General features: G+C 37.3%; 12 protein-coding genes across 20 annotated transcripts; 3 read left to right on the top strand and 9 right to left on the bottom strand.

Moving 5' to 3' along the window:
• Positions 1-2,154: 2,154 nt before the first annotated feature.
• Positions 2,155-16,798, bottom strand: LOC306856361 (ER degradation-enhancing alpha-mannosidase-like protein 3). Its single transcript, XM_079395606.1, has 20 exons — positions 16,183-16,798; positions 14,822-14,867; positions 14,491-14,591; positions 14,214-14,253; positions 13,938-14,050; positions 13,578-13,731; positions 12,457-12,591; positions 12,267-12,372; positions 12,050-12,147; positions 11,816-11,941; positions 8,879-8,962; positions 8,658-8,741; positions 8,394-8,518; positions 8,122-8,287; positions 7,599-7,750; positions 7,062-7,182; positions 5,827-6,003; positions 5,568-5,733; positions 5,282-5,473; positions 2,155-3,879 (listed from the first exon to the last, which is right to left on the bottom strand). Exons 1-20 carry the CDS (start codon positions 16,326-16,328, stop codon positions 3,677-3,679), a joined length of 2,535 nt encoding a protein of 844 aa, XP_079251732.1. The 5' UTR covers positions 16,329-16,798; the 3' UTR covers positions 2,155-3,676.
• Positions 16,799-17,137: 339 nt separating this feature from the next.
• LOC306856360 (protein SLC31A2-like) lies at positions 17,138-22,652 on the top strand. Of its 3 annotated transcripts, none has more exons than XM_079395603.1 (4): positions 17,138-17,353; positions 18,767-18,833; positions 20,836-21,100; positions 21,254-22,652. In XM_079395603.1, exons 1-4 carry the CDS (start codon positions 17,348-17,350, stop codon positions 21,417-21,419), a joined length of 504 nt encoding a protein of 167 aa, XP_079251729.1. In that variant the 5' UTR covers positions 17,138-17,347; the 3' UTR covers positions 21,420-22,652. The 3 variants fall into 3 exon arrangements, with proteins under 3 accessions (XP_079251729.1, XP_079251731.1, XP_079251730.1); XM_079395605.1 differs by having other exon boundaries at positions 18,767-18,889; positions 21,254-22,646; XM_079395604.1 differs by lacking the exon at positions 17,138-17,353 and adding an exon at positions 18,304-18,638 and having other exon boundaries at positions 21,254-22,646.
• A 4,946-nt stretch (positions 22,653-27,598) lies between these two features.
• Positions 27,599-58,362, bottom strand: LOC306855767 (protein Niban 2-like). The gene is made up of 14 exons (XM_079394628.1): positions 58,122-58,362; positions 52,046-52,176; positions 48,494-48,622; positions 48,207-48,312; positions 47,054-47,221; positions 39,688-39,803; positions 35,040-35,144; positions 34,285-34,447; positions 33,116-33,303; positions 32,882-33,037; positions 32,159-32,272; positions 31,458-31,565; positions 30,727-30,838; positions 27,599-30,616 (listed from the first exon to the last, which is right to left on the bottom strand). The coding sequence occupies exons 1-14, from the start codon at positions 58,174-58,176 to the stop codon at positions 29,709-29,711; spliced, it is 2,559 nt and encodes an 852-aa protein (XP_079250754.1). The 5' UTR covers positions 58,177-58,362; the 3' UTR covers positions 27,599-29,708.
• Positions 58,363-60,256: 1,894 nt separating this feature from the next.
• LOC306855928 (syntaxin-binding protein 1-like) lies at positions 60,257-88,803 on the top strand. The gene is made up of 20 exons (XM_079394899.1): positions 60,257-60,351; positions 70,952-71,001; positions 71,306-71,387; positions 72,258-72,334; positions 72,583-72,661; positions 73,251-73,354; positions 74,498-74,646; positions 76,033-76,117; positions 76,459-76,589; positions 78,978-79,085; positions 79,300-79,363; positions 79,774-79,839; positions 79,945-80,025; positions 81,303-81,441; positions 81,537-81,646; positions 81,742-81,843; positions 81,935-82,020; positions 83,539-83,693; positions 85,393-85,554; positions 88,605-88,803. Exons 1-19 carry the CDS (start codon positions 60,315-60,317, stop codon positions 85,500-85,502), a joined length of 1,815 nt encoding a protein of 604 aa, XP_079251025.1. The 5' UTR covers positions 60,257-60,314; the 3' UTR covers positions 85,503-85,554; positions 88,605-88,803.
• Positions 88,804-90,740: 1,937 nt separating this feature from the next.
• LOC306856438 (uncharacterized protein) lies at positions 90,741-113,846 on the bottom strand. The gene is made up of 23 exons (XM_079395732.1): positions 113,477-113,846; positions 113,076-113,244; positions 108,287-109,136; positions 107,693-107,996; positions 106,305-106,379; positions 103,932-104,088; positions 103,381-103,508; positions 103,212-103,271; positions 103,023-103,138; positions 102,374-102,539; positions 102,123-102,286; positions 101,875-102,042; positions 100,406-100,652; positions 100,171-100,274; positions 99,558-99,850; positions 99,131-99,272; positions 98,383-98,532; positions 96,195-96,322; positions 95,912-96,040; positions 95,728-95,823; positions 95,530-95,631; positions 95,260-95,410; positions 90,741-93,623 (listed from the first exon to the last, which is right to left on the bottom strand). The coding sequence occupies exons 1-23, from the start codon at positions 113,660-113,662 to the stop codon at positions 93,389-93,391; spliced, it is 4,320 nt and encodes a 1,439-aa protein (XP_079251858.1). The 5' UTR covers positions 113,663-113,846; the 3' UTR covers positions 90,741-93,388.
• Positions 113,847-124,830: 10,984 nt separating this feature from the next.
• LOC306856446 (uncharacterized protein) lies at positions 124,831-127,091 on the top strand. Its single transcript, XM_079395741.1, has 2 exons — positions 124,831-124,989; positions 125,179-127,091. The coding sequence occupies exon 2, from the start codon at positions 125,960-125,962 to the stop codon at positions 126,995-126,997; it is 1,038 nt and encodes a 345-aa protein (XP_079251867.1). The 5' UTR covers positions 124,831-124,989; positions 125,179-125,959; the 3' UTR covers positions 126,998-127,091.
• Positions 127,092-136,102: 9,011 nt separating this feature from the next.
• Positions 136,103-219,649, bottom strand: LOC306856080 (whirlin-like). Its single transcript, XM_079395088.1, has 13 exons — positions 219,078-219,649; positions 217,534-218,439; positions 183,273-183,494; positions 175,316-175,441; positions 165,382-165,590; positions 162,771-162,807; positions 154,103-154,315; positions 152,738-152,950; positions 149,394-149,465; positions 147,576-148,098; positions 145,556-145,719; positions 144,804-144,926; positions 136,103-137,272 (listed from the first exon to the last, which is right to left on the bottom strand). Exons 2-13 carry the CDS (start codon positions 218,266-218,268, stop codon positions 137,090-137,092), a joined length of 2,820 nt encoding a protein of 939 aa, XP_079251214.1. The 5' UTR covers positions 218,269-218,439; positions 219,078-219,649; the 3' UTR covers positions 136,103-137,089.
• A 15,019-nt stretch (positions 219,650-234,668) lies between these two features.
• Positions 234,669-252,146, bottom strand: LOC306855667 (endoplasmic reticulum mannosyl-oligosaccharide 1,2-alpha-mannosidase-like). Of its 2 annotated transcripts, XM_079394465.1 has the most exons (15): positions 251,803-252,146; positions 250,205-250,333; positions 248,950-249,058; positions 248,578-248,765; positions 247,735-247,871; positions 247,056-247,165; positions 246,754-246,945; positions 244,497-244,645; positions 244,149-244,337; positions 243,765-243,955; positions 241,001-241,121; positions 239,425-239,619; positions 238,966-239,097; positions 237,919-238,070; positions 234,669-237,414 (listed from the first exon to the last, which is right to left on the bottom strand). In XM_079394465.1, the coding sequence occupies exons 2-15, from the start codon at positions 250,304-250,306 to the stop codon at positions 237,396-237,398; spliced, it is 1,986 nt and encodes a 661-aa protein (XP_079250591.1). In that variant the 5' UTR covers positions 250,307-250,333; positions 251,803-252,146; the 3' UTR covers positions 234,669-237,395. The 2 variants fall into 2 exon arrangements, with proteins under 2 accessions (XP_079250591.1, XP_079250590.1); XM_079394464.1 differs by lacking the exon at positions 234,669-237,414 and having other exon boundaries at positions 237,441-238,070; positions 251,803-252,118.
• A 3,418-nt stretch (positions 252,147-255,564) lies between these two features.
• LOC306855503 (uncharacterized protein) lies at positions 255,565-327,397 on the bottom strand (the record flags this gene model as incomplete). Its single annotated transcript, XM_079394260.1, has 68 exons — positions 255,565-256,854; positions 259,081-259,263; positions 259,801-259,881; positions 259,969-260,078; positions 266,851-267,016; positions 269,371-269,433; positions 269,506-269,559; positions 269,709-269,726; positions 272,188-272,241; positions 272,483-272,536; positions 272,622-272,675; positions 272,769-272,822; positions 272,977-273,030; positions 273,161-273,214; positions 273,436-273,489; positions 273,672-273,725; positions 273,852-273,905; positions 274,039-274,092; positions 274,197-274,304; positions 274,455-274,508; positions 274,634-274,687; positions 274,770-274,823; positions 274,912-274,965; positions 275,860-275,967; positions 276,042-276,095; positions 276,210-276,317; positions 276,425-276,478; positions 276,693-276,746; positions 276,830-276,883; positions 276,949-277,056; positions 277,151-277,195; positions 277,327-277,371; positions 277,552-277,605; positions 277,953-278,006; positions 278,120-278,173; positions 278,279-278,332; positions 279,776-279,829; positions 280,346-280,390; positions 280,882-280,935; positions 281,022-281,066; positions 281,198-281,251; positions 281,350-281,403; positions 281,487-281,594; positions 281,722-281,775; positions 281,856-281,900; positions 282,091-282,144; positions 282,675-282,719; positions 282,912-282,965; positions 283,041-283,085; positions 283,165-283,218; positions 283,388-283,432; positions 283,561-283,614; positions 283,757-283,801; positions 284,040-284,093; positions 284,223-284,276; positions 284,417-284,524; positions 285,836-285,889; positions 286,026-286,079; positions 286,164-286,202; positions 288,052-288,171; positions 289,371-289,415; positions 291,333-291,986; positions 300,682-300,762; positions 301,063-301,194; positions 304,852-305,047; positions 306,128-306,286; positions 306,823-306,967; positions 327,280-327,397. 68 exons carry the CDS (start codon positions 327,395-327,397, stop codon positions 256,711-256,713), a joined length of 5,451 nt encoding a protein of 1,816 aa, XP_079250386.1. The 3' UTR covers positions 255,565-256,710.
• A 4,545-nt stretch (positions 327,398-331,942) lies between these two features.
• LOC306855888 (putative voltage-dependent N-type calcium channel subunit alpha-1B) lies at positions 331,943-486,280 on the bottom strand (the record flags this gene model as incomplete). The annotated part of the gene is made up of 50 exons (XM_079394825.1): positions 331,943-332,491; positions 332,580-332,797; positions 336,172-336,427; positions 339,421-339,459; positions 340,914-341,024; positions 341,139-341,268; positions 341,347-341,504; positions 341,636-341,745; positions 342,005-342,112; positions 342,688-342,793; positions 345,691-345,787; positions 346,895-347,022; positions 348,139-348,289; positions 348,403-348,494; positions 350,021-350,086; positions 350,187-350,303; positions 352,343-352,426; positions 354,657-354,767; positions 355,201-355,365; positions 356,154-356,355; positions 357,625-357,765; positions 358,142-358,302; positions 361,608-361,704; positions 366,899-367,005; positions 367,323-367,382; positions 368,719-368,848; positions 369,000-369,126; positions 370,397-370,566; positions 370,909-371,574; positions 375,284-375,346; positions 377,229-377,335; positions 377,482-377,549; positions 377,940-378,057; positions 378,160-378,232; positions 381,851-381,982; positions 387,269-387,381; positions 387,685-387,797; positions 389,886-390,104; positions 392,437-392,526; positions 394,405-394,494; positions 394,692-394,807; positions 397,066-397,169; positions 411,193-411,380; positions 412,806-412,958; positions 413,407-413,498; positions 476,635-476,774; positions 479,028-479,133; positions 481,954-482,208; positions 484,754-485,039; positions 486,220-486,280. 50 exons carry the CDS (start codon positions 486,278-486,280, stop codon positions 331,943-331,945), a joined length of 7,344 nt encoding a protein of 2,447 aa, XP_079250951.1.
• Positions 485,517-523,591, bottom strand: LOC306855889 (histone-lysine N-methyltransferase EHMT1-like). Of its 4 annotated transcripts, none has more exons than XM_079394826.1 (27): positions 523,523-523,591; positions 504,040-504,127; positions 501,484-501,974; positions 501,146-501,308; positions 498,893-499,056; positions 498,514-498,675; positions 498,251-498,325; positions 498,028-498,145; positions 497,775-497,912; positions 496,863-497,008; positions 496,248-496,391; positions 495,844-496,070; positions 495,565-495,759; positions 495,371-495,453; positions 495,187-495,293; positions 494,827-494,949; positions 494,598-494,699; positions 493,742-493,846; positions 493,403-493,557; positions 492,064-492,231; positions 491,805-491,949; positions 491,636-491,713; positions 490,922-491,037; positions 490,220-490,306; positions 489,973-490,051; positions 488,682-488,857; positions 485,517-488,528 (listed from the first exon to the last, which is right to left on the bottom strand). In XM_079394826.1, exons 1-27 carry the CDS (start codon positions 523,541-523,543, stop codon positions 488,345-488,347), a joined length of 3,840 nt encoding a protein of 1,279 aa, XP_079250952.1. In that variant the 5' UTR covers positions 523,544-523,591; the 3' UTR covers positions 485,517-488,344. The 4 variants fall into 4 exon arrangements, with proteins under 4 accessions (XP_079250952.1, XP_079250953.1, XP_079250954.1 ...); XM_079394827.1 differs by having other exon boundaries at positions 498,893-499,029; positions 523,523-523,574; XM_079394828.1 differs by lacking the exon at positions 496,248-496,391.
• A 3,025-nt stretch (positions 523,592-526,616) lies between these two features.
• LOC306856238 (arrestin domain-containing protein 1-like) lies at positions 526,617-565,484 on the bottom strand. Of its 3 annotated transcripts, XM_079395386.1 has the most exons (10): positions 564,980-565,195; positions 553,055-553,208; positions 551,934-551,970; positions 539,354-539,464; positions 534,660-534,710; positions 533,726-533,880; positions 533,429-533,611; positions 533,099-533,275; positions 530,565-531,018; positions 526,617-529,466 (listed from the first exon to the last, which is right to left on the bottom strand). In XM_079395386.1, the coding sequence occupies exons 4-10, from the start codon at positions 539,400-539,402 to the stop codon at positions 529,399-529,401; spliced, it is 1,137 nt and encodes a 378-aa protein (XP_079251512.1). In that variant the 5' UTR covers positions 539,403-539,464; positions 551,934-551,970; positions 553,055-553,208; positions 564,980-565,195; the 3' UTR covers positions 526,617-529,398. The 3 variants fall into 3 exon arrangements, with proteins under 3 accessions (XP_079251512.1, XP_079251513.1, XP_079251511.1); XM_079395387.1 differs by lacking the exon at positions 551,934-551,970 and having other exon boundaries at positions 564,980-565,484; XM_079395385.1 differs by lacking the exons at positions 551,934-551,970; positions 553,055-553,208 and having other exon boundaries at positions 564,980-565,484.
• Positions 565,485-565,749: the final 265 nt, after the last annotated feature.

Here is a 565,749-nt window from a genome sequence, read left to right as displayed (position 1 = left end):
CTGTTTTAAACACACAGCCACTGCTAGAAAAAAAACACTTTTGTCTAATCGGATGTTTCAGTTAAGCATTAGTAAAATATGACATAACATATTGCAAATAAAGTGCAACCTGAGGCATATACATTTATTTGAGTAATTTACTGTATTAGACTCATTATAAATAAAGAGTAGGAAAATGAACAGATAAAATAACATGGAAATTCAGATGTCATGGTTATGAAATTTAGAATTCATGCTTACTGATAGTGGCACCTAGTGGCCAAAGTTACCACATGCAAACTGTTTTCTTCCTCATGCATTGCTTCTTGAGGACATTTTTTAAGGATAAATAAACAAATACATACATAGATGTATACATAAATGTACAGACACAAATACATTTTTCCTGCATTATTTATTGAGCATTATTATTTTGCTCCTAATCTAGGGTGTCCAGGGCTGTTGCCATCAGATAGGTCGAGGTGCTTGCCTGCGTATAGAGATAATAAATGAGTATTAAATGCTGTTAAAGTTTTTTTTTTATATTTTATCAACATCATATTCAGAGACTTCAAGACTCAAATGTAACACTAATAGTGAGACTTGCAATTGTTTTTAGAAGTAGATACGTCAGTTCTGAGGGACCTCTTCAGATTACATAGGTTCATGGTACGTGGCCTGGATGGTGGGAATTTATACATAGGACGAGACACTGCAAACCAAAGAGATTCAAAACAAAACAGACATGAAAACTTACAAGTTCCATTAACTTATTTTGAAACCTCAGTGAGGTTAAAACTGAATGTTAAAGTGCTGAGATTTGTGCCACTTGCTTACCTGTGGATGGATCGAGTCCTGGAACGGAAAACCAGGCAGGATGTGCGTAGGAGGCAAGAGACTTTTCTACATGGCTTTCTATGGTTAGTTTTGGTAGTGTCAACTGCAAAAGCATGATGCCAGAAACAAAATCAATGCTACAATACAGGTATTAAACACTGTAACATTCAATGTTAAACCAATAAGATTTTTTACTACCAAAGTGGGACCTGCAAGTGTTTCAAGATACTGTACCTCTGTTTTGCATGAGCAAGATGTTAGATGTCTGGATGGTCGGAATTTGGCCAAAAAAGGAAGAGCCACTACAAACCATATGGGTTGAAGACAAAAAGGAAATGAATTGTTAGCACCAGTGCAACTCTAAATTCTGAGGAGGCATACAAAATAAACAAACAGAGTGATGTTAAAATTAAACGTTATAGTGCTGAGATATATATGTAAGGAGATATGGATCACGCTCACCTCTGGGTTGATCCACACTCAGGAAAGGGGGCGCAGTGGAGGCCTGTGGCCCTCTGTTGACAGTTTTTGGTGGCGTCAACTGCAAAAGCACAATGCTATTGATTCGCTCAAAACTTATTTCAGTATATAAACGATATACATTTTACTAAATACTTTTCATGTTCAACTTTTAGACTAAGAGCGTTAAAACCATCTTTGAACAATTAATTATCCCCTGACTAATATATGAGAGGCGTGATTTGTTTGTTCAAACACGCAAACATTTTCTTACCTTTTCCTTGTGACAACTCTCCACATCAGACCTTTTGTAAGCTAAAACAATAAAAAAAAAAAAATACGTTTAAAATGTAATATACGGCCCTTAAAAAAAACAGGAATACGAAAAAAAAAAAAAAAACTTACCGGGAGTTCTGATACTAACTCCTTGGCAAATCATTCCTCTGAGAGCAAAATTTGACAAATATTTAAAGAAGCTATGCTTTTGATGACAAAATTATCAACATACCGTATATGATAAATAGATAGATAGATTTTGATATCTTTCTCATCAACTCAATTTTAAGAAGACACTTACCTGAATTTATGACTTTCTCTTTAAGCAAATGTATTGATGCTGTTGGCGTATTTGAGTAAAAGATGTATTCGGACTCGTTTGTAAGAAAGACAAAATCTTCCAAATAAGAATCTTCAGATTAAGCAAAAGACACTCTGTGCAAATGAGTTCTGTATGACGCCACAATAACTGAATAGGCATAAATCACCTCAGTGCAAAAAAAATCAATTCGAAATCACCAAGGAAAAGAAATCCGTGAGAAAAAACGGTAAAAGGGCAATATATAATTTATAATTATATCACAGCAAAAAAGGAGACAATTTAGGGTCAAACTTGATTTTAATGGCAAGTACTAACATCTCATCAGTCGATACAAAACAGCTATTAAAAAGATGTTATAAAAATCTGTCACAGCAACAGATTATTACATCACTTTGGCCCTCAAGAAATGCTTCAGCTGACCCTTATGACAAGCATCTTCATCTCAAGTTAATGTATAGAAAATATTTTAAGAAATAAATATAATCCCATCTAATCTATATTATGCCCACACATTTAAGTGAATCAGTCGTAAACCCTTTGTGAAACAAGAGGTACACAGGTTGACATCCTTTTGAGGCCGTCAGCAATCAGTGACAAAATACAAGGTGTACATTATAATTAAGACCTGAAATGGAAAGGTCTGGGGCGGATATAACCGTTCTCAGCACGCTATAAAGCAACAGATTGTATTAAACTCTTGAGCTACATTATGGCTGTGACACTCGATGCAAAAGCTAGTCTAATAACATTGATGCATTTGAAATATTCTCAGATGATATGTAGAAAGCGATGAATCTAGTGTAAGCAGCACCTCTAGTGTGATGGTGAAGCTGTGTGAGTGACAAAGGAGGGAGTCAAAAATAGCAAAATTAGACAAATCTAAATATATACAACTCATTTTCATCATCACCCTGACTGCAGAAATGGTTTTGTCATTGCACAAAAACAATTGTCACTATATAATCTGCCTGTGTCCTGGGCCTTCAGGACAGACGCATCTCTCAAAAACATCCCTTGACCAGCCACTGTATGAAAGCGAGATGAATGCATTGGCTGCGAATATGCACACACATACACAAATATTTAGTATTGGCACATGGTGAAATGCACAGAGTCTGTGACATATGATAAAGGCCTCCGTACATGCCTTCCACACACACAACATGCAAACATGTTCAAGTCAGATCATTGATTTCCCTGATGTTTCTGTATCGAAAACATTTTAAACTATGTTTTACTGGTCCATTCTCCCTCATTTAAACACTGTTTTTTGGGTTTGTTCATAGAAGCCCTGTGTTAAGGATGTCATGAAGACGTCAAGCCACTTACACTTTAAGAATGCATTATATACATGTAAAAAAAAAGAAAAGAAAATTGCACAGGACTGAGAACCAATGATCCGCAGTGAAAGAAAAAGAAAGAAAAACATTCAAATAAAGTCTGATCCACATAAAGTGGCATGAGAGAATCTTGGACACCTCTTTAATACCCCAAACCGATGCTTTTCAATTGTAGACAATTGAGAAGAATCTATTGCAACTACCACAATATCAGAGAGACAGGAGCTTCACGTGTCGTACCATCTCACTCTGTGCAGATCAATATAGTTCCACCTATGCAAGATAAGACCATCTTAACATGAAAGGACTTGTGATCCTCCTGTGAGGAGCTCAGATGGTACAGTCCAGGCTTAGCCGAAACATTTTCCATAGCACAGCCTGCATTTTCTGATCTGAGATCGGTGACAGGGAGCAACAGCCCTGCATTCTATGAAGAGGGCCGTGGTCACAGCTGATCCTGCTGTCATGGGCTGCTCTCAGGGTCTTTCTGCGGAGAGCTGCAGGTCTCCTGGTTTTCCTTCATCAACGATGTGGCCTCTTTGTTTGTCTCTGTGTCAGTCTCGCTTTGCTCCAGCACCAGCTGGATGGTAGTGCTTTCAGTCTCACCCTCGGCAAGCTCTTCTTCCTTAGCTAAACGGAACTTAATATTTAACTTCTCAGGTTTTTCTAAAAGAATAAAATAAAGAAATTCAACATTGTATTCCATCTCAAAAAGGGGCTTGTATCGTTAATCTATAAATTGTACTATATATATATATATATATATATATATATATATATATATATATATATATATATATATATATACACACACACACATACATACATACAGTCATGGCCAAAAATACCGGCACCCTTGGTAAATATGATCAAAGAAGGCTGTGAAAATGAATCTGCATTGTTAATCCTTTTGATCTTTTATTTTAAAAAAAATTCACAAAAATCTAACCTTTCATTGGATAATAAGAATTTAAAATGGGGGAAATATTATTATGAAATAAATGTTTCTCTCAAATATACGTTGGACACAATTATTGGCACCCCTAGACATTTTTATGAGTAAAATATCTCTGAAGTATATTCCCAATTCACACTCCAGGCCCAGGGTGATTATGAACATAAAATTATCCAACCATGGCTTCCTGTTTCACAGAAATATAAATAGGAGGGAAAACAAAGCCCAAATTCCCTTAATCATCCATCACAATGAGAAAAACCAAAGAATATATTTCTGATGTGCAGCAAAAGATAATTGAGCTTCACAAATTAGTGAAGTGGCTTTAAGAAAAGAGCTAGAGCGGTAAAAATGCCCATTTCCACCATCAGGACAATAATTAAGAATTTCCAATCAACATAAAATGTAAAACTGCCTGGAAGAGGATGTGTGTCTATATAGTTCTAATGCACGGTGAGAAGGAGAGTTTGAGTGGCTAAAGACTCTCCAAGGACCACAGCTGGAGAATTGTAGAGAAAGGTTGAGTTTCGGGGTCAGAAAACCTTAAAAAAAAAAATAGTCAAACAGCACCTACATCACCACATGTTGTTTGGGAGGGTTTCAAGAAAAATTCTCCTCGCTCATCCAAAAACTATTAGAGAAAAACATTTATTTCATAATGATATTTCCCACCATTTAAAATTCTTATTATCCAATGAAAGGTTAGATTTTTGTGAATTTTTTAAATACAAGATCAAAAGGATTAACAATGCAGATTAATTTTCACAGCCTTCTTTGTTCATATTTACCAAAGGTAATATAAATAATAATAAAGTAATTTACACTAAAAATAGGAATCCACCTCAAAACTACTTAACTAGTTACTTTGGTAGGTAAAATGTACAAGATCTATATACTTGAATTTAGAAATAAAATAAAAAAAATTGTAAAATGCTATCCAAGTTTCTAAAAGCAATATATAAAGTAAAATGCCAGCAAAAAAAAAAAAAAAAAAACTAGCAAATTTGTCACTTAAAATTTTTTATATGCTGACCAATTTGACTATTTGCTGAAGTCAACAAACTAAGAGTACAGACGTAATCTATATTCAGTAGTTTTGGTCTAGTCAAATACCTTTTCCTAGTTGTTTTTCTTTGGGTAGCAGGAGGATATCCACATTGTGATGTTCTTGCAGAGCAGCAGTGAGTGTAGCTCCTTCTTTGCTGAATAGGAACACCAGGGGAACTGTGATGTCATTTGTAGGCTCTCCATCTCCAACCATCTGGAAGAGTGGAGTCTCAGCACTGCTGCTGCCCTCTCTGTGATCTATGAGAACATTCGAAACCGAAGGGTCCAGATTCTAAGACAATGCAGAGAAATCAGGTGCATAGTCTACAAGTAATTTTGCACTAGATCTCACCAATGAAGATGACTCCAGTGGCTCCTGCTTCCTGCAGTCGCCGAGCTTTGGCAGCAAACATGCAGTCTCCTCTCAATGCCAGTGCTATGTGTCCCTGCAGCTCTGCTGCGTTTTCAATCGGGCCACATGCCGTATAGGGAACACTCTTCACAATGCTGCCTTTCACCTTACAGAGAGACACAGAAGAGACAATAATTAATTGTGGTATATATATGACATACCTGCAGTCAAGTCAAGAAATTTCCATACAGTTCCTCACCCCATGCTCTTGTTTGGTAAGATCCATTCCAAACTTTGCTGGACCAGCCATAAGGACTGTTTGACCCAAAAACGGAGGGGAAATGAGCTGCACAATTAGTGGCATCACTTCCTCATGCTCAGGTGTTTGGCTGACCTCAGCAACCAGCTTTAACTTGTACACACCCTTCTGAGAGTCCTATGGAAAAGAGAGAGATAGATGAATGAACTGACATACAAAAGAAGAGATAAATCACTGACATCCAACAGTTGGTCCCAGTGTTATTTTTAACTAAAACTTAAAACTATTATTATTTTTATTTTTTAGCTGAAAATAAAAACAAAACATTAAAAAACTAAAAAGTTTGTTGAATCTTAAAAATTACTAAAACAAAACCAAATTAAAGCTCAAAGAACAAAAAGCACATAAAATTACTAAAACAAAAATTAAAAACAAAATGAAAATGAAAATATTTTTAAAAAATTCAAGCTATTAATAATTATTAAAATTAGTATAGAAATAATACTAAAATAACTGGTTGATCCACTGAACTGAACTAAAATATGTTTTAGTTTAAGTAGTAAAATGGCCAAGACTAAAACAAAAATAATTTAAAAGCTAACTAGAAAAAAAGCACATAGCAGCAAAACTACTAAAAATAAAATGAAAATATACAATATACAAATAAAAGCTGATTCAAAATTCAAACAATAAAAAAAATTCAAAACAATAGTATAATATTAAAACAATTGGCTGGTCCACTGAACTAAAATAAAATAAGATTTATTTTAAGTACTACAATTATTATAACTACAACCAAAATAAATTAAAAGGTAAATCTAAATATGAAAAGGCAAATTTACTACAAATTTACTAAAACAAACAAAAATGGAAAGGCTACACATTTATTATAAGGTGTCCTCCTGTTATTATGAAATTATGTAATTAAGTAGTGTGTAATATTAATTAATAATGTACTTGTATGGTTAGAGTTAGGATTAGGGTTTGGTTAAGGGTTAGTTACATGTAATTATGCATAAAAATACCATTATTACTATAATAATATGTACATGTGTAACAAGGACAATGTAAGTGTCACCAAACTTAAAATATAAAAATAAAAGTTCATTTAAAATATTAATAAATACAAGAACAGTGTAATATATATATATATATATATATATATATATATATAAATAAAAATACTAAAATAACACTTGTTGGTCCAATGAAAGGAATAAGTCTCTCTGATTCACCTGAAATGCTGAGCCTTGGCTGGCGGAGACCAGCTCAGTAAGGGGTGTCAGAGAGATGCCCATGCTTTTCAGAAACTCGATTGGCTCCAGGCCCGTGTCATGAAGAGGCAGTTCAATCCCCCTGTATTGAACAAAAAAAAAAATAGGAGTTAGGCCGTTTTTTTTCTTTAAGTGAAGTGACATTCAGCCAAGTATGGTGAACCATACTCGGAATTCGTGCTCTGCATTTAACCCATCCAACGTGCACACACACAGCAGTGAACACACACACACCGTGAACACACACCCGGAGCAGTGGGCAGCCATTTATGCTGCAGCGCCCGGGGAGCAGTTGGGGGTTCGGTGCCTTGCTCAAGGGCACCTCAGTCATGGTATTGAGGGTGGAGAGAGCGCTGGGCATTCACTCCCCCCACCTACAATTCCTGCCGGCCCGAGACTCGAACCCGCAACCTTTGGATTACGAGTCCGACTCTCTAACCATTAGGCCACGACTTCCCCCGATGCTGCTCTATGATAAACCTGTAACATGTGACCCACCTGATAGGTGAAGCCTGCTGGGATCTTCCCACACCGGTGAGGTATTTATAGCTGTCCCTGATTGTCTTGGCAAAGGTGGGGTTGTTAGGGAACAGAGTTTGAGCACTGGGGCACGAGTATGAAAATAAATCGTCTTCATGAGCTTGAGGTTCCTGAAAGATATACAATGATGTTGAACCCCAAACTGTTTCCAGCCACATATTTGTAAGCTAATTTTGGGCTATTGCATTAAAAAAAGGAAGTGACAATTTTGTTCTCTTGAACACACAGAAATTAAACTGTTTTATTTGCAAATGTTTTATGCAATATTCCATTTTTGGATGGAAACATTGTTATTGTAGACAATTGCAGACAAAAAAGGCAAAAGTTGCAGAGATTATCACTTTGTGGGGATTTAAATCTTTAAAACCAAAGTCTTGAGAAACATTCAGCCATAGAAACAAACTTCTTATGGATCCAAAAGGTCCCATACTAGATGGAACAACATTTTGGAATCCTGTTTGAGAATAAGGTGATCTCTTACTGTGTTGTTGGTATGGCAGGGGGGTTGGGTTGTAGACAGAGATACTGGGAGCAAATGAGCCTCAGTAGTGAAAATATAATCATCAATGTTTATAGGCAACTGGCTCTTCTCTGAGAAAATCAGGTAGAGGTACTTAAACATCTCAGCCAGGAAGAAGGAATCCATCCTTGAAATAAACAAACATAAAAATAATTTTACTACTACAGCCTTTTAAATGTAATCTAGATATACAATGATGCAAACAATGTGGAAGAATTACTAATAGGACTCGCCTGTCCTCATGTGTTCCTGTCCTCACATCCTGTACGGCGGCGAAGCCACAAGGGACCCGAGCATGAGTGTTCAGCTTCTCCACTATAGACTGGCCTACTTTCAAATAGTAAGGATCACCTGTGGCCTAGAAATGAGGCGGAAGATGTTATTTCAAATCAATGAAGACAGACAAAATAACTCGTCTCACAACTGTGACCTTAAGCTCTGTTCACACCGACAGTGAATAAATCTCTGTATTCAGCTTTATCAGGTGGTATACCTACTTTGTAAAGGAAATATGTGCTTTCAGCAAACTCCGGTCTCAACGGGTGCTGGCCCCAGTGAACTCTGAACTCAGTGGTGAAGGCCTGTTAGATAACATAAAGTGTAGGCAAAGACAACTGGAGGATTAATATAGAAAAAAAATTAATATTAGGCTGTGATCTTTGTAGACAGAGGATGTTTAGGTTTAAGGTGACTTATGCAAATGTAGCCCATTAATTACCTCAGGGAGGAAATTGTGCTGTTTAGTCACTTGGTACAGCATCTCATGTGTCTCTATGGCAGGTTTCAAGTCTCCTCTCAGAACCTGAAGGATATTTAGGTATATTTATTCATTTGTAACCCTGGACCACAAAACCAGTCATAAGGGTAAATTTTTTTAAATTGAGATTTATACAGTTGTGGTCAGAATTATTGGAACCCTTGGTAAATATGATCAAAGAAGACTGTGAAAATTAACCTGCTTTGTTAATCCTTTTGATCTTTTATTTAAAAAAATCACAAAAAGCTAACCTTTCATTGGATAATAAGAATTTAAAATGGGAGGAAATATGATTATGAAATAAATGTTTTTCTCTGATACACATTGGTCACAATTAACGGCACCTTTTTATTCAATACTTTTTGAAACCTCCATTTGTCAGTTTAACAGCTCTAAATCTTCTCCTATAATGCCTGATGAGGTTAGAGAACACCTGACAAGAGATCAGAGACCATTCCTTCATCCAGAATCACTCCAGATCCTTTAGATTCACAGCTCCATGACGGTGCTTCTTCTCTTCAGTTCACCTCACTCATTTTCTACAGGGTTCAGATCAGAGGACTGGAATGGCCAGCAGAAGCTTGGTTTTGTGCTCAGTGACCCATTTTTGTGTTGTTTTTGAGGTTTGTGTTTGGATTATTGTACGGTTGGAAGATCCAAACATGGCCCATAATAAGATTTCTAACAGAGTCAGTCACTTATTGATTTTTTATCTGTTGGTATTTGATAGAATCCATGATGCCATGTGTCTAAACAAGATGTCCAGGACCTCCAGCAGAAATATAGGCCCACAACATCACAAATACAGCAGTATATTGCATTGTACACATGGGGTACTTTTTATCCCTGTGTTCACCAAACCCATCTTGAGTGTTTGCTGCTAAAAAGCTAATTTTTTAATTTCATCTGACCATAGAAGCCAGTCCCATTTGAAGTGCCATTCCTGTCTGATAACTGAATATGCTGGAGTTTGTTTTTGGATGAGCTAGGAGAATTTTTCTTGAAATCCTCCCAAACAACATGTGGTGATGTAGGGGCTGTTTGACAATTTTTTTTAAGGTTTTCTGACCCCGAGACTCAACTATTTTCTGCAATTCTCCAGCTGTGGTCCTTGGAGAGTCTTTAGCACTCAAACTCTCCTTCTCACCGTGCATTAGGACGATATAGACACACGTCCTCTTCCAGGCAGTTTCATTACATTTTCTGTTGATTGGAAATTCTTAATTATTGCCCTGATGGTGGAAATGGGGATTTTCACTGCTCTAGCTCTTTTCTTAAAGCCACTTCACTAATTTGTGAAGCTCAATTATCTTTTGCTGCACATCAGAAATATATTCTTTGTTTTTTCTCATTGTGATGGATGATTAAGGGAATTTGGGCTTTGTTTTCCCTCCTATTTATATTTCTGTGAAACAGGAAGCCATGGCTGGATAATTTCATGTTCATAATCACCCTAGAGTGCTCAAAATTGTGAATATGAATGGGAGTATACTTCAGAGACATTTTACTCTTAAGAATTTCTAGGGGTGCCAATAATTGTGTCCAACGTGTGTTTTTTTAAATTCTTATTATCCAATGAAAGGTTAGCTTTTTGTGAATTTTTTAAATAAAAGATCAAAAGGATTAACAAAGCAGGTTAATTTTCACAGTCTTCTTTGATCATATTTACCAAGGGTTCCAATAATTCTGACCACAACTGTATATCATTTGAAAGCTGAATAAATAAGGATTGGATTGTTAGGATTGGACAATATTTGGCTGAGATATAACTATATGAAAATCTGGAATCTGAGGGTGCAAAAAAAATCTAAATATTGAGAAAATCATCTTTAAAGTTGTCCAAATTAAGTTCTTAGCAATGCATATTACCAATCAAAAATTAAGTTTTGATATATTTGCGGTAGGAAATTTACAAAATGATCTTTACTTAATATCCTAATGATTTTTGGTATTAAAAATATCGGTCATTTTGACCCATACAATGTATTGCTGGCTATTGCAACAAATATACCCGTGCTACTTATGACTGGTTTTGTGGTCCATGGTCACATTTATTTTTTTCAATATTGAACATTTTACTTTAAAAATTGCTTTTTTGTGAGTTGAATCTAAACTTGAATCTAAATTTAACATGCCATCCAGTGGCGTCGTACTGAGAACGTAAAAATATGCTTAATGAAATAAATTTTCATGGTCATTAATAAATATTTACATTTAACTGCGGAATTATTTTGCACTGAATATTTAACTACTGTGTCATTTTCAAAATTAAATGCCATTCAATCGCTTGGTAAATTGGCACTTCTCACTAATTATTTTAGTATTATTTATATACTATTGTAGTATTTATTAATGTTTTGAATTCAATTTTTATTTTAATATTTTCAGTATTCATTTTAACTTTAGTTTATGTTTTAGTCATTTTGTTATGCGTTTTTTTTATTTCAGTTTTTGTAATTTCAGTACTTCCACTTAAATTTATTTCATTTTCAGAAATGAAAACATTTTTAAATATGTTTTAGGTTTTAGTTAACAGTAACAACATTGGCTGTGACCTATCATTATTTTGTTACACATATTTTCATCTTGTTGTCTTAACTAAAAAAGGAAAAACAAACATTTGCCTTTCTAGCTAAACACCTGGCCTTCCACTGATGTAAAAATTGCCATTTACCAATCTTGTTTTTTAGTGTCTGTATATTTGAATACATCACAGAAAACCAAAAAGGTGGCTACCGTTCTTTCATTCAGTTTCAACAATGTTGTAATTCTCAAAAACATAGTAGCCAACTGGCCAATAAAGTAAATGTTTATTCAATAAACAAACATCTTGGACCCCCATTCCAGCTTAAACTGATCTATGAGTCAACTTGGAATACAAAGGATAAAGAAGTGAACCTGTAGCCCAGGGAAGAAGGCAAGCAAGGAATCCATCCAGCTTCGCACATTTACGGTGGGGTTGTGCATGTGCACGTTGAGCAGCAGAGGAGGCTGGCTGATGTACTTCATAATGGCACTATAGTGCTGTCACAACAGACAAAGACAAAGTCACATGTGCAGATAATAGATGTAAAACAAGCTCTGTTTGACTAATAGAGGCTTGATTATTCCTGGAGAACAAAGAGCCCTTACTGTGTTGAATCTGTTAAGGTACACCTTGTCCCCAAGAAGAATATAAGCTTTCATCAAGTATTCATAATAAGAGTCGATTCCAGCGCCAACACCACTATCTGTCATGAGAAACAGAGAAGGTACTGATGTGAATACTGTCTCTATAAGAGTCAAACTGGGATTAGATGTGGTAAAGTGGCTGTGTGGGACATTTTTTACAGTGCAAATGAAACCACACCTCTGCGAACCCAGTCTCCGTTGTGGATGTTGATCACAGTGCCGACAAGGTCACTTCCTCTTTGCCTTTTCTCCCAGAGGACATCCATAGCTTTCCTAGCATGTTCCTAGGTTGAACAACTTCTTAGCACACACTTCTCACTGTCTGAGTCTTGATCTGTTATTAGTAAGAAAACATGCTGGATGTTTACCTCAAATATTGGGACCCCGGACAGTCGGCTGAGAGCTGCAAATTCCAGAATCATGGTGCCTGCACAAGCAGTGCAAGTGTCCGACTCCGTTCCTGTCCGAGAAAGGGGGTTGACGACCCCATAGCGCAAATTCACCTGAAGAGGAAAACGCTTTAAATATGAATAAAAAAAATTAAAGTCCCCATGAAATCAAAATTGACTATTTATTTTGTTAGCGCACATTGCTATTTTTGTGGTGAACAATTCATCCATGCAAGTCAATCCACCAAAAAAATTTGTTTGCCTTCATAATCTTTAATCCAAATTTGAAAATGCTCCTCCCTTCTCTGATGACATCAGTTTGACGGCTTGTGCATAAGCATGCCATCCTTAACTACGCCTCTCCAACTGTCAGTGTTCTTTTCTGAATGAAACGCCTACTTTACTACATCCAATCAATTCGCAGTAGAAAAAACAAGCCATGCCCTTTATTTCCCTAATTCAATATTCTGTTTCTCTCGGAAGTACGTCACAATGCGTGGGGCTCTCTCCACCCTCAATACCACGACTGAGGTGCCCTTGAGCAAGGCACCGAACCCCCAACTGCTCCCAGGCGCCGCAACATAAATGGCTGCCCACTTCTCCAGGTGTGTGTTCATGGTGTGTGTGTGTTCACTGCTGTGTGTGTGCACGTTGGATGGGTTAAATGCAGAGCACGAATTCCGAGTATGGGTCACCACATACTTGGCCGTATGTCACTTCACTTTCATATTTTGTCAATTTGCCAGCGTTGTATTGTTACAATGTCAGTAGTATATGTAAATTAACAACGTGTACTCTTGCCTGCACAGATATTTATTTGTCAGCAAAATTCTGCCAGTTGACTTTTGGCAGCTCCAGGGCTTTTGTTAAAACTACAAATCATACTTTTGCATTTTTGTATTCCCACTAAAATCGACAGTTGGATTGATAGACGATCAGTGCCAAAATGAAAAGTGCATAATGTGCATTGAAATTTTTGGCACAATGGAACAACACAAGCCCATCTTGCCAGCAGTGAATTACACACCTTTATGTCACTCTGCTGCCAATAGAAGGACAGATAAAATTATTGAAGTATCAGTCAATAGTAGTGGAGTTACCCGAGGATAAGGAAGGCCACTGGTGGTGTTAAAGGCAGGCAGGAGGCGGTAGCCCAGTTCTTTGGCCATGTGTAGCAGTTCATCTCTGTACCACTGCATCCTCTCACCACGCTGCTTTAGAACATCTGCCATCACATGTGCACCCAACAAGCCACTGGAAGAAAACGGAGAAGTTTCATCAATAATGCATTTCATGGAGGAAGTCTATAAGAACAGTGACCTTAGACAATAAGGCCTGTAAATCTAATTATATCAAACACCTGCTTTAAAATCTACTGTATTCCTGATCAGTTTTTTTTTTACCCAGTGTTTTTAAAAAAACATAAACATCCAAAGCTAAAGAAACATCATGATCCTTACCCCAGCACACGGATATTGGTCTCAAAGACAGAGACGACTATGTCATTATCAAATCTGACGTCTTGCACTGTCTTCTTCACAGCCTCCTCAAATTCATCCAGTTTGTTTAACAACTGCTCAAAACACACAAAACAAGAGTTTAGAAGCATCTATTATTATGTCCTTAGTATTGATTTGAAAAGCTTGCTTAACATGTCTGGCTGATTAAATAAACATCATTAGTGTTCTTGATCAAGTCAATATTATTTCCATCAAATCAGAAAAGATTTAACTCACCACAAGAGTATCTAAAGTGTCTATTAATGTTAAAGAGAACCTGTAAAGAGAGGCTGCCATTAATATCCCAAAGAATCAACACAGAAATCTTTACTAAAAAACTGATCGAAGACATTTCAAATGTCCCATCAATGTTTATATCAATCTTTGAAACTAAATCTGGTTATATTTCCAGAATCTAAAGTAACATGTCATTACAAAGGTCATGTGCAGCAAAACGTTTAATAAAAATAGTAAATGTATCCCTTTATACAGAATCATTATGAGCTTGACTCACTTTCCCAGAGAGTCATCAATGTCTCCTCGATTGGGTTCCAGCCCCCTCACCCTTCCTCTGCAGCTGAGGGGCATCAACTCATCTGCTGGGTAGGCATAGTCCTAAAAGAGAACAGAAGGAGAAACAATGCATCTCAAATAGTCTTATTAACAGATGCATTCATTTTCACAATTTCACACTTTAGAATTACTTTGATACAACAATCACTTTGAATGCCAGTCATTTAGGTCCAATAAATACAAATGATTCAGAAAACCAATGTTCTTGTTCGTGAACACTAATTCAAATGTATTCCTGAATTATAAACAGTAAATTATGGGTATTTACTCACCATATAACTGTTATAGGCATGATCAAACATCTCTAGAATTTGGTCCCTAAAAAAATTCATAAAGAAGTGTGAGCAGAAGTTACTCTTTCATATCGCACCAGAAAAAAAACATGGAAATGTTCATGTAAACTCAATTAAACTGCAATAGTCACCAACTTCAACAAGTCACCAATAAGGCTACCTTTTATTGTACACCTTCCAGATCCACATTAGAACAAAAATACATAATCTCACTGCTGTAGGCAGTCTGTGTATGTATATGGATGTATGTGCATATACAGTTTAATTTTCATTTTGGGGTCAGGAAGGTTTTTTAAAAAATACACAATTTGACATTTATATTTTTCCAAAAGATTTTTATATATATTTTTTAAATGCTGTTTTTTCAACTTTCTATTCATAAAAGAATTCTGCAAAAAAATGTATCACAGTTTCCACAAAAATATTAAGCAGCGCAACTGTTTTCAACATTGATAATAATAATGTTTCTTAAGCACCAAATCAGCATATTAGAACTATTTCTGAAGGACCACGTGGAACTGCAGAGTAAAGTAGTAATGGCTGCTTTGCCATTACAGAAATGAATGTAATTTATAAACTTGTTGAAATAGAAAACACTCACTTTAAACTGTAATAATATTTCACAATATCACTGTTTTACTGTATTTTTTGAGCAAATAAATGCAGCCTTAGAGATGTCAAAAATATTACAAAAAAAACCTAGCTGACACCAAACTATGTGTGTATACATATATATATAAATGAAGATATATGGTAGACCCAAAGACCAAACATTTCAAATGTCTGCTAACGTTACTGCATGTCCACACTCTGATGCTGTACCTCTTAGTTAAAGACAGACCACACCTCAACGGTTTAAAACAGGAATTAGAATGTCAGCAAACTGAATCATTAAGTTAAATTGAGTAATTGTTTTCGTCAACGTCGTGTTCTGAAGCAACCCTCTCCCAGTATACAAGACTCAACCACTGAAGCAATGAGGTCATGTATGGATTTACAGTCCAAGAACACATAAATGGTGTACTAACATAATTAATGTCAGACAAAACCAAAATGACATGGAATTAAAGTGCATGGATAATGTTTACCATTACAAAAAGCATTACAGCCTGTCATCATCTAGGCATCTCTATGAGTATAGGGTAACAGAAATGTTTGTCTAGTCAAATATTGTCACCAAATACAAACTTAACATACAATCTTAAATGTACACATGAACATAGTAAACGTTTTGTTTGACAACAAGTTAACAATCATACGACCTACCATCAATCATCAAAATAATCATGCCAAATCACATCAGTCAAGAACATGCAAGTGTCTACTGCAGTTAAACTCACCTGATTTGGGACTTTTCCTCTGCAGTCATTGCCTGTCCATCTTGACCAGTGACTCCAGTCAAAAGGTAAGAGAAGATCACAGCTGCCAGAGCCATGACAAACCCACCACAACTATTTGTTTCTTTTCTGATCCAGTTTCCCCCCATTTAAAGAGGTAATGTATTTTTTTCGAAACCTGTACTCTTTATGTAGAGTAACAACAGGCCTGTCAATGTTTAATCACGTCTTATCTTGTCCTATGCAGTTCGTTGACATTAGTTGAATTAATTTTCCTACCTTAATGGTCGTGTTTAATAATCATCAGAAAAACGGACAACAAGTGAATATGTACTTTGGATAAAAGCTCCTGACAATTTCTTTACTTACAACACTGCCTCTACTTAGCAACGGCTAACAACTAACGTTAGCAAACTTGTCCACGAATGTATTTCCCAGCACTAACGTTACTTTTGATCTCATTAGACCCTCTTGACATTTCTGGACATATATCCTGTCGAACTGACTGCGTCCACCTCCCAATAATCTCCATTTTATCTAGATTTAGCCCCTCATTTCGCGGAGTTTGGTTTAGCCGACTGACCAGCCTCAGCGCGCGCGAGCTGATGACAACATCAACAAGAGCCGTCAGGCACAGAATTCATTAAAGCTGTATTTATTTATTGCTTTATTCATTCAGTATTGTTGTATTATACCAGAATTGTATTTAAATACACCATCTACGTCTGTGAATTGGTTATAAAGCTTGTATCGGATTATTTACCTTGTATGATTAAAAAAAAATTACTATACGTATACAGACCTGTTGTATTTGTAAACTCCGTATTTGAAATGTCTTCATACACGTTAAATTGCATTTATAAAAGTAATTTAGAATGGTATGTAGTTCTAATCGAGTTTTTGGTCATTTCCGCATCGGACATCAGAGGACTTCAACTCCCATAATCCTTTTCGGCGCATAAAAATAAAGCCTCGTGATGTAACGGCACTCTTTTTGTTTGAGCCGAACACTATTTAGCTGTTCGGCTTTACGGGCACAGAAAAATGTGGCGAATTTGGCTCTTGAGCTGCAGGGGGTAATGAAAAGTTGTGTTTTTGAGGTAAGGGTCGTGTCATCTGTCTTAAATTTTCCTGAACTCCTCTTTAGAAGACCGCACGCGACTTCATCATGAATGTAAGTTGTACTCTATGTAATTTCATTAATTTTACGCATGCAAATTTTAGCCAGTTTAACACTACAGTTCAAAATAACGTATGAACTTATTTAGGTAACAGCCTTTTTAATTTCTATTGTATTTCTATGCTGTCATTTTCATGTAAATAAATGCATCTGTAATCCAAGACCTTGTTAGTGGGTTAAAAAAAAGGATACAATTGTTGCTGTTTCTTACTACATGGACATATGGTGGTGGATGAGGAGATACCCCCCTTACTATGTAAAGCGCTTTGAGTGCCTTGAAAAGCGCTATATAAATGTAACAAATTATTATTATTATTATTATATTTCATTTTAATACACCAATGGCGTGTTATATTAATAGTTACTTAAAAAGAGAGTTCCTTCTAAACATGGACAATTCATTTAACCTCAATATTGGGAGCTGACAGCCTTATTCAGCATTTACTTATGTTGCATCTATATTCCTTTAATAAAAGTGAAGATGACTAAGGCTATCATTCTATCACATCTTCTTTTATGTTGCACGGACAAAAGTAGCAGGTTTTGCAAAATGGTCCAAATGATTCTTTTGACTAATTTTTACACTGAAGTTGACCAGGCCACAGCATTTCACAGAGCAAATAAAAGATGTATTCATGTGAGAGCTTACACAGCTGCTCCGAGATAACGCTGGGAAGTTCTTGATAGGGCACAAATGTATCAAAAGCCATTTGTCTCCACTTGGCTAATGCAAAACTATCTCCAGAACAGAAGATATGCGGTGCAGGACACTGGAATTCTCCAGTGCTTGCAATGGATTGGATGGAATTCCTAAATTTTGCTTCTGAAGACAGGACAGCAGATTTACTCATGATTATAGCAAGTCATGGAATGTTGTTGATTTGGAGCGTAACAGGGACCTCCTTGTCTACTTTTCTTCGATACATAGTTCCTGAAGCACACTTGTTAGTGCAAGTTTTAATGTGTCAGTCCTCAAGGTGCTGTTTCCTTAAATGTGACTGTCACGAGTAAATGGTAAGGCTTCCTCTACTACCCTTTTATGATGTTTTTTAACATTAACACCTGCAGAAGTACTGAGAAAAGCCAAGGCCACAAAGTCTGCTCAGGTCTAGCTTTGAGATATTGTGTCTTCTGACAGTTGCTAGGGTAATTTAAGCAAGTCAAGCAAAAAGCAAAGCTTGATGGCCTTGAATGATTGTAAAATGGATAATAGCAGTTAATCAGACGTCCAGGATTGAACATCATAGACTGGCAGGATTGTATTACGTGTTTTGACAAGGTAATGGAAGCTTCATTAACTTCTGTTTATAGACTCTTCCCACGGGATGGGTTGACCGTCAACCCTCAATGGAAACATGTCAGTAATTACAACCTGCTTATTATGTTCTTGTGTTCTGTCTTTTGCAGATGCACTTTGAAGGATCCAGCAATGTCACGCTGTTGTTTGACTTCTGGGATGTGCGTGGGCCTGCAGGTAGATGGGATTTACAAACAAGACTGAACATAATCATATAATATGCTTACTTGACAGTTGAGTTTTTACCAAACCATCTTGCTTTCTTTTATCAGTTACATGTAAAAGTGCTTTCTTGTACACGTTACTCCAAATTAAAGTTATAGTTCTTCTTTATTTCTTCTGTGTATCACAAAAACAGAATTGGTGGTTGCACTTTTCACTTGCAGTTGCTTTGCAAGTTTGCAAATGGGTGCAAAAGCACCGTAAAATGACACTACTCTTCTAAATCTCAAAACAAATCACAATAGAACAACACTCTTGCTCTTTTGATAGTGTTTAAACATCAGGTACACAATATAAACACTGAATTGCATTTTCAAGATGCACTTTGACTGGTGGTGTGGCATAGTGGTTAATCTGGGGTAGAAGACAAAAATGTGCCGATTCAAAGCCTGCAAGGTGTTATGGCTTCACAAAAGCGTCACTGTTATCTTGAACTGACAATGGTGAGCTTGAAATATACTAGAAAATTGGGTCAGCTGTTTCCCAGTTTTGACTTCAGGCTCTTTGTTGCCTCACCTTCATAGAGTATATTATTATATTGTAGTGTAGAGCTTAAATGTCCTGTGGTTGTATGTGTATTCGGTCATACTGGGAATCACGTAAACAACAGCTTCCTGATTTGGTTTGTTCCCTGTTGGTTTCAGTTCATTGAAAGGAATGATATTATATGTATATTGGGGTTAGTAAGATTTTAAAAATGTTTCTGAAGTCTCTTATGATCACTATTTGTTTGATAAAAAATCTATTAAAAGTAGTAGTTTTGTGAAATATTACAATTTAAAATAACTGTTTTCCATTTTAACTGTAAATTATTCATGTGACGTCCAAGCTGTATTTTCAGCATCATTGCTCCAGTCTTCAGAGTCACATGATCCTTCAGAAGTCATTCTAATATGCTGATTTGCTGCTCAAGAAACAGTTCTTATCAATATTTTTTGTGGAAACAGTGAAACATATTTTTTTGATGAATAGAAAGTATGAAAGAACAGTATTTATTTCAAATATTTTGTAACATTATAAATGTTTTTACTGTTACTTTTCTGTCAAACTATAACATTCTGTAATGCATCTTTGCTGAAAAAAGTATGAATTTGAGTGCTGTCAAACGATTAATCGCGATTAATCACAATGTATACTATGTATATTTATTATGCACACACATGCAGTATATATTTTGAAAATATTTCCATGTATATATTTATATTAATAATTGATATATGTAAATATTTTAAATGTATACATAACATTTTTCCTAAATGTATACATGCATGTGTGTTTATTTATATATACCTACTAAATATACACAATACACACACATATATATTATGTAAACAAAAACTTTTAATTTGGATGCAATTAATCATTTGACAGCACTAATTAATTAAAAAAAAATTATGCTATATATAACAATTAGATTAAATAAATAATTTGCTTTTATTTTTATTTGTTTAAACATTTTATCTTAACATTATTTACTACCTTTTTAACAACTCATTTTAGGTATATAAACCTGAAGGGTTTACATTTAAATATTGTCATATTAACATTTTGATCTTCAGAACCTAGAGTTAAAAAGCATTTTTATACAAATACATTTAGTCATTTAGCAGACGCTTTTATCCAAAGCGACTTCCAAATGAAGACAATGAAGCAATAAAAATCAACAAAAGAGCAATGATATGCAAGTGCTATAATAAGTGTCAGTTAGCTTAACGCAGTACACGTAGCAAGTTTTCTTTTTAATTATATAATAAAAAGAAAATAGAATATAGCAAGCTAGTGTTAGAGGCTTTTTTTTATGCTTTTGTTAATTGTATAATAAATAAAAGGAACACAGAATACAAAAAGATTAAAGATGCTAGTGTTTTTATTTTTATTAATTTACCTTTTAAATTTTAAAAGTTAGATTAGCAATTTATAGTGTGGAAAGCCAATGTCTTGATTTCTCTCTCTACAGGCATGGTGTTGTCTGTCTTTGCCGTTCTACTGCTCACCGTGATCTACGAGTTTTTGAAGGTGTGGAAGATCACTATTGGAAAACAGAAGCAATCCTTCATTACACATTCATCCACTCCGGTGTCATTCTCACCTGAAGCGTCCTGTGTCGCCCCTGTCATGAAGTGTCAAGAGGGAAGCTCTACTCTGACCAACAGCCCCTCTGAGATCTCATTAGCTCCCAACGAGAATACGCCCATCACTGCTGACACCACTGCTGAGAAGAGGTAATGCTCACAAGACAACTGGGAAATGTTTTCCAAGAACTGGTATGACATCAAAATTAGTCAGTTGGAAAGATAAACAACGAGTTGATGATTATTTATACCTCTTGCATTGCGGCTTAATGCATCTCTGCCCCCAACTCTTTCTGTCTTCAGCTGGGTTCTGCACTGCCTCCAGACTGCCATACACATCCTGCAGGTGACGCTAGGCTACATGCTCATGCTCTGCGTCATGTCCTACAACGTGTGGATCTTCCTGGGGGTCATCATGGGATCCGTCTTGGGATACTTTCTGGCTTTTCCCCTACTGAATCACATTTGAGAAGACATGAAAGAACAAAAACACGAGACTGCATCTCGAAATGTTCATCTGAGTTGACTGTGGACTCTAGATTAAGAGCAACAGGAAACATTTTATGATACCAGGTTTGTGTGGCCATGATCACTAAGATGTGCAAGACGTTGCGGTATGTAGACTGAACAGGGATGATTCTCATTTTGAACATTTTTTAGGGGTGCAAGATAATGCATGAAATTTTATTTAACTGAAGTTTGGTGATAACCAATTCTAAAATTGGTTAAAAACCAACTTTCAAAAGTGTTGGTTAGATTTTAAACCTCGTTGGAAACACAATATTTCAAGTGTTAAACGCATGTGATTTTACCTTTGAGGTTGTATGACGTGACCTCTTGTTCAAACAGTCAGCACTGTACTAAATGGAGATGTGCCTCATTGACCGGTTTTATACTTTCTACAACTACTGAAGTAATTAATAAGCTAATTTTCTGTTACACAGATGAATGTTTAAATTCTCTTCTCTGAGATTTGCTTTACTGTAGCTGGTGGTTTTCTGTTATTTTGGTTATCATTAGTTTTAAACCTCATAGTAAACTTCCTACATGAGTCAAGATCAGGCATTTTTGTGTCATGCTGGAAATTTCTGCTGAATAGCAGAACAAACAATGGTTTGTTAAAAAGAGAAATGCAAATCATGTGGCCTTAGTTAATGTTCACCAGCAATACAGATGCATGGAAACTGACTGAGAGCAGAAATTAGAAACTGCAATCCTCACCGCAATGATTCAAATGCACTATTAGTAATCTTCCTCCTGGCAATCTTTTAATTTTTCTCCATTGCTTAATGGTTTTTAAATGAAATTTGTTTTATTGCAGAATGTATTAAAGGTTTTGATTACAAGTCTATTACGGCCTTTGCATTTTAATAAGAAAAATACCAAGTTGAATCACATAAATTGGAGTTTACATTTTAGCCAAAGGCTTTAACACACACACACACACACACAAGTCCTCTGTAGAGGACATTATTTGGTAACACTTTACAATAATGTGTAATTTGTTAACATTAATGTATTAACTAACGTGAACAAACAATGAATGCATTTATTAATCTTTGTTAATGTTAATGAAAATATAGTTGTTCATTGTTTGTTCACAGTGCATTAATGTTAACAAACACAACTTGTGATTTTAATAATGCCTTTGTAAATGCTGAAATTAACATTAAGATGAATAAATGCTGTAGAAGTATTGTTCATTCTTAGTTCATGTTCATCGATTACTGCAACGCTTTGCTTGCAGGTATACACCTGCAAAAACCACCCTAAATAAACTGCAGTATGTCCAAAATTCAGCTGCTAGAATCCTGACAGGGACCAGAACTAGGGAATCTCTACACTGGCTCCCTGTTAGGTTTCGTATTGACTTCAAAATTCTCATGCTTATGTATAAGGCCTTGCATGGTTTGGCACTGAATTATCTATCTGAACTTCTAACGGTTTATTCGCCTAGGAGGAATCTCCGTTCCTCTGATTCTGGCCTTTTGACTGTTCCCTCAACTCGTCTACACTCTATGGGTGACCGGGCATTTTCCTCCCTTGCTCCAAAACTCTGGAACTCTCTCTCCTATAATATTAGACATGCAAAATATTTGAATGTGTTTAAATCTTCTCTGAAAACTCACTTTTTTAGACTTGCTTATCTGTGGTTTGTAAGGTGCTGGGGGGAAGGGTATTGTTTTTCCCTTCATTCTTTTTGATGTTTTTGTTACCTCTCTATTTTTTTTTTTAGACTTAGTATTTTTTTTTTGACTTAGTACTCTTTTAAGTGTAAAACGCTTTTGAGAATTAACTTTTAAAGGCACTATATAAAAATAAATGTATTGTATTATTATTATGTTTACTAATGTTGTTAACTAATGAACCGTTTTGTAAAGCGTTACCCATTCTTTTTTTAGGGATGTCTCTGAGACCTTACATGCCACAGTTTTAAATCTCGATGTCCTGTACAGAACACATTCTGGGCTTTTCAGAGATACCATATGATTGGATGTTTCACCATGACCACTCCCTCTGCTTGGTCTTTAAAAATCATGTAAATTAATTAAATTATAAAATTTAACACCGTTATGGAAATATGCTAATATTTTAATATCACATAAAATGTGACTAATTTTCAAATTGTCATAAATCAACATCTCAGAAAAATGTAATGGGGTTTTAAATCAAAATTTGACTTTCTGTTATGAAACAGGACATCGATTTCATACATGTTCGCAGTAGAGGACATTTTGGGGGACACCACAAATGAATAGAGAGCAATTATATATAAATATTCATATGAAATATTAGATATTATGAAAATCTTGCGAAATATTACTCCCATTATTTTTTCATTCTATGTCGCCCCAAAAACACATTAACATGCAAATTAGATAGTATATAGATACATTGTATATAATGGGAAAACCCATTTATGCTATTTTACACACATTTTTCATTAAGTAATATTTATTTCTATAGCACCTTTCAAGCTCAAGTGTCACAAAGTGCTTTACAACAAAAAAGTAAACATTTGAAGAATAAAAATGGATATGACAATTAAAAAAAACAAAGTAGACGACAGCAAGTTTGAACAAGTGAGTTTTCAGCTGCTTTTTAAAAAGGCAGCGGCTATTTGCACTGTGTAAATAGCATATTTTTTTTGGAGTGTCTATTTACATTAAGTGCAAATAGCATATTTTTTTTGGAGAGTCTATTTACATTAAGTGCAAATAGCATATTTTTTTTGGAGTGTCTATTTACATTAAGTGCAAATAGCATATTTTTTTTGGAGTGTCTATTTACATTAAGTGCAAATAGCCCGCCTTGTTGGCAGAGGCCATTTACGCTAACTCCACCCACCAATGCGTGATTGGGTTAGTCGACACTAAAAAAAAGAGGCTCAATTTGAATCAGTTTCAGTGGCATAGATGGTAAGGCGCGTGCTTTTTGACGCAAGTTTAATTTGAATTAAAACTATAATTTAGGCCTACACTCAATGCGTTATTATTGCGTACTGTTTTATAATGTACTACAATACTGAGGTGCAGATAATTGCCACTATGTGCAATAAGTAGTACAAATAGCAGAAAATATTGCTATTTTAACAGTGTACATTTTTAAAACGGAGTGTCTATTTACACCAGGGGTCTCCAACATGTCCAGCTCGCAGCCTGATTGGAGGTAGCTCGCCAAGATATATCGGCCGTGAGGTTATTTTAATGATCCCGTTACGTATTTTAATTATCATTAAACCCGTATTTGATTATCGTGATTTGAAAAACTCATAGTAAATACAGTTCAGCTTTAATGAAAGTTATTAAGAGTCTCACGCAGGCGCAACAAGTAGTTTCGTTTTGTGTGAAAACACGACTGAAGGCAGACTGCTGAGGGAAATTATTTAACACTATAAACACTATATGATTTCATTATTTGTGTGGATGCATAATAGGAAAAGTTTTGATGGCATTTGCTTTCCACCTTCCCTCCTTGTAATGCATAATAAAGCAACGTTTAGAAGTGCAGCGCAGGGCAGCTTTGGTTACTTATTGGTCTCAAACTCAATTCCTGGAGGGCCGCAGCTCTGCACAGTTTAGCTCTAACCAGCTCCAAGAAGAGACCAATGCACCGTTGAAACAGCTCTGCAGTTCATAAGCGCCCTCTGTGGATTTACAAATTCATTCAGTCTGTCTGCCATATTTTTGTTCAGACCAATGTGAAAATCAGACCAAGATTTTAAATCTTAACCGGTCAATGGAAAATAGCCTACCTTGTTAGTGTTGAGATTGTTGGAATGCACATTAGCTCATGTAGAACCGTTTATGGACCAGATAAAATGCATTTTATTTTATTAAAAAAAAGCTGATGTTATAATTTTATTTTTAAAAATGGTCAAAGCTTTATTTGAACATTTAGTACATGTCAGTAGATAGCATGTTATGAATGTTTTTAGTTAGTTTAAAATCTGCCGTGATTTTTTTTTTTTATGTTTTATTTCACTATTTATACAAATAAAAAGTGCATAGTGCTGCTAATTTTATTTGTTGGCTTTTGTGATAATACTTTTTTTAATATTTCCAGCAAATTTTAATAACGCCATATATAACAGTTTGGATTTATACATTAAGAGATTTAAGTACTGTATAAAATTGGTAGCTCTCAGCCGCTTTCATTTTTAAAAAAGTAGCTCCCGAATGAAATAAGGTTTGGAGACCCCTGATTTACACTAAGTGCAAATAGCCCTCCTTATTCATAGTTTTCAGTCATGTGACCGGCTCGAAGACTTGGAGGGCAAAACATAAAACTGCAGCACAAGCCAAGCGTGTCAACTTTTCATCTGTTTCCCAGCCGCAAATATTTAGATCACCTCTCAAAAGAATAAAACAAAGGTATTTCTGAACAAAATGCAAGTTTTGGCCATTTGCAATCCATATTAAGCACCCGTGACAATATTCAATCATTAAACAGTGCGACAAGACCTTGTAAAAACACTTAAAGTGCCGTGATATATTTAAAATTTTATTGAAATTAAAATTGTATTAATATTAAAAGATCAAATTCAGTATTCACCATATTAACGATGCATAGTTTACATAGGCAAGCAGATGAGGCCGGAATATGAACGCAATCCGCTCAGTGTTTTCCTTCTAATGGTTTTCTATGGGAAACCATTTAATGTAAAACTTTGCACATTGTGTTTATATTCTGCCTGTACAAAATGTACATCATCAATAAGGTGTTTATATAATTAAAAAAGTTATTAAAATCTACCTAAAACACTGAAAATATAGCATTTGTACATGTCCCCAGTGTCTAACGCTACATTTTAACTTGAAATATAATGTTTAAAATCCTTCAGAAAACATTTTTATTTTGTGTACCTTCATATCCCATCTGTGCTTTAAATACCTTTATTTCAAAATAAATGTATAATATTTAGGATAAAACAGGTTTTCACTCAGTCCTGTTACCCTAACACCTAACACAAATTTTTGGTGAATCACTATAATTTGCGGAGTATTCTCATAATTTGATCATGTACTCCATGTGGCTAGATTGTATGTATTTGCTAATTTTATCCTAAAATCTCAATCCTGTTACTCGCATATAATCATTTCCATCCCGCTGTCGACACAACTGGCCTCAATTTTGCCATGTTTCTCAACTGATGACCCAAATAATTTACATGTTGATCAAGACTGAAGGCTTGTCCCATATGAACACCTAAATTACGAAGGGTAGATTTAACAGAATGTGATAATCAAGACTTTCCACCACGTTTGGATGAACAACACCAACAGGAACCGAGATAAGTACTTCTGTTTTTTTTTCAGGATTTAACTGCAAGCAATTATTTGCCATTCAGACTTTATATGAATAAAATATTTTTCCAAAATTCTATTTCTATAAAATAGTTGTGCTACTTTAATGTATTTTTTCATGATTATCTGATGAATCAAAGGTTCAAACAGAAAAGCATTTGAAATAGATTCTTTTTGTAACCGTGTAAGTCTTAGATGTCATATCATTTTAATGTGTATTACATTCTTTAAGAAAATTACTCCAAATTTTTGAAAGCCAGTGTAACATCTTAAAATTAATTTACACAGCATACACATTTCAAAATAATAGTCATTTATCCATTGCTGCCTTACAAAAGAACAGAAGATGTAGAAAATATCACAACACTTTAAAAATAAATAACCAGTGAAATATGTGTGGAGCTAAACTGTTAGATAAATGAGCAGAAAACATTAAAATATAAATATGACCAGTAATGAATTAACGGTTTAATAATTCTAGCAAAAAGAAAAAAAGTAAATCCCACAGCTACATCCCGAGCAAACCTTTGCCCACCAGTTCTGTATGATGTCTCAGAACTGCTCACGTTTACATATGAACTGAGCTCCCCAAAGTTTCCACAAAGCTACTAAACTAAGATGTGAACTGATTCTGAGGATTTTTGTACACCTACTTCAATCCTTTGCCGTGAAGCTCTATCTGCTACTCAGTAATGGGATTTCCATCTTCCATAACACACACAAACAGGTGGAGGATGTGAATCTGGGTCACAGCACGTCTGTGAGCACTAAACACAGTACAGAGTGTTAATGCATTCTATAGGAATTAGCTCACTTTAAAACCACAAAAGGAAGTCAACAAGCATTAAAAAGCAAGCTTTAATTTATCTGAATGCATTTGCACAGTTATTGTTTAAGTGCTTAATTACGTTGCATTAATACATGTACAATTAGTGTTTGAATATATTCCACAATTAACAGAAGGCAAAAAAAAAAAAAAAAGTTTCAGATGGCCCCTATGAAATATCACTGTACTTTTGAGATCCTGTCAAATGCACCAAGTCACAGATTCTGATAGGAGTACATTCAGGTGAAGTCCATACATTTGCATTAGTTTAGGGCTGCAACAACTAATCGATAAAATCGATTATTATCGATTATGAAAATCATCGACAACGATTCTCATTATCGATTAATCGGGTCTGCCCACAGTGCACGTCCAACTTCAGCTGGTTAGTCAAATTACGGCACTGAATAATGCATTTCTATGGACAAAATGCATCTAAAAATAGTGGAGGAAACAGAATGAGATTCTGCCGGAGAAGCACGTGATCCAAGCTGCCCAAAACATGATAATTCTTTATTTTAAGCTTTAAGTTAATGCATAAGAGTAATGGCTTGCCCTGTCAGGCGCTTTGACAGATGCGTGTGCGTCCTCAGCGCAAAAACGTTCAGTTTACGGTCATATCCTTATCTATAAATGCCACAAATTCACGCGAGCATATCCATTTTTGCATAAAGGTCCGTCCTGACAGTCTGTGTTAAGTTTAAAATACCGAATGAGCGCCGGCGCGGCGGGCGCGCGCACGCGCGTCAGACGGACAGAACACAGTAGAGAGGGAGACAATTAATAGGCTTTTCAGCGCAAACATATCCATTGTGCTGAATTATCTGTTGTTGAAAGTTAATTTAAGGTTTAAAATAAATTAAAATATTTTATGAGAGTAGGAACTTTAAAGGGATAACAGCGTGTAATTGTCTGTCTGAATATAAACATGAGACGCTCCATAACGGCCTTTTACAGGATAAAGAAATGACGAGGTGACTGTGATCAAAGTAGTTCCTGCAGAACATTACTCTTACCTGTTGGTTAACACTGAGTTTGTGTTTTTATTCGTCTTTATTATTATCTTTATTATTTTAATTTTTAATAGAGGTTTAAACTATATTCAATTTTTACAATGCTTAACAAATTGATGTAAGTTTAACAATGTGTTTATGTAAGGTTTGTGCCACTGCTGCTCTAAAGTAACAGTATTGGTGATAACCAAAATCATTTTTCGGCTTTCTGTACTGGTTAGTACTCCAATATGTGTAAGCTCTTTAGTAACAGTAGTAGGCTATTTTTAATGCTATAATATCATTATTGCTGTTATCTATGAAAGAAAACCAGAGCACTTATTTTTTCTTGTATTTTTTATTTGAGTATTTTTTTTTCACGATACCCAATTGCAGTCAAAAAGTACATAAACAATACCAGCAAGAATGCAAGCTGTTATGAGGCCATTTTTTATTATTATGTCTAATAAATGACAATAACATTTTTAAATTTAAACAAATTTTTGACAAATTTCTAAAATATGTTTTCTCTTTATTATGCTAAGTGGTCTAATTAAGCACTGTATGTTTTCATAGCATTCAGTTGTCACGTTTGTTTGAAGGACATTGGGCAGAATGTGGAATAGTGTTTTTTTTGGTCAATATTTTTTAATCCGATTAATCGAAAGAATAATCGGCCAACTAATCGATTATCAAAATAATCGTTAGTTGCAGCCCTACATTAGTTAACCTCCTGATGTCAAGAGGTGAAAGCATGCTGGTTTACGCCACCCGCAACCAAACCGCAGTCTAACAAGTGAGCACAGGAACAGGAAATGGAACTGTCCAAGATAAATGACAGTTTATGAAACCTCTGCCACATAATTAGTGTGGGAGTCGTGAATTACATAAAATAAAAAAAGGCACAGAAGGTCATATAAATCTGTGTGTATATAGCCTAAGAGAATATTCTATATACAAAAATTTCTCATTGACAAACATCCACAAAATTAACTGGAAAAACAGAAAATAAAACTGTAATTAAAATTAAATTAACAACAAATTGGCTGAAATATTAACCATACAGTGTTGCTGATGGAAAGCAAAAAAAAGTGTCAGCAAACACTGTTTATAAAATGTTTTATATCTCACTTTCAACTTTCAATTTTAAATTCTGATTTCTTTTCTGAAGCATCACAAGGAGCTTTGGCGTCTAAATCAATGCTACTCTTCACTCCCTCCACCAGAGTTAACATCACTTGTTCTGTGTCCACCACCTCGTCTGTGATTGGCTGAGGCTCCATTTCTTCTACATTATCATTGGCTGGAGACTGAAATCCACTATCATCGTGATGAAGAGGGCTGGAGTTGGTAGAGGTTTGAGCAAATTCCCCATCAGAGTCAATGGCGCCTTCGCTCAGGTTCTCACTGGGGTCTTCCTGGATGGCAATCTCGATCTGTTGAATGGCGCTTTCAATCGCAGATATGCACTGCTCCTTTTCTAAAGACTGTTCGATCTGGGCGGTATCTAATTCTTCATCAACCTTTTTTGGCGACTCCCTTGGCACGATCTCAGTAACCGTTGTGATGTGCTTCACCTCATCGCCTTCTTCCAAAGGCAACATTCCATTGGTCAACTGTGAGCAGTCTTTTTCGACAACTTCCAGCACGGGGTTTATGAGGTCTCGGATCTCATTGATGCGGTCAGGAGAACTTGGTTCTTTCTCGATTGGTACGTGCTGTATTAGGTTCACAGGTCTTTCTGTTTCAGGATCTTGTTCGGTCTGCCCTTCGTTCTCCTCTGGAATGCCGTCTACTCCTGGTACTTCCTGGATGGACTCGTATGGTAGAGGCATCCCATCCAGGTGGATCATGGAGACAATCTGTTTGCGTTTCCTGTTGGCCACTTCGCCGCCTTGCCTCTCTCCTTTTACTCCTCCGAACTGTCCAGCCCAGTCGATGGCGTCCTCTCCCAGCAGGTGCAGGTTGGGGTCACTGTTGGTCAGGACCATGCTGTCTCTGTACAGGTTGTGCCTTCGCTGGACCGCAGCTTCCTTCACAGCTGCAGAATGAAAAGGAATGATTGAAAACACATTGCAACACTACTTTTAAGCAGTAAAAAATGGGGGCCGTGCTATATTGTGCTAAAGGGGCTGCTGTGCAAACACTCACCCATCATGATGTCCTTGCTGACTGACTGCAGGACCACCTCCTCAAAGATGTTCTCTACCAGTATGAATCTAGAGAAGTCCTCAAAGATGAGCTCCTTGAACTTGGGCAGATCCTAGATGTCAAAGACAAAAAAGTTTTTTTCCCCATATAACACCATGTTTCCTAATTTTGTGTAAAATATGTATATTTATCATTTACAAATAAAATCAAACTCATCGTATGGAATTAATTATCTGGTTACAAATAATAATAATAATAATAAACTATTATTATCAGCGACAACATATAATAAATGTATAAATTATAATAATGAATGATCTGGTTACAAATAATAATGATGATGTTAGTATTTGTAACCAGATAATTTAATTTAAATACAATAATTTATATTATATTTTTATATTATCTGGTTACAAATACTACTACCACCATCAACAGCATCAATATTATTATTATTAGCAACAAGTCAATAAATCTGAATAAATTATATATAATATATATATTTATTTTTTGTCACCAGTTTAATTTCTGGGTCATTTTCTCTCTTTTGGTGACATTTTTGACCTGAGCTCCCATTAATATCTGAGAAATATTAAAAGAGCGACACAGTAGGAAAAATTACCTGTTTTTTCTTACAAGGGGATGTGTAGCATAAAATTCATTTTAAAAAAATTACACGGAACAACAGCACTTCCAAATGTCACAGACAGAGGCGGATTCATTTTACCCACCGGTGAACAGGATGGGGAGAGCTGTTTCAGCATGTACGGAATGATGATTTGAAGCAAAGCCTCCCTGAAGAACTTCTTCCTCACTGTGCTGCTGTCATAGTCATATTTCTGCAGGTCATAAACAAATACAATTAAAATGAAAAAATGAAGGTGATATTCACAAATGTTCTAATACAGCTATGACCCAAGAGCTGAGTAACAAAACCGGTTTCAGCTTTGTGAGTTAAGACCCAACTAATGCTGGGTACACACCACAAGATAATCGGGCTGATTTTGGGCTGATTTCTCCCCTTCCGACAATCCTAGGTAATGTCCCGATTATCTTGGTGGTTCTAAAGATTATCTTATCAGATTTTCCTGTGGTGTGAGGCGTGTTAAGAGTGACTGAATCTGCTCAGAAGGGGGACCCCGAGGACAAACGCGCATACGATGTTGAGCTTATCACGTGAAACGAAACAATATCCAATCAGATAGCGAGCTGACAGAAGACGGAAGCATAACAAATGGCGCATATTTGATATAATTTATATTTTATTGCCCTTGCATGTTCTTTGTTCTAGTCTCCAGAGATTTTGCGAGATTTCCCGTGTTCACAGTCAGGACTCTTGGTTGAAAAGCAAAACGGTTAAATCTAGGATTTTTGTGGTCTCTCACATTTTGAAGATCTTTCTTTTAGTGTGTACCCAGCATAACACACTTACTTTGAGTACTCGGTCCTGACAGCGCTGGATGGTCTTGCAGAGATCCTCCCCACTGTGGCCGTCTAGACTCTGACGGACCAGCTGCTCAAAAGTGTGCACTGCGTTGTCCATTTGCTACATACATCAAGAGAGGAATTTTAGGAAGGATTCTCATCAACTTTGATGGTTTATTTGTAAATATGATATAATTCTAAAGGACAAAGACTACTTTGGAATAACATATCACAAAGTAAAAGTATTCAGTATGCACATTTTCTGCAAGTATATAATACTAGGATGACCATGGGATATTATATACCAAAATAGATTAGACAGACAGATGTGATCTGTTTCACTTGCTATTTTTGACACTTTTTAATTAGCTGTCAGACAACAGTGTATCCTTTGATTTTGTAAAATCTCAGTAGGAGTCTGAACTGCCAACATACCTGCAATAAGAGATATTACCTCAGGGTGGCGCTCATTAACAACAAACTGCTTTCCCTTTAATATGCTTTAGCCATTTTTCTCATTGATTCATGCTCTTGGCCTCACTGCTAAATCGATGTGAATGCTTGTTTTTTTTATTTTGTTGGTAGACACCAGAAAAATGAATGCAGGCTATGTATAATCAAATCAATTTGAAGTGCTAGTGCCAATTACTGCAAAACTTCAAGAAGTTTTAGATATTCAAATCTTCAAATCTGGTATATTAAAAAAAAAAAAAAAAAAAAGAGGAAATACCTGTCTCATGAGGATCTGAGCTCTCTGGATGAACACAGAGGGACTGGACACATCACATCTCTGCTGGAGGCCTTCAAGGTTCAATGCCTCCATCTTCTCATAACAGCTCTGCATCTTCACCGGATGGAAGGCCAACATGGAAATCTTGTCCATATGCTACGAAGAGAGGATTTTGAGTTAGCTAATCGCTTTAAAAAGGCTCTGCTAACATTGTTAATCAAAGTCCTGCCTCACCTCTCCCAGTTTCTCACTGCTGCTATCGTTCATGGTGTTCTTGCTGACCTCCACCAGCTCACGGAAGAGGATGTCCCTCACTTCAGAGAATCCTCTGCTGGTGGGCTCCATGAGGGCCTCCAGGATGGAGTGGATGTAGGGCTGAACCTTGCTTCTCACAAGCTGTTCGACACGGGGCAACACCAACGCTTCAAGAAGAGGATTAGACAAATATTAGTGCACTAGAAGAACGCCCCTTAAAGAGGAAAAAAATGTAAATTACAGTTGATTGCATGAAAACTGAAACTTTAAATTCATGTGAAATGTTCGGCACACATGTGAAATTCCACATGTGTTTGTTTTCAGGTTGTGAGAGACATCCTGACCTACAAGGGACTTTTATGTTTAAATCATGTTGTCTCACTCCTCAAATTGCATCAAAACAAAGAACGCTTTAGAAAAGACTCAATTATGAAAGCTTAAGACTGATCACAATGACTCTAGGCCACATAATGGGCCCTGGTATTTGTGAACGGCTGATTGTAGGAAAGCACCTGTCCTGTGTGTCAAAACAACCACTATTATTCCGTAAGAATAATAGAATAAAACAAGTACACAGATGGACTAATAATTCAGAGATCTGTACAAATACTCAAAAACATGCTGTCAAGATAATTTCGCTCGTGTTATTTGAAATGTGCTATGGGTGGAACACAGTCCTAGCCACAAATGACAAGAAAAATGTAGTACTCTTGCCAAACCTACATTATATGGCAGGACAGTCAGAGCATTTTAGGTTAAAGCCAAACTATGTTGACTGAGACTGAATTCCAATGAAAGAAGGATCATGTGGAAGAATGTGAGACTGAAGTAGTGCAGCTAAGAATAGGGCAAGTTAAAATAAATTGTGGCATAAACTGTGTATTAAATGAAGTCACAATCATTAAGTGTAGATTCAAAAGTATCTGTAATCCTGAATCATCAGAACACAGCAAAAAGACTGATGATAAAACACTAAACTTATTATACACATACAATTATAGCATCTTAAGGTCTTGTCAAATCAGGCAATGTGTTTTTGCTCTTGCATTTTTTGAGTGTGTTTTTTTTTTAAGCAACATCAGAAGTGTGTGGACATGTATGACACATTAGTAAGCTCCACAGAGAAGGTTGATTGGTTTTTCTCTTACCACGGATCTTTCCAGAAACGTGCTCTTTGGACGTAATGATCTGATCCATATCTGTGCGCAGAGCAGAGTCCAGACAGGGGCGCTCCAACTCACATACTTGAGCCAGAGCTTCGTGTTGAGTTTTTGTCTGTGACAGCACCTGTCTGTATACTGCATCAGAGATCTAACAAGGCAAACAAACAGATGATAAGCAAACCTCAAAGAAAAATCGCAGCAGATATACATACATGTATAAATTAATTCCTTAATCCAGTAACAAACGTAATTCAATAAGGGCTCAACTAGAAAGTGGGTCAGTGGGGAATGTCTGCACATGTTCAGTACATTTGCTGATGACGTGCATTTGTTTTTTTATGCCTTACAAACCTAAATGATTTGTTTGTGTAATGTATTACAACATTACGAGATAGTAAACTTGTCGCCAAGGTAACAATCTAGCTGGCTTACACAGATAAGGACGTCAAAATTGTGAGAGTTGTGAGCCATGGAAGCCTCAAAAAGAGTTAAACCAATTGGTAATGTTATATATTATATTTTATTTTAATAGTGATATTTATTCCAATAGTAATATTTTTATTATTTTTATTCCAAATGATACTTCTCGTTAGCTTGAAAATGTGGAATCGATTAAAAAAAAAAAAATCTATTATAAAATCAATATTGCATTATGCAATTATGAAAATGGTTCGCAAATACTTGTGTAAACGAACAGAAGATTCTTTTAACAGCTTTAGAATTTACATATGAGAACCAACCAGCATCCAGTCCCTCTGTCTCTGTTGTAGTTTTCCTTTCAGCCGAGGCACGATCAGATTCTTCAGTTCAGGGTGCAAAGTCTCCATCACCAGGTTAGCAAGAATCTAGACACACAAACACACAGATGTAGATGAAAAAAGCCAGTGGTTACACAGCAACTGGAAGTACCATTTAAATAATGATGACAGAATTTGAATAGTGCTTAAGAAACTGATAAGAACGTTTCGAGAGCATCATGAAAGTGAAAGAAAAGTGAAAGTGACATACAGCCAAGTATGGTGACCCATACTCGGAATTCGTGCTCTGCATTTAACCCATCCAACGTGTACACACACAGCAGTGAACACACACACACCGTGAACACACATCCGGAGCAGTGGGCAGCCATTTATGCTGCGGCGCCCAGGGAGCAGTTGGGGGTTCGGTGCCTTGCTCAAGAGCACCTCAGGTGTGGGATTGAAGGTGGAGAGAGCACTGTACATTCACTCCCCCCACCTACAATCCCTGCCGGCCTGAGACTCGAACCCGCAACCTTTGTGGTTGCTCTGCACGTTTAATAAACAAACTCCAGCTGGTTCAAAATGCAGCAGCTAGAGTTCTTACTAGAACCAAGAAGTATGACCATATTAACCTGGTTCTCTCAACACTGCACTGGCTCCCTATTAAACATCGTATACATTAAGATCTTGCTAATTACCTATAAAGCCCTGAATGGTTTGGCACCTCAGTATTTGAGTGAGCTCTTATCGCATTATAGTCCTTCACGTCCGCTGCGATCTCAAAACTCTGGCCATTTGATAATACCTAGAATATCAAAATCAACTGCGGGCGGGAAATCGTTTTCCTATTTAGCGCCCAAACCCTGGAATAATCTACCTAACACTGTTCGGGAAGGAAACACACTCGGTCAGTTTAAATCTAGAATAAACACCCATCTCTTTAACCTGGCTTACACATAATACACCATCGCATTTCTATAATTCAAATCCATCAAAGGATTGTTAGGCTGCATTAATTAGGTCCACCGGAACCGGGAACACTTCCCAAAACACCTGATGTACTTTTATACATTGTTAGAAGAATGGCATCTACGCTAATATTAGTCTGTTTCTTTCTTACTCCGAGGTCACCGTAGCCACCCAGATCCAGACTGTATCCAGATCAGATGGTGGATCAGCACCTAGAGATGACCTCTACAGCCACGACACCTAGATGAGCCCCAGAGACTGATCCCCAAAAACTGCTGATTTTGTCTGGCCAGAGGAGAATGACACTATTTCGACAAACTATTTCCCCGTCTAAATACTGTAAAGCTGATATAAAGCCACCCAGCTTTATATTAAGCCGATGTAAAGCTGCTTTGACACAATTTGCATTGTTAAAAGCGCTATACAAATAATATTGACTTGACTACGAGTCTAACTCTCTAACCATTAGGCCACGACTTCCCCTATCATTAACTTCATGCTAACAGCTCAGTGGTTTTGCATGCATATCTTCAGTAACTAGACTGCAGACTGTACAATGTCAAACTATCAATTCCTGAAACAATGCTTGATCTTTCAAATCCACAACTTAGACGCCCATCACAGATGGCTGCTTTGTTCATTCTCACTGTATTTCATGCGATGACAGCCAAATCAGAAACAACCTTTGATGACGACAAGCATGTCAGCAAAAATAAGTCCGCTCTTTTCATGTGTGTTTTTAGGGATGGGACAATTGGTTTATCGTAGATAACACACCAAGCATGACACGTTCACTGTCTAAATATTAGGATTAGCTCACACTTTAATATTGCCCGATATCAAATAATGTGTTTGTGTGAGAGAGTGAGAGTGAGAGTGAGAGTGAGGTGGTTGGGGGTAATGAAGTCAGCGAAAGGGGCTTCTTTATGACCTGACAGTGATTGATTGTCATTTATTTGAGGTGTATTAGCTGGTCACCTGTAAGGCATCCGGCCACACCATGCACATAAAATGGAGCAATGAGCAATAGCTAACTGAACTCAAATTACTGCTATAGGCTTGGCTGAACAAACTGGTATCAGTAACTCTACGATGAACTTCATGTAAAGATGTTTGGATGAGCGGCTTGATTTCAAGTTCCTCTTAAATCCATGAGCTTCTGACAATTTCATCCGACAGTAAATAGTACAGAATCGCTCTCACCCCCGTCCCTCGCCCAGTTTCCATAGCAATGCAGGGGCCAGGTGGGCAATAACACCACGCAGACCCCCTGACAGAAAAACAAAAAACAGACGGCCCACACCCAGCAGTAATAACAGCCCACGCAGCCGTTTCCAGTGTGGTGTCACATCCAGGCTGACCGTGACTCTCTGTAACACTGCGGAGGGCGGGATGAAGAGGAATGACCATGTTTCTCACACATGGACAATGTCAATACCTTCTTTATATACAACTCATAGTACTTTTCCTTGGTTAAAGTGTAAGAACAGAGGCATTAATTGGCTTTATACACACAAAAAGCTCATTCATAAGGAACATTTCCTGGGTGTGTTCTGGAAGGAAGAAAAAAAAAACAAAAAAAAAAAAAAAAAACATTTAAAGTCCAAAACAAACAAATTTCTTAGGAAGGTGCGAGTGTGCTTTTGAAGGAATATTGCAGGTACAACCAAATACAACTTGAGATATAAAACTTAGGCTGTTGACTACCCATACATTTAATGTCATCTCTCATTTGGTAAAAACAAACTAACAATAATGCACAAGAAGTGACGTCTTGACTAACAGTTCAGACTTGAATGTGCACAAAATAAAAGGGATTTTACAGCTATAGTAGAAGATATTCAAATGGCATTTTAACTTAAATTCTGGACAGTCTGTGTCACTGAAAGCTATCAAAAGGTTATTGAATTGAAATAAAAAAAAAACTAAACATTGTATGTAGGGATGCCCAAAAACCTTAAATACAGTTTAACTGATACCAAACATCACATGCAGTGCAAAAAGGCTTTTCATTTTAAGAATATTCATTTAACTAATGAGATTTTTTTTTAAAATATATTTATACTTTTGATACTCCAAATTTCAACAGAAGAACTATGGGACAAAAAAAAAAAAAAAAAAAAAATCTAAATTTCAACCTTCATTTAAATATTTTTCTTGGTGTATATGGAAGATAACATGAGATTAAAAAAAACAACAACTGCATTTTGCATTATAGGTCCCCTTTAAGGGCACTGTATGGTTATGTGTGTGTGTGTGTGTGTGTGTGGTGTGAGGACAACCAGCACCCAATAATTTTAATGATTGCCTATTTGCATTGTATTCAAATCTGTGCGTGTACGTGAGAAAGCAGGCAAGATAGACATTCCTAAACCTATTAGAAAGGTTATTTCTAGCACATTATGACTAAAATGAGACAGCAGTATAAACCAGAGACCTGACCATAACTCACCCCTCTAATGACACATTCCCAGCTGTCTCTCTGCTCTGCGGTTTAGACATTATTGAGGGTTTGTGCTGCTCCAGCACAGTAGAGAGCTTAAATACAGAGTGATCAGTCTGATTTATCAAGATAAAGCTTAAAAAGATCTAGTCTTTTAGAAATGGGTTTCAGGTCAGATGGAATGATGTAAAACGTTGTTTTTGGTGTGTTTATGTGTTTAAATGAGTTTGGGAGGGATACATGGGTCATTCAAAAATATTATGATATCACAAATATTAGCACATTCAGATATGACCGCGCACATTAAATACTTAAAAAAAAAACTCATGGAGGTTAGCCAGCCATAAAGGATCATTTACATACAGAAGTCCTAAAGGAACAGTACAACATGAGTTTAAGTCAGAGTTTCTAAGGGTCATACAGCGTGGAAAATATCAATCTAAAAGTAAATACATTTTTTTGGTGCATAAAACCATGACTAACATTACATACTGTATAAGAGAAAAATAAAAAGCTACAATATGGTCTCTTGCCCCCGTCTTTACCTTCTATAAACACTGCTTAAATCAACACCTGATGGAAGTTGGTTTGGCATGGTTTTCTAGCTGGTCTAAGATGGATCATTTATGGTCATTAGTTGGTCTAGATGGTCAGTTGTCAATTCACCAGGTCTAAAGGCAATTACAAGTTGGTGGGTCAAGTTTAACTTTGTAAACCATCTTGGTCAGGCTGGTAGACCACCTTAAGCGTGTAGACCTCATTTTTTCAACCTAGATTCTCTCAAATTCTCCACTGCTGAAGTTCTCAGTGAAATTAATAGTTCATTTAAGAGTGTTAGCCACACCTGAGCCAAAGTTTGGGTGCCCTCCCACCTGTCTGGGACAGAGGATAAATCCTGGATTGAGGACATGTAGAGGAAACTCTATCTGAATGATCCAAGGAAAACAGAAGAGCACAGGGATAAATGCTGTCTGAACTGTTCTTTCCTCCTCTCTGTCTCGTTCTTTTTCAGGTAAGCTTTGATTTCGTCTACATTCTTATTCACATGAGTCCAAGACATTGTCTAAGGCCCATTAGATAGCACCAGGAGCACCTTAAACTAACTAAACGTACTGTATGAAATGCAACAATCAATGGAACGATGCATTTTATATGCAAAACATCCTGTTGTATAAAATGATTTATTTCTGACATCTGCCAGATGTTCCAAAACGAATATGAATGATCTTCACCAACCTGTGCTTGGTTTCCACACATCATGTCCCAGGTGCCATAGTGACCCTTGGCCTGCCTGAAGAGCCGCAGGGCATCCGTGAAAGCTGGTGTCGCAACCTTACACTCTTCTGACAGTCCTAGAGAGAGAGGGAGAGATCAAGAAACATGACATTATAGAAGCTTGTCATATGATTACCTATGGCCAAATACTCTTGTGCTATTGCTCATATATTCAACAAGGTTGTCAACATCCTTCTAGACATTTACTTCATTTTTTACAAAACCATCTAAGATTTGCACTAACAATATTAATTTAAACATTTAGTTTGATTGGCCTCAAGAGTTTTGAATTCAAGTCTGCACAATCCTAACCAGCTTTGATTTTGTTTTGTTTTTTGCTGGTCCAAACTGGTGACGGCTGGTAGACCAACTTGGACCAGTTATAAATCGTGTTAAGCTGGTACAGCCTGGTTTTCCAGCAAGGAAAAGGAATAGATTACCATTTCAACAAGTTGTTGTGCTCAAGAAAAGGACCTGCACTAAAAAGACCTCATCTTCACTTGGGAGTCTATGGATGGAAACTACAGCTACCACCACTCAAGCAGACAATCCACAAGACCTAACGTGACAAGACTTATTGGAAAAACACTTAAAATGGAGAATTATACAGTACTGTAGTGAAGATGGATAATGTGCTCGATGTAGGACTTTTTGTATAAAAGCGGCACATCAGAGGTGATGAAAGAATTCCAATTTGCCATGTAGACAATGATCAAACAACACCAAACATTCATGCTCTCGCCACTACTAAAAAAAAAAGTGTATCTGAACAGCTGTTATTTAGGGAGATTTGAGTCTTTTGGGATAAAGAATCTTTTAGAGTTGCTTTCCTGTTGGCAGCGGGAAGTGAGTGTGACCCATAAAGTTACACATATGGGCAAAGAAAGACAAACACAGATGGACATGAGCACTGGCAAACTGCACAAACACTCATAAGACTAGAGCTAATCATTGGGGGGGTATATATCTGCGTGCTGCAATAAGTTTCAGATTGGCTGACACAAAGACAGGAAGCCAGCTGTGAGACATGGAGGGATGGATTGTATAACAGTTTGTCAGGAACAGGAAATCCACTCAGCGTCCATTTTCCAGGACTCAGAGAAAGAGAGAGGGAGGCCGAGACAGAGAGACACACACACACAGAATGGAGGAAAGTTGAAAATAACTAGCTTTTCTTGGCATGAGCCCCATGAGAAAACACTAGATGCGTTTGTCAGCAGTCTGCTTGGAAAAAGTCCCTAGAGTTCTGTGCTCGATAAAACACAATAACTCCAAATCAGTATTAAACCCCCTCATCCCAAACATGTCCACCAGTAATACAACTAGCAGTCCTAACGAACTAGAGACACCTTACATTAAAAGTTCATTTGAATGTGGCTCACTGTGTGTCAGGTGAAAGAAAAAAAAAAAAAAGCTGCACTTTTTCTCTGGCAAGCTGGCAGGCCTGAGAAACTCAACACGAGAGTCTTGAGCAAAAAAATAAAAATAGTACATATGGTAGAGTTTAGTGTGGGCCGCCTCTGGTATGGGGCTGCACGGTGGTTAGCCGAGACTCCTGGGATGGCCGGTTCCCAGGGTTCCTATGCCACCGCATGTGTGCACTCTTACGATTACTGTTCCATTCACTGGAGCATTTCCCATTTGGGCTAAAAGCACAGAAACTAGATGAGTTTCAACAAAAACGTCTTATCACTAAATCAATAATGAGAACCAAGATAAACATTTCAGCTTTAAATTGACATTTCTTTCCAAATCTCGAGGAAAGCTATGTCTAGACTCTAGAGCAAACAAACATAAATCTACCATGGACTGACTTTTACAAGTAGATGCTAATTATATTAACAATATTTACATGTTTAGTTTCGGTATAAACAAAAACAAGTGAATGTACACACAATAGAATGTTTCTTTTTAATTTAAAGGGGCCATAAAATGTATAATTCAAATTTTCTAAACCTTTAGAATTTCAGTGAAGAAAATTCAATGCACTTGTACTTTCAAAAATTCAAAACATAGTACTTGTAGAATGTAAAATTTCCACCCCAGTAAAAGAAACTATTAAATCTAAAATTGTGATTAACACACCAAGAGCTATTTAAATTAATAAAAACTAATCAAAATTAAATCGTAAAATAAGCAAACAAAGATTTTTTTCCTAGTCTTATTTATTTATTTATTATATATATATATATATATATATATATATATATATATATATATATATATATATATATATATATATATATATATATATATGAATGAGAGTGAGAGTGAGAGAGAGAGTATATAGTAATAACTAAAAAAAAAAAAAAACAGTTCTTGAACCTTTTTGAATTACAAAATTAATCAGTTAATTCATTTCATATTTGTACACTATTTAAAAATAAATTTCACTAATTAAAATAATGGTGTCATAATTACAATAAAAGAAAAAAGGAAATATATTAGCCTTTATGGGAAGGTGGGGTTAGTGGTCGACCGATATTGGTTTTCTGACAGCCAATGCCAATGCCGATATCTTGGAATGCAGGGTGGCCGATAGCTGATATAATTTTATTTATTTTAATTCATATTTAAGAAATTTGAAATCATTTGAAAATGGATTTAAAAAATATGTAAGATAAACAATTATACTTTAGATCAGTGGTTCTCAAACCTGTCCTGGGGACCCCCAGCCACCACAAATTTTGTATGTCTCTCTCATAGGCCACACCCATTTCAAGTCTTGCAGACTCTACTAATGAGCTGATGAGTTGAATCAGGTGTGTTAAATGAGGGAAGACGTACAAAATATGCAGTGGTTTGGGGTCCCCAGGACAGGTTTGAGAACCACTGCTTTAGATGACAATGTATTTTTCACAAATAAATATATAATTTAATAAAAAATACAATTAAAAAGAAAGTAAACACCGTAACCAACAGGGCACTCAGTATTCTGGAAGTTTGTGTGCATTGGGAATCATATTTTTTCAAATAAAGCCAAGGTAACAGTCATTTTACACACAGCACACAGTGAAAATGACATGAATATGACAGTGGGCAAATGCATAAAGGGCAGCATAATCTGTAATCACGAGTTTAAAGTTTGTCGATCGCGTCTCCAGTGAAGCTGAACTTTCCTCCTCTCCGCATTAATTTTTTCACATTTCACAAGATCTCACAACTGGATTCGACTAGGTTTGCAAAGTTTGTGAAATTAAGTGTTCATTCAAAGATTTGTTTAAATGCGTATTTGCTGAATGCTGGACAGCAAACGCGAAGGTATTACTAATAATATAAGCAATCATTATAATACTTTTGTATACATTTTAATTCCTTTGTTTAACTGTTCTGTCTGATAATTAGACTTCAATCCGTATTAGACAGAACTGTCTAACAGAACGACGACAGCGAACAAGAGGGAGAATGTAAACACCAGGTACTTCAAAATAAAGTCCCACCTCGAACGCGTCGGCCAAACAGTCCAGTCGATATAAGAGTCGACCACTAGTTGGGGTGATTAAAAAAATAAATGCATAATCTATTTAAAAGACACATCTGAGATACATAAAGAAAAAAACAACTCTGGCATCACATCTAAGTCACTGCTCTTTAGGTTCACATGTGGGCTTTACCCAAATAGACAGTCACAGTGTGCCTATTACTTGGCGCAAAGGGCTGTTATTAAGTTTCAGCTGAATTCAAAGCATTGTGTTTGATTGTGTATTGTTACTGTCAACAGTGTCTACGATTCTATATATGAAACTGACATCCACCTCTACTTTAATTTTAAAACCTGTTTGTTTTCTTTCTGCCATTGGTCTCCACACTATGATGTCATAATGGGTGTGATGATGTGATTGATTACCAACTGTCCCAGTTGCCAATGAGACAGGTACGACTACAACAAAATAAATGACTAACCACCACCACAGGCTGTTCGAACAATGACTAGAATACAATTACTAGATGAAAAAAAATGTTCAGAATGCAATATTTGCATTGAATCCTCAATGTTTGAAACTCTCCACTGGTTTAGTCCCATACCCGAAGGCTAGACAGATCAATAAAAACATGCATTGAGTTTATACACAGCCAGAGTTCAAATTAAAACAACTTAAAATAGAGTGCATCTGTGGTTTGCTTTATCTTAGGCTCTTTGAAAGGCGTTTGTGTATAATTCATCTTGATTTCTTTCCAGTGCTGTAATAAAACCCAAGCACTTTGAGCACCTGCTGTAATACCCCAGCTTTGCATATGGTTGATCTTCTCTGCCCTCTGGTAACCCTCTAGCAAAAACATAGAGCTGTGTTCTCACGTATGCAAGTCATTCAGCCCTAGGCTTCAGGCAGGTCTCAGGGATTTTGCAGAGCCCTTCCCTGATGCCTCAAAGGCAAATGATATTCCCTATGTAGGGCCCTATGAAATGAGTGTTATTTTTTCCCAAATTCCATCTTAGGTTTTTCCAAATACCATTTTTTTCCATTTGAATTTTTCTGGATTAAATTTTTTCTTCAATTCAATTTTTTTTTAGACTGTTTTAAATGGTTAAATTAAATGTTATTAAACAAAAAGCATGTCAAATTATTTGAAATCATGAAACTTATTTAATAGCATTATAGCAATTCATTAAAAGTTTAACAAAAATGACGTTAAGGCAATATAAAATGTTTGTTTTTCTCAAATTCAGCTTTATTTTTTACAAAATTCAATGTTCCATTAATTTCATGGATTCCATTTTAATGGTTTCATAAAATTTTTATAATCAAAGCAATGTCTAATTAATTGATTTTATATTTAAAAATGTATATATTTATTCAGAAATAGTTGTGAATTTATATTTTTCTTTTAAATTAATTCTGGTAAATTTAATTTTTAGTAGTAGTACTACCATTACATTAAGCAATATATTTCGGTCAGTTTCTTTAAGTTAAACCAAACTTTTATTTTGACTGGTTGCTGTGAAGTTTTTGATTGTATGAGATACGAGTTCTCAAAAGAAATGGCAAAAGGCTAATGAAGTGACTCTCAGAGCAGTTCTAGAGATTGTGTTCATAAATTCTGAAGCATGCGTGAGTACATATGAACATGTAGTAAACGAAGCTGTGCTTCAGCGCCATTCATTCACAAAGAGAAACGCAGAACGTGCAAAATTCATATTTAAATAGTATTTCGCAACATAGTATTCACAGACACTATATCGCGTTTTGATTTAAGTGTACTAAAATCTACTTTTGATTTATCCATCCAAAATTTGGAAAATTCTGTGACATTCCGCGTTATACAGTAAATTCCATTTTTATCAGAATCAGAATGAGCTTTATTGGCCAAGTATGTTTACACATACAAGGAATTTGTTGTAGTGACAGAAGCTCCACAGTGCAACAGAAAGACAGCAACAGGACATGAGATAATAAAAGAATAACAACAATTAACCAAAAGGCAATGTACAAAGCAGCAAAAACACAATATATAATATTGACAACTATGTATGTACAGGTCAAGTATGTGCAAATTAGAAATGAGAAAATAAAGATAAAATAAGTGAGTGTGGTGAATGGATAGTGTATTATAGTTGTGTGTTCCACGTTTATTGTTGAGTGTTCATGAGATGGATTGCCTGAGGGAAGAAACTGTTCCTGTGTCTGGTCGTTCTGGTGCTCAGAGCTCTATAGCGTCGACCAGACGGTAACAGTTCAAAGAGGGAGTGTGCTGGATGTGAGGGGTCCAGAGTGATTTTACCAGCCCTTTTGCTCACTCTGGATAAGTACAGCTCTTGGAGAGTGGGGAGGGTTGTACCAATGATACGCTCAGCAGTCCGGACTACCCTCCGTAGTCTTCTGAGGTCAGATTTGGTAGCTGAGCTGAACCAGACAGTTACTGAAGTCCAGAGGATGGATTCAATGATGGCACAGTAGAACTGCATGATTGAATCCACAATTCTATCCGCGTTTTCTGCATTACGGAACTCATGGGGCCCTACCCATGCAACTACTAGCACTTGTAACTTTTTTGGGCTGTTACCAAGCCAGGCCCTGTACTTAACCTTCAGGATCTTAGAAAGCCTGGAGGCAAGCTAGAGATTTCACAATGTTTGCTGTACATATTAATCTGGCATGAAGTCCCATGCTACATGTTATTTTTAAATCAATATACGAAACGGGCTGAGGAACAATACTTCTTCTTTAAGACGCCTTGTGAAAGTCAACATTTACCTTAATTAAAACATTACTCATCTTATTGTTCATGAGTTATAGTCAAAGTTATTCAAAATAAAATAAATGGCTTAATAATCTTTTATCAAAATGCACTCGATTCACCTCTGCTATGGTTTTTGGTGATGTCAAAACGATTGGTTAACATGAAACAACAGTGAAACTGCCATTTATGCTTTTATACACCGTTGAGTTTTCGTTTCAAATCTTGTTTACACCACACACTAATTATAAGACTGCAAAATAACAACAGAAGCATAACCATTTGAAAAAAAAAAAAAAAAAAAAAAAAAAAGAAAATCAGTAAAAGGTCCTCAAGCCGGGATTCAAACTCGGGACGCCCATAATGCAACTGCGTCACATGTTGGCGCACTGCCCACTAGGCTATTGGTGCAGACTGCAGTGATTATTTTTAATAATCCTTTTTTATTTTTAATAATCCACTGTTCTTGCATGGGATATTTAGCATCAGTTAAAATGACAAAAGGAACATCCTCCACACCTTAAAGTAATTTCAAAAGCATTCAACATTTCAAGCTGTGACAAACACTTCTTCCCCTCAAAAACACAGGCATAGACACACACCCTGCTGTGTGATTTGAAATATGACGATAAGCCAGAAGACAGGTGATTTGTGAGGGTGGAGTTGAAGGTAATGTAATACTATGAATTTTTACAAAGGCATGCACATATTTCTGAGCATATTTAGCTAGAAATGCTCTATAGACTATGTTTGAATGACGGGGAGGAAAGATAAATGTCACCGTTCAAATTTCTCTGTTAATTCATCTCTCACTGTGACGCAAGTCAGAGAGAAACGATTATTCAGCAAATGCTCTGGTATGGAGATGCATTTTAAGGTTATTTTGGATAGTAGTTGACATGGCAAAATCGATTACTTTATGCCGACAAACTACAACTTTCTCATGACAATGTGCGTTTTTTGTGCACAGAAAACAACAAAAGAACATTAACATGTGAACTACTGTTTCCCGTAATTGTGATATAGATGAAGCAGATAAGACAGGTCTTTTTAAAACTCAGCAAAGCAGATATACTTAAGAGAGAAGCCCACATGGCATCAATCTAAAAACAGAACGAACGCTTTGCCTTTGTTTGTGACGGTGACTCACCGTTGTTGCTGTGTCTCACACAGTCCTGGAAGACGGCGTGCCACTTCTTCTGTTCTTTCTCTGTCATGACACAGAAGTAGTGATGGCGGGCGTATGGATGCCACAGGATGAGGGGAAACTGTGTGGCACATTTCAAAACCGGGGCACCGGCAGCTTTGGCCTTTGCATCTAAAACAACAGAGCACACAATACAAGAACATGATTTTAAATGATTTAGATTGTATACAGTGCTATATCTATGAATCTAGAGTATTAAAAGAACTCATCCTGCATGCATGCCGTCTATAATAATTATTTATATTTATTCATTTAGCTGACGCTTTTATCCAAAGCAACTTACAATTGCTAATTATGTCAGAGGTCGCACGCCTCTGGAGCAACTAGGGGGTTAAGTGTCTTGCTCAGGGACATTGGTGTCTCACAGTGGATTCGAACCCGGGTCTCTCACACCAAAGGCATGTGTCTTATCCACTGCGCCATCACCACCCATAACGCCCTACTTCATAAATTGAAATTTGAACGTTTAAAAATTACTATACAGTATGTGACCCCGGACCACAAAACCAGTCATAAGGGTACTTTTTTTTTTTTAAATTAAGATTTATACATAATCTGAAAGCTGAATAAATAAGCTTTGTATGGTTTGTTAGGATAGGACAATATTTGGCTGAGATGCAACTATTTGAAAATCTGGAATCTGAGGGTGAAACAAATCTAAATATTGAGAAAATCGCCTTTAAAGTTGTCCAAATGAAGTTCTTAGCAATGCATATTACTAATCAAAAATTAAGTTGATATATTTACAGTAGGAAATTTACAAAATATCTTCATGGAACATGTTTACTTAATATCCTAATGATTTTTGGCATAAAAGAAAAATTTATAATTTTGACCCATACCATTTATTGTTGGCTATTGCTACATATCCCCGAGCTACTTATGACTGGTTTTGTGGTCCAGGGTCACATATTACTATTAAAATATTATCTTTTTAAATTACTATTGGATATAGTGTGTCCATACTTCGAATTTATTAAAATAATATATTGTGCTACATGTCCAATAGGATCTTTTAGAATTCTCATAGTATTTTCTGACAATGCTACTTTTCTATCTGTTTATTTAATTATTATTGTATTAATTCATTTCTCACCACTCAGGCTATTGTTGAGAAGCCCCAGGTATTCCTCCATCGAGGTCAGGGCTCTGTACCCGGCACAGTTAATGACCCCTTTGGAGTGGATACCTCGATCATGTGCCTGTAGAGGAAAACGATAGCTCAGAATCACTATGCAGCTGGTGAAATGACAAACATGTCCACTAACAGCAGTACACTTGAGAGAAGATTAAAATTCATATTTTTCTTTTGTTTATCTGAGCTGGGCATGTTTGTAGTGAAAGTTAGGGGGAAAAAAACCATGCTCATCGGTTTACACTCACCGCTTTGCTCTCATACAAGCTGATGTTGTAGGAGTCGCCTACATACAAAAAGCGGCTCCTCCATTTCTTGCTCTCTTCCAGATACTGAAACAAACCTCCAGAGAAGATGGACTTGTTCTTCAGAGGGTCCTGTGGTGGGAACAAATGCAATTTTAAATGAATGCAAATCAAAGATGAAAGCATGACTAAACAAAACAATGAATGGCGTTTAGAAGACCAACGTGAAACACTCCCAGCAGTCTGAATTAACAATAGGCCAGCTCCAGACGTGTTTATATAACATAGATCTGAGTTATTCAGCCAAAAATAAGAAATGGGCGGAGCAACTGGTACATAAAAGACAGTCAAGCTTGTGTGATGTCTACAATCAAAACCACTGCTTTCTGTTAATGGATGCTGAATTTACCACTGGTGGGTGCACATGCCTTTGAACACGGTTAATCGGTTAATCTTTGAAACTAAATACAAATAAATGCAGACAGATATTTTCCAAGTCCAGCTGTCCTGGCTCATAACATCTGGAGGGACTTCAAATATGAGAGCACACAAGCGTTTTTCTTGGCCATGGTCTAGATTTCGGTGTTGAGTAGAGATCAAATTACTTCATGGACAATTGATAATTGGGGAGGCCAGGAGAGTTTGGAGACCAATAAGAAAGGAGGTGTGTTCACAATTGAAGGCGGATGAGTTTTTATCTTTCTGCACATTTTTCGAGATAAAGATCTCAGAACATCCCTCAAACCTAATGCAATCAAACCATTCAGCCAACAATGTGTTAGTGACTGATCTTGAACTGTTTAATAGATTTTTCTACTATAGAAAAGCTGGTTTCAACTCCTTTGATGTGCTCGTCTCAACCCAGAAACAATTAAAGGCAGGGTAAGTAATTTCCGAATGTTAATATTTGAAATCACCAAAACAAACACGCCCCTACCCCAAAAGGGTCTCGCCCCTATTTTGATAGATCCGCCCCACATATGTAGCCTACGCAACCCAGGCAACGATTAGTTCTGTGAAACATAAGCCGCTTTTCCACAGAAATTACCTGGAACAATGTCCCTCCTAGGAACTTTTCTTCCCCCAGACCTGTTGCTGTCCACGTTTCCATCGCGGTCTAAAGTACCGAGAAGATTAGGCAAATAGTCTGGTGACGTAACGTTAGGTCTGCGTGCGTTTCTTAATACCAAGTAAGAAAATTTCGGACTTGCATCCTCAGTAGTTCGGACTTCGAGTTAAGACTCAGGAGTGTGAACTCCCACGGATGGAACACGCAAGTCCGGTAATTCTGCAAAGAGCAGCATACTTGATAACATCAGTCAGCTCGCCTTGGCTGCTGCAATCTTCCTCACTGTATTTACAGACGAAATCTCAAACATTGCCTCTTTTAGTTTTCATTTAAACATACAGGTGCATCTCAAAAAATGAATATTGTGAAAGTTCATTTTTTCTTGTAACATTTCAAAAAGTGAAACTTTCATATATTTTACATGCATTACATGTAAAGTAAAACATTTTAAAAGTTGTTTTAATTTTGATGATTAGAGCTTTCCGCTCATGAACGTCAAAAATCCAGTATCTCAAAATATTTGAATATTTCCTAAGATCAATAAAAAAAATAAAAAAAAAATTAAAAAAAAAGGATTTGTAAAACAGAAAAGTTCAAGTTATGTAAAGGTATGTTTAAAAGTATGTTCATTTATGCACTCAGTACTTGGTTTTGGCACTGTGGGAAGGTGTTAAAGTCCTGCTGGAAAAGCAAATCAGCATCTCCATAAGCTTGTCAGCAGATGGAAGCATAAAGTGCTCAAATCTCCTGGTGGACGGCTGCACTGACTTGATAAAACACAATGGACCAACACCACGTCACGGCACCCAAATCATCATTGATTTCAGAAACTTCAAGCAGCTTGGATTCTGTGCCTCTCCAGTCTTCCTCCAGACCTTGATTTCCAAATTAAATGCAAAATTTACTTTTATCTGAAAAGAGGACTTTGGACCACTGAGCAACAGTCCAGTTCTTTTTCTCCGTAGCTCAGGTAAGATGCTTCTGACGTTGTTTCTGTTTCAGAAGTGGCTTGGTAGCCCTTTTCCTGAAGACATTCTAAAATAGATATTCTAATATTTTGAGATTTTACTTTCATGAGCTGTAAGCACTAATCATCAAAATTAAAACAAAAAAACTTTTGAAATGTTTTACTTTATGTAATGAATCTAGAATATATTAAATTGTTTTTTTTTTTTATAAATAAACCGCAGATTTGAGTTTTAAACAACTACATTCTCGGCTGAAATACACGCATCCAGTGTAGGCAGACATTAGCTGTTGCGTCGCGTCCGGTGTAGATACAGTGTTACTCACTTATCGAGAAGAAACAAAGCAACCTCGGCGTCCGATCGCAGGCCTTCCGCTCCTTGAGTTCTCTCCAGCGCTGATCCGATATTTGCACGGGTCCTACTTCTTGCCTTAACGTTCCGCAGTCGTTTTCCTCTTTTTTGCTTTTTATCCGCCATCTCTATCTTTCTGTCGCTCGGCTTGGCTGTTCACTGAATAGATATTCTCCTCCATATCATGAGTAGACACACCCCTTAATGCTGATTGGCTACACGTTTATTTTGGTACTCGGCCCAGACTCAGTTTTCTAAAACGTTTTTGAAAAATGACATACTCTGCCTTTAATATCAGAGGTCTGGGGTGGGAAGTTTTCAAAACAACAACTTAAGCCCGGAACACACCAAGGGCAGTTTTTGTTCGTCAGCCGACTAAGTTTTCTCAGTGTGTTCAGCACCATCAGCTGAAGTTTGTCCTCGTCGGCTTTTTTTTTTTTTAAGCAAAAATTCTTCTTACGCAAGCGCAGAACAGACATGCTACTTGGCCGTCAGGTGTCGAGGTGCGCCGACCCTGCATTCTGCTTTTGTCGCCACTAGTTCGTCTCTGTCGGCTTGGTGTGTTCCGTACATTAGTCTGGCAAACCAGAGTAGATCATTCCCATTATAATCAAAGTCTTCTAAACTGGGAAGGCCCGGTGCAAAGCGCATTCAGTTAATGGATGCAAAGTTCCCGTGCACTGGACAGCAGCTCCAGCCACTTCATGTTTTCAGCTCCATGGGTGTCAGCTCAAGCCACTTTTTATGTTTATCTAAACATTATTATGGTTATATGAATTGTTTGCTATGAATTGTATGCGTTAAAAACTTTTGGCAGTTGCATCAACACAAATTCCATAAGTAATTGTAACTTGTAAAACAAGACAGTACTGCTTCAAGTTCATTTGCGGGCAGGTCATGTTGTCAGTTACATCATCCTTAGACTCAGTGGAAATGTGGACTGGCACCAGTACCAGCATAATTTTGGTGAAAAATGGCATTAGAAAGCAAGGTCTACCCAATATAGGGGGGGGGGGGACTGAAGCTGGAAGGCTTACTTCTGATCTCATTTCAATCTGGAGTGGGCAATATTCTTTGCCATTATTTTTCCATTCTTTGATAATATTTCCCCATTCCTCTGGGATCTACATGACTAGACAGAAAGAGGTGAACTATAGGGGGCTTTACCTTTCTATGTAGCAGTTGTGTCTGGGTATTCCCTCCTCCTTCCATCTCATAGCGGACACTGTTGAACAAAGCCACAGAGTACTGCTGCTCATAAAACCTCCCAAACTCTGCCATCACAGCGCTGGTGCGGGCTAAATTGGAACAGAGATGCAGGAATGTTAGATTTAAAGAAGGACCGCAGCACAGGAAATAAATTATTACTTTACAGCTGCAGAGTGCACTGCAAATTGCAGGTTACATTTGCTAGAGGTTACTTTAGGTCAAATGGCAGTATAAACATTTAATCACGATCACAAAACATTATAAACCTGTTTAGTTAGTTTTAGTCTTTTAGTTCAGAATTGTTCCCAAAAGCAATTAGGAAAGATAACAAAGATGCAAACACAGAGAAAAACCCAGACTAGAACTAGTGTGAAAAACAACAAGAGAGACTCCACTGTCAAACGCACATCATTAGCCCATTTCTGCAAGTGTGGGTTTGAAAGTGTTCAAATGGGAATCATCATTATATTGCCATGTCCGATTATTAAACCACAAAATACTGAGTCTGCATGCTTCAAAGTCTAATATAGTACTAAATATTGTTATTATAAAATGTATAATAATTATTATTATTATTATTATTATTATTATTATGAATCATATTAAATGCACATTATTTTCATAAAATAGTAATTTAATAATTTAAATAAATTAATAAAATAATAAAATAATTTTTAAAATACATTACCATGTTAGTTGCAAAGGGAAAAATAATATTAATTATGATTTTTGGGCCATTTTGTGTATTCTATTACAACATTATAAAAGTTATAATCAAATATCTTATCTGTGAAAATGCTGATCCTAAAGTTCAATAGGGTTACAACACAAAAGGTGATCAACAATAAACAGGAATTCCTGATAAAGAGAGAAACAGTTGCAAAAACAGTCAAGTGTGGAAACACATGGACACAGTATGAAAATAAACATTAAAAATGAAAAGACCCGAGCCTGCAGGCTTATCGAAGCTTTATGAAAAGAAGATGGTGCTATTAAGATGAATTTGCTTACATAAAGAGGCCAATAAAAGGAAAAAGTGATGCATGATAAAAGGCGATCACATTTGAATGCCATATTCAAAGCATAGTGGTCTAGTTTTAAAGCAAACAATATCGGTGGCATTTAATATTAACAGGACGAGAGCCTTAGCGTTTGGATGCTGATGAAAGTTGACACGTGTTTGAATGTATGTGAAAGGACATACTTCCATGAAAAACAGGAAGGAACAACCTGACAGGAACGGAAAAGGAAGAAGGGCCACATCTGATGTCAACTGAAGTTACAGTACAACACTAAATACACATGGCCTTGTTCTGGGTATTCCGGTTTACTGTACCATGGTCTACAGTAGGTCTCCACAGGAAGGAATCTCTTCACTTTACTTACTTTACTTTTACTTTTGTCATTTAGCAGACGCTTTTGTCCAAAGCGACTTACAAATAAGAAAAAGTAACTAAAACTAAAAAGTTACAACTCTATAAATACTATCTACCCACATATTTAAGAAAATAAAGAAATTAAATAAAATTAACACATGCATATAACAACAACATTTCAATAATAAACATATCAATGAAACAATTAAATAAAAAGCTACTACTATCCCTTGCCGGTGTCCCTGCCCGGTGGAGTCGCACGGTAGAGTCGATGGTCTTTACACTCTTTACTTTTTTACTTTTGTCATTTAGCAGACGCTTTTGTCCAAAGCGACTTACAAATAAGAAAAAGTAACTAAAACTAAACACTCAAAATTAAAAAATTTAGTTCAAAAACTAAAACTTACACCTCAAATCTCAAGCACTCCATTAGATTAGAAGCTTCTTGTTACAGGACATTTGAATGAAAAGCATGTTGTTATGTTTGCATGAATGCAGCAGCCGGTGTGTCTGTGAGGGAAGACCATTCTCTAGCAGACCCACTATTGTATTAAACTAGAATAACTTGTAGACTCAGTTTGCTTTGGCTTATTTGCATTTGTATATTTACAGAGAGTGCTTCTAGACGCTCAGTTGGCACTGGCGGAACAGGTGCTGGCGATGATTCGCTAGAAAACTTGTTATCAACATAAACCTTGAAATGTAATGCTGTTGTGAACACTGCACATCACGTCACTCGTCGGATCTTAAGATGGGTTTCACTCTAAGCGTGTTAAAGCGCATTAGAGCAGGGGTTTTCAATCTTGGAACCCCAGGTGGCTGCAAGAGAATGCTAGGAGGTCCATGGAAAAACTAAGAAAAATACTGTTAAAAATATTAACTGAGAGGAAACTAAATAAAATTGATTAAAATAACTAAATATTAATAAACAATAAAATAAATCAGCACTTAACCCTAACAGCACAGTACTACAAGTAGACAAAAATTGTAATGTAACATAACAGAAACTAAATATTTCCCAAATAATATTTAAATTTTAAAAATATTCATGTTATTGTATAAATTGGGTCTATGTACATAAAAAAATAAACAGCTGTCTTTGAAAATGTTAAATATTAGGATGTAAAACAAAGCATTAACAAGTGAAGTGAGTGAAGTGTGAAGTGACATTCAGCCAAGTATGGTGACCCATACTCGGAATTCGTGCTCTGCATTTAACCCATCCAACGTGCACACACACAGCAGTGAACACACACACACACACAGCAGTGAACACACACACACACCGTGAACACACACCCAGAGCAGTGGGCAGCCATTTTATGCTGCAGCGCCCGGGGAGCAGTTGGGGGTTCGGTGCCTTGCTCAAGGGCACCTCAGTCGTGGTATTGAGGGTGGAGAGAGCGCTGTACATTCACTCCCCCCACCTACAATTCCTGCCGGCCGGAGAATCGAACCCGCAACCTTCGGATTACAAGTCCGACTCTCTAACCATTAGGCCACGACTTATATGTAATTTATATTACATATAACACCACACATATATACACACACACACACACACACTATATATGTGACTGTCTGTGAAATCCAGGCTAAAGTCTCAATCTGATTTTAAGATCAGCTTCAAAGTTTGATTTCCACCATTAATTTCACTATAATTTCAATCTTTGATATTATGAAGATATCATTATGAAGATATCAAGGTTACATTTTCACAGAATGTTCTTCACCTTATGAAGGATGATTTTATGTAGAAAACACACACACACACATTAATGCTATATTTTATATCATTTAATTCAATCTTTAAAATTTGAAAATTGTATTTACCGTATTGACCCGAATATAAGACTTTTTTTTTCTTGGAAATACATCTGAAAAAACGTGGTCGTCTTATATTCAGGGTCTAGACTTCACATGTCAATAATACACCCACAATAATAGGTAGCACCAAACACGCATACAACGAGTGTGCCATGAAATATGTAATGTAATGTGTGTTGTAAAGATCACGAGTGAAAACAAAAGAAAATGCTTACAGTGGCACGAGTCGTGACGGTCATGTTAGCCTGATGGGAACAAATTTCCTCTGTAAGTGATTTTAAAACATAAGACAAGAGCTAGGCTACTATGAGATGGATAGCCTAAATGTTATAGGCATATAATTCAGATGGGCTACCTGTTATTTTTATGGTCTATCAAAAAGTGTATATTTTTAAATGTCATTGTTGGTACATTTTACCAGTATTTACCATACTTTCAAGACAAAAATTTTAATGGGAATAATATGCAATATGAAAATAATTTAAGAAAAAAAAATGTTTTACAGAGAAAAAACCCCAACAAGATTTGGTTTTCAAAAAGCCTTTTTCCAAAAGGTACATCTGGAAAAAGGGGGGTCGTCCTATAATCAGGGTCGTCTTATATTCGAGTCAATACGGTATGTTTTTTTAAACATTTTTTAAATTTATATATTTTTATTCATTTATTTTTCTTTACAAAGAACATTTGCAATAATGTATAAATAACTGTTTTTAGACAAGACACCAAGAAAGTCATTATCATACTTCAGACACTTTTAATAAAAAATAAAATCAATCATACCAACACTTCCCTAAAACATTCTTGCAATTTCAACAAAACCTTAAGTGCCAGTTAGATTATTTTACCTTAGTGACAAGTTAAAAAAAGTTGAATTCCACAAGTCAAAGCTATCTATCCGTTGACCATAGAGACTGTAAAAGACCAAAAGCTGACAAACATCCCCTCCCACATGCAGTCAGCAGATGAACCCTTCACCGTCTATAAAACTGAGGAAGGGAGGGAAAGATATGGGGGAGACATAAAACAAGTCTGAGAGCATGATGACACCTCCCTATCACTCCAAGACATGTTCATACTTGCTCTCACTCTCTCAGAAAACATCCAGGCCTATTAGTCAAATATTTCACAAGGGAGGTCTAGAGATCCCTAGAAGAATTTCCTCTGTTCAAACCTCCCTTCAACCTCCTGACCTTCTGTCCATCTACCACAAATATCTTCATAACTGCTTCAGGCTTCATAAAGGGAGAGTCTATGAGGGTGGCCTTCTCTTGCGAAGACCAAACATCTTCTCACAGTTCATTATTAAACAGTGGTGGAATTTCAAAAGGGCTGACTCAGCAGACACACTCAGCATTTTATGACATCAGCACACACGTCTGCATTCATCTCACATTCTCTGAAATGAGCTCAGAACAAGACGATCACTTTATCAAGTGCCAGTTCAACAAGTGACTCAAGCCTATCATCAGTGAAAGATCCAGACTGGTACTTCAAACACACACAATGAAACCTATACTTCTTAACCAGTCCTGACTTGTTCTTAGTGTGTGTGTGTGTGTGTGTGTGTGTGAACATACAAAGTAGCAGTGATCCAAAATTTCCAGTCACAGCCAAAAGAGCTTTTGTTTTCCAACGTTAGGAAGTTCTCTCACACAATGTTCGTTTCACTCAAACTGGTTTTTCAACAGTTTTCCACAACTGAAGATTGCTCTAAATGAACACTTAGGTTACATGTAATCAAGTTGGTTTTCATCCAGAGATACTTTCTATGATTGACATGAGGGAAAAAGACGAGAAGCAGATCCAAAACACAGTAACCACTACTCACTTCACAACTTATGGACTGGTAACATTTCATTTCCCACGTGTCAGGTTGGTCACACTGGATAGCTATGAAATGTTCCTGTTAGATTCTAGGAAAATGTTGTAAACAATTGCAGTATTCCACACCTTAAAGCGCTTTAATTGCAAAAGCATGTTTCTTTAAAGGAATATGATTATTTCTCATGTTTTTGGAGAGGAACTAATATATGGTTATGAAGGGTGTCTACAGGTAGAGGATATAATCAGTTCTCCAAACAAACTAGACTAGAGGAAGCATAATACAGCAAAAATACTTAGTAGAAGCTTCATGGGCACACAATGGAAGGGCATTTATAGCAGAAAATATTATTTGTGGACAAAAAAAAAAAAAAAAAAATAGTAGGCCTACTATTAAACATGAAAAGGATAGGCTACTCAAAAAAACTAGAGTTGGCAAAACGTTAAACGCCTAAAAAGTTTATATAGTGGAAAAACAACAATTGAAAAAAGGATTAGCAATGTCAAAAATGTTTTAATGCATATACGTATTACTCAATGTTGCCTGCCTCAAATGGTCTTTTAACTAAAGGCTTTAGGGGGCGTTTAAACGCGACGTGTTCTTAGATTCAGTCCGAGGTACTTTTTATTAACACGTGCGAACGTCTATGTTGCGTCGCGTTTTTTAGGACGCCGCGTCAAATAAATTTGTTGTGATTTACTCAACCTCATGAACTTGTATGATTTTCTTTATTCTTTCCGTGGAACATAAAAAGCAGTTATGAAGAAAATTACGAAATGACAGTCTGGGTAAATGACATTTCGATTTTTTGGGGGTGAAAAACACATCTCGACTCCTGCGTTGTTTTGAGCGCGTGAACGCGTCCAGGTTTCTTCGGTCTGCTAAAAATCTCTTAAAGATTTGTGGCTGGTGTATCCAGGTTAACTAAACCCATCTCAGCCCTCGTTTAAAGCTCTATAGTACTGATAATGACTTTTTCCCTTTTAAAAGGAAGACAAACGCGTTTTACCTGTAATCATCTCCCGTTTGCCTTCGTCCAGGTGGGTAGAAATCACATCACCCATGGTGCAGTCACAGATATTGAAGAAAGTTCCTTTGGATCTGAAACACTACAGAAATGTGTCTTTTGAGTCTTCCAAATAAAGCATCCCCGGTTACTTCAGAGACTTGTGTTCATTCTGCATTGACGTGCCTTCACTGTGTGAATACCTGACGCCCTTCTGTGAGAGAAACAAAACTCATTTAAACTCCAGTCAAATGAGTGACAGTCAGAGGGTGTGGTTTACACCGCATGACACACCCAACTTCACAACAAACCTTCTGTTGATTTTTACTCACAGAGTCTGATGTGATCAGGGATTTGCTTTTGTTAGATGATGGGCTTAATTTGATATATTTATTTATTTAATAGAAAATGAACACGTTTTGGTCTCGAAATCTTTAAGAAATTATTATTTCTTGAAGTTATGAATTAATTAATTTTTATTTTTCAGTCTTACAAGCATTATAGAGTTTGCAAATTCCGTTCCATCTTTGAAACTGAATAACAAAACTGATATTTTCTCCGGAAATGCAAACAAATTTTAGGAACCTGAATGAAGCCTTTGAGGGAAAAAAAGGCACAATTGTATTTTAGAAAAATATAATAGTTTTAATAAAAAAATAAATAATAGTAATTAGACAGATATATATATAGAGAGAGAGAGATTAAATATTGTAATTTTCTAAAAATAACAGTTTAAAATGCTATTATTAAAAAGACACTTTTAGTAAAAAATGAATAATATTGATATGTTATTGATAATATCATTTTATAGTCTGGCAGATAGATCAAATAATATATCATTTCCTAAAGCATTTTAAATTATTATTAATAAAAGTGTTTTCCTAAAATATTGTTTTAATATGAATAAATTATATAAAAAATATTTTTAATAATGATTTTCTAAAGATTTTCTAAAAACAAAGTTTAAAAATATAATCATATTTTATAAAAACACAAACTGGATGAAATAATGTAATTTATAAATTAAACAATTGTTATATAATAGGCCTATGTACGGTAAAATTATATAATTTTCTAAATATGAGTGTTTAAATGATCATATTTTTTTATTATTGAAAAAAATATAAAGGGTTTACGTTAAGTAGACGTCTATCGCCCTCATGCGGTCAAAATGACTAATGCTGCACTAGAGCCAGGAATATTATCAAATGATCACACATATTGTACATGACAACAGTAAAATGTAAAATATTACAGTATATCTTTATTTTATTTTAATTCGTATTTTAACAAATTATGTTGTTAATTTGACGAATTAAACTAAAAGCTTTATTTGGTAGACAGTGAAATGAAAATTTAGTGTAAAATATTACACCTTTAGTTGCTTCTCTAATTGAGTGGCCAGGGCCGGATTAATGCATACGCATTCTAGGCACGTGCTCGCTCATCCAGGGGGGGCCAAGCACAATAAAGAGATGAGGGGTGAGAACCAGAAGAGCGTAAGTGACATTTCCCCAACTTTACAGGAGAGCCAAAACAAAAATTTTACCATAGTTTGATCTGACTTTGTGTATGGATTTCAATAGTTTATAACACAAATTTGTACACTCGTGGATGACAGTACTTTAGCCAGTAGAAAGAGCTCATTAGGAGCTTTCATTTGATGTACATATCTCCATTTCACCAAAAATGTCACTTACGCCCTTCTGGTTCTCAACCCTAAATATAATAATTTTGCTGTAGGCCTACTATGGGCTATCTAAAACAGCAAAAGAAGACATTAAGCAAATACATATAACAAACAATAGGATAAAAATGACAAACTATTTCCATGTTTTCCACCTTTTTTATGCACAGAAATCCCGCTCTCTCTCCCACATTTTGCCTATGTCACAATAAGAGTTTTTTTGTCACGTAGCGGTCAATGAACAGTGGAAAAAGTTGCAAGGGTATTTTACAACCTCCACTGATCATGGCATGAACAATCAGCGTGAAATCAAGGATGGATTCACTTGTGAGTCTGTGTCTGCGCCCTCAGCGTTTGGCAAACCCGCATCATATTTGAGGGAGGGGCGGTTACGCAGTGACGAATCTCCGCAGTCAGCTGCTGTGAGTGCGCAGCACTGCTCTGCCAGAGACAGCAAGAGGAGCAGAGGAGGAGAAGATACAGCACACGGCCGAACACTCAGGAGCATCATGGCACCAATTGGATTAAAGGCGGTCGTTGGCGAAAGTAAGACCATAATGTTAATCCTCGGCTACTGAGGTTTAGTATTCAACCATATGTGTGTGCTATTTTATGGTACCTTCCCGTTGCATGTGCTAATATTGTTCCTCAGCGTTCGGTTCCCCCGGATGCGGCTGGTTGTTTCCCTGCCATTGTGCTGAACGGGGAGGACATTACTCAAGGGATGTTGCGGATGCGCATTGTGCATCATGACATGAATAGGTTTTACTCTCATTGTATGTTTTTTTTAATTATTAATATGTGGCACGAGAACCAGACTAGCACCAAAAACCTTTGACGCACAACTGTAAAGATGGTCTAACACACAGGAACGCCCTTATTCTGCACGGACGTTTGAGGAATTATGCAGGGTTCTGTCGACAGACCTCTGCGTTTTTGTTTTATTTTGCTCGGTTTGTTATTTATAGGCGTAATGAGGATAGAATTTAGGGGATGTTTGCATTGCTCTATCTTCTATGAGCTTAATATATGCGTTTTGGCAAAGCCTCACCCCTGTGATTGATCACCAGTGCATTATATTCCATTGCGTAAAACTCCAGCTGGTGAACTGATCTGCCCAGGAAGTGCCCGTGCTTTTAACATGAATGCAGCTGCTTCTCATCTCCAGATGGATCGTTAAATGGCGGAGTGGTTCATGTTCGGTTGAATAAGGGAAAATTAGAGCACCAAATGCGCATCCTTCAGAGCTGTAGCTGTTTCTGTCATGTGTAGAGCATACTAGCTGAGAGAGCGTGCAGGAACAGAATGGCGTTTAGTATAGACAGATTGATAATTTTTTTTACAAAGTACATATGAACTTTGCCATGATCAAACGCCTATTTATTTATTAATTTGAAATGCTTTTTTGAAACATTTAATGTATTTTATTTGTAGCTTGATACAGTTAAATAAAATTGGCACTTTTATATTTTACATTTGGTGCTATTTAACACAAATATCTTTTTAAGTAATGTGTATAGGAATAATTTTTAAACCTATTCATAAATTATGAAAATACATAAAAATGCAATTCATAAGAAATGTATGGTTGGGGGGAAATAATGCTGGTAGAAGTAGTTTGGCATATTTTATTTGATAATTATTATAAAATTACATATAATATTGCTGTTAAAATATTAATATTTCAAAATCTTTTTTGTCCACCATATCAAAGTCAGTTTGGATGCAGTCATTTTGTAGTCACGTGAAAATTTTAAACTGAAATATTTTTAATATTTCGAAAAACATTTAACCTTTCCATCATCTTAGACATCCTTGTTTGTCATTGATTCATATTATGCCCACATCATTCACCACAAACTCATTAAACATTTTGAGTTTGTTTTGTTTGTAATATATCAGTTAATGTTGCTGAAGCACCTTATGCTAACTTCAAACTGAAAGCACAGAAAATACGATATAATAGTGAAAATGCAATTGCATTGTCCAGTCCAATTGAAAGGCTCACGCACATAATCAATATTGACTGAAACCTGATCATTAAAAGCCATAAACACTTCGGACACCTGCGCTGGATTCTGTCACGGGATGATGGATTGGTTTTCCTGTGGTTTGATGTGCCGTGAGTGTCTGTGTGTGTGTTGGTTTCACTGTCTTCTCCAGGGACATCAGATCCAGTACACATAATAAATAGCAGACACAAGGGTCAGATAGAGAGCAAAGCCATGAGCGGAAGACTGACCAAATGCACTTGCTTAGATTGTCATTGTCTGTTTTGATTAGTTTTTTACCTTTAAAATATGCAATATTGACAGGGATGTAATGTAAGGGACAGCAGGAGTACACATGGACAGCATCTGTGTGAATGACTCACAGTATTAAAGTGTCTTTCATCGGCATTAGTCTAGCTCTGAATGAACCAGTTCTTTTGTTAGCCTGCCTATTTGTTGATCCATTTTCATGAATTGAGCTTATACTATGCCCTCTTTACCAGATTTAGCCAAATTACACATTCAGCATTCAGGGAAACATACGATATTAGTGCTGTCAAATGATTAATCGCGATTAATTGCATCCAAAATAAAAGTTTTTGTTTACACAATATAGGCCTATATGTGTGTACTGTGTATATTTATTATGTATAAATACACATACAATATATATTTTGAAAATATTAACATGGATTTACATGCATATATTTATATAATTTATATTATTAAGAAACACATTCAACATATAAACAAAATATTTTTCTTAAATATATACATGCATGCGTGTGTATTTATATAGACATAATAAATACACACAGTACACATATATATTATGTAAACAAAAATGTTTATTTCGGATGCGATTAATCACGATTAGTCGTTTGACAGCACTAGATTTCTTATATACACCCATTAATATGTATACTACGAGTCATAAAGACCACCTAGAGGGAATCTCAGATTTATATCCACAAACACAAGCCTATATGAGGGGTATATGACACCCCTTTAGATGACAATGTTTTAACATAACAACAAGCTGAACTGAAATGATAGTCCTAGATCACAGTGTGCATATTTGTGTATGGCAAGTGAAGAGAGGACAGTCAATGTGCCTTGCGGCAAACTGTAAGTGTGTGATTCATGCTTCACTTGAACAGAGGACATTTATAACTCCTTTAAAGCGCAAAGAGAAATCCATGCCTTTCACATCAGCATATATAACGTGGTATGAATTAAGAAGCATTTGTGACAATGGACATTGTTTATTGTTTTCCATTACCAGAGCTGGGGAGTATGGATCCAGTATGTGGCTCTTTATTGTTTCAGAATTGCATTCAATAGCTACTCATCAAGGTTTCTCCTCCAATCCAATACACAAGCAAACCATTTCTTCACACAGTGTATAAAGAACACATCGACCAGATACACACCAGGATAAAAATAGCAGTTAATAATGATTAATTCTAGTGTGGATGAAAAAAGAATGAGGGGTTAAATGAAGGGCAGAATGAAATTAAAAAGGGAGTAGCAATACAAACTAGATTTGACATATTCTGAGAACAGTGTGAGCGGTACCAAAAACACAGCTTAAACCAGCTCAAGGTTGATTTTAGAGGAGTTTTGAGCAATTTTCAGGAAGTCAAGACCATCTTAAACCAACTTGGACTGGCAAACCATCTTAGGTTTGTTAGGTTGTTTAAAAATACTCTTCAGATGCTCTATTCGGAGACAATAAAATTGTTTTTTTTTCTCCCATTTTATCATCTGTCTTGGAATAACTGCATCTTCTCCCTTAAAAAAGTATTAAAATCCATTGCTTGCATTATTAAGCACTATTAGCAACAAACCAACCGGAGAGAAGGAAATTTACATGAAAAAAGTATTCTAGATATTTTAGATGTGTGCTGACAACAGCTCATATTTTTAATCCCAAAGACCAATTCTGGCAAGCCGTGAACTGTGTTAAAGGCGCTGCTGAATAAATCACGCTGTCTATTAGTCTACTGTACGCCGGCATGGCTGTCTCCATGTCTGAAATGCACCACTAACCTGTCATTATCCATGATTGCACTTGCCCTGACATTTGGGTGTTGCATTAGCTTTGTGCAAGGATGCACAGACCAGTGTAACATCTCCAGTCTCTGCAGGTGGGTGCACAGTGTACAAACAGTCGAAATGAATTATAGATTTCTGTTTAGATCAGCCATGAGCCTGCAATTGTTCGTGCAGTTTTATATAATTTCTCCCTGGTGGTTACTAATGACATGATCTGGTTTAGGATGCTTTTTATATTTAAGTTAATGGTAAAGAATAAAGATAATGTTTAGTTCAAACTCTCTGCTGAGTCCCCTGGAATACATCATCCAGAATTCCTCCCGTTGAGACCCGGTTTATGGCTTTCCTATGAAAATGAGCCCGACTGGAGAGCTCTGGGAAAATTAAATCAGACCTCAGGATAAAATATGTTGTCCCACTGAGACAAACAAGAGAGCTAAAATGGACTATACTACAGTATAGTACAAAACATACTGTAAAATACAAAACACGCAGATATCTATGAGGTACGGAAATTTGAAATGAAAACATTTTCAGTTTGAAACTGTAACATGTTCAAATTTCCAAAGAAAAAGCAGTGTAGGTTTTTGAGATTATATACAATGTATATTTCTTAAGATATATGTGAATATATCATGTTGTATCAAATGACTTACAGTTAGAGATGCACATTATATTAGTACCATATACATTATTAGTTGATATTAGAGATTTTTAGTATCGGTGGATTATGGTATCTATGTGCATGTTGATTTTCCTATATTTACATTTATATTACCGTCATCAAAAATCATATAATCTAAAACGTTATTTATTTTTTAACAATCAATAAAATGAATAACAAAAATAAATAAATACAAATAAAATGTATAACTAACAACTACAATCATTTATACAATATAATTTAAAATAATTGTAATAACACATCTTTATCAAATCACAAAATTAATCTGAATTCTTTCTTGACAAAATTTTATTTTTAATTTATTCAGACAAAAGTATAGAATTGTAATACTGGCCTTTTATCCTTTATTTGCCATAATGAAAATTTGTATTTACAGTTATAATTGATCAACCATAATTTTATATTCCTTATATATTTTATATGTATGTTTAAAATATTATTATATTATATTATCTACATAATAATATTCATTTGTGTATATTATATAAATAATCATAATTATAGTTTACAATATGTAAAAATATATATTTTTATTTTAACTTTATTGGTGTTGTTAAATGACTTTAAGTACATTTTTAGATAACATATAGGGGAAATGAGCATGCACAATTAAATATTCAAGATCATCCACTACAAAAATACGAAATAAATTAAACCAATTACTGGCCCGACATGAATGATCGTTTCATTTACAATTATAATTATTGGCGTATCTGGATCAGCCTGAATTATAATATTATGTCTGGTATGAAGTATTTTCAGCATCACTTGTCCTTCCTCAGAAAGCTCTTCTGTGCATTCATTGAGCGGCTGTGTTGCGTAGTGACTCAGCATGCTGAAATTCTATACCAGCAGGACAGCATACGAATCAATGTGTGTGTGTGTGTGTTTGTGCTCTGTCCTTGGACTCTGTGACGTTGGTTGGGGTTTAGCAGAGCATCTTTATGTCTGTTACACAAGGACAATATTGGATAGTCACCTTCTCAGGGGCATTATCTGACACTATGCGCATAGACTGCACTGCAGTATGGATGAGATGCTCCGACAACACCAGCTCTCTTCAAAAAGCCTCTATATATTAATATAAAACTCCTCTATAAGAAATACATGATTCCGTTCCTGTTTGCAATCCTACGCAGCAGATATTAATAGTAAACCTTGGCTTAAAAATAAGAGAAAAACACCAAGGTCTCTGATGCAACCAAGTAATGCAACATAAATAGAAAACATAAAACTTGAATAGTTTAGTTTTCATACCAGAAAATCAAAGCAGATCCACAAAGATAAGGAAAACCACAGACTGTCTCTTTAAGGTAAATGGTCATAAAATCCCGAGAGACTGAGCATAAAAGTGGGTCATGAAATGAGAGTGCCCTGAGGGAGCCTGGGAATATGGAGTATGGCTATACAGTTTTTTTTGTTTTTGCACTGACCAGAAGTACAGCTGGGTGATATTGCATTTTGACGGCAATATTTATCTTATAATGTATTTGCTCTAAAAAAGCAAATTCTTGAAACACATTAATAGAAAGTCTTCCGTGAACATTTTTGAGTGATTAGACAAACTTATTATTAATTGAAATAGTTAATAATCATGCATGCAATCACTAAAGCACATTAACATCATTTACAATCTTGCTTTTGAATATCGTCTGCAAAGTCATCAAGAATATAGTATATTGCCTAGACATAACCAGCAGTCAAACACAGTGATTGTATCAGATCAAAACGTCCTTCCTTGCTAAAGCCATCTTTGATTACAGCTGCAAGATTAACCAAACATCTACTTTTATCACAAACTACAGCTTGTGCTTAATTAAGACATCTACATTAAGGTTAAATATGAAGAGTGAAGAGCTGAAGTGAGACTCCAGTTATGTACTCAGGAGAGAGGTTCAGTTTTTTAAGTGAAAGAGCATGAGACAGAAACAGTGTGGTACCATATACTGCTCTTGATGAGGGCATCTTTACCTTCTTTGTGACGTGATGGAGAAGTCAGCCTGACATGAACCAGGAGAACATGTTTATCTGCTTCAGTTTTAAAACCAAACTGAAATGTTGTCATTAATTAATGATCATCATTAATGATACTATTGTAAACCCTATAATGCTGTTGGCCAACAGCATATAGGGGCAACAGAATGTGCTTATTGCACATTCACAGTTCTGTTTAGACTGCTGTAAATCCCATTGTTATGAAATTTAGCCTTACATTACTTGTTCACCAGCAGATCCTCTGCAGTGAATGGGTGCCATCAGAATGAGATTCTAAACAACTGATAAATACATCACGATATTCCAGAAGTAATCAATTTGTCTCCAGAAGCTGCATGTTTGTAAGAAACACATTCATCAAGATGTTTGTAACTTAAAATCGTTGAAATACGAGTCCTTTATCTTTAATATTGCATTCTCCAGTGAAAAAGTTGTCTTGTCTGAATCAGTAGAGAAATACACTCTTAAAAATAAAGGTGGTTCACGATGCCATACAAGAACCTTTTTTTGTCTAAATGGTTCCATAAAGAACCTTTAACATCTAAAGAAGCTTTCTGTTTCACAAAAGGTTCTTTGAGGCGAAAGAAGGTTCTTCAGATTATAAAAAGGTAAGAAAGAGATGGTTCTTTAAAAAACTTCTTATATAGCGTCGCTGTGAAGAACCTTTTAAGCACCTTTATTTTAAGAGTGTATGCACAATTTTTTCGCTTCACAAAAAGTTAAATGATGGACTGGAGTTGTGTGGATTATTGTGATGTTTTTATCAGCTGTTTGGACTCATTTTGACGGTACCCATTCACTGCAGAGGATTCTTTGGGGAGCTAGTGATGTGATGCTAAATTTCTCAAAATCTTTTCTGATGAAGAAAAAACTAATCTACATCTTGGATGACCTGTGGCCTTGGGTGATTACATTTTCAGCAAATTTAGATTTTTGGGTAAATTATACGTAACTGTAAATGTTTGACTCCAATTTAACTGCAGTGTGCACATTATCATATGTGGAAACACCCTATTTGGACCTTTAATTTATTGCACATAAATGGAATTTACTGTTTGATTGAATTATAATTATCTTGCATTAGTGTCACTTTACAAAATCAGTTAAACCCAAACACATTATCAGCACCTTTCTGAGAAAATCAGCATTCGGGCGATCCAGCCTGCAGTGACAAATAGCTGATAGACTGCGGTACATTTTATTACCAAATATGAGGAGGAAAATAAATAAATGGAGTTCATTAACTGAGACCTGACCTGCAGTCTGTGTGTACAGTATGATTTAATCCAGTTTATTTCTACTGCACCGCAGGAATTCATCTCTTGAAAAGGTTACACATCAGCGAGGAAGCTAAATCAATACATTGAGAAGTCTCTGTAAAAGAATGTCTAAAATGCATGATGATGTTTTTTTTAAATGCATACTGATTAGGATTTTGAACATATTGCAGAAGCCTTGGATGAGGCTGTTTGACATTCATTTTGTCCTTCCCTGCATTTTCCCCCCTCATTCGCATCAGTAACCCCCATTTGTACAGTAAAATGGTTTTTACCTCAGTCCTGGAGGCTGAACATGGGCAGAAGTGAACTCAGGCCAATGGGGGTTGTGCTGATGTCACATGACTGGATGAAGTGTCCTCTGGAGACAGCGGAGAACGACGTGACCCAGCGTATACCACTGAAAGCGTGTGCCCTTTGGTGTTATTTTCAGCAAAAGTAGTAGTAGAAGAACACAAAGCATAGATATTTAGTGAACTCATTCAAGGAAATAATGGATAAGAATAAAAGACATTTAAATCTTTGTTTAAATTTATTTTATATATGAATCAGTGTATATCAAACGCAAATTAATCACACAATGTGTCACCTCTTAATTTTTCTTTTCAATCTTTTGACAGTCTTGTCAATGGCAGTGTCATTTTAGTATAATTTATATACTCTTTTAAGATTTAGTACCTGGTATTTTATATACCACATAGTATTTTGTAATATTTTGAATGAACTTATTTTTGAAAATATATTTACAGTTTTTATTTAATTTTAGTTTAGATTTAGTTTTGCACTTTTTCTTATTTATATACTATTTATATAATATATAAGATTTAGTACTTGGTATTTTATATACCATACAGTATTTTTGTAGTATTTTGAATGAGCCTTTTTTATATTTTCAGTTTTAATTTTAATTTCAGTCATTTTCTTTTGTTTTGTTTTTAAATAATTCTAATTAGCTTTATTTTTATTTTAGTTTTAGCTTTAGTAATTTTAGTACTTCAATTTAAACTTATTTTATTTCAGTTAATTGCTTTGTTAGCTAAACTGCCTGCTAATCTCTTCACATTCACTAAAACATGCTTCGTGTTTAAACACCCATAATCTATCTGGATTCGGCCAGGATTCAGTGTTTTCATCCGCAGAGGAGCTTAACTGTATCACTGCTCCGGCACAAATGTCAAAACCTCAAAATCACCCTGAGCGCCTTTATTCTGACACTACAACCAGATGGCTAGCATTGCAATCATGCTAATATTGGCCCCAACACACAAACACGGTCGCCTAAGCCCAAACCCTACATGATGGGATTACTTACATCAGAGTAAGAGAGATCAGCCATAGAGCAGAAAAAGTAGTTACAGAAAGAGACTCTATATAGATTCAATTCTCAACGATCGGCTATATTCATTTAACATTGTCTGTAAGCAGCTCAATCATGGCGTCTGAACACAGGGAGATTCTGAAGATAAACAGATTCAATTTGCTGCCATAGCAAACGCTGTCTCTGTCTCACATCCCAATCTGCGACAAATGCACTTTACAGTGAATGGTGCACGCTGAATAAGTTTCCTTTTTGTAAATACAGAGCATTATGGCTTTAATTTTTATGTGGAGCATCAGCATAACACTTCATTAGCATTAGATTATGGGGAAAGAAAGCAAACAAACACAATAGGACTAATAAAAATAAATAAACAAACAAAAAAAAACACAATTGTGACTTTTACTAGAAATTAAGACTTCACAATTGCCCGTTTTGCCCTCATAATTGCCACTTTTATATCTGACAGTTGGCTTTTTTATCCATATAATTTTGACTTTATATCTCACAATTGGTCTTTTTTCTTGTAATTGTGACTTTTTATATCTTACGATACCTGCTTTTTCTCATAATTGTCATTTTATGTCACAATCAACACTTTTTCACAGAATTGCAACTATATCTCACATTTGGCACTTTTGTTTTTTGGAATTATGACTCATAATATCTGCTTTTTACTCACAATTTTACATATTTTATATACCACACCTGACGTTTGTTTTTTCTAGAAATTGCGACTCATAGTGTGACTAACTTACTATTGACGCTTTTTATCTCGCAATCTGATTTTATTTCACAACTGTCTTTTTTTTTCTCATAATTGAGATTTTATATCACAAAATCTGACTTTATATTTCACAAACTGCATAATTGCGACTTTATATCTCACAATTGCTGCTTTTTCTCATAATTGTCACATTATATTTCATAATCAATGTTTTTTCACATAATTGTGACTATTTCACAATTGTTTTTTTTCCTAGTATTGACCATTTCATAATTGCTGCTTATTTTCTTCTTCACATAACTGCCATTTGATTTCTGGCAATCTAACTTTATATCTCACATTTGACTTTTTTCTTGTATTTGTGACTTTATACTGTGTATCACAACTGCTACTTTTTTCTCATAGTAGTTACTATATATCTCACAATCAACATTTGTTTCACATATTTGTGACTATATCTCACAATTGTCCTTTTCCCCCTCATACTTGGGATTTTATATCCCACAATCGTGACTTTATATCTGAGAATTTGACTTTTACATCTCTTTACATACAATTTTTTGCCCTTTTCTTATAATTGTGACTTTATATCTCCCCGATGTGGCACATATGCAGCCCTTAACTGTATAATCATTTTATGTCCTGTGATGAATCTAGAGCTTAAATCAAGGCAGCAGCTATTTACACTAAATCTAAAGTACATACAGTACCTTTTTGTTTTTTTGCAAGGATGATTAAGTTGATCAAAAAGGACAAAAACAGCATTTAAAAATGTTACAAAATATGTCCATTTCAAATAAATGCCATTCTATTGACCAAAGAATCCTGTATCAGTTTCCATAAAAATATTAAGCAGCACAACTGTTTTAAACATTGATAATAACAAGAAATGTTTCTTGAGCAGAACATTAAGCAGACTGCTGAACATTAAGCTTTACCATCACAGGAATAAATTACACTTTAAAATAGAAAAAAAAAGTTATTTTAATCCAGAATAATATTTATCACTAATACAGCATGTGGATATGACTAGTCAAAAATGTGTATGAACCACTAATATCAGATGTTTGGTAAACTCTTCTCTTCTTCCTGCAGAGATTATGAATGATGTCATCAAGAAGGTGAAGAAGAAGGGAGAATGGAAGGTAAGACAAACTCAATAACTCCATCACCATAGCGACCACTCTATCCTTATGTCACCACACCACCGTTTTAATCTTTCATTGAGTCCCTGAGCTGCAGACAGGAAATCAGAGTGAATAATTAAGCTCAAACTATTTCATCCATCCTGTTCTGCCTGTATTACACCACATGCATATTTATTTTGGTGCCCATATTAATAAATACGTTTTCACACTGCCTGCATTAGCATAAGCAACGGATCTTTCTGTTGCAGTAATGTGTGTTTCTGAGACTCTCATTATTTCTGCTCTCTGTTTTTCTCTGTAGGCTTTGATTGTGGACCAGCTCAGCATGAGGATGCTGTCCTCTTGCTGCAAAATGACTGATATCATGACAGAGGGTATCACTAGTAAGTCAATCCTCAGTTTCTGACCTCAAATTAAGTAAAAAGTTCACCTTTGCTGCTAAAAACAAGTCTATGGCTCATGGGACACAACAATAATAAATATATAATCTCACATACGTCTATGAGATGTCTGCAAATGAACAGATCTGGAAAGCATTAAATTTAATTTATCAATACTTAAAAATAAAGGTGCTTCACGATGCCATAGTAGAAGAACCTTTTTGTCTAAATGGTTCCATAAAGAACCTTTAACAATTCTTCAGATTATAAAAAGGTAAGGAAGAGATGGTTCTTTAAAGCTTTTAACCGCTTGAAGAACCTTTTGAAGCACCTTTATTTTTAAAAGTGTAGGTTACAACATGTTTTGCTGTATAGTTGCATAATATATAGTTGCAACTCCCGCCCCTTCAGCTCTGAGTATATTTACAATAGGTGTACAAATATCTGATTAAATTATAATCAATCACAAAATCATCTAATGAGCATTGTTCTAAAAGGAAACTGTTTAGCTAACTAGCATATGTGATTTTAATTTTTTTTATTATGTGCTTTTTTATATTAGATTTTTTTAATATTACTATTTAAGTTTAATTTAGTTTTATTTTATTTTTTTATTTTTACGTTTTAATTGTTTAATAAATGTTGTTGTTTTTTTCTTTTTCAGTTAATTATTTTGGTGTGTCGACGCAAATTGATTTCAGTTAGCTGCCAAGGCAACATTTCAAATATTTCAAGTTAACGATTTTCATCTAATATTTATATTTGATTTAATTTCAGCTTTATTTCAATTAACCAAAAGGTTAATGAATATAACCCTGTATCAGAGAAGCTGCTTCTGTGACCGACTTGCTGTTTCTGCTTTTATCTCTGCAGTTGTTGAAGACATTAATAAGCGAAGAGAGCCTCTCCCTTCATTGGAGGCCATTTACCTGATCACCCCAACTGAGAAGGTACTCAAACACACTCATTTTAGAAGATGCTTATAAAGCAAAATAACAACTGCAGCGTGGAGGTGGAACCTTCACACTGTACACACTAAACATATGTCACTCACTAACACATATATATACACACACACACACACATCCTACACAGACAGCCTGCAACTCTTGTTATTTCTACAGGCCATTTTGATTACTATAACAGCACAAAACACAGACACAGTCTTATCTAAAGCTTGTTGTATTTCTCTTACCAGTCTGTGCAGACTCTCGTCAATGACTTCAAAGATCCCCATTCAGCGAAATATAAAGGGGCTCATGTGTTCTTCACTGACTGTGAGTATCTGAGGGTACTCCACTGTACTTCAAGTGCTCTGGAAGCATAATATACACTGCAGTATTAATGGGACCTCACTCAAAACTAGACTACTACACAAACAATCAGCAAGACAATGTTTTGAATGAATTTTACTTAAACACAATGCTATGTAAAGGTGATATAAAGGTGAATCAGCTGTTTTGTGATCCAGTCAATTAAATGACATATGAAAGAATAAGCTTTCCTACTAATATAAATGAACTGAATTATTTTGTAGTTAATCAAAAATTTATGTGCTGTGGGAAATATGTAAAATAAAAAAATCATAAATGAACTTAATATAATAAATGAATACATAAATTAAAACCGCATCCATGAGAAGAAAAGAAAATAAATCTAAAAGTGTAAATATGCAATAAATTTTGCAGCTGATAAATTTTGGATATATTTTTGACATTAAATTGTGTGTGTGTTTATATATTATTTTATATAAATTTAAAAAATGTTGTATATAAAATGTAAATATGCAATAAATATTACATCTGATTTTATTGGCGATTTGATTGCAGAAATCAACTACCCATGTGTTTTTTTTTTTTTTTTTAGCTTGCCCGGACCCCCTGTTTAATGATGTGGTGAAGAGCCGTGCCTCCAAAACCATTAAAACCCTAACTGAGATCAACATCGCCTTCCTGCCCTATGAATCCCAGGTGAGCCATTTCAGGAGGGGAGAGGAGAGAGATAAAAATATATAGGAATAATGACTATCCGTATAGAGAACTATCCAGAAACAACTCAGTGAAAGCAGAAATAGAGTGTTCCAGAACAGCTCTGAGGCTGGGGGGATGCAGTCTGGCCCATAATGCCTTGCTGCTTCGGCTGTCTGCTTTGATTAATTCAGAGGAGTCAGAGGAGCGGTGCGTTTCTGCTGGCGTGATGCTGCAGCTCAGTGCTTCGCAGGCCCGCCTCGTTCAGCATCACGTAACTGGCCAACGCAGCATCCACAGAGAGCCTCGGCCAATCAGAGGAGGTTATGAGAGGGAACGAGCATCAAGGGGAACCCATCTGCTGAACAGAATGATGGTCATGTGACTCTGTGTGTGCCGATAGGGGGTGGGGAGGGGTGGTTGTGAAGTCAGAGATTAGGCCACAGGAAACACAAAGGCAGGAAGGAAAGGAATGAAAGCACAGACTGGAGACAACTCACCAACTCCAAGCTCATCCCTCAGACTAGATTAGAAACAGGAAAAGATGGCATTCTGTCACAGGTGTTTAGCATGTGACATGCATACAAATTCTTCAAAAATATTTTTATTTATAGAATAAAATTAATTTAGACCATTATTACTTTTATTTAGCAAGGATGCATTATATTCATCAAAAGTGACAGTAAAGGCATTTATAATGTTACAAAAGATTTCTATTTTAAAAATATATGCTATTCTTTTGGACTTTCTAGCATGGTCTATCATAGTGATATACTACTATTTTAGATCGGTGTTATTTTTGTATAATTGAAATAAAATTGTAGTTATATATATATATATATTCCATTTTAATTTTAATTGTAAACTTTTAGTCATTTTGTGTTTTGTCATGTTAGTAGTTTTTGTTTTGCATCTATGTTGTCTATGTAGTTTTCATTCAGTTTTATTTCCAGTATTAGTGAAATGAGAGATATTATTGAAATAAAAAGGTTTTGTTTTATTTTCTTTCACTTAATGTTTATTTCAAGTAACTTTTTTTTATGGTTTTAAATTTAGGCCCGATCTCAATTCTATTTTATACCCCTCTGATCACATTCCCTGTCCACATAATCGCTTTATCAGTAACGAGTATGAATGTGTGTTTAGGTGTTCTCCTTGGACAACCCTGATGCCTTCCAGAGTTTCTACAGCCCTCATAAGACACAGCTGAAGAACTCTGTGATGGAACGGTTGGCAGACCAGCTAGCAACACTGTGTGCCACACTGAAGGAATACCCTGCCGTCCGATACCGAGGGTAAGGCACGAAGAGCCACAATGCAACTGTGTCTGTCTCTTATTAAACATGTCTTTATTGAGAAAGCATATAAGACAACAGAAAAATCTTCAAAGAAGACCATTTTTTAACTATCTTCCCACCCTCCCACCTTCAGCATCCACATGTTCAATTACACAGGGCAAAATTAAATAAATAAAACAAAAGGGAAATTTTAAGACAGACAAATATTACCACATCAAATAAAGTACATCACATTTACATCAATCATTGGATTGAGAGGAATCTAACATTTCTTGTATTACTGTTTCGTTGTTTTCAAGGAATTGTATAAAAAGGTCCCATATTTTATTTTAATCTTTCAGTTTACCCTTAGTACTGTATGTCAGTTTTTCCAAAACAATACATGTGATAAATCTTTTAACCAATGACCAACTGATGGACCTTCTTCCAATAAAATGCTATTGACCGTCTTGCGAGAACTAAACAGATGTCTATCATTTTAATTTGATGTGTTGATACTGATATACCAACAGGAACTAGACCTAACACACATATTTCAGGAGTCACTGGAATTGGTTTTAAAATAATTGAAGATATTAATGCCATCACTTTTTGCCAAAATGTCTGAATAACATCACATTCCCAAACACTGTGAAAAACGTTCCCTTATATTTTTGCCATTTAAAACAAATATCTGGAATATTAGGGTTAAATTTGTTCAACTTTTCAGGTGTAATATAAGTGCGCATTATCCAATTGTATTGGAGCAGTTTAAATCTAGTATTGATTGACCAATTCTGGGCTCTGACACATTTCACTCCATTCTGAATCTGAAAAATCATACTGTAAATATGTACCCCAAGCAACTCTCTTATTCAGATGATTCTTTAGAGCTATTAACAAATTTACAATAAAACAATGTAATTTTGTTTGTTCCAAGTTCCTCATTAAACATAACTTGTTCTAGTTCTGTTAACAATGGTCTGGACATTGAATAATGTTGCTTGACTCTGATGTAACTGCAAACTTGTAAATATTTGAAGAAGTGGGGTGGAGGTGGCACAGTGGATAAGACACATGCCTGTGGTGTGAGAGACCCGGGTTCGAATCCACTGTGAGACACCAATGTGTCCCTGAGCAAGACACTTAACCCCTAGTTGCTCCAGAGGCGTGCGACCTCTGACATATATAGCAATTGTAAGTCGCTTTGGATAACAACTGTGCCGTTTCACATTATGCAATCATATTTATCCATGGTACACACACTTACAGCAGCAACTAGTGTAGAAGACAGATGCCCAGTCATCTCTGGATCAGATTGCAGAAAGTGGCTGCTCGTCAGGATCAACAGAGCTGTCTCACGTTCTGTCTCTCTGCTCTAATACTCTGATTTTCTGTGCACAGGGAATATAAAGATAACGCCACCCTGGCTCAGTTGCTTCAGGACAAACTGGACGCCTACAAGGCAGATGATCCCACAATGGGGGAGGTGAGAGGCACATCTGAGTTACTGCACTGCAGGGAGAGCGAGGAGTTCATACATGTACATATGAATATGCTAAAAGAAGGGCTACATGTACCTCAGGGGGAGCATAAGCAGCTTTCAGCGGGTTCTTGGAAAGATTTAGATTTTGTTAAACCCATAAAACAGCAATTATACTTCAGAATATCAGGGCTATCAAAGAAATCATGCATGAAACCAATATTGAATCTTCACTGTCCTGGTCTTACTGTGGACAAACCATTGCATTGGATTCATGTTAATCAGAAAATGGCTTGTGCTAATCATGGAGCAATAGTAGAATTATTTATTTATTTTTTTGTCTGCAGGGTCCAGACAAGGCTCGATCTCAACTCATAATTCTGGACCGAGCTTTCGACCCCGTCTCTCCTGTCCTGCACGAGCTCACCTTCCAGGCTATGGCCTATGACCTGCTACCCATCGAGAATGATGTCTACAAGTGAGTGAATATATTTAAACTTATTTTATAATAATATTAACTGGATTAAATGTTTATATTATTATATAAATATTATATCATATAATATAATACAATATAAAAGGATAATTATAATACATATAATATGTAAAATATTTCATAATACAATATAAAATAATAATTATACATATGTAAAATATTTCAGATGTATATAAATAAACATTTATTTTTAAATAATATTTACTAAAAGTGAGCTTATTTCATTATTATATGATATGATATTATATAAATAGAATATAATATTATAAAATAATAAAAAAACATATATATAAAATATTTAAAAACAGAAAATGTGCGTTATGCATATGAATTATTTCAAAGGGACCATTATTAACAAATGCTTTAATTTGACCAAGGAATTTGATCAATTGGCCAAGGATGGTTTAAGCTTATTTTTAAATAATATTTACTTATATATTTAAATATTTACAATATTTACTTGAAAATTATTCAATTGTTTTGTTTTATATAAATATACACTGAACAAAATTATAAACACAACACTTTTGTTTTTGCCCCCATTTTTCATGAGCTGAACTCAAAGATCTAAGACTTTTTCTATGTATCTATTTCGCTCAAATATTGTTCACAAATCTGTGTTAGTGAGCACTTCTCCTTTGCCGAGGTAATCCATGCACCTCACAGGTGTGGCATATCAAGATGCTGATTAGACAGCATGATTATTGCACAGGTGTGCCTTAGGCTGGCCACAATAAAAAAAAAAAAGGGGGGGGGGGGGGGGGGGGGGTCCGAAAACTAGTCAGTATCTGGTGTGACTACCATTTGCCTCACACAGCGCAACACATCTCCTTCGCATAGAGTTGATCAGGTTGTCCACTCCTCTTCAATGGCTGTGCGAAGTTGCTGGATATTGGCAGGAACTGGAACACGCTGTCGTATACGCCGATCCAGAGCATCCCAAACATGCTCAAGGGGTGACATGTCTGGTGAGTATGCTGGGCATGCAAGAACTGGGATGTTTTCAGCTTCCAGGAATTGTGTACAGATCCTTGCAACATGGGGCCGTGCATTATCATGCTGCAACATGAGGTGATGGTCGTGGATGAATGGCACAACAATAGGCCTCAGGATCTCGTCACAGTATCATCAATAAAATGCACCTGTGTTCGTTGTCCATAACATACGCCTGCCCATACCATAACCCCACCGCCACCATGGGCCACTCGATCCACAACGTTGACATCAGCAAACCGCTCACCCACATGACCCCATACATGCTGTCTGCCATCTGCCCTGTACAGTGAAAACCGGGATTCATCCGTGAAGAGAACACCTCTCCAAAGTGCCAGACGCCATCGAATGTGAGCATTTTCCCACTCAAGTCAGTTACGACGATGAACTGCAGAGTCAGGTTGAAACCCCGATGAGGACGACGAGCATGCAGATGAGCTTCCCTGAGACGGTTTCTGACAGTTTGTGCAGAAATTCTTTTGTTATGCAAACCGATTGTTGCAGCAAGCTGTCCGGGTGGTTGGTCTCAGACAATCTTGGAGGTGAAGATGCTGGATGTGGAGGTCCTGGGCTGGTGTGGTTACACGTGGTCTGCGGTTGTGAGGCCGGTTGGATGTACTGCCAAATTCTCTGAAACGCCTTTGGAGATGGCTTATGGTAGAGAAATAAACATTCAATTCACAGGCAACAGCTCTGGTGGACATTCCTGCAGTCAGCATGCCAATTGCACGCTCCCTCAAAACTTGCAACATCTGTAGCATTGTGCTGTGTGATAAAACCGCACATTTTGGAGTGGCCTTTTATTGTGGCCAGCCTAAGGCACACCTGTGCAATAATCATGCTGTCTAATCAGCATCTTGATATGCCACACCTGTGAGGTGGATGGATTATCTCGGCAAAAGAGAAGTGCTCACTAACACAGATTTAGACAGATTTGTGAACAATATTTGAGAGAAATAGGCCTTTTGTGTACATAGAAAAAATCTTAGATCTTTGAGTTCAGCTCATGAAAAATGGGGGCAAAAACAAAAGTGTTGGGTTTATCATTTTGTTCAGTATAATATCATATAATACAATAATACAAAAATACATATATGTAAATTATTTAAAATATTTATAATAAACATTTATTTTATGATAAATATGATAAATTATTTATTTTATATGATAAATATATGATCATATAATAAGATATTAAATAACAATTAAAATACACATATTTAAAATATTTAAAAACAGAAAATGTGCATTATGCATATGAATTATTACAAAAGGATCATTAACAAATACTTTCATTAATTCACCAAGGACGGTTATATAGATTATACCATACATAATAAATATAATAGAAACATTTGTTTGATTTGTATTTGGTAGGTACGAGACCAGTGGTATAGGAGACTCCCGTGAGAAGGAAGTGCTACTGCATGAAGACGATGACCTCTGGGTGGCGCTACGGCACAAACATATTGCTGAGGTCTCACAGTGAGTATAACCTTACATTTTTGGCCTTAAAAGGATAGTTTACCTTCAGTTGCTTGTCCCATTTATGTGTTTTTTTAATACTATGGAAGTCAATGGGGACCAGCAACTGAAGATGAACTATCCCTCTCAGCTCTGGTTTTCCTGTGATATTCTCTGTCTGTAAATGGTGACATCCCTGTTCTCTCCCCTCTTTTCTCATTTCCCTTGCTCACAGGGAGGTGACACGCTCCCTGAAGGAGTTTTCGGCTAGTAAACGGATGAATACTGCTGGAGAGAAGGTACGCTGGAGTCTGGCTGAGGGGGAGGGGCCTGGAGGAGAGAATAAATGAGGAGTAGAACAGAGAGAATAGTGTAGCGTGGGCGAAGGAGGATAGCCTGGCAGATGAGATTGCACTGGCAGCCGAATCTAAACCGTGATGGCTGACTCATGTGAAAGCACTCTGAGGCTACAGCAGGATTTGTATTGATTGACTTAACACAACACAAGCCAATACACATAAATACACATTTCTGCTGTGACATACTATACTATATATGCAATAGTGCATAGTTTCACAAACCATAACAGCTTTTATATTGCACCGTATCTTTGTCCCTAATTTGGCCTACTGGATCTGAGACATGTCTTGAGGCAGTGTCTGACCTCTGGTTTGCTTTCCTTTCTGAGAAAGTCCTGTGTTTCTTCCAGACCACCATGAGGGACCTGTCTCAAATGCTGAAGAAGATGCCGCAGTACCAGAAAGAGCTCAGCAAGGTGAGAGAGGTCCAAACACATGTGCAGTCAGCCAAACGAGACTCCTCATGGGAATTGCAGTTCCAATATTTACCTCATTGACCCTTAAAATCTCTGCCCCTTTAGTACTCGACCCATCTGCAGCTGGCCGAGGACTGCATGAAGCACTACCAGGGAACCGTGGACAAGCTATGCCGTGTAGAGCAGGTACAATATCACCACAGACATCACTGCTAAATTTGAGAGAAAAACCGTTGCGTATTCACCAAAGTTTCATTAATTATGTTTCATACAATTATTTTAACATTCACAAAATGTGATATTATTATTTATAATATGAGGTTGATTACAATACAATATTTATTCTCTTCAAAACAAGTACAAATTCTTTTTTAAATATTTGCATTAAAATTCTGATATATATATAAATAAAATTACAAGTAAAAGCCTATTATTGAAACAATTTAATTTTATTGTCTTAATATCACACTTAGTGTTGTTGATTGTTGCCATGGGTGACAAAAATCAGGATTTCAAATGTACTTTGTTTTAATAAATCAATCAAAAAGATTTAATAATTGTGAATGAAAAAAGTTTTGGTAAAAAATATTGAATAAAAATGTACTTACATTTACATATGAAAACAGAAAATGTACATTATCCACATGCATTATTACTAAAAGAGGAGTTAATACTTCTGTTAATCAGCCAAAATATTTATAAAGAATAAAATGGCAAAACTTAATCATATATATATATATACACATCATATATATATATACATACACAGTACAATACAATATTTATTCTATTCAAAACAAGTGCTAATTGTTTTTTAAATATTTGCATTAAAATTATATATTTGCATTAGATATATATATGAATAAAATACACACACACACATAAGTATATATATATATATATATATATATATATATATATTACATAAAATATTGTTAATTGTTGCCATAAAGATTCTGATTTCATTTTCTGATTTGATTAATTAATTTGACTGTAATAGGACTAAACAGTGCTATAATAATCATCCATCCCTCCTCCAATTTTGATGTCTAGCGGATAAAAAAAAGAAGAAATTTTTCATTGGCTGTTCATTCTATTTCTATGGTGTAGGTTGAAAGCAACCAAAGTAAGCGGTGGTGGGGAGGGAAGTGTAACACAGGAGCTGCTCGATTACCCACTAGGTCACGATTTATTTTCAATGAGGGGGTGAGCAGAGCAGAGAGCAGGTGCAATGAAACTGCCAAAATGAGCGATAGAGTATGGAGTGCGTGTTTAAAAGCTGTGTGCCGAGAATGCTACAAACTTGTCTATATCACCTTTACCAGGATCCACCTCTGATTAAATTAATTTAACTGTGATAATGAAGGACAAGCCATGGTCTCTGAAAGCATCATATCATTTTAGGTTTTATTGCTTCCAGTGTGCTAAGCATAATTTATGAAGCACGCTCTGTCACCCGGCAGGATCTCGCTATGGGAACAGACGCAGAGGGCGAAAAGATTAAAGACCCCATGAGAGCCATCGTGCCAATCTTGCTGGATGCCAACGTCAGCACCTACGACAAGATCCGTATCATCCTCCTCTACATTTTCCTGAAGAACGGTTGGAGAGTCTTTGGCAGCCATTTTATACCTCAGTTTATTTCTCAATGCCCAGATCAGCCATTTTGTAATGTGTGTTCCTGTGTTGCAAAACAGGGATCACAGAGGAGAACCTTAACAAGTTGATTCAACACGCCCAGATCCCTCCTGAGGACAGTGAGATCATCACCAATATGGCTCATCTGGGTGTCCCAATCATCACGGATGTACGCTGTCTGATTTGCTTCCCAAGCAAACATCAAGTCTCCTTGGCTGTTAAAGCAGTTTCTCTGATCTGCCGTTTTGTTTCTGTATGCTGCAGTCTACTCTCCGCAGAGGCAAGAAGCTCGATCGTAAAGAGCGTGTGAGCGAGCAGACCTACCAGCTTTCTCGTTGGACCCCACTCGTCAAGGACATCATGGAGGTCAGTCCTGATTTACATAATTTGACTGAGCAACTGTGTGTAGATTGTGTGTAAATGTGTGGTCTTACTTCGTTTGTGAATGTTGTTGCAGGATGCTATCGAAGAGAAGCTGGATACCAAACATTATCCGTACATCTCAACACGCTCGTCCTCTTCCTTCAGCACTTCTGCAGTCAGGTACGCACACTCACCGATTCTGATTGTTAGGCTCCCTTTCAAATAATGAGGAATTTGAATTGGTCACTCCTACAGGATGTTCAAATGGAATGACAGGAAGAGGAATTTACTAAACTGCTAAAAAATTAAGCAAATTATGAATAAAATGAGCAAGAAATTATTTTCAGGTGCTTTGTTGCTTGGGTCTATATTAAAGACTTAATGAATTAGAGCTATATAAGAGCATTCTGGGTTCTTTTACCATGTTCCATAAAATTAGTTTTAATTTAATTGGTTAATTTATTATTAACAAATACCTAAATAAAATACAAATGTATAATAAAACATTATAATAAAAATACATTATATACATGCTTAATATAATCTAATGTTTCTGGTAATACCTTATATGATGTATATATTGTTTATGATGTTTATAGATAATTCAATTTGAAATTTTCTAATTCAGTTTCTAATAAAATATATTGCTCATTGTTAGTTAATACACTAACTAATGTAATTAATGGGACCCTATTGTAAAATATAACTTTTTTTATCATCAATTTAAAATTTAATTAACAATTTTAAATGACTAAAACTACACAGAAGTTATTGTATTTCATTTCCTTTAAATATCCAATACACTTCCTTAAATTCAAATTTATTAGAATTTCAAAAGGCAACGCTATCATACACACACACACTAAAACATCAATATACAGATATATACATGCATTTTTGTACTGAACAATTCAAAAGATAGAGGCAACTTGGATCAATAATCATTTGTGCACTGAGGGGTGGGGAGAACACTGAAATCAATACCTTGATTGGTGGGTGGTGTGATGTGAGGTGGGGGTGAACACCAAGTCTCTTTCAGAAGCGGTGGAAACTGGGATATTTCCTCAGGGTCAGCAGTAATGATCCCGGCGCACTGTTCTGCTTTCAGGACAAACAAACCAGCACAGCTGCTGTAAACAGTAGCAGAGGCAAAGCAGACAACCCTGACTCCCACAGAGGGAGAACTGGGAGCTGATGGGTCCCATTGTGTAGCTATAGATTAGACTCGAGATCACCAGTGTTCACGCCGATTTCCCCTCTCATTATGCTGGCAAATAACTTGGTCGTCCCTTAAAGGGAAAGATCTTCCAAAAATGAAAGTTCTGCCATCATTTACTCACCCTAAAGTTGTTCCAAACCTGTATGAATTTCTTTCTTCTGTTGAACACAAAAGAAGATATTTTGAAGAATGTTGGTAGCTACAGTAAGAAGTTGCTGGTAGCCATTGATTTTCATAGTATTTTTTCCATACTATGGAAGTTAATGGCTACCAGAGTAAATTGTGATAAAAATCTATATTTTTTTGCCTGTAGTGTCTAGTCTTCAGTTACAAAGTGAGTAAAGATATTGAGTAAAACAGTGCAGTCTCTTACAAATACCTTCAAATGACAGCAGTGATGCTTCAGTCTTTCGGTTTGAAAAAGAAAAAGAAACTGTACCTTGAAGTTGACATGTATTCATGTGTTCTTTCCATTGCAGTGCTCGATATGGCCACTGGCACAAGAACAAAACCCCTGGAGAGTACCGTACGGGCCCTCGCATCATGGTCTTCATTATTGGGGGTGCGTCCTTTAGCGAGATGCGCTGTGCCTATGAGGTCACACAGGCTAATGGCAAATGGGAGGCCATCGTTGGTGAGTCTGCAGAGGATACTGCTAAAAGTCACTGTAAATTAAGCAACCACCCTTTAAAGCTTTAGATTGATATCTTTATATTATCTATACATGTGTTTTTGTCATATAATATGTGTAAAGAGACTGGCAAATCTGTCTTGTATATTTTTCCTGTGCTCTTGTCTTGTACGGTATTTTGTGCCTGTCATGTTTTAACTGCTTTTAAATTGCAGTCGTGAGCCTCTGATGTGTTCATAAGTCTATGTTCGTAAGTTCTTCTTTGTGTGTCTTTTGTGTGCGTGTGATAAGGTTTATGTTTAAGATGTGCACTTGTGTTTAGAATTGTCTTTTAAACTTACTTTTATGGCCTATGGCAGCCAAAACGAGTCGGTGTTCACACTGCTCTTAAAGGAATAGTTCACCCAAAAATGAAAATTTGCTTAAAATGTACCTATCCTCAGACCATCCATGATGTAGATGAGTTTGTTTTTACATCTGAAAAGATTTGGAGAAATTTAGCATTAGTGAAGTGAGTGAAGTGACATACTGCCAAGTATGGTGACCCATACTCGGAATTCGTGCTCTGCATTTAACCCATCCAACGTGCACACACACAGCAGTGAACACACACACACCGTGAACACACACCCGGAGCAGTGGGCAGCCATTTATGCTGCGGCGCCCGGGGAGCAGTTGGGGGTTCAGTGCCTTGCTCAAGGGCACCTCAGTCGTGGTATTGAGGGTGGAGAGAGCGCTGGACATTCACTCTCCCCACCTACAATCCCTGCCGGCCCGAGACTCGAACCCGCAACCTTTGGATTACAAGTCCGACTCTCTAACCATTAGGCCACGACTTCCCCACTTGCTCACTAATTGATCCTCTGTAGTGAAAGGGTGCCGTCAGAATGAGAGTCCAAACAGCTGATAAAGACATCACAATAGTCCAGTCAAACAATTAATGTCTCATGAAGTGAAAGCTGCATGTTTGTAAGAAACAAATCCATCATTAAGAGGTTTTCAAAACGTCTTGAAGATTGTGATGCTTTTATCAGCCGTTTGGACTCTCATTCTGACGGCACCCATTCACTGCAGAGGACCCATTGGTGAGCGAGTGATGTAATGCTAATGCTATCTTGGATGGCCTGAAGGTGAGCAAATTGTCATTTTTTGTGAACTATTCCTTTAAAGGAATTGAGAGTTCTCTTTAAAAATACTAAATTTTGGTCACTCTTTTGTTGCAAATTACTGTCAGTGAGAACGCCCCTTTAGAAGTGAATTTTAAAGTACAGTATCAGTCTGTTGTTTTCCAGAAGAAATTTGAGCATTGAAGACTTTACATTAACACTGAATTAGTAATTGGTGGAATTGGGCTACTTACACAATTTTCTATTAGAGATGAACAATGCATCTGAAGGGCCTCAATGGGACAATTGGCTGTACTTCTAATTGTGAACATTCATGGAATTAATATTTTTAGTTGATTGAAGGAGGTCTAACACAGTCTTCCATCACTGATACGTCCACCCAGAGCTTCCAAAAATCTTTTTTTTTTTTGTCGGGGTTCTAGGATGATATTTCTGAAACATCAAAATCTACAGATGGTGGAAATGGTATTTAACCCTCTTTTGTCCCCATAAAGATTAACGGTGGTGAAAGAACGTGAGGTGCGGTGCGGTGTGAGATTCATTCTGAGCGTGAAGCCACCTTTGTTCCTCCGCAGGTTCTACTCACACGCTCACCCCAACCAAATTTCTAATGGACCTGCGGCACCCCGACTTCCGAGAATCCACTAGGGTGTCCTTTGAGGACCCTGACCCCTCAGACGAGTGAGAGAGAGAGAGAAAGAGGGAAGGGTGGGAGAGAGAAATCACACTCTGACAAAGTAAAGGCAGCCGAACAAAGAAACCCTTTCTGAACCCCCACAGCACAAGGGCTTTCTTTTCTTGCTCCTGTTACCACATTCTACCGTTTTACTACGCCACCACGCCTCAGGGATGGGTGTCCGGCTCCAGTCTCCGATCTGCAAGTCTCACTCAGGCTCCGCCTTCTACTGGGACCAGCCAATATAGATCTGCTGAATGCTTCATTACAGAACTGCAGTGGGCGGAGCCTTTTTTTGAGTGACAGATGCAGTAGGAGTCCTGACCCCATCCCTGTTGACCGCATCCTCTCAGTTGGGTGGATTAAACTGCATTCTCCTCACTATGCGCCTTTTAATTCAATGGAGTCTCCTCTTCCGACGAGGAAGGGCTTCCTCTATTTGCCCTCCCAAATATCATTAATTTTTAAAGCTTCATTTTCCCGCAGATTTAATCTACCCTTAAGACTCACCATATTCTGATTATTTCTGAATAACAATCCAAGACAATCACTCATATTAACTTTATTTCCCCCCCTCTGGAGAGGTAATTGATGCCAATTGCAGGATAATTTGGTTTAGTTCCTCAAACTACCTCACATTACGTCTACATGACCAAGTGGCCATCTGCAAAGAATATATGTTAAAATGACTTCCGCCAGACAGTGGCTGGCTCATTTCCTTCTTTATAATTCTTCTGCAGATGCCAAAGCTTGACATGTAGCCGTGTTCTTTAGATATGCTTTAGCACTAACGCTTTCCCCAAACACTAACATTTTTTAAACTAACTAGTTTGGGCCCTGGCTATGTCATGTTTCAGAAACTTTCATGTTATGCCTCAGATGCTGTTTTTTGCATTAAAAATAACTTACTATACTATTAAACAGTTCATGGTAATCAATCAATGCAATTTCATGACTGGTACTTAAAAATAGAGGATGTTTTGAACAAGCTTAGTAACACTTTATATTACAACACTAATTCCTGTGCATGCTTGTGGTTACATTAAATGTAATTAATTACTCATTGCAATTTGTTTAAAACTTACTATTAGTTGTCTTTGCTCTTAAAGGAATGTTCTGGGTTAAATACAAGTTTATGACATGCTCTCAATTACCACAGGAAATAATTTTAACTCATTTGGAAGCACTTGCTAAACTCGCGTTTGCAGAAATGCTCTTAAAATGGAAGTATGGGGGGCATTCCATTGTAATAATAATCGAATACAGTAAGCACAGTTCTGAAAGTACAGCCATAAGACATTATATGTATACCTCGTTTGTGTAAGATTATATACAATATTTTAGTTCCTTTGAAACCCTTTGGAACACCTTGCCCCATAGACGTCCATTGTAAGAGCATTACAGCACAATTTTGTCAAGGTTTTTGACAAACAAATGAACGAGTCAAATTGTTTTCTGTGGTATCATAGATGCTGTTGATAGAGATGAGCTTGTATTGGATCCGGAATATTCCTGTAATCCAGCTATGAGCTTCTCCGAAGCATTACAAAGAGTAGATAACATTAATAAACCAACAAATGCACACAAATGAGGTTCTGTAACACAAAGTGTCCTTTCAAATACCTTTACTGAGTAAACCATTGTACAGAATGATCATTGCTTAACCCTATCAAGTATCCATCACTCAAGTGTCAGGCTGCTAAAGCTATATCCCTTTTGATTTCCCCTTTTTCTGTTGGTTATTTGTGTTCGTAAATGATCACACCATATGCAGTATGCCAGTCCTAACCCATACTGCAACATGAAACACTTCTTGACTGTTCCAGCCATTACTGAACAATAATATGGTTTGTTTTCATGGATCTTTAGTTTAGACCCGCTCATCTAGTTGAAGAGCTACAAATCACATTGTGAATCTGATTAGCGATTAGCAAAACTGCGTGTTTGCATTTACTTGGCCCAGAAGACTATATCAGTTGTGGTCAGAACCAGGCAGTTTAGTTGTATGTTCAAAGCGGAGCATGCAACTACACATTCAGTTCTACTCGTTCAGCAATGTAACAACCCTCATTGGTTGTTAAATGAATGTGACACTCATTATCAAGCGTTTTTAAAATCTTTTTATTGCATTACAAGTAGTGGGAACATGCAGCTTTGCTAAAAATATTGTAGAATAGGCATTTGTTCCACAGGGCACCAAAAATCTAAAATTATTTCAGTGCATAGCCATGTTTTTTTTTTTTTTTAGATGACCCTGTGGCACAAATGTTTTTGGATAGTTTGAATGTACAGTATTTGTGATGTGTTAGAATTGTGTCTTCAGCTAAATATCTAATCAAATTTAAATATTTCCTTATTTTGCAATTTTAATAATTTCAGATTCAAAACAAAACCTTGATAAATAAATATATGTGCATATACTACCATTCAAAAGGGTTGGTAAGATTTTTTTATGTTTTTGAAAATATCTTATGCTCACCAGTGGCTGCATTTATTGGATTAAAACTAAAGTAAAAAAGTAATATTGTGAAATATTACTATTTTAAATAATGGTTTTCTATTTTAATATATTTTAAAATGTAATTTATTCCTGTGATGGTAAAGCGGAATTTATTACTCCAGTCTTCAGTGTCCCATGATCTTTCAGAAATCATTCTAATATGCTAATTTGCATGTGCAAGAAACATTTCTTATTACCATCACATTGGAAATGGTTGTGCTGCATAACATTTTTTGTGGAAACCATGACATATATATATTTTTTTCAGTATTCTTGAATAAATAGACATTTTTAAAGACAGACATTATTTGTAACATTATAAATGTCTTTACTCTCACTTTAGATCAATTTAATGTGTCCTTGCTGAATAAAATTCTTAAAAAAAAAAAAAATCTTTCTGGCCCTTTCGACTTTTGAACAGTAATGTATATGTGTGTGTGTGTGTGTGTGTGTGTGTGTGTGTGTATATATATATATTCATTACATTAATAGCAATATATATTTTCTATAATATTCTAGATAGATACACAGCTGAAAACACATTTTTATAGTATATGTATAAATTTAATTAGTTTTCTCTTCGTTTCTCTCCTCGGTGCTCATTTACGCAGGTTCGACCCATATCACCGGCCCCACCCAGCTTCTGGAATCTCTCAAGGCCATGAACAAACCCGATGAGGAGCAGACAAGCTAAAATCACAACTTCCTTCCCCACAACCCCATCGCCCAGTTACCCTCTCCCTCCCTTCATCCGTTGCCCTGTAAATCGCACCTGCTCCATATAAATTGTGTATGCATCTTGCTTGAGAGAAAAAGAAAAAATATATATAGATGATTGGTGACAAGTTAAAAAGAATATTCTATAAATTTATATATATTTAAATATATATATAATGTTGAAATAAAAGAATCATTGCAAGTATTCTTCTGTTTTCCAATGGTTGCAAATGATCGGACTGTCAAACTGAGTTTTCGTTTTGCCATTTAAAAACCTGAAAGTACCAAATGTAATATTGTATGTTATGGAACCTGCTAGAATGCATAAATGGTAGATCACTTTTTGCATTTGTTCCTTTTTTAACTTGGTGTGTTTTTTCTTTTCTTTATTTTTTTAAATGGTTTAAAAGTGGTTGGGGGAGGGACTGGTTTGTATGCAAATTGACCAGTGAGGCAAAATGATGCATATCACTTCCTACACTGAAGGCTAAACTGCTGCCCAGTTTAGATGCTTGGGTGTAATTGTTGTCTCATTTTAGGTGTGCATGCCATGGACGCTACTATGTGGCCCTTTTGACATGTTTTAAAACGCTGGGAAAAAAAGTAAAAAAAAATATAAAAAACATGTTAAGATGTGTAAAAATGAAACAATGAGCATCTTCTGGGACTCCAGTGATGAAGAGGAAGGAGGCCAAAGGAGTAACAGATCAAAGCCTCAAGCTGTAAAAGTGAAAGAGACACTGTACATAGATAGCGGACGTCACCCCTCCGATTCCAGGAGCGTTTACTCTCCCTCTCCTTTTCTTTTCACGTCTCCTTCAACAGAGACCTCATGATTTAGTGTGAAGAAGGCCGTTGCTTGCAGATGTTTAAGGAATTCAAAAAAAGGGCCAGTTGTATTTCAGTATTGTATCTCGTTCGATTAAGTCTTATCATTGGTTAGTAAACAATGTTTAACCGGGACATGCACTGAGTAGCGTGTTGTTGTATGCCATATGTTACTGTTTTTTCGTCTCACTGTTGACTGGTGAAAATTTCTGACTGTGAAGTAGTAAAACTTTCTTTTACCAAAGTGAAGCCACTGTGTTTGTGACGTATTAGCTGTAGCTGTAGTGATAAACTGGGAACAAATAGGTAACATCTATCTTTTTGTTTGTCCGTCTGATAGTTTCTTTCTGGTGCAATGTTATATCTTCCACTGGTGAATGGCTTTGCAACGAAACGCAACCCCTCTTTTTAATGTTTGGGTTTCAGTTTCCTCTTTACTCTGTTCTGGCAGAAAGGTTGTATATTGCACTACGCGTTTTCTGTGATGCAAACGCTTCTATGGTTCTCTCTCTTCTTTTAAATTATTACCTTCATTTGGGTTTGCTGTTGTATAGCTGTGTCGACCGGATTGATTTCTATTCAATTTATTTTTCAGAGAATATCAATAAATAAGAACGTAGTCCATCCTAAACCTGTTGATCTTACTGGGATTCTATGTTTGCGAGTGTTGAAGCACAAACTAAAGTATACTTCATGTGTACCGATGTACTAAGGCTGTCTAATAAATTGGCTTCCATTACAAATATGCAATCAGTACATTTTTGTGACGTGCTCTGTACATGATATCCTCTGGACTGCAATAGTGTCCTTTTTTGTTATATGAACAAAATTACATTGATTTATAAGGAAATGTATGATTTATAACAGGGTTCCAAAACAGGTTGAACACTGACTGAATTGATCATTTTTTTTATTATTATGCAGATGACTAAATACATATTTAATAATTCCAGGAAATGGCTGCCTGTTATTCACAGCTTTTCCATGATCATGTTATATCAAATTAATATTGTTGTGGACTGTTTGATTAGCCACTAACCTTGATCACTGGTTTCTGAATACATGATATACTAGCTGGCTCTCAACACAGATTTGCAGCTACAGGAAGGTCAAGAGAAGGTCCAGTCCTTCATCTTGAGAAAAATAAATCTTGGTGAAATAGCTGTAAGGAAATATAGCAACATCCCAGACCATGTCAAATATTATAGAAACATTTATAGTAGTAAATATAGTATAAAAGTACAGCTCTATAAATACAAAACACATGACAGAAACATTATTATTCATTAAATTACTAGTTTATGCCCAAAATAATTAATTTGTTCATTTAAATTAACAAGGCAGCAATAAAAAGACATTTACCTCAAAATGCTATATTTAAATATTAAGTAACAATATTGCATGACCTATAAAAACTATTATATTCCAACTATTCCAAAGTGAAATGCACACTGGTCTTTTCACACTGACCTCAATGCTGCTACAAACTCTTGTAGGACTTACTCCGCTCAATCAAACTGCTTTTTTTGACTGTGGGGTAGAAAACCATGTAACACAGGCATTTACATTAAAAAAAGGTTATGCCGTTTAGAAATTCTAGGTAAACAAATACAGCACAAAAGTATGGTAATATAAATAAAACTCTAGAGTAGTACTATACATATTTTCTCCCTATTAGAAAAATCACTGACAGATTTATAAACAATACAGGTTCACCTTCACACTGTGAAAGTACATATAAACCTGTTACATTATTGGGACTTTACAGAAAAAGGTGTACTACAGTGGACCCAAAAGTATTTGGACGTTTAAACCACACTTAAGCATGCATTAATGTCTTGGCATTATATAACAAAAAATAAAGCCAACCGACTCTCCAAAACAAATTATTTTGGTCAATATATGAAGTCCTCAAAGTGTCCAAATATGTTTTAACTCCATTTTGAACAGTTTATTTATTGTTTTTAACCATAAAAAACTTTTTACCTACAATATTATAAACAACAATATTTCTTATATTTTTTGCTTTATAATGCAATTCCATGCATACAGCTTTAAGTGTGGCCTAAGATTGGCCTAGTATATTTAGGGGTCACTGTATGTACGAACTTGGAATGTTAAAGCTGCCATAATGCAGATATCAGTCTCTAAGGCTGTTTACACTGGCACAAAAAATCCGATCTTTTGCTCACAGATCGGAATGTGTTGCACACGTGTAAACACAAAAACCCACGTGAGATCTGATTTTTCCACATCCGATTTGAGCCACTTCCAAATGTGTATTTTAATTGGATACACATCCGATATCTGGACATCCGACCTACACTGTAAAAAATGATCGTGATTTTAACGGTAAAAAACTGAAAATGCTACGGTAAAAACCTGTTACATGGTTAACGGAAAGTTCCTGTAAAATTTACAGGGAAAAACCGTAAACTGACGTTCCCAGAATTCCCTGCTTTCCATTTCAAATTCTGTTTGAATTTGACGTTTTTTTCTTTGAAATAACTGTTTCTTCTTAGTTTTTTCTTATCAGTTATGTTTATTAGGGTTGTATGTTACATCTAATGTTGTTAAATTAATGTTTATAGCATATTTCAGTTTAATGAGTCTCACCATGATGGTGTTTAGTGCTTGTGTGAATGACACTGTGCACCTTCTGTATATTCTATTGTTTAAAAGTTGCTTGTGATGGGCTTTGACTCATCATGTGACTTTCTCATCATCACCTGCATTTGGTGGATATCAGTGTATTTCAAAGGAACAAAACAGATTTCAGTACTTTAATAGGTTGGTATATTAAGATTATATCAGTTAAAGAAATTACGGTATTTAACTGTAAATTTAAGTTAAAACCTAAAACGTTGCTACCGTATTTTTTACGGTAGAATTCTGGTAAACACAGCTGCCAGTTTTTTACCGTAAATTTTACGGAATTTTTTTTACAGTGTACGTCTAAACACACATATCCGATTCTTCAAAGAACTCCCAATGCGAGGGTGACACGTTTGCTCAAAAGATTTTTAATGGTGTTTTAATGCCGGCGTGCTGTATGCGCTCTCATTTTATTGAGATGGAAACTTTATATAGAAATTGCACATTCAGGAGCTGGTTTTCAACCCCTGCCCCGTGAATTTTGAAAATACAACAGCTAAAAGCTACATTATATTTCTCAGCAATGAGGTGATAACTTTTTTTGTAATTAAACCGACAAGCTGGTTGGCAATGCTTCATAATTGCTCGCTCGCACGTGGGTGCATGCATTCGTTTGTTCGCTCGCTCTCGTTAATTCCTTCAAATTAATTTAAATAAATATCATCTTTATTTCTTTAAAGAATTCAACCTCAGCAGTAGATACAATAGTCACGAACCTTTATCTGTTCAGTCAGATTTTGTGCTGCAAAACATCCATGACATCCGTCGTGCTGGCACATAATTATGGCCATTCGACGTGAATTATTTAAATAATTTTGATAGCACGGCCATTTAAAACCCGAGGGTCTACCATGTGCATAGTAAAGCAATCACTGCAGACAATCCTTTTGGGCGGGAATTAATGTAAACACAGATATGGATACCAGTCGTGTCTAAAATGAATGTAAACAGATGGGCCCAAAAAAAAATCGGATACGGTCAAAAGATCGGATCTGTGCATTAAGACTTGCAGTGTAAACGCAGCCCTAAAAGTAGCTGTACACCTGAGACATTTCACATTTTCCATTGCAGTGTTGCATGTCTGCATCAGTCACACCACTACAAGAAAAACAGTTGTTTTTGTAAACTAATAAAAATGAATAAATGTCACTTTGAATAAAAGCATCTGCTAAATGAAAAGATGTAAACGCTGATGTCAGTAGGTGCAGGAAGAGGCCAGAGAGTGAGCCATGCGATGTGAGACCTCTCTCATGTTTTTAGCTGCCATGATGGCGCGGGTCAGAGAGCTGTTCAGTGTGTGCTGCTGATGGTCCAAAGAGAGAGAGCATCTGTGATGACCTCTGACCCCTGGCCTCTCATCTCTGACGGGACTGACTGAGATGTTAAAGGGTTGTGAGTAGGCCTGTGTCGTCACAGGACCAGAGAAGTAACTGCAGGAAAAGGACAGAGAATGCTCAGTCTGTTGTGGACAGTGACACCAGAGGAGTTAGTTGTATGCTACTTAAAACTAATTGGGTTCCACTTTATATTAGGTAGCCTTAACTACTATGTACTTACATTTAAATTAATAATTCGATACAATGCACTTACATGTTTTTACATAGTACTTATATTTTTTTAAAATACCTATATGTAATTACATCTGTAATTACATTTATAATTACACTGCTGACACATCCCTTACATCTTAACTCACCCTTAAACCTACCAATACCACCAAACCTGTCTCTAACCTTTCCCGTTTCCCACCTCAATAGCAGCAAAATGTGTTTTGTTATACAATATGAATACAGTACATTTTACTTATTTTTTGATGCAAGTACATAGTAGTTAAGGCCACCTAATATAAAGTGTGACCACTAATTGATAGAAAAATTGTTCAATCAGTGTAAATTATACAAATATATAATAATTATATAAATAATATTATGTAATATAAATATGATAGAAATATATAATATTTATACTACCGTTCAAAAGATCACAGTAAGATATATGTATATATATATATATATATATATATATATATATATATATATATATTAAAGAAATTAATACTTTTAATTAACAAGAAAGTAAAGTGATAGTTAAAAAAAATATTTTACAAAAATCTTCCATTTTAAATACATGCTTCTATTAAATTGAATAACACTAAATTATTCAATAAAATAATAATATACAGTAGGGTTCAAATGTAGGGGACATTGTAGAAAATACTTATGTTTTACTTTTTTATTCTAGAAACTTCATTCCATCAACAAATTACTGTATATTATCAACACAAGTGAAAAATCTATTTAAAGCTTGAATTTCAGAATTATTTGTATCATGAATCAGAATTATTTCAAATCTAACATTTTATTTTAATTTGTCACCTAGAAATAGTTCATTATCTTCTAATTATTTGTGACCCTGGACCACAAAACCAGTCATAAGTAGCATGGGTCAAAATTATAGATTTTTCTTTTATGCCAAAAATCATCAGGATATTAAGTAAAGATCATGTTCCATGAAGATATTTTGTAAATTTCCTACTGTAAATATATCAAAACTTAATTTTTGATTAGTAATATGCATTGCTAAGAACATAACTTGGACAGCTTTAAAGGTGATTTTCTCAATATTTAGATTTTTTTGCACCCTCAGATTCCAGATTTTCAAATAGTTGTTTCTCAGCCAAATATTATCCTATCCTAACATACCACACATCAATGGAAAGCTTATTTATTCAGCTTTCAGATGATGTATAAATCTCAATTTCAAATAATTTACCCTTTATGACTGGTTTTGTGGTCCAGGGTCACATTTCTTCATTTTGAGTCATATTGATCCTTGTTTTGAATTTTCCTAAATCCTAAAACTTTGTTTCCCTCCATGGTTAAATTAGATTTTGAATCCCAGATTTCCACAGCGGTCTCAGACAAGTTTTAATCAAGCCTGCAAAACTCATCGACTGAGAGGAAGTTGTTTTCATACATTTTTAGAGCCTGATTCATTGATCAAAGCAGCTGGAGAGGAAACAGCAAGTAAATTAAGCTAATGGCCACTTTATCTCGAGGTACTCACAGAGTTGAAGGATAGATGGGCACATATGGGATAACTGGAACACCTCCCATAACTGTGGGGGGAGGAGCCACATTCACACCTCCTCTATCCTTCTGTAAGGAGGATCTCATTGGCTGACTCCCTCTGGGGGTGAAAACTGGCTCCTGATTGGCTAAATAAACACGTTTGAGAGTCAACATGATTCTTGGTGATACAAGTTGTATTTGGTGAATATTTTACATTTTCAGGACAAACTGTAAAAAAAAGTTTATAGATAATGACGTGTCAAACCTGGTCGAGAGGCTCTTTGATTGGCTTGTAATGCACCACACAATGAGCAATGGCTGCAGGAAGGTTGTGAGAGATGCGGAGAGCTCCTACTCCTCACTGGACCTTTAATTAATAATGTAAAGGACAGGAGGATAATTTATTAAATGTAAGCTCAGTAAATTTTAAACCCGATTATCATGATGGGGGTAAGATGCTTACGTGTCAAGGAACCAGTGCGGTCTGATATGCAATGTGGGCAAGCAGGTTCTGGTCCTCGGCTTAATTCGGTTTCATCACTATTGTTGGATCTGCCTGCTGATGTTTAATTAAAATGACCACATGTGTACCTTGATCATCATACGAAAACTGGTAATTTATGTTGAATTATGAGGTCTTTTCTTACATGTACTGTCCTCTTTGTGACGTACAAATCCTCTGGTTTGTCTTCTTCCCCGTGATGTCATAGGGGACATCAGGACATGTCTTAAAGTTGATGGTCTTGGCTCAGATTGGACAAGCTCAGAATCGATCGCTAAAGGGTTAATAAGACACATGGTGAAATAGTAATTACAGATTCAGACAACCAATATTGCATCCAAGTGTCATTTAGGACCGTTAATAAAATCTATTTGCATCCTTATGTATTCTACTGTAACTTTGAAAGATTAACATGGAGCTAAACGTACTCAGATGAGTTTGAGGCCGATGTCGAGGTAAAGATGCAGATCTTTGGCTCAAGGTGGGTCTTGACGAGTTTGCTCTCTCTTTTTCTCCATTCCTCCCTCTCTCTGTCTGCCGCCTTCTGTCTGAAGACCTAACAAATAAGGAACATCATAAAATCACTTTATGAATTAAAAGTTTCAGGTAAGATCAGAGCCATGGCAGATCGTGGAGCCGCTCAACAGTTCCCGGAAGTTAGCACTCATTCTATCAGCGCTGTAGAGATGCAGCAGAAGAGACCGCTGTGATAAACTTTTAAAAGGTAAGACATTTATAGAACAAAATTGTATATTAACAACACAGCTAATCAAATTACCTTGTGCATTAAAACAGATTATTATTAAATTATTCCTCACTTAATTAGTAGATTTACAGGATGTTATTCATTCTCTTCATGCAGTTTCATTCGTTGTTGTGTAATTAAGGCTTTTAAACGTGTTTTCTGCTGGTGGGGAGTTATTTAATAGACTTCGAATTATTGCAAAGGATGCTGATGGACCTGAGTGAGAATAAAAAAAGTTTAAAATAGGCGAGCAGTTTTCATTTCAGATTCATGCTAGGGTAAATTTCCAAAAATTTAGTATATACCACTACTATATTATAGACGCAATCACAACAAACCTGTACTATATTACTGAATTTTATACTTAAATGTCTTTGCTACTTGTAGAAACACTGTGTTGAAGGAGCAGATGCCACAGGACTGAAATGAGATGGAGCATCACTTAACCATTTCTCCTGTGTTTTTCTCCTTCTCTATCTGGCTCAGAACCACCTGAAGACTCCCTGTATTGAGACATCACCCTCACAATGAGTCTCTTCGCTGGGTTTGGCAAGTCTTTCCCTGCTCTTTGTGAAAAAGTGCCAGTTCCCAAGTATAATTAGATCACATTTTGTTGGTGTAATCTATAGATTGCTCCTGCTGACTGTATCCAGCCTCTCATGAAGACTTCAGATGACCCAGCACCTGTGAAGAGATGACGCCAGCCCTTGAGAGGACTTCATATAAAGCTGACTCTGAATAAACATCCAAAACTGCTAAATTTTCCTTGCATTGTAATCAACATGATCACCTCATGTAACCATTACTTTATTTTGTTCATTGTTTCTGAATATTACTTAACTGCATGATTTGTATAGCCTAATTTTAGAACATTTATGTCATATGAACATTACTTTGATACAGTTACACCTGTTAACAGAACTCTTATTTGCAATGTAGAAACATTCATTATCTTTAAAGCTGCTTTGAAACAATGTGTATAATAAAAAGTGCGATACAAATAAATGTGAATTGAACAAAACTTGATGCATCATTTTTTCTCCTATCCATGTCAGTGGGGAAACATTCACACTCCTTCTGTGAGTGACTGGAGCACTCCCATGTAGCACAGCAAACTATAGTGGAGACTGTTCAAGGACAACATGCTTTATAGTATGTAAATAAGTGCATAACAAAAGTCAAAATACATACACATTTAATCATATATTTTAAGTTGTTTTAAATTTTGAATATACTACAAATATATATTTATATATTAATAATTGAGGGGTGCACAAGAATCAAAAACATTAAACGAGATTAATTTCCACTTAATCTTAAAATATCTTCACTTATTTGGAATTAATTTTCAAAGACAACAAACTTAACATTTACCATGACTAACATACAAGTTGTTAGAACACACACATTATATTTATACAGAGAGGCTGAAGTTACCTTGGTAAAAGACCACAATGTTGTTTATATAGCAAACATGGACTTTTACCATGGTAACGTCAGGCTAAATTGTGTTAACATGACAGGTCAACAATAGCTGACCACATCAATCCCCAAATATTAGCGAATTTTATCTTTTAAAAACAACAGTGATACAACTACATGAGTACACTACACATACATGTATATATTATTTATATAAATAATGTAAATAAATTACTTTATAGTCTACTAATTACCAAAAATCGCAGTTTTGTCTCACTAACTTAATGTATTCCAATTGCCCGCTATGAACTTCCTGGAACTATTTGAAGACTATGTGAATCACGACATGATCGAGCATTTCCGAACTTCCGTTGTCGCAACTCTGTCTCTCTATGGCTCTGGGTAAGATATACCATTTTGGACAGTCTAAGATCTTAGATTTCCAGTACCTTGCGGTCTGTGGGGAAGCCTGATCCCTGATATCTTCTGTGGCAGAAGTGGGCACTCTAACAGGACTGGCAGGTTTGGAGAGCCTCAGATTTCCCTCTAGTCTCTGCTTTAGTCGGTTCACTTCTTGCTGTAGAGATAGAAGAGCCTCTCTGAAAAACATAAACAACATATAAAAAGCATTTTTGGAGTCTGAAGAAAGAACAAAACAGATGAAATTAAAATCTGTTGCAGTTTCATGCAATGCGTTGTTTATACATCAGGTGTTGCAACAAAGTTAAAACAACAGGGTATTTTAAGTGTGGGTTTATGGGTACACTACTGTTTTTAAAGTAACTGACTATTTTTTTAAACAACACTGAACTGATCAAGCAGGGTGTGTGGATGTGGATAGGTGAACATTTTAATCATCAAATACACACAGAGGGTTACTGTTTTATTAATAGCTAATACGTGATTAATGCTGGTCTCTCGATGCGGAGCTGAATACATACCAGCGCACTCTTCAGCTAGTCTATTTGAGAGACAAACTCCTGCTGAATCATAGAAAGGAAAGAATGAAAATTAAATCTAATTATCCAGATGGAACTCTGGTTGCCGTGACGTGAAAAATTATTTCATAGAGACCACTTAATACCACTAGAGTTTTTCCCAGAACTCCTTTACTATAGAGCCCTGGCTCAAAAAGAGCAGTCATAAATCTCTGGTTGTTTGTGCTGCAGTGGCCATGTCAGCCTTTCGGAAACTCACTGCTGATTTGTTAGCTGAACAGAACTTTGGGCTTCGAGGTGGTCACCGTGGTGATATGGCACATGGAGGGACGGGCTTCTGTGAGAGCGGAGCTGCTGATTGGCTGGTTGTGGGTACTGGCCATCCTGTGTTTTCTCATCCCCTGGAGAAAGGATGAAAAAAGAAATTCAGGGCCAGTATTAATGATGTGTTCAAACATCAGCATTATTCAAGACGAGATATATTTTTATGGTCGGTTGGATTACATTTACAGTTAGTCATATAGACAATAGGACATTAGTTAACATTAACCTCAATTAACCTGGATTAATGTTGTAAAAAATATAGATATATTACAAATTGAATCTTATTGTAAGGTTTTACCGGTTATTATTGTTTTTTCTTTTTTATACATGTTTTTCATTTGAAATGTCAAACCTACACCCACCCTGATCACTCCCATGCTCTGATTGGCTGGTCAGGCTGCTCGGCCAGGGCAGGAGGGTGCTATTGGGCCAGTGAATGGGGGATACTGAGGGAGTAAGGCTGGAAGAAGAACACATTTCCTCCCCTCTTCTCCTCCTAACAGGACCCATGCGTCCTTCAGACTTGGTGAGGTGTTCTGCTTGGGTATTTGGAGAGGGTTGTGATTGAGAGGGGGAGATGGCAAAAGGCTGTCTAGCAGGAGGAGCAGACTCTGGTCTTTCTGTGTTCGTACGTGGGCCAGACGGCATGATGGAACTGGAGAAGACATCAGAAAGAGGAACATATAAAGGTGTATAAATGCCCTAAGACAGCAAAGTCAAACAAATGTTTATATTTTCTAAAATAATTTAGTTTTTTGTTGGTCTTGTCTCCCATTTTATCATTGTGTGGAAAATTGTAAGTTTAATATTTAAAGCACATCTCTTCTCAATGATCCACAGGCTGTGTGGTATCATGCACTAACCCCAAGTATGAGCAGAAGCATCTCGAACACATTATATTTCAGTGGTTTCTTATCTAATTACGGGTCACAGAATCAAATTCGAAGTGCTTTATACAGTGGAGGTGATTCATACCTCGCCACTGCCCTCTGCTGGAAAGGACTATGTACTGCAGGAGTGAGCTGACTGCTCTCAGAGCCCATAAAGCCACTGTCTGTCTCTGGAGACTTAACCCCGTCCTACAGTGTTAAAAATAAACATAAGAACTCTACTAAAATAATATTAAAACTCTACTATTCATGCACATAAAGAAATAATCCTTTAGATAAGATATATAGTGTTGTTCATCACAAATAAAGCAGTCACTGACCAGAGGGGATGCTCTGACAGTCTTAGCCTTTGCTTTTAAGCCCATAGTTCTGGGTTCTGCGCTCTCTGCCAGGCTGGTCAGGCTACAACTTTGAGTTTTCCTGCTTCCTGCCGCTTTCCTTTCCCTGCCCAGTGGCCCTGGCAACACTGAGGAGTGGCAAAGAGTCTCTGGGTGAGTTTCCATAGAGTCACACACCTGTGACCTGACAGATGGCCTGGAGGGAGGGACACAATCTGCTGCTGCCTGCCTAAAGAAAGAGTGAATGGAGAGATGAATGAGAGAGCAAACAGCCAGGTGTTGATAATGGTGGAGCGGACTGAACTGCCGTTACCCTCAATTACCTGATAACAACATATAGCTGATGTTTAGATCACAAACACAGAAATATCATTATTATGTCTGTGACAACCTTATAATCACAGAATTAGAATAAGGTAGAATGTTAATAGGAAGAGGAGTTTCTAGACAGTGTTATCATTAACTAAAACTGATGCATTGACTTAAAATAATAATTATAATAAAAATATTGAAGTTCATTTAAATAAAATAAATGTAAACTAAAATGAAATTTAGCTTTATTTATTTCAGTTAGCTGCCAAAGGAACATTTATACAATTTTAGTTTAAGTTGGTCCTAAAAAAACTGAAAATAACTACACTAAATCTAAAAAAAAAACCTGAATAAAAAACTAAAACAATTATAATAAAATTGAATGAAAAATATAACTTTTATTTTATGAAAAAAAATCTGTTAATATTAAAATAAATTAAAACAATAAATAAATAAATACTATATTAACGATAACAAAATAACACAGTTTTAAAAGAACACTCTTTTTTTGGAAATAGGCTCATTTTCCAAGTCCCCTAGAGTTAAACCGTGGAGTTTCACCAATTTTTAATCCATTCAGCCGATCTCCGGGTCTGGCGGTTGCACTTTTAGCTTAGTTTAGCATAGATCATTGAATTGGATTAGACTGTTAACATCTCGCTCAAAAATGACCAAAGAGTTTTGATATTTTTCCTATTAAAAACTTGACTCTTCTGTAGTTACATCATGCACTAAGACTGACGTAAAATGAAAAGTTGCGATTTCCTAGGTCGATATGGCTAGGAACTATACTCTCATTCCGGTGTAATAATCAAGGAATTTTGCTGCCGTACCATGGGTGCAGCAGGCGCAATGATATTACGCAGCCCCTGAAAGTAGTCCGCACTCCGCAGCTAGGTAACTACTTATGATATAGCTGGGGACTACTTTCAGGTGCTGCGTAATATCATTCTGATATTCTGCAAACATGAACAGAAGAGTCAAGTTTTAAGTAGGAAAAATATCGAAACTCTTTGGTCATTTTTGAGCGAGATGCTAATGGTCTAATCCGATTCAATGATCTATGCTAAACTAAGCTAAAAGTGCTACCGCCAGACCTGGAGATCGGCATTGATACACATTTGTAAAGCAGGACTCACTGCTGAGCAGATTTTGTCATCTCCTTCTCATTAACAATCCTGTGTTGTTTTCTGTCTGTTACGCTTGTATTCCCAAGAGAAGTAGAGTCTCCAAAATCCAGCAAGTCATGGCTCTTTAAAGTCACAGTTGGGTCCAGCATCCCAGGTAGCTCCTTAAAACTCTGATAGCTGAGTATGAAACCAACAAGAGATCAAGCTTGACTTGTAAAGGTGTTTGTTCCTACATATGCTGGTCAAAGGTCACTCACCAGTTCATGAGCTTACTGAAGTCTTTCTCCACACGCTGGTGTTTGTCATGAAGGGGATGAAGAAGAAATGGGAGGATCTCCTCTTCCTCTCCATCACTCTCTCCGCTAACTGAACTAACCTCCACACCAACACAAGCCTCGGGATGGACCGCAGACAGTGGGCTCTTGAGAAAGAAAGAAGGGGAAATATTCGGTTCTATAGATCTGTGAGGTCAGAGGTTAGTGAGGTTCGGAGGTTAAGTCTGAGGCACCTCAGGTAGAGGTTCGGTCTCCAGCATGGACACAGAGAGCACATCTGAAGGAGGCAGAGGGTTTAAAGTCGGTTCAGAAATGGGTTTGTTCTGTTCTGCTTGCTCCAGCCGCTCCTTCAGCTCCTCCAATCGCATCCCTGACCTGAAGATCTGACCTTCTAGGTCCCTGTGTCACACACAAACACACAGTATGAATACTACAAGTACTACAAACCAGCAGCACAGGAAGTAGACAGGAAACACAGCTCTGTCAATATCTGCATCAGCAACAAAAGACAATGACATGTTTATGTGCAAATACATTATTACATTTTTAAAACACCTATTTTCTATTTTGATATATTTTCAACTGTAATTTATTCCTGAGAGGCAAAACTTAATTTTTAGCAGCTATTACTCCAGTTTTCAGTCTAACGTGATCCTGCAGAAATTATTCTAATATGCTGGTGATATGTTGAAAAGAATTGTTATGATTAATATTTTTGTTCTTGTATAGAAATTTCAAATTTATTTCCAAGTTGATTAAATTATATTGCTTGATCATTTATGTACAAATACAAATGCTTTTGACACTTTTGATAAATTTCATGCATTCTTGCTTAATAAAAATAAAAATTTTGGAACGGTAGTGCTCATAAAAAGAGTCTACCTGTCTGGGTCAAAGGTGACATGCCTGCCTTTTCGCTGCTGCATCTGATACTGGGCTCGTGCATCTAGGTAAGCATGTTCGAGAGACTCCTGCCCCTGTGCCAGTGTGGAGAGACCCTGTAGATGATTCAGAGTCAGTCTGACTTCACGTCTTTAAAAAATTCTATGTTTTAGAAAAGCATCAGCATACCTTTATTTGTTCACATGGCTTGAGCTTCCCATTCTTTAGAAGTGCCTCAAAAGCATCAACCTGACCAAAAAAAATAAATAAAAAAAAGATTTAGTGTTCAAAGCACTGCTGTTAAAGTAAAATGCCTGTTAATCTGAATTTTGACAATAATGTTCATTGTTTAAAGTACCTGTAGCTGAAATCTATGAGTTTGTTTGGTAAGAGTCTCCGTTATATGGTCTGCATTGAGAGATCCAGACCTCCTCGAGCTGACAGAGTTCACAGAGGAAGGTCGAGTTGGTGTTTTTCTGGAGTTTTCTACAATGTGAACAAAGCAATTTTGAGATGATTTAACAAAATTGTTCAGTTTGACTGCGAAGTAAATTTAGAAGACATAAGACAGCTGTGAAATTAAGTTATTATTTAAAATTTGATGCAAGGCATCAAATTCAAGCATAAATGTAGTTTTGGCGCTTTTTAATATGATGTCACAGACTGCTTGTAGACGTCTCTCTCTCTCTCTCTCTCTCTCTCTATATATATATATATATATATATATATATATATAATTTTGTTGAATTACTACAAAAAGGAAACCACCCAAAAGAAAAAAAAAAGTGTTTTGAACTATTTCCAGAATATATGTATGAGCATGATAACACTTCTGTTTGAGTATGATAATAGTGTGATTTTTAAATGCACAATACAAGCACACAGTTTTAAAGCGTCAGTGTGATGTACCTGAGAGATCCCTCTGATGGATCAGGTGAGCAGAGCCTGCGCCGAACTCTGCCCTCTGCGCTTGAGGAAAACTGAGCGTTACAACCTTTGATGCTTCCTGAATAACACCTGACAGGATAGCTGTACTGGGTTTTGGTGGTTCAGAACAGAGACCAACCTGAAAACACACAGCACATACACAACAATCATGAGTTGATGGTTAAAGGCCTCCTTTAGGGCAAAAATGACAAAGAAATCAGCAACCATCACTCTGAAAAATCTACTTTGTCAATAATCCACAGGCCCATTGCTATGCATAATGTCTTGTAATGCTAGAAAATCAATAAGAGTCCTGAGTAAACACATTCAAGTCAACACTGTGCTCTATATAAAATCTATTTAAATGCATGTTTACATGGTAGACTGTACCTTTAGGACTAAATAGTTAAATGTGAAAAAAAGTATGTTTATGTTATACTCTTTGATGATACAATAATTGGTGACATCTGATCTTAAGTATCTCATACAATTTCTGTTTCCCAATTTAGAGTGGGAAGAACATAAGGACTGTGTCGCCATTCATTGTGTAGATGCTGAGACCATCAGAGAAATACAGCCCTGTCTTGCCCGCCCATGTGACAGACCCTCAGATTTACTGCAGACTAGTGACTTGAACCACAAAGGAGCACAGAGGAGACTCTGGTACAATAAAGGGCTCATAAAACAGCCCATTTAATGGTGTTTTCCACTGCTGGACTTACCGATAAGACAATGGTTAGAGAAAAACTGAAAACACAATGTCAATATGCTGATATCCATACACTTCACCACACACACACACACACACACAATTTAGATGCGAGGTAATGGGTTTTGTGTGCTGAAATCTAATGGAGGTCGAATGACTGTCTCCTCTTGATAAGTCTCTGAGACACTAAATCATACTGAACACAACCTCAACATGACCTCTGAGTTTTTTGAATAAAATCCATTTTCGACCACAATCAATATTATTACAGGATCAATAGTAGAAGCAGATCATCAGATCTCAATTAGCAGTTTTACCAGCCTATGCTTACAATTTTCACATGGGGTAGGTGAAATAAATATTTTATTTATTATTTTTCCATAATCTGCTGTACTTACATTAATATATATAACGATGATAATATTGTAATTTATGAAAAATGTTTGACTCGCTGATCACTACCCTGCATAAAATAAATGTTATACATTTCAAGTGATTGGAAAGGCCATTTCCATTTCTACAGTTTTATAATTTAATCACCCACACCTATTCCCACATACATAAGAAACTACATCTAAGTCAATAAGGGATTAAAGTGAATGAACCCTCTCTATCTCTGTCTGACTGTTAAAGCAGAGGCAGATGGCCAGGGCATGTGGGGGAAGAACTTAATGAGCATTAGAGAAAATGCAGCTGGAGATGCAAAACCGAACAGAGAAATAGCCTAAAATTAGCTACATTAAATAATTACCAACGTTGCTCTGTAAAATCAGTGAAAATGTATGCATCACCAGTAATTTCGCACCGTGTAAGGCTGACCTCTTATGTAACAGCGAAGGTAGACATGACATCACATCCTTTTTTTAATCCTGTTGATGGCTCTGGGCCAGATTTGTTTCAGGTCACTTTGTCTTTTGACACTGTTCTGTGTTTACTAAGTGTTTTCTACACTGAGGCAATGTATGACCTTCTCAGACAAATAAACAGAGCTCATTTCATCAAAATAAATGATAATGCCAATTAGGCTGTGAATCGATATAAATATTTAATCAGTTTAAATATATAATTCCATGTTTTTTATAGATAATGTGCTGCATTTAATTCCTTTTAAAGGAAATTATTTAAAAAAATGCGGAATTTTAGCAACAATTTCTGCATAAATTGTGTAAAACAACAGTACTTATCAGCGTACATTTGCGTTCATATACTAGTTTGCAAATAATATAATGATTTGTACAAGTAATGCTTTTGTATATACACTGCTTATTGTCTCAGTTTGTATGTATGTTTGCTAGTGTTTCTCTAAAATGGTTTGTCGTCTGAGGTAAGCCCTTTCTACAGGCCTTTCATTTGAGGAAAAACATCACAATTAGAGAGAGCTCTCAGTTTGAAAATGAGTTTGTGCTTGAATACGGTGACGCTGCTAAACTGAGGGCTGTGATTATGGCGGTCACAAAAGAGATTCTGCATTTATATTGTGTTGACTCAGGCTGAGGAGTCTAAAAATAGCTCTCGCCGACATCAGAGCACACGCAGAAAGGAGACAGGCCTGCTGATACGAGGGAGAGTATAGCACTGAATTCACGTCAACCTTCAGATGAAGGGGAAAAAAAAGCATAAAACCATAAACAGTCTGTGAAGCCAACCTTTGCTTCAAGGCGAAGTCGATCGATAGTATTTTCAGCTTCTGCATACTTCGTAAGCAGCCTGTTATAGTCCTCCTGTGAGAAAGAGAGAGAGAGAGAGAGAGAGAGAGAGAAGAAAAAATAAGAGACATAGATAAAGAAACATAATAGATGGCTTCATCTCAGCCTCTTGGATAAATCAGCATCATTTTGAGTGTCAATATGTTTGTAATGCTACACTCCCTACACTAAAATAAATAAATAAAATTTGTCAAAACATAGTGCACACTGCAAAGGGAAACTGCATCCCACAATGCAATTCAATTCAAACTTCCCTCTCGAATATCAACCAACATTTTAACATCTCATACTACTTTTGCAAATATGTAGAATATTACTGTTTAAAATGTTTGTTGCTGCGTACTGCACATGGTTTGATTTACTTTCACAGTATACGCTCTGTTCAAAAGTTTGGGGTTAGTGTATATATATATATATATATATATATATATATATATATATTTTTTTTTTACGAAACTAATATTTAACATTAAAGAAATGAAGAAATATTAATATTTAAGAAAATTATATTTTTTATTCAGCAAAGATGCATTAAATTGATCAAAATTGAGAGTAAAGTAATTTATCATGTTACAAATGATTTCTATTTCAAATAAATTCTCTATTCATCAAAGAATCCTGAAAAACCCTCACATCCAGCACACTCCCTCTTTGAACTGTTACCGTCTGGTCAACGCTACAGAGCTCTGAGCACCAGAACGACCAGACACAGGAACAGTTTCTTCCCTCAGGCAATACATCTCATGAACACTTGACACTAAACGTGGAACACACAACTCTATTATACATTATTTATGCACCACACATACTTATTTTTTCATTTCAAATGTGCACATATCAGACCTGTACACACATAATTGTCTATATTATATATTGTGTTTTTGCTGTTTTGTACATTGCCTATTTGTATATTTGTATATTATTATTTTTTTATCTGTGTCCTGTCCTGTTGCTGTCTTTCTGTTGCACTGTGGAGCTTCTGTCACTAAAACAAATTCCTCGTATGTGTAAACATACCTGGCCAATAAAGCTCATTCTGATTCCGATTCAGAAAAATAACAGTTTTCACATACATATTAAGCAGAAACAACTCATGTTAGAATGAATTCTAAAGAATCATGTGACAGTTAAGACTGGAGCAACGACTGCTGAAAATTCAACTTTTATATCACAAAAATAAATGACATTAAAAAAAGTGTTTAAATAGAAAACAGTTATTATAAAATAAATTGTAATAATATTCCACAATGTGTTTTCTGTATTTCCTGTGAGCATAAGAGACATTTTTATAGTATATTCAGCATGTTCATGATTCACTCCTTATTTACCTGCAGCTGCTGCATCAGTATGCTGGCCTGCTGGGGGCAGCGGAACTCCTCTGGTACTGTGCTGTGCAGACGCTTGTGGGCCCCACTGGTGGAGGGGCTTCCTAGAGACCCATCAGAGCTGCTCAAAAGGACCTCTCTCACAATCTCAGCAGGGGACTTGAACACTACAGGAAGATCTTGGTGTAAAGTTCTATCATGAGGTGGTTGACGACTTTTAGGAGGTTTGTATCCACTCTTTTTCGGGAAACGTACCCTCGGCTCCACTTTGGAGAAATCAGGTAAAGGGTGACTCAGCTGTACTTTCCTAAGAATACATATAAAGCAATAATCAGATCAAAAATAATGCAAAATTGGACTAAATGCTCAGTATGGACTAATCACATTATAAGTTTACTATATTTTATATAAATATATAATATTTCATTATGTACATGAATTTTTTATGACCATTTTTAAAAAATATATATATTTACAGAGAGATAAGTTTACTTGTCTATATTGTATACCGATTAGTAAAAAAAATATTTTAATTAGGGGTCTAAAAAATCAAGGGTCACAATCACATTATGAATTTGTGTCTATTTTTCCTCTCACCTTACGTCATCTGGATCAGTGTGAGAGGTTTTGGAGGTTCTGTGGTTCTTTATTACTGAAGACTGGTGAGGTGTAGGAGGTGGCGAACGCTCTGAGAGGGAGACGCTTGCTTTAGAAATGCACTGCGCTGGAATGGAAACCTGATTGTCACAGGAAGCTGGGTTTGTTTTTCTGGGAGAGGGGGTTGGAGGCTGTAGATTGTGGTTAGGACTGTGTAGCCCTAATTTTTCTCCACTCGTACCATCTTGGGGTGTTTTTCCAAGCCACATTTTTTTTACAGGGCTTTGAGTTTGAGGTGTGAACTTGTGTTTAATCTCCTCCTCTTTTGATCTAACCGTGTGGTATGTTTTAGGGGTGCTAAGAGACGACTCTGCCCTAATGTCTGCCTCTGGAAAAGTCTCAGCTTCAATTCCACAGTTATTCATCAGTTTCTCTGAGGACAAATGGGGAAAACTGATGGGATTAGAAATGTTTCTAGAGACATGATGCGAGACTGGCAGAAACTGCCCATTGGTTTCCTCAAGCTCCTCAGAATCACTTTGCTCAGAATGCTCTGGGATTCCTGAAATTGGAATATTTTGAGAGATCTTACTGTAATCACAGCTCTTCACCCTTTCAAACATAGATGCTATCTCTTCTGTGACAGGAAATGTTTGATCCATGAATCTCTGAGCATCTTCACATGTTTCCTTCTCTTCCGTTTCCTCATCAGTCATGTCTAGCACTGTGTCTCTCTGCGGGAAAGAGTTTAATTTGTGACTGTGGATTGTTGGGCTCCCTGTACTGTCCTCATCGTCAGTCCAATCTTCCAACAAAACACTTCGGTCATCATCTGTTTTGTGTTCTTCCTCTAAAAAAAACAGAGAAAGTGAATGAAAACCTTTTAGACCATATGGAATATTTTTACTTATACTATACTACCATTTAAAAGTTTGGGGTCGTTAAAATGTTTTTGTCTCTTATACTCACCAAGCCTGCATTTACAGTATTTGATCAAAAATACAGTAAAAACAGGAACATTGTGAAATAGTATTGCAATTACTTGTCCATATATTTTACATGTAATGTATTCCTGTGATGCCAAAACTGAATTTTCAGCAGCCATTACTCCAGTCTTCAGTGTCACATGATCCAGAAATCATTCTAATTTACTGAATTGGTGGTCTAGAAATTTATAATAATTCTTATTATTATCAATGTTTCAAACAATTGTGCTGCTTTATATCTTTGTGGAAACCGTGGTATATATTTTTTTTCTCTGATGAACAAAGTTTTTTTTTTTTTTATTCAGTGGCGGAAACGGGCATAGAACTGTGATATTTCAAACATACTGAAATACTTTAGACGAAGAGCGGTGTTTCTGATATCAGTAGCCGGGTTTCCACCCAAAGTTGCGAATTTAACTTATACACAAAATTGGAATATCGCATAAAATATTTGCGAACGAGCACCGCTTCCATCCAACGAGTCAAAGAGAACAAAATCGTCACTTCCTGGTAAACTGGCACTAAATAGCCTATAGAAAACTAGGATAAGCTACTGAATATAATCATTTTCATATATGAAATATTAACTGCGCCTCAGAGCGAGCAGACGAAACACAATAAATGCTGTCATTGCTTTCGGAGGTGAATGCTGCTGTTTGGGAACACAGTCATGTAAGACAATTATACAGAAATACTTTGATGACAGACTACTCAGGCATTTCAGAACGAGCATAACATTTCAGATGCTGTGGAACGAGATCAGTCCGCTGCTAGTCAAGTTATCCTGTCTCATAGCACAAGTCACATGACTTTTTTGATGCGCTTGGAAGTTATTTGCAAAATGCGTTTCCATCTCCCTTTTTCGCACAAGTCAAAAACCACCTCAAGCGAGCGTAAAAACTTTTTTGCGAATCAAGGGTTTTGTATTAGAAATTTGGCGTCACTCGTTTCTCATGCGATACTTCAAAATGCTCATTAAAACAGGGTGATGGAAACCCAGCTAGTGAGCTCGGAGTGGAGTGATTATTAAATGCTCGGAGCGCGGAGGGGAAATTGTTGATGCTCCACTCCGCTCACATACTCTGTTCGGACACCGCCACACAAATGTGGCTTTTTGTTAATGACTGTCGCAGGATTTTACACAGAGTAACAGCTCACTACCAGTTACAAAATACACTGTAACAGTCAGTCACAAGCAATTCTGGTTGCATTTTTCATCCATTAATATCTTAAATTATCCTTTGACTATATTCTGGCCCACCATCTAGTGGTGAAAATTTTTTTTTGGCCTGATGCCAAACTTACTTGCCGACCCCTGGAATACTGTTTTCGAACACCCCCGTGCTGCTGGAGGCAGGATGTAGATTAATGTAAACGTGTGTCGGTACACTCGCGCGTCTGCCCTAAACACAACAATAATGCAATGATGCTGTTTCTAGGTCTTTTATTAAACTGGATAAATTATTACACGTTTTTATATTTTATGTGTTGTTATAATTTGATAAAAACAAAGGCTTATTATTGTATGTTATGGCATTTCATTTACTGTAATTCGCTTATTGAAAGAACAACAACAAAAGCAGCAGCAGCATGGTATAACATTAATTTGAAACATGTATTTGGTACTTGCTACCTTATATCTTTACTCTTTCGTTTCATTCTTTTCATGGCTTTGGAAAACTTGCATCTGATGTTACTCTATGTTGCTTTTTGCATAACACCGGGTCGTCGACACCAAGCTTCGTTGCGATTTCTTTCTGGGAATTAAATGCTTTATCTGAATCTTTAAAGTCTCCCTGCGAGTGATTGTACAGGTGCGGCATATATTTGTGGCAGCTCAGATACTCCACACAGTGCATTTATGTTGCTAGTGACTTGGAGATGTTGTTGTCCTGCCTGACCTCCGTTGAATGAGAAACAAACCGGGGGAAAAAAAAATGTGCCATGGACCAGCTCAAAGGTGTTTAGGAGCCCAAACAAACTCCCCAGAAAGTTTGCTTTGGTGAGCTGTATCGAACTGCCGAAACTAACTTAAAACGAACTTCGTTTCGGCTTGATTTTGTTCGAAATGACGTCAGTTTGTTATTCGATTTCGTTTGAAGTATATCGAGGCCTTTACACGATCAAGGCTCAGAAACGTAGCAAGGAGATGTTAAAATAATCCATGTGACACCAGTGGTTCAACCGTAACTTTACAAAGCTACGAGAATAATTTTTGTGTGATTTTTTGCGACTTTTTGTGCCATTTTGGAGAGTATCACATACGTAAACAACATATGCTGTTCTGTGTCAGCAGCACTGTAACATACGTCGCATACGTTGTTTACGTACAGGGGCAGACTGGCCATCTGGACGTTCTGGAGAAGACGGCCGTCGGCCTGGCTGGTTCATAATCCAAGAAAAAGTGTGAGATTTAGTGACGTTGACGGCTGACAAAAGGGGGCACTAATACAATCTATTTTTGCTTATAAGAAACGAAACCGAAATTGAGGCGAAAGAGAGTGGGCTCAAAAAAAAAATTAAGATAAAGGCAGTTGGGAGAAGTTAAAAAAAGCGAACAGTTACTATAGTAAAATCCCCCTAGTCCAAACGTTCACTGCTATTTATTACTCCGCATTGTCTGACATAAATATTCCATTAATTCGTAAAGAGACAGCAGCGATTCTACAACAGTTAACACTTCAGAGATATTGAGTTAGAAAATACAGTAAATGAAGCAGCCTATAAGGTGATTAGTCTGATTGACACAAACACACACACATACATACATATGAATACTCAAATTGAAGAATTCTGTTGTTTCTAGGTCTACGTTTATCATTGTCATATTATAGGCTACGCGTTCTGCTCTTTTTTATGTAGATTTCAAGTATTTTAGTTTATATGATAATACATTTATTTCAATCCCCTGCTAAAAAAATAAATAAATAAATAGAAACCATCACATAATTTGTAATGGTTTTACTGGTTATAATGAAAATTCTATTGGTTTTAATGGAAATTGTAATAGTGCATGTGGGTCTCTACTGGTAACCAGTTGCCTTCTATTGGTGGCTTTTGTTAAAACCACTAAATCCTAATGTAATATGTCCCAAAACACACTACAGGAAACCATTATATGGTTTTAATGGTTAAAAGTTGATGGTTTGTAATGGTCTTTGTAGTGGAAATCATTAGAATTTCTGTGATGGTTTCTATTGGTTTTGTCAGCAGGGTCACAATGGGTTTTGTCAGCAGGGTCACAATGGGTTTTGTGATGTTACTTGCCATAAACGCGATAGGATTGCTGTAATATAGTGAGATAGTAGCGACTGTTTGTAGTTGTGGTGGGCCCATTTGGGAGAAAATCCAGGGCCGTTTTTACTCCTAGTCTGTCCCCGTTATATATGTGATACTCTCCAAAATGGCACTATAGGGTGATGCGGAGGAGATGAATAGTTGAATAAAGTCGTTATTTTTGTATTCTTTGCGCACAAAAAGTATTCTAGTAGCTTCGTAAAATTACAGTTTAACCACTGATGTCACATGGATTATTTTAACGATGTCCTTGCTGTTTCTGAGCCTTGATTTTGTACGAATCCTTGCAGTCTATGGAGGGTCAGAGAGCTCTCAGATTCAGAATGCATCAAAAATATCTTAATTTGTGTTCCGAAGATGAACGAAGGTCTTATGCGTTTGGAACGACATGAGGGTGAGTAACTAATGACAATTTTCATTTTTGGGTGAACTATCCCTTTAAAGAACGGTAGTTTATCTATGGATAAATTATCCCTTAACACAAAATTTAAATTGTGAGCCCTTACGCAGAGATGGAGAGCGGCAGTCATCTCCAGTGGCCTGAGAGAGCGGCTCAGAGTCCAGCAGCTCACTCAGATGACAGCTTATCTCCTCTAGTGCAGGTGGTGGCCCATGCTCAGGCTCAGGGGTCTTCACATCCCACAACAGGTCTTCTGCAATCTCCTCCTCTGCTTCCTGATTGACACAATCATGAGATGGTTATTAAACAGTTGCAAGTTTTAAAAAAAACATCATTAATCTAGAACCAGGGCATATAAATTGATTAAATGTTTCTAATTAAATACAGTTGAACTCTGGAAAGTGTTTTTAAGTGTAATGAGATTCTTCTGATGAAAAGCCCTGGTGAGACCGCTCTAAATGACCAATAAATGGGCAGATATCAATCAAACCTCTCTGATGTACTCACCTCCTGCTGCCCTTGACTCTCTGCCAGACCAATGATGCCATTCTCATCCATCTGGATTTGAAAGTCCTCATCTGGTTCTTCATCCCAGCTGAAGTCCGATCTGTCTGGGCTTGAAGGAGAGGAGTACACTGGGGCTGGTGTCCAAACCAGAACCCCTGCGGTGGTACCACCTCTGCTCCGCTCCATTACCTGGCTCTTTATTGCTCTCTTTTATTCCACCTTGAGCTCCTATACCACCTGCAGCTCAACATTGATATTGATGTCATTTCTAGTAGCTGACCATTTATGAATGTTTTATGAACAGCCTGCGTAATGTCCACTCAAGGGTCATCAAGATGATTTAACATGAACTGAAAAACACAGAAATATCATATTTTATGATTGTCATTGATTAATTTATGCATTACAAATAACCTGAGATATAAAAAAGAAAACATTTCACAAAACTAATTACATCAAAGATGACTAATTATCAATTGTTTACAGAACCATTAACAGATAATAAATCAATTCAAGCTGAAGGAGGAGATGGTGAATAAAAAGATTCTGTGTAACTCTTTACAATATTCTAATTAATGCTGTCATTCATGTACCATAGCTCAGTGCTAATTGAGCAATGATGAAAGGCAACGCAAAGTCTGTAAACAGATGCTCTCAAGTGAAACCACAAAACATCTGAATAAATAATGCAGTTCTTCACCTGCTTCATGAGCCCTGAGAGAAAGCAACAGAGCGTAAAAAACAGCAGATATATTTCTTGATGGATTGTTTTTTTTTTTTTTGATGTACTAAATTCTTAGTCACCACAAATGGACATCAAGATTTTTATTAAGAACTAATATATACACTCTAGTTCCAAAGTCTGGAGTTACTAAGGTTTATTAAGCAAGGATGTATTAAATTGATTAAAAAATACACTAAAGACATTTATAATATTACTAAATATTATAAGTTACAGAACTTCAGTCTGGATCTAACATGATCTGAGATGACCGAACACCTGAGATGGAGGATCAGCGCCGGGAGATGACGTATGTGTCCCTGATCGTAGGCAGAGACCAAACACCTGGATGAACGCCAGAGACAGATCCCCATTGAGGACCCCGCCACTTAGACAGCCATCGGAAAAGACCACTGGAACCAGCTGAGCCCATTCAATCTGACTTGCTGCAGTTTGGAACTGAACTGCTGGTTTGTTTGGCCAGAGGAGAACTGCCCCCCGACTGAGCCTGGTTTCTCCCAAGGTTTTTTCTCCATTCTGTCACCGATGGAGTTTTGGTTCCTTGACGCTGTCGCCTCTGGCTTGCTTTGGGGACGCTTCATTTCCAGCGATATCGCCGACCTTATTGCAAAGACACTATTCAAACTTATTGACACTTTATTTTCCTTTTTTTTGATATTGTGCAGTGCTTTGACACAATTTGCATTGTAAAAAGCGCTATATAAGTAAAGGTGACTTGACTTGACTTGACTACTAAATGTGTTTATTTTAAATTAATGCTTTTAGTTTCCACACCAAAATCAGCTTATTAGAATGATTTCCGTAGGATCATGTAATAATTACATTTACATTTACATTTAGCAGACGCTTTTATCCAAAGCGATTTACAATTGGGGAATACAAAAAGCGATTCATCTTGAAGAGGCAATCAGACAGAGGAAGTGCTCGTAACACCAAGTCTCAGTCTTTGTTCAAATAAGTACAAGCTCGTAGGTGGAGAGAAAGATAGAGGGAAAGGTTTTTTTTTTTTTTTTTTTTTTTAAGTTAAGGATGAAGTCAAGTACTGCCGAAAGAGATGAGTTTTCAGTTGTTGCTTGAAGGTTGCCAGAGATCCGGCGTTCCGGATAGGGGTGGGAAGATTATTCCACCAGCCAGGAATGGTGAACGAGAATGTTCTGGAGAGTGATTTTGAGCCTCTCTGTGATGGAACCACAAGGCGTCGCTCACTAGCAGATCTCAAACTTCTGAAGGGGATGTAGGTTCGTAATAGTGAGTGGAAGTAGGAGGGTGCAGAGCCTGTGGTAGATCTGTACGCAAGCATCAGTGACTTGAACTGGATGCGAGCTGCCACTGGTAGCCAGTGCAAGGAGATGAAGAGAGGTGTAACATGCGCTCTTTTGGGCTCGTTGAAGATCAGTCGTGCCGCTGCATTCTGAATCATTTGTAGAGGTTTGATTGCATTTGATGGCAGACCAGCCAGAAGAGCATTGCAGTAGTCCAGTCTAGAAACAGCCAGGGCCTGGACAAGAAGTTGCGCAGCATGCTCTGTCAGAAAGGGCCTGATCTTTCTGATGTAGTGTAGTGCAAACCTGTAGGAACGAGCAGTCTTTGCAATGTGCTCTTTGAAGGTCAGCTGGTCATCAAAGATTACACCAAGATTTCTGACCGAAGTTGATGGGGTAATCACTGATGAGCCGAACTGAATCGTGAAGTCATGCCGTAGAGTCGGGGTGGCAGGGAAGACCAGAAGTTCCGTCTTTGCCAGGTTGAGCTGTAGGTGATGTTCTTTCATTCATGCCGAGATGTCCGCCAGGCAGCCTGAGATCTGTGCAGCTACCGTTGGGTCATCTGGTTGAAAAGAGAGATAGAGCTGCGTGTCATCGGCGTAGCAGTGATAGGAGAAGCCATGTGCATGTATGATGGGACCCAGCGATGTAGTGTACGTGGAGAAGAGGAGGGGTCCAAGAACCGATCCCTGAGGAACTCCAGTGATCAGTTGATGTGGTTTGGATACCTCCCCTCCCCAGGTCACCCTGAAGGATCTACCGGTGAGATAGGATTCAAACCAGCAAAGTGGAATTCCAGTGATGCCCAGTGAAGAGAGTGTAGACAGGAGAATCTGATGATTGACAGTGTCAAAAGCAGCAGAGAGATCCAGCAGAATGAGGACTGACGATTTGGAATCAGCCTTTGCAGTTCGCAGGGCTTCAGTGACTGAGAGTAGCGCAGTCTCTGTTGAATGGCCACTCCTGAAACCTGACTGTTTAGCATCCAGCTTGTTGTTCTGTGAAAGAAACCGCGAGAGCTGGTTGAAGACAGCTCGTTCGAGTGTTTTCCCTATGAATGGAAGGAGAGAGACAGGTCTGTAGTTATCTAAAAGAGAAGCATAATGAAGACTGGAGTAAAAACAATGCTTCGCCTTCACAGGAATAAATCGTATTTTAAAATAGATATTGAAATAGAAACAAGCTATTTTAAATTGTAATAAGTTGCAGCCATGCTAAAATCTAACTGACTTTAAACTTTTGAAAAGTAGTGCGTTTACACACAAACACACACACACACACGTCCCATTTGCTATCCTTGTGGGAATCTCCATACACTGTAAAAAATGATTGTGATTTAACAGTAAAAAACTGTGAAAATGCTACGGTAAAAACCTGTTACATGGTTAACGGAAACTTCCTGTAAAATTTACAGGGAAAACCCGTAAACTGATGTTCCCAGAATTCCCTGCGTTCCATTTCAAATTCTGTTTGAATTTGACGTTTTTTCTTTGAAATAACTATGTTTCTTCTTAGTTTTTTCTTATCAGTTATGTTTATTAGGGTTGTATGTTACATCTAATGTTGTTAAATTAATGTTTATAGCATATTTCATTTTAAGGAGTCTCACCATGATGGTGTTTAGTGCTTGTATGAATGACACTGCATCTGCACCTTCTGTAAATGCTATTGTTTAAAAGTTGCTTGTGATGGACTTTGGCTCATCATGTGACTTTCTCATCATCACCTGCATTTGGTGGTTATCAGTGTATTTCAAAAGAACAAAACAGATTTCAGTACTTTAATAGGTTGGTATATTAAGATTATATCAGTTAAAGAAATTACGGTATTTAACTGTAAATTTAAGTTAAAACCGTAAAACCTAAAACGTTGCTACTGTATTTTATACGGTAGAATTCTGGCAACCACAGCTGCCAGTATTTTACCGTGAATTTGACAGATTTTTTTTTTACAGTGTAGGCATAAATGGTTTTTCTACTGTACAAACTGTATTTTCTATTGCCCTGGCCTACACCAACACCACAGGAACCTTTCTGCATGTTTACTCTCTCAAAACTCACTCTGTATGATTTATAAGCTTGTTTCCCCATGGGGACCTCAATTTAGGTCCTCACGTCTGTGTGCATTCAGGTTTAAGTCCCCACTGGGATAGAAAAACAGGTATTTATGGGTAGTTGACAAATAAAAATTGGACTGTGTCCTATGGTGTGACATAGCAAAAAAATGTAGGAAAAAAAAAACTTAACATACAAATTACATGAGAAAAATGTAACTTAATTCTTAGAGTTACAAATAGCATGAGAGAGGTTCATCTTTTTTTTTTTTTTACATTTTCCCGTCACATCATAGGACACATTGATATGTCAACTACCCATATATATTTTCAAGTTTTACACAATATAAAAGTAAACAATGAATAAAATAAACAAGCTAAAAAATTGCACTTGACCTGAAGGGCATTGCTAGTTGCATAATCAAAACAAGAACTTCACTTTTGTCAATACGTTTTTTTTTTTTTTTTTCATATTAAACAATAAGTAAACGGCAGTATAGGAGGAGAATCGTATGTAGTAGACGTTTCATCTAGAAAACAAACCACAACCTTCACAGGGCCCTTGGTCCCCATGGTGACCAAACAACAACAATCTCAGCCGTGCACTGCCGGTCTTTAGGCATCAAAGCACCATTCTAAGAACAGCCAATCAGCATGCAGAACACTGCTTCAAGGCAAAGATGAATAGCTGGGAAAGAACTTTCATATGAACTATAACAAAAACCCCTTATATAAGAAAAACAATGTTCCATTTTAAACCAAACTAAATTTGGTTTACGAGCCTTAAATTGTGTTGCTGCCACATGTAGAGCATAGCTGTGCATACTTGTCATATTTAAAATCAAAACAAGTGCTTTGGGTCTAAGATATGAGCTAGTCATATTCTGAAAAATTACAAGTGACCCTGAAAAGACAAGCACACACATTCTTTTAATTTCTTAATAAACTACAAGAATGTTTATCTCATGTCGTCACATCCTGTGTAACTTGTATTAGGGTTGGGCCGATAGCCGATGGCTGATAGACATCACGATGTTGTGATTCCACGCGCTTTTTAGTTTCACTTTCACTTTCGAGATTCACGATCGCATGAACTCTGTTTATACTATGGAGCGGCAGTACTTACCACACATTTTACAAGATCAGATGCTTGTCAGTTGTGCTCGGGATCTGCAAATCATTCGCCATCGTCTCAAGCTGGTCGCACTCTTGATCAGAAGAACAGATGCTGAATAGCGCCGCTGGTGTGCGAACGCTCATAGAAAATGTTTTTGAATTTTAAAGATGTGGCGCGACGCGGTGCGATGCTGCTCTTCTCGTCCAGTGTGCGAACAGCTTCAGTCATCTCTCCTTACTCTGTCTGTTTCACTGCAGACATCGTCCGATGCCAATTTTGTAGACATCGCTCAACCCTAGTGTATAGCAGACCTATTTGTGTGGATGTAACTTTTGTTTGTTGTGACTAACTATTCCACAGAGACACACAACCCGTAGCAATCTGTCAGCATCCTCCGCCAGCGTGAACACAAATGTAGTCGCTGAGGGAGTCTGCTAATCTCTTGAGTGCAGTGTGTTCTGCAGCAAACCTTAATTAAACGCTTGTCTAAATCTCCGCCATCCATTCAGCGATCCTGTGGTGAGCTCAGCCAAAAGCAATACGTATCCTATATATAGATCGTTCACTGTTACTGTACTTAATAGCCTACATTACAGTGCCCACACACACAGATAGAGCTGAACAGGATTAATAAAACGAACAGTGAGCCCTAAAGCTCCTTAAGGGCCAAGAAGATCCACAGGGTCTGAGGGAGAATATCTGTGTTGTGATCAGACAGGCCACATGATTAACTCTATATATAAAAAAAAACAAACAAACAAAAAAACCAAATGAAATGGCATGTTTGGGATTATTTGATCATCATATGAAAAATGCTCTGTTGTGTAGTATCTTACATTTTTTCTAGTTAATTTTTTTTTCAGTAAGAAATGTACTTTAGATCTATAATCACTGATTCTAGTTCATATCCCATGTGAAATAAACATGCAGATTCAAGCATGTAAAGTCCTTGATTAAAAATATAAAATACTCAAAGATTATGCTTTCCTCTCTTTCATTTATGTATAATTATAACAAATGCAAAACATTTAAATAAACAACAAGTGGGTAGTTGATAAACAACACTGATTTGAATATTTCTTTTTAGCTTTTTGCATATTATATTAATATAATAAATTATACACGCATAATAATTAATTATAAAATATCATATAAGGCTGCAATGAATTCTAATAATTAAACAATAAAATTTGATATTACATCACATAATATATGTTGCATTTCATTACATACAACAATAAATGATACTATAAACTGCATTAAATGTTAATATATCATGTCAACTACACATTTACGGTTTCATAACTAACCACTGTTTTTACTTAATCTGCTTTATTTTACATATGTCAGTTACTAAAGTTAATAAAAAAGCATATCCAAAGGCATTTTATATACTACATAAAATCCCTTTGGATATGCTTTATTATTATATTTTGTGTATACTATAATATATAGTATATACATGGTTCTGATATATAAATATAAAATGTATAATTCCTTTATTAGTATTATGTTTTTATATGTTATATAGGAAGCTCTTGTTTCTAAGTTATAGGTAGAACACACTTGTACAACTTGACTAACGAGCAGAAGGAGGTTTAACCTGTTGATCAGGAGCAAGGAAAGTTGCGAATATGCACGCTATTCAGCAGTGAAACACAAACACTGTTTGAGACATGCAATCTGTCATGAGGAACTTTAACATGCAAAGCTCCCCTGACTGTAGTGTTTTAGCATTGCTTACCTTGAACATTATCAAACTGTCTTCGAGTGCAAAGTGCTCTTCGTGTGAATGCATGAACTTCAGACTGTTGCCCTGAGAACAGCCCATAAACTAATACCACCAGCCCGTGCTTCCATCACCAAGCGACGAGGCAAACATGGACTTCTCACCTGCTTTTTGTCAAATGCATGTAAGTTAACTCTAGGGTCCAAGCTGCTTTTACTTTTACTTTTGTTGCTGTCCCAACCGCTCGCGTCTGCCAAAATCTCTGGAACTCACACCACGCGATTAGTTTTATTTCACTTCACACTTAAATATTCAAGTACAAAGCGAAATGTGCCAGGTTTTGTGTTCTAGGGTGGAAATCTTTTACTTTTCTTGCAGTAAAACCCCTAACACGCGACAACAAAGACGAAGGATTAATTAATTATGCAGTATTAAATCTAGAAGAGCGAGACCTTGATTTGAAGGCGGGGCTTCGTTGACAAAGTAAACAGAACGCGGGATTGAGCATTTGATTGGCTCCTCGACGAAGAAGGCGGGGTTTACAAAAATACAAGACCACTATTGTCCACATAATGAAACCATGTAATCTTAATCTCTAAATAAATAAGGATGTCCTCATATAGCTGGACACAGAGCAACATGCGTATTTATAGTCATAAATCGACATAATTCATAAATTGTGATATCACTGTCAGCCACATGATGGCGCCATAAAACAGCTATTTAAACTAGGTAGCTGTCAGTAGTGGAAATATTGCCACAAATTTCTTCCATGTGTCATGCACAGTATCCGTGGTCCACATAAATCAAAGTACCGTAGTATTAGTTCGTTCATATGGCAGTAGCCTAATCTAGTGCTTTTAGTTATTTATACACGATGCTGTGCATTTTACTTCTTTCAATTCATTTTTAATACAAACACAAACTAGACAAAAATAGCTATATGCAAAATGAAGCCTGCAATCAATTATCCCCTCATATCCAGTGTTTTCCTCTTCCAGCCGAGAGCTAGCCTATATGGTTAATGAGGCTTTCTATTTGCATTGTACACATCTAATGGTTTTCTCTGTGCTTTGACACCTAATGAATGAAAAACCACAAAATGCTTGCTGTTAGCAGATAACTAACCAGTCAAGATAATCGTGTTTGTTTGTGTATGAATTGGTTTGATCAAATGGGTTTCAAGGCATGCTACTAGGGAATTACTTCATATTTTAGTGAGACGTGAGGGGCTATTAATTTTACATTATCTAGCTGATTATAGTTAATGAGATTTGTACCTGCCACAAGCACCAGAAACTGGTGTGAGATGAAGAATGGAAAGACAAAAGGAGGATTTTTCTCTTTTTCTGCACTTTGTCTTTATTGGAAAATAAATACACACTTTCTGTATAAATACCATGGCTGTGATGTCTTTTCTTTAAACTGTACAAGAGGCAGGCAGACAGAGGAACAAAGGCAGCGGGTTGTTGAGGTAAAACAATTGTAAAGGGAATAAACTAAGATAATACAATGGAATAAAAGTACAGCTGTGCAGTGATGTTTCAGCATACTGTGTTGATGTTAAAACACGAGTGCTTCTGAGGGAATTATTTTGAATGCAGGTCAAGTAGGAGAGCTCAAGCTGAAATTTTGACTGTCTTTCAATATCTGCTGTCAGTCACAACACCAGCAGATATCAGCAGGATGAAGGGTCTCAATCTTTATCTTCTTTACTAGGACTGCCTATGACATGTCACTTATGAAGTCATAAATGCTGTTTTGAAAGGTCATATAGACCTGCATTTGGCACTCTCCAAAAATACACTCCACTGCAGTGTCTCATGGTGTATTTAAAGCAGTACCATTAGATTTGTAACCTTCACCAAATGGTAATTTGGCCTGTCCCACATCAGAGGTCATGACCTTAATGGTATCCAACATAAATCATAATATTATCATGTTCAATAAATGTCACATTTTTAATCGTCAAATATTTCTAACAAATTTAAATGACCAAAACATTTAGCTGTATATTTTGCTCCCAACCCTGCTACCACATGATTTTCCTGCCATTACAAAACAATTTAACATGTAAATAATTTCTAAATTTGTTATAAGTATTGTTGTGTTCACTGCATGTGTCAAGCCCAACACTGTTGTAGTTAAGCTTGACTGTCATGACTGCTTAATTCTATTATTTTTTTAACTTGATAAATTTTGTTGGTTAATAAATGTAGAAAATTACTACATTACTAAACTGTACCGCTGTGATTTTTGTGTTTATATACCACTATAGTATTATTAATATTTTGTATGGACTTTTATCTTTATATTTTATAAAATATATATATTTCTTTTTATTTTGTGCTTTTTTCCCCCCAATTTTTATTTTTTTTTTCTCTTAAGTTCTTTCATTATTTGTTTTAGTCATTTTAGCACTTCAGGTTAAACTTATTTCAGTTAATTGCCAAGGCAACATTTCTAATTTCTAAAGTTGAAGATTTGTTTTATTTGCATTTTCCAAATTTTGTTAAGATTACAGACACTGCAAACCTCATTGAAATTGAAAATGAGCAGAAAATAAAACCATTACTTTGACCTTCTGAGGTCGGTAATCGACAATAAGAGCAATAAATTTAAGACTTTCAGGACAAATCCTGAACATGCAATCATGATTCTGCCAATGTGTTTGGGGACTTGTGAGTAACCATATGTTTATGCATATTTGAAGGTCGGTACGGTCAGAAATGCTTTGTTCTTTGATCTGTATTCCTGTCCAACCATTTGAAAACACAACAGCTCCGTGGCTCCACACGTGTGCTACAGAGAACTGATCTCCATTTGAAGAGCTGCATCATTGGGATGAGATGCTGGTGGAAAGACCCCTCTCTCTCTCCTCGGAAGCCTTTCATACTGATACCTTTGTGCATTCAGGACTTTGCCATGAACGTTCTGCAACCGTGGGATGAACAATGAAACAAAGCTTTGACAAAAGAGTACATATTCCTAATGCTGTCAGACAGGTGCGTGCAGAACTGAGTTTTCATGGGATAAATTCGACTGGATAAATGCTTTACTGCATTCAGATGACTGATGAAAGCACAAATATATCCAACTGCAGGAAGTAAAAGAGACAAGGATAAAACAAATAAGCAACAAAACAAACAGGTGATAAAAACATGGATTTGGAGCAGCAAATCCATTACATTCACAGCAAAAAATGATTTTCTTACACAGTGTTTTTGTCTTGTTTTCTAGTACAAATATTTAAACATTCCTAAAACAAGACACACTTACTTGAGAAGCAAAATGACTTAAGATATAAAGTCTTGTTTTCTAAAATGCTATTATATTCCAGTGGGCTAAGAAAAATAATCTTCTTGTCCCTTTGTATTATTATTATTATAATTTATTTTTTTTACAAACATACAACTTTTCACTTCACAAGATATTAATTGATGGACTGGAGTCGTTTGGATTATTATGATGTTTTTATTAGCTTTTTGGACTCTAATTCCGACGGCACCCATTCACTGCAGTGGATCCACTGGTGAGCAAATGATGTAATGATTAATTTATCCAAATCTGTTCTGATGAAAAACAAACTCATTTACATATTAGATGGCCTGAGGGTGAGTAAATGGTCAGCAAACGTTCATTTTAGGATTTGAGGATTTTTTTATATTTGTTCTACAAAACAAGACAAATGCGAAGCAAAGTAGGAAAAGTAGGAAAATAATTTTTTGCATTCTATAAAACTTGTTCATTCAGTCAAAGGAAAAGATTTCAGAATGATATTATCAACTTTTTACAAATAATTTACTTAAAATATATAGATATACCATATACACTGATAAAATGTCTGAGTCTAACAAGCAACACACTGTAGCGGAGTGAAAATGGTGGCATAGGATCTACGTGGACTGAAGATGGCTGTCATATTTGAGAGGGTGGGCAGGTGGAAATGAGCAGTCCTGTGCTTGCACTAGTCAATATTTCAAAGCTTCAGGTAGTTTTCACTCCCCTTCTCACACACACATATCTTGGCTCTGTGGGACTTTTTCACACTCTGCCTCTGCATTCAAAGACAGACAGACTCGCACACATTACAAAGACACCATTTCTCATTTCCCTCTCCCACTTGTTCCCACTTATATAACATGACTGACACATTGTTGCTTTGTGTTGCCACCTCTTCCCAGTCTGAATGCTTTTTTTTGTCAATGCATCAATCATGTAGCTGTCGTCAAAGGCAACTCATATATTTCACTTAAATATGGTTCACAGTTAAAATATAAATATATAAGCTTAAAAATCATATGATTAAAATAAATGATGTCTCATGGCCAATAAATAATAATTTCATGTTTATTTCTTTTTGTTTAAAAACTTTGTGTAAAGGAGGGAACTTATTTTTTGTTCCGTGTGGAAAATATAGTTTGTTGCTATGGGGACGCTACATAGGTGCACTCGCTAAGATTATAGAGAGGGATATGTGCTGCGGCTTGCGAAGCCTGCTGTTTGAAAGCCCAGAAAGATTTTCAAGTTATCCATAAGTTTTGTCGGTGAAGTGTGAAGATGAATACCCCCTAAGTTTACCCTCTCGGGTTCATGCGGCCAATGAGGTATATTTTCTGCCTTTGTCATTTATTTGTGTTACGCGACTGTGTTTGTAACAAACAAATTAAGATATTATTTTACATGGCATAAATTTATGTTTTATTTATTTGTTTTCTATGTAATTTCGTTTATTGTCTGCAAGTATGTCACGAATTTAAGGTTAATTTATGCTTTCTGTGCTTTGTTTATACCAGTTCTGACGGCAATATGGTAATATATGGCAATAAAGGAACATGTTAAGACACGTTTGAAGATTCTGTCACCAAATAAATGCCCGTTAAAACCCAGGAATGACTTGAGCCTTTATTAAACCTCGAGGGGAGTAACAGTCAGAACTCAGCCTGCTTCGTGCTGGAGGAGAAGAGAGCGGTGCCTGTTGCAACGGAGCCATTAACGAGCAGCTCGTTACATCGTTAACTATACGCTCACGAGCATTAACGACAACACGAACTGCGTGCACGGAAAACCGACAAGTGGCAACCGGAGTCCAGAAGTGTCGTGAGGTCAAGCTACAAAGAAGTAACACATTTAAACAAGTTAAATGTTAAGAAGTAGTTTAATCCTGCTAACTTTAAAGGGACTCTAAAGTGCTAAAAGAGGTTAAGTGTATGTTTATTCAGTTCAAGTTTAAGTTTAAGTGTATGTTTATTTCTTTGTAAGGTGATTATTACAAACTAATTGCAAATCTTCACAAGTTATTTGCTAAGTCAAAGGTACACTAAGGTATTTTAAAGGGCAAGTTATATTGGTTTTCTTTCACACTGAAGGCCATTTCTTTATTTTCATACAAGGTGAAAACAGTTCATAATTTGCATTAAGACGTTTATTACACATTTTAAATTAATTCTAACAGAGTTCATATTTACAGTTAAAAGGTATTATATCCCATAGTTCATTACAATAATTTAGGTAACCTTACAACACACAAGTAATTTGACCTTAAGTAAATACACATACATCAGCTCAAGTAGTGAGATGTCTGAGCCTGAAGTCCAAGGAAGCGAAGCTGTGAAGTTGCAGGAGCAAGCAAACCCTGATGAAGAAACTGTAGTCTCAAGTCCACAGCAAGAGGCAAATACAAGTCAAGCAGCTGAAGAAGATGCTTTGAGAAAAAGCCAAAGAACCAGAAAGCTTACTGAAAAGGGCCAAGCTCTACATGAAGAAAGAATGAATAAGCTTCAGTGTCGCTTTAAGACCAATTATGACAAATGGAAAGTGATTGCCAAACAAGCTAAGAGAGCACTCGATGCACCTAATACTGTAAGCTTACAGGATCATATCGTAAGGGTCCAAAATGTTTCAGGAGAAGTAAAGCAAACCTATCACGAGTTGCGCAGTTATGACACTCCTGACAGTGATACCCGTCGCCGAGTAGACACATGTCATGCTGTTTCTGTAAGGATAATAGAACAAGCAACAGAAATTCTTAAAGAAGAGGAATGTGGTAAATACCCAGCTAAAAGGTCAACTCACTGGAGTGAGGTTGGCTCGGTGTTCCAATCAGCAGCATCTCACAGGTCCAAACGTGTGGGTACTGCAATCACACGTTCAAGTCATTCAAGTAAGTCATCTGCGAAGAGACAAGAAGCAGCAGCAGAGCTGGCTGCAATTGAAGCCACCTTGAAAGTGATGCAAGAAATGCAGCGTGAGCAAAGGGAACTTGAAAATCTTGAAGCTGAAAACAGAAAAAGACATGCACAACAAGAAGCAGAAAATGTTGAAAAACAAAAGACATTAGAAGAAAAGCGAAGGCAGATAGAGCGCTTTGAAACTGTCAAGAAAATGGAAGCCGCCAAAGCACGTCTGAAAGTTTACGAACAAGAAGCAACTTCAGATGAAGAAATATCAGACCTTCTACACAGTAAGTCTAAGCCGCATCTTACCTGGTTAGTTTGCCTGAATTTCACCTTTCACAACCCACTGCTAACCTGCAACAACGCACTGTGCCACAAGAGGCCACAAGCCGGCAACATGCAACCAATGCTACACAAGAAGATAGCACTACCGCATTAGCCAGAGCGTTAGCAGAGTCAATCAACATAAGCCGTTTACCAGTACCAGAACCTTCAGTCTTCATTGGAGACCCACTCAAATACAAAGATTGGAAAATGTCCTTTCAAACCCTGATAGAAAGGAAGAACATCCCAGTAAATGAAAAGCTCTACTACCTCCGCAAGTACATTGGTGGGTCAGCAAGAAAAGCAATTGAGAGCTATTTTCTGTTGGGGACGGACACAGCGTATCTTGCAGCATGGGACATTCTGGAGGAAAGGTATGGAAGCTCATTTGTAATCGCCAAAGCCTTCAGGGATAAGCTCACATCGTGGCCAAGGATAGGACCAAAGGACTGTGATGAACTACGAGAGTTCTCAGACTTTCTCAGAGGCTGTGAAGCAGCAATGTTCCAGATTAAAAATCTTGAAGTTCTCAGCGATTGCACCGAAAACCAGAAAATGCTCAGCAAGCTTCCTGATTGGTTAACAGCAAGATGGAATAGAAAAGTAATTGAGATTCAAGAGGTAAGCGGATCATTTCCAACATTCAGCAACTTTGTCGACTTCGTCACAAGAGAGGCCAAGATAGCGTGCAATCCAGTAACGTCGCTTCATGCATTAAAGGCAAGTGACTCTGAAAAAACAAAGACCCCAAAGACCAGAAGTGTTGGTGCAAAGGTGCTAGCAAGCAGCTCAGAAGAGAAACCAGACATTAAGATGTGTATCTTCTGTGAAAGGCCAAACCATGTAATTCATGTTTGTCGAAAGTTCATGGACAAGTCAATTACTGAACGAGTCAAGTTTGTACAGACAAGGGGCTTGTGTTTTGGATGTCTCAGCCCTGGACACCATTCAAAGAAATGTGAAAAGAGAAGTATTTGTAACGCATGCAAAGGAAACCATCCAACATGCTTACATCAGGAACGTGACAAGGAAGTCAAAAGGACAAAGGATTCTGACAAGGAACAAAAGGACACAAGGGAAACCAAACAACGAAGTACAGAAACACCAAACCAGGCAATATCCAACCGTGTTGTACAAAACACTAACAGTGATCTCACATCCACAATCATTCCAGTTTGGTTATCCACAACAAGTGATCCAGAACACGAGGTTCTTGTCTATGCCCTTCTGGACAGTCAGAGCGACACCACATTCGTTCTTCAAGAAAAAGCGGACGCTCTAGTCACAGAAAAGAAACAAGTGCAGTTGAAACTTTCTACCCTGTCATCCAGGAACACAATCATTCCAAGTCAAAAGTTATTTGGGATACAAGTCAGAGGCTTCTATACATCCAAGAGAATCCCTCTCCCAACTACATACACAAGAGACTTTATCCCTGCCAATCTAAGTCACATTCCCACACCTAAGATAGCAAGAGCATGGCCTCACCTAGAGCATCTTGCTGAAGAGATCGCTCCCATGATAGAGTGTGATGTCGGCCTGCTTATAGGGTACAACTGTTCGCAAGCTCTGATACCCAGAGAAGTGGTGTCAGGGAAGGACAATGAACCATTCGCTCAAAGAACGGACCTTGGTTGGACTATAGTCGGCGGTACTGATCCCTGTGTGGACTATGGTGACGCTATAGGAAGCAGCCACAGAGTCATAGTCAAAGAAGTGACACCTTCTGTTCAGTCACCAACCTCCTTACCAAATTAAGTCATGTACGTCTGTCGTACACAAGTCAAAGAGCTAGTCACACCACTAGATGTGATCAAAGTACTAGAGTCCGATTTCAATGAACGCCGTGTGGAGGACTCTCACTTATCCCAAGAGGATCTGTGTTTCATTTCCATGATGGAGGAAGGAGTAAAAATGAAAGCAAATGGTCACTGCGAGTTGCCCTTGCCCTTTAAGAAGAACAGACCAAATCTGTCAGACAATAAAATCTGTGCCGAACACAGACTCAAATGTCTAAAGAAAAGATTTGAGAAAGACACGCAATACCACAAAGACTACACAACATTCATGAATGAAACAATAACACGTGGAGATGCGGAAAAGGTTCCATTTGATGAACTGGACAAAAGCCCCTCCTGGAACATCCCTCACCATGGGGTCTACCACCCCCAGAAACCTGGAAAGATAAGAGTTGTGTTCGACTGCTCGGCAAAGTACAAAGGTGTGTCATTAAATGACTTTCTGCTTACTGGGCCAGAGTTGACCAACAGCTTGGTAGGTGTTCTATGTCGGTTTCGTAAGGGTCAAGTAGCGGTGATGTGTGACATAGAACGCATGTTTCATCAATTCCATGTCAAGCCAGAAGATCAAGACTACCTCCGATTTCTGTGGTGGGATAATGGAAGCTTCTACTCCAACCCCTCCGTCTACCGTATGCGTGTTCATCTTTTTGGAGCCGCTTCGTCACCCGGCTGCGCAAACTACGGCCTCAAGTACATTGCAGCTCAAGGGCAAGGTCATTTCAGTGATGCCACAATTCGTTTCATTGAGAGAAACTTCTATGTGGATGATGGTCTAATAAGTGTCCACTCAGAAGAAGAGGCTATTCAGTTGGTAAATGAAGTAAGACAACTCTGCAATACAGGCAAGTTGCGACTTCATAAGTTCATATCAAACAGCCAACAAGTATTGGCATCCCTCCCAAAGGAAGACTGTGCAGAGACAGTAATGAAACAAGATTTAGCTCTTGGCGAACAACAGATTGAGAGAGCTCTAGGCGTCAAATGGTGTGTCGCCTCAGACCATTTCCAGTTTCGAGTAGTCGTGAATGAGCGCCCTCTCTCCAGAAGAGGAGTTTTGTCCACAGTTGCCTCTATCTTCGATCCACTTGGCTTTGTGGCGCCTTTCGTCCTACTCGGGAAACAAGTACTTCAACAAATGTGCAGTGAGAAGATCGACTGGGATGAGCCACTGTCAAATGAACTAAGGCCACGGTGGGAGTCCTGGCTTCTGGATCTACAGAACTTAGCCAATGTCAAGATTGAGCGATGCTACCTACCAGTTGATTTCAAAACAGTTCACAAGTATGAAGTTCACCATTTTTCAGACGCAAGCGTCACGGGGTATGGAGTCTGTACTTATCTAAGAGCAACCAGCACAACAGGACAGATACACTGCGTCCTAGTCATGGCCAAGGCCAGAGTATCCCCCACAAAGGTAACCACTGTACCAAGACTCGAGCTGTCCGCAGCAGTTGTAGCAGTACGCACAAGTGACATGCTCAGAGGAGAATTGGAGCTTGAAGACGCCCAAGAGTTCTTCTGGACAGATTCAAACGTCGTCTTAGGATACATCAACAATGACGCAAAACGGTTTCATATCTACGTAGCTAACCGCATACAGCGCATCAAGGAAAGTACAAATCCAGCCCAGTGGAAATACGTGATGTCAGAAGACAATCCCGCTGACCATGCTTCACGAGGGCTTAAGGTAAAAGAGCTCATTGCTTCCAATTGGTTTAGTGGTCCAGAATTTCTCTGGCAGGAAGAGCTTCCAAGCGGTGAGGTTAAGGTGAGCGAACTTGATACCAAAGATTCAGAAGTGCGCAAGGTCATTGTGCACCAGACCTCAACCACAATAGATTCTTTCACTAATCGCTTCCTTAAGTTTTCAAGCTGGACAAGACTAGTGAAAGCAATCGCCAGACTCCAAAGATTTCTCAAGGAGTTTAAGGGTACAATACAGAGAACCAATGAAGCCACAAGTCTCGAGGAAAGACAGGATGCCGAGCTTACCATCATGCTCATTGTACAAAGGGAAGTCTTCTCCAAAGAGATCGATGTTCTTGAGTCACAAAGGGAGATGACCAAAGACAAAACCAGTAGGCTGTACCGACTCAATCCCTTCTTGGACCACAGGGGCATTCTTAGAGTGGGAGGTCGATTAGAGCATGCTGCCATGCATCCACACATCAAACATCCAGTCATTGTACCTAAAAACAGTCACATAACAAGGTTACTGATCGATCACTATCACAGACAAGTGCAACATCAAGGGCGTGGTATGACCATGAATGAGTTGAGATCAAATGGTATCTGGATTCTTGGATGTAGTCAAGCTGTGTCATCAGTCATCTACCACTGCGTCAAGTGCAGAAGGTTTAGACGTCACACAGAAGAGCAGAGAATGGCAGACCTGCCGCGTGAGAGAATGGAGACAACTCCTCCCTTCACGTATTGTGGGATGGATTGTTTTGGTCCATTTTACATCAAAGAAGTTCGGAAGGAACTGAAACGTTATGGACTGTTGTTCACATGCTTGTGTTCTCGTGCAGTGCACATAGAGTTATTTGATGATCTATCAACCGATGCATTCATCAACTCACTTCGTGCCTTCATTGCCCTACGTGGAAACGTTCGTCAACTCCAATCAGATCAGGGCACCAATTTTGTTGGAGCGAGGTGTGAATTCCTGAAAGCAGTAAAGGAAATGGATCAAGAATGCCTTAAACAACTAGGCTGCGAGTTTGTCATGAACCCTCCCTCTGCTAGCCATATGGGCGGAGTTTGGGAAAGGCAAATCCGGACAATCAGAAATGTGTTAACATCTATACTGGATCAGTCATCCCGAACACTCGACAGTTCATCCTTACGGACCTATCTTTATGAAGTGATGGCAATCATAAACAGCCGACCTATGACAGCACATTTACTCAGTGACCCAACAGGTCCCCAGCCTCTTACGCCCAATATGCTTCTGACAATGAAGTCCTCAATAATCCTGCCTCCACCCGGAAACTTTGTAAAGGAAGACCTTTACCTCCGCAAGAGATGGCGTAGAGTCCAGTACCTTGCCAATGAGTTTTGGCACAGATGGAGAAGGGAGTACCTACTGAGTCTACAACAAAGACAGAAATGGCACAAGACAAAAAGAAATGCGAAAGTCAATGATATAGTAATTGTACAAGATGATACCGCACCCAGAAATGAATGGAAGCTGGCTAAAGTCGCCACGGTGTATCCAGCTGAAGATGGATGTGTGCGGAAAGTCCAGTTGCTGATCAGCAACTCAGCATTAGATGACCAAGGAAAGAGACTCAGCAAACCAGTCTATCTGGAGAGACCTATCCACAAGACAGTCACATTACTTGAAGCTGACTAACATAACTTTAACTTACAGTAATCACTCACACATAGTTAATTGGTTAAAATCACAAGTGATTTGGTGGGAGTGTAGCTGTCGTCAAAGGCAACTCATATATTTCACTTAAATATGGTTCACAGTTAAAATATAAATATATAAGGTTAAAAATCATATGATTAAAATAAATGATGTCTCATGGCCAATAAATAATAATTTCATGTTTATTTCTTTTTGTTTAAAAACTTTGTGTAAAGGAGGGAACTTATTTTTTGTTCCGTGTGGAAAATATAGTTTGTTGTTATGGGGACGCTACATAGGTGCACTCGCTAAGATTATAGAGAGGGATATGTGCTGCGGCTTGCGAAGCCTGCTGTTTGAAAGCCCAGAAAGATTTTCAAGTTATCCATAAGTTTTGTCGGTGAAGTGTGAAGATGAATACCCCCTAAGTTTACCCTCTCGGGTTCATGCGGCCAATGAGGTATATTTTCTGCCTTTGTCATTTATTTGTGTTACGCGACTGTGTTTGTAACAAGCAAATTAAGATATTATTTTACATGGCATAAATTTATGTTTTATTTATTTGTTTTCTATGTAATTTCGTTTATTGTCTGCAAGTATGTCACGAATTTAAGGTTAATTTATGCTTTCTGTGCTTTGTTTATACCAGTTCTGACGGCAATATGGTAATATATGGCAATAAAGGAACATGTTAAGACATGTTTGAAGATTCTGTCACCAAATAAATGCCCGTTAAAACCCAGGAATGACTTGAGCCTTTATTAAACCTCGAGGGGAGTAACAAATCAGATCCCTCGCTTAAGATCTAAACTTTTCATTAGTTTCGATGGCTGCTCGTCTGATTGCAATGTCAAGTTCCCGCTTTGCCACTCATAACTGGATAAAGGGTCTTCTCATTTTTTCACTCCATCTAAATATATTGGAGAATGATTTTTCTTTTCCGAGAATCTTCACAATGCCAGCATGTCTTCAAAGACTTTTCCCAAAACCTAGTGAGCTGCCTTGCTGTCTAAGGCCAATATAGGAAGCATCCTAGCCATCTATGTAGTAAGTGAACAGGAGAATCGACTCGCAACTTATTTTAATAGTTGGGTATTAGCCTGCTGCTATGCTACTGTTTTTAGCAGTACTGAATTTTAAAAATCAATATTTTCTTGCTTTGTCCACTAGATTACCCTCAAGGAAAAAAGATAAATTGCTGCTCAACAGTAAGGATTTTTTCTGCAGTATATAAAGTCATGGTCAAAAATATTGCCACCCTTGGTAAATATGATCAAAGGCGGCTGTGAAAATTAATCTGCATTGTTAATCCTTTTGACCTTTTATTTAAAAAATTCACAAAATTCTAACCTTTCACTAGATAAGAATTTAAAATGGGGGGGAAATATCATTATTAAATAAATGTTTTTCTCTAATACACATTGGCCACAATTAACGGCACCCTTTTATTCAATACTTTTTGAAACCTTTATTTGCCAGTTTAACAGCTCTAAATGTTATCCTATAATGCCTGATGAGGTTAGAGAACACCTGACAAGAAATCAGAGACCATTCCTTCATCCAGAATCACTCCAGAAGCTTGGTTTTGTGCTCAGTGATCCATTTTTGTGTTGTTTTTGAGGTTTGTGTTTGGATTATTGTACGGAGTCAGTCACTTATTGATTTTTTTATCTGTTGGTATTTGATAGAATCCATGATGCCATGTGTCTAAACAAGATGTCCAGGACCTCCAGCAGAAATATAGGCCCACAACATCAAAAATACAGCAGTATATTTAATTGTACACACGGGGTACTTTTTATTCCTGTGTGCACCAAACCCATCTTGAGTGTTTGCTGCTAAAAAGCTCTTTTTTCAGTTTCATCTGACCATAGAAGCCAGTCCCATTTGAAGTGCCAGTCGTGTCTGATAACTGAATATGCTGGAGTTTGTTTTTGGATGAGCTAGGAGAATTTTTCTTGAAACCATCTCAAACAACATGTGGTGATGTAGGTGCTGTTTGACTATTTTTTTAAAGGTTTTCTGACCCTGAGACTGAACTATTTTTTGCAATTCTCCAGCTGTGGTCCTTGGAGAGTCTTTAGCCACTCAAACTCTCCTTCTCATCATTTTATACTTCAGAGATATTTTACTCATAAAAATTTCTAGGGGTGCCAATAATTGTGTCTTTATATTTGAGAAAAACATTTATTTCATAATGATATTTCTCCCCATTTTAAAATTCTTATTATCCAATGAAACATTAGATTTTAAAATAAAAGATCAAAAGGATTTATCAATGCAGGTTAATTTTCACAGCCGCCTTTGATCATATTTACCAAGGGTACCGATATTTTTGGCCATGACTGTATGTGTGTGTGTGTGTGTGTGTGTGTGTGTTAATAAACACACACACATATATATATATATATATATATATATATAATGTTTACACAGTATATTTAGCATGCATTTAAAAGTATTAAAATATATTATTATTATTATTATTATATATGAAGTTATTCTTATATAAGAAGCTCCTAAGTGCCGTCTGAAATATTCTTCTAAATGAGCATTTACATTTATGTTCAGTTATTTCACTTTAATTGTACAGAAAAGGACCTATACATTGCGATTAGAGTAAAATTACTGAACCTAAACATAGGAGCCTGATAAAAATGCTCATTTTAGATGAAAATTTCAGACGGCACTTAGAGGCTTTTGCATCTGAACTATTCATATTTTTATTATTATTATTGTATTGTGGTTTCCATAAAAAACAGTGTTTAACACTGATAATAAGAAATGTTTCTTGAATGATTTCTGATGGATCATGTGACGCTCATGTGACTGGAGTAATGGCTGCTGATAATTCAGTTTTGCATCACAGGGATTACATGTAATAAATTACACATTAAATCTTATTAAATAAAAAAATATTATTTTAAATGGTAGTCCTTATTTGTGTATAAATTGTAAATATTTTCACTATATTATGTTTTTACTATATTTTTGGTCTAATAGATGCAGTTTTTGTGAGTATAAGAGACTTCTTTGAAAAATGTATCGACCCCAAACTTCTGAACGATATGTCTTAACTTCATGGTCAATTAGTTATCCTTATTGTTGAGCCCTGATGCATATGTTTCTGCCGTAAAATGTGGCCAAAACATGGTATATTAAAATTGTAAGTGCCTATGCTGTCTACGTAGGCAGCTCACTAAATATTTGAACACAGTAGCTGTCTCTCTGGACTCCAGCATTTCTGTCCTAATGACTGATTGCCATGGTTTAGTAATTACCATATGATGTGAAAAAACCCCCCCTGCAAAACAGCACAAACAATAATCAAAAACTGAAACCGGCTGACTGGTTAAAAAAAGGCAGATGACAGATGTTCAGCAGTTCTGCTCACAGAAATCTGTAGTGAGAAGCACTTCAGTTCGAATCTCTATGGGGTTAATCACCATTTACTATAGTCAGTAGTTATGTGCACCTCTTAAACTTTAAATATATATTTTAAGAACATTTCATCCATTTTTACATATTTCTTATAAAATAGCTATGACTTAATGAGACCGTCTACGGAAAAAAAAAGTCTCAGAAAAGCGGAATATAGATTATTTGAATTTGGCGCTCCCTCCTGCCGGCAGTGACGCTTCTGTGACGCACGCTGTCATCTGAGCGGGGCATAACTTAGCGATCTGCTTTATCCATAAAAAACTGTTTTTTTTTTCTTCTACATTTTTTATATGTGTGTGTGTGTATTGTGTGGGGAATGTGGCCGTGTCTGCATGATTATAATCTGTATGGACGCACATCAGCGTGTTTATTAGCGACTCTATGACGGCTATCATTGTGATTCATTGATCAGCTATTATTGATTATATGGCCCATCTGTTTGATTATAATCTGAATGGAAGCACATCAGCGTGTGTTTACTGACTCTATGACCATGTCTGGCAATATCACTTCACGTCTGGCAGTGATATTTATCATTGTAATAACGAATAACGAAGAATACTTCAGTATACATACTATATACAAAGCATTTTTTTTCTATTTTTTTTCCTTTTTTATTACTCAAATAATTATTTTTGTATTTTTTAGTGCTCAAATAAATCTGTCTATTATTTTATAATTGAAAAACTATGCAGGAACATGTATAATGACTAAAATAGCTTGTATAATTCTGCAATCCATTTGGTGGTTATTTTTCCTCAAACAGGGGGGTGGGGGGACTATAAATAGTTTCAGAAAAAATATTGCAGGAATCTCATTTTTCATGGTATCTTCTTCAAATTTGAAATATGAACTGATGAGACACATGGCTTTCGATCCATTACTTTTCTGGATTGCTCCAGGACTTATTTCATGTATTTGTATATGAAATAAAAAAACATTCAGTGTGGAAAAATATTTTTCAAGGCACGTCAGTGTCTATAACTTTTTATCTTTTTGAGCATTATCAACTCTGGATGATAGATAGTAAAGCCCAGAGTCTCTTCTTTCCAAAGATACCTAATTTGTTTGTGTAAGCACACTTTGTCACAAACTGTTACCATTTTAATTCAGGTAGGTTATTTTCACCTGCGAGGCCCTAAATGGGGTTGAAGGTTAAAGTGTTAAAAAACAACAACAATGAATTCCATGACACGTTCACACAAACTCTCACACCAGGACAAGATGCTGGGCCTAGACTCCATGACGGTATCGTATATCAAAAACACGACACACATCCAAGCTCGACGGAGAGTCTCTTGCGGTATTGCAGTCAGATGACCAAATTTGATTATAGAAACTCATAAAGAATAAGCCAACTGAAAAGATGGTCCCATCTTCTAAAACAAATCGGCCAGAACAGACTGAAATTTTGCTCTATCCTGGCATTTGCCGCCGGAAAGGTCAATGCGGGGTTGGTCCACACAGGATGGCCTTTCAAACAGTGACTGGTTTCAAAACATCACAGAGGAGGATGAGCTGAAGTCTACCATGTAACAGGATTCTGGGGGTTAATCATGGCAAGACATGTCGTGGTACGTCCCTGTGTCATGTGACTCGCACGGTCCTATAGAGCCACATTGAACTCTGTGATCAAGAAGTCAATGTAGTCCTTCTCTTTGGTTTTAAAGGCCTCTGCGATGAGACGTGCGGCTTCCCGATGTTCCTTTCCTCTGAGAGACACTCCATTCACCTCTAGGATTACCTGACCCACCTTCAGCTGTCCACAGTTATGAGCCGAACCGCCTCTCTGGGGAAAGAGAATGAGAGATAGTTTGAGAAAATGACGATGAATTAATTTAATGTTTGAATCAGACCGGCTGCGTTCACATAGAAGCAGAATATGCTTGTCAGTCCATCTTTGGTGCTAAATACAGTTGCAGGTACACAGGTTGGTAGATTTGGCTCGGAGTAGAAAGTTATATGTGTGCATTTCAACTGGGAAATCAAAGGAGGATGTATTCAGCAAATTTGAAAAATTAAAATACAATCAATTCATCCTCTGAGTGATCCCAGGTGGAGAACTGATTGATAGTTTGCTGAAAACCCAGATTAAATCACATTAGAGAGATTTGGGACATTGTTTGAATCTGAAAGTGTAGTTTTCGTCAATTTAAATAGCACTGAAATAAAAATAAAGCTAAACAGAAATAAAAAAAAAACTAATAAAATTGACAAAAGCACATAAAAGTAGAAAAATTTAAACTTTAAATTGAAATAAAAAATAAAAATATAAAAAATGAAACTAATTAAAAAATATGGTAACACTTTACAATGAGTTTCCATTTGTTAACATTTGTTGACTAACGTTAACAAAGAATAATACATTTACATTTAGTCATTTAGCAGATGCTTTTATCCAAAGTGACTTACAAATGAGGACAATGGAAGAAATCAAAATCAACAAAAGAGCAATGATGTGCAAGTTTTTTTTATTATATAATAAATAAAAATAAAACCGATAGAATAGAAAAATAATAGCACAAGCTAGTGTTAGAGGGCTTTTTTTTTTTAATATGTTAAATTTATTAATTTATAGACCTCCAGTGTTAGTGTTAACACTATGTTAGTTAATGCATAAAATATAAAATGGAACCTTGTAAAGTGTTACCATAAACACTAATAAATAAATAGTAAATATATAAATATACTAAAGTAACAATGAAAGTGATATTTTAAGCAACAATTAAAATTCGATCATAATTTAATTGGAACACAGAAGATATTCTGAAGAATGTTTATGGTATAAACAACACTGGACTCCACTGACTTACATATGGACACAAAAAAGTAATTTTTCAAAATGTATTCTTTTGTGTTCCACAGAAGAAAGAAAATCTTAGGTTTGGAACAACATGAGGGAGGGTGAGTAAACGATGAGAGGATTTTAATTTTTGGGTGCACTGTCCCTTTAAGTGATAGTGCCAGCTCATTCAAATAATCCTGCAGCAGTCTCTGTGAACACTTGATTACACCAAAGAAATGTGTGTCGTCTTTGCAGTCAGAATTTCTGTACATCCATAAAGTGTCTACAGACAATATACAATAAAATACAGACGAAATATAATGAGGTGGTACATTTTAACCACCTTTGTTTCTCAGGATAAAATAAAATCAAAATTGAAAGCTATAAGAACCTTATTTGGAATTTATGTAAACCCAACCAGTCAGATTACAGATCTGAATTCTAGAAATATATTGCCATTTTTGTGTGCAATATTCATCTGGCAGTTCACATCATAACATTTTTTTTATTTATCTTTTACCATTTTATTTTTACATTTTTGGGGGGATAATTGTTTAGAGCAACAGATTTTAGGGTCCCCCAGTTTCCAAAATCCCAATTTAACCCTTTTAATCTTTGGCTTTAAACTACTGATCATACATCAGTCTGCTTTAGAGAATGACAGCACCTATGCAACAGGAAGTAGTAAACTAATGGAGGCTAAAATGCAAGAGTCACCCACTTAGATCTCACCAGCACCTTCTTTCATTCACCGCCTAAAAATGATCGAAACAAAAGAGCTCCACATTATCTAATCTACAGCCACTTTTGTTGGTGGATTTTCATTATGACGCTGATGAACCAACTGCAGCCGGGGAATTAAAACCCACTCATGCCTGTCCATTTCTCTCCTCCTCAGACGCACTTTCTACGTCTCTCAATCACTTTCATTTACTTCCTTTCTTCTAGCTTACTTTCACTGTTATGATCACAGATAATAATTTTGATGTACTCTGCTTGACTGACACCTGGCTTAAACCAAATTAATATTTTGGTCTAAATGAGTCTACTCCACCAAGCTATTATAAACATGAGCCCCGTCAGACTGGTCGTGGCGGTGGTGTGGCAACAATATATAGTGATATACTCAATGTTACTCAGAAAACAGGATACAGGAGGTTTAACACATTCAAAATTCTTCTGCCTAATGTTACACTGTTAGATATGCAAAAGAAATCTCTCCTATCTCTTGCTCTGGCTATTGTGTATAGACCGCCAGGGCCATATACAGATTTCCTAAAAGAATTTGTAGATTTCCTCTCAGATCTATTAATTAATGTTGATAAAGTGCTAATTGTCTGAGATTTTAACATTCACGTTGATAATACAAATGATGCGTTAGGACTTGCATTTACTGACCTAATAAACTCTTTTGGAGTCAAGCAAAACATAGTTTTAATCATACGCTATAGATTTAATTATATCGCATGGAATTGATCTTACCGATATAGATATCGTACCTCAAAGTGATGATGTTACTGATCATTTCCTTGTATCGTGCATGCTGCGTATTACTGATATTAATTATATGGCTCCGCGTTATCGTCCGGGGAGAACTATTGTTCCAGCCACCAAAGACAGATTCACAAATAACCTGCCTGATTTATCTCAACTGCTCTGTGTACCCATAAATACACATGAACTAGACGAAATGACTAGCAACATGGGCACTATCTTCTCTAATAGAAAGCTAGAAGCTCTCTAGAAGCTGTTGCCCCCCTCAAATTGAAAAAGGTTAAGAGAAAAACGTACTGTGCCATGGTACAACATACCCATTCTCTCAAGAAAGAAACTCGTAATCTTGAGCGCAAATGGAGAAAAACTAACTTGGAAGTTTTTAGAATTGCGTGGAAAAACAGTATGTCCAGCTATAGACAGGCTCTAAAAGCTGCCAGGGCAGAGCATATCCGCAAACTCATTTAACAAATAAAAAGACACCACCCGATCTAAATATTCCCTCACAGTTTAATAGTAATGACTTTATGAATTTCTTTACTGATAAAATAGATAACATCAGAAATACAATAACAAAAACTGCAGTGCTTTACAACTATAGGACAGGAAGAGCCAAATAAACTTATCAGTGCATCTAAACCAACAACATGTTTATTAGATCCTGTACCCACTAAACTACTGAAAGAGTTGTTACCTGTAGCAGAAGAACTGCTTCTCAATATTATTAACTCATTGTTATCTTTAGGTCACGTCCCAAAACCATTCAAGCTGGCGGTTATTAAGCCTCTTATTAAGAAACCACAACTAGATTCTAATGACCTGGCAAATTCCAGACCCATTTCAAATCTTCCGTTTATGTCTAAAATTTTAGAAAAAGATGTGTCTGCTCAATTGTGCTCCTTCTTCCAAAAAAAATTATCTCTATGAAGAATTTCAGTCAGGTTTCAGGCCTCACCATAGTACAGAAACTGCACTTGTTAAAATTACAAATGACTTGCTTCTTGCTTCAGACCAAGGCTGCATCTCATTGCTAGTATTACTTGATCTTAGTGCTGCGTTCAACACTATTGACCATGACATACTCATAGATCGATTAAAAAACTATACTGGTATTCAAGGGCAGGCTTTAAGATGGTTTAGATCCTACCTGTCCGATCCACTTTGTTCATTTAAATGGGGAGTCATCTCAATTATCACCAGTAAAGTATGGAGTACCACAAGGATCTGTCCTAAGTCCTCTGCTATTTTCAATATACATGTTGCCCCTTGGTAATATTATTAGAAAATACAGGATTAGTTTTCATTGTTATGCTGATGATACTCAACTATATATCTCAACAAGACCAGATTAAACTTCTAAACTATCTAAGATAATAGATTGTGTAAAAATTTTTAAAGATTGGATGACCAATAATTTCCTCCTATTAAATTCAGATAAGACAGAGATATTTCTTATTGGACCAAAAAACAGTACACAGAATCTCTTGGATTACAATTTGCAACTAGACGGATGCACTGTTACGTCCTCTAAAGTAAAAAATCTGGGTGTTATATTAGACAGCAACTTGTCCTTTGAAAATTATATTTCCCATGTTACAAAAACAGCATTCTTCTATCTTAGAAACATTGCCAAGCTTCGAAACATGCTACCTGTTTCTGATGCAGAAAAGCTAGTTCATGCATTCATGACCTCTAGACTGGACTATTGTAATGCACTGCTAGGTGGTTGTCCTGCATCTTCAATAAACAAGCTACAGATAGTCCAAAATGCAGCGGCTAGAGTTCTTACCAGGTCAAGAAAAAATATTCATATTATCCAAATTTTACAGTCTCTGCACTGGCTACCTATTCCGTATCACTTACAAAATATTATTACTTGCCTATAAGGCCCTAAATGGTTTAGCTCCTGCGTACCTAACTTGTCTTCTACCACGCTATTATCCAACCCGCTCCCTAAGGTCGCAAAACTCTGGACTTTTGGTAGTACCTAGGATGGCAAAGTCCACTAAAGGAGGTAGAGCTTTTTCACATTTGGCTCCCAAACTCTGGAATAGCCTTCCTGATAACGTTCGGTGTTCAGACACACTCTCTCTGTTTAAATCTAGATTAAAGACACATCTCTTTAGCCAAGCATTCACATAATGCATCTTATAATCTTGTACTGCAGTTATATCTGATCAAGTGTACATTATTATTATTCTTTAACTTGGGTTGAACAAATCATTTTTGCTTAGATGGAACAGCAGCTACGCTAATTATGTCTAATTATGCTAATTATTAACATCCCCTGGTAAGTAGGAATTACAGAAGCTTCAGTCTGGATTCAACCCTTAAATGATCTGAGATGACCGAACACCTGAGAAAAGATAATGCCAACCCCTCAGAGGACCTCAGAGGATGCCAACGCTCAGACAACATACAGAATTACCAAATTTTGCCATAAGTTAAATACATTAAGGTTCTGCAATATATAAATATATTGTGGAAACATAATTTCCTGTAGAGCTGCTTTGCAACGATTTGTATCATAAAAAGTGCTATACAAAAAAACTTGAACGTGTCTCTTATATTCTTATTTTTGCTCTCCTGTTCCTGTCTCTCAATCCTTTATTAAGAAGCTGCTGATTTGCTGTTAAATCAACGGTAATCAGCAGCACTGTAATTTCAGATTCATCTTTCACAGCCGTAGCCGTCCTCTCCTTAAAACGCACATCATTTCCTCTCCAGCATGGTCGGACTTAAAAACACAGAAAGCCTTTCACATATAAACTTGCTCTACAAATTGCACACCGAGCCAGCAGCATTACCACAAGCCTGTTCAACAGAGTGCTTGAGATTTTAAGTACTAGAAAAGACAGAACCAGGAATAATCCACTGCCACAATGGCGTCAAACATCAACACTTGCTTTCTGTGCTACAGCTGCCCACAGCTGGAGGTCTATAATGTGCTCCTGCACTCATTATTTAATTCAGCAAAGCTTATAGACCTATATATGACTGACGGCAGGGAGTTCATGATTGGGACTCATTTTGTGTCTGTCTGTGTCTCAGGACACACTTTTGTCTCACCTGACAGACGGTTTTTGAAATTGTATAATCAGCTGTAAAACCTGGCAATATGATGAACCACAGGGTACTATTGTGATTCATACTTCAGTATTGTTAGATGAACTACAACAGGAGAAAATGTGTGGCGCTTGCCTGTACAAAAATCAAGCCATGTTGCTAGGACTTTGGTAAAGGTGCTGCTAATTGGAATTTAAAAGTTGCGATGTGGATGCTAGGGTTTTCTAGGTGGTTGCTTAGCTTACTAAACCAAGTCAAAAGAGCCTGCTAACAGGTCTCCATGACATTCTAGATGAGACTACCATCTTCCAGGTGACAATCAAATAATAGAACAGTAATAGAACTCCTCTCCTCAAACTGTCTGTGCACAAACAGTGTGAGATTAGTTAAATATAATACTTAAACGTATATTTAGTAATTTTTTGTAGTTTTACGTCTAAAGAAATTAAGAAAAATGTTGTTAAAAATCATATTTATCAGCATATACAGTGGGGAAAAAAGTTATTTGATCCCCTGCTGATTCTGTACATTTCCTCCAAACACGGCGAGTTGAGTTGATGCCAAAGAGCAGGATTTTGGTCTCATCTGACCACAATGCTTTCACCCAGTTCTCCTCTGAATCTTTGGAAAACTTCAGAAGGGCCTGTACATCTCGGCGTGATGTGTTACCAATTGTTTTCTTGGTGACTATGGTCCCAGCTGCCTTGAGATCATTGGCAAGATCCTCCCGTGTAGTTCTGGGCTGATTACTCACCGTTCTCAAAATCATTGAAACTCCACGAGGTAAGATCTTGCATGGAGCCCCAGAACGAGGGAGATTGACAGTTATTTTGTGTTTCTTATTTGCGAATAATCGCTCCAACTGTTGTCACCTTCTCACCAAGCTGCTTGGCGATGGTCTTGTAGCCAATTCCAGCCTTGTGTAGGTCTACAATCCCTTTAAGAGAGTGCTCCTAATCTCAGCTCATTACCTGTATAAAAGACACCTGGGAGCCAGAACTCTTGCTGATTGATAGGGGATCAAATACTTATTTGAGTCATTAAAATGCAAATCAATTTATAACTTTTTTGAAATGCGTTTTTCTGGATTTTTGTTGTTATTCTGTCTCTCACTGTTCAAATAAACCTACCATTAAAATTATAGACTGATCATTTCTTTGTCAGTGGGCAAACGTACAAAATCAGCAAGGGATCAAAAAAATTTTCCCCACTGTAGTGGCCTAATAATAATATTTAAAAATATCGCCTCATGGGAGCTGCCATGTTGAGATCACATGACCAGTAGAATATGACTTATTTTATCTTGGTAAACTTTATCTTTTGCTCATGAAATAAATTAAATGGAATAAATTAAGACAAATAAATCAGAATAAGTTAAGACAAAAAGCTAATTTCTTTAATGCCTTTATAGTAACATTTATCACAGTTTCCACAAAAATAATAAAAGAACTGTTTTCAATGTAATAAATAATAAGAAGAAATGCTTCTAGAGCAACAAATCAGCGTATTAGAATACTTTTTAAAGAATCACATGACACTGAAGACTGAAGTAATGGCTGCTGAAAATTCAGCTTTGCCATCATAGGAATAAATAACGTTTTAAAATATTTTAAAACAGAACAGTTATTTTAAATTGCGATATTTCACAATATTAGCATTTTTACTGTATTTCTATCAGTATTTTTTATCCTTTTTTACATAAAACACACATACATGTATTGTATATTTGTATAAGTACATATAAACAAAATATATAAAAAATATGTATTATTTTCTATAATAATATAAATATACAATACATATACATATATGTATTGTATATTTGTATATGTATATTTTTATATAAATTTTTATTAAATATTCCTATTATAATAGATGTTCAAAATATAAATATAAACAAAATATTTTAAAATAGATATTTTTATTTTTTGTAAAATAACCCTGTATATAATAGAACCCAGTATGGGCTACTCACCTGTATGGTAACGATGCGTGGGAGGGGCTGACGTGTGTTTGCCCCGCCTTCTATTGCGATGCCCAGAGTACTGGCGCTTTTTGCCATTCTCACTAGAGTGGACATGGGTTCCAACAGACCCGGCTGCAAGGTAGATTTACAGACAGTTTAGAGACAGAATGGGAAAGATGTGAAGAAGAGGAGAGAGAAAAGAAAGACAGGAGAGTAGCAAATCAAAGAGAGGGAGAGAGAATGAAAGGGAACAGAGATAGGAAGCAAAAACACGCTTGGCTTTGATGATGCACACTGCTTTGTGTCTGACGGCCTAAAATAGGGCCACAGGAAGTGGCTTATGCCCAACCACAGTGTCCTCAGATAGCCCTATTAGTTTACTCTGTGAGATCAACAACACAGCTCATGCGAATAAGAAAGCCGGGAAGCAAATAGCTAAAGGACAGCCAAAAAGAAGACAGACGTGTCTTGATTCAGCACACTGAGACTGGTTTTTCAGAGAACTGTTGGATCAGTGATATGAGATGAGATGGACGAGTCAACAAAGAAAAAACAGAAAAACTTAAGGAGATGTATGTACCAAAAGAAGAAAAGTGAAAATAAATTGTTAAAATTCAAGCACGCTCAGTCACAGGGAGGAAACAGATTTATGCGACTGCACTCTTCTGTCAACACTTTTTCACTCTTATCCACACTTTTAACACCAAGCCTCTGTCGCTGTCATTAACTCTCACACATCCACCTCTCTCTCTCGGTCTCACCGGTTTGGCAGATGTTTCTCCTCCTCCGTGCCCATCCCGTGGGGCTCTTGTGCGGGCAGGACGTGGGCTGCTATCTTTACTGAGACGTCCAGATTCAGCAATGTCCACACCGCTGTCCTCGCTAAGGGTCTGTCCGCTGTCTGACAGCTGGGATAATGTCCCTCCTACAAGAAGACAGTGACAATAAGTGCATTCAGATGCAATTAGAATAGAGTGTAGTGGGGTTTTGTGTAGTCGAGCTACAGTCTACATCTGTTTTTCCAAGAATACTTGACAACACGTAATGGAATATTTAAAGGATTAAATTACAAACTGTGTGTCAGCTCTGTCTTTCAGAGCATGTACACAGTGCCAAGGCCTGATAAACTTATGCTGGACAAAGTTGAATCACAATTGCATTATCAAACTCTGTTAGTCGTACTTGGCAAATACTAGACTTAATTCGGGAATACACCACTTTTGCTAGATTTTTGGCCCATTTACTGTCTGGAGGGTCAGCTCTAGTTGCCAAAAGCCACTGCCAGTCTACAGATTTTGGGCAGGTTTAATTTTTTTGCTCCAGGCTATCATTTCATCCCATCAGAGGATATGAAACATGTTTAATATTTTCTGCTGAATTAAAAACACATACTCTTTACCCAAATATGCCTCCTTCCATACTATATAATAGGTGAAAAACATTATATGAGCCTGGTATGTCCAAATTTATAGTGTTTATAAAACAGTAGACAAACAGCTTCCTGATGACCCACTACTTGTGAGATTCTGAAGTGTGCATTTTATGGACACTTTACTATCCCATGAGGCCATGGGAGAGGATTCATGAATGGCAGTGAAGCAATGCAACTGCAGGTCCCATGATAGTAGCTGCGTTTCCATTACCCTTCAAATTGCACAAACTGAAATTGAGAATTGAGAAAACGCCCTATGGAAACACATAATTTTTGCAAAAACTCCCATATATCACAAAAAAAAAATTATGTTCAGGTGGTTTTCAAGCAATTCGAAAAGGAATATTTTGCTAAACTTTTCTCATTTACATACTCTAAAAACAATCTGTAAAAATAGGGCACAATATGCTGTATAATTTTAAAAAATATTTATTTTTTACAGGTGTTTTACCAGTATTTAGAATACACAAAAGTTTTGCGCAACTCTGTAATGGAAACCCAGCTAGTGGTAACATGGCGGATGCAGTACGTCTGAATTTCATTCATACAAATATTCTACTATAATGGTCACAAAGCAAGTTTCAAATCAAATGTACTACCTATTATACAGTATGCCATTTTGTACGCAGTGATAATATTTTTATTTGCGACTAATGCAACCATTAACCAGGTTTTAAAAGTTGTGTAGCGCATTCCAGTATTTATATGATTTCAATTGGACTAAAATGCTTCAAATGACATTTCAAAAGGACAAACTATTGCTTTAATCAGACTGAAATTAAAGTGTTACATTGTTTCTAACAACCATAAAAATTGTTTGATTTCTAAGAACCAAATGTAATAAACTTTTTAACGTGGTCATTTTGGCAAATTCAGGTATTATGTTATCTTGTGGATTATATGTAAACATCTGTTATATAAAATTGCTTATTCAAGACAGCACTAAAAACAAGTATTTAATTATCATTATTTATTGTTTTCATCTTATTTTGTTCAAATTAACATTTCGCAGATTCTACAAGGTGTATTCAAAATTATGACCGCAATTGGGATTACTTTCCAAAGTTTTTCTCCCAAAAATAATAATTCATGTATTTTTTTCCAATAACTCATATGTGGTTATTTTATCCATGGAACACAAATAGAAAGTGAGTAAAATGATTGAATTTTAATATCTGGCTTAACTAATTCTTTTAAAATTAACATTTCTCCTTTTGAACACTGAGGATAATACATTTTTAGCCATTAAACGGGTGAAAATAACCAGACTGGATAGAAATCGACAGCTGGTTAATGATACATTAAATATCTGCAGCTGCCCACAATGCATCAAATCCGGCCAGTCTCACCTCGCGCCTGTGGCAGCGGCCGCACCTCGTTCACATCAGGCTCTGCATTGTGCCTGTGCACCTCCACCATGACAAAATGCTGATTGGATGCTGGGGAAGAAGGGGCGGGCTTATCTGGGCAAGGGGGCAGCGGAGGAGGTGGAGGCGGCGGCCCAGGTGGCGCAGGTACATTAGGGGCGGGTGGAGGAATCGGAGATGAGGATTGGACAGCAGGCTTCACCTTACTAGGAGACTGGACCCTGGGGAATGGCCCGATAGGATGCTGACTCACTATTGAGAGCTGAGGTGCTAGGACGTCTATCTTGAGGGTGTCAGGATGAGATGTGTGAGGTTTGGGTGCTTTTGGGTGTTTGGGTTCTTTGGTCTGGGAACGAGAAGGGGCAGTAAAGTACAAGCCCGATTGGGAGGAGCTGGAAGAGGGACGTTTGCTAAGCGTGGCTTTTCGACTGGGCCGGCGCTGAAGCCCTGGGGGAGGAGGAGGTTTAAAGGAAGGAGGGGAGTCTGAGGTGGAATGAACCTCATCCTAGGATGAAAGAGGAGAACGTTAGCCATATTTCAGGTTATATTTCAAAGGAGATCAATAAAACATTCTGCAGTCAATAACACAATCTTCGCAGCTTATAATGCACCATACACACCCATACATTAAAACATACAACAATTACCCACAAATCACTGCTTTGAGGACAAGAACAATCTGTTCATTCAGACCAAGTGGCAAAGCAAAAAACAAAACAGGAAATGAACAAACTAAAGCTGAACGGGGTGAGCAGAAGCCAGATGAATGAAGTGTCAGTGCCGTCAGAAAGCAATCGAACTGAAATGCGAGTCGTCTGCATGTTTTTTTTTCTTCCATCTGGGCCTGAACATTCTCTGGAAACTTTACTTTCACATGCTCCTAACTTGCGCCTGTGGAAGCACCTGATAGAGCTGTGCTGGTGCTTGATGGGGTTTCATCAGATTACCAACAGAAAACTCTCTGAGAAAGACCCAAATCTTCCTCTGCCATCTCTCTCACAACGGGCAGCCGTCAGCAAAAGTGTCATCATCTTGTCTATTTCTCTCTTTCACTCTTTCCGTCAAACAACCATCGGTTGTCTGAGTAACCAAGCCTTTACAACCATTTGAGATAGAGCTGGGCGGCATGACAGTATAAAATATGTCAACAGTAGAGATCTTGCTATACTGTGGTACTATAGATATATTCTCATCAATGTGCAGGACTGCTCTGCGTACGTTATCTTCACATGACAGCGACAAGAAACATGGAGTAAATAAAGATTAGGACTGAAGGATTAATCATTCTGGGGCATATGAGGCACAGTTTAGCAACATCAACTTGCCGCATTAATACAAAATGTGTGGTCAAAAGTGTGTATTGGCTGTTTTAAAAATGTACAATCAGAATACAGAGTAATGTTAGTTTTGAAAGTCTTCTCTTTTGAAATCACATATCTGTTCATAATCTATTTTTGTACTGAGGCCAGATTTATCATTTGTCTATTATGAATCTTATATTTTGGTTTTCTAAAAAACTACATATGAAATATATTGCTATTTTGATACAAAAATCACATTTCCTGTGACATAACACTTTGTCATACCGCCTACCCCTATGTTGAGAGTTTTAAATTTCGGGTTTCATTCAAAAGCCATCATCTAACCGGTCATAATCTGCCCCTGGTAATTTTCAAGGTGTTCACTGCCAGTTCTCATAATGTGCTCTATTCCACACCTCAGCAGATTCCAGCACTCCCCTTCCTCTCTCTGTTCCCCCTCTTTTATCTTTCCTGTTTTTCCTCAAACTGAAGGGCTTACCAGAGAAATGTCTGGCAGGGCATTGCTACGCTCCAGAGACTGTTCCCCGTTGTTCTCTGCAACACCATCGTTCTGGGAAAGAGAAAAACAAAAGAGAGAAAACGAGAACAAGAGACTATGAAACAAATGAAAAACACAGCTGTGTGTTTATCCCCTAAACAAAAGTTCAATCCAAATTGCATTTTGTTGAGGGCCCATTTCACAGAGGGGCATCAAAACACAATTGCACTTACAGTCCTACATTTCAATCTCGCATCCAGTCTCATTTTCAGTCCAACACATATCGCATAGAGAGCAAGTGAAGCCCTGATTCGTATGCTTGGGTGGAATAAGAGGGAGGTGATTTTGTGACGTTGATGGCTGATTGCATTCAGACCTGTGATTCACCTCATTAAATCTCCCCTCCTTCAAAACAAAAGACTCATCATTATAATTCACTTTATTTGCTTGCTCACCACTTACAAAGGAGGCACTTATGGACTAATTTGTTTTATGTGTTTTGGCTGTCATTCCTGTAATAACTGTGCTTTTTTTGCTGTCTAATTGTACAATTTAGAATTCACATATACCACATTTATATTTCATGATACATGTTAAACTGAATTCATAAGCAAATGAGTCTGATGAGTCAGTTCCTTTAATGAATAGTTACAAATAACTTATGAGTCTGTTCTTTTAAAGAATAGTTTAATTTACCAGATTGAATCAGTCTAATGAATCCTTAACTGAACTTTTAACCGTTAACTTTTACTGAACTTTCTCAGTAAAGTGATTTTCAGTGATTTTTGTATCACAATTTTTGTAACAGTTTCATAACCGTATATAAGTATATACGCTACATATTTAAAAATTATTTTGAGTTTGAAGGATTTTTGTTTAATATTTTGAACGGAATGTCTTACACACACGAAGGCTCACCAATTTATTTGAACAAATCTACAAAAACCGTAATATTGTGAAATATTATTACAATTTAAAATGGTAATATTTTGAAACATTTGAAAATGTCATTATTCCTGTAATGTCAAAGCTGAATTTTTAGCAGCCATTATCTTCAGTGTCACATGATTCTTCAGAAATCATTCTAATATTCCGATTTGCTCATATTATGTAAACATAATATTACATATTATGTAATAATAATATTACATAAAATGTAATATTATTATAATCAAAACAAATTCTAACTCCAATCTTTTAAATGCAAAAATTTGCCAATGACATCAAATCACTGGCTGGACACAATGTTCCGTTCCCTTCCTTCAAACTAAAACAGACAGAACAGCAGACTCGGAAAGACACTGCACTGTGCTGGCTCAGGTCCTCCACCTTCCCACAATCCCCTGCTGTGCTCCACTGGAGCATAAATCAGGAAGCTCTCTGCGAGACTTTTTTTTTTTTGTCTGGGGGGTCTTATCTGCGGTGACAGCTCTGCGTATGGCTGATGAGGTGCGGTACCAGGATGAGAGTCCCAGTGCGAGCGCTTCGTCTGCGGAGCTCCGTGGGGCTGCGGTGTGGGCCACTGCTGCTGCTTCTTGTAATTACCAGGGCCAGAGCTGGCAAGCTTACAACAACACCAATCCACAGAGGAGGGCCACGAACAAAGCTTGCATACAAATATGTTTGCTCATTTCCAAAGTGCACGCACGCACACACACACACACACGCACAGAGGTACATATATACAGACAAATGACCCATGACGAAGAGGTACAAAGTCACAGCAGACACATTTTTGATTTGCGACATGCATGCATGTACTTATGTCAGATCACTGCAACCCACACATACACACAGACAGATATGACATCAGACATTTGTGACTTTGAGAGGGATCAATTCATGCAGAGAATGTAGACTGTGCTGTATTATGTTCCTGTATGTGTGAGTGTTAAAAACAAACCCATCATAGCAAACTCATTCTTTAACGTGTATGTTTGAGAGACACACCCAAACCGAATACCATAGTAACCATATTTTCCACCAAAATATCATAGTTATAGTCGCTGGTTATGGAAGCTAAAAAAAGATAACCGAGTTTTCATCTCACAATTCTGACTCTTCTGAGTTATAACGTCAGAGTTGCAAGAAATAAAGTCAAAATTCTGAGATACTGTATAAATATATATCCTCGCAATTGCAAGTTTATGTCTTGCAATTCTGACTTTTTCTTCTAATTCCGATTTTATATCTCAAATTCTTATATATTCTCCAAATTTTTTCCCCCAAATGTGAGTTTATATATAGACACACGTCATAATCTGAAAACCACGCCAACCGGACAATCCAGCCCTCTCATTGACTTTGTATGTTATGCAGTTGCTAAGGTTTTCTGATTCTATTTTTTTGCGTTGCTATGCAGTTGCTAAGGTGTTCTGAGTGGATTTGCGTTGCTATGCAGCTGCTAGGGTGTTCTGGGTTATTGGTTACTGGCCAAAAAGATCCCCATCATAAGTCTCTATGATATTCCAGTCGCTAGATATCGTTCAAGTACCTCCTTCAATGTTAATGTAAGTGATTTTTTTCAGCCATTTCATCGCTCGCTGGGCAAAAATCATAAGTCTAATCGCTCTGAAAAGTAATAGCACACCACTCCTCAATAATCTGCATCATTTGAGGTATCATTCATATCAGCAGTAGAAATGGTGCGGGACAAACTGCGCTGAACATTACTACTGTACTTAAGGTCAGTAATGTATTTTTATGGTAATATAGTGGGAACTATGGTTACTATGGTACATTTTGTAAAGGTAAGCGAAAAATTGTTTAACCTACCTCCATCATATCTATCAGCCAGAGGAGTCTTTCCTGTTTTATTGAGAGGGATAGGGAATGGGGTGTTAAACTGTTCTTGCAATTTACACTGGGAGTCAGCAGGCTTAAAAATCTGTCAGAAAACACTTCTCCATCTGTCACAGCAACATCACACCCCTGAGACGGCTCCGAATCTAAACAGCTGTGCTTTCACAATGAGACGCAGATGAGCTGAGGTGAGACATGCCTGGACAGAGCGAGACAGGAGGACAGACGGGTTTCGAGTGATGGACGTAAAAGCCTCCAACAGAAAGGACAAAAGTTGTTTCCCACAGCCCTTCATCTTGTATCCTAGTAATCTGCACAGGCCCTCTTTGTGCCCAAATTGCCCACCAATTTTGTGAATGGCTTTTTATGTCACACACAACAACAATGCCATCCACTCATCCCACACCAATCCAGATGCACAGCCATAAACCCTTCCTGTCTGAAATTATAGATACAGACACTGTATAGATTCAATAATAATTGCACACAAGTGTTCAATAGAGATTCATAAACTCATTCTGAATACGGATGTTCTTTCTTACCCGTGCGGAGCTGAGGGTGGTGTTGGTCATGAAGCTGGCTGAGGAAGAGGCCAGCGTATCAGGGTACGAGATCATGGAGAAGGAGTCTTGAAATCCAGCTCCGCCACCTTGCCTCGCCTTCAGGGCCTCAATCTCTCGTCTCAGAACAAGGCCGTCAAATCTCTCTACATCCTGAGGGGTCACGAGCCCCCTCACCTCTGACAGCAGAGAGAGCTGCAAATACACACACGTACAGAGCCGTGAATGTGACCGGGCTCATGCTGATTGTTTTAATCTCAGGAGTTTTAACATGTTCATAAATGGGACTGTATTATGAGGTTATACTTGCTGTAAATCACCAGACAATGATGGCCCAATATACTGAGGACACTTTTGGATAATGTCAGTATTATGTATATTATTAGTAATAATTCATCCAGCCAGTAAAAGTCTTTAATAAAAAAAAGATTTGAGCATAAATAAAAAATAAAAAATTGTTACACTATCACTCAAACTAATTTTAAGAAATATTTATTATTATTATTTAATAAAATAATTTTATTATAATTATTATTATTATTAAAACAGTTGTGCTGCTTAATATTATTATGGAAACGGTGAAATATATTAAGAGTCTAGTGCAAAAGCCTCTAAGTGCCATTTGAAATTTTCTTCTAAAATGAGCATTTTTCTCAGGCTCTCTTGTGTAGGTTCAGTAATTTCACTTTAATGGCAATGAATAGGTTCTTTTCATTGCCATTAAAATGAAATAATTGAACATAAACATAGGAACCTGAGAATAATGCTCATTTAGAAGAAAATTTCAGGTGGCAGTCATGGCACTTAGAGGCTTTTGCATCGGAACTCTTCATATATATATATATATACACACACACACAGTGTATGTATATATATGTATATATGTATATGGTTCTTATTCTGATGAATAGAAAGTTAAAAAAAACAGCATATATTTGAAATTGACATTTTTGTATCATTATACAGTCTTTTCTTTCACTTTTCAATCAATTTAATGCATCCTTAATAAATAAATGTATTAATTTGTGCAAAAAAATTAGTGTTTCCTTAAAAAATGTACCGTCATATACTAGCATCATCATCATAAGAAAATAAATAAAATGACAAAGATTCAAAAAACTTACACAGTTTAAAAGAAATACCATATTAATATAACATTTTAAATCTTAAAATAAAAATGAAATCTTAAAAAAAAATTTTTTATAGTAATAACGCTAACACTTTTTTTAAAACTCTTTGTAACAGTAAATATAAAAAGGTATATAAAAATCAAGAAATACACAAGTGACATGTGTAACATGCATATTTTCTGAAGAGATATATAAAGAGTAATGTAAAAGCCTCCACCTTGGCATGTGTATTGAACAGCTCAAAGAGGGCCATGACCAGCTGCTCAACACCGATGTGACTATCGCGGTACTCCTGGATGTAGTAGCCCATGGTCTGCCTCTCCGGTTCAGTCAGCAGATGTCTGGCCTGTTCCTCCAGCATGGCTCTACTCTGGTTCACCAAACTGGATAGAGTCACCTGAGATCCCGCCACACCTTTATAAAAGCCACCCTGAGGAGAATATATTTCAAGAGAAGAAATGCAATATTAATACTAATATTCAGACACCTGTGGCTCATTGAGCCTCAAAGCACACATTTGAAATCTCTCTCCTCGAGTGCAGCTTTTCCTTTAATTAGTCTCCTAATCAAAAACCACTGCTCCAGAATCAACATGATAATCGATCAGTGTTACACTCAGCCTAGAAATGGCATGCTCTCCAAGCAAAGGATGATACCAAAACACTCCAACAAACCAATATGGAAAACTAGCTAGATAACTAACTTGCTTGCTACATACCAACCTATTAGGTGGGTTTGATGTACACTTTAGATCGATCAGTGGTGTATTCCATGCCTTAAATTCATTTCATCTACTTAAGTCTGCTTGAACACCCTATTGACTGTCGCTGGGTGGAGATGCATGTTTGTCAGCCGTCTGGTTTGCAGGTGCAGTCGAGCAGCACTAGTGTCTATGTTATCAAACCGTCAAAAGGCTTTGAACTGAGCTCGATCAATACAGACAGAGACAGTGGTTGAGGTGAGTGAATGCTGATCATGCCTGAACTATTCTTGCCCTTATTCTTTTCTGTCTCTTTAGAACAAAGTGGGTTTTGTGTTTAAATGCTGCAAGTTAGATATAAGCTCTATCATACAGCACTCCCACAGGAACTAATGCATTTCCGTTGCATCAAATGACAGACCATTTATTTTCACAGTATTTTGGAAGAAAATTCCCTGACCGGTTTGACCCATGAGGCCAATGTCCTTTCCTGGACATTGAAGAATATCTAGTCGAGAAAGTTGCTGTTCTTGCAAACCCAAGGTAGATACTAAAATAATGCAATTAAGAACAAAACTGGCACAGTAAACAAATACCAAGGAAATTATTCAATTTAATACAATCCGATTTGTGTAAGTTAAAAGAAATGCTGTCCTGACCTAATACATTACTCTCACCAGGGCCAGAGTCCATAGACTATAATTTATGCCATCCATTTACTTTAATTCCGCATTCTCTTTGTTTTATTCTGAAAACCCTTAGTTAGAAACTTGTGAGGTCGCTGTGCTGTTGAACTCAAATTCATCCTCACCCAGGGCCAATATTGTATTCATGGTGTGGTATCTCCTCTTCTTTTCAAAACAGTTTGAAGACATCTGGGCATCAAGGTTATGAGTTTCTGGAGTTTTGATGTTGGAATTTGGTCTCATTCTTGCCTGATATAGGTTTCCAGCTGCTGAAGAGTTTGTGGTCATCTTTGACATGTTTTTCGTTTAATTATGTGCTCTATAGGTGAAAGATCTGGACTGCAGGCAGGCCAATTCAGCACCCAGACTCTTCTACTACAAAGCCATGCTGCAGTATGTGAGTCCTGCTGAAATACACAAGGCCTTCCCTGAAACAGACGTCATCTGGAGGAGAGCATATGTTGCTCTAAAACCTTTATATATACTCTCAGCAGTCATAGCGTCTTCCAAATCACGCAAGCTGCCCATACCGTATGCACTTATGTACCCCCATACCATCAGAGATGCTGACTTTTGACCTGAACCCTGATGACACGCTGGAAGATCTCCCTCCTCTTTAGCACGGAGGACACGGCGTCTGTGATTTCCAACAAGATTCCGTCAAATTTGGACTCGTCTGACCAAGAACACTTTTGCACTTTGAAACAGTCCATTTTAAAGGAGCCTTGGCCCACAGGACAGGACGGCGCTTCTGGACCATGTTCACATATGGCTTCCTTTTTGCATGATAGAGATTTACCGACAGTGGTTTCTGGAAGTATTCCTGGGCCCATTAAGTTATGTCAATGACAGAATCATGCAGATAAGTGATGCAGTGTCATCTGAGGGCCCGATGACCACGGGCATCCAACAAAGGTCTTCGGCCTTGTCCCTTATGCACAGAGATTTCTCCAGTTTCTCTGAATCTTTTGATGATGTTATGCACTGTAGATGATGTGATTTGCAAAGCCTTTGCAATTTGACGTTGAGGAACATTGTTTTTAAAGTATTCCACAATCTTTTTACTCACTCTTTCACAGAATTGAGAGCCTCTGCCCATCTTTACTTCTGACAGACTCTGCCACTCTAAGACATCCCTTTTATAGCTAATAAACAGACCTGATGTCAATTAACTTAATTAGTTGCTAGATGTTCTCCCAGCTGAATATTTTCAAAATTTCTTGCTTTTTCAGCCCTTTGCTGCCCCCGTGCCAACATTTTTGAGACCTGTAGCAGGCATCAAATTTGAAATGAGCTCATTAAGTGGATGTGTAAAATTTCTCCATTTAAACATGTTATGTTCTCTATGTTCTATTGTGAATAAAATATTGGCTCATGTGATTTGAAAGTCTTTTTAGTTTTCATTTCATTCAAATTTAAAAAATGTCCCAACATTTCCAGAATTCGGGTTGTAGTACTGTGAAATATTACACTTTCAAATAACTGTTTTCTATTTGAGTATATTTTATAACAATTTATTCTTGTGATGCAAAGCTGAATTTTTAGCAGCCATTACTCCAGTCTTCAGTGTCACATGATCTTTGAGAAATCATTCTCATATGCTGATTTGGTGCTTAAGAAACATTTCTTATTATTTTCAATGCAGAAACTTCTTCATATTTTTTGTGGAAACAAATTCTTTGACGAATAGAAAGTTCAAAAGAACAGCGTTTATTTGAAATAGATTTCTTTGTGGTAAAATCTTACTGTCACTTTTGATAAACCTAAAGCATCCTTGCTGGATAAAATTATTTCTTCTTACTGACCTCCAAACTTTTGAACGGTAGTATATATATATATATATATATATATATATATATATATATATATATATATATATATATATATATATATATATATATATATATATATATATATATATATATATATATATATATATATATATATATATATATATATATATATATATATAGCAGCTATAAGACTTCTTCAGATGAGAACACAAGTGTCTCTGTATAGTTTGATGTTGAGAGGTTTAAAAGCCCTGCCCTCCACAGCACTCTGGGACATCAGCTCCACTGCTCAATTACAAAAAGCAAAGCTTGAGCAGAATCTCTCCAACAAAAGATGATCAATAAAACTAGCAAGAAAAATGTAAGGTTTTATAATTCCATAAGAATTATAGCGGCCAAGATGGGATCGATCATGCGCCATCTGTAGTGTTACAACCTTTATGGTTACCCATTATGACATCACTCGACTGACAGCCTCTTTAATCACAGGAACACATAATTGCTGATCAATATCATAACTTTAGGACAGCACAATCAGAACAAGTGTTTTGTCTGCCAGAACCACATTGTGAGACGTGCAGAAACTCCAGCCATGTCCCCACATCACACCCCAGTGAATTTGAATAGGGCTTGAATGAGACAATTTATCCTTAGATTGAGCTTTATCTAAAAGGAACTTGAGATAACTCACCTCTAAAGAGAGCGGAAAGGCATTTTCTCTCAAATAAAATAGAATGCAAATAAAGTGTCCTATAGGGGATATGCTTCTGGACTGAAAGAAGGCTTGTCCTTGGAAGACGTTAAGCAAAGTGAAGGTCAGGAAAGTGCAGAGAAGTTAATCCTGAAGTGGGACTTCCAGTAATATAATTATAATATCAAATAATAAAATATAATAATAATATAAATAATATAATAAATATAATCCACAAATATAATCAGCAACACTCAGACAGATAGACAGACAGACAGATAGACAGATCTCCTTATTGTTATATTCATTACACAAAGAATGGCTAAACTGCTTTCTAAAACTTGACTATTTTAAAGCCATTCTGTTCCATCAAAATGATGTAAAAACAAATGAATCTCACTCCTGCTGTCACATTGCCTCTAACTGCTAAAACATAAGGCCACTGAGCAATAAATTAAATAATTAGATGATCAAGATCAGTGTCACCTTGGTTAGATGTTAATTAAAATGACAAATGTTTGGGTTCGGGAGCTGCTGTCGGTTACAGCTCTATCGGTCTCATTATCAGAGTTTTAATATGCTAACCGACGACATGGGGAGAATGACTAAGCTTTTCAACAAGGCACACCATCTCGATTCTCAGACAGTATTACCGTCCTGGCCTGACTATGGCCCATGTCGAAATTGGAGCTTCATTTCCTCCCTCTTGAGCTACATTAAGTCCTGTGCTTCGAAGAGCACGTCTCTCCCGAAGAGACGATAGATTTTTACACCTCTCTTTAGAACAGTGGCACAGCGGAGCAGTCAATAGATGTCCTAAAGGCACACCGGAGATAAGCTCTCACAGATAAGCAAGCTTTCTTGTATATAGACCAAACCAAACATAAAAACAGCCTGTCAAACCATGTGTCAGTAGAAGTTCACACAAATCTTAAAACAAACTCATTTGGATAAAAGAAAAATGCACTTTACAGCCCCTTGAAGAATTATCTTGACCTTGAAGTGCAATCATTTTAAAAATCATGTTAAAAACTTTACAATACCAGTTTAATGTGTAGACACAACTATAATACTATAATATTTGAAATATATATAATATTTATTAATAAAGTTATAAAAACGTTACATAAAATCAAGTCTGAAGCAGGATTTTCCATTTGGATAAACAATGGGAACCAAAAAAGGAAAAAACAAACAATAGTGGTGTATAAATTATATATCACCTTTCACCTTTAAGTGTAATATTGCAGAAGGGACTGGAGGGATTTGTCAAGTGACCCTCCAGGCGCATTTTCAGAACATTTTTAGAAATGTTCAATCTTTTTATGTTTTATTGTGCTTTGTTTACCTTGCTAATGCCATTGTTCTAGACCCCTGAGGGTCACCGTAGTTCTTGTCTTAAAAGGGCAATGTCAATTTGGAGAATTCAATTAGCTTCAAAATGAAGGCAGCTGAAATGGGTTTAAGCTGCAATGAGTTGGCAAAGAGGGGGTTGGCGTCAAACAACGTGAGTCTCGCTTGGGATATAGAGAGATTTCACATCAGCCAATGGAAATAAGTGCCTTACTCAGCAAAGACTCGACAAGGTCACACAGCGAGGAATTCTGGCCTGCAAATAAGCAAAAAACTTCACACAACTACAGAAAACTTCTAAAGCAGAGTAATTGTAATATTGCAGAAGTTCTCCTATATGACTGAGACAGATCCATTGTGACTCTGTTTTTGTATTTAGTGAGCGCTGCGTGTGTTAAACAAGGCGGAAAGCGGAAAATACAACCAGACGTGAACCCACTCTCAAATATCTGAATCAGAAATGAGTTCCAGCTGCAGTAAATACAACAGATATGAACTGGTTTCTGTCTGTTGAATGTGTGATACAGTTTAGAATGTTTCTGAAAAGTAATAAACCAAAACATCATTTTATGTGTTTGCCCCCATACAAGTTCAACTTGCTCCTACCTGACCTACAATTAATCAAAGCACCCCTCACTGAGCTTCGCACAATTACTTTTCCAATTATTAATTGTCTGCAGGGAGCTTTAAATGTATACTGATGAAAACATAATGAAGCATTTATGTGATTATCAATTTATACGCCTGGATCGTTCTCCAGGCAAACGCTGGAAAATCTTCTTGGGGAACTGAAAGACTAAAGAAGTATTTGCTATATAACCACAAAAATATTGCTCCTGTTAAGCAATGCATGTTTGTTGCGACATGCATTTTTACTGCAGCTACTGTGATGATTTTATGAGTTAAAATATTTAAATGTTATTTCATAGGAATTATTTACACGCTTATGTCTACATATAAGGAGTGATTTATGACTGACTGTTCCTTTCTCACACAAACTGATGTATGTAACTTATCAATGTCCTTCGAAGCATCGTAGAGCTGCGAGTCTTTGGAATACAAAGTGAGTACTGCAAAAGCTCATAGCCCACAGACATGAGCCCAGACACTTCATCTAACCGTGTCCTTTAGCCTGTCATTCCCACTGTATGCAATAATCAGCCCCGTCGTAATAAGTTAGAGCTCCCGCACTGCCCAGGCTTTATTGGAATCCGTTGTTTTGTGCATAAACCTCGGCTTACAGAGGAGGACCTTGTAAAACCCTGATCATCGGGTGGGTCACCTTGGGTCTTTTTATGTCTTCTATTCTTAGACTCTCTTCTATCCATATTTTTTCATTTTTCATAAGAGTTATTCCTGTTATGAAGGCCATTTTTGTGTCTCTAACATATATCTTGAAGCAATTTTATCTTTCAATATACTTTCTGCATTAATTCAATATTAGTATTGCTAAGCAGAAAAGTCAATAAGCTTCAACTCAACTCAGCTCTTTTGGGTAAACTATTCTTTTAATATACTTCATAAATATTACACTCATAATTTTTATAGATGAAAATTCTATTATTTTGTTTCCACTTATCCAAACAAAGTGATCATTTTAAATAAATTCACTAATATTTTTTGCTGCGCCCCCAGATGCTGCTCTAATTAAACTGGCAATTTACTAAAATCTATTTCAGGTGTTTCTGTTTACACAAAACATGTTTTATTAAGAATATTGATTTTACTGATAAACAATTTATATGTGTCCCCAATTTATATGGTTCTTTTGTATTACTTTTTTTTTTTGCCCTTAACTAACAAAAACAGTTCACTATTGACTTTGTCCTCCTGAAAGTATAAATTTTTGATTCAAAAGCAACAGAAAAAAAAATATAGAAATCAGTATAATATAATTTTAAAAGATGGTTAAATGTCAAAGTACTGTAACATTCTCAATCTGCAATTGCCAATGACTAACTTTAATCAAGTTAATTAATCATATGTACCTGATTTTATCAAAACATGTCTGAAAGTGTGGTGGTATATGCTTTTATAGAAATATGTTCTTATATTGCACAAGCATATTCATTTTCTAAAAGTCACAGTTCAAAAGGTACCACATAAGAGACTGACCCTTGTATTATTTCCTGTTCTCTCATATATATTACAATATAGCTCAACTACACCAGTCACACACACACACACACACACACACACGTTGGTTTTTGTGGTTTATGGGGACTCTCCATAGGCGTAATGGTTTTTATACTGAACAAACTGTGTGCTATTGCCCTACACCAACCCTACACCTAAACTTAGCCCTCACAGGAGACTTTGTGCAATTTTAGATTTTCAAAAAAACACCATTTAGTATGTTTTTTAAGCCTTTTGAATTACGGGGACATAGGCAGTGTCCTCATAAACCACCTTCATATTGTAATACCTCTGTCATACCCATGTCATTATACAAATTTGTGTCCTCATAAACCACATAAACATGCACACACACACACACACACAGTGAGATGAATGTTAAGTGCATGTGTCTTTTGCGGAAACCAGTCTGAATATAGATCACCTTGGATACCATATGCCCGGGGGATCAAAGCCTCTTGGCAGTGTCTACCTGACACTCTCTTTATCCAGACCAAGACGATAATTTATAGCGATACCACTTTCCTCTTTCATCCCATTCTCTTCCATCTCTTGCCCTTCCCATGTCTTTTGGTTCTTATGTTCTCCTCATTATTGCCGCAAACGTCCTCTTTCTTTCTAGCCACAGTACAGGAACAGGTGTGTGATTGCCTGCCTAGTGTCATAGCCACAATCCCCCTGTTCCCATACCAACCAATAATGATATGTGACCAAATAAGAAATAACCTGTGAATCTGACTCCTTTCCTCTTGCGATTAGTCTGGCTAAGGTAAGTTCTTTAGTTCACATTCTTTAGGTTATCAAAGCAATGCAAATACATGAGTCTGATCTATTATGCAGCTTAATCACTGACTATGGCTCATTTGCATGACAACAATATATCCTCACTACGGAGGACAAAAAAGAGGCTCTTTGAACATAAATAGACCTGCAAAAAATATCCTGGAGGCATTTGATTAGGCTGCATTCCTGTTATTCCGTAGATTTAAAAAATTAATATATCTTTCATGCTTTGTAGAGAAGTGTTCAAAAAGTATACAGTACTTTCAGAAGTATGCTCCGGTCAAACTCTGGCACTTACAAAGAGTCTTGGGATAAGTGAGCAAAAAGACCTCTCTATAATTAATGTTTATGTACTGTAACTAATTATCTTAATTTAGAGGCACAGCAAATCATTTTAAGTACTTTAATTACACTTCATTTGAGTATTTTTTACATTAAAATCTTTAAATATTAATATAATGCATTAACATTAATTTGTTTACATTTAAATTGAATTTGGAATCATTTGACAGCTCTAATTAAGATAAATGTACCGCATAGTGCAAATGACCATTATAGGTTCTTGTTAGCAACTCTGTAATGACAATAAATAGGGTACAACTATCCTAAATGGTCTAGAGCTCACCAGGATTTGTAGAGCGCTCTTCAAAAATCACCTTAACTATCTTGCTTACTTTTTTAATGCTGCTGAAACCAAACTGTGAAGAACATTCTGTTCAAATATAGAAACACGGTATACTCACCTTTGTTGATGCTGATGCTCCCTGGTCCAGAGAGAGGCTATGAGAGAGAGGTAAACATGGAGAAATCAATACCATATACATGCTCTACAACCTCCTCAAACATCCACAAATAAACACAGAATCATACAGAGACACTGACACACTGCCATGTATGAAAGTGATCTAATTTCTGGTTTTAGATTTAGGCATTTGATCAGGTCTAGATGCTTTTCTCAGGTCTAAGGGGAAATTATGGTCCATCGCATTACAGACATTACAATGATTAAAAACATTACACTGACAATAAAACTTTTAAACATCTCTATTTTAAATGCTGTTCTTTTGAATGTTCTATTAATCAAAGAATCCTGAAAGAAAAAATGTATTACAGTTTCCACAAAAATATTAAGCAGCACAACTATTTTCAACATTGACAATAATAAAAAATGTTTCTTAAGCACCAAATAAGCATATTAGAATGATTTATTTTCTTATGTTTTAAAATACATTCAAAATTTAAATTTGTTTTTACTGTATTTTTTTCAAATAAATGCAGCCTTGGTGAGTATACAAGACTTCTTTCAAAAACATTAAACTTTTGAAATGTGTAGTTAAATTCTTATATTACATTATCACAGCCGAATGGCCAATCGCTACATTCTTATTCTCTGTACAAAAACATTTGTATAATGATCACTAAACTGTATAACTGAACATTGTTGACAAGAGCTTTCCATCATAGCTGTGCTTCTCGTCTCTCGTATTACTCCGCAACCATTTTGCAGTTATATCAAGAACAGCTATGTATCAAATTGTCAATTTGGTCAGTAACAATGATAGGTCCAAACAGTTCCCTGTGCCAGTTCTGTCCTTGGCTTTGGCTTGAGCTTGTACCCCAGACCACCAGGAGCTTGATAATCATCATTGTTTTTTATTTATTTTTTTTATAAAATGCCACCTTGCATTTTTCCCCTGGCATGACAGCAGATCACCCAGCTCACCTCATCAGCTGACCTCCATTAAAGAGAAGGTCCAGAGAACTGGCACAAGACACACCTGAGCTGCTTTAGGATCCCATTAGTGTGCTGTGCACACACTCACAGGTTCATATTCTCCAAAAACAGGCCGTGAAAGACCAGCAGTGTCTGGAATAATCCCATGAACAGACTCCTTAATTTACAGTTCTCCAAGTGCGAGCAGCCCGGGGGTTAGGAAAGAAGCTGATATTCAGAATTAAAAAATTTAAATTCAGCTATTGTATAATCTGCTCTTAACACAGTAAATTAAACTAAGCCTGGAAGCTTCACCTCAGTCCTAATTAAATTACTGTGTCTGAACTGTACAGTACATTTTTAATTTATTAAACAAGAACATTAAGTCGCAGCACCAAGGCATGGCTTGGGCTGTATTTAAGAACAAATTAACAAATCAGCATACTATTTGTCTTAGGTGAAATATTACAATAGAAGGTGCTAGAATTTTAGATACTTCTAGAAATGTATAATAGGCAAAAGTTTACTTAAAATATGTACGGATATTTTTGTGTTTTCATACTTCTTCCCTGCTGGATGTTGGAGACCAACAAAACTGTCAGTAAATGACATGGCAAGAGCTGGTTAATCTAGTTGGTAGCCTTGGATGTATTTTTTTTTTACACTGCACCATTAAAGGAATAGTTTACTCAAAAATGAAAATTTGCTGAAAATGTATTCATCTGTAGGTCATCCAAGATATCGAAGAGTTTGTTTCTTCATCGGAAAAGGTTTGGAGAAATTTAGAATTACGTCGTTTGCTCACTGAAGAATCCTCTGCAGTGAATGGGTGCCGTCAGAATGAGAGATCAAACAGCTAATAAAACCATCACAATAATCCACAAGTAATCCACACCACTCCAGTCCATCAATTAACATCTTGTATGTAATAAACATTTCCATCATAAAGACATTTTTAACTTCAAACCGTTACTTCTGGCCAGAAAAATTTGTTGTCTATCCAAAATAGTTATCTCATTTGAATCAGGAGAGAAATCAAGTACTTTCTACAAGCAAAAACAGTTCTAAACAAACATGTTGGTGGATTTTAATGTGGGAGACTAACAGGTATGGACTTTTTCACTGGAAAAAGCATTATTACGGATTATAGACTCTATTTTGGCCAGAAGTTAAGTTCAAAGATAAAATGCCATAATGATGCATTTGTTTCTTACAAATATACAACTTTCAGTACACAAGATGTTAATTGATGGACTGGAATGGTGTGGATTTATTGTGTATTATTGTGATGTTTTTTTATCAGTTGTTTGGACTCTCATTCTGACGGCACCCATTCACTGCAGAAGATCCACTGGTGAACAAGTGATGTAATGCTAAAATTCTTTAAATCTGTTCTGATGAAAGAAAACTACTTATCAACATCTTGGATCGCCTGAGGGTAAGCAATGCAGTCTGACAAATCAGATTTAGCAAAGCAAAAATGATCTTGCAACATTTTTCAGCCTTTTGGCTGATATATATTCAAAAACACTGATTCATCCAGGAACGAAACCAGTTATAGCTTTCCCATCTATGCACATGACTCCTTTATCTCTCTCACTTTCCTTGTTTCTTCACATTCCCATCACCGCGTCACTCACCCCGTGACACTGCTGCTGGCCGAGCTGTCCGTAATCTGCGAGCTTGCGATCCACTTTGTCTCGCCCACTACGGTGCGGGCATGTGGCAGTCGCCCGACATCCTTCACCGTCATCATCAGGTGGTGTGAAGACTTCAGCACTCGTACGGCCTCATCGTGTGGGATGCTGAGGAAACTCCGGCCATTAACCTCCAGGATCTGATCGCCGACCTGTGGAGATGATGGAGCAGAGACAGGAGAAGGTGGGTGGGTTGGTGCTGGCAGAGCAGGGCAGGAGGTAAAGGGGGGTTGTGATGAGGCCGGAGACGGGGCAGTCTGGACATCCAGAGGACGAACATGGTAGAGAGGTGTTGCCAGGTTAAATTTTTGGAACAGCAGAGAAGATAAACAGAAAGTCAAAATTATGATGACTTATTGAGATGAACACACCAATAGACAAACGCATTTAAAATATTCATGCCCACCTTATAAATAGAATTTAAAAAGAGCACATGTAAACTACACTATGAAGAACTTGCACAAAATATGCCTCCTCCAAAATAATAGCTGATTCTGAAATGCACATTTAGCCTAAATGTCCAAATGTTTTTCCAAATTCCATTTTTTTTGATAACTAAAACTGTTAAAATCATTTTCATTGACTGAAATGAAGCTAAAATAGTATTTGATCGAATATTATTTTATATTAAATATAATTTTGAAAGAATATTATTAAAACATTAGATGACAAAATAACAAAACAACTAAATTACAGAAATTTACATGAAAATGAAAACTGTTAAAAATATTAATAAATAATATAATAGCATATAAATAATACTAAAATATTGTTTTTGTTCCCCAAGGACCCCAAACATCATGATCCTTGCAAGGGCCCCTTCCTAAAATATAGAGTAGCTAAATATTTTCATGTCAAATAAATAAATAAACAAACAAACAAATGAATAAATAATATGAAAAAGAAAATATTTGGCTTCAGCAAAAACATCTGATTTATAAAGGACAGAACGATTACAAAATATCAGCAAAAAAAACCTCATGATATCTCATGGTATACTGTACCAGCCTCTAGAGAGCAAAATGAAAAATGAAATGGTAACAATGTAAAAAAAAAGTTTAACATTGCATTAAATATTTACTCAATATCTCATTTAACCTGCAAACTGTATAAAAACATTTTTTTTTTTGAACATTTTGCCTCATTTCAGTCCAACCACATGCCACTGAAAAAGATTCAATTTAGATGGCAAGGCATGTAGTCCTGCTTTTACTGTAAATGTAATACGTCTTAAATCAATCACTTCCTTTCTCAGTATTGGATGAGAAACTGAAGAGATGCCAAAAAAGAGACATGCCGCAGCTTTATTGCTACAAACATGGTACATTTCTTCTGGATGGTTCTGACAGTCTCCTCATCTCATCCATTCATCCTCCCACTCGTTGATCTGCTCTTTTTCTTTTCCCCATGCTCCTTCTGCTTGTCACTCATTTATCTCACTCATTGTTTCTTCTTTTGTCAGTCTGCCTCAGAGTAAAATATTTCTATTTCGAAGCCCTTACTCTGGGATTAACTCGTCACAACAGCAAACTGGCTCCATTTCTCTTTATCTTGCTCTCGTTCTGTTTTCATCAATATCTCTCAGTTTCATCCCAGCTCTCTTTATGGATCAATACCGGCCTGCCCCTCTGCCCGCCCAAAGATGCTTGAGGGTAATTAAAGAGGCTTTGCAGTAATCATGATATTAATAAATTACGGTGTTAAACAATTTGGATGCAATACAGCTTTGTTTTCCCAAAGAACACAAGAGAGGTATTTGAAATCGATGTGGCAGATACGATCTCCCTAGTGAAACAGCCGATCATTAGCTCAGGTTTATCTCCCGGCATTTCTTTTCAGTGTATCACCCCAGAGTGTTCAAACTCTGTGAGATACCAGATACGGTTATTACAGGAAACACATCAAACCACTGAGGAATGTGAGAGAACTCTTGAAAGGAATAGATCACCAAAAAATGTAAGTCTTTCTAAACTTCTATGACTTCAAATCAGTCAAAAAGAGGAATTCTCAAAAATGTCCAAGCTGCTTTTTGTTTTTTTTTAAAGTGCTATAAATGGCTATAAAACTTTTTTCTGTAAAAGTCAATACGAGAAATTCTCAAAAATGTCATCGCTGCTTTAAAAAAACAAACAAACAAAACAAAAACAAAACACTGTGCTATAAATGGCCATAAAATGGCAAAAAATAGCATCATAAAAATAGCCCACATGAATTTAATATTTAAACTTGACTTTAGAAGACCTGAAATATAGTGCACAAGTACTATAGACCATTGTTGCTAACTAAACCTAAACTTAAAACTATTAAAAACTGTTGCCAGTAATTGAAATAAAGCTGAAATGAAGTTAAATATAAATATCAGAAAAAAAAGAAAAAGAAAACTTAGAAATGCTGGCTGGCCAACTAACTCAAATAAAAAGTTGAAGTTGAAATACTAAAACGACTAAAGCCCTATAAATCTCAAATAAAAATAAAATAAAGCTATTAAAATACTAAATACCTAATAAAAAAAGAAATGCATAAAAATATATAGCTATATATGTTTTTAAAAACTAATAAAACTAAAAAAAGCAACCTAAACCTCAAACAAAAATTTAAATGAAAAATAACAACTAAAGTTATTGCATGATCAGGAACTGTAATCTAGATGTAATCCAAGTTGTTTGATTTAGATTTAGCATCTAAAAAGCAAAGTTTGGCAAAAAAAAGAAAACGGATATGCACTTTATTTAAAGGGTTACTCCACCCCAAAATGAAAATTTTGTCATCAATCACTTACCCTCATGTCGTTCCAAACCCGTAAAAGCTTCGTTCGTCTTCGGAACACAATTTAAAATATTTTGGATAAAAACAGGGAGGTTTGTGACTGTCCCATTGACTGCCAAGTAAATAACACTGTCAAGGTCCAGAAAAGTATGAAAGACATCTCCAAAATAGTCCATCTGCTTTTACAGGTTTGGAACGACATGGGGGAAAGAGATTGATGACAATTTTCATTTTGTGGTGGAGTAACCCTTTAAATGCAAATCAAAAAGACCTAGAAATATGAAATCTGAATTGTAAGAGAAAGGAATATATAAATGTTTGTGTGTATGTAAAGCCATCTGCCATCATTTAATCTCCTATGAACTCCTCCACATCATCTGTCCTGACCTCTCATGATTTGGAATCATGTGGGGAGTATAATCATGACAGGATGATGATGAATAATTCTGATGTTAACATTGCAGTTCAGCCCCCCTCTCTCTCTCTCTCTCTCTCTCCTTTTCTTTCACATCACTCCATAATTTTTTCCCTTTAACTGCACTTAGCACTGCCTGTCAGTGAAGGAACGACAGGATTCTGTGGCTGCAAACCAACCGGCAGTCATTCGTTTTCTTAATGCAAATGAGCAGCACTGTGATGCCGCGACTACCAATGGGAGTGCAGACAGCCGACTAAAAAGTTGAGCGGTCGACAAGAAACCAACAGCGAAGACTGGGAGGTCTCCAGAGATTTCAATTCTGTCAGTGCAAAGGCCCTTGAGAGTGAATGAGGAACATGCTTGGCATTTGGAAAGAACGCCTGCCCCGACCACGGCATCCCTCTTTCCTGATGGAGGAGGAAGAAAATGATGGAAGAGAAGACGGATGAGAAATCGTCTTGGCTGCTTCTTTTTCCCAAATGGCTCCAATATCCGGACAGAAATCAGAAACAGTGGCTAATGCACACAGCAATCATGCATTTGTTACAACTCCAGGTCTGTGAGAGGAACATCTGCTGTACCGTTACGTCAAATGTCAGAGCATAGTGCATCACTCATTCTTCATTTAGCAAAGTAGTTTAGAGGTTGCAGCTGTAAGCCAAATACAAGACTATAAATTTCTATCTTTAGACACTCACTTTGTCACCTGCAAGGTTGCTGCTGTGCATTTAAGTTTGTTATTTTAATACTAGCTTCAAAAGAACTTTAAATTGCTTTAGATAGACGTGGAGAAAGCTATCTGATAGCATTCCCATTCATCTCAATGGCAGTTGTTTTGTTTCTCGTGTTTCATGGGAACCCTGAAACATTTTTTGAGCCATTTACTTGAATCATAAACCCCATTCACATCAATCTAGAAATGCAGAGGAAAGAATCCATAAAACAAGTATATTAGCTACGACACCGAATTCAGCAGGAAGGTAAAAATATAACTGTAAAAAGCTGTTATAAAATAGTTAACTGCTATAAAATACTGCATATACTGTTAAAATAGTATATGCTGTTATGAGCATTCCAACAAACTCGGTCAAAATATATATATATATATATTACTAACATGTACCCTTTGAAGAGATTTTTCTATAGTTTTTTCAACCACAGTTGAAATTTAGTTTCTTTTATTATTAGTTTTCTTTTATTATTTCGCATTAGGTTATAAAAACATTTGTTTTATATATAATTTCTTTTGTCTTATCTTCTTGTAGCATCCAGTGATAAGTATGTTCACTTGGATAAGAGATTTTACCTTTTTGTCTTCCAATCCGTCTTGTCATCATTCTTTTATACTGGTTTCAATCATTGTTTCGGTCCTTCTTACTCTCCAGCTTTCTTTCTGCCATTCTCTAATGAACGGTCATGCTCTGAATACAGACAAAGTGGTGCTTACCCCATCCCTTCATTCATTCATCATTGTACTTAATGGCTTTTAAGACTTATGGCTACACCAAGAGTACTTAAAGTTTGAGTAATAGTAACTCACAGTGACAGGAGCAGCCATACAGATAGACCCACCCAGAGTCCAGACACTTCTTCCGTGAAACTACCACATTTGTCAATCACACAGAGGCGTGACCATTTGAAAAGGGATTACAAATGTGCAAAAGTAGTCACGTTCACAGTCTAAAAGTCTTTTATTAGGCCGGAGGGATTTTTCTTATGATGAACAGCCTCCTCTTCTGAAAAACTGCCTATGGGTATCAGTCTGTGCATATGGCTATGTGCTTTCTGGTTAAGGTAGAAAGAGATCAAAAGAGCTTGCAACTGAAAATGTCCCCAAATACCACAGTGAAAGTGTATGACTCCCCTGAGCAAAAGTTTCCGCAGCAAATTACTTTCTTCTCAGCTCCTCAAGGACCAAAGTGAATTGGCTTTATGTGACGCAGGGTGGACAGCTGAATAGAGAGGGAAGCGGCGCTCAATATGACTGATAACAATCATGACAGCTTCAAACAGGATGAGCTATAGAATATTATTAAGGTGAAAAGCACGTTGGGCAAAGGTGAAGGGACATCTGACTGCAGATCACAGACATTCAAGCAATTCTGTGTGTCATTAGCAAGTACAAGAAAGCACTACTTTATAAGAGTCTCTGTGATTATTTTCAAAAAATCTGGTAGGGCAATCTTATATGATTTTCACTTAAAGATCAGCTTCCAGCATTTTTAGCATTTAGACCTACCTTTAACAAAATGTTCCGATCTTGGCAGGTTTCAATTTACATCTTGTAAAAACATCTTGTCAATTTACATGACAGTTAAAAAAAGAAAAGAAAAAATTATTTATCTAATAGATTCTAATAGACTGCTTTTGATAAAAAATTTAATAAAATAAAATAAAACTTACTGTTTAATAATGCAGCTTATCAGGAAGGGAATGTTGGATTTATTCTTAAAAAAAATAATAAAAAAATAAATAAATATAAAATAATCTCAAATAAAATTAAATTAAATTTAGTCAGAGAATGATGTATTTCTTCTTTTGAAAATAAACTAAAATAAACTAACAAAATAAAAAAAATAATAGGCGAAAAGAGAAATAGGCAGAGAATGAAAGAGTTTAACAGGTCCAATTTATTGAATGAAAAAGACTTCAAAGTAACTGTGTGTGAACCTTAGGCCTCAGGTTGACAATATCAGTTAATGGAGCAGCCGAGTTTCACTAAAAACTCAGTTAATTGAACGAAGCCCTAAAAAGCCTTTATACTTTTGTGGGTTTTAGTAATTTGACCGTTACAAACTACAACACTGCTCCAAGTAAGTCTCTTACCATCCTGCAGCCAAGAAGTGCCTTAATTGTATTGCTCATTATCCATTTAGTACAGTTATAGAAGAGCAGCCCAAATTGAGACTGCACTAAAGCAAGCACAGACAGAAAAACACAAGCATACAAATAAAAGAATAACACTGCAGAAAAGCACTTCTAAGATAGGAGGAAGACAAAAACAGAAACAGAGGCTGAGGCTTGAGTGAATGCACACTGATTAATTCCAGCTCTTCAGGGGTCAGTAGGGGTTTTGTGCTCTGTAACACTGAAGCTGAGAGACTGCTCAATGCGCAAGCACCTTATTCCATCCAATTAAAACTCTACGAGCCGCATCTGCCTCGAAGACCTCTAACATTTTACACCTCCGTTCAACCTCCTAAACCCCAGGGTTGGAGATAAAGATAAAGGCAGGAAGTGAGATAAGACAACAGATATTGTTTGCAAACAAGTTCTGGTGTTGCCTGTGGAAGAAAGTGCTACTGCGGTCATAATCATTTCAGAGATAGGACTAAATTCATCCATCACGACTGTCCTGAGTGTGATAAGCACATTTCTCTATGGCAGCGTGGAATAAAGAAAGACATTCCGAAGAAAGTTGGAGCCCAAACAACATTGGACCCCACTGACTTATATTGTTCAGTATTGACAAAAATCACTTTTCAAAGACTTTTTCTTTTTTACAAAGTCTTATTTTGCGTTCCACAGAAAAAAGAAATGAATGCAGGTTTGGACATTTTTCAGTAGCTCTTTTCAAAATGTAACAAGCTACTTCTTTCAATAAGAATGTGCATCTCAAAATATATGGGTGTTGTTAATGTCAGACTGTATTGTAAAACACAGTTTTACAGTCAAGTGAGCTGAAGCAATAATCAAACATACTCTCCAAGACTATTCTCATACATAAGGGTGTATGATTCACTTCAGTGAATCAGTTTATTTGGACATATAAATGATTAATTTTATGTCTTTATATTGCAAAATATTATGTTAAATGCTGCTGTGCATTACTATGTTTTGTAAAATATAGGGTGTGTCTACTTTAAAGGGATAGTTCACCCAAAAATAAAAAATTGTCATCATTTACTCATCCTCCACTTGTTCCAAACCTGTAAGAGTTTCTTTCTTCTGTTGAATGCAAAAGAATGGATAGAGAGTCAGACTTGTAACCCAAAGGTCGTGGGTTCGAGTCTCAGGTCCGGCAGGGATTGTAGGTGGGGGAGTGAATAACCAACACTCTCTCCACCCTCAATACCACGACTGAGGTGAGACCCTTGAGCAAGGCACACTTGGATGCGTTAAATGCAGAGCACAAATTCCAAGTATGGGTCACCATACTTGGCCACACACCACTTCCATTTCCCTTTCCCCCTTTAACGATGTCCTTACTATGGCCTTGAACGTGTCAGTTGCATTGCTGACTATGCAGGGTCAGAAAGCTCTCGAATTTCATCAAAAATATCTAAATTTCTGTTCTGAAGATGAACGAAAATCTTACAGGTTTGTAATGACATGTGAGTAATTAATGACAGAATTTTAATTTTTGGGTGAACTATCCCTTTAAACCCTGCATAACAAAGCATTTTAACATACAAGTCTGTCTCTGCTATCAAACGCTACATACTGGCAGTCACTTTGTGATTTCTGATTTGAAAGTCTCCAAGTTATAAATTCTGGCTTTCTCAATTGAATGAAACACAGCATTAATATTTATGAAGTCTGGTAATTCCAAGATGGATCACTTCTGCTTTGAACAAAATGGGATTTGTTGCCAATACCAATTTATGCCTTTTTTCACACAGGTTAGAATATATGGGGCTGCCTATATTGAAGGCAACCTCTCTACAGACCCCTTGGCCTTACATCCATCTCACGGGACCTGTTAGGAAATAGATGTTTCATCCAGTTGGGTTCATTGATCCGTGCATTTGTGTTTTTCTGCTTGTGTGTGTCTACATTGGGGTGTGGGGTCAGGGGTTCATCTGCTGCTAACACTATAATAACACAATCACTCTGAGTGCCGGGCTATTTGGATGAAAGCTATTTTTCGCTCTGGAGTGCTAGCTCACACTCATCGAGGCTTACCTGCTCATTTTACAAAGACAGTTCATAGCAACCATGACAGTCAAGCTACAAAAAGGACAAAAATATACCATTAAAGTAAAATACATTGCACACACATTGCTATAATATTTCACGTTGATATATTAGCTGTCTAGAAATACTTTCAAAGAAAGAAATAAAGAAAGATTTTTTTTTGGTGAACTATACCTTTAAAGTACTGTTCAAAAGTTTGGGGACAGTTAATGTTTTTGAAACAGTTTAATGTTTTTGAAAGAAGTCTCAAAAAGTAAAACCGTGAATTAATATTACAAATTAAAGTAACTGTTTACTATTTTAATATATGTTAAAATGCAATTTATTCCTAAACTGAATTTACGTCGTTATACCTGTCTTCAGTGTCACATGATATTTCAGAAATCATTCTAATATGATGATATGGTACTCAATTTTTGTTTTTCAAAAAAAATGTATTTGTTGAAAACAGTTTTGTAGCTAGTTTTGATAAATTTTAAAGCTATTATTTGATAAATAGAAAGCTCAAAAGGACAGCATTTATTTTAGAATTAATTAAAAAAATTATTTTAGACTTAATTCAAAAATTTCAAAAGTATTTTTTTTTTAATTATACAGTAAATGTATTTTCTGTTACAATTGACCAAAATGTATCAGATAAATAAAAGTATTACATTTCTTTCAAAATAAAATACTGACCCCAAACTTCTAAATGTTAATGTAGAGTATATGTTATATTTCATACAGCATATGTGCCATGATAAACGCGTGTGAATCTGCTTCCATGTTTGTGGATTCCCACAGCAGCAGTGAGGCATTGTAAACACAGCCTCCTGCCAAACCGCTGCCCAGAAATCCATCTCACATCTCTCTTCTGAACAGACATATGGCCTAAAGATAAAACATCCAGCACTCTCTCCAACTCTCTCTCTCTCCATGAGTGTATCTGGATCGCCCTCCTTTTAAACTGCCATCTTCTCTCAATCCCATCATGAATCTAAAGGCTGGCCACAAAGCGAACTGCCAGCTCGAAAAGAGCTTAAAACTTTCCCAGTCACCACATAATAATGATATTCACCTCAAATTGTGGCAAAAAAACGAACAATGGAATAAACGCATAATGTCTGGGCATATTATTCAACAGAAGAATAGCTAGAGGAAAAAAAAAAAAAAAATCACAGGCACTTCACAGTGGACTCCAATATTTCTTTCTCCTTCTTTCATGCACAAACACACTTGAGGGAAGCACTAAAAGCAAAGTGGGCAGAGGTAAAACCAGCTGGACTCTTTGGACAGAATATGCAAACATGTTTTCTCAGTCAAAAAATCAGCAGATTTGTGGGATGCCGGTCAGACAGTGGGCAAAGAACAGTGCATCTTGGTAGAGACTCTGCATTGACTTCTTTTGTTTTTACACCGAGATAATGATTATTAGATATTCTAACCCCTAACCTCACCCAACCAACACAAAAACCTTTTTGCATTTTCATGAAGACATTATGAAGTCTGTTTACTAAGCTATTTTCCTCACAGACCACATTGGCTGCTGCTCACAGTATAGGCAAAACCTGATACAAAAGACTGAAAGCAACAAAGAAAACCTTAAATATTTGGAAAGAGAAAATCAAAATTAACATGTCAAAGAGCTGTGGAACAATTAATGCATAAAATGAGAGAGAAAGACAGACTAAGCAACAATACTCGCAACAATGGGACAGTTAGAGGTCAAGGTAAGACAAAAAAGCAATAAAAATAGATCAAATGAAAGGATGTGGGTAAAACAGGCATAAATTGTACCTTTAGTCCTCCACACTCTGCTGCAGAGCCTCTGTCCACACCTGTGACGTAGATACCTAAAGAGTATTCAGCCCCTCCACGAATCATGAGACCCAGAGAACGGCCGTCATCCAGAACCAAATTTACCTGCGAAGAGGAAGAGATTGTCTGATTAAGAGCTAAATCAAATAAACAACTTACACAATTGAAAATGCATTTAATATTATCTCTGTTTTTAAGAATATAAACTGTTCAACAGTCTGGTGTGTCTTTCATTTAGCAAGGAAGTGACACTAAAAATGTTTATGTTAAAAAAGATTTATATGCACAAGAGACCATGATCCGCACTCATAAAAAAAAAAAAAAAATTTTTTTTTAAACATTTATTTTACATTCATCATCAATGTCGAAACAAAGGTTTCGGCTCAAGGCCTTCTTCAGTGTGTAAAAAGGTTTCTATAAAAAAGTATAATGGATTCAACAAAAATATTAAGCAGCACAATGTTTTTTAACATTGAAAATAATAAATGTTTCTTTAGTACTAAATCAGCATATTAGAATGATTTCTTAAGGATCACGTGGCATTGAAGATTGTTAAAAATTCAGCTTTGTCATCACAGGAATAAATTACATTCTAAAACACAAAAGATAGAAATCAGTTATTTTAAAATTGTAACAATTTTATTACAGTTTTTACTGTATTTTGGATTAAGTAAATGCAGGCGAGCATAAGAGACTTGTGAACGTTTTAACAGTAGTGTATCTTGTTTCATCATTTAAAATAGTGTTTGTGCTCAATTTATTTCTCATAAATACACTTGGATTGACATTTTATCTAATGCATTTGCAATCAGACATTTTGAATAGTGGCTTAAGCATCCGAATACTTAACACAGGCTGCTCTACACACACAAGCACGCTGAAATGTAGCGCTGACATAACAGCGACAAGGAAATTAAAATACTTCCCAATCACAATGTGTTGTTCAACTCTCAAATATAGAGCAGCCATTACTGTGCCTTACAACTATAATTCTCGACTCTAACAACCTATGCGACAGTTCTGCTGAACCAGCAGAAGGACTAATGTGACTCCCACGACCTCTTCAATGTGCAGCACACAAAAGCAACAATAGTGCTGTGATTAGAATGGATCATAGAATCCCCGCAGAGTCAATCAGACGGGGTCACCAGAGCACTCTGGGAGATCAATGCGGCAGTGCGCCGTCTCGTCCAAATACCAGCACCCACCAAAAGCGTCTGTCGCCCACTAGCACGCTGCTTAAAGGTTAGTACTAGCCATCTCTGAAAGGTCAAGGTGGTGTAGGGCCATACTCCGTTTTGTGTGTGTCATTGTTCATAATGCCACACATTTATAAACGTCTCTCTCATGAACGGCTTCTTATATTTATTTTTTATTCTCCTTTAGAAGCGTGCTAGAGGCTAAATAGACTTCGGCTTTCAAATGAGCTTTCTACGCAACTTTTGTTTCGGTACCCAGGAATTTGTCAGAATTACCCTGCAAATTGCTTCACCACGTTGTGAGACTGAACAAGAGGGTAGTAAATCAGGGCGGACCGAGGGAGATTTCTGCTGCGCTGTGCAGTACTGATGAAGTCGGCGTGCTGCGCGAGTGCGCTGGCTTCCAACGGCCGCGGGGCCTGAGAAAGAGCGCGCTCTCTCCAATGGCCTTGGCAGATTTACACCTGACTGAACAGCTCATAAAACTCTCCCTATAATCACATTTAACAAATTCTGCCACACAGGTGAGAACAGAAGAAATTACGGAGGTGTGAGTAATAGTGCTAGGACAAATTTGAGGAGCCATAAAAATAGGTTAATATTAATTGTTTTCAACATTGATACTAATTAAAAATGTTTTCTGAGCACTCAAATCAATTAGAATGGCTCATGCGATACAGAAGACTGGAGTAATGGCTGCTGATAATTCAGTTTTGTCATCACAGGAATAAATTACATTTTAAAATATATTCAAATAGTAGATCATCAAAGATGTCATTTGAAGCTAAACGCAGACGTTCAAACGGACATACTATGTAAGAAAACTGCTATGATTACTCTAATTTTAAAGCATAAATTTGATTTAAACAATAGGGCTACATAATATTCACATATGCTGTTTACAGGGGACGCATTGTATTAGTCCTACAGTTACAGCAAGACCTATTACTATTAGTACTATTACTATTATTTAAACCTATTACTATTAATATTTTACATAACATTTATTTATTTTATCTCACAATTGTGACTTTTTTTCTCGCAAATGCAAGTTTATATCTCCTAGTTTGGACTTTATTACTCGATTTAACTCAACAATAGTGAGTGTGACAATTATGAGGGAAAAAAAGCCAGAAGTGTGGGATATCTCTCTCATATTCTGAGCTGAGGGGAAAAGAGAGAATTTTCTGCCACCAGATAGGCTCCACCCACAAAAACGTCATCACAACACCAAATTGGTCTATAGAAAACAGTTACTTTAAACTGTACAAATATTTCACAATATTATAGCTTTACTGCATTTTTAATCAAATAAATGCCGCCAAAGTGAACACAAGAGACTTGTGAATTAACACAGTAGTGTATCTTTTTTTATATAATTTAAAAGCAAGTATTTGTGCTCTATTTATTTTTAAAAGCAAGTATTTGTGCTCTATTTATAAGAAAATGTGGCTTAAGCATCCAAATACTTCACACAGGCTGCTTTCCACACACAAACACATGCAAGCCGCTGTGTAAGGGACAGTGCTATTTGGCAAGCAGACGGAAAAAGGTTCTCACATTTAAAAGGAGCCAAAATGGACAATGAACAGTGATTGATTGCTTAATTTGTCCGACTAACCGTGTGCGCTCACAGTTCCTTAGGCAAATAATGACGTGCAAACAAAACGATTTTTTTTCCTCACCCTTCACTGATTTATATATATATATATATAATTCATAGTGCTTAAAATTCATAACAGGGCACCTGCGTACAACTGCAGACGTCTTAGTGTTGTTCAGGTCTGATGGCGACTGAGTAACTGTGGAACAGACTCTTGTATTTGCTGCTTCTTAATGTTTCATACATATTCAAGAATTTGCTGATAAAAAGACACCTAACCCAAAACACTAATCCTGGCTTGGATTTGTTCCTAATAGACGGTATTGTTCTAAATGGAAATGCATCGCCGTCAAGGGTTTATCAGCCGAGTACACATTGTGTATGTTTACTAGAAAGATTTCTGTAAAATGCAAATCAAACACACACACACCCCTGCTGTTTTTTAACTAATCAAATGAAATGAGCACAAAAAGCTTATCAGAAGTAACAGAAAAAATCCCAAGTAAACCAAATCAGGCTTAGCTTTAAAGCGCTACTGCCCATTAGCTAGCGGAGATGATCACAGATAGTTTAGCTCAGAGATATGCATGTGTGACAGAGGATAAATGATGACTTATAGAAAAGGGCAGCGGTCCACTGGCACTTCCACAGCATTGAGGTTGTCATCAGCTGGCACAAATAAGATAAAGAGCTTTGGTTTATGGAAATAATAGCATAGACGGCTTTCATGAAAGACAAGGCAAATTCTTCACCCGAACCTCTCTTACGCACCAGTGGAAACTCATTTCCACACTCAATCTAAGGTATACAGGAGCACTTAAAACGACATCCATTTATTGAAGCTGGTGAGCTGTAAACAACGCAGCTTTAACATCGAGTGTTTGAAGACTCTTGCACATGCAAATTATCAGAAGTTCTCTATCTATACTGTCTCTCAATAACTATGTAATTGTCTCCCACTTGGAGTGAATGGAGGTTTTATTCATCTGTTTGTTCATTATTTTCAAGGGACAAAACTGCTTTATTAACATGCTTTATGAAGAAACTATTTTAGGAAAATTCTGTTATATGTTAATGGATAAATACACTACTGTTTGGGTTCTGTAAAATTTTTGTTGTTGTTTTTTGAAAGAAATAAATGCTTTTATTCATCAAGGATACAATAAAATAATCAAAAGTAAAAATAAAGTAAACATCTGTTATATTTTCATGGACAAATACACTATTGACAAGTTTGGGGCCAGTCATTTTTTTAAAGAAATAAATACTTTTATTCAGCTATTTATTCAGCAACAGAGGATGCATTAAGTTGATCAAAATTGAAAGACTTTCACATTGTTACAAAAGATTTCTATTTCAAATAGATTTTCTTTACGCACACACACACACATAAAATACTAAGTAATAATGAAAGCAATAATTTCTTGAGTAGCAAATGAGCATTAGACACTGAAGACTGGAGTACAAATGCTGAAAATTTTGCTTTGCCATCAATAGTTCTGTCAAATATAATAGTTCTGTTATGCATTTCACAATATTATAGAGCGCTATGAAATCTATAATATACTGTATATATCTTTTTCCCAAATTCTGTTTTTTCTCCATTGTTATTTGGTTTGGAATCAGTTTTTTTTTCTAGACTCTGTTTTAATGGTTAAATTAAATTTTATTAAATCAAAAAGCATGTCTAATTAATAGAATGTTTAACAAAAATTACATTTTAAAACATTTTTTAAACAAATTTATTTTTATTTTGACCTAATTCTGTGTTTTCCATTAATTTTCTGGATTACATTGTAATGGTTTCATTAAATTTTAATAACCAAAAGCATTTCTAAATAATTGATTTTATAAAAAATATATACCCCCCCCCCCCCCATTAAAAATAGGGATGTACCGATTCACTCAACTCACGATTAGATTCGATTCACGATTTTGATTTCACAATTCGATTTTCTCATGATTTTTTTTAACAAAATGAGATTGGCGCTTATGAACAGCAATGATACCGTGTTTCCTGAGTTACTGCTGTAAACAAAGCAGAGCTGTGCTTATGAACACTTGCCTACTTTAATATGCATCGTTCAGAGGCAAGATGAAAAGAAAATGCCATCTAAACTTTTCTAAAGACAGTCAGTTCACCTTTATACATTCATATAAACTCCTACCGCAATTGTATTGCGATTTGTTTAGCATCTCAACCGATTTGAATCGTCACATTTTTTAATCGATTATCAACCGGCTTGCAGTTCATTGTTACAGGTGCATCTCAGAAAATTTGAATATTGTGAAAAAGTTAATTTTTTCTTGTAACTTATTTCAAAAAGTGAAACTTTCATATATTTTAGATTCATTACATGTAAAGTAAAACACTTCAAAAGTTTTTTGGTTTTAATTTTGATGATTAGAGCTTACAGCTCATGAAAGTCAAAAATCAGTATCTCAAAATATTAAAATATTTACATTTGAGTTTCAATTAATGACCATCCCTACAGTATAAATTCCGGGTATCTCTTGTTCTTTGAAACCACAATAATGGGGAAGACTGCTGACTTGGCAATGGTCCAGAAGACGATCATTGACACCCTCCACAAAGAGGGTAAATCACAGAGGGTCATTACTGAAAGGGGTGGCTGTTCAAGGAGTGCTGTATCAAAGCATATTAAATGCAAAGTTGACTGGAAGGAAGAAATGTAGGAAAGAGTAAGAGAAAGAGAAAAGGTAGGAAGATGTGCACAAGCAACAGGGATGACCGCAAGCTTGAGAATACTGTCAAGCAAAGCTGATTCAAACACTTGGGAGAGCTTCACAAGGAGTGGACTGAAGCTGGAGTCAGTGCATCAAGAGTCACCACACTCAGACGTCTTCAGGAAAAGGGCTACCAAGCCAATTCTGAAACAGAAACATCGTCAGAAGCATCTTATCTGGGCTGTGGAGAAAAAGAACTGGACTTTTGCTCAGTGGTCCTCTTTTCAGGTAAAAGTAAATGTTGCTTTTCATTTGGAAATCAAGGTCTGGAGTCTGGAGGAAGACTGGAGAGGCACAGAATCCAAGCTGCTTGAAGTCCAGTGTGAAGTTTCTGAAGTCGATGATTTTGGGTGCTGTGACGTCTGCTGGTGTCGGTCCATTGTGTTTTAACAAGTCCAAAGTCAATGCAACTGTCTACCAGGAGATTTTTGAGCACTTTATGCTTCCATCTGCTGACAAGCTTTATGGAGATGCTGATTTGCTTTTCCAGCAGGACTTTAGCACCTGCCCACAGTGCCAAAACCACTTCCAAGTGGTTTGCTAACCATGATATTACTGTGCTTGATTGGCCAGCCAACATGCCTGACCTGAACCCCATATGGAATCTATGGGATATTTTCAAGAGAAAGATGAGAAACAGACGATCCAACAATACAGACGAGCTGAAGGTTCAATAGTGCCTCAGCAGAGCCACAGGCTGATCGCTTCCATGCCATTCCTCACTGATGCTGGAGTTTGTGCTAAAGGAGCCCCGACCAAGTATTGAGAGCATAAATGAACATACTTTAAAGAACTTTAACTTTTATGTTTTGCAAATCCTTTTTTTGATTGATCTTAGGAAATATTCTAATATTTTGAGATACTGATTTTTGACTTTCATGAGCTGTAAGCTCTAATCATCAAAATTAAAACCAAAAAACTTTTGAAGTGTTTTACTTTACATGTAATGAATCTAAAATATATGAAAGTTTCACTTTTTGAAATAAGTTACAAGAAAAAAATGAACTTTTTCACCATATTCTAATTTTCTGAGATGCACCTGTATATGATATGATGATTGTTTTTTTGTTTTTTTTTCAAAAGAAATTGTAAAATGCTAATGAAGTGACCCAGGGCAACTCTGAAGATTTTGGTCATGTGTTCATGTGTTCATGCACTCATATTGAGTAGACTGAAATCACTGCGAGTGTCACATGCACTTCAGCATATTCACATACACTACTCCATGCCATGTTGTGATTTAAGTGTACTGACCCTACTTTTGATTTATTAGTCTAAAATTTGGCAAATTCTGTGACATTCTGTGTTATACAATAAATTCTATTTTTTTATGACTGGATTTCGCAATTCTGCATCGCGGAAATCACAGGGCCCTAATGTTACTGTTTTTACTCTATTTTTAATCGAATACATGCACCATAGGTGAGCATAAGAGACTTCTTTCAAAAACGAAAAAAATCTTACCAATCAAGTACTTAAATGTAATTTGGTCATATCCTTATTACATAAGCGTCATGTACAGTAAACACATTAAAGGGATCATTGGATGCGAAAAGCACTTTTACAAGTTGTTTGAACATAAATGTGTGTTGGCAGTGTGTGTACACAACCACCCTATAATGATAAAAATCCACCCAGTTTGTTTTTTTAATCTACTAAAATCATTACCCCTTTCCCAAATCAAGCCGTTCTCAGCTTCTTGTCTGTTTGACGTTACGCAGACCAAGGCCCCTCCCATGATTGTTGACTGACACGGCCGTCTTACCTTAGACCCGCCCTGAGTGAGTTGTCTTCAGTCTGCCACTGTTTCGACACCGGAGTGGTTGTAGACAAGAATGTCTCCGTAGCGATTCAGGTGCTTTGTTGTTGGATGTAAAAATTAACATAGCAGTCGTCATTTACTTCCGACATCTGAGCCGCTGAAGACGCAGAGCATTAAAGTTACTTTCATTTTTGAAGGAAATGCACCCGGTGATCTACATAAATGCGCCTATGTTCACGCGAATCATTCATGATCCAGCTTCACCTACAGAAGAAGTGAGTATAAGGTTTTTTATGAATCTTTGCAAATCGCCTTTCCAAATAATATGCTAGTTAGCAAGTACCGCGGCTGAAGTTTACAGTCTCTCAGAAGAGAGGGGCGGGGTGAGCAGAGCTCATTAGCATTTAAAGAGGCATGCAACAAAATGACTTGCTCTGAAAAGAGCTGTTTTTGGCAAGGTAAAAAGTGTGGTTTTTACACTACCATTGAGAAATTTTAACCAATGTTATAGACTTTTCATTAAGACCGTAAAGAATAATATCAACTTGGAAAATGGGCATCCGATGACCCCTTTAAATCAGCTGCTATAATTTAATAAGTATGCATTTAGATGTAAACTTTCACCTTCTTCTCATCGCCGTCCTGCAGAAGCTGCATGTGGCTGCGGCCCTGACTGTTGGACTTGCGCAGGGTGGCACTGCGATGCTCTGTCAGCAGGTCAGGGGGTGGGGACACGCTGCGCCCCTCCGGATCCACCCAGGTGTAGACATGATTTGTGACATAACCGCCCGGTATCCGTCCCACAGAACGCACTGACATGGAGAGCTTTTTGCTGCCCTTCAGCACCTGTTAAAGAGAGACACAGTGACAGAGAGAAATAGCGGTACAATCAGTCTAGCGTGTCGGCTAAGCGATAAAAGGCAGAGACAGTTATGGGAATGTCAAGATATTCATGCGAAAATGCTAACATTTCCACTCCATAAGATAAAAAGCTTAATCAACACACATGCAGCACACAAACAAAGTAGCATACAGTGTCGACAAAGCTATCTGGATCAGCTCAAACTCAAGCTACAAGTTCCACAATTTAAAGCACAACAAAAAAAGCTAAATACACTAAAGCTATTTATGGAAGCAATATTTTAAAAAAATATAATTAATAAATAGCTAAATAAATAGAGAAAATAAATAAATAAAAAGTTAAAATAAATAGAGAAAAATAAATAAGCAGATAAACAAATCATTTAAAATGTTAAAAAATATTTAGAAGTTAAATTTTGAAACCATTTAAGTAGGCAATAACTTTAAAATTGTAACTAATAAATAGATAAAAAAACATTAATAAAAAGAAAAATAAATAAAAAGTTACAAATAAGTAAAAAGATAAAAAACAAATTACTTAAAATGTATAAAATATAAAAAGAGTATTATATAAATAAATAAAATTACATATATTTAAAAATATATGGAAAAGTGGTTCAAATCAATTAAAATATTTAAGATTTTTAACACTTGGTCAGATTGCGCAAGCGCAAACCATCTTTTGGCGTTAAAGTAGTACTGTCAGGATTTACTAAAGACGTGCATTAAAGAATTAGCGCTGACATGGCGTGGACAGTTATTTTTGCGCCTGACCTTATTGAATATGCATTTGTAGGAGTTTCCCTTTCAAACGCAAAATTTATGGGAGGAGAGTATTCAAATGAATCACGCAATGCAATTTACTAACGTTTGTGCTCGTCAAATTATTGGTATTTATGCCATCATTTAACGCTAAAAAAAGCATGTCTTAAAGCAGGTGGTAATTTGCGCTGCTCTTGGTAGATTACGCTGGTCATTATGGAAATTTTTTGTTCTTTAATGTGCGCATTGTCAGTAAATCACACATAGAATTTTCCCCTCCCGTAAGCGCTTTCATGGAATTGTGCTCTAATGCTAATTTGCCCTGTTTAGCAAATCTGGCACATCATTTTAAGCATATTTTTATTCATCCCAGTAAATTGAATCTTTTGATTTAGTTCACCAATAGCATTCAAATAGGATTCAGATTAACTTAATAATATACACTAAATACAACTCTAAACACTCTAATTATTCAAAAACATAGCAACAGCTAGGAGAATTTAACTAAATATTCATATAAATATATTCATATAATATTTATATAAACTAAATATTCATAAAATGAAGTCTAGACAATTCTGTGCAAGAATTTAAATGAATTGGTGGGTCATTTTAGAAGCAGTTTACTTACCTGAATTGTTTGAACAAACCAATTCAATTAAACAGATCAGTTTTTACAAAGCTACACATTGCTACTGGTTAGAAATGTTATTTTGAAAAGAGCTGAACACCTGAAATAAAAGTAAGTTAGCAGAGTTGCTCATGCTCAGATCTCTGCTCAGACACATACGATACAGGGGGAACATGGAAGTCCCTGTGGTGTTTGCCTCATTGGTCTCTGATGGCCTAGTATGCTCACTATCACCCCACAGATCAAACTGGCACTGCGGGACGCCACAAATTCAGCTGAGTGTGAAATTACACTGTTCTCTCTTCTACAACACACACATACACAGATACACTAAGCTGCCATTAAACACACACCTCCCAATGCAACCCCAGAAAGTATTATTGGCTTGAACTCCGAGAACTTCCTGTTCTCAGGGTGGCTTCACAGCATCTACTTCCCATGCAGTTCTGACTCCCTCGCAATGCACTTCAGAAACGGTTAGGGAGTTTGCGTCTGCATGCACGCTCTGTTGCGTATCTCTGACCTAGTTCTGCTGAATGTTTACTGAGTTATTTAAGTGGCAAAATACAGTGGGCCAGATTTGAAGTGTAACAAAATAAAGCTGTTTATTCGTGAGTCACTCCCTCAGTTGAAAATAAACACCAATGGTGCTTCGTTAATCCCCAAACATTTTTCAAAGCCCAAAGTTTGGATTTATTTAGTAGTTAATCTGGTCCGTAAGCATTTCAGTTCGTTTCTTGCCTGGTACAGGATTTGCCTGGGTTGTTTAAGTGGGAGACAAGTTGTTTTTTGGGGATATGGGAATGCAGAGAAAGACAAATAAAATTCAGATACATCAGAATGAACAAGGAAAAAGAGAAAGGGAAAAAATTAAAGACATCATAAAAATTTCTTAAAGGTATAGTTCAACCAGAAATTACATTCTGATGTTTTTCGCACCCTTATGTAGTTCCACATATGTTTGTGTTTTACAGAAAAATAAAATTTTAAATAACTGTACTGGTTGTTCTTTGAAATTATAATGAATTCAGACTAAAACTTGACATGAAAGAAAAAATACCATACAAGTATCAAAACAGTAGTCCATATCATATTATACTACCAGTCAGATGTTTAAATGTTTTTAAAAGTATCTTATGCTCACTATACGGCTACATTTATTTGAATTAAAAATACAGTAAAACTTTTTACTGTAAACACAGTAAAAAAAAAAATTGTGTTTTGTTTTAAGACGCACATTTTCAGCAGCCATTACTTCAGTTTCAAGTGTCACGTGATCCTTCAGAAATCATTCTAATATATTGATTTGGAGCTCATTTCTTTTTATTATCAATATTGAAAACAGTCGTGGTGCATATTATCTTTTTTCAGGATTCTTTGATGATCATTCAAAAGAACAGCATTCATTTTAAATTCATTTAAAATTATTTTTAAAATAAATATAAAAGTATTTGCTGTCACTTTATCAATTTATTATGTTCTTGGTGTATAAAAGTATTAATTTCTTTTAAAAAATTACCAGTCTTTTTGAATGGTAGTGTTTATTATTATATTATATTTATAATATATCTTGATGCTTTTATGATTCTTTTGTTTCTAAGTCCTATTCACTGTAATTGCATGAAAAAAAAACCTAGTACATTATTCAAAATTCTTCCTTTTATATTCCACAGAAGAAATAAAGTCATTCAAGTTTGGAACAACATGAGGGTGAGTAAATGGTATTCCTTTTTCAGTGAACTACTGCTTTAAGAGACTAGAGGAGAAGATAAAAAACAGCTTTGTCCCTGCTGTGAATACTAACAAATAAAAGAGCGCCTGGCAGCGAGATTCTTAATGCACCATCGCTGCTCTAAAGTGCTGACTGTGACACTGTCTGATGGAGTGTGTCAACAAATGAGTGGAGTAACCGAATACTGTTGGATGAGAGAGAGAGAGATGTAGGGATGGAGAAGGAGAGAAAGCAGGCAGCTTATCAAATGCCTCCTGCATATGATATGCCACAATGTCACTTTAGGAAAGCCAATAATGCCAATAATGTGGGAAAATGTATTAATAGCCCCAAGCAAGAATGGAAGGACATAATGAAAGAAAGTTTCATGCCACTGAGAAAGAAGGAAAATGTTGGGTTTAGCTCATCTAGAAAACTTAAACTCAACTACTTCCATAAATGTGACGTTACAGAGGTGAAACAACACCTTAAGATTAGATATGCACATTAGGAAGGAAAATAGTAATTTTTGATTTCAAATTTACTTTAAAGGCCATGAACACTTAAAGCTAATTGCTCCAAGTCATTTCAGATCTGAGCCTGATGACCTTACCAATTCACATGAACACCAGCACACACACACACAGAGCTGCCAGGCATTCTATTTATTTACTGCCATTTCCAATGGGACCGATAAAGCATGCGAGGGCAGAATGAGAAATCAAGTCGTAAATGCTGAATGTTTGAGCGTGTGACGTTCATGTGCAATGACCAGCTGGCACGGATACTGAAGCAAACAGAAAACACATACATAAACAGACAATCTGTGATTGTTGCTTTGAATTATCATAACAAAAAGGGGCCAATTAGATGATCACAAAGGGTAATTGGGTCTGGTTAGCAGTGCCGTGTGCTCAGAATGCGTTTATGAGATTACGCAGACGAGCTAGGAAGGGGCGCAGGAGACATTTGCATGTGATTGAGCGATTCTGGATGAAAACCAGGAGGATAATGAATATAAAATATTTAATAATCAATCTAGGACAATTAGATGGATAGGAGACAGTTTCTGTGCTCACATATGGTGCTTTTTGTGTAGATGTGATTACATTATCCCAACAGATATACAGTTCTTTCATATAGTACTGAGTTATGATTTTTGAACACCATAATACAGTGAAAAAGTAATATTGTGAAACATTTCAATTTAAAATAACTTTTTTCTATTTGAGTATATTTTAATATCTGATTAGCTCCTGTGATGGCAAAACCAAATTTTCAGCAGCCATTTATCCTCAGTGTCACATGATCCATCAGAAATCATTCTTAACATGTTGATTTGGTGCTCAAAAACATTTCACATCAATGTTGAAAATTTTATGCGAATCCTGATATGTACAGTACGTTTCTTTTTTTTCTTTTTTTGAGCATTTAATATTTTTATTCAGCAAGGATGAAAAGTATTAATTTCTCAAAAAAGAAAAGGAAAGAAAGAAAGGTACTGTATCTTTGTATCAAAGATTCATCTAAACTGTCAGATGTTTCTCCTAAAACTCTTTACAAGAAAAAGTAGATCCATATAAGACTGTGATTGCGAATATACAGATATAAATCTAATATGAATAACATTGCTGAGAATATTTGGTCTCAGAAGAATCTGATGAGAAACGTCTGAGTTCAAATTGAAATTTGATTGCAGACTTGGCACAGCTGAGATTACTAGGATGATTCTAAAGAAGCAGCAAGTCTTTCCATTAAAAGTTTCCATTAGATCTCGATTTAATCTCGTTTTTCACACTTTTCTTATCCCAGGATTAACCTTTTTTAATCCAGAGTTAAGGCCACTTTCAACCCTGGGTTAGCGTTGGCACCAGCAGCAGATAATGAATGATAAACTAAACAACACAGCCTCATTAGATACTCAAGCACTTTGTACAGCCGCATAAGCATTCGCATTGTAGTGTCTAAGTGGAATCCATTTAAAAAATGATGACAACCATATTAACTGAAGCATCTAAACCAGGCTGCACGCTTGCTGCAAGCTGTACGCTGGGCTAATGTTTTGAGCCTCGTAAATATACAACTAAGCTAGGGAAAGTAAAATTTTAAATTAACAAGTAACAATATTGTGATTCGAAACTCATTTTAACTTGTATTGTAACTGATTACAATACAACATTTCAAGTAAAAGTAATGCACCAAGTAACTTTAAAGCACTATGCTCGATTTCCAAGCATTAAAATTGCTTCTTTTTTTTCTTTTGCTTTAAAAAGTGTTCAATCCCCAACACAGTTAACATGCTATGACAAGCAGGCTGACCGTCCACCTGTGACTGCCATGAGTCATGTATTCCCCTTAGGCATTACTGCATAAGCAAAATCTCATCTGCCAAAGCAAAAATGAAACAATTTCTCATTTATTCCTTATAATGAGAGACCAGGCACAACAAAGTGCAATTTTAACAATAGTTCCTCACAAAAGGATAATGAATTATGCTCAAAGTTAAGTAGTAAAATGGCAGAACTTGTCAGAAATGTCATTGGAGAACAACATGTGTTGCCGGCAGTGAGGTCTGATATAGTTCGACAGCTCTAGACAGCACTGACATCTTTCAACAGTTCTGTCCAGAGCTGTGGCATCTTATGCTGGATGTATCGATCGGACTACGCCGAGCTGTTACAGCAAACATTTCTCGCTCTCTCTAAGTATCCTTCTTTCCATCCATCACCCTTCGCTGTTTTCCAACTTCTTGTCTCATCTCTCATTCTTATTTATGAGTTATTTAGCAGGGGGACAAGCAGGATAGAAAAGACAGGAGTGTGAGAGAGAGCGCTTGACTTAAGGGCAGATTTTGTGCTTGAATCAGGGGGAAGATTAAGGGAGATTTTTCACTCTGACTGAAACATGAGAGAATAGTTTAAGAGGTTTTGCAAACAACAAAAACAGACAAAGCATGGTGGGACATACAAATATAGTACCGACAAACAACAAGATCATCTCTACGGGCTTGTTGAAGACGTCTATGTCAGGGAGAATTGTTTCAGCTAAATCAAAGCTGACAGGAGACAGGATAAACACACTAATGCTCTCCTCAAAATGCAAAAACAGCTCGAATCAGACTCTCAAATGTATGCAAATACCGTATGAACCCTGTCAAAGCACAACACTGCAAAAAATCCATTACTTAATCAGTATTTTTGTCTCGTTTTGCATTGAAAACCATCTAAACATCCTTAAAACAAGATCAATTTACTGGCGAAGAAAAATTTCAAAAGATATTAAGACTTGACAAACCTGATGAGAAATAATATTTGAATGAGATCGGAGAATTAGTTTATATGCTGAAGAACCAGTGCTCTATGTTACAGTTGCATCATGTCCTATAATCAGCTTCACCCAGATACCACCAGTGCTGTCACGCTAAAGGAGATCTGCTTTTCCCAATGGGCCGTAGCATGGATACTTGGTCCTACATGTCCGAGCAAATGCTTTTAGAGACCCACAAACCAATGCGTTCACAAGCATACGGACTCACAGCAAAGAAAACATAAACGTATGACCTTTATATAACAGATAAAAGCACTTAGAACAGCACAAATTCACATGAACATTTATATTGCGTGAGATACACAATCTGTTTTCCACTGGCTAAGTGTGAGAGATTGGAAATGTGTAACAAGAAAAGACTGTAATTACAACAGGGGATGTAGTCCTGTTGGGCAAACTCAAATAAGATTTATTCTGTGAGATCTTATTATTGTGTTGTCAAATGGTGCCACCGGCAGCACTCGCCAGTGCTGTATTCTACATTTGGTTATGGAATGATATCTCATTTTCTCTCTGCCTGGAAGTGAGGGAAAGATGAATAAATTGAGAATGATTCATTGAGAAATGGGAAAAAATATCTACTATTCGTGTCCATGACCTGTTCTACATTTGCTCCCGGACCTCTTGTATTTGCTTCTGAGGTGAAAGGTGGCAGAAAATTAACAGAATTTAAATTTTTGTGTGAATTATTCCTGTGAAGTCTGTAATTTCTTGATTTTAAGAATTTGGACAGAAATTTACAAGTGAAAACAGTCCAAAGCAGTTCTAAACAAATATGGATTTTGATGTGAGGGGACAACAGGAGATGGACTTTTTCACTGGAGGAAGTGCGATTATGAATTATGGATGGTATTTAAGCCAGAGTCAAAGGTTTTAAGGTATTTTTTTTATTATAAACATGCTGATTTTCACTTCACAAGACATTAATTGATGGACTGGAGTCATGTGGATTATTGGGATGTTTTTATCAGCTATTTGGACTCTCATTCTGACGGCACCCATTCACTGCAGAAGATTCATTGGTGAGGGAGTGATGTAATGCTAAATTCCCCCAAAATCAGTTCTGATGAAGAAACAAGCACATCTACATCCTGGATGGTCCGAGGGCGAGTACATTTTTAGCAAATATTAATTGTCAGGTGAACTATACCTTTAAAAGCTAAATGTTCTTAAAGATTCCCACTCTTTTTAACATATACTTGAATTTTACAGTCATTTGTGATTTTTTTTTTTAATTTTCACAATTTCAACAAGATAAAAACTGAATTAATTAGATTTTATTATTTTAATTTTAACATAGATTTTATACATTACTAAAAATCACACTTTTAAAATCATGCTACCTCATATGTGACCCTGGACCACAAAACCAGTCATAAAGGTCAATGTTTTTTTAATTGAGATTTATACATTATCTGAAAGCTGAATAAATAAGCTTTCCAATGATGTATGGTTTGTTAGGATAGGACAATATGTGGCCGAGACACAACTATTTGAAATTCTGGAATCTGCAAAAAAAAAAAATCTAAATATTGAGAAAATCGCCTTTAAAGTTGTCCAAATTAAGTTCTTAGCAATGCATACTAATCAAAAAATAATTGTTGATATATTTATGGTAAGAAATTTACTAAATATCTTCATGGAACATGATCTTAATTTCCTAATGATTTTTGGCATAAAAGAAAAATCGTTAATTTTGACCAATACAATGAATTGTTGGCTATTGCTACAGATATACCTGAGCGACTTATGACTGGTTTTGTGATCCAGAGTCACATATATCAAGGTTTTCCAAGGTTGTGGGAACTCTGGTTCTTCAATGAAAATAATAAAAATACAATAAATAAAAAACAAATCATTAAGTCATCTTTAAAGTTTTCTGAGGCCCCCTAGTGTGCCCTGACCCCCTGGTTGAGAACCACTGGTGTACAGACTATAAGAAAGCCTCTTGTAGGTTGATTTCCCTAAAAAGTGTAAATACTGTGATTCTGTGTTGCTACCAATAAGAATTTCAACCAGGCCAACACAACACCTATGGCTCAACCAATGGTGTGAATTTAGGGCAGGACAGTGTTTAATCATTATCATTTTATATTCAATCTCACAAAAATGTAGCTCACAATATATACCTCTTTTCAGTCTGGAACAGTCATGACAGCTTTCCACAGTTCAGTTCACCTCTCTGTTCTCCAGCTCTCGCTGCACAGGTTACCTCAGTTCATTATTTGTGCTCTGCTTGTGCTGGCAAGATAGAGAGTGACCCTGGGACCATACCACAAGCGTGTGTGAATGGCTAGCTGGGAAGAGCTGTTGACCCTGGGCTCAAAACCATCCATCTCCTCTGCTGGGACTGGAGAGCGAACACAGAGGCATGGAACTCTCTCTTTATTATGAAAAAGCGTTAATCACTTGTCCTAGTAATAAGATGAGGAGCAGACGAAAAGAGAGAAGCACTGATTTTGATAACACTTAAATCAAAGAAATAGCACGAATCAGGACGAGTGTTTATCATTGCTTGCAACCCTGCCAAACACTGCAGCAAGTTCAAAATGAGCTTCTCAAGGGCCCAGACTAGAGTTTTAACTCTTTAACTGGCCTCCCAAGCATGTGATAGAGCATGTTTTAAGTCACAATGCATATTTCTATTTCCAGAGGTGGAAAGTAACAAATTACATTTACTCACGTTACTGTAATTGAGTAGCTTTTTTGTGCACTTCTACTTTTTTAAAGTGATTTTTAAAATCTGTCATTTTACTTTTACTTAAGTATATTTTGATTGAAGTATTGTAGCTACTACGCTACATTTTAAAACGCATTAATTACAGAGTAAAAAAATAAAAATAAATCTAATTCTGCTGAAGATGAACTCGAAGGAAATGAAGTGAACCCCTGGCCATGTTTATGCTCTATTATGCAGTGTAAGCTGTGTTTGCCTATGGAGACCAAACTAGCAGCTTATAAAATCTCGACATCACCCCTTCGCAAGCATGTAACTTAGAGGTAAGGTAAATACTTACATCGTTGCATTGGTGGTTAAAATGAAGCTTTGGCAGTTTAGCAAAAGGTTTTGCACAAATTAGCCAAAAAGACAGTGGTGCAGGGTATGCGATATTCTCTGCGACAATATCATAATTGCTGTTTTAACGATGTGCGATTTGTTATCATCAGTATTTAGCCAAAAACCAATCAAAATACCCTACCCTGTGTGAAGTCTAGTAGATTAGACTAGTGCACACGTGCATTTAGAGTGTGTTCTTTCACTGCGTGATTCAGTCTGTTAAAATACATTTAAAATTATCACAAAATTGAAGATATAGGTGCAGAAAATGTATATTTATATAATTTCATATAGTAAATCAATAGCACATGAAGTGTGCCGTTTTTCTCCAAAAATCAGCATGATTGCATATAGATGTTTGTTTTACAACGGTTCAATAAACAAGAAATTAATGAAAATATGCATTTTAGACACCATATTGCCTGTTTTTGTTCTGTTTCGACAACAAAAATAATCCCAAACACAGCCACAGCACTGCTTTGCATCTCTGAGCAACATGACGGTGTTTCGTTCGGTTGATTCGGTTGTTGCAATCGCTCACTTATTAACAGTGACTTACACCTACTGGCGGTTTCAATTTCACATTTAAAGTATCTTTTGATTTTTTTTTTTATTATTATTTCAAACGAGTATTCAACATTTTATGTCTTATATATCAAAACATTATTTCTGCATTTGTAACTGCAGACTAAATGCATTCATGTCCTGCATTAAACTGTGTAAATATGTCTAAATGCCACTTCAGTTGAAGCTTCTGTGTTTCCTCTGCATTGCAAAGATGAATTTTGTTGATACTGATTTAATTTGCCTGGTAACAGCCCAAATGTCTTATTATTCTAAATAACTGATTCATTTAATTAAAAACAACTAGTTTGAGATTTATAGGCCTATCCCAGTAGTGTCAAACTCATTTCCTGGAGGGCCGCAGACCTGCCGAGTTTAGTTCCAACCCTGCTCCAACACACATGCCCTGTAGTTTTCAAATAAGCCTAAATGATTAGATTAGAATAGATAACACCCTAATTAAACACATCTGATCCAGCTGGATCAGATGTGTTTAATTAGGATTATATCTATACTTTTGTAGGGCTGTGGCTCTCCAGGAACTGAGTTTGACACCCTTGGCCTATCCCATTTTTGCGTCCCACTGTTAAAAAGTAATTTTTATTCTGAGTAAATTTTTAAACGAGCTACTTTTTTACTTTTACTTGAGTAGATTTTTAGACTGGTACTTTTAATTGTACTCAAGTAAAATTTCATTAAGGTAATGGTACTTTTAATTGAGTAAAATATTTTTGTACTCTTTCCACCTCTGTCTATTTCCAACATCACACACATGCTGTATATATAAACTATAGTAAAGTTTGAAGAACAAAACAAAAGTTAAAAAAGCATACTTTTGTCCCTGTCAATTTCTATTTTCTTATATTTCTTGAATTGTGATGCTATTCTTCAATGCATTGAATGGTGATCTGATTTTCAGAATCCTCTGGGAGGCGTATGAATTCAGAGTTTGTTTTTATGTGTTTGTGTATCAGGAGAAAGATGAAGTGTTGCCTCTGGATCTACTCGATCTGGATCTAGCTTTCTCTGGTACGTTCAGTGGTCACCTGTGCGTAAAATTAACTCCACCACCTGGGTCACTGCCAAAAGGATGCTTGCCTACAAAACACACACACACACACATAAACTAACATGACCCGACACAATGATTCAAACAGAGGCCAGTGGTGCCAGCCATGTAATAGCAGAGTATTTAATGTTGGTTGTTTTATCAAACATCAAAGTCTCATTCAGAAGGTGAAAAAAGTGGATTTCAAATGCAAATGCAATCAAGTTCAGTCACAGGCCTGCTTGATTTAAAAACCTGTATGTTTGTATTAGTAGAATATGTATGTATCATCAAATTATGTTTACCACAGACCTTTATAAACTGAAAAAACATTGTAAAACACCATATGAATATCTAGAGGAAACCCATAGCAAACTAGTTTAACATTTAAACATTAAAATAACAAAATTAAGTTGCAGCAGATGTTTATCACTGAGTGATTCTTTTTAATGCTCTTAAAAGTATAAAACAGGCTTGTGTGCAGCTTGTGTATTAAAATAAATAGACAGCTTTGTCCAGAAATTACGGACCTTCTCAATTAAATCATATTTTTGAATCATAAAAAAAAAAATCAAACATGAAAAAAAACATCATTACGCATTGTCTTAACCACAATTAGCCTGGCTTCTCTTATAGGGTTTCTTGGATATCTACATGGGTCTATTTTAAAAAAGCAGCCTTATTAAAGTAGCTTTTTCTAGCAACTTCCAAGAAAAGACTAGGAGGTTGAATATGTTGAATCCAGCAGCGTTGACTTCTGAAAAACCCTTATTTCATTTTTGAGCACACTGTGCTTTGTGGGATGTGTTTATGTGAGAAATCAGGCTGTAATTGTGTTTCTAGCCCTGATTTCTGTCTCCTGGAGTGTTATTTCCTTTTCTGTGGGATCAGCCAGTTAGGTTGAGCACATAAAGATGGTCTGACTGTCCGGATCACTTCATTAGTGGCTTGTCAGTGTCACTTGTGGCCTTTTCAACCGGGTCCAATTATGGTCCACCCACCGGCTCGAGAGAGGAAGGAGCAGACGTGCTTGAGTCATGCGCGGCCGTGTTAGCACAGGGAATCAAATCACACATGGCAAACGGCAGCCAAATTTAATTATACAAAAGATAATCTGCTAGATATCTGCCTGCCGTTCAGACACACTTCGATACATATGTCCACCTACAGATGCAGACAGGATGCAACAATGAAAACTGAAGCGGACTAATTCAACTGTGTAAGAGGCAATTTAGTCAAATTCAATCTACATACACATATACATTCTTAATCTGTAGTTTTGTCTTGTATTCCATCCTTATTGATAAAACATGACAAGCTGTAGAAGGTATAATTGCTTTCAGAAATTATATACCAGATTATTTTATGAAAGAAATCACTACTTGTATTCAATACGGATGCAATAAATTGATCAAGTAAAAGACATTTATGATGATTGATATATTGATAATAATAAAATTATATTAATAATTTTATTTTATTTATTATTTTCTATTAAATGCTGTTCTTGTGAACTTTCGTTTTATTGAAAAAAAAATTCAACATTGATAAGAAATGTTTATTGAACCGCAATATTAGACACTAAAGAGAGCAGTAATGGCTGCCATTACAGGAATAAATAAATTATATTTTAAAATATATTCATAGAAAATGTTTAGTTTAAATTGTAATAGTATTTCACAATATTCCTCTTGTTTTTAGTGTATTTTTGATCAATTAATGCACTGTAAAAAAAAAAAAAAGTTAAGCCAACTTAAAATTCTTAAGGCAACCAGCTTCAACAGATTTTTGAGTTCTCAACTTTTTGTTGTATAAACTTAAAACAAGAAGTTGAGAAAACTCAAAAATCTCTAAATTTTTTTACAGTGTGCAGCCTTGGTGAGACTTTTCAAAAATATAAATCTTACCGACTCAAAACGTTTGAACGATAGTGAATGTCAAGATTACATAAAATTATTTACAATTTATACTTTTTTTATACCTGAAGAAATATTTATTTATTTATTTATAAGTAATTTAGTCTTACGGCATTATACACATGCCTGAATTTCGTAAAATATAGCAGTATGTGGGAGTAAGAGTTGTTTATTTGTTGTTTTCAATAAAACTAGAATCCTGTGGAACACACAAACTTAAAAACATACTAAGAGACAATGGATAGATAATAGAAAAGGGGAAGCGAGATATCTTCCACATGATATCTTCTCACCCGGCAACACAAACTGAAGCAAAAATATTTCAAAAACAGCTGTGGGCTTGTTTCTGACCGACCACCGATCAATTTCCTTCACATCAAGCTCCTCGCAAAGATGAAAAAGAAAATGAGAGTTAGAAAGACAAAAAAGGGAAAGAGATGGACTAGCTTGTTGACTTAGCTCTTCAATTACATGCTCCCTTCCCTAGTGGTGCTTTAATTTTACGTTCAATCCTGTGGCGTTTCACCGCAGGTCTCATTGGGTCTGTCTGGGTGATAAGACAGAGTCCCGCTTATCATTTCAGCCATCATCACTCTCACATACTCACACACACTCTCTCTCTCTCTCTCTCACACACACACACACACACACAATCAACCTCACTGATTTCACTGCCAAGAGCTTAAGCTCTCCGCAAACAAAGATACGGCAGGGTTTACTGGATAATTTCCACTCTCCGCTTAGTCTCTAACTCTCTGCTTACCTTATCTTAACCCTCACCCACAGGGTTGTGACTAGTACTCAACAAACTGGAAAACACTGTACAGAAGGCTATAGTGGGTTTGTATTTGGTCAACAGATGTTAAATTAATGAGACTGCGCTAGGCTAATTTCGAAACACTATGATGAGGTCACGGACCACTCGTAGAAAAATGAAAAGGAGAAATTTCAAAGCTCAATCCGGCAGCTGCAAGAAAGGGAATTCAGCCTTACAGTTAAGAGAGCAAATTAACTTTTATTCTAGAACATACACCAGCTGCACCAGCATGAACAATGCATATTTTTAAAAGTCATTTAAACCCAATTAAGCTAAATTTATGATTTATGACAATTTCTTATTCAAGTAGATAGGAGCTGCTCTAAAAGGAGCACCAAAAGAACTAATTCAGATTAGTTCAATTTATACAACGAAAACAAATAGATTGAGCTATATCAGCATTGAACAGAGCAGTATAATAGTTCTTAAGCTGAACACACTCGAATATGAACTGCACTAAATATGAAAATAAAGATAGTTTATGAAAGTGTGCGCACTGCAACAATCCACTGGGCTGTATTTCTGCATGTGCAATTTATGTGACATTAAAAACAGCAATGTAGCTTTATTACGGTACTGTTGCAGCGTTAATGCAAAAGTTTTTTAGTATTTTTTTACGCTGAAAGACATACAGAAATGAAGATCTTACAATTTACTAATGGAGCCAAACTGAGATCTCCATTTCCCTGGAACTGAATCATAAAATGCCTTAGAAATGAAGATACCAAAAGAAAAGTTTGTTAAGAACTCAGATATTAACATATCTTTAATACTTCTGGAGTTACAGACATTTTTGAATGGTCACCTTTGGCATATTGCTAAAGTTAACTAATTTTACCAACAGACCTGCCAATCACTGTGTAAAAATGAAATAATTATACTGGTAAAAGTTTTTTTCTGAAGTTTTCTTAAGTTAATTTGGCTCCAAATCTCAGGTGAAAATTGTCACTTTGACCCCCTCTACAAAATAGTGGATTACTTGGTAATTATTCACACATGGCATTTTTATATTTTGGCTTTCATCGCCATTTATCCATATCTTTCTTCAGAATTAAAATATTAACAAATTAAATTTTTTTTAGGAAGTTTCTGAAATATGGTTGATATGACATGGAATGACCCAGCTTGATTTTTCAGGAACTTCACATTATAAAACAGCTGAGCTACTGTCACGTTACTGAAAAATGTAGTTACAGTAACTTGCTTTCTTTACAACTTTTAGTTAGTTAATCCTTAGCATCAGTGCACATACCTGCACAGTCCAATCAAAATTATCCATATGGAGGGAAATGCATATCATGAAAGTGAAATTATTTCAATATATAAACAATGGAAATCTCCAGCATGACAAGTTGGTCACATGGCACTTAAATGACCGATTGCATTGTAGTGGGAAAGCATTCTCATGAAAAACACAGCTCTCCTCAGCAGCATACAATATTGTAACCGCAGGAAAGCAGTCACTGGCCTCTACAACAAAATTAATCAATATCCATTTAGGGGCCATTTTTTAGTTGTTGTTTCGGCTACACTAATGCAAGCCACTATCCAAGGCAGAAGGCCGGGTCAATATTTCCAACCCCACATTTTCACTCGTCCAAGAAAAATAAAAGGAAATTCACTACAAAGGCCAATTTCCTAATTCCTAATTACAAATACTGAAACCACAAACACATCAGCATTGATTAACATCATATCAGCCAACTGCACCTAAAAGTGACATGACAGGCCACGCATACAGCCAGTGAGTTTTCTTGTTCCTCTCTGTTCAGCACGGAGCTAAATTACATGAGGCTTGCTCATTAAGCATAAAGACTATGAGGAAGTCATTAAGTAATGGCTGGACTATGAGAGACCAATAAACAAGGCTTGCACAATAAGCCCCTGCAGAGACAGACTTAACAGCCATTTATGTTGAGGACATCAGGGGACCGATAATAATTTTATAGCATCCGTTCTTTCATCTTAATCCATTACTAAATACACTGGTGGCTTGCAACACACACAAGAGGAGGGGGAAAAAGGGAAGTGTTCTTTCACACTCTCTCAGGTATTGGTCATACAAAATTAGGATTACTAGGATTGCTATAGAGTACATTACAGTTTATACAACAGTGATGTTTGGTCCTGTAATCTGACTGGGAAAGTGGTAATACAATATTTTGCCAATTAATTTAATAAAAATACAGATTTTCTTTTTTATTAGCAGACACTCATAATTACTGGAGAAAGATTATTTTGCAAATCCAAAGCAAATCAACTTTTTGAATTTGAAGGCATTCCAACTGGGTTACTGTAACTTTTACTATCCAAATTTTCATTTCTCTGATCGCAAATGGAATTTAAGAAGTAGCTATACAGTATGTGCTTTTGTATGTCAAAGGCTGCTTACAGCTGAATTACAGTGTATGAAAACAGGTTTCATATATGCTAGACTGATGTCTGCTGTATTCCATTAAAGGAGGATGCTTTTGCTAATGCATGATATTAGAAGTCACTTCCACCCTGCACTGTTCTCGCCCACTCCATCCTATAGAGAGGCTGAGAATGCATAATTACAAAGGAGCAGAGGCATAAAATAAGCACTCCTGGATTGACAGACACAGGAACATGGGTGGATGGATGGACTGACAGAAGGAGGAATGGATGGATGTAGAAGTGAGATAGATAAAACTGCAGATAGACAGACAAATAAAAAGGGAAAGGGAAGTGGTGTGTGAACATACACCCGGAGCAGTAGGCAGCCAATGCTTCGTCGCCCGGGGAGCAGTTGGGCGTTCGGTGCCTTGCTCAAGGGTCTCACCTCAGTCGTGGTATTGAGGGTGAATGTTGGTTATTCACTCCCCCACCTACAATCCCTGCCGGACCTGAGTCTCGAACCCACGACCTTCGGGTTACAAGTCCAACTCTCTATCAATTAGGCCATGACTGCCCCATAGATGAATAAAAATAATGACTAAAAAGACAGACAGGCAGAATAGTTAGATCACATAGATAAAAGAGAGATACAGAATGATAGATAGAACGACTGACAGAAAGATAAATAAAACAACTGAAAGAATGAAAAACACATCAACAGATACAGTAGAACAATACAACACTAGAAAGAATGACAGAAACACAGATATTAAGACAAATGGATAGACCGACAGAACAACAGACAGACAGTGACTCAAATCGACAGAGAGAGAGATAGATAGATCAATATAGAGAGAGGTAGAGACAGAGGATAGATAAAATAATTTAAAGAATGATAGACAGACAGATAGATGATCTATAGACAGAATGATAGATACGGATGGACAGACAGAAGGATAAAACAATTGACTGATAGAGAACGACAGAGACATATACAGACAAAAAGAGAAAGATAGAAGGATAGATGAGAGAATGAGCGATGAAATGACAGGTAGAATGATGAATTATAGACAAACAGACAGGCAGACGGATAGACAGATGGATGGATAGACAGACAGATGGATGATGGGCAGACGGATGGATGGATAGACAGAGAAATTATGCTATGAACACAGAGGTGTGTGAAGTGATGTGAAGGAGTGCCATGTGTGTTATTCCCTCTACACAGTACTTCCAGGAAGAGAAGGCAAGCTATTTTTGACAGGCATGGCCTGTCACACAGCTGCCCAATAACAGCTTCTTTGCCCCATGCAATGCCTGCACTGTTTTCTGTTTTTTCCTGTTTGCTCTCATTCCACTGTATCTTTAAATTCTGAAGCCCTTCCTGGTCTCAATGTTTAACACACTTCAACGACCAAACAGATAACAACCCAGGAATCATATAATCAATATGAATATTGATCTCTGAATATTTCAGTTAGCCTAATCCAGGGCTCTCAAACTACCGGCCCCAAGATATTTTCATAAGGCCGCATAAGTGTTAATAATTTATCTTTAAAATTCAGCCTGTGAAATAAATTTCGCTTTCTGCATTTTGGTTTGACCTTTTGTTAAAGGGATAGTTCACGCAAAAATGAGAATTCTCTTTCTTCTGCTGAAAATAAAAGATGATATTTTAAAGAATGGTCCTCATTGTCTTTCATAGTATTTTTTCCTACAAAGAGAACGAGTGGGAGCAAAAGAGCGAGGTTGTACAAAAAAAAAAAAAAAACAGAGGAGGATAATTGAACCACCTGATCCCTAGGTTATACCTAATCCTGTTTAATTAACTAAAAATCCTCCAGCGTTTCATCAAAGACAGCCATAAAAGGAGGAGGAATGACAAATCGTGTGGTATGTCCTTTTAAAAGCTCTGTCTACCCTCTCCTTTCCTCCGTGTTCTCCTTTGGTTTGGAGGGTGCACCTGCTGTGAGTATTTCTATTGTAGCTCAGAGCTCTTCACGCAGGCAGCCGTGTGGCTCAAAGTACCTCTTAACCCCTCCGCTGCACCTTTCTTCCCAGCATGCACCACTCTGCCTGTCCATGTGACAATGAGCGGTATTCGGGGATCAGCAGACCTGGGCTCCGCAGCGCAGGGATTTCAATTTCAATGAGCAGCACTGAACATTCTTTACAGAGAAAAGATAATGTTTTAGTGTCTCACCCTCTCTGCTTGTGGAAAAAAATAACTATAGACTACAGAAATAGCCTTTGGCGGTTAAGTCTATAACCACACACGTACATATAAAAAAGCAGGTTTGAAAATTGTAATGGGGGCGTACAGAGATCACACAATTCATCTGTGCTACTTTTAAATGACTGGTCTAAATGCACATTGTGTTAGACCTGGGGTGTCAAGCTCTAAAACAGCTATTTATATGCCTTGGTGTACCAGTGGAAAACACACAATGCATACTTTTCTGGAGCTAACAAAATCATGTTTTGCTGATTTAAAGGGGTGGCTGATTGCGATTCCACTTTTTTAACGTTAGTGTGTAATGTTGCTGTTTGAGCATAAACAATACCTGCAAAGTTACAATGCTGAAAGTTCAATGCAAACGGAGATATCACATTTTCTCATTTTAAAATGTAATTTATTTCTGTGATGTTAAAGCTGAATTTTCAGCACCATTACTCCAGTCTTCAGTAGTTCAGGCAGTGTATACACACACACACACACACACACACACAAACTGTGTGTGTATAAACGGAACTAAACCAGCTGACTGAACTACTACAGGCTGTTGACATCCCTGCAATGTATAAAGGTGGTTAACTGCTGTGCAAACATTCCCTCTCTTGTGGAGTGCCACTGTTTTATTCTCAAGTTTTGACTAAGAGGGAGAGAGATGATTACGCTTACTCAGCACGTCTCCTACTTCAGGCCCAAGCAGGTGGGTTAATGTGGGTCAGAACCAAGGGCAAGATCTACTTTAACATCAATGGTCCTCCTGCCCAGCAGAATGTCGAATACAGCAAGAAAACAGCATGAAGTGGTCTAGATGAATTTCAAGTACACAATGCATTGTACCCTTCTGTGTTTTAAATGTCTCAGAACTTTCTAAAACATAAACTGGTTAAAACTTTACTCAAAAAGCTGACAACTTGTACACAATTATTAGTGAATAAGACTCATTGAGAGTATAATCTGTAACATTTATGTGCTGTAATCGCATAATACACTTTCCATTATAATAGACATCAGGCTGAGGAGTTAAAAAAAATACTTTATGTTCAATTCTGCTACGCTCCATCTAGTGGTTTTTGAATGCTAGAGAAAAAAAAAAAAGTAAATAAAAACACATTTGCAAATCTCCGGCCATTCCCTCTCATTAATTCCTTGTTCTAATCAGCAGTCCACCACACTCCCCCTTCTTTCCGGATTCATCCTCCAATGTTCTTTGTGAGAGGAGCTTGTGATCCTCCTCATATCCATCTCTCCCTCCATTCTCCTTCGGTCTCATCCATCACGCCCTCTTATAATGTTCCTGTTGGCCTTGAGGTTGAGAGGTAGGATAAAGGGGCCAAGAAAGCAAGAAAGACTGAGAGAAAGAGAGCAACGGCCATCCATAAAGATACTTCTTGGGAAGCTGATATGCACATCAATATTGATTAAAACAATAAAATAGGTTCCAAAAACTAATTTTTCAATGATAATTATCTATCCATATAAAGATGGTCTTCCTGATGTATCGGACAAGAGATATTTGCAATATTTCCAACACGGAGGAAGATCCTGCATGACCTGAAACATGTGTGGTTTATAAATGCACTAAGCACATGAAATAAAAAAAGAAGGCTGCTAGTATTTCGTTGTGTAATCCTTTTTTTTGTTTTGTTTTGTCCAGCAAATGAATTGCCAATATTGAGTTTTAACTCTCTTGGAAGAATTTCTTTACAACCTGCAATCATGTCACATTTGGACTGAAAAAGCGTGCAAGATCCTTAATTTTTCTTTTTCTTTAAGAGATACTGCCCTTAGAATTAACACCAAATGATAACCTAAATAATGCAGGCAGAAACAATTAAATATCTGATATTGGTTGAGACAAAAAAGTCAGATATATTGTGCTATTACATTGTGTGAATATTTAATATCACTTTAGTTGTCAAGCTAATTTTGAATTAGTGATACACCGAAAACCATTTTTTACAGAAACCGAAAGTTTTCTCTGAATCATAATTATTTGATTAACACTTAAATAAAAACTTAGTTGTATTAAAACATTTAAATTGCATGTCAGGCAATTTTTTATATACAGTATACTTGATGTAATAAATTTCTACTCCTTTTTGTTTTTGAAATATAAACAGTTAATGATAGTTGTAATAATAATAATAAAAAAGTATGAATATTGCAGTTTTGTTCATGCATTAGCTGAAAACAGCATAGACTAAAATATCTTGAGAGATCTAAAAAAGGACGAAACTAAGTGTGTTGCTGCATCTCAAAGTGCATCTCATTAGCTCCACTTACTGCTTTGCCGTTTATGTTTAAGTCTTTCCCCTTCTGTTCTCTAAAGCATCATTTATGCTGGTGGAGTTGTATTAAGAGCCGTCTACCCGAGTCCTGCTACACAGCTGTTCCCACCTCTCCTGGAAATGTCCTGTCGCACAGAAACACTGACACACAGCATGGCCATCAGGGACATGCCTTCACCTGACATGTAAGGGCTCTCTGTACAGTCAAAGAGTGTTTACATCATAACAGCACAGCCCTTGACACGAAGGTTCAAATCAGATGAAAAACACAGTAGTGAGAGATGTCATGTTAGACAACACAGACACAGGCTAAGCATACATCTGCATTAAAGTTAGTCAAAACTGACTTTGAGGTTTTTGCTCAAAAACATTATATTATAATATTTAAATAATCAATTCAAATCATCAAATTATATTTGCATCTATATAATTACATGTTTTTATTTAAATATTTTAATAGATTACAAGCTGGAAGTTAAACATGAAAAACTGTCCAGAATGCTGCCTAAAAGCTTGGCTTTGGTAACATATCTCTAGAGCCAAATGGCAAAAGCATGAGCCTGTATGATTGGTATGAAGCAGTTAATATCTGCTTCCAGAAAAAGCTGCAAGAAAGCATGGCAAAAATCCTTAATACTGCACACATGTGCCTTGGAGCTGTAAACAGCTGGGGAGGGAGGAATAATATGGAGGAAAATTGAGAGGGATAAATATGCTCTGGTGTCTTGCCAGCATTCCTCAAACCGCTATTCATCGCGAAAGTACATATAATAGAGAGATATTAGAAACAGATGGCTAACTGCTGTGCAAACGCTTCCATCCCTTGTGGAGCGAAGCTTTGATTCTTTCAGTAAGAAAGAGAAAGGAGATTTTGCTTACTCAGCACACCACCCTGTCTGAACCTATGCGGGTGGGTTAATGTGGGTCAGAACCAAGGACTAGATCTACATTAACACCACTGGGCCTCCTGCCCAATGTCGAACAGGGAGTAAAAAAAGAAACGCGAAGAAGGACAAAACAAAGTGCTCTAGAGATGCATTTCAAGAGGACAGCGATATTAGTCAACATTCACAGCTCTTAAAAGTAAGCAGTTATTTACAGCATTATTATGCAACTTACAGTACACTTGTGTGCTTGCTACAAGCAGCATCTAATTTATCATTGCATAGCCTTCTAGATTTAATTTAAAAAAAAAAAAAAAAAAAAAAAAGTTATCTAGATGGTTCACATTTGAAGTTTAGTTGAATTTACAAAAATAACTTCTGATAGTCTAAACAGGTGAATGTAAATATTTAAAATGTGATGAATTGCATATAATGAAAACAGATTTTTTGAAAAAAGTATGAAGGCCCACCCCTAAATATAACTATCACTGAGGCGTAAGCAGATCATACTTTTTCCAACTTTATGCATATTTTCATTTTGTAGAAAAATATATAATTATAAAAATAATTTTAAAAAGGAAAATTTAAATATTTTTCAAATATTTTATATGAAATATAAAAATGAAAAATATATAATATATATTTTCCATCTTCAAATACAAAATGGGGTTTTCAAGCATCAAAACAATATAAGTTTATTAAAGCTTTTTTCACTGTACACATATATATATATATATATATTTTTTTATTATTATTGTTTTTATACGTTCAGGTCAGGAAAATTGTGTTTAATTTTTACATAAATATCTGTTATGCTGAATGGTGACAGAACATTATTTCACCCATATTTTGATATTTTAACTTTTTTCACAAAAGTTATTTGAAACATTAAAGATGACAATATACTTGCATTTGTGTGTATAAAATAACTTTTGTAAGTTTAATTTGATGCGGACACCAAAATGGGACTTGTAGTCTTCGACACACACACATTTATCTCCTCACCCTAGGACATCCTAGCATCATTGTGGTGAATTTTACACATGTAGGTAAGTCTGTAAAAAGGTAGCTGCTGGAATTATTTCCCTTCAAGCAACTTGAGGTTAAGTGTTTTGCTCAAGGGCAAAACTGTGAAAGCTTATGGCTTACTACTTGTGGGAATCGAACCAACCACCGTTTGATTACACATTCTAAGCTTTATCCACTCCGTCACACCACCCTTGGGAAAAATTAGTGCCATAAAGATAGAAAAGAGACTATAGAGAAAAAAATCAGTGTGCAAAACTACAAAACCTCTTTAACCACCACATCAGATTGACTGGATCATGCACTCAGAAAACTGTATTATCAGGCGTGAGCAGTCTGTATCTTTCAGTAACCCACACCGCTCATGAAGAACATATGAGCATGTCGTCTACTGATCCTGAGTGGCAGAACAATTATATCACTTATCAAATCCATGCCCTCTCATTATAGTGCCCTTCAATCATAAATCTCAACAACCCGGCGCCCCCACCCTCCTCTAGGCAGAAAATTCCCCCAGATTCTGTTATTTTCCCTGATGCAAGGCCTTTAAGGTCCAGCCAGCCTGTGGAGATGAATGTTGTTGGCAGCTTCCACTGGCAGCGATCCACAGGGAAAAACTCATCAGCCTGCGTCCATGGTTTGGGATGCAGTATTTTGCGACAACGACGAGGTCTGAACTCCTCCAGGATGGGATGAAGGATATTTACCTCTAACACTGATCTGAAGGCTAGACATCATTTCCACAAACAGAACTCATTTTTCCGGACATTTGCTGAAACATAAACCTCAGATTAAAATCAATTATCTGGACCCGGTGCGGACTGAAGTCCTCTGGTACAGCAGCTTCTGCCATTCCATCATAATCCAGGGGAGTTATAATAAAACATAGCGCCCCTTCATGACCCTGCACACATCTGTGCAGAATTAATATCTCCATATGCCTCTGACCCCTTTCCTCTATTCATTTCCTCATATCGGAGGGGAAAACATTCCGTTTTGGGGAATTGAATTCTTTTCTTTTGAGTCCTTTTGAAGCACATCCTCACTGAAGAGTGATTTTAATAATCTGACCGAAACATCTTAATTATCTCTCTATATCTAAATCCTCAGTGACCAAACAATGTGTCATTCCTCTCATCTGAATATAATTCCTTTGAGTAAGATAACAGACCTGATCCTTCAGGGAGGACAGCTTTAAGTAGTTTTAAGCACTATTCTATAACAGAGTCCCAGAACGTCAACAGATTAAAAAGGATATATTCCTTAAATCTGACTGAACATTCAACCCATCACAGTTATAATCAAATGTGTCAATACTTAACATCTATTTCAAACAGGGGGTTGGGACATTATCCAATATACACACACACACACACACGTGTTTTAGATTTTAATATTGTGTCATTAAATAAATGAATAAATAAATTGTGTGTGTGAGACCATTCAGTTAAAGATAATAATGCAGAAAACTGGATTTTGTATTAAGGCATGGAAAGTATGCAAATAAAATACAGTTTAATCAATTAAAAAAAAGAATCAAGAGGAAGACAGAAACAGGATGGGGCGATTATACAAAATATGTAATTTATTTTAGATTATAATTGTGTAATAAGTATGTTTTAAAAAAATTCTACACATCAATCAGAAGGCACTTTAGCTATACTGAACTGCAGAGGTCTTCAATCATACATACATACATACATAATAACAATAATAAATGTTTTAATGCTACACCTGAATTTGGGCATCACAATATAATAAAATTAAATATGAATTTTTATCTGCTAAAGATTACACTTAACATTATTATTAAATTATTAGTATTTTTTTAAGGCTGTAAAGACTATTTAAATGTGAAATAGAAAAAATTTACATTTAATGGTACAATTAAATATCTAACGTAAACAAATTAGATAGTTTCAATTACATTTTTATTTTACACTTATTTGAACTTTTTAGCTTCATAACTTTTGCTTTTAATATCTTATTTTTTTAACACACATAAAAAATTATTTAATAATTATTTTTTTAAATGTGCATTAATTAAAAAACATTATTAAAATGTATCAATAAAATTGCATTCTAATAATATAAATTATTTTAATAACTAAAATTGTATTAGTTAATCCATAAGTATTTCTTTTCCAGACCACAAAACTGGGCAGACAGAATGTCATGGAACTGGACAAGTAAACAAGACATTTCAAATACATATCAGTATAAAAAGCACCACACACGGTCTCCATGAGGATGGTGTGTTGTGGTATTTTAATGCTGCGTGTTGACAAACTGGGCAGTGAGCTGGTGCCCATAGGCCCAGTGACCTGACCTAGCATGCAAACAAACCATAGAAAGAGAGAGTCAATTAGCAGATGCATCTGGTGAACAGTGCCAGCTATAAACCCGTCGAGCAAATCAGAAACGATGTCCTCTGCCAATAAACTCCAGATCGATAGGCTGCGAGCTGATGATTAATCTGGATGCTGAATACATACAGACAACTAGGGCAGATGACAGTGACAGAGGCTGGATAGCACACAGATAAAAGAGAAAACTACATGAAAGTAACCTTCGTAGGTCAATTACTGCCATCCCTCACACGCAGCGGCGAAAATAGGCAAGTGTGGGCACTCTGGGTAAGAGTGGTTCATAGACTGAGGCTCAGTGTGAACTTCACTCAGAGAGTGATGGCCATTTAGTCATTTAATGGGTTTTTACCCAACAGACGGTCTCAGTGGCAAAGCTCATATGGTTACTTTTGCTGCTATATTCAACAAACTCTAAAGACCAGTCATTAGAGAGTCACATGACACTAAAAACCAGATGGAACAAACAAAACAAACCCACATGCTGACGATTCATGTTGTGCTTGCTAATTTCCTGTGCTTTTGCCAGTGATCATGCACACACATCCAAGTACACTTGCGCAGAAAAAAATCCAGGCCCGTGTGATGTAGGTTTGTCTGCGGCGCTATGTGTATGTGTCCTAACAAATGTCATTTGATCAATAAAAATCTTCTATAAAAATCTATATACTTATATGGATGGGCCCGAGTTTATATGACGAATGCATGTGTGTGTAACCATGCTTTTAAAGATGAGCAGGGCATATATAATGCAGAAAACTGAGTTTTGCATTCAAGGCATGTATGTAAGAGGGGGAAAAAGTCGGGAGGAGAAGGAGAGAGAAAAATGGGGAGATGATTCAATATATATCATTTTGTAGTCGTTTAATACATTTTAAAATATTAAAAAATATATATATTTTATATATGGAATAATTTACAAAAATATTAATTTGTATGTGTGCATGTTTTATATATATATTAAATTCTAAATAAACAAAAAACACACATACATTTATATGCATGTGTGTGCATTTTGTTTACTTTTAATTTGAAATACATTTTAATATTTATACTAGAAAATAGTTATAGAATTATGATATTTATATTATTATTATTTTTTAACAATAACACCACAATACGTTTTTTTTTATAAATAAAATCAGTTAAATCCAGTTTCCTGCAAGAGTATCCACATCACACTCTTCTCTTTTCCTATCTATATGTCTGACATTAGTAGTGTACATGTTGAGACAAGGTGGAGCTTATTTAATTATTTACCAACAGGAGTCCATGACAGAGGTGTTGGCCAATGAGAGATCAAAGCCAAGAGATCACCATATCATCAATACTGCACTGTCTCATTAGAAATGTGGATATAGCTAAATTCATGTCTTCAACTATTCTCTCTTTTAAGAGGCAGCAGGTCATGCTGCAGATACAAGAGCTTGTGCAACAGATGGCCTGGGTCCAAACAGGACAATGGGATGCTGGGTATGGGACGCGGGGGAGGGGTCAGGCTCAAAAGTATTAAATGACATGCTTAGGTCTTCCTTTAAGGCTCAAACGAGGACAGAGGAGATGAAAGGCAAAAACAGGGTGGAGAGTCCTATTAATTAGCTACAAGCTTCTACTGCTCAAATTGCTAATTATATTGCAACCACAAAACACACAGGAACAAGTCACTTGTGAGCAGAGGTTGGTTGTAAACACCGTGTAGCCTAGTTGGTGCATTAAATGTTATCACTGTACAGTAAACAAGGTAAGAGTGAGCAAATACATAATATTATTTAATTTTTCTTTATTAAATTTTGAATGCAGTACAGTCTGCTTTGGATAAAAGCATAAATATACATATTACTGTGATATAGGTCCAATAACTTAGTAAGGGAAACAAACCTATTTAGTTTTCACTAGGAACCATCAAATTCTCAACATGTTTCTTTGCCATCCAAACTGTCTTTAAAATCCTGTCGTCAAGAACAACCGATTATTTCAATCTACATTATACTAGGATTGTGTAACCAGACTAAAGCTCGAACTCATTTCCTGGTGTGGTTTGTGGAGGATTTTATGCTGTGTGTCACTACATTAGTCTGAAAATAAATATATAAAGAAAACCAGCCCGAGTTCTCTGCAGCATGAAAGAAAGACTGCCATGTCAAGTCTGGGCGTTGCTTTTTCCCTTCACAATAATTCAGCGCTTGTGTATGTGTGCGAGCGAGTGAATGCGAAAGAAAGAGCTAGAAAACAAGACGTGAGTGGGAGGTTCATTCATCTAAAATTGCTTTATATGTATAGTAATTTAAAAACCAAAAATGGCTTAAGAGCCATAAAAATGTCTAGAAAGTATTTTGGCAAGTGAATAACTAATTTTACTGCACTGTGCTTTCACGTGCAACATGCCAGACATACTGAATGCGAATAGATTTATCAGATATTCAGCAGCTTTTATCTTTCCTACTTAAAGTCAAATCCAAATCCATTTGACAAATAAACATACTGATAAACTAGAACTTTGATTACAAGTCACAAAGAATTTGCCAAATGTGACCCTTACCAGCATCATACCTACAGACCCTTAAAACCAACAGGCATGTGATTTATCAGAATCATTTCACAAACACAAAAGCAACAAATCTGGGATCAATATATCAAAGATATCACATGCTGTGAGAAGGTGGTCTTAAAATCACAGAAATGCGGGCCAATGATCTGCAGTCTGTCAGCCATATATCAACAGGTCCCCAACAGGGTGTAATGAGTGAGCATCAATCGTGCCCTGCCTCAAATTGATGAGGTCTGTCAGAGAAAGGCAGTGTATATTCTCCATTTTATGGTGAGGCTAAATCAAGATGAAGAATACAAGGGACAGTCAGTCACCTGCTCTATGCCCATGTAATGAACAAGAGATCATATTGAGAGCTAGGACTTAAAATGTGTTCCGCCTAATCTGAGACAATCAGCTGAGAGGCTGAGAAAAGAAATTATATGAAAAACACTGATATGCAGCTTTAAGTTTCATTTAATGAAGAAAAGCCAGTGAATAAGAGAATGGAGAGATGGGGGAAAGACTCTCTCCCTTCCACCATTCTCTCATTAACCTGTTTTACTTTGTTGGGAAGTTGGGCAATGGAAAAAATATATCCCATGTTTACGTCGGTGTAAACCCACTCAATGCAAGATGAACTGAAAGCAGTCTACCTTTGTAAATGCAAGTGTGCCTGTAAAGTACTGCTGTCTGACCATTCAAACACTTTGAAATAATCACAATTATTCAGATTTGAAGTGATGAATTTGACTCTCTACATACTTTTCTTGTCAATAAGAAGGAACTAAAAGCTTAAGGAAATAAAATAAAAAATATGTAACACTTATGTTCAACATTTTCCATTTAAAGAGAGAGTTCACCCAAAACTGAAAATTCTGTCATTAATTACTCACCCTGCATGTCGTCCAACCCCTTAAGACCTTTGTGAAGATACTTTTGATGAAATCTGAGAGCTTTCTGACCCTGCATAGACAGCAACACAACTGACATGTTCAAGGCCCGGAAATGTAGTAAGGTAATCAGTGGTTCAACATTTATTATATGAAGCAACGAGAATAATGGTGTGTGCAAAAAAACAAAAATAACACGCATCGAAGACAGACATGAAAGAGAACCACTGATGTCACATGGACTATTTTAATGATGTCCTTACTACCTTTCTGGGCCTTGAATGTGGTAATTGCATTGCTCAGGGTCAGAAAGCTCTCGGATTTCATCAAAAATATCTCAATTTGTGTTCTGAAGATGAATGAAGTTCTTACTGGTTTGGAACGATCAATGACAATTTTCATTTTTGGGTGAACTATCCCTTTACAGCTTTCTACAGCACAAAAACAGAAAAGTTCACATTAGGTAGCACGACTACATAAATGTGTGTGTGTTAACTGTGATTAAAATAAAATTGTGTGTTAAATTTTTTATTTTAACATTTTATATCATTCACAAGCATTAACATGACAGCTCTATATTTGGACACTTTAGCCATGAATGTGATAAACGTATTTGCATTATATAAGAAAATATCAAAATAATTATAGTAGCCCATTTCAGTTAAGACATTCCACAAAAAAAAAGATTGTTAGGTTTAAATATTCAAAGTAGTAGATATATTGTTCAGAATGAAGACACAAATCTTGTTTATTCTGTATATTTATATGATGAACTACACTACTGGTTTTCTGCTGAGGGAACTGACTTCCTAGAACCAAGAAAAATGACACCAAGACCAGTTGGTTAAAAATACGTTTAAAAGTGTCTCAGAAAAGTAAAGTTAGTGCTGAGAAAAGCCATTCACCAAAATCACAGACACTTGGTTTGATATTTTATATCTAATGCAATGAAATTCAGAGCTTTGTAAATGGATAGTTTACAAAGACTTCCATTATAGGGTCAAAAATAATGGATGTCAATAGCAGCTAAACTGCTTTGTAACCAACATTCTTCAAATATCTTCTATTGTTTTCCACAGAAGAAACTCATGAAGGTTTGGAAAGACTTGAGGGTGAGTAAATGGTTGCAGCATGTTTTATTTTTGAGTGGACTATCCTTTTAAGTGTGACTTAAAAGGGGTCATCGGATGCAAAATTCACTTTACAAGTTGTTTGAAAATAAATGTGTGTTGGAAGTGTGTACGCACATCCATCCTATAATGATCAAATTTAATATATTTAATATTTTTTTTAAATCCCTATTTTAAAATGCCCTCTCTCAAATCAGGCTGTTCTGAGACTCCTGTCAGAATGACATAGTTCTGCACAGGCCGCTCCCACGATAGTTGATCGACAAGGCCGTCTTACCTTAGACCCGCCCTGAGTGAGCTGAGAGCTGTCCGCCATTGTGTCGACTAGATGTCTCCGATTAAGCGATTGAGGTGTTTAGTTGTTGGATGTAAATGAATATAGCAGTCGTCCTTTACTCCCGACATCTGAGCCGCTGAAGACGCAGTGGATTAATGTTACTTTCGTTTTGAAGGGAATGTGCCGATCACGATCTACATAAATGTGCCTATGTTTGCGCGAATCATTCGTGATCCAGCTTCATCTACAGGAGAAGTGAGTATAAGGATTTTTATGAATCTTTGCAAATCGCCTTTCCTAATATATGCTATTTAGCCAGTTTCACGACGGCTGAAGTTTACAGTCTTTTCGTCACCCCACGGAAGAGAGGGATGGGGTCAGCAGAGCTCATTAGCATTTAAAGCAACATGGACTATAATGGCTTGATGAAAACAGAGCTGATTTTGACTGATTTTGATTATTGAGAGTAAAGGAGGTGTTTTTTACACTACCATTGAGAAATTTTAACCAAAGTATGTTATAGACTTTTCATTAAGACCCAGAAGAATCATATCAACTTGTGGAAAATGGGCATCCGATGACCCCTTTAATTGACATAACTATACACAGTGTCAAAGAAAGCATTTAAATACAGTATTTTGCAACAATGTGATTCATGTACTAAATCCACTATAAATTAAATTATGATAGATGCCACTGCCATCTTCTCACAGTGATGGCCACCCTCCTTTTTTGCATCACATTTAGTATTTCTCAACTTTTTGATTCCATCACTGCATGTACTGCTCTGCTGTCAATATCTCAATGCCCTGAACAAACTTGCGGCTCAGCTTCCATGAACGAATTGAAAATGCTCACTCAGCTCTGCACAAGTGGACATTTAAGGTTAGAGGCATTGGTCTAGTGATGGATCTTCTAGCCTGGCTCAAACTGAGATTGCAAAGCAGAATTTGACTGTTAGCTGGTAAACAGTTCTGTCTTAATCATCTCTCAGTGTCAAGACAAAGACAAAGGCAAGAGGCAACCTCCTCTAAGTTTGAGCTATGGGCGCCCTGGAAGTCCCAGCATTAAGATTCAATCAACTCGACTTAACAGGTGCTCTTATATGGGGTCACCCTTGAAACAGAAGATGAGGAAAGACCACTGATCATATGGGCTATCATAGCAGCCCTGTGAAAAAACACTGAAGGCCATGCGGACAGACCAACCAATCATGAGATGCCAAAGGGTATCACATGCATTCAATATAGCCTTTAAAGATGATGCAAACAGGTCACCTACAGCATGTACAATCCATTCTCATCATGGAGTCTGAAGACCCACAGAGAGAGATGGAGACAGCTGACAGACAGACAACTAGACATACAAAGAAAAGTTTAGAAGACACAGGCAGAGAAATAATTATGTCAGTCCAGCTCAACCACCTGCAAGAGTGCCTCTTCCTCATATCAAAACATTGTGTACACAAACAAACCTCCTTACCAGACACAATATGATACAGAAACATGATTATTTATTTTTATTCTAACCAGTCACTGGCTCTGAACTGGATATCTCAACCCATTCTGAAATAGCGTTTGCCTAAAATTTTGCTCCAATTATTGATTGGCTGTGATTGTGCTGGATCTCACAGCTCTTTTGCTTTCTTCTATGGACAGACAACAGGTTAGAATAGTGGCTGTATCCAAACATGCATACTTCCCTATATTTACACTCTTAAATATAAATGTTCCACAGTGGGGTTTCACAGCCATGCAATAGTAGAACCATTTTGCATCGGCTCCCCGAAAAACCATTCGGTGAATAGTTCTTATCAGTTTTTCAGTGAGATTTTGTGAGATGTAAAGTTTCCATGTATGTCAAAGGATCTTCATGGAACCACTGATTTCAATAAAGAACCTTTATTTTTAAAAGGCAGTGTGGGCAACAAAAAACTAAAAAGTAAAAAAAAAAAAAAACTGTAGGCCTATGTGAAAAGAGTAGCATGTTCAAAAAGATTAGTATGAACTTCACAGGCAAACAGGAGGCAAAAAGTAACCAGATGACCAACTTCTTCTGGTGAGATTCTTAAGTGTGCATTTACTGGAAACATCACTATCCCTTGAGGCCACGGGAGAGGATTCATGAATGTCATAGCAACTGGTATACCAGTTGGTAGGTCACATGATTATGACAACATGATGAATGTTGTATGTTTGAACTACATTCATACTATAAATAACTTTTTTATTGGTTCCAAAGCAATTACTTAATCAAAAGAAGCATCCACTAAAGAGAGTATGCAATTTCCGATACAGATACTGTTACTTTAACCATGAGTTCCACCAACTAGAATGTATGTAGAATGCATGGGAATGTGTGAAGTTGCCACAACTTCTATACAAAAAGGTGTATTACTTTGGTGTTTATGTCTGAAAACACCAAAATAATCCAAGACAGAAAAAGGAAAAGCAAAACATCTAACGTTCAGGGTTCATGTACACATCACAAAGGTCAACACAGCACAGAGGAAGTCTTCACTGTAACTAAAATAGATGTTCTTCATTCTGCTAGAAAAATGAGAAATAACTCTGCCTGCTAGCATTCAGGGAGCATAGGAAGGCACCGATCAAAAGTACACTGTGCTGAAATTATCTGCACCTAGCAAAACCCCCGTCTATCTCTCTCCATTCTGGCTGCTCAGTCAGTTCTTGTGTCTTTACCCAGGCTATGTCTCCATTACATGAGAACAAGAGCATCAAGACAAGTGGAAGGTCATGTTCAGCCTGGGGGAGAGGCTCGTCCATTTACTCATGCAGATCAATATGATTAACTGGGAGGAAGCAGCCTCCCCCCTCTCCCAGCTTCTGTTTAAGAAAGGCAGAATGGCAGGAATTTATACCCTGCTGTTCATTTGTGCCAGTTTTCCCCCAGCGAAGGAGGGAAACAATGATACAGAAAGGCGGCAAACTGTTCATGTTAATTTTCTCTTGGCACACAACTCTACAGAGATTCCCAAACACAGGGGTATGAGAGAGTCAAACAAGCAGTATCAGTGGAACAGAGCTTCTAGCTATGTGCCAGTACTTTGAAATATGCTTGGGATGTGCCTTATCTTCACTTTCAGATGCTTTCATGTTTTGTAATGTCATTAAAAATATGATCACTGTAAAATTCTAAAATTCAGGCCTCATATGAGGTTCCTCAGATTGCCACACTGGTGGAAGCCTTTGGAGAAAGTCTAAGCACTTTTTCAAGATGTCTCAAAGTGCACTTAAGGAACTTCAATATACTTTAAGTGCATCAAAGCGGGTTGCTTATTATTATTGGCAATGTTTAGATTTCTAGAAGAAACTAATGGGTACTTCAGAGAATAGCCCTTTTAGAAATGGTGCCTAGAGTTTCTCCTGAGAGGTCCACCGGTGTCTGTGCTGTGGCATGTGAAGATCAGGTCTTAATACAACTGACAAACCAAACGATTCTTCAGAAGAAAAACAACAACTTTTGAATAGAATGCAATCTAGAATAAATAGCGTGTTTCAGCACCATGGACAGAGCCCACAATCTCAGTAACAATACATGTGTGGCCCAAAAATGGTGCGCTTACTTTATATTAATTATGATGATAGTAATAGTGAGTATGTGAAGGATTAGGCAAAGTCAGCTCTTCTTTTAAATGACAACAGCACAATGGAATGCCTTTACTCTGAAATACTGAGTATATCTAAACCTTCATGTGACAGCAAATGTTATTGATACAAAATTGATAAGGCGTGCAATCGTTTAACTATAGCTAATCCATACACACAGATCAATAACATCAACATTCGTACAGGCCTTTCTGGCTGACACATCTCAATAAAAGTGAGCATTTATCATTCTGGTCCTTCAAGGGACACTTTCTGCAATGCTGCTTGCCTTGCATTAATAATCAATCAAGAAAGAAGGAGTATAGTTCCCTGTGGTCAAATGACTGGCCAGAATCAAGTGATCTAAACATGGCTACAAAATCTGTAGGTGCAATTTGTGGGTGAAGTAATATTTCGTTTTTCAAAGACAGACAACAAAACTGGTTCCCATATCAACAACAGCATGTGTGAATGAATCAGTCAAGGAATAAGTAAATGCATTCTTTAAATTATCACATATTTAAGCAATATTATTCACACTCACTTAACCATAAAAAAATATTTATACAAATTATATTAAAGGGGAAAAGAAAAAATTACCTTAACTGCCTCTGCGTGTGTGAGCCGGTCAAACACTTTGTCATTAACTTTCATTATCTGATCTCCAATTCTCAAACCCTCCTTTTCAGCCAGTGATCCCGGTTCTACCAGTGACACATAGATCCCAACTCCATGCTCGGATCCTCCGCGGATGCTAAATCCCAAACCCTCGTTGCTCTTGTGACGCTTGAGGGTCACCTGTCGGATCTCTCCTGGGGGCTCCGGTAAGAAATTTCTTCCCAGTAAAGGAATAAGAGTCGCTGTCCCATCGCTGCTGGTGCTGATAGTGTCAGTAGACCCGCGCAGAGCGGCTTGAGACGCGGAAGGAGGCGAGAAGTGAGCCCCGTGTGTTGGACTCGAATTAGCAGCCTCGTGGGAACCGTCTGGGTCACCATTGCGCGCAAGAACGTCGGATTTCAAATAGAGCCCTTCTGATGTGTACTGATCGAACAGAAGCTGGTCCGAGCGCGGAATGACCAGTCGCAGCATGGGCAGAAGCTGACGCTTGCTCGGGACGTTCAGTATGACTTTAAGCGTCTGGACCAGGTCGTACACATTACGCTTGGAGTGGTACACGTTGAGGCAGTGGATGAACTGCTCTCTCTCGAGGTCGCTGAGCAGCAGGTTGAGCGCGTTGTGAAGCTTCTTTACGTTGGCGGAAAGGGTACGCGCGCTAGACGCCACGGAGTTGCCCGAGGAAGAGTTGAGCGACAGGCGCTCCAGGTCTGTGCTCATCCTCGCGCCCTTTGCCTGGATCACAGAGCCACGCGGAAGCGGAGGGGTCCGGCGAGCATTGCAGTAGCACCGGGACCGAGTCTACAGGAGTCTGCGGAGCAGCGCATGGCACTGCGATGCCTCGATGTTCACTGTCATAATTAATATTACACCAAACGGGTCACAGAGGACCTACAAAACCAAACACATACATCTAATTAGGCCAGTATTCTAAAGCAAAATATAATAAATAAAAAGTTTGGAACTGAAATAAACATTTCAAGCACGTTGTAAAAAAATAATAATTTCAATGTCTAGTTGCAATCTAGTTGCATTGTGTTTGTTTGTTATAATTTAAACAAGGCAATATTATGTTAGGTAGCATTATGTTTTTAAGAAGAAGAATCATTTTTGGGGAAAATTCAGAGAATTCCAAGAGTAAACCATGGCATGTTTTATGTCATTTTTATGTTTAGTTTTAATTATAACAACTGGAATGCTTTACATGTTATCTTGTGTAGTTAATGTTTGCTGCATTCATTTAACGTCATGTGTTACCTGGATAGATAACACTGTGATCTGTCACTGTTATGAAAAAAATTTAATATTAATTTATTCATTCGACTTAAATAAACATTCAATGTTACCAGATATATTATTAGTTGTATGCTATATCGAAAGTTTAGTGACAAACAAATGGAATTGCGCAAGATAGGTTTGAATATTAACACTACATGATTTAATGCATACGGACATGAATTTAATAATACAGTCATAAAAATTCCATCCTATCAACATAGCATTTTAAATTTATAAAAATAAATAACCACCTGGAATTTAGCTGGAAAAGCGACAACTATGATAGCCAGAACTTGAGAAAGAACCTAAAAGACGTAAATAAAAAGCCATATATTAGACAGGAAAGTGCACCTTCCAAATAACACCGACAGAAAGCAGCGCGCTCCGGTGCGTCTTGCGCTCGCGAAAAAGGGTCAAGTGGCCAGTGCGTCTTCTCCAATATATCTGCCGTCAACAGTGAATCCCCTATGAGGGAGTTTAGGATCTTTGCCCAGAAATCCAAAGCTTTACAACAACCATAATCACATGAATGCGTTCCCGTTGATTAGTTTTAAAAGTAGAGCACCGGTTCAGCGTTCGGTTCTAATCCACTCGTGCTGTATTTGGAGGATATGGCTCTCAAACTAAAACGCAAAGTTGTTATTCTTTGGCACGCTCAAATCAGAAAGTTGAAACGCGCTTTAGTCCTTTGGAAAGTGCGCCATGTATATTCCACAGACAAAAAAAATCAAACAGGTTGGAAAGTTATTCGTTGCGTAAGTGCGCAAAGAAACAAAGTAAAACGGCACGGAGATCGACTGTCTTCGTCGTCTAGCCTTCAGCTGTCGGAGCAAGGGGATAGACTGAACTGGCTCACTCCAACGCGTCCCTGCACAGGAAATGACGCAGCTTATGTGGCACGCGTAAGTTGCTTAGTAACCAACAACACATGAGTGAAGAGGGTGCGCGCAGGACTTGCACATGCCCATCTGCTTATTTTAAGAGCTGTGTTATTTAGTGTCACTGAGATACTGATAGCCTTAGTTTTTTTTTATTAATATTGAATTAGTTTTTACTGTTGCATTTTCCGATTTCATTTGAATTTTACAAACATTTTTTTGTATTTTTGTTGCGTTTTTGTTATTTTTATCAATCTCTGTTTGTTTTTGTATTTGTTTCTATTTATATTAAATAGTTTATATAATTTTTTATTCCAGCTATTGTTTATTTTAATACATCAAGTAAATTAAACAAAGTTGTACGTATCAATATATATATATATATATATATATATATATATATATATACAGTCGTGGTCAGAATTATTGGCACCCTTGGTAAATATGAACAAAGGAGGCTGTGGAAATTAATCTGCATTGTTAATCCTTTTGATCTTTTATTTAAAAAATTCACAAAAATCTAACCTTTCACTGGATAATAAGAATTTAAAATGGGGGGAAATATCATTATGAAATAAATGTTTTTCTCTAATACACATTGGCCACAATTAACGGCACCCTTTTATTCAATACTTTTTGAAACCTCCATTTGCCAGTTTAACAGCTCTAAATGTTATCCTATAATGCCTGATGAGGTTAGAGAACACCTGACAAGAAATCAGAGACCATTCCTTCATCCAGAATCACTCCAGATCCTTCAGATTCCCAGCTCCATGATGGTGCTTCTTCTCTTCAGTTCACCCCACTTATTTTCTACAGGGTTCAGGTCAGAGGACTGGAATGGCCAGCAGAAGCTTGGTTTTGTGCTCAGTGACCCATTTTTGTGTTGTTTTTGAGGTTTGTGTTTGGATTATTGTCCGGTTGGAAGATCCAAACATGGCCCATTATAAGATTTCTAACAGAGTCAGTCACTTATTGATTTTTTTTATCTGTTGGTATTTCATAGAATCCATGATGCCATGTCTAAACAAGATGTCCAGGACATCCAGCAGAAATATAGGCCCACAACATAAAAAATACAGAAATATATTTAATTGTACACATGGGGTACTTTTTATCCCTGTATTCATCAAACCCATCTTGAGTGTTTGCTGCTAAAAAGCTCATATTTTAGTTTCATCTGACCATAGAAGCCAGTCCCATTTGAAGTTTCAGTCGTGTCTGATAACTGAATATGCTGGAGTTTGTTTTTGGATGAGCTAGGAGAATTTTTCTTAAATGATTTTTATTGTTTATGGAATTTTTTTTAAAGGTTTTCTCTCCCCGATACTCAACCTTTCTCTGCAATTCTCCAGCTGTGGTCCTTGGAGAGTCTTTAGCCAAACTCTCCTTCTCACCGTGCATTAGGACGATATAGACTCACGTCCTCTTCCAGGCAGATTAATAACATTTTATGTTGATTGGAAATTCTTAATTATTGCCCTGATGGTGGAAATGGGAATTTTCACTGCTCTAGCTCTTTTCTTAAAGCCACTTCACTAATTTGTGAAGCTCAATTATCTTTTGCTGCACATCAGAAATATATTCTTTGGTTTTTCTCATTGTGATGGATGATTAAGGGAATTTGGGCTTTGTTTTCCCTCCTATTTATATTTCTGTGAAACAGGAAGCCATGGTTGGATAATTTCATGTTCATAATCACCCTAGAGTGCTCAAAATTGTAAATAGGAATGAGAATATACTTCAGAGATATTTTACTCAGAAGAATTTCTAGGGGAACTAATAATTGTGTCCAACGTGTATTTGAGAAAAAAACTTTTATTTCATAATGAGATTTTCCCTCATTTTCATTTGTTTTAGTTCAATGAAAGGTTAGATTTTTGTGATTTGTTTAAATAAAAGATCGAAAGGATTAATAATGCAGGTTTATTTTCACAGCCTTCTTTGATCATATTTACCAAGGGTGCCAATAATTCTGACCACGACTGTATATATAGTGTATATATTTATAATTATATATCAGGTAATTTGAACCCTGCTATTGTAAATTGTAATCTTTATTCCAGCTTTTGTTTTATTTTAGTACATCAAGTAAATTAAACAAAGTTGTCCATATCTATCTATCTATCTATCTATCTATCTATCTATCTATCTATCTATCTATCTATCTATCTATCTATCTATCTATCTATCTATCTATCTATCTATCTATCTATCAGGTAGTTTTAACCTGTAAAAGCCTACTGAAGGCAAACTATCATGAATCAGCATAAACACATAACTACAATTTGGTCATGCAATTTTATTAGAAATACAAAAGTTCTCTTCCATTCTTAATCTGAATTGTAACAATCTGATTCCACATTTGCTTTGTTTGTGAGTTGGTGTTGCAATTGACCTATCAATTCAACAAGAGAAACTATTACATTTTTGGTTAAAATAGAAACACATAACCTACTAGTAAATCAAGAAACCAGGTTAATACTCTAAAGTGAATGTCCCTCAAGGGTTTTAGATGCATGCTTCAATCATGTTTTACCTCTCTATAAACATTTACAGCTCTGACCACATTAGTACGGTTCACATTACGGGAGTACATGATGGAAAGCCTTTAAATCAAAATCCTTTACAGCATTTCAGAACTAATCCCATAAAGCAGAACACTGAAATCCTGCCACAAATCTGAGTCAGCATTCACACAGCCAAAGCCAAATGGGTTTCTGGATGGCACTGGCACAGGTGTCGATGGTGACGTGCGTCAAGAGATGACAGCTAGATATACCTTGTCAGACTCTCAACTCAGCTGAGCTTTGACCACGCGATTCCCACGGAAAGGCACTGATCAGACGTTCCTAGTCCACCTGTATCAGATAATGATGTGTCTAGTCATTTTCTCAGAGCATAGCAACACACACAGGTTAGGGAGGGAGGGACGGAGTGACAGTGAGTGATTGATGAGCGTAATTAATGCAGTTACCGAGTATAAGCGACAAGGTGGCAAGGTAAACACGATTATTCTGCCGTGCCTCCGATCTGGACATAGACAGAGTAACAATGAGCTGAATTCCAGCTTGGTAGGCACTGGAAGAAAGATCTAATTAACTCTCCCTATCCCCCTGCCTGCATCAGCACTGCTAATGACTTTGGCTATCTATTTGATTTTCAATTTATAGTGCAGACCGCAGCACCTTATTGCACATGCCAAAGCAGAAAAATGTCCCGAGGTATAAAGCACTGTACGATAACATTATAGTCAGTTTGACAGGGAACTAATAAGCGGCATTTGCACAAGAAAATGCACAGGTGATGCTTGGAATTTGTTTATATACACAGTCGAACCAGGGAGTTTTTATCTTCGCACCGGCTGACTGTATTAATCTCTGTTTTGAGAAAAAGCTGCTAAGTACGTTATGTAATAGGCTTAGGAAAGAGTGACTCAGAGCAACCTGGAGGTATCGCTGAAGAGCGTGAATGGATTCGGCCTTTCCACAGCTTTGACACAGACACTATTCAAGACCCCAGAGTCTCCGATTTTTTGTGTTCGTACCTTATAAACAGCTGCATCTTTCATGTAGCTCTTGATCAAGTGGATAGTCACAGTTTAACCTAATTCAACCTTAAAGGAATAGTTCAACTCCAGTCCATTAACACCTTGTGAAGTATAAAGCTGCCTATCAGTAAGAAACAATTCCATCAAGGTGTTTTAACTTTAAACCATAATTACTGGCCAAAATATGAGTCTATAATCCATAATAATGCTTCCTTCAGTGAAAAAGTCCATACCCTGTTGTCCTCTCACATCAATGTCCACCGATGTATTGGACTGTTTTTAAACAGAACTTGATCTGTGCATATCTCTCTCCCGATTCAAAATATATGACTTTTTTCACTGGAGAAAGCAGCACTAGGCTAGAGGATTCGTCTTTTAGCCAGAGGCAATGGTTTGAAGTCAGATTTGTCTTAATGATGGATCTGTTTAGTACAAACACACAGCTTTTTTTATTAATTGATAGAATGGCAGAGTGCTATTTTATCATCTGTTTGGCACTCTCATTCTGACGGCACCCATTCACTGCAGTGGATCCATTGGTGAGCAAGTGTTGTATTGAAAAATTTTAATTTTTGGGTGAATGATTCCTTTAATTTATTAGCTACTTACAACAAAACTAAATGTAACAGTTGATTACCCTTCAATAGGCCCATAGGTACTGTTGGCTGGTTAGCATCAGCCCCTGCTGGTAGATGTTGGAACTACACACTCTGCTAAGAAAAAAACTAAACAAATAAAAAAAAACACCAGAATACAAAGTGTTACATTTTAAAAGCCTTAAATAGCAAGTCTAAAAATACTGAAGAGTTTGAGATAAGTGAGCTGTAAATATGTACTTGTGAGATTGAAGGAGGTGAAGCTTCTCAATATGGATCTCATTTGTCTGCCGGTCACTCACTTGTTCAAGCGGCTCAGGTAATGTCATTGAATTACAAGGGCAATTTGCCTCCACTGCCAGATCTTGGAAACCGGTGGGGTCGGAGAAGGAACGTGAAAGTCCCCGTTTTTATCAATATTTCTCGCTTTTATTGCTAATGTAAATTAGTCCGCATTCGTTGGCCTTACAGAGAGATGGATGGGTTCAATAAACTGATCTATTTCTTTGGAATTGCCACGGTCTCTTATTTTCAACCATAATAAATTTGTCCTCCAGGCAGTTTAGGATCATCGAGGTACTTTTTGATAAACAGTGTTAAAAGTCAATATCGTAATATACACCATCACTTGGTATAGAGTACAGTACAATGAATCTGAGAGGTGTAGTTGTCTAGTGTAAAACCATTTTTAAAGACAAAATTGTGCAGTGTATAGACAAATATAGCAGAAATACTATTTTTAGTCAGTATATTTGTATAGTATTAATATATAAACATCCTTAAAACAATAAATACATAACTAATTCACCTGAAAGTGAGCTTTAATCTGAAGTTTAAGCTATTTAGGCAAAGTTTAAATGTAAGTTAAGTTTATCCAATAAATAAATACATACAGTTTTATTCTTAAATGAAGTAAATAAAAAATACTGTAAACACAATGAATAAACAAGATTTGGGCAGATAAATAGATAAATACAAGATTTAGGCAGCTATGTCCTGCCTTAAGCAGTAGCTTGTGCATTTATCATTTTGAACTGTATAGTGTGCCCTGCAAGCTGCAATATTTCATTTTAGCGTTATATTCATAACTGTTTATTTTTATTACCTGTTATATTTATTGCTCATTATTTACTGTAGCATCGGGGAGACCTGCCACAGTTCCCAGTTGCTAGTGCCATTCTCTTTGTTATATGTTGCACCGCTATTATGTTATATTTCAGTGTCATTCTTACACACGATGTCCTTATTCATCCATTTTCTTGCCATAGCCTGACATGAAGCTTCAGGAAAATATAAAACAAAGTCCATAAAACACGGAGGCTGTCTGCGGAAGACCTGGAAAGAAAAAAAGCAAACAAACAAACAAAAAACAGCATTACTCCCATCTAATATTATGAATTCTCCTCTATTTTTTCAACACACACAAAGCTTTCATTTCATCCCATCTTGAAGTGAATCCTTGCAGCAAAGCAATTTCACATTATGGGTTGTATATAATATGCCAGGAAGTTTCTTCATTTGTATTGATCTAACAGTTGGTAACAAATACCATTAAAGCTATAATGACAAGAATTGATTGCTTGTCTTCACTTTTGTTAAGAAAAAGTGTAATCAGCTCTCTTTAATGGCTTTAAACTGCCACCATATTGTGGGACATAAACATTATCACTTTGTAATACATCACAAAAATGGCAGTGCTCCAACACTGTGTCCTCAGCGGAGGGTTATGTGGGGACTCTGCGTGTCTAATATCTCAGTAGAGAAAGCAATTTGCAGCAAAAACAGCCAAATGGCTGAGGATGACTTTTCCAACCTCCTTAACAGCTATCCAGTGACCACTTTTCTCTCACACACCCTTGACCTTTACTAGTTTGCCTCATTCTGACTGTCTGTACAATTTCTGTCCTTATTAAACTGAGTGGCATGTCTCCCAAGGTGTTTTAAGGCTTTTTACAGTAGGGGTGAGAATCTTAAGCCAACTCACAGAAATATGTTCTAAGAATGTTTAGCTAACGTTCCCATGAAGTTATAAAGATGTTATTTTAGAATGTTCAAAATTTTTAGTTTTTAAATTGTTTTTTTCTTAGTTTTGCAAACATTAAGGGAATATTCCATTGCATGGAATTGAAATGTTACATTTAAATGTTCTCTGAACATTATGAAACAAAAATGTTAAACGAAAGTCCAACTAAAATGTTTCAGAAATAATGTTGCTTGAACAATGCATAAATAATAGTTTTGTTATATAATAATAATAACTTCATAATTTTGGATGAATAAGTTTTCAAACAACAGGAGACAGTACAGATCCTGCTGATATTTCTACAAAAACATTATTGTTTATAATGTTCAGAGAAAGTACCAGAACGTGAGAACATTTCCTGTTAACCACCTAAAAATCTGATTTGATTCTGATCCTGGGAATCACAATATGATACATTGAAATCAAAACAATTAACTATGTTAAGAATTATTAAGGGGGTTTTTGAACCGCTCTTAGTCTGACCCATCGCCGTCGTTCAAAAACCCCCTTATGATGGACAACATTCAGAGGACCGTGACGTCGCCCGGTATGGCGCAGCCGGGGCCCCACCCTGGAGCCAGGCCCGGGGTTGGGGCTCGTATGCGAGCGCCTGGTGGCCGGGCCTCCCCCCATGGGGTCCGGCCGGGCTCAGCCCGAAGGAGCGACGTGGGGCCGCCTTCCCGTGGGCTCACCACCTACAGGAGGGACCGTAAGGGGCCGGTGCAAAGAGGATCGGGCAGCAGTCGAAGGCGGGGGCCTCGACGACCCGATCCCTGGACACAGAAGCTAGCTCTAGGGACGTGGAATGTCACCTCGCTGGCGGGGAAGGAGCCTGAGATTGTGCGTGAGGTTGAGAGGTTCCGACTAGAGATAGTCGGGATCACCTCTACGCACGGCTTGGGCTCTGGAACCACACTCCTCGAGAGAGGATGGACTCTTCACCACTCTGGAGTTGCCCATGGTGAGAGGCGGCGGGCTGGTGTGGGTTTGCTTATAGCCCCCCAGCTCAGCCGCCATGTGTTGGAGTTCACCCCGGTGAACGAGAGGGTCGTTTCCCTGCGCCTACGGGTAGGGGATAGGTCTCTCACTGTCGTTTGTGCCTACGGGCCGAACGGCAGTGCAGAGTACCCGGCCTTCTTGGGGTCTCTGGGAGGGGTGCTGGAAAGTGCTCCAACCAGGGACTCCGTCGTTCTACTGGGGGACTTCAATGCCCACGTGGGTAGCGACAGTGACACCTGGAGGGGCGTGATTGGGAGGAACGGCCCCCCTGATCTGAACCCGAGTGGTGTTCAGTTATTGGACTTCTGTGCTAGTTACAGTTTGTCCATAACGAACACCATGTTCAAGCATAAGGGTGTCCACCAGTGCACGTGGCACCAGGACACCCTAGGCCGTAGGTCGATGATCGACTTTGTGGTCGTTTCATCTGACCTGCGGCCGTATGTCTTGGACACTCGGGTAAAGAGAGGGGCGGAGCTGTCAACTGATCACCACCTGGTGGTGAGTTGGATCCGATGGCGGGGGAGGAAGCTGGACAGACTTGGCAGACCCAAGCGTACTGTGAGGGTCTGCTGGGAACGTTTGGCCGAGTCTCCTGTCAGAGAGATCTTCAACTCCCACCTCCGGCAGAGCTTCGACCGGATCCCGAGGGAGGCTGGAGATATTGAGTCCGAGTGGACCATGTTCTCCACCTCCATTGTCGAAGCGGCCGCTCGGAGCTGTGGTCGTAAGGTCTCCGGTGCCTGTCGAGGCGGCAATCCCCGAACCAGGTGGTGGACACCGGAAGTAAGGGATGCCGTCAAGCTGAAGAAGGAGTCCTATCGGGCCTGGCTGGCTTGTGGGACTCCTGAGGCAGCTGACGGGTACCGACAGGCCAAGCGAACTGCAGCCCGGGTGGTTGTGGGGGCAAAAACTCGGGCCTGGGAGGAGTTCGGTGAGGCCATGGAGAAGGACTATCGGCTGGCCTCGAAGAGATTCTGGCAAACCGTCCGGCGCCTCAGGAGAGGGAAGCAGTGCCCTACCAACGCTGTTTACAGTAGAGGTGGGGAGCTGCTGACCTCGACTGGGGATATCGTTGGACGGTGGAAGGAATACTTTGAGGATCTCCTCAATCCCGCCGTCACGTCTTCCATTGAGGAAGCAGAGGCTGAGGGCTCGGAGGTGGACTCGTCCATCACCCAAGCTGAAGTCACCGAGGTAGTCAAGAAACTCCTCGGTGGCAGGGCACCGGGGGTGGATGAGATCCGCCCTGAGTACCTCAAGTCTCTGGATGTTGTGGGGCTGTCTTGGCTGACACGCCTCTGCAGCATCGCGTGGCGGTCGGGGACAGTGCCTCTGGGGTGGCAGACCGGGGTGGTGGTCCCTCTTTTTAAGAAGGGGGACCGGAGGGTGTGTTCCAACTACAGGGGGATCACACTTCTCAGCCTCCCTGGGAAAGTCTATGCCAGGGTACTGGAGAGGAGAATACGGCCGATAGTAGAACCTCGGATTCAGGAGGAACAGTGTGGTTTTCGTCCGGGCCGTGGAACACTGGACCAGCTCTATACCCACTACAGGGTGCTGGAGGGTTCATGGGAGTTTGCCCAACCAGTCCACATGTGTTTTGTGGATTTGGAGAAGGCATTCGACTGTGTCCCTCGCGGCGGCCTGTGGAGGGTGCTCCGGGAGTATGGGGTCCGGGGTCCTTTACTAAGGGCTGTCCGGTCCTTGTATGACCGAAGCAGGAGCTTGGTTCGCATTGCCGGCAGTAAGTCAGACTTGTTCCCGGTGCATGTTGGACTCCGGCAGGGCTGCCCTTTGTCGCCGGTTCTGTTCATACGTTTTATGGACAGAATTTCTAGGCGCAGCCAGGGGCCGGAGGGTGTCAGGTTTGGTGACCACACGATTTCGTCTCTGCTTTTTGCAGATGACGTTGTCGTGTTGGCTTCATCAAGCCAGGACCTTCAGCAGGCACTGGGACGGTTTGCAGCCGAGTGTGAAGCGGCTGGGATGAGAATCAGCACCTCCAAATCCGAGGCCATGGTCCTCAGTCGGAAAAGGGTGGTTTGCCCACTTCAGGTTGGTGGAGAGTTCCTGCCTCAAGTGGAGGAGTTTAAGTATCTTGGGGTTTTGTTCACGAGTGAGGGAAGGATGGAACGGGAGATTGACAGACGGATCGGTGCATCTTCTGCAGTAATGCGGTCGATGTACCGGTCTGTCGTGGTGAAGAAAGAGCTGAGCCGCAAGGCGAAGCTCTCGATTTACCGGTCAATCTACGTTCCTACTCTCACCTATGGTCATGAGCTTTGGGTCATGACCGAAAGGACAAGATCCCGGATACAGGCGGCTGAAATGAGCTTTCTCCGCAGGGTGGCTGGGCGATCCCTTAGAGATAGGGTGAGAAGCTCGGTCACTCGGGAGGAGCTCAGAGTAGAGCCGCTGCTCCTTCACATTGAGAGGGGTCAGCTGAGGTGGCTCGGGCATCTGTTCCGGATGCCTCCTGGACGCCTTCCCGGGAAGGTGTTCCGGGCGCGTCCCACTGGGAGGAGACCCCGGGGAAGACCTAGGACACGCTGGAGAAACTATGTCTCCCGGCTGGCCTGGGAACGCCTCGGTGTCCCCCCGGAAGAGCTGGAGGAAGTGTCTAGGGAGAGAGAAGTCTGGGCATCCCTGCTTAGACTGCTGCCCCTGCGACCCGGCCCCGGATAAGCGGAAGAAGATGGATGGATGGATGGAAGAATTATTAACGAACTAAATCAGCTTAAAAACATACAAGGAAATATAAAGTAATAAAGTGGAACAAATAAACATTACAATCAATAAACAAAAAGTGATTTAAGTATCTGAAAGTTTTCGCAGTGAGGGATTTTTTCCCTTTTTCTCAGCATTACTGCTGTTAGATTATTATTAATGTGTTAATATTACTAATGCACAGACATATTTAAACATTTTAGATGTTATATCCTGTTCTTAGGACATTGTTTACATTAATGTCACATCATAAAAGCAAGCCAGTTTTTCAAATCGATTCAGAATAGTTGAAGACATTTGCTATGCATCAGACAATCGATTTTTATTCCACCCCTAAGTCTTAACTGGAATCCGTCAGCATTGTTAAAACTCACTTTAATCCACAAAGCCCTCTATCTTTTTATTTTTATTTTGTGAGTACAGGTTAAGAGGTAGCACATACTCAGCCATTTCCCGGTCTCTATGTTTTCCAGCATGCACCATATGGAAACAGCAGCAAGGGCCAGAACCTTTAAGTTCTTCAGTGGGGCTCCATTAGCGTGGGTTGGACTTTCATGCATATACATGTTCAGAGCCTGTGTGAGTATTTCTGCACTGTGTTATTTACAGCTGCAGGGCTGCTGTCTGCACATATGAACCTTACCGTCCCAGCCGCTGCCTCTCAGACAAATAGCTTTTGGGCTACTCAACCTCTCCCTTTCGGATTTTAAGTGACCTTTGCTTTACTCCCTTTTAAAAAGCAGTCATTGAAATAGCAAACAGGCAAGATGCTTAATTTGGAACTTGCCTCATGGCATGAAATTAATAGGGACAAGGAAACGACTTGTTGGAATGCACTCACAGCACTTATCAAGGCTTTTTGTTATGCACAAGGCAACAATTAATGAGTCCCATGTGAAAATTTGCTCACTTTGCAATCAGGAGAGCGTGCTCTTGAAGCTTCATATGCACCTTTACCTTTAGCAGTCCTCGGAGGTATGAGTCAAAGGCCCCTGAAAAATAACGGAATGTGTGTAAAGGTGGCACCTGTGGGAATTATCAAAGGTGTGTAATGATATTTTTTGCATCATGAAAATGTGCTTTGAACGTATCATGATTGTAAGGCTCTACTCAAGTGGATGTGTATAAAAACCTATATAAAAAAATGTAACAAAGCAATAATTATTTTTTAATCAATCGATCTATTAATATGCAGCAAACTAAAATCACTGCACTAGTCTCTTCTACTGTATGACTATTGGCTATTAAACACTTAACGCATGGTTAGAGAATGTTTACTTAACGTGCTTGCCACGTGATGCATTTATCCAATCAAAGTCTATTTGATATGGAAGACCAATCAATCAATCAATATAGGAATATAAACAAAGGAATAAATGACTTGCTATATTAAAAATAAACAAATTCAGTCCTGAATTTATTTATAATTATTTGTCACTTTATTTATTTACTTTTATAACCTGCCGCATAATATTGAATGAATATGCAAATGAAGCCATATTATTTAAGTCCATTAAAAAATCAAATATCATAGGCGGTACCTTTAGATGGCTCTGCATAATTAGCTCCATTCGTTTCCAATATTGCCAAGTGAAAGATTATTATGGTTTATTAATTATCAAGCCTATTTTAAGCAATAATCTGAGATCACCTGAGTGTGAGAACAAAAAAATATATATTATTTTGACAAAGAAAGGTTGATCGATATTAATTTACACATCAGCCACTCCAGAAAATTCTGTCCCTGCTCCACTCAGACAGAGCACGACGCAATTTTGCACACACGTTAAAGGCGAAATTCATAATATATGGAGCAAAATAAATTTCAAATATCTTTCACAGCCCAAACTTTTAATCAGCTGCTGAGTTTATGAAGTCCAAAGGCTTCTTTTTATCAGCAAGACAGTTATAGCCAAAACGATGTGCACCGGGCATACTGATGCTGCTCTTGGTATTGTCTGAGCCGCTCTAATCTGATGCTGAACTTCTCTTTTATTATGGATGTCATTCTGCATCACCTGTCTTTGTTTTATGGGTCTAGCTGGAGCTCTTTCAAAGAGCAAATGGCGTGGGCGCACCACGCACGCACCCGTCAGCTCATTTTAGTGCGTGCTTCCCAGCTCAGCTGAGAGCGGCTGTGTGTTTATCCTTAGCTTATAATCATCAGTCCGACAGGCTGTCCCTGTGGAGCTGCTGTCAGACCACCGGGGACCGTATGTGACGCATTCCGCCCACACACCAAAGGCCCTCTTCAGACAAAGCCGGTACCTGCACCAGGAGAAGGAAGTAGGTGCTTCACTGCATGAGTGAACTGATTTTTAAAGTCATTTTCCACCTCCTTATATGGCAGGTGAGTACATCTCTCTCCGTCTTGCTGTCAGTCTCCGATTCTAATTCTGTCCTTCTCTCCATTCACCTTGAAGTCTGAAAGCACCTCCTCCTCCCTCTGCCTAAGATTCCCATTTCAATATCCAAAACCCTTTTAGTCCGACGTTACGAGTGCTAGTTGCCCATTAACGCTCACTCCCACGAGGACACCAAAATTGATCATCTTTATCCTTCTGTTTAATTGTTCCTGACAATTTACTGGAGTGGAAACCTTCTAATTAATGCATGTACTTCTGAACTCACAATAAAAGGGTATTTTTAGTTTTGCGTAGCAGGGGTGTGTGAAGTGGGTCCAAAATCAAAGAAAGTTAAAGGGAATGTTCACCCAAAAATGAAAATTTTCATAATTTACTCACTTGTTCCAAACCTGCATGAGTTTCTTTCTTCCATATTTTAAAGAATGTTGGTAACCAGTAGGATATTTTTTCCATATTGAAGTCAATGGCTACTGTCAACTTTGGTTATACTAACATCATCTTTTGTGCTCAGCAGAAAAAAAGAATCTCTTACAGCTCTTTCTCACTCACCTCAACAGAGAGACTGACAAAGAGAACAACTTAAATACGCTGTAAACCTTACTTCCAGGCTACCAATCCATCTACCCCCCCTGACGTTTAAAAAGGATCCTTCAAAGTTCAGCTCTTTAAGCCCAGGGCTTTCAGACAGTTTGCAAGCTTTCACTAATGTGTCCCTCGTTTCACCCTCAGCTCCACAAGGATTTCCCAATACCCAAGCCAGCTGGAATACTGGCGGAATTTTGTGTTTACCCCCTAACCGCACCCTAGGGTGTAACTCTCTCTCATCACACCCAAACAGTGGTAAACCTCAGGCTAACATGAGCATTTATCACTTTAATGAAGACATTTAGCTGTCGCTATTAAGGGACAGACCATTAGAATGCCAAATAATTCCCTTTCCTGGTTAAGTGCCTGTGTTCCACTCAGCTATCTATCCGTCCATCTGTCAAATCTATCTATTGTTTTATATATCATTAAAAAGTATAAAATAACTTAAAATGATATGTTATGACTATAAAACTATATAGTGACTATACTTCAGTAGTTTTATATTGAACCTTTGCTTATTTGATTACATACTTTTTTATCATGCTTTAGCTCCATATGTTTTTTATTCAAATCAAACAAAACCAATAAAGCTATTTTAAAGGAATGGTTTACCCAAAAATTATAACTGACTCACCCTCAGGTCATCTAAGATGTAGAGGAGTTTGTTTCTTCTTCTACACATTTGCAGAAATTTAGCATTAAATCTCTTGCTCATGAATGGATCCTCTGCAGTGAATGGGTGCCATCAGAATGAGAGTCCAAAAAGCTGATTAAAACATCACAAGTAATCCACAGTCCATTCATTAACCACCTGTAAAGTGAAAAACAGCATGCTTGTAAGAAACAAAGCCATTTTTTAAGATGTTTTTTAATGTCACACCCTTCATCCATAATATTGCTTTCTCCAGTAAAAAAATCATCTTGTCTGAATCAGGAGGGAAATATGCACAGATCAAGCACAGTTTACAAGCAAAAACAGTCCAAAACAGAATGATTCCTTTAAACAACACAAAAATATTATATAAAATGTTATGTTAATGTTAATTAGACAAGACAAAGCAACAAACATGAGAGATGTCAACCATGTTAGGAAAAAAAATAATAATACAAAAAACAACAACAACATCCAATTAACCCTCCAGCATTCACTCAATTCATGGCTGAACTTGAACATGGCAAGACAAATGTCATCTTCCTTTAATTTGGTGCTCATTTTTCAGTGGAAACAACAGAGGCCATGATGTTTGAAGAGGCAGGAACATTCCTGATGAGAAGGGAAGCAATTATACAGCAGTTTCTCAACATTGGAGAGGTAGCTGCCACGGGCCTGTCACACTTCACCGTCATGCAGAAAACTGGCCATGCTCAAGCTGTGAAACTCTGGGAACAAATTTACCCAGATCAGGTCAGTATTCCTCAGCTGGACCAACTACTTTATGGCCAAACAAGTAGATAAATTGGAGTTGGCTAATTCCCAACTGTGCTTTGGGATATAGGCTATTGGCTCTCAAAACCAAATGTTTGTGTACTTTGAACTCAATAATGAATTTAAATGTTAAAATGATATTACATAATTAAACAGAATAAATAAAAATATCTATGTAATGTAATTTTGCTCAGATAAAAATGTGTCTTCTTAAAGATGTTTAGACATTTTTACAAGACAAAAATACTGGACACATTAAACATTGTTCTTTTTGTGCTGAAGCTCTCAGATGATCGGAAGTTGTGATGTAAAGTAATTCTGGGCAGCAGTTCTCTATCATAAATGCATGAGCGAACACGACATTGACATTCTGCAGACAGGTCAGGGGAGTGCGATTTCCTCACATCGGCAACCAAGAAAGTGCATGACTGAAAACTCTCATACAATTCAGCAACAGAAATGTTCACAGCGGAAATTGGAAATTCTCACAGTGCTGTTTCTGCCCTGGCTGAGATGGGCATCCGAGTGGGATCAGAGATAACGTGTGCATGGCTGAGGTACGGATCTGAGCAGATGTCAGGCGCTGTATTGCTTGCACTGATTTAAAGTTTGTCAGCAGAAACAAATCTCTGCATTTGTTAAAAAGAACACAGACAACTTCTGCTTGTCAGTTTTATTTTGTTTTTGTAATATGCCGTTAATGTAGGAATAAGTACAAGACGATACACAAAAAAGCTGTACTTCAACTGTAGTTCAAATACAACAAAACAACAAATGTGCTTCTAAAGCCTAGACAACTTTCTTCAACAGTAGTTTTATCTTGTTTTCCAGTAATAAAATAAATATCTAAACATCCTTAAAACAAGAACTTACTTGAGAAGCAAAAATGCTGTGTGTAATGCAATCAACATATTACAATATGTTGACTTGTTTTACAAGAATATATTTTGAATTAACTATTTTAATTTTTTGATAAATAGTTTGTTCTTACAGCACAGGCCTAACACATTTAACAGTGCAAGAAACTTTAATACAAGCAGTATTTCTTATCAATAAAAACGGATCTTGTTTTAAGGATACTGTTACTGGAACACAAGACAAATGCTGAAGAAGAAAATTATTTTTGCAATGTAGCAAGGCAAGTTTTTCAAACAGTATTTACAAGGACAATGTTTACAATATTCAATATCTACTTCCAGAGGAGTCATTTGGCAGGATAGCATTTTTTGTCATGGATTTTAAATTATGAATATGTAATATTATGCATAATTTAATTAGCATGAAAAAGTATGCATAATTACACTAGACTAGAATGAGCTCCCTTTTGTTAGGAAATTGTAGAAATGTACATTGTATAATATGAAATCTCAAAGGTGGACCATTGCAATCCAATGTGATAAACTGTTGACTTTTCATTTCTGTACATAAAAATGTGATGCAATAAAAAATAAAAATGAATAAATTAAGGCAAGTAAAACCCAAAAGAACCCCAAACAAATCAACAACAACAAAAGCTTGTGACAATTGCTATTAAAGGAATAGTTCACCCAAAAATGAAAATTTGCAAAACATTTACACACCCTCAGGCCAGCCAAGATGTAGAGTTTGTGTCTTCAATAGAACAGATTTGGAGAAATTTTGCATCACATCACTTGCTGGCCAATGGATCCTCTGAAGTGAATGGGTGCCATCAGAATGAGAGTTACATAAACAGCTATAAAATCCATCAATAATGCGTTTTAACTTTTAACCATTGCTTCTGGCTAAAATATGAGCCTATAATCCATAACAATGCTTCCTCCAGTAAAAAAAGTACATCCCCTGTTGTCCTCTCACATCAAAATCAACAGACATATTTATTTAGAACGGTTTTGGCTTGTGAACCGTTCTTGATCTGTGCATATTTCTCTCCTGATTCAGACAAGACCTGAAGAATGCAATATTATGTAAAGAGTAATAATATTTTAGCTGGAAGCAATAAGGTTAAAATATCTTTATGATGGCCTGGAGTTATGTAGATAACTTGTGGATTATTGTGATGGTTTTATCAGCTGTTCGCACTCTCATTCTGACGGCACCCATTCACCGCAGAGGATGCATTGGTGAGCAAGTAATGTAATGCTAAATTTCTCCAAATCTATTCTTATGAAGAAACAAGCTCAGTTACATCTTGGATTGCCTGAGGGTGAGTAAATTTTCATTAAAATTTCATTTTTGGGTGAACGATTGCTTTAACAATTAACTTATTGTAGTTTTTTTTTTTTTTGCCTATCTTTATACTTTACAAATGTCAACAACCTCATCTTTACCATTATGAAAAACAGCTCAGCTGTGCAGGATATTAATACATCGAACACAACCTGACCTTCACAAACCCTCATCAGATCGGTGTCCACTCCGGGCTCCTTCATTTAACACTCACTCACGAGCACAAACGGTAATCACAAACCACTGATTGCAGCAAAGAGACGAGAGAAGCAATCAGGGAGAAATCTCTCATTATCATGCGGTCACTCTGTATTCTATAAAATCGAAAGGCACAAGCGATGCAGATTTTGACGCCGTATCCCCAAAAGCAGCAAGAGGAATGTGACAACGAACAGACATATTGTAATGCAAATGTCAGTCACCATGAAAATGGATAGTTTCAGATGAAGGATTATTTTGCGCTAGTCTGACAGCTTCTGCAAGCCTGAATGTTTTGATTGGATGACTGCTGTTTGACCAAAGACAGATGAGATGATAGGAGAAAAACACTTGATGGCACAGATAAACTCAACAGTTGATACGCAACAGTGATGCACATATGAGTTTCCAAGCATTGTTTTTTAAAAAATGGAAATGAACTTAATTGGAAGACTCCAATCTTAAAGTAACAGGTCAGCTAAAAATGAAATGAAAGACTAAATTGACCAAGAAGAAAGTAATTCAGATTACCACTGTGCTCTAATATGACAAGAGAAATTCTGTAGCAAGTGATTTCGACTGTTGATCAGACACGGTTTATCCATTTTCAGTGTAGTTTTGCTGTGAAATTTGAATGAATAAATGAACATATATACACATCTGATCGCAGTTCAGCTAAATGTAGCATCACAGCATCCAGTGCCGCACAACAGCTTCCGAAATTTGTAAATAATAAAGTAAATCTACAGCACAGCAATTCAAGCAGGGCTCCGGGCGGCATCCACTACATCAAATCATTAGCGTTCACTGAAGTACGCACACTAAAGTCAACATAAATAACAGAAAAATACACAATCCCAGAGGGTTCCCAAATAAATCTCAAGATGATGATCTGTAAAGTACTCGATATGTTCCCTAATGCATCCTAACTCGCACAAAAGGGAAACATTTAGAAATTGACACGTAGAGTCCTTTTGTAACAGGCTGCAAAAATAAAGGCGAGCCACTCACATCGAGAGCATCCATCTGTACACATACAAAGAACAGTGTTAACAAAAAAAAAAGTCTTTATTTTACAAAGTGCTTGGTGTTTTTCACAGTGTGTGATTTCAGCAGTCTGCTGTGTGATTTACGGCGCTCTGACACTAATGTCTCTGTCCCAAATACGGCAGATAGAACACCTAAATATTGCGGCAGCTGAACGGGCTTGTCCAAAGTATAAAGTATAAAGTGGAAACAATATTTGTGGTATTTCACCACCCATAATGTGTAAAACTGCCACAAAATCTGTTCTTCGGGGGGGAATAAAGAGTCTCAGCGTATTTAAGTAAACCTCAAGTGCACAGTTAAAGATTGGTTCAGAGCAGAAACATTCCCACAGAGAAACTCTGAGGGGTCACTTCCTATGGAAGCCTGCATCATTTCCTGTTGAAGCCAACATCAAGTGAGGATTACCATAATTCTGGCCTCCACCCTCATGAGGTGGAGGGCCATATGGGTAGCGGATGGGCCTCAGTGTTGAACACATACTTATCCAGACTGATCAGCTCGTTGTCGTCAGAGAACAGGAGGAAGAGATACTTCAGCGTCTCGCCCAGGAAGAAACTCTCCATCTTATCTCTTTGCGAGGGGTTCACAGGGTCACGGACATTACCTATGGAGGTGTAGCCCCCGCTGGGGACCTGGGACAGGAAGTGAGTAAAGAAGTCAAGTTTGTGTTCATTGGGTACTGAAATGCTTCTGATTGAGACTAACAAGCCAATTACTGTCATTTAATAGCTGATTACAGATAAGTGGATGATATTACAATTCCATATTATTCTGTCTAAAAAAAAATTCCCCTAAAACCTAGAAACTGCTTAAAAGCTACAAGTGAATTGAGACATCAAAACATTACAATGCACAATATGATAAAAGGGATGATTTTGAAGTTTGCACAAGGTTATATTTAACACTGATATAAAATATTTTATATAAACCTATTAAATATCAAATTATTAAACATGTAAAAATATTAAAACTCATTTTAATTAATTGAAAAATCTGAAATAAAATAAAATAAATATTAGATAAAAAAAAAAAAAAGAAAAATTTTAAATGTTAGACCAGTATATAAAATATTGTATATGATATATACAACTATTAAATATCTAATGAGTAAACATCTAAAATTATTAAAACTGAAATAAAACAAAATATAAATATTAGATGAAAAAAATCAAACTTAAAAGAAAAATAAACTAGAATTAAATGAGTTGAACTAAAGTGAACTAAATGAAAGATGGATAGAACTATATATATATAAAAAAAGAAAATCGCATCAAATTACTAAAAATAAAATTTAAACGAAAACAGAACGCATAGAAATAAAAGCTACTCAAAATATCAATAAAAATCATAATGGTATATAAATAATACTAAAATAACAATTACAATAAAAATAAAACATTTAATATACATGTTTTTTTCAAGCATATATTTTTGTTTCACATTTTTTAACCCGCATGGTATTGAAAAAAATTAAAAAATAAAATAAATCAAAAATGTAAACCAAAATATTTTGTAGTTCTCACTCACTCTGGTGTACTTGTTGAAACTTTGCAGTATGTCCCAGCCCCAGTCCCTGTATTTGCTGTCCTTGGTGAATCTGTACATGTAGAACAGACTCTCAACGGTCTCAGGTCTCAGTAAGTTGTGTCTGTCTGCAGGCTGCACACATATATTGAGCGAGAAAAATATCTGCTTATGTAAAAGGGCACCAACTTTTTTTAAAAGTCATCCTCATCAGTGCTGAGCATAGAAATACTGTTCTTCAGAACAGATACTAGAAAAGATAAATACAAAGGGCTAGATTGGACAGTCTGAACACGGTTTCTGCACTATTTGGGGGCTTATTACCATTTTATTTCTAGACGAAGGAAAGAAAATGAATGATAGCTCCATTCCAAAGCCTGCATAAGCATTTTAAGGCCACAGCTCTAACCGCCCGGGGAGTTTATTGTCAGAATTGAGTGGTAACTATACAGGTTAATGTACCTTCACATCGATGTCCCGTCCGTTGTTGGACTGCAGGTTAAAGTGAGCGATCTCTGGGCTCAGGCCCGTCTCCATCTGTGCATACATTTGATGACACGTCTCCATCAACTGCAGAGCCAGGTCCATGTGATCAGCAGGCAGACCATTGTGAGCACCGAGAGCCAGTGTGCCAGGAAGAAAACACACCAAATGATCCTGGATCAGACAGAGAGGGCGTTGTGATGGAGAAAGAGTTTAACCCTGTAAAGCCTATTGCTTCATATTTGATCCGAAAAAAATTGTGATAATTATCAACTGGATCAAAACCTGATGTACACAATCTTCTACATAACTTCTGTAGTCTGATTGATAGTTCTTAGGTTTTTTTTTATCAAAGTATAAGGCCTTTTAGTATAATTCTAAAACTATCCACCTTCAGGCTGTGGTACATGTGCCTTTTTGCAGTGAGATCTTTAATATTTTTTATAAAACATACAAACACACACACACAGTATGTGTGTATATTTTTTTTGTTAGTAATATTTCAAGACATATATGCATTATCTCACTTATCCTTGTATTGCATTACATTGCATTATATGCACAATTAAATCTAAAGCGCTTTGATGATAAAATTAAGAATTAAATATCTTACTAAGACTTTTATTATTAGTAGACAGAGTGAAAAATTATATTTATATGTATTTTATTGCATGTAAATAGTCTGCAATACTATTATAAAGATTTTGTTGTTTTACATTACAAGTTATCAGAATTTTATCTTACTTTTTGACCATATAAATATCTGCAACTACACCAAATTGCATATTTGAGTTCAGTTTGGGTCTCTGAATAATGTTTTGTTTTTTCCTCCTTGAGGATGAGCTCCATTTTGTATTATATTACACTACATTAGTCATACAAACCTGGGGCCTGTTTCACAAATCAAGATGAAACAAGTTTACCAAATAAGCCAGGCTTATTTCATTTAGTCTGACTTATTTGGAAACAAATCAACTGACAATACGTCAGACTAACTGAAATAAACCTGACTTATTTGGTAAACTTGTTTCATGAAACAGGCCCCTGATATATCAAATACGATACTCAAAACAAACAAACGGTTCACACAGCTTTTTTTTGTTGTTGTTTAAAGATTTAAGATTTGTAATCAGATTTAACCCTGGAGATTACAGGAACAGATGCTGTGCTGCGTGGTATAGATTAAAGAGATTTATAGTCTAACGGTAACCACATAAGAAAAAAAAGATTAAAAAAAATCAACCAAAAATGAAAACTCTGTCACTATTTTTCCAAATCCACATGCTGTTATTTTTCCATGTGGAATATTAAAGTATAATATTTTGCCATTTACAAGTACATTTTTTCATCGGATGCAAAATTCACTTTACAAGTTGTTTGAACATAAATATGTGTTGGAAGTGTGTGTACACATCCATCCTATAATGATAAAAATAAACCCAGTGGTTTTTTTTTAATCCCCATTTTAAAATCCCCTTTCTCAAATCAGGCTGTTCTAAGATTTCTGTCAGAATGATGTAGTTCTGTACAGAAATGGGGTGAAGTTATGACTCACCATTTTGGGATTGAGACGGCCGTTGGACAGCTCCCCAATGAAGGTCAGTTTACTAGGAGAAGTCTGTCCCAAGAGATTCTTTTTGACACCTTCTATAGCTTGAAGATAGTCCTCTAGCAGCCTGGAAAGGTATAGATGCATCACACTCTGCATTTGAAGTGATTAAGTTTGCCCTCTAGAGGCAAAATGAGCTATTGCGTTTTAATTGTACATTGAAGTGAAGTGAAGTGAAGTGACATACTGCCAAGTATGGTGACCCATACTCGGAATTCGTGCTCTGCATTTAACCCATCCAACGTGCACACACACAGCAGTGAACACACACACACCGTGAACATACACCCGGAGCAGTGGGCAGCCATTTATGCTGCGGCACCCGGGGAGCAGTTGGGGGTTCAGTGCCTTGCTCAAGGGCACCTCAGTCGTGGTATTGAGGGTGGAGAGAGCGCTGGACATTCACTCCCCCCACCTACAATTCCTGCCGGCCGGAGACTCGAACCCACAACCTTTGGATTACGAGTCCAACTCTCTAACCATTAGGCCACGATTGGGAGCATCCCAGACTTCAGTTGATCCTCATACGTGTAACACATAAAATCAAACATATAGAAAGCAAGAGCTGTGAATCAACCCCATTAAGGTCTTAGTGAGATTACACAGACAGGCTACAGAGGTCATTTAATTGAACCACCTTCCACATCAATGACTAGCATATCCATCACCGACCTGGTCTTGGGTTCATTTGATATTCCTGACCGGAGACCGTTATCAAACCTCATTAAGAGTCACTGTCTACTGAACCCCAGTGAACACCTTTTTATTGAATTATTCAAAACTGAATCCTATGAAAAAAATACTATCAGCGAGGAGTGAGTGTGTGTGATGTCAAACAGCAGGAGTCTAACGAGAGCAGAAGCACTGACATGAGTGAAAATGGCTGTATCGGAAATCGCCCCCTATACCCTCATTCACTATTCCCTACATTAGTCCACTCATACAGTTGAAGGAGTGAATGAAAATGAGTGAGTTAATTCGGACACTGAGTGCACTGGAAGGACTGCCACTTTTGCAGTTTGCTTGCTGTTTAATAATCATTTGATACGGGCAGCTCCAGTAGTAAGATTGAAGGATTTATCTTGAACTCTGTCACTGAAATTATGTATAAACCCTAATAGTCAATTTACAATATATTTTTTACGTGTGTTGTATTACGCTGTGGACGAGCGCTTCTAAAATTAATGGATGGATGATTCAGCTGAGGGATTCATCTTCTGGTGAGATGTGGGAATTCATTTGGCGCGCGACTCTCACAGTGCATTATGGGTTATCTCTAGCCGTTGAGTGTACATCGATTGTACACTCGTTTTTGCGGTGCATTGTGGGATTGAATGAGTGCACTCGAGAATATCCACTATGGTTTTGAACACCACCTAAAATGGCTGTCCCCTCAAATAGTGCACTATTTGAGGGTATAGGGGGCGATTTCAGATACAGCTCATAACTCGTCAAGCTCCGGCGAGAAAAATTAATAATATAAAAATAGGATAAAATTATAAAGGCATTATGGCATAAGAAATGGATATTCATTGTTTGCTAAAGATTTCATTGTTATTCAATTATTTGCAAGCATTAAATGACGGCAAAGGTAATCTAAATGTAATACGCATACACAATATTGACCAATACATTTCCAATAGCAACTGATATTGATCAGTATAATGCATAAATACACACACACATACATACAGACATATATATATATTTATATTAGTGCCGTCAATAGATTAATCGCATCCAAAATAAAAGCTTTTGTTAATGTAACATTTATAAACGTAACATTTTTCTTAAATATATGCATGCGTGCTAATTTATACATATATATATACACACACACAGTACACACACATATTATGCAAACAAAAACTTTTTTTGCACTAATAATAAATTAAATGTAAAAAAAGGAACGAAACATTCAATTAAATATCGACTGACTGTAATTAAATAAATTAAAGCAAAACAAAAAACAAAAACAATAAATACATAAAGTGCTTAAATTAATAATTGTGATGCTGGAAATCCAGTTAGAAATATTGCATTAGTCTACCAGTTTACTATTAATTTGTATATATATATATATACATTGAGCAACACTGGACCAACCAATAGTGTGAATTCGGGATTGGACTATCGGTTTGATTTTCAAATAGCTGTTCAGAAAGCCTGTTTGACAACTAGCATTATTTTTTTTTTACCGTCTGGTGTTCCTAGATGTGCACAAATTACACACGTCACCTTTATTCTAATTCACAAGAGTTTTGTAAGTGCTAGAATGCAGACAGTGACATTCAAACAGAAGCACCTGCACTTAAACTATAATTTAAGACTTCTTAAAACAAATTCCATCCAGAAATGACTAGGACATCAGAATAAAATGATCTAGTAGTGAATGCACTGAAGTCACTGTCAAGGCTAAGTAGCATGTCTATGTTTTCAAAAAGCAGTCCTTATGTAACAATTAAAACGCGCTCAGTCTTTTTTTTGTCTTTCCTGGTGCAATTCACCCCATCAGTGACTGACAATATGAATCAATCATATCAGCCCATCTGTGACCAGAACCATAACCTCAGTACATTAGGCTCAGTGAGCATCGCCAATTCCCTGGAACCTATTAGCTAAAAGCATCAGTGGGCTATTGAAGCTCGGTCTAAGCACTGAATTTATGAACTGTTAGCCAAAGCTGCATTTGTATCTGCTGTTAACTCACTCAGTCTCTTTCTTGCCGCCCTGTAGCCACTGTTTGAGCAGGTACTCGTAGTAGCTGTCCGCACGGGCCCCCAGCGTCAAGGCCCCTCGACGTGTGAATTTGCCACTGTTTGTGTTGATGAACATGGGTACCAGACCGTCACGCTTTCCCTCCAATCGGTGAACCTGTCTGGTCACCTCCTCCACCGCATTCTAAAAACAGAGGGCGAAAAATAAAAGAAAAAAAATTATAATATAAAATAAAAACAAAACAGACAAAGCTTTTAAATATTTGTGAAAATTAAGAAATAAAATAAAAATAATTTAAATTCAAATGAAAAAAAATTAACAAATCATTATAAATAAAGAGGTAAAATAATAATAAAACAAATGTAAAAGATAGTACCTGGTACTGTGGGTCCTGTGTGAGTCGGCTGAGCTCTCTGAACTCCAGCTGAATGCTGGTCACCTCTGCGACTGTGCTGTCTGTGGTCCAGCGTGGAGGGTGAGCAGTTCCTTTACCAATGTTCACGTCAGAGTAGGGGATTTTAGATGGGGTTTTGAATGCAGGCATTAATCTGAACCCAATGTCTTTCTACAAGAAAAGAGAGACAGCATGTATCGAGTTCTGCGGTCCATTGAAATAGTTGCATCACATGACTTCGAATGCTGTAAACCATTAAAGCTATGCTTTACATTTACTAGGACAAAAATTAATGATAACGGAGATGCTACTAAGATATGAAGTACTTACAGCTTTATCCAGGAAGAGAGTGTCTCCAGTCAGGTGGTATGTGCTCAAGAGACCCCCCAATATACGGATGGTAGTCTCAAAAAGATTCACATCCACATTCTTGGAAAAGGATAATTCTGTCTCAACCCACTTCCTGGCCTCCGCAAACTCTGTTACAGAAAGAATTAGAGAGGGGGGGGGGGGGGGGGGGGGGGGGGGTGCAAAAGGAGGGACATAAATGAAAAATATTATTTTTCCATTATTATTTGAAGTTTGTATTGCGTAATATATTTTTCATAGGTATTTCTTCATATATTGGAAATTTTGTCTCTGCAGACTTTCTCTCTTGTTTATTCAAATATATCTACTAACAATGTCCAACAAAAGAAGTTTAAATGTTTAATTTATGTCATTTGCATATTGTAATTTGACAAAAATGCAGCTTAATATGTACCTTAATGTACGCATTGGAACACACAACACCATTTTTTAATAAAAATAAATTATGTAAATATTTACCTTGATTTTATAATTTTCTTCACATTTCACATCTCATATTTCATCAAAAGAACACCATTGACACCATTTTTTAATTTTCACAGTAAAATGAGTGGATTTTCCTATTCTAAGATTGCAAGAGATAATGCTAAAGTAATAATATCTATACATAAAAGCCATCTGAAAGGTAGCAAAAAAAATAATAACCCAACTCCGTTTTAGTGTGACCTTTACATAATAAAAAGAAAAAAATGAATAAATAAAATGGTCACTTTGCAGTGGCGGCTGGTGAAAAATATTTTAGGTGGGGCTGTTTGTGCGGGGGGTCTGGGGGCTCCTCCCCCAGAAAATTTTTAATTTCATAGATGTGATTTCCTGCATTCTAGTGCATTTTAGGCCACCCATGTCCCTTGCTTATACCAATAAAATAACTCAAACCAGTCAATACCAATGGTCTAAAAAGAAAATATTATTTGAACTGCCATGTAGAAATCAACAGTTTCACAGGTAATGATAATTAACAAGTTGCATGTTTATTATGCTCCGTGTCCAGATAGAAAAAGTGCAAACGCATAACGATAAATTATTATAGGAAATACAACAAATCTAGTTCTTTAATCAATCCCCAACTGTAGACTACATATCTTTGAAGTTCACTGTAGACAAATTGGATAATGGATAACAGTCTGTGTTGATACTAGAGAAAGAGAGAAGGCTCTCAAAGAAAGCGTGGGACAACATTCTTGAAGAAGACCAAGTATGAGAAGAAAAATTATTTTAACATTTTAACTAGTATGAAACACAGTAATCCAGCTCAGAACTTCGAAACAAAAAAGCAAAGCAAACATACAGTTACATTCCTATTGAGATCACTATTTTAATGGCAAATGTGTGTGAAACGTGGTGTGTGACTGTGAGTGAGAGAGAGAGACTGAGTGAGTAAGAGACTGACGGCATAAAAATGAATACGCTATATTCACTCAAAATTGTGGCAACAGATTATAAGCAATATTATTAAATACATTTAACAAATTAGAATTGAGTAATAATTAATCTAATTAATTCCTTAAAAGTTAACAATTTAAAATCAGTAAAATTTACAAAAAATGTTTTTAAACAAAAATATCTGAATTAAGAATTATTATGTTTTTTTTATTTACATTAATGCTACTCGCCGGCGCTGCCATACTGCACTCGCACTCCTCTGAGGTAAATGTTCCGCGCAGCAGGTGCACTGCTCTAGTCTTGGTACTAGGGGCGATATTTTCAGCGCCCCCAAACCATAAAATTCGACGACGATGATTGGCAAAATATAAACTTTTTTGCGTAGCAACAGGGGAACCATTGGCTTAAATTCCAGCACTGTAGGGCTGAGCGAACTGGCGCCCAGGGAAGACAGCCTATTGGCTACTACTACACCAACATGAAGTGAATGCAAATATCATTCTGGAGAGTTCTAAACACATTCAAAAGTAAAACCATTAATAGCATGTCATTAACACGGATCATTTTTCTAAATGAGAGATTATTAAAAACTTCTTATTATTAAATAAAAAAATAAAAATAAAAAACTGGCAGGGAGGTCGGCGCCCCAGCGCCCTCTATGGGCGAGCCGCTGCTGTCACTTTGAATAAAAATCAACATCTGGGAAATTAAAGTGCCTGTGGCTGAAGAAACACCCTCACGTTGATAATTGGAAGGAAAAAATAATAGATCCGAAATCTGAGCACAGTGGTCATAAAACAGACTGGCAGACATAAGCTGCGATTGTAAGACTCACCGTTTTTCAGTCCCAGGATCCACATGGTGTCCAATGCGTCAATGAGAGTTAGGCCCAGGCCGAACCACTCTCCATGGGTCTTGGATATGGGCTTCAGTTCATCATGACCCCACGCAAAGGCCTTATAGCCCTTCCATGCGTGCCTGAAGGCCTCCTGCACCGCCTCCACACGATCCACTGCCTTCAGTGTGACTGACACAGAAAGACTTTCAGATGATCACATGTCTGTGACAGTTGATCTTTAGCACAAGTCAAACTTTGGCATGGACAAATACCTCAAATTACGGGATGAATTCTGATACCTGGTTTTAAGTTTGCAGCTTTCTCGGCATCAGTCACGGTTCCTTCTTTTCCATGGGCAGTGGACTGAAGCTCTGTCCCCTGCTCCGCCTCGATCATCGCCCCACGCCAGCTAGGAATCCAAAAACTGGCATCAGTCATGACAGCAGTTTATCTAAGATCCAACCCAGAGATTCAACACCCGTAATCGCACCGTTTCCTCCCTCACGCCTCACGATTCTAACCACAATTACACACGATCGGGAGGTGGAGTCCTGTAACAGGACACAGCTGGAGGAAATGAAAGCTCATCACAACTCACTTCAAACCCGCTGTGTTACCAGCTCAACTGTTAATAAACTCTTCCCTAGGGCTCTAGCACTGCACAGGAGTGTTTATCTTCAGCTCCTGTTGTGTATTGGCTCTGCTCTTTCTTAAAAGGAGAGTTCATCCTAAAATGAAAATTCAGTTATTATTTACTCTCTCTCACATTTCTTTTTTTTTCTGTGGAACAAACAATGTGATGTTGTTTGTGCCACACATTGTTAGCACACTAAGTGCCAATAAAACTCAATTACTATCTGAGCTTTAATACCTCTACTTATTCAAAAGGTTAAATACCACGCCAACAACAAATAAATGTCAATGTCTAATCCTAGCCATATTATCATTATCAAAACTCTTGAATGTAATAAGCCAAACCTAATGACTGTTTTTGCTTCTTTCCCTCCGTCTTCATCTCTCTTGAGGATGGCTTCTTCTCCATCTTTCACCTGCCAGTCTGACACATTCCCTCGCTTCTGTAGGACTGGAGGACCACGCTTGCTAGGTGGCTTCCTCTGCAGATTCAAACCGCCCAACATAAAAAGACAACAGCTTAGATTAATGTGCTTAGATTGTGGTTTACTTTAATAAAATATTACAATATATAAATATTAAAATAATATTTGTTTCTGTTTATTTATTTTGATTTTATTATTTTCTTTATTTTTAATATTAATTCATTGATTTATTTGTATTTACACATAATCCTAATTTTTGTATCCTTTTAAATGACTTATTATAGATTTTCATTGTTATTATTTTATTCTGAATTTAGAAAAAATTGTAGATTTTTTAAATTATTAATATAATAATGCTAATATAAATACTATTTATTTATATTAATGGTTTTGTTTTCATTTTAGAAACAATCATAATTTTGATTTTTTTTAACACTTATTTAGAATTTAGAAATACTAGCAAATTGTGGTATATTTTTATTATTTTCTTTATTAATATTCATTAATTAATTAATTTATATTGCTTTAATTTAGATTTTTTTTAAATAATTGTACCATTTTGTATCATTTTAATTTATTAATATAATAATACTAAATACTGAATTAAGAAACTGTTGTATTTACAGTACAATTCTGGTTTAAAGTTTAAGCTGGTCTTTTCAGCAGGAGCTGTAAAAAACCTTTGCAAATGATGAGAGAAAAGATAAAGGGAACAATATACTATTTTGCATATCCTTAATTTCTGATAAGTATTCCTACTAACCATAGCTGGAGGTTTGGGAAGTAATGGAATGCTTGGTCTTTGAATCTCTGGCATTACTTCTGGTGGGATGTCCTGGACCGCCGGGTCAACTCCTGGTGGGATCTTTGGGACGAGGCCAGGAGGAATGGGCCTAAGACCTCGGTTATCCATTTCAACCCAGTCCTCCTTCAACGATCTATCAGAGAGTCCTGGAGAATAAACAGACAGAAATACATCCCATGTGAATTATTAATAGCAATCGGCATGATGTTTAATAAAACTTCTCCCCCAGCAGCTAATATAAATGCGCAGAGGTTGTAACAATCATCCAACTTTTGTGTTTTCATCTTTCATATCCAGTGAAATGTTATTAAAGGTGGCTGTATGAAGTACCTCTCCACTGCTCCGTCAGGCTGGGATAGGAAAGAATCCCACAGATGAACAGGAAGGCCAGCAGGAAAAGAATTAGACTGCGCTGAAGTCGAGACAGCTGCTTCCATTTCTGCCAAAACAAACAAAACAATTCAAGGACAATTGGAGGAAAGTGCAGCAATTTTACATTTGATGGCTTGATGTGGCAATTGCAACGACTGCCAAATATAGTACTAAAAAAATACAGCTATATGGAAACAACGTGAATCTCAGATAATGGAAGATATTAAAGGAATAGTTCACTCAAAAATAGATTAATTTCCTCACCCACATATTGTTTAAACCTGCATAATTTTCTTTCTTCTGTGAAACAAAAATACAGTTCAAAAGTTTGGGGTCAGTTGGACTTTTTAAAAAGAAGTATCTTAAGCTCAACAAGGCTGCATTTATTTGATCAAAAATGCAGTAAAATTGTGAAACAATACCAACTTAAAAGTACTGTTATATTTTAAAATGCATTTTGTGATATCAAATCTGAATTTTCAGTTGACATTACTTTTGAGTGTCACATGATTCTTCAGAAATCATTTTAATATGCTGATGTGATGCTAAAGCAACATGTCATATTATTATCTATATTGCCCATAGCTTTGTTTGAGGGATAAACCAAATTAAACTTTAACAATATGTTCACATTTTAACAATGTGATTTTTTTATTTAGTTTAAATGACATAATCACATTGAACTGGTGTTACATGAACAAGATCCTCCTTCTGGTTCCCAAAAGAAAAAACACCATGTAGTTTTGACAGACATGATGGTTATTAAAAAAATATTGTAACAGAGTTTTCATTTTTGGTGAATGGTTCCTTTAAGCTATGTTTTTAAATTAAAAGGTTATTTTTCAAGCTAAACAAATGTGTTTCGGCTAAGCGGGGCGTGCATGCCTGCTTTTTGGATATAATTGAGAATATACAAATTAGTAGATTAAATAAAAGCGGGAAAAAAAGGGCTTTGACACCTGTGGTTTCCAAAGACTGAACACGACAACTACAGTGCTAGCATTTTGTTCTCAGAATATTAAATAGATGTCAAGACATCTCGCAGACAGGAAAATGGCACTCATTTACACAAACAAATAAAAAAGCAGAAGCCATCAGCCTTCAAACATCACCGTTAATGAATGAAAAACACATAATGCTCCATATTTCTGTCCTGCAAAATATGGTAAAGAGTTTAGATGTCAATTTAAGAAGAAAATACCCAGGCACTAACCCTCCAGCAGGACTGTCTCCGGTGCTTGCCGTTGGTGTAGCCGCGGCTATGTTGGTCTCCCAGCGTCAGAGAGACAAAGTCCTTCCTCTGTGGTGAATACATCTCTAACACAGCCACCACTCAAAAACACTGAATCAAATAGGTGAGAGAGGGGGAAAAAAAGACACGAATGACACAGATATCAAGTGATTTTCCCACAAATCACTATTTGGAACTTGAGCTGGTCTGTTGCTCCAGCGACACTGATCTTTGGAGGTCCCTGAGGAGAATCGAGGTGTAAAATACAGATCTGTTCAGAAGATTAATTACCACTGGACTAAATCTGGAGTAAATCGAGGCAGGGGGTGGCACACTGGCATCCATCTGATTTGAGAACAACTCCATGGGACAGGGCCGTTCACCTTGATGTCCCAGGGCCATGAGAGCCATGTATGAGGGAATTAGGAACATTAGCCTAAATCCATCTGGTTTCTATCATACCAACCTGAGCTCATTGGATAGAATAGATTTAAAGACACTGGCCTGCCAAGATGACACACATATGCTGCTTATACAGGAAAAGGTTGAATGCTGGTTGTCCCAAATGCAAATTACAAGTAAAATCATCTGAGTGTGTAACTTTAGTGTGCAATGAACTACAAGCTCGGTTTTGAGACAAGGTTCCCACACTTTTAAAACATTTCCATGACCTTTCCTGTTGTTTTTTACTACTGGATATGAATATTTCTTATATATTCAATTCATATATTCAAATTAAGATGGGTTTACTAATAAATCACTCCAAATGAACTGTGAACCAGTCAAACGGTTCACTAAAGAGAATCAACTCAAAAGAGCTTCCAAATTACACATGAGTCTACTATGGGTTTCCAGCAAGTTTTATACTACACAAGTCAATTTCTATTCAAAGGAAACTCTTAGTTAGAATACAACATTGTATCAATCCACCTAACTATATTCCACTATTTTTAATTTTCTGAAACACATATATACATATATATATTAAGGTCAATGTATATATATATATATATATATATATATATATATATATATATATATATATATATTTTTTTTTTTTTTTACATCTTTTGAACCTTTGAACTTTGGCCTAAAATCATAGGTCAGTCATATTGGCTGTCAGCCATTTTAAATTTGGTCATAAAATGCATGTTCTGAGGTAACTTAACTGAAAAGTTTGGACCATATGCAATACCCATTTTTTTTATATAAATGTCTTGACAATATCATTTCAATTTGGTGACAGCGTCCCTATTGGCCAAAATTTTCAAGCTTTTATATAGTAAATAATTCTACTTATGGCTTCTAAATCTTTTAAAACTTACAATTCTCATCAGGGACGGAAAGTCACTTCAATATATGGTGCTGGACCAGTAGCGCTACTTGCTATTTTTATTTTACATTGGTCGACTTCTAATTGTACACAGATATGCTGAAAATGCTTTGGCAATACAAATGTAACGTTTGTCAGACCAATAAAGCACAGTAAAATAAAAAGAAAGAGAACAATGCATTGATTCTATATTAACTGCTTAACCCATCTGCTCAGGCGATGGCCTCCAAACGCATCCTCGTTTTACCTTTCTCTGGACAACTTGCTGCTCGTGGTTAGGAGGAGGATCTATATGCATGAAGAGGAGGTCACAGCCCATGCATCCCATCAACTGTGCGAGTAGTGATAGTGTGTAGGTGACAGCAGGAGTGGCTATCAGATCTCTCTCTCTGCTCCATCACGCTGCATCCTACAAACCGCGTGTTCCTCCCACAAAACGCTCATTTAGGCTGATATACAGTCTATTCGTAACGTGTCAATCTGTCGAAATATAAGCATGACCGCTGTTAATAGTCAAACAGCTGTATGCTGGGAAATGTTTATGTGATAGATCCTTCTGAATCACGTGATCCACACGCACGCGCGTCATTCGTTCGGGCTCCGCCTTCTTTTGTTAACACGTTCATCACCTTACAACTCATCTTCCCTTACTCGGGCAGAAAAAATGTCAGTAAACATAATTACACTGATGATAGCGTGGTTTTTCATCTTAAAAATATATATATTTTTTTTACATAAACCTTACAAACACGTTACCACAAATAGCCAGAGCTACTTTTGGAATTTGAGAACATTCCATGTAGAATTCTGCTATATACAACCAAATAAAAATGGCAATAATATATTTATTATTATATTTTATCAATTACTCATTTTAATGTACTTAAATTTAAGAGTTAAATTGGCTTAAATACTGTAAAAACGTATAAATAATATATTGTAATAGTTAACCTACACACACACACACACACACACACACACACACACACACACACACACACACACACAGAGTGTATAAACATAGAACTAAACTAAATAATAAATATAAATTGCATGTATGCATAAATGCCACCCATTTACCCATCATGGAGCCTATTTTATTGTATGTATATATATATATATATATATATATATATATATATATTATAAATTATGTATTTTAATACACTTAAACATAAGAGTTGTACTTAGCACTAATATATATATATAGCCTATCTATTTATTTATTATTGATGTTTATTAGGCCTATCAAATGATTAATTACGATTAATCACATCCAAAATAAAACTTTGTTTACATGTGTAGAGTGTATTTTTATTATGTATATATTACGAATATATTTAAGAAAAATGTTACGTTCCTATATTAAATATATTTATATGCGATATAATTTATACAAATATAAATATATACATGTAAATACAAGTAAATATTTTCTAAATATATGCTGTATGTGTGTCTTTATATATACATAATATACACTCTACACACACATATATTATGTAAACAAGAACTTTTATGCAATTAATCACGATTAATCATTTGACCGCACTAATATATATATATATATATATATATATATATATATATATATATATATATATATATATATATATATATATATATATACTCGCCTAAAAGATTTTTAGGAACACCTGTTCAATTTCTCATTAATGCAATTATCTAATCAACCAATCACATGGCAGTTGCTTCAATGCATTTAGGGGTGTGGTCCTGGTCAAGACAATCTCCTGAACTCCAAACTGAATGTCAGAATGGGAAAGAAAGGTGATTTAAGCAATTTTGAGTGTGGCATGGTTGTTGGTGCCAGACGGGCCGGTCTGAGTATTTCACAATCTGCTCAGTTACTGGGATTTTCACGCACAACCATTTCTAGGGTTTACAAAGAATGGTGTGAAAAGGGAAAAACATCCAGTATGCGGCAGTCCTGTGGGCGAAAATGCCTTGTTGATGCTAGAGGTCAGAGGAGAATGGGCCGACTGATTCAAGCTGATAGAAGAGCAACTTTGACTGAAATAACCACTCGTTACAACCGAGGTATGCAGCAAAGCATTTGTGAAGCCACAACACGCACAACCTTGAGTCGGATGGGCTACAACAGCAGAAGACCCCACCGGGTACCACTCATCTCCACTACAAATAGGAAAAAGAGGCTACAATTTGCACGAGCTCACCAAAATTGGACGGTTGAAGACTGGAAAAATGGTGGCCTGGTCTGATGAGTCTCGATTTCTGTTGAGACATTCAGATGGTAGAGTCAGAATTTGGCGTAAACAGAATGAGAACATGAATCCATCATGCCTTGTTACCACTGTGCAGGCTGGTGGTGGTGGTGTAATGGTGTGGGGGATGTTTTCTTGGCACACTTTAGGCCCTTAGTGCCAATTGGGCATCGTTTAAATGCCACGGCCTACCTGAGCATTGTTTCTGACCATGTCCATCCCTTTATGACCACCATGTACCCATCCTCTGATGGCTACTTCCAGCAGGATAATGCACCATGTCGCAAAGCTCGAATCATTTCAAATTGGTTTCTTGAACATGACAATGAGTTCACTGTACTAAAATGGCCCCCACAGTCACCAGATCTCAACCCAATAGAGCATCTTTGGGATGTGGTGGAACGGGAGCTTCGTGCCCTGGATGTGCATCCCACAAATCTCCATCAACTGTAAGATGCTATCCTATCAATATGGGCCAACATTTCTAAAGAATGCTTTCAGCACCTTGTTGAATCAATGCCACGTAGAATTAAGGCAGTTCTGAAGGCGAAAGGGGGTCAAACACAGTATTAGTATGGTGTTCCTAATAATCCTTTAGGTGAGTGTGTGTATATATATATATATATATATATATATATATATGGCATATTATGATGGTGTATATATTTAAAATAAATACAATACACAACACAGAATTCAGCTACATTTGTACATGCAGGAGGCTTGAAATTCAATTTCAAGGACAATCCCAGGATGTCCTTCGACAAAGAGTAGGAGTGTAACCAAATTTGCCCATTGGCTTCTGACCATCATGGCCTCCTAATCATCCCCATACACTGATTGGCTGCATCACTCTGTCTCCTCTCCACCAATAAGCTGGTGTGTGGTGGGCGTTCTTGCACAATATGCACTGTAAAAAAAAAGAAAAAAGTTGAGCCAACTTAAAATTTTAAGGCAATCAGCTTCAGCAGATTTTTGAGTTTTCTCAACTTGTTGTTTTAAGTTTATACAACAAAAAGTTGAGAATCTCCTACAAAAACAAGTTGAGAGAACTCAAAAATCTGCTGAAGCTGGTTGCCTTAAAAATTTTAAGTTGGCTCAACTTTTTGTTTTTTACAGTGATGGCTGCCATCGCATCATCCAGGTGGATGCTGCACATTGGTGGTGGATGAGGAGATTCCCCCCTTTCATGTAAAGCACTTTTGAGTACCCAGAAAAGCGCTATATACATGTAACAAATTATTATTATTATTATTGAAATTAACTTTACATTAATTTTGTGAAAAAAAAAAACAACTAAAAAATAACAAAAAAATTAGGAGATTGTGGTTGAGTGCAACAAAAGAAACACTTTACTGACCTCCATTATCTGGGACTGATCACACTCCTCCCTTGTGATGTTCATGCATTACAGAATGATGATATCCTTACAGACACTCAAAAGTCTGGCACCTTCCATTCCCAGTGACCAGATCTGAACATTTGAAAACCTTTATGGCAGGTTCAGGCATGCGGTGTGCAGTAGATTTCCCACTTTGTCCCCTTCCACACAGACTACAGGACATTTACGACTGCATTCAGAAAATAAATACAGGCAAAGGGTAGCACTTCTAGGGCCCATTGTGCAAAAATAAATCACTTATACTAGCTGGGTTTCAGTTTTGCTCATTAACATGTTTTGCTGTTTGAACAGGAAAAACACAACTTCACAAAGCATTTTTAAGAAACGTTTGTGTTTCACACAATGATATACACAATTGTCCAACACGATTTAAATGATACATTAATGCACGTTTTATTGCTGATACTCAAACAGATGACCAGCATGTGATTTCTGATGTCACCACAAATACATAGAGGACACAATATACATTACAAAATGTTATTGAACAAAACGTTTTTCAAAACAAAGCACCTGTGCCTAAATTCAAAGTGATTTAAAAAGTTATTAATGGTAACTGCTTTAAAACATCGATGAACAACACTTAAATTTGGCTTTGCTTGGTTAATCTCAACATATTCTATGAAAGTAACCTATTTCCAATATAATTTGTGTATTTTCTTACATTTTTGTAAGTGCTCCCTGAGACCTACATACAGTAAATGTGAACTGAAGGACACTGTCTCTATGACTTTATGCATGTGTACTGAATTTCAGTCTCATATCAACATTAGATCACTGCTTGCACATTTATTAACCAGCAGTTTGTATTATTCTTCTCTTTTTGAAACAACTGTTACTGTTGTTTTGTAAATATTAGCATCCATAAATCGTCTAACATACATATTTAAGACCATTTCTGAAATCAAATCATAACATGAACAGAGAAAACAAAGGTAGCACAGACTTCCTGATATCCAACCTCATGGGAAGGTTAGCGGTGTCCTCACTGGGACGCTTTGTTTGTATCAGTCCTACAATTCAAGTTAGACACTATAACGAGAGGGGAAAAAGTGTCATTCATACACTCGCCTAATAATGCAAAGTTTTATAATAACTGGTTAATCCATGGTAACCGTTTGTACATGAATAAGTAGTAAACAGCTGAAACTTGGACCATGCAACCACATAGTGGTCACGTCAGAACCCTGTCATTACACTTGATATGATCCAAGCTTCATCTACAATGTTATTACAAGACCAGCTAGTGATTAAAAAACATTTCTGAAACAAATAAAATTATTATAAAAATAGTACCATCAATTACAAAGCCAAAAGTCCCTGTAAACAAAAAAAGGATATTGTCCGTTTGTCTGGCAGCACCGGGATAGACAGGACACTGTCTAGAGTATTTCCTTTACCACGAGCCGTAGATGCTGCATGTTTCTTCAGAGTGTCCTGCTTTCTTCTCTTTGTTGCTTGTATTTTAAGGTTAAATGGACAGGATGTATCGTTATCATTCAGGGTGTCTCTAGCTGAAACACACAGGGCCGATGGTGAAGCCAAACTCGTAGCTGCTGTTGCCCAAGATTCCTATGTCACGTAGAGGAAGCAGGTCCATGTCCTCAAACTGAAACACAGACTCATGCGGTCCGGGATCCACTTCCTTTGCAGACTGGTACAACAAACACAAACACAAAGGGTTGTTAAAGGTAAAGCACAATTATTTAAAACCACGATAAGGAATGTTTTTGAGCAGTAAATTTAGCTTTGCCGTCCCACAAATAAAAAAATATATTTTAAAATACATGAAAATAGAAAACTATTTTTAATTGTAATAATATTTCACAATATTACTGTTTTAACTGCATTTTTGATCAAATAAGTGCAGCACTGGTGACCAAAAGAGACTTCTTTCAGCCGACCCCAAGCTTTTGAACAGTAGTGCATATCAAAATAAATTGGTTCACCACAGCAATAAATGAACCATATACAAACGATTCCCCTTCAAAAATGTGATAAAATCAGAATGAAGCAGAATCAGAATGAGCTTTATTGCCAGGGATGTTTACACATACGAGGAATTTGTTTTCGTGACAGAAGCTTCCACAGTGCAACAGAATGACAGTGACAGGACAAAAACACAGATAATAAAAGAATAAAAATAGAACAAATAAATAGGGAATAATATAAACCACAGCAGCTCGATGCCCAGCCTCTTTCGCTTTCTCGCTTATGATAGGTCGTTGGTTTAGCGTTGTCCCGTGCAGCTTACGTGAGTCGCGAGGATTCGCCCTCCCAAGCTGTGACAGCGCTTTACGTCATTACGTGAGTACACATTTTTGCATTAAATCATTGTGTTGGGCGAAACCCTGTGCTTCACGGTACTATCCGGTAGCTGGTTTCGACCTCACATAGGTAGTGTTCCCCGCTGACCTATTTATCATTGATTACCGTCGTTCAAGCTCTCGTACGCCCTGCGGTGCTATCCGAAGGCAGCTTTGATAATCCACGTGTGATTCTCTCACTTATAAATCTTTCGGTTCTATCCGAAGATTTTATCGCCTGTTTTCTTTTGTGCACGTTATCGCAGTTTGTGTTCCTACGGTGCTACCGAGGAAGTGTTTGACAGAGTCATGGATCACAGCTCTCATTTCTCGGTTTCTTCACTGAGTTGTAAACTGTGCCCGAACACACTTCTTCCCGATGACGGACACAATCTCTGCCCGTCATGTTTAGGGATTCAGCTTCTGACCCTTTTAACAGCAAGAAGCCAGGTATGGCTTGCTCAGGCTGAAGATTGTAAGAAGACATTGAAAGAACTACCAATTGTACCGGGACATCTCTTTGGCCGCAACATTTCTGAACTATTGGAAAAGAGAATGAAGTTATCAGAGGCCACACGACAGTTAACTCAGGCCCCACGGGCTCCCTCTTTTAGGATGCAATCGACACCTGCTCACCCACGCTACTCAAGCTTGGAGCAGTGATTGCGTCACTACAGCGGTCCGCAACTTCAAATACCACAGCGACATAGAGTGGCTGAAGAGACCCAGTCACGCCTCCCTTTTCCCCGCCACCATCAGGGAGGGCCACGTCAGCCCCCCCATAGAGAAAGTTCCCCTTCTCAAACAAAGAGATGGTTTTTATTCAACTTCCTCGTTCCAAAAAAGGATGGCGGTTTTCGCCCAGTTTTGGATCTCAATGTGTTCCTGAAGCATCTTCTCTTTCGGATGTTGCGCACAGTCAACGTTTTTCGATCTGTGATGAAAGGAGACTGGTTTGTGAGTGTAGAATTAAGGGATGCTTACTTCCATGTTCCCATTGCTCTCCACCACAGGAAATTCCTAAGATTCACCTTTCAGGGTCAGGTCTATCAGTTCAGAGTCCTGCCATTCGGGCTATCTCTGGCTCCATGTGATTTTACGAGATGCATGAGTGCAGCCCTGTCTCCTCTTTGGTCCAAGGGCATGAGGATTCTGCCCTATTTAGACGATTGGCTTCTCTGCGCCCCAACAAGAGTGCATGCTCTTGTATTTTCAGAAGGAGTTCGTCCGTTTTGTTGGGGAGATTCACCAGATGGATGCTAGGTAGCGCTGTTCGAGATCCACGCTGTCTGAGCTACACGAGCGTGCCGGCTGAAGCGTCTGAACAGCGCCGCTGCTCCGCCAACTACAATGTCCAGCAAAACATCAGAATATTCAAAAACCGGTGAAATATCAGGTGGTGTGTACTGCTGAATGTCCAGCAATTTGTCTCTGGTGAAACTGATTGCAGGGATATAACTAAAGACAGGACAAACTAACAAAAACATAAAAACAACTGCGGAGGCTGTCATCAGCAGCGCCGTCTTGAGACAACTTAACACATTTTATTACTAGTGCTTTTAGAATCCACATACCACACAATCCTGCAGTTCTCCTAAATAGCTCTGCTTCAGGGAGTCTGTGAGGAACTGGACCTGTCGCTGTGTCTGGCCCAGTTGGTGTCCAGGGTAACAGGAGTACGTCACTCTCTGTTCTGCTCTGTTGCTCTGGAGTCGTAGAAACCGCAGCTGAACCACGCTGAGGGCTGGATACTCAAACTGACCAAAGACAGACAGATGGGTTTTGATGGTAAAATTGAAGGACACAGTTTACTGTGTACAACAACAGGGCTTAAAACTGAACATAAAACAATCAAGAGCAAGAATTTTATGGGTAATAAGAGCAACATTATTAGCGGCTATTAACCTGGACAATAAATTAAAGATGTTAAAGCATAAAAGGGACAGTTCAGCAAAACCTAAAAATTCTGTCATCACAGTCAGCCTTGTTTCACTCAAAACATATAATTTTATCTATCTACCTACCTACCTGCCTATTTTTAGGCCAATTTCAGGCTTTATTTTCCATATAACAAAAATAGATAGTAAATGGGACTGTAACAATTAAGGCCCAAAAAACATAAATTATCATAAAAGTAAATTATCAACTTCTAAATTGTATACACCAGTCTCTAAGCCTACAAGTCCTGTGAATGTTTATTTTAGGTCAACTATCCTTCAGTCAGCCCCTGTCAATAGCACAAACAATGATCCAACAAGAAGTAAAAATTTCTACAGAGCCATAGTAGTACTTACTTGAAAACCTCCCTCCAGTGAACTGAACCAGTAGAACTTGCTGTTATTCCCTGAGTCATTCAGCCAAGTCCTTAAGGGAAGCTGTGGAAATTGGAAGAGCGATAATAGGATTTTGATGTTCTTTGACATTAAATAGACACAGTAGCAAGATTTTAAGTAGGATATTACGTGTGCATCTCTGGGGTGAAGGCAGGTCTCTGCTCCTGACTCTGAGAAGTTACAGTAGGCCAAAAGAGCATCTAAAGGACTGCCTTGGTTTGGGTCAATGTAGTAGAATCCTGCAAAAGTTACAAAAGTAGTTATTTAACAGATTATTTTATCCAAAACAAGCAGTTCAAATATATTTAATAGTGCGCATGCACACACACACACACACACACACACACAAGTATTTTAGTCTAGCATTAACTAACCTTCAGAAGTACAAAAAAATTGGATCTCATTAACACCTTAGTGCTATCCATTTTAGTTTTTATCGCTTGAACTAGATCAGAATACCATGTGAAAATAGGGTCAATGTAACTGAGCGTGTTTTAGAGAAAACGTATGCGGTATGTGTTTTAGAGAAAAAAAAGGCAACTCTAATTGTAGAGGTTTGCGATCTTGAGAAATGCAATGGCTTACACTAATAACCATCTAACATTATTCCAAACAGCTAGTCCCATTTGCAGTGTCCATTGTCAGACCAGCAACACAGTTCAATAAATTCACTTCTGAAACTTTGTTGAAATAAAAGATGAAGATTTCCGGTTTTATTCCTTGGTTTCTGATTTACAAAAGAGAATGTGAGCTGATTAATACACTTATTCTAGTTGCTAATGAAATAAAAGATTCTTAATAGAAATAGCTAAAAGTTAGCAGTTAGCAGGTAAGAAAACCGTTCGCTTCCACAGCTCTCAAGATCTGAATCACATAAAAGGAAACAACGTAACATAGCCGGAGTTTTGCCTGTTCTTAAAGAGGCAGTACACTATTTTACCAATATGTACCAAATCCTATGAACACATGAATTCTAGTATGCTTTTAACCTTTTAAGTATTACATGAACTTCTAAATTAAATTATTTACCCTTTTTAACATTAATTCTTATTCACATTACTATGAATTGTACTTTGGCCTCTACATACCCGGCCCCTAATTGCCTTCTATTCTAGAAGCAATTACAATTTTAAATGTCTTTCTTTTGAGTAAAACTCGGTAACAGTCCTTCTCATACTGCTTCCTGAAGTAAGCAGAGTTTAGTTATCGGCCTCTCGAGTTCATTCGTCTTTGTCTTGACTCGAACCTTTCGGACCATTCTATGCTCGTCCTCCATAGTCTTAACGATTCTTCCCATCAGCCATGATCCCCTGGGGGCTGATTCGTCGACAATCAAGACTACATCTCCCGTGATGAAGTTCCGTGATGGATTGTTCCATTTCTGTCTCTTCTGGAGTTGAGGCAGATATTCCTTGGTCCAGCGCTTCCAGAATAGATCGCTCATATACTGGACTTGCCTCCATCTTTTACGTGCATAAGTATCATCCTTATGGAAGAGTCCTGGTGGTAAGTTGGGGTTAGTCTTGAGCAGGAGTAAGTGCTGTGGGGTAAGAGCTTCCAGGTCATTAATATCATTGGAAGGCGTGGTAATAGGCCTACTATTCAGAATGGCTTCACATTCACAGAAGAACGTCTGAAGACCTTCCTCATCCAAGTTTTGTTCTCTCAGTGTAGCACCCATGATTTTCCTGATGGAGCGGATGATTCTCTCCCACACCCCTCCATGGTGGGATCCGGATGGTGGATTGAATAACCATCTGATGTCGCGTTGCAGCAAGCTGTTTTCGATTTGTGAAGTATTCCACTCTTTTATTGCCTTTTTGAGCTCATGATCAGCTCCAACAAAGTTGGTCCCATTATCAGATCTCATCTCCTTTACCTGACCTCTTCTTGCAATGAAGCGACGCAGAGCTTGAATAAAGGAGTCTGTTTCCAATGATGTTGCCATTTCTATGTGGACCGCACGACATGCAAGGCAGGTAAATATCACCCCGTATCTTTTTACAGATGATCTTCCACGTTTAATGTTGAATGGCCCAAATAAATCCACTCCAGTTCTGGTGAAGGGTGGCTCGTCTGATACAACTCTGTTTCTTGGTAAGTCCGCCATCATTTGTGTGCCTGATGCACCATGTTGTCTTCGACAGATAGTACACCATGACAGCATTCTTCTGATTGACGAGGGAGCATCAATAATCCAGTACTTTTGACGTACATGAGATAAGACATGATTACGTCCACTGTGTCCCAGCCGCTCATGTGAATCCTGGAGAATCAGATCAGCCACATGATGGTTCTTAGGCAGGATCATCGGGTGCTTGGCTTCGGCTGGCATGGATGCTCGACTGAGCCTCCCTCCAACACGAAGGATTCCCTCTTCAAGTTGTGGATTCAGTCTGAAGATTCGACTACTCTTCTTGATGGAGTCCTTTCTCCGAAGAGCAGATATCTCTTCCTGGAACCTACTTTGCTGACAATAACTGATGATATCCGTCTCAGCTTGTCGCAGATTGTCCACGGTCAGGTAAGTCTGTTTGAGACTCTTTTTGTAGCTCAACATCTCCCTGTTGACCCGTTGTTGATCGCTGTACAATCCATTTATCTCCTTTCTCTTCCTTGACAGGTTTACCAGGGTTCCCTTGAGTCGTGTGAGCCACGCCACAGCCTTCTTGAGGTGTATCCATGAAGAATAGTATCGAATTAGTTGTTGCATTGCATCAGCGCTTTCTTCTGCTGTTATAGCATTGACAAGTATGCCTTTCTTGACCTCAGGATCTTCAGCCGTGAGCTCTTCTAGGTGATCGTGCTTGTCTGGCCATTCCATTTCAGGTTTACTGAGGAAGACAGGTCCTGCAATCCAAACCTCGTTCTTCATGAAGACACTCACCTTTTGTCCCCTGGAGGCGCAATCAGCAGGATTCAACTGAGTGTTGACGTAGCTCCATTGCTGCACTTTTGATGCTTGCAAGATTATGGCAATCCTGTTCGCCACAAATGTCTTAAATCTGATGTTCTCATTTGCTAAGTACTTGAGTACGGCAGTACTGTCCGTCCAAAACCTGGAATCTGACAGTGGCAACTGTAGTTCTTTCTTCAGCATGACATCAATCTTTACAGCTAAGGCAGCCGCCGTCAGCTCCATCCGCGGGATAGTTGGTGGTTTGAGAGGGGCAACCCTTGCCTTTCCCAAGACAAATGAGCAGAATATTTGGTTGCTACTGTTCTTCTGGACTAAGTAAGTAACAGTACCGTAGCCTGTTTCGCACGCGTCACTAAAGTGATGCAGCCGAGCTTGCACTGTTTTCCCAAACTCAGGTGGCTTAAAGCACCGATCCACTCCAAAGTCAGTGAGCTGTTTAAGTTCTTCAGTCCACTCTGTCCATTGTTGTGCGAAATGTTCTGGCACAGTGTCATCCCAGCCTGTTCTTAGTCTACACAATTCTTGCAGGATGGTTCTAGCAGGTAGTATGACTGGCGACAACATTCCCAGTGGGTCGTAGACTGAACTCATCGTAGACAGAATTCCTCTCCTGGTAAGAGGCTTCTGCTCTATGTGCACGTGGAACTTGAACTGATCTGACCGGATACACCACTGTACTCCCAAAGCTCTCTTGATGGCAAGTGAATCCTGGTCAAGATCAAGATCTCTGACTTCTGTTGCCCTGTCCTCAAGTGGAATGTTTAACAACACATTTCGATTGTTGGTCGTCCATTTTGTCAGTCTAAAACCTCCTGTTTGACAGATGGCCTTCAAGTCTTGGAGTAGTCTGACTGCTTCTTGTTCAGTGGCAACTGATCTCAAACAATCGTCTACATAAAAATTATTTAATACTGTATCCACTACTGTTGCACCAAACATGTTCTTGTTGTCCTCGGCACACCTTCTCAACGCATAACTCGCGCAGCTTGGTGAGGAGGTGGCTCCAAACAAGTGTACCTCCATGAGACTGTCCTTTGGTCTCCCATAGTAGTGAGTAGGATGTTTACATTTTTTCCTTGCAGGTGAAGGTCGTTCGCTAGCTTGTTAGTGCAGAAGGAGGCGTTACTCCCTGGATCCATGAATGCATAACAAGTCAGCACCTTGTTGCCTTTCTTTGCTTTTACTCTCACAGGCACGATGGCGAGGACACTACCTGTACCCCCGACCCCAGTCTGAGAGCATGCTTCTCCTGCATCCACGAATCCACTGACAACGGTTTGCTCTTCCCTTGGAGACTCCTCTTTTAGCTCCTCCTGTGAAGCCTCTTCCTTTGTTAAGTCCTTAAACTTCCGTTTTATGTGTAAGAGCGTAGGGTGTGTCGCTGAACATATCTGACAGCTCTTCTTTTGTTCACAGGCATTACTCATGTGTCCTCCTATAAGACAACTGAAACAAAGTCCTTTGCTCTTAAGGAATTCAAGCTTTTCTTTGTGCAGCTTTCTTTGGAGTTTCTTGCACTGTTCCATGGTATGATCTCCCTGACAGAAGATACAAGGTTTCATGAAGGCTTTGTCCATGTTTGTTCCCTTCTCCTGAGCTTTCTTGTTTCCGGCACCAGCAGCACCTTTCTCAGCTTTCTGTTCTTTTACTTCAATGGCTAGTGTTGTGATGTTTTTCTTTCAACTTGACCTTTCAGTCTGGCGCTTAGTTTGTCCTGAGATTTCACCAAACACAGGGTGTGCTGCCATTTCAGCCTGTGTGTTGATAAATGACACTACGTCCTTGAACTTTGTCCGCCGATCTTGCTTTTTCTGAATGTCTATGGCGACACTCCTAAATCTCTCTCTCAGCCTGTATGGGAGCTTTGAGATGATCGTTCGCATGTTAGCAGCGTTTTCCATCTCTTCTAAGTACTCCAGATCTGACATTGCATTATTGCAGTTTGTCATAAAGAGGGCGTATGCTTCAAGTGCTTTGGTGTCATCTGCTTTAATGGCAGGCCAGTTTAAAGCCTTGTCAAGGTATGCCATGGATATCTTATATTTATCACCAAATCGTTCCTTTAGCAGTCTCTTGGCTTCAGGGTAGCCCTGATCTGGATCCATATGAAAACAGCTGCGCACTAAGTCATTAGACTGCCCATTTGTGTGCTGTTCTAGATAGTAAAGCAGATCCTTGCTGTTTTCAGTCTTGCTTTCTATGCGGTGCTCAAAGGCTCTCATGAAGAGACGATATTCTAATGGATCTCCCTTGAAAACTGGAATGTTCGGTGATGGCAATGTAGATAGCCTTTGTTGCTTTATTAGGCTTTCAGTGATGTCGTTTTGCCGTTGCATGACAGTAACCAGATTATCTGTGTGATTATCTGAAGTGACAGGAGCTCGTATCGCATTTGCGCCTCTTCCACTAGTGTAGCTATGCCAAGTTTCACTGCTAGCTACACTTTTCTTACTGTGGCTGACATCACGTTTTTTTTGCGCAGACATCAATATTTCCACCCTACTGCCCTTGGTTCTACTTGACACATCTGAACTTTCATATTTTCTTAACACAGCTAATCGTGCATCAGTTGCAGCGAGCCCTGCTTGCAGCTCCAACTGTTCTTTTTCAACCTTGAGCTGTAGTTCATGCTCCTCTAAAGTCTGTCTTTTTCTCAATGTAGCTGACTTGGCTAACAGAGCAGCTCTCTCCAATTCAACCTTTAAGCGCTCAGCACGGGCTGACGATGTTGCAGAAGTAGCAGAAACAGACTTAGATTTTCTAGTCTTACTGGATGTGACTGACACACTATCTTCAGGATGTATCTGCTCACTAACCTTGTCAGCCTCTTCTCTGCGTAGTATAGCATTCTGTATCCATGCATTCACTTCTTGCACAAATTCTCTGTGCTCGTTATTTCTTGGCTCAAACCAATCCCTTTGATCTGTGTTCAAATTCTCTACATCAATCTGGCAGAATATGTCTTCAACGTCAGCATTTATTTTACTGAATTTCTTTATCAGTGTTTCATACTTGGCCAACAATTCCTTTGCTATGATTTCCAAATTTGCATCATCATCCATTAAAGCATGCAATTCGTTCTTTTTCTCAGTAAGTTGTCCTAGTATGGCTCTTCTGGATCTTATTTTCGTTTGCAGATTATATTCCAATGCTTTAAGTGTTGGTTTAACCACTCGCTTTTCCTCAGTTAGGCTTACCGTGGCTTCTGTTCCTGTCTCCGTCATGATTGCTTTTATAGTCAGTCCGTTTTTTTTTTTTACAGGTTCCACTTGCAGCAGTCACGCAGCAGAAACGACAAACTCGTTGAGACTTTTAACAATCCACTTAGCACTCACCAGCCACAAGCACAGCGCATGATCAAGCTAGTTGAGAAAATCAGTCCCTCCTTGAACCTTCATTCATGTTCCACTCTGCGCAAATCTCTCCAAAGGCTCGTTGTCCAAAGTCAAGCAGGTTTTCTTACTAATGTAGAGGTTTGCGATCTTGAGAAATGCAATGGCTTACACTAATAACCATCTAACATTATTCCAAACAGCTAGTCCCATTTGCAGTGTCCATTGTCAGACCAGCAACACAGTTCAATAAATTCACTTCAGAAACGTTGTTGAAATAAAAGATGAAGATTTCCGGTTTTATTCCTTGGTTTCTGATTTACAAAAGAGAATGTGAGCTGATTAATACACTTATTCTAGTTGCTAATGAAATAAAAGATTCTTAATAGAAATAGCTAAAAGTTAGCAGTTAGCAGGTAAGAAAACCGTTCGCTTCCACAGCTCTCAAGATCTGAATCACATAAAAGGAAACAACGTAACGTAGCCGGAGTTTTGCCTGTTCTTAAAGAGGCAGTACACTATTTTACCAATATGTACCAAATCCTATGAACACATGAATTCTAGTATGCTTTTAACCTTTTAAGTATTACATGAACTTCTAAATTAAATTATTTACCCTTTTTAACATTAATTCTTATTCACATTACTATGAATTGTACTTTGGCCTCTAGACTAATGCAAAGATTCCTCAAAGACAAAGAGGAACAACAAAAAGAAATGTCTTTGAAAGGTGGAAAAGATGAAAGCTAGGGCTCTGACCGCTGGTGTAGTTGGGATGGCACAGCCACAGCTCCAGACAGGTAGAGGCTGGGTGCTGCTTGCTACCGTCCGGAGGGTCCACCAGCAGCCGAAGGTCATGGTACAGAGAGTCCATCAGTGTCTGAATCAGAGGGTAATTGGGCTTGTCTGAACTGTACATCAGGTCCTGTTGGAGAAGAAAAAGAATGACAAATTGATTTGCTTTTTTGTGATCTGCATTTTAGTGAAGGCCCAAGAAAAAGAGTTAGATTGTGTGATGTTCTGCCACTACAGTTTGCTGAAGATGAATAGCACATATTTTAGTTTTGCCATGATATCAATGCACAAAATGCAAATTATATTCTTCATTTTGATAAAAGTCTAAATCAGGAATATAAAAAGAGTACGAACAAAGACAGAAAAAAAGTAAAATGAAGCTTGATAACACAAAAAAATTATTTTATGTACACACAAATGCACAAAAAGAAAATCAGATTTTTACAAATCCACATACCTAGGTGGAGTTAGTTAAGACTACTCAGTATGAATGGTCTAATTTCAGTTATTTTTCCATTGTTCAGAATGCAACTTGTTTGCTACATAATGGAAAATGCACAGTAACATTCCAACTGGCCGGGGTTTTCACAGACATTTTTAACCTTTCCCTCTCTCTGTCTGTGGTTACCGCATGCTTCAAAAAATCCACCATTGTGCCCATACCAAAGAAAAATAAAATCACATGCTTGAATGACTGGAGGCCGATTGCTCTGACACCCATCTTCAGCAAGTGCTTTGAGAAACTCATCAGAGACTACATCTGCTCTGTGCTGCCTGACTCACTGGATCCCCTACAATTTACATATCGCAGAAACCGTTCCACAGACGATGCTATTGCCTTCACCCTGCACACTGCTCTCTCCCACCTGGAAAATAAGAACACCTATGTGAGAATGCTGTTTGTGGACTACAGCTCAGCATTCAATACCATAGTGCCTGCCACACTGGTTGAGAAGCTCCAGACTCTGGGACTAAACGGATCTCTGTGCAGCTGGATCCTGGACTTCCTGACAGGCAGATGTCAGGTGGTCAGAATGGGCAACAACACTTCATCCCCGCTGACCCTCAACACTGGTGCTCCTCAGGGCTGCGTCCTCAGCCCACTCCTGTACTCCCTGTACACACATGACTGTACAGCAACACACAGCTCCAATGTCATCGTCAAATTTGCTGACGACACAACGGTGATAGGCCTGATCACTGACAACGATGAGACGGCCTACAGAGAGGAGGTGAGAACCCTGACTAAATGGTGTCAAGAGAACCACCTCTCACTCAACATCGATAAGACCAAGGAGCTGGTGGTGGATTTCAGGAGACAGAGCAGAGAACACACACCCATCACCATCGACATGACACCTGTGGAGCGAGTAAACAGCTTCAAATTCCTCGGTGTTCACATCACTGAGGATCTCACATGGTCCGCTCACACAGATGCAGTGCTGAAGAAGACACACCAACGCCTCTTCTTCCTGAGACGGCTGAGGAAGTTTGGAATGAGCCCCAGCATCCTCAGATCATTCTACACCTGCACTGTGGAGAGCATCCTGACAGGCTGCATCACCGCCTGGTTTGGAAACAGCACTGCTGGCAACCGCAAAGCTCTGCAAAGGGTCGTGCGAACTGCCCGTCACATTGTTGGAGGTGAGCTTCCCTCCCTCCAGGACATCTACACCAGGCGGTGTATAAAGAAAGCCCGGAGGATCATCAGTGACTCCAGCCACCCGTCCCACAGACTGCTCTCTCTGCTGCCCTCAGGAAGACGTCTCCGCAGCATCCGATCCCGCACTAGCCGACTGAGGGATAGCTTTTTTCCTCAGGCTATCAGGCTAATGAACAGTCAAAACTAATACACCCTACAGCATACTCCCACTTTACAATATACCACGCACTGCACTTTAATTCCATACAGTTCAAACTGGACTACCAGTACACTACTGCACAAATACAACAATCTTTTTGCCAGCACTGGATACCATCCAATGCACATCCATGACATTTGCACATCCGGTTTATATATAATCTGCTGCATCTTCGCATATTACTGTGTGTATATAACGTAGAATGTGTACTACATACTGTGTATAATGTGTATCGGTAACTGTATGTCTGTCTAATAGTACACTGTGTGTACTGAGTATATGTATGTGTATATTACACATTGTCATCTGTATAAGTCTGTACGCATGTATGGTAATGTCTATATGTAAATTGTTTCTGCACTGTCTGGAGCACGCTCTCAAGAATTTCACTCACGAAGGCACATGTGCTGTGGTGATGTGACAATAAAAGTGATTTGATTTGATTTGATTTGATATTTCCAACTGTCTGAATATTCTAATTTTGTGCACTTTTATCCCAAACAGTGAACTATGTGACATTTGCTAGTGTGTGAATTTTGATCATAATCACATGATGTTTGCTATTAAATGATCAGCACAGCAAATCAGAGTAAAATCGTCACTAAGATTTTAAACAACTTGCCTTGATCTGGGTCAGGGTCAGGTTCACAGAAACACCAGCAGGCCCTGGTGGCCCCGGTGGACCCTAAAATAAGAAAGTAAATTTATAAATAAACAAATTAGTTCTCATATTGTTACAAAAAAGGTGTCAACTTACTGGCAAGCCCCTCCTTCCAGGGGGTCCAGTAGGCCCCTGAAATCCCTTAAGTCCCTAGGATTAAAGTGATAAAGCGATATTTAATAACTAATCTTAATTTGTTAACTTGAATATAAAATAATTGTATGTATTTTTATTTTGATGAATATGCAACATTTCCTTTTAACCTAAATAAAGAAAACTTTGGAAATTCACTTTCATACCTTGTCTCCAAACAAGCCCTGCAAGGTATAAGAGATAAAAGAGAAAGAAATTATAAATGATCTTCATGCTCTTTCGAAGAAAAAAAACAAAACAGGCTGTGGTTGCGATAAAGCACTTCACTGTCCTTGCTTTTGTCATTAAAAATGAATTAATTATAATACTTATATATAATAATGAATTAATTATAATGCTTTCATATCTTGAAAGGACAGAGCACATGTAAATACATCTGCAGCAGATGTTTCATGCAAATTGGGCTACAGTTTTGAATCTTTAAACACTGCATGGTTGGAGATATTAAATGCTATTGCACTTTATAGGTCTCTAAAGCCGAAGTGTAAATCAGAGCCTTGGATAGATCAAGATATTCGTTCACTGAGACAATCATGTAGGAAAGCAGAAAAAATAATATATTATAATAATATATTCAATATATTCAAAAACTGTTTATCGTTATACCAGAGAGCTGTTAAGAAAGCCAAGTCTCTCTATTTTTCTAATTTGATCGAGAAACATCATCAAACTCCTAGAGTTCTTTTTTCTGTTATAAATTCGGTACTAAATCCTTCTGTACAGACTTTCCAAAATCCTACCAGTGCATTATGTGAAGATTTCTTGAATCATTTTGGGGACAAAATTACTAATCTGAGAGCTCAAATACAAGTGACCAATGATGAAATGATGATGTTAATGAGTCCATCGGCCTCTTGGACCACTTTTAATTCTATCTCCCTGCAATCTTTAAAGGAAGTAATCACAAAACTAAAACCCTTCCCAAGCCCCCATGATATTATACACCCTCGCTACTTGAAGCAAATAACTGATATTGTAGGATCAGGGCTTGTATCTCTACTCAATAAATGTCTGCAATCAGGGTTCATCCCTGATAGTTTAAAAATGGCCACAGTCACCCCTGTGCTAAAGAAACCCTCACTGGATGTTTCTATTTTAGCAAATTTTCGGCCTGTTTCTGTTCTACCTTTCATCTCTAAGGTGATGGAAAAAATTGTCTCTTTACAACTCCAGTCGTTTTTAACTAATAATCACATCTATGAGACTTTTCAATCAGGCTTTAAATCACTGCATAGTACTGAAACTGCCCTTGTAAGAGTTCTTAATGATATTTTAATGGCTACTGATTCTGGTGATTCTGTCATTTTAGTTATGCTGGACCTGTCTTCAGCCTTCGACACTGTTGATCATGCAATTCTCATCTCTCGCTTGGAGTCTTATGTGGGTCTGGGAGGGGCGGTTTTAAATTGGTTCAAATCTTTCCTAACAAATAGAACTTTCTCAGTTAAAATAGGAAATTTCACTTCCTCTTTACGCAAGCTAACCTGTGGTGTACCTCAGGGGTCTGTTCTTGCACCTACTCTCTTTTCTCTCTATCTACTTCCCTTGGGGTCCATCTTTAGGAAACACAGCGTTTCTTTCCATTGTTACGCTGATGATATGCAAATCTATCTGCCTTTGACCACGGAAAAAAAGCATGTTCTTAATAGTTTATCAGCGTGTCTGGATGACGTAAAATCATGGCTCTCAAAAAATTTCCTTTTTCTAAATTCAGATAAATTGGAAGTTATTGTTTTGGCCCCTCTGAAACACAAAATATACCTAATCTTGAGTTCTTAAATTTTGCTATTTCATCCCAAGTGCGAAATCTGGGTGTGGAAATCGACAACGGCTTGAAATTTGACAGACAAATTAGCTCTGTAGTAGGCTCTAGTTTTTTAAATCTTTTTTATCTTTAATCTCTCTCAAATTAAAACCTTTCTTTCTAACGCCTCTTTAGAGGTTGCTATCCATGCCTTTATTACATCTCGGCTGGATTACTGCAACTCTCTATATTATGGTGTTTCAAAGACTCAAATTTCCCGTTTACAAGTTGTTCAAAATGCAGCAGCTAGATTCCTGAAGGGATGTAAACAATTTGATCATGTTACACCCCTTCTGAGATCTCTGAATTGGTTACCTGTTCAGTATAGAATTTAATATAAAATTCTATTACTTGTCTACAAATCTTTAAATAATCTTGCACCATCTTATCTGATGGACTTACTCCACCCATACACTCCTAAGCGAGGACTTAGATCGGGAAACAAATTCCTCCTTCAGATTCACAGAACCCACTTGAAAAAAAGGCAAATAGAGCCTTTGAAGTGGCTGGCCCCACTCTCTGGAATAATCTCCCGACCCAAATTAAAATGGCTTCCACTTTATCTGAGTTTAAATCTGCTCTCAAAACTCACCTGTTTGTCTCGGCTTTTAACATGTAATTTATCCTGTTTTTATTGTTTCTAAGTGATTATTGATTGTGTTTCTTTCTTGTGTATCTATATTGTAATTATTGTACAGCACTTTGGTCGGCTGGCGGCCGTTAGTAAATGTGCTTTAGAAATAAACGGAACTTGAACTTGAGTTTATTAGGCACAGCTTGCTATTAGTTTAAACGCTGAAACATAAAAAAAAGACATTCACCGGTAGTCCAGGTATTCCAGGTGGCCCTCTAGGCCCAGCAGGACCAATATTCCCCTTAAGGAAAAGCACACACATTTTATATTTAATAATTCAGAAGATGCTTTTAATCAAAGCAAATGAAGAAAAAGAAGCTTAGTCGTGAGGATTCATCAACAGTGACAGTGCTGCAATACATAAAAATTGATTTTTATATTTTATATTTATTATAATTATTATAATAAGCATTGTCTTACAATATCGATACTGAAGGCAAAAAGCAAGAGAATACACGTTAAATGAAATATTGTGACTTTACCTGATCACCCTTTGGTCCTGGGGGTCCAGGAGGACCAATAGGCCCCATACTCCCCTAAAAAGAACAAATAAATACTCTTATAAGAGAGCTGAATAGGCTGCACTGCAGATTCATTGAATGTGCTTGATATACATTATACCTTCAAGCCATCTTTCCCTGGTGGACCAAGTGGTCCCTGATCTCCTTTCTCACCCTGTTATGGACAAGTTAAAGTATCAATAGTAATCATGCATTTCTAAGGTATCTGCATTAAAAGAATCCTGTCTGAGTAAAACTTTAAAAGCACCTCTGCTCCTTTGACACCTTGCTCCCCAGGGTCTCCTTTCAGTCCTTGGATTCCCTGTCAAGCATAGAAAAAAGTTTTAGCCAATACATGATTATGATTTTGAACTGTATAAATGGTTTCCCATTTTATTAATTCCCACAATGTTATTCAATTAAAAACACGTGATAACATTGATATTGATTGTTCTGACCAAGCGTATCAAGCTTACCATGCTTCCTCCCCATCCAGGAAGTCCTTTATCTCCTACATCCCCCCTCTCTCCCTATAGGACAAGGAGAAGCCAAGAAGGAAATCCATAATACTTAATACTTAAGCCATGAAATTCAAGAATTAAACTCATAATTTCTTTAAATGCCATGTTATCATTGTTGATATCATCTCTGAACTCTGACCTTTTCTCCTCTTGGTCCTCTGGTCCCCCTCAAACCTGCCTTGCCTCTTTTACCCTTTAGATGTCAAGCACCAACAAAAACAAATCAGTTTATCAATCATAATCACCACCATCTCCCAAACGTTTGCCCTGCATTATTACATACATGACATCAGAGTCTAAAATATCTAAGTACGTAATGACACAATAATGTTGCTAAACTTCTTTGGCTTTAATTTAGAGATTTGGAATCATTTAATAGTCTAAGAGGGTACTAAAGGGCATATCGTATCTTACCCGCCGTCCAATGTGACCTATTTTTCCAGGTCCTCCATCCTTGTCTTGATCTCCCTAAAAATGCATCAAGAAGCAAATTCAAATTTAAAATGAAATTGCAGATAAGCGTCCTGGTAAATCTGTATTCTCAAACACAGTTATCATATCTGACAGCAAGGACAAAGGCAAAGAGGAAGAAATATTATTTTAGAAAGCAGACAGGGATTAAGACAAAGCAAAGAACATTGTGACCATACCTTCTCTCCTTTCATGCCTTCTCTTCCTTCAGGTCCTGGGTTACCCATGCGGCCCTGCAAAAAACAAAACTTGTTAAGGGCCTTGATGATTCAGCAGAGTTAAAACAAAGGCAGAATTAAGATAAAGTAAATCTATTTGTTGTCTCTTGCTGTAAATATTTAATCTCACTGGGCACTGACCTGAGCTCCTGGCAGACCTGGTGAGCCACGTACCCCTGCCTCACCTTCTGGACCCTAACAGAGTTTCGAATTGATATAATTGGGTTAATCAATCACATGTACTGTATTTATATAAACAGCCAAGCCAAAAACGCCACACCATCTTGTTAAACGAATGCAATATTCTGGGGTTTTTTATGGTCTGTACCTCCAAACCAGGCAGTCCCGGTGGTCCTTGAATGCCTTGAAGGCCGTCTGGCCCCTAAAGGGAAGAAATGGCTTCATTTTGAACATGTAGTGGATTCACAGGCAATTTAACGAAGAAATCATGAGTTTCCATCTTAGTGGAGTTCATTACAAACTCACCTCCACCCCTGGTTCTCCTTTATCTCCTGAGTCTCCTTTCTCCCCTTCAGGCCCTGGGAGACCTTTACGGCCCAAAAGACCTTGGGGACCTACTGAGCCAACACCTCCCTGTAGACCAAGATGTGAAAATTAATGAGTTACTCTTAAGATAAAAATTAATTTGATATTTCCCAGTTTCCTCAAGAGATCCCATAAGAATAAACTATTAAGGACAGATTATCTGGGGGAGGAATATAAATGCAAATAAATTATCTTTACCTGTGTCCCGGCTTTTCCTGCGTCACCTCGCACGCCTTTGGGACCTGCAATTCCCTGAAGAACAGATATAAGTAATAAATCAGCAATTCTTTTGACATCCAAAGAATTTCAATCCAATGTAAAAAAGATGTTGCATGTTATGCACATATACAATAATATGTTTTCAAGTTGATCAGAACCTCAGGTCCAGCATCTCCTGGCTCACCAAGTAAACCATTCGGCCCAACCTCCCCCTAAAAGAGAAGCCTAATTTTAGACCATAAAAATAAATAAAATAATCCAAAGATGCTCTAAGTGAACAATCAAACATGCTACCTTGCTTCCTGGAGGTCCATCTGGCCCCACCAATCCTGGATGGCCTGGTCCACCCTTAAAGAAAACAGAAACTGTTTATTAGTAATGTCAACTATGTGGCCATATCATATGAATATAGGGGTCATTCATTCTCAGCACTCACCTCTACACCTTTTAGGCCAGGAGGTCCAACACCACCCATGAGGCCTGACTCACCCTAACATAAAAACAGCCAACGTTCACACACAATTACAAACAAACTGACACAAACAAGCACTGACAAGATACCATGTATTTTGTTTAAATTTGGAAAAATACCTACACTACCATTGAAAAATTCGGGTTGGTAAGATTTTTCTCTTTTGCTCTTAAGTTTCTTGCTCACCAAGGCTGCATTTATTTGATCAAATATACAGCAAAACAGTAATATTCTGAAATATTACTACAATCTGAAATGACTTCAATGAATGTTTTCTATTTAAAAATATTAAAAAATGTAATTTATTCCTGTCATAGCAAAGCTGAATTTTCAGCATTAGTATTTTCTATTTTAAAATATTAAAAAAATTAATTTATTCCTGCAAAGGCAATGCTGAATGATCACATGATTGTTCAGAAATCAAGAAATCAACATCAGTGTTGAAAACAGTTGTGCTGCTTTATATTTTTTGTGGAAACCGTAGTACAGGGGTAGGCAGCGTTGGTCCTGGAGTGCCGATGTCCTGCAGAGTTTAGCTCCAACCCTGAGAAAAAAAACCTCACCTGCCTGTAGCCCTAATAATTCTGAAGACCTTGATTAGCTTGTTCAGGTGTGTTTGATTAGGGTTGGAGCTAAACTCTACAGGACAGTGGCACTCTAGGACCGATGTTGCCTACCCCTGCGTAGAACATTTTACCAGGATTCATTGATAAATAGCATTTATTTAAAATAAAAACTTTTGTAACATGTCTTTACTGTCACTTTTGATAAACGTAACGCATCCTTACTGAATAAGAAAAGTAAGTAAAAATTTATTTCAAACCTTTGATTTGTAGTATATCAAATGGTAAAAAAATATGTCAGGTTAATAATGTTGTGTAAACATAATGTGAAATGCTAATTTGTACTTACCTGAAGTCCGTTTTGGCCCTTGTCTCCCTTGAACCCCCTCTCTCCCTGCTCCCCCACGTCTCCCCATGGCCCCTCTAAACCAGCAAATCCTCGTGGGCCAATATCACCCTGAGGAAAACAATGAAATATAGTACAACAGTATTTTCCCTTGTGAAATGACACTAACTATAAAGATAAATGACCTTCTCTCCTTTAGGGCCAAGTTCACCAGCAACGCCAACTGGACCAGCATCACCCTTCAACAGGAGAAAACACCAATATTACTCTTGCAGAGACAGTGAGACTGATTGTATTTGACTTTAGGGTTAAATTGCACAGTTGTGCCAACATTAAGAAATTGATCTCTACACCTCATTGCCTGCTGGGCCTGGTGGACCCATTGGACCCTCAGCACCTGGAGGGCCAATGTCTCCTTTTGGTCCTTGAAGACCAGGCTTTCCAAAGGGACCTCTGTCCCCCTGCCAGAATATTGAATTATAATAAAAAAAAATGTTAAAGTCCAAAAAAGCCTTTTATAAATGTTACTGTGTCAATGAAATATAATTTTATAATTATTTCTCCATACCTTATCACCTTTTGTTCCAGGAGGCCCCTCCAAACCTGTCGGACCAGATGGACCCTGCAGAGGTCAGAGAGCTTTCATCACATCTCTGTTGCCACCAGTTTCTTGAAGCTACAACGATGCTGTATATCACAGTGATTTTATCCTCTTTATTATTAATTAAAATACTACATAACCATGGTAAAATCTCTGTAATGTATGGCCTGTAACAAAGACAAATATGGTCTCTGAACAAAGACCAAATAGTTACGCAGCTTCATGCCAATCTAACCTGTGGCCCTTCCAGTCCGAGAGGCCCGACATCACCAGGAGGGCCCATCCTTCCCTAGGCAATTATAGAAATTTTCAGTGATTTCATAAGGAAGCACAATTTGTGATTCTCTAAATCTCATAAATCACTTCAATCACCTTTTCTCCTTTCTCCCCATCTATACCTGGTAGTCCATTTGCCCCCTGTGGACCCTTAAGAAAGATATGCAATTTTAACTTGATGTTCTTCATGTATAGTAGGGAAAATTATTACTTACTGGAATACCAGGGGGACCGTTTGGCCCAGGGTCCCCTGGGGGTCCTTTATTTCCATGGGGTCCTGGTTTTCCAATGACCCCACTAACCCCCTGAAGTCCTGGAGGACCCTATATTAGACAATCATTTAGAACAAATAAGTGTTTAAAAATTATCAGACAAATACAGATATAATGTAAATGAAAGGGTTGATTGTGTGCTCACACATGGCCCATCTGTTCCCCGATGCCCGGGATCTCCTTGACGGCCCTGCAGAGATGTAACCCATGGTTTACAATTGAAGGAAAAAAATTAAGCACTATATATTTCAGCACCCTAACTCCACTGAACTAATAAGGTTAAGATCTTATATTTTCTTGGAGAAGTGGTACTGTATATACCTGGGGTCCTGGTGGTCCCTTTTCTCCTGCTGGACCAGGGGGACCCTAAATAACGCACACAAAGTTTGGGAATATTAGTCATCACAGCATGCAAATGACAGTTGCAGCAGTGGAAACCAAACTACATTTATCCACTGAATAAAAAAAAAGACCAAAATTTAAAATAAGAAATTATCTGCTTTATTTAGGATCTCAATGTTTATACTTGATCCCTCACACACTTACTGGTGGTCCAGGCTTCGCAGTTGTTCCAGGAAGCCCTCTTAGTCCTGGCTCTCCCTTTAAAAAAACAAATGTCCTCTTTTACGTAAAGTTACTATTATAAAGGCTAAAAACAGTGTAGCTCTACTCTAAACCCAAGTGAGCTGTCTAGATTGTTAGATTTTCATCATCCTAATAGGATGGATAATTAATGGATAAGGGAATCCCCATAATAGTCATTTATGAGGTTCCATTCTGGTTAGGGAGTTGCTTAGAAAGACTGCAAGGCAGCTCACAAAAGATTAGAATGGAGCCTTTATCTGTAGATGAGCTTCGACATTATAACTTTACAAATGCACAACAGCATAATTTATTAAAGACATATTGCTGTTAATATGGGATAGTTAAGTATAATTTGTCTTTACTCTGTCTCCACTGTGGCCCAGTCTTCCTCTCATACCCACGTTTCCTGGAAAACCCTTAAGAGAATACAAGAGAGTAAGCTTGCTATGTCAAAACATCAACTTTAAACATTATTCTCCTCATCCCGCTCCCTCTCTCTCTATAAGAGCCCTGTAGAGGGGTCACTTACATACATGCCAACAGGGCCCTGCGGTCCCAGTGCTCCCATCTTTCCAGGAAAACCCTGAGAGAAATAACCACAAATGCCAAAACATCCTGAAAATCAGCAGCATGGTTACAATTTATATGAGAGCTAAAAAATGTTTAAAAAAAAAAATCATAAACATACCCTCTCTCCTAGTGGCCCAGGGCTGCCCATAGGCCCCTCCCGTCCAGGTGGACCCTGTCAATAAAAAACATTTTTAGAGCATTAACTATCTATCTATCTATCTATCTATCTATCTATCTATCTATCTATCTATCTATCTATCTATCTATCTATCTATCTATCTATCTATCTATCTATCTATCTATCTATCTATCTATCTATCTATCTATCTATCTATCTATCGACTGCATAGTGGTCTGTTTGTAATTTGAAAACTGATGATTTTGTTTTGATAAAATGCTCATTGACTAGGCAAAATTAATCCTCTGCATGCAACTGAATGTTAATATGACGTAAAGGCTGCATTCATTTGATCAAAATACAGTGAAAACAATAATACTGAGAAATATTATTGACAACCATAAATTATTAATAATAATTTAAAATGACTGTTTTCTATTTGAATACATTTGTAATTTGTCATTTATTCCTGCAGTGACAAAACTGAATATTCTTCCGGCATTACTCCATTTCTTTGGTCTTTTGCTGCTTAATATTTTTTGTGGAAACTGACCTTTTCTTCAGGCTTCTTTGATGAATATAAAGTTCAAAAGAACATCACTTATTTGAAATAGATATTTGTGTAAATGTAAAAGCCATTACTGTCACTTTTGATCAGTTTAATGTGTCCTTACTAAATAAAAGTATTAATTTCTTTTTAAAAAATTACAAAAAGTACTTTCGATATATAATAAAAGCAACAATGGAACATAAAACCATGTCATAAAACTGAATCTTGATACCACTTGATATCCTTTGTCGTACCTTGTATGACTGCATACCATAGCATGGGGTCAAGAGATAAGCATTGAGTTAATCAGCTAAGACACAACACTAGTTGCTTTATAGGATTCAAGTTTGTAAGACAGACTACAAAGCATACTTACAAGACAAGTTACACAAACAATGACTGATTCAAAGACCTAAATAAGCTTTGATCTCAATTTGCATGGGCTCCATTGTTGTGTGAGAAAAGAAGAGTAATCATCTGCATTATGTTCATAGAAATGCAAAGCAAAAAAAATTAAATAAATAAAAATAAAGAACACAGACATATAACTTCAACACCCTCAACTCAAGAACAATAATTTTCAGCCGGATACTGAAAAGCTGATGTGCCAAGAATAAATGATGAAAATTTAACAGCTTATGCCCTGTTTGGAAGCACAGTGTAGCGAATTCAATAGGATGAAAAATAATAATATGGATTCAATTTATTTTTGTTTTCTAAATGCAGGTACTGTAGGTAATAAAATTGGCAAATCCGATAAGTAATTTCGGCTCGAGGGTCAGGAGGTTGTCCTCCTAGCAAGCAGGAATGAATTTTCAAATATACTAATATTTTGTCATCATTCTTGTGCTTACGAATAAGATATTCAGCTTCAGGCACAGCCGACTAACACACTTTGAAGTGATTCTAAAAATGTGTTAAACACACGAAAAGAGAAGAAAACTCACCATAGATCCTGGGGGTCCATCCTGACCTCGTTCTCCAGAAATACCTTGCAATCCCTGAGGTTTGAGAAACCAACCGAGACCTTAAAAGCATGTGTGTTCATGTGTTTTCTGCTGCCACCACTGACCATTACTCTTCTCGCCTATTGCATTTGACTAGAGTCATTTATGGCTGGTAGGGTGCAAATTAAACTGTGACAAGCTGTGCTAAACACTGATTCCCACTAAATTCCTGGAAAGGCTGTCTTTGTTTGTATAACCTCTTTGAGATTCATAAAAGGCATAGCCCATCCCCTATAAAATGTGATCATCGTTTTTTTATTTGCTCTGCACCGGGAGCTCAGTCTGTTGGATTCATGACAACAATCTGCGTTATAGAGCTCCTTTCACTGCCAAAAATGGCTCATTAATGGTAAATAAAGTCTGAGGTGCTCAATATGAAAGCTTAGCAGTGATAGCTAAATAAACGGTTTCAGCCTAGTAGCTAAAGACTACATTAACAACTTCATAAAAACAATATAGACTTTTAAACAATTGGAAGGTGGGCTATTCGTTTAAGAGTGCTGAACCCACCATTAGTCCTTTACTTCCTGCATTACCCACAAGGCCTTGCAGTCCCTGGAGCACAAGAAAGAACAATGAGAATCAATTTGAACTTTCTACAGTCTCAACATGTCACACGTGTTGGTTAAAATAATCGTTGACGTACCTGTTTATCTCTACTAGAGTCTTTACTGAGCTGTTTATAGTAATTGTAGTAATATCCCACACACTTTTTATATAATAATAAAAAAACAAAAAAAACTTTTATATATTGTTTGTACCATTAAATATAATTTGTATTTATTATAGTACTCTATTGTACTACTATTATTGTAGTTAAATCATATGTAACTTAATTTCTTCAAACAAACATTATTTTAAATATCATCTGAACCCATATGTGTCAGAATAAATAAATCTAGAATTAGAAGCCATAATATAATGTTTCTTAATGTTTTCACACAGTTTATTATTGCTATATATTTATATTTAATTGATGTAGAAATGCATCCATGATATATATTTTTTCAGTTACAGTTCGTGTTATTAGAATATAGAATGGGAACCTGTGTACCAGGCTTTCCTTCAGCTCCAACAGGTCCAGGTGGGCCAGGTAAACCCTACAATAAACACCATCAACACTGACATCATCAACATTCGACACAAAGATTGACACTAGTCTCAGCTTTTGTGTATGAACACTTACAGGAAGTCCGGGCATGCCAGTGTGACCCCTCTGTCCTGTTCGACCCTGAAAATAAAACATGTATTGAGACTTTATTAAAATCAATATCACACAGTTCAACTACATGAAAAGATCTATTTATAATACCTTAAAGCTTAGAACCATATTATATGACAGTATACCATAAAGTGTATTACCTTTAGTCCTCTAGGACCAGGCTTTCCAGGGAGGCCCTCAAGACCTTTGCTACCCTTCAGTAAAATAAAGATAGACATTTCACATTGGAGAATATTACTCTCAATTTAAGACACTGAAAACCTTAATGCATGTAATACAGAGCAACTCTGACCTTTGGACCCTCCTTTCCCACTTTGCCATGCAGACCAGCTTCTCCATCCTCTCCCTGTGTGATGATATTGAGGTGTTTTATTATATATGTTTCAGAATTTTAATATATTAGTGAAACAATATTAATGTAACTCATACCTGGATCCCTTGTGGTCCTGGCAGACCTCTGACTCCTGGGAAACCAGGAAAACCTGTTGGTCCCTGCTCACCTTGAATGCCCTGTATCCCTGGGGCTCCTCTAGCACCCTGGGTGGAAAATACAATTTTCAACAAGTGACATCTCTTAACATGAGGATAGCAACATATTGTGTCAACTTGGGGGAAAATGTAGACACTATATATACTCTAAACCAATTCATAGTTAAATGTTTACTTTGTTTCCTTTAGGTCCATTGTCTCCCTGGTCTCCATCGGGTCCTCTGTTTCCCTTAAAAGATAGTAAAGCCATTAGTGCCAAAATAAAAACTCCGTAGTCAAGACAGGTAAAAATAGAGAGCATTAGCTTACTTTGATACCAGTAAAACCTTTTGGACCTTGTATTCCTAATACACCCTAATGAAAAATGAAGAAAAAAAGCAAACTAATTCACCAGAACATGTGAGAAATAGGAAATTACATACAGGTTAAATTTGAAAGACAGTTATCAAAAAAAAAAAAGACTGTGGCATGAACTACAGTTGAGCTTTCTAGTTACCAAAAAATAAATAAATAAAAAGCTCATCAGACTGAATTAGGCTTTTACCATTAATCCTTCAAATCCTGGTTCCCCTCTGAGTCCCACTGGCCCGGCAGGGCCCTGTAAATGAGCAGGGATAAGAAGGTACATTATCATTCAAAAGTCAGTCATTATTATTTTTTAATTACCAAATTTTATTCAGCAAGGATGCATTAAATTAAAATGCATTAAAAGTGTTATAAAAAAAATAGTTTTTCCCCCTTAAATATATATATTTTAACATAAACATTATACATCAAAGAATACTGAAGTAAAAATGTAAAATGGTTTTCACAAAAACATTACACAGTTGAAGACTGAAAACAGTTGTGCTGCTAAAAATTAAACTTTGACATTAAAAAATAGAAAGCAGTAAAAATATTTCATACTGTTTATACTGTATTTTGATCAAATATATGCAGCTTTGGTGAGCACATAAGAGACTTTAGAAAATCTGACCGCAAACTTCTGAACATTAGAGTATGTGTTCATATTAAACATCTTGTGATAGAGCATTAAACAGCATGAAGTCTTAATCTTTAATGAGTAAGAAGATCAAAGCAATTTAAAGAAAGGTACAGTAATTCACTCTGTGAGAAAAGAGTACTTACAGGTTCTCCTTTGGGACCAGGTAAACCTTCCCGGCCTGACAGCCCCTAGTAGAAAAGCATGTGAATGCAATAATATAGATTATGATCAAGTAGTAAATTGTTGGAGTCTGTCATGGTCTTTTTAGTATGCACATATTAGTATGCAGATATCTATGTGAAATAACATAACATCCAGTTATCCAATCCCTGACTATCTCTTTAATCAGTTAGATTCATTATAGCAGAACAAACACTCACCTGCAGACTCCTTGGTCCTGGAGGCCCGATCTGTCCCTCTAATCCCTGGGGACCCTAATAATGACATGCAGGTTATGTAGAGGTCATTTATCAGTAACTTTAAACTGTCACAAATAAGAAATAACATACTTGTGGCCCCAGAAGACCAACAGCCCCTGGAGGCCCAGGCTCCCCCTAGAAAATAAAACAGAAATTGTTAGAATGTAACAGACAAACTGAGTGGAAATGTATGAGGAAACAGCTAAACACTTACACGAGACCCATTAGGCCCCTGGGCACCAACCACACCTGTCCAACCAGGAGCTCCCTGCAAATATTTAAATGAGCTGAGACCTAATTTAATGCACAAATCATGTACTACCATTCAAAATTTGGGGTATGATTTGTTTTCAATAAAAATATTAACCAGCACAATTGGTTTCAGATGAGCATATTAGAAAGAATCATATCCATTTATGATGTTCTGTATTACTTACTGGTGGACCTGGAAGGCCTGCTGGTCCCTCCATCCCATCATCCCCCTGTAAACAATAACATTAATAGATACTACAACTTGATGCCAAAATTAACATGCAACTATGTAGATCTGTGCATTTGATAAACAAATATTGAGCATTTATTGCACTATAGTTATTTTGTATTCACTTACATCTGGCCCTGGATGACCTTCAGGGCCCTCCAACCCTCTCATGCCTTGTGGACCCTGAAGAAGAATTAAAATACAATAAGGCAAGATGCTGAAAAGGAATATTAGGTTCATATATATATATTTAATAAGTATTTTTTTTATTCTGTTCATTCACAGTTTCTATGAATGTTGCTTCAATCATAGTTAGGTAACTTACAGAAGGGCCGACAGGACCAGGTGAGCCAGGTGCTCCTTTTGAACCCTGAAAATGTGAACCGCAGGTTATATATTTTCATAAACGCTTACAATTATCAGACAGTTTCCTTAGCATTATGCAACTGTTGATTATAGAAATGGATAATAAGATATTTTTTTTTTTAAAAAGTGCCTATTTAACACAGTAGTTCTTTGCCTGACCACTAGATGGCAATACATCCTATCATCTCAAAAAATGCACCCAATTACAGGATTTATTGATTATTGGTTTAATCATGGCTTACTTTCTCACCGACTTTTCCCATATCTCCACATGGACCCTCTGGTCCAGCAATACCCTGCAACAAGAACAGTGTAAGTCCTTAGGCAAAAAAAGAAAAGAAAAAAAGATGGTTCATGGATAGCACATCAATGGGATTTGAATCTACAATATTTTAGTCACTAGCTTCACCACCCATAACTCTTACCTCCTCTCCTTTCTCTCCAGGTGAGCCTGATTCTCCTTTATAGCCTAAAGGACCCTGCATTTCAAAATGAACTGTTAACACACCAAAAGAATCAGAAAACATGACATAAAACACTTCCAGAGCAGGATGCTGAGATGAATTGCTTCTTTCAAAATGTAAACGTCAGTGTAAGCTTTACATGAATATAACTTGACCTTTGGTCCTGGAATCCCTGGAGGCCCCTGAGGCCCATCCAGCCCGTTTTCGCCATCCTTTCCAAAGAGCCCAGCTCTGCCTATCACACCTTTTGGGCCACGGTCACCCTGAATGAACAGCACATAAAAAATAGCCTAATAATCATACATTAAGAAACAACACATTTCCATCTTCATCATAATAGCATGCACTAATAACTGTAGCTGTATTATTAATGTCTAATAATATTACAGCGCCGTTTGCTTGGGTCTGCAGGTACCAAATATAATAGTACAGCATATGAAAGGCACCACTCTGGTATCGCAAAAATTGCTTGCTATAAATGAGTTTAAATGCCGGTTTTCCAACCTACATCTAAACAAAGGTACATTGCTTTTCAAATCATTTTCAGTGGTTATTAAGAGCATATTAAAGATGCTTTAATGAGGGCTTAAGGTGGATTAATTTAAAATGTCATTTGTTGGTCTTAACGTTAAATACAACAACAGCTCTAGATAATGTTGTTGCCAGCCTAATGTATCTTGTTAATACACAGTTAACAATGTTATATATATAAACAGGCAGGACATATATGTCAAAATGTTTGATCTGTGCATTAGCCGTTGCACAGTAAATGCAGCCAAAGAAACCTAGGGTTGAGCTTGGGGGTTTTATTAATGTAAGATTTTATTTGGCAAGCCCTCAAGATTTAGGAACACGAACAGCGAACACCACCTGGAAGCATTCATCATTTCATGTGCAGAGAAAAGCAGTGTTTGCAAGTGATAGATATAAGTGAAATGTAGCCAGACTGAACTGAGTGGACCACACACATAAACACATGCCTGTTATTGGTCACTATGCAATTCATAAAAGGTGAATTACACTCATAAGTGTCAAAAACGGTAACCCAGCTCCTCATTTAGTGTCATTCAAAGTCAATGACATCCATCCATCCATATATCTGCTCTTTCACAGAGTGGTACATTAAATGCTAACAGAAGCTCATTTCAGTCTCGGTCACATGAAATCTGACAAACCGCAATGAGGAACGCAGATACTAGGGCCTTTGTTTACATCTGTGGTTAAATCTCAGCAATGATGGGTGGGGTTGTGTTTCTAATAACTGCCTCCCTTTCCCACACATTAAAAAGAAAAATTAATTGCCACTAATTTGAGGAGACATGATGTTCTGCTCTGACCAAAAAGCAAATATTTGCTCTATTTACGAATTACATTATTTACAGCTGTCTTGACAGACTGTCATATTTTCTTATTATGGATATGATAACATTCTAATTAAAGACAACAACATTTTTGGTGCACAATTAGCAGGTTAATGATAGTATTACAGCAGCAATAGTGATGCCTAGCAAGTACCACTAATAAAAATGATGCTTGCCTAATAAAAATGACAACATTGCACTATAGGAAATTACCATGTCTCCCAATCGTCCTGGACGTCCTTGTTCACCTGGCTCCCCAGGTGGCCCCTTGTAGATAAAGTTAAGAGAGAGATCATGATTTGGCAGAGCGGGTGTTGTCATCTGAGCTCAGGAAGTACTGCGCTACATAACACAGGTGTTGCTGAGCCTCATCAAAGTCTTATTAAACCAGCTGGAACCTCACCTGTGGCCCAGATTTCCCCATCTCTCCTTCCGGACCAGGTGGACCTTGTGCTCTCTACAAGCTCACATAAAACAGAACAGAGTCAGGGATATTACATGTTCCGAAACTTAACAAATTTCACATGTGCTGTATACTTACAGGCCAACCTGCATTGAGAAGCTGGAAGAATGATGTTTGCTGGAGGAGAGAGTGAGAGAAAAATATAATTGAGCCATCATACGACTATCAATTTTTATCACATTATTAGCATCACAGCTGATATTAAAGCAATATTTGATACTCTGTTAAGTTAAACCTACAAAACTACTCTATTTGTCACAAGGATGGGTCAATTTGTTGTCCAACAACCAGATAAAACACTTTTGAAAAGTTGCGCCTGTCACAACTACAGCCATGTGCATGCAGACAGTTTTTAGTTTCTATGCCATAAATGCTGTGTTTTTAGAACATTGTGTCAAACTACAAACAGTCCAACTTTTTATGTTCCACTATGTTGAATCATGTTTAGCGGTTTTACATTATGCATCCCCTAAAAATGTCTGATTGTATATATTGTTTTTCTGCAATATATATTGTGATATGAAAAACATAAAAAATTGCTCAAGATTATTTGAAAATAACTCATGTTAGAAGGGGAGTGCATATGCATAGAACATGAAATCATTTTAAAAAGCTTACTTTGAAGAATTTTTTGAGTGCAAAATATTCCTTTAGGGTTGAATAATTTGGAAAAACATGAAATAGTTGAGTATTCATGCTTGGGTATACTGTTTAAAAGAACCAACTCAAACAGTTGAGTTAAAAAAAAATATCTCTTTCCACTCAAGTTTTTATAGGCCACATTCCCATTGCATTTGATCCATTCAATATGACTATAAAAATGTTTTTATTGTGATTATTACTGAATAAAAACAACAAAACAAGAAACATATGTAAATAATACTATTATACTCCAAAATAAGAAATCAAGTATTAAATAAAAACAATAAAAATACTTTATTTTTTAGTAGACTGAATACAGATCTTAATATCTTCATTTTCATAATTTAAACCATCAAACTTTTATTTTTACAGCTCGCCAGAATATTTATTTATTTATATTTACTTATTTAATTACACCCTTCAAGATTTGACTATTGCATTATGTCATATCATGACTTTATAATTATTTTGTTTCAATATATTGTGCAGCCCTATATATTGTGCAGGAGAACTCAAAACCAGCCTAATTATAACGAGCTTCTTTGTGAAAATTAATTGGTTAGTCATTCAGACTACCCACTAATTAGTCTATATTCAAAATATGTATTTTTGTAATTCTTGGTCTATTCTTGAAGCTTTTCTATTCGTTACACTGAGGAGTAATTTTAATGAAGGCAAAAGTCATAACCATGCTATTCTGGTCTTACTAAATCTTTAATGATCCATTCTCATCCAACCAGACTCTAGACTTAAAAGCTGCCCTGTAAACTACAAAGGCGTTCACACAGGACACATATCCCAAAATGAGTTACGAGGTCACAGGCTGCTTTTAATTAGACCATGCTCGACCGAGGTTTCGGTTATCAGAGCAGATGCGTTCGGAGATACCGAGCTGGAAATTGACATGAAGGGTGATACTGATTGATTGTGTTGAGATGACTTTGTTCTGGGTTTGAGCAAAGGGGATATCACCCCCTTCAGTTACAGGAACAACTTATGACCTCATGCAACACTAAGAGTAGAAAAGTTGTTGCCCTCAGCTGGATTGCTGGATGTACAGTGCGGGACGGTTCAAAGGCTGTAGGAAACAAATACCCCATTACAGCAACAAGAGATAATTCCTTCCTCTCTCTCTCTTTTTCTCTGAGGGCATCTTTATTCAATCACGGCTGTAGTGCTCATCTGAGCTATTACACAAGATACAGCTGTGCACTGACAGCCACTTTAAAGGGATGAGGGATAAAGTTTAATTTTGTAGACAGGGAGACCACAGACGGGGACGGAAAACTTGGGAGAAACCAGAAAAAAGAGAGAGAAAACTCACCTGAAATGCAACCCATTCCTCAGGTGTGTTTCTCCACAGGTAGAATGTGGGTAGCCCAGGTGACCCAGGAGGTCCTGGGACTCCACGGTGACCTGGACGGCCCTTAAACCCAATGGCACCCTAAACAACATCACAACGATAAGAAAGACTGCATCCCACAAAAAAAAAAAAAAAAAAAAAAAAATTACACTGACATATGCTTATAATCTTAAACAAATCTCAAAGCTGATGAAAGCTGAACTGTTAGGATGAAAAACTAAATTCCATCACACATCTGCATTGTATAAACAGGCATGTTGTAAAACAGCACTGTACATAACAGTTTAGACACCACCAGATAACTGATACATATTATAGAAATTATCATGACTTTCACCTCTCAAGTTATAAATACATTTTATTTCTAGATGTAAATAACAGTGCCTTCAACACACCACCATTCAAAAGTTTAGGTTTTTTTTTTCCTCAAAAGAAATTAACATTGTTATTCAGCAAGGATTCATTATAATGATCATTTACAATGTTACAAAATATTATACAAAATGTGTTACAAAATGTATTTTAAATAAATACTGTTGTTTTGAGCTCTCCACTCATCAAATAATCCTGAAATGAAAAAAATTACAGGTGTCACAGTTTATATATTTTTGTGAAAACTATTTTCAACATCGATAATAAGAATAAATGTTTCTTGAGCATCAAATCAGCATATTCTAATGATTTCTAAAGGATCATATAAATGTTGCCTTGATGAAAATGGTGTATCAGAACCTCTTTGCCATGACAGTTAGGACATCTCATATGTTCATAGTGTAAAAATGGCTATAGATGCGAGAAAGACTAGTCACATTTCAGTAAATGTGAATTTCGGTTTATGTAAATAAATCCAAGAAAGAAGACCAATGACAGCCCAGTTTGCAAATATTACGATGATGATACCACTATTGATTCGATTGATGAAAACTTTGATGATTGATGATTTTTAAACTTTAGCATGAAGTCAGTAAAAAGAAACAGAAGCAGAAACGGAAGCTGAAGAATACGCTAGTGCACAGAATAGGAAGTCAGACTGACAGCATGTCTTTGCAAGCTTCCCTGTTGGCATTTGGACTTTTGTTCGGAGGCTAAATACGTGAGAGCAGTCATCTAAAGTGACAAAGTTCACAGAAGGACACAAAGGGTCAGCCGGTCATGACCACAGGCACGTGAACTTTCCATGAACTTCAGTGGTGAAGCACTTTGACCTCGGCTTGCGTTCATTCACCGTCACATTCTGAGAGAGTGCTCAATTTCTCATTAATAAACACTGATTATCATACCTTGTCACCATTGGATCCTGGATAGCCATCACTCCCAGGACATCCCTAGAAGGAGCATAGTAAAAACCTTAAACATACAAAGCTACAGAGCGTGACCAAAATAAAACATATGGCTTTCACTTTTAAAAGCAATGAGCTTGTTTAACAGAGTTAAAACTACAGGTTTATAGCATGTAGAAATCTGTAAATGAGCAAAAAACTAGGCAAACAAACTATTTTATTAGTTATCATTTCTACTTTTTTTGTTTAAGTTTTTCATCTTACGTTTATATTGTATTTCAGCTTTATTTCAGTTGACAGAAACTGTTTTTAATTATTTCTGATTTAGGTAACAATAACAACACTGCATCACAGTACAATATTTTAGACTTAAGTGGTCTATAAACGCATATAAATTGAATAAAGAACAGAACAGGCTCGCTAGAACGATAAAATTAGGGCCTTATTCAATATAGCTAAATGCTTGACCCCCACCAAGAAAGAAATGCAGGGTATGGTAGTAACAGAGATGGTAAAAAAAGAGGGTGTATTAATTACTGCAACTCTACTGCATTTTGCTTTCAGGCAGAGCAGTATCTCCTTAATGTGTTCAGCCAACTGGTATAAATCAACCCTTCATGATCTAATGGAGGCCTTTTACAGTGCCTGGACCACTGGAGCTCAGCCAGAAGCATCCAGATGGCATCGCATCTGGGTTTACTTCTGCTAGACCTGATCACTTAAAGCCAGGTGAATGATGCATTTCGACTGAGTGATGCAGATGGGTCGTTCCTTCTACAGACAATTATAGAGAGCCATATGAATCATGCTAAGGTGGGAAGTGAGACATGTTGACATATGCAGTACGTTGTGCAGCTTAGAGCAGCTGAAATATACATACACAACATCAAAGGCCTGATAATTCTTGCTTTAATTCTTTCCACTTGCTTTCTGCATCAGACTGATTTTGCAGATTGTGGCAGAAGTTTTTATTCTATTTATTTTTTATGAATCTGCACATGCCTTGTTTGACTTATATTACGTGTGATGTATCTGCTACAGCAATTGATTTCAGCCATTGTGTCCATTTTTTATATCTATATTTTGTCTATTTAGCTTTAATATTTTTTTATTTCAAGTTTGGTGTTAGCAATTTTAGCATTCAGCTTAAAAATATTTTATTTCAGTTAGTTGCCAAAGTCAACAGTTAGTTTCATTTCAGTTTTATTGCAGTTACCAAAAATGTGACCCTGGACCACAAATCAGTCTTAAGTCACTGGGGTATATTTGTAGCAATAGTCAAAAATACATTGTATGGGTCAAAATTATAGATTTTTCTTTTATGCCAAAAATCATTAGGATATTACGTAAACATCATGTTCCATGAGGCTATTTTGTCAATTTCTTACTGTAAATATATCAAAACTTAATTTTTGATTGGTAATTTGCATTGCTAAGAACTTCATTTGGACAAATTTAAAGGAGATTTTCTCAATATTTAGATTTTTTTGCACCCTCAGATTGCAGATTTTCAAATAGTTGTATCTCGGCCAAATATTATCATATCATTACAAACCATACATCAATGGAAAGCTTATTTATTCAGCTTTCAGATTACATATAAATCTCAATTTTGAAAAATTGACCCTTATGACTGGTTTTATGGGCCACAAATGAACTTTTATTAAATTTTGTCTAAATTAATAATTAACAATTATCCTTTTAATTGGGATTAAAAGGCAGGGATTAACAGGGTTTTCCTGTAGCTCAAATAGTAGAGCATGGCGCTAGCAACACCAAGGTCATGGGTTTGATTCCCAGGGAAAGCAAGAGTTGATAAAATGTAAAAAGTGTAACTTGAATGCAATGTAAGTCACTTTGGATAAAAGCATCTGCTAAATGCATAAATGTAAATGTAAACAATAACAACACTGATATATTCTTATATACTATATACTTATACTATTCTTAAGTTATACTCACAGGCTCACCTCGGGGCCCCACTGGCCCCATGGGTCCTCTTTGAATGCGATATATATTCCCATCAGAGCCACGCACAAGATCTCCATGCCTTCCTGTAAGTATAACGGTACCTGGGTGCTCCTCAGATCCCCAGCCAGGTCCTACAGGGATATCTGGAGTTTTGGATGTTTTTTTTCCACTTCCTTTTGAGATGCCCTCCCAAGAAGTTGTTCTCAGAGGAGCCTGTGTGGTGGCCCCCAAATCCTCTTTTAACAAGTTGGACTCTCGATCCTCAGGACTGGAGGTGGTTTCCAGACTAATTTCGCTACTAGGTACAATACTTCCGGTAGGTTTCTCAGGGACCTGAACATCCAGGTTGATAATTGTGGTATCTACTGGTTTCTTTGGTGAAGGTTTGCCAGGTTTGTGCTTGTCAGTGGTGATATTTTCATCTAGACGTTTGGATGTGGAGTCTGGTTTTCCATCACGGCTGCCTGTAGTTTCAGTTGGGAAAGTTTTGGAAGGTTTACCACCATTTTTGGACAAGATGTTTTGGTCTACCAGGTCTGTATCCTCATCCACCTCAAACACATCACCTCGCCCCATAAAGCCAGGACGTTTGGATCCAGTAGGCAGAGTACCGTCACCACGTATTATCCCACGTCTACGGAGACCCTATTAACATAAAGAAATTACTTCATGTGTACCAAGAACTAGGTCTAAACTCAAACTCAATTCCTGGAGGATCACAGCTCTGCAGAGTTTAGCTCCAACTCACACCTGCTTGGAAGTTTCTGGTAATCCTGAAGACCTTGATTAGCTGGATCAGGTGCGTTTGATTAGGGTTGGAGAAAATCTGTGCAGATCTGTGGCCCCCCAGGAACTGAGTTTGAGAACACTGGTCTAAAGCCCGAGACACTGCACGATTTTCGGCTGTCCCAGATGAAAAATTGGCATTGTAAAACAATCGTGGCGAATCAGAAATCGCTGCGATTGTTTCACAATGCCAGTCTTTCGTCTGGAACAGCCGAAAATCGTACAGTGTGTCTCGGGCTTTAACTACTATTCAATTCTGTTTGCTATTCATTTTTACATCTGGGAGCTTTATGTTCACTATAATATGTTTAATGAAGATGTAATCACTTCATCATAATGTCTAATTTACCGTGAGAATGTTTATGCGACTTGATTAGAGCTCTAATCTCTATTTTTTACATATGGTTGTGAAGTTGCTGCTGCTAACAGACGTTAAGGTAAATACAATAGTGTGCAATAATTCCAGGCTTATAAACAAAAATAATTTAAAGTATTAAAGATATTGTAGCAATCAGCAATGATCTACTGAGATCTGACATTATGTGAAGATCAGATGTGCATGAGTTTGTACCACTCCAAACAAGGCATCCTTCCACGTCTACATCACACTGGTGGTTAAAGAGTCAAAACAGAAAGATAGTGACACAAAACACTCACGCAAACAACATGCAAACTTGCAAACCAATGTCACACACACACACACACACACAGGCTACGTTTTGAGACAGTCAATGAAATCTGAAGAAAGAGACAAAAAATAATAATAAAAAGAAGGAAAAATGACAAAGAAGAGTGGTCTGGATTCCATATGATTTGGCTTGGTTCTGAATAATGAGAAGGGAAATGAAAAACAACCTTTTCCCTGTGATAAAACACCCACATCATAGTGTCAAAGGCATAGGATTATTGCTGTATATCAAAATGACATCATACAAAATTGAAACATGTGTTTCCTTAAAATCTACTGTGATTCTGTCTAGTTACTTTATTTGCTTTATTAAGTCTAAGCCAGGTGTTTCAGTAATGTGACTTTTGTAAGATATGAGTGCTTCAGTTCTCTTGGTGGCATCTGCAAGGTTTACAAGCGGATAAACTAAAAAAGAGACTTTAGAGTCCGGGAAAGTTATACATGAAGCTATTTTGCACAATTATAACTCTATACTGCTTTGGGTTGTCAGGTCAGTCAATTTCATGGCTTCAAGGATAAAAATGCAAAATATAAATAAACATAATATAATATAACATAATATAATATAAGAATGACATCAGAACATAGCCTGCAAAAATATGATGGAAAAGCCTTTATATGAAGAAAACCTGGGTAAAAACCAGACCCCCTGCCCTAATACTATATCACTAACAATGGCTCTTTCTGTGGCCATGGCTTGATAAGCCGACACTTGATCTCCACCTGGCTACGAAGGGCTGTCGTCCAGCTTATCTTCCTGCTGTTGGTCTGATATCCCTCTAATAGCCTGCCAAAGAGGGTCTGAACACACTGACTCACATTAAGTGCCCAGTCACACAGTAAAGAGCAGCTTTCACTCCAACTCTAGCTATAACACCATATGGCCACCAGGGGGCTTCCTGTTACAAGGACCAACATGAAAATATCTGTAACATCACTGCTGCAGGGCTTTGTCCTACATTAGTGACCAGAGGCTTTTGTTTGTTCTTTTTCAATTTTGGAAAGAAGGCTGAACCTGATCAAAAGCAAAAGAAAAAAATATAGATTTACATTGAAGGAGGGATCCATACTGTAATACCATATAGACATTGAGAAACCATATATAGCAACAGCCTAGGATTGTGGTGGTGACATTTACATAGGAGATCTCTATGCAAGAAACATCTCATGGATGATCTCACTTCAAGAATGAATGTTCCCAGATTTGTCGCTGTGATACACACATGATGTACAACCCCGCTGTTATTTAAGGTCTGTTACCGAACACAGTTTAGACAGATTAGTGAAAAAGGGCCAGATGACAGATTTATAGGAGAGGTAAAGGTTTCCCAAAAAAAATAAAAGGGTTTTGCCTTGAGGCTTCAGAGACATTTACACACGCGTCAACATGCCAGCTAACCACAACCAGTACTAAAATATAAGTTTACAAGCAAAAAAATCAAAAGAAGCTTACCTATTATCATACCTCATTTCTGAAAGGTACAAATTTGCATTTAATGTCTTGGTCTGTAAATACTGTATGCAAGTGGAAAGCCTAAATAAAATTGTCAAGTGCATACACACAATCACGCACGCACATAAGTCAGTACAAAAAAGCTGATTTGACTTGAAGTGACTATCTGTAAATCTATCACAGAGACAGGTATTTATATGGGCAACGACAAACCAGCTGTATCTTGCACTTAGAATGATTTAAATACAGCTTCCCGTAAAATGCTTTCCATAGAGCCATGTCCTAAATTCCCAAAGAAAGTGGGAATTGGAAACTAAACTAATTTAATAAAGACGGTTAGATGCAAAAACAAAATTAAGTAAGAAAACGCCAATCACATCTGCAGAAATAACTGAATTAATTCTCCGTAATTCAGTGTCATCCACTATGTTATTTTGGTCTTGTCATAAAACACTTGCCACAGCTGTTGTTTTTCTGCCACTGAGGGTTTTTAACTGAGGGTTTTTTTTTTTCAAGCTGGGAATTCAATTTAGTTCTATGCATTATAATAGTATAAAAAAAATCCAGTAAAGAACAGTAGTTATCATACAGTATACTAAAATAAGCATCAAAAATAAAGAAAACAGAAATGAGAAAAGTGAAAAAAATCTACTACAAAATACTGCAAAACCAATAAATGTCAAATTGAGTCCAAATCTGCACCCTGACACTGGACATGATCCCAGCGTCTGTGGTAATCTGGGTCGAACCAGTTCAGTGAAAACTATTTCCCTCGTATAAACCGAAACCACTGTAAGCTCTCACATCTGCAGCCAAACCACAGTCAGCCTTCAGGACAGATGGACTAACACTTGTTTACACGCACATGACTTATTTTTCAACACGAATATTTATACACATAACAAAATCCATAAAAAAATGGAGCTTCATAAACAGTTGGATTCGTGTGCACCACCAAACCCATGTGTCATTATTAGATAGGAAAAGTGGATGCATGATTTATAAGAACAATTTTCCCAAACAAACACAATTTGGAAGGTTGCCAGATGAAACCATACCTTTGGAACGTGATTCCTGTGACCTTGTACTCCAAATCTCATTAAATCCAACAGAAAACATCCTAGTAAACACATCCAGATCCTCATGGTGGTACACACATACACACACACACACTCACTCACACACACACACACACATTCACCTGCAACAAAAATGCAGTGAAACTCACAGTCAAGACTAGTCAAATGCGTGCAAAACGCACTAGCACACCCACAAACTCTCAATCCACCCACATACACCCAGATTACATGCAGACACACACATATCATCTACTTCACACAATGAGACACCCGCTTGGCTATGTGGCTTCGGGGCAAACTGAGCGGGTGTATGTGCAAGTGTGTCCTCTTGTCTTTCTGAGCTTGTAGTGTCCAGATACAAGTATTTACATGAATGCCTAGGTGGATCAGAATTAATTGATGTGGTTTATACAATAACACTCTGCTAATAGGGACAAATGGACCAATGGGAAATTCAGACACTGTCGGCATGTAGACATTTTTGGCATCGTCTGACAGAATTCACAGCTTTTTTGACAGCTTTCTGAGATCATGCCGATGTGAATTATGTGCAAGTAGAGAACAAAAAACCACTAGTAGTATTCTGAATCAAAGAGAAGATCCTAAATCAAAGAGGGGTCTATCCACACCCTCCGCTCATAACACAGAAAGCAACGTGGAGAGTCCTTATGGAGACAATCTATGGAGATCTGTCACAAAGGTCCTTCCCAAATTACGGATAATTGCTTCCAGAAGATTCCAGTCAGTTCTGGATTTGTAGGAGCCTGATGAGTGTCGACAAGGCTATCTATCTATCTATCTATCCATCCATCCATCCATAATGGTAAAGAGTAATATTTTTGCATGATAAAGTCTCTTAGCATTCACTGCATGTGATTTATTGTGGGTTTGGGGATGGACGGTACTAAATTACGGTCTCAGAACAGATAATTACAGTCAGTGAAGCTTGAGCTGAGGGAACCGGCAACAGTCTGTGACTGCCCGAGGATAGAGAGACAGTAAGGAGGAGAGCGGGCATGATATAGACGCCTTCACAATGACATATAATTATAGAGTTTTCAGTAAACCATCATACACACCAAATAGGGAAAAATAACTTAACAGTTTGCACAGCTGAGCTCAAAAAAGGGCAGATTATCATATAATCACATGGTTTTGTTACATGTTGTTACTCTTGTTTATTGTCATTGTGACATCCAAATGGGACACAATATTTTGCACATGTATACATAGATATTAACCTAATTACAAACACATTTATATTTGCAGGGAAACAGATCAATCTGAATGGATCAAACAGATTGTTTTATGGATGGTATTCTCAGCAGCTGTCTTGACCAAAACTTATGTTTCAGCTTGTAAAAACTTTTTAGAGGGTAAATATAATTTGCAAACACATTTCTAGGCTGAAAAAGTTTAGAATTCTGTTTAATTAAACCGACTTTGACTGACATGGCCACTGATAAGTCATACAATCGAGTCAATGGATCAATGGATTTTAAAGTAAAATATATATGTTTCAACCCATCATTGCAATCCTTGGCACACTCCAATTACTGTATCTTACTGTGAGCTCATTATGAATCTGACATATTTGAAAGAGACGCTTCTCAGTTCAATGCGTCAGTGCATTGTTGTAATTTGCTGAGAGGGATTTTTTTTTAAAGCTTGAGACATGGAAATGGTATGCACTGCAAGCTACATATAGAAAACAGACAAGAAAACAACTCATTGCTTCAGTTATAACTAAGATGACAGATGTGCTCATAGGCTCATCATCTTAGGTAGTTTTTAATAGGTTGCATGGCAACTGTTCTATGAGCTCACCTCAATCCTTGCATGTACGGCAGTATGTGTGTGTGTGTGTGTGTCTGTGTGTGTGTGTGTGTGTGTGTGTGTGTGTAAACATCTTTGTAAAGTCTTAAGGTGTGGCAAGACGCTTGGAAAGAAAGAAAGACAGAAACCTACAATACTGTTCAAAAGTTTGTAGTACACTTTTTTTCCATCTCAGTTTTTTCAAGTAGTATGTTTTGCAGAACCAAGGTTGGATTTATTTGAGCTTTATTGTGAAATATTATTCTAATTTAAAAAAACAGTTTTCTATTTGAATATATTTTAAAAAATAACATATTCCTGTAATGGGAAAGCTAAATTTCCAAGCAGCCATTACTCCATTCTTTAAATATGCTGATTTCTTACACTTAGTATTATCTTTGTTTACATTTACATTTAGTCATTTAGATAATGCTTTTATCTAAAGCGACTTACAAATGAGGACAATGGAAGCAATCAAAATCAACCAAAGAGCAATATGCAAGTGCTATGACAAGTCTCAGTTAACCTAATGCAATGCACGTAGCAAGGTGTTTATTTAATTAATAGGATAAATAAAAAGAAAACAGATAGAATAGAACAAGAATAGTGCAAGCTAGTGTTAGAGGCCTTGTTGAATGTTGAAAACAACTGTGATTCTTAATACTTTGTAAAAAACTATCATACATTTTTCACGATTCTTTGATGAACAGGAAGTTCAAAAGAACAGAATGTATTTGAAATTAACAAAAAAAAATATTTACTGTCACTGCATTCTTGCTCAATAAAAAGCATTAATTTATATTTAAAAATTGAATTGACGCCAAACTTCTGAAATGTTAACACTATCAATAAATCAGTAAAACAAAAACAATTTCAGGTAAAGTGTCTGAATTGCTCAATTGGGTGTGATATAACAATTTATTAGTCCAAATCCCTGCTTTCTCCAGAGCTAATAATAATAATCCTTTGAGCAGAAAATGACAGAGATGATAGAACGAACAAAATGCACTCAGTCTAACCTTCCAGGAAGAAGAGGTGAAAAATTAGCCGCTCAGGTTCTTTGTAAACAAAGATCTTGTATATAAAGCACTTCCAAAGTGTTTAGTTTAAGGATAGTTGGAAATGTCTCATGCATGTCCACACTTTTGTCCATAAACAAATATGCATTCACAAATCTTACATTTCTTACTTTACACTCACAGAGAGAGAGTGAGTTCAAAGGCACGTCTGGAGATGTTGAATACTTCACAGCCTGTCTGAGTAATTCTGACACTTCCCTAGAGGAATTCTCCGTCCAACTCAAACCTAATTTTAGTGCAAAGTAAATCAATTACAGTGCCCACCTCTGCCAAACAACACCCATGGGAAGAACGAGGCTATTTCTAAACACAGTAACACCACCATATATACTGCCTCTGCAGACTGAGCAGAACAACCCAAAACAAACAGAAACAGACACAAACACAAATGCATTATGAACTCTGACAATCACACTCACTTCACCAATTGGGTCACATGTAACATGTAAAACTCCATGTCTGGATAGGGTCTCGGCTTTAGACCTCAATTGATGGTGCTTATATAGTTAAACTACATGTATGCATATCTCAATTGGTCAAGTCTGTCATTTGACCCAAAATATGCATATGCACATATCCAACTAAATATTTATGACTTTGGCCTCAAAGCTGTGACACTAAAAATGAGTGACAAGCTAAATTAGCAATTACCTTTGACCCCTGACTTCCTGTTCAGTTAAAGGGATCAAAGAAGGCCATAAGTTTCTTATTAATCCGTTCCACTGGGAGCATGAGACCAGGAAAAAGGCAAACCAAAAATGGCAGAGGCATCAAAGCGAAACACCACAACAAAAAGTATCATAGTCAAGAGGTTATGCCACAAGAGACACACGAAACTGGAGAAATAAAACAGGTTTTTAAAAAAAATCTGGTGCTCTTTAGTCTTTGAAATCCACCACCTTTTTGACATAAGATAATGGAGTCCAGGTGATTGATTGAAGCGCTAGATGTTTTAAACATGCTGTGCTATATTCTCACCGAAAAAAACCATTCGGTTTTGAATCGTATGAATATGGAGTCCATCAATACTCATACCTGCAGTTTCTAAGTTTGAGTCACAGCCCACAATAACCATGAATCCATTGGCCAAACAGCTCACAGCTGGCAAACACACTTGGACTGACTGGGCTGCTATAGCTCAGCAACACCACACACCATCTTTATTTGGCTTAAGAAGAGACAAAAAGATTTAGAAAGCCCACTTTGGTTTGATATGTGATTACAGGTTCACAGCATGCTGGACAACTGTAAGACTGTCATTTGTTCTCATCAGGAATTTCTTTTGATTTTGTACATATAAAAACCGCAAATCAGCCTGACAGCAAAGGTGTGCAAATACAAATACAGCTTTTAACAAGGTTTAAAATATGTTTAGTGGTAATATAAGTTGACAGTTCACAAGTAATGTTTGAAGTCACAATTTAAAACAATCAAAATATGATTTTCAAAACAATGCTTTTCAGCACTTTCTGTGAGTAGTAACAACTCTTAACTGTTTGACTTACAAGAAAGCAAGTCATGATGTGCCCAAAGCAGATAGGATTGAGTAATTCCTTATCCAATTAATTTATAAAACTCTAAGGGAATACCAGCATCAATATTTTAATAGTATCTTTACGTTGTTTGATCATTTGCTAGGTAATTTAATGTTACTTGAATGGATATTTATTTAAAGAATTACTTTACCAAAAATTCTGTCATCATTTACTCCCACTTAAATAGCTCCCAAAATAAGCAAAAAGAAAAATAAATGTACTAACCCCTTGGTCTTCCATATAGTGAAGTGACATACTGCCAAGTATGGTGACCCATACTCAGAATTCGTGCTCTGCATTTAACCCATCCAACGTGCACACACACAGCAGTGAACACACACACACCGTGAACACACACCCGGAGCAGTGGGCAGCCATTTATGCTGCGGTGCCCGGGGAGCAGTTGGGGGTTCGGTGCTTTTGCTCAAGGGCACCTCAGTCGTGGTATTGAGGGTAGAGAGAGCGCTGGACATTCACTCCCCTCACCTACAATCGCTGCCGGCCTGAGACTCGAACTCGCAACCTTTGGATTACGAGTCCGACTCTCTAACCATTAGGCCACGACTTCTATAAATGTGGTTCATAAGACTCGTCTGCTATATTTCTATTTCTATACGGTCTTCTGAAGTTGTACAAAGCTTTTTGTGATGAAGAGAATAAACAGACCACTTTTAAGCTGCTTCTTCGTAATTTTCAAAAGTGTGACAGTCCTCTTTTTTTGTGCTATAGAAAAGACCACTATGGGCATTCTGCAGTACGTCTTCTTGTATGTTTTACAGAAGGTCATATGGGTTTGGAATGGCATGAAGGTGAGTAAATAACAGTATCAATTTGGACTATGAATTTTACTTCATATGAGAAGTAATTTAGTTACTATGGAACAGCAGCATAGTATTGCTACTTACAGTCAGTTTTGCACGAATAGAGTCTCTGTCCTCTGCTGCCACTAATAAGTCCTCCAGGTCATTTGAGGACAGCAGAAGCTCCTGGGAAGGGAAGGGAAAGGGAAACGATGACTGATGTATATAGATACAGTAGAACTCTTTATAGATGTAATACATCAATAATATAAACACACTTCCTATATCTATTGTTGTTTAAGATGCAAGTTAGATTTATAGCCAAGTCTTGCACAACACTTTTGTTGTGCATTGTCCCTGTATAAATAAATCAAATAAACTAAACTAAGTCATAGTGAATTCATCAGTCACTTGGTAGAGTCTAACTCAGAAGACATCAGTGTGGGTAGGTTGCATGACATACCCTGTACAGTATGGCTCACTTACCTCTTCAGTGTGTATGCGAGGAGAGCGAGGTGGTTTGTGTCCGGTTCCACCCCACTGGGGTTGCAAAACGGCACACTGATCTCGAGCTGCATCTGGTTCTCCCATCAGAAATGCCACTTGCATTAGATCACCCTAAAGATGCGAGGCAAATGAAACTACTATACCTATACAGATGCCTACACACAAACCATATGGTCACAAAGTGCATACATGCATGCCTGCTTACACACACACACACACACACACACAAGCGTACAGGTACATCTAAAAAAAATTAGAATATCGTGAAAAAGTTCATTTTTTCTTGTAACTTATTTCAAAAAGTGAAACTTTCATATATTTTAGATTCATTACATGTAAAGTTAAACATTTCAAAAGTTTTTTTGTTTTAATTTTGATGATTAGAGCTCACAGCTCATGAAAGTCAAAAATCAGTATCTCAAAATATTAGAATATTTAGATTTGAGCTTCAATTAATGACCATCCCTACAGTATAAATTCCAGGTATCGCTTGTTCTTTGAAACCATAATAATGGGGAAGACTGCTGACTTGGCAATGATCCAGAAGACGAACATTGATGCCCTCCACAAAGAGGGTAAGTCACAGAGGGTCATTACTGAAAGGTGTGGCTGTTTACAGAGTGCTGTATCAAAGCATATTAAATGCAAAGTTGACTAGAAGGAAGAATTTGGGTAGGAAAAGGTTCACAAGCAACACGGATGACTGCAAGCTTGAGAATACTGTCAAGCAAAGCTGATTCAAACACTTGGGAGAGCTTTACAAGGAGTGGACTGAAGCTGGAGTCAGTGCATCAAGAGTCACCACACTCACACGTTTTCAGGAAAAGGGCTACCAAGCCACTTCGGAAACAGAGACAGTGTCTTACCTGGGCTGTGGAGAAAAAGAACTGGACTGTTGCTCAGTGGTCCAAAGTCCTCTTTTCAGATAAATTTTGCATTTCATTTGGAAATCAAGGTCCCAGAGTCTGGAGGAAGACTGGAGAGGCACAGAATCCATGTTGCTTGAAGTCCAGTGTGAAGTTTCCACAGTCAGTGATGATTTGGGCTGCCATGTCATCTGCTGGTGTTGGTCCACTGTGTTTTCTGAAGTCCACAGTCAACGCAGCCATCTACCAGGAAATTTTAGAGCACTTCATGCTTCCTTCTGCTGACAAGCTTTATGGAGATGCTGATTTCATTTTCCATTTCCATTTAATTTCACCTGCCCACACTGCCAAAGGCACCAAACGTTGGTTCAATGACCATGGTGTTACTGTGCTTGATTGGCCAGCACACTCGCCTGACTTGAACTCCATAGAGAATCTATTGGGTATTGTCAAGAGGAAGATGAGAGACACCAGACCCAACAATGCAAATGACCTGAAGGCCGCTATCAAAGCAACCTGGGCTTCCATTACCTGAGCAGTGCCACAGGCTGATTGCCTCAATGCCACGCCGCATTGATGCAGTAATATTATGCAAAAGGAGGCCCAACCAAGTATTGAGTGCATAGAAATAAACATACTTTTCAGAAGCGTTGACATTTCTGTTTAAAATATCCTTTTTAATTGATCTTATGTGATATTCTAATTTTCTGAGACTGAATTTTGGGTTTTCATTATCTGTAAGCCATAATCATAAAAATTTCAAGAAATAAAGGCTTGAAATATTTAACTCTATGTGTAAATGAATCTATAGTATATGGGTTTCCCTTTCTGAAATGTGACAAAATATCTTGACCTTTTTCACGATATTCAATTTTTTTTTAGATGTACCTGTACATGTTTTTATAAACAAGTCATTTCGGACTTATGAATACATATGAATCAATCAATGCTTGGAGTCCAGATGACAGTTCAATAAGCTCTTAAACATCTTATAATACAATGATGGTTGTTTTGATTATGAAGTGTTCCCCTAAAGGTCGGAAAAATGCAAACCCTAATCATGTCACCACATGACTGAGTTCAGTGTGTGAGTATGTAAATGGGATGTTTGGACTCTATGATGTCATTCTCTGAGCCTAGACTTCATGCTGTATTAACTTTCCCTGTATAACACAACTAAAAAACGGCATTTAACTTGTGCACAGCTGTCTAAACTATTCTCCTACTTCCATTAAAATGCCTATCCTTCAGCATAACACAGGAATTTAATTTGAGATCCATTTTAAAAGGCCAAAATAATCTCCCAAAATGGAGATTTTATTTTATTTATTTTTTTTACCCCCAACCTGATGTGGGACTATTGTTATAATCTATAATCAATGGCCATGTACACACCCCATTTACAAACATTCTACATCTAGTGTAACTCTTTTTACATTGATCATTTATATGCCAAACAGGTTCATCTAAAATGGCATATATGTTTCTTGTTTATAGTGGAGACAACAAAATGTTCAAATGTCAACAATCATGAGGGTTGTAGAAGTGACTCCTTTACTCCATACACAGTAGCAACAAATTAAAGTAGTTCATCCAAAAATAAAAATTGGCCGAAAATTTACTCACCTTCAGGCCATCCTCAAAGATGATTTTTTTTCCCTTCATTGGAGAAATTTTGTGTTAAATCACTTACTCACCATTGGATCCTCTACAGTGAATGGGTGCCGTCAGAATAAGTGTCCAAAGAGCTGATAAAACCATCACAATAAACCACAAGTAATCCACATGACTCCAGTCCATTAAATAACATCTTGTGTAGTGAAAAGCTGCATGTTTATAAGAAACAAATCCATCATTAAGACATTTTTAAGATCAAACCATTGTTTCCAGGCAAAATACTAGTTCTACTATTCTAGTCCTATAATAATGCTTGCTCCGATGAAAAAATTGTCTCGCCTGAATCAGGAGAGAAATATGCACATATCAAGCACCGTATGTAAGCCAAAACACTTCTAAACAAATATGTCAGGGGATTTTGATGTGAGAGAAAACTGGGGACTTTTTCGCTGGAGTAAGAGTTATCATGGACTCATATTTTGGCCAGAAGTGAAGGTTTAAAGTTGAAAAGCCTTGATGTATTTGGATTTGATTCTTACAACAATGCAACAACTTTTCACTTCACAAGACGTTAATTGATGGACTAGGTCCATGTTGAGGATCATTGTGATGTTTTTATCAGCCATGTGAACTCCATTCACAAATCATGAAATGCTAAATTGTGGAAGAAACAAACTAATCTACATCTTGGAGTAAATTTTCATTTATTTGTAGAATTCACTTCTACAAATAAATATGGCAGTATGAACAATGCATTAAAGGATTAGGAACTTCGAATTTAGGATACCTGCACTACGGGGAAAAGATTGAGTTTACAATTGGGGACAAGATCATGATGAATTTTATTTAATAAATTCTTTATTAAAATCATCCTTTAACTGAGTGTTACATGTTATGACATGCTATTTTTATGAACCAACAAATCTTGTTCAATTTTGCATCAGATATTCTTTATGTAAGAAACCGTGCTGGCAGTTTGTAACAGATAGTTGCACATAAAAAATTTAAAATCTCTATCCGCTTGTCAGCAACAGAGTGTCCAATCCTTCTGGAAACTTGGATGAGTATAAACGCAGATGTTCAGCCTGGGGTATAGTAACTCCTATACACTGAGAGACCCTCATCCTCCATAAACCTGACCTTGGGTTTAAATGCTGACTGGGAATGTTTTGGAGATGTATTTAGATTATGTGTCATGTGCTGAGAGCTGGTGAGATGAAGGATACATTATTCTCATCACACAGTAAGTGATAGGTACTACATCCTTGTATGTTCGCATACTGACCTCGAAAGGTGTCTCAAAACCCTCAATGATTCCTCCCACCATAACCAGGCCATCAGTGGAGATTTCCAAACCATCCTTATAAGCCCAGTCCACACTCTCAACCATGGAGCAATCCACATACAACGCCAACCGGCCCGAGGAGACACTGACCGCAACGCGGTGCCAACCCCCATCAGACAGCACTGCCACGGGGAACCTGGGAATGACAGAATAGGTTTTCAAAAACAAACTACTTTATTTAGTTTTCTTGACAGGGTGGGCCGGTCAAATCACATGCTAGAGCATCCGAGAACAAGGAGAGTCGGGGGAGCCCAAGGAAAGCAGAAGCCATTGCATTTTCTGGCAAAACATTCAGAGCCATAACGCTTCCTGTTTGCATAATGACAAATTACTTTTTTTAGTATATGCAAGCTTAAACTAAACAGAAACCCATATAAGAACATTGTAAGAACAGTATGGCCTTGTTATGTCACCTCATAATAAATGAGAAGCACAAACAAGTAAAATGTGAGCGTAAAACTTCCATTTATTTTGTCCTGCAGGTGGGTAATTAGGCGACAGGTCCAAATATTAGTTTTGAAAGGCCATGAGTTAAATCCCATGCCTCATTTACACGTCTCCACTGTAAGGCTTGGCTTAAGTCTAAGCCAAATCCAGAAATATTGGTTTAATATATCACAGAGCTCCTCAACACAGTATGGTCTGTGCTTGTGTTTAAAATTAACCATTGGCCAAAACTAATACTTTCATGACATGAAGAATGAGCAGACGATGAGGATGGTTTTGTCATCATGAAAGAGGAACAAAGAAGATCAATGACATTCAAAAGCAAGAACAGTAAATAAGAGAGGAGAAGGAGAATAAACAGACTGTGGTTACATAACAGGATTCACTGAGATGAGACTTTTTAATTATCTTTTTCCTGCCAAGATGACAGCTTTGGGACCAAAGTATGAACCACAAAATAATGAAGACCACCAAGTAATTGAGTTTTCAGATGGTTCCACGTTAATCCCCATTTAAGAATAATTCAACATTTGCAATTACATAGACTTTTCTGCTTTCCAACTTGTCTTGTCAGGAAATTTGTGTTTTTTATTAGGTGAATAACTGTTTGGATGCTCTAACAGAAATATATATAAAAAATAAAATAAAATAAAATAAAATAAACAAAACAGGGACTCTCTAATATTTCCATGGTAAATATAAGAGATACAATTAGAGGTAAAGTGTTTCCCAAAAACTCTCCATGTCTGTCAATGAAGTGAAGACTCACTCATAGTGTCGTTGTTGGGTACTGATAAAGGTAAAAGTGTAGGCACTGATGCGAATCTGCAGGAGAATGTGTCCGTCTGGACAGAGGAAAGTCAGCACACTGCGGTCTTCAGACTGGGAGCTACGCAGATGCAACAGCAAACTAAACTCATCACCAAACCTGAGAATGAAATGAGAGAGAAAGGCTTAGAATTACATGTCTATATTGGCTTTAAGAAATAATATCATACAGTATATAAAAATAAAAAAACAAAGTTTCATAACATCAAATCACAAAGTGGTTTTGAGCTTATTTTCAAGGACACATAATTGTGTCACACTTTATTTTAAGGACCAATTCTCGCTATTTACAAACCATTAACTATACAACTTTTGCCTCAATAAACTACTAATTTGCTGCTTATTAATAGTAAGGTAGTTGGTAAGTTCAGGTATTGGGTAGGATTATGAATGTAGAATATGGTCATGCAGAATATGTGATTTATAAGTACTAATGAACAGGCAATATGTTATTAATAGGCATGCCAATAAGCAACTAGTTAATAGTGAGAATTGGTCCCTATACTAAAGTGTTACCAAAATTGTTATACTGTATATATGCATTAAGACTGATACACGTACAAACGAACTAAACAGAAAAACATAATAAAATGTAAAACAATATACAAGTTTTATATCAGCAATAAATGTGCATACCTGTGTCCAAACACCTGCCGTAGTGGTATAGAGAGGGTGGAGTACTGGCCTACATGCAGGACTGGACATCTTTGGCTTTCCTGTGTTACTGATGCGTTGCTGTGATTTGCCACCTGCCACAGATGATCAAGAAGGTCTATTGCTTCTGCCAAACAATTAAAAGTAAGAGGAAAAACATGTTAGGCCCATTAAGTCCATTCTTAACAAAACTTCAGTTTTTTTTTCCTGAAAGATAGGAGGGTGGGTAAGTCACAGGAGAACTAGGTCTAGCCTAGATTGCATAATGGATCCCAGAAACATCTGTTTTGGATAACGCAGCAGGTACAGATGAAAACCAAGTCAGTAAACAAAAGGCTCTGTTGTCTAGGTGCATTTTCGCTGTATTAATCATTAGCTCTGTTGAGGTCTTAGCAACTCTGAGGTAAGTCTGTGTGAGAGCAGTCACTCAGGAAATCAGTCCACTGTATGGAGAAACAGACCTGTTCAGCCCTTTCATTAGACGTTTAGAGGGTCATAAGTCAGCTGGTCTTAAAAAGTGCAGTCATACTCCCATAGTGCCCACCATTGAGTTCCCTCTTTAACATGCTCATTTCCTGTGGGCGCTGAATGATTTAATTTACAGAGTATACTGTGTGCTTGCAATTGTTTATGTGCTTGTACATATCTCATGCCCCCGGGTTGCAGGCTTGTGTTTTAGTGCGCAGCATTGTTTAAAATGAGACAAATAAATCTTGCTGAATGCTGCATTTAATCAAATGAGAGAGAGGTACTCAGAAAGCACCATTTGCAATGAGCAGGTCTGAAACCCACCTGGTAGAGCAGCTAGTATACTTTGTGAGAACTGATCAATCACCATAAACTTTAGATTGGAGTGCAGACTTCATTTACAAGATGTTTTAACATGCTTTTGGTTTTAATCTCAACAGTTATTATATTATTTATTTTACATGCACTGTTCTGTTTATCAGATTACATGTAAAACATTATTAATTTATTATTATAGGTTTTTATTTGTGTTTTTATGATGATTATTATGAGATGTCTGTGTGCTGCTGACCCTGAGGACAAATTCTGTGTGAGGTCAGTAAGATTTTTAGATGTTTTTGAAAAAGTGTAACATTACACATTATTTATTTGATCAAAAATACAGTAAAACAGCAACATTGTTAAATATAATCAACATAATCCTTTAGAAAGCATTATAATATGCATATATATATATATATATATATATATACACACATATATACACACATATATATATATATATATATATATATATATATATATATATATATATATATATATATACACACGTATATACGTGTATATATATATATATACACATATATATATATATATATATATATATATATATATATATATATATATATACACACACACACGTATATACGTGTATATATATATATATACACATATATACATATATATACATATATATATATATATATATATATATATATATATATATATATATGTGTGTATATATATATATATATATATATATATATATATATATGTGTATATATATATATATATATATATATACACACTCACCTAAAGGATTATTAGGAACACCTGTTCAATTTCTCATTAATGCAATTATCTAATCAACCAATATGTGGCAGTTGCTTCAATGCATTTAGGGGTGTGGTCCTGGTCAAGACAATCTCCTGAACTCCAAACTGAATGTCAGAATGGGAAAGAAAGGTGATTTAAGCAATTTTGAGCGTGGCATGGTTGTTGGTGCCAGATGGGCCGGTCTGAGTATTTCACAATCTGCTCAGTTACTGGGATTTTCACGCACAACCATTTCTAGGGTTTACAAAGAATGGTGTGAAAAGGGAAAAACATCCAGTATGCGGCAGTCCTGTGGGCGAAAATGCCTTGTTGATGCTAGAGGTCAGAGGAGAATGGGCCGACTGATTCAAGCTGATAGAAGAGCAACTTTGACTGAAATAACCACTCGTTACAACCGAGGTATGCAGCAAAGCATTTGTGAAGCCACAACACGCACAACCTTGAGGCGGATGGGCTACAACAGCAGAAGACCCCACCGGGTACCACTCATCTCCACTACAAATAGGAAAAAGAGGCTACAATTTGCACAAGCTCACCAAAAATGTTGCCTGGTCTGATGAGTCTCGATTTCTGTTGAGACATTCAGATGGTAGAGTCAGAATTTGGTGTAAACAGAATGAGAACATAGATCCATCATGCCTTGTTACCACTGTGCAGGCTGGTGGTGGTGGTGTAATGGTGTGGGGGATGTTTTCTTGGCACACTTTAGGCCCCTTAGTGCCAATTGGGCATCGTTTAAATGCCACGGCCTACCTGAGCATTGTTTCTGATCATGTCCATCCCTTTATGACCACCATGTACCCATCCTCTGATGGCTACTTCCAGCAGGATAATGCATCATGTCACAAAGCTCGAATCATTTCAAATTGGTTTCTTGAACATGACAATGAGTTCACTGTACTAAAATGGCCCCCACAGTCACCAGATCTCAACCCAATAGAGCATCTTTGGGATGTGGTGGAACAGGAGCTTCGTGCCCTGGATGTGCATCCCACAAATCTCCATCAACTGCAAGATGCTATCCTATCAATATGGGCCAACATTTCTAAAGAATGCTTTCAGCACCTTGTTGAATCAATGCCACGTAGAATTAAGGCAGTTCTGAAGGCGAAAGGGGGTCAAACACAGTGGGGAAAAGATATTTGATCCCCTGCTGATTTTGTATGTTTGCCCACTGACAAAGAAATGATCAGTCTATAATTTTAATGGTAGGTTTATTTTAACAGTGAGAGACAGAATAACAACAAAAAAATCCAGAAAAACGCATTTAAAAAAAGTTATAAATTGATTTGCAGTGTTTGACCCCTTCGCAAAACATGACTTAGTACTTGGTGGCAAAACCCTTGTTGGCAATCACAGAGGTCAGACGTTTCTTGTAGTTGGCCACCAGGTTTGCACACATCTCAGGAGGGATTTTGTCCCACTCCTCTTTGCAGATCCTCTCCAAGTCAGTAAGGTTTCGAGGCTGACGTTTGGCAAACTAAAAACCTTCAGCTCCCTCCACAGATTTTCTATGGGATTAAGGTTGGAGACTGGCTAGGCCACTCCAGGACCTTAATGTGCTTCTTCTTGAGCCACTCCTTTGATGCCTTGGCTGTGTGTTTTGGGTCATTGTCATGCTGGAATACCCATCCACGACACATTTTCAATGCCCTGGCCCTGACAGTGGCCCCGTCCATCGTCCCTTTGATGCGGTGCAGCTGTCCTGTCCACTTAGCAGAAAAACACCCCCAAAGCATAATGTTTCCACCTCCATGTTTGATGGTGGGGATGGTGTTCTTGGGGTCATAGGCAGCATTCCTCCTCCTCCAAACACGGCGAGTTGAGTTGATGCCAAAGAGCAGGATTTTGGTCTCATCTGACCACAACACTTTCACCCAGTTCTCCTCTGAATCATTGGCAAACTTCAGAAGGGCCTGTACATGTGCTTTCTTGAGCAGGGGTACCTTGTGGGCGCTGCAATATTTCAGTCCTTCGCGGCGTGGTGTGTTACCAATTGTTTTCTCGGTGACTATGGTTCCAGCTGCCTTGAGATCATTGACAAGATCCTCCCGTGTAGTTCTGGGATGATTCCTCATCATTCTCATGATCATTGAAACTCCACGAGGTGAGCCCCAGACCGATGGAGATTGACAGTTATTTTGAGTTTCTACCATTTGCGAATAATCACACCAACTGTCACCTTCTCACCAAGCTGCTTGGCGATGGTCTTGTAGCCCCTTCCAGCCTTGTGTAGGTCTACAATCGTGTCCCTGACATCCTTGGACAGCTCTTTGCTCTTGGCCATGATGGAGAGTTTGGAATCAGATTGATTGATTGCTTCTGTGGACAGGTTGTAGATTATACAGGAAACAAAATGAAATTAGGAGTAATTCCTTTAAGAGAGTGCTCCTAATCTCAGCTCCTTACCTGTATAAAAGACACCTGGGAGCCAGAAATCTTGCTGATTGATAGGGGATCAAATACTTATTTGACTTATCATTAAAATGCAAATCAATTTATAACTTTTTTGAAATGCGTTTTTATGGATTTTTTTGTTGTTATTCTGTCTCTCACTGTTCAAATAAACTTACCATTAAAATTATAGACTGATAATTTTTTTGTCAGTGGGCAAACGTACAAAATCAGCAGGGGATCAAATAATTTTTTCCCCACTGTATATATAGAGAAGAGAGAGAGAGTATTTGTACCATTTAGAGTAAAAAAATATGTTAAAATCTAAAATCAATCATTTAAATATTACAAGTTTTAGGTATAACAGTTCTATAATTTTTACAGTATGAAAAACTGATGTTTATTTTGAGATATGTGAAACATTAAATAGTGTTATTAAATTGTTAGTATTTCTAATTTTAAGTGAATGTCAGATGACAAAGGTAATCTAACTGTAAAAATATGAGAAATGAGCATGCAAAATTACATGAGATGACACTGACATCAGACAAACTGCTTCTGCCAACACTGTTAACAAGGAGGAGAGTGAGTCAACAGGTTAAGCGAGGATTCTGATGACTGAACATGCACATGAAGCACAGCTGATATACAAACTGTGTAACGAGCACTGCACCAGGACTGCAAGCCTTTTTCCAGGAACATCTAATTGCTCCAACAGGATTACACATCCCCCTCTTCCCTTACTCTCCCTTGGTCTCATAGTAAACACATTCCAATGTGAACATGCTCTAAACTTTCACCAGGTTTGTTGGTTTCTTGCTTATGAAATTTCAGTAATTCTTAATCAAATTTTCTTTAAATATAAATAAATTCTTTAATGTACTCTTTTTGCTTCAATAAAACAGCTCTAAATGGACAGCTACATTCTACGTAGCACTCCTGACAATTTCATGGTGGTTGTCACATTATTTATGGCTATTAGTCAAGCTGTATCAGTCACAGTTTCATGCTGGAAACACATATGCAGACCCCTATCTAGTGACACAGACTAAAATCCACCTCTCAAAACACTATGATTGTTTCTGAACCCTTAGCCAACAATATTAACCCATACATGAGCTATCCAATGGAAAATTGTACTGATATTATGAGACAATTTGGCTTACTTCCTGTCCTTACAATGATATATCAACAAACTGAGTCCGCTGGCTGAAAGTCTAAAAACAAAAGAAGTGATTTTCAGGTTAAGACCTGCTTTAGACTAACAAAAAGATCCATAAATACTGAGGATATGATATCACACTCACATCAAAGCTCAGATGACTTCAGTCCAGATGTGGAGAAGCTGTCATCTTAAATTACATTGGAATAAAAAATCCTACAAGGATATTCCACTCATTTAGATTATAATCTAGAGAGCTGGTTGGAGAAATGTGCTTGTGAAGCATCATGGCATCATGGTATCATTTATCAAAAAACTCTGAAAAAGAAAGAATAACAAGGAGAATAATAAGGAGAAAAGAGAACAAAGGGAATTAGAGAAAGGATACACTCCTTGGTTTCAGGAAAGGCTAAGGTTAAACAGCTCTTACCCAAGTTCACTCTAGCAAAATGACTGATGCATTTTCCCTCAGTTTCAGATGACACAGAAATGACAACACACACAGAAAAAAAAAAAACACAAACCAGATGCCTGAATCGTTCTTACTTGAAACACGTGCACTCATAAACTAATGCCGCCATATCCTGAGGGCACTGTGGTGTCCATGTTTCAAAACACAGCTTATGTTCAAAGCTGTGTTTATGACAGGGAAGATTGATTTGGGGGGTCACACAATGTATACTGTTTGAATACTTTCTGTGAGGGCTGTGGGTGATGCATTCGCATCAGTCAAGCATTTTCCATATAGGCTCAGGTCTACTTCTGAGGTCGTGCTTCGGAGAGCTTGGACTAAGACAAGGAGAACATTCCTTGATGACACCATGTCTGCAAGCCATACGATGGATGTGCAACAGAGTGAATAACAGGGCTTTTCAGTGTAACCACAATAAACCCACTCAGACAAAAGACAAACTTCATTAATTACAAGTTAGAAAGAGTTGGAGTGGATAGTGTGCTTTGAAGCTATATTGCTCTTATCATTAATAAAATAATATTAATTAAAAAAGTAATACAATTAGAACACAGAAGGGTTTGATCAAAATTGCTTTATTAGTTTCAATGTTAAATTTTAATATTAATTGATTCAATTCATTAATATTATTCCTTTTCGCTATTCAACAAAAGGTAGCTCAATGAAATAATCACTTCAATAATCCGCTTCTTCATAATTAAACCCCATGTTGTGTTCTGGTCATTTTGACCCAGGGAGGTTTTTCATTTTTCTGAAAATGCTAGTAAATGTTACCGTATTGGAATAAAGCTTACAGACTTTGCTCACACAGGGTCTAACAACTTCCGCCTTTTTTTTTTTTTTTTACATTTTGGAGACTTTTCCCCCCACATTGTTACACTTGTGGTGTTTCTAAAAAATTACCAACCTTCAAAAAAAATTCTTATCAATTTCTCATTGACATATTATTACCACATACTGGATTCAATCTTTATAACAACTTGTTTTCTTTCAATGATCACAAGTTGTAGGCTGATTTATCTGTGCTTCCGCACCTCAGTTTTTGAACGAGCATTGCCAAAATGATTTTTAAATAATGTTTTTTCACTAAAACTGAGGATGAGCTAGCTCAGGTCAACGAGGCCTATGACAAACCAGTTGCAAAAAGAAATACAAAACCTTTGATAATTGAAAGAAAAGTTGACAAAAAGAACGAATCCAATATTTGGTGATAATTCAGCATATCAAGAGATTTAAAAGCGATTTTTTTTTATCTTCAATACTAAATTAGGTAAAGGGTTTACAGCAAAGGGTTAAACAATTTCACGTAGTAGTCAAAAGGTTTTGATCATTTAAAAGTAACTAAAATAAAAGCACCAAGTACAAAACCACTGTTTCATTCCCTGTCAGCACCTCTATGTTATGCATAATGAGAATAATTGTTCAAACTATTTGAATAAGGATTGTTTGGCATTCTGGAAGTAATTACGGCATATGATAATAACTTATCCGTGGCGTCTCAGCAACCATAACACAGTACTAGTATTGTTTTTCAAGACATGCCACAACTGCATCTCAAATGAAGGCCCCTTCATCTCTGCCCGTGCCCTGCAGTGAAGACCCTCACGATCATTCACACGTGCTTATTGGAACATTTCTTGAGAGACAAACAACATTTGTGGTAAAATGTGCAAGTTCTTTTCAAAAGTACAGAGCTGCATGGACCACTCGGAGAGGTCAAGCTGAACTACACGACAGAACGACAAAAAAAAAATGAAATAAAATTTGTGGAAAGAATGTGCCAGAGACAATGTGACGGAAAGATAATTTCAAGGCAGACGAATTAGTTGTTCTGCCCTGGTAGTAAAGTCTGCTCCTCTCTCATAACTCTCCCATAATGCTTTGTAGTGGGTAGAAGAATCCGTCAGTAGACTAATTTGAAATGGGATGCTGCAAGAGGATTGACCTAAAGAATAAAAGCAAAGCTCTTACAGTCAAAATTCAAGATGCTGTATACTTGTAGCATATTGTCAAATATGAATGAAGTAAAGCATCCTCCTCAGCAGATCCTGTGAAAGCAGGTTAGATTTGCTCCTAAGAGCTCAATACACAGTGCCAGATGTGGATGTCAGTATTGTGTGGGAGGTGTGTTCAGACACCGCATAACACTGGCACTCAGGGACTGTGTTGATGGATCACATGTGCAGATGCTAAATAAAATCCAGGATTAGCCACAAGTTACATCATGTCACATGCTGCATCCATTAAGCAAAACTTTGATTGCAAAAACTAGATACAGAGTCACTACAGTCCCTGAAAATGTTTTTCATCTTTCACTGTAGTCTAGGCTTCTCAGTCTTGCTGATAACAGTAGGTTGTGATGCTCTAGTTCAGAATTAGTACAGCATATCAAGCACTTCAGGAAAGTGGAGGAGAAATATAGGAGGTGGATCAGGGAATTGTTTGCTAGACTATTGTTTGATTTAACATTTTTAGCAGCGCTGTTTTGCAGGGGATCAGTTTAGAGACAAAAAAGAAAATGTATAATGCTGACAATGTGCTTTCGTCCATTGTTAAGTGAGAAGGAAAATGCCTTATAAATTTTGATTTAAATTCCTCACTTTGAAACAAACAGGAGGCATGAACTGCAATTCGAATTTGAATTTAAGAATTACATTTTAGACAAACTTAGTGTAGAATGCTGACTTAAGTTTTTAAAAAATCTAAATGGTTAAAAACAGACAGAATGATATAACCATTTTACATCTACATTTAGTTTTATCCAACAAATTAAGGAAAATAAAGCGATTCATTCTGAGGAGGCTGAGGAGAACAGACCATAAAAGTAATAAATTGTGAAAAATAAAAAGAACAACTTTTGGAATAGTCACTTTAGGTCATTTTCGGGTTCTGTGAGAAGGTTCTGGTTGTTGAATCATCCAAGCAGATGTTAAGGTCCAGAAGTAATCTCAGCTGGACCAACCAGGCGACTGAAAGAGGGTTAAAACTGCCTCAGAAAGACTGGATTGATGGGCTGTGATACAGACTCCATGAAAGCTCTCAGAGGAGATATGGAGATGAGAAACCAGACATGGAGCTCATATTCTGAAATGCAGGTGAGAGGTCAGAGGTCATATCGATCCCATGTGACACACTGATGCTTTGCAGTGATGACTGATAAGAGGCAGTTGAAAATTCCCAAAATGTTCTGCTCTCATATGTTACAAGATGGGGTTCACACATTTCATCAAATGAGAAAACATCTGCTTTACAGGGTCAATTTTACTTGAATATAGAATACTATACAATCCCACTGAGCAAGCAGGACATCACACCCCTGATCATAGTGAAAACTCTTCATTTGACTTGCCTATGAAAACCTCATGTCATTCATTCAGGGTTTTTTTTTAAGAACATAAAAGGATTTTCATGCTTTCGATTATGCAAGGTAGTGCCATAAAGCGAATCAACCAATCTACTGGGTTTTTTTCTGATGTGTTTGATTCCCTTGAGTTAATCTAGTACAGTTGGTTTTTATATAAATTATTTAAAGGCTCCCTAGCTTATATGAAATCACAAAACTTCATCCAAAGCAGATTTTGTTTCTATAGTGCACACGAATGCCTTCTACAGAGAGAGCTTATGGATCTGGAGCTTGTTAGTGGATCAAAAACAGAGAAAAAGAGCAGCAGACACTGCTACAACAACTTTCAACAAAACTGGGATTTTAAATGCAACAAAATCAGGCTTTGTAGACAAAAACAAATGCTTAACCTTTTTCCCAAGTCACGACTACATTACCCCTGCATGTCCTGGAGAACTCTACTTCTATATGGAAGCTGTAGCCACCCTGTACCCCAAGGTAATGGATTATTTAGCCTTAACCACCAGATATGAGGTCATATCAGACTCTGTCCTTGGCGAAAATGCCCTACCCGAACCAAATGGCTGATTTCCAAGAGTAATACACGGTTATCAGCTGCTATCCGCCCTGGGCTCCTTTCGCCTGGATCCTGTGAAGCTCCATAATCGGGGGAAGTAGAGTCGGCTGCCGCAGCGTCTTCCCTCCAGGATCGGATTACGCTAATGGCACGGGAAGGGCCAGAGGATAGCTCAATTACTGTTCCCCAATTATGTAGGGCAGCCTGAAGAGATTGAGGTTGGATGGCATAATAATCAGTGATTAAAGACTTCCCCTAACCTACTGAACCTCCACATGGGAAGAGCACTGCCTCTTACCAGCCCAAGATGTGGTCAGTTTGATAAATTCGCTCCAGTCCAAATTCGGCTTCCACAGAGCAGGTGAAGGGTCTAATCACCCATGGCTGTACTCTGATAACAAATCAAATGTAATGAGAAAACATCATTAGATTAAATTTTCAATGACTTAATAATAATCTTACCTGCTCCTAAGCCTGGTATATTTGCTTTATGCAAGGTAAATAAGGGCTGTGCTGAATTCATTATTGTCTAAAAGATGACACGTGACTTTTTTGTTGTTTGTTTCCTCGCTCTACTGCTCATCTGGAAAATGAATGAAACATACCAGGCTGTAAATAACGGTCCGGATACAGTAGGGCAATTTGTCTACTGGGTTTTAGTAGGAACTCAATCTCAAGGGAGAGGAAAAGGAAAGATGCAGTACAACAGAACATTATGATCTTCCACTTAGTATATTTCTTGCTTCGGAAAAGTTCTGAAAAATAAAATAAAATAACTGGTGAATATTTAAGGGAGGCATATAATTTTACTTTTCAGTATCTGTTCTGTAGCGATAACATTTCTTTGGGGCAAGCCTTTTCAAAACACAGAGAGACTTGTTAAGTCTTAGGAGTTAAGTCAGGCATGTCTAGAGTTCTGTTTAACCTTCTCGGATTGGTCTGAGTTGACAGCGCTTGGCAGACTTTGACTACAGAGAAAAAAGGCAAGTTCCTAAGGGAATACTCTGGAGCAAAAGCTCAAAAGACCCACTGTAGGAAGGAGACTTTCGTAGTAATAGCTGCGCATTTGTTCATCTGCCAAGAGCTTAAAGAATCATTAAGTACTATCAGCTTTCTTGCCTTAAAATGTGAGAGATGGTGAACTCAGTGTATCTGAACTGGGAAGTACTCAAGAGTGTCAGCAGTTTAAAATGCAATTCTCTAGTGTGACATGCACAATTGCACAAATGAGACAGTGATAACAAGGAATATCTTTGAATCCTCTTGGTAAGACAATGCATATTTTTAAAAAGAAAGTAGCATGGAGTATGTATACTGTGCGCAGTATGTGCATGAAATGACCGACTAGAATTGTACTTTCAGTGAAACTTTCAAATTAATTTTCATTCTGCATGCAGTATACTGCAAAAAAAGCTATATGCCATTCTGAACATATAACTCCAGTAACTCAATATTAGTATATGTCAGTAACTCAATCTTTAAACCATTTTTCATTTCATAGATATTTTCATGACTTAACCCTGACTTGACTTGATCCCTCCACTTAAACGGTTTAAAATGTAATGCCCAAAACCATGATAAGTACAATGATATTGCGTCAGAAAAAAATGGATGTATCTAGAGCCAGTCAATACATGCCTATCTCAAATCTGCAGACAACATCAGGAGACAGATGACTGAAATTGCTCTTGGTCAAATTCTCCATGGATTATTGCAAACATGAATGGAGGTAATCACAAGGAAAATATGCATTATGGTAGAGGTCAGACATCCCTGTCTAGCATACTGTTGTCAAATATCCATGTCAAACCTTGTCTTTGTAGCAGCTATCCAACCGTAAAATTATTTGCCTGCTGTTGTTTCAAAGATGTCTAAGAATAGAAACATACGCTACACTGCTGTAAAGACCACCTTAGACCAGCATGAATTTCCGTTCTGGTTTGATGCTGGTGGACAAGTACAGCCATGCTGTAAAGCCATTCACCAGCAAAAAATGTTGGTTGACCAAGGTGGTCTTTGTGGTGAAGCTGGTTGACCAAAGAACTGTTGCTTTGACAGCTGACCTGAAAGAGAATACTTAGTGTAATGCAGACCATTTAAGCTAATGTTCGCTATAGCACCTCCTGCTGGAATGCAACACGTACTTGTGTTGTTATGAAATGCGCCATAAAACATTATGGGAAGAAAAATTAAATTGAGCTTGTATTAAGTTTTTGTACCTTTTTTTTTTACTCAAAACATTTTAAACTCAAATGTACTACAATTTCTGTAATACAGAAGATTTTTATTATGATGGCATGTAAACATACTGTACATGTGTAGAGGTATTCATTCATGCAGTAATGTATGCTTTTTTTCTTCAATAAACTATTGGCTAAAAAACTTTATAATGAAATTATAGCCAATACCAATAATAGCCAATATTATAATTCTACAATATTAGACCTTAATTCAAATATGATCATAAATATTTTGTTTAGAGAGCTATACCAATACATATAGAAAAAACTGAAAAATGTTTCACGTTTTGGCTTGTGTTGTGCTGAAAAATTGGATGTGATTGGTGATGGCCATGTACTTGTGTGCATGTGCATGTGAGAAAGTGTGAAAGCCCATGAGAGGGAGCGGTGTTCATCTGTAGGTCAGGAGGTGACTGCTTGTAACCTGTGTTCTGCACCAGATGAGAAAAACAGAGAACACAAGCTCGCAGCAGACCCCTGATGCTACAGACGCCTGTAACAAGCTGAGCAGAAACGTTGAGCACGTCTGAAAGAGAATGAACAATGCCAGCACAAACACCGCACAGAAAACACCACAGAATGCCAGCGCTCACATCACGAAAATATCATATTCATCAGATGGCTAGGTTTTCACAAAATCTCACATAAAGGGCTGTTTTATTTGTAGGAATCTTCCAGAATAAATGAACATTGGCAGCATGATCTCATTTGTATTCGTAGACCTATAGAAGTGATTGGGTTTGTGATCTAACATGAACCACTTGTATCAACCTATACTTAAACAGACTGACAGATACTTCAAGGAGATCCATCATTTTAAGTCCATGACTCTATTTTGAACATGAGCCAACTAATAATTTTTTCCCCTAAAAAGCAATTTGGGGAATATTTATGTAGCGCACCGTCTACGTCTATACGAAGCTTTGGAAAACAGTACAGATCCTAACATGAACTATGTTGCGTAATTCAACAAAAGACCTTTGATGAGGTTTGGCGGACAGACTCTGAAAATGATTTGAGATGTTTATTTATTTATTTATTTTTAAAAAGATCCATTTTACTTGGAAAAACATACATCTGCAGACATACTCATGAATATTCTGAAGCAAAGATGGGAGACTTATTTTATTTTACTTTATAATAAAGCATAACCACAAGATGTTGCAAGGTCCAAGATAAACATCTCCACTGATGGGGGTATTTGTGTGAACATGCATAAAGCTAGGAGGCAGAGCGAATTGATGGAAAAGACACAAAATTATAGTGTTATAGTTTAAAAAATAGTTTCAAAAGCAGAAAAGGCAATAAATATATAGAAAAGCCTTTGGGGAAAATACATAATGTTCAACATCTCAAGGCTCTTCAAGGGTGATTGAGGAGATCTACGAACAGAGAAATATTGCATATGTCATTCCAATACTTTGTGGTGATTTTATTTTTCATCATGTGATCACATTTTAACCAGATTATAGCTAAATATTAAGTTACAGAGGTAACCAAGTTCAGTGTTCATTTTCTCTGGATCTGACTGAAATTCATTGGTGGAGATAACACTAACAATAATACATTTACATTTACATTTACATTTATGCATTTAGCAGACGCTTTTATCCAAAGCGACTTACATTCAATTCAAGTTACAGTTTTTACATTTTGTCAGCTGTTGCTTTGCCTGGGAATCAAACCCATGACCTTGGCGTTGCTAGCGCCATGCTCTACTATTTGAGCTACAGGAAAGCATAATTCCACAATCCACTTTGTTCTCAACAAATTTCGCATTTCCGTGACATCTGGGTCATCCTTATCACATAAAAGGCCACTAAAAGGGCAAGACAACACCAGAAATTGCTCCAACATGGCTGTTTAATGTCTTGTAAAAAGCTCTTGTAAAATTTTTACAGGGTTTTACCGTGCTGGGCCGAGACTGCCCCCCACCACAGCCAGCCTTCAAGTTAGACCTTCAGAGACCGAACAAAAGCAAGAACCTGGACCAGCTGGTAAGCCAACGTCTCTTTTGACCACAGCATCTGTGCACTGATAGGCTTTAAACTGGTCAGAATCAATAACACTCAACCCGATATAAGACCGCAAACCACTCGTAGTCTGAAGACACTTACGTCATGGTCGCACAAAAACATCATGATGAAACAGAGTGAAATATAGTGTTATGACTGAAACAACACATGCCCTTAGCTAATTTTAAAGTATGATATAGGCACACACATAACATAAACTAATCATTTACAGTCATCTAGGTGTCATTTATAGCTACTCTGCTTTAACAAACATATAAATCATGTTTACAATCTTACTTAATTTTTGTAAAATCTCTCAATTTGTATCAAATTAAATATGGTGTCAGCCTGACTAAAGTCCAAATTTCTCACTTCAGTGGAAATGTAATCCTGCTGGTCGTCATTAAACAGTTTGTTGTGTGAAAATCCAGACTTGCAATGCATATCATGAATATTATTCATAATTACATTATTCAACATATTATGAATAAGTAATCACAGCTTACTTATCTCCTTGGAGATGAGACTGCTTCAGAGAGCTGAAAGGGCTGAATATGTTTCTGTTTAGTAGAGTATTAAGTAGACTGTGTAATAAATGCTTTTATGTCTTTAAAGTGTGTTTGGAAGGCATTATATTTTATGAGTGTGTGACAGCAGAAACACAATTTAGTGATCAAATTATTATAAAGTTGAAATGCATAATAAAACACAAGTTTATCTAGCTATCCACCTGAGGACGACATAATTTACTTGAAGTACGGCTATTCCTTATCATATAATGTCCAAGTGAGTAGTTAACCCACCTGGATTGAGTCAGTGAGTTGAACTTGAGGACTAAATCAGTCTGATTCATTACTGATTAATTTGTGAGCAGTTCAGTTTTGTGAGCAGAAAAAAAGACAAGAATCTCTCATTCAAATCTGGTTCATTTTTAAAGGGATAGTGAAAATATATATAATGAAAGTATAATGAAAATTCTGTCATTAATTACTCACACTCATGTCGTTCCAAAGACACAAAAAGATAGTTTTGATGAAATCCAAAAGCTCTCTGACCCTGCATAGACAGTAATCGAATTACCATATTCAAGGCCCAGAAAGGTAGTAAGGACAATTTTATAATAATGTGACATCAATGGTTCAACCTTAATTTTATGAAGCTACGAGAATACTTTTTGTGCACAAGGAAAACAAAAATAACGGCTTTATTCAACAATTTCTTCTCTTCCGTTCAGAAATTGTTGAATAAAGTTATTACTTTGGTTTCTTTGTGCACAAAAAAGCTTTATAACATTGCGGTGGAACCACTGATGTCACATGGACTATTTTAATGATGTCCTTACTACCTTTCTGGGCCTTGATTGTGTCAATTGTGTTGCTGTCTATGCAGGGTCAGAACGCTCTTGGAGTTAATCAAAAATATCTTAATTTGTGTTCTGAAGATGGACGAAGGTCTCACGGGTCTGGAACAACCTAAAAGTGAGTAATTAATGACAGAATTTTCATTTTTGGGTGAACTATCCCTTTAAGACTTTATAATAACAACAATAATAATAATGCAAAACCAGAAAAGAAAAAAGAAAGGAAAAAGTTAATTTCTTCACGGCAAATGTCTTCAGAACCAGTTGATTTGACTTTAGAACATAGCTGAACTCAGTTTCCACTAGAAAGCCTGTCCTTATTCAAGACCAGTCAAGCAGAGAGTTTTAAGATATTTGACGATTCACAAACAAGCAGAGACCAAAAAAAAAAAAAACACAGTAGAGAAAAAATGCTGACAGCAAGATATTTTTATCATAATTTGTTACGAAACCATTTGTCTTGCTTGTCATAATTTAAACAGCAACCATTAGTCAAGAATCTCAAAAAGATGCTAAATCTTTTGACATAATCTGAATCAACTACAAACATTATACTTAGCAATAAAGTATGAGAGGCTGCATTCTGCATTGTGTCAGTCAAGGCTAAAGATTACTGTCCGCTACACGCTACAGCAAACTGAACCAATCCATTAACAGCTTCACCTTATAAGTTAACACAAGCTAATTAAATCCACCACTGGTTCTGCACAGATATTATAATCAGAGGTTCTTTAAACAGCACTGTGTGTGCCATATTTGGCCCATATGTTCCAATGGGTTATTTATTTTCCCAGATTGGTTTGCGGTGATGTCATTCATAGTGCCCACAGCTCAATGGTCCCCAGTGTGTGCCAGTAGAAACAGGTTGTATTGTTGGCTGAATAGTCCAATACATGAGTGTGTGTTTAAGTACCCATGAACAGCATGACATCATCTGGCATATGTTTCAGTGCAGAACACAAGCAGCGATGTTGGGGCTGCTATTCTAATCTCAGATACCCACAGATTTTTTTTTAGAAGATAAATTACAATATCTTGATAGTTTTAAGGTTTCCCTCCAGGCAAAACAGTGCCAAGAGCACCATTATGTCCAAATCAGCAGGCCTTTTTTTTTTTTTTTTAGCCTGGATGCGGGAAGCCTTTGAAGCTTTCAGATCTGTTTATCAAAAGAAAATGTTACTTTCATAAAGAAAGAAATAGACAACAATGGAGAGCGAGTGTAATATGCCAACCTTCCCTTTCTAATTATTACAGATGCATAAATCATATTGATGCCAGGTGTTCATTATTTTTCTTCCTTGCTAACATAATATTACCATGGTTTCTGCTTCACTGTTTGGATCAACAGCTATTTGAGGAGGCAAAGCACCCCGCTATGTGTCATTACAGGCAGCTGTGTGCTGTTTACAATCTCAAAAGGCCTCAACAGGACTGTCAAACCCACAAGAAAAATGGTCATATTTGTGGCATGTTTATATCTAGACATCCCTTCTGAATCTCACGACCACTGCAAAGCACTTTGGATGTAAAAGAAAACACCAAAGAAGCTGTTTTGATGATTAGGCCATTTCTTGATTTATAGTTTTTTCCCCCCAGCTGTCTGTCTGCCTGACATTGACATTGCAGGTTATATTACAGCGGTGATTGAGTGTAACGTAAGCAGTAATACATTATGAATCTCACTGGCCTGGAAGCAATAAGGGGGCCTCAAAAGTAAAAGGTGCCAACCTCCATTCAAACCCCCTCAAGATGACAAGGACAAAACCTGGCAGGTTCACTTTAACACAATCGAAACAAACCAAAGAAGTCATTGGTATTGTTCAGCTAGAGAGCACAATTGTCACTGGCTTAAGAAACCTATACGTGCAATTTTTTTGAGGGTTTTGTGTAGCAAGATGTGGACTCAAACAAGCTAATATTAACCTAATATTACTTCTATATAACTTCAAATCTAGGTGTGACAAATGGAGAAGGTTAAAGGGACAGTTCACCCAAAAATTGTTCCAAAGAACCCAAAAGAAGATATTTTGAAGAATGTTTCAACTATTTTCTCCATGCAATGAATGGGGTCCAAAAGAACACACTGAACCAATTTCTTTTAGTCCATATTGGACTCCACTGATTTTCATTATATAGACAAAACCCCATTTTTTTAAGATATCTTCTTTTGTGTTCCACAGACGAGTCATACAGGTTTGGAACAGAATGAGGTTCAAGCAAATGAGTACAATATTTCATTTTTGGTGAACTATCCCTTTATGATATCACTGAATTCAATCATATGGTGGTCACATGGTGCAAAACTTACAGTATCTCATAGAAAGACAGAGACCAGAGTTTTTTAATGCGATGGGAGAAAAAAAATTACTTAATAATATTAAACATTTCTATTAATCCGAGGCTTGAAGAAACTAATAAATTATCAAATTATGGTTAGTGAATAAGTACAATCCTTCATCCAAGACTTCAAGACTTTGCTATAGTATGTTATTCATATAGAAACAGATGGTCCTATTTTCCTTTACCCTCGGTCACAACAATCCTGAATTCAAAAGGCATTTAATAATAAATACAATGGAAAAGACTAATGTTTGGTTTTTGTTATCCAGCAAGTGATAATCTTGTGTTTTATGGAAAACAAGAGCATTAGCCAAATATGATCTTCTACAGGGATAACCTATAAAAAACAGTTTATAACTGTTCATAAAAACATTGCAATCTGTATGATGTCAAATAACCTTATGGGTTTTACAGAAGGGATCGGTGATAATTGTGTATTGTAAAAAACAAGTGCTTTTAATATGTGATATGATGCTTTTGTTTTAGGTTCAACAAAACTGAGTTCAAAGAAATCTGCATGCATCCAACTCAAACAAATTAATCTGGTTGGAAAAAAGACACCAAACAAAAGAACGAAATTCATCAAATCTGTCAAAAGATCCAAAGCAACTCAAATACAGTAAAAGCAGCTTTGACCAACACAAAAGAAGATACACTTTTTAAAGATACTCAGCACCAAGCAAGCGTGTTTGTCATCGCAGCAGTTTGTGCAGTGTGAAAAGCCATTAAAAGTTTGTTAACATACACTTTTCACATGATGTCATCTGTCAGAATCATTGGCGATCATATTTTCATCACATTTCCCAGTGTGTTTTGATTTCGCTAAAACAACAGAACCCGCATGAGCACGACTGGTTTTATTGCGATGGCATAACAGCTATAAATTTTGAAATAACCTGGCGTCGACCTCACAAAGACAAGTGCCGGTTATAAAGCTACAGTTCCTGGAGAAGCGTTGTGTGTGTGTGCATGACATAACTATTCGGTCTGAACCTGTGCAGCTTAAATGGGCTTTTCATGGCACTCTGTAGGATACCAACTCTCAGTGATTACATTCACTCTTCAGCTGGATTTAATAAACCTGTTCATCTGTCAGTCTGGCCGTAAAATCTGAGCTCATAAAGCCGAGTCTACCTTTCTGTAGGTTTGCTAAGATCACAGAAGGTTGATTAAAACAACTGAAAAGAAAAATGAACTAAAACTAATAAAGTCTCTTAATGAGCCCAAGGAGTGTGCGTCGCCGTTCTGGGATTTACAAGATGGATGAAACATGAGCAGACAAACATTTGGTACCTAACACGGTCCTTGTGGTTTGTTAAGATTGTTTAGAGCCAAAATTTTCTCATGAGTCTCTTACAAGCTTTATACACTTTTGGAGAAAGTATAAAGGAACTTTTTGTAGTTTTAATGATAGAGATCAACTGAAATCGCTTGTTTATGACCGCTATTATTTAATCAGTTTAACAAACACTTTTTAAAATGATTTAGATTTGCTTTCTGCCACACTAAAAAGTGAAAGATCATTATACTACAAACAACAAATATTTACACATTATGAATATTTAATGATTTGTATTTTTTCTTGACAATAATAATAATAAATATTAATGTGATATGTATTTGTGTAATTATATTTATACAGAGTTGTTTTGCAATCTAAATTGTCAAAAATGTATTTTCTGGTCAATACCAATTAGCCTTTTTTCAGCCAACAACTGATATTAAAATAACGTGTGCATGGCTGATTTGTAATCTAATGATCACAAATTCATTTTCTGTTCAATATCAATAAGCCGATAATTGTTTTGCTTCAGACGATTACAATTACAATTAAATGTTGAAATTCATTTATTTAAAAATAAAAATATATACTACAATAAAAAAAGTATGCTATTTTGTCTAAAAACAATCAATTAAAGTGAAAAACAATCATTTTAAATGCTACAATAAGGGCAATGAGCATGCATAAATTTGTATGCAGTATTGTTTGACATATATACAACATAAAATTGATATATCCCGAATCCCTTAATGGCAACAATATAAAAATCTGGGCAAGGCAAGGCCAAAAAAAACTAAAATTCTAGTTGCTAGTATTGTACTAGAGAAAGCAAAAATCTGATTATTTTACAATGTTTGCTAATAAAGCTCTGGGGGACATTGCAAGTTTGCCAGTTTTGACTAAACATGCTCCCATTGAACAAATCAAGCATAAACACAATTTAATTGCATAAGTCAAAGAACATCAGGTTTAACATAAGCATAATTTTTCAAATCCGTCTGCATAATGCACATGCAAAGGAAACTTTTGCCAATTTTAAAGAATTCAGAAATGAATTCAGGCCAATATACATTTGTTTGTGGAGATGATGGCATCCTCTACCTTCTCCCAAGATTGCTGGAACAAATTGCTCGCACATCTGCCACAAAAACATGTGTTTTGACAAAACAGCAAGAATGGGTGAGCTGCTTCACGCAGCAATCATTGTCCAGTGTTTAACGTGTGTGTGTTCACACCCCTGGTTCAGCCCTCATGTTTGGAAAAACAGCAGTTGTGTGATTTAAACAGGCAGGGTGTCAAAACTGTTCAATACTGAAGTACCTGCACCTGCTCCTATATACAGTAAACTTGAAACAACAGCGGCTCCCAGAGGGAAACACTGAACATCAAACATATTGATTAAACATGTACAAAAATTTACTTTCAACATCAAGACAATAAGTTAACATTTCCTATGTATGAGAGAAAGTTCATATTTCCATCACTTATTTTAATTTATCTATCTTAGATTAAAAATGTTATACAAAAGTTTTTACAAAATATTTAAACATGCAAGTTGGCAACAATAACAGCCAGTCAGGCACCTTGTAACGCGCTATTCTCATGAAGTGTAAACAAACAAATATCATACTCTATTGGGTACAATAATTAATTCGATTTTGACGTCTTACCTGTCAGCAGCATCCCGGAGCCGCTCTCCTCATCTGGTGCTTCAGTTGGACCGCTCTCCAGGATGGTGGCTTTTACCAGAGAAAATAAAACAGCTGTCCACACTACAGGCGCCACCATCATGTCTCCCTAATTTATAAAGCCGCAAGACTGTGATATTTCATCGCATTTTAATAGCTTAGAAGTTAATGAGAATGGTCTGAGGACGTTAAAAATGGAGTTGCGCCTGTCTGCCGTCGAAGTTTGGCCGCTTTACCTCCGCGCCACAGCGTCACTGTGCTCACCTTGCGAACACCGCGCGCTTGCTGCCACTGCCAGACACCTTCATCAGTACAGTATTTGCTCGAGGGGCTCCGCCCTCACCATAGCCACAGGCCAATGAGAAGCAGCATCTCAAGACCCATTAACATCTCTGTGCATGAGAATAGCTGGATCCTAATTGTGATCCTGGAACACAAAACTATTTTTTGAAATTGAGATTTATACATCAATTACGTGAAAGCTGAATAAATAAGCTTTCAATTGATGCATGCTTTGGTAGGATAGGACAATATTTGGCCGAGATACAACTATTTTAAAGTCTGGAATCTGAGGGTGCAAAAAATAAAAATACTGTGAAAATTTAAAGTTGTCCAAATGAAGCTTTTAGCAATGCATATTACTAATCAAAAATTAAGTTTTGATATATTTACAAATATATCTTCATGGAACGTGATTTTATACTTAATATCCTAATGATTTTTGGCATAAAGAAAAACTGATCATTTTGATCCACACAATGGTATAGCTGGCTATTGCAAATATACCGTGCTACTTGTGACTGGTTTTGTGGTCCAGGGTCACAATTATGAAATAATCAAATGAAAAATTTAACATTTTAAAAATAGTAATACGTCACTAGATAATATATAAATGAACATATATTGTCATATATATTACATATGACAATATGTTATACTTAAACTGTGTGTGTTACAGTGTTTTAGTGCAAACATTTTCAACTTGTGCTTCAGCTTAAATATTAATAGTTTAAATTTATGAATTATGAAATTACTTGTGATATTCTTCATTTAGACTATATGACACTTTAGATAAAAAAAATATCTGCTAAATGAAATGTACAGGGAAATGAAATAAGTAAAAACTAAAATTTTATGAATATTTTTTACATTTAATAATAATTTAATAATTCATATTAACAACTTAAAATATATTCATTTAATAAATTTTTTACATTTTATTTTACTGATGATACACTGGGTAACTTTCTGAGCAATGTTGCTGTCAGCGGGCATCCAGGTGAGACACAGGCCCCATGACCGATCTAAAATATCCAGATAGAAATTTGTTACCCATTCTCAATTGGAAAGTGCCCAAAAAAAGTTGCCAGGCAAAATTGCTCAAAAAGTTGCCCCATGTATCATCAGCCTTCTCTTTTTTTTTTTTTTTTGACATTTGCATTTCATAGGTTCAGCTTTTCTCAAAATTTTCTTTTTATTACCAAATTAAAACCGAAAAGAAAAGATTAAATTAAGGCAATTTTTTTTCCAAAGTTTTATTTCCATATATCTCTCAATTCAGTGATGCTTTTTCATACAAAATGTAAATGGTAGAAATGATAAGACTGATAAGAGTCAATGAGCAGAAATATATGGCATTATAGATCGATCATCAGATCACAGGAGTGAGGCAGTCGTCTCTGTGCATCGCTCCACTGTTTTCAACAACTCTTTTACAACAAACTGAGAAGTGAAGGGTCTTCTAATTTTCTCCCAGAAATCCAGGGCTAAGTGTATGAAAGATTGTTTCTAAAAAAAAAAAAATCAAGAGCCAATTAACTCCTCATAGAAAAACATGGATGAAGGTATACAATTTCCTACATGCACATACTTATGTCATCATAACATGCAAACATGACATCATTCAAAGAGATTAGCCACAGGTCAGTTGGACAAAGTATACAGCACATAGACACAAACTAGTGCTGTAATAAATTTGGCACCTGGCATATATATATATATATATATATATATATATATATATATATATATATATATATATATATATATATATATATATATATATATATATATATATATATATGTATGTATATTTTTTTCTGTTTTTATTTACTTTTTTTTTAAAGAGGAAAGCTGATATCTAAATAAAGGGAAGTCAAAGATCTATTAGGTTCACAACACTCCCAAAACGGAAATGGTGGCCAAAGGTACTGTAGTTCACTAGGACATCACATACCGTAAAAAAATTAAGAAATCAAATGTCTTTACATTAACCTTTCTTTTAGAGACACAACATCAATCCCCCACCTAGTGCAACCAGTACAAATACCACTATACTAATTGTTATACTTTCAGGGGGCACGTCAGTATCAAGCACAATCAGCAATGCATCTGCATTAAAATCTGGCATTTTTGGGTGAGCTACACATCCTGTATATATAAAGATCTCTGTGAAGCGGTGAATTGGTCCCATTGGTGCTAAAGCTCGATTGTGTTGAGTGCAGGTATAAAGTTACAGGATGAGGAGCAGTCCTAAAGTGTCATTTTGTTGCATAGCCCTACAGTACTTCAACAGTCAACATTTCCCTGCATTTAGATATAATAAAGCACAACAGTCAGGTTCCACAGGTAAAAATTCCATTCATTTTCTCCATAGCCACTGTTGAGTTTCTTAAGCAAAAAATCCTGGTAAAGAACTACCACTCATAATCCTGTAAAGAGATTTGCCAATAATGAAAATTGCGCAAGATATGTTTCATTTATTTATTTTTTCAGTAGCTTTTATACTATAAATCAGAAAGTTGTATTTTTGTATACCGTTTTGCTTGAAATTCCCACGAAGACAATGAATATTAAAACACATCCAGAACCACGACCGCTGAAAACGCAGGCAGCCACTGTTGTGCTTTATTGCAGGTTCACCCTAAAGATACCACCATGTAATAAACTCTTCAAATAGAAGAGACACAGTCGAAGTCGACAAACTGAAGACATGGGCAGGATCAGAGTAAAATCCATATTCTGAATAAATTAACCTTTGTTAACTCTCGTTAAAAACATTACAATATCTCACTAAGTAAGAAAAAACAACACATTCTCTATTTCATACAGATTGCACTGAATCTTTTTGTGTGGTGAATAATAGATACAATAGAAAGTCGACAAAGCGCTTCAATCTGTCTCACCATCTTCCTCAATTACTGAAAGAGAAAGATATGAGCTCATAATATGTCCTCTGGAAACAACACTGACATCAAGAGCATCCAACAAATACAACCTTTCAGTCTTCTAGAACTCAACTGCATTAGCTTTTTAATATATATCCTCTATTTTCCCCTGAATCGTTTCAATAACACACTCGGAAAAGACCGATATCATCAACATCTAAACTTTACAACACTACAGTCTTTGTTTTGTGCAATCTCTCTCCTCAAACACATGCTCAAGTACATCTAAGAAAAAAATATCAGTGACATTTAACCTACAGCGTACAGAAATGCTTCGTAATGCATCACGCACCAATGTGGCAATAAAATCTCAAAGTTTAGGCACTTGGTATCTTACCTCTCGAAAGTAAGAGATGGATTAGACCTTACGTAATGTCCAGCTACACTCGGATCATTTACAAAATGGAACACTGTGAAAAGATATTCAATCTACTGCAGTCTGATAGAAAAGTGAGTTAAATTTGGCCTTTTTTCAGTAGGTGGGAGCAGACCGTCTTTTCCACTCACGCTAGAAAAAGAAGTAGAATTACAGCAGCGCAGAACTTAAGGTTGTGTGTCCACCAAAGAGTTTTTAGCCAACGAAAATGCCAGCAACAATATTAATGTTGTAATCTGGGGGTGTCAGATGATGCTTATTCAATCATTGTACAAGTAGAATGTGATGGTTGGTTGGTATTGTATTTGTTGCACCCATCCTCTAATGCAAATGGACGGTTAAGGTAAAAATTAACAGTGACGAGTGCTACATATTACCCAAAGATGAACACTGTTCAACTCTCAACAACCAGAAACACTCAGCTTGGAACAGATGTTTGCCGCCACTTCACACTAAAACGTGGTGCTCCCACTGCAAGCAATTGAAATTATATGCTGGATTCAGAAAAAACTAAACATTTTGGTGGACACACTGCCAAAATCCCTAGTAATAACTTTTCAGTCATTGTGTCCTGTGCAAAGAGTCTAAAAAACCTCTTAAATCTCAACAGCTAAATGTCTCACTTTTTCTGCACAACTGTTTCCACCATAGCTTGTGTTTTTGGACGTCTTCCTCTCTGAGGTCTGAGGTCTTGATCACAGGCACAGCTAATGTGACCATCTCCCTGTATGTGACCCTTGTGGAATCAGCCCTAATGAAATTAAAAGAGGTGGGGAGCGCCAATTGAGGCTAAATTATTCAGTTTGAAACCTTTCAAGACCTCCAAGCGCTTTCCATCTTGCCACAACTTTCGTAAACAGTAGCAAGGATGCCTGTTACTTTCTAAACAAGAGAAGAACACCTATATAAAACCATATAGGCTCAAGTTGATGGTAAACAGTTGTAATAGTGTAAACTTGCAGACGTAACTCTTGTTACCCTCCAAAAATTGGCTCCTCCTCCTAGGGCAAAGATGATAGAACTCATGCTAGACAGAATCATGCTAACACCAGTCATCTCTCTCAGTCTCCTGGTAGCTTCCAGATGCTCTACCGCTTGACCCAGGTGCCGCGTTCACTCCGAGGGAGTAGTGATACCCATTGGGGACTCCGCTCTGGCTGCGCGAGAGCAGCGTGGAAGTAGGGGGCACAACTGATGATGTGTGGGCAATGGAGGCTGCAGTCCTGGGGGAGCGGCCCGTACCGTACGTGCTCAAGGCATCGTGGAAGTCGTCCGATTCAGACAAGTGTGAGTCTCGCTGGAGGGGACCTAAGTTGGGGTCAGAGCCGATGCGAGTGACAGGCACGAGAGATTGGCGGTGGGTGCTACCGCTGAGTAGGGCATCGTGCTCTGACAGGCCACGACTAAGGCGAGTGGGGCAGGGCCCTGTAGACTGGTCAGTGTTGAGCTGGACCGGAGAGGAGTTGGCAGTCTTGTAGGCAACAGCAGGCCGAGGGGTAAGGGGCGTCTGAGGGAGCTGTCTACGCCCACGGCAGGGTGTGCTGGTGCCTGAGGTATGAACGACTGAAGTTCCTTTAGCTGTGTTAACTCCCTGAAACACAATGCAGAGAAGAGAAAGAGTAAGTCATTGCCACACAGCAATGTGTGGAGACTAGAGCGACCGAGGGAAACCACCTGACCTGTTTAAGCCTGTTTGGGTCATGGGGTTCTCCTGGCGATGTGGATCTGCTGGGCCCAGCGGACATGCTGTGGCCTTGTTCATGGCTACCGTAGCGGTCACAAGAGTAGTATCGCTGCTTCCTTTCCACTGCTGAGGATGAATGGTGCTTCCTCTCGTGGGAACGGCCACGGTCTCGCTCCCGTGCTCGTTCCCTAGGCAGTGACTCAGTGTTTGGATCTGCTGTTGTATATAAAAATACATCACATTTATTAATCAGCCATGTCCTATTCACAGCTGAAAATGCTAAAATATGATGTTCTGTGGCTGTTTTAAAACATTTCTTGTTTGTTTGAGTGTTGCGACCAGCCCAACATAGCAACAGTGGTGTGAGAAAGTTAAAGTGGGACTAACAGTGAAACAGATGGGTGGGATCTGTTTGCCCAACAAATGGAAGACGGAGAGAGGTACTTCAAAATCAATCATTATTTTTGAGGTTGTTTTGTGATTCAAGTGGTTCAAAAATTACAATACTTTAAATAAAAAATTATTTAATATATCTATTAAATGACATATACAAACAACTGTTCAAAAGTTAAATTTTTAAAAAATATCTATTTTTAATGTTTTTGGAGGAAAAAGTATTTTATGCTCACCAAGGTTGCATATATTACACAATAAAACTGTAATATTGTAAAATATTATTACAATTCAATCTAATTTAATTTAATTGATTCCTGTCATGACAAAGCAGAATTTTGGGGTTGTTTGTTTACTCAAAAATGTGTAATTTCAAATATTCTCCCGCTATAAATGGATGTATACATACACCAGGGCCTTTTAACTGGTCTGTAAACATCAGAAACTGCTGCCCAACACCAACCCGAAACCACTATGAACTCAAAACACCAAAGGGTACTTATATATCACCACAAAAGAGCTGGTGACTTGTGTGTGTGCATGTGTGAGCCTTATTGGTTAGTGCTGTTGTGATCTTTGACTACAGAGAAACAAAAACACGTAGAGGAAGATGTATGTGGGTGTCTGTATGTGTTTGAAATCTGAGTACAGTCAGCTTTCAGTGGACTGATGTATTGCTCTGTTTCAGCTCAGTCAAAGCTGACTGATCTATTAACAGCAGAGCCAGATTCCGGCTGAGAAACATGTTTGTGTTCCAGTGTTTCTAAGAACAGAATGAGAGGAGCAGGAATCTTGTAATAAAGATATAACAGGTGGTTCATTTTGTCATCCTGAGAGCGCTCTCCTCATGAGCAACCACAAGCTCCTTTTTCCGACTGCTGACTTTCTCAGTCATGCCACAAACGGGCCAAGAACAAAAATAAAAAAATCAATCCATTCAAAAGCACTTTTTCTAGCAATGGTCTGTAAGCCCTGCTCTCAGTCAAAGAGAGAGGTTGACAAAGTAAATCCTACACCAAAGCGCTTAGGAGAGCAATAAAGAGTCTTTTCCTTGATAACCTGATCACTGTAATCCTTAAAAGAATTTACATCACTGTGCTAAGCAAAGGAAGCTGGGATTTTCAACTAGTACTCAATTTTTCTTCATAATCTTTAAAGATTGTATAGAACTGTACATGGCAAATGCCACATTTTACACAAAATGAATAATATAATATAATAATATGATATAACATAATATAGTGAACGTGACGTGACATACGGCCAAGTATGGTGATGACCCATACTCGGAATTTGTGCTCTGCATTTATCCCATCCAAAGTGCAAATACACACCGTGAACACAGTCGTGGTATTGAGGGTGGAGAGAGCGCTGAACATTCACTTCCCCCAACCTACAATCCCTGCTGAACCTGAGACTCGAACTCGCAACCTTTGGACTATGAGTCCGACTCTCTAACCATTAGGCCACGACTTCCCGTATAAATATATATATACGGGAAGTCGTGGCCTAGTGGATCCCATGAAAAATGGGTGGGTTCAAACAAAAGGTGCTATCTTAAGTTGTGTATCAGATCCAGATGAAAATACCTGTAAATAAAAGCTGAACTGTTAATCTCTCATCTCATATTCGTCTTTTGGTGTCAAACCCAAATGTTTTCAGTCTACAGCAAAAATAAATGAATTGGCCTTACTGTTCCAATACTTTTGGAGGGCACTGTATATACATAAATATATTTATATATATATAAATATATAAATTATATTTATATATCATATAATATAATATAAAATTGCATAGCAACAACCCATTTTTCTTTATAATCCTTTAAGATTGTACAGAACTATACTGTACATGTCAAATGTCTCATCAAACTTATAGTAATATAATATAATATAATATAAAACTGCATAGCAACACGATATAACGATATAAAAAGAGGCTGCTAGGTGATGACATAAAAGTATTTTAATCTGTTGTATTATTTAATTTTGTACAACAGTTCTTTCTGGTCCTTGAATCTGATTGGATGAGTGGAGTGCAATATTCTATTGATAACAGAGCTCCAACCGTTTCTCCATTTGTATGACTCTGCTTGCCATATTTCTCACAGCGAGTGTCATGGCGGATGCCGAAATCCACTATAATTTTATAAATAATAATTTTGTGTCACGGAATGTAGTTTTCAGAGTTTTTTTTTCCAGAGAATGTACTTATTTAGACTTCAAATATGTGGTTTGTTTATAAAGATAACGTCTTTTTGAAAATTTGCTTTGACGTTCTCCGAGATGTGAGCTCCAGGGCGTCAGCGCTCATGAACCCACCGAGAGCATCAGCTCATTAAAATTTGCCGCTGGCTCTGATATCTTTATAGGTAAACATGAGATATAATTTGTTTTGGATAAATCTAACGGGCAGTCTTTGGTCTCATAAATCTATTATTTGTTCCAGAGCAAATAGTTTTGAGTGAGGGCAAAATCTGATTTTTATAGTAAATATGAAATTGAACTGAAGAATGAATGAATGCTGTATCAGATGCAGGTAATCAAACTCGCTCAGTCCATCTCTTTATCATAACACTCTACATCAGGGTTCCTCAAATCTTACCCTGGAGGTCAAATCTGCTGCATGGTTTACCTCCAACCCTGATCAAACTCACCTACCTGCGATTTTCTAATGATCTTGAAGATTCTGATTAGCATGCTCAGGTGTGTTTGATTAGGGTTAGAGCTAAACTCTGCAGGAATGGTCCAGATTTGAGGATCCCTGCTCTACATAATACAGTGAGTTTTTAATACAGTAATACAATAAGCTTTCAATGAAGCACCTCAACATTCCTTCGATACTAGTTTTCTAAAGATGCCCCCCCCCCCAATAACTATAGTTTTTATTGAAGACCATACAGTTCTTAAAACTCCAAATCACAGCTTCTGTTAAAAATATAGTAAATATATATTATAGTTAACGTTCTGCTAATATTCTATAGGGGCCTTTAAACATTGTGTTGAAACAGGTAAAGGGGGCCTTCAACTAAGAGGAGAGAGAGATCCACTGTTCTAAGTGGTTGTGTGCTAGCCCAAATCAAACAGGTCCACTAGATGACATTTTTGTGCTCCATAACATTCATTATTTTCCTTCACATGGATGTGATGAAAAGCATAAAAGAATGAATGAGAGAGGAAAATCAAGCCCACCTGCAGGCGGTGACTGCTCCTCGCTGATGGCTCGATCCAGCGATTTGTGCTTCTTGTCTCTGCGCCGCTGGCAGCGGTGATGATAATGGTGATGATGATGATGAGCTCTCTCCCTCTCTCTGTCCTGTAAGAGGGTCTGGCCCGGGGACATCATGGGCCTCTCCAGGTCATAATCGCTCAGACTGACCTCTCGCACCCCTCTCTGAGGAGTCAACGAGGACGTAGACCGCCGCATGGGACTCACGTCTGCGATAGGCTGTGTGGTGGAAATAAAGCGAGTTAACATGTGAAAGACAAAGAATGGGGATGAAGGAGAGCACATGTCTAGCACAGTCTCAGAGCACTTGACCTGTCACAACAGACGCACAACACCAGCTGAGCATGAAAACACACTTCCACTGAAGAGCGACGTTCAGCCCGCTCCTGCGGACACACGCACGCACCGGAGAACAGTGGAACACCGTCACGCTCGATGCAAACACTCTGCTGTTTGAATGCTGTCATCGAATCGTCTCTTACACACAGACTGGACGGCTGGAATAGTTGCTGCATGAACTATCCACAGCCAAGCAGCGGTCACTGATCTATAAAGAGTCACTGGTGCTTTTCTTGCTTAATTGTTGCTGTAAATCTCTAGGTAATCTACAGTATGTAAACATGTGTATTCACAGTATCAAAAAGATATTCATTAAATGTTAAATTGTCACTTTAGACCAGATTCTTTAGAGAATCCGTGACCACTCCTTGGTGATGACTGGAATTTTTACCTTTGTAAGTCTTCTACAAAGACTCATTAGTGCTGCCCAGTGGCATAAGCATTAAGAACCTCTAAGAAGCAGTGCGTCCCCTCTTCTCATAGTTTAAACAGCTTGAAAAGTTTATTTTGAAGTGACTAACAAAAAATCCATACGAATCAATCCACTGAATATGGAATATGAGGTTTTCAGTGGTTGATTGTAAATCATTAGACTTATTCCCCCCATTGCCATTTCTTTTGAAAGAAATGTATACTTTTATTTAGCAAAGATGCATAAAATTGATCAAAAGTGACTGTAAAAACATAATTTATTATTATAAAATAAATGATGTTCTTTTGAACTTTCCATTCATCAAAGAACCCTGAAAAATATGTATCACAGTTATTTTACATTGCAATATTAATTTATAATATTGCTGGTTTTACTGTATTTTTGATCAAATAAATGCAGCCTTTGTTAGTATAAGAGACTTCTTCCAAAAACCTTTTAAAAATCTTACACAAATACAGGTCCTTCTCAAAAAATTAGCATATTGTGATAAAGTTCATTATTTTCTGTAATGTACTGATAAACATTAGACTTTCATATATGTTAGATTCATTACAACACAACTGAAGTAGTTCAAGCCTTTTATTGTTTTAATATTGATGATTTTGGCATACAGCTCATGAAAACCCAATGAAAATCTAAAAAAATTAGCATATTTCATCCGACCAATAAAAGAATGGCCATTATGTTCATTTATGCACTCAATACTTGGTCGGGAATCCTTTTGCAGAAATGACTGCTTCAATGCGGCGTGGCATGGAGGCAATCAGCCTGTGGCACTGCTGAGGTGTTATGGAGGCCCAGGATGCTTCGATAGCGGCCTTAAGCTCATCCAGAGTGTTGGGTCTTGCGTCTCTCAACTTTCTCTTCACAATATCCCACAGATTCTCTATGGGGTTTAGGTCAGGAGAGTTGGCAGGCCAATTGAGCACAGTAATACCATGGTCAGTAAACCATTTACCAGTGGTTTTGGCACTGTGAGCAGGTGCCAGGTCGTGCTGAAAAATGAAATCTTCATCTCCATAAAGCTTTTCAGCAGATGGAAGCATGAAGTGCTCCAAAATCTCCTGATAGCTAGCTGCATTGACCCTGCCCTTGATAAAACACAGTGGACCAACACCAGCAGCTGACATGGCACCCCAGACCATCACTGACTGTGGGTACTTGACACTGGACTTCAGGCATTTTGGCATTTCCCTCTCCCCAGTCTTCCTCCAGACTCTGGCACCTTGATTTCCGAATGACATGCAAAATTTGCTTTCATCCGAAAAAAGTACTTTGGACCACTGAGCAACAGTCCAGTGCTGCTTCTCTGTAGCCCAGGTCAGGCGCTTCTGCCGCTGTTTCTGGTTCAAAAGTGGCTTGACCTGGGGAATGCGGCACCTGTAGCCCATTTCCTGCACACGCCTGTACACGGTGGCTCTGGATGTTTCTACTCCAGACTCAGTCCACTGCTTCCGCAGGTCCCCCAAGGTCTGGAATCGGTCCTTCTCCACAATCTTCCTCAGGGTCCAGTCACCTCTTCTCGTTGTGCTGCGTTTTCTGCCACACTTTTTCCTTCCCACAGACTTCCCACTGAGGTGCCTTGATACAGCACTCTGGGAACAGCCTATTCGTTCAGAAATTTCTTTCTGTGTCTTACCCTCTTGCTTGAGGGTGTCAATGATGGCCTTCTGGACAGCAGTCAGGTCGGCAGTCTTACCCATGATTGCGGTTTTGAGTAATGAACCAGGCTGGGAGTTTTTAAAAGCCTCAGGAATCTTTTGCAGGTGTTTAGAGTTAATTAGTTGATTCAGATGATTAGGTTAATAGCTCGTTTAGAGAACCTTTTCATGATATGCTAATTTTTTGAGATAGGAATTTTGGGTTTTCATGAGCTGTATGCCAAAATCATCAATATTAAAACAATAAAAGGCTTGAACTACTTCAGTTGTGTTGTAATGAAACTAAAATATATGAAAGTCTAATGTTTATCAGTACATTACAGAAAATAATGAACTTTATCACAATATGCTAATTTTTTGAGAAGGACCTGTATTAGTGTACATAAAAGCATGTATATGGCTGAAAGATATGTGAAGAGAGGACTGCACTATTCAAAATGATACACAACCCACTAAATGAAACACACTCATACTTACAGTTAGCACCAAACAACATCCAAGATAAAATAAGCATCACATTTTAGTATTTGCTTTTTGTATTCCTATAACTGAACTGTGGTTAATCTATTCCATTAGTAAAATAGTTACCCACAGTGATGAACTACTATATATGTGATGTACAAGTTTATTGGACTCCTCAAAAGAGTGTGAACTCTAAAAGAGCTGGAATGGATAAAGCATACACAAGCCAACATAGAAATGGAGTGGCTAGCAGAGAGAGATAGAGGGAGAAAAAGAGAGAAAGAGAGAGTGATTGCAGGTGGAACACTTGTACATACTGCTAGATATGTTCCGGCGGTGTGGCGTAAGTGGCTCCGCTGTTGGACGGGAAGAGGAAGAGGACACATAGGTGAGGAGAGCAGGGCACACAGCAGTGGCACTCATGGACACAGTAACAGTGTGAGACAGGAGGAGAGAGATCACAAAAGAGGGCCAGAGTAAGAACGAGTGATGTTTATGAAAAGTCTGGATATCAAGGTCCAGTATGTCAGAAAACAGGTGCCTAAAAAAATTAGGGATGGTGGATTAGAGACTGTCGAAATAAAAGGTGGAGAAATGAGTTCCGTGAGTTTGATGTTATAAAGACTGGTAGAGAGAAAGAAGAGACAGACAAGACAGGACAAGACAGGACGAGACTAAAGACAACAAGGATGCTGGAGACTGTGTTAGTCTATTAGCAATGAGGCAAAAATACCAAATCAAAAGAAACCAAGTATGTACACAAATAAATTTACAGTTAAAAAGCAACATCAAATAGTTAATGAGGAAAAACTCAATATGAAACATACAAAAACAAAACTACATCTGTCTTATTACTGTTAACTACAACAATACAAAATATTTTTTTAGCTAAAAATAAATAAAATATAAAATATGAAATTTATTATTTAACTTAATTTTAACTTAAACTTAAATAAAAAAAAAGAATTTAAAATGGAATTACTAAAATAACTAAAACAAAAAATAAAGCATAAATATAGTATATAAATATAACATACATATTTTTAAATACCACAAACTAATTAAAATGACAAGCACATAAGATGGATAAATCTAAGTAAAAAACTGAAAACAAATGAAAGCCTATTCAGAACATTAATAAATACGATATACTACAAAAAAAAATCTTAAACAACACTAAAATAAATTCAATCCTAGCTATACCTACATTGTAAAAAAGACTTTTCATGTTGTAAATAAAACAAAGATTATTAGTAATTGTGAAATTCACTAACAATTTCTGAGTGAAAGTTGTCTCTGCACCATTCTTTGTCAGTGTACTTTAAAATAAATTAAAAGATTGAATTATAACAAGCATAAAAAATAAAACATTCTTATATAGTTCTGTATATAGTGTAAATATACTGTATGTAGACTTTGCATTGTCCCTCTTCTTCTCTCTCTCTCTCTCTCCCTTTCTCACTCACTCACTCACTCTGAACTGAACTGAAGAGAATAAATGTGTCTCTCAGTAGAGATTGGTGTATACAGTAAATTAACCTCTTCTGACTTCCTCCAATTCATTTGCTTAAATTCTTCACCTCCTCTCTGCATTCATTAATACACCCTCCCTATTACCTCCATTCATCCATTCTCTCATACAGCTGGCCATTCACTCCTCTTCCCTCTATCTGTGCACATACGTCCTCCAGCTGCCTCTTTCTTTGCAGGAATTAATTTAGTCAGAATAAGAAACAAAGGCTGTGCAGTAGTTATTTTCAACTCCCACCAGAATGACCTCATATGGCCATGATGGATAGGAGATGTTTACCTGAAAGCCAGCGTTGAGTCTGGGCATGGAGGCAGCTCTGCCGTGACCCTCCAGCACAGGATACCCGCCCCCATCAGAGTCATTTTCCATGTCAGTCATCTCAACTAATTCCTGCAACACACGCAGAGCCAGACAAAACAAACACTGTTTAACTGACCGGTAAATGTCTGACACATGTAACTTTAACAGGACTGATTCATGAATCACTAGTAGAGTTCAAATCACCTGAGATCTGTATGTGCCTGGCACATCTTCCGACTGGCCCCGTTGGACAGGCCTTCTGTTTGCTTCCTGTGTGACTTCCTGAGGTATGTCTCCTGATGGAGACTTTTTTGTGGTACTGGTCTGGCTTTGTCTGTTGCATACATACAGTAAAATTAAAATTAAAATGGAAAGTGCAGTACTATAAAGACCAGAATGGTAGAACACTCACACTGCATCCCCACTGGTCAGGTGAAAGGATGTGGGCGGGGCATCTGGCTGTGGTGTGGTATCTGATTGAGAAGAGGGTGGGGCTTTTAGCACTAGTGGTTCCTGATCGTGCAAGTGTGTGGGAGGACGCATTGGTCTGAAGAGAACACCAACTTTACTCTGAGGACAAAACACATCAAACACAACACTTTCAGAAGGACAACATTATAAATTAAGAATTTGATAATAAAATACAACTTTAATCTATATCTAATTCTACATATATATTTAGTTATTTGTAGTTCCTCTACCTGTGTGCCTGGTGCAGCCTGCTGCTGTTGGAGTCTTTTGGCTCGGTTCTGCTTATAGTAGTCGAAAATCATGAGAGCAGCATAGACCTTCCCTACAGTCAATTCATTATCTAAGAGAGAGTGAAATGCACATGAAATATCAACTGGACAGAGGTGCAGGGAGAAAAACGATGTCCACTAGGTGGCAGCAAAAGCTCAGAAGTCACAAGCAGAACCATGGCGAATAACTCAGGTGGAAAATGTCATCAGTATTGTTAATGAAAACTCAAACTCCAATAAGCATTTAATTAAGATTCCACATAAATGTTAGGTGCTTTCCAAACAGAAATCAACATTACTTTAGCAAGAGTTTCTAAATGCAGGGCTTACGTTTATGAGGTGTCACCAGCAGGTCCGCTGTTCTTGAAGACAAGTTACTCCAAATTTTATTTATTTCCTTCCTTAATTCAGCATCACAAAGCCGCTGAGCCAGAACTCCTGAAAAAATACACAATAATGTTAACAGTATCGGTCACACTTTATTTAAACATCCATTAACCTACGACTTTAGCCTTAATAAACTACTAATTTGCTGCTTATTAATAGTTTCTAAGGTAGTTGTTAAGTTTAGGTATTGGGTAGAATTAGGAATGCATAATTTGTGCTTTAAAAGTACTAATAAACAGCTATTAATAGGCATTCTAATAAGCAACTAGTTAATAGTGAGAATTGGTTCCTATACTAAAGTGTTACCATAGTATCTAACAGTCTTTCATAATTCTTGTCGTTAATATTCCCACGTGAGATTTTTTTTTCAAGCTGTTAATGGGTGTTATCTTATTCTTTAATCATATTTTGCACCAAGTAAAAGGTTAAATAAAAGTCAAAGTCAGTGGGGAAAGCGTCATTCAATTAACTTGTAACGCATTTAAAAATGGTGGAGTGTTAAATTAAATGAGGCTGATGGAACAGAGCAGTGACTGGTGAAAAGCGCTGCTGGAGCAGATGGACAGTTAAAGGAGCTTTTGACAAATGCCAGTGACTGGCCCTAATGGCTCCAAGCGGACACTCACCTGATGCCAGTTTAATCTCCAGGGCGGTCCGTATGAGAGCCATTAAAGTGGAGGTAAAGTGAACTGTACTGTCTTCAGCTATGGGCATGTTCATCCTCACCAACCGCTGTGGAGTCACGGACACAGATAGTTTGTGATTAATATCACACATGACTGCAGGATACAGAAAAGACCATAACAAACGACAGGAGGAGTTTGCATGCCGAGGGAGAGTAACGACTTGGTCTATGTAATTTCCCTTTCGTCAATTGTCATTTCCGAACTCTCATCTCAGCACACAAACTGTCTCTTCAGGACATCAAAATGAGAGGAGGGAGAGAGTGTGTGTTTATATTTCATGCAGAGGATGAGTTATGTTGGAAATGGAAGATGTTTTACTGCATTTCTCCAGTTAGCAGACAGTAAAGCTGTTTTTGTCACACTGAGAACAATGCAAGCTTTAGCCATTATTGGAGGTTCACAGGTTTCTCAGTAAATGCAATTACAGAATCAGTCTTACACTGATTATGCGTAATAACCTGACAATGTATAAGATCATTTTAACACTTTGAGCTGTATGTGTATGTGTGTGTGTGTGTGTTTAACAGGTTTAAGCAAAAAGTGCTGTGGCTCCAATTACACCAATATTTAATTGATTTGATTTTGGGGTAAAATATGGACTTCATAAAATCAAACTTATAATATTCTTTATCTTTTGTATTTGAGTTCTCAATAATAAATACAGCTATGACTACTGTCCACGTAGAGAATGCAAATGCACTAGTTCATGCCCACTGAAATGTGAGGTGTTGATGGGCTGCTTTTCTTGTGTTTTTATAAAGTCAGCGATGACCTTCAGAAAACATGATGACCAGAGAGTGAGAAAAGATAACATGCTGACCAACCAAAACCAATAGCCACAAATGCACCAACCACAAAAATGCATCATCACTCAAGGTGAAGCCAGAGTAGACGCTTCACACAGCAAAACCTTTCTTTATAGTGTTTAAAAGAAAACAGATGCAAAATAAACAGAGAATGGATCTTGTTTCTGTGGTGTAGCGTGAAGGAGCGCAACATCATGCACAGGGACAACGCTCTGCCTTCATTAGTGTGCGTAGGCCATCATAGAAATCTTTCCACAACAACTACCAATGAAAAAGTGAAAGGGCGCTCCACTGAGCACACATCTACAGCAAGCTTTCTTTCTTTTCTCCCTGTTGATTTAGTGCTCTGAATTCGGGGGAAGTGGGGGCTTGTTCTATTTAGAGCTCGCTGGAGAACATTGCATCCTCAAGCCTTCACGCACGCAGACTGTGTGGCCTCAGAGAGTAGCTCGGCAGACAGACACGAACGAGTCTCTTGAACATTGCCCATTCAGACAGCTGGAAGAGGGTGTGTAAACTTATTGACTCGGAGGCAGCTCTCAAAGTAGCAGAACGTCCTGCGACCAAAACAGGCACCCCTGTACCAGTGACACTTGAGATTCAATTTTGATATTCAGATTTTCTTTTTTTCCCCATTCTATTCTTTACTTCCTTAGTTTATTTTATAAAGTGAAAGACAAAGATTGCAACAATTTTAGTACTGATGCAGTGCTGAGTCTGACTGTGTATTTATTCTACTCTAAACTATTGAGCTTCCTATGTAGACAGAATTTTCAGGGTGTCCTCAAGACAAAACCCTAGAGTTTTCTATCAACACCAGTGAAAAATAAATATACTAAAATGTATTTGAAATATTTTTTTTCATGTAAGTACACAACAAATACATTTACATATTTATGTGCTTAATAAAAATGGCCTGCACTTATACTAAATAATATACTAAAAAGGTATACTTAAAGTCTGCAAAATTTTGTGCTTAATGCACTTTAATTGTGAGGAAGTAGTGCTGAAGTCCAACTAAAGATATACTGAAGTATATTTGATATATATTTGATATACTGAAATATAATTTAGGAACACTTTAAATATCTTGCATTTAAAGAAAATTAATCACATCCAAATTAAAAGTAAAAATATATGTGTGTACTGTGTATATTTATTATGTATATAATGTATGTGTGTATTTATATATACATACATACATTATATTGCTTGAAAATATTTACATGTATTTACCTGTATATATTTATATTCATATAATTTATTATATATAAATATAACATTTTAATTAAAAATACATGCATGCATGTGCATTTGTATAAAATATACACAGTATACACACATGTATTACGTAAACAAAATCTTTTATTTTGGATGCGATTAATCGCAATTAATTGTTTGAGAGCACTAGAATTTTTATATCAGCAAGTCTCGAGCGATATGTCAATAAATGTGTTAATAGATTTGAACTATACTTAGTATGAAATAAATTTATTTTTAAATACATACCTGCAAACTCACAAACGGTCAAAAGGGTGACATATGACCCTTGTCGGGGGGTCTGGGGGGAACCAACCCTTTCTTGGTTCGATTTGAGCAGCACCGCGCAGACCGATCGTCGTATGACATCAAAGTACTGCGAGAGCGATTCGAAAGCATGCGGAGCCATCGGAGCTCTCTGTAGCTCTCGCTGTGCTTTGATGTCATACAGCGATCAATCTGCGCGGTGCTGCTCAAATCGAACCAAGAAAGGGACTTAGGTCAAACACACTTGTGGTCTCACTCTGGTCTATGAGCTTGCAATTTCGCTCTCAATCTCTTCACCCAGCCACCAAAAAAAAAAAAAAAAACTCTTCGGATCTAGACGATTCACATAAATGACATATTTTGATTCAAAACGGCGAATTTCGCCGAAAAGCAACTAGTTTGCCGGTATGTAAATGTATTACTTTTTTACTAGGCAAACCTAGAGTTTTATTACCATCCATCAGTGACATCAAAAGGCACATAAAGATCACAACAATAAGCCACACACACACACAAAACAATTCCACAATTAGAGCACTGACTGACAGCCAGATCAGCCAATGAGAGGACAGAGAAGGAGCTACTGAATGGTCAGAGGGGTGGGATCTACCTTATAGGCGATTCTTGGAGGACATTTCTTTCCCAAACCTAGCGGAGGGGACATGTGGCGAAGCATCTCGTACATATCGAGGTAGGATATGCGTCCACTTCACAGGGGTGAGTTCAAAGGTCACACAGACAAGAAAAGGAGAGGGAAGGAGTAGTGGAGAACATGAAGAAAATGTGATGTGAATGAAAGAAAGAAAAAAGTAACAAAAAAGCATCGTTATCATGGATTCTGAAGTAAGGTCAAGGGAATCTGATACCATCCTGTCTCAGAAAGACTGATGGATCACACCTGCTTTTAAAGCTACAGGCTGTCGGTGATCCAGGGATGAAGAACATGGCATGATGGGATTAGGCTGCAGTCTGGACCTTCTGTCCTTGCATGCTAGGACGCACCACGGCTAACCAATCAGATAATCAGGAACAAAGCTAATATTTGGTCTAATTTTAAGCAGAGCACTGATGCACTGCTCTAGTGCATCAATATTTACGATAAGGGAACATATGGGATTAGTTTGGAATGAGGGATTTAGCATTTGGCTTTGTTTCCTGGTTACCATGGTTACCCATGTTAAAATCAGTAAGGAAAGAGGGGGAAGTATAATCCAATCAGACACTTTCAGGCATTTTATGGGCATTCATTTTTCACAGCACCGCCCCTAGAGGGAAGGTGTGTAGGTTTTCAAACCTTGTATGCCACCCTATTAGGGCACTTCTTTCCTAAACCAAGAGGGGGTGAGATTATGCGCAACAAATTGTACATATCCATATAGTGTATCCTTCCGCTGCAAAAAATAAGATATGGGTTAAAAAGACAGAGTTTACTAAATTTTTCCACATTCCATCAATATCTAAAGACTTAACTTAAGAGATAACTATTCTCAGCAGTGCGTTTTCAAGTTAAAATGGATTAAACTGACAGAGAGGATAGGCTTCAAATCCGTTCTGCTCAAGATAGACTAAAAGTGGATGGCATGCAAAGGATAAGATTTGCATTCCTCAGCATAGACAAAGCTTGAGGATTTGATGTTAACCATGGTCACACAGTAAAATGGGATTCTTGTGACTTAAGGCTCTGAGTAAATCAGACACAGCGCCAGTGGCGTACCCTCTTAAGTTGGCGTCTTTCAACCACTTAGTCTCAAGCTGTCTCATTATTTTTAAAGTGGCAATAACTGCCAGCGACACCGTGTAGGAGTGATACGCACCAGGCGGCAGGGTCGTACTCAGCCCAAACACGGATGAACTCGTCGAGGTGATGAGGCCCGAGAATAGAAGCGTCACGTGTCAGGTACTCAAAGTTATCCATGATGACGGCGACGAACAGATTCAGCATCTGATGGTTGTAGGATAGAGGAAGAATCATGTAAAACAGGAGAAGACATTTTTTTAATTATGTATAATACCAGATCACTTTTCATTTTTAAAGTGGTGTCTTCTTGGCTAGACTTTATAGGAAGTTTGCACTCACTAAAGCTGCTTCACTGTGCAATTTTATGTTTTGTGCACTGTTTCATTTGTGCATATACATTAGTGGTCAACATTTTGGGTTAAGTTATATATTTATTTTATTTTTTCAAAAGAAAATGCTTATGGTCACCAAGGCTGCATTTATTTGATTAAAAATACAACAAAATAGTCATATGAATTATCATTACAAATTATAAAGCTGTTTTCTATATAATCCACTTAAAAAAAGTAATTTATTCCTGTGATAGCAATGCTGAATTTTTAGCAGTTATTCAGAAATCTTTTTAACGTGCCGATTTGGTACTTAAGGAACATTTCTTATTATTATCATCACAGTTTTTATTGAAATTTATACATTTTTTAGCCTTCTTTGATGAATATAAAGTAAAAAAACCAGCATTTATTTTAAATTGTAAAGATTTTATATTGTTACAAAATGTTCTGTCACTTTTGATCTACTTAATGAGTCCTTGCTGAACAAAATATTAATATATTTTACTATTTCTAAATAAAAACAGAATAAACAGATTTAAACAAAAACTAAATTCTGTCATCATTTACTTACCTTCATGTTTTTCCAAATATGTATGACTTTTGTTTTCCTTGTGGAAAACTAAAAGATAACTTGAGCAGAATGTCCAAGCTGCTCTTTATATACATTGAAAGCGAATGGGGACCAAAGGTTGACAAGTTAAAAAATAAATCCCTAACTTGAGCATTTTATTTCAAGCATTCTGATTCTACATTAGTAAAGTAGCTTTTTGTGAGAAACCAAGTAAACTGTCATTATTTGCTGACAGTCACACAACTGTGGTCACCATTCACTTTCATTGTATTCAAAAAGAGTAGCTTGGACATTCGGCTATAAATAGTTCTTGTGTTCCAGAGAAGAAAGTCATAAAGGTCTGAAACAACATGAGGGTGAGTAAAAGATGACAGGATATTTGTGGATCTGTTTGTATTTGAGATTTGTTGCACTAACCAGGAAGGAACAAAGGAAGATGAAAGAGACAAAGTAGAAGTAAGCAAAATCACTGCCACACTCTTTTCCAGAATATCCAGAGTCACGGTCACATGGCCTTTCGCCCAGACAAGACAGCATAATTTCATGCCAACCCTCCCCTGTAGCACTTCTGTAACATACAGACAGCGAAAGTCAGAAACTTTGGATTCATTTGCACTAATCTGTAACCGTTGTGAGAGCTGATATTTTAAGAAGACTGAACAGATCAAACAATGACTTTACCTGAACAACAACATAAGGGCCTGAAAAAATGTTTGGAAGTTATTGTGGATGTTGATAGCTGACTCCTCGGACAACATGATGTTACCAAACACCTGACCATAGAGAGACAAGCACATCAGCATTCTAATTTTGGATGCATTAAAGAAAATGCAAGCATTTTTGGTGGAGATGGGCTGAGAATTACATAGTGCAATGTGTACACTTTCCTATTGAGGCTGCATGAAAATACCTTCAGGGACTGTCTCAATAATTCAGACTGCCTGGAGGGTATGTTATAGTAAGCATCTGCAGTATTAACAAGGCCACATACACATTTTCCATAAAGTGTGACTCATGCTTATGAATTTTATAACTATAGCAGACATGCAAACAAACACACACGCACGCGCACGTGCACACACACGCACACACACACACACACACACACACCGACTCACTCACTCAAATCTACAGCTGCAATGCACTGACAGACAGCAAAGCAAATCACAATAATGCCACATGCATTACAAAAGCACATACAGTGACTATGGATGGACACAATCTTTTAAAGTGGCATCCATACAGTAATAACAATAATACATTTATATACTTTTCTGCCACAATTGATGAATATTAAACCCAATGCTGAGAGTGCACTTTTTATTATTCTGGAAATAACTGACCTGTCTGTCAGTTCGTAAAAACATTCTGTTCCAAGTTATGCCCAATAGTCTTGTCACAATCATCTAAAGGCAGTAAACTTTGTAACTTTTACACCTTATATGCAAGGAATACCAGAGAGGGAGCATTTACACCCACAAGAATCTTAAATAAATAAATGACTGAATGAATGACTGAATGAATGAATAGTCTTATTGACCCTACACGTTTAAAACAGTGCACTAACAAAAAGATTGCATTTAAATTAACAAAAATATAGGTTTACAATTATGATTTATGATTTTTGTAATGAGGTAAATGCATTTCTTGCAGAATTTAGGATGGGAAATTGTCTGTGCTATTCAACAGCATGTCACATAATGTAAATGAAGCTTAACTTCAACCATGACTCTAATATGCTTACAATTCAAATCATACTATAAAAAATACTAGAACGATTGCAAAAACTGGTTCAAAAGCATCTTTTACGCTGAATGAAGCAAACGTTGAGCTGGCAGTAGGAGTTCCAAGCGTACAGTTTGATTACATGGCTCACTGATGATGTTGCTTCCCCAGTCTTACAGGATACAATTAACATTGATTTACAATGCAGTCCTAATCTACTAGATGGCAGACGCCATCAATTCCAACACAATCTGGGAGATTGCCTGTGCGTCCTTAAACAAGCAATCAAACTTAAATATGAGATCCAACCGAAAGACTGGAAGAATGGCTTCTTTTTCATAAAGACTAAGAAGCTTTCAGATGGAAAAACACCACCTGCTCATGCAAAACAGCCTGTGCTTTTTACACAGATGACTGTGGTCATTCAGTGAGTCCAAGATCAATAATCTATCACGTTAAAGCTGTAAACGTTAAGTGAGATGATTGTAGCAGCTGTGGCGATGAGATCTCAGATGGAAAGGTTGCATGAGGGGTTAACATTTATGAGAATCTTTTAAAGCTCGCTGGATCTCACCTGCATCCCAATGATGGCGTATATGAAGAAGAGCATTGCAATGAGGAGACACACATACGGCAGAGCCTGAGGAAAAAATACAGTTATATTACAGACAAACAATTGTCTTGAACTGTTGACAATGTTGTCTAAGCTGTCCAAGTCAAGTCAAAGGTCAATTTCTGACCTTAAAGGACTGAACAAAGGTCCACAGCAGGATGCGAATGGTGTAGCCCTGCCGGAGGAGTTTAATGAGACGAGCGGCCCGGAAGAGTCTCAGGAAACTCAGATTAATCCTCTTATCCTGGAGACAAGCAGAAAGAGAGATCAGAGACGCATCACTGAAACTGTATTTAAACCCGAGACGAGGACACATCCTCAATCAAGTCAGTGTCAGCAAAGGCCCCTGTTAGATCTGTTAAGTTTATTGATAAGGTATTAAAACTAGTTAGTCTCATGCAGGACAATGTTGTTGATAGTCTCGTAATGATGCATGAATAGTCTTGCATGAACATGCTTGTAATTAGAAATAAACAAATCCATTAGGGATGGACAGCATGACCACAGTCAGATATTATGTATTATGAAATAAAACAAATATTAACATAAAATAATATTAAAAAACCTAGGGCCAGATTTACTAACAACTTGCGCCAGCGCAAACCATCTTTTGGTGTTAAAATAGTACTGTCAGGATTTAGGAAGACGCGCAGTGATGAATTAGCGCTGAAAACGTGTGGACACAGTTATTTTTAATATTCATTTGTAGGAGTTTTCTTTTCAAAATTGATGGGAGGAGAGTATTAAAATGAATCATGCAATGCGATTTATTAACATTTGCGCTCGTTAAATTACTGGTGTTTGCGCCATTATTTAACGCTCCAAAAAAGCATGCCTTAAACTATTTTGCGCCTGTGTCGTAAGTAGATCACTCGCACCTGATAAGCATCGGCTCAGCTTATTTGCAACTATGCTAATTTGCGCTTCGCTTGGTACATTGCATTGGTCGATATGTCAATGAGATGTTGCGTCTGTGTTCTTTAAATTTGTGTTGTCAGTAAATCATCTGCAGAAACTTCCACGCCCATCAGCGCTGTTTTGGAATTCCGCTCTCGCACTAATTTTCCCTGTTTAGTAAATCTGGCCCCTATTTTTGTATTGACTCCCAAAAGCAAAATTTCTCATTCATTCAAGCAGAAGTACCAAACTGACTTAAAAAAGGCTACATAAAATAAAACTATGTAGACATAATTAATACAACACAAAATTAATAAAACTTGAATTAACTAAAATTAAAATATAAAAATAGTTTAAAATATGAACAAAATGTAACAGTTAATCAATGATTAAATACTGCTATCAACAGTATATATTTATCTATATAAATTCTACAATATTTCACAAATGAAAAAACTTTTTTTATATAAATATGGAATTTAGTGGACATAAACCAATGAAAGATTATTCATAACTGACCTGAGAAACTAAGACCTATGTTAAACAAAACTTCACAGTATATGGCCCATATACATACCACCCATCCCTAGTCTTTTAATACTGGGAAAGGGGGAAAAATAGGGATAAACTGTGAATAAATCTTGCAAACCAAAAACAACAACAACAAAAAACCCTTTGCATCTCAGCATGGTGCTGGATTGAACTGAGTCTTGATCTCAGCAGGTATAAAGGTGAGCATTCAAGATTAGGATAAAGAGGTTTGACAGGAGGAGAGGTTTGGACACAGACAGGCAGTGCAGGAGCGATGAAGCCACTTACCATCTGCGCAGTCCATTGGGGAAAGGAAGGGGACAGGTGCCAACAGAGATTTAGCATGGAAATAAGAGTCACAGTGAAATCGTTAGGAGAGGCCGATGTCCGTCTCTGACACGCAGAGACGCTGCTGTCAAAACTCATTGGTGGAGATTTCCGGATTGTCATCTTCAGTAGATGATTTGCTCTTATAACAGGTTGAATGATTAAGGGCTGAATTTTACATTTAGAAAAACGACAGAAATTTCATTTTCCTTTTTTTTTAAATCCATGACTTTTACAATTTTTTAATTTCTTTGGTTTTCCATGGAACCCTGTCAAACTGTCCCCATGATTTTAACCACAGACAAACTGAAAGCAGACTAAAACTGCAACACACATACGACAAAAAAAGCGCTGAAAGCTCACAAAGAGAGATTAAGCTTTTAGAGGTTCTCATCTGAAACATCCGCTGCAGAAAGTTATATTATTCATAACCTTTATCACATATGTGTTGAGATTTAAAATGATTTTATTTAAATACCTTTGAATTTAGGTTCTCAAATGCTTTGATGTGTCTCTTTGATGACTCACCTTGATCTCAGTAACCAGGATATCAGTGATGCTCCCCAGCACAGTAACAAAGTCAAAAATATTCCATGCCTCCTTCAGGTAGTTCTGCACACATTTAGAAAAACATACAACTACAACAATCTTAAACATACAACTACAATAAAATCTAATTACACCACAAACACCTTAAACAGTATCAATAGCATAATATCAAATACATTAACAAAACTATAGGTTCAATAACCTTGGGTTCATACAAGATCCCCTCTAAGATACCTAATTTTAGCCAAAATCCGAATGATATAAATCATATATAAATCAATACAATATATGTAAATTACTAAAATTATCTATCTATCTATCTATCTATCTATCTATCTATCTATCTATCTATCTATCTATCTATCTATCTATCTATCTATCTATCTATCTATCTATCTATCTATCTATCTATCTATCTATCTATCTATCTATCTATCTATCTATCTCATAATGTTTGATTTTATATATGTATGCATATATATATATATATATATATATATATATATATACACACACACACACACACACACACACACACAAACAAACACAAACACACATCCACATAATACACGAACACACACATACATAAATAAAATTTTAAATATTAACTACTAACAAATTGCTAAAATTCTCATTCTATTTAATATCAAAATGAATTGCTACAATATTTTCATCATTTGTAAAAAAAACTTGAGTACTATTTATTATATTTACATTTTAAAAGCTTAAAAACATGCTTTGTCAAACTAGTTCAAAAGCAAGTTATGAGCTTTAAAGGAATAGTAATAGTTCCAAACCTGTATAAGTTTCTTTCTTATGTTGAACACAAAAGAAGATAAATTTGAAGAATTCTGAAGAACCAAACAGTTGTTGATCACCACTGACTTCCATAGTAGGGAAAGAAATACTATGGAAGTCAATGGGGGCTATAAACTGTTTGATAACCAGTATTCTTCAAAATATCTTCTTTTATGTTCAACATAAGAAAGAAACTCATGCAGGTTTGGAACGTGAGGGTGAGTAAATGACAAAATTTGTATTTTTTTGGTGAACTATCCCTTTATATTCAGTTGAAATGTTGCAGTAAAAGGCAGGTGCTGTAGATGGTAATTTAGAGCTTTTCAGCAAAGCTGATTGTTTTTTTTTGAATGAATTAATTTTAATTGCCCCACTTTAACTCTGCACTTATTCCTTGGAGAGCTCTTTTGCCATTTTAGATTTAATTTAAGTATGGACCGTTTTTACTTGTGAAGGCAAAAGTCCTTTTTAAAATCTTTTACAATTCTAGTGAGGACAATGTGGCTCTTGCAAATATAGAGAATCATACACGCACAAACTCAGGCAGACTGAAATGCAGACATTGGTGATCTTTCATGGTCTGTCAGGTGTCTTAGCCTTGGGTTCATGCATCTCCTGAATGAAGCAAAGATTAGTCGACTGCTGCTAGACATGGATTCTGGACAGAACAACATGAGCAAAACCCATTCATCAACCCTGAGCTCTGAACAGGTGGAGGTAAACGCAAGCGTCATGCACCAGAAAAGCTCTTAATAAATGAGCCTCTTAAATGGAAATGGAGCTTGAGATGAGACCTTCTGCTGCAGGTCAGACCAGACGGCACTGGAGAGAGATTTATGATGCATTGCACACACCCCTGCTCATACTGTACACCCGACCACACTATTCTCACCCAGCGGGCCGTCATTAGCCTCTCGCTGATTTCACAGTTCTTGCACTGGCGACAGCCTTGAGGGCTGGTCAATCAACCAACAGGGCTCCACTTTTCACTCAAATCAGTCATTCATACTCTTATTTTATTCAGCTCCTCTCAAAGAGTTTTTACTACCAGCAAAAAGTCTGGTCCACCTTGCAATTTATTCTGCCCAATTAGACAGTAAAATTTATGTGCGGTATGCATTGCAGATAAATATGCTTTCATTTTTTATTTTTATCAGATACGTTTTTGCATGGCAGATTTCCCAGGTTCCCACTCCAATAAACCAAATCCCCAATGCATGGTGTCTTGTTGACTGTAACTATTAATTAATCAAGTTTTATCAAAAAGGTTCTACCAGTATAAATATGAACTGCGTTGATAACAGAATACTGGAAGACAAAAAATGTTACGTGGTAAAGCCTTGAAATGACTAAAGTACAGTGTTTTTTTTTTTGTAAACTGACTAAACTTTCACAGTCTTGTTGTATGTATTTGTGTTATACGTGGACCAAATAACTAGTTTAGTATCAAACACTGATTGTAATGATAAAATATAAGTAATATCTCCATTCTCACCAGAGGGCCGAAGGCAATGACCTTGAGAATGCACTCCAGCGTGAAGAGAGCCGTGAAGATAATGTTCAGCCACTTCAACATGTCCTCATATGGTTTAGGAGCATCATGGAACTACAGAAGAAGAAAAAAGAGATATTCAAAAGAGCTGTAAAACAGGCTTTCAGGAGTACAAAATTAGAAATGACGTATTCATAACTGAATATTCACGCACATAATTTCATATGCAACATTCAGCATTGCTGAATCTCAATCTGTGTGATGGAATGGCTCAGTGTTTGTCTACAACTTTGGTACACTTTTAAAAATAAGGATTCCAAAAGGTGGAAGTTTCATTTTTGGTTTCCCAAAGAACAAATCAGCAAAGAGTTCTTAAAAGAACCATCTTAATGTGAGGAACATTTTAAAAATCAAATGAAAGAACCTTTTGTTCAGTGGAAAGATTCTGTGGATGCATTGGATATAATTGGATATAAACGTCTAATAGTAAATTTTTCTTTAGTAACTTACTGCAACTTCAACTGTCTGTTGATGACAGCTGTTTTACCTTCATCATGAGGACCACTGTGTTGATGGCGATCATGGTCAGGATGGAGTACTCAAACGGAGTGGACACCACAAACTTCCATATCTTGTACTGGTAAGACTGCTTGTCCTGCGGCATGTAGCGTGTCAGAGGTTTGGCGTTTATGGCAAAGTCGATACAAGCTCGCTGTAGATGAAATCAAAGCACCCTTATCTCACCATGAATGTCTACAAGCAACAACTCATCACCCTGATCTTTCCATGTTTGATTATCAGAACAGCATTGGTATTCCCAGAGCTCTCTAAATCAAACGAATGAAAGGCTGTGAATGAATGAGTGCTAGAAGACAAACATCAAACTAGCTGCACAAATCAGAGTTTTTTCTGGTTTTAGGTGGTTGAGAGACTGGTCTGTTGGCAATTTTTGGAAAGGTTTTGAACACTTTTCAGTTAATCAGGCAAGGAGACCAGCTGGCTACCCAACTAAACGCCCGCCTATGTAGAGCACTTCAAATCAAATATTTATGATGTTCAATAACGGTTTGGACAACAATACAGCTTAATAGGTTTTAGAACAAAGCCAGAGAGTTCAAAGAGTTGTGACTGACTGGTCTGGTAGCTCTTCCCGGGTTTAAGTTTGTGCTTTGTGTGTGTGTGTGTGTGTGTGTGTGTGTATGTGTCTGTGTGTGTATGTGTTTGTCAAAGGAGTTTAGACTCAAGGTAGTGGAGATGTAGACGGACAGGTGCGTTGGCCGCACACAGGTGAGAGGAATTCTCTTAAGAGTGCTTCTCTTCCAGGCATCTCACAACTGTCTGTGCATGTATGAAACTAGACTTTGACCTTGAATTTACATACACTGAAACTCCGTTTTAAGCAACAGTGAATGGTGCCTACAGTTTGCCGTCTCCCCATCTACTCGTCCGCTCACGGCTGATTGTAACTGACTATTTAAGCCTCCAACTGTCCCGTCCTACCTCGTTCTTTTCCAAGCTGCAGTCTGACATGGCTTTATCTCCCTGCTCTTGGAACGTGATGATGATCAAAGCCACAAATATGTTGACAAAGAAGAAGGGGAAGACGATGAAGTAGACCACATAGAAGATGGAAGTTTCCATGCGGTAACCCGGACTGGGACCTTGGTCTTCAAACGTAGCATCAACAGAGTGTTTCAGCACTCTAGAGAACCAAAAAGAGACTGTCAATAAGATGATCATGAAATGTTTTTTTCTTATATTAACCCTTTGATGCACTGTGTCCACCACAGTGAACAGACCTTTAGAAGCCATTTTAAGCATAATAAGGTGTGAAGTTAGATCCAAAACTACTAAAGTATTTCCCATAAACTAAAAATGGTTAATGAAAGTATATTTTAAAATACTACTACTACAACAAAAAATAATAATACAATTTAGAAAGATTATATTCGTGTTTAAAAGTAGTGATGAAATGGAAATTGAGATCATCTTTTCTCATCTTCGTTTTTTCTCATCAATTGTTTCTCTGACAAAAACAAAACAAAACATAGGACAGACTGAATTTTGTCATTCAGGCAGTGATTTTTGATAAAATAATGATAAGTAATGAAAAAAAGATAAAATAAGGGTTTCTTCTATAATAAACACTTTAACATAAGAATTGCCCATTTTGATTTCACTGTGATTTTTCTCCTTAAACTAATTATGTAATAATTGTAATGCTGTCAAACGATTAATCGTTTCCAAAATAAAAGTCTTTGTTTGGGGGGGGGGGGGGTTGCAAACGCTCTTTCACACAGGGCCATGTGGGTTTGGATTTTGTTTTCCCTTCATAAAAAAAAACCCTTCATTTAAAAACTGCATGTTGTGTTTACTTGTGTTATCTTTGATTAATATTTAAATTTGTTTGATGATCTGAAACATTAAAGTGACAAAAAAAAAAAAAAAAAATCAGGAAGGGGGCCAACACTTTTTCACACCACTGTATGTACATGTTTAGTGTCTGGCACTTTTCTATTTAACTGTATACTCCCTTTTGTTTTCTGTTTCTTTTCTGACACTCTCTATAAAAAAGGTATAAAGTAAAAAAATAATATAAGATAATAATAATATAAAAATAATCAAAAGTAGAACAGACCAAAAGCATCATCTTAAAACCGTAGAGAGGAAAAAAGTGTTTATATGCAATAGTTAAGATTACATCCTATTCCATAAAAAACTCAAGTAGGAATGCATAGATATCACAGAGCACCAGACTGAAGAGGGATTTAAGTTAAATGTGAAAAAGTTTCTGAATTTTCTGCATTGCAGTTTTTTTCTATGAAAACATGGAGTTAAAATTTATAAAGCAGAGAGTGGAAAGGAACACAGATTACACCAGAGAGAGTTGAGCAAGAAGAGAAACTTAATCAGAACAGACAGAGTAAAAGGAGTAAGAAAACCAGCATTGAGTGTCTCTGTGTGGACTCACGTTGGCCAGCCCTCTCCTGTAGAGACAGTGAACAGGGTCAGAAAGGCCCACAGGACGTTGTCATAATGGAAATCATACTTCTTCCACTCGCGCGGCTGTGTCATGGCCAGTCCATCACTGCCGTATTCCAGGAACTGACCCCTGAGTACAGACAGATCAAAATCTGACTTTGTCTTTATTTACTATTTACTTTGTTTTTCTTCCTGCTTGGACTCCTTCTTTCTTCCTTCCAACTTCCTCTCTTTTACTTCCTTCTGTCCTCTATCTCCTGCCTTTCCTTCTTTCTTTGCTCTCCTTCCTTCCATCCATTCCTTCACTCTTCCTTTCATTTTAATCTTTAGTCTTTGTCTTCTCTCCGCCTTCCTACCACACTTCCATTCATTCAACTTGTCATTTCCTTTCCTTTTCTCTCCATTCATTCATTTTCTTCCCTCCCTCCCTCCATCCATCCCTCCATCTATCCATCCATCCATCATGCAGAATATATCCAGACAGTCGAGCCAGAGCACAGCTGTACCTGCAGTCCTTCTCTAGGGCTTTGGACTCGTCGGTGCAGTGAAAAAACCTTCCCTTGAAAAGCTGCACAGCAATAACCGCGAAGATGAACATGAAGAGGATGTAAACGATGAGGATGTTGAGCACATTTTTTAGAGAGTTCACCACGCAGTCAAACACAGCCTGGGGACACACAAACAGCACAAATCAGATCTTCTGCAAACATCTTCTGGAGGGGACGGCCTTGCTGCCACATGCAGACAGTAATGCACACCTTTGTTAAATCTATCAGTGAAGAATGTGTCATTGTGTGTTAATGTCACCAGACCTTTGTGAAAGCATACAACTTCACTAATTGTAGGCTGTGGCAAAGTCTTAATTGATTACTGCTCCTCTCGCTCTACATGACTGCACTTAGGCTGAGGATAAAACGGGAGTGGGGGGGATGTGTAAATCTTCTAATTTTTCTGTAATTTCTGCTCATTTAATGCCCTCAGGGTATCATTATTAGCACTGAGTATATATTTTTTTGGCATTAATGCTAATAAGATCTCCGGAGGTGGGATAAATGTCTCAGTGGCCCTGTGAGGATTTATCTGTGCATTAGTATTGTAACTAAACTAAACTGTAATTTAATTTTTTAGTCTATTATTTGTTCTAATGTCACTGGTGACGAATCTTCAGCCAAATTAATAAACAATGGCGAGAAAGTAAGTTTAAATGTATAATTTAGCCATGTAATCAGATAACAGTGAGTGTCTCTAAAACGATTTGTTTGTATGCCCAAGTGTGTGATTTGATTAGAGAGAAAGATGCAGCAAGGCTGTTAATGTGGAGGTCTGCACAAGGGGCATCATCCCCGCCTGCAAAACGTCCACACAAACAAGCACAGTAACACACATAATGTACCTAGGGAAATACTGACACAAAAACAGAAAACACTTGTTACTGACTTAAATTAACCAATTTAATGTGCCATTTATCTTTTACATATTTATATTAACTATATATCTGTGCAACTGTCTATCAAAGGCTATATTTAGAACAGCATACTAGGCATAATTTTCATTATTCATGGATTCCGTAGATAACTAAATTTGCCAGAATAAGCAATACACAACTTTTCTATTTCCATTGTGATGAATCGCCTTACTTGCTAATTATTTGAGAAGACTGCCAAGATTTCAATGAATGAATGAAGAACTGATAGATCTGAACTGATAGATTTGCTATGAGTTCTAATGAATGATAATTTGATGTATCCGATAGTATGTGACCCATGCTGGCAAACCGAGTCCGAATGAGCAAATTTCCAAAATTGTGTTCTTTTTATTTTCACATTCTCCATTAAAATACATAAAAAATTATTGGAATCAGACAAAACTGAGCTACAGCCGTTTGGAAGGCAGCAAAGTTGATTTTGAGAAAAATAGAGTTAAAGTTTTCTAAAGATTTCAAAGCAAAATCATCAGGCAACTTTGCATATTTTCCTCCAATTCTTTTCTTAATAATAATTACTATATTATTAATCACAATATAGCTATTTTTAATTTTATCTTTGTTATTAAAAAAAGATCAAAGATGCAAATAAACAGTAGTTTAATCAAGAGCAGCAAGTGATTCCGCTTTTTTTTTTTTATGTTTGATTAACATTGAGACAGATCTATGTTAAGACCTACTGTAATGCATGGATCGAATATAATGTTACACATTATATTATATAATTATATTATAGAATATAATGATAATGATTTTTCCCCAACCATTAACTAAATGTTCATATAAGACGTAACAGATTATGTTTGTGTGAATCTCACCAAGACATTTTTTGCAATAATGTGCTTTATAGGGAGACGCGCTTTGCAAATCTAAGTCAGCGTGATCATTTTGTTTTCATCAGCATTGGTTTAAAAATCATATTTCACTGGTTTGGACTCATGTCATCGAGAATTCGATATGAATATGAACAAAGCTGGAATGCTGCGCTTTGCAATAATAGACCTACAACTTGTGATGAGAAGCAGCAGCAGTCATCCAGAAGTGAGCAGAGAAAAATGTACTCCTCTCAGAAAACATACAAATAAAGATCATTTTAGATGTTTAATTACTATTTGGAGCATTGGGATCACCAGAAGATAGCTTAATTAACTCAGTTTTGTGAAAACCTCAAATTCGACCAAAACTGACATTTTTCACTTTTGCCTTTAGCTCAAAATTAGACCTTGCACATTCCGACTCCTTTTGCCAACACGGGTCACATTTAATTTTAAGGGCTGTCAAAATTAACACATTAACGCAAATTAATTTTAATGGCACTAATTTTATTAATGCGCGATAAATGCAGAGCGCATTTTCTGTTTGACCCGTGGTCTAGCCCGTAGTTGGAGAAATGAATGGAGATGCTGACAGTGTTGCCAACTTAGCGACTTTTCAGACCCCTTTAGCAAATTTTTTTTTTTTTTTTTTTTTGTTGTTTTTTTTAAAAAGTGCCTAGCGACAAATCTTTAGGGTTTGCCTAAACCTTATTTAGTATCTGAGACTCGCCGGTACTGCCGTACGAGTGCAAGGTCTCTCTTTCCCGCTGCGCACACACCTCTCTTTGCATCTGCTCTGTTCAGCGAGCGGCTGAGAGGAGCAGCTCTTTCAGTTAAAACACTTATTATGTTGCTTCTCTAATTTTACATTGAAATATAGCAGAAATAACAGTACAGTTATTGTCTTTATCTTATGTGTAGCCTATTTGATTTTATCAGATGAAGGCTTGATTATAAATCAGGATTTTTGTGCCGATTAACGTCTTGGAAGGGCGCTGGTTATGTAGTCTTAATGGGTCTCATTTCAGTCACTATTTCATATTAATTCGGTTGTCTGACAACAGAAACAGTAAAATATATCAATGAAAACAGTTTTATTGAGAATTTAGCTGCATCAAAATACAGTAAGCTATGTGGGCACAGAGAGGCCAACAAATAATAATAAATAAGTAATAATAAATAATAAATATACATTTTGCATGTTCAGAAGAAGTGAGCTGCCCTGTCCTGCGAAAATGTAAACAGGTTTGTGTAAGTGCTCAGTGCAAAGAAAGAGAAGTAATGGGAACCTGCTATTTCTATGTTCTTTTTTGCATGGACAAGTTCTTTGAAAAACATCTATGACCTTTTGTCTAGTCTTCATGCTCTATGTTAACTATGGTTTCATTAATAATAAACATGTATTGCATAAAGCATCCATATTTGTCCATGCCCATATTGATTAGAGTATTAAAACATTGGAGTTTTACATTTAGAACAGATAAAAATGTGCGATTAAGTTACGATTAATCGTGAGTTAACTCATGATAATCATGCAATTAATCGCGATTAAATGTTTTAATCGACTGATAACCCTAATAATTTTACAACTAAAACCACCTAATTCCACTTGCATGCTCTCAGAGGAGTAAGATAAGAACTAAGCAGGCTAAGATCCAGACAGTAGGAAATTACCTTGAGTTTAGGCAAACGTTTAATGGTCTTCAAGGGCCTCAGGACTCGAAGGACCCTTAGGGACTTGATGGTGTTGATGTCCTTGCCTTTAGTTCCTCTGTAAGGAAAAAGCAATGACTTATAGACATTTAGAACACGCCTGCAATCACACATTTTAACAGACACTTGATACGTTTTGATGTCATCTGCCAGCACATGCACAAAGCCTGAATTCAATTCAATTACATTATAATGAGCTAATCGCTTCCTCCAACCCATCATGTAATTCAGAATTACATTAGCTAGAGGTTATTTGGTTAGTAAAAAGCATGCCTTCAAGGGGAGGTTATTCTACAGAAACAAACCTACCTCTGAGACTGATGATAAATTTCATTTAAAATGTTATATTTCTGTAAAATAACAATCATTCTCCAGAAAAAGATACAAAGAAACAATCCATTCAGCAGGGATGGTCTCTTTGTAAAAACCACAGTTGGCCAAGTAACAGTCTGATGCTGGGAAGCTAAAAAAGGCCATTTTTACAATTATTGCTCTTGGAAAACTCGTCACTGTGTTGCTAGGGTGTTGCTGGTGGTTGCCAGGGTGTTACGATCTGGTTTTCTGCAAGTCTAAGAGATTTTTCAGGCAAGGTCAATAATTGCAAACCGACAATGAAGTTTAATACTTTTTTGTAGTTGAAATCCCTAAACGTAAGTATAACGTTCATAACAGTGATGCCTGCCTTAGAAGGAAACATTAATAAAAGTTAACTGAACAGAAAATAAATTGTGTTAAAGTTTGAATAATCAATGCTGCTTTGTTGTTCGAGTTCCATACCATACTTTTTCAGGATTGACTTGAAGTTAAACGAAGTCACTGAAGACAGTCAACATCAATGACACACTGAAGGATTAGTTTTCTGAATGGTACAGCTGCTGTAAGGCAGGTTCACAATGAATGGCATTTGAAATTACAGAGTTCAACAGAATGGAACTCATCTGAAAAGATAAGAAAAGGCTATTTTAAAACTCTTTTACTCTAAACTTTAGCAGACACGTCAATGAACAAGAACGACCTCCATTTCAACCCTGTTTAATCCAAAAAAGTGGTTCATTCTGACCGGTGAGATATTTCCTTGACAGCTGAAATAGGCTGTCAAACTTCACTAAGATAAGCTTTTTCTGTGTGTCTGTGTCTTAAAAACATTCATTATGTAAAATACAAAACTTCAAATGCTCGACATATAAAATAAGCATGAGCGTCTAAGAAAAAAACTACTAAAGTTCTAAAGAAAATGCCAGGTTTAGGGAGTGATAGCTTAGCTCTGTGATTTGTCTGCTTACTTTTTCTCTCCCATGAGGAGTTGGGACTCTATAACACTGGCATGCAATGTCCATGCAATGTCTGTCAGTCTCACAACACACCCCAGGGGTGCATGTGGATCTCTGCCCAATGAGACACTCAACTATACTCCCATAGATTTCAGAGGACCATCTGTCTCCAAGCACCCATCACACAGGTCCAGTGCTGAAGTGGTTGTGCCTAATATTTGTAACATGATAAAGGCACCTGATGCACCCTGATACAAGGGTCAATCACATGCCTGACTCAAGTTTAAGCCCAAAATTAAAAAGCAACAACAACAAGATTTACAATAGAACTTTCATGTTCTGTGAAGCTGCTTTGCAACAATGTATATTGTGAAAAGTGCTATCCAAATAAACATGAATTGAATTGAAAAATATATTATATAAAAATTAAGATTATAATTGACTTTGTATTTGTGATAAGCAAATATTTTATATTAATTAATAGGGGAATATTTTGTGGTAATATTATTTTTTAATTTGTATTGATTGATTGATAAATTTGTGGAAATTATTTTTAATCATCAAATTATCAAAAATTCAGTAAAACAAATACTTTTCAGAACAAATACTTTAATGATTTATTTCATAATCTATTTTGCAATCTATCTATCTATCTATCTATCTATCTATCTATCTATCTATCTATCTATCTATCTATCTATCTATCTATCTATCTATCTATCTATCTATCTATCTATCTATCTATCTATCTATCTATCACAACAAGCAGTTTACTTTTGCAGAACGTCTGATGTCCGATATGCAGTTTTTTATCAATGAATATAATTTAATAGCAATTATCAATAGCAATTCAGATTTTGTTTGACTGTTAGCATAAAGGGTGTCTGTCCTCTGGAAACAATAGGAGTAGTAGTTTCTATAAGCCCTTGCAAAGGTCAAAGGTCAAGTCATTGGGTAAAAGTAGGTCCAGTAGGTCCATCCTCTTCTACAAAGGCTGAATTAGTGGAAGAGTTGAAGGGTTGTGAGTTTGGAGTGGTCCATGGGGAGATTGGGGGCGGTAAAGTGCATGTTTTTATAGATATATAGACTGTCCCCACCTGGTCACGCTTTGCTGCGATCTGACGAGGGAAACCGATGAAAAACCATGCACATGTACACAAACATAGAAACACACATAATAAGCCGCGTCACAGACATAGAATAAGCAATAAATGCAGATTAAATGAGATCAGAACAGAAGAGAGCTGTCACTGAGTGGAAACACTGTGGAAGGATGAACAGCAAAAAAAGATTAAAAAGCATCAAAGCAACTCCAGCGCACAATAAATCATTACAATAAGCAAAGACATGATGCAGTGAGGGATTATTAATTACTGTTTGTTTGTAACATCTCTGCAAGATAAATGACTTTGAGCAGTAAATATAGAAATGTCGCAACATGGAATTGTGATAAAAATCACAAAAGTTAAAAGGTTACAGACTGGCAAATGTCACACACACAAACACACGCACTATAAGAAAGTACATGCATGAAGGTTCATGCAAGTCCTTGTGATAGATGCTGATTGTGTACAGCAAGTAAAATATATTTGATTCTTAAAAATGTAAAAATAAAAGGTGTACAAGTCATAAATATCTTTTCCTTAGTAGACAGTTGGTATTTATTTTATCTTACAGCAGTGAGTATCATTCTGTCCTTCTTACAATTACATTTAAAATATGCATTATGTTGGGCTTCCTTATGAATACAGATTAAATAATGAGCAATTGGCAAGTAGTTTATTTACTTGCTGAAGTATATTGAGCTTAAAAAATCATGCCCAATCATGGTCCACAGAAGTGCAGTCTCACAAATCTTGCGAATGCGTTGCACTGGTCTAGCGATTCCTTATCCACACAAACAAACACTCATAACTCAGGCAGATACACGGGAAGCAGGTAATAACAAGTGCATACCCCATGAAGCTCCTGAAAGCAACGCAAGCGAGAGGAAAGGACAGGGCAGATAAAGAAAGTGTGAGAGAGAGAGACAGAGAAAGAAAAGAAAGATGGATGGAGAAAGAAAAAACTAAATGAGAAACATTAAAGCCCACAAGACACAAGCTTGCTATCAACCACTGAAGAAGAGCACAGGAGAGAGAAGATTACAGCGCAGTTAAAGGGAGACAAACACAAGAGAATCAGAAAGAGCAAAACACAATGAGATACATGTATAATCAATATACAATAGTGCATACAGTATATAAAATTTGAAACAAAGAGTGAAAGGTGTCCATAGCTGAACAAATGCCTAGATATGCTGTAGTGCCACCGTCGGAAGCACAGATGCCAACTGGAGCTGATGGACAATTTCAACGCTACTGAATAATACAGCTGCAAACTCACACAGAACGGCTGGTATCAAAAGCTGAGCAGTTTTCCATCACCTCTTTTTCAGCTATTTTAAAGCACCCCAGGGTCCTTCTGTCAACTGTAGAGGTGGAGTGAGACAGCTGAGCATCTGCACATGACAACTAAGAGGTTTCAGCCACACTCAAACTAGACCTTGCACTCATTACACAAATCACACACGCGCTGTCAAACCGAGCGTGTGCATTAATGTTTGCCTCGCAGAGGAAATTGTATCCACCGGGCTTAATAAAATACATTACTGTTGTGGGTGGTTGCAAAGGCATTGCTATGGAGGAATTTACTTTGTGGCTCAAGCACCCAAGACTCTAAAATATTCTGGTCTCTCGATATGGCTCAAGTCCCTACTTTAAAGGAACAGTTCACCCAAAAATGAAACTTTACTGAAAATTTACTCACACTCACACCATCCAAAATGTAGAGTTTGTCTTCATCAGAACAGATTTGGGTAAATCACTTGTTCGCCAATGGATCCTCTGCGAATGGGTGCTGTCAGAATAACCGTCCAAACAGCTAAAACATCCCAAAAATTTGGCTTCTGGCCAAACTACCAGTCCATAATCCATAATAATGCTTCCTTCAGTGAAAAGTTCCATCCCCCTGTTGTCCTTTCACATCTAAATCCATGTGAAAGGATTTCAGACATATATATTTTTTTAACTGTTGTAAACTGTTTACATTTGTAAACGGACCTTAGTCTGTGCATATTTCTCTCCTGATTCAGACAAAATGACGTTTTCCATTGAAGAATGCAATATTATGGACAGATGACTCAAATTTTAGCTGGAAACAATGGTTTCAAGTAAAATAACGTCTTGATGGATGCATTATTCACTTCTCAAGGCATTAAATGATGTCATGTGGATTACTTGTGGATTATTATAATGTTTTTATCAGCTGTTTGGACTCTCATTCTGATGGCACCCATTCACTGCAGGGGATCCACTGGTGAGCAAGTGATGTAATGTTAAATTTCTCCAAATCTGTTATGATGAAGAAACAAGCCCATCTACATCTTGAGGTTAAGTAAAGTTTCAGCAAATTTTCGTTTTTAAATGAAAAATTCTGCGAGTCTATTTTATTTATATGTGAGTGGATTTTATTCCTGTTTTATCACCCATCAGTTGAAAATCATGAATTAATTCAACTAGAAGAGTAACAGCACATTTAGGAAATCATTACTAATTATCATGGGTGGATCAGGAACAATAAGAATTAAAAGCAAACTGCTAGGAAATGTGTCTTCTCTGCAACTGTCTGGCTCAGCTCCTGTGGGAAATACTAAACCCGAATCATTAGCACAGGTGTGCGCGTTATAAACAATCCTATTATGAGCTTAAAAAAAAGATGCATGTTAAACCGTTCAGTTCCGAAGACCAAACTACACACAGATGCCACACTTCCACTCATCACAGAGCTCCATCTCACACCAGATACTAAACAGCAGACAGTCACATCCTGTTTCCGTCATTTTCGACTGAACGCTCTCTTGCTGGATTTGAACTGACAGTCTGCCCTTCTGACCGCTCTGTCTGCACCACTCTGACAGAATTACAAAAAAAAGCCACTCACGAGCAGGCGAAGGCCACCAGAGCACCGGTGACTACGATGAAGTCCAGTATGTTCCACGGGTCCCTGAAGTAAGACCCAGGATGCAACAGCAGCCCAAGATCGATCATCTAGATGGGAGATGAAAAAAGTGGTAAACAAACATGCATTAATTCTATTAAGCAAGGATGCATTAAATTGATCAAAAGTAACATTCATGATGTTACAAAAGGTTATATTTCAAAACATGGTGTTCTTTTGAACTTTCTAATCAATAAAGAATCCTGGAAAATAAGTATCAGTATCAGCAAAAACATTAAGCAGCACAATGTTTTCAAGTTCAAGTTTAAATTCTGTTTTTTAAATATAATAAACTGATTAAAAATTAAAATCCAAATTATTTAATATTGCACAGTTCTAAAAATAGATGAAAGGTGATTTTATTTACCTTTATAACCATCTCAAACGTGAACACACCAGTGAAGACATAATCTAGGTATTTCAGCACCTGAGGCAACCACAAGAAATAAGCAGTTATTTTTTTGTATTTTTGCAGTCCCACAAACTGTCTGAGCAAAAGAAAGTGGATGATACCATAAATAATATCAAAATCTAAAGCATAAACCATAGTGTTTGGCCCCACTGCAGCTATGATTCAGCGAGTAATTCAATAATCTCCAAAACAGAATAGACATGACGTACATTGTATTTTTTGAGAGACAAAAATAGATGTTTCAAATAAATACTCAAGGTTTTTTTCTCCCTTTCATTCCTCCCACATGAGCAGCTGGGAAATATTGGGTGTAAGCAGTGATTCATTGGACAAGCCGATCAGGCACAGTGAATCAATTGGAAGGAAAGACAGTGGACTATGGGATTCTTGCAGACATGTTTACACGTAATTCTCTGTAATAATAATAATAATAATAATAATTCATTACATTTATATAGTGCTTTTCTAGGCACTCAAATCTCCAGTGTGCAGCATCCACCTGGATGATGCGACGGCAGCCATATTGCGCCAGAACGCCTACCACACACCAGTTTATTGGTGGAGAGGAGACAGAGTGATGAAGCCAATCAGTGTATGGGGATGATTAGGAGGCCATGATGGTCGGACGCCAATGGGCAAATTTGGCCAGGATACCATGGTCACACCTCTACTCTTTTCAAAAGACATCCTGGGATTTTTAATGACCACAGAGAGTCAGAACCTCGGTTTAACGTCTCATCCGAAAGACGGTGCTTGTTGACAGTATAGTGTCCCCGTCACTATACTGGGGGATTATGACCCACACAGACCACAGAGTGAGCACCCCCTGCTGGCCTCACTAACACCTCTTCCAGCAGCAACCTTGTTTTCTCAGGAGGTCTCCCATCCAGGTTCTGACCAGGCTCAACCCTGCTTAGCTTCAGTGGGCGACCAGTGTTTGGCTACAGGGAGAAATGTTTAATAAGCTACACTTATGGGCTAATGCAGTGGCACTGGGCACATAACGGGCTCACGGGCTGTCCCGAAATAAAAATATTGTACAAAAGCCAGTCAGTGGGACTAGTAACAACCCTCAGCATGACAGTTCAGACAAGGGCTGCCATACTGCCCTACAGGATTGTTCTCGAGTTATGTAAACACTACCGACGTCATAACCCCAGCATACAGAGACAATGAGATCAGCCTTTGCTGGATTTTATGGATAACATTGAATAAATGGACATTATTTAAAAAACAAAATATATGAAAAGACAAACATTTTATAACTTACATAAAAATAAAACTTATATATTGGCTTTTTCAGACTTGGAATTTACAGATTTTAAATTTTCCAGGTAAGTCTGGGTCTTACATCATTGCGCGGGGCATTGGCCTGCACAGGGTCTTCAGCTGCGAGGGCGATGCTGCTCATGGTGATGACTGAGAGAATACACATCTCAAAATACCGTAGGTTCACCACATAATGACACAGCCGTCTCACTCTGTGGAGACAACATCGAAACACAACACTTATTCACAATATTTAGCAGGTACCTTGAACAAAATGAGGCAAGTAATATACTGTATGTGATACACATATTTAAAATCTCTCCTCAAGAGTTTTCTGGAGCATAGTAGTTGGGTTTAACTCACGGGTTAGTTGGACCGAACACAAACATGGAGCTGTATGGCAGAATGTGTTTGGGTGCATTCTGATTTAGCTCATCAAGATCCTTCTTTTCCTCGTTCAGCAGTAGACTGTCACCATCAATGTTGTTCACTGTCAAACAGATGATCATTAGAGCAAAGATGAGGAGAGAATATCACAAGTGTCAAATAAACATTCTATGCTGCCTTCATTTAAGCGGTGCTGCTTTTTCAAAAATGATTATGTAGTTAGTAGATAATACTTAAAGGGATAATGCAACCAAAAATGAATATTCGGTCATCATGTATTTACCCTCATGTAAATCTCAAAACACTTTTTCCAATGTGGAACATACAAGGAGTAATTTAGCATGATGCCTAAGCTGCTGTTAAGCTGAACTTATTTTATTTGCTTATTTTTATTAGGGTTGCATGGAACACTTGTACAGTGACAGCTTGGACATATGAAAAAATGTATATATTCAAAATACACTATAGGCCAATTTTACTAAACAGGGCACATTAGCACGAGAGCGCAATTCCAATACAGCACAGATGGGCGTGGAAATTTCTGCAGGTGATTTACTAACAATGCACAAATTAAAGAACACAGACGCAACATCTCATTTACATATTTACCAACACAATATACCAAGTGCAGCGCAAATTAGCGTAGTTGCAAATAAAGAATAAAGAAATAAAAAAGCCACAATACATGGACCGGAACCGGAGGCCAAAAAATTAATGTTTGCTAGAAGTTTTGATAGACCTGGTATTGCGTGACTCCTAGTTGAGGGTTCCAAGTCATCTTTTATTTCCTGAAGCAAATTAAAAATAACATGCCTTGGCAAATGATATGATATGCATATGAAATGTGTTCTTCTGGCCTTCTGGCATTCAAAATAACACGTGTGGAAAAAAACCCTCTCCCTTCTACCACACGCTCTCTGTGGTGCCTCCTCCTACCAACACTAATTGCCACCATTTCAAGCGCAAAATAGTTTGCTTTTTTTGGGCGTTAAATAATGGCGCAAATGCCAGTAATTTGACAAGCGCAAAAGTTAGTAAAACACGCTGCGTGATACATTTGAATACTCTCCTCCTATAACTTTTGCGTCTGAAAGGGAAACTCCTACAAATGCATATTCAATGAGGTCAGGCACAAAAGTAACTGAGTCCATGCCTTTTTCAGCACTAATTCGTCAATGCGCGTCTTTAGTAAAACCTGACAGTACAATATTTTAACGCCAAAAGACGGTTTGCACTGGGGCAAACTGTTAGTAAAACTGGCCCTATATATGATTCATTATTTTAAAAAATCACTAGTCGAATTATTCAATTGATTTGTTATTTTTGGCACAATGTGCTCAAATTATTCAAGCAGGAGATGAAAGAATACTTACTGGGAATGACTGTAGTCTCTCCTGGTGGGGCAGTTATAGTGACAGGGATGTTGATTCCAGTTGGGCCCACTCTGGTGCTGTTTTTTAGATTATCTTTGTCCTCTGGCTTCTCCTCAGTTGGAGACTGGAGAGGGCTGGTTGGTTGGCTGTCTGTTCCTGTTGGTCTGCCCCTGTAATATCAAAAATCTATTAATCAGAATGAAAAAATATATATACAAAATACATACACAATATATCTCAAAGTGCTGCCTAATGCTTTGTGAAGTACATGCAGATCAAAGCAACAATGAAATTATAATAATAAATGCCATGACTGATCATGCACTCAATGTCAGTATATTCGGAATGTTCGTCGCTTCAAATTGTCTCACATATAATTATGAATGACAGTGCATTACAAAACAACACATCAAAGTAATGTCACTTATATTAAAGAAAAACAGACTTTGGGTGGATTATCCCTTTAAGTGTCTAAATAGTATGTGGAGCCACCATGCAGTCTGAGAACGTACCTGTGTTTTCCACCATTCTCCCTGCATTCTTCTCCATCCAGTGTGGACTGGGCTTTAACACGTGGACGGTGTCTCCTCCTCTCTCCATTCCCCCCTTCGTCCTCTCTGTGACCTCGTGTCCTACCCTCGCCTCTGCCTCCATTACTGATCGTGCCATTGCCATTCCCGTTGACCTCTCTGGATCGGCGAGATTGGTGGTGTCTGTGTTCTCTTTCCTCCATCCCTATGCCCTCCTCAAGAGAACCAGTTGTGTGGTGGTTCCTGTGTCCTCCATCCTGATTGTTGCTGTGCTCCAAGCCTCCCTGGTGCTCTCTGTTCCGGCTGTGGTGTCTATGGTGCCGCCCTTCTCCTGCATCTCCGTTCTCCCCTTGACATCGATGGTGCTTCCTTGGGTGGCTGGAGGACGGTTGACAGTCTGGAGTGTCTCCATCTCTGTCAGTCCTAGAATTGTCCACAGTACCTTCTTGGTGCTCCACTACCAGCGGCCGATCGTGGTGGGCCTTCATGTCAGGCCGCAGTTGGAGCGCCGAAGACACGCGCAGACGCTCTTCAGGCTCTAGTTCGCTGTAAAGGGCCTCGCTGCTGTTGCGAATGTTGTGTCTGCGCAGCTGGGTGGTGCGCTGCTCCCATATGGACATCTTCTGCAGTGACCTCTGCTGCTCTTTACTGAGGGACGGAAGAACATTCACCTGAATTACACACATCAATATGTATTTACTCTGATAACACCCACATCCATGAGCCCACCACTGCTGAACACTCAAAATCACTTTGAACATGGTTAAAGGGGTAGTACACCCAAAGAAATAAAAAAATTATGTCATGATTTACTCTCTAAAACTAACTTACTTTCTTCCTTCTGTTTTGATGTTTTGAAGAATTTTGGTTACCAGACAAATTCCTCAAAATATTACTTCCTATTGACATCCACTCTATTTTCTGTCCATACAATGAAAGGCAAGAGCAACTGACACTGTTTGGTGATCAACATTCTTTAAAATGTCTTTTTTGTGTTTCAAAGATAAAATAAAATCATACAGGTTTGGAATGACTTGAGGGTGAATAAATGATAACAGAATTTTCATTTTGGGGTGGACTATCCCAATCTTCATGATATCATTAGAGTTTGACATTAGATGAGAAGATTATTCGAAGTAAAAGAGTAAATATAAGAAAATAATTACAAGTTTTTCATGTAGAGAGGCCAGCCAATCAAAACAAAGGTAATTTACAGGTCTTAAACTAAACTAACACTTGCTGCCTTGGCAGTTTTAAAATTATAAGGTATATAGAAATATTTAAATAAAAACCAATATAAATTAATTAAAAATAAATAAAAATTTCTAAAACTTAAATATAAAAATGTAAAAAAAAGAATACTGAAAAATATAAAAATAAACATTACTTCAAATTTTTAAATACACAATATTATAGTAATAGTAAATGATTAAAACAGTATAACGTTTGTTTTTTTTTTAATCGAAGTAAGATTTTTCACATCTTAAAGGAACAAGTCATTAATTCTTAAAGGTTCAGCAGACCAACAATTAGCTACTCTGGTCTTCAAACGGACAAAATAATAAACAAAAATGAATAAACTTTGTGAGTTAGCCTACTATAAAAGGAATATTCACCCAAAACGAAAGTGCTGTCACAAAGTTATTCACTTTTGTGTTGCTCTAAACCCGTATGACTTTATTTATTCTGTGGAATACATAAGGAGAAATTCTTACTGGTCACTTTTTCTGTGTTATTATAATAAGTAAGGACTGAAGTTTCATTGGATGCAAAAACATCATAAAAGCTATCCATATGACTAATGTACTATAGTTTAAGCATTCAAACAGGTCTGAAACACTACGAGTGAGAAAATTACTAAATTTGTACTTTTGGGTGAGCTACACTCTTAACAACATTGGGCTCTCAAGCATTCGAGTGGAACAGTGGTTGGCACAGATGTTTTTCTATATGCAGTTTCAGTATAATCTGTATGTCATGCTCTATGACTCATGCATTTCACTTACGTCCAACAGCAAATGCTGTTCCATTGTTAAGAGGGGACAGAGAGCATCATGGGACTACAGGGACTCAGAAGCCCTAATGATGCACTAATAGCATGTACTAATGATAAAAACCACTAAATTTGAACAAAAATAACAAAAGCATCCTGAGACATGTCACTATACCTCACAAAGCGACGACATGGAGTGTAGACATAACTCCTTAGAGACACATTCAGGGTCGCACAGCACAAAAACGACAGACATGTTAAAGACAAACAAGGATATTATATGAAATGAGGTCAAGAAAGAAGGAAAGAACAACTAGAGAGAAAGGAAAACGTAACACAGACAAACAACATGAAGACGCAGATTTTAATATACTTTCTATGCACCAAATGATTATGCTGTTTCTTATTAGGCACTGATTAGTGCCATTCTCTCCCTTGCATGCGTAAACACACACACACACACACACACACACACAAAGACCAAACCCACACACTACAAAGGCCGTTGATCCAAATAGTCAGTGAAGCTTGCGGACAGCACACCCAGACTGCTCTGTTTAGCTTGGCCTTCATTCATATTGGAAAAGTTATCCGCTATCAAAAGGAGAAAATCAAAGTGCCAGAGGCTCTCAGAGTCTTCAAATATAGAAAAGTCTAAGGACAAAGGGAGACGACTCAAATGACCTACAAATAATGTAAAATAATTAATCTAGTCTGTGTGCCTACTTATTATGTACTAATTAAGCATAATGTCTCTAAATTACTATCCTGACATGGTGTAATATATATAAAGGTTTACATAAGAAGAAATTTACATAATAAATTTATAAGACACTATAGCTTATCTCTATCTATCTATCTATCTATCTATCTATCTATCTATCTATCTATCTATCTATCTATCTATCTATCTATCTATCTATCTAGTAAACTATCTATCTATCTATCTATCTATCTATCTCTCTATCTCTCTATCTCTCTATCTATCTATCTATCTATCTATCTATCTATCTATCTATCTATCTATCTATCTATCTATCTATCTATCATCCATCCATCCATCCACCCGAACTATAGCAACAACCTAGCAACCACCCAGAATACCATAGCATGGGTCGCGGAAGCGGGGGTGGGGGGCCGCCTGGGCCCGGGTTACTTTTGAGGTCTGGTACAAATATGACATGGGCTACAAAAAAAAAAAAAGCAAAAAAAACCATAGGCTATAGGCTCATATGTATGCAAGTTTAATAACTAACAGATCGTGATCCCGATTAAAACACTGATCCCGTGATCCCGATTAAATCATTCTGATTCTGATTCTGATAAAACACACGCAATCTTATTCCTAAATGACGGTGATTCCGCTATGTCTAGTAAACTTTTGAAAACACAATCACATCGGAATATTTAAACCTGCTTTCGCGCAGCCGCTGATGCAGACAGAGCAGCGCTCATCATGTAGCCTAAGCTTTCATGTTTGAAACATTCTACACAAAGAGTCTACTTACAGACTAAATGTCTGTGTTGCAAACATTAAATATTAACAAAAGTATTGTGAGAAAAGTTTTTAATCTGGATATAGACTGATGTTGCAGCAGCCGCGATCAAAACGAGTAATTAACCTTTGGAACTAATGATATGCTTCAAATATAGATTGTATATGTTACATTATGCCAGTAGGTGGCAAACAGTGACTGTTAAATGTATTTGATGTTTGAATCATTCAAGAGATTCGTTCAAAAACTCTGGATGAATGATGTTTAAGAACTATGTATGTATTATATAGTTCTGCAACCAACACCCACCTCAGGGTCCCCCCTTCTTTTGGTTCGTTCCGCGATCCATGTACCATAGCATCTGTTATAAAAACAATCGAGCAACCATCCTGAACATCTAAGCAACTGTCTAGCAACATGCTAGCAAATATTAACTATAGAAACCCTAAATCTAAGTTTTTTATTTCAAAACACAATTTTTTCAGACAACAATCGACAAACTTTCCATTTCCAGTTCTAACTTCAGGAGTTGTGTTGTCTTTTAAGAGCACTAAATATAAGGAAATCAACCACTAACCATACTAACACCAGCCATGTAGACATGCATGGCTGCAATTTAATAAAAGGGTGCTGGGATGGACAATGTTGATTAATCAGATTCTGCATGAAAGCATTTATTTACTACAAAAATTCATGCTATAATCACCCCCAAAATCAATGAGATGAGCTATGATTAAAACACAGAAAGGGAAAATCAACGAGAGGATTACAGTTTTAATGAGATTGGAATAGGTATAGATGTAGGAATAGAAGTTGAGAGGAGCGGAGAGGAGAGGAGAGGAGTATTGTAAGTGAGAGCAGAACTCACGGTGAGTGAACGCTGCAGACTGAAGACCTGCGAGAGATTGCATCTCGATTTTGCTTTACAAAACTGCACATGCGAAACAAAAAACAAAACAAAAGAATGAGACACAAATGCAAATGAAAGAAGTGCCGAGGGAGCAGATGGCAGTCAGGGTGATGCCACTGTCTGTCCACCTGTCTCCTTTGTGTTTCAAATACAAGACACAAACATTGGTAACACTTCAGTAAAGGACACTTTAAACACTCTACAGACTGTGGCCATGGAGAATGTTTGAAGACTAAGAAAATGCATAAAACAGACATGAAATTATTTTAAAAACAGATCTCTGAATATTTGGCCCTTCACTTCAGTGTCACCAAAATATAAAGCTAACAATACGTGTGTTAAAAAAACCACTCATAAACAAGTTGCATTACAGAAGTGTTTGCAGTTTCGTAAATAATACTCTGTGATTTGATGTGATACAATTAAATGTGAATTATAATTGGTTTTGTTAAGAAATACTGAAGTGACAATTGTAAAATGCTAACATCATGTAATCTGTGAACAGACAAGAAGAAATTGTTACACGCATAAAAACAAATAACAAATGTAAATTAAAGTAGAACAACCAGAAAAAAGACAGTCTGTTGCATTCAAACTGAAGACAGAAGCATTCAGATTGTTGTTTTCTTAAAACCTATTATTGCACATTACATCATTCATTGTTTCTTCACGTAAAGGCACTTTTGTATAGAAAAGGTTGATTTGTAATTTTAAAACATTTATTCATTTATTTGTCTTGTAAATTTTTGATAAGGAATATATTAAATTATATAATAATCATTATGTATTTGTAAAATAATTATAAAATTATATATTAATTGTATGTTTTTAAGACTAGATATTTTTTAAAATTATAATAATTTCTTAATTTTCTTACTGAAAATACTATGAAAATATTACTTGTGAATTTAGGGTACATAAAATGGATACATAAAGGATACAACAAATTTCCTGTGATGCATGTATGTAGATTGCTGGATGTGGTTCATAGGCATATTACTATAAATAAATTAATGAGCGTGTGAATGGGCCAAAAGTGCAAATACCTGAAAGAAAAAAAAACCTAATTCCACCCTATTGTCTTAAACTATAAAGTACTTTAGGTTTATTTACCTTGCAGAAGCTTTCAGGAAAAATTAGCATATGTAAAACACATATGATACCTTTATAACTATCTCTGCAGATGACGTTTTAAACTATATTAACATTGTTTTGATGCAACATATCACCCTAAAGCAACACACTCATGAAGAACAGACTACACAGAGCAGGTTTAAGGGGAGGCCATGGTCAAACTGACATTAGTCTCAGCCTCAGACGTCACGCCCATGGACTGTTGGCTGAACATATGGCACACAAAGGTGGAACTACTTCAGGAGTTTCGAAGTTGTCGTCGGATTGGTTGAATTATACAGGATTTCCGGAAGACGTGTGTGTCGTGTTCTTTAACGTTCCGCATGGAAACAAAGATGCTTGATGCCAAACCCCCTCACGAAAGAAGAAAGCCATCGTGTTTAAAACTGTGATGACAAAGCTTATCAGGATCAACTAATCGCTGGATTTTCAAAAGTATGTGAAATATTTAAATTTCGCATAGAATCTTTAAAATACGCTATAGTGTTGTTGTGGCGACATTTCCACGCCCCGACGCGTGATGCTGAACAAAACGACCTGTGATTGGTTGTTTGACATGTCGGTCAAACGGCCTCAAGGGCGGGCCTTGGCCAATGAAAGCTACCATAGATTCCAGACAATCAGCCATCAGTCTGAAGGGTTTGGCTACGCGAGACTACACTGACATTGACTGGACAACAAAACAATCAAGCAATCACAAAACACTTAATAGAGAAGTAACAAATATCAGAGGAAAAGTTCCATATAGGGGAAAAAAGAAGACACTTACGCTGCTATTGAGATGTTGGCAGCAGACATTGGGCTGACCTCCTTCACCTCCATAGCCTTCTGAAGAGCCATGCTTTTCTTCGCTGCCTCCTCTTGTTCCTCTTCATCCTGAAAGCATGGGCATTGCAGAAATGAAAGATCAGGACAAAAGAAACCTACATCCTGTTGTTTTGTGTCAATATAGTACAATAACAAAAAACAAAGCAAAATTATTATAAATCAGGTGACAGGGACTGTTATTAAGGTCAGATTACCTTTGTTAGCTCCTGTGCATTGGCAAGGTTATCCACAGCGATGGCCAAGAATACATTGAGAAGTGTGTCTAGTTATTATCAGGTTAGAGAATAGTTCGTATGTCATATTGCATTTCATTCAACAAACATTTGATTTGCATTAAAACAGACTACATTTTTTACATTTGATCAATAATTCCAAGAAATTAAACTGAATTGTTTTATCTACTTTTTTCATTAAAAGGTATAAAACTTTTATCTATCTATCTATCTATCTATCTATCTATCTATCTATCTATCTATCTATCTATCTATCTATCTATCTATCTATCTATCTATCTATCTATCTATCTATCTATCTATCTATCAAGAATATTCACTTTATGATTTTCCATATGTTGTAACTTTTTCATGCAGATGTATTGTAAATCTTCTTGCACTGACACCCCAAACTTTTAAACAGATGTAGGACAGGATACAGTTTCCAAACAGTGTAAGAACAATGAAGTAGACTGAGGAGAACATTCCACCCCGGACGCCACCCTGGGACTCTATCCCATGATACATCACGGCATTCCAATCCTCTCCTGTCAAAATCTGCAAGAGGCATAAACAGGTCAAGCACACCAAACATTTACAGTTTAATACATGAAAAAAACACATTAAACATTCATAAGGCCAAATTAAAATAAAGTATACCTGGAAGACTGTCATTATGGCTGCAGGGAAGCTGTCAAAGTTTGTAGTGGGAGTTTCATCTTCAAAATTAAACCTGGTTGGGAAGAGAGAGAGAGCTTCAGCGCACTTGGTGCAAAAAGACTTCAGAGGTACACTGAAGATTTTGATGTCAGTTCTGGTTTGATGTAATTGCAGGGCTGTCAAAACAAAGATACAGAGTTACTAAGATCAAAATTCAGTTTTATCATGATTTGTACCCTTGAGCACGGCACATATCATCGGTAATTTGTGGGCTTGAATATGAGTGTAACATTCATACTCAAATGAGATATGGCTTGTTTTTTGGTTTATTTCCATTTCTTTTCACCTTTTGGATGAAAACTTGAAACACAGAGACCCTTATCTCTATCTAGTAGGGCTTTGGTACCCATCTTTCATCTCATCCACCTAAAAACACAACTCCATTGAAATCAAATGAAATTCAGCCACACGCCACCATTTCTTTTTTACTGACAAACTTGAACCAGACTCAGATTCATGACCTCTTGCACGTGAGGCAAGAAATATTTGTCCTTGCCTCAGATGAAATGAACTGGAGGATCAGTTTTCTTCTTTTTTGATCCATCCCTCTTCCTCTTTCAAGCATTTTATTTTTAGATTTCAGAGTCCTGCCATCTTTAACTCTCTCCAAATTGCCTTTCAGAGCCAGGGCTTCAAGCGAAACACAAGAACACAACGGTGACTCATCCATTCATAGAGGAGATTCAGAGCATGCTTGCTTTCACAACAGTGAATTATGGAGGAAAGGATGTATCATTCAGTCCTAGCTTGTCGTGGGATGTGTGGATTAGCTTTACATCGTAAACAAAGAGGTTTCCAATAGAAGTTACAGTAGATGCACCATTGCACAAATCAAAATGCTGTTCACTCATACAGTATAAGAAGCTTAGAATATGCTTGATAACACAGCAACTGTTACAACTATAAATATAAAAATTGACAAAGATTAAAAGACTGATTTTGTTTTTGCAGGGGAAGCATCTAATGGTTGTGTGCAAATATATTTCATACCTGCACATTCCAACACTTACCTCAGAAAACAAACCTGAACAAGCTTGTGTCTCAGGGCCCTTGGGGCCCTCAAAACTAAAGACAAAAACCAGGATGAAAACGTTGACAGAAGCTCATTTGACAGGATGTTTTGCTGGAGGGAAAGATCTCAAATATTTAATCTCAGTCTGATTTGCATAGGCAACTGAATACTAAATGATTTTTTCTGCAGCCCACCAAGTCGGTTATATCAACCGCAGACATTTCTCTGAAACACAAGAAATAAATCAACCACTTCACTCAGAGCATTTGAGATACGGTCAGGAAACTCAATGAGCAAAGACTAAATTAGAAAGGCTCTTCAAACCACTCGAATGTTTATGCTCATACTCTGCAATCCCCTCCAAAACTCCAGCGCTTTCACTGGTAATCTGCATGACAGCAATTTAAAAAACTCCAGGGGCATTTGACAAGACCTTAAAATCACAGTCAACAAACACAGCCAGGTGAGTTAATACCATCAGACCCTGTAGGCTTTAAACCCTGATTACATTACAGCCAATGAGAGATGTGCATGTACACTGATGTCACAACATGTACAAGACAACCACCTATCAGAAAACATCAGCACGAATGAAGACCATAAATGCTGTGCATCAAATTAAAAATAGTTCTACTAGTGCATGTGAGTTTTATTTGGAAGGGCAGAATGACTCATGGGTATGATTTCCCATCTGACTCTTGAATATGCATTTCGTCCTTTAGACACACAGCCTTGCTGTGATGACTAACGGGCATTCACAAAGAACACATTCTGGTGTTAAAAACAGCTGGATGGAGTGCAATGGAATTGTACAAATCTTACGTTTATAAGTCAGCGAAACACCCATATTCAAGGGGTTAAGGTTTGGCTGCTTAGTAAAAATAAATAAAATAAAATAAAATTATTTAAAGGAAAATTATTCAACAGATTATAACATTTTATAACTGACTGCCAGCTACATTGTATTGGTTATGTGTAGCCCATTGTCACTAAAGAGGGAGAGAAAGAGGAAGGGTGATGACTGCAGCTTTCATTCATCACTCTTGTTGTCAACGGGGTGCCCTTCGTTAAAGCAAGCAGACACACTGCATAATCAGCTCAGTAATTCTCTGAGCGTAGAGATCTAAATCCCTGTTGGCATGCCGTATCACTCTCTCTGCTCACAGGAGTTGGCATGAGGGCAGAAGGATTACAGAAAAGAAGAGAGCAGATGATGGATGGATGTACTGAAATTCTGACACAAAATGCATTTGCAAGGTTTAACTGATGTGAGATGAAGTGAAGTGACATACTGCCAAGTATAGTGAACCATACTCGGAATTCGTGCTCTGCATTTAACCCATCCAACCGTGCACACACACAGCAGTGAACACACACACACCGTGAACATACACCCGGAGCAGTGGGCAGCCATTTATGCTGGAGCAGTTGGGGGTTCGGTGCCTTGCTCAAGGGCACCTCAGTCGTGGTATTGAGGGTGGAGAGAGCGCTGGACATTCACTCCCCTCACCTACAATCCCTGCCGGTCCGAGACTCGAACCCGCAAACTTTGGATTACGAGTCCGACTCTCTAACCATTAGGCCACGACTTCCCCTATCATGGCAACAGAAGTAGACTAAATAACCACATTTTTTAAAATAATAACAATAGCAATAATACTTTTAGTGTATAGTCTATTTAGTGACTATATGAAAAGAGTAGTATGTCTGAATTCATAGCATCCATAAAACGGGAGGCAAAAAAGTACTCTGATGACTCACTACTTCCTGCAAGATTTTGAAAACCGCATTCAATAGACACTTTACTATGGCCACGAGACAGGATTTGTGAATGGCAGGGAAGTGACACAGTTGATGCTGATAGGTCACATGACAATGACAAATGACGAATGTATGACATCTAGATTACTTTCATACTACACACATTCATACAATAAAAAGTACTTTTTTAATGGTTGAGAAGTAATTACTTATTCCAGTGTCTATGAAGGCTGAGGAAAATTCTAATTTCTCCAGAGCCTCTCTACTCAAATCAAACTCAAACTTAAGACTATTGTGTCACCAAAACTGCAACTGACAGTAGGACACGTTTTATAACCCTATTACGAGGGTTATGAGACTGCACAATTAAGCACATGTTGAGACCAGTTTTGTTCATGGATAAGGCAGCAGTACCACAGCAGATGGCTGATCTCAGTCCAACAGAAGACACATCAAACATACTCTCAGGCTTTAGATCAGCTCCAGAAAATTGATCTGAAGCAAATGCCACAGGGGTGTTACTGAAACTTCCATCAGAGCATCATGTAGGCCTGCTGTGGTCATAAGGCTTGAGGATGCAAGCAAATTTACAATTCCAGCATCTTTACAGAATCTGCTCCATGCAGCCTGGCACAGTCACTTTTAAGTGATTGTAGTTATGTGAACCATGAGCATTTTAAAAGGTTATGCATATTAATTATTTAAAAAGTGCATGGCCAAAGTTGTCTATATCTTTTAATTTGCACATTGTTTGGTGGAGAATATTGGGCATGTAAAATAACTTTCTTTCTTTATTCCAGAGGGGAAATGGGACAGAAATTGCTAGAACAATGAAGGAACATTTCAGAAATCACTCACTGGCCCCCAAAGAGTTGCATGCCTAGCAGGGCAAACACCACGATGAAGAGGAAGAGGAGGAAGAGTAAGCTAATGATGGACTTCATGGAGTTCAAAAGTGAAACCACAAGATTCCGCAAAGAGTTCCAATACCTACAGAGAGAGAGAGAGAGAGAGAGAGAGAGAGAAATAACATATAGAATTAACTTTTAATTAAAAAATATATATTTTTAAACATATATAAACTTATGCATATAAACTTGGATATATGTAGATATGTGTCGTTATATTTAAAAAATAAAATTAATATATCAATATGAAATATAAAATCCATAATACTGAAATAGTACTGATTAGTTGATGGACAACATTAAAGGATTTATTATCAGTGTTATAAAACACTAGTTTCAGGGAGCACTTGATGAAAAAATTTAGGTCATGGGGTTTGGTTCCCTTCCAGGAACTCGAGCTGCGTCGAAGCGCTAGGGGAACGCCCACAGCGTGACCGCGCTCTGAACCAGAGTGTAACGTGTCCAATGGAAGGGCGAGACGTCATAGGCGGGTGACGTCACTGACCGGAAAGCATATAAGCACATGCGGTGGAGCCGGCGTTTGCTTTTCGTCATTCAGCAACCGCTTCTCTGTCTGTGTGTATTGTCTTTGCATGTTGTGAGTCTTATTTAGTGTTGTTTGTCCTGCACAATCACTTGAATAGGCTCCAGCAATATGTGCAAGCACTGGGGCGATAGCAGATCGCATTCGGGCTGTGTGTTCCTCCCTGCACACATTATATCACTGCTTGGGATACACGCAGTCTGTGTGTGGTCTGCTTGAGAGCAGAGCGCGCAGATTCAGCTCTCGAGGGAGCTGACTGCTCGTTTGTGAGCTTTTTCTTTTCTTACGCCTGCTCTCTGAAGGCTCTCTTTGAAAAAGAGAGGAGTGAGTTTCACTAGCCTTGAATGAAGACGGGCGAGCCCGTGTCTTCTTCCTCCTAGACCTGTCTTCCTCCGAGGAGGTGGACGCGTCAATGAAACAGTGTTTGCACAAGCATATTATGAATGAGAACGGCGCGCAGTCAGCTCAAAAAAAAGGAGAAAGGGGGCTGATTGTGTTTCTCTCCGCTGTACATCTCGCATTCCCGCCGCTGCTGAGGCACGGCGGCGAGTGTGAGTGCGGGGATCGCAGCGCGCGTTGCCGAGGAATTAACGCTGTCTGTGGTCGACCCTATCTGACATGAAGGAGAAGATAGGGTTTTCCTCATGGACGCCCTGCTTGCGCCTTCTGGCCTGTTCGGCGACGCCGTCAATTACGTCGTCAACCGGTACCAGGAGGCTAGTAGACAAGCGGCGGCGTTTCAGCGGTTTCTCCCTCACCTTTCTCTAGCTCAGGGGGCTGCTGGGCGGGAGCAGCCCTCGCCGCGTGCCAGCCCCTCTTTAGAGAGGTGCAAAACAGAGCCTGGCTACTCGCACCCCACCGAGGTGGGGACGTGGCGGCTAACGCTCTGGGTCGGGGACCTCTAAGGCTAAGCCGGATCTGCGGACCGTTCTTAAGTCTAAGGGGGTTCTCGGCCAAGAAGCCTACGGGCATGGGAGATCAGTCTGCCAACCCTGCCAGAGTTCCAGGGCGCAGCTGGCTCCAGCGAGCGATGTTCTCAGTTTCTTCCGCCCCGAAGTGTAGCGGAGCTGAGAAGCTCGCCACCCCTGCGGGGGTCTCTAGAGCTTCTGGTTCGGCCGTCTCCTGCCGGTCCTCCGCTTCAGGGCACCGAGCCAGCAGCTCTAGGCACGCCAGAGGCCAGTCTCGAGAGACTGGTTCCCTTAGGAGACCATCGGGCAGCGTGGGAACTACTGCCGATGTGTCTCTTTGGGTCCTGCCTTGTAGGGTCTGGTTCTTCAGCTTGGTCTTCCTAGGAATGACGCGGGTCTGAGGACCGTCGTTCATTAGGAGGCTGAGGCTGAGGCAGTCCTGGTGCTGTGCCCAGGACTTACGAGGGCAGACCCCTCTGGGGTAGATCGGGTGTCCGTCTCCCCCAGCGCTCTCGGGAGAACAGTCTGCCAACCTTGCCAGAGTTCCAGGGCGCAGCTGGCTCCAGCGAGCGGTGTTCTCAGTTTCTTCCGCCCCGAAGTGTAGCGGAGCTGAGAAGCTCGCCACCCCTGCGGGGGTCCCTAGAGCTCCTGGTTCGGCCGTCTCCTGCCGGTCCTCCGCTTCAGGGCACCGTGCCAGCAGCTCTGGGTACATCAGAGGCCAGTCTCGAGAGACTGGTTCCCTTAGTAGACCATTTAGGCAGCGTGGAAACTACTGTCAAATGGATCTCAATGGGTCCTGCGTACTGTAGAGAAAGGCCTTTTGTATTCAGTTTGGCGCTCCACCACCGCCTTTCAACGGGGTGATTCCCACGTGCGTGGGCCCCCAGCAGGCTCTGATCACGGAACAGGAAGTAGACACTCTCTTGGGGAAGGAGGCCATCGAGGTGGTCCCTCCTCACGGAAGAGAGTCCGGGTTCTACAGCCGGTACTTCATTGTTCCAAGGAAGGATGGTAGATCTGCGTCAGTTGAACCGCTCAGTCAGGTGATTGAAGTTCAGTGTGCTTACACTCATCAGTCGTGTCTCAGACCAAGTCCGAGGACTGGTTTGTCACGATGGATCTAAGGACGCATATTTCACGTCTCCATCCTTCCCTCTCACGGGAAGTCCCTCAGGTTTGCTTTTAGGGGCAAAGCTTACCGATATCGGGTTCTTCCCGTTGGCCCTGCACTCGTACCCCGCATTTTTACATCAACGATTGGTTGATTCTAGCTCGATCAGAGCAGGTGGTGACTCGGCATCGAGATGTCGTTCTCGCGCACATGAAGGGGTTGAGACTGAACGCCAAGAAAGTGTGATTTCTCCAGTATAGAGAACCATTTATCTAGGCGTGGTGGGGGATTCGACCACGATGCATGCACGTATGTCTCCCGCTTGGAGCGAGTCGATCCTCACCTCAGTCAAGAGAGTGAAAGAGGGCCAGTCACTCACTGTCAGGCAGTTCCGGAAACTGCAGGGGCTCACGGCAGCTGCGTCCAACGTGATTACTTTTGGCCTCCTGTACATGAGACCCCTACAGTGGTGGCTCAAGACCAAGGGGTTCTCCCCGAGGGGAAACCCGCTTCGCATGATCAAGGTCACGCGGCGATGCCTACGTGCCTTAGACATGTGGAGCCAAGCTTGGTTCTTGTCTCAGGGCCCGGTGCTGGGAGCCTCTTGTCGCCGCGTAATGCTAGCGACGGACGCATCCCTCACTGGTTGGGGAGCGGTCATGAGTGACCACCCTGCCCGCGGTCTGTGGAGTGGTCGCCATCTAACGTGGCATATCAATTGTTTGGAAATGTTGGCCGTGTTTCGTGCACTCAAGCACTTTCTCCCGGACCTAAGAGATCACCATGTGTTGGTGCGCACCGACAGCACAGCGGTGGTCTCTTACATCAACCACCAGGGAGGTCTGCTTTCGCGCCCCTTGTACAAGCTGGCGCACCAGATCCTTGTGTGGTCCCAGGGCAAACTTCGCTCGCTCAGAGCCATCGATATACCTGGGTATCTCAATGTGGGAGCAGACATCCTGTCGAGGCAGGGGCTGAGGCCCGGGGAATGGATGCTTCACCCCGAGGTGGTGAAGCAGATATGGAGGTTTTTGGCTGTGCGACTCGAGAGTCAGCGCTATGCCCCTCTAGTTCCTCCAGCTCCTTTGGACTGGATGCTTGGTACAGACCTGGCCGAGGCTTCGTCTGTACGGTTTTTCCCCGATCGCTCTGCTCCCGGGAGTTCTGGATGGCAACAGGGATCTGGTGAACAGGTTGGAGACGGGTTCGCCCTATCTCCTCCTGCATTCCCCAGATCTAGCGCTCTCGCTCGTGGAAGCCCGCGTGTGCGGTTCTTCCCCCTCTGAGTGAGTGCTCGCTGTTGCAGCGCACGTTGCCGAGGCGACGTGCGCATTACGTGTGGAAGTTCTGGCCTCTGAGGGGGCGCAGCTCATAGCTTCCGGTCTCTCAACCGAGGTTGCTGAGACCATCTTCCAATCCAGAGCTCCCTCTACGAGGAAACTGTATGCCCTGAAGTGAAAATATTTCACTTCTTGGTGCGGAGACCGCCACCTTGACCCAGTTAACTGCCCGTTTGGTACAGTGCTGGAGGTCCTGCAGGCCCGTTTCTCCGCAGGGGTAACTCACTCCACCCTGAAGGTTTACGTGGCGGCTTTATCGGCCTACCACGCCCTTCTCGGTGGCCTTACAGTGGGTCGACACCCCCTGGTTACATGTTTCCTCCACGGTGCGCTGAGGCTGAGGCCTCCTGTACGACGTGTCCCTACGGGGACCTGGCTGTGGTCTCTTAAGAGAGTGGGGATTTGTAGGCCCTTCATGGCCCCTTCTTATCTCGCCTTTGCCCCTAGTCTGGCCAAAGCGTTTTTCTACCCTCGAGCGGGTTATTTCCTAGATCCCCTCTTCTATACCACGGCCTGTCGTGCTGCAGGCCCTCAGTCCTCCTCCCTTTCGGGAGCCTGACCAGCGAAAGCATAACTGTGTGTGTCCAGTGCGAGCACTGGACGCATACGTCCACAGAGCTGCCCTGTGGAGAAGGACGGACCAATTGCTGGTTTGCTTCGGTCCTCCTAAGCGGGGTCTGCCTGCTTCCAAGCAGACCCTTAGCAGGTGGATTGTGGATACTATTTCCTTGGCCTATGAATCTCCAGGCATCCCTTCGCCTCTGGGGCTTAAGGCCCATTCAACTAGGAGTATGGCGGCCTCCAAGGCCTTTCTGGCAGGGGTTTCGATGCAGGATATCTGTGGTTGGTCCACGCCCCTCACCTTTGTTCGGTTCTATCACCTTGATCTTACGGCCACTCCCGGCTCTCCTCTTTCTCGCCCTCGCTGTGCTCCCAGTGATACACACAGGGCAGGTATTTTGGAAGTCTGGAGGTGTGGGCATCTCGTTCCCCTAGCGCTTCGACGCAGCTCGAGTTCCTGGAAGGGAACGTCTCGGTTACGTATGTAACCCCGGTTCCCTGAAGGGAACGAGACGCTGCGTCTCGAAGCCATACTTCCTGTATCCCTGCGGGCGGTTGCTTTATTCCTGGAAGCAAACGCCGGCTCCACCGCACGTGCTTATATGCTTTCCGGTCAGTGACGTCACCCGCCTATGACATCTCGCCCTTCCATTGGACACGTTACACTCTGGTTCAGAGCGCGGTCACGCTGTGGGCGTTCCCCTAGCGCTTCGACGCAGCGTCTCGTTCCCCTCAGGGAACCGGGGTTACATACGTAACCGAGACGTTCTAACATATCAGCAATTCCTGATCTTAAGTATCAGTCCAATATCAGTTGCAATGTATGGATATGTGATTGTTTTGGCTCAACCGTACTTTGAAAGCATTCATAAATTAGAAAGCAGGTGTATATTCATCTACTTACTTGGTTACTTTAAAGATACGGAGCAGGCGCAGGGCTCTCAGAACACTGATCCCAAAAGACGCGCCAGGCTGTATCGCTGCCCACACCACCTCAAATATACTTCCCAAAATTACCTGAGAAATCAAGAATATCTCAGTTATACAAGTGTATTTTGTGTAGCCTCTCATTTAAATGAGGAGATGGCCTATTTATTAAAATGTTAACCACATACAAATACCAAAATAATAAAATTAAATAGAAAACATAAAATGCATCTGGAAAATGACAGTTGGAGTGAATGTGAATAAGCTTGCCAAGCTATAACTTATGAACGGCCCTGTGGTGATTCAGTGTACACAAAAGTATCACAGTGGCTGATAATGACGGACTGCATGTAAGTGCACAGGCTTGTCTGAATCATGCGTGCTGTGACTCACCCCAAAGTCAAAACAGTTGAACGAGGAGTGAAAGTAGTTTCTGGGCCCCAGGCCGTACATCTTCAGAGTCATCTCTGTCAGAAACAGACCCAGGAATACAAACTCTGCCAGGTCTAACACCACATAGAAATGAAAGGAGACATTAGGTTATCCGTTAACAACAATATTTTAAATATAATTATAATATAAAAAATAAATAAAATTAAAATGCATTAATTATTTAAAAGTATTTATATCTCAATATTAATTTATTTTATTTTAAATTGCTAAATAGATTTTGTTCAATCAAAGGATCAATCATTTACACCCCCAAATATAAAACAATTTTCAGACATATATTATTATATTTAACAATACAAGAATTTAATCTTTATTTACAAGTGAAAATGTCACAATTCCAGCTTTATTGAGCAATGGTGTCAATTGCCCATTTGCGCTGATTTTGCGAAGGGGTTTCACATGTGACTGGGATTGATTTAAATAAATACAAAAATATATTTATTGAAATAAATAAGTTGAAATACAAAAATTACTATAACCAAATAAAAAGCAAAATAGAAATGAAAATTTAAACTAAACAGAAATATGAAAATGAAAAAGCATATTATGCAAAATTAATAAAACTTAGACTAAATTTAAAATGTAATATAGATAGATGGATAGATAAATAATAGTAATATAATATGAAAATAAATAATAGTAAAATAAGACTGAATATATGAAAAATGCAACAGACATTTTAGATTAATGCTGAAAGCAAATCACTGAATTATAGTTTTGAATTGAATTACTAAAACTGACAGCTTGAACTTCATAGAAATTAATTTTATTTATCAAGTAATTTTTTGCTAAAGAATCTGAAATGAGAGATTCTTTTAAAAGAGACTATGCAAATGTCTCTCTTAAAGGCAGGGTAGGTGATTTGGTTCAAAAACATTTTTTGTTATGCTGGTTGAAAATCTCTTTGCATCCCAATAGCAATCACTAAGTTAAGTGGTCTTAATTCATTTATATATTTTTTTATAATCTGTGGAAGGTGTAGGACCATAAAATGTTAATAAAATTAAAACAATTTAACAATTAAAATTGAAATTAAAATTACAATAGGCTGTCCTGCCTGCCTGTCAAATATGTATTTGCCTACCTCAGCGCACCCTGTTTGCACAGACATGATACGTCATCAGCGCATTCCAGCGAGAATGAAAAATGCTATTATTGTAACATTATGTGCTTTCTCACCAGTGAATGAGACTTGAGGTAATCTGACAGCGCTACATTAACGCCTCCTCATTGTGCCACATGTTAGTCTCTGGTCTGCCTGAGCATGTTTGTGTTTTGGGGGAGACGTGGCTTTGCAAAGTGATTATGCAGTGCGGGTGGGTATCTTGCTTATTAAGCCATCTTGCTATCGCTAGCCATTCTGAAATCGCCTACCCTACCTTTAAAGGGATAATTCACACAAAAATGAAAATTCTGTCATTAATTACTCAACCTCATGTCGTTCCAAACCTGTAAGACCTTCGTTCATCTTCGGAACACAAATTGAGATATTTTTGGATGAAATACGAGAGCTTTCTGGCCCTCCACAGACAGCAACGTAACTGAAATGTTCCCAGGCCCAGAAGCATAGTAAGGACATCAGTAAAACAGTCCATGTGAGATCAGTGGTTCAACTGTAATTTTATGAAGCTACGAGGATACTTTTTGCACTCAAAGAAAACAAACTTTAACAACTTTATTCAACAATTCTTCCTCCACCATTATGAAGAGTACCACGATGCATGCATGTGCATTCCTGTGCTTGTAAACAAGGCTCAGCGCATGTGTGTTCTACGTCTGCAGCACCACACGCATATGTCGCTTACAAGCAGAGGAATGCACACATGCACACACACAAAGTAACATTTCAGTGTTGCTGTCTGTGGAGGGTCCGAAATCTCTTGGATTTCATCAAAAATATCTTAATTTGTGTTCTGAAGATGAACAAAGGTCTTACGTGTTTGGAACGACATGAGGGTGAGTAATTAATAACAGAATTTTTGGAATGTGAACTATCCCTTTAAATATTTCCTGTCACCAGTCATGAAGCAAGAAGAGATTACGAAACTAGTCTAATGACATGCTGTTTGGGAAACTAAATAGCCCAAAATGTCAAATGTTTGACACGGTATATGAACAAATGTTGTATTTGCTTTGCTTACACAAGGCCTTGGTGAGCCACTCAGGCTGGTCATAATGGACAATGGCCACACACATCGTGTTCAATCCCACCAAACACAGAACAATCCAGTAAAAACTCTGTGCCTTCACCATCCGTCGTATGAAAAAACGTATCCTCTTTTCCTTTCGACGAAAGTATGAGGAGCTATCGTTCTTACTGCTCTTCAGGCTAGCTCGAGCAAAAGGTGATCCAGGTGGCGCTAAAGAGAGTAAAAATAGATTAGAGGGAAAATCATTAAACTCATGATCATGGAGCTACTTCCGTAACTTCATCTTTAATGACACCACTTGCAACTGGTTCTATTAGGCCAACTCCAAGCAGGGCTCAACCAGTAATAGCCGAAATAGGAGACATAGGCGCTAACAAAGATGCTGAACACCGCAGCCTCTAGCATCAACTGCCAGTATGCCTCTTGAGGTCAGGAAACTTGTAGTGCCTCTATTATGTGTAATGAAAGGAAAGGTTCATATTTTGGTTTTGGGAGTCCCCAACAACAGGTTGACATGCATGCAAGGTCAAATAACACTTTCATTGTCTTATAATATGCATTTATTTTTACCTTATTTCCTCAACGACTCCCAAACAATTCGTTTAACAATTGATTTTTCCAAACCCCTCCTTTGCGTGACGCTAATCTGTGGTGATTGATCCAATTGGTCTCATTTACATTTAATCTTGCCTGCATTGCCTGATAAAGCAGCATTTGTGAGCGCAGTGCTGCTTTGTGTACAGCGTTAACAGGGAAACAGCTATTTTACCGCTCCAAAAGTGGCACCTAGGGGCAATTCGGACCAACGGAAAAGACCAACAAGTGGGCAGGAAATATTTTTGCTCATAAAGGCAGGAGTAATACATCATTCAGAACTGTAAAGGGTCTACTTTTATTTGTGTGCACTCACAATATCAACAAAACGTTGTGCTTATATAAAATAAAGAAAACAAACATGATGCGCTTTCTGCCGTCTCGTCTTGAACAGGAGTGCTTCACAAAAACGAAAAACTCAGCAAATACATGCCTCACAGACATAATAAATATATCTTTAGAAAGCTGTAAATTACTAAAACTCTTTCACTATAATCATAATCTGTAAAGATGCACTTCTCTCTAAAGGCGCGTCTAATGAGGAGATGGCGAGTCAGGATCGGCAACTTCATCCTTGCGACACAGACTCAGAAAACGCTAGTTTATTAGTAAATAATTCATGTATCTCCTTACTATTTCCCAGACACATTCATGGTATATGGTATCTTGAGCCTATTGCATGCGTTTGAACTCTTCAGCTGTGCTGACGGCACGCTCCTGCTGCGGGACACCAAACACTACGGCTGGGTAAAAAATATCGATTCTCCGATTTTAATCGATCTTCAGTTTAACGCAACGATATCGATTCGGGAAATCCCCGAATCGATTCTTAATGCGCGTGCTTCACGTAAGAGGATATGAATATTCACCTCTCGTCCTGAAGGTGTCACCATCTTTCGAATTGCTCCACTAAAAAAAACAACTGTGTGCACCCTATTATTAATGTAGATGTGTATTTCAGTAATAAACTTAAGTAGGAGAGTTTCAGTTACCAGCATTTATATCAAAATATGGATCCCATGTCTGCAAAACTAACATTTTAAATGAAATATTGATAGCTAATCGATATCGAATCGAAATCGAAATCGAAATCGAATCGAAACCATAAAAATAAGAATCGAAGAATTGGTCACAATACCCAGCCCTACTAAACACCGTCAAGCCGCTCTTGTCAGTCGCGGTAGCACGGTCTCGTGTTGTTTTCTCACCAGCGCCTCACAAGCGGCAATTGTTTTTCATCACTAATTGATTGATGTCTAAAAATAGAAAAATAAGGAGAAGCCAAAAACAGGCCAGAGGACCGGCCTGCGTCTGAACTATGAAGTGAAAATTGTCCCGAAGCCCAGCCCTAGGGGTGTAAAAAAGTCGGGGCCCATCGGGCCTGGGCTGAAATGCAGGGCTCTAGGAGAATGTAAACTGTAGACATCCAAGACAAACAAGTGTTTAAGATTATGAATTATTCAGTAACACGTGTAGTACAGTAGTTAATTATTCAGTAACACAGTAGTACATGTAGTTAATTAATATTACTCAGTACTTAATTACACTGTAACAAGCACACCTTAAAATAAAGTATTAGCCTCAAATCTCAAAACGAGAAAAGAGATTCTATTAGCCTCTTAAATCTAAAAAAAATTAACAATTCTAAGTTGAACTAATATAGTAGTCACCTGATCCTGCTTTCCCTTCTCCATTTTACCCACTTATGTTGAAGTGCACAATTATCTCAGACACTAGGTACACATAATAAAATAACTTCTGTAGACGTTTCCGGTTATTTACCAAAGGAAGTTTTTTTTATTTTTGCTGATAGCATGTGACTAGATTTGTTAATGTATTTGTTAATGCTGTCCTGGAGAATGAAAGCTATCTGAAAAGTAACAAAAGTGTTGAAATTACATGCATAACAGCAAAATTACCAAGTGTTTCTGGAGTTGTCGAGGCTTACCAACAGAGGAGATGTCTGTGAAATGTTCCTCCCCCTCTTCAGCACTGATGAGGTCATTTCGACCCTTCCTGGTCTTAGTTCTTTTCAGCACTGAAAACAAAACCAAAAACACACACAAACTTAAATATTACACCTAAATTAAGAGAAACACTAAAGTCCCCCTGTAGTCAAAAATGTTATCCTTTACAACTCATCTTTGATCATCAAAATGACATATTTAAATGTTTTTTTTTCATGTGAAAATAATTAGCTCATGCCTTAAAATAGCGTGAATGCAACTCTCTTTGCCTCATTTATACACGGATCTATGAATACGCAAATTAGCCCCGCCTCCACTCAGTCACACACCAGCCAGCCATGAGACAGGGCCTCCTGATCCACTAACACTGAACTGTAGTAAACGTTATACAATGGCAATGGCAAGTGAAAATATTGGTTTAATTAAGCCATATGTGTTTGAACCAGAAACAAGCTGGTATGCTTAATGTAAGCAAGGAGACTGATGGCTAACTTCGTGAGGAAACATTATCTGTTTGCGCTGGTTCGTACACGGATAATGACTGATAAAACTTTTTACTAGCGGACAACTTCAGTGGATACTGTAACATTCGTTAAATTTACTTTCTTGACAATGTTGTGTCCTCAAAATGCCTTGAAGACTCAAATGCAGCCAAGTTTGTGATTCCAAATCGCACCCACGAGCGACATGCGGATGTCAGTGTGGGAGAGGTGGGTCTGACTCCGGGCTACTTTTACACTGTTGCCACCAGTTATTATTCATGTTAGCGGTTATAAATACATATAAATAAGCACTAACAGCACATGCCATCGTGAAAATGGGGGGGGATATTAACTGTTACCGGATTAACCTGGCTGTCTTCTAACTTGACCCCCTGCTTTGCAGGACAGTTAACGATATGGATAGGATAGGATTGCATGATGGGATTGGTTATTTAATTTTGTGACGTTTCTGTGTCTGCCATTGGGAAACTACAGTTTTAAGGAGAAAATACTCAGCAATGGTGTAGATAAATGGACTGGCACTTGGATGTCTAAAAGCATATTAAAAACACCACAGACAAATAAACAACATTAAAAAACTTGATTTTAACCACAGGGGGACTTTAAATTCCTCATAAAAATGTGTCAAGAGACACTGAAAAATAGAGACACCAAGGCCAAAGACAATGGAAATAATTCACTTTTTTGTCTATTTAATAGTGTACTAATCTGTCTTAATAATGCATTTGAATGATCTTCAGGGGCTTAGAAAATATTTATTAATTACAATTAATTAAAGTAATTAATCAGTATATAAAGTAATTAATTGATTACTAATTAAAATAATGATTAATAATTAATTGATTAACAGCTCAACTTATTACAAATCCAACATACATATATCTAGTTACAGTAAGGAATGTGTGCACACCACAGGCCTGGGGCCTCATTTATAACCGATGAGTACACACAAAACCTGCCCTAAAAGAGGCGTACGGCACACAAAAGGTGGGATTTATCAAAACAAACAAATTCCACTCTCATAATGTAAATAAGCACTGAAATTACAAAGTCAAGTTAAACAAAAATTAGGCTGTATGAATTTAGACATATTTGTAGTGGATGTGCTTGATCACTTTTCCAGTGGTATAGGAAAGAGGTTATATGTTTAGAGACTTTTTTTAAGAGTACACAAGCACGTACATGCTCTAAAATGATAATAGAAATTAATTAAAAACCATAAAAATTTGGATTTTGACCGAGCTGTTTTTGAGCAGCCTTTATACATTATATGCCTTTTTTGTGCCCAGGTGAAAAGATCATTGAAAAAACATTTTTCCCTATAACAATGCAAAATTATGGTCACGTGTGAGGGCTCATGAAATGAGAGGTCAAACCTTGCACTGGCCTGGTTTATCATAGGATACTATGGTAAACCAGTCACAAGGACCCTTGCTCTCTTTTCACCTGGGTTGTTTTGTTTCCTCTTGTACCACGCACCATCCAGAGGGGATTTCTCCTCGGCATTCTGATCCTCCTCTGCCAGCAACACCTCCTCTGTAACAAACATCAAAGAGTCTCAACCAAATCATACCAAGTTACATAATTCTATATTTCTAAAAAGAATGATCCTGTATTTTATTATAGACAAGAAACTTCGTTGTGTGAGGTGAATATTCTACCAGTTTAGGAATATCTTTTGAACAAAATGTACACGATAATGTGACAGTGAAGAATGTGGAGTTTATACTAACCTGCCTTGCATATCCATTCCAGGTATCCGGTGAGCTCTCTCTCAATCTGCTGCTGTCTGCGAAGCTTCAAAAACTCCTGCCTCTTCTCCACTCGCTCTCTTTCTTTGGCAAATTCCCTAAAACCAAGCACACATACATAAATGTGTATGCATAATGTACTGAAACAAATTCAATTCCCAAATTAATACCCAAATTTTTGAAGGACTATTGTAAAATACCAAACGAAGGATTGTACTTCATGTGTTTTTCATATGTATTTTGATAGTAATATTATGGTTAAACTGTCTTTGTATAGCAGGGTTCTTCCATTTCTGCTCCTGAAGAGCCACTGTCTTATATTTCACATGACCTTCAATCTGCAAACTGCTGATGTAGATGAGGAATAAAAACAACATGACTTGTGTTTCACTTCCATTAGATGAGTACAACAGAAATCAGAACTGCACCAGAAAGGACAAGAGTATGCTAAAGGAAGACTTGATTTTAAAAAGTAAAAAAAATAAAAATAAATGTATGTAAAAAAAGTAATTTTATGTATGGACATCAGTAGATACAATTTGTCAATAACTACACTACTAATATCAAATGAGTAATATAAGCATATAAATATATTTAAACATTAAATTTAAAATAAAAGCAAAAATATAATTTTTATTTTATTTTATATTATATTAAACATTAAAACTATTTTACTTATAAACCTATAACGTACTATCCAAAATAATAAACTAATTTCATTATTTAGAAAATAAATAAATACATCTGGAAAAGGGAAAACATGTCTGAAAAAAAGACAGCAAAGCAAGAAAAAGTGGTGTTGGAAAGTTCCCCAGCCTCTAATTCTGGTAAGTTTTTTAAAGCAATTGTCCTATTATGCATGTCATGTTAATTCCTTAATGCCATTTTGTGACAGTGGTCGAATCAAATATATAATTATTACAAGAAAAGAAATCCAACGCACTTCTTCCAGTCCTAAAAAAGTTAAAAAGCCTTTATTCACATTATGGCCATCAAATATATAACTATGTTTGACTTGTTCTAAGGCAAAAGACACTCTGATATCACATATGTGACTGAGGTTGACAGCCCAGGCTGGTGGTGGCATTATAGTGTGGAAGATACTCCAAAGTTTGATAGACTGTAAATCACAAAAAGCCCAACAGTGTCCCACTGGACCTCATGCTTTCCTTCTGGTCATTCCTATTGATTCAGCTTTTCCAAAAATCTACAGAACGGCTTTGCAGGGACAGCTTGAGTATTTTTCTGAGAAAATCTGGGGATACACTATTGCGTTGTTCAGCTCTATTGCTACAGATAATACAATAACTTTAAAAAAAGAGCTTAAGATTATGGCCAGATCTCATATGGCTACTAAAAAAATGTCAAAACAGACTGCATGTCCTTAATATTAGGAACCGCAATGACAGCACTCAAGTGACCAAACTGCTGGAAAAATAGAGTTAATTAATTCTATTAACTGTTCCCATTGCCATAGCATTTAACAAGTCTAATCAACTAACTGTGGAGGAACATATGGGTCTTTTAGGAAAGAAGGTCTGGAACCATACAATTGTGCTGTTCACCAGAGGAGACTGGCTTGGGGGGTTACATTGAGGAACGTATTGAAATAGAAGGAGAGCATCTAGAGTGGCTAATGGAACAATGTGGGAACAGGTACCATGTTATTAACTGTAAGGATCACACTGACAGCACTCAAGTCACAGAACTTCTTGAGAAGATCGAGGAAATGGTAATGATAAATAACGTTTGTAATTATGCACATGAAGTAAAAAACAACCCAACTATTGAACTTGACATGAAACTCAAAATAGCCAAAACCAACATGTTGAAAGTGAAGAAGAAAAGAGATATCCATCAAGTGCTGCAAAATGGTAGGTAAATTTTTTTTTCTTAAAGGGTCATAAAATGCTATAACTCGTCTTCTTTTATTAAGATGTGGATATGTACATGTATGAGTTTTTCAATGCAGACTTACAAATGCAAAATAGCTAACAAATTCTGCCACTTCTTTCTTGATACAAGACAAGAAATACAATCCCTCAGATATAAGAGTTGTGCTTCTTGGAGGAGAAGGAGCTGGAAAGCAGGTTCTATTAGCATCCAGCATCAACTTAGAAAACAAAATGCTACTACATGAAATCTATTTGTTTTGTGAAAGAAATGGCAAATTTGTCAACACCATCAGATGCTTCAAAAAGCAGACGACAATCCATTCCGTATGAAGGGATGAAGCTGTCTGGATGTTTGGAACGGGTATTGTTGGGGGGGGGGGGGGGGGGGGATCTGTGGACAATGCCAGAAACAAGGAGAAGGCACAAAGAAAAAGATAGAGAAAGAAGAATGTAGGACTTACCCTGACAAGACACCCAGGACAAGGTTAAGCATGAAGAAGGAGCCAATGATGATGAGAGGGATGAAGTACAGCCAGTTCCAGGTGTTCCCTGAGGCATCATTGGCCTGTGCATAAACAAATGCAGTTTGTTATAGGAATACCTCTTTTGCTTAGTGTAATTGACTGCCATACTTGTCACAATATACCAAACTTAAATCTGTCAGTTGAAATGTAAAACTTTTTAACCCTAACACTAAAATGAATTCAACTATGAAAACAGTTACAGTTGCTAAAAAACTGATTATGTCACTCATGTCATTAACTGAAAAATTAATGCTAAATAAACTGCATAATCATTTGGAATTAGGGAGATTTTTGCATCCCCCACCGTTCTTCACAGAGGTCCAAGACAGATGCTACAGGTCCAGCTAAAGACAGACCTGTGTTTCACATGGGTTAAACTTGTAGCGCTTACTGTTTGTTATAGCCGACATATGTACCAATGAGGTATCACTTGAGCTGCGACTTGTTGTCACTTTTTCTTATCAAATAAACATCACTTTTACCTTTATCTCACTCTTGAATATGGTTGAGGCAAGAAACAGAAATCAAATATTATTAAATATATAAAAATAAAATATCTAGTAAGGAACATGCAGTGTTGGGCAAGGGCGTAGGTTTGCTTTTGACATGGGTGGGGACATAACCCCCCCCCAATATTCATAATTTATAGAAAGCTTTTTATGTTGTGTTTTTATTATTTTTATTAATTGCTCAACAACCAGTGGGCAGCACACAAAACATCTTACAAATCAGGATCACGACAAAAAAGCCAACAATAATGATAATAACAACAAAAAACAGAAACATACCAAAAGAAAAAATAAGGGTGGGGAACACATGCAGAATATTCACAACTCATAAAGGAGAAAATACAAAAACAACCATGTCCAATTTATATCACCATATTTTTTATAACTTAATAGTAGGGGGTATGTACATATTTATATTTGATTTTTCATATTATGGGTACCATGCTGGGATCTTCACTAACCCCCAAAGATCTCAATGGTTCTTCCCACATTCTATTAAATGGCATGAGTTTACCCATAAGATGAAATCTTAGTTCTTCTAGGGATATAAGGTCGTTTATAAATATAAATAGCCATTCCCTATAAGGGAGGGCTATCTCCAACCCATTTATTCATAATGACTTTCCTTGCTAGCATCAACAAAGAAAAAATTAGTCTCATCCTCATTCGATTTTCCCCGTGGAACACGTCAAGGTTGTGCACTCTCACCCTGAAAAATCAACAAAAATGAAAGTGTGCTTAATAGGTACGTTTGCCCTATCTTTTTTCTTTCTCTTACTCTCATTACAAAATAATAAAAGACTTGTGGGGTGAATTCAGAATTTAATAATTAATTGCATTATTTATTTGATTCAGCACCTGATTCACTAAATTAATTATGTGGTGTACATTAATGAAACTGTACAGCATTGGTCTAATATTGTGATCTGTACACCTGAATCAGCTTTTTAAAATGCTGGAAGTGTCCAGACTGCACTGAGGGTCTGGATATATGCCTAGACATAATGTTTTTCTCCATCATTTGATTATCATTTGATAATTATTCTGCTGCACCTTTTTGGGCACATATGCATGCCATTATAAGCCACTGACTTATGATAAAGCATTATTTTAGTAATTATTCTAGTTAAAATGGACTGCAGAGTAAAAAAGACATGCATTTCCATCTGTGCATATTTTTTCACTTTCACTGTAATAAGTTATTTACAAAAACGTGAAGGGAAAAAGCCTGCATACATCCAAATATGACTTTACTCCATCCTGCTCCCAACAGGCTATTTTTAAAAGATGTTTAATGAGCTCAGGGATGGATCTGACAGCTCAGGACGGCCAGCTAACAGGGTCAAGGTGCACAGAGGCCTGGTGACTCAGCCTGCAGTAACAAGACCAAAAACACTGATTGCACTGAAACACACATACACACTGGCTACTGGAATAGCATGACAGCTGCTGACTGACATTTTTGTGTAACATAATTAACACAAGGTCTCACAGGCCTAGAGAACACAGAATGTCTCATCTTGGGCAGCATGTTCTTATACATCAATAAACGACACCAAATTATGGCCCCGGTGGAAGTTGACTGTTTTATAGAGTCAACATTGCAAATGCTTGACCAGAAGGTAGATACAATAATTAAAGATGCTGTAGGTAGAACAACATTAAGATAAGAATAATTCAAAATCACCACAAAGAGGTGCCTCATAATTATTTCAGAAATTATACAAGACCTTCCACAAGGGTTGTTTTGTTGCAAAATCCAATTTTCATGAGCAGTGATTGAAGGAAAACCAATCTAGTTTCTGCCTATTTAATGCTGTCCTCCATTAAAAGTCAGACGTGGGTTATTCTTCCTACTTCTTCTGAATAAAAAGGTGTTTTATTGCATTCACATTATAAAAAAGAAAAGATATAAAAAATAAAAAACATTAAAAATCCTTTAAATTAATTTGACGATAAATAAATAATACATTTCTCTCCAACAACAGCACCATCTCTCCAACAGGTAGTGTTGCTCCACCTCAGGGGATCTGACCAGAATCCCCAAACAAGCATGACACAGCAGTGGTAATTAAGCAGAAAGCGATTAATCTCTAGCACAGCGAGAACGTAATAAAACTAACAGGCATGAAATGAGGACTGCCATGTCATTAGCCAAGGACTCCGCCCCCACTGGCTTGTTTGGGCCGGAGCTCATTACGGGTGGGGATAATGTACAAGTGGAGCTCCATAGGTTGAGAAACTTACACTAACCTCTGGCCCTCTCCCTGTGTGTCATTTATTGAGCTACAATGTAATGAGAAAATGCTTTTCAATTGGTTGTGTTTAGGTGGGATTTGACACAGCGTCACGGGTTTGCTGCATTGCAGGAATGTGCAGAAGAGGGGGCTTTGGGGGCTCAAGCCCCTGCCCTTTTTCAAAATTATTCAAAAGCGCCCTTCTCAGACAAATAGCAAAGATATTGTAGTCAATAAAACAAAATGCATTTGAATTATAATTAACATGACAACGTGTACAAAACAGTAACTAATCGCTCAAAAGTGGGAAAATTCCTGTTTATTTTTTACATATCTGTCAATCTGAGGCGTTGCTATGGGATGCGTGTCGCGTGCGTTTTGCTTGACTGACTGATATTCCACAGTCTGCTCAGAAACCTAGGCTCTCAAATATAGTTTGTTCAGTGAGTGCGTCACGGAAGGAAAAAAATAAACCAAACAATATTTTAAACATTTAAAAAAAAAAAATTAATCATCAAATCTAGTGTCGATTTAATTACAAATATATTATCCATATTATTATCCATATATTATATATTTTAGAATATTACATAATTCATCAATGCCCGTTTGTCATGTATAATACACCAATCAATCATGATCTGGCACAAGTTCAAACTTCATTGAACAATAATGTGAAGTGGAACGGTCATTTTCCGTTCTTATTCATAAAACCGTTGAAAATTGCATGGGACAGACAAGCTTATTTGTGGAGCGATCTGGATCTGTGGTTTGTCTCATTTTATAAATCATATTACATCGCTGAGAAACTACAAAAGCATGGCACAGTGCAATAATGGTAATCGGTATTCAATTCACTACATTTATGTATGATACACCGTATAGTATTTCATGAAACTATCATAGTTAATGATGCCCAAGTGCTACCTACAGGCCTATTATGTGAAGTGTAGGCTGGCGAAATGGTGACATGACAGGACTTTATTATATTACCCTTTTGATAATTGTGCAGCATTATGCTCATCAAGCCTGAATTTATTTGATCAAAAATACAGAAAAACTATAATATTGTGAAATATTATTACAATTTTAAAGAATGTTAATCTATTTTAATATACTTTAAAATATAATTTATTTCTGTGATTCAAAGCTGAATTTTCAGCATCATTTATCCAGTCTTCAGTGCATGATCCTTCAAGAAATCATTCTAATATGCTGATTTATTATCAATACAGTTGTGCTGCTTTTTATTTATTCATTTGTTTATTATTATTATTTATTTTTCTTTTTTGGAACCTGTGATACTTTTTTGGGGTTCATTGATAAATACAAAGAACAGTATTTATTCAAAATAGAGATGTCTTCTAACAATATCAATCTTTGGTAACACTTTATAATAACGTCCAGTTATAAGTCATTTATAAGTGATTAGTTAATGATTAACTAATCATTTACAAAACATTCATAAGCGAATATGTGATATGCTAACAATTTGTGTATGTTTTGTTAATTCATTTAAAAGTCATTTACAAGTAATTAGCTAATCATGAACTAATCATTTACAAAACATAACTATACATTCACAAATGATTAAGTAATATGCTAACGATTTATAAATCTGTCATAAGTTATCTTTATAAATAGCATCATGAAATAATTAAACACATCCTTAATGGTTAATAGTTACTAGTTAATATATTATTAATCACTTATAAATCATTGAAATGTCAACATTGTACTATTATCTCAATAAACATTATAAATCATTTACAAAGCTTTCTGCATCCCCTAATCTAAAGTGTAAACTACTCATCAGTTGTAAATGTTTTACAAACCTTCCAGGTTACAGGTTGTTTGTGAATATATATATATATTTACGCACACACGACTGGAAACCATAAAGTTTGTAAAACATTTACAACTGATGAGTAGTTTACACTTTAGATTAGGGGATGCAGAAAGCTTTGTAAATGATTTATAATGTTTATTGAGATAATAGTACAATGTTGACATTTCAATGATCTATAAGTGATTAATAATATATTAACTATTAACTATTAACCATTAAGGATCTGTTTGATTATTTCATGATGCTATATTTAAAGATAACTTATGACAGATTTATAAATTATTAGCATATACTTAATCATTTGTGAATGTATAGTTATGTTTTGTAAATGATTAGTTCATCATCATCTAATCACTTGTAAATGATTCAAAACTTATTCTACAAAACATAGATAAAAATATTAACATATCAATTATTAATCATCTATGAATGCATAGTCATGTTTTGTAAATGATTAGTTCATCATTAGCTAATTACTTGTAAATGACTTTTAAATGAATTAACAAAACATACACAAATTGTTAGCATATCACTTATTAATTGCTTATGAATGTTTTGTAAACAATTAGTTAATCATTAACTAATCACTTATAAATTACTTATAACTGGACGTTATTATAAAGTGTTACCAAATCTTTACTATCACTGTTTCTATCAATTTAGCAAATCTTTGAAATAAAAACTGACCTCAAGCTTTTCACCATATACTGTAACAAAAGTTATATTTTAAATAAATGCTGTGCTTTTTAAAATGTTTATTAATCAAAGAATCCTGAAAAAAGTATCACAGGTTTCCAACACTGATCAATCAGAATTGTATAAAATGTATTTTAAAGTATATTAAACATTTTATCAAATAAATGCATGCTTGATAACCATAAGTGACTTCTTGCAAAAATATAAAATAGCAATGTATCCAGACTTTTTACCTATAATTTTTGTTTATTTATTTTTTACATTGCCCCTATTTTACATTTGAGCCCCTGCCCCTGAGGAACTCTCTGCCCGTCCCCCTGCTGCATTGGATGAACATTTGAGATATGAAAGAAAGAATTTCTGCGTATAACCCACTACAAACAATCCCATTATTCCATTGTGCCATTCCATCACAGCACCATAAAGACATCAATCCAAGGAGCAGGGGCGTAGCCATCATTTCAAAAGTGGGGGGGGACGGAATGTCTAGTGTTATACTTGTTTTTTTGTTGTTGTTTTTTTTCAGTTAACCCTTGTCTAATTGACAGGTTTTATTTTGAATCATACCTTTTTGCTTAATATGCTTTATGATTATATTATTATGTATGATTATAAAATAGAAGGAAAGAAAGATAGAAAAAAGAAAAAGAAAGAAATACAACAGCTTGTCACTGGGACAGTACCCTTAAAAGCACATCTTTGTACCTTATTAACCCCAAAAAGTTTCATAGTTGTACATATTGGTACTCTAATGTACTAATATGCACCTTTTTGAGTATAAGTTACAAAGATGTCCTTATAAGGGTACTATTATTTACATATTTCAGATTGTATTTTGTGAGTGTTGTATGTACAGTACATGGCACACAGTAATGGATACTTGCACATTCACATACTTCTTTATTCTGTTCTGTTCTATTATACATTATCTGATTAGTCTATGTTAAAAGAAATATCTTATCATAGACAATGCTGTAAATAATCTTTACCTCTGAAGCCTCACTGAAACTTTCTGCCTCATTCACTCTCAACTGTGAATTCACTTCTGCGTCTGTCTATAGCAAATAAAGCAGTGTTTGAAACATCTACATACAGGGAATAGTGACATACAGAAGAAAATAACACATTAAATACACTGCTGGATAATAACCAATCATTTGTATCCTAAATTATGTTTTTAACACTTTAGAATGATAAACACATATTCACTATTAACTATGACTTTTGCCTCAATAAACTCTTCATTTACTGCTTATTAATAGCTTGTAAAATAGTCGTTGTAGTTGTTAAGTTTAGGATTATGGGATGCAGAATATGGTCATGAAGAATGCAGAATTAATATGTGCTTAAGTGCTAATAAACAACCAATATGTAAGCTAATAATTACCTACTGTAGTTAAAAATGATAGCTGAGAAGTTGTTCATCGTAATAATGTTATTTTTTATTTTTCTATATTTTACTAATTATGTGTTTTTTATTATTGGTCCATATATAATCCTACAAACGTTTGTGTATTAATAGATTTTATACAATGTAAAAACAGCCAGGTGTTAAAAGCCACTCTTCTCACCTGTCACTGTGTCGTCCTGATTCTGCTAACAAACCTAGGCTGACTGTTTCTTGTTCATTCTTGACAACACATAAACACGTCAAATTAGTGCAATAATGACAGAGTAGCCCTACATGAAGATCGATCCTGTATTAGATCAGTGCTTGCATACTTGATTGAAATAGCTACATCATGTAGATCCAACAGAGGATAAGAGGTACGGAGAATGGATCAGATTTTATAGGGAAAGACTAGTTAAATGTTTATCCAGGTCACCTCTGATTTTTGAACTAATCAATCATGTTAACAACTTTACAGACTTGTTGTGAATTTCACTGACACTGTAGTAGGGTCGCTTTGTGAAAACATCTAAATGGTTAGTTATAGATCTAGTTAGACAGAAACTCACCTGTTCCCCACTCATATTGGTCTGAAAAGGTAAAGAGGTGTTTCAGGTCTCGGGAGACTAGCATAAATTGACCGACAGCGCCATCTGCTGTTTTGGAAAAGAAAGTTGCTCAATTGCACATGTAAGAAAATCTGCCTGCACTCGTGTGAGAAAATCTGCCTGCACTCGTGTGAGAAAATCTGCCTGTCGCATTTGTGAGAAAATCAAGCCAAGTTTCCTCATAAAAAGGCAAATGAGTCTCATAGTTGTAACACACAATACATATATTTGTCCACACCTCTGCATTTTCTCTCAAATAGAGTTTTGTATTTGAAAATCACTTTGCGTTTGTTTGAAAGTCCAGTTTTTCTTTGCAAAGCAGATTGTGTTTATTTGCAAAACACTGGATTTGTTTGATAAATATTGGCACAAAAATCGCTCCATAAACTTACGCTGCTTGACTTTTTCGTAAAAAAGGAGTGAAGAGTTTCTTGCCGCTTTGAACTCATCTCGACCTCTAAATGAATGATGGATACAGCGCGGGACCGCGGGCGCGAGACTGGGCATGTCGTGACGTCACAAACTGAGTGACTGATTGCCATGGAAACGTAAACGTTGTATAAATTATCCTGTCTCTTTTATTTTTTTATTTATTTTTATTTATTTTATTTAGTCATTTAGCAGACGCTTTTATCCAAAGCATGACGTGCGTTCTTTTCGGCTCAATAAAGATTAATCTTGCAGCGGCATTTTGGATTAATTGTAGAGGTTTAATAGAATTGGCTGGAAGACCTGCCAACAGAGCATTGCAATAGTCAAGTCTGGACAGAACAAGAGCCTGAACAAGGAGTTGTGTTGCATGTTCCGAGAGAAAGGGCCTGATCTTCTTAATATTATATAATGCAAATCTAAATATATATACTAGTAAATATATACTCTTTGAATTTTAAATCATTCTGCATTTAAATACATTGCTCCATTAAAACCTCAACATGTCGAGAACACAACTGTCCAATGAAAAAGTGCGGGGGACGAATTTACTTTTTATAAAAAGTGGGGGGGACACGTCCCCCGCGTAATCTACGCCCCTGCCAAGGAGACACAATCCAGCTACTCTGACATGCAATCTAGAAAATGGAGTGCTGCCATTATTCTTATTTCATGATGCAATCCATCCTGGATTCCAACGATAAATAGCATTTCAAAAAGCAACATATCACACAATGTCTTCCATAGTGTTTAGCCTTAAAAACTTATTCAGAACAACAGTTTCTCTGACTTACTAAGAGATAGGCTGATTTCATACTTTGTGCTTTTTCTATATCTTAACTGGTTTGCAGTGGCAAATTAATGAAAACAAAATGTTTGGTATTAATATAAAAACAAAGCACGCTACAAGATATTTTCTATCCATCTATAAGATGGAGGAAAACGTCAAACTAGCTTCTGGCTCACCGTTGAGAAATGGCACTCATGCAGGTGACTTCTGGGAAAGATCTAAGACTTATGATGAACAATATATATATTGATTTACTCTCTATTTGTCACCAATTATAGGTCTTTGCTTGTCAATGCAGAGGGATTAAGAAGTGCACTGAGCTACTTTATAAACGAGTCAGTCTCTGTGAAATAGGAATGAAGCCCCTGGGCTAAAAGTAATGGTTTAACTACAAGCTCCAGTAGTTACAAATTGGCAATAAAATGATGAAGCTGGCTATGGTCTCCCAGAGACGTGTTTTTACAGTATTCTGGAAACAAAAGTTGTTTTGAAAGGCCCCGAGGAATGCTAAAAGGGCCACCAGTGCAGTTTGAGGGGTTATGTGGCCCTCAAGCCCATACTAATAAGATACACTCACACATACACACAGGCTGTGCTAAAGTTGCCTTGTGACTTAGTAAGCACACTCTGCACTGCAAGAGAGTAGAGAAAGGAAGGAGGTACTCTGTCCAAAAACCTTTTTTTTAAAGTAATATTTGGTTGTAAAAACTGCTCATCAACATTTATTTATTTAGCTTGTCTGTATAATGATTAAACTGCCTGACATAAATTAGCATTTTTGCAAGATTTGTGAAAGTTTTTGTAGCATATATACAATAACGATATAATTTACAGACATATTGTAAATTTTCTTTAACATTTATGTATAATATTTCAAATAAAATTGCCAGACACAGACAAGGATTTGTCATAAATGTAATATTAGTGACAGCTTTGGTAGCATCAGTAAGAATGTGTTAAAAATTACAAACAAATTATTAATAATCAGCCATGTATGCCATCATTTTCTGTATAAACAAAAGCGGTTATACATCATTTGTTGTTTTGGAGTTGTATCATTACAACTGTAATATTTACAAACATTTTTCAAAACACATTGAAGTAGACAATGATGTGGCTTGCTGGGTTTTGGAACAGAGCTCATGTGTTAAAAAGTGGGAGGGTGAAAGTGAGAGAAAGAGAGAGGGTATCAGCATAACCATCAGCCCTCCACATATGACAGGAACAGGTTGGCAGTGTACACTCTGAGTTCAGCTTAGCATAATTCTCATCTCAGTCTGTGGTGGGAGGGGGAGCGGTGTGGGAACAGGGTGGCATATGCTGCCCCACACAATGTTCTGGCAGCCTGACGCTCTGCACACATTTGTAAACTGTGAGGAGAAGGGGAACAGGTTAAACTACAGCAGTCTGTCTTTTCTGTCACTCAGCAGGGTTTATACTACGCTCCCTGGAAGTGTTACTGAGACTGTCCATGCCAGTGCTTATTCTGAACGTGATGTCTCTATAATGACTGAGCTGTGGTAAAAACAGATGGCCACAGTAGGGTTTTCCATAACTGTGGAATCCCTGCTTATCATAAAAGTTATTTTGCATGTTTAACTGTGTATAATTTAACTACTCAAACAGGAATTGTGCACGCTCAAAAAGAACAATGAGTTCTCAGGAGCACTGAATGAAGCATGTGCTGAAACGTCTGCTCTTTGGTCTGCTTTTAAAACACTGCACTTTTGTCACTTTTTCACTTTTGCATATGGTAAATAAATAAAAAAAACTACTTTTGATAGACCTTTTTTGGTCTGACTGAATGTTTCCAATGTGCGGACAATTTCAGCTACGTAATTAAACTAAGCAAACTTCTTTCCGCTTTTTCGCTTAGTATTCACATCAGCAAACACAGATTCTAGCACCTTTACTTCAGGAGTCTCCTGAGCTCAACACTCAGACAAGCAGAACAAAGACTGTCAGATGTTCTAAAACATAACACAAAATTTAGAAACAAAGAAAAGCCTTATTCCACATCCACAAACAATATTCCACATCCATATTCAAGACTATGTATGTCTGTAAATGCATGTGTGTGTGTGTGTGTGCATGTTTATGTGGTTTATGAGGACACAAATTTGTATAATGACATGGGTATGACAGATGTATTACAATATGAAGGTGGTTTATGAGGACACTGCCTATGTCCCCGTAATTCAAAAGGCTTAAAAAACATACTAAATGGTGTTTTTTTGAAAATCTAAAAATGCACAAAGTCTCCTGTGAGGGCTAAGTTTAGGTGTAGGGCAATAGCACACACAGTTTGTTCACTCGCCCTCATGTTCCATATCTTCCTGTACCTTTCTTCAGGGAAGTATATTTAATACTTTCAGTGTATTGAAAATAGTTCAGATTCAATAGTTAGTTCAGATTTTATGTCATTTTATATGTCAAGTGATGATGATTAATCCCAAATTCCAAAATAACATGCAAATCCATGAATGTTGAGATAAAGGGAAAAAAACAGGCATCTGAAATTTACGACTGACAATTGACCATTCGAAAAAAACCTGCCCTCCTTAGTTACTGTTGCTTTGACCGACAAGCCATGCCACTCTCACACTACACACCATATTCTCAGGCAGTGAAAAATACATCACGAAGCAAAGAGGAAACTGACAATGCGCCAACAAATGAAACAAGGTCTCGGCTTTCAAATTTAGTCATTTTTGAAGAAATTCAAACAATATATACCATTTTGTGGCTCTTTAGTGACAGATCACTGTAGCCACTCAGTTTAAAGGCACATGAAATGATCGTCCCTTCATATTTACTTAAAACATGAAATAAACATGAATGAACATCAGAATGTATTTTATTTCAACCACGCAAATACGTCAGTATACACCATTTTTCAAGTTTAAGTCCACTGAAGTTGATCTACTCTCCAGTCTGATTTGTTTGTCAGACAAAATGGTGGATTCGGCATTATGATTGGTCAGACCACCTGTCAATCAAGCTCTTTGTGAACGGTCAATTAGCTGGGAAACTCTGGATGGTGCAGGCTAACAGGTCCTATACCTGCAATCTGCTAGCAATCACATAATTTATTACACGGCACAAGCTGATTGGCCTGTGCTGATTCTGCACCCAGTGAACTTGCTTGCTCAACATTTTAATACTGCCTGCTCGACCAAATGGTTGAGCACATTTTGAATCACTATATTTTATTGAGAGGAGTACCTATCTTAACTCAAGCTGATTGAGCCATCTCTACCATCTGGTTGAGGTATGTTATGCCAAAAAATCCACTAGATGTCGCAAGGTCAATCAACAGCACTTGTCACAACACTTCTTCTAACTTGGATGTCAGAAACCAAAAAATCACTCTTGCCATGTGAACTGTTCTTGGTGAAATTTTGCAAGGTAAGCATATTTTTTTGACATATTACACTGTAAGAACCCTAACTTTACAAAATTATGTTACTTGGTGCAATGAAAAAACTTTAGTATGTTTTTAATAATTTTTCAAAAACATGCTCAACCAAATGGTTGATTTGTCACTTTATGGTAAAAGTAGAAAAGCTAAGCTAATGTTTTCAGATCATCCATTTCTGCAGTCAGAATGGACTATTTGCTGAGAAATATAAACTTCTGATCAGTCATAGCTATGGATATGACACAGCTATTGTTATTTCTTCATGAATATACTGAGTTAATTTCTTAAGTATGCATTTTTTGCCACTTTTGTAAATTTTTTGAAGTAAATATAATGAATTCCTAGAATTAATGTGTGGAAATCATAATTGTCAGTGGCATTTACTTCTTAAATGACAAATGCTGGTGTACTAACATTAATACAATTGGAAGTGATTGTTATTTATTTGTTTGTTGTTGTTGTTTTTTTACAATTACTAGATGGATGTCAACAGTTTCTATGGTAAAAGAATGTGCACTCTTCAGGCCCTTGTACCAGAAAACCCCCAATATGCTGATGCTGATCTCAGTGATCTAGATGACCCAATAGAGGATCCTGATTATCACCCCATCTGAGAAGAGGTAGCTGGTGACAGTTCTTTTGAGTCCCTGGATGAAGATGATGCTCCCTCAACAAGCACATCCTCGACAAAGCTTCCACGTAAAAAAAGAAGAAAAGGAAAACACACTCTAAAAACCGTTTCCTTGAAGGAGCCAGAGGATACCCCTGGCTCAAGTTCCCCCTCAGGCCCACACAATGGCACAAGAAGAATCTGGAAGCATGAAGACATTGAGGAATTCCAGGTCACAGAATCAAGATTTCAACCCCCTGTGGATGTACAGTCACCTTTCCAATACTTAAAAATGCTCTTCACTGATGAGATGATTCAGCATGTTGCTCATCATACCAACCTGTACTCTGCCCAGGAGCTGGGAGATCCAATCAAGACCAGCCCAAAAGAGATTGAAGATTTTCTTTCCATGCTTCTCTTTATGGGCGTTTTCAAATTTCCATCGCTGGAGGATTACTGGCACCATGAGTCACATATATTACTATTACTATATTTTGCTTTTTTTTTTTTTTTTTGAATGCAGAAAGAATGTAATGTTTTTGGTTTTGTTACTTTTAGTTATTTATGTGTTATTTATTTTTGTTTATTGTTAAAAAAAACACGAAAAACATAATTTCCTGTGTTAAAATGAAAACCTGAAATATTTTATGGCATACTTCAATAAATAAAGAAGATTCAATACACAAAAATATTTTATTTTGATTGTTTTTAAATAAATTAGTATTATAGTTCATATTTTCTGATTTTCATAGTATATGTATGAATTCTCGAACTTTTACCGTAAAGTGACATATCAACCATTTGGTAGAGGCCGATATTTAAAAAATTATGGGATGTGTTAAAAAAAAATACATTGAGTGTGGTAACTAGTGACATAAGAAGATCAGAAATGCAAACAAAAGAATTTTCAATTGCCTTTTTCTTGGTGGGGCAGGTAAAGGGCTAATAGACTGTTTCAGTGTTTGCTGTAAGCTGGCTGCTATTAAAGTTCCTCTGAATCCCTCCACCTCCCCCAGCACCACCTGTCTAGATCTGCTATCTGCTAGATTTATGTATGCCTATTCATGCAGCATATCTTACATGCTCACAGCAGCGTGTCTGTGTATCTACTGGCAGTAGCAAATCCATACTTGTTCTGCAGCAGCATGTGTAGCCTAGACCACTATGCGGCAACTGGAAGCCTGTCCGAAATCAGTTTTACAATGTACTGTAGTTTCTAATGCAAACTCGGCTAGATATATCATTGGCTTATAGGCAGTCTAGTAGACGCAGCTATTGAAAACTCGAAACATAGTGTACACATTTGATAGAATATTTCCATTCTTTTTTGTCATTTGACATTATAATTCCCCATTGACTGTTTTATGGAAAAGAGTTGATCTGATTTAGCCAGCCTCACATCTTATTTTATGTTTGGTTTACAGAAGAAAGAAAATTATAAGGGTTGATGTAGGGCTGAAGCAATTAATAAGTTGTCATTCTTTGCAGAAAATGTTCCATTATATGAATTCTAATAGGAACTCACATGGTATAGTACATCAGTCCATCCTTCCATGGTAATGCACTGAAAGACTGTGAGGATGGCGAAGAGGATGTTATCGAAATTGGTGATGCCGAAGTTGGGTCCTGTCCAGTACCTCCTACATTCTGTTCCATTGGGACACACTCTTGAAGGACGTTCTGCTCCACATGGGTAATCACCAACCCTTTCTCCTGCACACACAAATAAACAGAAAACAAACCTTTATGTATTACATATGCTTTTATGCCTATTTCAATAATCATTAGGCCTACACATTTGGAATGTAAATTAATGTAACCCTCTCCAAACTGGTCAAATACACACATACACACACTCTTTCTCTCTGAGGCATATCACCTGCTGATGTTGCTGATTGAGGGGTGAAGCAGGCAGCAGCTGAGCACATGTTAGCAGCTCAGCTTCTTATTGGAAACCTCATTATCAAGACAAGCTAATTACATGCACTGTGTTGAACTGAAATAACTCGCACACACATATTACATTAACAACCTGTCAATATCCCTCACACCATGGACACAGAAGCATAGTACATAAATACACAAACATGTGCATACACACAAACACAGCCTCCAGCAGGAATAGCAGAGCTTTTGTCCTCATCTTCGAGAGCCGTGCTGTGCAGATACAATAGAAAAACATTTGCTCTCCAAGCTCTTTCAAGTAACGACTTCTCTGTTTTTACCTCTTTCTATGTCACAAAAGACCTTTAAAGTCTTTAAAGCCTGCAAGGATAAATCATGAAAACATCTGCTTTACAATGGCAATCAATGATATTCTGCTGCAGGATGGGTGTTAATACAGCTCAAAAAATTGTGTAGATTAGCAGGGATTTTGAAACTGTTTTATGCAACGAACCCTCAAATATGATGATCCCCATGCAAAGGACCCCCATCTTAAAATATGAAGAGCAGGGTTTGCTCTGTTTGGGTAAAAACCTTCACATCTATGTACTTACACACCAGAACACAAAGAAGTGATAATAAACATCTACAATTAATGTTTTCATTAGGAGACAAGGAGAAAAAACATAGATGAAGAGAGAGAGAGAGAAAAAACACAAAGATCTGCCATGTCTCTCTCACTCACATTCAGTCCCTAGCTGTAAAGGAAACAGCAGTGTTTTGTGGGTAAATGTCAGTCAGTGAAACGTGAAGCGGGCGGAGGAAATTTGCATAAACAAAAGAAAGAGCCTGACAGGACCTCTGATCCAAACAGAACTTGGATCCAAACAGAACTCAAAAATCTTCTAGAGATGTCTCTGTTTAACAATTGTTCAAATATATATTTATATTTTCATTTTCATTAAAAAACAGGTTTTGTCTCGCTAAAGGCTTTGTGTAAATGGAGTCTTCACATTTTGTTTATGTCTTGTGATACTGGTGCAGGTTAGTTTCTGCTAGAGTGTCTTTATTATCTTCAGTATAAACTGATAAGGAGTCACTTTCCTTGGACTCTCTGAATTCATTATTTGATGTGTGCAACAAACAGCTGTTTTGAGATTGTGTGCTTTGAAACTCTTTGACTGCGGTGGCTCTAAGATTTATTTCCTTGGTGCTCTCAAAGAAGCTTTTTTTGTTTCCACAACAGGAACTAACCTGTATCCACTTTAAAGCAGGTGAAGTGGAATTTGCCCATGTAGAACTCGACACCAATGATGGCAAACATGACGATGGCAAAAAAGAGCAGCAGTCCAATCTGAAGAAGTGGAACCATGGCCTTCATAATGGACTTTAATACTACTTGAAGACCTACAAAGAGAAACAAATTACATTTGGTTAAATTAATCATTGAAAGTGACATGACATGTGGCCAAGTATGGTGACCCATACTCGGAATTTGTGCTCTGCATTTAACCCATCCACGTGGACACACAGCAGTAAACACACGCACACACGCACACACACACACACACAGTGAACAAGCACCTGGAGCAGTGGGCCATTTATGCTGCGGCGCCCGGGGAGCAGTTGCCTTGCTCAAGGGCACCTTAGTCGTGGTATTGAAGAGAGCGCTGTACATTCACTCCCCCCACCTACAATTCCTGCCGGACCTGAGACTCAAACTCGCAACCTTTGGGTTACAAGTCTGACTCTCTAACCATTAGGCCACAACTGCCCTAATAGTATCATTACTGTCAAGAGTTTTGTCTGAATGTCTGAACAGGAATTGAAGTGTACTGTGCTGCCAAAAACTTACTTGGGATTCCTGACACCAGTTTGAGGGGTCTCAGCACTCTGACGGCCCGCAATGTTCTCAAGTCAAACTGCGAACCCAGTGTAGTTAAAATCCTGTCACAAACACACAAACATGCAAAAGATTAGTTCAGATTATTGGACAAACAATACGGGCTGTTTAAGTCTTAAATGATTTAATTTGGCCCACTCCAGTCTTGGATATTTTGGTCACATCCTTGATAGAAATAACCTCAAATATAAACAATTCTATATAAATATTATTATTATTATTATAAAAAATATAAATCTATAGTATAAATAATCATAAGTATCTTATATATAATAAAAAATATCTACTATATATCATATTATTTCTATGTACTTTTTATATATATATATATATATATATATATATATATATATATATATAAAATTGGTAACACTTTCCAATAAGGTTCCAATAGTAAATGTTAGTTAATATATTAGCTAATATTAATGAACAATACATTTATTACAGTATGTATTAATCTTTGTTAATGTTAATGAAAATACAGTTCATCACTGGTACGTTATGTTAATTCACATGTTAATTCATGTTAACAAGCACAACTTTTGAATTTAATAATGCATTAGTAACTGCAGAAATTAACATTAACTAGGATTAATAAATGCTGAAGAAGTACTGTTCATTCTTAGTTCATTTTAATTAAAGTAGTTAAAGGGATATTTCACTCAAAAATTAAAATTTGATGTTTATCTGCTTACCGCGTAGGGTTGCAAAGGGGTGGGAAATTTCCTGTAAATTTCCGGAAACTTTCCAAAAATCCCAGGAAGATTCCAAAAAAATCCCCGAAATTTACTGGAAATTTTCCAACTTTTTGCAACCAGGGCATCCAAAATGTAGGTGACTTTGGTTCTTCAGTATAACACAAACGAAGATTTTTAAGTCAAACCATTGCAGTCTGTCAGTCATATAATGGCAGTCAATGGGACCCACGGCTTTGAGAGACAAAAAAACATACACAGACAAAACCAAATTAAACCCTGCGGCTTGTGACTATACATTGAGGTCTTAAGACACGACACAATCGGTCTGTGCAAGAAACTGAACAGTATTTATATAATTTTTTACCTCTGATCCACCACAATGTCCAACTGTCCTGAGTGCGTTCACAACATCAAGCGCGTGACAAGTCAACGTGCTCTGGCATAGTAGACACATGCGTGGAAGCAATCTGTCGCGTGTTTACGTTACTCATTGTTTAGATCGCTTCCGCATTTATTTAGGTTCATGAAGGACACTGATATAGCAAATAGGATATAGAAAACAGTTTTGGAAATCATTATAATTAATTAAAGAGGAAGGTGAAAAAGAGAGATGGAAGTCTCCCTTCTAGTTATAGTTTATCTCTGTCTAGCTCCGGTTCACACTCTAGTACAGTAAGTGGCAGTAATGCACCATTGAAGTTGGATGCCAACCGCCGTTAAACATCAAGCAAGAAGATAATCGCTTCCGCGCATGCGTCTACTATGCCAGAACACACTGACGCATCATGCACCGGATGTTGTGAACGCGCTCAGGTCAGTTCGACATTATGGCAGATCAGAGGTAAAAAATGATATAAATACTTTTCAGTTTCTTGCACAGACCGATTGTGTTGTGTCTTAAGACCTCAATGTATCGTCACGAGCCGCAGGGTTTAATTTGGTTTTGTCTGTGTATGTTTTTTTCATCTCTCAAAGCCGTGGGTCCCATTGACTGCCATTATATGACAGACTGCAATGGTTTGAGTTAAAAATCTTTGTTTGTGTTCTACTGAAGAAACAAAGTTACCTACATCTTGGATGCCCTGGGGGTAAGCAGATAAACATCAAATTTTCATTTTTAGGTGAACTATCCCTTTAACTAATGTAAACTAATGAACCTTATTGTAAAGTGTTACCAATTATTTATATTACATTTCTTCATGGACTCTTTATATCTGATAATAATAATGTTAATAATACTAATCAGTTATTATCAAATAAAATGGTATATAAAAATACAATATAATATGCTAATATGAATATTTAATAAAAAAAAATATTAATTTATTCAATATTTAATGTATTCAGCATTTCACATCCTCAAAATGTAAGCAAAATATCACAGATGTCACTCTATACATTTAATTATCCTTTTCAAACAAGCAAAAAATATCTTTAAATCTCATCTCGCACTGTCTCAAATTGCTGGATCGCCCTTTAGGTCAGTGATTCAGGTAAGGTAGCCATCAGAAGAAACCCTTCTGAAGCGGATTGTCAGCTTTCGGTGTTGTGTGTGTTTATGTTCTGGAAAATCAGCATAACCTAATCTAATCTAATCCCATCACCACAGTGACACCACCGAGATGACAGCCATTATATGTTGCCAAGGCAATGCGGCTGGCTGGCATAGCGCACATGAGCCTGTGTGTCCTCGGGAGCACTGGAGTGGAACCAGCCGCACATTGCATGTGTGCAAAAGATCTTCCCATTAAAATCACAATCATCAGCTCGCAGCAGAGAAGCCTTATATAAAAGTTACAGTTCTTATGTTTGGCAGAGGAGCATCTTTCTTCACTGATATATGATCTGATTTGCTCATAAGACGAGAGAGAATAAGAGGATGAGAGACTGAAAGAAAGATGGATGTATGCGAAGAGGGAAGAGAGGATAGCATCAGGGTTGGGGTGGAGGGATCATGCAGAGTACTGTGAGGCTGAGCAGACATGCCCCATTAAATATGATAGAGCTGCCGCAACACCCCCACAATCAATCTAACTCCCTACCCAAACAGAGAGGAGGAGGAAAGTTAGACGAGGAGGAAGAGTTAGCAAAGTTTTCTGCATTTTTTTTTTAAATAAAGCTGACCTTTACAGAAAAAGAAATCCTGTGTCCCAACAACAGCGCCCTCTGCTGGAGCTGTGCAGTCAGAGTCTGCTTTGAACATCTCACTGGCAATATATGCTAGGGACTACCAAGACATGAAGGCCAATGCTCCAGAGAAAATAAAATAAACTGTGACATAACGAATGTTAATTCTTGTATCATAATCAGCATGTCACAGTGAATATTTGCACTGCTGCTGCAGAAAAAACTACCCAAACATTAGGAAAAGGTTTGTATTAAACATAAAATTCTTACGTTCTACCAAAAAAAAAAACAAAAAAAAAATGAATTTATTTCATATTTGATGATATTTAATGAAAAATGAATAGATATAATAAGCATATTCTCTTAAAATATATAATATAGCAATATATATATATATATATATGTGTGTGTGTGTGTGTGTGTGTGTGTGTGATTTACTTGTGTATACGCTGTAAAAAAAACTTTTAGAAGTTGTGAATAAATCAAAGATTATTGGACGTTTAAAAAAAAATCAGTACAGGTAGTTTAATTTTTAAATTACTCCATTTGGCTGGCTCCAGTCTTGGATATTTTGTTACATCCTTGATAGATATAATCTCATATTTAAATATGCAACATCATTATTATTATTATTATTATTATTATTATTAAGGATAATTTTCAAATAAAATTTAAATAATATTTATCTTATATAACAAATAATATTTACTGTAATTATATTATTTAATATACTCTTTAAATTGTATAAGACTTAACAACAACAACAATAATAATAAATAATAATAATAGTTAGAAGTCACATTTTGCTGTGAAACTATTATTATTATTAATCTTATATAATTTTGTATATGTTTTATTTAATATTTTTATTTGATAATTAATGTTAATAACATAATAATAAATATAAAAAAATGGTATATAAAATAATATAATATAAATAATAATATTAATATTTTACAATATTCTTTCAGTCTTTTTACTTAAAAAAAAAAAAAAGGAAAAAAAAATGTTTAATTCAATGTGTTACTTGTTTGTTTTTTTATATTATTATTATTTGTGAAATGTACTAGAAATTTCCGATTGAAAATAGTTTGAAAGCAAATCCTCTACCAAATTTTCTTCAGTGTATCTTTTACTATGAAAAGGGCCACTTTTAAAGTATGAAACCTGCAAGTATAGGCTATACAGCAATATACACTAATTCACTACTGGAAAAGATGACAAATATATTACTCACTGGCCACTTTATTAGGTACACCTTGCTAGTACAGGGTTGGACCCCCTTTTGCCTTCAGAACTGCCTTAATTCTTTGTGGCATAGATTCAACAAGGTGTTGGAAACATTCCTCAGAGATTTTGGTTCATATTGGCATGATAGCATCACACAGTTGCTGCAGATTTGTCAGCTGCACATCCATGATGCGAATCTACCATTCCACCACATCCCAAAGATGCTCTATTGGATTGAGATCTAGCCATTTGAGTAAAGTGAACTCATTGTCATGTTCAAGAAACCAGTCTGAGATGATTTGAGCTTTGTGACATAGTGCATTAACCTGCTGGAAGTAGCCATCAGAGGATGGGTACACTGTAGTCATAAAGGGATGGACATGGTCAGCAACAATACTCAGATAGGCTGTGGCGTTTAAACGATGCTCATTTGGTACTAAGGGCCCCGAAGTGTGCCAAGAAAATATCCCCCACACCACCACCACCAGCCTGAACCGTTGAGACAAGGCAGGATGGATCCATGCTTTCATGTTCTTTATGCCAAATTCTGACCCTACCATCTGAATGTCACAGCAGAAATCGAGACTCATCAGACCAGGCAATGTTTTTCAAATCTTCTATTGTCCAATTTTGGTGAGCCTGTGCAAATTGTAGCCTCCGTTTCCTGTTCTTAGCTGACAGGAGCGGCACCCGGTGTGGTCTTCTGCTGCTGTAGCCCATCTGCTTCAGGGTTCGACGTGTTGTGCTTTCAGAGATGGTATTCTGCAAACCTTGGATGTAACGAGTGGTTATTTGAGTTAATGTTGCCTTTCTATCATCTCTAACCAGTCTGCCCATTCTCCTCTGACCTCTGACATCAACAAGGCATTTTCGTCCACACAACTGCCGCGCACTGGATATTTTCTCTTTTTCGGACCATTCTCTGTAAACCCTAGAGATGGTTGTGCTTGAAAATCCCAGTAGATCAGCAGTTTTTGAAATACTCAGACCAGCCCATCTGGCACCAACAACCATTCCAGGTTCAAAGTCACTTAAATCCCCTTTCTTCCCCATTCTGATGTTCGGTTTGAACTTCAGCAAGTCGTCTCCACCACATCTAGATGCCTAAATGCATTGAGTTGCTGCCATGTGATTGGCTGATTAGCAATTGGTGTTTCCAAGCAATTGAACAGGTGTACCTAATAAAGTGGCCGGTGAGTTTATATGACTTATAAGATTACATTTTAAATAAACTTTCTACATACTCATTTTATAGGATTTTTGTAGTAAGATAAGACTCTGGTTGCCTGTGGTGGAGAGAGACTAGCAGAAAAAAATATTTATTATTTTGAATGTAGCAAGGTAGCTGGCAGCAAAAAGGAGAGATTTTTAATATCCCGCTTATCGATGACAGAATATATCTCTACATGAGGGCACCGAGCTCAGGCACAAGAAATATGGCTGGGAACGATATTTTCTATTGGTCAAAGAGAAACACCCTCACATAAAGACACAAAAAACAACAACACATATATACAAATAAAAATAGATGCAGGAAAATCCTGCTTTACAATATCAAGCTGTCATGAGAAATTGACAATCAACTCCTGCTTTGCATTATCACAAGCTAAAATTTAAATGAGCTACCATCAAATTTAGCCATGCACATAATCATTACGGAGACAGTAGAAGTCAGAATGAGCATATACATTACGGCTGTTTTAACAAAAGATTGCAGTCAGATGATGAACCCGAAAAAAGCTGTTAGGGGTTGATTGTTTATGAAAACCATCTCTGAGCTGAAACGGTGACTGCAGTTCATAACTAATGCACACTTGTGATTGCCAGCTGCTGATTTGAGGCACTCGACTGAATAAGCCGCCAAAGTCACGCTGCACTCGCCAGTGCTACAAACTGAAAGACAGGATGAAAAAAAGAAGCAGGAGAGACAGCGGTGGAGAGGGAGAGCATCAGTGAGACTTTCACTCTCAGCGGGGGTGCTGTGATGTAATTACTGTTGCACCGTGCTGGAATTGGGTTTTTCACACGTCTCAGAAAGAGACTTATCCCTCTCAGATGATCGTCCAGTGTCAGAGGAGAGCTGTGAGTCAGCCTCGGGCACTCAGAGACCTCACAACCTCAACAGAGCAACTCAGACCTTAAGACCAGAGAACAACCTGAGCAGAATCAGAAGGGAAAATGTATCTGGAAGGTATTACAAGCAGAAGACTTGTATGAGCCGAACACCTTCACAAGAGTCAAGACGACCTGTTGTAAAGGCACAAATTAATTGTTTCTTTTAGAGATCAATGAGTTTAAATGGAGAGTTATGAAAAAGAATCAAAGAAAAAGTCACTGCTAACCCCAGATATAGCAGAATTTAATCTTAGGAGAATTTTTTTTAATCCATTTCAACTAGAAAGTCCCTTGTTATTTTATTCAAGTGTGACTGAACCTCTGATGTGTGTTACTTGATCTGAGTTGCATATCTCGTGCATGTATATTTCCAGGCTTTCCGAATGTTGCACTCAGGCTTTCTTTCTGAAGCCATACTCAACCTTTCTTTCTGAAGCCGTACTCAACCTGCAAATTTAAAACCCTTGTTTAAAACCCTTGTTTTGGAGGAATGATTGCACGTTAGGTCAGAAGGCAGTCTACTGCCCGGGATGCATCAGGATGCATCAGCATTTACAATGTGGTGATGTGCGTTTCTGACTTCTACTGAACATGGTTTCAGTGACTGAAGCACAAAAAATGCTGGATCCCGTTTATAACTGTAGTGATCAAATCACCCTAAAATAGATCTCAAGTGTAAACATGGCCCTAAAGTTTCTGAACAGTCATTTAACAGATATTTCAATATCTTCAGTAATTCAGTATCTGTATTGTTTGCATTTATTTAATATCACTCCATCACACCAATTTTGTACACTACTGTTCAAACTTTTTGAATCTCTTATGCATGTATTTAATCAAAAATACTGTAAAAACAGTAATACTGCGAAATATTATTACAATTTAAAATAACTGTTTTCTATTTCAATATATTTAAAAATGGAATATAGCCTATTCCTGGGATGGAAAAACTGAATTGTCAGCATCATTACTCCAGCTTTCACTGTCACATGAGAAATCATTCTAATATGCTTATTTGGGACTCAAAAAACATTTCTTCTTCCTATAAATATTGAATAAAGTTGTGCTGCTTAATATTGTTGTGGAAACCCGGAAACATTTTAAAGGATTCTTTAATGAATCCTGTAGATTCATTCTTTCCTATTACATTTGATCAATTAAATGCATCCTTGCTGAATGAAAGTATACATTTCTTTTAAAAGAAAAACAAATCTTACTTTTGAATGATAGTCTATGACAATAAAGTTTCTATTTCTCCTAAAGATTTTTAGAAGAAAACAGACTTTCTAGTTCTTTTACCCAAATATGAAAATTCATGTCTCTCCCTCATGTTGTTCCAAACCTGTAAGACCTTTATTCATCTTCGTAGCACAAATTAGGATAGTTTTGATGAAATCCAAAAGCTTTCTGACCCGGCATAGAGAGCAACGCGACTACCACGTTCAAGGCCCAGAAAGGTAGTAAGGACATCGTTAAAATAGTCCATGTGACATCAGTGGTTCAACCTTAATTTCATGAAGCAACAAAAATACATTTTGTGTTCAAAGAAAACAAAAATAACGACTTTATTCAACAATTTCTGCTCTTCTGTATCAGTCTTCGACATGCGTTCACGAGAGTACCATGACGCATCTGTGCGATGCTGCTGATGGAGCAGGCGCTCTGATGGTTGAACCACTGATGTCACATGGACTATTTTACCGATGTCCTTACTACCTTTCTGGGCCTTGAACGTGTTAGTTGTGTTGCTGTCTATGGGAGGGTGAGAAAGCTATCGGATTTCATCAAAAACAACTTTATTTGTGTTCCAAAGATCAGGGTCAGTAATTAATGACAGAATTTTCATTTTTGGGTGAACTGTCCCTTTAAAGCTAGGATAACTGGGATACATGATCGAAAAGTCATTATTTTTGCAATCCCATTTGTTGTGGCTAGTGGCACAGAAATTACACACTTCAGCTTTAAATAGAATATAATAAATGAGCTATGAAACCTTTGAGCAATAAAATGCTCCTCTGGAGATGGCATAAAAAGACAGGGTATGAAACTAAATCTCTATAATTCAATGTTCTGCTCAAGTTTCAGAAAGATTAAAAGTTTTTTTTGAAGAATTTTAACCCCAATTGATTTCTTTAATGTAGAAAAATGAGTATAGCCGCACAGCCCTTCTGCTATCAATTAGTCATAGATCATTTCCTGAGTCAGTGTTGGCTTCTGCCATGTCTCTCTGTATTACTCGCTACACTTTCACCTTCCTAAGCTCACATTAAGACGTCACTGCATCATGCTCAAAATAGAAGAGGTCAAAGGTCACAGCATTAGCCATTTGATGTGGAGCTGTCCGGAGGCACATGACCAAAAAGGATAGGCATATCAGGGTGCCAAACATTGCCATGGTGCCCATGAAGGGAGTGCTAATGAAGTCATCCTGCCTGCCATGAAGCACCAGCATCAGACAGAGAGTTTTAATGATATGCAGTTAACAGACACACACACTTACACACAAACATACACTGAAGCAGAAGCCTGTCACATTGCAACAATTACACTCATATAGAGATGCACTCTATCCACTCGAATGTTACACATGCTCAAACACACATTCTCCTACGCACATGCCCACACACATTAAAAGCAGCCTGTTATGGGGGTCACATGACACTTTCATGAGCCAAGACGAACATTAGCTGAGCTCCGTGTAAATAACCCGTCTTTTGCTGTTTTTCGTCTTCTTTTCTTGCATTTGGGGTAGTTTTTTCGTTAGTCGTTAGTCTGGAGATGTCACACAGTCGGAAACTCGCTTATCTTTCACCATCATCCTCACCAATTAAGAAGAAAACAAAACCAGCGGCCGCAGCAGCCGAGGAAGACAATATGGCGGTCACTATAAAGCGATTTGAGGACATTTTGAAGGCTGAATTAGCAGCGATGCGCACCGAATTTGCCTCTGACATGCCTACAATCCAGAATATATGCTCTAAGGTTTACTTTTTAATCGGGGAACAGAGAGAGCAGAAAAAAGTGATCGGCGAACACACTGACCGCCTGGATGCCCTCGAGCGACAAGTTACGGATTTACAGGACCGCAGCAAATGCAGTAATCTCCGCCTGCTAGGACTACCTGAGGGGACCGAGAAAGATGACCCGATCGGCTTTCTGAAACGGTCACTGCCGGTCTGGATCCCAACACTTGCAGGCAGAGATATCGAGATTGAACTTGCGCACCGAGTTTACTCCAGAGCTTCAACGGATCTCTCCAAACCGCGAGTGTTTCTCTTCAAACTGTTACGCTACAACAACAGGAATTTGATTCTTAATGAAGTGAGACGCCGTGGTCCTGTGAAAGCGGGTGACGGTGCGATGTTGAGCTTTTTCCCCGACTTCTCTCCCGCGACGGCAAAGAAGCGGAGCTCCTTCAATACAATACGGAAGGAATTGAAAGAGGCAATCCAGCTACTCTGAAGATCGTCATGAAACACGGCGAGACCAAACTAATGCACTCACCGGACAAAGTGCGTCAATTCCTGAGCTCCATTCCCGCTCCTTAAATGTCCTGGGATGGACGTGGCATAAGGGTTTAATAATACAGAGTGACTCGACTTCTGATTTATTAATCTAGAATGATCTTCATGGGACGATCGGCTACTGGCAGTTCTTAATGCTAAGAAACTTGGTATCACTAATGTACAGTTTTCAATGTGCACTATGCAATTATTTACAGTATGTTTGTTTCCTCGTTATGGAGAGTATACATCCTTTTTATTTATTTTTTTATTAATTAATTTATTTTAACCCCACTTTATGTCAGGGTTCTGTCACTTCGGTCTAGTTTATTCATGGATTTCTGACGGAGCCTTGACACTCCCTTCTTGTCTTGTTTTCTGGTGAGTGCGTGGCTTCGAGTGTGCTCGAGCTGCGCGCTCTCTCGTCTGTGTGCTCTGTTTCATGTTGGGGCGTGGTGTTCGGATCCCGGCCCTCCTGTCTTGTTCAGACTCAGTTCTGGTTTCGTGTCAGGGTACAGACACTCACGCTCCAGGTTTGTTCTTGCTGTAGGAGTGTGCGGTCTCGAGTTCACTCGGCACGCGGTTCAGTTTCAGCTTGTGTTTTTATCACTGGCTGCGTGCTTTCATGTTTGTCATGTTTTGTGAACGTGCAGCTTATGAGTCTCCTCAATAGCTGCGTGGTCGTGTCCTGTTTTGCACATGGCTAGTGATTTTGTTTTGCTGGCCATGTGCTTGTGTTTTTGTTTTGTGTGAGCACATGGCTTGTCTTGTTTGGTTCTATGTGCCATGTGCTCTCATGTCAATTGTCTTGACCCCACCCACCTTGTTTCCTGATTATTGGTTAATTTGACCCACCTGTGTTATCTTGTTACATTTTCTCCCTTTATAATCTCCTTGTGTTTGCAGTCCTGGGCCGGTTCGTCGTCGATGTTACCCTGTTTGAAGCCTTGCCTTGCCTGTTTTCCCCTACGGGGTAGTTTTTGTTGTTTATTTAATTTTTTGTATTAATAAAGCCCTTTTGCCTCCTGCAATTGAGTCCTCGCTCTATCCCTTCACCCACACCTGACACTTTATTACACGTGTGAATTTGAATTGTACTCGTTTACAATTAAGATGGCGCCGCTGATGGCAGCTATTGTGCGTTGCTCTTCAGTGTTTTTCCTGTTTTTTTAAATACGATCAGTTTTACCAGGGATGACGTGCTGAACATTCGGCAGAACACTCCACAAAATCTTTTACCGGATTTAGATTTTTCGGACGTTCTGCTGGACATTGTACTTGGCGGAGCCATAGCTCTGGTCAAACGTTACAGGAGGCTCAGGCTGGGGAAGCGAGCTGGCGCGCTCGTGAAGCTTCGACAGCGTGGATTTCGAACGGCGTTGCCTAGCATCCATCTGGCGAATCTCCGCTCTCTACCCAACAAAACGGATGAACTCCTTCTGCTCTCCCGGAGAAACAAGGATTTTTCTAACTCTGCTGCCCTGTGTTTCATGGAAACCTGGCTAAATGGCGACAGCGTGATTCATCTGCCTAATTTCACGCTGATCAGAGCAGATCGGGACGCGGAATCAACGGGGAAATCGCACGGCAGTGGGACGTGCTTTTACATCAATGAGAGGTGGTGTACAGATGTAACTGTGTTAAAGAAGATGTGCTGTTTAGATCTAGAAATGCTCTTCGTTAACTGCAAGCCGTTCTACTCGTCATGGGAGTTCTGCTCGTTCATTCTCGTGAGTGTCTACATTCCACCGCAAGCACACGTGAGCACAGCTTTACAGAAACTCGCTGATATGATCACAGAGAGTGAGCAAACAACACCCGGACTCTGTTTTAATCATTCTCGGGGACTTTTTTAAAGCAAATCTCTCCCGGGAACTGCCAAAATACAGACAGCACATCACATGTCGCACCAGAGACAGTAATATATTGGATCACTGTTACACAGTGATAAAGGATGCATATTACTCTGTCCCACGAGCAGCTTTAGGACTCTCTGATCACTGTTTGATTCATCTTATTCCGACCTACAGGCAGAAACCTAAATCTGCAAAGCCTGTATTAAGAACTGTTAAAAGATGGACTGATGAAACAGAGCGGGATTTACAAGCCTGTTTCTCTCTCACTGTACCATCTTATATCGGTTTCTGTGAGGATATGTGCATTCCTACCAGGACTCATTTAACCTACAACAATGACAAACCATGGTTCACTGCAAAACTCAGACAGCTCCGTCAGGCCAAAGATGCTGCTTACAGAAAGGGGGATACAGTCTTGTACAAACAGGCCAAATACACACTGGAAAAGGAGATCAGAGTGGCAAAGAGGAATTATTCTAACAAGCTAAGGAAAAAATTATCTTCCAGTGATCCTGCTACAGTGTGGAAAGGTATGAAGGATATCACCAGTTACAAGACATCATCCCCCAGCACTCTGGAGAATCAACAACTGGCAGACGACTTGAACGAGTTTTATTGTCATTTTCAAAAATCACCCAACACCCACCCTGAACACCTCTCCACACAACCATTAACACCTCCAGCAACCCTCCTCTCCCCCACACCTACAATTCAAATGAAGAAGATGTGTGCCAGGTCTTCAGAAAGAACAAAAGAAGAAAAGCACCAGGCCCAGACGGTGTGTCACCAGCCTGTCTGAAATCCTGTGCTGACCAGCTGGCCCCCATCTTCACACAGATCTTCAACAGATCACTGGAGCTGTGTGAAGTCCCCTCATGCTTCAAACGCTCCACCATAATCCCCGTTCCAAAGAAACCCAAAATTACTTGACTTAATGACTACAGACCTGCGGCTCTAACATCTGTAGCCATGAAATCATTTGAAAGACTGGTTTTGGCTTATCTGAAGGACATCACTGGTCCCTTTCTGGACCCCCTGCAGTTTGCCTACAAAGCAAACAGGTCTGTGGATGATGCAGTCAACATGGGACTGCACTTCATCCTGAAGCATCTGGACAGACCAGGGACTTATGTGAGGATCCTGTTTGTGGACTTCAGCTCCGCTTTTAACACCATCATCACAGAAACCCTTCAGAATAAACTAACCCAGCTCTCCGTCCCCACCTCTGTCTGTCAGTGGATCAACAGCTTCCTGACAGACAGGCAACAGTTAGTAAAGCTTGTTAAATTCACATCCAGCACTCGTACCATCAGCACTGGAGCTCCTCAGGGCTGCGTACTCTCCCCTCTGCTCTTCAGCCTCTACACCAACGACTGCACCCTTAAAGACCCCTCTGTCAAGCTCCTGAAGTTTGCAGACGACATCACACTGATTGGCCTCATCCAGGACGGTGACGAGTCTGCTTACAGACAGGAGCTTAATACGCTCAAAATTGTGGAGATGATCATGGACTTCAGGAGAAACCCCCCTGCTCTCCCCCCACTCACCATCATGAACAGCACTGTGACTGCAGTGGAGTCATTCAGATTCCTGGGCACCACCATCTCTCAGGACCTGAAGTGGGATATTCACATAGACTCCATTGTCAGAAAGGCCCAGCAGAGGTTGTACTTTTTTCGCCAGCTGAGGAAGTTCAACCTGCCACAGGAGCTGCTGAAACAGTTCTACTCTGCCATCATTGAATCCATCCTCTGCACTTCAATAACTGTCTGGTTCAGATCAGCTACCAAATCTGACCTCAGAAGACTACAGAGGGTAGTCCGTACTGCTGAGCGCATCATTGGTACAACCCTCCCTACTCTCCAAGCGCTGTACTTATCCAGAGTGAGCAAAAGGGCTGGTAAAATCACTCTGGACCCCTCACATCCAGCACACTCCCTCTTTGAACTGTTACCGTCTGGTCGACGCTACAGAGCTCTGAGCACCAGAACGACCAGACACAGGAACAGTTTCTTCCCTCAGGCAATCCATCTCATGAACACTCAACAATAAACGTGGAACACACAACTATAGTACATTATCCATTCACCACACTCACTTATTTTATTTGTATTTTCTCATTTCTAATTAGCACATACTTGTCCTGTACATACATAGTTGTCAATATTTTATATTTAGTTTTTGCTGCTTTGTACATTGCCTATTTGGATATTATTCTTTTATTATCTCATGTCCTGTTGCTGTCTTTCTGTTGCACTGTGGAGCTTCTGTCACTACAACAAATTCCTTGTATGTGTAAACACACTGTACTTGGCCAATAAAGCTCATTCTGATTCTGAAGTTATTCTGTTCTCTTATAATAGGGCTAATGGCGGTGTTCTGAAGAATTATACTGGCTGTCATGTTACTGTCACTGACTAAAACAGGGGAGGGCGGCAGCCTGGGGTTTTCACCCCAGTCTGCAAAAGTTTTATGGGGTGGGTTTTCTTTGCTTAATGGGATTTTAAAGGCAGACTTGAGTTAATTCATTTGCAGTGGTATTCTTTTCTCTTATTTTTAGTTCACTTATTTGTTTGATAGTAATGACTGAAATTAATATACTAAGTTGTAATATCAATGGTTTAAATGGCCTCCATAAATGTACAAGTTTTTTGGGAACTGTTGCAACGAAAAAAGGTTGACATTGCTTTAATCCGGGAAGCTCATTGTGGAAGGATGATGTTCATGGATGCAGTGGTGAATGTTATGAGGTGGTCTCTTTTGCTGCGACTGTCAATAAACTAAAGGTGTTTTGATAACTGTTAGAAGAAATTTAAATAATTCAATTTTAGACAGAAATGGTGATAATGCTGACAGAATTGCCTGTACATCCCTTGTGAAAAGTAATTCTCTCCACTGATAATTCTGTTATTTCTACTTCAGATATTTACTCTTTTCTCCTCAAACAAACCCACAACAACTATCTGGTCTAAGGATATCAGTGGTAACTTTATTTTCTGATCAGATTTGGGAGACAATCACATCATCCTCGAAGAGCCCAGATCATTGGATGATCCGTTTGGGATTGCTGCATGGACTTTGTCTGTCCCCTTTGGGGCGCTTCTGTGTGCGTGTGTCGCCTTCCCCGTGTTGCGGTTTGTGTCCGCAGGGGGCACTCGGTGCATGTTTGCATTTTGTTTTTGGGGATATTGTTAAATCTTTTGTTTCTTCTTTTTGGTGTGTAGTTTGTTTTGGATTTGTGTGTGGTGTGGGTCTGCCCGTTTTTTTTTTCAATAAAAACAATTGTTCACAAAAAAAAGCAGCCTGTCATCACCCACGCCCTACAGATTATACATAAAACACACATAAACCTAAAAAAAGTTATCTTAAAGGCATAGTTCAGTTAAAAATGAAAATTCATCAACATGTTATTCCTTTATGACTTTGTCTTTTTCAGTGGAACAAAAAAGGAGCTTTTTTATGAAAAGAGCATTCAGGACATTCTGCAAAATAGCTCCTTTTTTGTTAGCTGCTTCAGTAAATGGTTGACAGAAGTGTTGGAATATGTGTTTTTTCCCTCTTAGACCTCTTAAAATGTTGCTTGCTTCCAATGTAGCAAAAACAGTCATAACAGTAAGCCACAGCAATGCCTCTGTTGAATTGTGTTTCCGGCCCTTCAGCAGCGACTGCTGCTAAAACCTCCCATGTGCACTGAATTGCCATCATTAAAACAGCAAACTAACAGTGCATAACGTGATCAGTCTCTCCCATTATACTTTTCATCTTCCATTTCTGTTAAAATGGCTTTAAATAATGCCAGTCCTTTAATGTGTCCCCTGATTCAACTCCAATAACTGTATCCCCCTCCACCTTGCTTTCCTCTTGCCATCCATTAGACACATCCAGCTTGCATGAACGGTAACAAAAGGAGACAAAAATGGCTGCCAAGACTGGAATAAACTGGACGCAGAGGACATAGGAATGTCATACATAAGGCAATGACCGTTTCCGGGTTTCATGCATCAGCCAGACCATTACACTAGTGGATGCAAAGAAACATCAGACTTTTATATCTGTTTTAATCTGGTTGCACAATCATGACAAGAGATGCACCGATGCATCGGTCAATAATTGCTATCAGCAGGTCGTTAGGGCAGATTATATACTTTCTAGGAAACGGATGTGGAAAAAACGCACTCATGAATTCAGTTCACGTGAGTTAAGAATGTTCATGCGAATAATGGGTTTTATTTGGATTTACTGTTTTTAAAACATACAATTATAGCTCGTGTCATTCTACATAATCAGATATCATATTACATGGAAAATTAATGACGTTTTCTTCAAGGATGCAATAGCAAAAGAGCTCCCTCAAAAAAACAACTGGATGAGAAAATAACCAACAGAGCAATAACACCATTATAACTCTGATGTAAAACTGTCCAACATCAACACCAGTGAATGTTACTCTTGTGTTTCACTCAGCATTATTATATTCTCACTGAGCGCCTAAAGTACGATGTGAATTAGGGAAAAAAATCAGTGAGAGGAGTCAGTATCTGTTAAATATCTGTGTGATAATGCCCACCTATTATGCTCGAAAACTGTCCGTAAATTCACAGACAAGGCTCAAACTAGTGGAAAAATATGTAGCAATTAAAAATTAAACAACTCAACCACTGAGAGAGTAGGAGCACTCAGCTCGGTTAAATTAAAGATGTAGCCAAGGTTTATTGCTCAGTACCAGAGCTATGCAACTAGTGGGTTTTTTGGAAAAGAGTATGTTGGTTCTAGCAGGTCCCTTATGATATTAAAAACATTTGTGGTGAAGCGAAGCCATGGCCTTAGGTTGGAGGCACAGTGAGCGTCATTACCCCATTACAGGCCCCAGTGCTCTGCCAAGGAGGACAGGATGAGAGCAAATTAAAAGTACTGGCTGGCAAAGCAATGACCCGTCGACTAGCACAGGACCCAGAGGTATATATCTGCGGCGTAAGTTTATTTTACATATGGAAATAACGTCTAAAGGCAGGTATCATTTCACTCAAACCTTTGAAACTCTGAAAGCAAGTTGCATTTGTTTGATCAAAAAATACAGTTAAACAGTAATATTGTGAAATATTATTACAATTTGTTACACGTTTTCTATTTTAAAATATCTTGAGCCTTTACTCCAGTCTTCAGTGTCAATGATCCTTCAGAAATCATTCAAATATGCTGATTTGGTGCTTAGGAAACACTTCTTATTCTCCAGTTTTTTTAGTTTTCAGGGATTTTTAGGATTCTTTGATAAATAGAAAGTTCAAAAGAATTCAATTTTTTTTGTCTAAGTTATTACTGTCACTTTTGATCAATTTAATGTATCCTCACTAAATAAAAGCATTCATTAAAAAATCTTCCTGAGTCCAGAATTTTGAACAATAGTGTAATTAATAAAACTCATTTATCTAAATAGAGTTTTTAAAAAATACTGCTGGAAGAAGAGGAATGAGGAGGATAAGTGTAACGGACCAAGCGAGAAATAAAAAATAAAAATGAACTCCTCTTTCATGCTTGGCATGCCAATGAAGCATCATGGGTGACTGTGCAAGCACAGTTGGAAGTTAACAGCTACAGCATGCAGTGTGAGAATCCCGCCCATCTCTAGTTCTTTCCATTTTTCATTCAGAATGACAAAAAAGATCCAATTTGTACTTTGGAGAAACAATCTGCAAAGCCACCCAGAAAGTCTGTTGGTGGCCAGATTTGTTGAAAGTTTTCTGAGATTGTAAACACAGAGGGCAGCATTGCTGAGATATTGCCAGCATACATTAGATCCAGTGCAGGAAGCTTGAATATGTGCCAATATAGTGAAAAAACTTGCTCAAACTTCTACTTGGTAATTCTTTCAATTCTCTTTAATGTTTGATTTCAGACTGTTCAGATACCGGAGCTATCGGGCATCATTATTGTTTCAAATCTTGAATCTGTCTTCACACTATGTAAAAAAATTAAAGACGTTTGTCTCGAAAAGTATGAAGACAATGCGTTTAATGGTTTGACAACATCCTATCTACCATGTATGCCTTCATTCTTCAAAAACACAAGGTAAAATAACACACAACCAAACTAAACTGCATACAAATTCCAAAAATGTAGGCAAAATGTAGGCACTCAATAGACCTTGTTAGACGGTATATTGAATTTAACACATATGAAAACAATGCATTGTAATAGTGCTAAATTACAATGTTGGATCCTACATATATTTTTGTACAATTAGGCTACCAATTTTGGTTGTGTGTTGGGTCACCACTTTACATCCATAATTTTTTAAAGAAAATTCCAGAGAATAATAGAAATGGATGGAATGATAAACATTTCTAGACAACCTCTTAACTCTAATGGGAAATTCTGTCTTTACAGAAGACCATACACATGCACAAACATACACCAGATCCGGCAAGCATCTGTTTAATTACACAACAACCCTCAAAGTGCCTAACAGAGAGCCCACTGATCAGCCAGAATCCGGGACGGATGTGTTCCCCCAGCTGTGCTCCTCAGAGCAGTTTTCATTATGAGCTCAATTTGTCAGAGCACTTAAAAACGGCCAGAGAAAAGATGCTCATAAAGTCTAAAAATGGGTGATTAAACAGTATTCAGATGAAATGTACTGTACATTTAAAAAAGCACAGAGTCTGGAATGAAATAAAAGGATGTAGACATAAAAGTAGCAGCTATATGGAATGAGGACATAGTTCAGCGCTGAGAGCGAGAAGACACATTGAGAAGGAGTCACCAAATAGACCCTCAGTCAACAAGACAAGTATACCTCATTATTTGTACTGGCATGGCAGCTGGGTCCTCATTCTACACAGCCAGAGAGAAACAAGACACACTAAGACACAAAGAACTGTTTCCTCATGCTGTTCAGATGGACATTTTAGTGATTTAATAACAAATATAAGCAAGCATTATTCTTCAGATGGCTTTTTGGACAGAAACTAATTACACTACTTTTTCAGAAGTTTGGAGGCTGCATTTATTTGATCAAATACAGTGCAAAAAAGTACTATTTTTAAACATTATTACAATTTAAAACAACTGTTTTCTACTTTCATATCTTTTAGAATGTAATTTATTCCTGTGATACAAAGCTGAATTTCCAGCAGCCATTACTCCAGTCTTCAGTGTCACATAATCCTTCAGAAATTATCTATTTCATTATCTGGCATTATCTAATTTTTTTTGGAAACTGTGATGCTTTTGTTTTCAGGATTAGAACAGAAAGTTCAAAAGAAGAGCATTTATTTAAAATAGACAAATTTTGTAACAATATAAATGTTTTTACAGTCACATTTATGTGGTCAATTTAATGCATCATTTCTGAATAAAAGTATTAATTTCTTTTTTTTTAATTCTATTTGCTATTCTAGATGCTTTTTCCAAGAAAAGTGTTCTTCCCTGAGAAACTAAATGAAACGGGCAAAGATCCTCCCTATACTTTTAGGGAGTATAAGAGGATTTAAAAAGACTTTTAATCCTAATGCAGATGACAACATACAACACCGTGCAACCATCCTTTATAAGAAGGTCTATGGTTTCCAAAACCCCACTCCTGTTCGCTTACTACTGTCTCATATTGAGAGCCGCAGCAGCCAAGATAAAGTCTACATTTCATTTCCCGTGGTGCAGGTCACAACAAACATCGAGGTCAGATTATTACTCACTCCATCTTCCCGTCAAATGTTTATCTCTTTTCTTAACAGAAGGTGTACACTACAGGTGGATGACAATCTACAAGCGTACTTTACGGCCCAGTGTTTTTAATGAAATGGAAGGTAATTATTATTATGTGTTAAATTGCCTTTTTAGAGAAGAAAATCTAAGGAAAATGAAGAAGACTGTCAGCTCAGGGCCATTTTCTAAGCAGTCCAACTGATGAACATTACTAGAACTTGGCAAAAAGGGGCTATTTAAGCTTGAAAAACTGCTAGAATAAGGAAGTTAGAATACAAAATAGCCACCATTTTGCTATATGGGTTATATACAGTGAGTATGCAGATTTGCATTTTGTAGTACAGCCAAGTTATGACAAAACACTAATGCTCTCTGGAATACTTGATTCTGATTGGCCAATTACAACAGTTGAGCAGTGTATTTGAATCAGTATTTCATGTACATTTATTTCTGAAGCATTCTAATGCCTGTAGTACTGTACAGTCAGACAGAAAGAAAACACCTTCAGGATGATACTAAACCCCTTCAGTTTAATGTCATGGTTTATTCGTACGATAACAGTAAAGTAAAAAAAGTCGTTACGTATTGTCAAGTATGGTGACCCATACTCGAAATTGGTGCTCTGCGTTTAACCCATTCCAAGTGCACACACACAGCAGTGAGTAGTGAACAAATGCACACACACACACACACACACACACACACACACACACCGTGAACACACACCCGGAGCAGTGGGCAGCCATGCTGCCGGGCCCCGGGGAGCAGTTGGGGGTTCGGTGCCTTGCTCAAGGGCACCTCAGTCGTGGTATTGAGGGTGGAGAGAGCGCTGGACATTCACTCCCCCCACCTACAATCCCTGCTGGCCGGGGACTCGAACCCGCAACCTTTCGATTACGAGTCCGACTCTCTAACCATTAGGCCACGACTTCCCCCTGTGCGTAACGACTGTGCTCATTTGACGAATTTGTTGTGTTTTAACAAACACACAGGAGACTATGTGTAAAACGGTGTAGAAAAGTCCTCCTCCGGGGTATAATTTTCTCATATTTTCCTCTGAATGTGAAGGAACAGAAACAGCAGAGGGGTTATTTTAAACCCATCTGCTCTGAGGAAGCTTTAATCTTTGTTGAGTTTTCATTTCCATTCCACCTCAGTGACCCTATGCGTCTCATTCAGGTCTCAGGTCAATGAAGCATTGGCTGCGCTGAAAGGCCCCTGGGCCCTACGTTTGAGAAAACATATTTAAGCATAATGACAATAATTATTCTCCGCAATGGACGGATCATTATTTATTTATGCCAATGATAAAGGGAATGAGACGGAGGCGATGGATACCCTTCCGACGTTCTCCGCTAAAGGAGGTGGCGTAATCCAATGAGCTGAGCCCACTGCTCATCAGCGCTCTGACGGGATGACGAATTAGCCGCCGTTTGATTCGACTTCGATTGCTTTGAGAGACTTTGTCGTGGGGAGAGCTGGGTTTGACGGCTTAGCTTGACTTTGCATTTAGTACGCTATCAATTCTCAGCGGTGCCGCTCCAAATCTCACCTCAGAAAACTTACTTTAATCATTGTATACTCTCACTGGATAACTAAATGGGGCGCTCTTCATCAAATTTATAGCTAATGATAAAGTAATTAGCTTTTGGGTTGACCCTGTAAATTGTGTTGACATTTCATTTAGCCTCAGATTTACTTCAAGCTGTCACTCATTATACACCAAAGAATTTCAAGGCTGGGTAATAAAAAATTTGGGAAAGTGTCTTTAATCCCTGCTGTGGATCTTAAACCAGCCTAAAGTGGTTTGCTATTAGCTGGTTTTAGCTGATTTTGGGCCAGCTAAAATTGATTAAACCCCTCTAAACTAGGACATTACCAGGAACGCTGAATATAAAATATTCATATCTTCAATTATCTTACACCATAGAAGGAAACACTTTGCTAGCACAATAAACAGATTCTACAAACTGAATGCCAAGTTTAAATTGTAAATGGCAGCAACTTATATTTAACGTGGAACATTATTTTATTTCAAGTAATAAAAAAGAAAATGGTTTTGCATATATTTTCCTGGCTCAATGCAACTGGAAGGTCAATAAATACACTGGAAAGTTTCCATTCTACTGCACGATAAAAACTCAGCGTGTTGATTGGACAGGATTATTTTACCTGGTGCTCCTGAACTGGGTCAACCAAATCGTTTCACAATATGATCAGGCACCACTGGCCATTCCACAATGTAAGTGGCATGTAACACTAGCAGGTGTCAAGGTCCCAGTGCGATCCTAGCACAATTTGTCCCTGGAAGCTCATCCGTAGAGAGTGAATTGAAGTTTTTATGGTCAGATAAGGAAGTCGTTTTCTGCTCCTTGTTACAGATATTGCCGGTGGGATGTGGGTAGAGTGAACTGATCCTCAATCATCAAAGCAGACGTGAGTTTTAATGTCTCAAAGCTGCAGTAAATGAAGTAGAAAAAGGCCAGATCCTGCCTGGAAAGCTGTGTTCATTCACACTCCTGCCAGAAGCATAGCGTTTCTCCAACTGGCGCGCTGTCTGTCAGATAGTCTACTGACATAGCTCGCTCCTTCTACAAACACAGTATCCTAAACACAACTGCCATTGCCGTTTCCACATCTCTTTCATGAGCGAAAACACATTTGTGTTAACAGTGCACTGTTAAGGTTGACTTGAATAAAATAAAATAAAATCATTTTAAATTGCTTATTATTTCTGCTAAAAAATAATCCATGTTTTGAATACTGTAGATAACATTTCTGTATGTAATGTACTGTTTATTAATTCATTTGTGCCTATTTCTTTTTGACACATACACACTCACAGGCATCTAAGAACAGCTTTCTGCTGTCTCTTAGTCTTAATCTATGCGTAGTCTATTCTCTAGAGGAACTGGACCTGAAAGAACTCATCATCTCTGGCCAAAGGCACCTAATGCAGAGGGTCAAAGTTGCCAAGTAATTAACCAACAGACACAGGCTGCCCCCCGCCAACACACAGATGGAGGACCATATTTTCGAGACAAATAAACTAATGGCAAACCACCAAATCACTATAATAGCACAATAAGAGAGTTATCTTCCTCCATACCCTGCCATGCAACTTCATCGTGAAGAGTGACATCCATGTCTCTCATACACGTGTAAAAGGAAATTTATACTTTAGTGATGTGAATATAGAATTATTTAAGTTTCAGATTTTTACCCCTAGGGCTGATTTTGGATGTGCTCTGCTGATCCTAATCCAAATATTTGACATTTGCAGAGATTATACAGAGCTGTCTGCTGCATGGGAAATCTTCAGGTTATGCCAAACCATACCCCGCAATATAACATCTCTCCTCAGGCATAAATACAACTCAGATGACAAAAAGTTTGACAGCCTTACAGTCATTATAAACATATCGAAGCATCTTCCTTGTCGCAAGAAAATCTGCTAAAGCCACACAGCAGCTGCTGCAAAATAGCTGATAATTTTGACATATACACAGTAAATTTCCTGGTGTTAAATCAACACTGCTCGGTGTACATATGTACACCAGGCAGTGTTGATTTAATACTGGGGAATTTACTGTGTAGCTTTGAAGTAATTTTGACATAAAAATGACATGATCTTTCTGACCCCATGGCCTTTCAAAACAACTGTCAAAATGCATCTGTGTCCTCAAAAGACACTGCTGTCCTAAGAATATTTGAATAAAAGGGTATGGGTACCATTAGCCATCAGTTCACTGTCTATGATGAAAAGTAGCTAGAGGGAGACGCTTTTTGTTTTAGTGTTATAACTGAAACCACTGAGCTTTCTATAAAAGCAGTCTCTGAAGAAACACACACAAAAAAACTACACTTGAGAAAGATTGGTTGATGAGAAAAGATTTGAGCACACAGTCACAAATTAAACCTAAAGGAGCGGGTTTAATTTATTTACATAAGCGCATGCGGTGGATGGAAGGCTTTAATTACCTTCTCTGGGACGGTGATAAGACAAAGTACAAACAGAGCCTGGAACGAAGAACATATCCAGCACTACGAAGAAACAGCCACATAGAAAGTGGCTCAAAGCAACAGGAAAACTTGACAGTTCTGGACAAATACGGGTGTTGAGCGGCAGAATTACATACTCGCCACCATGCTTCAGTAAAAACAAGGGAAAAAGGGAAAATGAGTGTCAGTCATCCTTGCATTTGAACAAACAGATGAAAGCCTAAGCTATGAGTGACAGTGCTCTGATTTCCCTGAATTGCACCCACAGACCTTCAGAAAACCCATTTGTATGTTTCCACTGATGGTAGTCAGTTTGTGTTTAGTCTCAGAATTAGACAGTGCGCCCACAATCCCTTCTCTGTCCATGTGATCATGCATATTGCACTATGCTGACAAAACTGGAAATTACTTTGTAGATGGCAAGCTCTAATCTAATTGGCCTTAAATAGCTTACCAAAAATGCTTAATTAAATACAAAAATAATATAATTAAAAATAAATAAATAAAATAATAATAATAATAATAATACACTAGTGAAGTGAAGTGACATACTGCCAAGTATGGTGACCCATACTCGGAATTCGTGCTCTGCATTTAACCCATCCAACGTGTACACACACACTGTGAACACACACACACTGTGAACACACACACACTGTGAACACACACCCGGAGCAGTGGGCAGCCATTTATGCTGCGGCACCCGGGGAGCAGTTGGGGGTTCAGTGCCTTGCTCAAGGGCACCTCAGTCGTGGTATTGAGGGTGGAGAGAGCGCTGGACATTCACTCCCCCCACCTACAATCCCTGCCGGCTTGAGACTCGAACCCACAACCTTTGGATTACGAGTCTGACTAAATAAATTAGTAGATAAATTAGTAGAAAAATGACATAAAAGCATAAAAAAAAATGTTTACATAAAAGCTGCCTTTCAAATAAACACTAATAATAAAATAATAATAATACATTTAATATATAAATACATAGAAAAATTACAGTAATGACTTTTAAATTGCTTACAAAAAACTGCATTTCAAGTAAGCACTGTGATCTTTGGAAAAAATTCATCATAGTTTCCACAAAAAATATTAAGCAGCACAAGTGTTTTCAACATTGATAATAAGAAAGTTTCTTAAGCACTAAATCAGCATATTAGCAAAATGTCTGAAGAATCATGTGACACTGAAGACTTGAGTTATGGCTGCTGAAAATTCAAAATTCAAGTTTTGCCATTGCAGGAATAAATTAAATTTTAACATATATGATAATAGAATAGTTATTTTAAATTGTAATAATATTTAAAAAATGTTTTACAGTTTTTACTGTATTTTGATCAAATAACTGTTGCCTTGGTGTCATAAGAGACTTCTTTCAAATAAAATGTTACAGACTTTACATTTTTGATTTAGTGTATAGGTTAGCCAGCTTGCAGATTTACTTTACTGACCATTTAAACATTTCCTGACCATTTAAATGTTTACTGACCACTAAAAATGTTCAATATATCCTATAAAACCAAATGCTTAAGTTTATGCATAAAAACGCATGTACAAGATCAACAAATGTCAGATGCGGTGACAAACCAGAACTGGCATAAAACAGTTCCGTCAAGATGCTGTACCAGGACAGCAGGCCATCAAAGGTCTGGCTATGCGATACCAGCTTCTGCTTCACTGTCTAATTGTGGAAAAAGTGTGAAAAGAGCTTAGAATTGCAGTTTAATGGAAATGTATGAATGCAAAGTCAGGTTTAAAATTGAAGCCTGCGATTTAAGTCTGCTGGGGGAAATGCCCAGCCATAGTGTTACATCAAATTTGTTTGTGTGAACGTTTAGTGTGTTACGGTTGGCTGAAGATACGCTCACAATTTGCACATTTCATACTTTAGGGATTTGTCACAGCAAGAGCGTATGTGTGCGTGTTTGAATGTGTGAACCAGTGATAGTGGTGAAACATAAACCACACTGGATACAGCCCATTCTTTGTCACCATAGAAACAGGAAGGAAACATGACAATGACTCCATCAGGCTGATTGGAGCACACAGACAGAAAAGAAAACGGGGGGATGAGAAAGGTGACAAAGGGCAACAGATCAAATGTTGAATTACATTTTTATTCGCCATCTTCAAAATAGGCAAAAATGCACTTCTTTGGCTTTATTAGTAAACAAGGCACTACCAACAGAGAGAGAGAAAAAAAAGGAAACAATGAAAGAGAGAGACCTTACTGCTTATCAGAACTATAAAACTGAACCACAGGAAGTACCCATAGATAAACCCACAGCAAACAGTATTTTATGTGTTGAATCATGTGTTATGAGCCGTGTGCGACACTAAACCAAACATCAATGGAACATAGATACCTAGAAGTGTGCTTTGAAGGGACAGGTAAACTGGGAAACCCTTGAGCAGAGATGGGAGGACAAAGCCAAAAGGCATGAGAACTGCCACATAGCATCATGGGGTTTTATTTAGATCTGAGCTGGCGCTAACATTTAAATGTCAGGTAAGGAGATGGAAGGACTTGTTGGCATAAAAGCCAGAGGCTAAATGACAAAAGAGAAGAGGGAGAAGAGACTGGTCATGTGGTACCATCAGTTTGCTCTCACTGTCCGTATAAAAGATCATCCAAAAAGGCAGTGGGAGTTTAATATCTATGATTTTTTTTTACCCCTCAAACAATTGCATTTCTAGAATATACTAAATGACGAAAAAGGTTTACATGTGGAAGTGGTCATACCATGCCTTTTTCCCTGAGGGAAAAAGCTTTTCATAAACACTTTCTCTCTGATTATTAGAATTAACAGGCTATTTTTGCTACTGTGCCTAAGACATTTTAAATGTCCACTTCTTACAAAAACTAAAAAGAACAATGGTTACGTTCAGACTGAAGGTTTACTGTTGGGTTAATTTATTTCAGATTCTGATTTCTGAAGTCCAATTTTGATTTTGCGTTTCTATAGATGCCCTTTTAAACTATTCACAATTTTGATAAAGCCAAAGTCATTTCAAGTCATTTCTGGTTTGACTTCTGGAAAACAAAACAACAAAATAAAGCAAAAAGAAAAGCAAAACAAAAAAATGCAAAAGCAAAGCACAAAACAAAAAGAAAGAAAAAAAAAACACAAAAGCAAAGCAAAACAAACAAAACAAAAAGCAAAACAAAACGAACAAACCAAAAACAAAACAAAAATTGTAACAAAACAAAAACACTTCAGCTTTGAAACTCAATGTTTCACACAACCATTCATGGAAAAGCTTCAATATTCATCTGAACTGAATAAAACATTGCTGCAACTTGAATCTGAGACACAGCGGCACATCACTGGAAAAAGGAATGTGAATGTCAGTTAAACCCATCGGCTGTTATCGGCTGTTATCGTCATGTCTTATGGCAGAATCGTCACAACAAGCAGATATTAATCAGGTCTCCGGTTTCCTTCACTTTAGCTGTTCTACACACAGCACGAAGGAACAGTGGTAAATCAATTGCCATGGCGACTAAAAGGCCTCCCGGTGCTCCGAGCCCCGTCTTCAAAAGAACTGGCATGATAATGAGAGCAGTTCATCATATGAGTCACTCTTTGTACAGAACAAACCTGTGTGTGTGTGTTTAAAGAGCTGGTTAACTGAAATGACATTTAAAGCATGTTTAATTTGTCAATTAGTTGTTATAGGATAGATTAGGAGTACCAGAATATAATACACTGTAAATGCACTATAATCTGTACTTGTCACATATTTCACTGTCTTCAGAGTAGACTAATATATTTTAGACTATTATATTAAGCAGCTAAAAGTTAAGAATTCAAATATTCAGGTCACAAAGTTCAGCATCAAGGAGGACTGAGTTATTTAAGGGGAAAAGACAAAAACAAATTTACGCCTGAATGAAAGTGAACCACTTCCATTCTCACCTCTAGATCTCATGAGACCACCCTTCATGCACGTCATCAGAAGTCTGTTCACCTGAGACTATCCACAATGTAAACCAAGGAAATGTTTCAATCCACTGTAATTCACTACTAAGTGCACTAGATAGGGAAATCTTTCTAATAAAATCATTCCACTGTACGAAAATGTCTGCACCCTAAAGATTTCAACAGACAGTGCGCACTGTTAGAAAACTAATTCATAAAAATTAATTTATCTGTTCTGCTTAATAAAACACGCTGGCCAATCGCATCTTTCCTAATGACTTTTTAACATCCCACAATTAAAATGCATTATGGAATGTTATTCAGCAATGCTGCTGATAAATATCAATCATGTTTTAATGCAAGACCTCGAAAAAAACTTCTGTTTAAGATATACTGATTCACAACACAGGGAACTAAGGAGCAAAATGAGGCACAGACCAAGCATAAATTACTATTATTACAAGAGTGAACAGGGAGGACATGCTAACAGTGAGACTAATGTCATGTGGACGATTAATGAACCAACAACTAATTTGCCTATTAGCCTAAGTATTAGCATGCTGGGAAAATGATGACACAGTGTAATCAGCATACATGAATACACTTTGACATTTGTCTGAATAAGGATGATAAAGTCTTACAAAAATAATGACATTTCCAAACACTTTCACCATCCTCCCCTGTTCCCGTCTGTCATTATTTGGCCAAACAGATAGAAACTGACGTTCTGTGTGATTGGCTTACTTAAACAGTCTCTGCAAATTAAATTGATTTGGTAGTTAAAATTTAAATTGTTAAAAGGTTCAGCTTTTAATAATGTTACTTTCAAAATTGATGTCAGCCATGAAGGACAAAGTCAAACCAGACTGCCAATGGTTCTCTAAGTTCTGACTATCATGAATGTCAAAATTGCTGACTGGCCAATTGGCCATTTAAACAGAGGTGACAGGAAACAACGTGAGCAGAACTGTATAAATGCCACAGCTGGACGTCAGCCAAGAGTTGTATCTGTACTGCTAGCAGCGTTTGTGCTTGTCTATCCTCCATAGTGTATTTTTATTCTAACGACAAACACACAAACAACTAAACAAATATGTCTAAACTCTAATGACACACTGAGCAACTAATAAAGATCCAGGGCTACAAATAAAATCTCTCTGATTGCCTCCAGGGCCTGCAGCCAGCCTCAAAATTACATTAAAGCGCTATGTGACGATCTGCATTGACTTGGACACACAGAAGATGAAATGCTATTGAATTAAATGTTATGCAAGGGCTCCGAAATGATCTGTAACGCTTCTTTCAACGTCACATATAAAAAAGTGGCTGCAACATGACACATCCTAAAGACACCATGAAACATCTTGCTGAAGGCACTGTTGTAAAATGAAACCATAAATGTGTCACTGCATTGGCCTTTTATTTATATCTGGTATACATTCCTGTTAAAAAGTTTAAAAATATATTTTTTTAACATTTATTGAAGAAATGTTCCTTGAGCACCAGATCAGCATATTAGAATGATTTCTGATGGACCATGTGACAATGGAGACTGGAGTTATGGCTGAAAACTCAGCTTTGCAATGACAGGAATAAATACAATTTTAAAATATATTAAATAGAATTCGGCGATTTTAGTCAACTAGTCCATTTTTTTAAATCATCGACTTCCTTTTGCTCAAGTCGACTAACCGGCTAAATACCGGAAGTGGCGCATTTCACGGACGAGAATCTATAAAACACATTATTAGCCTGTTTTCCAAGCCTGCATGATATATTAAACCTATTTAAAAAATAATAATTAAGCATAATTGTGAATTCGTAAACGTTATGATTAATTTAAATAATTATATGCAATGCGGTTCTAACACAGTATATGCGCTTTAATTATTTCCATGCGTGTAGGTTAAGTATGTGCGTCTCATAGCGGCTCCGTTCACAGTATTTCCACAGAAACTGTTATCATTTACATGTGTGGAGCATCTCAAACTCCATCTCTGCATGTTGTTGTGAGTTTGGGTTTATTATAAAGTTCATCTGGGTATGCAACGTGCCCATTTCATCAGATTTGTAAGGTAAATCATTTATAAACCTATGCAAATACAGGAGAATACATTACCCTCACTCTGAGTTTACTCTGTTTGATGTCCACATATTCATTTAATTACAGTGGCTATAACATTTCGATATATTTGGATTAAATGGTGCTTGGTCAATATTAAATAAGGATTAGATCGCGCAGTAATGTGTAAAAACAATCGTCAGGCCGTCGGCGTCCCCTGCAGGCCTTTGTTGTAATGCGTAATGTACATTAGCTCTATTGTTTATTATACATTATACATTATACATTAACCCCCAACTGCTCCCCGGGCGCCGCAGCATGGCTGCCCACTGCTCCGGGTGTATGTTCACGGTGTGTGTGTGTGTGTGTGTGTTGTGCGCATTTGTTCACTTGGCACATTGTGCACTTGGATGGGTTAAACGCAGAGCACCAATTTCGAGTATGGGTCACCATACTTGACAATACGTCACGACTTTACTTTATTCTTACACTATAATACTGAATTTTGATTTCAATGATTTGGACTGAGATGGACACTTTATTTTGCACTTTACTTTTGCATTAAAAAAAAAGGATTTCATAGACAGTTGGATTTCATTTGGTTTAATGAAGCATTTTTAAGTAAAATTGTTGATTTTTTTTGTTGGAAATGAATCGTTATAATCAATAGTATAGCAAATAAGTGTTAAGTGTCCAAAAATCCTATAATATAACAGAACATGGGCTCTGATTCACTATAATTACAGAGATATACACCCTTCAACCTTGTATTACTCTCTTTGTTAAACAGTCACTCATGAATTTCCCGTCTATCTCCAAATCCAATTAATTTCTTTTTGCAAAACCATTTTCTCTGTTAGGAAAGCAGCAGCGTGCGGGGAGTCACGTGACGTGCTCATGAACCTAGTCGCACTCGAGTAGAGCTCTGTACATTTGGCCTCTTTTTGCAGAATTTTTTGTTTTGTTTTAAGTTTTATTCATTGGCGGTGCTTTACCTGATGGCATGCAGTCGTAAACAGCAGGAGTTGTCTCCATCAGCTTCTCCGATTAAGAAGAAATCCAAGCCACCGACCGCGAGCGATATGATGGACAAGATGGCGAACACGGTTACACACTTTGTGGACATTCTAAGAACCGCGTTGACGGCGATGCGGAACGAGTTCACTTCTCACATGTCAGTTGTTCAGTCCCTATGCTCTAAACTGGATCTTCTTACAGGGGAGATGAGAGAACAAAAGAAAGTTGCTGCAGATCACGATAGGCGAGTAGCCACGCTCGAGCAACAGGTTGTGGACTTACAGGATCGCAATAGGCGCAGCAATCTGCGTCTGGTTGGATTGTCTGAAGGTTCCGAAAAGGATGACCCTATGGGCTTTTTGAAAAGAACGCTACCGACGTGGCTCCCGTTCTCTGGCGGGCAAAGAGATTGAAGTGGAGCAAGCGCATCGCGTGTACACAACGCTCTCCTCAGATCACGCTAAACCACGTGTTTTCATCTTTAAACTGCTGCGATAAATGGACAAGGAGCTCATTCTGCAGGCTGCTAGATTTCATGCCCCGGTGATCTCACTTCTCTTTTTTTTTTTTTTTTTTTTATAGAAATACTACCCAGTCAATATGTGACAATGGGGCCAAATGTTGGTGCCACAGTAATGTACAGGTTTTTGTTGATGCCACGGACCATATTGAGGGGTGCTGGCAGATCAAGGTTTGTTCTTGGTTTGATCTGCCATAGTTCATGTGAATGTGTTTATGTTTTTTTGAATGGTAACGGGGAGGGTGGGGGGTGGTTTAATTTTTAAACTCGTATTTTGTCTTATTATGCAGTAATTCTGTTTGATACCTATGACTGACCTTAATATTCTGAGTTGTAATATTAATGGGCTAAATGGCCCTCACAAACGTATAGGTTTTCTGGATTTTTAGTGTTAGTTCAAGAATCCCATTTGAAAGAGGAGGATATACGCAGGTGTAATAATATGTTTTATGAAGTGGTATCTCACTCATCTTCGGATACTAAAACCAAGGGTGTCCTAATACTGGTGCGGAAGACTTTAAATATTACTATTTTAGACAAAGGTTGTGATACAAATGGTAGAATAACACACATAAAAACAATAGTGGAGAATAGGAATATTGTATTTCCCTACTTTTTTCTCTGTTTTGTCAACCTATCTCTTGAAGTTTTCAGATTTTGAAATTGTATTGGGTGCAGATCCGAATTCTGTAATGTTGCATATCCTAGATAGATCTGGACCAAAGGAATCACACTCTCAAGCTTTGTGTTCTGACAAACTTCGACAATGCGTAACCTCATCCTAACAGTTAGCGTTTATTAAACCCTTCTGCTAAGTCTTTCACTTTCTTTTCTGCTATTCATAAATCCTATTCGCGAATTGACTATTTTCATTTCTACTTCTTTATCTTCAGCTGTTCGTGATGCCGATATCTGTTCCTTATCTCTGTCAGATCATGATGGAAATTTGTGCTGATTATCTTTGATCCCTCGGCCATCTCGTGCCACTAGATGGCGATTTAACCCTATTGTTACAGGATGAAAACTTTTGCAGTCAATTCAGAAATAAATTTGCTGAGTTTATTGAAATTAACCAAGGTTCAGTGGATGATCCTCGAACACTTTGGAATGCAGTTAAAGGATTTATAAGGGCTAACTCAATTTCATATGCCTCTTTCCTTCAGAAAAACCGACACAAAAAGATAGTTGAACTGGAATCACAGCTCCAGAATCTGACTAGAGATAATCAGCGTTGTTTCTCAGACAATACACTCAGTAAAAGCATAGTGGTTAGGTCCGAACTCAATTCATTACTGAGATCCAGGGCAGAATTCCTGACTCAAAGATCCAGGCAGAATTACTATTTTCAAGGGAGTAGACCAAGCCACCTTTTAGCCCTAAGATTATGCAACAATGAAAAGTTTATTTCAGATGTGAAATCCCAATCTGGGCTCATTATGACAGACCAAAAAGACATTAATATCGCCTTTCACTCTTTTTACTCTAACCTCTATACTTCTTCCGCTGATGGTGACCCTGACTCTTTTGCATCTTTTCGGTCCAACCTTGATTTACCTAGGCTGTCAGATTCAGATTCGGAATACCTGACTGAACCGATCTCCCTTCAGGAGCTGGAGTCAGCAATTTGATCTATGAACAAGGGGAAATCCCCAGGCATAGATGGCATTCCAATCGAATTGGAGAGGACCTTAACTCGCTAGAGAGTGAAACTGAGAGAAATTACTTAAAAGTTTTTTACTTATCCAGACAAATTAATTATAGGTAAAACACTGGAAATTTGGCAATTAGATGTTTTAGTAATGAAAATGATCTACATTAAAAAATTGTGAGTTCAAACTTGATTTTTACCCCTATTTTGAAGTTAATGTACTCTGCCTTTACATTGTCTGCAAAAAGTGAGATGTCACTCCAAGGCAAAAGGCAGTAACTTCCATATTATCAGTATTTGATGGCTGATCACCATTTACAAAATCTTTATAGTAACACCTGTATAAAATCTAGTGATCATGATCATCTCATATTGGCTATTGCATACAGTAATGTGACTGTATTATTTATTTATTTATTTATTAAATTTTTTGACCGTAACAAGCAGACTAAAAGTTAAAAATGTGAGTGGATAACGTTTTGCAACCAATTTATTTGCTATGCTCAGTAACATAAAATAATAGCATAATTGCTTAGGCTATATTTACTTGAATGAAACAGCCTAACCTGAAAGAACAACTTGTGGATTTATGTGAAAGTCAGCAAGCAGGCATGCTCAGAAATGCGTGTGGATTAAACATCTCCGATGACTTTCAGCGCTATGGATTGATTTTATCGGGTTACAAGAAAAGGTAGGATATGGATCTAATTGCGAACTGTTAGGCTACTGATTTTATGAATGATCATGCTACGGCATTCAAGTACACACGCATCCAACTAGAAGTGACAGCCTGGTAAATGATCTGCATTACAAAAAGGGAAAAAATAATTTTTAAAGGTTATTCACGATTATGGATTGCTGCCAAGGTGTCTGGTATTTACAGTGCTTTGTTATATGGAGCTGTTTGGTAGATCGCAATCTAATTCGTTTGTCTACACCGTAATTAAATTGCGGCAGACTTTAATGGACAGTAAAAAAAAAGGCAGAACACTGTATAACTCCAAGCTGGCACCGTAACTTCATTTTGACGCGTGGCGAAACAAAGGCAGAGCAATTCAAACAAAGTGAAAGAGCCATTAATGGTGTTATACGGTGTTCTGCCTTGGTTTCTCTGGGACTTTTCGAAGTTACGGTTGAGACGAACCATTATTTTCTCGGAAAAACAATGAAATTGACTCAAGATACTTAAGTACATGATAAAAAATGCATTGAATGTCCCAAAAATATAAATAACTCAATTTCGACAAAAAACAAAGTTACGGTCTTTTGCCTTTGCACGGCAGTATTCTAGCCAAAGTATCCTCGGATTTGGAAAATTGGTCTCGTCTTACTACTTCTTTTCAGGCCCATATATCAGTGATTAAAATGAATGCTCTCCCACATATCAATTTATTTTTCCATGATTCCTCTCGCTCCACCGGTTGGCTACTGGAACAAACTAGATGCAGGTGTTTCACGGTATATATGGGATGGGAAACACCCTCGTATTAAACTGACTACCTTACAAAGATGTACACTACATGGAGGTCTTTCTTTCCCTAATTTTAGACTGTATGCTAGGGCTGCAACAAAAGATTATTTTGATAATCGATTAATCTAACGATTATTAGAACGATTAATCGACTAATCGTCGATTATTCCACTGATTAACCAGGAGACTTTGATAATTCAGCTTTTGTGATTAGTTAAAATATTAAGTTATACATATTCTAACATAAATAAAGGTAACTTCAGCTTTAGAAAAGCATATTATGTAATTACAATTATTAAACAATTAATTGGCAACACTTTACAATAAGGTTCATTATTTAACATTAGTTAAATAATTCCTTCTGAGGAATCTCTCTCCTCTGCTTCAGTCATCTCTCTCTTTCTTCTTGAGCATTCATACAAACCTTTATCTATTACTACTGTTTGGGCTAAGGATCTTAATGAGGATGTGCATGTTTTATTTTCCGATCAGGTATGGGGTGTTTAAATTGTCTTCTAAAAACCCTAATCACCAAATGATTCATTGGAAATTGCTGCATAGGGTTTCCTTGACTCCAATGAAACATTCTCGTATACATGGATCTAACGTGAAAACTGTTAATTCATGGCATTCAGCTTTTAATGTGGTGTCTTCTTTCTAAAATCTTTGTAAAAATTGTGTTATTGTTATTTGTTTATCTATTCATATTAATTAATATATTTTTATTATTATTATTATTATTTTTTTAAGTCTACCAGGGGGTGAGATGGGTTGGGGTGGGTTCTAAATTTGTACAGCTGCTTTTTGTTTTGTACTACTGTTCCACAGAATAAAATTAAATAAATAGCAGCGTGCTTGACATACAATGAGAAAAGCGCTGCCTAGTTTGACATTCACCCTTCTCGGTCAATCTCCAAACTTTAGTCTGTTTATCTAATTATAAAAGAAGAGGAACAGCGAGCCAAAAGCCACAACAGCAGGCAGAAGAGAAGCCAGGCGAGCTTTTGTAGGCAGACGGAGGCAGATTGTTTTCCTGGTTGTGTGTTGACAGAGACTGATAAGCAGAAAGTGGCAGAGTGGTTTGTTTGAAGTCTCACACAAACAGAGTTCAGAGAGAGAATATGTAAGGCTGTGTGAAATTTTTCCTCCTCTCCTGTATCCCCCTCTTAAGCGACAGACAAACACATCTAGTTGACCAGAATAACTCTACAATAACATGGAGAGCTAAATCTTCACATAATCCTGTCTTTTGCATAAGTCACGGCAAGGCTCTTGGAATGATTACAGAGAAACTCAGGCTATGTTCGGAGTGGAATTCTGCGCAGTATACACTGTATACTGCCTACAAATAGCATGTGAAACAAGGCACTATGCAATGATACATATTTCAAACCAGTGTTGTTATTGTTATTAAAACTAAGACTTATTAAAAAAATGCTTTTGGTAACTGAAATATAGCTTAAATTAAATAAGATTAAAAAAAATGTAAATGCTTCTTTGGCAAATAATTGAGATAACCAAGTCAAGTCGAGGCTTTAAATTTACTCAAATTAAAACTGAAATAAAAATAAAATACAGCTACACAGAAATACAAAACAAAAACTCCACAACAAAATTACTAACACTAAACTAAAAATATAAATATAAAAGCTCATTCCAAATATTAATAAATATAATAATAGTATACAAATAATACTAAAATATCTCTATTCTACATCGTCACATGACCTCATTTCATTACGCATATTTCTCAAGAAGCTTACATTTAGCACTTTTTTAACCCACTTTGGGTCAAAACATCTTAATTATTGACAGTATGATGAATAATGAGCCAATAAGCCAATATAACTTACAGATCATGCATGATACTCGAAGGCCAGGTCATGCATAGTACGCACACTGCAAAAGTACAGTAGCATAGTAGTTTCAAACAGACTTTTATTAAATCACATTTCATAGCCCTTAAGAGACCAAGAGAGCACTCCTTATAAACCTAATGTGGACAAAAACTTGAATTATAGTTTTAATTATTCAGTTTAATAAAATCTACAGGTTCATAAAACCTGAACGCTGCATGGTCTCTATAACTGATAGTTTTGTCTACTTAAAAGTTCACGAAATATGACTATAAAATTGCAAATTACCACCAAAAACTTTTCTACAAGAAGCCTGCGTTTGATGTATGTTGTGTCATCTGTCTCACAGGTTCCCCCTACATGAGCTCTTCCTTCAAGTGTACTTCAAAAGGTCTGGTTTATGGACATAGAGACAAACAGGGGGGCACAGTCATGCCAAGCACACAATGAAGCTGAAAGGTGACCCCCTTCCTAAGGGGGAGAGATACGCAGCAGGGCTCTGTTAAGAAGCTGACGCAAATGTCACCATCTCTTTTACAAAGTACTGCCCTCTCCCTTTCTCTCATACACACTAACGCAATGATACACAACAGGATCCTCTGCTCCAAAACCGCAAACATGACAACAACATAAGACAAACCTTTTCGAAAAATATTGCTACACGTGCACAACATGATGTCTAGTTCTGTGATAATCGTAATGGAGAAAAAAGACTCAGCATCTGCATCTGTTCCAACTGTTGCCTGATCAGTTGATCAGCTTACATAATGGGTATTAATCTTCACTTACAGACTTGAGCGAGAAAAATGAGCACAGGTGTTGACCTGCTGAGTATTTGAATTTAAGTCTGTCCCATTGTGAAAGGAAACAACAGAATACCACATGAGCTCCATATTAATGAGTCAAGTTGCTTGGCAACTGTAAACAGCCTACAGCTGAACTTTATTACTTGGCAGAAAAATGGTCATTAAGATTATTACTATTAATAAAGGTAATTATTTTGTAACATTGGTGTATTTCATCATATTGCTGCTGCAATCATAAAAGCAATAAACCACTCAAGGACTCAGGGTTGCATGCTTAACAACTCCTTTAAATTATGGTAAAATCACTGTGAAACCTGGTCTCTTGTGGTTTATTGCTTAATGTTAATACAATATGCTTTCTGCAATCACTATGCATGGCATCAGGCAGAACTGGCCAAAAGCTGATCAAGAGACCTGTAACACAACTTGCAAATAATAATTATTATCAAATAATAGCTAAAAAGTCTGGATAACCAAACGCTTTTATCCAAAGATGTAAATGAGCTGCAACACAAGCAATTTATACAAGAGCTAACAGTACTCACGACAGAGTTATCATAGTTAGCTAAACTAAAACCATAAAAAACACATTTGAATTACTTAAAATAAAATACATATAAACTTGCAAAGGCAACATTGCTTATTTTCATTTTGTTTCAATTGATGTACTAAGATCACTAAAACTCAAATAAAAATAAATAAATAAAAACACAGACATTTATTTTTTTAAGTAAAACTAATAAAAACGACAAAACACAACAAAACTCAAATTAAAATTAAAATTTAAAAAAAAAAAAAAAAAAAAAAATTATTATAAAAACTAAAGTAGTATCTTAATGATACTAACATGACTAAAATGTCGCTTCCCACCTGGAATTCTGAAATAAAAGAGAGAGAGTGAGAGACTGAAATCGTTCCGGCAATTTACCGGTATGAGAAGTAACATTACCAGTAAATTGCTGGAATTCTGCTGTGTGTGAACGCAGAAGGAAAATTACCGGTATGAGCACGTACGAGTTCAGAACACGCTGACGTAAGACATCTACGGGCCAATCATAACATTCTGACACAGATGACGCATTCACTCCACACTTTCCCATGTAGAAAAAACCTGCATACTCGCCAGGACGGCCATTTTTGCATAATTTTGTGTGTATTTGGCCACTTAAGTTCAACAACAAACTACGTACAATAACTCAATATGATACTCGCTAATAGGCGGCTTTGGATGTGACTGTGAGCGCTCAGCCTTGAAACAGCATCTGGAGCGCGCGAGTGACAATTGGCTTAAAAAGACTTGCAAATTATACATTTTTGTGACGATGCAACAATGACCCGAATAAGCAAGTTACAATTTTGTCAACTGTCCCGAAATGCAAGCGAAAGTCTTGGATCGGCGTACAGCAGCTTGTTGCAGACGAGATGCGCTGATGTGAACCCGCTGTGAGAGAGTGAAAGAGAGAAGACGCAGTCCAGCTGAATCACTCACACTGTTTTCAAATGACTGATTTAATCTGCTAGTTTGTGTGGATTTATTTACTCATATAACCTACTTGCTATCTTGAATAAATGTTTGCAGGAATTTCCCTCATTATAAACTTGAAAGCTGCGGGGATGACTAAAACTATGTAATATACACACAATTCCCCACTAAATTCTGGACATGATTAATTATAACTAAAATTAGAAATAAAATGTCATTACTTTTTAGTATTTTTTTTCCCCCAGGCCTGGAAATTGCTGTTTTCAAAATGTAATAAAAGCAACTGATGTATGCTGTTAATCACTTAAGCTGCATTACCTCTCCCTCCTCTAATCACATGCCGGATCTATCACCCCGCTTTGTTCCGGGACCTCAAAATTTTCAAATTAAGCACTGGTTTGTAGTCGTCTATTACGATGTCTCTGGGACAAAAGCAACTGCATGAATGCAAAAGTTTGAAACAAAAATTAAACCATCAACAAAAAGACTGACTGCATATTTCCCTCCATGTTTACAAATACAAGCGCAGTCATTGGAGGTTAATGATGTCACAGAATTTACCAGTATTTTAGAATGGATGTGTGAATGGTGCTTTTCCGGAAAAAAGACGGAATGTCGTTGCCTGTGTGAACAGCGCATTTTTGAATTTACCGGTAAAGTTGTTCTGATAAGTTTACAGCAATTTACTGGTATTACTGTATGAAAGGGGCTAATGATAACTATGCAATTTTTTTACTATGCCCCTGTACAGACCCGAACATAAGGACACACCTATTATTTGACACACGGTATAGACTGGAGATTTAACTAAATCCTTAAGTAAAGCCATTTGAGGAAAAACAAACACCTGGAGGAGAAATGCAAAGACTGAAAACAGAGAGGAGAAGCTGTGAGATTACAGCACAAATATGACCCTGGACCACAAAACCAGTCATAAGTAGCACGGTTATATTTGTAGCAATCGGCAAAAATACACTGGGTCAAAATTATAGATTTTTCTTTTATGTCAAAAATCATTAGGATATTAAGATCACATTCCATCAAGATATTTTGTAAATTTCCTACCGTAAATTTTTGATTAGTAATTAGTAGAACTTCATTTGGACAACTTTAAAGACGATTTTCTCAATATTTAGTTTCTTTGCCACCTCAGATTCCAGATTTTCAAATAGTTGTATCTCAGATAAAAAATATCCTATCCTAACAAACCATACAGGCTTATTTATTCAGTTTTCAGATTATGTATAAATCTCAATTTCAAAAAAATTACCCTTATGACTGGTTTTGTGGTCCAGGGTCACACATAATTTTCAAGTGAAGCTGAAACCCTTCTGCATCCTGCTGTGGAGAGGCAGAGAAAAGGAACATGTACCAGGCCTGCAGCCACCCACTATATCAAATGCCAGTCAAAACTGCCTTTCTCATGGCCTGGGATCATTGTGCTTCCAAAAAAGAAACGTGTCAAAGGATATCACAGGAAGACGTTACTGTACTTTTCTATTTATTAAATGTTTCCACAGTTTTCACTAAGAGTGCTCTTTCTACTGAGTGTCATAACCGTCTGGATTTGCAGTTGGAAACATACGGCTGGCAACAGGCAAGAGAGATGTGAAGCATAGAGATGATAAAAGAACACAATAGGTGAAAAGTACAGTCAAAGAGAGCAGAAAAAAATACAGAGCGAGAGAGCGAAACATACCCAGAGGGCTTCAATTGATAGAGGAAAGGCTGGGACAAGCTGTTACCTTCCTGCAACAGTTTGAAAATCCACACTGTGCATCACTGATCAACACGCAGTGAGGAAAACAAAAATATGGGGTAATACAACTACAAAAGAAAAGTTTGTCAAGACATATGTTGGCTAGACAAAGCCTTACTCTTAGGTTTGGGGGGGGGGGTCAAAAGACTTGAAAATTTAACATTTGAAGGCCTTAAGGAATGAGAAAACAACAGAATGAACGATAGAACGATAGATAGAACGATAGAACGATAGATAGGCTGCGTTTACACTTGGTATTAACATGCGATCACCACGATCCGATCAAGCAGATGGGATCAGTCAGTCAATCAGAACATGACGCGTTTACACTTGGCAACATCAGCTGACTTCTCTATCTGGATAACCGATCGGATCTGTTTCTCCCGTGCAATATTTAAATACGTCTGCAGAGAATACATTCCGATCAGAAGCATGTTTACACTTGTCTTTTCAATGTGTATGTGGACAACATCTAGATACAGGTCCCATGTTAATGCCAAGTGTAAACACAGCCATAGATAGATAGATAAATAAATAGAACATCAGACAGAATGACAGATGGATAGAATGACAGACAGAATGACAAATTGATATGATTGAACAACAGACAGAATGATTGAATGACTGATAGAATGTCAGGCAGAATGATAGAACGATACTGACAGTATGACAGAACAACAGACAAAAATAATACAATGATAGACTGTCACAACACAGAGGAAGACATTACGACATAAGAACGACAGAGAATGGTAGAACTACCAATAGAACAACAGACAAAAATGATAGAATGACTGGATGACTGACAGATTGATAGCTAGATAGTATATACCTTTAGCGCTCCGATTCATTGTTTTGTTTTTTTGTCTTGTTGTTGTTGTTTTCAAGAGTGTATAATTTAAAAAAATTGGGAAAATCAATCTCTTTAAAGACTTGTTCAAAAACATTGACTTGGTTATAAGTGAAACGTCTTTTAAACACATTCACAAGCATTTTAATAACCTTCAAAGAGTGCGCAAGACCTGCTGTTGTCTGTCTGTGGAACAAGAGACATTGGCACACGTTCAAATGGTACTCCATTATGAATCTCTTTGACTCTGGCACAAACAAAGCAAGGCCAGGTCCCTACCACTTTGAAGCCACTCATTGTCTTGCTGCATCCAAAACACATGAAAGACAGCAGAATTGAACATGACTCTTTGAAGTCACCACTTTGTGTTCCTGGATAAGCGGCCTCAGCCCTGATCGGAGTCCTGAATATTCTGAGTGGGATAAAGAACCAAGAACAAGCACAGACTATGCCATGAGCTCAACCAGCTCAGCCTCAACCTGCAGGGAAGAGTTGACATCAATGCGGTCAGATGTGAGACAGACAGAGATAACATGGAAACATCCTCTATACCAGGCCCTGGAGCTGTAAAACAAGCTAATTAAAGAAGCCAAACAATAATCGTTAAGGCAAAGGTAGCTAATAGTACTAGCGCTCTTCTTGAGCCTTGGGTGCTGTCAGGACGATTAATGGCATTTTTTAAATGACTTCCACAAAGACATAACAGTGGTGTTAAAGGTCAGGTGAGGTCAACCGCAGCTTTGGTTGTTACTTACTGGCTGAATGTTCAACCGCCTGTGACCACAGAAAGGGGTAGGTGGGCTTGTAACCATGGTAACAAGCTGAGGCAAAGCATCCACTGTAGATCCTGGAGTACCAGGTTTCTGAAATGAACTAGAACTGAACTAGAGAGGAACCTATTTGACTTGAGGGTTCGTTTGGATTGGCTCAAATGAACTTGTGTTGACCAATGAGGAGTTTGCCATAGGCGTAACATTCCATCAAGCGTAACATTCTGTCTATTCAGAGCAAGGTAAATCAAAGTGCTAACGTGCATTCCAATAGAAAGCAGATGTAATTTTTTTTTCTCAATCTCTTTCTCATTATATTGCATTGATTCTTTTTTTAATTTGCATGCATATCTTTTCCTACAGTTTAAGTACTGAAGAAACAATTTGTATAAATGAGCACAAAAATAGAGAGAAATTTGATATAGCTGGGACTCTATCATGTTTGCCTCAGTTTGAATCACAATCGAATTACATTATTGTGATAATACATTGTATCAAATTGATGTATATTGATAATACATAAATTATATATAAAAAATTGCAATACAAAGTCCTAATTTGGGGGCTTTCTGCCACTATTATTGAAAAAGAAAGTAGAGAAAAGACAGGAAATTAGTGAGAAATGGGATCGGGAGGTATACGGATTGATTCAAACCTGTATGACCCATATGAGCAACAAAATGCTACACTTCTAATGCTGGGGGTACTACATAGGGATCCTATGTAAAGAGGTGACCAAACTTCAAAATAAATAATGTTTTTGTGTTTCACCTAGGCCCTATATAAAATAAAAGCAAAGCAAAATCTAAACTAAACTAAATCATCAAACAAAACTAAAACAAAAAAAACAAAACATGGTGCAAAACAAACCAAAACAAAACTAAAACACAAAACAAAACTAAAACAAAGCAAAAACAAAAACAAACAGCAGACCATTTGTAGTTGTGATTTAGATCAGTTTAGTTTTTTTTGCTTTATTTCCATCAGAAGGATCATCTTCATCTTCCTCCCTTCTCTGCTTTTCTCGCTTTGTTCCTGCTGGACATTGTACTATTGATCTGAACCTCAGAGTGGGGAGGGGAGGAGATATATTCTCCTATTAGAGGCTTTTGCTGTGTGATGGCTGTAGATTAAAGGTCTGGGCCCGGTTGCATGAAAACCCTTAAGATAAGAAAACCCTTAATTATAAAGGTTAAGGGTACCCTTAGTGAAACATGGGTTGCAAGAAAAAAACCTAAGGGCTTACTTAAGGGAAGTTAAGGCTGTCACTTAAGTATTTCCCTTAATTGCTTAAGTGTTCCCTTAAGTTCTGTTATGCGTTGCAACAAAGTCCTTAGTAACAGTTTCACCTTAAAAAATTAAGGGACCAAAATAGCTCCCTTAAGTCATCTTTTACTCTAGCACGATGGCTGATTTCATGTTCATAGAAGAGGAGCAATTTTTAATGATCGAAATAATCCATTGGAGACTATGAATGATGCGCAGTTATTGAGAGAATATAGGTTTGATCGTCAGTCAATCCTTCATCTCACCGCAACGCTTGAGCCACCAACACCAAACCCGACGAAATCGTGCACTCCCAGCACTGCTTCAAGTTTTGATTGCTTTAAGGTGTTTCGCTTGCGGTACTTGTCATTGGCGACGTTTTCAGAGTACACAAATCCACTGTCTGCAGAGCTGTCCATCGAGTGGCCTTAGCCCTGTGTCGCCGAATTGACACGTATGTCAAATTTCCTTCCAGAGATGAGCAGGACGTATTAGCGGTGCGTTTTTTTGCAGTTGCTGGTTTCCCACGCGTTTGCGGAGTGATAGATGGAACACATGTGCGAATTCAAGCCCCACACCTATATGAAGATCAATTTGTCAAAAAAATAATATTTTGTAAAAAAATAAAAAATATTTTATAGCTGTATTTGTAAGGTTATTTTTGCGGTCCGTTATGTTTATAGTGCGATATGGAAGAGTAACTATGGCAACCGCAGCTCGCGTTGCCGTGCGCTGCCAGAAACTACAGTGAAACGCTTAATATAAACACTTAGGTAAGGGTGACGGTTAAGACGTTTGTTGCAACTCTCTTAAGGAAATCCCTTGCCTCAGGGATCTTTTCCCCTTCAGGGATACCCTTACTTAAGGGTTTTCATGCAACCGGGCCCTGCTGCTGCCCAGAGCAACACCGTTACACCGGCCTATTCATTAAACAACTGAATATTGAGTTAAGTCAGGGTTAGGGCAACTCAGGCTGACACTTACTGAGAAATGGAGCAGAGAGGAGAGAAAAGGTATGGGCAAACATCACATCCTTTATTCTTCTGATGTGGAAACCACCGCACACACACCCATGCCCCATATACATGCACTCTAGTGTCAAATAACTGATATTACTTGATCTATAAAATCTATAGTGTGCTGTATTATATGATCTCTGTCTGTCAAATTCACAGCAAGCTCTGAAACACTGTGCTTATTCCAAACCTAATGAAGCAACTCTGTAATTCAGCACGCTCCATGTCTCAACACAAACCTGCCTCTACGGACAGGAAGGTAACTAACTTGACCAGAATCAATATCAGGATGTATTACTAAAAGAAATTGGAAAAAATATTGATGACTTATTTTGCACTACACAGATTTTTGTCCAAACAAATGCTCTCCGGAATGATGTACAAGCCCTTTAACAAAACATAAAATACACAAAAGTCTCAAGTTCAAATCCCAAAGAAATGTAATTCACTAAGAAATGGAGCACATTCACAATTGTATGCCAGTTGTAGTGAAATTGACAGACATGGCCTTTCAATATCTCTGGCGTCTGCATTTTTCCCATTTGTCCAAACGGACTCATTTTTAACTAAGCTCAGGAAATGTCTCTCTTTTTAAAAAGCTTCTTACAGACCCTTACGGTGATGTCCTCTCCATCACTTCTGCCAAGGCAGCGTCTCATGGCTCTGTATGTTGCCCATTAAAAATATCATCCATAGAGTGATGACTGTGTTTCCAGTAGGAGCTAAACAATCATTTTGTATGAATCTAAAAAGACAGCAAAGACACTCCATTGAGATTTCACCTTCAGCCATATGGGATTAATATCCTGCCATGATTCAAAACTGAAAATAAAGTTCTGAAAGGTTGAAACTGAGTGTTCGAACACTCAAAATCTTACAAAAAAAAGTTTTGCAAGATCGAAAAATAAGTTTTGCAAGCTTGCAAAATGTAAAAAAAAATTAAAATATCTCTGCAAACATTATGTTGTTTTTGAGATTTCCTTCTTCAGAACTGCAAAAAAAAATTACGATGTTGCGCAAACAATTTTTCAGAGTTTCAAATTTGTCAGTGTTCTCCCACTGTATTAGTTTGTTTTCCAGGTTTGAAACCTTGTAAATGGTGATCTGAAAACTGGTGTGCGAATGTGTGAAAAAAAGTTGTGAAACTCTGAAAACTGAGGTTCGAAAGGGCGAAACTTATTGCATTACATTACATTTGCACTCCTATTGCAGACTATTTTTTCAGAGCTGAGTTTACAACACCCACTTTGCGGAGATACGCCCACACAGTTGCGAGCTTGCGACTCACGTGATTTGTGGCAGCGTTGTCACGCAGCTCTGCTCTGAAACTCTGAAACTCAGACTGAGCGAAAATGAAGCTTCGCAACCTTGCAACTTAAACAAAAAAAGCCTGGAGGGAGGGCCTTCTGCTCTTGGCCAATGCTTTGCTGTCTGCTGACGTACAGTCCAATCACAAGTCATATTTACTGGAAAGGTGGGATTGACCGACTGCTCCGCCAATGACGAAAGCGCAGAGGATACGCAAACAGGATGCACGGCTGTCTGGCCACATGGCGGTCCCGTCTAGAGCTGCAAGATCCGCGTCCATGGCTGGGAGTGGGACTGGGAGAGAGGTGAAAAACTTGTTAACGGTCCGTGTACATTTTGATAGTTTGTTTTCCAATTTGAAACGAAATAAGCAGAAACGAGAAAACAGCACCTTTATTCGTTTTTTCGTTTTTTTTAAAAAAACGAAAAAACGAGATTTCGGCTTGATTTTTCGTTTTTTTAGTTCAGAGGCATAAAACGAATAAATGACTTCCAAATTCGTTTCCACATGTGGGCGGTCCTTAGACGCCCCCTTCCGCCGATTGGTCAAGCAAATCTGAGCATGTGACGTCATCAGTAGTCGCTCAGGTCTGTTCAACAAAATAATAGTCCTCTAACGTTACTATGGCTACCGATTCTTAAACTGTACAGGGCAGGTCCTGTTGGGCTTTCCTCTGTGCAACTTTACGCGTTTCACAGAAATCTTTACATCAGAAATATTAAATATTAGTCTGCCACCAGCCCGTTTTATTTAGCTGTGCAGAGTTAAATCTGTGTGGTGAAGCTGCGCTAGACAGCGCCGAGCGAGAGAGGATCACTGACCAGTGTTCAGTCAGCAGACAGAACTTGGGTACCTATGATGGTGAAATAAATTTTTACTGAAAATGACCCGCGAGTATGATTGACAGGACGATAGCGGAGGCAATTAAAAGCACAATATAACTTCTGTTAACAAAAACATAATTTTTTTTTTAATATAAGTGGCTTTGTCTTTGTTTTAATCAAATAATTGTGAACCACAAACCGAGCCTTCGTTTTAAAGGGCGATTTCCAAATATATTTTATTTATTTGTTATAATATGGGTATTTTATGTCACCCGTCTTTTTAGTTTGATTATAGTAGGCTATACGGGAGGTTTTTATTGTACTATTTTACTGTTGTTTTTTAATTAACAATATATCATAACTTATAAAGATCAAAATCTACAGAAGAGATTAACAAATAACATTGGTGTTGTCATAAGTTAACTAATCAATGGGAAAATTTCCTCACCGGCACAACCCTATTCTTAATGTTGGCTACATGTTACAGATTTAATGTTGAGCACATAATGTTAAAGGCTTCTTAAATACCATTACACTCGGTTGAAGAGTCAAGAAGGATGTGTTAATTTACTGTAGATTTCAATCTGTCATTAGTTGGTGACCCGGTGTAATTATAATAGCATAAATAAAAACAAATACACGTAATAGGCCTTGTATGCCAATAGGCAAAACACATCTGCTTTTCCTCTAGATCACTTTACTATGGAAGCCTATGGAAGCCCGTTTCCGCCAATGAATAAAAAATAAAACAAGGTAATTGCGACTTTTTATCTCACTATTCGGACTTTTTTTCTCGCAATTCTGACTTTATAACTCGCAATTCTGAGATATAAACTCGCAATTCTGACTTTATAACTCGCAATTCTGAGATATAAACTCGCAATTCTGACTTTATAACTCGCAATTCTGAGATATAAACTCGCAATTCTGACTTTATAACTCGCAATTCTGAGATATAAACTCGCAATTCTGACTTTATAACTCGCAATTCTGAGATATAAACTCGCAATTCTGACTTTATAACTCGCAATTCTGACTTTATAACTTGCAATTCTGAGATATAAACTCGCAATTCTGACTTTATAACTCGCAATTCTGACTTTATAACTCGCAATTCTGAGATATAAACTCGCAATTCTGACTTTATAACTCGCAATTCTGACTTTATAACTCGCAATTCTGATATAAACTCGCAATTCTGACTTTATAACTCGAAAATTCTGACTTTATAACTCGCAATTCTGAGATATAAACTCACAATTCTGACTTTATAACTCGCAATTCTGAGATATAAATTCGCAATTCTGACTTTATAACTCGCAATTCTGAGATATAAACTCGCAATTCTGACTTTTTTTCTCAAAATTCTGATTTTTTTTCTCACAATTGCGAGTTTATATCTCACAACTCTGACTTTCTCGCACCATAGCAAACCACTCTCCGTGTAAGGCTTTGCAGTACTTTGTTCAATTTGCTATATTTGAACTATATATTGAACTAGATGAATGTTGCGTCCGAATATGATTTTTGAACAAACATAAAAATTACTCCTTATTCTTTATTTCTGTGTTTTGCGCTCACGGTTTGGACAGTACCATTACCGCCGGGCTTTCAGACACAACATTCTTCATTTCTTTATAGTTCTGAGTTTGAGGCAGCTTCTATCACGTTATTTTAATAACAGCTGTCAAGTAAAGCGCGTATTATTGTAACACGAGAGTGGATATATATGAATGCACGCAGGTGGATTTCCTTCACTCTCGCATAAAGCGCGCTTTCATCTCTATGTTCTTGCTATAGAATTATCTTATCTCCTGTATTTAATGTTGTAAGATATCGACCAAGCAAGACATCCCCAATGAAAATTATAAATAAATGATAAATAAATGAAAATTATTTAGTCAATTATATATGAAGAATTCAGATGCAAAAGCGTAAATGCCATCTGCAATTTTCTTCTAAAATTAGTATTTTTCGTTTATATTCAGTTATTTTACTTTAATGACAATAAAAAGAACCTGTACCTGAGAAAAATGCTCATTTTAGAAGAACATTTCAGATGGCACTTAGAGGCTTTTGCATCTGAACTCTTCAGACTACAGGCCTATAATATTATCGTTGCTATAGACAATAATAATATAAGTTGGTCTCGTTCTGGTTGCAGTTCTGGCTGTAGACTATAGTGTAAAATCTTAGAAGCATATTCAGGAAAACGTTTATGAAAATGTCCAAACACAGGAAGCCTATATTCCAGATAAATGCAATCTAATTCAGGGGTGCAAAATTCAGTTGCTTGAGGACCACAGCCCTGCAGAATTTAGTTCCAACCCTGCTCAAAAACACTGTTTTTTATTTTTTTTATTCAGATTTATAGCTGAACCGTGTGTATTTGGGTTGATGCTAAACTTTGCAGTAGCTATAAATGAAGTATGAATGAAGTATTATGCTCTCGAAGGACAGTTGGATTCTGCTGTACCAGCACATAAAGGGATTTCTGGAAATAAAGCTGCCGATGAGCTATCAATAATAGTGTTACAATAATACGTTTTTGACTTGACAGCTGTTATTAAAATAACGCGATAGAAGCTGCCTCAAACTCAGAACTATAAAGAAATTAAGAATGTTGTGTCTGAAAGCCCGGCGGTAATGGTAGGCTACTGTCCAACCGCGTCCAAAAGCCTTACACGGAGAGTGGTTTGCTATGGTGCGAGAAAGTCAGAGTTGTGAGATATAAACTCGCAATTGTGAGAAAAAAAGTCAGAATTGCAAGTTTATATCTCAGAATTGCGAGTTATAAAGTCAGAATTGCGAGTTATAAAGTCAGAATTGCGAGTTTATATCTCAGAATTGCGAGTTATAAAGTCAGAATTGCGAGTTTATATCTCAGAATTGCGAGTTATAAAGTCAGAATTGCGAGTTTATATCTCAGAATTGCGAGTTATAAAGTCAGAATTGCGAGTTTATATCTCAGAATTGCGAGTTATAAAGTCAGAATTGCGAGTTATAAAGTCAGAATTGCGAGTTATAAAGTCAGAATTGCGAGTTATAAAGTCAGAATTGCGAGTTTATATCTCAGAATTGCGAGTTATAAAGTCAGAATTGCGAGTTATAAAGTCAGAATTGCGAGTTATAAAGTCAGAATTGCGAGTTTATATCTCAGAATTGCGAGTTATAAAGTCAGAATTGCGAGTTTATATCTCAGAATTGCGAGTTATAAAGTCAGAATTGCGAGTTTATATCTCAGAATTGCGAGTTATAAAGTCAGAATTGCGAGTTTATATCTCAGAATTGCGAGTTATAAAGTCAGAATTGCGAATTATAAAGTCAGAATTGCGAGTTTATATCTCAGAATTGCGAGTTATAAAGTCAGAATTGCGAGTTTATATCTCAGAATTGCGAGTTATAAAGTCAGAATTGCGAGTTTATATCTCAGAATTGCGAGTTATAAAGTCAGAATTGCGAATTATAAAGTCAGAATTGCGAGTTTATATCTCAGAATTGCGAGTTATAAAGTCAGAATTGCGAGTTTATATCTCAGAATTGCGAGTTATAAAGTCAGAATTGCGAATTATAAAGTCAGAATTGCGAGTTTATATCTCAGAATTGCGAGTTATAAAGTCAGAATTGCGAGTTTATATCTCAGAATTGCGAGTTATAAAGTCAGAATTGCGAGTTTATATCTCAGAATTGCGAGTTATAAAGTCAGAATTGCGAGTTATAAAGTCAGAATTGCGAGTTATAAAGTCAGAATTGCGAGTTTATATCTCAGAATTGCGAGTTATAAAGTCAGAATTGCGAGTTTATATCTCAGAATTGCGAGTTATAAAGTCAGAATTGCGAATTATAAAGTCAGAATTGCGAGTTTATATCTCAGAATTGCGAGTTATAAAGTCAGAATTGCGAATTATAAAGTCAGAATTGCGAGTTTATATCTCAGAATTGCGAGTTATAAAGTCAGAATTGCGAGTTTATATCTCAGAATTGCGAGTTATAAAGTCAGAATTGCGAGTTTATATCTCAGAATTGCGAGTTATAAAGTCAGAATTGCGAGTTATAAAGTCAGAATTGCGAGTTATAAAGTCAGAATTGCGAGTTTATATCTCAGAATTGCGAGTTATAAAATCAGAATTGCGAGTTTATATCTCAGAATTGCGAGTTATAAAGTCAGAATTGCGAGTTTATATCTCAGAATTGCGAGTTATAAAGTCAGAATTGCGAGTTTATATCTCAGAATTGCGAGTTATAAAGTCAGAATTGCGAGTTATAAAGTCAGAATTGCGAGTTTATATCTCAGAATTGCGAGTTATAAAGTCAGAATTGCGAGTTTATATCTCAGAATTGCGAGTTATAAAGTCAGAATTGCGAGTTATAAAGTCAGAATTGCGAGTTTATATCTCAGAATTGCGAGTTATAAAGTCAGAATTGCGAGTTTATATCTCAGAATTGCGAGTTATAAAGTCAGAATTGCGAATTATAAAGTCAGAATTGCGAGTTTATATCTCAGAATTGCAAGTTATAAAGTCAGAATTGCGAGTTTATATCTCAGAATTGCGAGTTATAAAGTCAGAATTGCGAATTATAAAGTCAGAATTGCGAGTTTATATCTCAGAATTGCGAGTTATAAAGTCAGAATTGCGAGTTTATATCTCAGAATTGCGAGTTATAAAGTCAGAATTGCGAGTTTATATCTCAGAATTGCGAGTTATAAAGTCAGAATTGCGAGTTATAAAGTCAGAATTGCGAGTTATAAAGTCAGAATTGCGAGTTTATATCTCAGAATTGCGAGTTATAAAGTCAGAATTGCGAGTTTATATCTCAGAATTGCGAGTTATAAAGTCAGAATTGCGAATTATAAAGTCAGAATTGCGAGTTTATATCTCAGAATTGCGAGTTATAAAGTCAGAATTGCGAATTATAAAGTCAGAATTGCGAGTTTATATCTCAGAATTGCGAGTTATAAAGTCAGAATTGCGAGTTTATATCTCAGAATTGCGAGTTATAAAGTCAGAATTGCGAGTTTATATCTCAGAATTGCGAGTTATAAAGTCAGAATTGCGAGTTATAAAGTCAGAATTGCGAGTTATAAAGTCAGAATTGCGAGTTTATATCTCAGAATTGCGAGTTATAAAATCAGAATTGCGAGTTTATATCTCAGAATTGCGAGTTATAAAGTCAGAATTGCGAGTTTATATCTCAGAATTGCGAGTTATAAAGTCAGAATAGCGAGTTTATATCTCAGAATTGCGAGTTATAAAGTCAGAATTGCGAGTTATAAAGTCAGAATTGCGAGTTTATATCTCAGAATTGCGAGTTATAAAGTCAGAATTGCGAGTTTATATCTCAGAATTGCGAGTTATAAAGTCAGAATTGCGAGTTTATATCTCAGAATTGCGAGTTATAAAGTCAGAATTGCGAGTTTATATCTCAGAATTGCGAGTTATAAAGTCAGAATTGCGAGTTATAAAGTCAGAATTGCGAATTATAAAGTCAGAATTGCGAGTTTATATCTCAGAATTGCGAGTTATAAAGTCAGAATTGCGAGTTTATATCTCAGAATTGCGAGTTATAAAGTCAGAATTGCGAGTTATAAAGTCAGAATTGCGAGTTTATATCTCAGAATTGCGAGTTATAAAATCAGAATTGCGAGTTTATATCTCAGAATTGCGAGTTATAAAGTCAGAATTGCGAGTTATAAAGTCAGAATTGCGAGTTTATATCTCAGAATTGCGAGTTATAAAGTCAGAATTGCGAGTTTATATCTCAGAATTGCGAGTTATAAAGTCAGAATTGCGAGTTTATATCTCAGAATTGCGAGTTATAAAGTCAGAATTGCGAGTTTATATCTCAGAATTGCGAGTTATAAAGTCAGAATTGCGAGTTTATATCTCAGAATTGCGAGTTATAAAGTCAGAATTGCGAGAAAAAAAGTCCGAATTGTGAGATAAAAAGTCGCAATTACCTTGTTTTATTTTTTATTCATTGGCGGAAACGGGCTTCCATAGTAAAGTGATCTAGAGGAAAAGCAGATGTGTTTTGCCTATTGGCATACAAAGCCTATTACGTGTATTTGTTTTTATTTATGCTATTATAATTACACCGGGTCACCAACTAATGACAGATTGAAATCTACAGTAAATTAACACATCCTTCTTGACTCTTCAACCGAGTGTAATGGTATTTAAGAAGCCTTTAACATTATGTGCTCAACATTAAATCTGTAACATGTAGCCAACATTAAGAATAGGGTTGTGCCGGTGAGGAAATTTTCCCATTGATTAGTTAACTTATGACAACACCAATGTTATTTGTTAATCTCTTCTGTAGATTTTGATCTTTATAAGTTGTTATGATATATTGTTAATTAAAAAACAACAGGAAAATAGTACAATAAAAAACTCCCGTATAGCCTACTATAATCAAACTAATAAGACGGGTGACATAAAATACCCATATTATAACAAATAAATAAAATATATTTGGAAATCGCCCTTTAAAACGAAGCTCGGTTTGTGGTTCACAATTATTTGATTAAAACAAAGACAAAGCCACTTATATTAAAAAAAAAAATTATGTTTTTGTTAACAGAAGTTATATTGTGCTTTTAATTGCCTCCGCTATCGTCCTGTCAATCATACTCGCGGGTCATTTTCAGTAAAAATTTATTTCACCATCATAGGTACCCAAGTTCTGACTGCTGACTGAACACTGGTCAGTGATCCTCTCTCGCTCGGCGCTGTCTAGCGCAGCTTCACCACACAGATTTAACTCTGCACAGCTAAATAAAACGGGCTGGTGGCAGACTAATATTTAATATTTCTGATGTAAAGATTTCAGTGAAACGCGTAAAGTTGCACAGAGGAAAGCCCAACAGGACCTGCCCTGTACAGTTTAAGAATCGGTAGCCATAGTAACGTTAGAGGACTATTATTTTGTTGAACAGACCTGAGCGACTACTGATGACGTCACATGCTCAGATTTGCTTAACCAATCGGCGGAAGGGGGCGTCTAAGGACCGCCCACATGTGGAAACGAATTTGGAAGTCATTTATTCGTTTTATGCCTCTGAACTAAAAAAACGAAAAATCAAGCCGAAATCTCGTTTTTTCGTTTTTTAAAAAAAAACGAAAAAACGAATAAAGGTGCCGTTTTCTCGTTTCTGCTTATTTCGTTTCAAATTGGAAAACAAACTATCAAAACGTACACGGACCGTTAACAAGTTTTTCACCTCTCTCCCAGTCCCACTCCCAGCCATGGACGCGGATCTTGCAGCTCTAGACGGGACCGCCATGTGGCCAGACAGCCGTGCATCCTGTTTGCGTATCCTCTGCGCTTTCGTCATTGGCGGAGCAGTCGGTCAATCCCACCTTTCCAGTAAATATGACTTGTGATTGGACTGTACGTCAGCAGACAGCAAAGCATTGGCCAAGAGCAGAAGGCCCTCCCTCCAGGCTTTTTTTGTTTAAGTTGCAAGGTTGTGAAGCTTCATTTTCGCTCAGTCTGAGTTTCAGAGTTTCAGAGCAGAGCTGCGTGACAACGCTGCCACAAATCACGTGAGTCGCAAGCTCGCAACTGTGTGGGCGTATCTCCGCAAAGTGGGTGTTGTAAACTCAGCTCTGAAAAAATAGTCTGCAATAGGAGTGCAAATGTAATGTAATGCAATAAGTTTCGCCCTTTCGAACCTCAGTTTTCAGAGTTTCAAAACTTTTTTTCACCTATTCGCACACCAGTTTTCAGATCACCATTTACAAGGTTTCAAATCTGGAAAACAAACTATTCACTGGGAGAACAGTGACAAATTCGAAACTCTGAAAAAAATATTGCACAACACCGTAAAAAAGAGGGTTGTACTTCTGAAGAAGGAAAACTCAAAAACAAAATTATGTTTGCAGAGATTTTATTTTATTTATCTCTTTGCAACCCTGCAAACCTCTGTTTTCAGAGTTTCACAACTTTTTTTCACACATTCGCACCCCAGTTTTCAGATCACCATTTACAAGGTTTCAAACCTGGAAAACAAACTAATACAGTGGGAGAACACTGACAAATTTGAAACTCTGAAAAATTGTTTGCGCAACATCGTAAAATTTTTTTGCAGTTCTGAAGAAGGAAATCTCAAAAACAACATAATGTTTGCAGAGATATTTAAAAAAAATTTTACATTTTGCAAGCTTGCAAAACTTATTTTTCGATCTTGCAAAACTTTTTTTTGTAAGATTTTGAGTGTTCGAACACTTAGTTTCAACCTTTCAGAACTTTATTTTCAGTTTTGAATCATGGCAGGATATTAATCCCATACAGCCAAGATATCTTTAAATTAATGAGCAGATAAAGTAGCCTACATGCGACCAGGACTATGTTCATTGCATGTGGAAAGACAATGAGACAAAGATACGGAAGACGGAAAGATGAAAGGATGAAATTACAAAAGTATTGTTATAGCCAAGACCCGATTGTTCAACTCTAACGTGAAGTCAGTACTGCTGTACGGGGCTGAAACCTGGAGGACAGCCAAAGTAACCAACAGAAAAATCCAGACATTCATCAATTCTCCACATTCGCTGGCCTGACACTATCAGTAACACCAACTTATGGGAAAGGACCGACCAACTTCCTGTTGAAGCAGAAATCTGGAAGAGAAGATGGGGTTGGATAGGGCACACACTTCGCAAACCAACAACAAACATCACCAGGCAGGCTCTCAGGTGGAATCCTCAAGGCAAGCGAAAGCGAGGCCGTCCAAGAACCACATGGCGACGTGACCTCGAAGCAGACGTTAAAAGGATGGGCTACACCTGGAATCAACTAGAAAGAATGGCCCAGGACAGAAATCTCTGGAGATCTACCTTTGGCGGCCCATACCCCGGGAGGGGTGGAGGGCATAACTAACTAACTATTGTTATAGTGGAAAAAGGTTCTTTAGATCATTAAATGTTCTTCACATTAAAGAAACCGTTATGAAAGTTTTTTGTGGAAACCCAAAATGTTTTTTTCTCTTTCTGTGAGTGTATATATAATATTTCATTAGTTTTTAGATTATAGTTAGATCAGCAGCATTAGGGCATCTTGCAGCACAAACATCTACTAACAACAAACAATACAGTGGCTTCCAGCCAGTGTTAATTTTGGCAGGCATTTTTGATTTAGTCTTAGTCTTTATCTTGAGACGAAAATGCTTAATAGTCTTAGTCACATTTTAGTCATTTGAGTCTTTCATAGTTTTAGTCTAGTTTTAATCGACGAAAAGTCATTGCATTTTTGTCAACTTTTAGTCATTACTTTTAGTCAAACTGCAGTTACCAACATTTATTTTGGTAGCTATTTTATTTAGTATTCTAACAAAAATAGTCATCAATACTTCTCTCTTTAGACCAAATCAATTAAGCTTAGTTATGAGAAATTTGAATCAAGGATTGAATTTGGAAAAACCATAACGGACTGTATTTCTGTGAGATGCTCTACACGATAGACATTTGGACTGCTGTGAGTGTATTTGAGCACTGAGAACTGATCACGCGCTGTATGAGAACTGAAGAAGTGGAGCGTGAGCGAGAGAGAGCACTTCTATCAGCGCGTTTCCGCCTATCGCACCTTCACTGACTTTAAGTTAATTGACAATGAATTGTGACTCCCGGGAAAAACGGGACGTCTGGTCACCCACTCCCTAACCCTTCGGGTGCTGAGGCCATTGTTTCAGATCGCTAGTTCGCGTTTTGGTAGGCTATCGGTCCACTTTGGCTGCCATGCAAACGCACCTTTTCCAATGACAGAGACGCACATTTTGAAAGACAAGACAGTTAACTTAGCCTATAGAGCTCCGGACCCCACGTGACCACCAGTGTTCGGGCCGCCATTTTGGCAGTAAAATGACAAGCGCCAGTGCCAGCGCCGAAGCTTTCAAGCCATCGGAGTACTCATCTCACTTTAATTCGCATGACATTGAGCTTTATATAAAAAAATTAAATAGGTTAAATACTACCGTAAATATAATATATTATATAAATATTATAAATAGAACATGTTGGTCTGTGCATCAGGTTTTTGTTCAGTTAAAAAGTTTCACCAAACCTGCCTTCACATGAAAAGGGTCCCAAAACAGTGGGTACGTCCCAGCTGCCGAAAAGTAATCAATGCCCAAAAAATTAAAAACCTTAGTGAGGAGACTGTGAAATGAGTTAATAGTAGTAGCTGATACTGTACTCTCTTATTTATGAATAAACAGTTGTTAAACCAATGTTGTTCTCTTCCCCATCATTAGTATTAAGTATCTGTAACAATCAAGGATATGAAACATGGGTAGGTCATTCATATCAAACACACCAGAACATATATCTGCTTGGGTGGAACTCAGTTAGAATGGGTGGATGTGCAGCTTGATCTGTAAACAGAATGTGATCGCATCAGAATAGCGAGTGATCAAAATGATAAAAAGTAATGTCACAACAAGGAAGCAAGAAGTGAGAGTAAAAAAGGTTTATTTCCTGGTTGAGCACATCTGTAGCCAGTCACATCAGTTCAATTTACTGTACATCCCATCACTGGAAGGGCACCACAGATTCAGACACATTTGTAAGTGCACAACGGCTGGGGGGTCCCATCTTTCAGTCTTGTTTTGCTTGCTTCTGGCTCTTTTAATGGCGCTGATCCACTTAGCTCGCCTCTCCGCATCTTTAGGAATGCGGTAAAACGACGTACCTTTCTTTTTCCCTCGTTTATTTGTGCAACCTGGTGCACAACAGTTATCGAGCATGTTTAGCCGCCTTCACCACAACAGTCTGCCAATCTGCCGAATGCTGCCAAAATGGCGGTGCGCACGGTTTCCTGTCATGTAACTACGTCATCCCCCGGAACTCTATAGGATGTATTTTGAATGTCCGGTAGTCCTCAAATAACATTTTAGTCCCGTCTCGTCTTGTTAATGTTTTAGCTCGTCAACGTCTCGTCTTAGTCATAGAAAAAAGGTTTGTTGATGAATATTTTTCGTCGTCGTCTTCGTCAACGAAATTAACACTGCTTCCAGCAATAAAAATCACTGTCAATGTGAACGTGGCTTTACAGCCAATGGTTTTAGAGCCATTATGATGCAACCACGTAAAACAGGGAGTGAAATCTGTAGTGTCTCACAGGAATAAGATCAGAGGAGCAGTGGGCGGCAGACGTGGAAGATCACGGTTGAAAAATATAAAAGAACAGAGCATGCCATTGTCTCAAGGCCTAAGCGGGTTGCCTGAGGACAGCATGGGCCAGACAGCTGTTGTCGAGGTAACAGTGGCCAATGGTAATAACAGCACAATGTCTGGGTATGGGAATGGCGATGCCATTTAAAATGAATATACTGAGGAAAAAATAATCTTGTTTTGCATAAAACAATGACTGTAAGACCAAGCAAAAGCCTCTGCCAACTGTTTATAATGCCTGTGGATATTACAAACATGCCAAAAAAGGGTAAGTGGTAGGGCTGCATGCTTAATCGAAAAAACTAAATCACAAAGGCTGCAATTTAATAAAATAAATATCTGTGCTGTGTGTTTTAGAGTGATTATTATTTAGCTCTATTTTGAAGTAAACGCTGCTCCACACAAACTCCATATCTGCATCTGCTCTGAGTTTGAGTCTAGGGCTGTCGCGATTCATCGATTATAGTCGACTATTCTATTTAAAAAAAATAATCGACCTCATTTTGCTCGCGTCGACTAACCGGCTAAATACCAGAAGTGGCGCATTTCACTGACAAGAATCCATAAAACACATTATTAGACTGTTTTCCAAGGCTGCATGATATATTAAACCAGGGGCGTAGATTACGCGGGGGACGTGTCCCCCCCACTTTTTATAAAAAGTAAAGTCGTCCCCCGCACTTTTTCATTGGACAGTTGTGTTCTCGACATGTTGAGGTTTTAATGGAGCAATGTATATAAATGCAGAATGATTTAAAATTCAAAAAGACAAGATAATTTATACATGACGTTTACGTTTCCATGGCAATCAGTCACTCAGTTTGTCACGTCACGACATGCCTAGGCTCGCGCCCGCGGTCCCGCGCTGTATCCATCATTCATTAGGTCGCGATGAGTTCAAAGCGACAAAAAAAAAACTCTTCAATCCTTTTTTACGAAGACGTCAAGCAGCGTAAGTTGGCATGTGGGATCCGAATAGTGTTGCACGGTGTTCAGTGACTCTGCCTATTGCTCTTGTTGAATAATTAGCCAGTTTTGATGTTCATTATATGGAGGGGAAAAAAGCTGCCTGGACAAACATGCACTTATTTATTTTCAGTGTATTTTTCCGTAACTCTTTTGTAACGTCTTTTATTTTAACAGGTATGTATGTTATCAGAACCCTTCAAATAAGAATAAAGATAATGTTGAACTGAGATTTTACAGCGTTTGCAGCATTGTGACATGTTTAACTCTAATGTTCAATTCTACATTATGTATTTCAATCAAGTATGCAAGCACTGATCTGATACAGGACCGATCTTCATTTAGGGGTGCTCTGTCATTATTGCACTAATTTGACGTTTTTATGTGTTGTCAAGAATGAACAAGAAACAGTCAGCCTAGGTTTGTTAGGACAGAATCAGGACGACACGCAAGAAAAACAAACTTCACAGATGAGAAGAACTGATTTTAACACCTGGCTGTTTTTACATTGTATAAAATCTATTAATACACAAGCGTTTGTAGGATTATATATGGACCAATCATAGAAAATAATTAGTCAAATATAGAAAAATAAAAAATAACATTAGTATGATGAACAACTTCTCAGCTATCATTAACTACAGTAGGTAATTATTAGCTTGCATATTGGTTGTTTATTAGTACTTAAGCACATATTAATTCTGTATTCTTCATGACCATATTCTGCATCCCATAATCCTAAATTTAACAACTACAACGACTACCTTACAAGCTATTAATAAGCAGTAAATGAAGAGTATATTGAAGTAAAAGTCATAGTTAATAGTGAATATGTGTTTATCATTCTAAAGTGTTAAAAACATAATTTAGGATACAAATGATTGGTTATTGTCCAGCAGTGTATTTAATGTGTTATTTTCTTCTGTATGTCACTATTCCCTGTATGTACATGTTTCAAACACTGCTTTATTTGCTATAGACAGACGCAGAACTGAATTCACAGTTGAGAGTGAATGAGGCAGAAAGTTTCAGTGAGGCTTCAGAGGTAAAGATTATTTACAGCATTGTCTATGATAAGATATTTCTTTTAACATAGACTAATCAGATAATGTATAATAGAACAGAACAGAATGAAGTGAAGTGACATACTGCCAAGTATGGTGACCCATACTCGGAATTCGTGCTCTGCATTTAACCCATCCAACGTGCACACACACAGCAGTGAACACACACACACACCGTGAACACACACCCGGAGCAGTGGGCAGCATTTATGCTGAGGCGCCCGGGGAGCAGTTGGGGGTTTGGTGTCTTGCTCAAGGGCACCTCAGTCGTGGTATTGAGGGCGGAGAGAGCGCTGTACATTCACTCCCCCCACCTACAATCCCTGCCGGCCCGAGACTCGAACCCACAACCTTTCGATTACAAGTCCGACTCTCTAACCATTAGGCCACGACTTCCCCTAATTTAAAACAGAATAAAGGAGTATGTGAATGTGCAAGTATCCATTACTGTGTGCCATGTACTGTACATACAACACTCACTAAATACAATCTGAAATATGTAAACAATAGTACCCTTATAAGGACATCTTTGTAACTTATACTCAAAAAGGTGCACATTAGTACCTTAGAATACCAATATGTACCGTAATGACTTTTGTAAAGTTTGACTTATATTTCACTGCTGGTTATCCTCTGTATAATGGTGTATGTGACGAATAAAAATCTTGAATCTAATGTACAACTATGAAACTTTTTGGGGTAAATAAGGTACAAAGATGTGCTTTTAAGGGTACTGTCCCAGTGACAAGCTGTTGTATTTCTTTCTTTCTTTTTCTTTTTTCTCTCTTTCCTTCTGTTTTATAATCATATATAATAATATAATCATAAAGCATATTAAGCAAAAAGGTATGATTAAAAATAAAACCTGTCAATTAGACAAGGGTTAACTGAAAAAACAAAACAGGTATAACTAGACGTTCCGTGCCCCCCCCCCCCCCCCCCCCCACTTTTGAAATGATGGCTACGCCCCTGTATTAAACCCATTTAAAAATCATAATTAAGCATAATTGTGAATTCACAAACGCTATGATTTAATTCAATAATTATATGCGATGCAGATCTAACACAGTATATGCGCTTTAATTATTTCCATGCGTGTAGGTTAAGCACGTGCATCACACAGCGGCTCCGTTCACAATAGCTCCACAGAAACTGTTATCAGTTACATGTGTGGAGCGTCTCAAACTCCATCTCTGACTGTTGTTGTGAGTTTGGGTTTATAATAAAGTTAATCTGGGAACGTGCCCATTTAATTCGATTTGTAAGGTAAATCATTTATAAACCTATGCAAACACAGGAGAATACATCGCGGTTTCAAAATAAAAGCTCAAACATTCACTCTTGAGTTTATACGTTTTAATGTCCACATATTCATTTAATTACAGTGGCTATAGCATTTCTATCCTAAAGAAATGGCCAAATATTAAAGACTAAGTGGACATTTGAATTAAATGGTGCTTGGTCAATATTAAATAAGGATTAGATCGCGCAGTAATGTGTAAAAACAATCGTCAGGCCGTCGGCGCCCCCTGCAGGCCTTTGTTGTAATGCGTAATGTACATTAGCTCTATTGTTTATAATTCATAATGTATTTTAACAGTTTTGTTTTTGTATTTCTTGATTTTGATACTTTATTTGAACTAATTATTATTGCATCATTGCTATTATATATGTATTTTTAGAAATTGTAAAAGCTGTTGTTCACCTTGCATCTACTTTTATTACCACAAAAAAAATTATTATAGTTATAGGGCCCTATGAAATCCGTTTTATTTCCAAATTCAGTTATTTCCATTTTCATTTTTCTATACTCTGTTTTAATTTTATTCATCAAAAAGGCTAATTAATTGATTTTATATTAAAAAAGCATTTATTTATTTAGAAATACTGCACATTTACAAAGTGTTTTTTGATTATAATTGTATTATTAGTAGACTAGAACACGTGGATATGTTGTCATTCTCACACTATAATACTGAACTTTGATTTCAGTGATTTGATGAGATGGACACTTGCTTCTTGCACTCTATGTTGTACTTTTGCTTTAAAAAAAGGATTTCATAGAAATTTGGATTTCATTTGGTTTTATAAAATATAGTTTAATAAAATATTCTTAAGTAAAATTGCTGATTTTTTGTGGGAAATTAAACGTTTAGATTAATTGATAAATTAGTTGATAGATTAATCTAAATAAAAATAGTAGTGGCAGCGCTATTTGAGTCTCTTTAATGTGCTTTTGGAAATGCAACATGTGCCAATCATCTTCCAATACTTGTAATGAGAAGTGCTTATGAACCAAAGAGATGCTTCTAAGGGGTCTTGAAATTCAGGTTTTAAATGATTTTATGTTTCCAAAGGTGCATTCATAATCTTAGTATGTTTATTTCATCAACAATGTCTATAATGTATGGCTATAATAAATAAATAGTTCTACCCTGAAATTAGCCCTCTGATTTGAACACTCTATTGGAAGGGGTGTGTTTGCTTTGAGATTGTAATGTAAACTCCCATCCTAATTTGGCTAGGGCCCAGTCAGCAAATCAGTACTGGACAAACACCTCATTAATATTCATAAGCCAGTCTGATAAGGGTTAAATGCATCTCACAAAGATTTAGATCTCCAACTAAAATCTTGATCCCCAAAACCCATCTATATCCATTCTATGCTGTCGCTTTCTTCTTCTCTTTCTTTTAAAAATGATAACATGTCTGTCATACTCCTCTACCTCCGTCTGTTTTTAATCCCTGCCCATCTTTGATTTATCTGTCAAGATCATTTTCAGAATGGCCATTATCTGCTCCATAAATACACAGTCTCTGAAAGTAATTGGAAGCTTGACAAACATAAACTGTGGACTGAAATGGACCACAATATAAAGAGCAGGTGTTGGGAGTTCAGACACCTGGAGAAAAACAATGCAATCGCACTACAGTTACAAATCTGACAGCAAAGCCTGGTCCCTTTTAAAGGGATAGATACCCAAAATGAAATTTTCATGCATAAAGACTCTTCAAAAATAATATTTTTGTGTGTTCCTTGCAAAATAAATGTAACAACATGTTGGTGAAATATTCACAGACTGACAGCAGCTTACATATAAAAATGTTGATACAAGCATTTTACATCGTGTCAGTCACTGAGTATTACACATGTGAGATGAGAACTGCTAATCGTCTCTGTGAAATTCATTTGCCACATTTAAACGTGTGCCTATCTTACAAGTCTATTATTATTGAGTGGAGACTTGAAACGTTTAATTTACTCTACTTCATCATCTTGGGCAGCACATAGATAGCAGCTCTGCATCGGTGATCTAGACAGCAGGAGAGAGATTGCGCCTCAGCAGTGCACTGGCTCATAGCACAGTTTCACACAGGTATGCAAGTTAAAACTTCCCTCTCGCCTCCTGAAGCACCTAGAAACACTGAACCATGAATATTTCAGCACTTAAAAACTGAATAATAAGCAAGCAAGTAAAAGTTGCAACTTTTACTTGCTGCATTTCATCACAAAATCCCCTGGATTTTATTCACTAACCAATAGCAATCCATCTTATCCAGACATTAAATGTGCTGAAATAGCACAAATACTGCATATAAATTTGGACTCATTATAGCTTGTACCTTATCCTCACAACTTAGCCCTTATGCCCAGTGCTATTAGCATTGAGCTCTTACCAAAACAGAAATTAGGTAATATTCTAGGTAAAATAACAGTTAAAATTCTGCTGGCATCCCATCTGATGTAAAGATAATGAAATCCTCCCATTTTACACAAGGTTTTAATTGCCTCACATATATACTTAATGTTTCAGAATGACCTTCCATAATACCCACATCCAAACAGACACTTCTATTCCATAAAACTACAGACATCTGCAAACAGCGTATGAAATCTGAGGCATGTAACTCAAACATCATTTGGAAAAGAAATCCTGCACGAATAGTGCTAAAGAGCTCCAATATCTGAAAACTCTCAATTTTTTTTTTAGGAGTAAGATCGGCCAGAGGGCAATGTTTACACAGATACAGAAGGGGACCAGACTAGAACACTTTGTAACAGGCACTTTCACAAAGACACAAATCCGATCCCTTACTTTCCCGAAGACATAGAACACACACATATACATGCATTTGAAACTGTTTCTGCCTCCCCAGCTGTGGACTCACCCTGTCAGAACGACCACAAAGTCCATTACGTTCCAGCCGTTGCGTAGGTAAGAGTCTTTGTGAAACACAAAGCCCAAGGCGATGATCTTAATGCCGGCCTCGAAACAGAATATTCCGATAAAGTAGGGCTCTGTGTCGTCCTGCAGGAAGAGAGAGCAAAAAGAAGGATAACTTGTATTTGTGCATTTGAAAGAAGAGAGCGTCTATTGATGCATGGAAGAAAGACAGAAAGCAGAATAGCGAAGATAGGTTGAAGCTTTTGACTTTTTTGCACAACACACATAAAATAGGTCAAGATGCATGGGTTTGTGCTGTGATGGGGAAGGCAGAAATGTGACATGATGTTAAATCACACTATCTATATGACTGAAAAGATGTTATTATTAAACAGACTATCATTATATTATATATTTTTGCCCCAATAATAATATACTTAAAAAATGTTTCAGATGTTGTTAGTAACAGAACATTACATCTCAGAGGAAAACAAGTATCAAAATTCTAAAACCAAGTGAAACTGGGAAAAAAAAACAAAAAACAAGTATGTGTCATGGAATCTGTTAGATGAATGTACTTAAAGAGTCCTGGATACAGCATGTCACATTGCTTTTGAACTCATTCCCATTAATGTCATCAGAGCCCTACGGCTCTACAGGCACTTACACCGGACTAACCTCTCCAGTGCTCTGCTCTCAGAAATCCCTCCCACTTTATGAGTGCAATTATCAACCCCACTTGCAAATAAGTCTTCGTATAGTCGTTTTTTGATGGAAACCTTGCCCTAGCAATATAATTCTTTACGACAGTGTTCACTAACAACAGCAGGATGCCGTTTTATGATTATAGCTTGGTACAGCAAGGAAAACAGTCTACTATCTGTAAAAAATAACTGTGCCTTCGGGTAATGCATTACATAATATTTCCTTATCAAACACAAAAAATAATTAAACAAACAAAAACTAAATTTGTGTTGAACACTCCCTTAAGGTGCCCAAAATGAAATCACACTCTATTGGTGTATATTTCCTCAATAATAGTCCAATTATAGCTGTGGTGCTAGACAGCACCTGTCGTGTTGTCTCTATGAAATCACTTGGCAAAAATGTGCTCGTGGGAGCAGATGTGAGGCTGTGCGTAACGGATGATTTATGGGAGCGGAGAAATGAGTGAGCGTGGAGGCAGACAGGATATTTCAGTCTATTATGTATAGATCCATAGAGTTTATTAATAATGGTATCAGGGGGGCCAGTTTAACTCTGCAACAGGTAGGGGATTGGTTGCGTCGCAATGTTAACCAGATGAGCTGTTGATGAATTTGACATCATAAAAGCTTTTATAAAAAGAATTTGACCCTTCATAAAAGCTCTCCAATATCATTCCAAATATTAATATTTTTTGGAATATTCCATACACATATGTGCATGTATACATATTTGTATGAGTTTAGCAAGATTTTTTCTTCTTTTTCTTTTTAGAAATTGATACTTTTATTCAGAAAGGATGCACTAAACTGCACTAAATTACAGTAAAGACGTTTATATTGATTTCTATTTCAAATAAATGTAGTTTCCCACAAATAATAAACAGCACAACCATTTTTAACATTGATAATAATAAATGTTTCAAACAAGCATTATTTATTTATTTAGTTAGAAGGTGAAGGGTGGTCAGCTTGTGGACCTGACGTGCTGTTTTCCTTTCTGTGATTGCAGCGTTCCTCCAGGGAGTGTGGAATCCAACATCACCGCCTGCATATTCAGCTTCACAAAGAGACTATTACCTCCTTAATCCGCCAACATGTCCGGTTCCTAGTTTAATTGTGCAACAGCACACTTTGAAGCCGCTTCCTTATATCATTTTGACTCAACAGGCACAACTACCGTTGCGAGCGGGCGAATAAGAGCAAGGCAGTGGATCAAAGCTTGCTCTGCATGGGTTAAGGTCGGATCATGGAGAAGCAGCGTTATGCACACATTCGTCAATGGTTCCCAGCAGGCAGGGTTTTAATGAGACAGAGATGTGGCTCCTGTGTGGAGTGCTTGGGTGGTTCTCAGTGGACCTGGATGGGAGCTCTGAGAGTGGGATAACAGCCTCCGCTCCAACGGGCTCACCGATCACCCACGCCAACCAGTGCAAGACCACTAAAATGATCAATCAATATACTCCAGCGGGGATGTCGGGTGTGTGGGCGGAAAGAAAAGCAAGCCAAATACACAGTTATCTCTCACTTGCTCTGCTTTTTGCAGAATGCATTGTCATTGCTGTTTCTCTCTCCTGAGATATAAGGTCGCAGTCTTATTCAGTAAAATATAAATAATCTGATATGTGATAGACATGTGAAACCTTAATATTCAAGAGTGAATGACGAGAAAACTGAGAATTCTGATGCTCACCAGGCGTTCAGACATGGGGGTTTTGTCCATGGCGGGGAGATGCTGTTCGAGGGCCAGTACGATGCAGTTGGCAATGATGGTAGTGAGGATCAGGTACTCAAATGGAGTGGATGAGTCAAGGAAAAACACAGGAATAATAATACAAACAACAAACATAAATTCAAAAACATTATGAAGAGGAAGACAGTGCAAAAAAGGTGCATGATATATCAATAGCCCAATGTAAATTTGACAGGAATTGTGCTGATCCGTGTTTAAAATATTGGCTTTAAGGGACAGAGCACCAAAAATCATCATTATTCACCCTAATGTCATTGCAAACCTGACATTTAAAAAAAAATCTTAATCCCATGCAATGATAGCGTGCTGCAGCCATGATGTCAAAACCCACAATAATTTGCCATGGGTTTCCTATAATAGGGTTTTTCAATTCATAAATAAAGTAAGGTCTGTGGTAAACATAACCTGACGATACTTGAACATATATTGTACAATGTAAACTGCACACACTCACACCCCAAACATTCTTATGTAGTGTTATTACAAACATAAATTAAAAAAATAAATAAATAACTTTGTTTTCAATATGAATTGTGTAATTGACATTGTAGAGCAAAAAATCCAAGTATCATCAATTTATACATCAGACCTTGTTTTGCTCATGAACTGAAAAACAGGTGAAAAACAGTGCGAAAAAACTAGCATGTCCAAACCAATAGGTAGACAAAATGTACACAGATGACCCACTTGACACCATGAGGCCACAGGAGAGGATTTGCATAGGTCAGGTGACAGTAACAACATGGTGGACATAGTACATCTGAATTTCATACATACTACCCATATTATAGAACATACTTTTTAACAGACACAAAGTAATATAGAAACCAAACTAGACAGTATGCGATTTTGCACTTATGTGTTCTAAAATCAGCTCAAAATATCAAACATGACATCCTCCAACAGGATGGAATCATATTCTAAATCTATTAAAGCTGTCTATGTCCATCATATATTTTGTGACTTTCTGCTAAATCTGTGAACTCCAATTGCCCAAAATCAGCAGATAAGCTCTGACTTTCAGCAACTAGTGTCGACCCATCCAGACTGCAAATAAAAAAAAATCAAAGCAAAGTCATATAGTCATACAGAATTAGAATGACATAAGGGTGAACTATGCTTTTAAAAGTATTCCTCAGGAATAACTACTTGTGAATTTCCACCACATATCCCACCAAGGACACAATAATTGTGTCATGTAAACACTCAATCACTAAATCATTAGGAGATGGAGGACAAAGCAGCCCCAGCAGAGCCCAACTCACACACCTCCAAGCTCAATCAAGCAACTGACATTCATCTTTGTGTCCTTAGCATTCTTAAATGACCATGTTCAAACCAGCTAGCAGTAATGCTGAGTGCATTTACACCACCTCACTCTATGCTGGAAATGACATGCAGAGGTCTGGGCATAAAAGTGAGACATGCTTTCAACACTGGAACATTGCAGTGCAGAGATCATGTTTACCCATAGGACTGGCATGATGCTTTCTCTCTCAGCACAACCATTTGTGCAACCTTATTGCATCTGTGAAATGTTTGTGTAAGCCCACCAATACTGTCATTATTAAAATCTTTTTCATCCTTTTTAAAGGAAACGCTGAAAGGCTGCTAACATCTTTATGGATGGTCAGCCATTATAGTGCATTCTTAGGACAGGATCAATTTTTCCAATTCATTTTCCATGCCTGTTCCCTACAGCTATAGGTCTTTATGGAATCGCCATTCATGGAGGCAACGAATAGGAAAGGAAAGGTCCAATGGCCACTTCAATCACATTCTTGTCACCCCCTTGAGGGATCTCCACATGCTATAAACCTAATTCTATGAATGCCTGAATTCCATAAAGATGCATTTAAAATTTATAAAAAAAATAAAGCCAGGATATCTGACTGCACAGTGCTTTAAAATCTAGTAAATGTTGGTAACTGAAACATCAGTGGTGATATTTCAGGACCCTGGAGAGCGCTACAGCTTTTCACAACCATTGTGATATCAAATGAAAAATTACCTGCGTTCATACATTTGTTCTTGAAGAACCATTTACTAATGTATATGCTAATTAACTAATGTTTTGCAGAACTATTATTATTACGACTTCACTAGTAGGCTTAGTAACGTTAGTTAGTAGTTAAGGCAACTGTTTTACATTGCCATTACTGTTGCCACCAAAACATTTCGAAAACCACTTAACCGTTAGTATTTGCCCATTTATAAGGCCAATAACACTGGAAAAATACAACACACGACCTTGTCCGTCTTTGATTTTGCTATGTTTCAGAGCGGTTGGTACGTTTACCGTGAATCTTCATCGTTTGATGTTTTAACAGGTTAGATACTGAAACCAAGCAGCGCGTGAAAGTTTCTGACCAAACACATAAATATTCAATGAGGAAGCGCAGTGCCAATTTATGATTGGCTGTCTGTTGCTAATCAATTAGGCATAATGTTCTTTCGCAGCTTGTTTCACACTGTATACATCTGGCGGTGGCAAACCCCTTTAGAAACGTTGATTACCAGATGGTTAAAACTAGCCAGTAAGCCAGGTTTAAAAAATAAAGGGGAGAAAAACCTTAGCCCAGGGTTAAGTGCAGTATGAAAAGCCCTATCGAGCGCTTGACTTTCCCACGTTTGAATTAGAAAATAAAAGGATGATCAGCCAACACCCTGACACGACCACCAGCTGCCAAATGCCTTAAAGCGCGTGAACACGTGAAAACAAAAGGCATTTCAGTGTCAATCACCATTTCAGCACGCAACAGTTCCATATCTAAAATGCTTTCTAAACAAGAATGAGATCAAATGTAAAAGTGCAGATGCCATGAATCTATATGTATTTTGCATAAATCTTGAAGATTAAGGATATGGCCATTCGGTTATTCTTTTAGCGTATTTCCTGAAGACATTGTCCTCACTAAAGATGAACAAAGAGCGGTTGACCGAGAAGCAGTTCTGTTTGGTTTGTTTAGGATTATATAAAGCCATTGTCCTGGCTCTCTGAGCCATCGACTGTTTGTACATTCTTTGACCGCCCGAGGGACCTCCTGCCCGGGCTCCCCCTCTCCCGGCGCCCGCTGTCCCTCCATAGCGGGTGGGCAGATCGTCTCCAAAACGAGCCATCCTAGACATGCAGATATCCAACAGGTAAAATCCAAACTGACATTAAGCAGAAGATGAAGAATGCACATTACAATACAGACATCTGTTACCACTTAGAGTCCCCATCAGTCAACGTGAAGTGAAATAAAAATATAAAAGTCCCTTTTAACCAGCTCCCCGTGCGCCCTCGCCTCACTCCATTGCTCAGAAAATAGCACAAAATAGAAACTTGTCATAGAAATGTCATTCCCGTTGACTGCATTTCAAACAAAGGAAAACGTGTAACCATCCAATTCGTGGCACATCCGTCCAACAACACAACCTGATCCAGCTGACAGACAGGTCACGAAACCAAAATGTGCACCATCACTTACGCGTCATGCTAGACGGAAAAAGCGAGTTGGTGGAATCAAACGCGAATAAAGGTATTCCATATGCACGCACAAACGTTTGTTCTCTTAAGCAATGATTTGCTTTCCGCTTCCACACAACAATTGCACTTGGAGACGCGCACGGTACGAATGGTGCCAAATGAGTGGACGCTGGTGCGCGAGACTCTCACACGTGACGCAAACGTCCCTATAGGCAGGACCACCTGCTGGAGAGCGCGTGAGGGGGAGGGTGTCTTAATTGATCATCAATGAATTATATTTATTTAAAACTATTTGTCTTGTTGTTTGAATAGCTTCATTTGACTAGAATAAAAAAAAAGCAAAAGCTCTTCTTTGTTATTAAATTACTACATTTGAATCCTAAAAGATTTTTTAATTGCTTATAATAAAACAAAACATTGATAACTAAAATCAGTGGCATCATTACACAAAAGCAAAAGCGAATTGTTGGTTGCCTATTGTTGTCAATCAGTAAATTATCAAGCTGCATTGTATGCCTTTGTTTAGTTATTGTACTGCATAATATTCTTAATATAAGGTTAAGGTGGAAAATTAATAAATATTCATGATTCAGCACTATCAAAGAAGCAAATTTGTTAGCAATCACAAACATAAGGTCTCAGTTAGTCAAATCATGTCTTATCATGCAATTTTGTAATAACACATTACACATTTATATATTATTACATGTTAGATACAATACTTTTTTTAGTGTTTTTATATTCATCTGATTATATTTTCTATTTCTTAACACTTACAGAAACATTTTTAGGATTATTTTTAAATCTTAATTTAAATATTACAGTTAGAATTGCAGTGAATGAAAACATTACATTAGCTGGTCTTAATATTTGATCTCCATATAGGCAAAACATGACTCCACCCAGGGCATCTCCACCTCTCCAAAGAGGGAAAGATTCTTGAAAGAAAAGTATCCAGCATGTCCAGATGTGAAGCTCAAGGCATTACGGTCAGTAAGTGTTAAGGATTTTCTGTGTGCATGCAGCCAGTCCAGACCCAGAGGCACAAAATCTCATGACAGACTCCAGGCTGTTGAGCTAATCTCTGGATGTGTGGCATACCAGAGCTCCATCCTATAACACCCTAGGGCATTGCAGTGGAAAAGAATTTAAGACATGCACACACCAAGTGGAAGATACTGAACAAGGGAAATTAGTTTTCAGTCACAGGACTGTTCTTGGATCTCTGTATCTTTCAAGAATATTTTCCTGTTGACATGATAATATCAGCATTATGATTTTCTCCTTTTTACACTACACTGGTCCCAAAAATTATTTGGGCACTTAATCCATACTTTAAGGTCTATAAATATCATTCAATTAATTCAATCAAATATATACAGTATATAAATAATCAAATTCTACTGTGGTGAGCATAACTTATATATATATATATATATATTCTTTTTTTCATATTATCAGTGCTCAAAATTGTTGCGCTGCCTAATATTTTTGTGGAAACCATGATACACTACCTTTCAAATGTTTGTGGTAAATAAGATTTCTTTTTTTTTGGGGGGGGGGGGGGGGGGGGGGGGCTGTATTCAGCAAGGATGCATTGAATTGATCAAACGTGACAGTAAAGACTTTTTTTTATTTTACAAAATAATTTCATTTCAAATAAATCCTGTTAATTGAAATTATTATTCTAAAAAATAATCAGTTCCCACAAAAATTGAGCAGCAAAACCTTTTTTTGAACATTGATAATAACTAATATTAATTAAACAAGAAGTAATAAGCAATAATAATTGAACATCAATTCAGCATATTACAATATATAATGCACTAAATCAATTCATATTAAAAGCAATTTACAAATGAATAAAAACTTTAGCCCTAAAACCTTTTTTTTCTGATTACATGAGGTTCAATATTTTATCTTGCATAATTCAGTTCAATCCAGATATGTTTAAGTATTTCATAATAATTTTTGAGGACAGTACAGTTTATTTATGTTTCTCTTGTTGAACCTTTAGGCCCCCTAGTGGCTAATAAAATGAATTAAAAATGATCAATTGTAATTTTCTGTGTAAAGTACTCACTATTGACCTTTAACAGCATTGAGCTTTAAATTTACAGCAGACCATGATAAAGTAGTTAATAAGCCTCAGTGTGGGTTACACTACAAACGACTTTCATTCCCTGCAGCTCACCTCTCCTCCCATGGTGCTACCTGCTCTTGACACATTTCATGGGTGCTGATGATATCGGTGTTCCTCAGGTCTCTGGGCCTCACCAGCTCTACCACGGTGTCATATTTGCTACATTCTGCAGTGTTCTGGTCATCTCCGGCTGCTTGGCTCTCTTTGCTGGATAGTTCTGTAAAAGCTGCTCTTCTGTTCCTCTGATTGTCAGGTGGCTCAGAAGACTGAGCCCAGGAACTGAACTCTGTGCCCAGAGTTAACATCCGCCATGTTCCAAGTGTGGCCAGTCGGGCGGCTTTATTTTTGAAATGAGAGATGATAAACAGACTGACTCAAAGAAATCATACACATTAGAGGGAAATTAAAGGAGTGAGACAAGTGCATGCTTGGTATAGAGCCGATTTTAAAGGACTTCCTGTACATTCCATTTTTAGGCTATATAATTCTTACAAAATTAATGTTTAGGATCTATAAGCAATTCTGCATTGTGAAAGTTTTCATAATTACAATTAAAGAATAAAATAATAATAATAATTGTCTTACAATTCTTGTTGCTACTAAGGAAAAATACATCTTATTATCATAATAAAAATAGATAAATAAACAAACAAATAAATATTTAAATATAACATTTCTAATAAGTTTCTGTGCATATTTATATATTGATTTAAATACAAAAATCTATAATGTATTTACATTATACAGTAATTCTTTAGTAATAAAGCATTGAGAATAATAGGAATGAAAAAGCGTAATGATTTTTTTTAAAAAAGCATATTCCTTATTATTGTTAACAAAGTACACATCACTAAGCAAAAAAAATTTTTGTTTTTGGAATTCGGGGTGAAATTTATGGAAGCCTGTTTCGCCACGAGATGAAAATCAGCACAATTAAAAAAAAATTCTCATAATTATGCGGTTATATCACATAATTCAGAATGTTTTTTCTCGTAATTCTGAAATCTTACAATTCAGACGTTTTTTCCTCAAAATTGAGACTATAAATGCAAAATTGTGAGATAGAAAGTCACAATTACTTTTTTAATTGTTTATCCTTTTTGTGAGATGTAAACCAAGAATGTAAACCAAGAACTAAGAGAAAATAGCCAGAATTGCGAGACATAAATTTTAAATTGTGAGGTGTAAACTCATTTCAAGAAAAAAAGTAAGAATTGTGATAAAAAAAGGCTGGAATGACCATTTTTATTGATTTTTTATCCCGTTGCGGAAACAAGCTTCCACAATGTAACATGGACATGTTTTTGTGGGATTCGCCCACAAAAAGACATTCAGTCTCAGCTCATCATTCAATGTCACTAAACCTAAATACCACTAAATGTCACTAAAGCAAGTTATTTACATCATCTATCATAAAAATAAGTGAAAATGAGTTCACTGTGATACAAAAGAATAATAATCCACAACCCAGTTAATGACATAGCAACCTCGAAAGACAAACCCAATGAAAATCCTACCATAGATAACAGTGAATTTTCTCTCCTTCCAGTCAGAGTTACGCAGTGTTGATTTCATCATGGTCCTGTCTACTTGTTAAGCTCTATGAATTTCACGATCCGGTTTCTCAGCCGTAACACAGTTTATCCACCAAGCATGATCCTCATAATTGCACTGACTGCTGTAATAGTGAGACATATTCAGGTTTTAAAGTTTGCAGCTGTGGAATGCGGAAAGGCGGTTTCCTGTCTCATTAGTTAAAAGCCTTTATCGGCAAATCAGAGGGCCTCAATCATCAGCTCGCTTTTCACTGGATCAATTACAACCAAGTAACTCAAGTAATCAGGAAGAGAATAATCAAACAGTTTATAAAACTAAAAAATACACTTCTTGATAAATAATCAAAAGGCTTCCTGCTTTGCATCACAAAACTCATTTGGTCTCATTTGTGGCCACATGGGTTTCAAGTGTTAAGAAAACGTGACTTATCTGCTTCCTCAAAAAGTGTTATGGGATGAATTCAGATTTGCATCGTGCTACTATTTTTTGCATAATAGTGACAGAGATGTTTCTCTTTTATTACTAGTAAATTTATTGAAAAAGAAAAACACAACCAGTAAGATTGTGCATCATGTTTCACTGTCCAGAGATATGTTACAGTTTTCTTTTTCCCCCCCCTTAGTTTGCAGTCTTTTGTATCTCTATGTCTGGATTTGCACAAAGGACATGACTACACTATCAACACTTAAAAAGACTAATAGTTTCACCATCAACATGAACTTATGGAACAAAATTGATACAGGCTAATTATGTCAAACTACAGTTAGAAAAAAGAGGCCAATTTAAAAATACAACTAAAAAAAAAAAAAAAAAAAAGAAACACTTTCTTCCTCATCGTATTTTACAACTTGTATTCACTTAGTGAGTAATAAAAAAATAAACATAAAAACCTTTTTCAGCACCATTTGCGTTTTCCGACACCCGACCGCATTTCATTCCACCAGAGCGAACATTCCAGTCCTATTCCTAGAGCACGTGTCTCAAAAGCATGCTAATAGGTTCCATCATTGTGACCGAAAGTATATACAGAAATATTTTACAGTTTTCATTTGCATTGATGGGGGTGCAAGTAATATGCATTTAACAACAGCCATGTCTATCCAGGCCTGTAACATGCAGGAAATAACCCATAGGGCTTGTTTTTAGACTCGTCCAGGATTAATTTGCACTTCCAGTGGCGTTTCGCCATTAAAACGCATTTATACTCAAGAACTGGGCTGAATATATAGGCCAAAAATGTTCTGTTCAGAGGCCTTTTGATGATTTTGGTAGCACTGACATGACGTCCTGCGTCTGTGAACCAATCAGAAGACACGCGCGACGGGCACTAATGTCCAATGACTGCTAGCCTACAGCTCATCTCAAGTTAATACAGCCCACTGAAGGACCCAGAAAAGGCTACTGGGAAAAAACAAAAGAGGTTGGTCTTTGAATACATTTACATAATTTTCTGCATATTCGGTGAATGTACAAAAACTAAAATCAGAAGAAAAGTAAAACAAACAGATGCAAAATTAACATTATTTGAAACTCATTTTGGATTTGGGAATCAATCGTTCAGTTTTCGCTGACCTTGACAGGTAAAGTAAAACTTTGAAGAATAAAGTTCATAAAAGATAACAAGAAATGACACAGAAGTTCGAGTCGGGCAGGAGAACACATTGTGAGACAAGAATAAGGTAGTATTCAAAGGAAACCCGTTGCAAAATCCATTAATTGGCTCAAACAGGTTCAAGAGGAAAAAAAACTCCACTTTGACCTCTTTTGATGATGTCAAACAAGATCAAGGTCCAAAGGGGCGGCCTGACAATAAAAGAACCTATACAAAATGTGCGTACTGAACACCTGAAAAACCAGTCCAGTTGTGCACCTCTCACCTTCAAGACTTTAAACCCCTAAACCGCTTCAACCAATCAAGCTTTCAGACCACCAGAGCTAAACATGGCACTGTGGGTGTAGCATCAAGTGGCCCGGGTTGGGAACCGGAGCTGATTAGAGATGGCAGAGCTGTGCCTGTGCTGGTGATGGGAGGTGACAGGCTGGTAGAAGTAGGAGAACCGGCTGTTTTATGCTAGAGAAATGGGCTTAGCTGGGGCTGGATGGGGTGGACGAGCTGGTATCGGGCAGGGCGCTGAGCTGCTGGTCTCCTGGAGTACTGTCTGCCTGTCTCTGGGCGATGGTGGCGGCTGAGTGCTTGCATTTGGATGAGCCACACTGGCAGCTGAACAGCTTCCCTTTTATGTCCCAGAAGTGATCACCGTAATCAAACCTGAGAAAAGGAGAGAAATTCTAAATTTCTGTTCTAATAAAAAATAAATGAGCATCAATGAATGCTTTCATCACATGCATGATGGGAAACTAACATATGGAGTCAATCTAAATAGAGAATTAGCAAGTAAATGGATAATAATGTGAATCAGACCCAAGTTCGTCTCCGGCACTGATGTTCTTGCAGGCGAAGAACGCGATGTGAGGAAATCTGAGGTCCTGGTGAGAGGTGAACACTCGACAGGGGAAAAGATTCGGCTCACAGTGATGGTTTATGAAGCGGCTGATGTTGCCGTAGAAACGTGCATCAATGCAGTACATATCACCCACCTGCAACAGCAGCGACAGAAAATAAATTGAGGTGTTTGTAGAGTTATGTCAGACTGTAGAGAATGGGATATGAGATTTATTCAGCAGTGATCAACAATAAAAATTTAAGGAAAAACAATGATATATAATATTTTTGGTAAAATTGGTATGATTTAAAAAAACAACAAACCCCCCCCCCCAACACACACAATATTATGAAATATTATTACAATTTCAAAGAACTCTTTTCTGTTTCAATATATCATCAATTGTAATGGTAAAGCTGAATATTTAGCAGCAAGTCTCCAGTGTTACATGAACAGTCAGAAATCATTCTAATATGCTGATTTGGTGCTCAAATAACATTTCTTATCATGGCAGAAACCATTATATGTTTTTTAGGATTATTTAATGAACAGAAAGTTTATTTGAAACAACGTATTTTAAATAATTAAAAAAATAAAAGTCCCTTAATATCAATCTAATGCATCCATTTGGAATTTAAGTAATTAATATCAATGTCATTTAATAATAAGTATAAATATTATTATATATATATATTATCTATACCCTATCTGTGGGTAGTACTATATATATATATATCTATCATATTATATATACACATATATAAACAAACACATACACACACTATCTGGTACACTACCAGTAAAAAGTTTTTGAACAGTAAGATTTTTGTTTTGTTTTTTTTATAATTATCTTCTGCTCACCAAGCCTGCATTTATTTGATCCAAAATACAGAAAAAGCAGTAATATTGTGAAATATGTTTGCTATTTAAAATAAAAGCTTTCTATTTGAATATATTTTACAATTTTATTTATTCCTGTGATCAAAGCAAAATTTTCAGCATCATCCTTCAGAAATCAGAATAAGCACTGCAGCCCAGATTTTATGCCAAGGGTCCAACATCTGTCTTTGCAAGACTATTGAAAGCCTAAAATTCAATTGCCAAAAGTATCACGGTACAGCCAAATAAATCATTATTCTGTGCTGACAAGGGTCATCTAAAGGATATAGGTGAAATTTGCTTGCGGGCATGCAGATAATCCACTACTGACGGGAGCAGACAGGAGAGGTAATGTGATTTTGAAGGGGAGTCATCCTAAGATGGCTATACCTTACTGTCCAGACTGAAAAGATAGGAGTCATTCTCTCTGACATCTGCTTCGGCGTCAGAGATTATCTCACCCACGTATCTGTTGGAAGGAAATGAGACATTAGGGTACAAACACTATAAGCACACAATCATATCCATACGTACACACCTAAACAAACATCTGCACAGACACACACACAGTTAGACTGAAACAGGAAGATATAACACAGGCCCTGAATGAGCTTTAGAAATATCATAAGAAACTCACTCGCAAACAAACGTTCCTTGCGGGATATCCTGTAACGTCTTGACACCCCATCCCATCATCTGCGTCCTGAACAATTGCAGTCTTATCCTAAGAAATCATTTAAGAGGATACCACTCAATCCAGATCATATACTACAATAGAACAAGTAGTATATGTGAATACTAAATAGTTGGTCAGGGTGATTAATCGAATTTTGGAGTGCACAATTCCTGTTTTCAAATATTACTAGTTTTTAGTAAAATATTACAGATTTTTAGCAAAATAAACTTCTGTATTATATGCGTACATTTCATATACTCTAATTAAACTGTATGTATATGTATACACACATACATGGCAGATATAGCAAATACATCAGCTATCAGTCACCCTGTTTTCTAGATAAGGAGTTTTCGAACTGAAGTCTGCAAATGTACATGAAAATATGAGTAGGAAAAAAAAAACTAAATGCTTTCAGGGATAACAAACTTTAAATACACAAGAATGAAAATCATGAGATCAACTGCAGTTATTTTATTGACACAGCTTTTAATTTAAATAATAATAATAAACTACACAAATCAGCATATTTGGGAAAAAAAAAGAAAAGAAAAACCTGTCCGCCAATGACAAAGTCATGTGTTAATATTTTATAACCTGACAGCGGTTGAAAAACACAGTGAGGGGGTTTAATCATCCAGAATGCATGTGGAAGTGAGGTACCTCAGTCCGTTCTGTACCACACGGTTTTTGCAGGTTCTCCAGCAGGAGCAGGCATGGTTGCACTCAAATATAAGAGGTGGCTCCTCATTGCAGAACTCAGGCAGCAGACGGCTCTCCTGACACCACAAACACAAAGCATTTGAACTCTAATACCAAAAAGCACATTGCAACATAATTTTAACAGTCTTTTAAAAAATAAGTCAATATTGCTCTGCATTCATAAGTTGCCACCAAGACGCTAGATTATTTTGAGTGGTTTTCAGGGCATTGTTGTGCAGTTTCTAGTGTGCTCTGGGTGGTTTCTACATAGCTACTGACTGGCCTAAAACAAAAGAGTCTATGATATTTCTGTTCATAGATAATGCTTCTGGTTTTATTCCTTAGACAAAGATATCAATATTATGGTATGGTAGTTTAATACTTAAAATACAATTAACAAATACCTACCTCTAAGTGTAGGCTTTAGTAATAGGGATATTTGATTTAGCGCCACTAATAATTTTGCCTAGACCATCTAATGCCGTCTTGTATTTATCTAGTTCCACCTCTAGGTGGAGATGTTTGCCAGATCAAATGATATTAACACCAAGTTAGAGCTAGTAATTCATGTAACTGTGCTTCAGAATTACCAAAATATTCAGAATTTACACATATAACATCCCAAACAGCTTAGTTATTAGATTCTAAGGATGAAGAGCTCAGAAATTGACTTACTTTATCATACCAGCAGCGCAGGCTGAGTTGTCCACACATGCAGCTAGCCGAGGAGCAATCGTCTTTACAGACGCAGTACTATGGAATGAAATAACACCATTATACATCATCCTTATATCAATGAGATTTGAAAAGTGTTACAATAAAAATAATACATCAGCTTGTTTACCTGCAAGTGGGTGATATTTTTGTCAATGTTCATCGGGGACGTCACACAGCTATCAGGGACATATTTGTAGTTGTCAGGACAGGGTTCGCTATCCACTGCATTCACACACGGGATGGGGACTTTCTCGTAGCCTCTGGCGATGTCCCTAAACACAATTACACAGTAATTTATAGGCTAATTTAGGTCTTAGTTCTGGTGTAGATAAACAGTTCAATACTGTAATCTGGAGGACAGTGAGATATTAATTATATTGATCTACCTGTTGAGAAGCTTCTCTACTGGGCCAGTCTGGTTGCTGTTAGCTTCTCTCTGCTTTTTGCTGGCTTGAAGGGCGTTCCAAACCTTCGAGTTCTGGCTGCAGCACTCCATGGGCGTCTCTCCCTCTTTGTTCTTGAGGCTTATGTCAGCACCCCGTGACAGAAACAAGCTACAAAAGAGGCATTCTTGAAGGTTAGGACAAACAAAGTTAAAAAACTATTATTATTATTATAATTTAGGGGTGAGCGATATGAATCTTATATCACGATAGGAGTCATTTTTATTCACGGTAACAATATGTAGCACATATCAACCCATAATATCAACATTTTTGATACCATAGAAATTTCATAATTCTTGCCACCAGTGCCAAAAAACCTAATGCGTAAATAAATAATAAAAAAAAATTAAAAACAATCGAGCTCAGTGAAGACAAAACAGTGATTAATAAAATAATATAAGAATACAATAAAATAAGAATAAGAAATTATTACAATAAATTTATTGACAAAAAATTACAATAGAATAATAAATGCTACATCCATTATATAAAGTAATTAAATGTATAAAAACATTGCATATTCTTCACTGTGTAGATTAAATATATATTTCTTCTTTTTAAAGTCACAAGTGATTTAGTCAAAAGTACTGAAAGATTTTATCTCTTTTGTTGTTTGATTAACATGAAAGACACATAGCAGGAACATTAGACTGCTGTCACTTTAAGAGCTGCCCGGATCCAACATACTGTTACACATGTAACCTAAATTACAGTTTACTGCCCCCCCCCCCCCCCCCCCACACCCCACACCTACTACGTAAACGATACCATTTTCCATAAAAAAAAAAAGGTTTTTGTCTTAGACACATTATCATCCTCAGTTTAAAAGTTTTGTTTTGATTCAGAGGTGGACCTGAAACAAACCAACTAAGGACGAAATATATATTTGTAATCCATCTTCTCCTGTTGAAATATTATATTCAGGACTCCGACCAATCACTGTAACTGCCTGCCAATGGATCAATAATAAAATTTGTCCAGGAAATGATGAGAGCAAGCCTTTATTGCTAGCGTCCAGCTCCAATAAATCTACATGACACTGATCCAGTCTCCAATAAAAAAATGCAGCTTTAAGCTGATTAGGATCTACACAAGCACCTGATTAGACTGCAGTACATCGGATATGGGTGTAATCCTGCAGCACAGTTATCTTCTAGGAGGATGGCTCAGACGTCTCTATGTTGTAAATAAGCCTAGCTAACTACAGACCTGTAAGATTGAAAGGAAGTTTCCCAATCAATCAGTCTAGATCAATAAAACCTTGTGGAGGTTTACTCACTTCACACAGTCAAGCCGGTTCTCCCGTGATGCTATGTGCAATGGTGAGTCTCCGTGGACGTTGATGGTGTTGAGATCACACTTGGCATCCAGCAGGATCTCAGCTATCTCCACACAGCCAGAGAATGCCGCCCAGTGCAGACAGATATTTTCCTCCTAGAATCAAAGTTGACGATTGTAAGAGATCAAACACACTGCATTTTCAACAGTCTAAGTCATCTAAACCTATGTGAGAACTGAAATTAGAACAGAAAGTAAACTACAAAATATTCTAAAAGTGCAGAGGTAATTTTGATATATTAAACAGCAGTTTCCAGAATACAAAACAGAGCACACAGACCTTGTCTCGGATGTTGATATCAGCCCCTTTGGAGAGCAAGAGTTTTACTTGATCTACATGTTTGTACTCCGTGGCCCAAATCATGGCTGTCCAACCTCCATCATCCTGGAACAAGAAATGCAACTACATCTCAGTCTTTTTGACTCCAATGGCTCCTATTGTCCACAACAATATCGAAAGTAACATTACTACCATTTATTCACAACTTCTGCAATGAAATACTATAATTGTGAAGTTTGGAATAACTTGAACAATGTATATGCATTAAAAAAAATGCCCATGGTCTTTAAGATTTTATTAATTTGCATGGCTTTTTCAGGTCTAGAAACCACATTTAAAAAAAAAAAGAAGAAAAATTCAAATTAAATGCAAATAATTTTTAAGCCATCATGAGGCCCTCTTGTTGAGAACTACTGGTTATTATTAAATAATAATAATAATGATGATAACAATAATAATTATAATGATGCTTTAAGGTTAAGATAAAACCTTTTAAATGGAAAAGTGAAAAAAGTTCTTTTGTTATGGTTATTAAAAGCCAAAGAAAAAAAATGCAATAAGAGATTTTCTACTGTGGAATTTTTAAATGACCAAAAACAAAAAAAATTAATTAAATTAAATAAAAAAAACTGGGAGTGCATCATTAACATGCCTTGTAATCTTCGAGAAACTCATTACAAGAATCAGTGGGAAAAGTTATCAGTAGGATGGAGGACTATTGGTGCAGTTGTTTTGTGAAATTCCTGAGATATGTTTGCCAGAGTCTAATGACACAAATGGTGGAAATCCCCAAAAACGCCATATCACATTCTCAAAATATTTTTACAAATGTTAACTGTAACAGAAGGTCCAAAACCTGGCAGTTAATATCTACAATTCCTGTAGACATCAAATGTTGTACAATGCTGAAATGCCCAGTCTTAGCAGCAAGATGGAGACATGTTGAACCTTCAACATCCTGAAAAGAAAAGGAAACAGGATGTGATCAGTCCTCAAACAGAGTAAATGTTCCTCAAAAAGCATTTGATTACAGAATGTTGTACAAACAGACTGGGTTATCAACCCTCTTGCTCGTGGCTGCTGACCTTGTGAGAGACGATAGCTCCAGCCATCAGAAGATAGCGTACGGTGTCAAGATGATCGTTCTCACAGGCCTCCATCAGGGGCGTCCGCTGGTCCTCATCACACATGTCAAGGTTTGCACCAGCCTGAGGAATAAGATCACTGATTTTAATGACAACATCAAAGTCACTAAGGTTAAACAAGGCATGACACATCTTGATAAGTCACAATTGTATATGCAAATGAGATCTGAGAACTATTACAGAGTTCTCTTTTGTGTTTCAAAGAAGAAATAAAGTCATACAGGCTGATGAATTTTGATGAAAACGAAAAATTGTCATCTTTGGGTAAGTTAATACTAGTTCACTAGCATTTGCCCTCACCTGCACCAGCATATGACAGACTTCCTGATGACCTGCTTCAGCTGCTACATGGAGCGGTGTGCGTTTGTTTTGGCTGTCCATTTTAAAGTTAGGGTCTATCCCATCCACTGAGAATGAGAAAAGAGGTTTCCAGCACAGAGCAGACAACCTTGAATAAGACAAAAACCTTTTTCCTCTCTCTTACCCAACATCAGTAGGACCTTCTGCAGCTCTCCTTGTTTGGCAGAAATATACAGCTGTTTTGGGTGAAACCGAAGCTTCTTGGGTCTTGGAGGAGAAATGAAGAGTTGATAATGTTCATAAAGATTTCATAATGATTGAACCCCATATTATTATGGATAATATGGCTAAATCAAAGGCCATAATTGGTTTTCTTACTTCTCTGCATCTAAAGCCAGCAGGACACTTTCCAGAGTTTCTTTAGTTGGTCCTGGTGGAAGTCCGGTTCCAAATCCAGTTCCAACAGGCCCAGTTTTCAAGCCCAAAGGGGACACAGATGTGTCCTGTGACTGTGTAAATCTGGGTAAGGTGCTATCTGCTTTGCCCTCTCCAAGAACAGAGAGCCGAGTGAACCTTTAATGACCAACAAAACAATTAAAATCCAAAAGTTGGAGAAACAAACCAAAAAAAAAAAAACATTAAACAGCTTACACATACCCTCCAGTGGTGGTGTCCGCTTTGCCCTCTGAGGTGCTGGGTGTACAAGGGCCATGGGTGAGAGGCACAGTAGACGTCGTATCGGCCTTGGCAATGGTGACCTCTTTCGCCTTGCTGACCTCCTCTCCGCAGTGTGGACAAAAGCTCTGACCGTTGAGCACCGAGGCACAGGCTCGATGAAACCGGTGGGAGATGTTCACCTCTGGCTGACACTCCATGAAGACACCCTACACGATGGCCACATGAAATACCTTTGAGTGTTTTGCTCAAATGTGGCTGAAGTAAAAACTCTGTAGCTTTTCAGACACATGCACTCAGTCAAGAATTTCTTGGCCATTGGCTTGTCATGCTGAAACCCAATCAAAGACCTAAAAACGCTCGCTTGGGTAAAGCCAAAGACTCACGGCTCTGCAAAAGAAGCCACAGCCTGGGCAGCACTGATGTTTGACCATGCCCGTGCGATGGTCCTCACATAGAACCAGCAGTTGGACAGAGTTTGAAGGCCTCATCATCTCGTGCTTCAGCACTGCACTCTGACAACGGCTCAGCTACCCCCAGAACAACAGGGAACCAATTAGAATAGAATTCAGAACCTCGACTTTTAAAAAGAGTAAAAAAAAAAAAAAGGTGTATTGAAGCATGAAACAAGACAAGATGAAGAAACAAAAAGATGCCAAGTATTCAGCGGTTAGATGAATCCTAAGACCTTCTGTACTGAACCAAATTATTCACCTCATTTCATTTCAAAAATTGGTACCCATATTCAGATGGTTTATAGCAGGTGTTCTTAACTCTGGCCTTCAAGGTCCAGTTTTCTGCAGAGTTTAGCTCAAACCACAATTAAACACACTTGAACAAGGTAATACAAATCTTCAGGATCAGAAAGTGAGGACCTCGAGATCTCAAAGACATCAAGGGCCAGAGTTGAGTACCCATGGTATATAGTGAGAATGTACTACTGAAAATGCAATCACTTTCACCTTCATTGTTCTACATATTCACAAGGGTAACCATCTCACCTGACCGTCAATGCTCTCAGTCGCCATACACTTCCTGTCCGCAAGCGTGAGAATCTCTCGGCTCTTGGGCATCTCCATTCGACAGCTGCAAAGGGGCAGTTCTTGCACCATGTCAGTATCTGCGCTCTCCACTGACCCTGAAACAGCTGAGAAACACCATCTGTAAGACTCTAATAGTCATGAAAGAGCTGAAAGACCATCATTTTGGAAACACAGATGGCTGGAAATCAATGTTACTTCATAATGAGATGTATATCGATGATAAACACTGCACAGATAGCACAAACTGCTTCAGGATAACTCTTCAACTCAAATAACTCTTTTACTTATTTGAACAATGACTGAGACTTGGTGTTATGAGCACTTTCTCTGTCTGATTGCCTCTTCAAGATTAATCGCTTTTTGTATTCCCCAATTGTAAGTCGCTTTGGATAAAAGCGTCTGCCAAATGACTAAATGTGAATGTAAATGTTCAACAGACAGATGACCACCAGGGGGCACCATATCAGTTGAGTCTTGATGACTCATTTTATCCAAGATGGAGGCCACCACAAAGGCCTTGCAATAATCAAGCTCTGAACTTTACACAAATGCGTCTTTCAAGATGCTGAGCTCAAAACCAATCAAATGGAATAATCTATGACACAAATTTTATTTGTAACCAGATAAAGCAGCCAATTTCAACTAGCAGACACTCTTGGTTTGAAGAAATTAACAAATTGCAACTTGAAAAGAAGACTATTTATATAGTATTTAACAAGAAACAGACTTCCCTTTGCACTTCCTCATAGTCAAAAAGCAAACCATTGCACAATCATTCAATGCTTTCCCAAGTTAAACAGCAAAATATTTTTATTATAATAATAATATTAAAAAAATCTTTAACCAATATGCCAAAGGATTTAATTTCACCTGTACTCGGAGATGTCAGTAAGGCTTCCTGTGCCGCTAGGTTGAGGGAGTCTAGTGGGACTTCTTTATACTCTTTCCTGTTGTCAGAAGGGGCTGATGGGGAGCTCTGGCTCTCAGATTGAGACTGGGACTCCATTCCTGGAGTTATGATGGAACAGACATAAACAGATTTGTAAATGAAACTCATTAACAGCTGAGTTGTTGCCCTACAGCAGATATTTGAGGAAAGCGTGGATTTTAACATTTACTCTACCTGAAAGTCCTTCTATTTTCGCTTTCAATTTCCTCTTGCGCTTCCTTGATGGTTGGAGCCAGGCGTGGTCCCCCTTGACTTTCTTTTTCCATTTCTTTTTCAAACTGGACTCTGAACTCTGTGGAGGCGCTCAAAGCATTGGTCTCAAAGCATTTTATCTAAATGACTCTCGTTTATACTGTGTTTTCTGATACTCAATATTAGAGAATGTTTGGGGACTCACCAAGTCTGATTCATCCCCTTCCTCTTCACCTTCGCCCTCTGGTGACTCCTCAGACTCCTGTTCTTCTTCACGAGGCTTTTGAATGAAAAATGAACAAATAAACAGGGTAATGTAATGTGTAGACGCTACTCTACTTGTTCACAGGTTCAGTGAACAAGCCCCGTTTGGCCAAAAATATCCAGGAAATAACTGACAAGATGGAAGTAAAGAATGGATGAGACCATTTTTCCCTTCGCTCATGAGCTTTGTTGCTAAATTCCCACCTGAGAAACTGAAGATATCTTGGGTGCCTCCTGAGAGGCTTTGGCTCCATCCTCTCTGACCAACTCCTCATCCTCCTCCGTGTCTTCTCCTTCCTCTGACTCTTCTTCATCAGACTCATTCTCCATTTTCTCACCATTCACATGCACGGATTCCTTTGACAGCTGTGAAGCCACGGAATAAAAAGGCTGGCATTAGATGTCAACGTTCACATATCTTGGCTTTAAGAAGTACAGAAAAAGTCAACCAATTAGCAATGCAAAATATTAAGATAAGATTACTTATGGTCAAAACTCTAAGCAACCAAGATTATTTTAACAATACAATATAAAAGATGTTGTTTCACTCTTTAGGTGCGAATCTGGAGGTTCGATCTCTGACCTGAGGGTTAGGTGGAGACTGGGACATACGCTGAAACATCTCCAGAACTGTGCGTTGTTTCAAGACTTTATTTTTCTTCTTGGGCACAAGACTATAAGTTCCCATCTTTCTTTTCTTCTTCCTTGACACGGCTGCTACTGAGGGAGAGACAGGTCTGGGTTCAACTGTCAATGCATAAAGAGAGAATTCTGGTATACAGGCCTGTTTTCAAGCACTCGTTTCTTTGTAAAAGCAATGTGATCATTTTTATGAAAAACTGTAAAACATAGGTATATACATAAAGTCAATATAATTGATGAACATGTTGCTGCCAATTTGGCCATCAAAAGTTCTTCAACAAACACAATATTAAAGCTAATTACAATTTTACCAGAAATTTCCATTTGTCAGCTATTTTCAGGCAGAAATAAAGTTGAGACAATTGCTGAGTTAAGTTTACAAAGATATTTTGTAAATGTAATAATCTGGCAGTGCCTAAAATACATATATACAGTGGTGGCCAAAATTATTAGAGCACCTGACAGATCTGAAAAGTTTGAACTTTTTTGCCTCCAAAACATGATTTAATTTCATAATGTTCAAGAAACATGCAGATGGTTGCTCTGAGCACAACAAATATCAGATGAAGTGAGTTGTACTGTTTTTATCCACTTTTAACTTTAATAATTGGTGTGTCCACCTTCTGCAGCAATTACAGCAGCACATCTCTCTGGCATAGTGTCTATATATATCCTGAGAACTTCAACACCAATGTTATCCCATGCCTTCTGCAACTCAAACCAAAGAGTAAAGCTTCGATGGGGTTGAGGGGGCCAGTCCATCATTTTCAATGTTCCACCAGATTCCTTCCGTCGCAGGTAGTTCCGGCAATAATTTGTTTATGTTTTGTAATGGCCAATTCAACAAAAACAACTGAAACCTCTTAAATATGCCATGTGTTCTAATAATTTTGGCCACCACTGTATCCTGCATAATACACTAAACCAAACAGTATACAATTTTATAACACAAACAAACAGCATGAAAAACACATTGACTTGCTAAAGAATAAATTAATTAATTTCAAATTATAACATTAAGTGATTTCAAAATAATTTGTGGAAATTAGCACAATGAAGTATCCAACAACCAGTATAAATAAATAAAAAAGTTCTGGCGAAATGAGTCGGAAGTCGCAGAGGCTAATTTTGAGCTACAGGCAAAAGAAGTGAAAAATGTCAGTTTTGGTCGAATTTGAGGTTTTCACAAAAATTAGTTCATTAGCCCTCTTCTAGCGATCCCAATGCTCCAAATAGTAATTAAACATCTAAAATGATCTTTATTTGTATGTTTTCTGAGAGGAGTACCTTTTTCTCTGCACACTTCTGGATGACTGCTAGCGCAGCATTCCAGCTTTGTTCATATTCATATCGAATTCTCGATGACATGAGTCCAAACCAGTGAAACATGATTTTCAAACCCATGCTGATGACGATCGTGCTGACTGACATTTGCAAAGGATAAGTGCATAAGATGCGCCTTTCCACGAGCGCCCGATCTCCCTTATAAAGTGCATTATTGCAAAATATGTATTGGCGAGATTCACATCATAATCTGTTAATAATTGGGGGAAAATCTGATGTGTAACATTATATTTGATCCATGCATTACAGTAGGTCTTAACATAGATCTGTCTCAATGTTACATTAAAAGAAAAGACGGAATCACTCGCTGCTCTTGATTAAATACTGTTTATTTGCATCTTTGATCTTGTTTTTAATAACAAAGATAAAATAAAAATAGCTATATTGTGATTAATAATATAGTAATTATTATTAAGAAAAGAATTGGAGGAAAATATGCAACTTTGCTTGGTGATTCTGCTTTGGAATCTTTAACTCGATTTTTCTCAAAATCAGATCTGCTGCTTATTGTCTTCAAACGGCTGTAGCTCAGTGATTTTTTTTTAATCCAATTCCAACAAGTCATATATCATTTTGAAGATATTTTAATGCAGAATGTGAAAATAAAAATAACTCATTTTTGAAAATGTTTGCATTGCGACTCATTTTGCCAGCACCGGTCACACCGGTTTTATTGAAATACAGATATATATATATATATATATATATATATATATATATATATATATATATATATATGTGTATATATTTAGATAGATAAGTAAATAACATGTAAATGGAATACCACATCAAAACAGCTTTAGAGCAATCAGTTTTGTTGAACGCAAAGAAAGGTAATACACTGTATAACCTGTTTGTAGCTTGGCTGGTGTGGTGTTCAGTATAGATGTGGCGTCAGTTTGGCTTTGAGGTAGCTGATTCTGGATTGGAGATGGCTGAGGCTGCACTGTCTCTGGTTTGCCCAGACTTTCATCTTTCACCACGACTGGCTCCTTATTTTCACTATTCAAAAGCTGAAGGAGGAACAGAAATGCGATTATATGTATCCATTACCATGATTCATGAGCAGACCTAAAAAAAAAAAGACCAAAATATGGCATTTTTGGGATGTTCAGTGCTGAATGCACTGCCGTCATGACTAGTGCTGCTGATGTAGAAGAATGTTTCATTGCGGTAGATCCTCTTTACCTTTAGTGTCTGGTTTGAGGCCGGCCTTGACATAGTTTTGCGTGCGCGATGTATCGTTGGTAGAGGTGTATTCGATACTATGCCATTTTTAGTCTCTGTGTCCGCTCGTCTCTCTATTGGGCTCGGTCCTGGGCTTGCAGCACTGTCTGAAGAACCCTGGTCAGGGGGTCGCAATGTAGAAGCTGAAGTTGGTGAGCTTTTAGTCCCATGCCCCAATGTGGAACCCCCTACGGGGGACCAGTTAGTCCTATGTGGGGCCGACACTGTGTCTTCCTGTTGTTTGCTTAGAATATATCCATTACTGCCCATTGTAGAGCCATGGGGCGGCTCAGTCTCTGACAGTCCATTCTCTATGGTTGAGGATCGGGCTAGTGACCCTGCAGAGAGGTTCTGTTCAGTTCTATTTATGTCTGTGTTTTCATAGGTCCCATTCAGCTCATTGGCCTCTTTGAGAGGGTTGGCTTGCCCATTCAAGTGATCTTCATCTCCTCCTATAAGAAAAATAACAGAAAAAGTTATGCGATTGTTTCAGGTTCAAAGCAACTTGGCACAACATATTAAAAATAATGCAAAACAATTGTGCTTAGAGTAGGGCTGTAACGTCCCAGTCGATTAGTCGATTAATTGGTCGATTCGGTCTGGTTCGACCAAAATTCTGATTGGTTGATTTTTTGCCGCGCTCATTTCATCAGTTTGGCCGCGCTCATTTCATCAGGTGGAACGCACTAATTGCTAATGGGGGTGTTTTCAGAGCACCCCTGTTTCACAGGTAACAGTCTGTTTTCAGAACACCCCCATTGTTTTCACTTTTTTTTTGATTAGCCCAACCCACTGGAGAAGAGAGACAGATAAGTAGGCTTTAAAAGGTTTGATGCTGAATATTATTTATTTAGTAATAAGCTAGTGGACTCAGCGGTTTGGAACACATATCAATATACATCAGTCCTAATCTAACATGTCAACAAAAAAAAAAAATCGACAGTGTGGCAGCATTTTGTTAAACCTTAATAACGGGAAAAAGGTTGAATGCAAAGTTTGCAAGCAACAGTTTGCCTTCCACAGCTCGACGACAAACATGACGTATCATCTGAAAGCGGTAAGCTAACTTGTCTGCGTTAGGTTGCCCTGTCTGTTTTTGAGTAGGCTACATGAACATATCAGAATTGGCATATTTCAATATTTTAGTGTAATAATCGTTTTATAACTGCAGGCGCACACATCCGTAATGACGGTAGAATCCCCCAGACAAACCCATTTTTTATTTGGAATGCGCAATTGCGCTGTGCCCACTGTTTGTGTTAGTTTTGAGCCTAAGATGCTTTATTTTTCAGTTATGCACTTTATTTGGTTTCTGCTCTTGTTTGTTTAATAAATATTATTTTTTTATTAAAGTGGACGCGCCTTTTGTGTTTATTAAGAGTAAAAGCTTTAAGTCTATTCGTGTCTCAGCCGCGAAGCTGAGCTCTTATGTTCAGCCTCGCTCTGTGCGAGCTGCGCAGAGCGGCTGAAATGATAGTGTCTGACAGTTATACTTATAACATATGACAAAAATCATTTTCTAAATTATGTTGCACATTCCTCAAAAGTTCTTGTGATATCACTAGTTGACAACATAGTACTGTTTTCAGAAATCACAGGCTATGATATTGCGCAGGTGCACGTGATGCACCGCTGTCAGAGACGACAGACTCGTGTGTCAGACTCATTTCAGTGCAAAATAATTAGGTCAAAAACGATTTAATATACTGCAAATAGCCTATTAGTTTTTTATGTTTATTTATAATTAATTTAGGCAGACAACAAGGCTACCAAGTACTGAGCACAGTGCGTATCTAATTAATGTAACATATGTTTTTTTTTTCTCCCACAACGTCATTTTTAGTCGATTTTTAGTCGAAAGTTTCAGGACTTCAGTCGACCAAGATTTTCTTTGGTTGATTACAGCCCTAGCTTAGAGTAAATGTAAGGCACTTACAATGGAAGTAACCAGTGCCAGAGACCAGAAGGCCAATATTTTTAAAGCTGATGTGTTTTGTTAAACACTTAATTAATAAAATTAATACTTCTGGAGAAAAAAATAATAGTTCTCCAAAACATCCTTGTTTATGTGGGACACCTGGTTTAGGTATAATATTTAATATTTTGCACTCAAAAAAAAAAAAAAAAACAATGTAAAAATGAAATAAATTTAATTTTGCAATAAACAAAAAAAATTAACTCACTAAACACTAAAGAACAAGTCAAAGGCCCGGTTTCACAGACAGGTCTTAGACTAAGCCAGGATTAGGCCATAGTTCAATTAGGACATTTAAGTCATTTTTATTAACATGCCTTAGAAAAAACATTACTGGTACATTTTAAGACCCGTCAATGCAAGTTTATTTCAATTGAAACAGCTCAGAATTACATTTTAGTCTAGGACTAGGCTTAAGCCTTGTCTGTGAAACCAGGGGAATATGTGTTAAAGACATGGCTATCAAGAGTGCAACGAGTCAAAATGTTGCCATCAACATTATATTATAAATGCTCATGTATCAAACTAAATTCAGTATTTACCTTCTTCTTGATCACTGTGAGACTCTTTTGTCCCCTCGGACTTCATGGTTTCCCTCTTGCCTGAATTCCCATTGGCCAAACTGGAGGGCTGAAAACAAGCACACAGTTGAATTACTGGGTTTCCATGACATATGCAACACTGTGTAAAATGTGTATGTGCAAACTATGGAGTATCAAAGCAGTAACCAATAATACGTCTCTTAAAGAGGGGAGAGAGTGCATAAAGCCAATTGATGAAACTTTAAAAAATGTCCAAGGCGGGCTTTTGGCAGGAATAACCTGTCTCAAACAATTAAAGCGGTAATGAGAATGAAAGCGGATCAAATTAGAGTTTGGATCGAAATTAAATGACCCACTGTTTCTAAAAATAGCAGATAATCATTATGACCACCGGCAACAAAACACAAACACTGGCGAGAAAGAAAAAAAAAAACATGGAGACACCCCTTGGGAATTTGAGAGGCTTATCCCAAAACAACTCGATCTAAACAACATCTGAATAACAAGGGCTCAGACTTGGGCTTTGAGCCGTCAATCACTCCTGAGTCAAGGTAATATTTTCAAGAGATTCAATATCTCCCAATGCTTTAAGCCATGACTGGTTTCAACAAAAGCCTTTCTACGGGTTCATTACATCTAAACACTCCATACAATGATCAAAATGACCAGGCCCAATAATATCATAATATTTGCAACAACAACAACATGAGAAAATTAACAGGAAGAGCAAACACAGCGGACAATAAGGCCGAGCATGCACTTGCTCCCTAATTGCACCCTTTTTCCTCGCTCTCCTTCATTTTTTATGTTCTGTTCGAATTGGTCACTTTCATTCTTGGCTACTGGTCCACTGGAAGTAGACAGCCTGATCCAAAACCTGACAAAGCCCATGTGGAACATCTCTCCTGCAACAGTAAGTGAAACAAAACAAACCACCGGCAACAAATCCATGTTTCAGCAAGTAAATTCATATCTCCCTGCAAAACCAAAGACAAATTTGGGACTTTATGGAAAATCTTCTCTAAAGGTGCATCGAGAGTCCAAAAAACTGCCCTTGCCGGATACAACAAAATATACAAAAGAAATGTGCCAACATCATTATGCTGGTACCATCGGATATGCCACATCCTTGAGATCTAACGAGATCACACAAAAAAAGCGCAACTCTAGAAAGAGTGCTCAATGTCCAGAGGTCTCGTTCCTTTAGACAATGTACATCTACATGACTCCCATACAGTCGGACAGAGCAGATCAAGCTCACTTAGGCCTAGAAAGTCACCTGAGCTCATGCGTAATCCTACTCTACTCATTACCACATCCCAAGTAGACTGGAGAAACCTGCAATAATGTCAGGTGATCACCTGCATCAAGGATCCCAGCTTCACCCAATTCGCTTGTCATTGAAGAAACATGTTTAAAATAAACCCTTGATAGGGAAGAAACAGCAAGGCATGAGGTGATGAGATAGACTTGTTGATTATTTTTTGTCTGGAAGCAAAGACAGACGTCCTCGAGCCATGCAACTGAAGTGGTGCGTCCAGTCTCACTCACATACCAGCCTCCAACTACTGGAGTGAATCTCTGCGGCCAGGCTCAGAAAGGAAGAGGTAGGTCACAGGGTGCAGTAATTACAAGCAAATCCAAGCTTTCTCCCATCGTTTGTCCCCTCCCCCACCCCAGCCCTGATCCCCAAACCTCATCTGATTGGCAGACACACCGACTGCCTTCCGTTGCACAGCCAGAAAATGTCTGCCTCTCGTTGGAGCTGCTCTTGCAACAAAGGAGGTCCTGTAGCTTTCTGTTCCTCTCTCACCACAAGGGGAGCCACTTCATAATAAGAGTCCCCCCATTCCCTGCCCAAACCAGGCAAGACCACTGACACTACAAAGACCCCATCAGGCCTTATGAAATCAGTCTTACAGATTGTGGATAAACTCTGAGGTCTGCCATGGTGGGATCATTCTGTTTTACCAGCATTCAGGTGCATCTCTGATCTACTCATACCTTGGTTATTACAAAACGTCTTTCATTTGAGTGCAACAACTTCTAATCCAAGCAAATCCTTGATCTAGAGCTGTGTTTCCCAACCATTTTGTCCTCTATGCCTCAACTGCCCCATCAATAAGGCTCAAGTACCCCTCCGTTCACAAATTTATTAATGAATGAAATCCAGATTAACAAGTCATTTGCATTCTTTGTATAGTGGCATGCAATTAGCACCAATGCTCAATTTATACAAACAAAACACACTGTCATTAGTAGAAATGTTAATGAGAAGAAGAGTAAAGAAATCTGCTACTGTCTGAAGTTTTTATATATGAGAGTCTACGAATGCGTTACTACTAAACTGTATTGCTTTGTTTAATTAGTACCAACGCATTAATCAGAAGATTTTATCATATTATTAAAATCAATTGGCAGTCCCAACATTTCTATTTGAAGTCATAATGTTTGCTAAATCTTTCAGGTGTCCCGTAGAACCTTATTATATCCCTGGTTTGGATCACTGGTTTTAATTTCTTTAAAAATTAGTTCAGAGCATTATTTTCCATATCTTAGAAAAACATTCTTAAAGCAAGGAGAGAACAGCTGAAGAGACATTCTTAGCACATGAGAAAAGGGGTCTCCGGAAAAGAAATAGTTGCACAAATAACTCACATGTTAGCTAAAGACTTACAAAGATAAATGGTTTCAAATATCTAACAACAGTACATAAGAGTCCATAATATGTGGACTGACACAGTGTTGTCTAGTGGGCCTCAATGGTAAACTAATAACAACAGACGAGCCAATTAGCTAGGTTGACTAGAGGATCCCATTTTGTCTTATTTTCTTCTTAGCTTCCATATTTAATTATCCTGCTATTCCTTAGATGTTAGAGAGTTTGTATGGTAAAAGTTCTCTTACGGAAAACTGATATCAGAGTAGAGTAATTAATATGATCTCTCACTCAATCTCCCTCTCTGATTTTATGACATAGCACTTTGTTTTATTGGAGAACTGGGAGAAATGCATTCAGCCACAAAGACAAAGAGTGTGCACTAGCTTTAAATGTTAAAGGGAACTTACGGGAACACAAAGTTCCCTACTGCTTCGAAAACTAAAACCAGTCCAGACTTTGGCAGTTCAGAGGCCTAAGTGCAAGAATATGAACAAATGCAAATCTGCAGCTGATTTAAAAAATCTGGCACAATCACCATGTTGCACAAGGTCAAAGATGCTCTGACCCAATAACCACAGCTAGTATATCCCAATCTATTGGCATTTCTAGTATGCATAGCTGTTTTCGTGCTACCATTCACAGGAAGAACAACTTGGCACAGGCATATTTGAAATTATCAACAACCAATAAAGCTGCATTTCCCATCATTTTCCATTCACCGAACCTCCCAAAATCATGTCAAGCTCTTTTAAGCCATCAATATACTGTAAACCATCACCTTGAGCATTGCCTCCAGTGATCTTTTCATCGCCAAAACATTTTTCAAGCAAACCAGCTGAAATTGATCCCAGATATCAGCTCCCACATTCCTCTCATTGAGAGAAAAGCATTTGACTGCGATTATCCAGTTGTTTCCCTGGATCTCCCCCTACAGGCCAAAGAGGGAACATGCTCAGTAGAGGAAAGAGGAGGGAAGGGCCTTCTGCTCCTTTCCACCATGTTGTAACCACAGTGTTTACTCATATGACGAGCCAGACAGGGAACGTTTTCCACGGAATACGGGGTACTGGATTGGGATTAGGTTTGACTGGGGATAGCAGACCAACACATTTAGAGTTTATATTAAAAAAATCGAGATCTAATATATGATTGAGAGCTAAATCTATATCAAAGAACTCCATTTTATGCCGCTTAATATTATACATCCACATATAAGGCTATACTAGGGTTTGTAAAAAAAATAAATAAACAATAATTCTTAAGACTGGGTATCACCCCATGATGTAATTTTTCTCATGAATAAATATCAGCTAAAATACAGAAGACTAAATCAGCTTACCGTTTTATTAAAGCTGGGTGGGATATAGTTTTATGACCTATTTTGGTGTCTATGGAGAGCACAAATGCAGCATTACTTTCCAACTCACCACCAATAAACATGTTTTTCTATTCCACATGCATATGATCAGCTTCTCAGGTATCTGCTAAGAATTAATCAGCCACCCGGTGGGATTTTTAAGACTTGACTTCATTAATCTGAGCTATGGATTCTGAAGTAAACGGTGACTGGGGTTTGTATCATGCCGTTTGGCGGCAGAGATCAAAGTGCAAACATATCCCATAAGGATTTTGTTGCCCTCACCTTCCTAATAGTTTCAACACACACCACAAGCCTTGAGCGCAATGTCTTAATGAGGACGTATGAAATATGAGAGTGCTAAAAATGATTCACACCTTTATTTCATTTTAATATCCAATTACGTGCAACCAAACGTCAGAGCTGAAGGAACTGCACGGTTTGTCAGCTGCGGCTGTGGCTCATGCATGAATGGCAATCAATGAAGACACCAAAATACAAGCCAAGGCAGAGGGCAATATGACCAATCCATTCAAAAGCGATAAATACGCTAAACAAGGGCTGAAACCATTTGACAATGCAAAATGATTACTCCATACATTACAAAACTAAGCCAAAATGCATGAAGCATGAAACTCGACACAACTTTGTCCCACTGTGTTTGGTCAATTCACATTTGGAGGAATAAAAATGCGGGGAAATAAGAAGATCGGGGAAAAAAAACAACAGGCCTCATTCTTTAGGTCTTGCAGCAAAGACTAACCACTAAACTGTGTCATCAGTCTTGTCACAGAACCTGCTTCTCATTAAAGCCTCTCTGCAACTGGACGATTTAAAATAGCTCTCCAAGGAAACATACAAAAAGCATGTTTTCAGATTTACTGTAGTCTAGTCTCCTCACATTGGCAGCCAAGGATCTCTCAACAGGCCTGGGCCTGCAAATATTTTCTTCCTCAACAATGTGTCTATGTTTGGAAATAGCATACTACCAACCACACCACTCTTATCATTTCTGCAGTACATGGTATGCATATTGCGAAAATTATGCATGAAATGAAATTACTTACAATACTTGGCAAAAAGAAGAAATACAACAGAGCACACAATAAGAAATACTGTATCCCACAATGTAATGCCTCTACAATTGACCTGCCATTTTCAACATCGATATTTGAGCTGACTGCCAAAAATTTAAACATATTTTTCAGACAAATTCAGATTTAAATTGTAAAGTAACCATATTTGTTTTTAAAACTGCAAGGCACTAGTTTCAATAAAAATGTTTGTGAAATCTGACAATGTAGCCAATTAAAGCATTTACCCAATAGTTGTATAATGTCTATGGTTTCCAATGCTATTTAAATGCTAATGCTAGCCAAGTGAAAAAAAATGTAGGACAGAACTTGATTTTGCCCATTTAGGATTATTTGGATTGTTCACATCATTGAACCGTTGCAATATACGTCATTGGAGAACAGATATCATTATGAAGGCGATTTTTGATTAAAGGTGGCACAAGAATTTAAAAAAAATTATGTGCACAAATAAATAATTTATAATAAAAAATAAGAATTGAAAATGTAGATTTCACGGTGGCTTTATTAAAGAAAAAAACAGCGTATAGAACGTTTTGGGATGCTTGCTAGGTCTCCACTCTTTAAAGGCATCTACAATTCTCAGGATCCAGATCAATGAAGACGTCAAAACAAGCAGAACGAGCAAATACAAACTAAAGAAAGGTCCCGGACGTTAAAACAGATGATAAAACTGAACCACTTGCTTGCTGCCCAGTATTCAGAAACCACTCCTCTTCCTTTGCTTTATATTTTTCTAAAGATTTGTGCCAACAGAAGCAGCAACCATCTGACCACAGATGCTATTAATCCCCAGGGGTTTTTTTCTTCTCAAGACTTCAAATGTTGACTCAGACCTCTGTGAAGGAAGGAAAAGCCACTGTTGAAGGCTTCAAGCTCAAACGGATTTTGACACTGCATGCTCTTGTTTCAGCTGAGAGGGCCGTTGACTACAGCACTGGCTGAAAGCTTAAGAGGGAGACTGGGTGCCATTTTCAGTCATTTCTCAGAGCCTTCCTCTCCTCTGAACATCAATGGACTGAAAGTGAATGGTGAGATGAGTAAGTGATGGCTAAACACAAAGAATCAAGATGACGAGTATCAAATGATGAACATTAAGAACCAGCAAGATGAAGAACCAAAGCACTTAATCACTGAAGGTGTTCCACCATTGGTTTCATACCTGCTTTCACAACGATGGCCTCCGTTGAGGGAAAAAGAGCTTCGAGCTGACTGCTCCTCTTTTCTTTTCTCCTCCCGCATGCAAGCATTCAACCAGCTTGTTGATCATGTGACCTAGAGGCTCCCTCTGTCGGCCGAGCTAGATAAAGCTCACACTGAGCATGCTCAGTCAGTTCAAATTTCAAATTTTTTTCTCCTGAGAGCAGGGCAACAACGAATTCAGGCAGCCATTTCATTGCTGGAAAGGAGAAGGAAAGGTATGGTGAAGCTACAGAAACATGAAGCTCTGCTGTCTACTACAGGAACCAGAAGCAAGACTGTGTTATCCTTAATCTGATGTCGTCTCTCAAGAGATCTTTATCTCTTTGGAGTCCCTTAGCAGGGTACGGATATCATGAGAGACACAAGGCCCAGAGAATCCAGTGGCAAAGACATTACTTAGTGTTGGTAGTCAAATCAAAGCTGTCTAAAAAGAAGCTGTTTGGTACATTTGTATATTAATCAGATGCAGAAATCAAGATGCTTTATATGGGTTGGTGGTCCAGTATGTAAATGCATAGGTTAATGAAAAACAATATAGATTGGATGTAGTCTTTACGAATCAGCTTCAATTTCTCTGTATCCAAAACTGAAATCACTTATATTAAACAAGGGTTGTGTACTGGAGGCCATGAAGGTAAACTGACTCCATCAAAAGAGCATATTTCACAGATACTGTTTCAACAGTACAAATATTTAATAATCATGAGGAAACAGACTAGCACAGGATTTAAACTGTGGTTGTTTCATTTCATTCTTTCCAATGAAAAAGTAATTTCAATATCCAATGAAATAAAAAAAATAGGATTTAAGCCCATGTTATGAGCTTTTTGCTCTGGGATTTTTAGTAAATATGTGTATTTGCAATCATACCAGTCATTTCAGGGAAAACAAATCAACAATTAATAACTCATCCAGCCCTACACTTTTTTAATTTATATTTTTTATTTTTTGGAACAATGCAAATATCTGTCACTTTTTATAAAACTTTTTTTTTTTTGATAGGACAGTTTTAGCGTTAACAGGAAGTGGGAGAGAGAGGGGGGTGGAATCGGGAAAGGTCCTCAAGTCAGGATTCGAACTCGGGACACCAGTAAGCGCAACGACACAGTATATCGGCGCACTGCCCAAAAGGCTATCGGTACCAACAAATGTCTGTAACTTTTGGTTTGGTTTAATGCGTCCCTGGCAAAAATAAAAAGTATTATTATTTTTTTTTTTAATCTGAGCCCAACTTTTGAACGGTAGTGTATATATGTGAGCTACTGCATTTCCTCCAAAATTGCCAGGAACCATGTAGTATTTCTAAAAAACAACAGATCTTCATAGCCTCATCTTCATGACACAAATCAAGCCTATATCTCCATTTTATCAGAGCAATACAAAGCAGGAGGCCTAATTAGTTCATATGACGTAGCTCTGTAGCCTGTATATTTCACTCTGAAAGAAATCTAGTGCTCTCATACTAACCAGTACTGATATTGATAACAAAATCTGTGGGTATTCATAGCTGTTCTATTGCTCTAAATTCTTCCACAGTTCTAATGCATTTCTCCAAGATAGATGCAATATAGGGTTATGCATACATTCAGTATGAGAACTATGAATGCTCTGCGCGATAGCTAAAGTTTCGCAGCAATGAAATAGATCTTAAGTATGAAATTCCTTATGATTTTGCAAGAATCATTTCTCAACACACGTCAAGGCCCCGTCTTGCAACCTTGAAACGTCTCTTGATTTTCATTCTGCCAAAAAACTGCTGTACTGACACCACCACAGGACAGGACTTCAACTAAACCCTGCATACAAGCAGTTTCACTCAGCCATTTTGTAATCACCTCATACAACTGACACAGAGAGTCAGAGAAACCGATTTCCCAGAAGTCATGATTATCATACTAAAGGCCCTCGAGGTGTTTTTATAGAGTGCAACAATGTAGTTTCAAATCTTCCAGCTGGGAAACGGCTAACATCTTCTATGCTTTCCTGGTTTTCAACAGCACAGTGGAGGAAAACAATGAGAGGGAAGGAGGGAGAGTTACAAACAAAAAGAAAAGAGAGCGACACTGTGGCTATTCACGACTTGTTTGGATGGCCTATCATTTCTTTGCATTTCTCTTGAATCTACAGCTATCTATCACCCTATCACAAAAGAAATAGCAATATAAAACATAAACACAGAGACGCAGACTTGTGTTTTGAGAATATAAATCCAGATGGCTCCAGGCATGCAAACAAGCTTTTTACAAATGCAGAGGGATCCTAGTATTCACCTGAAAGGAATCTACAACAGGACCAGCCAGCGAAACCAAGCTCATTGCCAGCAAGAGTAGCAGCGGTCTATGTTTTGCACTGCTGATTATAGGCGGCCGATGTCAGCACTCGGGTATCAGGAAAAGCATCAAGGATTGCCTGCATAACCGGCTCTGTTTGCTTGGCTGCTCAAGTTTATCCCATTTGCAAGTTCTTCTTTTCTGCCTTTGAAGACAAATGCAAAAACGTTGTAGTAAACCATCTAATAATGCCAATAACGTTCTTGTCTAAGATTTAACAGGAACTTGTGCCGCATTTGAGAGGCTGCAGGTTTTTCTAAGTTGATGACTTGAATGAGAGATTAAATAAATCTATCCTTTAAATAGATTAAGAAAATTTGTGGTTATTCTTTCAAAAATGTCAAACTTGATGAAGAGGCATGTTAAGCCAATTAAATATGTTTTTTGGGGTACAGCTACACCCCAAAAAATCCTTCCAAGGAAAACATTCGGAGGTCAGATTTGGGATGAGCACAGGACCAAGTCTCGCAAAACTGCGATTGCTACAAGTTCCTGTCCAACTTCAAGCAGGCCCGCTCTTCAGATCCTGGAACGTGAGCTTAATCAGTTCATCAGAAAGAAGACAGATGAATCAAATGAAATCCAAAAGAAGAAGAAAAACTCATTTCCAAGCAGCAAAACAGTGAATCTTTGGAGCACCGAGTCCATTTCTTTCAAAAAACCTACAGCAAACCAGTTGGGAGCAGCTATCTGGAAATACTTGTTCCTTTGACCACAAAATCAAAAATGGAGATGGAAATAATCCTGCTTTATTTAGAGGTCAAACCCTCTAGCAACATGGCTGTACCTGCCTTAAGCAGTGGTCTTCATGGGGGAGGAGGAAACAAATTTACACTCTCCAAACGACTAGCTATCTTCCCACACATGCACCGTCCCTGAGCACAGGTCACATGACCAGCTCTCTGTAAAAAGCTCTGACATGGCCCACACTGAGCATGCTCAGATGGAGCTCTACTGTTCTTCACGAAGAAGGAAGAGCAGAAAAAAAACAACACTGCAGCCATTTCATGGAACGGGCTCTAGCTACAATCAATGGGCTCTTTGGTGTGTTTAACGCTGTTACTGTTGCTCAATCTTATGTGATATTTTGAAGCACATTAACAGCACATTTTTTGAATGCGTATATTTATCAATGTTTCATTGGGTTTTGAAGTGTCAAACCTGTGCTTTTACACATAATAAACTAATTATTAAGCATCAAACTTTGTGTCCTGCAATATAAAAAACAAAAGGGCCATTTCAAGCCATGTGGTTTGGATTTCAGCAAAATATCCTTGAGCCAAACTGAAACAATTTTTAAAAATGCAAAAGGAAACTGAATCATTTTGTCTCTTTTCATTTTTATCCAGCTGCTTTGAAATTTTAATGTCAACAGGACTTGTAAATTATAGATCATTAAAATACACTGGAAATGATTATAAACCACTCAAAATATTCAGTCAGACTAGATATGTTTTCTAGCAGGGAGGTTGAGACCATTGTCTAATGTAGTTCCTTTTGATTTCCCAAAAGCAAGTGACTTGAGTAGATCTACAAAATAAAACATGAAGTCTTAACTTTAAACAAACCATAAAACAACAAAATAAAGAAATATTTGATCATTTTTTGAGGTCTGAAATCATTAACCAAAAAAAAGAGGTTTGTACCGTAAATATACTAAACTAAAAGTGGGATTGTTTTCGAGTGCATTTCTCATTTTTGTGATTTTAAAATAATTGAAGGAAACAAACTATTTATGGTTATTTGTTTCAATATTTCGAACAATAAATTCAAAGCTTGCATGAAATGAAGACATCTTAAGAAAAATTCACATTTCAGTTTTATTATAAAAGCAAGTTTCTTAAAAAAAAATAGAAAACATCTTTTATAATTTGCAAACAAAATAAATTAATATTGCCATGTCAAAAGTAGAAAATAACCAGCATCCCTTGCAAACAAAATACATTTTAAATATTGTCATATGAAAAGTAGAAAATAATAACTTGCATCTCCTATAAACAAATGTTTTAAATAATGAATGTAAATAGAAAACTGCTGATTAAGAAAAAGAGCAGGGCACCATCTCAGTGATCTTGTGATGCGCGCAAGTATTTACTCTAAGTTCTTAATAAAAAGAACACATCTTTGCGTCTAAAACCGCGAGACGCAGTGCTCAGGAATGTTTTTGAAAAAAGTGCAGCGCAGAATACCTACTCCGTATGAGAAGTGATAAGGCAAAGAAATTATGTGATATGTTTATTAAGTGTGATTTTGTTTAATCCGGGTTTCAAAGTGTACGTTTCTGAATTCGATACCGTTACCGTCTCCATGTAAACTGCAAAAACAAGTATTTGTGAAAATAGTGAAGTCATGCGCATGCGTATTACGTGATCAGTCTATAGGCATGCGCAATTTCGTTACAAAGTGACATCGCCATCTACTGGCCTGGCATGCATAATACAGCGTTTTAGTTGAATTCGTGTGAAAAGAGATTGTTTTGTACGTAAAAATGTTCAAAAATGCAAATGAATTCTATTTAGCCAAAAGAGCATGAAAGTATGAAATGTAGTATGAAAAACCATCCCATTAAAACCAAAGACATACATCGTTTGGTTGCTAATTTGGAAAGACAGCCCGATCTAACTATTGTCTGTCTTTTGCATTTTGTTGCAATAAATGGTTGCCACAGTGCCACTAGCCAATTTTTCAGCAGATTTTCAGTTGCAAGTTTCAAAACCACCAAAATAAAAGCTTGGTTTACCTTGAAGAAATTATGACAGAAGTATATTATATTATCATACAATAGCATGTGCTTCTCAAAATAATAACACAGTTCATTAAAGTCCGTGTAAAGTCAATATTAAATGTGTGTTCTGAGTTTGTCACACCACAGAAAAATGTGTTATTAATCACCCAGCCAAATTTGAATGCTAAAAAAACCCGCCAAGTGAATAAAATAAGGTATCAAAATCTTGAAAAAATAAGACGTATTCTCTACTCTCAAATGCTGGGGTCGTGTCCACTAGCGGCGCTGAAATCACGCCCACTCGCGGGAAAGCTGCTGTCTCTCTCAACTGTCTTCCTCTGCAGCTTATTTAATAAGGAGACCGAGCTGTTTTGTAAATGATCGCAAACAGGTATTATGCATTTACGTGACAAAGGCATAGCTAGCTAACAAACTGTAGACTGTAGTAACTAACGGTAATGACAGTAACTCGCGATTAAGCCGTGAACCACTGATGCTAATGTGCTCTAGTTATTAAGTGTGTTCGGTCTGCAGCACTGCTTCAAGTGGAACACACATCTTGCAGTGTTGGGGGAGGGGCCGTGCTCAGTGGCTCGACTGCGTCATCAAGTCCTGATTTAGCCCCGCCTAAAAAATCCTAATCACGAAAATGGTAAAAAACTGTCTAACTCCACAATTAAGTACTACATAGTTCACAGTCTTTACATGTTTCAGCAATGCATTTCTAACATTTATAATGCATTTACAAACAATTCTCAGAATTGACTTTACATGGACTTTAAAATATCACATTTTGCATCCATGTGTTAATCCAAATCTCTGTAGCGCAGCACTTTTTTGCCAATTAATGGAATTGTTTCTAGGGATAGTTTTAAAGGGATAGTTCACCCAAAAATGAAAATGAATTATTATTACATTTAGAGGAGAGCATTTGCATGTGCCCTGATACAAAATGACGGGTGACGTGGAGGAGAAGAATTGTTGAATAAAGTTATTTTAGTTTTCTTTTCACACAAAAAGAATTCTCGTAGCTTCATAAAATTAAGGTTGAACCACTGATGTCACATGGACTATTTTAATGAGGCCCTTACTACGTTTCCGTGCCTTGATAGTTGTAGGACCCTTGCTGTCTATGGAGGGTCAGAAAGCTCTAGGATTTCATCCGAAATATCTTAATTTGGTCTTTAAAAAAAAAAAAAGGTCTTAAAAGGTCTTACAGGTTTGGAATGACACAAGGGTGAGTAATTAATGATATAGCCTAATTTTCATTTTTGGGTGAACTATCCCTTTAAAAATACATAAAATAAATTGTTAAAGGTGACATATCATGAAAATCCTACTTTTTCCCTGTTATATAATGCAATAATCGGGTCCCCGGTGCATCTACTAAAACGTGAAAAAGAACAACCCAGTAATTTTTTAGTAAGCCATTCTCTGCAAACTTGTGAAAAAATGAGCCGCTCAGATTTTGCTCCCTCTGTAGAAAGTGGATTTTATTATAATATTACCACCCACGGCGCCACCATTGTGCTTTCGCAAGCAACAACGGTGTACCAGTTCTAACGCCATGGCGAAAGTTTGAGCAAAGCATGCTAACTGTTCTGTCTTTGTCTGCACTGACAAGCACAGAATACTATTTAGAGTCCCAGCTATTTAGAGGAGACAAGAAAGATTTATTGATTAATTTACTGTATATTACGCTGATGCCACACAGATCTAATATAAACATGCAATTTCTTTCTCAGCTGTTTACCTCCACAGACATAACTGACTGTTTTTGTAACTCATATGTGTTCTTAATATAAACGTGTGTGTATTTAACGTGTATACAGTTATTACTCCGATGGCATGTGACAGAGGCTTTCTTTGTGCGTGCGTCAGGGGTGTTCAAAAGTTTAAACTAATGTGGTTTAAAATGCATGATTTCAGCGGGATAGACATGATAATCAAAACCAAGCAGATGTTTTTTAGCTGTGTATTTGAGGTATGAGCTGTAAAGGCAAAGCCCTATTCTGGAAAAGGGGGCAGGGAGCAGCAGCTAGGGATGGGTATCGTTAAGGTTTTAACGGTATTACTACTCTTATCGATACTGCTTATCGATCCGGTACTTTAACGGTATTCTTATCGGTACTTTTTGTTTTACTTTGTTTCTTTGTTCATATTCTTACAGTATCTTATCTTATGCATATAAAACACTAAAAATGCCTGCACTTCATCAATTTGTAAATGTACCAGTGTGCAGGTATTTTTAGTGTTTTATATACATAAGATAAGATACAGTAACAACATGAACAAAGAAACAAAGTAAAACAAACTGACAAATACAATAAAACAAACACACAAACGAAATGAAATAAACAGTGCTTTCATTTTTCCATGAAGGTCTACTAATGTTAATGTTCAGGTAAGTAATAGTTACAAAAGTAATCAAATGTAAATGAGCACTGCATAGTTTTCACTGTATGTACTGATAGATTTATGTTTATTAAAGCTATAACGTTGTTCAGATTAAGAGCTGTGGGTGATTTTCTCTTTGCATTTTGTTCTTTGATTAACATTGATGGCTCACGCTCCAGTCTGACACTTTAAGACAATATACTGGCACGCATCGGATTTTCTCCCAACTGTTCTCGTCCACTTAAAATATAAAAGTGAAGACTCTCATAACCGGCCATTTTGACACATTGTGTGTGTATTTTTTTGGCATATTTTTGTATGTTATTTCGACGCGCCCGAAGCTCAAAGTGTACTTTGCTTGTCCGTTTTGGAGCACGCCGCCGCGCAGGCACACGCGCGCACACACATTTCAGCCTGAACAGCGTCACTTGTTCAGATTGTACTTTCAACGTTTTACTATCAAATATGTCCTGCAATGTAGCAACAGTAAAGACGGCATTTTATAACAATCACCGATTGAGCTGATTCAGATGTTAAGTTTTGGTTCGGAGGAACGAATCCGCGCCGCTATGAAGGGAAGGGAGAAATGCGGCTATAATCCTTGGAAGCCAAAATCGAAAAAAAAAAAAAAAATACTTAGCTTAATATAACAGCCACAGGCCTATAAAGTGTGAGCAGATGTTTGAATAGTTGGTTCTCTCTTCTATCATAATTAAACAGGACTTTCATGTTGCGTGTGCTGAAGCAAATGTTTGAATATTATTGCACATAAAAACAGCTGGCGACATATATATATATATATATATATATATATATATATATATATATATATATATATATATATAGAGAGAGAGAGAGAGAGAGAGAGAGAGAGAGAGAGAGAGAGAGAGAGAGAGAGAGAGAGAGAGAGAGAGAGAGAGAGAGAGAGAGAGAGAGAGAGAGAGAGAGAGAGAGAGAGAGAGAGAGAGAGAGAGAGAGAGAGAGAGAGAGAGAGAGAGCAACAATAAATGTATGTGTGTTTTCTTAATTTCTCCAATACCGACAGAAGTACCGATAACGTCAGAGCTTATCGATACTCCGGTCTTTCATAATTTAGCCCCGAGACCGATTTAATACCGAGTTTCGGTACCCATCCCTAGCAGCAGCTCATTTGCATTTAAAGAGACACAAAACAGCGCGTTTCTACTTCCACTCAAAATAGTCATTTTCAAATTGAAATAATAAATGATCTGTGGGGCTTTTGAACTGAAACTTCACAGACAGATTCTGGGCACACCTGCACTTCTACATATTGTAAAAATGGGCATAATAGGTCTCCTTTAAAGCTTTTGAATCCAATTGACTAGACATCCTTTTCAATTATTAAAAATGAATCAAATCATAAAAAATGGACTGCAGAAACATTACATTTGGGGAAAAAAATAAATATGAACATTTGAACACGACATCCTAAACAACATACGAAGTTCAATTACCCAAATTTAGGAAGTGTCAGGGCATCCTGTTTGAAAATAGTTTTGTGACACTACTAGTGCCACAGATATCAGATATTCCACAAGGGGGATTTAAAGGCCTCTACAAGTAAAACATTTACAATATATATTAGCCTATAAATGATTTGTCATTTTCCACAATACAAAAATAATGTTGGGCATCAATGAAAAAGGATGCTTTGTGGGGCCAATGTAGTTATAGCATCTACCAACTAAATATATGGTTATTAATTACCTTAAAAACAAAAAGTCTCTACCTTTATGTTTTTTTACGCAGAAAAAAAAAAGATGCAGAACATACAATTTGATAAATTTGTTGCACAAATTAAAATGGTTTCTTGATTTTTAGTAGTATTTAAACAGTCAAAAAAATTTAGATGGTTGGTGTGCAAGCCCACGTCTCTCAACCTGAACGTTAACACTCGAGTAACTTCCTGTTAATGACCCTGCTGACACTCAGACAGCATGTTTGATATCACCACTGGAAGTGGCCATTGCCAGTGAGCTCCTATACTCACTCCAAACGGACTCACAATCATTTAAATGAGTTACTATTATTGTTTTAGCATCTTTTTTAGATTTATCCATTGCTAAACATCAAATACAAAACACACATGGTTGCCACATGGGTGGTTCCTGACCACAACAAGATAACAGTGCTGGTAGTCAAACTTACTAGTTTGCACCAAACATACTAACATAGCACATTCCATTCAGGCCAAAGAGTTCAACTTCAGTCTCAATCATCACTAAAACAAGGCTTTTATCCATCTAGACATGACTGAATGTTAGCCTTTTCAAGAAGTGGCTTAAGAAATTTAATTATGGACAAACTGTCCCATTTAAACCAAAGACATACATCCTCTTTGCAACTTTCTGTGAAAACTGCCCTTCTTTTTTTAGTTGCCTAATGCCATGCAGTGTCCCACTAGCCAGTTTTGCAGCAGATTTTTTTCATTGCATTTGTGTGATTCAACAAAGCATATTGTTTTTGATCAATATTATGATATTAAGAAATACAGGAATTATCACCTGATGACCTGAATAGATTTATTTGAAAAGAATGAATCATTCTACAGTTAGTGGGGTGATTTTTGGGGGAGCGCATCTGCACAGAAAATTAAAAAGAATTAAAAATACTTTTTACTTGCCAAAATTTTTACTAGCCTTGCCACACTAAAATAACTAAATTAATTTTAAAAATAAATAAGTAAAAACAAAAACAAATTACAAGCAACATAATTTTTCAGGCTGGTCTAACAACAGCATTCAGATACTGAAACCAAATGCAAAATAACACTGCATAGTCTGCACTGTATAAAGTAAAGATTAATCTTTGTTAAAGCTACAAATGTTATTTGAGCAAGAACAGCAAATTATTTTCTCTTTGTCATTTCTTGTTTGATTAACATTAATGACATAGACAGGAGCAAACATTATAAAGCACACATTCATTGAATTGATACACATTTCTTTCTCAACTGTTTGTTTACTTAAAGCTGCAGTCCGTAACTTTTTTTGTGTTTAAAACATACAAAATTAATATAATAAGTGAGTACATCATTCATGAATCCGTTTTCCAAACCATGTTTTTGGCTTATCCTTAAAGGGGTCCTATTATGCTCTTTTACAAAGTCTTGATTTTGTTTTGGGTGTGTACTAGAACATGCTCTCATGCTTGGTGGTTCGAAAAACACATTATTTTTCACATAATTTACATTATTACAATACCTCTCTCCCCAACCTGGCACAAACGACTCGATTAGTTCCAGGTTTGATGAAGGCCCGCCTTCCGAAAAACTAAATGTGATTGCGTTGTGATTGGCGAACAGCTTAGACGGTGTTTCAGTACTGCCCCACCCCTTGCCAAAGCAGCAAGTTCGTCAATATTGCCATATCAATTCAGACTAGGGCTGCATGATATTTTGCATACGATAGTCATGCACATCTCGTCAGTAAAGACGGTTCCGTGATTATCGCAAAATCTCCATCACCTGTTTTCAAATGGAGCGGCATTTAATACACTGAGCCGTAGTTCACTGACAAGCTACGCAATTCGCGTACATACACACCGACTAAAATTCAAAAAGTGAAAGTGGACTATTTCAGACTGGTACTGGTGGAACTTCTGCGGCGTAGCCCAGTACCTGCGTGATTCGTCATAGACAAACTGAGAAAAGTAGCTCCAGTTCTTCCACAAGACGCATGCAGTTCTGTTTATCAAATCGCTAGAGTGCCAAAAGTTACGGACTGCAGCTTTAAGACATAACTGACAGTGTTAACAAGAATACTTGCCACAACGGGTGTTTGATATATTGTGTGTGTATTTGTCTGTTCAACCACAAGAAGCAGCAAAAGAGAACTCAACTTAACTTTATTCGCACAAGAACCAAATAATGTTTTATGTAAAACTATGTAGGCCTAATAAAATTAAGACATTCAACGTGCACATTTTGCAGGTTACTATCACTTAAATAATTAATCTCATTAAAATATATTTGTGTCTGTTTTACTGAGCCAATCAGAACACATTCCCACAATTTCTTTGGAAATAAGTCTATGACTTTTAATTATTTTAATCGCACAATTACAGAACACTGCAATGACTTCAAAGTGATAGTTCCCCCCAAAAAAGAAAGTTAAGTCATCATCATCACATTGGTCCAAACCTGTATGAATTTCTGTGTTCTGCTGAACTCAGAAGAAGATATTTTGAAGAATGTTAAGGACCAAACAACATTAAAGGCTACCCCACTGACTTTAATTTTAAGGAAACAAATTCTCACCGTATTTTCACTTTTGGGTGAAATGTCCCTTTAACTGAAAATCAAATTTTTATGTGTCTAAAGATTGCCACCCCTTCGCATCAGGTTTCATCCTAGCCAAGTTTTTTTTTTCACTGAAAATTTTTCAACATGCCCACCTTCCTTGACTTCATGTCAAAGACACCCATGTAGATCAGTTTTCCAAGACAACAAAGTCAACTTGAGTCAATCACTGGATGTAGTCACTAATGTATTTGCAGCGAAAACAATATCTACCTGGAACTTCCACATTAAAGCATAAACACTACAACACAAGAACACTCCAAGGAGAATTTCTCAATTGGCCCATTTTCGTGAGGTCTCCTACAAAACATTTCTCCAACAGAGGCTTGCATTACAGCCCATACTATCCTGCACCTTCATGTACATTAGCTCTCATACCGTCCTTCCTACAAGAGACACTGTGGAAAAGACCCAATCACCGGGCTCCCCCTGTCGGCGAATCAGTGCAAGTTCTCTCCTATGAATAAACTTGGCAATGTGTTTGATTTCCTCCATATAGTGAGCACCTAACACTCTGCAGACATGGCTGTCAGTAATAAAACTGACATGCATTCAATTTTATCCAATATACTAATTATTTGAGCCATGCAAAAAAAGACTAAAACATTACTGAATACCTCTTCCTATGAACATGACTTAAGGAGGCGCCTGTCAGAATATCCTAAAGGACTGTATACAGGATTGTAGTAGGAATTTCTTTCATAATTTTGAACTAATTCTTAATATTTTATGTCTTTAGGGTGATTACAGAAATTCCAAATCGATTGCCTTTGGAATAACTTCATTTTAACCACACAACACTCATGTTGACAAGTGCTTTAGCACCAATAACGCTTAGCTACAGCTTCCTGCATGACAGACAGTACAAACCACTGATATTATTAAAATATTCCCAAACAAAAGGGAAAGCCCGCTGGGTGTTTGGTTGAGTTACGAAGGTAAGCGTTTGTGGATGAAGTAGAATAATATAACAATATGCCGCTTTATTTACAATAGCAACACAGCAGCAGCATCTGAAGCCGGATAGAGCCCTGGAACCAGCATAACAACAATCACCTTGCAGTGTACAAAGAGAACATTCGAACTGTATTCAGGTTTCCAGGCAACAGCAGCCGCACTGCAAAAAGGGAGGCCGCCTCATTATTTCTCTTCACAAAGCTTCACGCACACTCGCTCGCACAAAAGCACCGAGTTTTCACACTGAAACAGACCGTCAGGCGGGCTCTTTGAAAGACCCGTGACGAAACCTGCCCAGGATAGCCGCTCAAACCCTCAACCACCTGCTCAATATGCTTCACACGGTCTGTCAATCCGTCGTTGAGTCAAACTGACCAAAACTGCTTCAGTACACAGGTAAACAAAGTAACAACGTAAAATCGTAGCTCTGCTCTTACCTCAGTTTTCATTGAAGCCATGGCTCCTCACCCCGAGACCCCGCCCCCTTATGATTACGTCACTGATTCACTTTCTTTTTAGTGAATCCAACTCATTTCTGAGAATCGGTTCTTTCAAACGGTGTCAGAGAATCACGTAATTATCTTCATCTTCATGCCCAAGCAAGCTTGTAATCATTAATACAAAAATTCTGCAATTTTGAAAAAATAAATAAATAGGCTACAAAAAAAAAAAAAAAATCAGAAATTCATTGACACCTAATCTTATTTATTTGTTTGTTTGTTTATAATTTTATTTTTACATTTATTTTTCTCCCTGGCTGTATTTGTAAATCTTTACATCCAATTTAAAAGAAAGAAAACACCCCAGAGTGGCATAGTACATGATCTAAATTAAAACGTTCCTGTTAATTGCGTTTTTAAATTAGTTTTATTGCTAAGTGTTTTATTGTTTTATGTCCCATTTCAATTTACTGCAGCCATATGCTGCTCACAAAATTGAAAGCTGAAAATATGATAGGCCTATGTCGATTAAACTCATATTTCCAGTATGTTTCACTTGTAAAACTTCTGTTTTAAAGTAGTTTTTCCTCACCATTCAAATAATCTGTTCATTTCAAATAGCAGCTTACTCTGTTCTTGATTCATTGCGAATCCGATATGTGTGAGTCGATTCAGTTCAATTCGTAATTGTTCACACTAGTTTTGTCAGATATCAATCGATTCATAAAGATTCAGATTCATTTAAAAGATTTTAATTATATTCAAACGATCAATTCGTTCAGGGCTAACCTTTGCTCATTATCTATGGGCCTATGGATAGTGGGATTTCAACTTCAATTGTTTGTATAGCGTCTATTTCTTAAAACCAGTTGGGTTGAAGCTGGCCTGCCAGCCTAGCGGAGTTGAAAACTTCCTTAAACCCCTCTGAGTCAACAGCCAATAGGCCAACCAAGATCACAAAACCAGCATATGCATTTTACTTAAGCAGAGAGGAAATTTATTTCTGACCACCCATCAACATTCTCCATACACATTTCTTTCTGGTTTCGTCATTCCCTCTTCTCTTTCACAGGCCTTCTGAGCGTCTAACATCCATGCCGACTACACAACAGTGTCCATATCCTTATGTGGCACTGTGATAATGATGGATTGGGATCAGTTTCTATGGCAACAGGAAAGAGGCAGCAGGCAGTGCTGGAGGTGTAGCTGGTCGCCTTGATCTTTTACCCCCTATTTCCTTCTGTTGCCATCCAGAAAACTGTGAGCGAGTGAGAATCATATTAAAAACCACATAATCAAAGGATATTCTGAATTATTTTTATTTATTTACGACTGCAGAATGACACAATGTGATACAACAAATTGTTTCGTGTATCTTGTCAGTGTGTGCACTTGCTTGGCCATTTGTAGTTGATAAACAGGAAAGTGGGTTCAAGCGCCAGCAGAAGGCAGTGTAATGGAAGTGGTCTTTAAGAGAAGCAGTCTATCAGCGGAAGTTTAAAATCAGCTCGTAAGTGTATTTACTTGTCTCAGTGTTTAGCGCATTTGCCGTTGCTAGGAAACGCTTATTTTGTTTACTAGGATGAGAGTTGCTGAAATCGCGTTTGGTCTCGTACTGTATCGTGTATCTTGTCAGTGTGTGCACTTGCTTGGCCATTTGTAGTTGATAAACAGGAAAGTGGGTTCAAGCGCCAGCAGAAGGCAGTGTAATGGAAGTGGTCTTTAAGAGAAGCAGTCTATCAGCGGAAGTTTAAAATCAGCTCGTAAGTGTATTTACTTGTCTCAGTGTTTAGCGCATTTGCCGTTGCTAGGAAACGCTTATTTTGTTTACTAGGATGAGAGTTGCTGAAATCGCGTTTGGTCTCGTACTGTATCGTGTATCTTGTCAGTGTGTGCACTTGCTTGGCCATTTGTAGTTGATAAACAGGAAAGTGGGTCCAGCTGAATTGAAATGATAATTTGTTAGATTGGTATGATAAAGGTTATTATACCGCGGCAGCGGTCGCGGCAGTCGTCGTGTGAAGACCAAAGAGTGTAAAGACCATCGACTCTACCGTGCGACTCCACCGGGCAGGGACACCGGCAAGGGATAGTAGTAGCTTTTTATTTAATTTTTTCATTGATATGTTTATTATTGAAATGTTGTTGTTATATGCATGTGTTAATTTGATTTGATTTCTTTATTTTCTTAAATATGTGGGTAGATAGTATTTATAGAGTTGTAACTTTTTAGTTTTAGTTACTTTTTCTTATTTGTAAGTCGCTTTGGACAAAAGCGTCTGCTAAATGACAAAAGTAAGTAAAGTAAGTAAGTAAAAGTTTCATAATCATTACTAATGTCATTTAAAATGAAAGTTGCAAAGGAAAGTCTATTTTTTTTTTATCAGTTGTCCATCAATTATCTCTATATGAACATGTATTCATTTTAAAAAAATCACTCCAAAATTGCTGAAAATTCACTCACCCTCAGGCCATCCTGAGTGTTTATTTGGAGATTTGAAGAAATTTTGCATTACATCCCCAATTGGACCCTATACAGTGAATCGGTGGCGTCAAAATGAAAGATAAAAACATCACAATAATCCACAAGTAATCCATACGACTCCAGTCCATCAATTAACATCTTGTGAAGTGAAACGCTGCATGCTTATAAGAAACAAATTCATTAAGATGTTTTTAACTTACTTCCTGTTAAACTTTAACCATTGCTTCTGGCTAAAAAAGGAGCTCTCTATCGATATTGGTTTTATCGGTGAAAAAGTCATCTTGTCTGAATCAGGAGAGAGATATGTACAGATCAAGCACTGTTTACAACCAAAATCAGTCCAAAACAGTTCTTAACAAGTATGTAGGTGGATTTCGATACAAGAGGACAAAAGGGATGATTTTTTTTCTCATCATCATCATCTTGAATGGTGTAAGGATGAGTTCATTTTCAGCTAATTTAAATTTTAAGGCAAATTATTCCTTTAAGTAAACAAATCAATTCTGATTTCACACTGTACTGATGAATGAACAAAGTAGTTCAATCACTTATGAGTCATTTTAAAATGAGAAATTCAAATGAGCAACACCTTGGGGTGACAAATTTAGAATTTAAGAGATTTTATTTGCTGTACAAGTTTCATTCTGTCACATCTAGAACACTGATCCACAATCGTGCTACTTTATTTCAAAACCTGCTGGTAAATCCAGGGAAAGAAAAGTACCACACGATGATGAAATGAAACTTGATAAAGCTGTTGAACCTTTGGTGAAAAGGAAAAGACAGAACATAGCACATGTAAATAAACAACGAATTAGTTTACATATTTATCATTTCTTTTACTTTCAGTGCTAAAATAACTAACTACCTATTATCCCTTATGACTCTTTCTGCTGCCAACAGAAAAGCCAAAGAGGCTCGAGAGGCAAACGCAGAGAAAAGTAAAAGCAATGCAATGCAATCTCAAAGTACTTGTTATCTTTACAATTACGATGGGACTAAGGATGCATCAGATTCACATTTAAGGCAAAATGTGGTTTAAAATACAGAACAGGCATCAAGTCAGGGGTTTCTTTACTGGATTTTGATGATAAACAGTAAAAATGTGAATTTGAATGTTCTTTTTTCATTTAAATGTTCTTGAGATTTGTGCAACGGCTGAGATTTCAACAGAGTGCTGCTCACAGTGAAGAAACACAATCTCAATTTAAGTTTATAGCTGCACTGTTAGAAGTCACAGTGTCCTGCTGGGATACAACCAGTTAAGTCAAAATCGCTTGAAATTAATATGAATGGGTCATTCTATAAAATCAGTACCTTCTGCAGTTTAATAAGATGATTCAAAAGTACATTTTTGTAATATGTCTGCTATATAATGTTTAACTGGTAATAAATTGCATTGATCCATTTCATGCTACAAATATCAATTTTTTTCCACAATCAATTCATTACAATCTGACTGTCAATTTACCCCAATTTTCCCTACTGACAAATGTAACAAAATATAAGAAAAAAAGAGAAAGTGTTTGTATTTTAAAAGGATTATAGTGTTGATACAACAAGGTTTGGAATAGTTCAGTTCTTTCAAATGGGGAAATATGATGCAAACAGTGGGAACACATAACCCAGACACAATAAATCCTTTTTATGTCCAGTAAAATCAAAAACATATAGACTAGAATAATTGCTAGCTTTTATGTCTATATTTTTTGTTTTCATCAAAATGTAGACAGGCTAGAAAATTAATCCTCATGATAAATGAAAACTAAAATAAAGCTACTTGATTTTTGTTCATTCATTTATGAAATATACATCTTAGCACATCAGCAATTCACCATTGAAGTAATTTTTACACCCTTTTTGTTGAATGATCCAAATGATTTTTCTGTCAGCACTGTAAATGGTACATACTGCTATATAAATTTTAAACAAACACTCAGAGACAGTGAAAAGATAGAGAACATCACATAATTTAGTCTTCTAAATTTGCTTCATACGAAATCATATAGAGCATCATAGGTGGTCTGTTCCGACGTCCTTTACTGACTGAATCAAATACTAAACTTAGTACAACACTAAACTAAAATGGAAATTGATCATTTTGATTTTGGAAAAGGAATTGAGAAAACATTCTCAGACACACAAACACACAAACATATAAAAGTGCCCTTTGTGCTTAAATTTGTCAAATTCTTCAACAGTTCAAGGGTCTGAACAAGTGTTTTGGAAAAAGTGTTTGCCATATTAAAGGACTGTGCACAACAATCCAAGTACAGCCTAAGGCCTCACTGGAATATCCATTATAAATCTCCAATCGCTGTGGGCTAACATGAGAAATATCAATGCATAAAACCAAACAAGTCACATACAAAGACATGTACAGTTCGAATCAGATTTCAAATGATGCATATCAGAAATGTCTGACATCTAACATATTACCAGCACTGATATTACGCACAGTCTGAAAAATGACAGTTCTTTGAAATAATCATTCTAGGGTGAAATGATGAATTGACTTCCTTTGTTTTGTGTAAAATAAGGTAACAAAAATACAGAGTCAGGAGTCCAAAGTGTCATCCTAAAATCTCTCAAATTAATGTAGTTTTATTTTAAAAATGATATGTAATATGTTGTTCCCTTAAGCATTCAAGGAACACTGGCTACCATTTGGCCAAGTGATAACGACGTATGTCCCCAAAGATGGTTGACTACATTGGTATTCCAAAGCTGTATCCACACAGTGTCCATTTGGTGATGAGATGGATTTTAAAAAGTCAAATGAAAACTCCCAACATCAATCATCATCAATAAATAAAACTTGTTCTTTCCAGAGTAGCTTTCTCTGTGGCCCAGCATCTTCGTCAAGAGCCATTCCTGCTGGCACAAGCATGGAGTGCATTATGATTCATAATGATCATCACAAGGAAAGGCGTATTTATTTCCTCAACGAAAATTTTAGTCAGAAGGAAATATATTTCTGTCTCAATTCAGATTTTACGGAGCATGTTTTGTGATGAGCTTTATATAAGGCCAGCCTCGGTTGAATGAAAAAGTATCCTCAATGTAACTTTCACTTCAAAATGTTACAGATGCTGGTTTTCATTTCACAAGAACTCTGTGTTTGTCTCATCTTGGGGTTGCTCAAGTGTGCTACATCTTCTTAGGCACTGAAACATTCTCCCTGTACAATTTCAGGGTTGTTTTCTCCAATGCTGAAATGGTAATCTGAGGGGATTAACTAAACAATTAATGATCCTTTATGTGTTTTAAACAGATTTGGTTCATGGAGAAGAAGGGTTAAGTTTATGGCATGGCAGCAATGTCTGTACCATCCAGCAGGGGGCACCAGATGAATGGCATGATGAAGAAGCCAGCCCTCTAAATGGGTCTACCTCATGCTACTGTTGAAGCTGGAGTTGTTGCTACTGCAGCTTTCTTCATAAGTGGGAGGTGGCTCTGAAAAAAAAACATGAATAACAACTCATAAACAAACACATTTGAATAAATCTGCATTTAATTTGAGTATATAATCAGTTACATTCACACTGTGATAGAGGCAAACCTCTTTTATATAAATATGAGATTCACATTTACTGTGATATTTTTGGGTCAGAGTTGAATAGTCTAAATTATTTCATTTGAGTTTACGCTACACATGGCAACAAGACAAATTACAGCTTGTTGCGCACTCTTTAATTATTTGAGGGTAGTAATATTATCCTTGGTTGAAATGTAACCCTATATATAAACTAAATAATAACAGAAGTAACGTCTGGAATAAAATGGCAAACCGATTGTATTACAACAACTAGTCATGTTTCAGTTCCGATCTTTTACTGTAGATGATGATGTTGACATTTATGATTGATTAGATTTTAAGAGAGAGAACATTATAAACATAAATGCCTCTCAAGCCAAACTGATCCGATATGTGTCGTTAAGTTACTTGCATGCAAGTGTTTTAATATTTTAAACATGAACAACAGAAATAATTTCCCAGTTTGTTATATTAATCTTAGATACAGTTCTTATATTTAATTACATATTTCAGTGGTGTTGTTGTTGTATTCAAGTTTATTGCTTCACATGCCATTTCATAGCATAAATAGATTCAACATTCAATAAATATTAAAAAAAATTGTATTATAAGAATAATTTGGCTAATTCTGTATATAAATAACTATATAAAAGATTTACACATTTCAATACACTTTTTAAAAAGATAATTTACAAATATAAATATTACTATCATAAATTTCATGATTATTCACACATCAACTTGGTAAAAACAATGTTATTAATATATTACTGTTACCGATTTCATGAGTAAAAAAAATTGTAATCAGATAAACTGACATATTTGGCCTTTCAACACCCAGTTTGCAAATTTGAATGCTGCCAATTGAATCAAAAAGAGATTCTTTGTCATTTGCAAAGAATAAACACTGACCTGTCAACCAGTAAATAAACATGTCAATCCTGCGAGACTTTTTGGAGGGTAACAACCTAGACATGATCCTGTGCAGGGTACTAATTCTCAACTAGATCACTCACCATGTGGGTATTCCCAGGTGCTGTATTCAGGGGGCAGGATGAGGGGACAGGAAGTGGGCACTGGCGTTGTATTACCATCTGTGAAGAAAGGTATGGTGGCCCCTGTGGACAAACAGAAAAGAGGAGCAGAGCCGTCGGAGGACTGGGCGGGCTGTGGTGCGACCGGACCAGACGCTTGACCGAACGCACTGTGAGACATGGAGAGAGGCACACCGGACGGGTCCTGCTGAGAATGACTCTTGGTGGGGATCTCCTCGCTGTCTACTCCTCCAGCACCCAGGTCATCCTCCACAGGAGGTGCGCTGGGGACTACGGGTGCAGGGCTGAGGCTTGGCATGGCAGACATTGGTGTGCCTTGAGCGATGGGGTGAGGAATGGAGGGAGTCAAGTTTACAGCAATGTTCCCAATGTAGATGGGTAACGTGACCACAGCCTCAGGAGATTTTAGTGAAACCTGTGAGAAAGAGACAATTTCTAAGATGCACTTCTTGACATTAAGCTATATTTTTAGATAAATCTTAATTTGAAAGACTTCAGCAGTGGATCGTTAAAATGAATCAGTAGATCTGTTGACAAAACTGATCTGAATGATTTGTTCATGAATCAGACTGATGTGGTTAGTCAAAACAGTCCAATCTTTTCTATCAACTGGTTAAACCAGGTCTCAAAACTACTCTGAATGATTCATTCATGAAACAGACTGAATCAGTTTTTGAAATTAACTTGCTGAGTTCAATTTTTTTTAATGAATTGGTCAATACTGTTCACAAAAGTGATCTAAATAATTATTTCACGAGTTATACTGATTTGGTTCTTGAATTCAACAGTCAGATATTTTTAATGAACTTTTAATGAGGTCACAAAAGTGTTCTGAATGATTATTTTATTAAACAGACTGATTCACTTCTTGAATTCAACTCACTGAATCAGATATTTTCAATGAATCAGTTGATCCAGTTCACAAAACTACTCTGAATTATTCTGTAATGAATCAGATTTATTTGGTTTTCGAAATATATTCGCAGAGTTCGATTTCTTCAACGCATCAGTCAGTTCTTTTCAGAAAAATGCTCTGAATTATTATTTTATGAATTATACTTATTTGGTTTCCAAAATCAATTATCTTAATTCAATATTTCCGATGCATTCGTCGATTCTGTTCACAAAACTCCTGTGAGGTATGACATTTAATCCCTTTGAATGTTTCCACATACAGCAGAATGACAATAAGGGCCCTATTTTAACGATCTAAGCCAGGGGTGTCAAACTCAGTTCCTGGAAGGCCGCAGCCCTGCAGAGTTTAGGTCCAACCCTGCTCCAACTCACAAACCATGTAGTTTTCAATGGAGCCAGAAGGACTTGATTAGCTGGATCAGGTGTGTTTAATTAGGGTTGCATCTAAATTCTGCAGGGCTGTGGCCCTCCAGGAATTGAGTTTGACACCCCTGATCTAAGCGCATGGTTTAAAGTGCAAGTCGCAGGTGCACTTAGGACATATCCGAATCCACCTTTGCTAGTTTCACGACGGGATAAATGGTCGGTACGACCAGCGCATGGTCTAAAAGGGTTGTCCCTATTCTCTTAATGAGTAATGGGTGTGTTTTGGGCATAACATGCAATAAACCAATCAGAGTCTCATCTTCCATTCCCTTTAAGAGTCAGTTGCTCTCGCGCCATGGCGGATTTGCTATTTACACGGCGGAATTTGCAAGAGCAAAGACTGAACACGTCTCCAGAGAGGAAACGGAGCTGCTCGTACGCGAGCAAATAGGTAGCCTAATTCTGACACTTGCAATGACTATCCATTGTGACATGTAGGCATTTTTACATTTATGTAGCCTACACAACAATAATCTTTAACATTGTAATCCTTTAATTTTTAATATTTGGCATGTTTGTTTGCTGCTGTGTGTGTCCTGTGTGTGTAATAAGCTGAGTGTATGTGCGTTGTGGACCCACCTATAGACGCATATTACTAACGAGCTCTTTAAATAACAACAAAAATACTGCGCCATCGACTTTAAACCAGGTTTTAGTTAGTCAATGGCGCAATCTATTTCAGTTGCCTCAAAATACCAGCACACCGACGAACGCACAAATGGGGACAAATGCATTTGCTATTTAAATAACGTGGTGCAAGACGTGAAAATGATAACTGTGTCGGGCTGAAACTAGCAAAAAACACTTGTGTCGCGCCTGGCGCCGCATTGCACCCGGTGTATGATAGGGCGCTAAATCTCACTTGACTTGACTTGAATTCAACCCATTAAGTCAGATCTTTTCAATGAATTAGCTGATCTAGTTCACAAACAGGAATGATTCTTACATAAATCAGATTCGGTTCTCTGTTTCAACTCACTTTGTCTGATATTTTAAATTAAGTGGTTAAATTCAGTTTGTAAAATAACATTCATTTATGAATCATCAAACTGTTCAACAAAAGGAGACGTTTTAGTTAGTAAATGACGACAGAAGGTTTTTACTTCATGCAAAGTTAAGGTTAAGGTTAAAGGTTAAAGTTTCCTGTCCCATACCTGGATAAAATACTCAATATCTATGAGGCTGCAGCCAGTGAGGCCCGATTGAGGAAGAGGAGGGACGATGATCTGTTCTCTCCACTCTGCATGTTTACCAGCCTTCACCCCGGCACCCTCGACCTCTGCTATGGGCCGCAGATCAAACATTGGCCGCTTTGTTTTATATGACACTCTCTGCACAGATATACACAGTTGTAATGAGCATTAGCATTATCTAACAATTTACATCTACGAGTACATCACCCATTGTCAACCACAATGCTGGAATAATTTGGCATTTTTATGAAACTAAACATCAGCAGAGTCTATATTTCATTTTATTCATACCTGAATAAGGCTGGCCATCACATAGCCGGTGTCTTTACCAGACTTGTTATGGATCTCAGTGGATAGTTTGATAACCTGTCCAGGAGTGTATCCTCTTAGATCACTGCAGGCCTTCAGCATGAGCGTGCCTGTTTTTACCAGGAGGTAGCTAAACTTTTTTGTTGTCACAGCACAGCTGGGTTGCTGGGAAAAGAAGGGCAGACTTTAGGAATTGGAGAGAAAGTATAATATAATATAATATGTATATTATGAATATATTATAATTATTTTATTTTTTTCCATATAGCCAGGTCTCACCTCTATATCTGGCAACTCATTGAGATTGAGCACATTGAGAAGGTAAAAGGGTCGCTGGGTCTTGTAGTCCTTTGAGAACCGTGGCGTGTCAATAAAGGCCCTAATTTTGTACAAAATCTTCCCAAACGGGCCTTCAAACGAGGTTGGAACGGATGCTACAACAGACATAAAGAATATGTTATTTTGGATTTGTCAAAAGCTTTCCTATTCAAGCTACCTTATAAAATAATCATGTCTTTGACAAAACAACAATATCGTTCAAGGACCAGAATATTGGATGATGACAAGATGATGTTAGCGCTCACAATCAATAAAATTAATCAATACAGCTCTAAGTGCTGTCATTCTGAACCTGTTTTAAAAGCAAAATATAATCTGAAGGCTCAGGAGCTCTGGAAAATGAATAAATAAAAGCACACCACTATAAAATTCAACCAAAACAGCCCACAGATGTTAACTAGTTTAATCTCTACATCTCTGTCTTCATATATGCATGTCTTATGTTAAAGTGCATTCCTGTTTTATGGGGTGGAAAGTCTCTAGATTGATCAGCTCTTCAATAGCTGTTCATACAGTCTACCAGCAAGGAGCGCAGCTTCAGGCTGCAAGCGGTCACTAATTAACAGCCAGGAATGTTGCTGCTATACCTTCCCTTTAATAGCTCATGATGGGACAAGTGTTAGTGCAGAAAGGGGCGGTTCCATAATGAAAAGACTATACAGTTGCTATTAAATCAAGGTTAAAATTAAACTCTTCTTCCACCCTCTCATCATGCTTCAGAGGCACTCAGCATAGTTTAACCTCACACCCGAGTGCTCTCCGTCTACGGTGCACAACACAACATCCTCATTTAATGACTAACATTAAGTTACTCTGAATGAAAATGTGCTTAAACTGCTTTTGAAATGCTAATCGTAAAATTAAAGAAAATTACCTGGAATGAGAAACTGAAATGGAAAGCTGTGCTCACCAGCTGACAGAGTACCTGTAATTGCAGAGGAAAAAGAAAAAATTATGTACATAAATACATATGCATATTATTAATATATAATTGTGTGTGTGTGTGTGTGTGTACACTCACAGACACGCATATATTAATAAAATAATGACTAAAATAATAAAACAAATAAAACAGTAAATAAAACAATAAATATAAAAATATATTCATATATGATTAAACATATCTATTTTGTGTTTGTATCTATAAACTCAGATATACAGTATATGCAAAAAGTGCTAAAAATATATAATAAACTTATAAAACTACAATATTTCATATAATTACACATATAAATGTTTAATACATGGTTTTGTGACATTTCTAACTATTAGATGTACTTTAAATTATTAATTAATGATTGACAATGATACATATACATATAAAAATGTAAATATAAAGTATATTTCATACATATATATATATAGATAGTCAATTGTGCCATTTCTAATTCTAGCTATTAATTGTACATTAACTAATGAATGCATTATATCATGTATTAATGATTGATAATGCTATTAATGTACGTCTTACCGAAAGTGTACATATTTAATATACCATAATGTTAACACATGAGCACAGAACAGAAGATGTCCTAAAATACTTCCCTATCATGAGAAACATAGTTTTGTGGGAGTGGAAGTCTGGCAAGTCAGAGTGACTCAAACAGGACGGCGTATCTGGGTAGATAAGCACCCTGACAGCTGTAACAATGCCCTCTCCTGTCCTTTCTAACTGGGGATTTCCACAACCCCAGAGGTTATTCAAAGATCTGAAAGTGTATATATATATTGTATAGAGCACTGTAAATGTGTATCCCTCCTGTGACGCTTTTAAAAAAAGTTTGTAATTTGGCACCCTGCGTGTGAATTCGCACGAGCTACAGCGTGCGCCGCCTGTGCTTGTTTATCAAAACTTTGGCAGTAAAATCACATCTAAGGGTGTTGTCTGATTTAAAAAATGTACATAAGTTAATGTGTGAGGAGAAAATGAGTTAACACCAGCCATCATTACTGTGTAAATCTGTTTGTGTTTTTAAGTCACAGTCTGTAAGACAGGAAAAGGGCTCTTAGAGAAAATTATGGGAAATTGACTGACACAAGCAGCTTGGAGAGCAGAGCAGACATATCGACTGTCCGTTTGAGCTATACTTACAGTGTTTGTAAGGAAGGAAGTCCTCAAAACAAGAGGCATACAACCGGAAACAGGGTTGATTAAGGCAAAACTAGCCTCGCTAAACAGCTTATATTCATCATTTTCTGTACTACACAGACTTCCAATAGAATTTTTTTTTTTTTGCACACTTAGGTTCATGATTTGGCAAACACAAATCTCAAGTTCTCAGGTTTATTTTGGATAGTTATCAGTTTATTATTATGCATGCAAACCAGGTACTGTTTTGACGCTATAAACACAATGCTGTCTAATTCTGAGAAACAAAACCTGTTCTAAATGAATTTATGAGTAGTGACACATGCATAAAGTTTCCCATTTAAGCCATGAAAGTTCATGACAATGTGTTTGACTGCTCAGCTGTGAAGAGATGTCACCTTTTCTTGCTCAGTACGTGCCTTAAAAGAGTTAATAGAAATCCAAAGATACAGATCTCCATGTCGTCAGCAGCGAGGGGTCAAACGGGGAAATGTTTTAGCACTAGAGCTCGTTCATAAAGTGCTGTCAAAAGGGAGATGATTGAAAACACTCTAATGGCTGATTTAAAGGTATAAAGTGCCCAAAAATGGAAATTCTGAAACATTTAATCACCCTCATGTCATAATTCTTCAATAGACTGAATTTGACTGATTTTATCCATAAAAGGAAAGTCAGTGAGGATCCAAAACAACACTGCATCCCATTGACTCTCATTGTATGGCCAAAAAACAAAACAAAAAACCCCACAGAGACATTTTTCAAAATATATATATATATTTTTTATAAAAAGTAAATGGTTTAGAATTGTCCATTTTTGGGTGCGCTATCCCTTTAATTTCATCAGAACCGCACCTTGCCAGTGCGTCAGTTCTCTGATGTCTTTGTTGGAATGCTATGAAACACATCCAACTATATCATTTACAACAGTACAACACCCAATTTTCAATTCTCAGAGGACTAAAAGCATTGCAATCCACCACCACCGCCCTGTCTCTTAGTGCTGCTGAGCAATGAAGAGTGGAACACAAACCCTTAATGGGCAGACAATATTAGTTCCTGGCAGCCAGCATAAGAGACACTCAGCACCTCTGTCGGCCTGCGGGGTCAGATGAGCACTGTTACCCAGCACATCTGATTCAGACGGCCGGGCTGCTAAAAGGTCTCCTGGAAAGGGGTCATAGGACAAGTCTGGGCATGTGAACTAGCAAGCACTCAGACAGGAAAAGACCTGCCGGGACTCACACTTCACCTCACGGCGGAACATAATGACTCTGTGTGACCTGAACACAGAAGTGAGAGACAGAGAGAAAGAAGGCGAGAGGAAATTCTTGCAGTTTTGGCAAAATCTGTGCAATCTGACAACACCTAACACTCTTTTCTAATCAGGCGTGATGCAATAAACTGTTTGTGTAAATCTTTATATTAGTTTTACTAGCCAGCTGCTACTGTTATGAGAGACAGGAACGGGTGGTTTATATGGAGTGCAGCAGTCAGTTCTGGAAGTAAAAATCCCATTCATTTTCTGAATTGGGTAACTGATTTTTAATCATAACTTGTAAACCGTTAAAGACAGACCTCCTGTGAGCTACGGGATTGTTAATCGCTGTTATAAAATTTTGTTAAAGACATAATTTCACCTTATTCTTGAAATAATCATGTTTAACAGTGGAATTTCTGGTGAAAAACTACATTATCTACGATTCTCCATAATAAATCTCCAACAATCAGAATCGTGGCAAGCAAATCATGCCAAAACAACCTGTCCACTCCCATGAAATACCGTGAAAATATATATACATAACATAATTTATTTAATTTTTTTAAAGTTTTATATATTTTGCCATTATTTATTAATTTATGTAATTCACAATGCTTCTTAGTTCTTTTCCTCATTTACGTTATTAAGAACTGAATCTATTACCTTTGTCTTTTTGGCTAATTTTCTAATTTTTTGCTTCATATCAAGGCTTGTAATGTTGTGATTCACTTCTGTTTGGTTTGGTTTATGGCTTATAAGACTTCTTTAAAAATTCCCTATAGGAAAAATATTTCCAGAACCAAGGCTGTTGAAATAAAGTGGGCGGGGACTATTGCATTTTTTTGGTGTTCTGTTGATAGCCCTGCCCACTGTAAAATTGGTCCAAAACATCAAGTTATTACCATTGGCTGTGACCATGTCATGTTCATGCTCAGTTTAATGCTCAGCGAGAACAGAACACTTGGTAACTTGTCGCATCACACCTGGAAAAGATGTAATGTAACCGACCAACAAACTGTGACCGGCACCTGTCACTTGTGCAGCATTGGCTGATCACTACCCATCCAACATTGACTGCAAATTACCTCTTCGGATAGTCTGACAAAAACTATCCGAACAGTCACTTCGACTTGTCACTTTAACAGACTGATAAGCTCTTCTTGCACTACACTCATAACAAAACATCTGCACAGTTTTGTTTTTGTTTTTGTACATTCAACTGGTTTGCACTCCATCTATTCTGCCATGTGCCTTATGCACTTTATCTATCTCTCTTGTTTTTATTTTCTACAATGTCCTCAGACTGATAAGCTCTTTTGCACTACAAATATATCTACACAGTGTTGTTTATTTAACTGGTTTTGCACTCTATCTGCCATGCGCCTTATGCCACTTATCGATCTAATTATTTTTTTCTACAATATCCTCATTTGTATAATTGTTTAGTTGTATGTACATATGTTTAAACTGCATTTATCTGTATCTGAACGTGTTTAATGTTAACTGTATGCACCAAGGGTCTGAGAGTAATGCAATTTCAATTCTCTGTATGTATGTACTGTACATGTGGAAGAATTGACAATAAAGCTGACTTGAACTTGAACTTGAATGTAACAAAATAGCTATTTTTAGTTGTTTTTCTCAAACTATTCTACTGATATCTCTCAGGTAGTACCTTAAACTAGATCTGAGGTTCCATTTGGCAATGTATCCACTTAAATATACAGGCATTTCTTTCCATACACAGACTACAGCTACACCTGAATCGCTAGAAGGATCATTGTTTGGACACTACAACCATCAGTTTTAACAGAAATAACACGCATGCTCTTTAAATATTATTTCTATAACGACAGATCAGTTTTTATCATTATCACGTAGACTGCTCGAAGGAGACAAATGAAAGGTTTCCAGTTATTCGGGAATAACTCAAATGTAACCTCCTTAAAGGGTTATGTGATACTTGACATATTCAGACAGACAGGAAGAAACCAGAAAGACAATTACTCAGAACAGGAAACTCTTCAGACACAAACAGTTGATCAAGTAATATGAATTTGAGAAGTAAACATTGAAGTCCTTCAAAATGCGCAAGGTGTTTATTGTAGAGTAGAGTCATTAAAGGCCATTTAAAGGATATTTGACAAATAATATTAAGAATGTCTGAACTAAAAGAAAGCTGAAACTGAAAGAGATGGTGAATGGAAGTTGTCCCCCTTACCTTTATCGGCCACAGACAGTGTGCTGCTCAAGTACTTCTCCTCAAGCATCCATGATGCATCATTCAGCTTGGACGTGATGCCACACGACCCCACACAGTTGACTTTAATGGCTGTAAAAGGGCAAAAAGACATAATTCATCATTTTTAGGTTCAAAGTTCAGTCATGGCATTCAGAAAGTAAAAAAAACTTAATCAAATCATTTTATATAGTATGCATGTAATTTAAATATTTATTTTAAATGACCTGTTTAAGTATACTATATAATTGTCCTCTATAGTATTCAATACCTTTCCTGTCAAAAATATAAAACAAATAAATATTAAATAAAAAATCATTAAAAATGATTGCAGTTAAGGAAGTGTTATTTAAGAGAGAAAGACAAAAAAATATATTCATATCTGACACACCCTGTCATTCCATTTAAACACAGATAAGGTTGTTTGTGAAACATGTTGGTGAACCTTCCTCCACACCTTCATAAATCAGACTTCTTTTAAACACTCCGCCATTCAAGAAATGACGCAAGGACAGGTCTGATAAGTCTAATCGCTTTGGATTTTCCACAGTAAACAGATCTGGTGTCATGTTCTTGATGATTCAATCATCAATCATTGATCTAGCAGCATAGCAAATGTTGACTAGGAATGTCGATTGCTTTCTTTTCATCGAAAAACCTGTCTGATTTCTACCGATCCACACAACAGACATTCCGTACTAATTAAACATTCACCCAGACAGAAAAGCCCCTTTGTCTGGAGCGCCAAGGAGAAACAGCCATCCTTATTTGCATTATAATTGTGTGATGCTACGCTCTCCACACAGGCTTTATCAGGGTGTACCCAGAAACATAAAGACACCGGAACGTACAAAACCCAACCAGACAGACCAACGTCAAACCCTTCAAAGACCAAAAATTTAGGTTGAAATCAGCCCTAATGGTCAAGGTCACAATATATAGACAAAGACATTTGCATGTGTATGGCTATAGCATTGGTGCTTCTGCCATTACTGTGCCACTAATATAGGCTATAGAGATACATTTTTGTGCAGTCTTTAATGCTTAGACAAACATATACACCTTACGTGACCCTATCAGGCAGTTCACAAATATACAGTGTGTGCAAATCTGAATTTGAGTGAAAAGAGACCAACTGACTCAGCCATGTGACCACATGCTGATCTGATTATGTAATGGGCCAGTGGTTGGTAAAGCCCAAGAAATCTCAATTGGATTGACTCAAAACAGCAGGGCAGAGCAAACCCAACCATTACAGCTTCACTCTCACATATACAGTAGCTCACAACCCTCATGGTTTTCTGCAAGTATGCAATCTTGGTGCATCAAATATCGTATTCAAAAAGCAATAAAGAAGTACTTTAGAAATAGACAGAGTGAGATTAACAAGAGATAAAGCAGAATGTGAGAGACAGAAAAGATAACAAAAAAGAACAGATGTCAGTGGCACTTCTTAGTAGGGTTGGGTTAATAATACCACATTTTAGTACAATAGGATCCTTGTATTTATTGATACCTTGATAAAAACAGAAAAAGTTTTGAATGTTTCGAATATGTGCAGATTTGCATATCATCTAACAAAAATACTAAACCACTAACTGAAATACACATAAAAAATCTGTCATTATTTCCATCACAGAAGTTTTGCAAGCAAATGGGAAATTAATCAGGGTAATGCAAAAGTTTAGCGAGGAATTTCTTGATAATTCTTGCAAGCGAATACAAAAGTCTTACAAGTGAAAGCAAAAGTTTTTGAAAGCAAATGCAAATGTTTTCTGGGGAACGAAAATGTTTCGTGAGTGAACGCTAAAGCACTAAAATATAATTTTCCCTCCCATCTCATTTTTTCCGAATCACGGTGTCCCTACATAAGATATTTAACAAAATTACGATATTTCTTACTGAAACAATTGGGGTGGAACACATTAAAGTGTCCATCTCTTTTTTTTTGTAAATAGCCAACAGCACTTACTTTACATCACAACTGTGAACCATTTGCTTTGCCATTGCTAGTCAATGACAAATGATGTAGGAGGTACATTCAAAATTGGATTGGACAAATATTTGCATAAGCCCTTGAATGAGTACAAGATAAGTCATCAGCACTCTCATTTGTTCTCCCGAAAGAAAAGACCACTAATTTTAAAAGCATATATCTGGTTATATGGTTATATATAATCTTTGGTTATTTGTTTATAAGTATATTAGGATACAGTTTACCACATGGACTACAAAATACAAAAATCATATTTTGTTTTCATGGGATCAAACACACGCATGTAGCATATAATCAATGATCTGGCAGCAATTTTATCACATACCAAAATTAGCAAAACAAATGTATTGTACCGTTTAAAAATTGCAGTAATGGGATACTTTGTCCTGGTGCAAGCTTACATTTTAGTATGCAAGTCAAACACCAAATAGACAGATAAACTGCTCAGTGGCCACAGCAGACCCATCATGAATGAAACCAGGCATCATTTTCACAGAGAAAATCTGTCAGTTTGCATCTTCAGACAGAGGTAGAAGAGGGGTTCGAATCAGGGCAGGCATAACACATGCTGGGGAATGTTAAAGCCTGTTTGTGTGTGGCCGGCACACAGTCTAAATCAGCACCAGTTCACCACAGACACAAAACACTGGTGGTAGATGGCAGCATATCACTGGACCGGGCAGGTGCTTTCCCTGGCACACTGGCATGAAAGCCTTTCCATCTCTAGCACAAATAAAACAACTAAATCCAATGGAGAGACGGTCCTCCGAGTATCAGACGACTCCTGAACGAATAAATAGGCATTAAAACACCAGTGCCATCTGCTGTGTACCATCTGGGCACTTCTTTTAAGAAAACTTTATGCTGACTATATTCTACCCTTATATACTAAAAAAAGCAGCAATGAAAATGAAAACAGTACTTTGTGTTCAAATTATTTTGCTTTAGCTACAGGACTCTCCGTGACTTTTTTGTGACCTTTCCAGTCCCGTGTAAATTATAATATTAATAATAATTTAAACTGATTCACTAATGACTCATTCAGACAGAGCTGAGAACCAGTTTGATTCACTGAAAAGAATGAAAGAAACGCAGCTGCAGCTTTCGAAAGAATTTGAAAGAATGATTCATTCCCAAATTCTTTTCGTTTTACTCAATTTCTGGCTGATTTTTTTTTTCTTTTTCCTAAAGAAATTTCTTTCAATTTTTTTTCAGACCTAGAAAATATTATGCAAAGTTTTTACATTTATTTTTCAGATTATGACCATGGAAATATATAGCTAACAGGCTTACAAAGAAAGAACATATTAAGAATAAAATATAGGAAAATAAGAAATATGAAACATAAGTATTGCATAGCAAAATATTTTGTTGTCTTTTTTAACAACTGGGCAGCTTCAGTAAACCCTTGTAAAACAGACTGATTCACACCATGACAAGTGCTTCTAGATCAGCCATGACTGAAACACTCAACTATTACAGGAAATAACACAACCAAAGAGAGGATGTAGAGACAGCTTTACTTCTGTTTGTTAGTGTATAAGTAAAAAGTCACGTTGACACTGAATGCTATTAAAATGAAAATAGTTCTCGCACAACATGGTGAGGCCAGCTGGATTCATTGTAGCCTCAGACGGACAAAAGAGCAAGATGGAAATGAAACTTTCATGAAATGGAAATAAGCCTCACAGCCTCAGAGTGATTATAAAGTGAGATAGTAGCATGTGAGTGGTTTATGGTGTTACTGTCATGTTTTCTGTCTTCCATTAGAAGCAATGCTTCTGACAACTCACAAGATGTCATGATTTTACATTGTCTTATTTTAGAAGACAAATTATGTCAAAACAATATATATATAATTCTGAAGAATTCTGAAATCTGAATGGTCACTGGTGCTTTCAAGGTTCATATGGAATGAAAACGCTCTATGATTTATGCTGTATATTATAAGAAGTCATAGCTTTGAATAAGAAACCAACAAAATTTAAGCTGTTATCCACTGAAAAACTGTTCCAAACTTGAGAGTATATCAGATCTTTTTAATTAATTATTTGTCTGAATCAAGAAGCGAATATTGACTCAAATTCCAGTTATTTTTCTCAGCCAAATACGACTTCTGAAGACTTGCAATATAGAGCTTGAGTTATATGGACCGCTTTTATGATATTCTTATGATGCTTTTGCATTGCTTTAAAGTTTAAAAATCTTCAGTTCCCATGCATTGAAACTGACATTCCATTATAAAAAATCCTTTTTTGTTTTGTAGAGGAAAGAAAGTCAACATCAGGGTGAGTAAATGATGATAGAAAATTAATTTCTGGATGAAATATTCCTTTCAAGCTGAACACTGTGTGCTGGGATCTGACTCAGAGTCTACAGGGGGACACGCTGGAGTTGGTCCAGGCCTCTTGGCAGCTTATTCGGTTCAGCGCATGTGTCAGAGAAACATCGCAGTGGGCGTCCAGAGCGTCTCCTGTGTTTATCACAACACTTCCACATGGGAAGACAGCGTGGGCTGAACCTGCTTCCTAACACACGCAGCGTAAGCAACACTTTTGCCAGACATCAGACGGCTGTGATAAACTGCGCACCCATCTATTATCAATGAGTTTATATCTAAGAACACTCTAAAAAATGCTGGGTTAAATACAACCCAGCGCTGGGTAAAATATGGACGAACCCAACGATTGGGTTGTTTAGACCCAGCGGTATTACCCAGCACTGGGTGGTATTTAACCCAGCATTTTTTAGAGTGAATACTACATACAACAACCTATTCAAGTACTCTTCCAACGGTATATTCAAACACACAAACCTAATTGTTAACAAAAAAGAATTAAAAAAATTATCCTAAAAACCACAGATCTGAAAGAAAGGTTTATTATCTGTTTGAAATACCATTCTGTCAAGTACCGCCCATGTCCTTTGAGAATGTCCCTTCCCCTAGGACAGGAATATATGGGTGACATTACAAAATTAAGAGTTTCAGGTATATTTACAACTGGCTCTGAAAGCTCAGCTCTGCAATGTTTTACCCCATAAAACCCTCCTTTAAGAAACACATAAACTTATAAGACTTATAAGATCTGTTTTTATTCACCTGTTTTTGTTTTTTTATTTAGAAATCGTACTGGGCTTTCTGTATGTAAAACATTTTGTTTTTTATTTATTTTATTATTTTATTTTATTCATAAATGTTAACATTTAGCTGGGCATTCAGCAAAACAAAACAAAACAAAACAAAACAAAACAAAATAAAATAAAATAAAATAAAATAAAATAAAATAAAATAAAATAAAATAAAATAAAATAAAATAAAATAAAATAAAATAAAATAAAATAAAATAAAATAAAATAAAGGCATTAGTAACTGACAGCTTTGTATCCAATCAGTGACGAATTCTGAAACTCGTCAGAGAGAATTTGACCTTGTGACACCGGAGAAATGCAACAGTAAATCAGCACAGTGAAGGTCCGCCTGCACTGGCATGGAAATGGACAGCTGGGTTTGGGGAGAGACTGATATTTCCTTGTTTACTGTTTAGCTGGATACAGTTCAGCTGGAGTGGAGACACACAAAAGATCTACAGTGTGTTTGTCTACGGTCAGGTTTTTCTTTCGACAATGCACAAGTCCTTGATCCCTAGGCGAAAACACAAAGAAGGTCTATCTCACAGCAAGCACAGGGTCGATTTCAATCGGTCAAGAGTGTGATTAATGAGATTAATCAAATGCAATTAATTGACTAAAAGAAGGAAGTTCCATTAAACATGCTTAATTCAAAAAGAAGAATGCATCATGTGACTATGACGTTCACCAGAAGATATAATATAACCCTTCAAATGTCTGTTTGAGATCAGACTTGATAATTATTGGGTTTCAGCAGCTGGAAGCAATGAACTGGTTTATTTCACTCACTGACACATTAACTACATCACTACACAGCACACAATGGATGACTTATAAAACATTATGTGTCTCACAATGACACAAAGTTTCACCACAGATTAGTGAAACTTTATGACTTTATCCAAATCATGACAAAATTGCAACAGTATAGGCATCATTAAAGGAGAAGAATGTAGAGACAAAATCTTCAAGAAAATCATAATGGTTTTGAACAACATCAGGATGAATAAATAATGACACATATTTCCTTTTTGGATGAACTACCCCTTTGAGCAACGTTAAATAATTTGCCAGTAGAACTGAATGCTGAGGCTGAACTCTAACACTACATTTCATCATAAGCATGGCATCATCGACTGAGGAGCTCCATCATCCTTGATGCTCGAGGGTAACTCAACTCCCATGTCCTCATTAAAACTTCAAGAGCAATTAGATGCTCTTGCTTTCCCTCTTCAGTCTAACCTCGCTCCTGACCCCGTCACGACTCTCTTTATGAGTTTATTACAGCATTTAATCCACTGGCACCACAGATCACAAAGCTCAATTCAACTATAATACATCTGCCATTCACATCATTGGTCACACCTTCAGCTGCATGGTAAAGAATGAAAATGAGAGCAGTATGGTTTGCAGGTTAATATATGGGAGATATAAAGAGAATTTCCCAAAACAAGAAACCCACAGCATTGCTTGATGGGAGTAATATGTAAATATCTGCCATTTGTAATGTAGGGTAAACGTACCTATTAAGCTCACATACCCATTAAGCACACTTCTATTGTTGAGATCAGATTATAAAAAGAAAAAAATTAATTATTATCCTACTTGATGTCTTAAGCAATTGATATGTTTGTTACTATATCTCATGTGTTCACACTGTCTGGCGGCCATTTTGAAAGCTGTCTAAAAACTTTCACCAAAAGAGGAGCCCCTTAAATGTGCTTTTTTTTTAGATGTTTAAGCCTTTATTTTGGGTAAATTTCACTACTTATTGTAAAATTAAGAGATTAATGTTCAGACATTTGCATATTATAACCTGGAACTTGAATGTGGGAAATAATTACATTAGATCCAAAAGATAGTTTTAGCAGCACAGCGCAGATGCTACAGAACACAGTTAGCTGACTAGCTGTATAAGATTGTGTGCTACGCTAACATATTACTTCACAGGCATTACTGACTTGTACTTTTACATCCATAATATTATAAATTAACAGTTTATTGCTGATCTGTGGTTTTACAGTGCTGTAATTTTTAAAGATTTCATATTATTTTAATGTGAGCTTAAAGGGAACACTAGCTTTAATGTGACATCAATAAGAAAAAGTATAATTTTATAGATATTGTTAATAATAGTTGTTCATATTAAAATATGTATGAACTTAATACATGACCTAGTCTATTTATTTAGCAAAATCCTGTCATTTTAATAAATATTACATGAAATTATTCAAATTTGTATAATACTTGTATAATATTTGTATAATGTAAATACTTCATAAACAGACTTTACATATTAACTGATTGTTGTCACTTTAAGTTGAGTTAATTGATTTTCTATGGATTCTGTCAATTCAAATCTGCAGACTGGCTCTGATCTTTGGCAACTAGCATCAACTTCTCCAGACTGTACATCTGTGGAAAATCGGGGCAGAAATCATGTAGTGTATTCTAGCCTTAAGAGACTATAGATAAATTGACATCCATGTAATAAGAGGTTTCATAATGAGGCTAGTTTCTGTGTTCATCCCCATGAATTAAATGTTTTATTGGTTTGTTTTATTTGATACTTAGCTGAATGTGGACTAGTATAGCCTAGATGTTGCAATGTGCTTAGATGACACTTCATTATGAATATATAACTGATCGACTTGAATGCTTGATTTTAGTGTTCTGTTTTTTGTGATTGAATTTGTACCTTCAAAAATATATATTTTTACAATTATTCTTTTAAAATTTTCCTTAAAATAAACAAGAATTTTTAATAAAACATGATGTGAGCTTAATGGGAACAGGGGTGTGCTTAAAGGACCCATTAATGTACCCATTAAGCACAGCCAGACTTTTTGAATTTAATGATGTATATCTTAATTGAAATGTTTTTGTCATTTAAAATAAATTAAATAGTTTTGTGTGAGAGATCAATATTTTATTTTAACATAACTTTTTGTACTGAAGCCAATATCTTGTGCACTGAAAATGTCTCAATGTAGATTTTGGTGAGATTAATAGGTACGTTTACCCTATTTCTATTTTTTTTTTCATTTATGTTTAAACTTTTAAAGTGTGTGTGTGTGTGGTGTTTAATACATAGGCTACAGTAATGTTGTTTTAGTATGATTGATAGAGTTTTTGTTAATGTTTTTAATTAGATTTTATTTTTATATTTTCTGTTTTCATTTAAGTTTTAGTTGAAGTTTTAGTCATTTTGTTCTGTGCTTGTTCTGTCATTTTCAGTTTTTTAAATGAGCTGCAGCTATAAACATAATTTTAAGTTATGCTACATTTTTTATAAACAAGAACATGTATTACACTACATGCAATATGTATGTACAAACGATGTAACAATATATAAAAAAGACAAATTATAAAAACATAAAACATTTTGTATATTCATATTTTACATGCATACATATAAATATATATATATATATATATATATTAGTGCTGTCAAAAGATTAATCGCATCCAAAAAAAGTTTTTGTTTACATAATACATGTATGTGTACTGTGTTTATTTATTATGTAAATACACACACATACAGTATATATTTAGAAAATATGTACATGTTAATATTTGTATAAATTTATATAATTATATTTTATATTATATATAATTTTAATATATAAACATAACATATTTTTCTTAAATGTATACATGCATGTGTTTGTATTTATATATACATAATAAATAAGCACAGTAAACACTCATATATTGTCACGTTATCGCTGGGAGCTATAGGGAACGAAGGAGCGAGGAGACAAGGGAATCTTCAAATCAAACAGTCTTTATTAATCCAAAATGCCAGGAGAACACACATCAAGCGGGGTGAAGACATATAAGACCGGACGCTAAACTCAGGGAAACACAGGGCTTATAAACACATGGAAATCAAACGAGGAAGAACTGAAACAGGTGAGGAGTAATTAAACACAGACGGAGACTAATGAACAAATTAAACTAGATGAGGACAGGAACAAACCAAAAAGGGCAAACAGGAATTTACACGTAACATATATTTTGTGTAAACAAAAACTTTTATTTTGGATGGTTGGATTAATCGTGATTAATCGTTTGACAACACAATATATATATATATATATATATATATATATATATATATATACGATGTGAAAAAGTGTTGGCCCCCTTCCTGATTTTTTTTGCATGTTTGTCACACTTTAATGCATGTGGGTTTGGATTTTGTTTTCCCTTCATAATAAAAAACTTCATTCAAAAACTGCATGTTGTTTTTACTTGTGTTATCTTTGATTAATATTTAAATTTGTTTGATCTGAAACATTAAAGTGTGACAAAAATACAAAAATATTAAAAAAATCAGGATGGGGGCCAACACTTTTTCACACCACTGTATATATATATATATATATATATATATATACCCACACACACACACATATATATATATATATATATATATATATATATATACACATATGGCAGACGATCTGAACAAGTTTTATTGCAGGTTTGAAAAAACACCATTCACCCCTCCTGCAACCCCCGTCTCCCCCACACCTGCAATTCAGTTCAGTTAAGATGATGTGTGCCAGAAAATAATGTTTATTTTATTTTAAGTAATGAAAATTGTATTTCGTTTTAATTTTAGTTAACGATAATAACCATGGCATACAGTCATTAAAGCTGATGACTGTAGTCATAAAGATAATCTAAAGGTCTGCAAAATATGAGTAAAGAAGAATAAAGATACATCATACTAGGAAAAGTTAATGTATTTGTTTCCAAATTGAATCAGTAAATTTTTTTACACAACTGACAACATCTTATAACAATTCTAATAAAAAAATCTAACAAAAATAAAAATGAAAATATAAAATACATGGAATATCAATTACTGACAATTCAAATGATTTAATTTTACATTACTGACTTGTAAAGCATTACTATTTTTAAAAGTGGCTGATAAAATTAAATGGAATTTATTTAACAGCATGCATTACCAAACCCATAAAATAAGAATCTACCTATCCATCTATCATGTTTATGCATAAGGAGATTACCCAAACCGCATTACGCAACATGCTCTGGTCATTCAGTCCTTGCTCTACTCACACAGTACCGCATCTCACTGACCCCAAACATTCCCACCAATTCAGCACAAGCCCATCCTGTCCCATGATCCTCTGCTACGTGCCATGCATCTCCCTGAGCTTATTTAACCTCACCTAAACAAAAGCCATCTCTCAGCCGGCACAGAAAAATCAGTGAACTGGCATCGACAGAAAAGGACTTTAAATATCATTATATTATTAATTTACGTTCAATGATGCATGACCACATGTCAAATGCAGCTGTAAAGCACAGAGAGGGAAATATAAACACTCAAGCTATCTGTAATCCTGATTTGTATGACTTGGCTTGGTCAAATCAGAGCAGTGGGCCACGTGAATCCACTTCAGTATAAAAGAGAAAGGTTGGCCACACACTTGAAGATTCCTCCTTCGCTGTCAGTCTAAAGGGACTTTAACATTACAGCTTTTGGTGTTGACCTGAGTCCATTTGGTTCAGGCCTAAATATTGAGTGTGAAAATAGTCTTAGTGCACCATTTAGGCTTTGATTCCTCAAAGATATTTAGTTGAGCCTCTCGCCCACGAGCATTATAATATTTTTTCACAAACCATTTGGCCAGACAACACTAGTTGTCAGACTGAAAAGACATTGCAGAATGATGCATTGGCGGTGTCTGTCAATGAAATAACAAGAAAATGAATTTGTTGTTTACCACATACATGAACATTTTACATAAACATGAGAATTTATGAGAAAGCTCTAAATCATAGGGCGCCGGTCGCACATTCAGAGGGAGATTTACTCCCGGGACGGTAACAACACATCTGCTTTGAAAGGGAACAGGCAGATTAGTGCAAGCAAACTGAGAATTTCAACTGAGGCAGGTCACCTTGCTTTAAACAAGATTTTTCTCCCTATATTTATGGATGCTATCGCTTAGTAAAAACCAGGTTCACACTAAAAAGTACGGAAAAGAAGCTGTAGGTGGATTCATTTATATTTCAATAAAGAGACAGAAAAAATTTATCAGGCTTTTGTTTACTCGTTGTATAGGATCCTGTCATGAGCAAGCTTGTGCTGACTATTTTATATCATAATCACTCAAAATACTACTGGAAGAGAGCTGCATCCATAATTTTAAGTTTTGCTACAGGTCATGCTACACAGAACAAGAACATTTAGTACACTACATGTAATATGTAGGTTAAAAAAAGATGTTAAAATATAAATATATATATATAATTTAAAAAGAATCTACTTTTGTATATTTTACATATATAGTACTCACACACACAAACACACATATCCTTTTTAAAATATTAAATATAAATATACATAATGTTAGCCATATATTTAAAATATTATTTTAATATATATACACTTCTTAAAATAAAGAACATTTATATTTCAATATACATGAAATATTGAACTGTTATAATGCAACAACTATGATGCAAGACAGTGGCAAACCCATCTCTTACAAGAACTGTGGCAGTATAATAAAAACATAACAACAAACTTTGAAATACATACTGTTGTACAGAATGTTTGGCATATTCATATTCAGTATAATGGTATTTACAAGGTTTCCTAATCAGCAGGGAGATTTTTATTTGGAGGGTAAATTCTTTCTAGAAACTGCTCTTATATCATTTACCGAAACATACTCTAGCTCACTGCAGCCTGTTCAAGTGGACTTACAAAGAGAGGAAGTACAGTCCTTCCTTTGAAGTGTGATGAGCTTCTAATGAGCTACAAAGAATACAGAGAAAAAAACAGGCCTATTTTGTCCTTATTTCTGTGATATGCATTGAAATATCAACCATCACTGTCAATTATATTTTTGGTATATTATGTAGTCGTGAATTTTATGTTGTCCAATGGAAAATGAATTTTCAGCAGAAAAAACAAATTTCAAATATATTTATCTTTTATTTGGCCTGAAATGTTCTTGAATTAACAGACAGAAAAAGCCTTGTAATGAAGGAATATTGAAGTATTCAATATATAATGAAAATCACGAGTGTTCTTCTGCACTCAGAGGAGGAGAAAAGAGCCTTTCTCAGTGACGTGATGGAAGAACTGTAATTAAATTCTCAATGATACAGACAAATCGGCCCCTCTCTTTACTTTATAATATCCTCAGGGCTGGGAGGACAGGTAGCATTTCTTAACTACCTGATTTAATTAATGACAGTGTTTTAGAGCACATGCTAAGTTGACATGGTTCAGAGAAGCTGGAACAATGCCACCCAGATGTTAAGACATTGTTGAGAAGAAGTGTCTTATTACTTTTCTACGTTTTCTATTTTTATACTGTCTAATATTGAATATTTAAATGGATAGTTCACCCAGAAATTAAAATTGTCTCATCATATACTCACCCTCCACCTGTTCCAAACCTGTATGAGTTTCTTTCTGCTGTTGAACACAAAAGAAGATATTTGATTATATCAAACCAGTTGATGGTAGCCATTGACTTCCACAGTATGGAAAAACGACAGAAATCAATCCTATGGAAATCAATGGCAACTGTAAACTGTTTGGCTACCAACATTCTTCAATGATAACAGAATTTTCATTTTTGGGTGAACTATCTATTCAATTGTTCATGCACATTTCCCCCATTTTTACCTGTAGATTACAATTTCCATAATCTAACATGCACTTAAAGATTGTCTTTAAAACCATTAATAATTTAATATATATTTTTATACTGTACATTATAATATTGTGATGTCTAAATTTACTTGTACAATTTTTTTCTTTTTGATTTTTTACACAAAATAGTATACAATTTCTATATCAGTATAGGCTATCAGCCATATAATATAATTATCAGCTAATTAGAATTAGCAAGATTTTAATATTTATGCATTCTTAACACAAATCAAGTTCTGAAATCATTTAGTTTTTAAAAGTAAACAATAAATGTTGCACACGTGAACAATTAAAGGTCTATGCAGAATTGAATAAAAACCTGAACATTACCTAAGCGATTGAGTTTTACTATATTACTGTGTGTGTTATAAGAAAAATATTCACTCAACTGACTACAGAAAATCAACAAACTTTAAACTTGATTTTCCACAGGATCTTAGACTAAACTCACCTGATCTAAACATTAACTTAAATAATTAAACTGCACTAAAACATGTGCTGTCCGCTCAAGAACACTGAGCTCTTAAACTCCCTCACAATCAATCCAGCTCGCTCTGTTGGGAAGGTAAAGGCGTCTTTGTCCTCTGAGAGATCATGAATGAGAGGGAACATGCACACAAAGGACATCGGGGCTGGGAAACCCCATACATCTCCTGGGACCAGTACTTCTGAATACTGGTGGCCTAGCAACCGCATTCCGATAAGATATCCACAGTAATGGGCATAAACCTGCTGCCAGGTGAAGGCTAACCTCATCTCTACCTCAATAAAACACTCTCGAACCAATACACACACTTACAAACAAACAAATCACAGAGGAAAATTCCAACATTCCAAAGCTCACCACAAAGGGCTTTTGGTTACCAAGTAAACCAGCGATGTGATTGGACAGTTGGGTGCCGTTCAAGAATATTTGAAGAGCTGTAGATTCTTAACACCGTGTCACACATTCCTCACAATGTGAGAAGTGTGGCCTCTTACAGTCATCGAGTTGAGGGCTATTCAGACAAACAGAAGGGAACAAAGAAAGGTCATTAAGGTCAAACAGGAAATTTCCGAGAGGTTTTACTGTAAAGGGATGTGGAAACCATTTTGATCTTTGTCCTTGAGCACTAATGAGACATAATATACATTAAAGGCAGAGGTGGACAGTAACAAAGTACATTTACTTAAGTACTGTACTTAAATACACTTTTTGAGTATCTGTACTTTACTTGAGTATTATTTTTTCTGGAAACTTGCTATTTCAACTTCACTACATTTGAAAGACAAATATCATACTTTTTACTCCGCTACATTTATTTCAAGGTCCCCAAGTAGAAAGTCGTTTTAAGTAGCAGTTTTTCCAGTGTGCACATTATCAGATTGACTGACCCCTTTTTTTCTGCGAAAATCCAACCTGCGATCTGCCAGGACCTTCCGGTGTTGCCAAGTCTTACAGTATTTCTAAGCCTGCAGTTTTCTGCCTAGCTTAACTTTTGATTGAATATTTGGTTGATTTTTTTAACGCAGATCTGGCAACTTTGGGACCTTCCCCGCTAAACTAATGTAAACGTCTGCGCTACTGCACAGATAAAAGTGCTCTAAAAAGGCAAATAAGATAATAAAAGACGAAAAAGGCACATATTTATAGTGTGGTGTGATCATCTGTGTGTTCACCACATTGATTTTAAAGCAACAACTGTATGTGATGCCTTACGTAGGCAGAGCGCAACGATCAAAGATCATAGAAGATAAATGAACGGCATACGGTAAATATAAATGACCTACACCTGGATCTACATGACAAAGAAAATGTATAGTTTTTATTCTGTGTGAACTCATATGTGTTAACTCATTAAGTAAAGTCGTAAAGTCGTGACGTATTGTCAAGTATGGTGACCCATACTCGAAATTGGTGCTCTGCGTTTAACCCATCCAAGTGCACACACACAGCAGTGAGTAGTGAACAAATGCACACACACACACACACACACACCGTGAACACACACCCGGAGCAGTGGGCAGCCATGCTGCGGCGCCCGGGGAGCAATTGGGGGTTCGGTGCCTTGCTCAAGGGCACCTCAGTCGTGGTATTGAGGGTGGAGATATGGAGATAGCCATGCTGCGGCGCCCGGGGAGCAATTGGGGGTTCGGTGCCTTGCTCAAGGGCACCTCAGTCGTGGTATTGAGGGTGGAGAGAGCGCTGGACATTCCCTCCCCCCACCTACAATTCCTGCCGGCCGGGGGCTCGAACTCGCAACCTTTCGATTACAAGTCCGACTCTCTAACCATTAGGCCACGACTTCCCCACAAAAAAAAATTAAAGGGGTTATATCATGCGATTTCAAGTTTTCGTTTCTCTTTGGAGTGTTACAAGCTGTTTGTGCACAGATAAGATCCCTGAAGTTGCAAAGACTAAAGTCTCAAAACTAAAGAGATATTCTTTATAAAAGTTAAGACTTGTCCACGCCCCCCTAAAAGGGCTCATTTAAATACGCCCCCACGTCTACGTCATGATGTGGGAGGATTTGCAAAACACCGCCCAAACATATACGCAAAGAAAGAAGGCGGAACTATTATTCTTGCTGTAGTATTGTTGCTGCCATCGGCACCATGTCCTGGAGACGCTGTGTTTCGTTGTGAAAGTGAAAGTACTTTGTTTGGGCTTCCAAAAGAGGACACAACTAGAAATCAGTGGTTAAGTTGCGATGCAACGCGACGTGTAAAAAGACAGTATAAGTCATTATAATCAGTAATTACGTCCCCACTGGATGCAACAAATGCTTTGTTTGTAATGGGTTTTATTGTTTTAGTCTCATCGGCGTTAGGAAATGGCATCACAATACGGTGAGGGGCGTAAAATTTCCGTCTCACGCTTGAGGTATTCGGCCAATCACAACACACTGGATAGCTGGCCAATCAGAGCAGGCCTCGCTTCTCAGAACGATGAGCTTTATAAAAATTGCTGTGTTTCAGAAAGGTGGGGCATAGAGTTGCAACAATAATGTACAGTCTGTGGAAAATAGTGTTTTTTTAACTTTAAACCACATAAACACATTGCATTACACCAAATACACAAAATATTGTTCTTTTTAGCAACGTCATATGACCCCTTTAAAGCTCTTTGGAAAATTAACCATGTTTTTACTGTAGTAACTAGTTTAACTATGGTATTTGCAGTAAAATCACAGTATCCGCAAATTTAACAGTTTCATTATAGTAACTATAGTTTAATATTTGTAGCTATTAAACTATGTCAATACAAATGGTAGTCTAATATATCCGTCAAAAATGGCTGCTACCATATATAAAAACCTTACTACTCAGGCCTACTGGTAAATTGCTGCTAAAAACTAGTCAAGGAAGTATACTAATGATTGTGTAAATCTGAACATTATTTTACTGTCAAAACACTACACATAAATACATATATTTTTGCAAACAAATGATCAGTAAGTAGGTTAAATGATCACACAGGTCAAAATGTTTTACTTCACTTTTTTACAACTTTGGAATCTAAACTGGGAATCGATAAGAATTGAAATCAATAAGCAGAATCAGAATCTGAATGGCTAAAATTCAAACAATACCCAACCCTAGCCACATGTTGTGAAGTTCACTGATTTCTGAGCATTTTATGAATTTGGCACAACGTGCATACCCATGGCCATACTGAGAGAGTATGTTTTCTAAAAAGACTAAAGATTTGTTTTCTTTTCAATGTTTGCCTAAAATGAACCATATCATAGCCTTCGATATCTCTTTGAAAAAGAGCATTGTACTTTTAAACAAGTATTAAAATGAGTTCAATGTAGCTGAGTGTAAAATAAAAAAATAAAGATATTTATTTTCATTCAGTTGTTCCATTTCTATTGGTTTGGTAACATAAAAGCTCTTAATTCCAAAGATAATACAAGCTAATAATTCAGTAGGTTGCATTAATGGCATAAGGTATTGTACGTATAAAACAATGTGACAATAAAACAATGCATTTACTTTTTACTTTTGATACTTAAGAACTTTTAAAAGCATGTACTTTCATACTTTTACTTAAGTAAAAAAAACCTGTCTTTACAACTTTCACTAGTGGAGTAGTATTTGACCAGTAGTATCTGTACTTTCACTCAAGTAATGAAGTTGTGTACATTGTCCGCCTCTATGACTTCCTTCCTTGTGCGGAACACAAAAGAAGGTATTTTGTGTATGTTTTTTTTTTTCCATACAATGAAAGTCAGTGAGCTCCAGTGTTGTTTTGGACCCCATTGACTTTCATTATATGGACAAAACCAATTGAAACATTCTTCGAAATATCTTCATTTTGGTTCCACAGAAGAAAGAAAGTCATACAGCTTTTAAAACGACACAAGGGTGGGTAAATGACAGATTTTTCATTTTTGGGTGAATTGTCCCTTTTTAATAAACAAGGTTTCTAAAGATTGAATATAAAATCGGAAGTAGAAATGCAAAAACAGTAGGAACTAAAACAGAAAACCGTACTTTGAGAGACTGGAAGTCTTTTGTTCTCACATGTGATCAGTTTAATTAAATATTCCCGTTATGGAACAGAAGGGTTTGTTGGTTCCCTTTGAGACTAATAAGACAATGTGAGTGCTCTAAAATTTCACCAGATATATTCAGCAAGGCCAGATGTACTGCATGTCCTACATTACTCATTACTGCTTGAGAATGCGCTGAAAGCATACACTTTAAAAACAGTCATTAAAAGAGTGGAGAGTGTCATTAGTCACAAACATAAAAGAGAGTAAATTTGTCCCATCCTTAGCTCTAATTCAAATGCTACGGCTGCATCCCTCATTCAGCAAGATAGTGTGGACAAATCTGTCTTATCTAAAACCCAGAAATAGACATCTTCCTCACTCTGACAGCCTGGAGAGAAACGGGAAGAGACACATAAAGAGTATGAGAGAACGCATTTATCCAGGCATGTGATGCTGTGACCATAAAAAAGAGCCCCATCAAGGCCAGCTGGCATGGCAGGACTGCTGGAAGGTGAAATCAGGAAAATGCAAGGTATGAGGTGCCAACATGAGTGCCACTGGCATCAGCGAGACAAATAAAGTGCCAATCTTGATATCTCAATATAACAATCCCTGAAAGGTCTGACAAACCCAGAGGTTAAACATTTACAAGAAATGTCTCTAGTGTTTGACAAGTTTTATTCTTCACACACTTGATTTAAAGGAATATTCCAGGTTCTGGTCAAGTCAACTCAATCGACAGCATTTGTGGCATAATGTTGTTTACCAGAAAAATAAGTTTACATCTGTCTTTGCTTTTGTTTAAAGGAATAGATCACAAAAAAATGTAAATTGCTGAACATTTAGCAACCTTCAGGCCATGTAAGATATACATGAGTTTATTTTTTATTTATTTTCACTAAGGGTGAGTAAATTTCATTTTTCTAACCATTTTACAACTTTGTCCCCATGAAAATGCAATGCCATAAACCCATTAAAAGACATCTATTAAAAGATCTATTAGAGCTCGAACAATAAAAAAATTTACTTAATTTTAGTTAACAGAATAATTAATACAAGTACTTTACTAAAAAATATGCTTCACTTTTCTGTCCTGAATTCCATTGTGAGTTCCTCACTGTAACAACTGTTGCTTTTTTTAAAGAAAAGGAGGGAAAAGTAAAACTATGTTTTGGGGTAATCAACAAAAAATATTGCTTTAATACACTGCGATGAAGCAAAACATTGACGGTTGAAAATGACCAGAAATGTTCAGGCAACATTCTTTAGAGAAGCCAAATTATTTTACTTTCACAAATAAACTTTATTTCCATTCATGATTGCAGTTTGCAAATCATTAATTAAAAGGTAGTTCTATTTTGAAAAACATCCTCAAGTCTAGACACATTAGGGGTTGGATGCCCTAAGCATACTCTCAGTGTGCATTTGCTATTTGCAGCTGGCAGATGCAGTCATGGAGTTCTTGTTAACTCATGTCAGAGTTTCTGGCCTTGAATGAACAGAGAAATGTTTAATTCAAAAGCACAATGAGCCAACAAGGGCTTGGCTTGGTTAAACAGAAGGGCTCATTAAATAGTTTTCATTATGAAACTGAAATTAAAACTGATCATGAGGTCAGGAATTTAAGGAATTTTCAGGCCAGGTTTGGGGTCAATGATAGTTCTTATATTTGAATATATATGAACTAAAATGAGATTTGAACTATGGCGAATAAAAAATCATTTAACTTTTAAGAGAATCATTTTATTTTAAAAGTTATTACTTTTATAAAATGATAAGCCTCACATTTCAGTTTTAGTCTTCCATTGTAAGTTTTTGGAGGTTGACTTCCCAAAAATAGTTTTGGAAATACAAACTTCCATTTGAAGCTAAGCATACTAGGTTTTATCCCTAAAATGTTCTCAGTTGACCTGCTCTAAACTCATCCTGAATACTTAGGAACACTAATGAGGCATCATATTGGGTGAATACACAAAAAATGCCTTCCTTCCTCCAAAATAAGTGTGCTCCATTAATAAATAATGGGGTTTGAGGCTTGTGATTTCTGTTGCTAAAGGGACAAACAGCCTTGGGCTGAACTTAATATTTGTGTTCAATAGTGTGCTAAATATTTCGACACAAACAAGGCTGTAGGTACTGTACTGCCTGTAAATGTGCTGAATGCCCTGTTATAATGAGGGACAGGGGTGAGTCTCTTCACAAACACTCCCACAGAGCCAGCGTGGGACAGAGTGGCATCATGTTGATATCAGTGGTATTGCCTTACAGGCCAGTCAGTCCACTGCTAATGAATAGAGGCACTTGTCTCTTGAGATACAGAGGGCCAAAAGGCTCTGGAGCACTACAAACAAGCTTATCACAATCATTAGTATGCATTTAATACCAGGCTGGATGTAAAGTGAACATGTTTCTATCATGATCTGTTGACATATTTCCTTTTGAAACAGGAAGTTGGATGTAGGGCTGCATGATTAATCAAAATAAAAATGAAATCTCATTATCCAATCACAAAGGCTTCAGTTTTAATGAAATAAACATATGCACTGCATGTTACAAGGTACAGCGCGGCACTGTGTTCATTTACCCACATGCATTAACGGAGTCTCAGAGCAGCTTGGTTCAAAGTAAATGCTGCTCCACACATTTATTATCAGAATTATTAAACAGTCAATATTTGTTACGTGTGTGTTCTTCCTCAGTTTCCGTTTTGTCCTTATTTGGCATTTCCTGTCCTTGTTTAGTTAATTATCTTTCAGTTCACCTGTCTTGTGTTAATCATCTCGTTTGCTCATTAATTTGTGGTCTTTATAAGCCTTGAGTTCCAGAGTCTTTTTGTCCAGTCTAAAAGTAACTTTCTGTTATTTAGAAACGTTGTTTCACTACGCTTTGTGATTAAATCTCACTTTTGATAATTCCCTCGTCCTGTGTTTCCTGGAACGACGTACCGTTACAATATTGACATAGTCACAACATTTTTGGCCAAGCTGTTCAGCACACCAAACCTAGAGCTTTATTAAAAATATAAATTTTGCAGTTAGAAGGTCTTGTCTTTTTTTAATAGCTAATGGTCTAGTTTGTTTCCTATCCTGGCAAAAACTACTTCTGGTTATCTACTGGTGTAATTTTAGAGAATTTGACTGGACACAAATTTGCATACACCCTTGCAAACAAAACAAGTCTCCATTTTCCTGGAACAAAAATACTGTTTTAAATGGACCTATGTCAGCTTAAAATATGTTTTGTCAAGCAACTTGTAAACATGGATTTTTTCATAGTGCTTTTTGAGTATATTCAGTATTTCAGCCTTTGCATATAATCAATTTTCCATGGGACAAAAGTCAATATTTATATCCTGGTCACTGGAGTTCCTCAGGGATCAGTTCTTGGGCCCCTCCTTTTCTCCATATACAGTGGGTACGGAAAGTATTCAGACCCCCTTAAATTTTTCACTCTTTGTTATATTGCAGCCATTTGCTAAAATCATTTAAGTTCATTTTTTTTCCTCATTAATGTAAACACAGCACCCCATATTGACAGAAAAACACATAATTGTTGACATTTTTGCAGATTTATTAAAAAAGAAAAACTGAAATATCACATGGTCCTAAGTATTCAGACCCTTTGCTCGGTGTTTAGTAGAAGCACCCTTTTGATCTAATACACCCATGAGTCTTTTTGGGAAAGATGCAACAAGTTTTTCACACCTGGATTTGGGTCTCATCAAACCAGAGAATCTTCAGGTGTTTTTTAGCAAACTCCATGCGGGCTTTCATGTGTCTTGCACTGAGGAGAGGCTTCTGTCGGGCCACTCTGCCATAAAGCCCCGACTGGTAGAGGGCTGCAGTGATGGTTGACTTTCTACAACTTTCTCCCATCTCCCGACTGCATCTCTGGAGGTCAGCCACAGTGATCTTTGGGTTCTTCTTTACCTCTCTCACCAAGGCTCTTCTCCCCCGATAGCTCAGTTTGGCTGGACGGCCAGCTCTAAGAAGGGTTCTGGTCATCCCAAACGTCATCCATTTAAGGATTATGGAGGCCACTGTGCTCTTAGAAACCTTAAGTGCAGCAGAATTTTTTTTGTAACCTTGGACAGATCTGTGCCTTGCCACAGTTCTGTCTCTGAGCTCTTCAGGCAGTTCCTTTGACCTCATGATTCTCATTTGTCCAGTCACTATAATCAAACACAGCTGGACTCAAATTAAGGTGTAGAACCATCTCAAGGATGATCCGAAGAAATGGACAGCACCTGAGTTAAATATATGAGTGTCACAGCAAAGGGTCTGAATACTTAGGACCATGTGATATTTCAGTTTTTCTTTTTTAATAAATCTGCAAAAATGTCAACAATTCTGTGTTGTTCTGTCAATATGGGGTGCTGTGTGTACATTAATGAGGAAAAAAATGAACTTAAATGATTTTAGCAAATGGCTGCAATATAACAAAGAGTGAAAAATTTAAGGGGGTCTGAATACTTTCCTGATAAAGACTGAGCTTCCTGTCTTCCCTGCCACTCCGACTCTACAGCATGATTTCACCATCCAGCTAGGTTCTTCTACAATTACCCCATCAACTTCAGTCAGAAATCTTGGTGTAATCTTTGATAACCAGCTGACCTTTAAAAAAGATCACATTGCAAAAACTGCTCGATCTCGCAGGTTTGCTCTTTCCCAACATCAGAAAGATCAGGCCCTTTCTAACGAAGCATGCTGCACAACTTCTTGTCCAGGCACTTGTCATTTCTAGGCTGGAGTACTGCAATGCTCTTCTGGCTGGATTTCCATCAAGCACAATCAAACCTTTACAAATGATTCAGAATGCAGCGGCATGACTGGTCTTCAATGAGCCCAAAAGGGCCCATGTCACACCTCTCTTTGTCTCCCTGCACTGGCTCCTGGTTGAGGCTCACATTAAGTTCAAGATATTGATGCAAGGCAAGGCAAGGCAAGTTTATTTATATAGCACATTTCATACACAGTGGCAATTCAAAGTGCTTTACATAAAAGTGAAATAGACATTAAAAATCAATAAAAACATGGAAATAAAAATAATAAAAACAAGGAATTTTAAAATGATATAGAGATTGATTTAAAATAAATTTAAAGAAAATGATTATACATAAAATTCATTGCAGTCAGTTCGGCCTTTGTCTTTCTCTTTATCTATTTATTGCCTCCCTTTCTAGCTTGTACTTATTTTAATAATGCCCGAAACTTGGTATTACGAACACTTCCTGTGTCTGTTTGCCTCTTTAAGAAGAATTGCTTTATGTATCTCCCAATTGTCGCTTTGGATAAAAGCGTCTGCAAAATGACTAAATGTAAATGTATATAACAATACACTAAGGAAATTTTCTCTCCACAAATCACAAAGAAAAACTTAATAGTTCAGGGAGAGTTCATCCAAAAATGAAAATTCTGTCATAATTTACTCACCCTCAAGTTGTTTGAAACCTGTATGGACTGCTTTCTTCTGCTAAACACAAATGTAGATATTTTAAAGAAGTCAAACAGGTAACCATTGACTTTCATAGTAGGGGAAAATACTGTGGAAGTCAGTGGCTACTGGCAACTCAAAGAGGTTTGGTACGACATGAGGGGGCGTAAATAATGGCAGAATTTCATTTTTGGGTGAATTATCCCTTTAATGTACTTCTAGACTATACAGAGAGTTTCTATTTGAGATTTAAGCAATCATGTCTTCTTTAGAGTTTCTGTAACTGACTGATTAAAGGCAGGCTCAAGCCCTTCTTTCAATTTTAATGGATTATACATGGCTTCTGCCAAATGTCTTGCCTGTTCAGTCTGTTGACCAGTAACCCTATACACTGAATACCGGCTGTGATGTAAATAAGAGAACGTCTTTCAACAGGAGGGTGTCTCTGCATTGAAAGAGACTCACGCTTTAATATTCATGTCATGCTTTTCATTTTCATCCAATAAGTTATGCGGAACAAGGCTGAAAAAATGCCATTGTCTCTCATGCTCATCAGCCCCATTATAGGACTGCTTATCAAAGTGTCCAGACTAAAAAAAGACAGATAAGAAAGCCAAAGCATGAGTCAGCTGCATTTTAATAAAACATGTGGATTGAAAAGCACAGTTGTTCTCGGAGTAACAACATCACAACGTCCTCTTTGCAGCAAGATTCTGAAGAAAGTATCCAGGTCTATTCTGGGCAGGTATAATATGACGTTGATGAGAAACAAGTTTTAATAGATACTGCATGAAAAGATTGAAATTTGGTTTTTGGTCATTTTTCTTAACATCATTAAGGTCAAAACCAGTAAGATGATCTTCTAGGGAACACAAAAGGAGAAGTTAGAGAATATCTCCTTTTGTGTTCAAGACCGGAAAGTTATGCAGGTTTAAACTAATGAAGGCAAGTAAATGATGACAGAATTTACACATTGGATGAACTATTCTTTTAAAAAAGACTGTATAGGTTACCCACGATTCAAATCAGATAGCAGTTTTGTTATGCTAATGCACAATGTCTGTCACATTAGAGGAGCTTTTTCCACATTAAATCAAGGTGAAGGGTGCTCCGAGCCAATTCCCAAAGTACTTACATTGGGAATGCAGGAAGACCTAATGAATTAAAGCAGAGAATGACTAATCACACCGGTCACATGACCTTATCATCCCTTATAATAGTGGTGTCATCTGTCACGCATTCCACTGATAAAACACTACAGCAGGTAAAAACATTGCCAGTCCACAGTGTGATCAAACGCAAAGAGGCGCGTTCTCGCTGTTGACAGGAAAAACTGAGAGGAACAGAAACATGACCACGGAGCGTCGATCAAGTGTCACAATAAGGGTGGTGTCCTAGAATTGAGTAAAAAAGCACATCAACTTCATGCATCAGATCAGTCTCAAGTGTGAATGTAACAGTGCAAAGGAAAATAATAGTTGTTTCATTGGAATTTCTTTCTTTCTCTCATGTGTCAGTCTGTGAGTCTCGCCTACACACTAAAACCCAACAGTTCAGTGAAAACACTTACAATGCATTCTTTGTACACATTCACACAGTGTGAAAAGCACCTTGTCTAACCTACTTTCTTATCTCTTTCCCCAATGACCAGCAATATGCAAAATTGTGGTTAGTGGGGAGTGGGTTGCCGGAGGTGTTGATTTTCTCACAATTATAACTTTTCTTGTAGATGTTTTATTAACTTAAGGGAGTTGTTGTAACTGGGTCTTGACCCCCTTGTTAAGTTGGTAAGGTTCCTAAGTAAAGACAAAGGTTTTGGGAGGGGGCGAGGTATGTATAGATTCATGTGTGGATTTTATACATTTACACATTATTACATAATGCTTAAACCCCATTTTCATTTGAGTATCAACAAAAGTTAGGTTATAAATTAGTCAGAGTGAATGCTTGCAAACAGTAGAACCGCTTGAGAATATCAAAACATACTGTTATTATATAGCATACCTTTATTATTATAGATGTACATATCACAACACATTTAATTTAAGAGATATTTGACAGTAAACTAAGTGTTTAGGGATGCCACAAGGCACTGGCCTACTACAGAAATTTAACTCGAGCCACTGAATGTATCACACATTTCTGACTTTAAAAATGTCAGCATCTTTTTATATGCGTGACATTCATATGACCAAACCACTGACATAATTCATGTTATAATTCAAAGCATGTTTGCGATAATTAGCGGTCGTTCAAGCGTTCTTTCATTTTTGGTTAGAGTACACTTGCGTTTAGCTGGTCACCACATGCGCGTCGCGTTTTAATGCGCGTCGCGTATGGCAATTTTTCGACGCAAGAACGCGTCGCTAGAATCTTTTCGCCTGTCAGTTCTGAAGACACACTCATTTGTGGACGTTTAAAGATGGAAATCAAGTGATGACAAACATCAAAACACACTTGTTGAAACGCACACGATATACAACGTGCTTCCACCACCACGGTCCAGACCCGGATCGGGTGTGATTGTGCAATCGAACCGAAACCAGCAGCACGCGAGAAACAGGATGTACATTGATGTTCCTGAATGCAAGAGCGTAGACGTTAATGCCTTACTACCACAGCTCCAATTTCACATAAATATATGAACCAGTAACGTTACTGTACTATATATGAAATGAAGCAGCAACGGATGCTGAATGTCAGCATGCAAACATGCAACACGTCCATGTCGACATGCATTATTTTAACACCCTAATTTTACTTGAACGGGGAAAGCGTAGTGCTACCAGCTGTGCTGTCCATGCAACTCATTTTTTCCTATTGTAAGCATATGTAAGATACACCGCGTTGCTTACCTTTAAACTGTAAGGAGTGGCTTGTTTTAATTCTCACAGTTCCTGATATGGATTCCCCGGGGTTGTAGACCACTTTGTTATTAGTGAAAGTAATCTCGAATTCCTGAAGCTTCCCCATGTCGTTCAGAAGCACCACTCAAGCACTCAAGGAAAATGAGATGGACGGTAAAACTAACGGCTAAAAGCGGCCGGTTTCACGTCCCACCTGCGGCTCTCATGTCTCCGCCCATTCACGAGCGCTGACGTCATCGGGACAGTCTTAATAGTATTGATGGCATAATGTATTTAATATTTCATTTGAATGCTAATAAACTTACAAGAATAAATGCAAGGACGTCCTTAATATTCTTACAACTGCATTAATTCTTGAAAGATTGTCATGCACATCCAAAACATTACTTACAGTGATGATTTTCAATCTATCTATCTAGTACTCTCTTGACAGTGAATGAGAGAGACAGAGACAAGAGTTAGTGGTTGCCCAAGCGGTCCTCTTTTGTTGTCTGAGGATGCACTGCACCGCCTACTTTTATGCCTTAAAAGTATGTACTCTCTTTGTGAAGAAAAAGTACATACTTTTGAGTATGTAGCAGAATAGTAGGCAAGCTTTGGGACATACTGCTCATAGCTGCGTCTTTAATGGACGCTAGTTACGTGCATCCTGTCACTGTTTAAACTGCCCTGTCAGTCTTCTTGTCACAGTTAACATAATCCACATTTCATTTAATTTGATTTCCTAGCGTATTGGAGAGAAATAAAGAAGCACATCG

The sequence above is a fragment of the Barbus barbus genome (genome assembly GCF_936440315.1).
Source record: "Barbus barbus genome assembly, chromosome: 36".
Classification (NCBI taxonomy): Eukaryota; Metazoa; Chordata; class Actinopteri; order Cypriniformes; family Cyprinidae; genus Barbus; species Barbus barbus.
Note: the sequence above shows the minus strand (reverse complement) of the source record. Positions and strands in the feature narration are given on the sequence as shown.

Excerpts from the sequence above, each read along its gene's own strand:
- LOC306855667 (XM_079394464.1), bottom strand. The coding sequence starts at position 250,306 with ATGTATTCACCACAGAGGAAGGACTTTGTCTCTCTGACGCTGGGAGAC. Across the intron at positions 248,766-248,949 it reads CCTGACGGAGCAGTGGAGAG|GACTCTCTGATAGATCGTTG; the intron begins GTACTTCATACA and ends TTTATTCTCCAG. Across the intron at positions 239,098-239,424 it reads GACGGGACATCGATGTGAAG|CCTGCAGACAGACACAACTT; the intron begins GTACATTAACCT and ends ATATGTGTGCAG.
- LOC306856360 (XM_079395603.1), top strand. Across the intron at positions 18,834-20,835 it reads GGATGTGCGTGGGCCTGCAG|GCATGGTGTTGTCTGTCTTT; the intron begins GTAGATGGGATT and ends CTCTCTCTACAG. Across the intron at positions 21,101-21,253 it reads GACACCACTGCTGAGAAGAG|CTGGGTTCTGCACTGCCTCC; the intron begins GTAATGCTCACA and ends TTCTGTCTTCAG.
- LOC306856080 (XM_079395088.1), bottom strand. The coding sequence starts at position 218,268 with ATGAGCACAGACCTGGAGCGCCTGTCGCTCAACTCTTCCTCGGGCAAC. Across the intron at positions 149,466-152,737 it reads CCACCCTCAGCTCCGCACGG|AACGATGGTGTTGCAGAGAA; the intron begins GTAAGAAAGAAC and ends TCTCTTTCCCAG. Across the intron at positions 145,720-147,575 it reads GCCGCTGCCACAGGCGCGAG|GAGGGACATTATCCCAGCTG; the intron begins GTGAGACTGGCC and ends GTCTTCTTGTAG.
- LOC306855928 (XM_079394899.1), top strand. The coding sequence starts at position 60,315 with ATGGCACCAATTGGATTAAAGGCGGTCGTTGGCGAAA. Across the intron at positions 81,442-81,536 it reads CTACATTTTCCTGAAGAACG|GGATCACAGAGGAGAACCTT; the intron begins GTTGGAGAGTCT and ends GTTGCAAAACAG. Across the intron at positions 82,021-83,538 it reads TTCAGCACTTCTGCAGTCAG|TGCTCGATATGGCCACTGGC; the intron begins GTACGCACACTC and ends TTTCCATTGCAG.
- LOC306856438 (XM_079395732.1), bottom strand. The coding sequence starts at position 113,662 with ATGGAGCGGAGCAGAGGTGGTACCACCGCAGGGGTTCTGGTTTGGACA. Across the intron at positions 113,245-113,476 it reads AGAGTCAAGGGCAGCAGGAG|GAAGCAGAGGAGGAGATTGC; the intron begins GTGAGTACATCA and ends TGTGTCAATCAG. Across the intron at positions 104,089-106,304 it reads GACTTCGCCTTGAAGCAAAG|GTTGGTCTCTGTTCTGAACC; the intron begins GTTGGCTTCACA and ends GTGTGTTTTCAG.
- LOC306856446 (XM_079395741.1), top strand. The coding sequence starts at position 125,960 with ATGTCTGAGCCTGAAGTCCAAGGAAGCGAAGCTGTGAAGTTGCAGGAG.
- LOC306855889 (XM_079394826.1), bottom strand. The coding sequence starts at position 523,543 with ATGGCTTCAATGAAAACTGAG. Across the intron at positions 504,128-523,522 it reads TGGCTTCAATGAAAACTGAG|CCCTCCAGTTTGGCCAATGG; the intron begins GTAAGAGCAGAG and ends GCTTGTTTTCAG. Across the intron at positions 501,309-501,483 it reads CCTCAAACCAGACACTAAAG|CTTTTGAATAGTGAAAATAA; the intron begins GTAAAGAGGATC and ends TTCCTCCTTCAG.
- LOC306855767 (XM_079394628.1), bottom strand. The coding sequence starts at position 58,176 with ATGGGTGATGTGATTTCTACCCACCTGGACGAAGGCAAACGGGAGATG. Across the intron at positions 32,273-32,881 it reads CTCAGATCCTCATGAGACAG|CAAATGGACAACGCAGTGCA; the intron begins GTATTTCCTCTT and ends TGATGTATGTAG. Across the intron at positions 30,839-31,457 it reads TCTCCCCATCCTGTTCACCG|GATCTGCCCAAGTTCAAGGA; the intron begins GTGGGTAAAATG and ends TTTGACATCTAG.
- LOC306856238 (XM_079395385.1), bottom strand. The coding sequence starts at position 565,097 with ATGGGGAAGCTTCAGGAATTCGAGATTACTTTCACTAATAACAAAGTG. Across the intron at positions 539,465-564,979 it reads CCACTCCTTACAGTTTAAAG|CCATTAAAGTCAACTGTGTG; the intron begins GTAAGCAACGCG and ends GCCCTTTTACAG. Across the intron at positions 529,467-530,564 it reads CACCTGGGAATACCCACATG|AGCCACCTCCCACTTATGAA; the intron begins GTGAGTGATCTA and ends TTTTTTTTTCAG.
- LOC306856361 (XM_079395606.1), bottom strand. The coding sequence starts at position 16,328 with ATGGGGGGAAACTGGATCAGAAAAGAAACAAATAGTTGTGGTGGGTTT. Across the intron at positions 14,868-16,182 it reads GAGGAAAAGTCCCAAATCAG|GGACCAAATTCTAGAGATGT; the intron begins GTGAGTTTAACT and ends GAATTTTTTTAG. Across the intron at positions 7,751-8,121 it reads CCTGCCATACCAACAACACA|GAACCTCAAGCTCATGAAGA; the intron begins GTAAGAGATCAC and ends TATATCTTTCAG.